Raw genomic sequence first — 511,469 nt, forward strand, 5'->3', positions numbered from 1 at the left:
AAAAGAAAGAGCAACAAGATCAAGCCTGAAAAGAACATGCAGAGACCAGCAAAGGGTCCCAGAAGGAGAAACAATAATATGAGAAGTCCAGTAGCTGTGTGCACATGAGGGGAGGGGCCAGCTACAGAGAACCGTGTACTTGAAAGCATGGAGAGACCTAATACCAGAAAAGTACTGGTAGTTACAGGGCAATTCTACTTTGGAGGAAGGCTACAACAAGAGTATTTATTTATTTATTTATTCAATTTTTTTAGCCCATCCTCCCAAAGGAGCCCAAAACGGGTTACAAAGTACATCCATAATAATCGAGACAGGACAGAGATTACATAATTTACATAAATTACAATATAGACATGGCAATAAAACATATGCACTAAGTAGCATCTGGTGAGATTAGGTGGCATAAGTGCGTTGACTGAGTGGCATTTCTGGGTGAATGACTTTAAGGCGCTGGGCTTGTAAAGAGGAAGGTTTTCACGGCCTTCCTGAAGTTCCAGAGTCCATCTAGTGCCAAAGTTTGGGTATGAAATGGGAGTAAGAGCATTTGCGGGCTCTTTCAGTTTTAAGGGAGCAGCCAGGAGGTATGGTCAGTCGTTTTTCTCCTTGGGACATCAGTGGTCACTTTGGGAAGTAGATTTGTAGTTTAGTTTTCATGTAGTACGGAATCATTTCATGGAAGGTTTTGAAAGCGAGGACCAGGGCCTTGAAGGTGCAGCGTTTTTGAATGGGCAGCCAGTGCATGGAAGCTAATGCAGGGGTAACATGATCGTGGATGCCTAGGTTTTTCAGAAGGTGGATTGCAGCATTTTGCACCCTTTGGAGGCGGGAGTTTTGGTAGGCAGGCCCACTAGTAGAGTGTTACAATAGTCTATGTGAGATAGTACAAAAGCATAGAGTAGTTGGGCAAATTCGGATTCTGAGAAGTATGCACGTTTTTAGCTGGCAGAGGTAGTAGAAGGAGGATGATACTAGTTTGGATACGTGATCTGTTATTGATAAGTTAGAGTCAAGAGTTACTCCTAGGCTGTAGACATTGTCTTTGGGTGTAAGGATGTTTGTGCCCCAGGAAAAGGACGGACGGGAGTATACACATAGATCTTTATGGATCCAGAGAAGTTCTGTCTTGGATTCATTTAACTGTAACTTATTTGCAGCCATCCAGGTCTTTATTTCAATTAAATAAGATTGGAAGTTATAGATTTGTATGTCTCGGTGACGGCCTAGGGGAAGATAGAGTTGTAGGTCGTCAGCGAAAGAGTGGATTCTGATTTGGTGTTTTCCCACTATGTCCAGTACTGGTTTGACATAGAGGTTGAAGATTAGAGGTGATAGTAAGGCTCCCTGATGCATTCCATAGTGGAGTGGTTTGGGTTCAGATAAGGATTTTCCTAGTAGAACTCTCTGCAATTTATCTATCAGGAATAAAAAGAACCATTGAAGTGCGTTGTCATGGATTCTGATGGACTTTAGCCTGGACAAGAGGAGAGAGTGGTCAATGGTGTCAAATGTGGCACTGAGATCTAATAGTACCAGCAATGCGTCATTTCTGTCGTCTAGAAGCAGTAACTGATACCATCTTTTTACAAACCAAAACACCCAACACGGTTCATGTTTCTTCAGGGGTCCAACAACCCGCAATTTAAATGGATAAAAAGCAACAGCCTGTATTTTCATTCTTTTTGCGCTAGCATCGATTTTGCATTGTTGGTTCATTGAAAATACAGGCTGTTGCTTTTTATCCATTTAAATTGTGGGTTGTTGTTAACCTTACTTACCATGGACCCCTGAAGAAGGCATGTTTTCCGAAACACGGACCGTGTTGGGTCTTTTTGTTTGTTAAAAGGTGGTATCAGTTCCACATTTAATATTGGGTTAATAAACATAGCTTGCATCTTGTACATATTGTCTGCATTTTCTGTTTGTGTTTGCTGTTTCTGTACTGCAGACACCATTGGATTTCTTTTGTTGTTTGCTGTCATCTAGAAGCTCCATAAGGCCAGGGAACTTATTAAAGGCTGTAAGTGAAATAATTTAGTTCTACTACTGACTGTATATAGATAATACTGAGAAGTTGTCTTATGTTTTTCCACATGTGCAAAACCTTTTGATTCAGAACTGCATTTTCTGGATGAAAGGAGAGTGCTGAGTGAGTGGAGAAGGAATCATTTTAATACCCATTTCTAAGAATCCAAAACTTAATCCTTCTGATATGAGTAATTACTGACCAGTGTCTTCCATCCCTTTTTTGTCAAAATAATGGAAGGATATGTCACTGCACAACTAGAACATTACTTACAACACTTTAATATCCTTTACCCCTCTGAGTTACTCTACAGAAACTTGGCCGCACCACTCATTCACCTATTCTTCATGTCATGGTCTGCCTTACACAGAATCTTAACAGGATACAATTAAACCTCTCCATAACAAAAAATCTCAAGTACAAACAAATATTTCACTCCATGCACACCTTCTTGGGAGTGAAGACTTGGAACGACCTCACAGAAACTATCAGAACAGAACCTGACTACATCACATTTCTCAAGAAACTGAAACCCTTCTTTTTGATAGCTGAACTCTACATGAATCTAAGTCCAACCTCTTCTGATACCCACCCTCCTTCTCCCTTTTCAGAATCTCCAAAATATTATGTCTAGGTTTATCCCTTTCTAAATTCCCCTCTAAATTCTTCCTCCCACCGACATGAATCTTTATGCTCTAATGTAATTCCTTTCTTGATGTAGGTCGCCTTGAGCCTATTTAGGTATTGCGCAATGCACAAATAACAGATTAGATGAATTGGGGTTCAGAAAAAAACATAGCACAATGATGGCGATCACTGCACTAGTCAAGCATGGCAAAGAACTATTAAGGATGAATGTGCCATCATAATTCAATTTGAATCAAGCACAGCATTTGATCTAATAGTGGACTTCGGTCAGATGTTCGAGATTTTCAGTGATTTTGGATTCGGCAGACCAGTTCTCTCCTGGTTCCAAGGATTCCTAACTACTTGACAATACACTGTACACAAGAACGGTGAGCTTTCTGACAGTTGGTGTCCTCTTAGGATCCCCCTTTCCCCATCAGTGTTCAACCTACTCATGCAATCCTTGGGTGTTAGCATAGACATTGCAGGAATAAAACATTTCACATATGCAGATGACATCATCATCATGTTACCAGTAATGTCTGCATTAGACAGTACCACCAATATTATCAAAAAAAATATTTCTGAGGGGACGGAGCGATAACAAGATGGTGGTCTGATGCCTTCCCGGAGACGCCGTCATTCCTGTATCAAGCCTTTTTCCTGTTTACCGGATGGTAAAACGAAAATCTAAACTCCGGGTTTTCCCGGACGAAACTACTGTCTTAACAGGCCCGATGGACACCTTTGTGGAGCGTGGCTCTGGAGCGCATCGATCGGAGATATCCACGGCAGGAGAGACCATGCGAGCTGAGGCACAAGATCTCTCCCTTGAACAAAGTCCACCCAGCTGTCCCGCTGCAACGGGAGAGTCCTTTTTGGATGCGCCAGCCCGAGAATCCTTCTTGCTGGTCCCACGGAGTGGGAGGACTGACTCTGGAAAGGGGCAAGAAGAGGTTTCAACTTCTTCCCAGCTGGTGACGAGAATACAGTAAAACCAGGAAGATTCCTTTACAACTGAAGCGGCTCTTGGTGCATTGGGTGCAGCAGGGAGGGGGGGGGTCTCAAGCAGAAGCTGTTCCCTTACAGAGGCCTAAGGTCTTTACAATGGAGTCGATATGGGATGCAATATCTAATTTGCAATCTACTCTGGTGAATCAAATAAAGCAACTTTCCACACGATGTACCACAGTGCTTTCAGAAAATCTGGCAGACAATAAAGTGACTGACTTGGAGACTAAGATAAAACCCTTGGAAGTACAAGTTCTAACTTGGGCTAAGGACAGTGCTAGTTTGCACTTTAAGCAAGAAATGATGGAAAATTCTATTAGGAAATGTAATCTCTGGATTATTAATTTGCCTAAAGTTCATCCTATAACTGCCTTAGCAATGTTTAAAAGATATTTGAGTGAAATTCTGAAAGTGCCCGAAACCTCATACCCACCTCTCTCAAAAATCAATTACCTTCCTACGATAGCTAAATCTCAAAATCCTAACCAGCAGAATGTTTCTGCTGATAGTTTGGATCTGACTAATTTCCTAGACAGGTCGGATACTGAGGTCCAGGTTTCAGCCACATTAATTGTACAGTTTGCTATTGACTCTGATAGAGAATGGATGCTTAAGATGTTTTTCAAATATAAAGATGTTCCTTTTCTGACAAATGCTATAAGAATGTATCCTGATGTTTTTCGTTCCACACAGAAGAGAAGGAAACAGTTTCTCATTTTGAGGCCTCAGGCACTTTGCTTAGGGGCAACCTTTGCTCTAAGATACCCCTGCAAATGCGTATTGGTATATAAAGAAAATAGATAACGTTTTTTATGAACCGCAGCAGTTGTCTAAATTTATTTCGGATAGAGATCAACCTATATCTACAATGTGAATTTTCCTGTTTTCCAAGATAGCTTAGGAAAAAGAATTGTTCTAAGAGCAGTCAGACCTCCATTCTTTATTTCCTTTTGATTTAAATTCCTGTTTTATTTCAGTTTTATTTAGCTACATCTCCTATATTGAGGACTAACTATACTTTGTAATCAGGAGGTGTATTCTATTTGCTATATTATGATTTCATTCTACATTGTATTTTTTCTTGTTTGACTTATAAAATTGTCAATTGTTAAAATTATAAATAAAGATGCACCGGTCCCAGTGGGATTGTAATGTTTGGAAGCATGCCTGAAGTCATTTTCTGTCATTTCCTTCAGTGTATCCTGCATTATCCTCTTAATCAAGTTTCAAGTTTATTAAAAATTTGATATACCACCTTATCAATTTATTTCAAGGTGGTTGTACATTTTAAAATAGGGTAAAAACAAATAATACAAATTAACATAACTTTAACAAAAAAAAACATACTTGACAAAACAAATAACATACTAGACTAGACAAATCTCATCTACCATCTCAAATCTTTTTCCCTTGAGCTTCATTTTCATTTTTGGGAACAAACAAAAATCACAGGGGGCTAAGTTGGGTGAGTATGGGGGGGGTGGGGAACAACAGTCGTGTTTGTAGAAGTCAAAACTGACACACAATGAGTGAGGAATGGGCCGGTGCGTTGTCATGATGCCACACCCAAAATTTGTTGCTCCAACGGAAATGTTGGGACATCTCCGTTGAGCCTGTTCTCTAAGATGCCTCAGAACATTGCAGTAGAACAGCCCATTCACCGTCTGCCCTTGTGGGACAAATTCTTTGTGGATAAGCCTTTTGATGTCAAATAAACAGATCAACATTGTTTTCATGTTGCTCCTGACTTGACGTGCTTTTTTCTGACTTGGTGAATTTGGTGACTTCCACTGAGATGATTGCTGTTTCGTTTCAGGGTCATAGCTGTATACCCAATAATGATCTGAGAAATGAAGTATGGATCATTATCACATCGTTGTTTGAGCTCCATGCACACCTGAACTCAATGTTCCTTTTGTTCACTTGTCAGGAGATGAGGCACAAATTTTGCAGCAATGTGGTACATTCCTAGTTCATCAGTTAAAATTCACCTGCAAGCCGACTGATTTGGATATGGGATGTTTTATTCAGCGTATTCCAACCCTTTCTGTCTCAGCTGAACTTAGAGAGTGCCAGTTTCGGGACTCGGTCACGCATATTTTATGCGGGTTCAATTATATCACTCTGGTTTTGCAGAGTCAGTGCAATGTGAGAAATATACAGGTGCTCCTAAATCTTTTTTACATGCCTTTTGGACTTGTCCGGCGGTCAGGGCTTTCTGGAGACGAGAGGTCTGTTATGTGGAGCTTCTGTTAGGCTGTTCTATACCTCTCACTCTGGAGGGTTTTTTAAAGATAAATATGAAGCTTTTCGATTTCCTCCTGGTGTTGGCCTGCTATTTTTGCGTAAGGCAGGATTGGTGGCTAAGAAAATTATCTCTTGGTGGACTGGGTTTCAGATCACGCTCCTTCCTATTGGGCTTGGCATAACCGTTTGCATGCCTTGATGTTGCTTGAGAGGGGTCAGGTGCGTAATTAAGACAGTCTAAGGTTTTTTTGCAGGTCTGGGGTCCTTATATATGCTCATTGTCTCATAGAACCTGTTGTATGATCCTTAATACCTTGCATATTTAATTTGCTTTGAGTGGTGAGGGGTTGGCAGTCTTGGGGGGGGGGGGCTTTCCTCAGCTTGACTCCTTTTTTTTGGGGGGTGGTTGTTGTTTTTGTCTGTTTTGTTTACCTTGGTTTGAGTCTATGTTTGATGTGTTTTATTTTTTTTGGGGGGGAAGGTGGGGGACTTTGGGGGAGAGGTCCTATGCATTGTCTCTTGGGGCTCATCAGAGTCCAGGGCCCTGAATGTCAAGCTTTCCCTTTGGTCTTGTTCAGCTCTTTTTAGTGTAAACCGCCTAGAACTCATGGTCATGGCGGTATAGAAGAATAACGTTATTATTATTATTGTTCTTCCTTTGCTACCAAATTGCTGGTTACTCTTTCTTTGTGCCTGCAGCATTTTTCTAATGTCATCTCTTGTGCTGGGTTCTTCTGGTTGCTTCTTATTCTTTGGTATATTCTGGTTCTTTCTTTGTGTGAGGGGCAGGATATGGGAGGGTAGGGGGTGGGGGTGGGATTTTGGGACCGGGGGATTCTTGCTGTATAGTTCCTGAACAACTGTTGCATCTTCTACTGTATTCATTGTCCTGTTTTTTCCTGCCTTGTTCAATAAGATTGTTTCAACCTAAAAATTCACCTGCAAGTCCCAAATGACAAACCAAAGGCTTCACAAAGGTCATTAATTATTCAACGGCAATCTTCATGGATTTTTTCACAAACTCTTGTCACATTTGTTTCGGTGATCCCTATTGATGGGCTTCTGGAGCGTTCATCATTGTCTATGGATGTTCTGCCATTTTTAAACTGCTTGAACCATTCATAGGTTAGCTTTATCCCCAAATGCTCGTTTTAACATTTAGTGGGTTTCTGCTGCCCTCTTTCCCAGTTTGAAACAAAATTTCACACAAATTGTTTGTTCCATCAAATCAGTCATAATGCTGATCGCAAAACAGCTTCAACACAACGTCACAAAAATGCACAATGTAAGCAAACACTGTTTTCCACAGCAATGATAACTTGTAGACTAGTTCCTTAGTGATACCGGAGGTAACATCTAGTGGTGTAGCAGCGTACCATGCTCCTTTGTGGCATGGAACAGTCTACCAGAAGAGATGGTGGAGATACAGCCTGTGTCTGAATTCAAAAGGGCTTGGGATAGGCACGTGGGATCTCTCAGAGAGAGAAAGAGATAATGGTTACCGCCAATGGGCAGACTAGATGGGCCATTTGGCCTTTATCTGCCATCATATTTCTATGTTTTTATGAGGGTATCTTTCCAGGAACATTTTGCGTGCACCTCGTATTTCTTAAACCCAACATGGGCCTTCGTTTCACCACTCTGTAGAGGCTTCATCAGGGGTTCAGGTGCTGTGAGCCTTTAAATATAAAAAGCTGTAGCTATAACCCATGTCATACACTCAGATATAATGTGGTAGGAGATAGCATGGCAAGCATTGTCTAACAAGATATGGCAGACATAGTTAACATAGCATGGCAAACATGTGTGGTTTGGTTATTTTTTTTTTTTGAAGGATGGGGGGAGTGCCTCTGTTATGACATATTCTGGTCAATATTCAGAACGATTTAACTGGCCAGAAACTGCTGCTGAACAGTTAAATTGCTTGTTCGGAGCTATCGGCTTATTTTTAGTGATACTTAACTGGTTATCAGTACTGCAAATTAGCGGTTAGCACCTAAGGGAAATCCAGCTATTTTGGGAATGTTCCAGAGGCAGAGGCAGCACTTAACCAGCTAGGATGACCACATAAAAACACAGTTCTATATTTATGCGACAACCCACAGCTGCTTAAGTTCTGAATCTTGACTTAACCAGCTATGTATTAGCCGGCACCACATAAACTGAGTATTTCAATGCCAAAGCTTGGACATAGCCCGGCTTTGAATATCTGGGAAAAATGCTGGCAGCAGTAGGCAAAATATTCGCTGACACTGGCTGAACATTTACCCCCCTTATAATCACTAATTTTGCCAGGTATTGCTCTTAGTTTCTAAAATCAGAAATACAGAAGTTTGTTAGAGCATTCTGATATTTAATTTAGTTTGGGGTCCATTAACATCTTTTGTGCAATTGTTATAGTTCTTTAAGCCTTCTTTTATTGGTATCATTCAGATGCATCCAGGGGGGAGAGTGGAGAGGGATGTATCTTTAGGGTGATTTTTTTAAGGTAATTGTGGGGTTGAGGGCTTATGTTGTTGTAATAATACTAACGGTATTTAAGTGCTTATTTATTATTACTGATGTGAACAGTGTGTCGCACTTTTTGTTAGTGATAAAAATTAATAGTTTTGGTGTTGTGTTTTTTTTTATTTTATTTTAAAGTTTGTTAGTCACACAGAATTCTGAAAGTATAATGTAGTCAGGATCTCACTTAAAAGCTAACTTAGAAAGATGAGTATGTAGGGTTCGTAATAGCAATAGAAGTATGCCCTAGCTTACCTTTTATGTTACGAAGCTTGCTCATTGGCTTCACTGGCAGTATTCAAATCTAGGCTAAAAGCACATTTGTTCGAGGCTGCTTTATAACTCCTAACTCGTACTCACTTGAAAAGTATCCATGTCTGTTTTATAATTCCCTCTGTGTGAATATTCCTTAGTCCTATTTGACTTATTTGTCTGTTTTGATTAGATGATATGTAGAGAATGACATGGTGACAGAATTTGTCACTGCCTCGGCAGATAACCACAGGATACCATCCCCGTACCATTCTTTAAGGAGAAAGGGAAGAATTGGAGTATGAATGGGCACAGCCACTGACCCTCAAGTCTTGCATTGAAGAATGCTGGTGTAAAAGGACTGAGGTTGAGATAGATGCTATAAAAATAACACGGGATAGTTTACTGGGGCTATCCACGGGGACAGGGATGGTGACAAATTCTGTCACCATGTCATTCGCTAAAGCTCTTTTGAGCAGGGATTGTCTTACATGTTTAATGTACATTGCTGTGTACAGTACTATATAAAAGATCAGTAGTAGTAGTAATTCACCTTGAAGGTTTACTTATGTTTATGAAATTGTTGATACACTACCTTTCTGAGGTATAACCAAAGCAGTCTACATATTACATGCAAGTACAGTAGATATTTTCCTTGTCTTTAAAGGCCTCAAACTAAGTTTCATACTTTTTGTGTTAATACCATGAAGATTTGTGTGTTAGTCTTGAGGTATTATCGATGTAAGTCGTTTGTAAAAAAAAAAAAAAAGCTGATGATCCAGCGTCCCTAAATCAAGATGACAATGCCAGCATCTATTAGATTTAGAACTATCTAATTTTTGAAAACGAACAGGAGTCCAGAAACTTCTATGTAACAAAAAAAACCATGTTTGTCTCAAAGATGCTGACGCCGTACATCTCATCCAAGTCCAAATTCATGGCCATTGAGACATTGAAATTTGCTGCTTTCTCAATGCTCCAACTGTCTCTAAGACTAGTTTTTGATTTTTTATTCATATAACCAGATATTAATTTATACCATTGGGTGGCCTGATGCCCTAGGAAATCTGTCTGGAAGCATAAGACCTGCAAGCTATACTGATTTTCGAAATTTCACCAATCAAGGAACCCCTTCTGAATGGTTTGCTTCAACTGCAACTACTTATAAATTTGAGACTTTGAAACACCAAAAGATTGTTGCAGTCATGAAAATTCAAGCATTTTCCTATTTTATATAACATCATCTAGTGTACGTATGCCTGCCTGCATCCAGTGCTTCCAGGCGATTTTAGACTCGCCAATTTGAATCTTGGAGTTTAGCCATAAGGATTGACACATGGATTTCTCTTATGGAATTTCTGTTAAATTGTTAATAAATTTCAAGGTTTTTACAGGTGTCAAATAACATACTATTGTCCTTAACATAACTAGGCAACTTGATACTCAACACATGAGACAGCCGTAATGGGGACATAAGTTGTCACTCTAAGTACAACCAATCAGGGAGATGGTCCATGAGCTCAGGAAAGATCCAATACATACCCTGACACAGTATATAGGCCTGATGGTACCTATAAAAATTGGGAAAATTTAAACCCCACCCCCCTGCCGCAATTGGTTTTTGTAAAGATACTAAAGCAATTCTTGCAGTTTTACCCAACCAAACAAATTTAGTAAGAATACTATTTAATTTCTTGTAAAAGGACCCCTGAAAAAACACTTGCAACATACCCTTTGGTAGCAAATCACAGGCAAAATCATCATCTTAACTGTTTGAACTCTCCCCCACCAAGACATATGTAAAGGGTTCCATTGCTCACACATTTCTGTAACCATCATCAATAAAAAATTTTCATTTACTTTCATCGTCTCTTCCAACGTTTTTTGTATCCAAATACCTAAATATTTTATACCCTCTTCTTTCCATAGAAAAGGGAATAGGTCAAATAATCCTTTTGGGCACTGTACATTTAGTGGAAGAACCTCCGATTTACTCCAATTTATTTTATAGCCAGAAAATTTGCCAAATCAGTCAATCAAATCCAGTAAATGCAGGATGAAGTCTCAGGATTCCTCAAATGAAGCAAAATATCATCTGCATATGCAGAGTCTTTATATTCCCAACCTGCATAAGGATTACCCTGTATCTCCTCTACCTGTTGAATAGCCAATAACAAGGGTTCCAGTACAATATCAAAAAGCAAAGGAGATAACGGACACCCTTGTCTAACTCCCCTCTCCAGACAAAAATGTTCTGAAAAAGTATCATTAATATATAATCTGGCAGAAGGGGAACTATACAAGGTTTGATTCATTTGTACAAATCCGGAACCAATACCAAACCAATCCATTGCTTGATATATAGGGGGCTGGATCTTCCATGGCTTTTGTTAAATTTAACATATGAAAAGCCAATCTGGTGTTGTTTGAAGAATGTCTTTGAGCAACGAACCCCGTTTTGTGCATACCTATAATATAAGGGAGAGCCTTGGCCAAGTGTAAAGCCAATAACTTGACCAGAAGTTTTCCATCTACATTAATCAAAGAAATAGGCCTGTAATTTGAAACCAACGTAGGATCTTTATTTGGCTTTGGCTTTTGTCCTTTGATACTTAACTTTTGGAAGTCAATATGGGGACATATTAATTTGATTTTAGAGTCTGCAATTCTTTTATCTTATGAAACGGTAATTTGTGGATCTTTATTATCCCTTAAGCCACCAATTGATAAACATAAAGATAGGCTATTAGGAATTATGACTGGGATAGCTATCCAAATGGTCACAAAAAATCGGAAAAATTTTGGTTGCTTGAATTTTAGTTTTTGGTGGCACTCATTATGCCTTTGTTACTGGATGGAAAAAATGATAAATGATCAAAGGGGAATTACTAAGGTATTTCAATTAACATGGGGTCCATTGACTAATTTTATTAATAATAGTTGAATTATTTATTAATATACTTCTGGTTGTAACTTACACATCCAAGGGGTGGGTGGGCTGAGGATATCTTAGAAATATTTATGTTTTCTTGTTCAGTCTAGTGGGTGGGTGGGAAGGGTAAAAATGATTGTTCATGTTTTTCTGAAAGATAAATATGCTTTATCTTATTTTATTATATGTACATCTAATGGTTTATTTCACTGTTGTTGGTTTGGAAAATCAATAAAGATTTATATAAAAAAAATTTAAAAGAGAGCTATGGCCAACAGTTTTCAGCCAGTTATCTCAACATTAATCCAAAATGTTTATATTAAAGGCAACCCAGGGCAGCACCAAACGTTACCCAGCTGGTGAATAGTATTCCTCCACCATTAAACTAATTTGATCCATTTAGTAGAATGCACAACTTTCTAACCTAAATAGAAGAGTTGTAAAGGTTTAGGACTACACATTCGGCAATCTACCATTATAACAGTTGCTCTCTGGACTAACTTTATTCTTTTGAAAGTGCAGTCTTAAGAACTGGACTTAGTGCTCCAAATGAGGTCTCACCAGAGACTTATATAGAGGTATACTCACCTCCCCCTATGCACATAAGCCTCCTTTTTGCCTTTTCTACCCATTTGGCCACTTTAAGATAATCAGATATGATCACTCCCAGATCCCCCTCTGTACGCAGAAAAACTGCACCCCTCTACTGTACCACATGCTTGGGCTTTTGCATATTAAATGCACGATCCTGCCTTTGTTGGCATTAAATCTTAGCTGCTACACTACAGCAGTGAGCTAAGAGCTATATGAAAACTCACTGTGGTGATCCTGAAAACCCAATGGGCTAGGTGTACCTCCAGGAGAGGGTTAAGAAACCCTGCTCTAGACCAATGTTTCCCAACACATGTTACACATACCACCCACTGGAGGTTCAGGTTGCGCCACCAGCAACAATAAGTTGTAGCAAGGGAGGGAGGCACCCAGCATCCCCTCACCCCCCTGCATACCTCCTCAAATCTCAGCTCTCCCTCTGATATCACTTCCTTCTCCTGTGACCAGGAAGTAATGTCAGAAGGAGAGCCAAAGCTGGCATGAGCAGCAGGTAAGAGATGCTGCTCACTGCCGGCCAAGTGTTGAAGAGGTGGGTGGGTGGACAGGAGAGGCAGAAGAGGAGAGGTATTGCTGGATCTGGGTAGTGAAGCAAGATGGAGAGGTGCTGCTGGACTGGGGGTAGGGCAGTGGAGAAAGAAAGAAAGAGACTGGATTGGGGAAGATGGGGAGGAACACTGGACTCAAGAAGGTAGAGATGCAGAAACACTGCTCTAGACCATTCCTCAAGCTACACTAGATCCCTCCCTCCTGTTATCCACTTCTTCCAGAGTTTCTATCCTTTTTAGTATAACCTAAAAAGAGGCAAACCTTTAACAGCTTTTCTACAATATCACTTCCAGAAATGTTAAAAAGAACCAATATACCACCTTTTTTCTCAACAGAATGCCATAGAGAAGCCAGATTAGTATCAACTTTCCATCTCCTTTCTCATTTACATTACATTAGTGATTTCTGCCTTGCGGTTCAAGGCAGGTTACAAAAGGAGTTATCTGGCCATTTCCAGAGGAATTGAAGAGTAGAGCGGGTTGCTTCAGAGAATTGGGACGAATCATGCAGTGTTAGTTTGTCTTCAAGGATTTCTTGAATAGCATGGTTTTTATTTCTTTTCTGAACGAAGGGAGGCCTTCAGTCTATGACCCTGCCATTCACAGGCTCTGGTGCCACTGCCTCTCACTACAGGCACATGCGTTAAAGAAAAAAAAAAAAAGGGACATGAAAACAGTTTAGTAAACACACCCTTCAGTAACACAATACTCTGTGCAGCTGTTGCTTGGGGTATTTTTGTTATAGCCCTGCTCAGGACTTCAGGCAGTGACTGTAAAAGGGATACTAGACTACTGGTTTATCTTTGTATATATTCAAAGGTCCTATCCCTTCTTAGAACAGTTAAAATTAAGTGCATACATACAGTACAATGAGACAAAACTAGAACCAGTTCAACATGTCCCTGATGCGAACCGATTGTATCTAGTAACTGTAGGTAGAAAAGCTATGTAAGAAATATTGCCTAGCAGAGCATAATCAGACTATGAACCCCTTTCTGGCTTTCCATGCTTCACCAATAAGATTCATGTAGTTATTGCTCATTTCCTGTGTCTTTGTCAGGATGTTATATACCTGAAAAATGAGTGCTCATCCTTTTATACAGTCTCGCTACTGAAGCTATACAAAATTGGTAGTTGAAAGTGAATGAATGAAGAAGACATTGATACTGAAAGCAGGACAGTTCCTTTGTCCAGCTGGATGGACTACACACCTTGGACTCAATCAGACTACAATTGAAACACACATCCCACAAATTAGAAACCTGAACTCTTTTAGGGAGATGTTTTTCTATAAACTGCTTGCTGCTTTGTGTCAAGACAATTCAAGGAAGCAGAACTTGAACATTTTGGAAGCGCTAACAATTCAAGGTACCACAGGATGCTCGTTTATAAGGATAGGTGATAACCAACATCAGAATATTCTGCGAACTCCAGGTAAATTGATTTGCCATGAAATGAAAAACTTGAGTTCCTTGCAGACTTTAATATATTTTAATTATCAGTCTAAGAATTATGCAAAGAATCAGCTTCCAAGATTATTCAGGCTCAAAGAAAAGATAAAAAAGCACCAAGGAAAATAAGAAAAAAAGGGAGAGCAAAACAGAAATACTCCTTCAGGCTTGTGTGCAGAAGGGCACTAGAGCTCTCAGTGAAGTAGAGGAGGGTCAGAGAAAAATCCAGAGTGGATTCCTTCTGCAGATGGCACAGCCATTGGGAAATAACCCACATGTCTAGAATGACTCACCTATTTCACTGGAATATATTTTAATTAATCAGTCTAAGAATTAGGCAAAGAATCTGTTTCCGAGATTATACAGGCTCAAAGAAAAGAAGAAGATGGGAAATCTCTGCCTATTTTTGTTTATTTTACTTACAAGCCATTTATAGCCTGTCCATCTGAACTTTCCAGCAGGTGCCAAGAAAATATGCATAATATCCACATATCACCACAATAAAAGGCATCACAGCCTAGAAAGTGCCCAGTTTCTTCCAGGACAACTATGACTACTGGAACTCTTCATTTCAGTATATGAAACAGTTTTAACAAATCAGGAACATTATAAGACCTGAAGGTTTCAGTAAGTACCCTTGAGGGTATTCTTTGTGGTTTTATTGCATGTGAATTTGACATTGTGTTCTGAGGTCAGCCATCCTGAAGATTTTGCTGTATAACCTGATTTGACTTTCTTCTGCCAAAAATTGATTCTAATAGAATAGTTATTGTCCTTTACAAAGATACCTTTGTTTAAAAGGAAAATAAATGTAACTCTGTAGACAAATAATAGTGTTTGACAGGATTTTATTCTGCATTATACGATTTTTGACAATTTTACCTGAAATTGCCTGAGAAAGGGATCTTGGTGGTCCCAAAGTCTTGCATCACAAAACATTTGTCAGTCTCAAAAAAGATTTCAGCTCCTACCCACTATTTTGCTGGGTTCCTCTTAGCAGAAATTTTTTTTTAACTTTTTCAAAATTTCACCCTTCCCCCCTTAACTCCATATCCATCTCACAGCCCTAGTAATACTTTGGCAGTAATAATATAAAGAAAATCATCCACTGAATCCAGGAGGGAGGATGAAACCATTCTAGATGCTTAGCTACTTCATTCTGCTTTCCAGAATAAACCTCACCCGAAAAAAATATATATATATATCAATATATCAACCTACTAATTTCTGTGGGAATTTATGAAAACTTTCCAAGAAATTTCTTCATAGCCCCACAGAAATTCAGTACAAATGTATAGATTAGTTCTTTATCAACTTTAAAGAATGGCTGCCCAGATTGTAACAGAATAGAAGTCTACCTATAGGTTTCACAGCAGAAAAGGCAGCTATACGTCTCGGGATCTCTTGTAACTATTCACACCAATGCCTTCCACTGTTTACTGCCATATTAGTACTGCTGCCACTATGGCCACCGTATTTAAATGCTACTGAAAATTATAAAGGCTGAGATGTCTCTATACGATAACAATGCAGATTCCCCCTTTTTAAAATATTGGCTTCATTATTTTTTTAAGTCAAGCCCTCCCATGACACAAGTCAAGAAAGAAAACAAAACCTTGCATGGGATCATGAAAGGTGGAAGCAGCACAAGAAGTTCAGACTCGATATTCAAGTTTCCAAAACTGCACTTGGTCTGATGTGACTCAATGAAAAACACACACAGTGGTAAGCTTTGTTTAAAATCGCCACAAACTTTTCAGCCATCTTATTTTAAAATTTCTGCTACAGCTCTTTACAGAATCAATAAAACAATAATCAAAAGGTTATTAAAAAGAGAGAAGGCAGCCATAACACAAATGTACAGCACCAAGAGGTCCGAGGTTCATTAAGAGTAGGTGACAGTTTTTGTTGCCAGGCGGTATTCTGTAGAATGTATCCCATCTGAGGGCCAGGATGAAAAGAGGGGAAAAGGATAGCAAAAGGAAAGGATTCTTTTTTAATGAATTTCAGAGTCTGTCAGTGAAACAATTTTTTTGGAAAACCAACACAGCACTGCCCTAAAAGGCAAAAAGGAAGCAAGCAGTGGTGTAGTAAAGGGTGGGAGCGGGAGGGGGGGGAATCCACTCTGGGCGCTGTCTTGGTGGGGGCGCCAGCGCCCCTCCTCCTCTTTGCCATCCCCTGCTCCTTGCCATTCTCCCCCCCCTTTCACTTCCCCTCTCCCAATATACCTCTAGCTCTTCGTCAGCGTGAATAGCAACTCCAACCTGTTGCCCATGCCGGCTCTCCCTCTGATGTCACTTCCGGGTCCCGCACCTAGGAAGTGATGTCAAGAGTGAGAACTGGTGCAGGCAGCAAGCTGGTCATGCTGCTTGCACCAGGGAAGTTAAAGAGGTATGGGGGAAGGGAAAGGGCCAAGTACATGAGCCCAGTGTATGCAAGGAGGTTCCATTTTGACTTATTTAGGAAAATCAGGACTTTCATGTATACAGTGGTGGAAATTAGCACTTGAGCAAGTTGTTTCTTTTCTAATAGAGGTATGTGCTCACCATAACAGATAGACACACTGTGTATTTGGAATTTTAGACTCATAGAAGTGGCTAATAACCAACATAGGCCAACAGCGATAGCTTTGAAACTATCATTACCTAAACACTGAGAGACTTGCAGCTCTTCTTATGGATTATGAGACAAAATGGAAATAGAAAACACAAATATTTCTTAGAGAGGGGGGAATTAAATCCAAAATGGACTTAAAGCATCTAGAAGTCATAATAATCCAGGTTCATATTCTTCTTGTTTCTCCATTTTCCTTAAGACAATCAGCATTTCCTGAAAACATGCTTGGAGGAGAGTTTTAGGGCTGAGAGATGGGCTCCAAAGGCAAGAATCAGAGATTTCCTCTTGCTCTTCATCCCTATCACAATTTTATACTGCAGTCTTCCATTCCAAAAAGCAGGGAGAGGAAAGCTTGTAAACAGGAGGAGATTAAATCATTTTGCTAGCTATCAAGACAGAGAAGTTTGGTTCTGGCTGCAGCTGCCATCTTTGGAACGTGGTGCACTCATGTGGAATTAAGAAATGTTCATGGTCCAGGGATGGATTAATTCCTCTATTCAAATCCGTTTCCAGTCTCAAATGTTTGCTAGAGCTGTTTTCTGTACTGCCCTCTTGCCCAAGAGCAAACTAATGTTGTCCACAGCAACAATGCTTTTGCTCATTCAATCTGACTCCATTTCTCTTTCTCATTTGTCTCCCTTGCTGAGCACTTAACGAGAGCTGTAAACCTCTACATATTGACTGTGCCTTCTTGAGCTGTAATCAGTGGCGTTTGGAATGGCATCTTTCAGCTGGTTCATTGCCAGGCAACCAATGCTCCGTCGCCTAGCAAGAGGCAAAGCAGCATAAAAACAGGGGACGCTCATTCTATGTAACGCAGGGCCGCAATACTGACGACTGTCAGGCAAGGCAATGAAAAAAAAAAGTCTCACAGATCAACTGCCATTGGCACAGCAGGACTGGATGGGCAGGAGTGTGGGGGGAGAGGATGGGGCAAATTGACTGAAGCCCTACCTTGCAGGGTTAAAGCTTTATTGTTGGAAAAAGAAAAAGAACAAACCAAGGACAGACTAAGCCTGCTGGCACAGCATTTATACAGCAGGCAAGGCATCGACAGACATTTCCCCAGGTAAGGGGAAAAAAAAGGATTTAAAATCACTGCACACCGAGTAAAGGCACAGAATGAAAGAGAAGGAGGGAAAGAAAAAAAAGGAGGCGGCATTCCAAGCAGGAGAACATGGCCTGCTGGTACTGACCAAGAGACCAAATGCTACTGGTCTTGGGAGGGAGAACATGCCAAATAGGGCAACTGGGTATAAAGGAAACCAAGGAAAGTGCAAGATACAGAGGGCGGGGCAAACACAATTAAAAAAACAAAAAACAAGACACCCACAACAAAGCTTCACATCGCTTTTTTTCAGAACTTGGCAAAGTTCAAGATAGTGCATAGGTCAAATGATGTTCCTCCATTATTTACAGTCAATGAAGAACAAAACAGGTGATAAAATCCCTCTTGTCATAAGAAGGTGTGGTATAGGAACAAAACCCAAAAAGAATACAATTTCTGACCCACAATGTGGGCAAGCGCAGGGAACGGGAGGGAGCAAAGGGAGACTAAAACTGAGACATGAAATGAGGGCGTCCACCACTGTCCAGCCGCCGGGTGAGGATCTCACAGCCCGTGTCTGTGACTAGAAGCGTGTGCTCAAACTGCGCAGAACGCTTTCCATCTCTCGTCACGGCAGTCCAGCCATCGGGCCAGGTTTCATCCTGCCATCCACCTGCAATAAAACAAAACCAAAAAATGAGAAGTACACAGAGGGTCTGATTCTTATAGGACGACGAAGAGGCATCTGAAGATCGTGTGTCAATCACACATTGGTATCCTAAAAAGAACTTCATCTACATCGTTGAACAGACGCCTTAAATGTAGGCCAGTATTTTGCAGGCCTACATTTAAGGTGTCTGTCTTGCACCTACGGAAACGCATAGGGATGCTTAAGCATGCCCAAGGCCACTTTTGGGCAAAATCACACCCATGCCCCGCTTTGGGCATGCTTAAACATCCCTATACATCTCCATAGATGTGCTACAGACATCTACAATGAGGCGTCCATTCTCGCTCAATTTTTTCTAAAACTGTGTGTCCTGATTGGCTGACAGACAGCGGTAGGATGCCTACCACCGCCTGCAATCGGGATGCATGTTTCGAAAATCAGGCCCAGAGTGTATTGTACATACTCTCTCTCTTATTGGATTTTCTGTAGCTCAAGACACATTATCAGAAAAAAAATTATCCACTGATGATGTGATATATAAGCAGTAGAAGTCCCTTTTTCAGGTATCGGGATCAACTGGAACCCTGTGGAACACCAAACATGAAAGCACACGGATACAAGGATGCACTCGGCTAAGAATGTATGCTGGGGTCTCTGCATGCTAACCAAACATCAAATCCAATCTCCTCCTACCCCCCCCCCCCATCCCTTTAATACTGTTCATATTCATCGTTCTTGTATTTTGATTTTGGATTATTGTTCAAATTGTTTTTACTAAAATTGTTTACACATGTGCACATACAGGACATCAGCATATCCTAGAGCTCCTGAAATGTGGATCAGGTTGGTTTAAGGATCCTCATTTTCTGACTGTACTTTTGGATTTTATCGAGACTGTTTGTGATTAATATGTCATGCATTGGGTGTGCCATTTCTGCTATATACTTTATTTTTTATATTTTACTGCCTTGACCTTTCTGTTTAGCAACTAATAAATGAAATGGAAACTACAGCATAACCCAAATTTCTCTTAGTCTGTTTTTGGCCCACTATTTATTAGTATTTTAATATTTTAACATTTAAGTAAACAGGAAGTTTTTGTTTTTTTGTACAAGTATGAGTGCAAGACTTTTTTTCATAAATTTAATATTTACACAGAAACATGATAGCAGGTAAAGGCCAAATGGCCCATCCAGTCTGCCCATCCGTAGCATCCACTATCTCCTCCTCTCCCTAAGAGATCGCACATGCCTGGTCCCACACTTTCTTGAATTCAAACACACTTTGTCTTCACCACCTCTACTGGGAGACAATTCCATTTTTAAATAAAATAAATATTTTTGTTGTGCTGGGGTGAAATTATGTAATTCGCTGGTAGGGCAGTTGAAAAAATGTGCTAATAGAGGAGCTTTCAGAAAGTTCCTCAAAACGCAATTGTCTGCTAATGCTTTTTTATAGGGTCTGACTTGTCCTGTTTGAGGAATTATTATGAATTTAAATTTTGATGATTTGTCTCTCTTTTGTATTGTTTTTAGGTATTATGTATGTGGATATACTGTAAACCGCCTAGGAACTAGACCCGTTGTGGGCAACTCCAGTCGTTGAGGGCCAGAATCCAGTCGGGTTTTCAGGATTTCCCCAATGAATACGCATTGAAAGCAGTGCATGCAAATAGATCTCATGTACATTCATTGGGAAAATCCTGAAAATCCGACTAGATTCCGGCCCTCGAGGACTGGAGTTGCCTGCCCCTGAACTAGACGGTATAGAAATTTTATAAATAAATATTCCACACTTCTACCACCCTTTCAGTGACACTATTTTGTGTGTCTAAGTGCTTTTCACTGGATGATTTTTCTTTGGGGAAGGGGAGGGCTAAGGAGTTTATATTAAAATGAAAATGACGATTTTTCTCAATTGTTTTGGTCATAATTTTTCTTGTATATTTACTGTCATCAACAAAGTACTTTCACTTGAAATGCTAAGGGGGTAAAGGGATAGAGATGAAAAAGGGTTAACTTAGGGGTTGGAATTGTTTGGAAAGTTAAAAGAAAACTGGATTTACTGGAATGTTTATTGACTTTAATACAAGAAAAAAAAAAAAAGATTTAACCCTTTCAGGACCATAAGGATCGTAGGCCAGTTTTTGTGGTTTTGACGACATTTTTATGGTAAAAAGGGTTTGCAGATGCCAAAAAATTGATTTTTTTTGTGAAATATCATTATTTTTTTAAAAAAAAATCACACTTCTGGCTTATGGACAGTGTGGCAAGTGAATCTTCTCGTCAATCTGGCAACGACGCTAATGAATGAATGTCGGAACCAGTTTGTTTACATAAAGGCAGTATCATATGGAATCCGTACATATCAAATTTAGAACTGTAGACTATCCCAATCAAAATTTATAGGATTTTAAAGTTATGGGACAAATATGTCCCTTGGTCCTGAAAGGGCTAACAGTAAAAACAAAAATGCTTTTCCCCTTGTCTCAGTCTGTCATCCCCTTACTATAGAATGGCTAAAGTTAGGGTAGAAGTGCCAACATCCTATATCTCAGTGCAGGCACGAGCGAGGGCATGCTCATGGAAAAAAGCCAGGGAGCTGCAGGTCAGAAGTGGTGCATTAGGGATACCACAAGGGCCCATCTGCATCATGACTGGACCAGACCCCCAGTAGAGCCCTCCACCTCCACCTCTCACTCCTTTATCAATACTAGAACTAGGTCTAGTGCGGCCTAAGTACCTTAAAAGTCAATTAAAATACTTCAGACACTTGATCTTGATCAGTGTCAGCAAAGAAAATTCACAGAAAACAATCATATAAGCCTCACAGTATATCCCCACAATGGGCTTAATTGCTTACCTTCACAAATCATTGGTTCAATGGTAAACACATGACCTGACTTAATGACTCCAACAGCTTTATTTTCTGCAACAGAAAAAACATGAGCTCCTCTGAGATCTGGGTGTAAGTGTCCCCCCAGAGTTTACAGTTGACAAGAAAGTTTAGGGACATTTCAAAGTGTTCAACAGCTCCCACAAATGGTCATCGATGCAGGTTTGGAAGTTATCAAGAATGTTATTTTCTTCTTTGCATGTTGAACAAAATGATCAACCATAGAACGACAGCACAGTCTAATGTTACACCCAAAATGATTTTTATTTTAAAGGATGGAAAAACGAGCACTATGCTACCATAAAATCAATTGACTTCATAGCCAGGGCTGTGGAATCGGTACATCAAATCTTTGACTGACTCCAGCTCTAGCTCCAACTCAGACTGATATTAGGCTTAAAATATTTTGTTCTGGATCTAACTTACTAGTAAATATAACTTTGGATATGTATAAATAAGTATAAAATGATAAATTTATCATATATTATACTGGTTTTTATTTATTTTTGAAGCGGGAGTTGGTACATTTTTACTGACTCCAATCACAACCAAAATTCTTTCCAACTCAGACTCTACACCCTTGTTCACAGCGAACTGTATACTACCACCCACCTATGTCTAAAGCAGCGGTCTCAAACTCAAACCCTTTGCAGGGCTACATTTTGGATTTGTAGGTACTTGGAAGGGCCGCAGAAAAAACAGTTAATGTCTTATTAAAGAAATGACAACTTTGCATGAGGTAAAGCTCGTTATAGTTTATAAATGTTTCCTTAATTGCTTCTGATAATTTCAGCTATACACAGCTGAAAGCAGTGCAACATGCAGAAAGTGAAGTTTAGATACTTTTTCACTTTCTGCATGTTGCACTGCTTTCAGCTGTTTATAGCTGAAATTATCAGAAGCAATTAAGGAAAGATTTATAAACTATAAAGAGTTTTACCTCATGCAAAATTGCGATTTAGAGTCTTAAAGTATCAACTGCCAGAGATAAAATTTTGGTGTAGTCCTCTAGGCTTTTTTGTAGAGGGGAGAATCAATATCCGACTTGTGCCTAGAAAATTTGTGGCTTAAGTGGTGGTCGCGTGCGCAACCGCCTTCAGCTCTCACCTCCTCCAGCACCACCGCTATCTTGCATCAAACAGTCACTGCAAGGAGAGGTGCTGAATTTTGCAAGAGTTCATGAGATTACGTGCACATGCACAGCACAAACTGCACTGCCTCCATTGGTTATCTTACATTCTGGAACGTTGCCCGCCTCACTGCTGTAACCTCACGCAAGCGCTTTCCTGCATCTGTACGCAATTGTCCTCTCCATGCCACCTCACAATCGTGTGCAGATGCAGGAAAGCACTTGCGTGAGGTTACAGCAGTGAGGCGGCCAATGTTCCAGACAGTGGCGTACCAAGGGGGGGGGCGTGGGAGGCAGTCCGCCCCGGGTGCCAAGCCCTGAAGGGGTGCTCCCGGTCCGGTCTGGTTCCCCCCCCCTGTGCCGGGTGTCGCGTTTGGAAACAGCCTGCAGCAAGATCGCGATGCTAGCGATCTTTGCCTGCTTCGGCTGTTTCCTCCGCCACGGTCCCGCCCCTCCTCTGACATCAAAGGGGCCTTCAAGGGGGGGGGACAGGCCTTCGAGGGGGATGTAGGCCTTCGAGGGGGATGTAGGCCTTCGGGGGGGGTGCAGGCCTTCGGGGGGGTGCAGGCCTTCAAGGGGGGGGACAGGCCTTCAGGGGGGGCAGGCCTTCAAGGGGAACAAACAGGCAGGCCTTCAAGGGGGGGGGGGACAGGCCTTCGGGGGGTGCAGGCCTTCAAGGGGGGGGGACAGGCCTTCAAGGGGAGCAGTCAGGCCTTCAAGGGGGGGACAGGCCTTCAGGGGTGGGATGCAGACCTTTAAGGGAAGGACAGGCCTTCAGGGGAGGAGGGCCCTGGTGGAGAAGTACACGGAGGGAAGGGGGGTTCAAAGAGACGTGCATATGCCAGACTTTGGGTGAGAAGAAATAATGGGTCTGAAAATAGAGGAGAGAGCGAGAGATGATGGACATGGGTTTTAGGGAGGGAAGGAACAGAAAGAGAGAGAAGTTGGACACAAGGGATTGTGTGGAGGGGGGGATAGAGATACTGGTTGGGAGGGTAGTTGGGAAAAGAAAGGGAGAGATGGTGGACCCTGGGGTGGTGGGGAAGGAGGGAGAGCTGTTGGATGAAAGAGTAGTTAAGAAAAGGTGGATCTGTGGAGGGAGACAAAAAAAGGAAAGATGCCAGACATCCGGGGGAGAGAAGGGAAACGGAAGGGGAGGACAGAGATGGCAGATGGATGGTTAGCATGGAGAAAGAAGAAAGAAGGAGACCCTGGCAAGCAGCTTATCAGGAGACAACCAGAGCCTTGGACCAACAAGATTTGAAAAATAACCAGACAACAAAAAGGTAGAAAAACTAATTTTATTTTCTGTTTTGTTATTACAATATGTCAGATTTGAAATGTGTATCCTGCCAGAGCTGGTGTTAGACCGCAAACGTGAGCTAGGATTTAACAGAGAGAGGAAAAGTCCTTTTTGTTTCTTTATTTTATTTACACCACAGCGCCAGTGTGGTTAGGAGAAGCCAAAGGGGGGTGAAAAAGCTATAAAATAAACCCACCAGGATGTTTGAAAAAAACACCCAATTGGGCAGGAAAATCGAATCGATAAACCAATTCAATAGGCTGATTCGAATTGAAATTTTTTCCTGAATCTGGCAGCACTAGTTTGCGCTATTGTCTTAGACTTTAGGACCTGGATTGGGGAGAGATGGCATCTTCAGTACTTTATAATGCAAGTGAAATGAGGATTTGGTCAGATTTTTGAAGGTTCTGCACTCTGCAGAAGAAAAATATTGTATAGGCCGGGGACATGAGACAGCAGGAAATGGGAACTTTTCTTCCTTCTATTTTTGTGAATGGAAAGGCTGAGGATGTCAGAGAGTTCAGTTAAAATATGTGCTTTATAAGAAAATATAATAATGTGTTTTATAAAGTTTATAGCATTGCTGGCCTACCCGGTGAGATGTTCCTAGTGGTGGTGGTGGCAGCGTGTCAATGTGTTGAGAGGAAGAGGTGATCTGGGAAATTCTGCTGAGCAAACTCCGGGCCCATTTCCACCCCCCAGTTAGTCCACTCCACTCAACTGGTTCACACACTGAGTGAGTCTTTGGGTGTTGTTCCTGGGTAGTTGTTTTGGGATCTCTTCCAGTGGTTTGTCAGTATCTCCTTCTGGTCCAAGGAAGGAAACTTTGTTAACCTTAGCACTGACCTACAGAATATGTTTGTAACAGCGCTGCTTGTGTGGCATTAGTCTATGTAGTGATTGAAAGAAAAAAACAGACCTTTGCACATTTTTGCACTATATGGTGGGTGTATGAGGAGATTCACATTTCCTGCACAGCTAAGTCCGTGTAAAGTTACCTTGTGCTGTATTTGACATCTAGCAAAGTCTCTGTTTGGAAGGAAAGATCTCAGCTTAAAAATGAAGTGGCCAGAAGTTATGGTAAAAGCAGATAGCGTAGCTGGTTTTAAGAAAGGTTTGGACAAATTCCTGGAGGAAAAGTCCATAGTCTATTATTAAGACATGGGGGAAACATCTGCTTGCCCTGGATCGGTAGCATGGAATGTTGCTACTCTTTGGGTTTTGACCAGGTACTAGGGACCTGGATTGGCTTCCATGAGAATGGGTTACTGGGCATGATGGACCATTGGTCTGACCCAGTTAGGCTATTCTTATGTTATGTTCTCATCTGTAGGGGCCTTTGTTTTCACTTCTTATTTTAATGTATTTTTTTTCTGAGAACTTATCAGTGTTTTTTATAATGGGAACAAAAATGGAAGATAATTAATGTGTGTGGAATGGGGGGGGGTAACTAATTTCTTCAAGCAGACATAGGAGAACTCACGCACCATTCACACATCCTCCAACCAAAAACGTCAAAAGAAAAAAACAGTTCGACAACCTCCTAGCCATTCGAGCTGCAACACTCGACCCCCAACTCTACAACCTATTGACCTCGACCACAAACTACAAAACCTTCAAAAAAGAAATAAAAACCCTTCTATTCAAAAAACACATAAAACCGAACTAACACAATCAGAACTGTCCCAAGCATCACCTGCAACTACTCCATATGTACTTCTGATGTCATGACAATTCAGACATAATTTATGTTATGTTATGGTATGTTTGGAATAATGGTTACATATATGAGGTTCAATAAAAGAAAATTTTCACTGCCTGTTTCTATTATGACCATTTATTCAGTTTCATGGTTATTACAAAAAATATTTTTTTACATGGGGGGGAGGGGTGTCAAAAAATTATGGGCCCCGGGTGCCACATACCCTAGGTACGCCACCGGTTCCAGAACAATGGTAACATACCGAAGGCCTCAAAATAGTACCTGGCGGGCCGCATGTGGCCCCGGGCCGCAAGTTTGAGACCACTGTTCTAAGTGTAAAACATGTCCAACGTAGTTCTTGATTCAGGCTGTTTGTGGAAATATAATAAATAAGAACCTTCATTACAAATGAGACCTTCTTGCTCATATATTGGATGCAGGGCTGCCATACTTCCTCCAACTGACCCTTTCTTTTCTTTACCAGGGCTGTCAGCTTATCATACTACAAACAAGGAAAGAAAAACTCAAAGGATTCACAGTAAAATGATAAAACCAAGAAACAAAAGAACTATGGATAAGATGTTTCTGAAGCAATCAACTGTACTAATATATTGTTCACAAAGCAGAATCCGCATATGTATAAGGTGGTATAGACTAGACTAGACTGTGTTTTGGCTAGACTGTCTTCCTTAGGGGTCCTAAAAAGTGTAAAGAGATGTATGAGAAATTGGATGTTAAATTGAATAAATGGAGAAATGTGACTGACACCGAGATGAATGGGTGCAGAAAGTACACCATAAAGTATGTGATTGAGATCTGACAAAGAAAAAGCGTCAGATGCGAGCTAATCATTTCAAATTGAAGAGAAGTGAAGCAAGTAGAACATGAAGATGATGTGATCAAAGTCAATATTGAGGTGAAATATACAATACTAGTCTTTAAGCCCGTTACATTAACGGGTGCTAGAACATATGTGTGTCTGTCTTTCTTTTTCTCTCTCTCCTTAGCCGCTTTCTTTCTTTCTGCCTTTTTTTCCTTGGCTGTTCATCACCACCCCTTGCCTGCTCCCCCTGTCCATTTTCCCTTCCTTTTACCTCCACTGTGTCCACCACCACCCCTTCACTGCTCTCCTTATGCAGCAGCAGCCCTTCTCCCTTTGTTTTACCTCCCCCCTGTCCAGCAGCACCTCTTTCCTTCTCCCCCTGTCCAACATTAGTCCTCCGTTCCTTTTTCTTCACCTCCCCTGTCCATCAGCATCTCTTTCCTTCTCCCCCTGTTCAGCAGTAGGCATCCCTTCCTTTTTTTCCTCCCTCCTCCTTCTTATCCCTATGATACTCTTACCTTGCTCTGCCCCTGTCAGAGGTTCCCGACAGCCGCCCAGTTGCACCCATTGGAAAAGTTCCCACTGCCGCATCCCGCACCCCTCCTGACGCGGCTCCCGCTGTCCTTTCTGTCTGTCTCTGTCCCTGGCCCCCTTTGTCTGTCTGTCTTTCTGTGTATCTCCCTGACCCTGTGTCTTTCTTCTTTTCTTTCTGTCTCCCTTCCTCCCTCTGTCTGTCTGTCCAAAGCAGCATTCCATCCCCCTCCATTTCCCTCCCCCCACACCAGTTCCCTGTGCACCTGCCCCTGTGTCTTTCTTATTTTCTTTGTGTTTCCCTTCCTCTCTCTGTCTGTCTGTCCAAAACAGCATTCCATCCCCCTCCATTTCCCTCCCCCCACACCAGTTCCCTGTGCACCTGCCCCTGTGTCTTTCTTATTTTCTTTGTGTTTCCCTTCCTCTCTCTATCTGTCTGTCCAAAGCAGCATTCCCTTCCCCCCCACCAGTTCCCTGTGCAGCAGCATTAGCGTTTCCTCTACCCCCCCTTTCCCTTCCCGCGATCCGGACTACAAAGTTGGTGATTCCAGCAGCGCTTGCATCAGTCTCCACACGCTGCTTCGGGCCCTTCTACTGCTCTGATTTACTCTGGCACGTCCCTGATGACATCATCAGAGACGCGGCAGAGCAAATCAGGGCAGTAGAAGGGCCCGAAGCAGCGTGTGAAGACTGATGCACATGCTGCTGGAATCGCCATTCGGGCCCGCGGGAAGAGAAGGGGATGGGCGGCAAAGGAGGAACGGAGATCGGCGGCGGCAGGAGGAACGGAGATTGTCGTCTGGCTGCGGTCCGGCTTGTGGAGGCGATAGGCTGGTGACGTATTAGCGCGCATGCGCACTCCTTCGGCCACAGACCTACAGCGCACAGAACACGCAAATAGGAGTGCGCATGCGCGGCTAGCTCTTTATTATATTAGATGGCACAGTATTAAGGAATTACTGAATCCATATGGTGAAATAACATGTAAAAGTGTTTGAGTAAAGATTAATAAGTAAAATGGTACATACCAAGCGGTTAAAAGAATGTGGATAATCTCTAAATATATAGAACCAACTTTAAAATAATAATAAGTTAAAAAAGATGAATAATAGTATGTTTGTCTATTTAAAATCACAAATGTAGTAAAAAAAAAATAAAAAAAAATAAAAAAAATATATATATATATAATAATATGCTAAGTGCGCATGCGCACTCTAATCCCGTGTTCCCTGAGTCCTGATCTGTCGGGATGTGGCCGGCAGAGTGCACATGCGCACGGGCACTTAATACGTCACCAGGACACCAGGCGGGACCGCAGCCAGCCACCGATCACCTCCACAAGCCCGCTCCGCTCCTCCGGTCTCCCCGGGCCCTTTTTCCCCATCCACCCGCATGCAATCGGAGGCAGGGACACCCTTCGCCCCCGACAACCTCCCTCCCTTTCATCTTATCTGCTGTACCACGGCAGCGGCCGAAGTTCACCGCTATCCAGGCGATCGCAGCCCCAGCGCAGCGCTTCTTGCGGCCCCTGACAGTGACCGGCCGCTCATGGCAGCCCCGAAATTTCCCAGAGTCACATTTTCAGCCCTCCTGCCTCTGCTCAGAATAGCCCAGATGTGCAGCCAGCGGGAGCGGTGCTGCGATTGGTCCCTGCCGCCTCTGGCTTCCAAACCCCTCCTCCGGGTGGGTGGAGTGAAGAAGGATGCAGAGCGCGAGCGGTCTCTCTCTCCATCGGCGTGCGAACTGCCGTTGAACGCAGCATGGGGACCCGGGCTCTCGAAGCCCTTTCGAATCGGGCCCACAAGCTGGAAGAGGTTTCCTGTGTCAGGCCAGCTCTAAAAATAGTTCAACCTGTCTTGCCTTCAACAGCTGTCTCCCCTCTCCTGCATAACGGTAGCGTCTGCCCCTTAACTGTACCCCGCCCCCGGCGCTCTCAGTTCTCCCCCTCTTCCAGGGCGTTTCGCCTCCCCCCTCTGTCACTGCCATTGTTTCCACACTTTCAGGGCCATTCGCTGAATGGACACATCAGAGGGGGCGGGGCAGGCAGGGTACTGGAAGACCGTCAGCGTTTGAGGGGCCCGCCTTTATTTTTTCTTTTTCAGGTGAGCAGCAGCAGACTTGGGAGATGTTGAAAAAGGGGTTAACTTAGGGTTTCCACATTTGTGAAGACAAAAAAAAGGGACATGACCCTGCCCCCAGCCTCCCACACACTGAGCCATATGCAGGGAGAAGGACTACTACTAGACAGGGGAAGCAGAGAAGGGGTGCTGCTGGATAGGGGGGAGAGACAGAAAGAAAGACAGACAGTGGGCAGGAAGAGAGACAGAAAGAAAGACAGATAGATAGACGGGGCCAGTGAGAAAGAAAGAAAGACAGAAAGAAAGACAGACAGACAGACAGACAGACAGGCAGGCAGACAGGCAGGCAGACAGACAGACAGAAAGAAAGAAAGAAAGAAAGAAAGGGGGCACGGAGAGAGAAAGAAAGAAAGACAGACATATAGAAAGAAATGCCTAAGTCTACACATCTATTCTAGCACCCGTTAATGTAACGGGCTAAAAAACTAGTATCTAATATAATAAAATGGTAGGCCGCGCATGCACACTAAAAAAAACGTGTTCCCTGATCTGTTGCGAAAATACGACTGCGCATGCACGGTCCCGGCGGCGGCTTTCAAATTAAAAAAAAAAATTACACAGCTGCGAGAGAGGAGCTGAAGCGGCGGCGACTTTCAACGACGAAGAAGCTGCAGCTCAGGAAGTCGGGGCCTCCCCCGCCACGTACAACCCGCTCCCTCTCCTGCAGCTCAGGCACCACAGAAGCTGTGAAAACGCGCAACCCGGTCCCCGCGTCTGCCTACCCTTCCCCCCAACACAGCGCATTTGCCCCCCCCTCCAGAAAGAATCAAGAAATGGAGCCGAGCCGCCCTCCGCAACAGACCACAGGAGTCCTTTACCGCTCACCACCCTTCCCTTGCCGCTGACCCGACTACCTACCCGGCGATTTAAGCAGCAGTCTTCACACGCTGCTTCAGGCACTTCTACTGCCTGATTTGCTCTGGCCGCGTCTCTGATGATAGTCATCAGGGACGTGCCAGAGTAAATCAGGGCAGTAGAAGAACCCGAAGCAGCGTGTGAAGACTGCTGCACAGGCTGCTTGAATGGGAGCAGGAAGAGGTGATGATGGACAGGGGGGGAAAAAGGAAGAGAGGCCTATTGTTGGACAGGGGGAGCAGGAAGAGGTGCTGACGGACAGGGGGGGGAAATGAAGGGAGGCCTACATGCTGGACAGAGGGAGCAGGAAGAGGTGCTGATGGACAGGGGGGAGGTAAAACAAAGGGAGAAGGACTGCTGCTGGATAAGGGGAGCTTGAATGGGTGGTGGTGGACAGGGGGGAAAAATGAAGGGAGGCCTAATGCTGGACAGGGGGAGCAGGAAGAGGTGCTGATGGACAGGGGGAAAAAAATGAAAGGAGGCCTACTGCTGGACAGGGGGAGCAGGAAGAGATGCTGATGGACGGGGGGGGGTGGAAATGAAGGGAGACCTACTGCTGGACAGAGGGAGCAGGAAGAGGTGATGATGGACAGGGGGGGATAAAAAGGAAGGGATGCCTATTGTTGGACAGGGGGAGCAGGAAGAGGTACTGATGGACAGGGGGGAGGGTAAAACAAAGGGAGAAGGGCTGCTGCTGGATAAGGGGAGCAGTGAAGGGGTGGTGGTGGACACAGGGGAGGTAAAAAGAAGGGAGAATGGACAGGAAAAAGTGGCTAATGAGACAGAGAGAGAAAGAAATAAAGACAGACACACACACATATATTCTAGCACCCGAGGGAGGAAAATGCTGCACAGGGAAATAGGGAGGGGCGAAATGCTGATGCACAAGGAAATGGAGGGGGAGGGAATGCTGATATGGCTACTGTACAGGAAAGTGGACAAGGGGAGATAAATGCTGCATAGGGGGCAGAAAGACAGACAAATAGAAAGAAAGACAAATAATAGGAGGGAGGGAGACAGAAAGAAAAGAAGAAAGACACAAGGGCAGGGAGTGAGACAGACATAGTGGTCAGACCACTACAAATACACTTTCACTATAAACTGGGCCCAAAACAACCACAAACCCGCACCTCAAAAAACACTCATCAACACACGACAGAAAATCAATCCCACTACATTTTGGGACACGGTAGACCCCGCAATCGACCACATCAACCCCAAAGAATTTGTGACTCACTGGCGTACACTAAGTGAATCTAGATTGAATGAGCTAGCCCCAATAAAAACTAAAAACAAAATCTGTAGACCCTCAGACAAATGGTTCGACTCCGAACTACTCAATCTAAAAAGGCACTGTAGACACCTCGAAAGAATATGGAAAAAACAGAAACAAGACCAAACTAAAGCAGCATGGAGAAACCAAATCAAACAGTATAAAATCAAACTAAAGGAAAAACGAAAAGCCTACTACTCCAAACTAATTGGAACTGAAACTCCAGATTCAAAAGTACTCTTCAATCTTGTAAGAAAACTCACTGACACTAAACCTTTCCTAGCCACCCAAGGAACCCAATTTCCTTCAGCCCACCACTTAGCAGACTATTTCAAGCACAAAATCACCACTATCAGAACCACCTTCAACAACTCATTAACCATCCTCGATGAGATTTTAATAAACCCAACAATGGATGAAGCCTTAGTAGCAGACAGAACTTGGTCTAACTTCCCTAAAGTACAATGGACCGACTTGAACCGACTATACAAACAAATACAGTCAAAAATCATGTGATCTGAATAACTACCCATCGTACCTGCTAACAACCCCATCCATCAAGTTCAAAGCCAGCCTCATGAACTAGATACAATCTACCCTCACTGATGGCCAGTTCCCATCAGAACTAGGCGAGATAATTATCACCCCAATACCGAAAGACCTCAAAGCCCCAACCAATAACCCAGCCAACTACCGACCCATCGCCTCAATCCCATTATATGTCAAACTAATAGAAGGTCTCGTAGCTCAATATCTCTCCAACTACCTAGAAGACCACAACATACTTCATCCATCACAATCAGGATTCAGAAAAAACCACAGCACAGAGACACTGCTTGTATCTCTAATGGATATAGCCCGGCAGCACCTCAGTAAAGGAAACAGAATACTAATCATCCAACTAGATTTCTCAGCAGCTTTCGACCTAGTAGACCACTCCATTCTACTCCAGATACTAGACGCCATAGGGATCTCAGGTAGGGTGCTCAACTGGTTCCAAGGATTTCTTAAAACTAGAACTTATAAAGTAAAGTCAAAAGATCTAATATCGGACCCTTGGTCAAACCCCTGCGGAGTACCGCAAGGATCTCCATTATCGCCCATACTTTTCAATCTCTTCGTATCCTCCCTAGGCACAATCCTAGACACCCTAAATATAGTATCATTCAGCTATGCAGATGACATAACAATCCTTCTCCCCTTCAACATTCAAGACCCCAACTCATCAGGACGCCTGAAAACAATATTGGAAACCGTAGAAACATGGATGACAAACCACAAACTGAAGTTGAACACGGATAAAACCAAATTCCTTCTGCTAGAAAAAGACAAAGAACCAACCTTAACTGAATTGGTGGCAAATGCAATCAAATACCCAATACAGCCCGCGCTTAAAATTCTGGGAGTATCGATAGACAGGTGCTGCACAATGCAGATACACACCAACAAAACTATCCAAAAAGCTTTCTTCACCATGCGCAACCTGCGGAAAATAAGAAAATTTTTTGACAAAGCACAATACAGGATCATAGTCCAATCACTAGTGCTAGGACTTGTAGACTACCGCAACATCCTTTATCTACCTTGTCCCACTTACATGATTAAACAACTACAGACAGTACAAAACACAGCTCTCAGACTCATCTATTCGCTAGGAAAACATGATCACATCACCAATGCCTATCTAGACTCTCACTGGCTATCGATACGAGCAAGAAAACTATACTGTCTACTATTCAAAGTACTAAACGGAACTGTACCTATCTACCTAAAACATGCCGCCTACACCGAAACCTTCACCCAGAATAAGGAGAACCCAGATCCCGTTCACCTACCCTCCACTCAAAGGCACCAGATGCAAAAAACTATACGACAACCTACTTGCTACACAGGCGGCGAAAATTGACCCCACTATCTCCAAACTGCTGACCACAACTACTGACTATAAAGCATTTTGAAAAGATATCAAAATCTCCCCTCATCTCCTATCCCCTCCACACCTTCCCTGCAATTCCTCCCCTCAGGCAACATCTTATAAAGTCGCTATGACGATACGTCAATACATACCCGGAAACATTGAAACCACCAAATATCTCAAAATGACCGATACCTCCACCTATAAACAGAATCTAGCTCTCTGTAATGTAAAGTTATGCTATGTAAAATAACGTAAGGTAAAGTTATATAAGTACTGTATGGTAATGTAAAGTTATGCTATGTAAAATAACGTAATGTAAAGTTATGTAAGTATTGTAAGGTAATGTAAAGTAAAGGAATGTAAAACTACGTAAAGTTATGTACGAAAAGTCATGTAAAGTAAGGTATGCAAAATTTGTAAAGTAATGTAAAGTATTGTATTGTCATCGCCTGGAAATGACCAGCCATCTTCTAATGTAATCCGCTTGGAACCGCAAGGTACAAGCGGAATAGAAATCACTAATGTAATGTAATGTAATGTAATGTAACATATATTCTAGCACCCGTTAATGTAACGGGCTTAAAGACTAGTATATATAATAAAACCCTAGCCGCGCATGCGCACTCTGAACTGCGTGCTTCCATGATCCATAGGTCTGTGGCCGCAGGAGTGCGCATGTGCGCCTAGCTGTGACAGTGGCCGGCAGAGAATCTGTACGCGGGCCTCCCTGCTCTTCAGCTCCTCCAGGCAGTGGCAGACCAAACAGGACCCGATCAGAGACCACCACACTCGCAGAACGCAAGGTAATGTGCTGACCGAAGTCATTTTTAAGTTCTAAGCTGCGGCGGCTTCTGACGTAGGCAGGGATCATGAGAGAAGCCGCTGCCGCGGCTTAGAACTTAAAAATAACTTCGAACAGAACTAAGGGAGTCAAGGCCCCAATTATAACAGTTGGCAACGGAACATTGGGCATTGCTCGCGATCCCGGCCGCTCACACCCACTAGCCTGCAAAACAGTTGCCCATGAGGAAATAAGAAAACGGCCCCACAATCACAGACCCCAAGGTGGCAAAGAGACCACAATCACTGTGAGCGAGAGTTCGGGGCATTAGCGAGCAGGGTTGCCATGGAAACCCAGCCGGCATAACAAAAATTATGCAGTCACAAAGGTCAGTGAAAGGGGATCAGGAGCGACATGCACAGCAGGGGCTTAGAGGGCAAGAGAGCTACAGTTGGAGAGACTGAGGAAGGGAATGTTCACATAAAGAACTGAGACTGAAGAAGGAATAAAAAAAAAGGGAAGAGACACCTACAAGGAAACATAGGATCAGGAGCAGGGAGAAAAACCGAGGCAGTAATGTTACAGCTGGAGAGTGCAGAGTGAGGAAGAAAGCAGAGACAGCGCTACACAGGGAAATGGAGGGGGAGGGAGACAGAAAGAAAAAGACAGACATATACTCTAGCACCCGTTAATGTAATGGGCTTAACGACTAGTATATATATAAAACATATTCTGTTCTTAAACCCTTATACAAAATGAATGAAATAAAAGGGCTGTATGTCGAGGATAAAATACAACTAAACAAATAATAAAATAATATAATAATAAACGTAACATCTTGACTAGAGGTATACATATACATTACTCATACTGTATAAACGTCAAAATTCAAGAGTGAAGATTCATAATGTATAATCTAAAAGAGTATAATGGGGACCTCTAAAGAAAAACAACAACAACCACATGTGCCGATTTAAAGTCCTGATGAAAAATGTGTGAAAATAAATGAAAAGCCACGACGGAGAAATATATCGACTACAGCAACTGAAAATGCTGTGAATGAACATGATGGTGAGAGAAAACCAAATCTGTTCTTGGTGATAAGATGTTGAAATGGACATCCATGACTTCCAGTAACTAGTCATAGAGCAACTTCTGTTACCTGATAAATGAGATGGAACAGCCCGTTTACAAATTTGTGAATAGTACTAGATATTTGAATTAAAAACTGTCAAGCCTATTGGTCTCAATAACTCGATCAAGCGGCATACAATTGTTTGATTATAAACTGGTTAAATAAAGGTTTTTCTATGACGTCATTGACTCAAACTTTTATCCACAAGAAAGGGTTGAAATCATTTCTTCTGTTTTGAAGGCAGAATATAGAGTTGCTCTCATCCTGATCTGAAGTTCAAAGGGTTCCTGAGGAAAGAATGGCTACTCCAAAACTGAGCTCTGTTGAGCCCTTTTTTTGTGGGGGAATTTGACTCTCCACTACAAGATAACAGATTATTTGATTATTTACTACAAGATAAGTGAATTTATATGACATTCACCTAACTTCTTTTTTGAGCGTTCATCCAAGGTTTCATTTAATGATTCCACATCTGAATCTTACAATAATAAATATGGCATTCCACAAGGATCCATCTTTTCACCACTCCTCTTTAATATCTTTTTAACACCACTTATGACCCTTTGCAATCCATCGGATTCTCTGCTTTTGCTTACGCGGATGACACCAGATTCCATATACCTTAGACTCCGAAGACGATAGTGAAAAAATAGCCATTATTAATGAAAAACTTGAAGACATTAGACTCTGGTTAAACAACATGTTAGCTTAAAACAAATGAAACCAAAACCATGCTTTTTCCCTGGAAAGAAGAAATAACATTGCGCACTCCATCAACCTTGCCGGCAACTCCTTACAATTAGTTTCTACGTTCAAAATCCTAGAAGTCATCTTTGATCAAAAACTCTCATATCATGATTACGGTACATCAATAATATCTTTAAATCCTGCTTCCATAAACTTCGTCTGATCCGGTTGGTATCAAAATTTTCGGAATCAAAATCATTAAATATTCTGATACACTCATTGATCTCTAAGCTCAACTACTGTAATGTGCTACTAAAAGGTATCACTCAAAGAAATACGACGCTTACAAATAATACAGAACACAGCCATAAATTAATGCTAAAAAATTTGATCATGTAACGCCACTTTTGGAAAAGTCACATTGGCTCCCTATTACACACAAAATAGCATATAAAATAATTCTGTTATCATTCAAAACACTATGGGCTCCTTTTACGAAGCCGCATTAGCGACTTTATCGCACGCACTTTTTATCACGCGCTAACCCCCGCGCTAGCCGAAAAACTACCGCCTGCTCAAGAGAGGCGGTAGCGGCTAGCGCGGCCGGCAGTTTAGCGCACGCTATTACGACGTTAAACCTCTAACGCAGCTCTCGTAAAAGGAGCGCTACATCCATCCAAAGCACTGTTATTTATAGACAAGCTCCTGATTCCCATTACACACCTTTACACAGATTGATCAACATCTACTATATATTCCATTGCTGAGGATAATAATACAAAACACTAAGACCATTTTTTCGGTTACGGTACCACAGCTTTGGAATGCCCTTCCACCCCATATCAGAGGAAAAACCTTGGACTGATTCAAGGCAAACTCAAAGGCTTCTTATTCAAGGTTGCCTTTAATCTATAGATAAACCACACCCAATCAGGCCACAACCTTCCATACTCCCAAGCCTTCTGTTCTTACCTTTATTGTTCTTTTATCCTGTTATAATTGTAATTCTCTCCCCTCTCTGGTTTCAACTTGTCTAGTCTGTCTTTGCAATGCAAGCAATGTATTGGATTTGTTTTAACTTATATTTTACTTTATTGTATATCGCTAGAAAATTTGGTAGGCAACTAAATCAAATTTTAATGAAACTTGAACTTTGTATTTGCATCTGCATTATTGTTGAGGTTTTTGAACAGAATACTGGATTGAAATTACATGCAATAGTTAACTGACTGCTACATGTATGTAGAAAATATTCTATTTACACCTCTGGATTAATTTTATTCACGTATAGCACTAGGCATTAATGAGAAGCCCACTAACATTTATCTGGGGCTACTGAGCCCATACTATTGAGGTCCTTAGAGTAATTGGTATGCACTAGAATATTTTATTACTCTTTGATAGGACCCCATCTAAAATGAGGGCTCTCATTCATACACACATATTTATTTAAGCATTTCTGAATACACTTAGTCACATTGTTGATTATTATGGTAGATAAATTTTTGTTTTTCTGGTATTTTGGGTTTCCAAATGATAAGACTCATCTAAAGGGTACAATAGGCAATCAATTTTACACAGACATCTAGAAACCAGACACTCTAGACAGTACTCACTGGCATAATGAGGCACATTGTGGAGGCAGTGTGGAAAGTTTGTGGATCCCATGTCCACAGTAGCTTCGGACTACTGAAAACCATTAGCCTGGGCATGTTCTCTGAATGATATTCCCCAGCTCTCGATATCGGGACCTCCAGGTTTCACTGGAAAGGGAACAATACAGGACACTTGTTTAGTTTCAAAAGTCATTTTTTGGGAGGGAAAAGAAGAAAGGGAGAGAAAGATAAAACATGCTTTTTTGTTTTAATCACCCATATCTAACTGATGAAATTAGTCTGGACTCATTTTGATTTCTTTCTAGCAGGGCTCTAACTATGAGTTGATGCACTGTGGATTCTGACAGTATACCAGATGCTACAAAACTGGAAGCTTCTTTTGTTTCTTTTATGTCTCCAATTACTGGCATTTACTGAGCAATCCTATATCAGTGTGCACAAATGTCGATAGATCTTATTTACAACTACCCATCAGACACCCTCTCGGTAATGTTCCCCTTCCTTTATTCATTATGGTTTGCTCTTGTCAGGTATCTAAATCTGATGTGTCTGTTTTGTGACACAGCTGTGATATGCAGTAGCCAGACACTTTTTTGTGCTTCATCAGACTCTTTTGGCCAGTTTTCAAAGCAATTTCCTTGGATTAGAAGCATGTTATTGGCATAAAATCAACCGTCTGAACTGGCTCTCACTCAATGCAGCAAAACTATATTTATGTCTAAACTGTAGGAGGTAAATACAGATGTAGACAGTCGGCTGCTGGGTTTTTTTTTTCTTTTTTTTTAATGGTTCTAGTGCAAGCATCTTTCTTCACATTTGTTTTTGAATTCATATTATGTTACACTACATTCACAGAAAAGCATTGAACATGAACTTTGCTTTAGAATGTCTTCCCATAAAAATAGCTGTAGGTTCTTGCAATACTGTATTGGCACAGGCTGCACGGAAGTAATGTATTAAAGAATCCCTACAGCTATCACTCAAAAATAAAAGGCAAAAACAAGGCAATAATTAAGAGAAGAAATTCTAAAACATAAAACACTTACAGAGAAGAAACAGAATGACAGCTCAGTAGGTGAACATTTTGCAGATGAAGACCTCGCCATTAATCACTTCACACTTAGGAAACCAGAAGAATGCAAGACATTTGAAAATTACGTATGATAATCAAACACGGAAACAAGAACAAAGACTTAATAATGACATTTATTTATTTTATTTAAATATTAGGATTTATTAACTGCCTTTTTGAAGGAATTCACTCATGGCAGTATACAGCAAGAATAAGTCAAGCATATGCAATAGACAATTACACAGTGGATTACAATATCAACACATTACACAATAAAACATTAAGATGTAAGCAAAGATGGAGCATATAAATGGATAAGAGTAACAGGAGACTAATTTAAACAACTTTGCACAGCAGGTCAGAATGGTGCTTGAAATTATCTCTGCTAGTGTAGGGATGAATAAGCATGTCTTGCTATAGTATGTAAAGAGGGTGTCTGTGTGTGTCTGAATCTGTTGCTTCCTGAAGTCTTTCAGAGAGTGCATTACAAAGTGAGGGGGCTTCTCCGGAGAAGGCTTGCTAGAAGGCATCACATTGTGTTATATTCTTCAGAGAGGGTGTAGTTTATGTTTATTGAAAGCATCTACACTGCTACTAATGACTGGGGAGTCAATTCAGAGCAGTTTACATGAGCTTCTGTAAAGGTGTTACAATATAGAGTTAATGTTTTTTTTTTTTTTTAATCTTTATTCATTTTAAAGCTAAAAATAAGTGCAACATATTATACTAGTAAAACCTTGGATTGCAAGTACTGTAACTTGGTTTGCAGTGTTTTGCAAGACAAGCAAACATTTTATTAAATTTTAACTTGATATACAAGCAAGATCTTGCAATACAAGTACATACAGTATACACACATCACAACTGAGCCGATGGTTCTTCTCTCTCTGGCGCTGCAAGAGTGTAGTAACTGTTCTAAACAAGCAAAGTCTTGCAATATGAGAACATACGGTATACACGTGTCACATCATCACAACTGAGCCGATGGTTCTTCTCTCTCTGACGCTGCAGAAGTGTAGTGACTGTTCTAAATGAGCGAGGTCTTGCAATACGAGTACGTATAGTATTTTGTATTAAAGTTTTTGGGTTGGTGGAACGAAATCATCTGCATTTTCATTTATTTCCTATTGGGAAATTCACTTTGATATATGCTTTGGATTACTAGTATGCTTCTGGAACGAATTATGTTCGCAAACCAAGGTTTTACTGTACAGACATTTTATATTTTAAATTCAATCAAATTATTTTTCATAGCAAATACATGTATCCTCCCCCCTTCTAAATAACCCAACAATTGCACACTCAACCATAATTAAATTAAAGTATTTTTTCCACCCACCTTGGACGTGTATGTTCAAAGGGCAAAATTCATTATCACTCCTTACAGAATTTTGTCAATGGCTCCAAAACATCCTTAAATTTCCTATAATGTCCCTGCTGTATAGCAATTCACTACGTTCATTTTAAAAATGTAGCATAAAGTATTCCCCACCAGGAAATTTATAAATTAACTGGTCCCAGTTTTTTCCAGTTCTTCAAAATAAGTTGTATGGCAAACTCTCATCATAATAAAGGGAAGTTTATTATTATGGGACGATATTGGGCCTTTAGCCCTCATTAACGTGCCAAATAGCACGGTATCGTATATCCAATGCCCACTGATTTTCCAATATTTTATTCACTTGACCCAAATGGATCTCCAAAATTTTAAGTATCAAAGGACAATAGAACAGTAGATGATCCAATGTCCCTACATTGAGATGACGGTTGCCAGCATCTGTAGACTGAGAACTATCTAATTTCTGTACCGAACAGGGGTCCAAAAAGATCTAATGTAACAAAAAAACATGTTAGTCTCATAGATACAGATGCTATAATAATGGCTTTTAATAAGCAAACCAAGCATGAAACAGGTGGGAAGGCAAATAGATTAAAGGAAGATCCGCCCGCTTCTTCCAAGAATTCCCCTGCCTGTAGACATCTGGACATGATAGAGCTATTGAGGAGCTGAGAAATATTAGATTAGTGATGAAAGACAATATAGATCAACTGGTAGCGGTGAGGAAGAAGTGGCAAACTTGGCACAGAAAGTGGAATTGGTACATACCCAGAATGGAACAGATAGAAACCCGAGTGGAGAAAGTGGAAATGGAGCAGCCTGCAGTATAAAAAAAGACCACAGGGTTCTTCAGGACATGGAAAAAACCGATGGTAGATTTTGAAAATTGTTCAAGAAGAAACAATGTGAGGATACTGGGATTAAAAGAAGGTGTGGAGAGAAAGAATGCTATAACTTTCCTGGAAGAAATTCATACCAAAAATACTCCCCCTTAATTTAAAAGTGCCATTAGAAATTGAAAGGGGTCCCAGGAATAGGATCTCAGGGAAGGAGCTCTAATGGTCAGTCAGGTCTAGACCATTAATATTTCACCTGTTTCGTTTCCAGCATGCTTTAGAAATTTTAAGAGTGGCAAAGGAGACCAAAAATCTGACTTACAAAGATTCAAAGATCATATTTGTTCCGGATTTTGCGAGAGGCAACAGTGAAATCTGCGCAAACAATTTTTACAATTGAAGGTAACAATTAAAGGAGATCAGGGCAATATATGGGCATTATTATCCTGCAATCATGAGGGTTACTTATAAAAATAAATTCTATCAGTTTGAAGACCCTGAGAAGTTGAAGGAGTTTCTTTCTCAGCAAGAGACACAGATGAACTGAGTGCGTAATCTTGTCAACTGGGAGAGGTACACTGGGGGAAGAGTGTATGGATGCTGGAATGAATCGAGTCTTTAATTATTTATTTTCTTTTGAGCTTTGGAGAAGTAAAGCTGAATTTTGATGTGTTGAACTATTTATTTTAATGTATGGAGTTTTTACATTTAACTGCCTTTGGATTTCCAACTGAAACGGCACCATGAGGGACAGTATATTTTTTTCAATCAATGTGCCTCGTGATTGGAGAGAATTCGATCTCTCTTACACTTTCAGCGAATGACAGGGCTATTAAACACAGAGTTCCCACCCATGTTAATGGAGGTCCTCATGGGAAACATGCTGAGGATACATGAATAATATACTTCAGAAGAAATCGGTAAAGGTGAAGGTAGTGGGAGGAGTTGACAAATGTGGTCTTCTAGCATGTTTAGAGGATCGCTGGACAGGCCAGTAAGGAGGTAGACGGCGCCTTAAAGGAAGTGCAGAGGCAGGATTTTTGATGGGGGAAAAAAAAAAGGAAGAGCAGTTATCCGGCTATAGAAATTGTTTTGCGATTTTGAGGGGACCCCCGAGATCAGTGGGTGTGTCAATCGGAGCCTGAAGAGGGCGGCTGCAGTGACCGGGTTCAGGCAGAAGGTTTGCTACTTGCAGCACCAGCGGGATCAGGCCAGTATCACATCTAGTCAAGCCTTTAATCTAGGTGTATAGACTTGAAGGTCGCTATGCTACTGCCCTGTATTCTGCCGCTTTGAAACCTTGTAAACTCCTCCATTAGGTTTCACCCTCAGTCCCAACTGGAGAATCCTAATTTTCTGCCTGCATGTTCCACCTCTTCGGTGTCCTGACTTTTTCTCAGATCTCACGGGTTAAAGCTCTGACAGGAAGGGAGGCTTCTGTTAGTGAGTTGTGAATTTCTGCTGCAATTTCTATATGCTGGTGAATAATGTGCTCACTGATTACTCCACCCCCAGCAATTTTTCTGTGGGAACACCTCATGCAGTCAGAAGCTTTGATGTTTTGCTTTCTGCATCGAGGCTGAAGAATTCTCTGGGTTCGGTTCAGCAAAATTATTTTAAGCTTCTAGAAGAGTCGTGGGGATGGAAGATGTGTACAGGAATGAAGACAGACTGGTATCCATACAATAGGCACATTTTAGATGGAACGTTATATTTAAATTAGATTGCTTTAGGGTAGTAGCATAATTAGTTTAAGGAATTTTAGTTATTTATTGTACAGATAAATTGAATTTTAACATATATATTTCTGGATATATGTTTTAGAAATTCAGGTTTCAGATTTTATGGATGTATCTTATTGGAAGGGGGGATTTTAGATTGATTAGGGGTAATATATAGGGCATTTAATGGTTAATCTAATCAAACATATTTCTTTAAGCACCTTATTAATTTAATGAATTCCTCAAGTATAAGGAAAGTTTTAAAATTTCTTATCAAATTAAATAGCTCAAGGGTAATAGTATAATTACTATAAGGAATTTTAATTATTTACTTCAAGTATTAATTTAATCTTGACATTTAGGGCTCCTTTTACTAAAGTGCACTAGTGTTTTTAGCGCACACAGGATATTACCATGCGCTATACAGATAGAACTAACACCAGCTCAATGCTGGCGTTAAGATCTAGCGCGCGCTATTCTGTGCGTTAAAGCTCTAATGCAGCTTAGTAAAAGGAGCCCTTAATCTGATATTTATTTTTTTATATCTGTTTTAAAATCTTAGGTTTCAGATCTCATTGATGTAATTCTATTGATTTTTAAATAACCTTGTGGAAGGGGTTTTTTTAGTTATATGTTCAAGGGCTAATTTAATCTTACTGATGTAACTGAAGGACAGGGGGGTTTAGATAGATTTAGAGAATTATATAGAGCATTCAATGGTTGTATGGATCAATTATATTTGTTTAAGCAATTTCATTGATTTAAGGAATTTCCATAAGTATAAGGAATGTAATTTATTTTACTGTTATAATCCTTTATTTATTTATTCACCATTTAGTATTATTTATTCATTTATTCAGGTATCTATTAAATATTTTTGGTTATAAGGATAGATCAATATTATAGGGGTTGATTAATTTTAATTTTATAAGGGGAAGTAATTAATTATATTGCCTGGAGAGGGCTATGGCTGCTAGTCTAAATGTATGTCTTCAAGCAAGCGTATGATATAAGGGTTAAGGAATTGGGGGGAGAACAGGGGATTTTTATTAAGGGGTTTAGGACATGTATTGAGCAAAGGGTGTTTTGGGGGAAAAAAAGGATATTTGGTATACTATTGTGGGTTTTCTTCTTTGAAATTTTACAATTAATTTTAAAATGTTTTCTTTAAATGTCAATGGCCTCAATCATCCTGTTAAGAGGAAAAAAATTGCTCAATTTCTAAAGCAGCAAGATACGGATATATAAAATACAGGAAACTCATTTGTCTGCTGGGGAATCGATGAAGTTGGAAGGGGTTGGGTCAAGCAGTGTCTCTATGTGCCGGCTATGGGAAACAAAGTAGGGCTTGCTATTTTGCTGTATAGGAAATTTTCAGCTGTATTTAATTTTATTTCTGCAGATCCTTCAGAAAGGTGGGTTCAGGTGAATGTAACCTTGGAGAAACATGCTTTGACGCTGTTTAATATCTATGCCCCTAAACTCTTCAACAGGTACTTCTGCCGCTAGCTGCCTCTAATCTAATGGTAGCTGGGGACCTCAATGCTGTTATTGATCCATTGCTGGATAAACAACTCAGTAAGCTTTTCAAATCAATGTGATTGGATAATTTAGTTCAATCTTGTGGATTAAAAGATATCTGGCGGATTCTCCATTTTAATGTTCGGGAGTTTTCTTTTTGCTCCCATGTTCATAAATCATTTTCAAGAATAGATTATGTATTTGAATCAGATCAATTAGTTCAACAAGTAACCAAAGCTGGCATAGACCCAATTGTTTTATCAGATCATGCTGGAGTTTGGATTGAATTAAAATTAGAGGAACAAGATTGTAATAGACCTGTTTGGAGATTCAATAATACATTGCTTACAGATTCAAACTTTATTGAAGAATTTAAATTAAAAATGAATGAATATTTTCAAATCAATGCTTCAGAGGAAATATCTTTAGAAACATTGTAGGATGCTTTCAAAGCTACCATGAGGGGGCAAATAATCTCATATTTGGCGTATGTTAGGAAACAACTTAAAATAGAATATTCTAATTTGGAACAAAATATTAAGGTTTTAGAGTCCCAATTGGCCTTGAAATAGGAACAAACTACTTTACAGGCCCTCTTAAAAGCTAAATATAAATACAATGAGATTTCCTCTCAAATGGCTAGGAAAGAGTTGTTTTCTCTGTATTAAGAGAACTCAAATAAAGCGGGAAGAGTATTAGCTAATTACCTTAAAGCTAAAAAAAGAAAAGTAGAAATTGTGGCTATCACAGATGAGAATGGGGAAACTCATTCTCAAATTGGAAGTATCTTAAAACAATATTTGAAATATTATAAAGCTTTGTATTCTTCTGAGCTTTATTCAAATAAAGAACTTGAGGGATTAGAGTTCTTGAAGTTAATTAAGGGGCCTAAAATTCCCGAGCATATAAAAGGAACTCTTGACGTACCTATATCAATGAAAGAACTACAAGCAGCGTTGAAGTCCCTTAGAGTTGGATTCGCTCCAGGTGGTGATGAGTTCACTGTAGAGTTTTACAAATCATTTCAAATTACCCTATTACCTCATCTATTAAATTCATATCAGGCTCAACTGACTAAAGGTTGCATTACAGGTACTATGGCAGAATCTTTAACTATAGTATATTAATGATATGCTCAAAGACATTCTTCAAACAGTACCAGACTGGCTTTCCACATGCTAAATTTAGCAAAAGCCATAGATGATCCGGCCTTCTCTGTGTCCTTGGATGCAGAGAAGGCCTTTGATCGTATGGAGTGGACCTTCATGTATCAAACAATGGATTGGTTTGGTATTGGTTCCGGATTTATACAAATGATTCAAACCTTGTATAGTTCCCCTTCTGCAGATTATATATTAATGATACTTTTTCAGAATGTTTTCGTCTGGAGAGGGGAGTTAGACAAGGGTGTCCGTTATCTCTTTTGCTTTTTGACATTGTACTGGAACCCTTGCTATTGGCTATTCAACAGGCAAAGGAGATTCAAGGTATTTCTTATGCAGGTCAGGAATATAAAGTCTCTGCGTATGCAGATGATATTTTGCTTCATTTGAAGAATCCTGAATCTACCATTCCACATTTACTGGATTTGATTGATCAATTTGGCAACTTATCTGGCTATAAAATAAATTGGAGTAAATCGGAGGTTCTTCCACTAAATGTACATTGTCCAAAAGGATTATTTGACACATTCCCTTTTCTTTGGAAGGAAGAGGGTATAAAATATTTAGGTATTTGGATACAGAAAAACTTGGAAGAGATGATGAAAGTAAATGAAAAATCTTTACTGCTCAAGGTTACAGAAATGTGTGAGCAATGGAACCCTTTACATCTTTCTTAGTGGGGGAGAGTCCAAACTGTTAAGATGATGATTTTGCCTGTGGTTTGCTACCAAATGGGTAAGTTGCCAGTGTTTTTTCAGTGGTCCTTTTACAAGAAATTAAATAATATCCTTACTAAATTTATTTGGCTGGGTAAAACTGCTCGAATTGCTTTAGTATCTTTACAAAAACCAATTACGGCGCGGGGGGTGGGGTGTGTGTGTGTAAATTTTCCCAATTTTTATAGGTACTATCAAGCCTATATAATGTGTCAGGGTATGTACTGGATCCTCCCCGAGCTCATGGAAAATCTTTCAGACTGGTTATGGTTGGAATGGCAACTCCTGTCTTCATTGAGATTGTGTCACATTTTAAGTATCAAGTTACCTAGATGTATAAGGACAACAGAATTTTATTAGACATCTGGCAGACATTAAAATTTATTAATAATTTAACACCTATTCCGATTCATAAATCCACCTGTCAGTCCCTTTGGCTGATCTCCAAGATTCAAATTGGTGGGTTTAAGATCATCTAGAAGCATTGGACTCTGGATGATGTAGTATCAGATGGAAAGCTGCTGACTTTTCACAACTGCAACAAACATTTGGTGTTGCTAAGTCTCAATTCTATAAGTGGTTGCAGTTGAAGCAGGCCATTCAGAAGGGGTTCCCCTGACTGGCGAAATCTGAATAATCAGTATAGTTTGCCGGTCCTATGCTTCCAGACAGATTTCCTATGGCATCAGGCCGCCCAGTGGTATAAATTAATATCTGAATTTTTGAATAAGAAACCAAAGACTGGTATTCGTGACATTTGGAGCATTGAGATAAAGCAGCACGTTAATAATAATAATAACAGTTTATATACCGCAATACTGTTAAGTTCTATGCGGTTTACAAAAGATTAGTGGAGTACAAGTTGAGTTGACGTACAAGTTGAATTAACTTAAGGGATGTGGGGAACAATGGGGAGAAAGGGCAAGGGAGGGGAAAGAGGGAAGTGGGTCAACTGTCTAGGTATTTCAGGAATAGGTGGGTTTTGAGGTGTTTCCTGAATACCTCATAAGTGGTGGGCAATAGGAGTTGTTCTAGTTCTTTACCCCATAGAGCAGCCTGATGTGAGAGAAGATGCTCATGGTGTTTTTTTAGTTTGCATCCTCTAACCGGGGGAGAAACGAAGTGTGAGTGGGAACTTCTCTTGTGTTTGTTGGCTGAGAAGGAGAATAGGTCAGTGATATATTTAGGGGTTAGACCGTAGAAAACTTTAAAACAGAGGCAGGCGAATTTAAACTTTACACGAGCTTCCATCGGCAACCAGTGTAGCTGTTTGAAATATGGCGTCACGTGATCAAACTTCTTTAGACCGAAGATTAGTCTGACCGCAGATAATAATAATAATAATAAGGGCTAAAAGTCAAATATATTCCCATAATAATAAACTTCTCTTTATTATGACAGGGGTTGCCATACAACTTAATTTGAGGAATTGGAAAAACTGGGATCGGTTAAATTATATTTTCTGGTGGGAATATCTATGCTACACTTTTAAAATGGAACGTATGATGGCCACTACAGGAAATTTATGGATGTTTGGGAGCCATTGATAAAATTCTGTAAGGAGTAATTGTTGATTTTCCCCTTTGATCATAAACGTCCAGGGTGGGTGGGGAGAGACTTTCAATTTGAGTGCAATTGTTGGATATATAGAAAGAGGGGGTGATATATGTCATTGTCATAAAGTGTAATTTGATCGAATTTAAGTGCTGTTAAAGTGTAAAATGTCTGTACAATATGTTGCACTTATTTTTTGGCTTTTTAATGAATAAAGATATTTTAAAAAAAGAAGCCATTATTAGATAAAATTTCAGCCTTTCTGCTTCTAAGGAAATAAATTTTAAAGCTGAAAATCGCCAAAAGTATGCCTGGCGATGGGAGCTTCACAGCTACACAGCCATTTCTGCTGTCTCCAAGTTCCGGAATTCAGTTAGCGTGTTTTGAGACACATTTATACCATAGTCAATCATCCTACATACATACACATATAATACTAATATTGTGTACTATGTTCATACTAAATCCTACTTATTTGCACACATAATACCTGTTTCATGGTCTATGTTATAGTTAGGGATACTCCTTGGGAGGATCTTTGAGACCTAAGAGGGCCTTGAAAATCAGACAGTTTTAAATTTAGCCCTGTATTGCACTAATAGCCAGTGAAGTTGTTGGTTTGTTTGTTTTTTACAACCTTCTATTAGTCTTGCTGCAGAATTCTGAATCAGACCAGTGTAGAGTGCATCACAGTAATCCAGTTTTGATTTTATCATGGCATGCACAACTGAGACAAGACTTGCCTTCTCATTGTAAGGAGAGAGATGGTGTAGTTGTCGTAAATTATGGAAGCAGTTCTTGAAGGTTGCTTGGATTTTGGGGATCAGAGTTAAGTGTTGAATCTAGCTATATTTCACAGTTCCTGACTTGTGATTTGAGGGGGGAGTTTGTATGTCTCAAAGAGATTTTGATGTCAGGTATGTGCCCATAGGAACACATAGAAGCTTGGTTTTACTTGGGTTCAGGCTGTTGTTTTTAGCTCATTCTTGAACTGATGTTAGACAGATAGTCAGTTTATTCAGGGCTATGAGTAAATGAGGTTCATTGGGTATGAGTAGATGTGTGTCTTCCATGTAGATGTAGAACTAAGTGTCCATTGACCAAATCAACTTGGCTAGTGGCTTGAGGTAATTACTGAGCAGAACAGGTGACAGTATAGATCCTTGTGGTACCCTATAGGTCAGTGGCCATGCTGGTGATGAACTGTTGTCTGTAATAGATAGGATCTGAACTAGAGAATGACATATCAGCAACTCATTTCTTAGTATTGCAACGGAAAGTGAAACGACACAAAAATCCATACGAAAAAGGAGATTATCGCTGAAAAATAGCTGGAAAGCGATGACCACAAATGCTCGCAGTCTAAGCAACAAAGTTCATGATCTGCAAGCCCTGATATTAGAGGCAGATCTAGATATTGTTGCTATCACAGAGACATGGTTCAGTGAATCACATGGATGGGATGCAAACATACCGGGATATAATCTTTTTAGGAAGGACAGAGATGGTCATAAAGGTGGAGGAGTAGCTCTCTATGTAAAGATCAATATCCAAGCGACCGAAATGCAAGGGACCTGGGGAGAGGAAGAAGCGATATGGATTGCTCTGAAAAGAGAAGATGGAACTTCTATCTACGTGGGTGTAGTCTACAGACCTCCGACTCAATCGCAGCAAATTGATAAGGATCTGATTGTGGATATCCAAAAGTTTGGAAGGAAAGAGGAGGTTCTGCTGTTGGGAGATTTCAACCTGCCGGATGCGGACTGGAATGTTCCGTCTGCGGAATCGGAAAGAAGTAGGGAAATTGTGGATGCCTTTCAAGAGGCTCTGCTCAGACAAATGGTGACGGAACCCACAAGGGAAAAAGCAATATTGGATCTGGTCCTCACAAATGGAGAGAGTATCTCTAATGTTCGAGTGGGTGCTCACCTGGGTAGTAGCAATCATCAAACGGTTTGGTTTGATATAACGGCTAAAGTGGAGAGCGGCCACACGATACTTAAAGTCCTAGATTTCAAACGTACGGACTTTAATTCAATGGGAAAGTACCTGAAGAAAGAGTTGTTAGGATGGGAGGACATAAGAGAAGTGGAAAGACAGTGGTCTAAGCTAAAAGGAGCGATAAAAATGGCTACGGACCTTTATGTGAAGAAAATCAATAAAAACAAGAGAAAAAGGAAGCCGATATGGTTCTCCAACCTAGTGGCTGAGAAAATAAAGGCGAAAGAGTTGGCGTTCATGAAATATAAAAAAACCCAAGAAGAGGAGAGCAGAAAGGACTACAGGGTGAAACTGAAAGAAGCCAAGAGAGAGATACGTTTGGCAAAGGCACAGGCGGAAGAACAAATGGCTAAAATTGTAAAAAAGGGAGATAAAAATTTTTTCAGATATATTAGTGAAAGGAGGAAGATAAAAAATGGAATTGCTAGGCTAAAAGATGCTGGGAACAAATATGTGGAGAGTGATGAGGAGAAAGCAAATGTGCTAAACAAATACTTCTGTTCTGTGTTCACAGAAGAAAATCCTGGAGAAGGACCGAGATTGTCTGGCAAAGTTACACGAGAAAATGGAGTAGATTCTGCACCGTTCACAGAGGAGGGTGTTTATGAGCAACTTGAAAAACTGAAGGTGGACAAAGCGATGGGACCAGACGGGATCCATCCCAGGATACTAAGGGAGCTCAGAGAGGTTCTGGCGAGTCCTATTAAAGACTTGTTCAACAAATCTCTGGAGACGGGAGTGATTCCTGGGGATTGGAGGAGAGCGGATGTGGTCCCTATTCATAAAAGTGGTCACAGGGATGAAGCAGGAAACTACAGGCCGGTGAGCCTCACTTCAGTTGTTGGAAAAATAATGGAAGTGTTGCTGAAAGAAAGGATAGTGTACTTCCTTGAATCTAATGGGTTACAGGATCCGAGGCAACATGGCTTTACAAAAGGTAAATTGTGCCAAACGAACCTGATTGAATTTTTTGATTGGGTGACCAGAGAGCTGGATCGAGGACATATGCTAGATGTAATTTACTTGGATTTCAGCAAAGCCTTTGATACAGTTCCTCATAGGCGGCTGTTGAACAAACTTGAAGGGCTGAAGTTAGGACCCAAAGTGGTGAACTGGGTCAGAAACTGGCTGTCGGACAGACGCCAGAGGGTGGTGGTTAATGGAAATCGCTCGAAGGAAGGAAAGGTGACTAGTGGAGTCCCTCAGGGTTCGGTGCTGGGGCCAATCCTGTTCAATATGTATGTGAGTGACATTGCTGAAGGTTTAGAAGGAAAAGTGTGCCTTTTTGCAGATGATACCAAGATTTGTAACAGAGTAGACACCGAAGAGGGAGTGGAAAATATGAAAAAGGATCTGCAAAAGTTAGAGGAATGGTCTAATGCCTGGCAACTAAAATTCAATGCAAAGAAATGCAGAGTAATGCATTTGGGGATTAATAATAGGAAGGAACCGTATATGCTGGGAGGAGAGAAGCTGATATGCACGGACGGGGAGAGGGACCTTGGGGTGATAGTGTCCGAAGATCTAAAGGCGAAAAAACAGTGTGACAAGGCAGTGGCTGCTGCCAGAAGGATGCTGGGCTGTATAAAGAGAGGCGTAGTCAGTAGAAGGAAGAAGGTGTTGATGCCCCTATACAGGTCTTTGGTGAGGCCCCACTTGGAGTATTGTGTTCAGTTTTGGAGACCGTATCTGGCGAAAGACGTAAGAAGACTTGAGGCGGTCCAGAGGAGGGCGACGAAAATGATAGGAGGCTTGCGCCAGAAGACGTATGAGGAGAGACTGGAAGCCCTGAATATGTATACCCTAGAGGAAAGGAGAGATAGGGGAGATATGATTCAGACGTTCAAATACTTGAAGGGTATTAATGTAGAACAAAATCTTTTCCAGAGAAAGGAAAATGGTAAAACCAGAGGACATAATTTGAGGTTGAGGGGTGGTAGATTCAGGGGCAATGTTAGGAAATTCTACTTTACGGAGAGGGTAGTGGATGCCTGGAATGCGCTCCCGAGAGAGGTGGTGGAGAGTAAAACTGTGACTGAGTTCAAAGAAGCGTGGGATGAACACAGAAGATTTAGAATCAGAAAATAATATTAAATATTGAACTAGGCCAGTTACTGGGCAGACTTGCACGGTCTGTGTCTGTGTATGGCCGTTTGGTGGAGGATGGGCAGGGGAGGGCTTCAATGGCTGGGAGGGTGTAGATGGGCTGGAGTACGTCTTAACAGAGATTTTGGCAGTTGGAACCCAAGCACAGTACCGGGTAAAGCTTTGGATTCTTGCCCAGAAATAGCTAAGAAGAAAAATTTTAAAAAAATATATAAATTGAATCAGGTTGGGCAGACTGGATGGACCATTCGGGTCTTTATCTGCCGTCATCTACTATGTTACTATAGTGACAGAATTCATCACCTTCCCATCTCAGTGAATAACCGTGGGAAACCATCCCGTATCATTTTTTAGTGTGTATCTGAACCTCAGTCCTTCTACACCAGAATTCTTTAATGTAAGGCTTGAAGTTCAGTGGCTGTGCCCATTCATATTCTGATTCTTCCCTCTCTCCTTAAAGATTGACATGGGGATGGTTTCCTGCGGTTATCTGCAGAGACAGGAACCATGATGAATTCTGTCACTGTGTCATTCTCTAATCTGAACCTAGCATTGATACCTCATTTCTATCAGTTGTTCTAGCATAATATCATGATCTCTCAATCATCATCAGATATAGGCCCTTTGATCAATAAAGTTTTAATGTTAATTTATTTCCTCCCCCTCTTAGTTTCCTTTTCATGAATTGCAATGGTATAAGCAGACAACCTCATGCCTAGCTAACTCTGTATTGTTTTAAACCCAGTGTAACTGTATTTGTTCCTTCACTGACTTGATAAAGGGGGCTTGGCTCTTAAAAGCTACTCACAGATGTATTAAGTTAGGATCACTAATTGTTTGGTGATCCTAACTTAATACTTTCTGCATATTCAAGTGAATAATGGAAAGCACAAACAAGAAAACCTTAAACCAGTGTTTCTCAACACGCAGTATGCCTACCCTTAGGGGTACGTGGGCCGTTTGTTGAGGGTATGCGGTCTGGCCACTGTGGAGGATATTCCCGCCCATCCGTAGAAACCGCCGCCAGGTATCTCGCCTTCCAGCCCGCCTCCTGCCACAGCCAAGGATCCCTCCCTCCCTGCCCACCCATCCTATTCCCCCCCTCAAAACCGGCCCCGTTTCTTGTTCGAGCTGCACTCGCTCCTTCAGGTCTTCAGTGGCACTCCTTGTAGGGATGGCACAAGCACGATTTCCACACAGCACATAAGTAGCTGACCCAGAAACTTTCTCTCCGACGTTAGAATTGACGTCAGAGGGAAGGCTTGTGGGTCAGCCACGTGTAGCGTGTGAATCGTTGCCTGTGCCATCCCTACAAAGAATGCCGCTGAAGACCTGAAGGAGAGAGTGCGGCTTGAACAAGAACTGGGTCAGCATCGGGGGGGGGGGAGAGATGGGCGGGCAGGGAGGGAGGGATCCACGGCATCGGCAGGGCAGGAAGGTGGAATCTCCGGAAACAGCAACAGCCTCTAGGACAGGCAGCTACTTACATGCAGGGATGGGGAGGGAACACAAACTCGGCATAGATAGGAAGGGGGCATAAACATGGGGCACAGAAGGGAGGGAGGAAGGGGGCACTAACGTGCGACATAAGAGGGAGGGAATAGAAAAGAAAATTGTTGGGTATGAGTGTGTGAGAGAGAGTGAGAGGGAAAGATGATGGCACATAGGGAAAGGAAGAAAGGAAAATTGGTCAGAGAGAGAGAAGAGAGAGATGCATGGGAGAGAGAAGGATGAGAGGTAGAAATGTTGGCTATGGTGGTGGAGAGGGAACAGAGGGATAGATTGAAGGGGATTGCAAGGGGGTGGAATGCTGGACATAGTGATGGAGGGAGCGATGTGGCATTCTGCTGGAGAGGAGTGATAGAAGGAGAAATAGGCAAGGGGCTGGTGGGCAATGGTGAAAAATTCTGCATATGATCTGGGGGATGAGAGGGAGAAATGTTGGATGTGACAGAAGAAGGGGTGGGAGAGATGCCTGGATCTCTGAAGACAGATGGACAGTGAGAGAGAAAGAGGGAGACACTTTAAAAAAAAAAAAATTTATATTCCCCTACAATTCTATGCAGATTACAAATTATTCAGGTACTCAACCATTTTTCCCCAATTGTCCCAGCGGGCTCACATTCTATCTAATGTACCTGGGGCAATGGGGATTAAGTGACTTGCCCAGGGTCACAAGGAGCAGTGCAGGATTTGAACCCACAACCTCAGGGTGCCAAGACTGTTGCTCTAACCACTGCACCACACACTCCCAATAGGGATGGAGAAGAGAGGAAGAAAAGTTGGGCTCATGGAGGGACAGAGAGAGATGTTGGTTGAGGAAGGGAATGAGGTCCGGAGGAGAGAAAGCGTGCAGAAGGCAGAAAGTGTTGGACTCATGGAAAGAGAGAGAGTGAGAGATGGATGGAGAGGGCAGAAAGGAGGGAAGGAGAAATGTCACACTCAAGGGAAGGGGGAGAAGGCAGAGAGTAAAAAGTTGAATTCATGGAGGGAGAGAGAGAGAGATGTTGGTTGGGGAATGGAATTAGGTCTGGAGGATAGGAAGCAGAGAGAAAAAGATGTTGGACTGGTGGAAAGGAGGGAGACACGTTGGATGTGGAAGTAGAGGGTGTAGGAGAGATGCATCCTGGATCTCTCTCTTTCCTCACTCCCTTTGCAGCATGGGAGGGAATGAGAGAGGGAGACATGTTGCCAATGGAGGTGGAGGAGAGAGGAAGAAAAGTTGGACTCATGGAGGGAGCGAGAGAGATGTTGGTTGGGGGAATGGAATTAGGTCTGGACGAGAGGAAGCATGCAGGAGGCAGAAATAAATAAATAAATATTGGAGGCACAATGAGAAGGAAGTGCAACCAGAAACACATGAAATCACCAGACAGCAAAAGGTAGGGAAAATGATTTTATTTTCAATTTAGTGACTGAAATGTGTCAGTTTTGAGAATTTATATCTGCTGTCTATATTTTGCACTATATTTGTCTATAGTTGTTACCGAGGTGACGTGTGTGTGTGTGTGTGTGTGTGTGTGTGTGTGTGTGTGTGTGTGTATATATATATATATATATATATATATATATATATATATATATATATATATATATATATATATATATATATATATAAAAATATAATTTTTTTTAAAATTCTTTATTAATTTTAAAATCACAAAAGTACACAAAATATATAATCAATTAATACAATAATCAGCACTTACAACCAGACAAATAATAATATAAAGTACATTTCCCTCTCCCTCCCACCCTTCCTGGGTGTGTGTGAAAATCAATTAGGAATCAAAGGCTTATATGTTCAATCAGTTTTTACAAGTTCTGTTAATGGACCCCAAGTCTCTTTAAATTTTTTAGAATGTCCCATATGTTCCAAATTCATTCTCTCGTATCTATAAAATTGACACAGGGCTTCCCACCAAAAGTTGAAATTCAGTCTGTCCCAGTTTTCCAATTTTTTGTTATCAACTGCATAGCTCTCCCTGTCATTATAAAAAGAAGTCTGTTCTTGCTTGCAGTAACTGGACTCTTACTTTTTAATAAAGTCCCAAATAGACTTCCAAAAATTGAGTATCAATGGACAATAGAATAGCAAGTGATCCAGTGTCCCTATATCAAGATGACAGTGCCAGCATCTATTAGATTTTGACCAGTCTAACTTTTGCAAATGAACTGGGGTCCAAAAAATTCTATACAACAGAAAAAACCAAGTTTGTCGCATACTCAGGTGACATTGTATATTTTAAAGTCATCTGCCTTGACCTCTTTGAAAAAAATAAAAATAAAAAGAATATAAATGATAATTAACATTTTCTCTGCATACAGTGTGCTTTATGTTTTTTTAAAAACTTTGTGGTTTCCATTATGTATTAAGATTATATGACTTCCGGCGGAAGCATGGGGCTGTAAGGTTGTGTGCTCTTGTGGCTCCGATACACCTGCTGCAGATATAACATTTAATTGACGATTTTGTCTACTAAACTATTTACCTGCTGCGGGTTGCGGCAGGATGGCAGTGAAACAACAGACGAAGAGCCAAGAGCGGGGGAAGCCGTTGGAAACTAAAATGGCGGCGCACATGGCTCCTGCATCCCTGGAATCCCTAGTTCCCTCTGGGTTGCAGAGGTAATGGCGGAGGTGCAGGCCGTACTGGAGGGCACTCTCGGGGCCAAGTTGCAATGGATCCTCGATAAACTGGACACCCTGGATCAGCGCTTTGCAACATTAACATCTGAGGTGCGGGACACGCAGCAGTATGTCAGCAATACTGAAGACTCTGTCCAGCAGTTCTCCCAAGAACAAGTGGCACATGCCACCTCGCTGGTGGCACTTAAGGCCAAGATTGAGGAACTTGAGAACCAGTCCCACCGGAACAATCTCCGGTTTATTGGCCTGCCTGAGTCCATTGTGGAGTGTTACCTGGGTGACGTCTTGGAACAGTGGCTGATGGATTCCCTCGCCCTCCCGCAAAAGCTGGGCCCCCTGCGGACTGAATGGGCCCATCGCCTTGGGCAGCAGAGGGACGGTGCTGATTGCCCGAGAGTGATAATCTGCTAAATTCTGAATTAACGGCATAAGATCGAGGTGCTCCGGGCCCTGCGTCAGGGGAAGAAACTCCAATACAACAATAAATCCGTCCTCTGTTTCCAGGACTACTCTGCGGAGGTCTCCCAGATTCGCCGCAAGTTTTCCCCGCTATGTACCACTCTGGGCTGACGAAAAATACTCTTTTCTCTTCAGTATCCAGCGCGCTTACCGGTGATGCACTCAGGTAAAGCGCATCACTTAGAATCTACGGAGGCTGCTCAGCGCTTTGTGGAAGAGAAGATTCCCAAAGCCACCCCATGAGCTATGCAGGTTTTGCTTGGGCTCTGTTGGTAGTCCCTTCGGGGTCTGAACTTTGTGCCTTGGGGCTTTTTGTATAGGCCCCAGTAGAAGGGCTTTTTTGCCTTGCCTTGGACCTGGGCTGGTCTTGCTCTCATCCTCCTTTGGGAACGCTGCTGTGTGCCAATGGTGTTTGCTGATGGGGGAGGGGGGGGGCACGTGCTGGTGGTGTCTGTGGGTTGTTGTGCTGGGGATCTCTTTGGTTTGGCTTGATTCTGTGTGGGTGAGTGGAGATTGTGTGTCCGGAGTGTATAGGGGATGTTAGTCTGGGAGTCCTGGCTAGCGTTGCTGTTTTCCTCCGCTTTGCTAGATACTCCATCGTGGGAGTGGATGTGGGGATTTACTGCACAGTTCTGTAGATGTTATACTATTGTACATGTTTCTTCGGTTGGTTCCCTCTGCCCCCTCCCTTTTGGTCCTGTGGGTTTCTGCAGCGGAGCTTTGTGATTCTGTGATTGGACCTGGGTGTGCATTTTCATCTGCCAGGCAGTACTACCCTTTCTAGATAACTCAGTTCTGCGGTGGGGGTGGGTGGGGTTGGGGGTATGGGCTTGTGGTTTGGCCAGTTTGTTTTGCTGTATTGGGATTTTACAAGGTTACCTCTTTGGGTCCTCTTTTTTTTGTGCTGTTGCGAGGCAGGGGGCATGGCTTTTCTGTTCTTTCGATTCTTTCCTCTTGTCCAGGAGCCCCATTCATGCCTTGTCCCCCTTTATTTCTTCTCTCCAGGAGCCATGGGGTTTTGTACGATGGTGGGGGGGGGGGGGAGTCTGTTCTTACGGGGACCCGGGAGAAGGAGGTTTGGATCTAGGGCGCTGTTGTAGGAATCCTGTAGTGGGCGTATACTGCTTTCTGGGATGTGGTGTAGGGGATGGGTTGGGCTGGGGGGAGTTGGGAGGGCGAGAGGGGTGTGGAGAAGGTGGGTCATGGAGGGATGGTCTTGTTGGAGGGAGGGGTTTTCCTTGGTTCAGACAGGTGGGGGATTGGTGGTTGCCTTAGTGTTTGTTGAAGGTGCTGGTGGCTGGGACATTCCCTTGGTTCTGTGAAATGGGATATTCTGTACCTGCTTTTATCTCTCTTTTTAGTTTTTCCTGGAACATAAACTGATTTCTTGGAATGTGGGGGAATTCACTCTCCTATTAAACGGTATAAAATACTACAATTGCTGAATCGTACAAAGGCTTCCTTTGCTTTTCTACAGGAAACTAGGCTGTCCTCCGAGGATCATGCTAAGCTCTGTACTTGGTGAGTGGGAGACTCACAGGGTTCTTAGAGATCCTGAGGGGCGCTACCTTATCGCCTCGGTTACTCTTAACAATAAGCCCTTACTTTTATGTAATTTTTATGCCCCTAATAATCCCTCTGCCAAATTTTTTCAGAAGCTGCGTACCCTCTTGTTATAATTTGGGAATATTCCCCTAATCCTAGGGGGAGATTTTAACGAGGTTCCCGACCCGAGGCTGGATCGCTCCACTTCGTCGGGGAGGGAGACTCTTAAGGCCTGCACTGGAGTTATGCTCTTGGCTTTTTCTCTGGGCCTGCTGGATGTTTGGAGAGTTCTACACCCAGTGGAGTGACACTACTCTCATCTTTCTAGAGCTCATGGGATGCTTTCTCGGATTGATCTTATCCTCCTTTCCAGAAAACTGCTTCCTGAGGTTCAGGAAGCTGTGCTCGGCCTCATTGATATTTCAGATCACACTTGGGTGGGTCTTTATTGGCATTGCCCCCCCCCCCCCCGGGGGGGGGTTGCACCCCATGGAAATTCCCTTGTCACGATTTCTTGTTGGACAAGTAGGAAGATTTTATACATACTAATCAGGAACACAGGGAGGATTCTGTCCTTTATTAGGAAACGGCAAAGGAAATTATGACGTTATGTAGGGAAATTATGACGTTTGTGGCCTTCGAGGCTAAAACACGACATAGGGCAATTTTCAAGCTGGAACACCGGGTTATGATCCTGATGTGGCGCTTCACCAGCCGAGCTTCATTGGAGCTCAAGACACAGCTTTTAGAGGCACAGCAGGAATTGAATGAACTTTTACATCGAGGGGCGCAGCGGTCTTGGGACCACTATAAGTTTCAGCTGTTTAGGTTTGCTAATAAAAGTAGTCGAATGCTGGCCCATTTGGCCCGCCCATATCGCAGGTCTGCGGGTGTAATGGCTTTGCGTGACTCATGGGGTGCTCTGCATCATAAGAATGAGGACATTAGCTGTATTATGCAGGACTTTTTCGCTGCCTTGTATGATTCGCCCAGCCAGGATCTTCTTGACGGTTGGGTCTAACTGTACAGCCTAGATTTGTCCTGTCTCTCCGCTGGGGACTTGGATATGTTGGAGCACCCTATCAACTGCAGAGGAAGTGGAGTGGGTGATTCGCGCTTGCCCATTGGGTAAGTCACCAGGACTGGATGGCTACCGCGGTGAATTCTACAAGTTGCTTGTGGTGGAGCTCGCTCCGGTTTTGTCAGAGATCTTTAATTTAAGTGTGGCTAAAGGCTTCCTGCCTCACTATCTGAACCTGGATGAGATTATCGTCCTCCCTAAGCCGGGTTGGGACCCAGTCTTGCTGTAATCCTACAGACCCATATCAATGCTGAATATTGAGACAAAATTGATGGCTAAGGTGCTGGCAAATCGTCTGGCCTGGGTGCTGCCCTCCCTAGTGATGAAATAGCAGGTGGGATTTGTGCGCGACCGTCCAGTGTCTAAAAACATTCGCAGTATCTTGTTGACCCTGGAGAAAGCCGGTGCAGATGTCACCCCCGCCTTACTCGTTATCTTTGATGCTTAAAAGGCTTTTGACCATGTGAGGTGGGGGATTCTCTTCGCTGTGCTGCGTGCATACGGGATGGGCCCTTCTTTTTTTATGCTATCCAGGTGTTGTATTGTGATCTGGAAGCACGGATCTCGGTGAATGGAGGACTGTCAATCCCCTTTCCGATTCGTCGGGGCACTCGTCAGGGCACCCTCTCTCGCCGTTGTTTGCGCTTTATTTAGATTCTTTGATTAGGGAGCTACAATCTAATGTTGACATCAGCGGCCTTCAGCTGGGTGCCACCCATTTGAAGGCTGCGGCGTTTGCTGATGACCTCCTGGTCTTCTTGACTGACCCACACCGTTCCTTGTCTACTCTCCTGGAGAGCGTTCAGGAATATGGGGATTTTCAGGCTTCGCTCTGAATCTGAAGAAATCGGAGGCACTGGCCTCCACTAAGCATCTTCAGAGATCTTGGGGAGGGGCCTTTCCATTGAAATGGGCTGAGTCATCTTTTTGCTACTTGGGAATCCAACTCTCCATGGATGTTCAGGAGCTTTACCGGTTGAATGTAGATCGCTTGCTTTCCACTACTGGCTCTGTCCTGGCTACTTGGCATGATTTGCCACTCTCCTTGATGGGGAGAGTGCATCTCTTTTGGATGGTGTTGTTCCCTAAGTGGCTTTATGTTCTGCAGACACTTCCTTTGGGTCTTTTGAGCAAAGACGTCCGGGCCTTCTACTCAAGTCGAATTATTCTGTACTTTCTCTAATCTTTTGTAAACCGCATAGAACTTCACGGTATTGCGGTATATAAACTGTTATCATTATTATTATGCTCTCGAGGTTTTGTTTGGGGGAGGGGGGCAGGAAGCCTAAGTTGCGGTGCAGCTGCTGGTGGGCTCTTGGGACCGGGGAGGTTTCGGGATGCTGAATATTGCTCTTTATAATCAGGCTTGCCTTTTACGACATGTCCGGGATTGGGTCCTGGGTACTGCTCTCTATACTGATACCTCCTGGAGCAAGATTACTTTTACCCTGCTCACCTCCTCTCTCTTCTCCATGCTCGGCTGGCAAAGGTGCCAGCTTCTAGTAGATATAGTGTCTTGTTTCACCCGTTTTGGGAGGTGTGGCGGTGGTTACTTCCCCTGTGGTGTCAGGACCTCCATTGTTAGTGTTTTGATGCCTCTGAACGGTAATCTCTCCTTTCCACTGGGGCTAGTTCCTTCGGTTTTTGGTAGATGGCGGGCTAGGGACTTTGAATTTCTCTCTCATGTTTTGCGGGATGACGGGGAGCTCCTGCCCTGCAATTAATTGCTGCAGCGTGGCCTTCAACCCCCTGGCCTTGCTTATGTTCTTTGTCAATTACATTATGTGAGGTCTCTCCCTGGGGGTTCCCTATCTTTAGATCTTGGGCTTTGGTTTCGTTCCTTCTTGGGGGGGGGGAGAGGATCCAGAGCCTCGGGTCTCGGTCTCATCCTTTCATATACAGCTTAGTGCCCTTGGGCCTCTGTGGGATTTCTCTTGTGTTGGCGGCTTAGTAGAGGGATTTGGGGAGGGAGCTTGGGGCGGATTTTTGCTTCGAGCTCTTAAACGTATCCCAGCTCTAGTACATAATGCTGAGCTATGCAAGTGCCACTATAGAACCCTGTTGAGAGCATATACCTCCCAGAGTCGGGCCTACTACATGGGTTGTGTAGATACCCAATACTGTCTTACTTGTATCACTGAAGTGAATTCTTACTTTCATGACATTTGGAGTTGCAACAGCATTCAGGGCTTTTGGGGGGATCTGGCCTCCTTCCTTCGGGGCCTGTTGCATATTCCTGTCCCCGTCTCTGTGTTTCATATGCTGTTTGCTCATTTCTCTGCATTTTCTGTTTATACCTCTGCTGAAAAATTGTTTTTCAGTAAATGTTATATCCTGGGGAAAAAGTGTATTTTGAATTACAGGTTGACTGATGTTCCTCCCTCCTGGTATTGGAGGAATAAATTACACAAACTTATGGGATGGGAGGCCAGAATGGCTTACTCCTCTCGCGCAGAAGCAGAGACTTTGTCCGTACTTGGTCTCCTTATTTGGACATTCTACCCCCAAGGAGTCGCATTTTGAACAGACTGAAATTGTGTCCTAACCCACCTGTTTGACCTTGGTTAGTTCCTTATTCTCGGATTTGGGGGAAGGGGGGAAGGAGGGGGCTGGAGGGAGGGGTTTGGGTGCCTTTGTAAACCAGGAGGACATCAGAGTCCAATCCTCTTAGGGGGGGTCCCCCATTTCTTGTATAATTGTCAATTTCTTGTCTGCCATTTTGCATCTGTTGGTTTGTTGTTCTTTCTTGTTAATAAAAACAGATTTCACATAAGATTATAATTGTGTGTATATGAAAAATGAATGGAAGAAATTGTATTACAATTAGTATCATTATTATGGGATGGGATCAGGGGTAGAGCTTGTGTGGGTCTTGGGCGGAGCCTGGGCTGGGGTACTCGGTTGATATTTATTAGACTTAGTGGGTATTTGGCTTGAAGAATTTGAGAAACACTGCCTTAGACAACTCGAGTTGCTGCTCACAATATTCCAGAATGAGTAGACTGCAATGCAACCAAAAGCAAAGGAGGTACTCCCAAACAGGAGTATAAGGGAAAAAAGTTGTGTGCTCAAAGATGGAAGCACCAAGTTCCCTTTTTCCTCACCCAAATTTGCCTCTATGGAGGGACAGGTCAACGCTGTGAGAAACCCAACACATAGGGGGATAAAGCAGCAAGGAAAGCTAACAGTATCCTAGAACAGTGTTTCTCAACCTTTTCAAGCCAAGTACCCCCTAAGCCTAACAAATATCAACCAAGTACCCCTGCCCAAGCTCCACCCCTGACCCACCCAAACTCCACCCCTAACACCAACCCCATAATAATAGTACTAATTGAATGAAATTTTTTCCATCCATTTTTCATATACACACAATATACACACAATACACACAATGCTCCATAAGAGGCACTTTTTTCCACCCAAAAGTGGGTGGAAATCTCGGTGCGTCTTATGAAGCGAAGGTACAAAATTTGAATCCCCCGCACCACCTTGTTAAACACTGCCCACCCGCCGCCCCCCCCCGTACAATTGCAAAACACCCCCCCACGCCGTACCACCTTTCAGCACCGCTTGCCACCCCCACCCTCCTGCACAATTCCAAAACACCTCCCGAGCCGCAGCCACACTACCTTTTTTTAAAAAAAAACCCACCCTGCTGCCGCCGCTGTCGTCATCGCCATACCTTTTTCCAAGCCTGGTGGTCCAGCATACGGCTCTGTTTTATTTCCCAGCAGCATGCACACGAGTCAGGAGCGCGGCAGTCAGGGCCAAGCTTTACAAGATCCCGCTTGGGCCCGCACCACTTTCCAAATGGCTGGCTGCAGTTCTCACGGGACTCACGAGAACTGCCGGCAGTCATTCGGAAAGCAGCGTGGGCCCAAGCAGGAGCGTGTAAAGCCTGGGCCTGACGTACAAACTCCTGATTCATGCACCTGCTGCTTGGAAATAGTAAGGAGCCATCGAAGGAGGGAAGAATTAAAAAAGGTACAGGGGAGTGGATGATTAAAAAGGTACAAGGGGGATGATTATAAAGGTACAAGGGGGGATGATTATAAAGGTAGAAGGGGGTTATGATTAAAAAGGTACAAGGGGGATGATTAAAAAAGGTACTGGGGGTACGTGGGGGATGATTTAAGGTACTGGGGGGTACGTTGGGGGGGATGGGGCCTGCCTGCCACTAGGCCTGCATGCTCTGTGCCCTGTCCCAGCCTACCACTAGACCACCAGAGGGGGGGGACAGGGTACAGGGCCTGGCAGGAAGGGGGGACAGAGTGCAGAGCCTGGCAAGGAGTGTGGAGTTGGGTGCAGAGGCTGGCAGGGAGAATTTGGTTCAGAATGTTTTTTTTCTTGATTTCCTCCTCTAAATCTAGGGTGCGTCTTATGGTCAGGTGCATCTTATGGAGCGAAAAATATGGTAATCTTATTAATACATAATGATAACCACAAAATTATAAAAACACAAAACACACAGGACGCAGAGAAAATGTCTATTTATATTCGGGGGGTTTTCAAAGAGGTCAAGGCAGATGACTTTAAAATATGCAATGTCACCTCAGAAACTATAGAAAAATATAGTGCAATATAAATTCTCAAAACTGACACATTTTGATCACTAAATTGAAAATAAAATCATTTTTCCTACCTTTGTTGTCTCTGCTTGTACTTCCTTCTGACTGTGCATCCAATATTTCTTTTTTTTCCTGCTTCCTGCATGCTTCCTCTCCTCCAGATCTCATTACATTCCCCAACCAACATCTCTCTCTGTCCCTCCATGAGTACAACTTTTATTCCTCTCTCCTCTACCCCTATTAGCAACAAGTCTCCCTCTCTCTCTCTCACTGTCCATCAGTCTTGAGAGATCCAGGCATCTTTCCTACCCCCTCTACTGCAACATCCAACATTTCTCCCTCTCTCATCCCCAAGATTTTGTCCAAGATTTTTCAACACTGCCCACAGCCCCATGCCCATTTCTCCTTCTAACACCCCATGCCACATCTCTCTCTCCATCTCTATGCCCAACATTCCTCTCCCTTGCATCCCCTTCAATCTATCCCTCTGTTCCCTCTCCACCACCATATCCAGCATTTATCCCTCTCATACCTCCATTCCCCATGCATCTCTACCTCTATGTCCAATTTTCATCTTCCTTTCCCCATGTGCACTCACACACTCAGGCCCAATAGTCCCTTCTATTCCCTCCCTCCCTCCTATGTCCCAAGTTAGTGCCCCTTCCCTCTTTTCCTTCTGTGTCCCACATTCATGCCCCCTCTCTTCCGTGTCCCACGTTCATGCCCTACGTTCATGCCCTCTCCTCCTCTCTGCCTTTCAGCCTTTTTCCCACCCCCTTCCTCACTCCCCTGAAGTCAACCTATGCCGAAGCCTGCCTCCGCCAATTTTTCCCTGCCACCCGACACGCTACTTCCACCCCCTGGTTCACCACTGCCACACCTGCTGCCGCCACTCGACATGCTCCATCTAATCATCCCCCACTGCAACTCTGGGCAAGGAAGGTCCAGGCACATGCAGTGATTGTACGCCGCCGGCCTACAAGCCTTCCCACTGACGTCAATTCTGACGTTGGGGAGAAGGTTCCGAGTCAGCTAATCGCTGCTTGGCTGGCCTGGAACCTTCTTTTCGACATCAGAATTGACGTTGGGGGAAGGCTTATGGGCCAGCAGCGTGCAATCGCTGCACGCGCCTAGCCCTTCCTTACCTGGAGTTGCGGCAGCGGTGGAGGATAATTGGATGGAGAATGCTGAGTGGCGGAGGATAGGGGGGTGGATGTAGCGTATCGGGTGGCAGAGAGGAATCCGTGGCAACTTCAGCGGTGGGCAAGCATGGAGAGATCCCGGGCGGCGACCAGCACACGTACCCCCTAGGGTACGCGTACCACAGGTTGAGAAACACTGTCCTAGAATATAAAGAGGAGGAATCACCAGTAGAAGGAGGTAACAGATTATGCAGCTCTACGACCCTGGAACAGAATATAAAAATGCAGAGGCATGAACTGTGAGGTAGAGAATGACAAGGGGCCAAATTTTTCCCTGTCCCCGAAGGAACTCATTTTCCTGCCCCGTCCCCATGAGTTCTTTTCCTGTCCCTGCCCCATTCTTGCTAGCTTTGTCCTCAACTGCACAAGCCTCAAACACTTTAAAATCATACATATTCAAGATCTGTGCGGTTAAGGCTGAGCTTACAAGAAAGGGGCAGGGACTGGGACAGCAACAAACTTGTGGGGACAGGACGGGGAAATTGAGTTCCTGCGGAGATGGGGAAAAATGTGTCCCCATATCATTCTCTACTATGAGGTGACAAACTGATTTAAGAAATTTAAACAATTTTCCTATCTCAAAGTTATGAAGCTTAATGGAAAATGTAGCTAGCTGAGAAGGGTGAGGCCTTCTTTCTACTCTGTGAAAAGGTCAGGCCGTTCTCATTTGCTTCAGAAAGCTCCCAGCTTCTTAGAAGTATGAGGCATAAGTAAATGCAAGGACCAGAAAAGGGCAGGGCAAGATAGCTCTCCCTATCCTTTTAACCACAACCACATCGTTGCCTGTAACTTTGATAAATTGATGTGATTCCGCTTGTAATCTCTGATCTTTGTTTAATTGATGTGAACCGCCTAGAACTCCCTGGGTATGGCGGTATACAAGAATAAAGTTATTATTAAAAGTAAGGCACACACTTGGATGTAAATTTTTAAATTCAGACCAGTAAATTTTACAGAGTAAGAGGATAGTTTTATGACCTTGCATGTCCTGCAGTGAGTTATCACTCTGCTGCTTTTAGTCTCTGCTTATCTGTTCCCATGATCACATTGGGAGATTTCTTTAAAGGCAATAATCACAAACCACAGACTCTCTCAGCATTTTTGTTACTCTATGATGCATCTCCAGAACCACCAGCTTCAATACACAAAAAATAAGCACTAGAAGACTTATTGCTGTTCCAAGAAGGCACAGACAGCCCTGTCCCTTCTTTCAGGTTCACTGCCCAGCTTAGGACATGATATGGCAGCCTTGTCATGTCCTAGTTTATTTACTCCCTACCCCTTCCACTCCTTCTGTTGGCAACACCACGATACTTTTTATAAAAATGTAGAGAAAGGATAAGGTTTAACAAGTGGACTATACTGTTATTATTCTTGTACGGATATTTTCCTAACATGTTCTATAAGTGCAAAGATAGAGGGGGGGAAGGGGGAGGACTGATGATCTTCACCCAGGAGCTCTACACATTCAGGGGTTTTGACTGAGCTCGGTATTGGAGATCTGAGGCAGGATTTTGGTTGAGGGGGGAGAATTGGTCTCGATTGGTTCAATTATTTTGTGAATGAGGATTTTTCTTTTATTGTTCTGTAATATGGGAACACTGGTTACTCTGATGGCTGTTTTGGGTTTTTTTTGGCTGTATTACCTATTCTTCTCAATAAAAATTGTTTGAACGTAAACATGTAGAGAAAGGAAGAAAACAAAACAGTAGGCAGCTACTAAATGTCAATAGATAACATTAATTTGACACAAACAAATTATTTTTTGAGATAAGGAACATTTCACACCCAACAAACAGCATAACAAAAGTCTTCTTGGGTATTCCGATCATTTTCAGACGTCTTATTTGGCATGATAAACAGATGTTTTAAACATCAGATTTTTGCAGCTGCCTGGGCCAATGCTTACCTTCATCGATGGCTTGCATGAGGCACTCATATGTTGTCTGCACCAACTTCTTTGCTCCTTCATCCACCTCCCCAACAAAGAAGGTCTCGTTCAGATCCCCATGGTAACCATTGCAATAAACAGTGATGTCCACTGCAAAAGGATATAAGAGAACAGACTCATTTAGGTGTTGTGTTTCTCCACTAGTACTGTGTAGCTATCAGAAGACACCAAGTTATGTGTCAGTTAGGTCAAAAACACAGACTTTACCAGTCCTATCACTGGAAAAGGCAGAACAGAGCCAATAAAAATAGAGTTTAAAAAGTCCCTAGTAAGAAAAATGTTGGTGTTCTAATGTTTCGTATGTGCAGAGACCCGTATGGTATCTTCAAAAGAATTTAGAATACTTGGATGAAGTGATTTTCCCAATTAATTGATCTTTTCAAGGATGGTTCCTGAGGCAGGCTATATCGGCCAAAACACATGCGTGTGGAGCCACCACACATACTTTTACATTTTATGAATAAACTGCATGCCAACATGTACTATGTATCTCCACTGTGGTTTGTTTGTGTCTACTTGGATTGTGGAGATCTTTCTCCTGGTTTGTTTGACTGCATAACTATGTTGTTCCAGCACCCAACTCCACATTGAGTTTTGTTTCCTCTTTCAAGGGATTTGGAAACCAAGAAGGCACTTCTGCAATTCGCCCCAAAGCAATAAGCTGCTATCGAGCAGTATAAATAAGGTGCCCATATACACAATATTTTTAATATAATCTGTGATTGAAGATAGAGAACGACACGGGGACAAATTTTTCCCCATCCCTGTGGGAACTCATTTTCCCATTCCGGCGAGTTCTTTTCCTGTCCCTGCCCCATTCCTGCAAGCTCTGTCCTCATCTGCACATGCTTCAAACACTTTAAAATCATAAGTGTTCGAGGCTTATGCGGTTAAGGCAGAGCTTACAGGAATGGGGCAAGGACAGGGACAGCGACAAGACTCAAAGGGACAGGGAAATTGAGTTCCTGCAGGGACAGGGAAAAATTTGTCCCAGTGTCATTCTCTAATTGAAGATTCTGTACTGCTATCGACACAGGCATTATATATTTGCTATATTTTGGGTTTTACCACTATACTGGAGTATTAGTGTTTGTGTTACATATCTTTTAGGTTGTTTTCTTCTATCCCTGTTTCATGAATATTAGAACACTCTAGTGTGTCACACCACAACAATTTTCTCTGTAACCATGATGCAGCAGGCGCAGATATGCTAATCAAGGCAAGAGACCAGGCTGCAGCTCAACAAGAATCAATTCGTGTAATGAAGTCTACAAAAAAAACATTTCTGAGATGGGCCTAGCAATTTCCTTTTTCCATCTTTAGACTTCCAGCTCAACCAGAATCAGGGCTGGGATTCGACACTGTGAGCCTTTAGTCGGCACTAATGGGGAAAGTTTTGTCCATTTTATATCCCCTTCCAAGTTATGTCGGCCCAGTCACTGTAGCAACTCACCCCGGGGCCAGCCAGTTGGCAAGGCACAAGGACCCCTCCTGCAATCCAACAATCATGAGATTATTCCAGTCACTGAAGGGGGGCAACTCTACCAAGGGCACCAAAATTAGATGCCAAGGGGTTTTCTTGGCCTAATTTACACCTATAGATGCCTAAGGCAATTCTTGCCTAAAATCTGTCCCTTACCACGCCCACTTTTCAAGTAAGTGCTAGTGAGCGCCTCAGTGTAAACACCTACATGATGCCTACCAATTAATGGTGTTTTCAATTATCATGGCAGTTAAAAAATAGTTAACCCCCCTTTTATCAAGCTGCGCTAGAGGTTTTTAGTGCGAGCCAGTTGAGGTAAGTGCTCTAACGCTCATAGGAATTCTATGAGCATCTGAGCATTTACTCCAGCGTGTTCAAAATGCGGCGATCAGGCTTCTGAAAAACCTCCGTGCCCGCGACCCTGTCTCCCAAGCTCTAGTGTCGGTTTACTGGCTACCTGTAGCCAAACATTGTGTCTTCAAGGGCCTGATGCTAGCGTTCAAATCCTTGTATGACATGGTGCCGGACTACGTGATGACTAAGCTTCCCTTTGTATGTGCCGAACTAGTCCCTCCGCTCCCAAGATGAAATACTCCTCAAAACGCCCCCTGGTCATGCCCTTCAACTCCCACTTCATACCAAGTCACTGGAATCAACTGTCCCTGCTGATCAGATCCCTTGAAGGACTCTTCAGCTTTAGAAAAGCAATAAAAACATACCTCTTCACCTAAACCCCTATCCTTGACCAAAAGAGATGTATACTGATATCAGAATCAGTATGTGTCATATAAGGATAACTTGCATCATACACTGTGACTTTCTGTGTGTCAAATTAGGTATAACTTGTACTGGAATCCTTGCATCATAAGGACAACCATAGCAAATTGTAACCAGTAAACTGTATATTATTATTAGCTCCTAGCATGTATCAAGTCCTAACTTGATACATGCTAGGAGCTAATAATAATAATAAAATAATAATAAAAACTGGTATCGTAAACTTGTACAGAAATTATGTATGTTAAACCTGTAACCCCCTGTGAGCTCTTTGGGGACAACGGGCTAGAAAACAAATTAAATAAATACCACGCAGCTTGATAAAAGGGGCCCTAAGTTTGGCACTTAACTCGGTAGATGTGCCGATCTAGGCACCCACAGCAGGTGCCATTTATAAAATCATTACTCAAATTGCGCAAGCAATTTTTGTGCCACACAGAGAATCCAGGGGTAAGCACGTTGCATGCCAGTGTTAAAGAAGACGGCCAAGGGTACAATCAACAGCGTAAGTACTAGAATTCTATAGCTTACATGTACAACTGAAGTCCTGTGTGCGCTAAAAAGTCATAGAATGAAGGGGTACATCTGTTATACGAGTGGAACTTCTCTCGCCTCAAGGGGCTGCATACACCACACTGGCACAGCATCGCAAGCACTGCCTGACCCAAGTGAGTGAAAAACCTGAACCAGATATCAATCCGGTCTGTAAATCTGAATGCATCTTCGAAAGCTGTTTTCATGGCACCAACCCTGATGATGCCTCTTTCACAGAGAGCGATATCCGCTGGGCTAGAGTAACACACACAGCTTGCTGACAAAATTAAGGCCATCTGTTCAGCTGCACAGAAGTGCACCCTAGTGCTAAGATTAAGTTATGTCAGTATTCCAAAATGTTCCATGAACTATTTTGCATTCCTCAGTCTCTGTAAGGATAAGGAAAAAGTAAGGCAGCCAGTCTACGAGATTTAATGTGGAAAAAGGAAAAGCAGCAGCCCATATGAAGAACAAAACCTTTATTCAGTAAACTCCCAGAAAATAATGCCCAATGTGGTCATGTTTCGCCAGAGTTGGCTGCCTCAGGGGCAAAGCAACCAGATGGTTAGAAACCCAGGGTTTGCTTTCAAGACTGAGCCCAAGATAAGCTTTGACCTGCTTCAGAAGTGTCCTATAGCAGAGTCACAGCTATAGGAGGTGCTTTGGCCACCTGGTAAGAAACGAGAACCCAACCACTTACTGATTTACTTTCTGTGGCACTGCAAACTATAGACCCTTGACAGCAGATCTTACACAGAAAGGACATTGCAGCAGAAACCAGTACAAGCAGGGATGGGAGATGGATGAGAGTGCGGCGCTGTCTGGCTGCCTTGCCTCATACCGTTGACGATGTCGCCCTCTTGCAAAGGCCGCCTGTCCGGGATCCCATGACAAATCACCTCATTCACCGATGTGCAGCAAGATTTGGGGAAATTATAATAGTTCAAGGGGGAGGGATAGCAGTTTCTGGATATACAAGCCTACAAAAGATCAAAGGATACACATCTTTTAAGTGAAAGTTTTGTTTAAAATAAGCAAAAATGGAAACACACAATGCTCACTCACGCACTCATTCAGTGTAGCCCTTGTGCTCCTGTAGAGTTACTTTGGCTGATCATCAGTCTCAAAACTTAGCACAATCCCTATTTTGAGCAACTCAATCTAGTGAAAAGGATGGCAACAAAATGGGACAAAGAATAAGGAAGTCATATTTGCTATGAGGAGAGAGGGACCAATTCAGTATTAGCACCTGAAATGTTTAGGAGGGCATCACTCCCCCTTTTCCAACAAAAATAAGCATGACCTAGATCGGGAAAGAATTCAATTTAATATAGTTAATAAAGAGCACTAAGGGTCACGCTGCCATGCAAAGAGATCAGGGTCCAACTACTGTGCCCAGGGAAAGCCAGAAATGATGCAAATATTCACCAAATATCTTTTAATCCACAGGATTGAACTAAATTATCCAATCCCATTGATTTCAAAATCCTACTGGGTTGTTTATCCACCGATGGATCCATAACTGCATTGAAGTCCCCAGCTACCACTAGATTAGAGGCAGCCAGTGGCAGAAGTACCTGTTGAAGAGTTTTTAAAAATTCTGCTTGATTTGAATTAGGGACATAGACACAAAACAGCATCAGAGCATGTTTCCCCAAGGTCATCTTTACCTGATCCTACCTTCCTGAAGATCTGCAGAAATAAAATTAAATACTGGTATACTGAGAGAGGTATCCAGGTAATAAGTATAGAAACCCAACCAGGTCGTGCATTTGCAAGACCGGAGGGTTAGGACTTCGATGGGAAGATAGGACTTCAATGGGAAATCAAGGTGGCAAGGGGGCCCCTTCTGGTGATTCAGACAGGTCGTGACCTGCTTGGGCCGCCGCGGGAGCGGACTGCCGGGCAAGATGGACCTATGGTCTGACCCGGCGGAGGCACTGCTTATGTTCTTAATACAGCTGCACGTTTCTTATGGACTAAAATAGCCACCCCCGCTTTCTTTCCCACAGCTGGCACAAAAAAACACTGCTTGACCCACCCTCCTTTTAGTTTCATAGAATCCCCCGCAGTCAAATGAATTTCCTGTATCATACATATATCCGCACAGGCAGCAGCATTTACATCACTTGGGTGGAGTCTGACCCTGTCACTGCACAATGGTAACACCTGGTGATTAAATTTAGGGCCCCAAAACTGGAGAGTTTTAGAAAGAGCTATAGGGTAGGGTCCCTGGTTGATGTATCACTACAACGGCTGATTTAAGATATGAGGAGCTGAGTGGGTAAAATTTTCTTATAAATGCATCAGGTAGTGTCACGTGAAATGACAATTTTGACTGAACCTGATTATTTAAAAAAATATTCTTCAAGATCTGCTATGAATGAGGAAGCTTCTTCATGCCTCAATCTGTTCTGTTCAATTTTTCAGATAATACAATATAATTTTGCTGGTTGTCACATTATACTTTACAGGCTTCATTTCATGTTTATCTTCAAGCATGTCCTTTTTTTTTTATTGCTTTTCTCTCATTTTGTGTTTAAGTGGTACAATGAACATAAGAATTGCCGCTTCTGGGTCAGACCAGTGGTCCATCATGCCCAGCAGTCCGTTCACGCGGCGGCCCCCAAATCAAAGACCAGTGCTTTAAATGAGTCCAGCCTCACCTGCGTACATTCCAGTTTAGCAGGAACTTGTCCAACTTTGTCTTGAATCCCTGGAGGGTGTTTTCCCCTATAACAGACTCTGGAAGAGCATTCCAGTTTTCTACCACTCTCTGAGTGAAGAAAAACTTCCTTACGTTTGTACGGAATCTATCCCCTTTCAATTTTAGAGAGTGCCCTCTCATTCTCCCTACCTTGGAGAGGGTGAACAACCTGTCTTTATCTACTAAGTCTATTCCCTTCATTATCTTGAATGTTTTGATCATGTCCCCTCTCGGTCTCCTCTTTTCAAGGGAGAAGAGGCCCAGTTTCTCTAATCTCTCACTGTACGGCAACTCCTCCAGCCCCTTAACCATTTTAGTCGCTCTTCTCTGGACCCTTTCAAGTAGTATCATGTCCTTCTTCATGTATGGCGACCAGTGCTGGATGCAGTACTCTAGGTGAGAGCGCACCATGGCCCAGTACAGCGGCATGATAACCTTCTCCGATCTGTTCATGATCCCCTTCTTTATCATTCCTAGCATTTTGTTCGTCCTTTTCACTGCCGCCGCACATTGCACAGACGGCTTCATCAACTTGTCGACCAGAACTCCCAAGTCTCTTTCCTGGGGGGTCTCTCCAAGTACCGCCCCAGACATCCTGTATTCGTGCATGAGATTTTTGTTACCGACATGCATCACTTTACACTTATCCAAGTTGAACCTCATTTGCCATGTCGATGCCCTTTCCTGTACAGGTTTTTGATTTTGAAGTATTTATTAAAATAAAAAATTTGACTGTTTTAAGAAAAAAAAACCTTGATAAAAAGTTGAGGGCATAAGCTATAGGGCATGAGAGATTGGAAATGTTGTGGGTGAAAAGCCACTTCCCTCCCAACGGTTCTTTTCCTTAATTGCAGCAGAGGCTCCTCTTCTAGGACTACATTTACTGAAATGCACTATTGTGTTGACATTAATTTGGATGTAGCTCAAGGTGATTTTGCTTTCAGGTACACTAGGCTCCTGTATAATTATAGCCAAGGTACTAACATATAGACCTTAGATCACCTTTTATTTCATTCCCCCTTAATAGTGGCCTTCTGGAAGTCTATATGGAGTAAGATAATTTTTATTTTAGAGGTACCTATACCGTTATCTTATAGAACTATATTGTTTGGAACCTTATTCATGACTAAATACTCACTTAAAAAACACAAGGATAATCTCCTAATTATGACTGGTGTTGCCTTACAAACAATTATGAGGAATTGGAAACAATGGGATCGATTAAATTTATCTTTTTGGTGGGAGACTCTTTGTTTCTACTATCGGTATGAGAAAATATTAGCAGAGGATTTAGATGATTCCAAGAAATGTAAAGAGATTTGGGTGCCATTGGAATCTTATATAAAAGATCTTTAAATAAAATTAACACAATCCTGTCAACTTTGAAATTCCAAAGATGCATCTAGGTTTAGGGAAAGAGGGTGGAGAAAATGTTTATGGTTTCATTTATGGAATATAAGTGCTTTTATGCATTTATTGTAATTTATCTATTGCACTTTCTGTATGATGTTTTATAAATTTAATAAATAGTTGAAACAGCAAGAATCATCAGTGGGGACATCTATAGATTCTTTAGTAATGTGTAGGGCCAGGTCACCCAATACTGTGTCCCTGCTGCTCTTGAGGCAGTTGGCAAATTAGAGCGACTAGTGCCTCCACACAAACTCTTATTGTAATATTCACAAACCCAAGGAGGCCAGAGCATAACTTATTTGGCCAAAAGGAGAAACCAACAGTCTGCAGAAGGGAAAGAACAGTCTTTGCAGTATGAAGGACTAGAAGGGAAACTTCTGCAGCGATAAACCCCAACAGGTCTTGAAGTGTTACATCTAAATGTTAAATGAAAGCAGGGGAAGCAGATCATCATTTTGGTTAGAGGAGCCTAATAAGTCACTAGAACATAAGAGTTGCCATACTGGGACAGATTGAAGATCCATCAAGCCCAGTATCCTGTTTTCAGCAGCGGACAACCCAGGTCGCAAGTACCTGCCAAGATCCCAAAAGAGTAAAACAAAGAGTAAAACAGATTTTATGCTGCTTATCCTAGGAATGAGCAGTGGATTTTCTTAAGTCCATCTTAATAATGGCTTATGGACTTTTCTTTTAGGAAGCTATCCAAACCTTTTTTTTAAAGCTGCTAAGCTAACTGCTTTCACCACATTATATGGCAATGAATTACAGAGTTATACTTTGCGAGAAAAAATATTTTCTCTGGGTTTTGTAGGTTTTTTTTGTACTACTTAGTTGCTTCATTGCCTGCACCCTAGTCCTAGTATTTTTGGAAAGAATAAACATGCAATTCACATCTACCCATTTACATCTCACCCTGCCAATGTTTTGTTGGGTCAAATATTGGTTGGTACATGATCCTGGTGACCAACTGGGCAAAAGTGCTGCAAATGCATCAGCGTAAAGCCATTTCAACAGGTCTTACCAAATGCACAGCATGGTCAATTTCTTCAGTAGTTACACCAGTTCTAACCATCATAGCAGCAACATCCAAGACTTCTCTAGCAAGCTGTGAAGGAAGAATTATACAAAATCCATTGATTTCATAATTTAAATCTGTTTATTATCTTTGAAGATATACAACTACAATAAAACGGTAGTCTCTGTAGAACTACATATGTGTAAAATACTGGTTGTGGCAGATGGGACTAAATTGTTACAAACACCAAAATATGTAAATCTTTTGCTACCATAATTATCACAAAATAAAAGGAGAAAAGGATCTCAGAATATACACCCCCCTCTAGAAAACCCCTATAGTCTGTCAATCAAACCACTGTGAATGACCCTACTTGCACACTGATTGCAGCATGAATCAAATAAGTATAGGCACATAAGTAAGCCAGAGCTCAGTTGTTCTCAGTTCCGAAGTGTTGAGAGAGATTCATTGGTATTTGCTGAGAAACTGCTTTTAAACTTGGAGAACAAAGAATTAAAAATAGGTAATATTAGTGTCTATATTTTAAGCTACTGTGCTTATTTAGCAAAGGCAGTTTAGGAAACTTTTTTTTTTTTTTTGCACTTAAATTCTGTTAAAGTTTATAGGATAGCATTTAAAGGGACTATTTTAGAGTTCACTATAGCATCAGTGTAAAGTACAGCTAATATAGTCACAGGAAACCTCAGTTCAGAGTTCCCAGATGAAACAAGGACAGCTTTATGGAGCAGCTGGTTCAGGAACCAAGTGGAGAGGGGTGGCAATTCTAGATCTAGTCCTTAGTGGAGCACATGATCGGATACAAGAGGTAATGGTACTGGAGCCACTTGACAAAAGTGAGCAAAAGATGATCAGACTTCATAACTGGAGTTAAGTACATACAGGAAATCCAATATGTTAGCATTTAACTTTCAAAAAGAGATGATGACATAATGAGAAGAATGGTCAAAAGCCCGCCCAAAAGCTCAGAGGAGCTGCTGCAAAGATCAAAAATTTACATCAGGGGTGAATGCTGTTCAAAAATACTATTCTGAAAATTCAGACCAGATATATTCCACATATTAAAAAAGTGAATGAGGTCCAAACAACCGGAGGATGAAAGAGGCTAATAAAGCTAAAAGAACATTCTTCAAACAAAAGAAGGATCTGGCCGAAGATAATATATAACAGCACAAGGAATGACAAGTCAAATGCAAAGCACTGAGATAAGGAAAGCACAGAGAGACTTTGAAATGAAAATTGCCTTGGAGGCAAAAAAACATAATAAAAACCTTTTTTAGGTATATTAGCTGGTAGGAAGCTGGTGAAAGAATCAGTTGGACCTCTAAATGACCAAGGCATAAGAAGGGCAAAGCAAGGCCATAGCAGAGAGACTAAGGGCTCCTTTTACAAAGGTGCGCTAAGTATTTTAGCGTGCACTAAATAAGAGCACGTGCTATCCACGCACTAAACACTAACATGCACATGTTAGTCTATGGACGCGTTAGCGCATGCATATATTTAGCACGTGCTAAAACGCACAGCGCACCTTGGTAAATCAGGGGTAAATGAATTCTTTGTTTCAGTCTTCAAAGAGGAAGATATGGAGAAGATGCTGGTACCAGAATGGTATTTAAAAGAGTTGAGTCAGAGGAACCAAAACAAGTCTTGGTAAGCCTGGAACATATAAAGGAGCAATTTGACAAACTAAAGAGCAGCAAACTGCCTGGACCAGAAGGTATACATTCTTGAGCACTAAGAACTAAAAAATCAACTTGTGTGGTACTGGAAGATTGGAGGGTGGTCAATGCAATACCATTTTTTAAAAAGAATCCCAGAGGTAACCTGGGAAATTATAGACTGGTGAGCCTGACACTGGTGCTAGGACAAATGTAGCAGTGATGTACCTAGAACATCAAGGGCCACGGGAAAAAATAAGGGCCCCCCATATAATAAAGAAAAGAAACATAAAGACTTCAAGAAAAAAAAAAGTTTAATAAAATGTAATTGAATATAGAGTTTCTATGAAATAAGTTTTTGTATGTCAAATATTTAATTTTTGTGTTAAGAGGCTACAGGTTTCATAATCGAAACAAAAATACATCTAAAAACCCACCCAAGTCAGCACTTAGATGATCTAAAAGACAGGTTGTCCAAGTGCCGATAATCAAAATGGGTTTTTAGACATATCCAGAGACTTTATACCTCTGAATCCTGCTGTGCGTCCAGAGTAGAAAGGGGCATTTTTGGAGGAATGGTTAGGGGGGATGTAGGCAGGATGTGGGCCGACCTAGACTTAGTCATCCTGCAGGAATAATCGAAGGTTTGACAAGACTGCTTAACAGAACATATATGTTGTAACTTAGGCAATCTAAAAACAGGTATAAGTGACCAAAAGGTATCCAAAGTGACCAGATAACCACTGCAGGAACAAGGTAAAGACCCCCTCACAAGACCTTAAAAATAAGAATAAAAACGTACATACCTGCCTCTGAAACATCAGCACCTAGCATAGGAAAGCCTAGTAGAGCTGCACAGAGGTGGCTTAAGTAGTCTGGAGGGTGTACTAGTGTACCATAGAGAGGAGGACCCAGGCCAATAAGCCACTATAAACACTACATTCATGGTAGAAAAAGTGAGCCCACCAAAAAAAAAAAACCAAAAATCAAACTCTACTGCCATATAGATGCAACCTGCAGCCATAAATAAAAATAATAATTTATTCTTATATACCGCCAGACCACGAATGGTTCTAGGCGGTTCACAGCAGATAAGGCTGAACATCCAGCGAAAATACAGTTCAAAAAGATACATCAGTTTCTAGAATGTACACAATACATGTTATATTTAAAAAGCATTAGGAAGTTTGGGTTACAAATTTGTCAAATAGTTGTGTCTTTAATAGTTTTCTAAAAAAATAACAGGATAAGACACCTGGCATGATTTTGCCAAGCCAGGCGTTCATTTTGGGTGCCTGGAAAGAGAGAGTTCTCTCGAGAAATCTCTTCAAACGACACGATTTGACAGTAGGATATGTGAATAACTGAACTCTACGTGTGGGCTTATTGGAGTGATTTAAAGAGAAATGGGAAACAAGGTAACCTGGGGACATACCAAAGATTGATTTGAAGCAAATACATACAAATTTGAATAAAACTCTAGCCTCAATTGGTAGCCAGTGTAATTTTTGGTAATAAGGAGTAACATGCTCCCAATTTTTCAGTCCGAAAATCAGTCGGTCAGCAGTTGACTGAACTAACAAATGAAAGGAAGCTGTATCAAAATATTTCTTAATGGTTCAGAGTTTCCAAAGAACTGAGAAACATTTCCTGAGTAACAAATCTGTGTGTTGTTCTAAAGTAAGGTGTCGATCTAAAGTCACTCCCAATATTTTTATGAACTGCTCTATAGGATAGTCAAAACCATTCAGGCTACTGGGGTTGTAGACAGATGGGTATAGTGGGTTTGGGGGGTATTTGGGGGGGGCTCACTATAATCTATAAGAGAGCTCTGGTGAGATGTATATATGGCACCCTTTTTGTGAAGTTCACAGCAGTGCCCTGTAAGGTGCCCCACTGCTCTGTTGCCATATCTGGGTAACACCCCATGGGTTTCCAACCACCTACCTACTTATTAAAATAAAATTAATCTTTTATTGTTCTATTACAATGTTAAAAGTTTAGTTGAATCAGTTCAATCAAATTAATTATTCAATAAAGGTCCAAGTGTTTCCAGAACCAAACAGGCCTTCTTAAGATGAACCGGCAGCTAGTGCAGGCAACAATTCAAAAATTCATTAAAAATTCATGAAATTCAGAGTCAATACAGTTCGTGAAGTTCATAATGTGCAAAAAAGTGAAACAGTTCATAAAACATCTAAAGATTGATGCGAATTCTCAATCAGAACAGGTGGTAGTACTTATCTCACAAACTCTATCCGTTGTTGAAACCTGGAGCCGTTGCTGGAAATTGTTTTAATCAAGTCTGACGAGCCTGCATTTCGCGGGAGTAACATCTTACCCGCTGTGTCAGGGCATTGAATGCAACAGTTACTCAACGGCACTGTAGCACTCTCCTGCCAATTCCAAGCACAAAGTAACTCAAGAATTGGGTAAAACACTCCATAATCTGAGGTATACAATCACGATTTGGAAAAGAAACTTTTGGGTTGGTTGATTTTGATGTCCAATTGTGTGAACCACACAGTGTTCTTTCTTATGAGTGTGGTTTTTTTTTTTTTTTTTTTTTTTTTTCATCTTTATTCCTTTTTATTTCTTTCAACAAGTGTACAATATTATTACAAGTAATTCACATCATTCACTTGACATTCTTAAGCAATATTATTACACATGTTTTAATTCCCTCCACCCACCTCCCATCCCCTCCCCTATCAACAAAATATTTTATCCAAACATATACATATTTAGACTCTCCCTCCCCCCCATTTTTACAAATTATCCCCTAAGGAAAAAGAATAACCCTTAATCATTACAATATTCAATTAATGGCCTCCACACCTCCTTAAACCTTTTAAAATATCCCCTCTGTACGGCAAGAAATCTTTCCATCTTATATAAATGACAAACTGAGTTCCACCAAAAACTACAATTCAATCTAGAACAGTCTTTCCAATTAGTCGTTATTTGTTGAATTCCCACTCCAGTAAGAATCATCAATAATTTGTTGTTTGCTGCAGATATTTGACTTTTGGCCCTCATACACATTCCAAAAATCACTGTGTCGTAGGATAATGCTACATGATTTTCCATCAATATATTAACTTGATCCCATATTGATATCCAAAATGCCTGAATACATGGACAATAAAATAAAAGATGGTCTAAAGTTCCAATTTCAATTTTACAATGCCAGCATCTATTAGACTTAGAGCAATCTAATTTTTGTAATTTAGTAGGGGTCCAGAATGCTCTATGCAACAAAAAGAACCATGTTTGCCTAATAGATGCCGACATCGTACCTTTAATTCTCCAAGACCAAATACGTGGCCATTGAGATGCATTAATTTGATGCTTAATCTCAATGCTCCAAATATCTCTTAATCCATTTTTTGGTTTCTTATTCAAATAATTAGATATCATTTTATACCACTTTGCGGCCTGGTGTCCCAGAAAATCTGCCTGGAAACATAAGAATTCTAAGCTGTAATGATCATTTAAAGATTTCCATTCAGGGAACCCCACCTGAATAGCCTGCTTCAATTGCAACCACTTATAACTTTGTTTTTTATTCAGACCATATTTATGTTGCAATTGTGAAAAATCAAGCAGCTTACCATTATCAATTACTTCCGTTAAGGATCTTATACCTGCTTTAATCCAATCCTTCCAGACAATCTTAAACCCGCCTATTTGTATCTTGGAGTTTACCCAAATAGTCTGCTGTTTCGATTTTAAAATAGAATCACTAGTTAATTTATCTACAAATCTTAATGTTTTCCAAGTATCCATTAATACTCTATTGTCTTTACGTATTCTAGGCACTTTTATACCAAGCAAAAGATCAAGCCTAAGTGGAAAAATAAGTGATCTCTCCACCCTTAACCACTCTGGTAATTGTTCCAAAAGCTCTGGGAGGACCCAATACATACCTTGGCGCATGATATAGGCCTGATGATACCTATAAAAATTGGGAAAATTTACCCCACCCTCCTCAATTGGTCTTTGCAAAGACACTAGAGCCACTCTTGCAATTTTACCCAGCCAAATAAATTTAACCAGAATACTATTTAATTTTTTATAAAAAGACCCTGAAAAAACACTGGTATCATTCCCAATTGATAGCAAACTACAGGCAAAATCATCATTTTAACAGTTTGAACTCTTCCCCACCATGACAAATGTAAAGGATTCCATTGCTCACATAACTCTGTTACTTTTTGTAATAAAAATTTTTCGTTTATTCTCATTGTCTCTTCAAGTGTTTTATTCAACCAAATACCTAAGTATTTTATACCATCCTCTTTCCAAATAAAAGGGAAAGAATCAAGTATACCTTTTGTACAATGCACATTTAAAGGTAAAATTTCTGATTTATTCCAATTTATTTTGTATCCTGAGAATTTTCCAAATGTATCTATTATCTCCAGTAGACATGGAATTGTTGTTTCCGGATTCCTCAAATGAAGCAATATATCATCTGCATAAGCGGATACTTTATATTCCACTCCAGCACATGGAATACCCTCTATGTCCTTTGCCTGTTGAATAGCTAACAACAAGGGTTCAAGAACTATATCAAAGAGCAAAGGAGATAATGGACAACCCTGTCTAACTCCCCTCTGCAATTTAAAAGCATCTGAAAAATTATTATTTATGTATAAACGAGCAGTTGGGGAGCTATACAGTGCTTGAATCATTTGTATAAATCCGGATCCAATACCAAACCATTCCATAGCTTGATACATGAAATTCCATTCTACACGATCAAAAGCCTTCTCAGCATCTAGTGATACTGAAAAAGCCGGATCATTAATTTGTCTTGTTAAATAATACATCTGAAATGCCAGTCTAGTATTATTTGAAGAGTGTCTTTGAGCAACAAATCCAGTTTGATTTATTCCTATTATATGCGGAAGAGCTTTAGCCAATCTTAATGCTAAAATCTTAGCTAATATTTTACCATCTACATTTATTAAAGATATAGGCCTGTAATTTGACACCAATGTTGGATCTTTATTTGGCTTTGGCAAAACAATAGTTAAAGATTCTGCCATAGTGCCTGATATACAACCTTTATTCAGTTGGTCCTGATATAGTTTTAATAAATATGGTAAAAGGGAAATTTGAAATTCTTTATAAAACTCCACTGTAAATCCATCTCCACCTGGAGCAGTCCCAACTCTAAGGGATTTCAATGCCATTTGTAACTCTTTTAATGATATAGGTTTATCTAAACTTCCTTTTATATGATCAGGAACCTTAGGTCCTTTAACTAAACTCAAAAAATCCAACCCATCTTTCTCTTTATCTAAATAAGACTCAGAAGAATACAGTGACTTATAATATTTTAAAAATTGTTTTAATATATTTCCAATTTGAGAATGAGAATGTCCTAATTCATCCTTAATTATGCTTATTTTCTCCTTTCTTTTCTTTGCTTTTAAATAATTTGCCAATAATCTTCCAGCCTTATTTGCACTACCATAATACATCGTTTGCTGAGCAAAAATATCTTTCCTTACTAATCCAGAGGAAATTTCATTATATTCACATTTTTTTTTTAACAATAATTGAAATGTCTCTTGTTCCCATTTATTAACCAATTTTAATTCCAAATTTTTAATTTCTTTTTCCAAATTTGCAAATTGCTTTCTTATCTGTTTCTTTTTATACGCAGAATATGATATAATTTGTCCTCTCATAGTTGCTTTGAAAGCATCCCATAATATTCCAATCGACATTTCCTCTAGGTCATTAAGTCTGAAATATTCATTCATTTTTATCTGAAATTCAGTGCAAAATTTAGAATCAGCAAGCAAAGTATTATCAAACCTCCATACAGGTTTGGAATTATCTTGATCTAATAAGTTAACTTCTATCCACACACCACCATGATCAGATATTACTATTGGTTCTATGTCAGCTTTTACAACTTGCTGTACAATCTGATCTGAAACAAATATATAATCAATTCTTGAAAACGATTGATGAACATGTGAACAAAATGTAAATTCCCGATCATTAAAATGAAGAATACGCCATATATCTTTCAAATTACATGCTTGTATCAAATTTTCTAATCCCATTGATTTCATAATTCTACTAGGCTTTTTATCCATTATTGGATCTATAACAGCATTGAAATCCCCAGCCACCACTAAATTAGTAGTAGCCAGTGGTAAAACTAATTATTGTAGAGATTTAAAGAATTCACTTTGATTCGAATTAGGTGCATATATATTTAGTAACGCCATTGTATTACTGCCCATGCTCATGTCAACAAGTACCCACCTTCCTTGAGGATCTGCCTTTACCATATTAAATGTTGCTGAACATTTTTTATTAATCAATATTGCTACTCCTGCCTTCTTTTTTACCGCTGGTGCAAATAAACATTGTTTTATCCACTTATCTGTCAGCTTCATAGACTCTGTTCCAGACAAATGTGTCTCTTGCAAGAAACATATATCTATATTTTGTTGTTTAATATATTCCAATACCTTTTTCCTTTTTATAGGGTGATTAAGGCCATTTACATTCAAAGAAAAAATTTTAAAACCCATTTTACAAATAAAATATAAAATACATATATAATCCACTCAAACATAAAATATACATTTTTTCTTTTTCCTTAAACCAATATATGAGTCTCCCTCCCTCCCCTCTTTCCCCATCCCCCCTATTCCCATCCCCCACCCTCCCCTCCCCTAACACAAATGCAAACTTCGAAACGCACATATTACTGAGCAAAAATAAACTCCCCACAGGCAATAACATACTCATTTTTCTTTCTCTAATCTTTCAAACAACCAACACTAAATTATCCTGCAGTCAATCCATTCTTCAATACCCTAAATACCTATATTTACTATAATTCTTTATTATATACTTCCCCTCTCATTCAAATTTCCAAACATTCTTCCATCCTATACCTCTAATATATTTATAAAAGTATATACCCAATATTTCGGAAACCATTTCTTACAATATATACCCCCCCAAGATTAATATTATTATTTTATTTTATTTTATTTTTTTTAACCTAAGTTTCTCACAACTTCAATGGAACATACATCACTCCATCCTATAATATTCATTTTTTTTTTTTTTTTTTAACCTTACATCAAAAGAAGGATCAAACATTTCAACCAAGCAGACCTCATATTTTTTTAAAACTCTCATTAATTTTCATTGCATCTTCAATCTATTACAGTCTATTCTCCATTCTGCAGAACTGTAACACTTGTACATCTTCATCCTGCTGTTTCAGTCTCTTATTCCATCTTCTTGCAGATTGCTATTTCATCTTTCTCCAATAAAGTATTTTTGCAACATCATCCTTATATCTCAGTCAATTTCAGATGCAAATTGTAAATCTAAATAATGCTCAAGTCATTTCCATCAGTCCATCTTCACATCTTCTTCTCTTTACATCAATAGTCTTTTGTATTTTTCATCTTATTATATTCTAAATTCCCACATTTCTCCAATGCAGCATTTATGTGTCCTCATATTATCTCAGTCACGCTCAAATGCAAATTATAAATTCACATTAAGAAACCATCCAAATCTTATAATTGTTCCTCATATTTTCTTCACTTCCTATATGCTCCATCCCTCTTCTTACCTTGTCAAAATCTTCTTTTCTTCTTTTCTTATTGTCTCTTTAAAATTTTTCATTTCTTTTCTTTAAATCTTGTTTGAAATGTTGATCCCCCTTAAACCTAACTGCAACAATTTTCTAGAAAATATTTTCTCCTTTTCTATTTTTTTTCCACTTTTTCCTTCTTTATAAAATATCTTTCAATTTTCACTCAAAAATATAAACCAAAAATAATCTAAGTATATTATTTATTACATTTTCTAAATAATTTCATGAAACCATAGGCAAATTATATTGATCTAGAAATTCCTGTAATTTGCCTGCTTCTTCAAAATTATAAGTTTTATTCTCATAAGTTACCCTCATAATAGCAGGGTATATCAATCCATATCTTGCTCCCATTGCTCTCAGTTTAGGTCTTAAATCCAAAAGCTGTTTTCTTTTGTAGGCTGTAGCTTTTGCAAAGTCAGGTACTATAAAGATCTTAGAATCCTGGCATTTAAGATCCTTGTTTGTTTTAGCCAGCTTTATAATCTCTACCACCTGCTGATGTCTTAGCAGCTTAAAGATTATTGGACGGGGACCCTTCTGACTATTTGATCTTTTCATCGGTATCCGATGTGCTCTTTCTATCTCCAAAGGAAAAGAACTTTTAAATGGCAAGATCTTTGGGATAAAATTAGTCACAAATTGAATAGGATCATTCTGCTCAATCCCCTCAGGTATCCCAATCAGACGCAAATTATTCCTTCTTTCACGATTTGATAAGTCTTCAAAATCCTTTTTCAACGCCTCTATTTCTCTGTGATCTTTTTTACACACCAGCATCTCTGCCTCAGATTTCTCAGCATGCTTTTCTAACTGCTCAATTTTGAAGTCAACTGCCTGCATTCTATTTGTCAGACTCTCTATTTCCTTCTTCACATCTTTTATATTTTTAGCGTTATCACTTACTATTTCTTTAATTTTCTGAAGTTCATTCATCAAATCACTGTTATCAATTTCTTCCTGAGGCAAAGGGACCGCTGTCGGGGATACCGAATCAATTTTTGTTCTTTTTTTACTTCCTGCTCCTGAATTCACCGGATTACTTTTACTAGTTTTACCCGAAGCCATTTCTTACTTCAATTCTCTCTTTTCCTTCACTTTTCTTTAATTTTAACTGCCAAAATCTTAATAAAATTTGCCTGTCACAACAGAGCTAATCCTCTACCCAGCCATCTTCGTGCGCTGCAAAGTTCTAGAATCTAGAATGAGTGTGGTTTTTTGTTTATGTAGTTTGAAGTACTTTTCAACCACACTAATTTTGAGTGTTATGGCCATATCTGGGTGGCCAGTCCATCACAATGCCTTCCCCTCCCACATCCAAAAGGTCTTGTTCTGGATGTTTCAGACTTGGACAAATATTTGAACGAGAATGTGGTATAAAGATAGATGTACCAGCAGTCTGGACGATCAAATGCCAGGACGTACAGAGACAATTTTCGGGAAAAAAAATCTTTTGGACATACTTTTTGAGAATGGACCTTTTGAGACTGTCGACTTTGGGCGACTAGTGCCCTACGTCCAAATCAGACTTGGACATTTCTTTTGATTATGCCCCTCTATGAGTACAACTAAATAGAAAATAAAGGGGATACATTTTTTTGACTAGCTTTTAGAGGCTAAAGCCCCCTTCCTCAGGTCAGAATACTTTACTTACTTGAGAAGAGAATTTGGCCTCCAAAATTTAGTCAAAAAATGTATTAAGTCTAACAAAAAGGTATCTCTATTTTCTGTTAGTGTTGATTAACAGTTTCTACATTATGTCACCCTAAATTAAAAATAAAATTATTTTTCTAACTTTGTTTTCTAGCCATTTATGTTTTCTAATTATGTAGGTTGCAGTCTTTGTTTACTTCCTACCTTCTCTTAACTTTTTCCAGGGTCTCTTATCAATTTTCTATTTTTTCTCCTCTCGAGTCTTCACCTCTTCTACTGCATCCATTTTTTATACTGAATAGGAAATATTTGCTTTCTTCTATTTTACCAACTATCCACTCAGTATCCAGTCTTCAATCTCCTCTCTTTTTGTTTTTCATCTCACACAGGCCTTCCTATACTGCTTCTCTAATTTCTGTCTTTCACTAACTCTTCCCTCTCTTTCCCCTGCCATGCAGCATCTCCTGTCTGTCTGTCTCTCTTTCCTCTCATCCATTCAGCATCTCCTCTCTATCTGTCCCCCTGCCCCACCATGCGGGATTTCATTTGTTCCTCCTTTCCCCTCTGCTCTATCCCAACCATGCAGATCTCCCCTCACTCCTGCTATATTCATCCAATCTTTCCTCTCTCACCCTCCCCTCAGCTATCCAGGATCTCCTCTGTCCTTCCATCTCTTCCTCTTATACCCTCCACTCAATATTGCCCCTTTATCTCTCTCTTCTCCCACATCACCTCTCTCTTTCTTACTCCCATCCAATTGCCTGTGTCTCTCTTACTCTCTGTTTTTCCCCCTATCTTAACATCCAGGATCTCTTATCTGTCTCTCTTACTCTCCCTATCCAACCATACACTTCTGTTTATCCCCCAAAATCCAGCATTGCTGATGCCGTTGAAATTTGGAAGGAACAGAGTGAGCACTTTAATTCTGTCATTGTGCAGTTCTGTGTTTAATTACAAGGCAAGCACTGGCTCCAGCTCATTTTCTTGCAAATACTGTCAATATCCAGCACTAGGCTCAAACCTTAAGTGCTGAAGAAGAGGAGTTAGCTATGACAAGTGTATCCAGGAATTATCCATCTGTAATGCCAACTATACACTTTTGAGCTAAGGGGGAACCATTCAAGAAATACAGTAAAACCTTGGATTGCAAGTAACTTGGTTTGCAAGTGTTTTGCAAGACAAGCAAAACATTTCATTAAATTTTAACTTGATATACAAGCAATGTCTTACAATACAAGTACATACAGTATACACGCGTCACATCACAACTGAGCCGATGGTTCTTCCCTCTCTGATACTGCAAGAGTGTAGTGACTGTTCTAAACAAGCAAAGTCTTGCAATACGAGTACATACAGTATACACGTGTCACATCATCACATCTGAGCCGATGGTTCTTCTCTCTCCGACGCTGCAGGCGTGTACTGACTGTTCTAAATGAGCGAGGTCTTGCAATACGAGTACGTATAGTATTTCGTATTAAAGTTTTTGGGTTGTGGAATGAATCGTCTGAGTTTTCATTATTTCCTATGAGGAAATTTGCTTTGATATATGCGTGCTTTGGATTACAAGCATGCTTCTGGAACGAATTATGCTCGCAAACCAAGGTTTTACTGTATATGATTGCCAATAGTGTTTTTAAGGAAGTCACACCAGTGAACTGGTGAAAGTCATTTATTAAGCACTTGGATTTACAGACCTTTGTAACAGCAGTAGCTTCTTCTGCTGGCACAGAAAGAATATTCTCTTCCTTTGGACTCATTCATTCCAAACTGAGAAATCGTTTGGGACCTGATAAAGTAGGAAAGCTTATTTTTCTTTTCCAGATTATGCGCAAACAAGAAGATGAAGATGAGTGAGCTACAGAAGACAGTATTTTAAGTTTTTCATATGTGGACCTGGCTGATAGTCAAGATATTTTGTTTAACCACATCAGTTAACATAGATGTTAACGCAAATACATTCAGGATTATATGCTATAATATTGTTTTGGTAACTAAGTATGTTTTAACCAGCTCTGTAGAATCATCTAAGCTTTTTGTTTAATTGCTTAATCGAATGTCTATTGTCTTCCGATTACTTTTGTTCTTTTTAAGCTCCCCGTGATCTGCAAGGGTACTCACCTTGATCCCTTATAGGCATAGAGTGATCCACAAATCTTAGATTAGAAAAAACTATTTAAATTGTTATTAAGGTAATGATTATTTTTATCCTTTCAATAAAGTACAGTAGAAAAGTTATCCAAATATGAATGATTAACCTATGAAACTGAAGATAGTTCATCTCACAATAATTTAATTATTATCTACGTATTTCTAATAATACAACCAAATCAGTAATTTTTTGATATAATTGTAAAACTAATCTGAAAAAGCTATTGTTCAAAAAATAAAACTTTCATCTGGTTGTAAATATTAAGATTATACCAGCAAGAATGAGTCCGTCTGTAGAAACCCATGATTTAAATCAAATCCACCCTGCTGAACATATATGGATTAATGGGACAAAGCCAACATGGATTTCATCAAGGAAAATTATGCCTCACCAAATTTACTAAGGGCCCCTTTTACTAAGGTGCGCTAGTGTTTTTAGCGCATGCAGGAAATCACCGCGCGCTACGCTTCTAGAACTAATGCCAGCTTAATCCTCCACTGACCCAGGTATATTAGATAGATTGTGAGCCCGCTGGGACAGTTAGGGAAAATGCTTGAGTACCTGAATGTAAACCACTTAGGCTTAGACTAAAATAAAAATAAATAATGTCTTTATATTGCTCTATGATGTGTCATAGAAACATAGAAATAGACGGCAGATAAGGGCCACGGCCCATCTAGTCTGCCCACCCTAATGACCCTCCCCTACCTTTGCCTAGTGAATAGAGCCCACGTGTCGATCCCATTTGGCCTTAAAATCAGGCACGCTGCTGGCCTCAATCACCTGCAGTGGAAGATTATTCCAGCGATCAACCACCCTTTCAGTGAAAAAGAATTTCCTGGTGTCACCTCAAATATCATATGTAATTTTGGTCACTGCTTCTCAAAAAAGATATAGTGGAATTAGAAAAGGTACAGAGAAAGGCAACTAAAATGATAAAGGGGATGAGATGACTTCCCTATGAGGAAAGGCTAAGATTAGGGCTCTTTTGCTTGGAGAAGACTGACAAAATGTTAGTAGAGGGCTGCATATTCCTAGGTCCTTTTCTCTTGATTTTTAAAATTATTATAGCAAAATATTTATATATCTTGATATTTGTATTTTTGCTTCTCCCATTGGTGAATTCCCTATTACGAGTGTTAAATTATTACAGCTATGTTTAAAAAAATATAAAAATGTACAGTATATTTTCCTTTCTAACATTTTTAAAGTACATCTACACAGTTAAATTACAAGCATATTTACTGAAAAATAGAAAAACTCACCCTACATACTAGCTGCATCCCTTCTATATCCTCACCGGAAAGGATTTTTATTTGAGATGTGCCTTTAAGAGCCTGCTCAGATTCAGACATACCTGTAAAATGAAATAAGGAAAGAAGTCTCAATTTCATTTTTATTGTACACTTTTTTAAAAAGGAGGACACTATTTTTCCAGTTTTATTTCTCTTTCCAGTTTGATATAGCTTTTTAATGAGCTTCTGTGGTTCACTCGCCCTGCTTCTATCTCCCCCAATTCTCTTATCACGTGGCTTTCTGCCATATTTACGAAAGGAGAAACAAAGCTGCTCACCTGACTACAATCCTCTAATGCTACTGCATAGAAGAGATAATGTAATAGGGTTTGATAATGGTGACAAATGTAGCCAAGAGTATACATATTGCTGGCCCGCAGGACTCGACATGAACCAGGCTCCCCCTTCCTGCTCAAGATTAAAGAGATGAAGGGCCTCCTTGCAAATCTGCTGTGTACCCAAGGTCAATACAAGGCCCTTCAAAGCCTGGGACCCCAAGCAATTGCCCTGATGCCACATACCTCACCCCTGAATATACAGTAATGTTGTCACTGATATTCCTGACCAAATACTCCATGAATCAGATTGCAACACCAATAAATGCGATATCATCATAAGAGAAGTTAATGTTCAGAGACTGAAAGTACCTGCACTACATTTTCACATAACCATGATTACTACCAAATGATGGGAAAATGTTCCTGGCAACCGGGGGAAATCATAGATTGAAACTTTTTTACAGTACATTTTAAACTGAAGACTTCAATTCTTAATACCATCAAATTCAATGCAGTATGCAATCTTATCATCTCTAAAAATAATTAGAGTATCTTTCGAATCTTCAGACCACCACTTATGTAGCATAAAATCACGTGGTATAGTTCCTCATCGATTCATGATACTTTCTTCTTAATATATGTTATTTTCTTCTTTTTTCTTTAATGATGCTAGTTAAATAATTTCTTTCTGTCGTTCTTAAATTGTCTTTAGTTTATAATCTTTTGTAAACCATGTAGATCTTATGGTTACGCGGTTAAGAAGCACGATGTTATGTTATATTATGTTATAAATGTTTAACTACTTTTTCTGAATTTCATCTTCACTTATGCATTTTTCAATACATCCAGTGTCAAGGAAAATAAATATACATGAAGTTTTTACTTATCTTTAGAGTCTATCACTGACGTGTTTCCTTGTTCTTCTTCAGGGTCAGGGGAGATACATATAATTGTGTTATTAACACTCAGGGCTCCTTTTAAAAAGGAGCGTTATGGCCTTAACGCGCGGAATAGCGCGTGCTAAAATGTCCCGTGCGCTAGCCGCTACCGGCTCCTCTTGAGCAGGCGGTAGTTTTTCAGGTAGTGCGCGGTAATCCGGTGCGTGTGCTAAAAATGCTAGCGCGCCTTTGTAAAAGGAGCCCTCAGTTACACTGCCGATGCCGGTTCAAAATTGGCAGCGTATCTCCCCGACCCTGAAGAAGAACAAGGAAACGCGTCAGTGAGGGGATGATAAGACTCTAAAGCCAAGTAAAAACTTCATGTATATTTATTTACCTTGACACTGGATGTATTGAAAAATGCATAAGTGAAGATAAAATTCAGAAAAAGTAGTTAAACATTTATAAAAGAAAGAAGAAAATAACATATATTAAGAAGATAGTGTCATGGATCGATGAGGAACTATACTACTTGATGTTATGCTACATAAATGGTGGCCTGAAGATCCAAAAGATACTCTAATTATTTTAGAAGTGATAAGATTGCATACTGCATTGAATTTGATGGTATTAAGCACTATACTACTACTATTAATTATTTCTATAGCGCTACCAGACATAAGCAGTGCTGTACAGAGTCACAAAGAAGAATACATTCCCTCCTCGAAAGAGCTTACAATTTAAACAGGCAAGACAACAGTATGTCATGGATACAGTTAAGGGGAACAGGTTAATCAGCTGGCTGGGTTGGAGGGCAGAGGAGTAAGGTTAAGGATTGAAGGCTATATCAAAAAGGTGGATTTTCAGTCTGCTTTTAAACAAGGGAAAAGGAGGGGCTTGGCAGACAAACTCAGGTAATTTATTCCAGGCATAGGAGGCAATTAGATGAAAGGAACAAAGTCTGGAATTGGCAGTGAAGGAGAAGGGTACAGCTATGAGCAGCTTATCTGAGGAATGGAGTTCTCTGGGATGTGTTTAAGGATAGAGAAGAGATATTGAGTGGCAGCAAAATGAACACATTTGTAATAGGAGCTTGAACTGTATGTGAAGGCGGATAGGGAGCCAGTGAAGTGATTTAAGGAGAGGGGTGACATGAGTGTGGCAAGGTTGGTAGAAGATGATATCTACCACTGTTTATACCCAGTGATCAATCGAGCCACATCAGAATCTACTAAATAGGCCTCAAAATCCAAATGGATAATCACTCAGGGAGAACTAAACTCCCTTAAAGAGTCCTCTCTTAATCATAGGCCCGCTACCAGAAAAACACCAGAAAGAAAAAACTCCCTTACATTTAAGGAAGAAAAAAAATCTCTGCTCAAAAAAACCGTACTGAATTAAATGGCTCATAAAGATCACTCAGCACAAAACTTCTAATCAAATCCAAAGGTTATCAAAAAAGTTTTTAGTAGTTTATCTTTCAAGTCCATTGTTTTTCACTATTCTCCAGATCAAACTATGGTTGTAATCCAAAGATTGCAAAACCCTTTATAATGTTCTCAAGAGTTGCAAAGCTCACTTTCAAATTATTAAATTCTCAACAAGAGACCCCTTGCAAGACCTTGTTTCACGGGTCGCTGCATCAGGAGGATAACCTCTCTCAATGTCGAAGCTGCTCAGACTGGCTTACGTGGCCCCATTCTAAAAAGACGCCACCTGTGACATCATGAAAGGCACGAAATTAGCAAACAAAACACTTAGAGAGCAATCCTCTGTGGAACACATTTTGAAAGGCAATATTTTACTGTGAGCCAGACATCGAATGTCCATTCCTCATTTAAAGAAAGAGTTTCATTCTATTGCTGTATTAAGGCCAGAGGGTTCAACTGCATGGAGTTCAAAAATCAGTCTCTGCTCCTGCCAACGTAACCATTTTTTAATATCACCACCTTGTGCAGGGGTGGTAAGTTGTTTAAGAACCGTACAGTGAAGGCTATCAAAACTGTGCTGATACTGTATACAGTGCTTGACCAAAGGAGCTTCCAATCTATTAACCTGTAGGGATTTATTTAAACCATTTTCTTTTTTTTTTATTTAGCTTTTTATTCTCTCCAATCATTTCTGAATCCACCAGCAAAGGAGGCTCAGGCTGCATGCAGGGCACACCACTTGTTAAGGGGACCCCGATTGGAGATATATTTCAACACCACAGCCATCAGGGAGCAGGCGCTTCTCAGAGACCATGTTTTCAAAGTCATTGGCATTGAACTTCGTGAAGCCCCATTTCTTGGAAATGTGGATTTTCTGATGCCCAGGAAACAAACTTTGCATGGCGCAATGCCTCAATCCCGTGCGGATGGACATAGATCACTTGTCCGATATGCACACGGGCTACTGTGCCCTGAGGCCTATCAGGACCGGCACAGGACAACATCTTGTTGATGCGGATAACATGGAAGGGGTGCAGGCACACCAGGATGTGAAACCCATCCTTGCCACAGCTCTTCACCATGTACTTATTGGCATAGATACGAGCAGCTTCTAGAGCTTCAGATGACAGCTGCTCATATTCATCAGACACCATGTGTGTCCACACGGTGGAACTCATCCACCTTAGCCTTTTTCCTACCCAGGTCAAAAATTCTGATCTTGGAATCAGGAACACCTCTACAGAAACGGGACTTTGGGTAAGGCTTGTTCTTACAGTATCTGTAACAGTGAGCGGGGGTAGCGACCCATGGCTGCGGGGGATGGTACCTCGCAGTGAGAAAAACATTTTCTTGAGCAACTGAATGTCTTTTGCATGCATGTTGGAGGGATTTGTTGCCACCTGTGCCACCCACAGCTGGAAGATTCTCTCATGGTCTACTCAGCCTCAGGAGGAGAGAAGGCCCAAGTCAATATACCAGACACAAAGTTTTCCAATTAAGAAAATGATAGTAGGAAAAACAGGTAAATCATCAAAAATCTAAGATTTAGAAAAATGGCAGAAACTATATCCAATCAATAACTGCTACTTGAAACTTTATCGTCGAGTGACTTTGGATCCTAACCAGAAGTCAAAAGGACCTCCCTTTTCTAGTCAGTTCAACATGTGACCCATTAATTGCCGGAATAGCTATGTAGTCCTATATAGATACTGAAAATAAACCAAACGGGGGACAGAGTTGCATAACTCACAGAACGTTTTATTTGGGTTTATGTGATAATGTGGTAGAGAAAAACAGCACGATGGGTCACCAGCTGAGGCTCACTCTAACAGTGCAGGCATTAGTTCATTTCAGCTGTAACCACGCAAAACAGCAGGCTAGGTAAACAGACAGCAATATGAGCAAGAGTGCCATTAGTTAAAAAAAAGAAAAGAAAGAAAGAAAGATAAATACAGTTTCATTCAAAACCAGTAAAGCTGTCATAATTGTTCCTCGTATATTGATTTCTCACTCTTCTCATTTAAAGAAGCATTTGGGCATAGAAAACTAAGCAACATATACCCATGAGAGAAAATAACATTTTATTAATTAGTTGTTTGCTCCATAATTAAGGAAGCTCTGTGCACTAAACAGTAATCACCTTCCCTGATTGAGCTTCAACTGCCCGTGGGACAAAACAAATTGAGTCACCTGCTTCTGGCCTATGCATACCTCACTGTTAAACGGAGTTTCTATATCAAGTTTTGGGAAGGTAGGGAATTATCTCAAAGCCAAAATTCAAACAGCTAGGTACTTGGGACCTGGATTGGCCACTATTGGAAACTGAGCTTGATGGACTTTCAGTCTGTCCCAATATGGCAATTCTTATGTGCTTAAGTTCTTATCTTTAAAAATAAAACAAACCCCAAAAACCTTCTACAGCAATATAAAACAAATCTTTTAATTTCTGTTTCTGAAACCATAGAGCAGTATGCCTGCTTCGCTGCTGCATCCAAATTTGGTATATCATATATACTCGAATATAAACTGAGATTTTTGCATCAAGAAATTGGCCCAAAAATGGGGGTCTCTGTTTATATTCAGTTCAGCACCCACCCACCCCCCTTCCGCATCTGTTGCAGGCTGCCACTGGGCTAGCTGCAAGACCTGGGGGTCCAGCGGTGGGCTGGGACAGGAAGGATCTTTTCCGCCTCCTGTCCAGGCCAACTCTCACATCCCTCCTGCCTCCCGATTAGTAAAAAATGTACCTTTAAAATCCCTGGGGGTCCAGCAGTGAACCAGGGCAGGAGCAATCTTCCTACTCTCTGGTCCCGTGCAGAGCCACTATTTGAATGGCTACCGCGAGAACTCACAGCAGCCATTCAGATAGCGGCTCTGCACAGGACAGGAGCGTAGGAAGATCGTTCCTGTCCCAGTTCACAATTGGACCACCAGGGATTTTAAAAGTACACTTTTTATTAATCAGGGAGGTGGGAGAGAGGAGAGTTGTTAGAGTCAGCTGGGACAGGAGGCAGGAAGAATCCCTCCTCTCTTGGCCCACCACCAGACTACCAGGGCTTACAGCAGGCCTGGTGGAGGCCTACAAGGCATCAAGAGAGGGAGAACAGGGTGCAGAGTCTGACAGGGCAATTAGGGAGGGAGGCTTGGTGTAGAACTGGACAGGGCAAGGCACTTGAACATAACACCCCCTCAGTTTATATTCGAGTTAACCTTTTTTCCTCCTTTTTTGGGGGGAAAAAGGTTACCTCGGTTTAAATTTGGGTCGGTTTATATTTGAGTATATAAGGTAAATCAGGTTTCATACTTCTGTAGTGTGTCTCTTGTGTGCTTTATTTAGAAAAGAAATGGTAAACCAACTCATAAAAAGAAATGTGAAGCAATGAAATACTTTTATAGAGGACAGGGGAAAGCCATAATGGATGATCACACCTCAAAACCTTCATTGGAATTTACCAGCCCTACTATTATCCCATCTCCATTTCATAGTCAAACTGCTTGACTTTTTCATCTAGTTTCAAGTTTATTAATTTTAATATACCGACCATCAAACAAATATCTGGCCGGTTAACAATAAAATTTAAAAGATAGGAAGACTAAGAACTTGAAGGTATAATAATTGGTGCATTAAATATATGGTGTGGACATAGATAATATTGACAGGACAAACTAGAGAGTGAAGATAAATGGGAAGGGAGGGGAAAAGTTACATATTTAAGAAGAAATAGGAGATAGAGGGATTGGGATAAAACATATGGGGTGGGGTCGCTTTATTAAAGCGGTTGGTTGCTTAGAGAGAAGAGGAGAGAGGATAAGTCTAAGCACTGACAAATGCGTCACGAAATAAGAAGGTTTTTAAGCCTATCTTAAATTTATCTAGGCGTTGTTCATCGCGGAGTTGCTGTGGTAGAGAGTTCCATAAGGATGGAGCAGTTACTGCAAAATTTACTTTTCGTGTATAGTAAAAATCTTTTATGGAGGGAATAAAAAGAAGTTTTTGATCAGTTGACCTTAATGTGCGTGGGGAACATTGGGGTATGAGAAGTTTATCAAGAAAGGAGGGCTGGTGAGAGAGTTTTATTTTAAAGGAAAATAAAATGATTTTATAGGTAATACGGTGAGTGATGGGGAGCCAATGTGCTTTTTTTAGAAGAGGAGTGACATGATCGTATTTACCTATTTTATAAATGAGTTTTATTGCAGAGTTTTGTATTAGTTGTAGGCGTCGAATTTCCTTTTGGGGGAGACCATTGAAAAGTGAGTTGCAATAATCTAAATGTGAGATAACTAAATAGTGTATCAGAATAATGATTGAATCGGTCTCCAGGACAGAAAGTAAGGACCGGATGATATGTAGTTTGAAAAAACAGATTTTTACAACTGAACTTATATGATCGTGGAAGGTAAGATCCCTATCGATAATGACGCCTAGTAGTTTTATTTTTGTTTCCATTTGAATTGGGATAGATTTGATTGAAATTTTTTCCAGTAAGGATTCTGAAGTTTTGATTGGAAGGAGGAGGCCTCGGGATTTATCTAAGTTCTATCTCAAATTGTTCTAGATCCATTGCAGTCTAGAGGGAGCAAACTGCATTCCGCAGAAATTGCTGTTGCAAAAGTGACCTCCTAATAGTTAAGGCAAAGGTCTTTATCCTTAAACCTCCTTGACCTAGAAACATAGAAACATGATGGCCCATCCAGTCTGCCCATCTGCAGTAACCATTATCTCTTCCTCTCTCTAGGAGATCCCACGTGACTATCTTGACATCAGAACAGTTTCTGTCTCCACCACCTCTTCAGGGAGACTGTTTCACACCCTTTCTGTAAAAAAGTATTTCCTTAGATTACTCCTGAGCCTATCTATGCCCTCTCATTCCAGAGCTTCCTTTCAAATGAAAGAGGCTCGACTCATGCGCATTTACATCACATAGATAAACGTTTCTATCATATCTCCCTAGCCCGCCTTTCCTCCAAAATATACAGATTGAGATCTTTAAGTCTGTCCCCATATGCATTATGATGAAGACCACACACCATTTTAGTAGCCTTCCTCTGGACCGACTCCATCCTTTTTATATCTTTTTGAAGGTGCAGCCTCCAGAATTGTACACAATATTCTAAATGAGGTCTCACCACAGTCTTATACAGGGGCATCAATACCTCCTTTTTCCTTCCTCTCCCTATGCACCCTAGAATCCTTCTAACTTTCACCATCACCTTTTCAACTTGTTTGGCCACCTTAATATCATCACATACAATTACACCCAAGCCCTACTCTTCTGTCGTGCACATAAGCTCTTCACCCCCTAAACTGTACCATTCCCTCAGGTTTTTGCAACCCAAATGCATGACCTTGCATTTCTTAGCATTAAATTTTAGCTGCCAAATTTCAGACCATTCTTTAAGCTTCGCCAGATCTTTCTTCATATTATTCACAGCATCCTGGGTGTCTATTGCAGATTTTGGTATCATCTGCTAAGAGGTAAATCTTAACTAACAGCCTTGCAGCAATATCATTTATAAAATTGTTAAAAAGAACAGGCCCAAGAACAGAACCTTGAGGCACACCACTGGTAACATCCGTTTCCTCAGAGCAATCTCCATTGATTACTACCCTCTGTCGCCTTCCACTCAACCAGTTCTTGATCCAGCCCGTCACTTTGGGACCCATCCTGAGGGCACTAAGTTTATTTATTAGACGTCTGTGTGGAACACTGTCAAAGGCTTTGCTAAAATCTAAATACACATCTAGCGGACATCCTCTATCCAATTCTATGGTCACCCAGTCAAAGAAATTGATCAGATTTGTCTGACAAGACCTACCTCTAGTGACTCCATGTTGCCTCCGGTCCTGTAATCCACAGGATTCCAGTTACCTCACCATTCTCTGTTTTAAAAGCGTTTCCATTAATTTGCTTACCACAGAAGTCAGACTTACTGGCCTGTAATTCCATTCTCCAGTCCACCGCCCAACTCTAGTGTCAGTCAACGGAGCCACCAGAACTTCCCTAAGTTCCTTCAACACCCTCGGATGTACACCATCTGGCCCCATCGCTTTGTCTACTTTTATTTTAGCTAGCTCCTCACGAACAGTACCCTCTGAAAATTGATCAGTGTCTACCACTCCTCCATCCTTATTCATGTTTGTCTTCTGTGGTCCCGCTCCTGGAGCTTCAGCCGTGAATACAGAACTGAAATATTTGTTAAGCAAGTCAGCCATTTCTTTATCAGCTTCTACATATTTCTCCCCTTCACCTTTGAGTTTTACAATGCCACTTTTGCACTTCTTCCTATCACTAATATATCTAAAAAATATCTTGTCTCCCCGTTTTATCCTGCCAGCTATTTTTTTCTTCCATTTGCATCTTTGCTTCCCTGACTACATGACCAGCCTCTCTTAACTTTTCCAGATATTTTTGCCTGTCTTCCTCTTTCTGTGATCTTTTGTAGTTTATGATAATTAACCTCTTATTCCTTACCTTCTCAGCTACTACTTTTGAGAACCAAAGTGGCCTTTTTTCCTCACCTCACTAAAAGGTTTGTCGCTCTTACAATTACTCCTTTCAATTTTGCCCACTGTTTTTCCACTCCTTCCAGACAACAATTCCTTGACATAATCTCTCATCCAAACAAAGTTAGTTTTTTTAAAGTCTAGACCAGTGTTCTTCAACCACCGGTCCATGGACCGGTGCCAGTCCACAGAAATTTCCTGCCGGTCCACAGGGCCAGGATGTGCATCAGGCCCAAAACTGTGTTCTTCAACTGCCAGTCTGCGGTGCAATCGATGCGTTGTTAATAAGATTATATTGTGTGTATATATGAAAAATGAATGAAAAAAATAGTGTTACAATTAGGACTATTATGGGGGAGGGGTCTGGGATGGAGATGAGCAGGGTCTGGCCCACAACTTAGCCCAGTGTTCTTCAACCGCCGGTCCACAAAATAATTCTTTTATTTCTGCCGGTCCATAGGCGTAAAAAGGTTGAAGAACACTGGTCTAGACGAGCCTTTGCTTTTGAATGAGCCCTCTCTACACCCATCTTAATATTAAACCGTATCATGCAGTGATTACTGGATGCCAGATGATCACCCACTGTAACATCAGAAACACGTTCCCCCGTTTGTAAGCACTAAGTCCAGTATGACCCCTTCCCGCGTGGGTTCCATTACCAACTGCTGGAACAGTTCTCCTTGTAGAGAATCCAGATCTCCCTACTTCTACTCCCTACGCCGCAATAGGGATACCCAATCAACATCCGGCATGTTAAAATCATCTATTAGTAAAACTTCCTCTTTTTTAGATATATTCTGAATGTCCATCTGTGAAGGAGGCCTGTATATCACAACAATGTAAATATATTCACCATTCCTTCATTCCAAATTTATCCAGTGCCTCTTCCTTGCCCTTCAGATCCTGCAATTCTGTGGCTTTAATATGATCTTTAACATATAATGCTACTTCCCCTCTTTTTCTTCCTACCTTGTCTTTCCTGAACAGATTATAGCCCGGTATAACTAAATCCAAGTCATGGTTCTCTGTGAACCACATCTCCGTGATCGCCACTATATCCAACTCATCTTCTTCCATCACAGCTTCTAGATCCAGAATCTTGTTACCCATACTTCGAGCATTAGTATAATCTGCTTTCCAGACATTGTCCCCTTTTCCCATCCGTGTAGAGGTATTCAGTGATTTACTTACCTGAGGGCTTATACTCACCTGGGGAGCTTTGATCACCCTGCCCCATCACTTCTAGTTTAAAGTCCTCTTCAGTAGATTAGCCAGCCTGCGTCCAAAGACACTTCTTCCCTTCTTTGATAGATGCATACCATCCCTGCTCAGCAGCCCTTGGAAAATCATCCCATGGTCCAGGTAGCCAAAACGCTTTCAATGACACCATCCACGTAGCCACACATTCATCTCCAAGATGCGAGCTTCTCTGCCCTGGCCTTTACCCTCAACAGGGAGGATGGACGAGAATACCACCTGCGCACCTGTCTGCTTCACCTTCTCTCCCAGAGCCACAAAGTTGCTTTTGATATGGTCACAGGGGTACCTGGCACATAGATGAGCAGCATCGGATAATAGTCATCAGGCTTGTCTCAGCATGCTCTCTGTAACATCTTGGATTTTGGCACCAAGCAAACAGCATACCTCATGTCTGGTCTGCAGATGGATGCTTCTGTACCCCTCAGAAGGGAATCACCAACTCTCACTCCCTTACACCCCCTAGTGGTCACGGATCCAGTAATTTTGGGGATTTCAAGCTTTGGTTCTTCCTCTCCTTAGGATGCTCTCATCTCCTCCTCTTCCAGGACAGCATACCGGTTCTTCAGTTCAGGGGCGGGGGGAGTCACAGTAGCAATCTTGCAGTGTTCCATAATCTGAGTCCAGCTGTCTTCCCTCAGCACAGCCTCTTCTTCCCCACTGCTGGAAATCTTTGATGCCTCATGAATCATTTCTTCGACGTACCTCTCATTCTCACGGATGCTTCTCAGTCTTGCCACCTCCTCTCTCAGTTCCTTTACTTTCTTCATTAGAGATTCAAGCTGAAGACAGCTTGCACATGGAACCACTCCCTCTGCCTGGGTAACATTTTCTGTCTGCACAAAAAACAGAAGTTTTAACCCGAGCAGCAGCTCTGGTGATACGATACTTCCTAGCCATACTGTGGTGCAGAACTACTTACATCTGGAAAAATAAAGAAATGCAGAAAAAGCCTACCTAAGGAATGCCCTGTTCCTGGTTGGCTGAAGAGTCTATAAATCAAAAAGCTCTGCCTTGGGGTAGGTGAGAGGGGATTAAATTAACACCAGAGCCTTTCCTCAACAGCTCTTTGTGCCCTAATCTGATATTATGCCCTGAAATGCAACCTAAAACACTAATCTAGGCTAAAATACTGTTTTGTATTAAACGCTAACAGAGACTATAAAGGTTACACTATTGCCTAACTACAATGATATAACCAACTGAAACCCAAGTTTACCTTTCCCAGACAGTAGTTCACAGGTAGCTGTGAAAACCTCTCTCTAATGCAGAGCCTCTACAACCTCTCTCTCTTAGAACCAGGCTAACAGCCCCTCAGTCCTGGAATAACCTTCCACTTTACCTAAGACTAGAAAAAAATTTAGGAAAATTTAAAGCTCATCTTAAAAGTTTCTTATTTACAGATGCATTTAATGATTAAGTATATTAATGACTAAATCTCTCTGCTTTATCAATTTAATTCTTTCAATTTATTGTTTACCCCTCCTAATGTATTTCCCTTGAATTTTTAAACATAATAACTGTATATAACCTTCGAATTAAATAACTTTCCTTATGTTTTAGTTTTGTCAGTTAAATCCCATTTAAGGTTTAATTTTCCTTTATTGTGTTTGTTTTTATTGTAAATGATATATTAATTAATTTTTTGAACAATTTGTACATCGCCTAGAAATGTGAATAGGCGATAAATCAAGACATTTAATAAACTTGGAAACTTGGTTAGGCACTAGGCCAGCATTCTTCCCTTCAAAGGTCACCTATGGAGTCTGATCTCTTAAGAAAGTCCTCAGAGTTCAGTCTCCACTATTTTTGAACTGTTGATTACAAGCTACTCCTAGTCAATATACCTAAATAAATTTTTTTTCCCTTCTCACCACTTCCATCATACATTTTCGGCCATATTCTATAAACGGCTCTGTAAGTTAGGTGGCAGTAAGCACCCTACTGCTGCCTAACTTAATTGGTTTTTGTTGGCTTTTTTTTTTTTTAATTCTTTATTCATTTTTAAATTTTACTTCAAGTGTACAAATAATAAAACACAGTAATTGACTGCATCATTTAAAACCGATCAAGAACTCATTAAAAAAAAGTAGGTACTGGGAGAGTCTTCAATGTAGGCACTGGAATTGTGTCTACAGCAAGACACCTAACAGCATCTTATGCCTAAGTGCACGTGGTTAGGGGGCGGAGTGGGACTTAGGTAATTTTAAAGGTGGGTGGGAGTTAGGACACCTATGTCCTTCCTATCATTCTTACATTACATTACATTACTGATTTCTATTCCGCCTCAACCTTGCAGTTCTGGGCGGATTACAAAAGAGACAACTGGACATTTCCAGGATAATTACAGAGAGAATTCTGGTCATTTCCAGGAGAAGTTACAAGAATAATAGAGCTGTATATTTCAAGAGCTACAAGATGCTGTACAAATAGGAAATAGTGCAGATCCAGTATATATACCGTTAGGGAAGCAGTTGACATGCTTGAGGCTAAAGAGAAGGGAACTGGTGAAGGGGGGAGGAGGGGGGAGTTGCGTTGAGGGGGGTCCGGTTGGGGTTAAGCCATCTGTATAAACTTTTTCAATAGGTGGGTTTTGATTTCTTTGCAAAAATATTTGTAGTCGTTTGTTGTTATCAGCAGGTTGGAGATAGTGTGGTCCAGTTTTGCTGCATGCGTCGCCAGCAGACTGTCAAATATCTTCTTGCGCTGGTGCCTTTGAGTAGGGGGTAGGTAAAAGGGGTCTTAGTTCTTCTTTGCCTAGTGGTGGCATTTTGGTACAGGCGGTTGTTTAGATAATTGGGGGCTTTGAATTCTCTCTGCAAATAACTCCCCTACCTCTATGTCTTGCCTGTCTGTTCAAATTAGATTGTAAGCTATTCAGAGCAGGGACTTTCCATTACATATCAAATGTACAGTACTGCCTATGCCTTTCAGCGCTATAGAAATGAAAAATAGTAGTAAGTTAGGCTTGATTCACTAAAGAACTTAGGTGTCTGCAATGTAGGCCAGTAAAACGGTGTCTACACATTATTGACACGCAGCCAGTGCCGTTTTTGTAGATGGCTGCCAATTTAGGCACTGTTTACAGAATCTGGGCCTTTGTTCTTCCTCCACTGCTGCTCTGCTCAGTTGATAATAGGCACTCCTCCTTTTTTCTTCTCTTTGTGCCCTCAATGCTCTAATTTCCTTTCAAGATTTTCAGTACTATTTTTATTATGATGAAATTTGACTCTGCCTATTTAAGAATCCAGTCTCAAATCTCAGGCTGTCTTAAAGACCTCTTTGCCTAGATTTCCTATTGTCACTTTAAAACTTAACATGGTCAAGATAAAAATCCTCATTTTCCTCCTCCATACACATTTCCCTTCTTTCCTCTTAAGAACATAAGAACTGCCACTGCTGGGTCAGACCAGTGGTCCATCGTGCCCAGCAGTCCACTCCTGCAGCGGCCCTTAGGTCAAAGACCAGTGCCCTAACTGAGTCTAGCCTTACCTGCGTATGTTCTGGTTCAGCAGGAACTTGTCTAACTTTGTCTTGAATCCCTGGAGGGTGTTTTCTCCTATAACAGCCTCCGGAAGAGCATTCCAGATTTCTACCACTCTCTGGGTGAAGAAGAACTTCCTTACATTTATACAGAATCTATCTCATTTTAACTTTAGAGAGTGCCCTCTCGTTCTCTCCACCTTAGAGAGGGTGAACAACCTGTCTTTATCTACTAAGTCTATTCCCTTCATTATCTTGAATGTTTCGATCATGTCCCCTCTCAGTCTCCTCTTTTCAAGGGAGAAGAGGCCCAGTTTCCTCTAATCTCTCACTTTATGGCAACTCCTCCAGCCCCTTAACCATTTTAGTCGCTCTTCTCTGCACTCTTTTCTGTCTCTATGGATAGCATGGGAGGATTAGATTCTTACCTGGATAATCTTCTTTCCTGTAGAACAGCATATGATTCCTTACAGCTGTGTTATGCAACTTCACCTGTGAGTTTTTTTTGCAGAAGACATCAATCATTTTTCTCAGCTCTGCCTTCTTGTCTCCCTGGGCAGTGCCTATTCTCCTCAGTTTGTACCAAAGCAAGTGATAACTCCTATAATATGAAACAATAACAAGGAGAGCCTCAGGGAAGTCCCCGAGCTCTACGCTTGTGGAGATGGCATGGTATACAAACCTAAGGTTTAGTTTAGTTTAGTAATCATATAACTTTTATCTGCTCTGCAAGAGTAAAAACAACCATTTCAATCAAACAACAAAACAAGGTAGAACTAAACAAAGCACCTACTTGTAGAGAACTTACACTAACACTTGTTCAGCTTTGTGAAATAGCTAGCTGAGACTGTATTTGACAGCTTTCTTATTGGTTTCTCTTTGCCTATTTGGCTGTCACAGGCCAAACCGCTGAAAACACATTTCAGCATGATATCTAACATAGGCTTGACTGATATCAGATATGGTGGGGTGTAAGGAATCATATGCTTTCTACAGGAAAAAAGGATTGTCCAGGTAAGAACCTAATCCTGTGCAAACAGCAACCGATTCCTTACAGCTGGGTCATACCAAAGCCATTTCTCAAGTCTAGGGTGGGACAGAAGAGCCTGCAGTCAGCACTGAGGAACCAAAAGCCACGTCCTTTCATGCTGCCATATCCACTCTGTAAAATTTTATATCTAAAAAGGTATGGAGTGTGGACCACGTAGCTGTCCTATAAATCTCTTCGGGCGGTACTGCTTTCGACTCTGCCCAAGAGAAATTCACACTTCTGGTGGAATGAGCCTTAACTGCAATTGGTGGTTGCTTGCCATAGGCAATATATGCCAAGGAAATAGCCATATGGATCCATCAGGATATAATAGCTTTAGAGGCTGGTCTTCCCTGACGTCCAGCTTTAGTCAAGACAAAGAAATGATCAGAGAGCCGAAACTCATTCGTCACCTCAAGATACTGAAAAACAACACTCCAAACATCTAGCAACTCCAAGATCTTGTCCTGTTTCCTCTTGCCCATGGGCTGGAACACAGGTATACAAACTTCTTGATTGACGTGAAATGTGAAACTACCTTAGGCAGAAATGAGGGCACTGTGCAAAAAAGCATTCCTGCCTCTGTGAATCTAAGGAAAGGCTATCTCATGACAGAGCCTGCAGTTCCGATATCCTCCTCGCCAAAGTGACTACTACCAGGAAAACTGTCTTTACTATCAGATCCAAAAGAAATGCCTCCACCAGGAGCCCATATGGAGCCTTGCTATGGGCCCTTAACATAATGTTGAGGTTTCACATAGGAACCGGCTGCTTAAGTGGAGCATGAAATCTGGGCACCCCTTTTAAGAATATGGTGACATCTGGATGGGAAACCAACAATGCTTGGTCTACTTTTGCGCTGAAGCAAGAAAGACTGGCCACTTGCATCTGAGGAATCTCCCAGAACCTTGAGGGAGCCAACTGCCGAGCCTTTCTCCAAACTGTACTGCAAGAAAGCCAAAACCATAGAAATGGAGGCCCAGAAGGGGGTCAAACTGATTATTTAGGCACCAGTGCTGAAAAAACTTCCACACCACCGTTACAGGCTTCTTCGATCTAAGAGGAGTTGCTATCACCTAGAGAATGATAGCGGGAAAAATTTGTCCCCGTCACCGCCCCGTCCCCATGACCACTGGACCCGCCCCGTCCCTGCGACCACTGTCCCCGTCCCGTCCCCGCATCCATACAAGCCTCAATACTGCAATATTTAGCTTATTCCTTACTTATAAATCAAAGTTCTGGCTGCTGAACTAGAGAAAGAGATGTTTAGCTGGCAGGGCTTTGTTTATAAATTTTTATCAACAACTAATATACTACTTTATCCTAAAGCAAAAAAAAAAAAAAGAAGAAGAAGAAGAAAATAAATATTTTTTTTTCTACCTTTGTTGTCTGGTTTTTGCTTTCCTCATTCAATTCCTTCCATCTACTGCCTTCTCTCTACCTTTTCCTATGCTCTGTTACTGTGCCTCTCCCTTCCATCTCTCCCTCCAATCCACCCTTCTCAAATTGGTCTGGCACCCATCTTCTTCCCTTCCAGCACCTTCTCCCCACTCTCTCTTCCCCATTTCTCTTCAGCGTCTGTTCCTCTCCACCCCACCTTTCCCAGTTCCCTTCAGCATCTGTTCCTCCCCACCCCACTTTCCCCAGTTCCCTTCAGCGTCTGTTCCTCCCCACCTCACTTTCCCCAGTTCCCTTCAGCGTCTGTTCCTCTCCACCCCACCTTCCCCAGTTCCCTTCAGTATCTGTTCCTCCCCACCTCACCTTCCCCAGTTCCCTTCAGCGTCTGTTCCTCTCCACCTCACGTTTCCTCCCTTTCTCCCTCCCTGCCTCTTACCTTTGTGGCGCTTTACCCCCCACCCCCCTGCAGCCATGGCTCCCGCTGCCAGAGAGGTCCATCTGCCTCTGACCCTGGTATCTCATTAAAATCCATATCTAGTTCCCCAGGGGATCCAGCTTGAGCAAGAGAGAGTCCAGGATTGTAGGTCTGCGCTCCTTCTTCCTCCTCATCAAAAACCACCCTGCGCCATTTGGTTCCCTGCTGACCTCCCCCCACCCCAAACAGTGATTGGGCCAGCATCTTCTGAGCCAAACTACTCCCTGGATTCTCTCCTGCCTGATCTGTTGGCCTGTTGCAACAGAAAAGCTTTGTGAGACAAAAGAACAAACTCCGGGGGAAAAGACATGGGTCCTGTCCAAAAAAAAATCCAGGTCTGCATTCCCTTGCCCTTTCACCGCCACCATGCACCCCGCCCCCCCCCCCCCCCCCTTAAACAACAGGTCCCGGTCTGACTAAAAAAACTAAACAGTAAGTCCTACTCAAGTGCTCCTCAATTTAAAAGGCAGGAGTGTTTCTTGCTTGCAGCGCACAACTGTACCGGCAAACCTCCCTGCCCCTTACCTTCGTGGCGGTTGATTTCTAAATTTCCTTCCTACGAGCAGCCGAAGTGTTGAAGTTGCATGTGGCTGCTGGAAAGGTCGTCTCTGATGCAACTTCTGGGTATGGGACTCTGTAATAGGAGGTCGTGATGCAGAGGAAGTCTGAGACAACTGTCTCGCCGTAGCTAAACTAGATCCGCGTACCAGGGTCGCAGTGGTCAATCTGGGGCTACAAGGATTACTAATCCTATGTAGCTCGCTATTCTTTGAATTACCCAGCCTATCATCAGCCATGGGGGAAGCATGTATAACAGTTCTTGGTTGGCCAGGGCTGTACTAGGGTGTCCATACCAATGCTTCTTGGTTCAAATCTTCGACTGAAGAAGCATGGGGCCTTCTTCTTGTCTGCTGAGGTTATCAGATTGAAGGTTGGTCACCCCCAGTGCTTCACAATGTATTGGAAAGTGCTCTGGGATACAGACCATTCCCCCAGATCCAGTGTCCTGCGACTAAGATAGTCAGCCTGGATATTGTCCACTCCCACTATATGGGCCGCTGTTATGGCCTGTAAGTGGGTTTCCGCCCATCAAAACAACAACTGGGCTTCCAGTTTCAATTGGGCACTCATAGCTCCCCCTTATACACCACTGTGACACTGTCTGAGAAAACCTGGCCTGCTGTACCCTCCCGACACTTCTGGAAAAACTGTAGGGCTAACCGAATGACTCTCAACTCGTCTGTTGATGGACCATCTTTTTTCTCAAAGCAACCAACATCCCTGCACTGGATGTCCTTTGCAATGAGCTCTCCAGCCATAAAGACTAGCATCAGGATCATCCAGGTCACAATGTGAACATTCAGCCCTTGGATAATGATTCTAGGCCAAGGGTGGGCAAACTTTTTGACTCGTGGGCCACAATTGGTTCTTAGATTTGACAGAGGGGCCGGACCCGTCCTGTCCCGGCAAGCTCGCTCTCCATCCCTGTCCCCGCAAACCATCTGATCCCATCCACACAAGGCTCGAAAAGTTTTATACTGAACTTACTTTATTAAAGTATAAAAAAGAAACAATATTCTGAACAATTGTCATTTTATAAATCAAAGTTCTGGCTGCTGAACTAGAGAAAGAGATGCTCAGCCGGTAGGGCTTTGTTTATAAATGTTTATCAACACAACTAATATACTACTTAATCCTAAAGCAAAAAAAGAAAAAAAAGAAAAAAAAAAAGAAAATAAATAGAATTTTTTCTACCTTTGTTGTCTGGTTTCTGCTTTCCTCATCTTCTCATTGAATTCCTTCCATCCACTGTCTGCCTTCTCTCTTCCCCATTTCCCTTCAGCAGCATCTTCTCCCCCACTCTCTCTTCCCCATTTCCCTTCAGCAGTGTCTTCTCCCCCACTCTCTCTTCCCCATTTCCCTTCAGCAGTGTCTTCTTACTCTCTCTTCCCCTTTTCCCTTCAGCAGCATCTTCTCCCTTCTCTTTCTTCCTTAGTTCCCTTCAGCAGCGTCTTCTCTCCTACTCTCTCTTCCTCAGTTCCATTCAGCAGCATCTTCTCCCTCATTCTCTCTTCCCCATTTCCCTTCAGCAGCATTTTCTCCCCCACTCTCTCTTCCCCAGTTCCCTTTGGCGTCTGTTCCTCCTCTGCCTCTCCTTCCCTCCAGAACCCTTCACGCTTCCTGCCCCTGATCGCAGAACCCGGATACATCAGTCAGGCTGCCAGCTGAGGCAACCAAACCTCCAGCTGCCCTCCTGTTCAAGACATCGCCAGACCTGTTGCAGCTTTTTATGCAGGTGAGGCGGATCTTCAGGGAACCCTTCCTGCAGCTGCTCCCAGCACCCGCAAAACTTGGTCTGCCCCTGCACAGCCCTCGCTCCACATCCCTATCGGTCACGGTCTGGCATTGGGCACTGGGCTGCAGTGGCTCAGGCATCTGCGGTCAGTCTCCCCCTAGTGGCTCTGGGCTATTCAGATCCTCCTCAGAGCAGCTGGTGTTCTCCAGGCTCTCTGCCTCCAATTCAGGCCTCTCCAACACCAGCAACACATTGCTGGTCTCCTTGGCTGGACATGGATAAGCCACGGAGATGGGCAGCGGGAATTTCGCGCTCCGCAGCTCCAGGGCCCCCAACTGCAGCTCTAGGCTGGGTCCAGGGTCTAGTGCACAGCAGTGCCTGGCACAAAGCCCAGCTATGGCCTCCTCTCCCCCTTCCTCAAGCAACACCTTGCGGAAAACCACCAGCTGCGGCTGAGAGCCACGAGCCCGGGCCAGGAAAAGGAAACGCTGAGCAGCAGGAGCTCACCCCATCCCCTAATATGTGGCTCAGGGCCCGGTATGTGACAGCTTCAGAATCCCGGAGCTCTGCAGGTTGCATCAGCTTCATGGAAGGAAGGGAGGGGGAAGTAAACATCACCACGGTGGGCCAGTTTAAAACACTAAACAGGCTGGATATGGCCCGCGGGCCATAGTTTGCCCATGTCTGCTCTAGGTGGAGCCACCAGCTTAAGCTTTTGTGCACCTCTGCCGTCCAGGGCAACTCCACCTGGAAGGAGCCCATCTGGGGCAAACATGACTTCAATAACACATTCTGAAGAGGACGAAGATGGTACTAATGAGATACCATCACTACCATCAACCCCAGCACATGCAAATAATGTGGAAAATGTGTGTGGCACAGTGGTTAGATCTATAGCCTCAGCACCCTGGGGTTGTGGGTTCAAACCTTGCGCTGCTCCTTGTGACCCTGGGCAAGTCACTCAGTCCTCCATAGCCCCAGGTATGTTAGATAGATTGTGAGCCCACCGGGACAGAAAGGGAAAATGCTTGAGTACCTGATTGTAAAAACCGCTTAGATAACCTTGATAGGCGGTATATAAAATTCTAATAAAACTTGAAACTTGATGCAAAGGTAGAAAAAATAATTTTTAATGTTAGATGAAGTTAGTCCACTTTAAAGATAATAAATAAAACAAAACATAAGGAAGTTCTTCTTCACCCAGAGAGTGGTAGAAAACTGGAACGCTCTTCCGGAGTCTGTCATAGGGGAAAACACCCTCAAGGGATTCAAGACAAAGTTAGACAAGTTCCTGCTGAACCAGAACGTGTGCAGGTAGGGCTAGACTCAGCTAGGACGATGGTCTTTGATCAAAGGGCCGCCACGTGAGCAGACTGCTGGTCACAGTGGACCACTGGTCTGACTCAGCAGCGGTAATTCTTATGTTCTTAAAAACACAGAAAAAAAAAGTATTACCTTTTTAATGGACAAAACTAATTTTTTGACTCGCTTTCAGGGTCCAGAACCTTCTTCCTCAAGACAAGACAGTACAATATCCATATTTCATTTTGGTCTACAAATTAAGCCCTGTTTGTAGCCCAAACCTGAGCAGTTGTACATTGCCACTCTACAGGAGATTGGGATGCCTCTAGGGACTGCGAATACTGCCTTCACAGTACAGTATCCTCAGAAAATTAGAAAATGCAGATGCAAAAATGCTACTTCTGTTTTTAATTTTTTGTGTTCTTGTACAGTTAATGTTATAAAATGCTCAATAAAAATAATTTTAAACTCCATGAAACCTACTCCCGCCCCAAAAGGGCAGTACAAGATTCTACCATGGAAATTTGGGGAGAGCTAGACTAGCCATACAATGCAAAGAGTCCTCCACCCTACACAGAGAGCAGCAAAGCCAACAGTATCTTTGAATATCTTTTCTGCACCAGTAGATAAGATAAACCAGAACAAGACATACCTAAAGGATGATCTGCATAATCCGGTCTGTGAATATAACTAGGTACTGGCCTCATTGGCATCTACAAGAAGCAAAATCAATGTTAAATTTTGAACTAGAAGACCTAAAATAAACAAAAGCAAAAACAAACCAAATCACAAAGAGCTCATATTCGGGTTTTTTTCTTCAACAAAATTAAGCCTTGAAGACAATTATCACTATATTTCCAATCATTCTGACACTAATTTATAAACAAAAAATAAGAGAAAATGTGCAATACTTTAGAAAGAGTGAAAACCAACAGATAAGTAATGAAAGGGGGTACATTCTTTTGTCTGATTTGTGTTCGTGTAGTACAACTTCTCTAAGAAAAGGACTGTTGGAAACATATACTGTACACTGTAGAACAATTTTCAGGGTCAGTTTACCAAAGTAAATGAGGCCAAGCTGAAAATAGCCTCTCTCTGCCTGGTTGAATTGTGCCTGGGCTTTATGTATCTGACTTTGGTATCATCCTAAAAAGTAGCTTGGGGTTGTTTGGTTTTGGGTTTTTTTTATTCTGAGTGTAACAGCTTTGGGCTTTCACAACAAACATACTTAGGTGAAAAAGGAACATTTTGGAAGGTGTGTTTAGGTTGTAAATACAGCGATAGTTTCAAATGCATGTGCTGTTTTGCCCCAATCTGCCATCACACAAGGTAGCAGGGGCAAATTACTGGGTATCTTGTACCACATGGAAAAATGTTAAAGGCTCTAGGATACACACAATACTAATGCTATTACTAATTATATTCTTATATCCCGCATTACTATGAGTAGTTCAATGTCGCTTACAATTATAAAATCCAGTCATTCCTGGAAAAGTTACATTATTCAAAATAAATTGTTTTTTAAACAACCACGTTTTCAGATGTTGTCTAAAAAGTTCATAATCAGTTATATAGGGTGCCCACAAAACACTCCTTGATTTTAAATGGTTACAAAATCAAAACTTATTGAAATATGTTTATAAATAAGATGACAGCAAATACAAGTCCCAAAAAGAACGGTTAGCAAGATCTTACACAATTGCTTTCACTTTCACCCTTATAAGCTGCAATTGGTGCAGAAGTTACAACCTTCAGACAATGCAACACAACATAATGACCAGGTGTTCCTCAAGTGGCCCCTGAGATCACCGGATATTACTGTTTGTGACTTTTTCCTTTGGGGGTAGGTGAAAGTCAGAGTGTACGTACCTACACTACCCGCAACTTTGGATGATCTGCAGGAACGCATCACTGAAACTATAAACGCGATCACGCCGGATATGCTTCGGAGAGTCTGGTCTGAGCTCGATTATCCGAGTAACAGGTAGGGCGCACATCAAACGTATGTAATCAACAGATACCCTATGAAACTTTAATGAGTTAATGAAACTGTAGCCTCAAAGGTGAAAGAATATTCCAATAAATTTTGGTTTTGTAACCATTTAAAATCAAGGAGTGTTTTTGTGGGCACCCTGTAATATGAATACTTTCTGGTAGGTCGTTCTAGATCTTGACTGAATTGTAAATAAAACTGGTTGTATAAAAATCCTTTTACATTTTATGTCCTTAAATATCAGGAAAATGTAAAAACAGAGAGAGTCCTGGAGGGAAGACCAAAATATCAGTGATGTCAGGGGAGCACAAACGAGCGCATCTCCCTGCACCACGTTTGTGCTCCCTGGAGAGAGGATTGGGGATTACACCCCGAGGCAGCATAGATTTGTAAAATGCTGGCCTATCATTGGTGCGCCGATCCTCGGCACAAGATAAGCAGTCTCTTCACTTTCATCTTGTTTACTCCTATATTGCATTTCACAGAGCTATTTTAAAACACATAAAGGAAGCTTTTTATGCCAATGAGGTACTGGTCGGTCTTGCCTTGAGCCGCTGTAGTGGCTGGTAAGCACTATTTTTCGGAGGCTTTTTCCTCCTTTTTAAGTTTGAATTAGCTCATGCTGTGATTTTTGGGTATTGGTTGTAGTGAAGTTTGCATCTAGCACACTGTCTTTGGTAAAAGGGTCGACATTTATTGTTTGATTTTCACTCAACTGTGTTTTTGGCTATACAGTGGTACCTCGGTTTACGAGTGCACCGGTTTGCGAGTGTTTTGCAAAACGAGCAAAACATTTGCAAATTGGCGCCTCGCAAACTGAGCTTGCCTTGATGTACGAGCGCCTCCCCTACGCGATCCGGCACCCCCCCACCCCCGCTCACATCGCCCCCCCCCACCGCGATCTGACATCCTCCCCGTACCCATCACCCACCCAAACACATCACTTACCCCCCCAACTGGCACCCGGCACCAATGCACAGGACATGCCGATGCTGGTGCCCGAAGATCTGTCCTCCTGTTCGCTGGGCCTTGAGCATCTGCGCATGCTCAAAGCCTTAGTTCCTGCTTCTGGAACGAATTATGCTCGTAAACCAAGGTAACACTGTATAAAAAGAATTCCCCTAAACCATTTCAACACTGGCCCTGGCAACACATCACGATCTACCACATCAAAAGTGGCAGCTAGATCAAATTGAATCAAAGCTGTTCGAATTCCTCTCCCTAACCAAGACTTAGGGCTCCTTTTACAAAGCCGCACAAGGGCCTTAACGCATGGAATAGCACGCGCTAAATTGCCACGTGCACTAGCCACTACCGCCTCCTTTTGAGCAGGCGGTAGATTTTTGGCTAGCGCATGCTAATCCGGTGCGTGTGCTAAAACCACTAGTGCAGCTTCGTAAAAGGAGCCCTTAATTTCAGCTACTAGCGTGCCCAACACAGTTTCTGAACTATACATTTTTCTAAAAACTGACTGGGTGAAATGAAGTAAATTGAACTTATCCATATATTCTGTCAATTGCTGAGAGACTATACCTTCCATGATCTTTATCCATAAAGGAATAGAAGCAACTGCTAAATTTCCATTAGGATTTTTAGGTATGGGAGTCAAAATTATATTCCCTAACTCACTTGGATAGTCCCCCTTTTCTAAACTCAGTCATATCCAATTGTATAGCCATAACAAAAATTCTAAAGGAGAAGATTTTAAAATGTGATGGGCATATATCTGGAACCAAACAACGAAAGGAAAAGATAACTTGTCTTGCACATTATAAAAGTCCACAAAAAAAGGCAACAGAGTTGTAAATTCCAGTTGAACGGGTCTTTATTATACAAGTCCCAACAAGGATCCGTGTTTTGGCAAAACAGATGCCTTCTTCAGGGGACAAAACACTACGTAAACACATAAAAAACAAATAAAAAGACATAAAACCTTTGGATATGTAATGAACAAATCAGTGGTAAGAGAAAATACAAAATTTCAGAAAACTAAGAGAATAAAAATAATTTATACATAGAAGTTCTGTATTTATTGTCCCTTGAAGGCGGCATCTGTTTTTGCCAAAACACAGCTCCTTGTTGGGGCTTGTATAATAAAGACCCGTTCGACTGAAATTTACATCTCTCTTGCATATATCTAGAACACAATAAGAATTGGCTCTTTTATTAAGTAGCTTCTTCAGCTCCTCAGGGCATGCAAATTTATCTCATGCATATTATCGTGGGTATCCTAAAGCCTGATTGGCTAGATATGTCCCAAGGATTGGGTTGAGAAGCCCTGATTTAGAGTATGGTACTATCATGGCAGCAAAGACATAGTCAGGTTTTGACATCAAGGGGAGCATATATAACACAAAACCCTGCAAAAAGACACTCAATAACTATACAAAAAACATTTATTTTTAAAATAACTTGCTCTCTGCAGAATCTAAAATTCTTGGCGGCTCACAAATCAGTACAAACACAATTCAATGTAACAAAACACATTAAGCAAACATACATAAGCTTAAGCAAATGACTGCATTTTCTCCTCACTTAATACTTATTACATAGTCAAATATGCAAATCTTCTCAAAGGGTTGTCTGTCCTACATTGCTTTCAGTCTAGAAATATATCCAGGCCTATCCCAGAATTCTTCTCCTACTAATCACAGCCATAACACTGTAAGAACAAAAATATCACAAAATAAGGGTACTAATCCACCTATGAAAAGACAGGGCTATGTATGTAAATATTACAGTGGGCCCGAGAGTATCAATATACCTGCTACTGGGAAAATGGAAAAAGCTGGACTATTACAGGTTCTTAAGATACTACATGCTAGCAAAATCCTTCACCTCAATTACATACATAGAACCCTCACCAGAAACAGAATAGGGAACCACAAAAAATAACATGCAGACAAAAAGCTGAAAGGGCAGTACTAGAACAGAAATGCATTTTTTCCTGTACTTTGCAAAATAAAACCAGAAAAAAACGTACATTTCACAATGGCAGCACATCTCAGACATTAAAAAGTATTTAAAAAAATAAACATGTTCTTTTCTACCTTTATTTCCATAAATGTCTCCATTCTCTTTTCCACTCACCATGTGTCAATGATCTTTTGATTTTTTTTCCAGGTTGGTCTTTATATTTCATCTCTTGTCTTTTTCCTATCCATCTCTGTATCTGTCTGGCACTGTTCTTTCTTTTTCTATTTCCTTCCCCCCATACACTTTTCTCTTCTATGCATTTATCTACCCATTTGATTTTATTCTCATTCTCCCCTTCTCTTACCTTCTAGTCCTTAGTCTCCTTTTCACTTTTTATTCATCCACTTCCCATCTCCCTTCTATTGTCCCATCTGTCTTTCTCCCTTCCCAGTTTCCTATATCCCCCATTCCCATCCTCTGTACTCACCCTCCTAAGCCTCTCATCCCCTCAGCTCCATCTGTCTTTCCTTCCTTCCCTTGCCTCCAGGCAACTCTCTCTCTCTTAACTTAGACCCCCATATTCTAGTGCCTCTCTTTCACCATCTTTCTAACCTTATTTCTATCCTTGCTCAACCCTTTCAGAGGCCCATCCCCTTCTTCCCATACCTCTTCCCACTACCCCCATCTTTTTTCCTTTTTCAAATCTCTCATCTCCAGTCTTCCAGGTTATTCACAATCTGACTCAACCTTTCCCAAAATTTATTCCCCTTTTATTGTCCCTCTTATTCCTCATTTCACACCCTCACTCTTTATCACAACTCATCAACATATCTACCGATGCCAATTACGCAGAATCCCCTCAAAATTCTCATGCCATCTCTAATTCCATATTCTGCTCCAGCACACTCTCATTCAATCATCAAGTTCCAGTAATCTCCTGCTCTGGCCCCCCTTCTCACCTTGTTCTATCCATCTTCTGCCAGTTCCCATTCCAACCCCCCACCCCCACCCCATCAATCTTCTGCTTTCCAATGTCTACTGGCCATTTGACATTTCTTCTCTCCATGTCCACAGTCATTTCTCTCTGTATCCCTATCTGTCATATCTAGCACCTCCCTTCTATGTTTCTGTCCCTATTTCCCTCAAGTTCAATATCTGCCCTCTGTGTCACTATCCCTCTCCCTGTGTCCATGTTCCTTCCCAGTCCAGATGCTCCTCTCCTCTTCACTTCCCTATCTCCTACATTCCCACTCATGAGGCAGCATCTCACCTTCTCTCCTCTAATTCCTCCTCATAATACTGTTATCTTTCTCTCTCCCTGACTCCAGCATCTCTCCTTATCTACCCCCAACTCATTCCATCCCATCTTTTTTATAAGAACATAAGAATTGCCATACTGGGACAGACTGAAGGTCCATGAAGCCCAGTATCCTGTTTCCAACAGTGGCCGACCCAGGTCCCAAGTATCTAGCTAGATCTCAAGTAGTAAAACAGGAATAAAGCAATATCCTATCCTAGGAATAAAGCAATAGATTTCCCCAAGCCATCTCAATAATGGCACCATTACCTTCTGCAGCAATTCATGTGCTCCCCTAAGAATTAGATCTAGAATTGTTTCACCTCTTGTCAGTTCCTGAACCAGCTGCTCCATAAAGCAGTCCATGATTTCATCAAGGAATTTTATCTCCCTAACATGCCCCAATGTTATATTTACCCAGTCAATATCAAGGTAGTTTTAATTACCCATTATTATTGTTACCCAGCTTGTTAGCCTCCTTAATTTCTGATAACATTTCAGCATCTGTCTGTTCATCCTGGTCAGGCGAAGGGTAGTATACACCTATCACTATCCTTTTTCCCTTTACACATGGAATTTCTATCGATAGGGATTCCAAGGTGTGTTTCTGCTCTTGTAGAATTTTCAGTCCATTTATTTCAAGACATCTGCAATGTGGATCTCTTGTGGTCAAAAAGCGCTGAGAGCTTTTCCAGAAATTCAAGGCACAAGGTTACAACTTTCTACCAATGTGACTGTTTTGGGTGTAAGCTGTGACTTTAAGTCTTAATCCTCAAGTTAATCATGTTGTAAAGTCAAGTTTTTACCAACTGCGCATGCTGCGTCAATTAAAACCTATTTTGGTAAGTAAAAAATCTTACAAAGCCGATACATGCTTTTATAACATGCAGGTTGGATTAGTGCAACATCCTTTTTCTTGGCTTAAGTAAAGCTTATGTACATCATCTGCAGTTGGTTCAAAAATACCACTGCTAGACTTTTGGCAGGCAATAGATCACATTACTTCAGTGCTGTACAAACCGCACTAATTGCTTGTTGACCAACATATTAAATTTAAATGGTTGTGTATGGTGTTTACAACGTGGCATGTAAAATCTCCAATGTATCTATCTAATAAGTTATTTAGATATTGCTCACAAAAAACTTTATGCTCCTTTCAGGAGTTGTTTTCATTGCTTGGCCTTGGTCAAGCCAAACTCCTTCAATGAGAAGTTGAGCATGGTCCAGTCTTGTGGAATTCTGTATTTGACAAATTCTTCAATGGCATGTCCTACCTAACTTTTAGGAAGTCATTGAGGACAGCATTATTATGGTACTACAGATCCTGAGTGAGACATTATAGACCACTAACGGGGTTTTGTTCTGATGATTTATTTATCATTGCTGTATTATGTTGATGTAATTGTAATAAGATGTATGAGGATATACTTCATATATGTAAGGGGGGTTGTACATCGCTTAATACTTACATCTATTACCACTTATTTCTAAGTGCTGATAGACGTATGCAGCGCTGTACATTAAAATATTCAAGAAACAGTCCCTTCTCAGCAGAGCTTACAGTCTAATCAAAAAGACAAACAGGAAGGTGGCCAGATGGTATATGAGTATTGCACAAGAGTGAGCTGAACATCCAGGATCCGACTTTCCATTTCACTTCTGCCTGAGAACTACTAACCCAGTCTGTAGACTAAACAGACAGGGCATATGTACAACTACTTAGCATCCAATTAGGCATCTACATTTCTTATGTGAACATGTATTTGCAACCACACAGATAATAGCTATCGAGAGACAAGTACTTCTCAGGAATGGCAATTTTGCACTAGGACAGATTGTTCTACTACTAATAATAATCCTTTCTATAGCACTGCTAGACATACAGAGTGCTGTACATTAACATGTAAGAGACCATCCCTGTTCAATATAGCTTACAATCTAATTAAAACAGGACAAATGAAGGAGGTACTTATTTTTACAGTCCTTTATAGGACTTACGGTAATGCAAACAAAAAGGGCCAGATTCTATAAACAGTGCCATAAGTTAGGTGGTGCTGTTCAGTCATCGATACTTGTAATAGTCTACCTGGGCACCTATAAGAAAATCTTCAAAAAACTAAGAATGGTTCAAAACACTGTTGTCCAACTGATTTTCAGTCTGAAAAAATGGGAGCATGTTACTCCTTATTACCAAAAATTACACTGGCTACCGACTGAGGCTAGAGTTTTATTCAAATTCGCATGTATTTGCTTCAAATCAATCTTTGGTATGTCACCAGGTTACCTTGTTTCCCATTTCTTTTTAAATCACTCCAATAAGCCCACATATAGAGTCAGGGCAGGATTAACCAATAGGCCAAGTAGGCATGTGCCTAGGGCCCAAAATGGTCAGGGGGGCCCCGATGAAGGAGGGCATCAACATTGTTTTTTCCAAACAGCGATGGACCCCTCCAGCATTGATCGGCAATGCAGCCCCCCCCCCCCGATCAGCAATGCGGGCCCCACCCCGATTGGCAACGCGCCCCCCCCCCCCCCATCGACGGAAAGTAAGACAAGCAAGCAACACGGGTAAGAAAGGCAACGAGAACTGTAATTGTGCAAGCGGTGCTGCTTGCCCAAAGCTTCCCTCTGACACAACTTCCTGTTTCCGCCTGGGCGCATGGTGGGGTGGGGCGGGGCAGGGGGCCCAGTGTACTTGTGTGCCTAGGGGCCCTCGACGAATTAATCCTGCCCTGCATAGAGTTCAGTTATTCACATATCCTACTGTCAAATCGTGTCATTTGAAGAGATTTATCGAGAGAACTCTCTCTTTCAAGACAGCCAAAATGAACGCCTGGTTTGCAAAATCATGCCAGGAGTTTCATCCTATTATTTTTTTAGAAAACTATTAAAGACACAACTATTTGACAAATTTATAACCTAAGCTTCCTAATGCTTTTTAAATATAACATGTATTGTGTACATTCTAGAAATTGATGTATCTTTTTGAACTGTATATTTGCTGGATGTTCAGCCTTACCTGCTGTGAACTGCCTAGAACCATTCGTGGTCTGGCGGTATATAAGAATAAATTATTATTATTTGTATTGTCACCTAATTTAATTGCTTTAATTGGTTTTAATCAGTGCGGTAATTGACTGCAGCATTAAAGAATGATTAAAAACTCATAGGTAGGAATCATAATTGCATCTAAGGAGGTATCTAATAGCACCCAAGGTAAAGTAGGATTGGTTAGGGGAAGAGATGACCTTAAGCGCTGATAGACATGATTCTCAAAGGAACTTAGGTGTGTGCAATGTAGGCCAGTAAAACCCTGGCCTACATTGCAGATGTCTACATTTTGTGGCGGGCACCATTAGCCACAATTATTTAAATGGCATCTAAGCGTAATTGACATAAAGCCGGAGCCATTTTTGTAGGTGGTTGCCAATTTAGGTGCCGTTTACAGAATCTGGCCCAAAAGGTGCAACTGTTATCTCTCATAACAACCATTTTAATGATGATCTCAGAAAAGAAATGGAGATGTTTTGCAAAAAAAAAAAAAAAAAAAAAACCAAACAAAAAACAAAAAACCCAAGACTAAAGAAGCAACAAGGGTTAAGAAAAAGGCATTCAGCAAAGTTACTCTGTCTTTGGACGATGCCACAATCTTAGGGTCAGCCAATTAGCAGTAAGAGAATTAAATGATAGTCCAAGTCTTACTCCACATCATGTTTTTCTAGCAAGTCTAGCAACTTGTGAAGACTTCTACAACCATGACTTTCTAGTTTCTTATTCTAGTTTCTTCTTGACTAGTTCTATAATTGTTCATTGCTCTTTAAAAATATAATCTAGGTTCTTATTATTTTATTAGATTTGTTCTTTGATTTGCTATTTTTTCTCTACCATCCTGATTTTTCTTCATATGAGTTATTACTGTAAGTTTTGGAAATGAATTTAAAAAAAAAGAGTACTGTATGCTATGTAGATCAGTGAAACAACCACTGAATTGCATTTTTAGATAGCAAAATAAGAAAAATGTACAAGGCGTGAAGACTTGCAAATCACTGTGTGGTGTATTATATAAAAATGTACTGAAATACACACAGTATATTTATACATACTTCCATGCACACATATATTACATTACATTACATTAGGGACTTCTATTCCGCCTATACCTTGCAGTTCAAGGCGGATTACAAAAGAACTAACTGGACATTTCCAGTGAAGTTACAACAGTTTTGGGGTGTTTTTTTTTTGGTTACAAGGGAGGAGAGGTACCTGGATTAATTCTGGAAGAACTTGCAAATTGGATATTAAATTGACTGTACGTTACTGTGTGATATAACAAATAGATTACAGTTAGAGTACAAATAAGATTACGTTACATTTCAGGGATCTGAATACTTGGTTGGTGTTTTGGGGAGGAAGAGATTATTTAAGTGGAGGTTTTGGGGGAGAATTTATCTAGGAGGAGGGGGAAGGATTGGGTTAAGATATCTGGATACATTTTTTGAAAAGCAGGGTTTTGATTTCTTTTCGAAAAGTTTTGAAGTCGCCCGTTGCTGTCAACAGGTTGGAGATGGAGTGGTTAAGTTTTGCTGCTTGCGTCGCCAGAAGGTTATCAAACATCTTTTTGCGCTGAGTGCCCTTGAGTGGAGGAAAGGCAAAAGGGTTCGGAGTTCTTCTTTGTCTTGAGGTGAGGATCTGGTTTAGGCGGTTGTTTAGATAGGGGGGGGGGCGGAGCCGTTTAATGCTTTGAATAATAGACAGTAGAATTTGAATTGTACAGTACATATGCAGGCATCACATTCCTATATAGAATTTCACATGTTATATGCCATCAACTCTTGGTGACCTTGTGTTCAGTCTTCAATCAGGCAGATAATTATTGATAACGGAGCTTCCACAACTGTTTTTGTATTGATCCATCACATTGCTGATCTTCCTTTTTTGTGCTGTCATATAACCTTGCCAAAATGTCTTTTTTTAAAGATCTTTCTCTTTGCATGATTTGTCTTAAGTTTGAAAGCTAAAATTTTCTCATTTCAGCTTCCAAGGAAAGTTCAGGTTTGATATCCTCCAACTCTGATTTGATCTTTGGCATACCATGGTATATGCAGTATTTTTTGCCAGCACCATAATTTGAAGGCATCAATTTTTCACTGTACAACTTTCACATCCTTACATTACTGAGAATATCATGGCTTGAGCCAGTTGAATCTTAGACAAGATCTTTAAGTGCAAAGATGTATCTCTGCGTACTAAGTTCTTCATAAAACTTTCTGCCCAAAGCAGGGCAACAAAAATGATAAAAGGGATAGGACGACTTCCCTATGATGAAAGGCTAAAGCAGCTAGGGCTCTTCAGCTTGGTGAAGAGACGGCTCAGGGGTGATATGATAGAGGTCTATAAAAGAGTGTCCCACAAACTTTTTGACGCCTTGGCACATTAAATTCAGTGCCGCAGCTGGAGGGCATCTGGAAGTGTGCAGATGTCATTGCGAGGACGTCACGTGCATTGACATCATCACGTCAATGTCTGTGCATGCTTAGAGACCCTCCAGCTGTGGCCCTGAGCCTATTTGTACACTGGTAGGGGTTATTGACAGGAGAGGTGCGGGGAAAAAAGGAGATGCACCAGCAAAGAGGAGAGGTACCAGCGCCGGCTGAAAGGTTACAGGAAGTGCCTCTCGCTGCGAAAAGTCAGCTGGTGCCTCTCTGGCATCTCGCAGCACACAGTTTGTGATACACTGAATAATGAGTGGGGTGGAAAGAGTAGATATGAATCACTTGTTCACTCTTTCCAAAAATACTAGAACTAGGGGATGTGCTGAAGCTACTAAGTGGTAGATTGAAAACATACTGGAGAAAATATTTCTTCACATAACGTGTAATTAAACTCTGGAATTAATTGCCGGAGAATGTGGTGAAATCAGTTAGCCTAGCAGGGTTTTTAAAAAGTTTGGATAATTTCCTAAAAGAGATTATTGAGATGGCTTGGGGAAATCCACTGCTTATTCCTAGGATAAGCAGCATAAAATCTGTGTTATTACTTGGGATCTAGTTAGGTATTTGGGACCTGGGTTGGAAACAGGATACTGGGCTTGATGGACCTTCAGTCTGTCCCAGTATGGCAATTCTTATGTTCTTATTAGATTTCCTGACTGATTGTCATTTAATTATCGATTCAAACAGGGAGAAATTGTCTACTGTTTTTATTGCTTTTCCATCAAGGATAAAATGATTGATTTTACCCATTGTCAGGACTTTTGTCTTCTTCATGTTAAGGTGCAAGCCCATTTTGAGACTATGCTCCTTGATCTTAAACAGATAGTTCAAGATCATCTTTGCTTTCAGAAAATAATGTAGTAGATTAAACTTATAATAAAATTTTGTTGATCTCCTAAATTATAAGTGTTTGAGCTTTCTTTTTTTTTTATCTTTGTATTAATATTGCCTAGATCACAAGAGTTAATTGTCTTGGAATGTCTTAATGTACGGTATGTTTTATTGAAAACTGCTTAGCTTAACAGGCACAAAACGAAAAAGAACTCCAAAAAGGAACTTCCAGAGGAACTTACAAAAGATACAACTAGAAGGCAGTAAAAAGTCAAAGTGTTCTGAGAGTGGTATTGAGATGGTAAAATGTGTGACCACAAGGCAACAAGCCCTCAATTATAAATATACTAAAATTTTAGTATATAAACAGGATATCCTCAGTTTGAAGGATCAGCGAGGGGAGGAACACCTCCAACGCTTAACACAACAAGGCAAGGGCAACAAGCCCCTACCTGCACACCATCATTGGATATCTCACGTGTGCCTCAATGAAAATTGCTAAAAAACAGCTCCTTGTGAACAGCTGTGGCAGTACACACAACTTACCAGTGGATAATATGGCCGGAGCTTGCCAGTGTATCGATAGCCCGGCCATGGATCTGTGTTAATTTCACCATCCATAGACCAAGGCGACACCACTCGCTTTGCTTTCTCATCTTCTATAAATAAAATAAAAAGTATCATGTCAACATCTGCCCACACCTGGGTGAACAATCCAAATACAGCAAAGAATCATGGGCATGACTAACCTCACCTAATTACTTTAAAAAGCCACCACCAAAAGAACTAGACTCCTCTAAATGCTTCTTTTTTTAATCTCAAAGTTATGAATGCCCCACAGTTGGATATACAGAATTGCTAAAGTTTCAAAAAATTTTAAAAAATATTTGGTGATCTGGTGGATCACTAAAGCATAATTTTGCAGACTTCTATTCTTCCCATGACTATAGAAAACAAGAGACTCTGATTCACATCTTTCCACGGTGCTTAAGGGCATGAAGGAGCCAGATCCTGGGTTTTGAAACAAAGGTCCTGAGTTTGGATCATCTGCCTTATGCCAGGGCAAATTCATTGAACACAGTAAGGGAGGGGAGATGATACAATGTGGCCCAAGACATCTAAGTGACAATGTTTGTTGGTCAAGTAACATATAAGGCCTCCCACCCCCAAAATCCTTTCAACCATGGTGACCACGAGGCTGCAGGGAACACAGCATGAACACGAAATAAAGAAAACAAAGGCCTGATATTAATACCTTCAATATTTCCAAAAGTTAAAAACACACAACTACGGGTGACTTAGGGCTCCTTTTACTAAGGTGCGCTGGGCTTTAACGCGCGGGATAGCGTGCGCTACATTGCCGCATGCGCTAGACCTTAACGCCAGCATTGAGCTGGCATTAGTTCTAGAAGTGTAGCGCATGGTAATTTCCTGCATGCGCAAAAAACGCCAACGCACCTTAGTAAAAGGAGCCCTTAAATTAAGAGAAATATGGAAGGAAGAAAAAAAAGAATCCTGAAATAAGCCTCGCAGGTTATTTCCTCTACTGTAAACTGTATTCTGCTTACTAACTTTTTTTCTGACAAAAAGGGAGTTTTGTTTTGCTCCCTTTCTTGCTCATGGCCTCCTTCTAAACTAAACCAAACCTTAAGTTTGTATACTGCATCCTCTCCTTAAAGATAGAGCTCGGCACAGTTTACAGGTAATTCAATAAATGAGAGAAAGACAAATAAAAAATTAGAGGTTTTAAAGAGGATAGATAGCTTTACATTTTGGAGAAAGGCCAAGTTTTCAGATGCTTCTACCGTATATAATTCACCCCACTCTAATAAAACTCGCTAAAATGAAAACCATCTTTGGAAGAAGGATCAATGTTACTTACTTGCTTTCTTGTGTAGCAGCTTATGAGTAGCCCAGCTTCCCTTAAAACATTCCTAAAATTATAAAACAAAAACTTTAGTATATACAGTATGTAAGTTGAATCAGAAGGAAAATATCAAGCAAGAGATAAGGCAACCACACAGGTAATTTCACTTGATTTTATATACTCCCCCCTCAATGAAAGAAATAAAGCCATATCAACAATGCTTGATTCTTGAAAATCAAATATATTTAGTTGACTCCGGAATCACAGCAAGACAACACATAGATACATTATTAACATCAGCCAACACTGAAAGCAAGCATATGTAGACACAGAAGGCATCCTACAGAGTTATTATTATTGTAACTGACTGAGTCTAGAGAGTGCATTTACAATGCAACCATAATAGATAACAATAACACACACATTCAATGTGTCCACCACAATTTGTATCTAGTAATCAATCGAGCAACAATAAATATCTACTAAAGAGCCCTCAAAATCCAACAGGATAAACTCTTAATTATTGGCCAACTACCAGAAAAACACCAATCTGGCATCTCTTCCCTAGCCCCTTCCCCCACACCCCGTGTTTATCTTAACAGACCTCGCTCACTCACAAGCTACTCGTAACTGACTCCAATGCCTTACCTCTACCACCATCCACCAAGGAGAAATAGGAAGTTGTGTCGGGGGAAGGGCAGGATGTACCAAAGGAAGGGAATCCAGGTCAGTATCAGGCAGCCTGTGGGAATTGCTGCCACTGCCAGAAACCCTATAGAGCAGTGATCTCAAACTCGTGGCCCAGGGGCCACATGCAGCCCGTCAGGTATTATTTTGAGGCCCTCAGTATGTTTATCATAATCACAAAAGTAAAATAAAACAGTTTCTTGATCTTATGTCTCTTTAGCTATAAATCACATTATTATTAAGACTTAGCCAAAAGGAAAGATTTATAAACTATAAAGAGTTTTTACCTCATGCAAAATTGTCTTTTCTTTAATAAGACATTAACTATTTTTTTCTGAGGCCCTCCAAGTACCTACAAATCCAAAACGTGGCCCTGCAAAGGGTTTGAGTTTGAGACCACTGCTATAGAGTGAGGTCTGTTAAGGTAAATGTGAGATTTAAAAGCACCAGTTCCTCCTGCTTCCAGGATATTTCTGCCTCTTCCATTTCCTGGGCTGGAAGTTGGAGTCAGGCAGTTGATCCTGGAAGCTCTAGTGATCTTAATGCAACTGCCATCTTTATGTACAATTTCATATCTCTCTCTGCTAGAGATCTTACACACTTCAAGAAGGATTTTGTCAATGTATTTCTCATTCTCATGGACATTTCTCAACTTTAAATACCCCCATTTGTTTCCTTAGGCTGGGGGGGGTCAAGCGGCCAGGCATCTTTTACCAGTGTTCTCCCTAGGGCCTTTTAGCTGGGCGGTCCGCCCAGCTAATTTAGACGAGCGCCCGGCTATCATCTGCTGCTGCCACCGCTGTTGAACATATTAAAAAAAAACAAAAAAACCCGGCTCGGAGATTTCAGCCCGTAGCGATCTTATGCTCCGGGGCTCTATTGGGGGAAATGCTGCCGGGTCCTGCCTTCGTGGAAACAGAAAGTAGGCAGGACCCGGCAGCAAGAAGAGCAAATGCTTCACTAACCTGTCTCCCACCTTAGCCCGTAGCGAACGCTTGCTTCAGGATTCTCAACATGTGCGTGCCGGCTTCCCTTCTCCCCCCCCCCCCCGGACATAACTTCCAGTTTCGGAGGGAAGCCGGCACGCACATGTTGAGAGCCCTGAAGCAAGCGTTCGCTATGGGCTAAGGCGGGAGACAGGTTAGTGAAGCATTTGCTCTTCTTGCTGCCGGGTCCTGCCTACTTTCTGTTCCCGCGAAGGCAGGACCCGACAGCATTTCCCCCAATAGGTCGATCGCGATCTTGGGCCGATCAGCCTTCCTCTCCCCGACGGCAGAATTGACGTCGGGGAGAGGAATGTTGGTCGGCCGAAGCAGGGAGAGCCTGGGGCAGCGTCGGCATTTGGGCCTGTTATTGGTGGCGGTTTGGGTCCTGGTCCCCGGTGGCAGTGGCTTGGGGGAGGGCAGGGAGAAAGAAAGAAAAAGGGCAGGCAGAGAGACAGAAGGAAAGAAGAGAAACATAAAATAAAGAAAGGGAGGCAGAGAGAAAGAAAGGGCAGGGAGAGAGGAAGGAAAAGTTGGGGGAGGGAATGAGGTCTAGAGGAGAGGAAGCATACAGGCTAAAAGAAGAGAAGAAAGATTGGATGCACAGTCAGAAGAAGAAAGTGCAACCAGAGACTCATGAAATCACCAGACAAGGTAGGAAAAATGATTTTATTTTAAATTTAGTGATCAAAATGTGTCTGAATTTATATCTGATGTCTATATTTTACACTAAGGTCCCCTTTTACTAAACCGCAATAGAGGTTTTTAGCGCAGGGAGCCTATGAGCGTCGAGAGCAGCGCTGGGCATTCAGCGCAACTCCCTGCACTAAAAACTGCTATCGTGGTTTAGTAAAAAGGAAGGGGTGTATTTGTCTATTTTTGTATGGTTGTTACTGAGGTGATAGTGCATACAGTCATCTGCTTTGACCTCTTTGAAAAACCCTGGAATAGGAATAATAATTAACATTTTCTATGCGTACAGTGTACTTTGTGTTTTTTTTTAATTTTATTGTTGGTAGATCATTTTGACTTGGTCATTTTAAAAGTAGCTCGCAAGCCCAAAAAGTGTGGGCTCCCCTGCTCTAGAACATCGCTCCTTAGTTTTATCAAGTGGTGCAGTGAGGGGCCAGCACTTTACATCTTATCACCTCATTCTTTCTTTTTTCTCCTCATGTACAGCACGGTTCTTTATTCTAAGCAGCTCTGGCACTAACAGTACTACGGGTGCCTTATGCTACTTTCACTACCACTTGCAGTCAGGTTCGGCATTTTATCATGGTTTTGGGTTTTTATTTAGTTTTTCACCAGTATTTTCATTTATTTATTAAAGCAGCCTTTTTTAACAGCCCGATGCCCCTCCCCTATCAGTGTGCATTCAATCCACTGCCGACACTGTTTTGGCGCCTCTTTCAACAGATCAAATATCATAGCCCCACTGTCGCATGTTCATATTTATTCTGCGTACGAGTTTATCTCATCAGTGCAGAGACCTTTTCGTTAAGTCCATTTTACTCTCCCTTTTTTACTTTCCCGAGTGCTGTGGTTTTATTCTTTGGTTTTAATAGAAGCTCATTTGAAGAATAATTTAGATCTTTCCCAGGTTTCACTTTTCATCTACCCGGTCTTTTCTGGTTTTCTTTCTATAGTCTGCTTTTCATCTGGAGTCTTTTGAGTTTAGAATTACATTTTACAACATATTTTTATGGTTATAATTGTATGACATGTCTAAATCGGTCAAGTTATCCATTCTTTTTATTATTTTTTGTCCCCTCATACAGTGGCAGACCGCCTCGGGTGCCAGCCTTAGGGGAGTACACAGCCGGCTGGATCCAGAACCTTCCGAGCTGCTCTAAATGGCACCTGCACCTCAGCGTGGCTGCCGTACTTATTCCGAAGCAGAGTCGGCAGCCACACTGAATTGCAGGAAGGTCCTGCTATGACTGCATTTGCCGCCTCTGCCTCCGGAAGACGTAAGTGGCGTCGGAAGGGGTGGACTGGCAGCTGCAGTCATTGCGGAACCTTGCCACAACTCCCTGCGTCTGCTGGCCCACCCCCTCCAACATCACTTACATCTTCCAGAGGCAGAGGCAACAGAAGCAGTCATCATGGGACCTTGCTGGTTTGGAGGGAGAGAGGAGCATAGAAGGGTGGTAGAGGGAGAAAAAGGGTGTCAGGGTGGTATGGAAGGGTGGTGGAGGGAGAGAAAGGGGGCAGATGCTGATGGAATTGGTGTGCAGGGAAAGGAGAGAGAGACATAAGGGGGAAGGATACTGGATGGAATTGGGCTGGAGGGAAAGAAAGGGGGCAGATGCTGATGGAAGTGGGGGGAAGGGAGAGGAGAGAGTGAAATGCCAGACCATGGGCGTGTGGGAGAAGGAAGGGAAGAAGATGGATGCAGAATAATAGGGGTGAAGGGAGAGATGGAAGGGGAATACAAGGAGAGAAGATGCCATATAGAAGGGGCAGAGAGAGGGTAGACAGTGGATGAAAGGAAGAGAGTGACAAGACTATGAGGAGAGCAGAAACCAGAGAAGACAATGTAGAAAAAAATTATATTTATTTTTTTGCTTTAGGGGAGATGCATCGCTGTTTCTGTGGTGTTGCATTGTATACAGAGTCCAGCTTCTTGGTGGTTCAATTTAACCTTTGTCTACGTTTTTATATTTTATCCCCCCTTTTACAAAACTGTAGAGGGTTTTTTATAGCACTGGCCATGGTGGTAATTGCTCAGAATTCTATGAGAGTCTGAGCTGTTACCACCATGGCTAAAAACCACATTATAGTTTTGTAAAAGGGAGAGGGGTTGGTTTGTGATTACATATTCCATACTAGGCGAAGGTGTTTTCTGTGTTTTGTGTGTTCAAAAGACATGGTTTTCAGTTAGGATTGACTGTGTAGGATTGATCTGTACTAGTCTGGCTTGTTTAGTTTTACAATGGGTGTATCGCCCCATCCAAAGAACAGGAAACAATTTCAAGAGTATCATTGGAGGAAGAAGACTGGCCCTACTCCAAGGACGTGGACCTACGCCCCCCAAGGAACTCCCGAATAAAGAAGATGGGGATCATCGTAGGCGACTCCATTATACGACATGTGGACAGCCACACCGCAGGAGGAAGAGAGGACAGAGTCGTCACCTGTCTGCCTGGAGCAAGAGTGAAGGATGTGACCAACAGGATCTCCAGGATCATAGATGGCGCAGGGGGAGAGGACACCGCTGTGCTTATCCACGTGGGAACAAATGATGTGAGCGGGCGGAAGTATGACAGGGAAGAGCTGAAGGGCCAGCTCCGCTCACTCGGAAGACAACTGAAGATCAGGGAGGTGAAGGTGGCCTTCTCTGAGATCCTCCCAGTACCAAGAGCGGATGGAAAGAGACAAGGGGAATTGCAAGTAATCAACGCCTGGATGAGACGATGGTGCGAAGAAGAAGGCTTCGACTTCGTGCGCAACTGGACGGCGTTCTGGGGAAAAAGCAAGTACTACAGAAGGGACGGACTACACCTCAACAAGGAAGGAGCAAGAGTTTTGGCAGGCAACATGAAGAAGGCAATCGAGAAGGCTTTAAACTGAAAGATAGGGGAAAGCCGACAGTCGACCACCGGTCGATGGCACGGATAGCAGGATGCCCCAACGAAGAAGCCAAGGAAAACTACTCCTACACAAGAGAAGACGACCTCACAGCCAACAAGGGAGAAAAAGCAGGAAGGGACAACTCAGACACAGGAGGGGACGACCACACAGCAAACAAAGGTGATAACACAGGAGCAGTAAAGGATATCGTAATTGAAACTACAGGGACGGCCAAGAGTAGAAGGTCCAAAAAGGTAACACGAAGGGAACTTAGATGTATGTATACGAATGCTAGAAGTCTAGGTAACAAAATGGGGGAACTAGAGACAATAGCAAGACATGACATATTGGATATCATTGGCATAACAGAAACATGGTGGAATGAAGAAAACAAATGGGACATAGTACTACAGGGATACAAACTGTATAGAAGAGATCGAGTAGGGCAGAAAGGTGGAGGTATTGCTCTATATGTTAAGGAGGGAATAGATTCTGTTGAAATAGTTACAACAGAAATGAAAGAGAAGCTTGAGTCACTCTGGATCAAAATTCCTGGTCAATATGGCGCAGATACGAAAATTGGCCTTTACTATCGTCCCCCAGGACAGGCGGAGGAAACTGACTCAGAAATGATGGAGGAAATCAAACAAGAATGCAAGACAGGCAATATAATTATATTGGGAGACTTCAATTTCCCAGGGATAGACTGGAAACTAGCAACCTCCAACTGCGGCAAGGAGGCCAAGTTCCTGGAGGTGCTAGGGGATTGCTTCCTGGAACAAATGGTAAAAGAGCCGACAAGAGGCAACGCCACCTTGGACTTGGTCCTAAATGGCCTCACGGGACCGATAACAGAAGTGGAAGTCATGGTTCCACTGGGAACGAGTGATCACAATGTAATCAACTTTAAACTTGACATCGGGAAAGGGAAACATGCCAAAACCTTAACCACCACCTTGAACTTTAAAAAGGGTAAATACGATCGCATGAGAGCCATGGTAGAAAAACGACTCGAGAAGATGGTGGACAAACTCGAAACGGTAGATCAGGCATGGTCCCTACTGAAAAATACTATCACAGAAGCACAAGATCTCTACATTCCGAGGATTTCCAAAGATCGGAGAACAAAGAGCAAAAGAGAACCGGCATGGCTTACCATAAAGGTGAAGGAAGCCATAAAAGAAAAGAAGGACTCTTTCAAAAAATGGAAATGCATAAAGACAACCGAAGCCTGGAACAAACATAAAGATGATCAGAAGAAATGTCACAAGGCGGTGAGGGATGCAAAACAGGAATATGAGGAAAAAATAGCCCAGGAGGCCAAAAACTTCAAGCCCTTCTTTAGATACGTGAAAGGGAAAAAACCTGCAAAAGAGGCAGTGGGACCCCTGGACGACCAGGGAAGAAAAGGGTACATCAAGGAAGATAAACAAATCGCAGACAAACTAAATTCCTTCTTTGCGTCCGTCTTTACGAAGGAGGACACCTCAACAATACCTGAAGCGGAGAAAGTGTTTGCAGGAGAAATAGAAGACAGCCTCACCACAGTTGAAGTGGACTTAGACCAGATATACTATCAGATCGACAAACTTAAAAGTGACAAATCCCCTGGACCGGATGGAATTCACCCGAGAGTCTTAAAGGAATTGAAGGTTGAAATCGGAGAGTTATTGCAAAAACTTGCAAACCTGACAATCAGAACTGGACAGATACCGGACGACTGGAGGATAGCGAACGTCACCCCAATTTTCAAAATAGGATCGAGAGGGGAACCAGGCAACTATAGACCTGTGAGTCTTACGTCTGTCCCCGGCAAGATGGTTGAAGCACTGATCAAGGATAGCATAGTCCGGCACTTGGACGCACACGACTTGATGAAACCCAGTCAACATGGATTCAGGAAAGGGAAATCATGTTTGACGAATTTACTCCAATTTTTTGAGACCGTGAACGAGCAAATTGATAGTGGGAAGCCGGTGGACATAATATACTTGGACTTCCAGAAAGCGTTCGACAAAGTTCCACACGAAAGACTTCTCAGGAAACTACAAAGCCATGGCATAGAGGGGGATATACAAAGATGGATAGGCAAATGGCTGGAAAACCGAAAGCAGAGAGTGGGCATAAATGGGAAGTTCTCCGACTGGGAGAAAGTGACTAGTGGTGTACCCCAGGGCTCGGTACTTGGGCCAATCCTTTTTAATATTTATATCAATGACCTGGAGGAAGGAACATCCAGTGAGATCATCAAGTTTGCAGACGATACAAAACTATGCCGGGCGATCAGATCGCAGGAGGATAGAGAGAAACTCCAGAGTGACTTGTGTCGGTTAGAAACATGGGCGGAGAAATGGCAGATGAAGTTCAATGTGGAGAAATGCAAGGTAATGCATTTAGGCAATAAGAATAAGGAATACGAGTATACAATGTCAGGTGCAACTCTGGGGAAGAGTGAACAAGAAAAGGACCTGGGTGTACTGATAGATAGGACCCTGAAGCCGTCGGCACAATGCGCGGCAGCGGCAAAGAAGGCAAATAGAATGTTGGGCATGATAAAGAAAGGAATCTCGAGTAGATCGGAGAAAGTTATAATGCCGCTTTATAGGGCAATGGTCAGACCACACTTGGAATACTGCGTCCAACATTGGTCTCCTTACCTAAAGAAGGATATAAAACTGCTGGAGAGGGTGCAGAGACGAGCAACAAAACTGGTGAAGGGTATAGAGAAACTGGAATACGAGGACAGACTTATAACACTAGGATTGTTCTCCCTTGAGAAAAGGAGACTGCGTGGGGATATGATCGAGACCTTCAAAATACTGAAAGGAATCGACAAAATAGAGCAGAGAAAATTATTTACATTGTCCAATTTGACACGGACTAGAGGACATGTAATGAAGCTATGGGGGGACAGGTTCAGGACTAATGTCAGGAAGTTCTGCTTCACTCAGAGAGTGGTTGACACCTGGAATGCCCTCCCAGAGGAGATTATTGCGGAATCAACCGTCCTAGGCTTCAAGAGCAAACTAGATGCATATCTCCTTAAGAGAGGCATATAAGGATATGGTGGACTATAAATTACGCCAGGTGTACACCTGGCAGGGCCTCCGCGTGTGCGGATCGCCGGACTTGATGGACCGAAGGTCTGATCCGGAGATGGCAGTTCTTATGTTCTTATGATGTTGTACTGCTCACTGCAGTATGTAAGATGCTGCCTTTTCCTAGGTACATTCTTGTGTGATGTGTGGATTATTACTAAAAATCATGTTTTTCATACAGATGGGGGGGTGTAAAAAAATGATGGGTGTCACATATGCTAGGTACACCACTGCCTTCATAGTTTATATCTAATCCACAAGCCTGCTTTTAGGACCTACAGAGTATGTATCCCTCTGATTCATGACAATTTCACTTCTCATGTTATCTTATCCAATCTTTTTATTATACAACTGCCTAGATAAGCATCAGTCTTTGACGTGATTGGACCTTGAAAACTAACGGCAACAGTGTTCTCCCCAGAAATTTTTTCCAGCCATGAAAATTATTTGCTGCATTTAGTGTGCCACAAAAAACATTTGCTCCATTTAGTGTGCCGGAGTTAAAAAAGTTTGAGAGACGCTGCTCTATACTATTTGAAAGAGGGCAAATATCTAATTATTCACTTCTAGAATTGGATACTTCTTAAATTTAATAAAAAATTATGGAACAAGTGTCAAACCTTAAGAAAAGTTGCCATATTGAGCATTGGAAAATAACTAATAATAATTAACTAATACAAATAGTACACATTTAGGGCTCCTTTTACTAAGCTGCGCTAGCAGTTTTACCACACGCTTAGCTCGCGCAGAATTGCCGCACAAATGCCAGCATTGAGCTGGCGTTAGTTCTAGCCGTGTAGCGCGGCAATTCTGCATGCGCTAAAAACGCTATTGCAGCTTAGTAAAAGAAGCCCTTAATTTTCCCCACCACCAAATTTCCCCGTCCCGCCCCACCCGGCTACTTTTTCATGCCACCCGGCTGGAAAAAATTTCTGGGGAGAACACTCTTTTACAGTAAACTGCATTAGGCTGCCCCATCAGGATTGAAGCAGAATATTAACTAGGTAACAGCTTAGGTGACGTTTCCCAGCCAAGGGTCTGCTGGAGGAGTTCTGGTATTTGTTGAAACAAACAAGAAAAAGGACCTACCAAAGCCCCAGCCTTTTACTGAGCTATCCAGAAAGTAAAATAAAATAGCATCTCATTTGAAATTGAACACCATTGTTCTGATTCCCTGTGTACAATTCTGCTGTTTGCTCACCTGGCTGAGATATGCAGCAGCACATCTAATCCCTTCAGACTACAAAATGTGTTATTTTATCAGAGGTATATATCTAGTGTGTTCCTTTGTAGAATAACCTCAAAGATTTAATGAGCTAGCACTAATCAAAGCCATAATAAAAATAGGGATTTTTTTTTCTGTGTAGATAACCATAAATTGATCTAATTACTTTCTGATATTTCCTTTCAAAAATTCTATCTAATCCAATCCCTTACTTGGTGAGTCGGTCTAAACAGAAAAGTTTTACAGTTAGATGGAAGCTCAGTTATGGAGGAAGGGAGTCAACAGAGACTAACACGATGACAAAATTCATCACTGTTCCCGTCCCCGTGGATAACCATGGGAAAACATCTCCATGTCATTCATTAAGGAGAGAGGGAAGAATCAGAGTTTGAATGGGAACAACCACTGACCCTCAAAGCCTTGCATTAACGAATGCTGGTATAGAATGAGTGAGGTTGAGATAGACACTAAAGAATGACACGGGATTGTTTCTCGCGAATATCTGTGGGGACGGGAATGGTGATGAATTCTGTCACCATGTCATTTTCTAATTCATAAAGTTCACTATGCCACTTGCATCTGAGGAAATGGACTTGGGTTCTTAAAAGCTCATGCCTCAATAAAACTGTAGTTCATAACAGGTTGGGCAACCTTTATACAGAGAGAGTCACATGAATGTCAATACTACCCCCTACAGGGCTACAAGTTTATGTAAATGTCAGAACCAGAGATGTACAGATGCACATTTAACAAAAAAACAATGGAAACTGCTTTTACTGCGACTATTCTGAAAATATGTGAAACACAGTATTTAAAATGGCTAAAACTCTGGTTAATGGCTTTTCTGTGTATACTTCCCGTGCTCTCACGAACCGTATAAAATTCAATGATGGGCCACAGGCTGCCCACTCTGGGTCTATAAAGGTGCCACATGCCTCTATCAACACTTTAGTAGTATAAACAATATTAAGGAATAAAAACTAGAGAAGATGACAACAAAAGTTTCCTTAAAAGCAAAAATATGCACCCTAATACTTCCTTTCAATGTTTCAGTTCCTGCCCAAAGCCTTCATTAGCGCACACAGCCTCAAACTGTGGCAAGTGTGTGGTAAGAAATTAAATTCAATACACCATTTCTCCCCCCAATTGATGTATTCTAGTTACAAGGGCAGCTATTTGCCTGCAATCAGATATACAAAATCAGATGTAATTTGTTTGTTTCACACAGTTTCTTCACAATAACATTTCCTTCCAGTTTTCTGACAGTTAAAATTCAATATGATCTTTCAGTGTCCAAAAGTCACATCAAAAAGGAAAACCCCAATCATGCTCGATGTTGATGCAGATCCAAAGTTTATCACACTGGATTCTGCGGGCTTTAAGTGATCTCTTTTGCATACACAAAGGTTACAGCGAATATCTCAGACACTGAACACACCACTTATGAAGGTCAGAGCCTGAGATGGTCTTATTGCACCAAGCACATTTCTTAAAGACACTCAGCACCCTCTTTGACAAGGAGAGAAAAATAGCCAACATAAAATCAAAAGACTCGATGGCCCGGGTAGCTGAGTAAGTAAAAGATATACCAAATATCTTTGATGCACCCCAGACCAAAAAAAAATACTCAAAGGCCAAATATCAAAAGTCTGACATGCCAGGGAGAAATTGAAGAATATAGCTTTTCAGCTCTGTGAAAAACTAAAGACCGATTTTCTGATGCGTTGACATTGGGTGGGAAGGCACCTGCATGTGCACGTTGGGGGCAGTGCCTGTACTGGGCTCCTTGGATGACATCGCTCATGTGAGAATATCATGCCTGTCAACGGAGAACGACCATCTTTTTGGATACCTCCTGAAGTAGACCATCTTGAGTGTTTCATTCTACTACAGTGGCTTACTACATAGCAGATATAACTAGAGCTGGGAAAAGACTAATTCCTAAAATCGCCAATCTCTACGTAGCCCATTTTGAATCAAACTACCTTAGAGAACATATGTTCAAAGACAATATCCACATGTATAAGCGCTACAGAGATGACATTTTTATTTTATGGCAGGGTAATCAAGTCCAACTGGATATATTTTTTGAGTGGTTCAACACTATAGACCCCAATTTAACATTTCAGATGAATGTCGGCTCTAAAGAAATCAATTTCCTAGATCTACTTATTCAGAAAGACGGATATCATCTCACTACTAGCTTATATCGTAAACCCACAGATCGCAATGTTTATTTACACTACAGTAACCATAATCCATCCTTAAAAATAAATTTACCTTTTTCATAGTTTCTCAGGCTTAAAAAGATATGCACATTGGACACAGATTTTGAGCAGAATGCACACCATATAGCTGAAAGATTTAAAACACGCGGATACCCACCATCAACTATAAGGGAAGGGTACGCTAAAGCAAGATGTCAAAATAGAGATGATCTATTACCTGCACAGCATACCACACCAGACATTGTATGCACCTTCAAATACAGCCATTTGTCTAGTGACATTCAAAAGATAATCCAAGCAAATTGGAAAATCCTTGAAGGACACCATTATTTTGGGAACAAGAACTTGGTTATTGCCTATTCAAGGGACAATAACCGCAAAGAAAAACTTGTACCATCTAGACTACCCAACCCTGTGCACATGAGGTACCAGTCCGAGAGTTCCATGTTTACCTTGGGTCACACCAAATGTGGTAAATGTTCAGTTTATATTCACTGTCCTGAGATTTCAGATACAAACTTCATCAAGCCTCCAACTACAATTCATGCAGTGCAATCTATGTTATCCAGTGCCCATGCAACCTTCTTTACACAGGGAAAACCAAATAAATGGTTAAAACTAGGATCATAGAACACCGCAGCAACATCAAAAGGAATATTGCATCCGCACCACTTGTCATTCATTGGGAGGAACATAATCATACCATTCGTAAGCTCAAATTCTTTGTCTATAGGATGTTTAAAACCAATAGAACAGGAGGCGATATGGACACTACCTTGCAATGAGTCGAACAACGGTTAATACATGATATCAAGATTATGCACCCTCATGGTTTAAATGCAGAGATTGATTGCAGGGTATTCCTCTATATTATCATTCAAATATTCCTTAGGTGCAGTCCTGAAACATCTGGTGTTTTAGTTTTATGGTCTCTGTAATCCCATGTAGTATGTTCCTCATTGAAGATATATCTGTGCTATGTTTCTTGTTTATCTCAAATTTTCCCAAGTTTGTTATGAATAATAGAAATGTATGCTTTATAAATTTCTCATATTTGACCTAGTATACTATGGGTTTTCACTTTATACACTAACCAGCTTGATCCACACCATCATGTTTTTCTTTTTTTTAATAAAAAGTATTCATTCATCTTATATGCATAACTGTTCCTGGTTCAAAACTTTCCACTCAGCGCCATTACCACTATGGTTTGCAACTATGTAACCATTTACTTTATAAGCATAATTGCTTTCAGTTAAAAAACTTATGACCTAGCATTTAATGCTTTTATTAGCTCTGGACATTTCCTCTCCCATATTCACACATTTAATTCATTATGAGTTAGCAGTTTCATGTCTTGTTTTTCCTGCGTCTGTCATACCCCCCATTTCCACTTGTTTTAGTTTTTCTGTTTTACCTTAGCTCTAAGCTATTTATTATACACTTCTCCCTCTGTATTCGCGGGGGATACGGGTAGAACATAGCCGTGAATACCGAAAACCCACGAATAACTTTTTGCATGTAATTTGCGGGTTTTCGGTACAATAGACCTGAAAAAGATAATAAACCGTGAATAGCCCGACCTGCGATTTGCTCCGTACTACGCCGGGAGCAGCGATTTCCTCCATGAACCACCAGGAGCAGCGATTTCCAAAGTGAAACGCCAGGTTCAGTGATGAAAATTAGGGGGCTGAGTGAATCCGCAGATATGGAAACCACGGATACGGACGGAAGAGTGTATTTAATTTTTTTGGGGGGGAGGACTAGCAACCCCCTATTTTTATCATCACCTACTCTTATTATCATATTGGTTTCACTGTTTTATTACTTTTATCCAAGCCCCTTGTCAACTTTAATTCATATGGTTCTCACTCTGTTTCGTCGGCTGTTTAAAACATTTTTTTTCCTCTATATTCCCGGGCGGTGCTTACTAGAGAGTTGCGCGGGGACAGAAATCCCACCCGTCCCCGCCAAAGTCCCACCCGTCCCCACCCGTCCCCGTGAGGACTCCCACCCGTCCCCACCCGTCCCCGCGAGGAATCCCTCCGTCCCCACCCGTCCCCGCGAGGAATCCCCTCCGTCCCCACCCGTCCCCGCGAGGAATCCCCTCCGTCCCCGCCTGTCCCTATAAACTACAGAAATAGTTATTTCATTTAATTATGCTACTGAATTAAAGGCTCTGGTAGAAACCCATTTAAAAATAAGCAAAAAGACTTTATTAATTTGGAAATATTAATTGGGAAGAATACATACTTTGTAAACGGGTTTCTACCAGAGCCTCTAATGTTTATAAATTTTTATCAACACAACTAATATACTACTTTATCCTTAAGCAAAAAAAAAAAATAATAATAATTTTTTTCCTACCTTTATTGCCTGGTTTCTGCTTTCTTCATGTTCTCATTCAATTCCTTCCATCCACTGCCTCTCTTCTCTCTGTGTCTTCCATTTGCTCTGTTACTGTGCCTCTCCCTTTCTCCCCCCTCCCAAATTGGTCTGGCACCCATCTTTTTCCCTCCGCTCCCCCCATAGTCTGGCACCTCTGTCTTCTTCCCTGCCAGCGTCTTCTTCCCATTCCCTCTTCCCCATTTCCTTTCAGTGTCCTTCTCCCCCACCATCTTTCCCATGTCCTGTCAGGCAGCATCCTTCTCCCCTCTCTGCCTTCCCCATGTCCTTTCAGCGGCCTTCTCCCCCCTCTGTCTTCCCCATGTCCTTTCAGTGGCATTCTCCACCCCTTTGTCTTCCCCAGTGATTTCAGGGTCCTTCCCCCCCTTTCTCCCGTTTACCCCATGTCCTTTCAGCGTTCTTTTCCACCCCTTTGTCTTCCCCAATACTTTCAGCGGCCTTCTCCCCCCTTAAGCGTCTTTTCTTCTCCACTCCACCTTTCCTCCCTCCCTGCCTCCACCTTTGTGGCGCTTTTGCACCCGACCGACAACAGAACAGGCCCGGTCGGACAAATCTCCCTGTCCTGTAGCCGCGAATCTAAATTACCTTCTTACAGCAGCTGGAGTAGTGAAGCTGCTGTAAGAGGTAATTTAGATTCGCGGCTACAGGGCAGGGAGATTTGTCGGCCGGGCCTGTTATCGGTCGATCGGGGGATCTGACCGGCTGTGCACATTCTCCGGGGCGGTCCGCCCCCTCCCCCTTCTTTCGTACGCCATTGCCTTCTTCCTACCTGCCCTGCCGCACACAGCCGACCGGAAGTCTTCCTGATGTCAGCGCTGACGTCGGAGGAAGGGAGGGCTTTGCTTAAGCCCTCCCTCCGACGTCAGCGCTGACATCGGGAAGATTTCCGTTCGGATGTGTGCTGCGACAGGGCAGGTAAGGAGAAGGAGACTACCCTCGCGGCTCGACCAACCCCGCTGCGATCCAACCCCGCAGGAACCCCGCGACCCTCGGAGGCGTCCCCACGGGATCCCCGCGACCCTAGGGGGCGTCCCCACGGGATCCCCGTGACCCAAAGGGGGATTCCCGTCATCCCCGTTCCCGTGCAGCTCTCTAGTGCTTACCCGTGTATGACAGTTCTTTTTTGCAACCTCAATTTGATTGACAAGTACCCCTCTCTCTATTTTTAGGTTTAGCCGCTATGTTTTTGGTTTTGTTTTATTGTGTTTCATGGATCATGTACCTTCATTTGAACTTTTAAATTTCCCCGGTTTAATTAAAGTTTTTTCAGTTTTGAATGGATCCGTGGCACTTTTGGTTGTCCGTACATTTTAAATTGTTCATGTGACTAATCGTGCTTTTAAAAAACTTTTATAATTTTTTTTATTTTCCATTGGTCGTCTACATTCTCCATGTACACGTTTACATTTTTAAATTATGAGGTCTAACTTCCCTTGCCTTTTTGATTGTTTATCATCTCGGCAATTGTCATGTGATTAGCTTTCCAACTAGCTTGCGCTTTTTGAGCCGGTTTCACTTTCGTTTTGCACTGCTCTGAATGCTGCTGCTTCTCTACGCAAGGTAAGGGTTCCTCCTCTTTTTTTTTGGACCTTTTATTTTGGCTTTTTACCTTTTTAATCAACTGTTATTATTTTCATTTTAGGAAGGTGGTTATTTTTTCCTAAAATCGCGTTTTTGGGTTGTTATTTTTTTTTTTTTTACCTGTTTCTGTTTTAGAGTGCTTTGGACCTTGTGTCCACCAGCCAAGGTACTTTTGTTTTATTGTTTACCTTGCTTTAGTGATTACTTCAGTTTGAAACCTAATCATATACGTTATACTTTTTTATGTTTCTCCTTTGTTGAGCTTTTTCCTTAACTCACACTAGATGCATGGCCAATAGGTCTGGTACACACCATTTGCAGTTGCAGTCTCTTTGGTCCAATCTTGGGCACAATTAACCAATATTTGTTCACATACCATCTTTAATACAGCATCACCATTGGTTTTCTTCTTTTTTGAGTTCTTGAAAACATTATTTCTAGCACTTCATTGGTTTGTTGTACATATTAATTACATGCTTTTATTTTGCTGTTTTAATGTATTTGTGTTTTGACATGTAGATCCAGGATATTCGTTCTGATGCATTATATGATTTTATATTGTTTTAATTGTTTTGTGTTCTGACATGATATATTTAAGTTTCAAGTTTATTTAAAATTTGATATACCGCCTTATCAATATATATATTTTATTTTATTTTTTAATTTTATTATTTATTTTATTTTCATTTAAGTACATAATTGTGCTTAACAGGAAATATAAAGAAATTAATACAACCAATTAACTATTAGATTTAAAAATATAAATCATGCCATAACTAGCTTAAGAAACAATTATACCTTAATACTTAGTCCTCAAATAAAGTGAAAGAGAAAAGAGACAAGAAAGAAATTCTTCCAGGAAAGAAACAATTTAACAATATTATTAAAGGAAATTAGAGCGGATTAACTTTGGTTTTAATTACAGACTTGAGTTATTCTATCATTCACTGGGGTCCAAAGGAAATCCCTTTCCCTTCTAAAAAGAAACGCAGCTGATCAGAGTCATAGAATATATACCGTATTTGCCGGCGTATAAGACAACTTTTCAGTACCTTAAAATCCTCCCCAAAGTCGGGGGTCGTCTTATACGCCGGGTACTGTTTACATGCCCTTACTTTACATTAGAGAGCTGCACGGGGACGCCCCTAGGGTCGCGGGGATCCCGTGGGGACGCCCCCTAGGGTCGCGAGGATCCCATGGGGACGCCTCCGAGGGTCGCGGGGCTGGATGTACTGTCTTCTGGATGTACGCGGCTCTTCTTCTCCCTACCTTCTCTGCTTGCAGCACAGAGCCGAACGGAAGTCTTCCCGACGTCAGCGCTGACGTCGGAGGGGAGGGAGGGCTTAAACAAAGCTTAAACAAAGCCCTCCCTCCCTCCGACGTCAGCGCTGACGTCGGGAAGACTTCCGTTCGGCTCTGTGCTGCAGGCAGGGCAGATAAGGAGAAGGAAAGTAGCCTCGCGGTTCGAGTGGCTACCAAGGGAGAGGAGCGGGCCGTAAGCAGGTAAGAAGCTGTAAGAAGGTAATTTAGATTCGCGGTTAAGGGCAGGGAGGTTTGTCGGACCGGGGCTGTTGTCGGTCGGTCGGGGAAGTGCCACAAAAGTAAGGGGACCTGGCCGGCTGTGCTGCACCCGGGGCGGTAGAGAAGGTGTGCGGAAGAAGGGGTAGTCTTATACGGCGAGTATATAACAAACTCTATATTTTAACTGTAAAAGTTGGGGGGTCGTCTTATACGCCCAGTTGTCTTATACGCCGGCAAATACGGTACTTATTACTCTGAAATAATACAAAACACTTGCAGGGAAACCTTAATTGGAATGAAGCCCCCAAAGAAATCACTTTATCACGAAATCACTTTGCACGCCGTGCAAGCAGGAGGACTCTGCTCTCTCTTAGAGCCCCTGCCTCTCCAGCCACCGGGGATCGCCGACGCAGCCCGACTTTTGAGTCGGATTTTTCTTCTTCAGCCCTTGAGGGCCACCGAAAGCCTCTCCCCCCAGCGACTTCCTAGGCAGAGGAAGGAGGAAGTTTCTGCCATCTTGTCCCTCCTTCCTCCGCCCGACACCGTGCAAGCAGGAGGACTCTGCTCTCTCTTAGAGCCCCTGCCTCTCCAGCCACCGGGGATCGCCGACGCAGCCCGACTTTTGAGTCGGATTTTTCTTCTTCAGCCCTTGAGGGCCACCGAAAGCCTCCCCCACCCAGCGACTTCCTAGGCAGAGGAAGGAGGAAGTTTCTGCCATCTTGTCCCTCCTTCCTCCGCCCGACGCCGTGCAAGCAGGAGGACTCTGCTCTCTATTAGAGCCCCTGCCTCTCCAACCACCTCTCCAGCGAACTCTGAACACAACCCATACATCCACTCTCACAACCAACTCAAATAACTACCAAACCGCAATCTTCACAAATTTAAAAAAAAAAAAAAAAATGGCACTGCGTACACACAACCTCATTCTTGCCCTCATACTAATTGCCACATTTATAGCAAAATGGAAAACCACAGGCTACCAAATACAAACCATCCCTATCCTAACAACAACACACAGACCTGTTCAACATACCAGAAAACTGCATACCACTAGAACACTAACTCCATGCCCACTATCCAGCCAAGCCAGCATCCCCACCATCTGGGGAAAAAGACCCCCACCAAAACCTAACTCAAACACACAAAAATACCAAACCTCACCAAAAACTATCATCAATACAACCACTACACCAACCACAAAATACACTACAATTGCTTGCGCATATTTGAACATCAGATCCGTCAGCCCAAAGGCAGAATTAATCAAAGATTGGCTGACCAAAGACAATCTAGGCTGTCTCTTCCTAACCGAAACATGGCTCACCTCTGAGTCAGACCCAAGCATCACAGAATTCTGCCCCAAAGGATATAAACTTGAAGTAGTATGTCGAGAAAACAGAAGAGGAGGAGGTCTAGCAATCATAACAAAAAACAATCTCAACATCGACGTACTAACCAAGCACTCCACCCCTTATCTTGATCTGCTAGCCTGCCAAATATCTGACAAATCACTCAATGGAAACCTGAACTGTCTTATTTGCTACATTACACCAGGTAAATGGAACACTTCAAAACAAGAACTTGAAGAATTCATCTTCCAGAACTCACTCTCCTCCACACATAACTTGATCCTCGGAGACTTAAATCTCCACTTAGAAGATCAATCATCCAAACAAACAACAGATATACTCTCATACCTCAACACTTTATCCTATCAAATTCTCAACCCAGAACCCACACACGAAAAAGGTCATCAACTTGATATAGCAGCTTACTCATCTCCAAATCAAAACACACAAAACATCTACATCTCAAACGGGTCCTGGCACCCTACTCTATGGTCAGACCATTTCAAATATTCATTCACCATAAATTGGGCTCAAAATAACAACAAACCCATCCCAAAGAAAACACTCATCAAATTCAGACCGAAAATCGAACCTCACACATTCTGGAACACAGTCGACCCCGAAATCGACCCCAACAACCCCAAAGAATTCATAAACAGCTGGCGGACCCTCAGTGAATCTACACTAAACGAACTTGCTCCAATAAAAAACAAAAACAAAATAGACAGACCATCTAATAAATGGTTCGACGACGAACTTCTACAACTAAAAAGAAAATGCAGACAATTAGAAAGATCATGGAAAAAACAAAAACACAACCACATCAAAGATGAATGGAAAATCCTAATCAAACAATACAATACCAAACTGAAGGAAAAACGAAAAAACTACTACTCCAAACTCATCAGCACCGAAAAACCAGACACAAGAATACTTTTTGACATCTTAAGAAATCTCACCGATACCAAACCATTTCTCGCCACCCAAGGAAACCAAACTCCCACAGCCACCCAATTAGCGGATCACTTCAAACACAAAATCATCACAACCAGATCCACATTCAACAATTCAAGAATCAACATAGAAGAAATACGAATCAATCCCAAAACAGATGAAGCAATCCCAGCAGACAGGATATGGACAAACTTCCCAAAGATACAATGGTCAGACTTGAACAGGCTTTACAAAAAATACAGCAAATCCTCATGTGACTTGAACAACTGTCCCTCATACTTACTAGCAACAGCTTCCACCAAATTTAAAGCTAGCCTCACACTATGGCTTCAAACAACACTAAGTGAAGGTCATTTCCCACCGGAATTAGGAGAAATCATAATTACACCTATCCTAAAAGATCCCAAAGGTCCTATAGATAATCCTGCAAACTATAGACCAATCGCTTCAATCCCTCTATACATTAAAATAACAGAAGGCCTTGTCGCACAACACCTCTCCAACTACCTTGAAGACCATCACATATTACATCCATCACAATCTGGATTCAGATCCAACCATAGCACAGAAACTCTACTGGTATCACTATTAGACATTGCCCGACAACACCTCAGCAAAGGAAACAAGCTGCTTCTCATTCAACTCGATCTTTCTGCGGCATTCGACCTAGTTGACCATCACACACTACTCCAGATATTAGACGCAATAGGAATCTCAGGTAATGTTCACAAATGGTTCCAAAGCTTCCTCAAAACACGAACATACAAAGTCAAATCAAAAGAGCACATATCCGACCCATGGTCAAACCCATGTGGAGTACCACAAGGATCACCATTATCACCCATATTGTTTAACCTCTTCATAGCATCCCTAGGCATAACCCTAGACGCCCTAAACACAATATCATTCAGCTACGCAGATGATATAACTATCCTCCTCCCCTTTAATATTCAAGACCCCTTATCCACAAACCACCTGAAAATGATAATGGAAACGGTAGAAAAATGGATGTCAAGTCATAAACTAAAACTGAACTCGGAAAAAACTAAATTCCTACTACTGGAAAGGGAAAAAAAAACCATCTCTCACAGAACTAGAAGTAAATACAATCAAGTACCCAATGCAAAGCACACTCAAAATCCTGGGAATCCTACTAGACAGAAATTGCACAATGCAGTCTCAAATCCACAAAATCATCCAAAGAGCATTCTTCACAATACGTAACCTAAGAAAAATAAGAAAATTCTTCAACAAAGATCAATACAAGATATTAGTACAATCCCTAGTACTGAGTATTGTAGATTACTGTAACAGCCTATACCTATCATGCCCAAATTACATGATAAAACAATTACAGACAGTTCAGAACACAGCCCTCAGAATCATCTACTCACTAGGCAAATATGACCACATCACCAAAGCATACTTAGACTCACACTGGCTACCAATAAAAGCAAGATCCCAGTTCAAATTCTACTGTCTACTATACAAAGTAATACATGGAACAGCACCCAGCTACCTAAACAACAGACTACACCGTAACCTCTCACACAGATTAAGGAGAACCCAGAGCCTTCAAAGGAACACGACGAAAGAAACTATATGACAGCCTTTTAGCGACACAGGCAGCAAAGATCGATACTACCATCACCAATCTACTGACCAAATCAATAGACATTAAAGCATTCCGAAAAGAAATCAAAACTCATCTCTTCAAAAAACACTTCCCATCATCATAACCTCACAAAAGTATTAGAAAATACTCTCATGACTACCCAAACACCACCACCAGCAACACCCGAATCCGGACAGTATTATCTCTACTCGTCTAAACAACAGAATCCGGACAATATTATCTCTATTCGCCTAAACAACCATCACTATCTACTATCTACTACCAATTTATCCTGGAAAAGTCCAGAACAACAATTGTAACTTAACGCATTCTTGATTATATGTACTGCAATGCTACTGGAAATGTCCAGTCTTCTAACTTGTAATCCGCTTAGAACCGCAAGGCACAAGCGGAATAGAAATCACTAATGTAATGTAATGTAATGTAATGTAAAAATTATTTTCTTCTTAATTGAGTCCATGTGGATACATCAGGATATACAAATATTTTTCTCCTAAATATAATAAAGCCTCAAAATCAAGTCTTTATCCTGATGAAAGACCAAGGAAACTATTAATGTAGCCCGTCCTGATAACTCAATATCTGATGATTCCAAGATCGCTGATATTTCTTCATCTGTAGTTACGTTCATTTCTTTTAAAGTTCTCTTCAAAAAGTAAATCTTCTGTAAAGGGAGAAGGTTCCTTCTGATATTTGCAATGTAGAGATTAGAAAATCATTAAAAATCTCCCTAGGGGTTTTAAATTTGGGTATAGGAAAATTCAAGAACCTAAGATTTAGACTCCTATTTTGATTTTCCAGATTTTCAATGTTGCGCATAAGAAAAGTTTTATCCACTACTTGTTGTTTAGTTGAGGACTTTATCTCCATCATAGTTTTCTGAATCTCCCCCATCTTCTTTTTATGATCTTGCATATCAATCTCAGTTGTTTAACTTTAGTTGAAACATTAGCCATAAGAGAAATGAAACCAGTACATACCAATTGCAGGTTTTCTATGGCTCCCCAATGTGAGTCCAGAGTAACCACTGCCGGTTTAACGAGGGGTTTGAGCTCAGGTAACTGAGGGAGTTCTTGCTCGGGTGTCCTTTCCACTTCCCAGGTCCTCTCTCCACCAAGCTCACCACCACTCGTCAGCAGTGCTCCTCCTCCATTCGATGTTCCCTCCAGGGTTACCGGCAATGGTATCGCCTCCACACTCGGTTGCTCCTGAGGTCCCTTCCTCACGAAGGCCAATCTCCGTTGCTACTCCGGGGTATGGAGGAGGGTCAGGACCCAGCGGGCTTAGCGACATCTCGTCCATGCTTAGCCGCTCCTGGGGCTCAGCTAAGGATACGCCCGACGCCGAGGCTAATGGGAAGGGGGTCAGCAGAGAAATAAGGAGAGGGGGACAAAGATGCTAGATCTGGTGTAGGAGAGATAAAAATGAGAGCAGAATGAATCATGTAAAAAGGAGAGAGAGGCACAGGCTGTATGGAAAGGGGAGCGGGGCATAGAAAGAAGGCAGATACCATATGGAAGGGGGAGACAGTGGATGGAAGAGGCAGACTCTGGATTGAAGAGACAGAGAGGGCAGACGCTGGAAGGAAGAGAGTGAAAAGAAGATTAAAGCAGAAACCAGAGACAACAAAAGGTAGAAAAACTAATTTTATTTCTATTAGAATTTATCAGATTTGAAATATGTATCCTGCTAGAGCTGATGTTAGACATAACTGGGGACTGCAAAGCCCAAGCAATGCATCTTTAGCTTCCAGCTGGCTTAGGGCTCTCTCTGATCAGGCGGCAGTTGCCCTCCCCTAACACTATTCCTGTCATGTGTGACTGCGGTATTCTGTTAGCATGGTATTTTTGTGTAGCATTCTGTAATAATTTGGCTTATTCAGTTTTCTTGATAGTAGAGGGGATATATGTGAAGGGGAGAGGAGATAGGGGTTTTGTTGATCCTTGACCTGTATTATCTGTATTTATATAATGACAATTGTACAGAATATTGTTTCTTTTTATACTTTAATAAAATATGTTCAATATAAAATCATAACTATTTGAGGCTTGTGTGGATAGGATCAGATGGTTTGTGGGGACCGAGCTCATGGGGACAGGGTGGAGATGGGTTTTTTATTTCATTCTTAGTAGTTTGCCGGTCCACAAAATAATTCTTTTATTTCCGCTGGTCTTTAGGTGTAAAAAGGTTTAAGAACATTGATCTAATGTACCTGGGGCAAAGGGGGATCAAGTGACTTGCCCAGGGTCACAAGGAGCAGCGTGGGTTTGAACCCACAACCGCTAGCTTTTACCACTGCTTTTTCCTAGTAAACGCCTTAATTTTCAATAGTCTACAACAGGGGTGCCCACACTTTTTTGGCTTGCGAGCTACTTTTAAAATGACCAAGTCAAAATGATCTACCAACAATAAAAATACTAAACATATACCCCCTCTTATACTGTGGTGCGCTAGCCGATTTAGCGTGCGCCCATTGTATTCTATGGACGCGTTAGCATTTAGTGCACGCTAAATCGGCTAGCGTGTCTTAGTAAAAGACCCCCATATTTATTTATATATATATCGAGTGCACCTCTTCTGTCCTCCAGACCTCACTCCATTCCCCAACCAACATCTCTCTCTGTCCTTCCAGCTTTTCTTTCTCTCTCCTCCACCCCTATTGGCAACATGTCTCCCTCCTCTGTTCTGATCTTGCAACTCTTTGTTCTTCCTCAGGGTCTCTCCCCTTCTGTCTCTTCTGTCCCATAGTCCAACATCTGCCCCCTCTCTTCTGCCTCCCCTTTGTTTCAGGTTTCTCCCTCTCTATCTTCCTTCTGCTAACATTTTGAGTCTTCCCACCTTTGGTCCAGGTCTCTGTGTCTCTCACTCTCTTTGTCTTCCCCCTCCCTAGGGCCTGGCATCTCTCTCTCCTCGGTTCAGAGTGTTTCAACCTCTCTAAGCCCTCTAGTAGTCCAGGATCTGCCTTATCTGCCTTGTCTTCCCACTCCCTTTTTGTTCAAGGCTGCTTTCCTGCCCCTCCTCAAGGTCCTTTTGTCTCTTCTCTCTCCCCCCCTCCCCGATCCAGCGTCTCTAAGGCAATTTCCCTCCTGCCGGGGCCCTCGCAACGGGCCCAATTTTACCCCGATGTGTGGGACCTTATCTCCGCTGCTTCCCTCAGACTGGATCATCAAGCTGCTTCCCTTAGACTGGATCCCTCACCTCCGTTCTTCCCTCTGGGCCTACCACAGTTGAAAGTTCATTACGGCAAACTGCAGAGCGAACGTAGCATGCTGCCATCAGCTTCTATAGCACGTTCCCTCTGCCGTGGTCCCGCACCTCCTCTGACGTTGGGGGCGGGACAGCGGCAGAGAGAATGTGCTACAGAGGCTGACGGCAATCTGCTACGTTCGCTCAGCAGGCTGCCATAATTCCACTACTTTAAAGGTGAGACAGTGACCGGGGGAATGCTAGGGAGAACATTGGCTCTGCGAGCTACTGGCGTTGCCTTTGCAATTGACCGGTAGATCGCGATCGACGTTTTGGGCACCCCTGGTCTACAAGATTAAAAAGTTGGGTTATCAAACCATGAAGAAGATTTGCTCAAAATTGATTTTATAACACTCCTTTTCCTATGAGGGCATCAAAATTTGAAATGATATTCAATTACAGATTAGATTTATTGCTTAATTTTTCTTATTCCATAAAGCTTTAAAACAAATTCAAATCTACTTTGAAGTAGCAACTCTGTTCTAAATATAAATTTATGTAAGTTACGACTATTGCTTTATTTTTTCCTTCTGTTTAAAGACTTCTTTCTCTGTAATCTGCCTTGAATTCTAACAGAATAAGGTGGAATTTAAATCTCAGAACAGAACAAAAGAGTGAGGTAAAAAGAGAAGGAGAAAAGGTGTCTTAAGTTGGCAGCACATTCTACCTTTGGCTTAAATGCAGTGCATTTTATGATACAACAAATTATGCCACAGGGACTTAAAGCTTGAGGTCATGCCAATACATCCACACTATAATTAAATGGCTATAACTAACCAACACAAACTTACATCATTCAATTTCAAAATCTCATATTAGAATAGGTACGCTTACAACTGAATGAAATGGCTGCTAGTTTTGCAAAATAGTAATAAAAACCTAATGAACTTATAACCTAAGATGCAAATCTAACAAGCACAAAAGTAATTTTTAGGGCAAATAACCCTGTGAATAATCTCTTAAGAAGTATTTCTCCTCTGAATACTATATCTGTGTACTGTATCTTATAACAAACACATTCAAATGAAATTATAACTTGGGGGAGCAGCCAACCCATGTATTACCAAACAGATATAGTATGATGTGTAATGCCAAAGGAAGTGACTCAAGCTCCAAAGAAGAACCATAATTAACAGGGAAAAAAAAAAAGAAGTAACTTTGAAAGTGAACAAGGCTTTTCATTTCATTTGACTTGGAAAATTTGTTCTATCGCGGATGTGAATATGTCCGTCATTGTGACAAAGACAGGTTGATGACATAGAGATGTGGTCAGCTGGTGGGTTCTGCTTAATGCTATTTCCTCCTCTGCCCACCCTTATGTTCTTATTTACGTTATATCAGATTCAGTTCTTTTTTAAATGCTAATACTGTTTGATTAGGTGATTTCTTCTTTAGCTATTCCATAGCAATTGGTTCAATGATTAGAAGTTAAGTTGAGGGAGTCACATGATGCATTGACTCGAACAGATGTCTTAAGCCAAAGCTCTGCTCTGTACTCATGAAAACCCCCCTTTTCATCTAAGATGCGAGCTGAAATGACCCTATAATACTGGAAGGATACCTGCAATTACTCACCAGAGTGTCTGGGACCTGCTGATATCCTTTGTTTCACTATTTCTTGGGAATGCCCCTTAAGGCAGTCAGGCCTAGCAGAAAGATGGCACCGCCGCCTCTATCACAACTATGTCGGCACCCAGCTTGCAGGAGAATTTAGTACAAGTTTCCATGAAAAATCTGCCTCAGCTTCTAAATGACAAATTGGTGAAACTTCATGCCTCGATAGAAGAGCTGAAAAATATTGTGGCAGGCCATGTGGCTCAGCTGCAAGAGGTGGAGGAACGTATTTCTCAGCATGAGGATCAAATGACAGCCATGAAACTCAACTCCCTTGAGTCCCAATTTAAAGTGCTAGGTAACAGAGTCAAATATCAATAGAGCCGGGGAGAAGGAAGAATATTCTTATCAGCTTCTTGAAGTTTGTTAAACATGAAGAACTGTTGAAATTTGCAGAATCTGGCTTCCAGGCGCGTTGGGCATATCTTCAAATGTATTTGTAGACTACGTGGAGCACATACACAGAATGGGGATGCGTAGGAAAGAGGATAACATGCCACAACCTGTCATCAGTGTCTTGCTGTTGTAATGGATATGATTTTTTTAAGCTTTCTTTATCAATGCTTTGCGCCTAATTTGCCAGTGCTTATACCTCTTATTTTCTTCATTTGGATCGTTTTTCTATTCTTTAAATCAGTGTCTCGCAAACTTTCCAGCCGGCAGCACACTAAATCCAGTGCCCGGAGGCCCATCTGGCCATGACCCACTTTGGTGGAGGGAGATTACAGAGGTGGATACACAGGAACAGCTGAAGACTCTGTTCATGTGAAGAATTTGTTTGCAGCAGGAAGAATTAGTGGCAGAGTATTTGTTTTCAACTTCTATGTAACCGAAAACGCAAGAGGCACGTCCTGTAGGAAGTCAGCTGGTACGGATGACTCTCCTCCTGGCCAGTGTCTCTCCTCCTCTCCCCACACCTCCCGGATCCCTCCACCAAAGCGGGTCATAGCCAGATGGACATCCGCACACTTCTGGGTGCCTTTCAGCTGAGGCACTGAATTTAGTGTGCTGCTGGCTGGAAAGTTTGCGAGACACTGATTTAAAGAATTGAAAAAGGATCCAAATGAAGGGCACTGTGTTTGATGAACCTTCGGTCTTTCCCAGTATTGCAATTCTTATGTTCTTAGATTCTTAATGTCACAGCAGTGGCTTATGTCAATCGACAAGGAGGCACCAAGAGTGCTTTGCTATATCTAGAAGTCAAGCTGTTGTTCAAATGGTCAGAGGCCCACCTTCAAGCAATATCCACAGCACATATAGCAGGAGTCAACAACTTGCAAGCCGATTTTCTCAGACAGACTACATTTGGAAGAGTGGTCATTGTCTCCAGAGGCCTTCAAACATTGTCCATAATGTGTTAGTCTAAAACGTCTTATTAGTTATTGTGAGAAACCACACTATCATGGAGAGCAATCTTTTTACATTTAACACTCCCAAGTCCACATTCAGAATCTTGATACAGTGGAAACACCCCCCCCCCCCCCCCAAGTAGAACCACTTAGCTGAATTATACATGTATCTATACAGAATATACCAGTCGATCCAAACTTCTCCAATAAAGTGATGGGAACACAGCAATCTACTCCTACCCATTTCAACCAAAGATGCATCAGGAGTTCACTTACACCACATTATTCCAAAGTCCACACTTCTCGAGAAATGGCACTGACATTGAAATCGCCCATTATTATTCCGTTACTCAGTTTGTTAGCCACCCTAATTTTAAATAACATTTCAGCATCTGTCTGTTCATCCTGGTTAGGTGGACAATAGTATCCTCTTATCACTATCCTTTTACACATGGGATTTGTACCCATAGAGATTCCAAAGTGTGTTTTGACTCCTGTAGAATTTTCAGTCCATTTAATTCAAGGCCCTCCTTAACATATAATGCTGCACCACCAATTCGATCCATCCTATCACTGCGATATAGTTTGTACCCTTGTATCAGTGTCCCATTAGTTATCTTCCTTCCACTAGGTCTCAGAGATGCCTCATATCTATCTTTTCATTTAGTGTAATACATTCTAACTCTCCCATCTTGTTTTTTTAGTCTTCTGGCATTTGCATACATATATTTTAAATAATGTTTGTCATATCTATTTGAAATTTGCTCAGCAGTTTGCATGGATAATCTGCAATCTTTAAAATCACACTGCTCTGTATTTAAGGAAACATGGCCCTGTTACCTGTTCTGTGGAGGTGTACTGCTGCCATCACTATCACTTTGGTTAATTTGCGAGGTGCTATTGCCAGGCCGAAGGGAAGTGCTGAGAACTGATATTGTCTCTGCAGCACTGGATGGTTTCCATGTGGAATCATGGGATTTCCAGAACTGCACTGACAGACTTGAGGTCCAGAATAGGCCTTTAATCATCCTATCCTGTCTTGGGAACTACAAAGTATATGGAGTATCTGCCCAAGCCTTATTCTTCAGGTGGTACGGGCTCTATGACTTGAATGTCTAACAGCCTTTGAACTGTAAAAAGAACTTTATTCACTTTCTCCAGCTTACTCACTGGGGAGCTTACAAACAAGTCTGGTAAAGGGTGGGCAAATATAGCCCTCTCAAATGATATCTAGCACCCATCTGTCAATAGTTATTTGCTCACATATAGTCCATATAGTCTGACAGCCATCCTCCTATCTGCAGGAGAGACGCTGCAGCTCTGGTGTCACTGTGCCTTTTTCGTGGTTGTCACTGGGCTCCTGGCCCCTGTGAATCTCCACCAAAATTTCTAGGTCGAGGCTCCTCCTGAATACTGACAATGTTGTGAGCCTCTAGAGGGTCTCAGTCTGGAAAAATCTTGGGTGACGATCTGCCTCACTAGCCATAAAAGGGCCAGGTCTTAAAATGAAACACACTTTAGTGACAACCAATAAAGTCTATACAAGAAATCACCTAAACAAGCATAGGATTCGACATGGGTTGTGTTTCGGCGAGTGAACCTGCATCAGGATGCCAGGATATTAGTATGAAGTTAGTCAATGCCAAATCACAAAATATAGCAAAGAGTGCTGCATAGAGAAATAACAGCTTTGGAAAGCAAACAGATGCCGACACTGGAGAGGACTATTTAAATAAGGAAGCAACTCTAAAAGCATGAGACGTGCAGTGTTGTGTTGCATTCTGCGCACTTGGGAACACACTAGGCTCCATCAATGTCATAAGATAACTAGCATATAGTGCAATTTGGAAGAAGTTTAAGGACATGATTGCAGGTGTGTCTATGAGCAAAGTGGATGGTGGAGTTAAGGAGATGTTAAGGTTGGGATAGAAGGGGAAAAACCAGAAAATGAATGGAATGTATTTGTGACTCTGCATTGCATATTAGTTGTGCTTATCTTTACATTTGTTTTGGGTGACTTGTGCAGCGTTGTGTTGTTTCGCATTCTGTTCATTAAAAAGGTTAAGCTGAAAGATGATATTCTAGCCAAAATAACGTTTCAAAAGAAAATTTTAATGAAGAAAACATCAAGCATTAAGCACTACACTGCACCCCTCCCCCAACTATGCCTTCATGCCACCAAGCTGGCAAAATTGTCTGGTGAGAACACTGCACATTAGCATTGGTGGCTTAGCTCTTTAGTAATAAGGGGTACCACCTTCAGCTAGTTTATTTTAAATAAGGGATCAGAAGTGGCTGTCATCTTTCTCTAGCTGAATGCTGGTGGTTGAATTCTTAGCAGAAGCTATCTAAGAACATGTTGACATTACACATACACAGCCACTGGTGTCAAAACCCATTAAGTTATCTTACAACATGACACGTTGCTATATTTAGAAAACCTCAGAACAACATTCTAGAAGGGTTCCAACCTTTTGCTAGTTACAAGATCAACGCAAGTTAACAACCCCCCCCAATCCCTACATATTCAATATCAAGGCAGACCTAAGATAGAGGCACGCTAGGTCTAAGGCAGACAATAAAGTTACTTCATTTGGTGAAGAAAGTTCATTTATTAATAATGGTGCTAAGACCATTAACTGTACATTACCTACTGCAGGGCCCTCTGATACCACATAACAGTGCTTGCATTCATTAATAGAACCCTTGGTATTTTTTCCTTCAAGTTAACACATTAGGTAAACTAATTAAACAAATACCGTATTTGCCGGCGTATAAGACGACTTTTCAGTACCTTAAAATCCTCCCCAAAGTCGGGGGTCGTCTTATACGCCGGGTACTGTTTACATCACAGTTCTTCAACCGGTGCCGGTCCGCAGAAAATTCCTGCCGGTCCGCACAGGACCGGCGAGATGGACCCGTTAAAATTTCTGCCCCGATGGTGTTTGCTGAAATCTTCTGTTCCTCCCAGCCTCAGGCGATCAAGACAGGCGGTCATTCCCTCTGTGAGTCTCGCCTATGCGGAAACAGGAAGTTGAAACAAAATAGGCGGGACTCAGAGAGGGAAGGTCCCGACGTTTGCAGCCTGTCTTGATCGCTGCCCCTGCTGAGTCGCCGAAGAGGGCCGCGGGGAAAGTGCAGGCAGAGAGAAGATGGTCAGCGTGCGCGGGGAGGTCAGCGTGTCGATTGGGGCCATCAGCAGTGTTTGTGCTGAGTCTGCCCACGTGCAGGATGCGGCGGGTAGGGGCCTCCGACTCGTCTTGGGCGGCTGGGCCTGCGGTGCAAAGCTGTTTTTGCCGGCTGGGGGGGGGGGTCGCGAATCGGAAGAAGGGGTAGTCTTATACGGCGAGTATATAACAAACTCTATATTTTAACTGTAAAAGTTGGGGGGTCGTCTTATACGCCCAGTCGTCTTATACGCCGGCAAATACGGTACATATTCCACAGTAACAACAAACCAACCAGTCAAATATGGTGGTGGTAGTGTGATAATGTGGGGATGCTTTGCTTAGTACCAGAAATTCTTAAGGAGGAGTGTGTGGTGCAGTGGTTGGAGCCATAGCCTCAGCACCCTGGGGTTGTGGGTTCAAACCCCACGCTGCTCCTTGTGACCCTGAGCAAGTCACTCAGTCCTCCATAGCCCCAGGTACGTTAAATAGATTGTGAGCCCACCAGGACAGATAGGGAAAATGCTTGAGTACCTGACTGTAAAAAACACTTAGATAATCTTTGATAAGCGGTATATAAAAACCTAATAAACTTGAAGAATGTTGGGTCACATTTCCATGAGCTGAAGGGTAATTCAGTTATGCAGCAAGACATCCAAAACAAAAAAGGAAGTCTATTTCTGAATTGCAGAAGGAAAAATAAAATTCAAAAGTTTTGGATTGGTCTAGTCAAAGTCTTGACTTGAACCCAATACGGGTCCTATGGCAGGACTTGAATTGAGCAGCTCATGCACAAAAACCTATGAATTAAAACCAGAGCCTTGATCAAGTTATAGGCAAACTAGGCACATTAGGATTCAGAAGGCTAGGATTATCAACTGTCTGTTTAGAATCCTGAAAAATATATTTGTATATCACCTGCTTCAAAGTCAGAAGGATGGCTGCAAGTCTAGCTGAAGATATTTAAACTTATATCCATCCTTAAACTCTGCTCTCTACAGTTTTCCAATACATTCCAGTACACCAGGGGTGTCCAATGTCGGTCCTCGAGGGCCGCAGTCCAGTCGGGTTTTCAGGATTTCCCCAATGAATATGCATTGAAAGCAGTGCATGCAAATAGATCTCATGCATATTCATTGAGGAAATCCTGAAAACCCGACTGGACTGCGGCCCTCGAGGACCGACATTGGACACCCCTGCAGTACACAGACTGTGGTAGGATCCAACCAATGGGAATGCTGCACTAATTGCAGAAAGGAAGGACTGAGGCCCAGATTTTCAAAAATAAAATCGGCATTTGACACAGTTGCTAAACTGGTTTCCAACAGTTTAGCCTGTATGCATTTTAGTGGCGGATTATCAAAACAGCTTATGGCAGTCTTTTGCGAGCTTTATAGCAGTCTCCAACACTGCCATGCAAATGGGCTGTTCAAACAAGCACTCAGGTGGATTCTTAAACATAGCCGAGCCATTCTCCAAGAGTGGCATCAGCTTTCGGCAACAAAAATCAGCAACTGGGGGTACCGGTACAGTGATAGCACTGTGAAAAACAATTCTCTGGTATGTGTATGGAAAAAAAAAAAATCCAAATTGAAGTTTGGCAGGAGAGATGCCCCCTCTCTCTCCTGCTGCGTCGCCGCCAACCAACATCCCCACCAACTCCCCTTGGCAACAGGAGAGATACCCAATCTCTCCTGCCACCAACCAACACCCCCTAACTCCCCTCAGCAGTGAGAAAATTGCCCATACTCTCCCGGCCAACTGCCACCCCCCCCCCAGTGGGAAAGATGTCCATTCTCTCCCACCATCAACCAACACCCCTCCCAACTCCCCTCAGCAGTGAGAGAGTTGCCCACTGCCACGCAACCCCTCCCTGTCTCTCCGTTGATACCGCCCTCTCCCCCTTACCTTATTTTCAGATGGCTGGCCCTCCAGCCAATGCCTATTCCTCCCAGCCATCAGACTCGCCTCTTCAAAATGGTGGGCCTTCTCCTCCCTGGTGCATTCTGTGATGCACCGGGGAAGGGCCTGAGGCTCTGACTGGCCCAGAATGTTTAAGGCCCTTTCTATGGGTGGGGCCTTACGTGTGTGGGCCAATTAGAGTCCCGGTTGCATCCTGGGAGGGGCCTGAGGCTCTGATTGGCCCAGATGGATAAGGCCCCACCCATGTTAATTTAGAAGGCAGTTTTTATTCACATGGGCAATACAGGTATTGGATAACTTTATTCCTTAAACTAGTCTTTAAGCCCGTTACATTAACGGGTGCTAGAATATATGTATGTCTGTCTTTCTTTCTTTCTGTCTCACTCCCTGCCCTTGTGTCTTTCTTCCTTTCTTTCTGTCTCCCTCTCTCCTATTATTTGTCTTTCTTTCTATTTGTCTCTCTTTCTGCCCCCTATGCAGCATTTATCTCCCCTTGTCCACTTTCCTGTACAGTAGCCATATCAGCATTCCCTCCCCCTCCATTTCCTTGTGCATCAGCATTTCCTCCCTCCCTATTTCCCTGTGCAGCATTTTCCTCCCTCGGGTGCTAGAATATATGTGTGTGTCTGTCTTTATTTCTTTCTCTTTCTGTCTCCTTAGCCACTTTTTCCTATCCATTCTCCCTTCTTTTTACCTCCCCTGTGTCCACCACCACCCCTTCACTGCTCCCCTTATCCAGCAGCAGCCCTTCTCCCTTTGTTTTAACTCCCCCCTGTCCATCAGTACCTCTTCCTGCTCCCCCTGTCCAACAATAGGCATCCCTTCCTTTTTTTCCCCCCTGTCCATCATCACCTCTTCCTGCTCCCTCTGTCCATCAGTAGGCCTCCCTTCATTTCACCCCCCCCCATCCATCAGCATCTCTTCCTGCTCCCCTATCCAGCAGTAGGCCTCCCTTCATTTTCCCCCCTGTCCATCAGCACCTCTTCCTGCTCCCCCTGTCCAGCATTAGGCCTCCCTTCATTTTTCCCCCCTGTCCACCAGCACCCCTTCACTGCTCCCCTTATCCAGCAGCAGCCCTTCTCTCTTTGTTTTACCTCCCCCTTGTCCATCAGCACCACTTCCTGCTCCCCCCTGTCCAGCAGTAGGCCTCCCTTCATTTCCCCCCCCTGTCCATCAGCATCTCTTCCTGCTCCCTCTGTCCAGCAGTAGGCCTCCCTTCATTTCCCCCCCTGTCCATCAGCAGGCCTCCCTTCATTCCCCCCCCCTGTCCATCAGCACCTCTTCCTGCTCCCCCTGTCCAACAATAGGCCTCCCTTCCTTTTTCCCCCCTGTCCATCATCACCTCTTCCTGCTCCCCCTGTCCACGGGAGTTAGTACAGGGCCGGTCTCTGCCGTTCTCCCCAGAGTTTTTTATTTACTCGGATAGAGTCCTTGCCGCCCCCCCTTCCCTTCCCGCGTACCCAATTAGGAACTCGGCGATTCAAGCAGCCTGTGCAACAGTCTTCACACGCTGCTTCGGGTTCTTCTACTGCCCTGATTTACTCTGGCACGTCCCTGATGACATCATCAGAGACGCGGCAGAGCAAATCAGGGAAGTAGAAGGGCCTGAAGCAGCGTGTGAAGAGTGCTGCACATGCTGCTTAAATCGCCGGGTAGGTAGGCGGGTCAGCGGCAAGGGAAGGGGGGTGAGCGGCAAAGGACTCCTCTGGTCTGTTGCGGAGGGTGGCCCGGCTCCATTTATCGATTCGTTCTGGAGAAGGGGGGGGGGGCAAATGCGCTGTGTTGGGGGGAAGGGTAGGCAGACGCGGGGACCGGGTTGCGCACTTTCACGCTCAGTATATTTCGCAGCTTCTGTGGTGCCTGAGCTGCGGGAGCGGGTTGTGCGTGGCAGGGGAGGCCCCGACTGCCCCAGCTGCAGCTTCTTCGTCGTTGAAAGCCGCCGCCGCAGCTCCTCTCTCGATCCTGGTGCAGTTCGAGAGAGGAGCTGGTACCATGCACAGTGAGAGCCGGGGGTGAGGAAGGCCGCCGCAGCTGTGTAACTTTTTTTTAAAATTTGAAAGCCACAGCCGGGGCCGCGCATGCGCACTCGTATTTCCGCAACGGATCAGGGAACATGACTTTTGAGTGCGCATGCGCGGCCTAGCATTTTATTATATTAGATAAATGAAGTAATAATTTTAAAACTGTTACATGATTATTCAGGTTCCCTTTGTCTAATATTATATTTTGTTTACATTCAGTGTGACATATTTGCAACAGGAAGGGAAAATCAAGAGTGGGAGTGGGACTTTTTCATATCACTTCATATCAGCTACACTTAACTGCTTTTACCACATCTTCCAGTAACGAGTACCAAAGCTTAACTATATGATCTATTTGGTTTTAAAAGTACTATTTCACAGCATATCACCTGATCTTATTTTCTGAAACAATAAACAATCTATTTATGCTTACTAATTAAACTCCACTCGGGATTTTATAGATTTCTATCATTAATCTCCCCTGCACTCTCTCTTCTATACCTGAAGAATCTTAACCTCTTTAAGCTATTGTTCATAGGAAATTTGTTCCATTCCCTTTAAATCATTTTGTTGCATTTTTCGGCACCTTCCCTAATTCTACTACCGTATTTCACGCATATAACGCGCGCATTATACACGATTTTACAAACCGTGCATAACCATGCGCGTTATACGTGTGAGCGCATTGTACTAATTTTTTTTTTCATTCTGATCCGGCATTCCCCCTGCGAACCGGCATCCTCCCCCCCCTCCCCCGCGATCCAACATCCCCCCCAGCATCGCAAAGACAACTCTTACCCGATTGGGCACCGGCACCAGCACCAATGCACAGGATGTGCCAGTGCCAGTGCCCGAAGATCCTCCCTCGTTGGGTTGGGCTGGGCTGGGCGGTGCGAGAGAGATCCTCCTTCTTCCTGTGCCGGGCTGGACTGGGCTTTGAGCATTTGCGCATGCTCAAAGCCTTCTGGTCTCGCTCTTGCCCAATCGGGTAAGAGTTGTCTTTGCGGTGCTGGGGGGGGGGATGTAGGATCGCGGGGGGGGGGGGTGATGCGAGCGGGGGGGGGGGGGATGCTGGTTCGGAGTAGGCGGGAGGAGGTTTTAGCATGCGCGGTATACGCGTGTGCGCGCTATATTAAAATTTTATTACATAAATTTCTGTTCCCCACGCGCTATACCCGTGTGCGCGTTTTACATGGGTGCGCGGTATATGAGTGAAAATACGGTATATCTTCTGATGACCAGAATTGCACACAATTCTCCACATCATGGAGCAATACAGAGACATTATACAAGTATGATATTCTTTGTTTTATTCTCTATTTCATTTCCTAATAATTCCCAGCATAAATGTTTGCTTTTTTGGCAGCCACCACTCACTGAGCAGAAGCTTTGAACATATTGTCTACAATGACGCCAAGATCTTTTCCCTGGGTGGTAACTCCTACTGTGGAACCTAGCATCATTTAACTTTAATTTGGGTTATTCTTCCCTATGTGCACCACTTTGCACTTGTCCACACTTCATCTGCCATTTGGATGCCAAGATGGCCAATCTTGCAATGTCTTACTGTAATTTCTTGCAAACTGCATACTATTTTAACATTTTGTATACTATATATACTTGAATATAAACCCATCTGAATATAAAATGATAGCATTTTTCCCTTTTGAAATGCCAGTCACTGAGGGGGGACGGGGGAGAATGAAGAGAACTTTCTGTTCACTCAGATATAAGCACAAAAAATGTAACCCTATGGACACAACAGTTGCCAATACGTCCAATGTACAATATTTTCTATAATTGGCTAGACTGGATAAATTCTCAGGGAGACTGTTTGGCCCTGAGAATAGAAAAATATACACCTGTTAAAATTGTAAACGGATATCAGTATGAGCTCTCGGAATTTAAACGAGGGATTTTTTGAGCTCAGGCAGTAACTCATGGGTGACCAGCACCAGAAAAAAGTCTAAATAAGTACTCTCTCATACATCATTTAGTCCTGAATATGCAAACTACACAAATAAGTAAAGTGCAGAAAATCAGGGTCAGTCTCTCCTAAAAAATTTGATTTGGGGCTATATGAGCTCCCAAGAAGCTGCCTTACAAATATAATTCAGTGCAAAGTGCTATAGATCAGTGTTCTTCAACCACCGGTCCATGGACCAGTGCCGGTCCACAGAAATTTCCTGCCGGTCCACATGGCCAGCACGTGCATCAGGCCCAAAACAGTGTTCTTCAACCATCGGTCCATGGTATGATCGATGCGGCGTTATCTTCAAGCCAGCTCCCTCTTCCTAACTGATTCAGTGCACAAATCCATGGGCAGTGGCTCCTACGGGCATCCTGCGCCTGAACCGGAAGCCTTCTCTCTGACGTTGCAACATCAGAGGGAAGGCTTCCAGATGAGGCACGGGACTTGCAAGGTGCAATTAGTACTATTATGGGGGCGGGGTCTGGCCCACGACTTAGCCCAATGTTTTTCAATCGCCGGTCCACAGAATAATTCTTTTATTTCTGCGGGTCCATAGGTGTAAAAAGGTTGAAAAACACTGCTATAGATAATACAAGCTAAGAAAATTGATAAGGAATATACTTTAAGATGAAATGAAAAAACCCTCAAAAATTACTTAGTGGCTTAATAAATAAATTGATAGTATCACAAAGATAAAATGAAAGGACCCCTCAAAATTTCTTAGTATCTTAAATAAATTAATATCATACAAACAAATAAATATTAATAAATAAATTGGGGATATCACACTAACAAACTGTAAGAGCATAAGATTATTTACAAAAATTCATTAAAAGACATTAAGAAGTCAAAAGCAGAAGTGAAAAAGTCTTATGAAATCTATATCTGAATTATAATAGTTCATATAATGGTTCATAAATATAAAGAATTTTGGATGATTTTGTATAACAGTTCATCTATATTTGTTTATATTTGTCTATGTTCAAACAATTCATAAAGTCACTGCATTCATAAAGCAAAAAATCGCAAAGCACTGACTAATAGGAAGTGCTGCCACTCGAGGAGTACTTAGCTTGTCTTGTTTAGAAAAGGGTACTGCCACTCGACAGTGCTCCGTTTCGTCGACTTCGTCAGGAGCGGGAGGTACTTGAATTGTATCCGACAGAGTGCTTTTTTCCAAAACTGTCGAGTCTAAATTCCAGAGCGTGAGAAATTGCAACCATCCTCAGCAGTATTTAGACTTTTGTCTGGTGCTGGTCACCAATGAGTTACTGCCTCGTTTAAATTCCGAGAGCTCATACTGATGTCCGTTTACTATTTTAACAGGTGTATATTTTTCTATTCTCTCAGGGCCAGTCTTCCTAAGAATTTATCCAGTCTAGCCAATTATAGAAAATATTGTACACTCAGATATAAGTCAGATACCAATTTAGGGGCTTTTTTCTGAGAAAAATTTTTGGTTTTAGTCAAGTATAAAGTATTATGGTAATTTAGTATCATCCGCAAATCTGATGACTTCACTGTTTACATTTCTAGATCGTTTTAATAAATTTGTTTAAAAAAAACATCAGAACCAGTACAGTGCTAGATGTAATTTACTTAGATTTCAGCAAAGCCTTTGATACAGTTCCTCATAGGAGGCTGTTGAACAAACTTGAAGGGCTGAAGCTAGGACCCAAAGTGGTGAACTGGGTTAGAACTGGCTGTCGGACAGACGCCAGAGGGTGGTGGTTAATGGAAGTCGCTCGGAGGAAGGAAAGGTGAGTAGTAGAGTCCCCCAGGGTTCAGTGCTGGGGCCAATCCTGTTCAATATGTTTGTGAGTGACATTGCTGAAGGGTTAAAAGGGAAAGTGTGCCTTTTTGCGGATGATACCAAGATTTGTAACAGAGTAGACACCAAAGAGGGAGTGGAAAATATGAAAAAGGATCTGCAAAAGTTAGAGGAATGGTCTAATGCCTGGCAACTAAAATTCAATGCAAAGAAATGCAGAGTAATGCATTTGGAGATTAATAATCAGAAGGAACCGTATATGCTGGAGGAGAGAAGCTGATATGCACGGACGGAGAGAGGGACCTTGGGGTGATAGTGTCCGAAGATCTAAAGGCGAAAAAACAGTGTGACAAGGCAGTGGCTGCTGCCAGAAGGATGCTGGGTTGTATAAAGAGAGGCGTAGCCAGTAGAAGGAAGAATGTGTTGATGCCCCTGTACAGGTCATTGGTAAGGCCCCACTTGGAGTATTGTGTTCAGTTTTGGAGACCGTATCTGGCGAAGGACATAAGAAGACTTGAAGTGGTCCAGAGGAGGGTGACAAAAATGATAGGAGGCTTGTGCCAGAAGACGTACGAGGAGAGACTGGAAGCCCTGAATATGTATACCCTAGAGGAAAGGAGGGACTGGGGAGATATGATTCAGACGTTCAAATACTTGAAGGGTATTAACGTAGAACAAAATCTTTTCCAGAGAAAGGAAAATGATAAAACCAGAGGACATAATTTGAGGTTGAGGGGTGGTAGATTAAATGGCAATGTTAGGAAATTCTACTTTACGGAGAGGGTGGTGGATGCCTGGAATGCACTCCCGAGAGAGGTGGTGGAGAGTAAAACTGTGACTGAGTTCCAAGAAGTGTGGGATGAACACAGAGGATCTAGAATCAGAAAATAATATTAAAAATTGAACTAAGGCCAGTACTGGGCAGACTTGCATGGTCTGTGTCTGGCCATTTGGTGGAGGATGGCTGGGGAGGGCTTCAGTGGCTGGGAGGGTGTAGATGGGCTGGAGTAGGTTTTAACTGAGATTTTGGCAGTAGGAACCCAAGCACAGTACTGGGTAGAGCTTTGGATTCTTGCTCAGAAATAGCTAAGAAGAAAAAATAAAAAAAATTTAAATTGAAACAGGTTGGGCAGACTGGATGGACCATTTGGGTCTTTATCTGCCGTCATCTACTATGTTACTATTACAGCTATTCGCGATACCAAGAGGACTCGGCACGAGGGGGAGTGGCAGATAGCAGATCAGTTTGTCCAGTATTATGAAGCCCTTTATGGGCGGAGCCCATTGGACAGGGCCGCCCTGGAGGCTTTCTTTCAGGGCATCCAAGTGCCACACTTGGACGTGACTCAGGCTGCTTCTCTGAGTATGCTAGTCTCTGGAGGAGCTGCTGGCTTCCATCAAGTCTCTCAAATTAACGAAGGTGCCTGGACTAGATGGGTTTGGCCCAGAATATTACCGGATTCTCCCAGATTTGGTGGTGAAGCTCCTGTGTGAGATGTATAACACTATGGCTGTGGAGGGCAGTGCATTTCTGGATAATATGGCCCATGTGGTCTTGATCCCCAAGCCCAGCAAGGATCCGGATCAGGCCCATTTCTCTTTTGGACCAGGATATTAAACTCTTGGCTATGACCTTGGTGAGGCGTTTGAATTGCTTTCTTCCTGCCCTTATCCACCCTGATCCAGTTGGCTTTGTGCTGGGACGTTACGCCTCCATGAATTTGCTAAAGGTCCTGGGAGCCATTTATGCTCGGGCTGGTCTGGAGGCTGTAGCGGGCTTGGACATGGAGAAAGCATTCAATAACATATCTTGGGAATACCTTTTCTGGGTTTTACGACAGGTGGCTTTCAGGAATCATTCCTGGCCTGGGTGACTGCTTTGTATTAGAGAATGACACGGGGAAAAAATCTGTCCCCGTCACCGGCCCACCATCCTCTGCACCGCCCCGTCACCGCCGATCCCTTCACCGCCCCGTCACCGTCACCGCCATCCCTTTCACCGCCCCGTCACCGCCACTGCCATCCCATTCACCGCCCCGTCACCGTCCCCGCTGCATCCATATAAGCCTTTTTCCTTTCACTCCCTCCTTCCAATTTGAGCCGGGAACACTAGCGATCGCACGGTCCCCGCGGCCACTACCTGCCTGCTCGGTCGATCCTGGTGTTTGGCCGGCTCTCTCCCTTCTCCTCACCTTGGTTTGTGGGTTTTCTTTTTCGGCAACCTGCGCGCTTTCCCAGGGAGCCGCACACGCGCGGCTGCTCAGTGTTCGATCTTCTGCTCTGCTGCAACTTCCTGTTTCCGGTTGCGTCAGAGCAGAAGATCGAGGCTGAGCAGCGGCGGGTGTGCGCGGCTCTCTGGTAGCGTGCGGGTCGCCGAAGAGGAGGATCTGTGGACTGGGGTGAGGAGAGGGGAGAGAGCTGACTGGACACTGGAATCGATTGGGCGGGCGGGTGTGAGCTGCGGGGACCGCGCGATCCTTCATGCCTCACTGCGGGGGACAAGACCATTCACCGCCCCGCGGGCGGTGAATGGCCTTGTCCCCGTCGCCGCAGCGACTGCTAGTTTTCTTCCCCGTTTTCGGCGGGTGACCCGCGGCTAAAATGCGGTGGCCGCGGGTAAACCGCCACCGTGTCATTCTCTACTTTGTATACTAACCCTAGGGCACGCCTCATGATCAATGGGGGTCTTACGGTAGATTTTGGGCTGCAGATGTCCCCTGTCTCCTCTTCTTTTCCTCCTGGCTATTGAACCCCTGGCTGGATGGGGACATATGGGGAATTCAGGTCGGGGGTCAGGAGTGCAAAATCAGTCTCTTTGCAGATGACATCTTGCTTTATTTAGACCAGGTCACTCCCCACTTGCACAGAGCTCTGGAAGTGATTAAAGATTTTGGAGCCTTGTCAGGCTTGCAAGTTAATTGTACAAAATCAGAGCTTCTGTTGCTGTCGGGAGGTCCCCTGGCACCTTGGCACGCCTTGCTGCCTATCCCCCCTATGACCAAACCTATGCGCTATTTGTGAATCTACCTGAGTACTGACAAAGCTACTCTGTACTCCGCCAATATTAAGCGCCCCCTTGAGGCCATTGGGAAGCTGTGCCAGGCATGGCAGGGGTTACCGCTGGGCATCCTGGGGAAGGTGGCCCTGGTTAAGATGGTCATGGTCCCTAAAATTTTGTACCCTCTGCAAACTATGCCCAGAGGATACCGTAAAAGAAGAAAGAGGGGAAGGCTCACCGGAGGATACTATACAGGAAGACTCACCAGATCGCAGGCAAAACAGACCAAAAGGGACACAAGAGGGAAGGACATGCAAGGGAAACTGCAAACTCAAGTGTATGTACACAAACGCAAGGAGCCTAAGATATAAGATGGGTGAATTAGAAGCTGTGGCACAAAAGGATAACGTTGAAATCATCGGCATCACGGAAACATGGTGGACTGAGGAAAATGTCTGGGACACAGTGCTACCGGGATACAAACGATACCGCAGAGACAGAGTGACTCAAAAAGGAGGAGGCATTGCCATATACGTCAAAGAGGGAATTGAATCTACTGGAGAGAACATGCCACAACAGACAGATAAATTAGAGTCTCTATGGGTCAAAATTCCAGGAACAAATGGACCGGAAACGAGGATCGGCATCTACTACCGACCTCCAGGGCAGTCCAAGGAAATTGATGGAGAAATGATGGATGAGATGAAATGCAACTGCAAGGGAGGCAACGCAGTTATCATGGGCGACTTCAACTATCAGGGGATAGACTGGAATCTAGGCACCTCCGGCTGCGCTAGAGAGACCAAGTTCTTGGATGCTGTAGGCGATTGCTTCCAGGAACAACTTGTCAAGGAAAATACAAGAGGAAACTCAATTCTGGACTTAATTCTAAATCGACTGCGAGGATCGGCACAAGGTGTAGAAATAGAAGGGATGCTGGGAAACATCGATCACAATATGATCCGCTTCGACTTAAACACAGGAGCAAAACAGCGGTCCAGCACCACGGCCACGGCACTGAACTTCCGAAAAGGGATTACGAAGGGATGAGACACATGGTGGGGAAGAAGATTAAGAAGAGGATGAAGTAAAAACGCTAGAGAAAGCTTGGTCCCTTTTTAAGGATATGATCACCGAGGCACAAAATCTATATATACCATGTATCAAAAAGGGATCAAAAAAAAGAACAAAGAACTGGCGTGGCTCACTGTACAGGTAAAGGAAGCAATCAGAGACAAAAAAAAACTTTATTTAAGAAATGGAAAAGGTCAAAACCTGACGAAAACTGGAATAAGCACAAACAACATCAACGCAGGTGCCGTAAGGTGGTAAAAGGAGCCAAGAGACTATGAGGAAAAAATAGCCAAGGAGGCGAAAAACTTCAAGCCGTTCTTTCGATATATTAAGGGGAAACGACCTGCAAAGGAAGTGGTGGGACCCTTGGATGACCAAGGAATAAAGAGAGCGCTAAAGGAAGACAAAGCAATTGCCGACAGACTGAACACATTTTTTTGCGTCTGTATTTACCAAAGAGAATATACACGGCATACCGGAACCCATCAGGCTATATGCTGGAAGCGAAAATGGAAAACTGACAGGGTTAACGGCAGTCTAGAAGAGGTATGCAAGCAGATTGATAGGCTTAAGAGCGATAAATCCCTGGGACCGGATGGCATCCATCCGAGGGTCATCAAGGAACTGAAAGGAACTATAGCTGAACTACTTCAGCTAATAGCCAATCTTTCGATTAAATCGGGAAAGATTCCGGAGGACTGGAAGATGGCGAATGTTACGCTGATCTTCAAAAAAGGTTCGAGGGGAGATCCGGGAAACTACAGACCGGTGAGTCTGACATTGGTACCAGGAAAGATGGTAGAGGCGCTGATAAAGGACCGCATCATTGATCACCTTGCCAGACACTGTCTGATGAGGGCCAGCCAGCACGGTTTCTGCAAAGGCAGATCTTGTTTGACAAATTTGCTGCACTTCTTCAAGGGAGTAAACAAGCAGATAGACAAGGGCGACCCGGTCGACATTGTATATCTGGATTTTCAGAAGGTGTTTGACAAGGTTCCACATGAACGACTACTTCGAAAAACTGCGAGGCATGGAATAGAGGGTGAAATACTCACGTGGATTAAAAACTGGCTGGAGCATAGGAAACAGAGTGTGGGGTAAATGGACAATACTTGGACTGGAAGAGCGTCACCATTGGGATGCCGCAGGGCTCGGTGCTTGAACCGGTGCTCTTCAACATCTTTATAAATGATCTGGACATAGGTACAATGAGTGAGGTGATTAAATTTGTGGACGATACAAAGTTATTCAAAGTAGTGAAGACGCAGGGGGATTGCGAAGATCTGCAAAGTGACATAATCAGGCTCGAGGAATGGGCATCAACATGGCAGATGATGTTCAACATAGATAAGTGTAAGGTGATGCATGTCGATAACAAAAATCTCATGCACGAATGCAGGATGTCTTGAGACCTCCCAGGAAAGAGACTTGGGAGTTCTGATCGATGTCGATGAAGCTGTCCACGCAATGTGTGGTGGTGGCGGCGGCGAAAAGGGCGAACAGAATGCTAGGAATGATTAAGAATGGGATCACGAACAGATCGGAGAAGGTTATCATGCCGCTGTATCGGGCCATGGCGCGCCCCCACCTGGAGTACTGCATCCAGCACTGGTCACCGTACATGAAGAAGGACACGGTACTACTCGAGAGGGTCCAGAGAAGAGCGACTAAGATGGTTAAGGGACTGGAGGAGTTGCCTTATAGCGAAAGAATAGAGAAACTGGGCCTCTTCTCCCTTAAGCAGAGGAAATTGAGAGGGGACATGATCGAAACATTCAAGGTACTGAAGGAAATAGACTTAGTAGATAAGGACAGGTTGTTCACCCTCTCCAAGGTAGGGAGAACAAGAGGGCACTCTCTAAAATTGAAAGGGGATAGATTCTGTACAAACATAAGGAAGTTCTTCTTCACCCAGAGAGTGGTAGAAAACTGGAACGCTCTTCCGGAGACAGTCATAGGGGAAAACACCCTCCAGGGATTCAAGACAAAGTTAGACAAGTTCCTGCTGAACCGGAACGTATGCAGGTAGGGCTAGTCTCAGGGCGCTGGTCTTTGACCAGAGGGCCGCCGCATGAGCGGACTGCTGGGCACAATGGACCACTGATCTGACCCAGCAGCGGCAAGTCTTATGCTCTTATGTTCTGGCTTCGGCGGCAAGATGAACTTTTATTTAAATCGTCTGTTTCCCTCTTCATTTGGAGATCCAGGGCTCCACTGATCGGAATGCTCAAACTCACCTTGGATAAATGTTTGGGCGGTCTCAATGTCCTTGATATTCGGATGTATAATGTAGCCTCGCTTCTTAGAAGAATCCATGAGGGTATACCGGGTGTGCTCGCTATTCCCCTTTGGACTGGCTGGCGGAATGAAGTCGTCCCTTTCAATTTTTGAATATGCTTCATTTCCAAACGAATCCTAAGAGGCCGTACCAGCCTTGCTTTCACTTTCTTCAGCCATTTCGGATGGGGGTGGTGGTGGCGCAGATGGAGATTTCGTCCTTCCTGTGCTTTGAGGGCAATTCTCAGTTTCTGCCGGGCTGGGGCCGATTGGTGTTTCGGGACTGGGCGGACCGGGGCTCTGTGGCTATGGAACAATTGCTTGAGTTGATCCCCAAGGGTTTCTTTCCAACAGATCAGGGATAAGTGGGATCTCCCCTCTTGTTACTTATTCTCCTATTTCCAACTTCGACACTATTGGAACGTTGAGCGCAGGGGCAGGAAGGGGGCATGAGTCAAAGGGCGTTTGGATACACTTTTTTTCGGCAACACCAGCGCAAGCTAACACCCTAGCCCACTGGTATCACTTAATGAAACCTTCTATCTCCCTGTCTGTGCTTACTCCCTTCAGATCCAAATGGGAGCAGGACCTGGGGCATAGTATCCCTGAGCCACAATTTTTGGCCTGTTTCCATACCCTCTACTCCTTCACTAAATCTGCAGATTTCCAGGAGCTTCAGTTTAAGATCCTTCACCGAGCCTATTTTACCAAACAGAAAGAGGTGCGCCTGGGGCTCTGGGACAGCGATCTTTGCATTAAGTGCAACTGTCAGGCTGGTACATATATTCATTCTTTCCTAGAATGCTCCAAACTAGAATATGGAGGGAGGCACTCCCCCTCTTGGAGAGCGCTGTGCATCGCACCATTGAGTGGGACTATGGATTCCTCCTGCTGAGTTTGCAGACCTCCCTTCAGGATCAGGGCTTTACCATTCCCCAGTGCCATTTATTTTATAACGTTATCCTTCTTATTAAGAAACTGCTCTTGACTTACTGGATGTCGGAGGAATCGCCTCCAGTGCATCAGTGGAGGAGTAGACTTCGGGGGTTGTCCTAGTTTGAGATTCGGTCTTATGCCGGTCTACGCATCTGGCTAAGCAGCATTACATCAGACTATGGGAGAGCCTGCGGGACTTGGTGTCGTCCTGAGTGGCTGTAGGGGGGTGGAGGGGGTGACTTCACACCTCCTCCTCCTTCTTCTTCTCAGTCAGCTACTAGTTCTCCGCTGAGCTTGTACTCTCATTGGTTCCTTGGGAGAGGGGGGAGTTCTGGTGTATCTGAGGGTCTGGGTGTTCTGTTGTATGGAGTGGATGTAGTTGTGTGTATGGTGGCGAATGATGCGGATGGTTCTTTTTGGGGACACTTATTTCAAAATGGTGGAAGGCCACTGTACTTGATGTATTGCTATATTGCACCTTCTTGTCCTTTTGAGCTCCCCTAGCCAAGCTATGACCTGCTCTTTTAAGCTTTCTTGTACCTTCGAGATCCCGGCTGGGTTCGGTTGGTGGGATTGTGGCTCTTGTTGCCTATCTCCTGTATTTGGACATTTTTCCATTTCTGATGTAGAGTTGTATTCTGTCTGGTTGTGACCTTTTTCACTTTCAATAAAAATATGATTAAAAAAAAAAAAAGATCCATATTCAGATAAAATTCACTCAGGTTTTTGTCAAAAATTGAAAATTAGAAGTCTGTCCCACAGCTTGAATAGTTCCCCCTCCTCAAGCGCAACCCCCCTGCATCTATCTTAAAATCTTTGGTGGTCTAATGTAATTGGTTGGGGCAGGAACAAATCCCCCATCACTCCTTCCCATGCACTTAAAATGACCACTACTATACTACCAATAAAGATCACAGCAGCCATTTTAAGCATGAAGCCAGCATGGGTACAAAGAATGGGGTATCACTGTACATCAGTGTTTCTCAACACACGGTACACATACCCTTAGGTGTACAGGGGCCGCTTGTTGGGGGTATGCAGCATGGCCACTGTGGAGAATATTCCCCACCCGTCTGCTCAAGCTGCGCTGCCGCCAGGGATCCCTCCTTGCTGCCCACCCCACCCGCTACTGGGGATCCCTGCTCGTCCCCCCTCCTCTCTCCTTCCTGAAGCTGATCCACAGGGCTTCCCTCCAATGTCAGAGATGATGTCAGAGGAAAGCCTTCTGGGTCGGGGGGGGGGGGGAGGTTCCCAGTTCCCTCCTTGCAGCACTCGCTCCTTCTGCCTTCAGCGACTTATTGTGAGGACACGCAGCCGGCAGCGGTTCACACGCTGCATGTAGCTGACCTGGAAACCTTCTCTCCATCGTCAGAGCTGATGTCAGAGGGAAGGCTTATGGGTCAGCCATGTGCAGCATGTGATTTGCTGCCTGCGAGTCCTCCCAACAAGCCACTGAAGGCAGATGGAGTGAGTGCGGCTCGAACAAGGGGACACGATCTTTCTGGGACAAAGGGAGAAAGGAGAGGGGGGAAGGAGCGCATTGGGGCAATGGAGGGGCACGATTCTGGGACAATGGCTGGAAGGCGGGGAGGGGGCATAAACTCGACTCAGAAGGAAGAGAGGTGACATGAACATGGGACACAGAAGGGAGGGAGGAAGGGGGCACTACTTGAAATATAGAAGGGAGGGAATAGAAAGGGAGAATTGTTGGGCATGAGTGTGTGAGAGGGAAAGAGATGGTGGCACATGGGAAAGGAAAATTGGGCATAGAGAGAGGTAGATATGCATGGGGAAGAGAAGGATGAGAGTGAGATGTTGGATATGGTGGTGGAGAGAGAACAGAGGGACAGATTGAAGGGATGCAAGGGGGAGGAATATTGGACATAGTGATGGAGGGAGAGATGTGGCATGGTGCTGGAGAAGGGCGATAGAAGGAGAAATGGGCATGGGGCTGGTGGGCAGTGGTGAAAAATGCTGCACATGATCCGGGGATGGGAGAGGGAGAAATGTTAGATTCATGGAGGGACAGAGAGAGAGATGTTGGTTGGGGAAGGGAATGAAGTCCGGAGAAGAGGAAGTGTGCAGGAGGCAGAAAGAAATAGTGGATGCACAGTCAGAAGGAAGTGCAACTAGAGACTCATGAATTACTAGCCAACAAAAGCAGGAAAAATTATTTTATTTTCAATTTTGTGATAAAACTGTGTCCGTTTTGAGAATTTATATCTACTGTCTACATTTTGCACTATATTTTTCTGTTTTTCTATAGTTGTTACTAAGATGACATTGCATATTTTAAAGTCATCTGCCTTGACTTCTTTGAAAAACACCCCTGAATATAAATGAAGATGAACATTTTCTCTGCATACAGGGTTTTTTTAAATTTTGTGATTACCATTATGTATTAATAAGAATATAATTGTGTGTATATGAAAAACGGATGGAAGAAATTGCATTACAATTGATACTATCATTATGGAGGTAGGTGGAGCTTAGGCAGGATACTCGGTTGATATTTGTTAGATTTAAGGTATACTTGGTTTGAAGAAGTTGAGAAACACTGCTCTACACCACTGGACTACCAGAGATTTTAAGGTAGGATTGGGGTGCAGCACCAGAGCCTGGGTTAGGGACTGTCATGGCTGGTTTCAACTGAAAATGAGTACAAATTCAGCCACTCATTTACAATCAGAACGTACTGCCAGAGGATGTGTTAAGAGCAGTTAACGTAGCTGGTTTTAAAAAAGGAGGAAAAGTCCATAGTCTGCTACTGAGACAGACTGTTTCTATTATGTACCACTGAGGTCTTGTGGTTGGATATGTGGCCTAGTGGGGTTGCTTGTGTGAGTTTCTGAACAAATTGCAGCTCTACACTCTCGAGGAATGTAGGGAGAGGGAGATATGATCGAAATATTTAAGTACGTCACGGGACGTGTCGAAGTGGAAGATGATATTTTCTTTCTCAAGGGACCCTCGGCCACAAGAGGGCACCCGCTCAAACTCAGGGGTGGAAAATTTCATGGCGACACCAGAAAATATTTCTTCACAGAGAGAGTGGTTGATCATTGGAACAAGCTTCCAGTGCAGGTGATCGAGGCAGAAAGCGTGCCAGACTTTAAGAATAAATGGGATGCCCATGTGGGATCCCTATGAGGGTCAAGATAAGGAAATTGGGTCATTAGGGCATAGACAGGGGGTGGGTAAGCAGAGTGGACAGACTTGATGGGCTGTAGCCCTTTTCTGCCATCATCTCATATGTTTCTATGTGTTTGTAGTGGATAACTGTGTACTGGAATTGTGTAGTTGGTGTTTTGGGGGAATGGAGTGTAGAGGGGGAGGGGGATTTATAGTGTTGCCCCAGGAGTCTAGGTCAGCTGGTGGGCCTTTGTCTGGGACCCCTAACTCCCATAGGGGGTTGGGGAGTTGCTTGGGAGGGTTTGGGAAGGGAGGGGGAAGAGGGGTGGGCGGGAAAGGTAGGGGTGTATTCCTTCCTATATGGTGCAACAAGATATCTGGGAATGGGGAGGTGGTGGAGGAAAGTGGAGGCTGGGACACTTACCACCATGGATAAGTTTGCTTGTAACACTGGGAGCAACTTTTGAGATTCACGCATACATTTAATGTAGTTTCTTGGAATGTAGGGGGTATTCATTCTCCCATAAAAAGGGCAAAAATTTTACATTTGCAGAGACATCGGGTGGATATAGCCATGCTCTTAGAAACCCACTTAGATGCAGTGGAATATGCAAAATTGAAAAGATGGTGGGTGGTGACTTGGTGGAGGCGCCTGCGACAGATCATAGGAAGAATAGAGTGGTAATCTTGTTTCGTAAGGGAGTCATATAGAGGAACTCCAATTGGTGGCGATAGACAAGAAGGGGCGTTATGTCTAGTGTAAAGGGCAGTTTGTGGGGAAAGAAACTTATTTTTGTTGTATTTATGTACCCAATGTCTATGATCGTTCCTTTTATAGACGAGTGACAGATATTTTAATGGCATATGCAGATTCTCCCCTTATTGCAGGTGGGGATTTCAACGCAGTACATGATCCGGACTTGGATAGTACTGGGGTGGGGGGTAGGTCTAGAAAGGAGGGGGCCTGGGGATTGCATACCTTTTGTAACGCACTGGAGCTTATTGATGTCTGGACGGTTCTTCACCCGGCTGATAAAGAATACACCCATCTTTCCAGGGCACACACTACCCAATCACACATAGATTTTTTGTTTGTTACGGAGAGTCTCTTTAACGCCATTAGGGCAGCGGAGATTGGGGCTTACAGAATTTCAGATCATGCCTGGGTCACCATGACCTGGGAGGAGGGCCTTGGAAGGGTGGGAGGGGATGGACCTTTCCGCTGTCACTCATCAAGGATCAACATTTTCTAAATAAATTGCATGCAAGTTGGCGAGTTTATGTCGCTAATAATGCACCTCATGTGAATCAGCTGGAACTTTTATTGGGCAGGGGCGAAGGCGGTGTTGCGTGGGGAAATTATCTGTTATAGTAGCTATGCCAAGCGCGTCTGTAATAAGAAAATTTTACGTTTGGAGCATGAATTGCAGGTGGCCCGGCGCCAGTATGAGGCAACTAGGAATCCCAATCATTAGAATATAAGAACATAAGATTTGCCGCTGCTGGGTCAGACCAGTGGTCCATTGTGCCCATCAAAAGATCAGTGCCCTATTTGAGTCTAGCCTTACCTGCGTATGTTCTGTTCCCGCAGGAACTTATCCAACCTTTTCTTGAATCCCTGAAGGGTGCTTTCCTGCAGGTGGTGTTGAATGAAAAATTGCAACAAAGTTAGCATATTATAAGTATCATGTGCCAACATGGCAATAAAGGGGGCAAAATGCTAGCTTGTTTAATCAGTCGTAGAAAGAAGCCAAAGCATATTCTACAGTTGCGGGATGATACTGGGATTAGGATACACACTGACACGGATATTCGAGCCATCTTTCATAGGTTTACCCAGCAGCTATATGCGGAAGCCCTAGAGACGGGTCTTCCGGTAGATGATTATTTGGCTGGAATTTCAAAGCCTATGTTTACTTCGGAGGAACTAACACAACTTAATAAGCCAATTAGTGCGGAGGAGGTATTATGGGCTATTCAGCAGAGCCCATCATTGAAGGCCCCAGGGCCTGATGGATTCTGCATAGAATTTTATAAATTGTGAGTGCTGAAATTGTGGAACCTCTGACAAACTTGTTTAATGCTATGGTCCATGCTGAGGCAATGCCAACAGATTTAAACATGGCTCGGATATTGGTTTTGCCTAAATCAGACAGAGACTCTCAGTTGCCGGCCTACTATCGACCCATATCCTTACTAAATGTAGAGATTAAGTTGTTGGCAAAGGTGTTGGCCAATCAGATGGTGCGAGTGCTCCCTTGATTGATACATGAAGCTCAAATTGGGTTTGTCCGCAGTAGGACAGTAGCAAAGAATTTGAGGAAAATCTTGGTGTTGCTGGAGCAGCGCCTGCAGGTCCCTTCGCTCTTGATGAGCTTTGACGCCGACAAGGCTGCATTGGGACTTTTTGTTTGCCACCTTGCGATCCTACAGGTTTGGAGGTTTTTTTGTGTCAGCAATCAGAGCGATATATGCGTTCCCTAAGGCACAGATTTTGTATGTCAATAATAACACATCGGACCTCTTTCCTATCTATAGAGGGACCAGACAGGGGTGTCCGCTGTGCCCTTTGCTTTTTGTCCTGATGTTGGATCCCTTGATACGGGACATTCATAATGTGTAGACCAGGGGTGCCCAAAAGGTCGATCGCGATCGACTAGTCGATCTCAAAGGCAACACGAGTCGATCACGGAGCCTTGACTTGCGTTGCCTTTGTGTTCTCCCTGTTCCCCGATGCCACAACAGGCCAGCTGTGACTACAGAAGCACCGGGCATGCCAGCCTCCCTCCCCACCCAAACATCAATTCTGATGTCAGAGAGGAAGTTCCGGGCCAGCCAATTGCTGCCTGGCTGGCCCAGAACTTCCTATCCAATGTCAGAATTGACATGGGGGGGGAAGGCTGCTGGCCTGTTGCGGCATCAGGAAACAGGGAGAACTCAGCGGCAATGGCGGTGGTGGTTTGGGGGCCTGTTTCCAGACGATGGCCACGGTTGTGGCTTGGGGAGACAGAAAGACAGGGAGGCAGACATACAGGGAGACAGAAAGACAGACAGGGTGACAGAAAGAATGAAAGGGGGACATGGAGACAAAGACAGCAGAGAGAAAGTAAGAAAGGGGGACAGGGAGACAAAGAAAAACAGCAGAAAGAAAGAAAGAAAAGGGGGCAGGGAGACAGAAAGAAAGACAGCAGAAAGAAAGTAAGAAGGGGGCAGGGAGACAGAGAGATAAAGAAAGAAAGGGGGCAGGGAGACAGAAAGAAAGGGGAGGGGCAGGGATAGAGGACAAAAAAGGGGGAGGGAATGGAGTGTGTTGGGTGGCAGGGGGCAGGCAGAGAGAGAGGAAGATAAAGTTGGACTCATGGAAGGACAGAGATGTTGGTTGGGGAATGGAATGAAGTTTGGAGGAGATGAAGCATGCAGGAGGCAGAAAGGAGGGAAGAAATTGCATGCACAGTCAGAAGAAGAAAGTGCAACCAGAGACTCAAGAAATAACCAGACAACAAAGGTAGGAAAAATTATTTTATTTTAAATTTAGTGATCAAAATGTGTCCATTTTGAGAATTTATATCTGCTGTCTATATTTTGCACTATGGCCCTCTTTTACTAAACCTCAGTAGCGGATTTTAGCACAGGGAGCCTATGAGCTTCAAGAGCAGCGCGGGGCATTCAGCGCAGCTTCCTGCGCTAAAAACTGCTATTGCGGTTTAGTAAAAAGGGAGGGAGTATATTTGTCTATTTTTGTATAGTTGTTACTGAGGTGACATTGCATATTCATTTGCCTTGGCCTTTGAAAAAAAAAAACCTGAATATAAATGATAATTAACATTTTTTCTGCATATAGAATGCTTTTTAAAATTTTATTGTTGGTAGATCATTTTGATTTGGTAATTTTAAAAGTAGCTCGCAAGCCAAAAAAGTGTGAGCACCCCTGGCGTAGATCGTTAGGGGGGGTTACAGTGGGCAATGAGGACTTTAAGTTGGCCACATTTACAGGCAATTTATTAGTTCATTTGTAGGAGGCTAGGACATCCCTTACTGATCTCTTACAGATTTTTACAGAATATGGTGCTTATGCAGGTTTCCAACTTAACTTACATAAGTCAGAGGTGCTGCTTCCCTCCTCTGAGGTAGTTCAGCAGCTTTGGGGTTTAAGATTTCACCTTAAATGGGCTGATGGGGTCTTTACATATTTAGGGATTCAGTCGACGATGGATACAAAGCGGCTGAATGAGCTTAATATCTCTCTTTTACATTAGTTGACTAAACAGATGCTAGAGCAGCGGTCTCAAACATGCGGCCCGCGGGCTGCATTGTGGCTCTCCAGGTTTTATTTGCGGCCCGCGGTCTGGACGCGATCAACAGCATTTCTCTTCCCCTTTCCCTTCCTTTTAGAGCAGCAACATGTCTGGCCGGCTCGTTCTGTTCAAAGCCGCGGGTTGGCGGCTCCTCACAACATCAGAGAGGCTTCAGACACAGGCACGGATCTCCCTGTCCCCCCCTTTCTTCATTTCTCCCTGCCCTCCCCCAAGCCACCATCGGAGAACAGGCCGGCGCCGAGTTCTTAGTTCTCCCTACTTATTTTCCCCAGCATGGAGCTGACTAATTTTCGCCACCCGACATCAATTCTAACGTCGGAGAGGAAGTTCCGGGCCAGCCAGTCCACTCGTGACACTTTTCCAGTCCAAGTATTGTCCATTTACCCCCACTCTCTGTTTCCTATCCATATGAGTATTTCACCCTCGATTCCATGGCTCGCAAGTTTTCAAAGTAGTCGTTCATGCGGGACCTTGTCGAATGCCTTCTGAAAATCAAGATATACAATGTCGACCGGGTTACCCTTGTCTATCTGCCTGTTTACTCCCTTGAAGTGCAGCAAGTTCGTCAAGCAAGATTTTCCTTTGCTGAAGCCGTGCTGACTGGTCCTCATCAGATCGTGTCCGTCAAGGTGATCAATGATGCGGTCCTTTATCAATGCCTCTACCATCTTTCCCGGTACCAAGGTTAGACTCACCGGTCTGTAGTTTCCCGGATCTCCCCTCGAACCTTTTTTGAAGATCGGCATAATATTTGCCACTTTGCAGTCTTCCAGAATCCTTCCTGATTTAATCGACAGATTGGCTATTAGTTGAAGTAGTTCAGCTTTAACCCCTTTCAGTTCCTTGATTACCCTCGGATGGATGCCATCCAGTCCCGGGGATTTATTGTTCTTAAGCCTATCAATCTGCCTGCATACCTCTTCTAGACTGACTGTCAACTCTGTCAGTTTCCCGTCTTCATTTTCTGCGTATAGCCTATCGGCTTCCAGTATGTTTTTTGTATCCTCCTCGGTAAATACAGACGCAAAAAATATGTTCAGTTTGTCGGCGATGGCTTTGTCCTCCTTTAGCATTCCCTTGTCATCCAACGGCCCCCACCGCTTCCTTCCGTGGGTCGTTTCCCCTTAATATATCAAAAGAACAGCTTGAAGTTTTTCGCCTCCTTGGCTATGTTTTCCTCATAGTCTCTCTAGGCCCCTCTTACTGCCTTATGGCACCTGCTTTGATGTTGTTTGTGCTTTTTCTAGTTTTCGTCTGTTTTTGACCTTTTCCATTCCTTAAACAAAGTCTTCTTGTCTCTGATCGCTTCCTACAGTGAGCCACGCCGGTTCCTTGTTCTTTTTCCTCTTGGATTCCTTGTTGATACGTGGTATATATAGATTTTGCATCTCGGTGACTGTCCTTAAAGAGTGACCATGCTTGCTCTAGCGTTTCTACAGTGGTTATCCTCTTTTTAATCTTCTTCCCCACTATGAGTCTCATCCCTTCATAATTCCCATTTTGGAAGTTCAGTGCCGTGGCTATCGTTCTGGATCGATGTTTTGCCCCTGTGTCCAGGATGAAGTGGATCATATTGTGATCACTGCTTCCTAGCGTCCCTTCTACTTCTACACCTAGTGCCGGTCCTCGTAGTCCATTTAGAATTAAGTCCAGAATTGCATTTCCTCTCATATTTTCCTTGACAAGTTGTTCCAGGAAGCAATTTCCTACAGCATCCAGGAACTTGGTCTCCCTACTGCAGCCGGAGGTGCCTAGGTTCCAATCTATCCCGGGATAATTGAAGTCGCCCATGGTTATTCTGTATCTAGTCTTTTTTATTATTATTTATTTATGCTTTTTCAAATATAAACACAAGAATCCTCTTGTTACAAGTCAGAGAAATACCAATAAGAAACAAAATACATATATTGCAAAATAAACATTAAGCCAGTAAATAGTATAACCTTCAAAATAAATATGCAATATATGCTTGAAGAAATATCGTATATAACTCTTCCTTAAACCACCATAATTTACCCTTTAGGGAACAAGATAGAAATGACAAAGAGATCACAAACAAAATTAATCAATCAACTAAGAAACAGGCTTAACGTGGTTTATACCGGTTTAAATTATTTTCTTGCAGCCCCTTAGGTAAAAACTCTTTTGCATCTAGAAAACTGCGGAGCTGTTCCGGAACAAAATACAAAGGAACTCAGAGTACTACCAAAATAAGAGTCCAATAAAACACAAAAATATTGGCAGTGCCCTATATTTAACTCTCAAAAGGTAACCACCGGCTACAAACAATCAAAAATAATCAATAAATATGAGACACTTCAGTATGGGCTTAAATGTGCAATATCATTAACCTTTCACAGCCCCGGGTAGAAAGCTCATAGGTGACCAGCACCAGGTTTTAAAAAAACATAAATAAGCTCTGCCCCATACATCATTTGTCTCTTATGTGAATTAAATGCAAGGTGAAAAAACCCCGAGAGGAAAATATAGGAGCTAAAAGCGACTAAAAAAGCCCCACCCCTCAAAAGGACAGCAGTTACAAAAGATAAAGGGCAAAGTGCTAAAGTGCAAAAAATGTAAAAAATATTTGCTTTTTTCCTATTTTTTTCAAAAATCGTATGTAAATCAATCACATCAAAGTTCATATCCATTCATGAAATTGAAATAAAGAGGGAAAGTCACAGGTCATAGATACTGATGTGTGTATCAAATGTGGGAGCGGTCGTAATACATTTGAACATACTCTCTGGCTGTGTCCTTGTATTTGTTGACAATTTTGGAAACATATTGTGGGATTTATGCATAGGGTACTACATCAGACTATCGAGGGCATGATCTTCCAATTGGTCTTGGATGTCCCGAGAGTATTTGCCTGCAGCTCAAACTCAGTTAGAATGTAAAATGAGTCTAGTAGCACGTAAAAGTATTTTGCAATACTGGACGTCCAATACTACTCCTACTTATTGGCATTATTTGCTGCATCAATTGCCCAGTTGGGAAACTCGAGATTTCCATGGGAAATGGAAGACGCGGAAACTTTATTTGAAAATTTGGGGACCTTATTTGGCACAGTTGCATCCCAGAGGCAGAAGTAATTTACATAATGAGCTCTAACTAGTTGCGTTGATACCTAACCAGGGTGTGTCACCAGTGTGGGGATATTTTTGGTTGGGTTAGGGAGGGGCAGGGGGGGATGGCATAGTAGGTTCTGAAGGAGGGGAATAATTTGGAATTGTTGGCACTGGTTGGTTCTTGTTTAGGGGGGAAGGGGTGGTGCTGCTGTACTGATTTAGCTCCTTAGTGGGCTTTACACTTTATCTTTTCTCCCCCCACCCTATTTGTTTTCCATTATCATTGCTTTGCTTTCAATTGTTACACAGGGTTTCTTTCCTGCCTGGTCTCATTGGGATATTAGTGGACAGGGATCGGGGAAGGGGGGTTGGTTGTTTTTCTAAAATGATAATCTGCTGACATGGTTTATGCTGTATGTACTGTTTTATATTTCATTCTGTCTGTCACCAATAAAAATTGTTTCTACATAAAACCTCTCAAGCACCGTGCAGGTCATCTCTGCTACCCTGCGTCTCCTCAGAGATAGGCCCATCACAGCATGCCAGCCAACCCTGCACATCCAGGTTCCAGGAGGAAGGAACTGCTAAGCTGCTAGCATCTCCTAACAGCTCTCCTTTTCTGGAATTTGAGAGGGGAACCCGCTTCACTACCCAGATAATACCATATTTTTCGCACCATAAGAAGCACTTTTTCCAGCCCCAAATGCAGCAAATACACCTTCCCCCGGTACCTTTTTAAAAGTTGCGGTGCTCTCCTGCCGGATGGCTGTCTTTGGAAGCAGAGCAACGCGATGCAGGAGCGTGACCTTTGCGCTTCCTGCCGGCTCATGCACCGCTCAGTGATTGGCTGAGGTAATTTCTCATTGACATCAGCCAATCACTGAGCGGGATCCGACAGGAAGCGAAAAGGTCGCGCTTCTGCGTCGCTCTGCTTCCAAAGACAGCCCAGGAGAGCACCAGCAACTTTAAAAGGTACCGGGGCAGTTTCGGGTGCGGGTAGCTTCAGGCGGGCTCCTTCCATGTGACGGCTTCTGACTGGCTGCAGGCCGGAAGCTTCAGGTGTGGGTGTCATCAGGCGGGCTCCTTCACTGCAACAGCTTCTGACTGGGCTGCAGGTGGGAGGCTTCACGTGCGGGCGTTGTCGGGCGAGCTCCTTCGTTGCGGGTGGCTTTGGGTGCGGCAAGATTCTAGCTGTGGGCTGGCTGCTTCAGGTGCAGGTGGCTGCAGGCAGGCAGCTGTGGGCTGTAGACGGGCTGCTTCAGGCTGCTTGGCACCAGACGCACCCCCCTGTAGAGGAAGAAATTTTTTTTCCTTGGTTTTTCCTCCTCTACATGGGGGAGCGTCTTATGGACAGATGCTTCTTATAGACCAAAAAATACAGTAATTGTTTTCTGTTTTGTAGTGCTGGGGAGATATAGTCAGTTCAATGGTTATGGGGTTAGGATACAACATATGCGTTTTCTCTATCTTGCCTGACAGCGTCCTTCATAGTAGTAGTATTTATTTGTTCATTTTTATAGCCCGTCCTCTCCAAGAGCCCAGAATGGGATACAGTAAAATAAAATTTGGTACTTGGAACTTCCCTAACTATCCCTAAGGCTCACAATCTAGCTAAAGTACCTGAGAAAGCAATTATTAAATAGTAAAGATATAACAATTCAAATAATAAAAAAATAAAAAGAACATTGAAGTAAATCAAAAATCTCAAAGACCCAAAGCAGTCCACGCAAGACAGAATAGAAGTCCAATCAGTGTAAGGCAGCAGCAGGATACAATGGCTGAGAAGAACCCTCGATGATAGTCTATCATAGGAGCCCGCCTGATGATGCCCACACTTGGCCGAAGATTATCTCTAGGTATTCATTGCTTTTCCTTAGGAATCTAGCATTGGTGCATTGTTCTCGTGTTCCTATTAATTTATCTACCTCCAATAAACAAGTAGCTTTATTTTTATAAAATTTAGGCCTTGTGTATATTACTTGTCAATATAACCACGGCTGTGAGCTTGGATCTAGGAACGTATATCTTATAAATTCCAGAGTGCCAATCATAACAGAGTAAACGCTCCAGGAGGTGGTGTGACTATTTTAGCCCTACAAAGGATCAAAGTAAACAGAAATGCTGATGCTCCTTTAACAGGTAATTCAGGCTGAGAAGACAAAGCTAGAATAATAATAATAATTTATTTTCTTATATACCGCCCTACCAACAGTTCTAGGCGATAGAAAAAGAAAACAAACATTTCAGCGAAAAAAATACAATTTCATAAAAACAATACTTCATACGGCAGTCAGATAAAGAATTAATTAAAATACAGTTTCAAATATTACTAAAAATAAAAAGTTTAGAAGAATAAAATAGAACCATATTGTAATTAAAATCAGCATTCTTGTTTATTAAATAAATACGTTTTTAATGATTTCCTAAACTAAAAGTAAGAGTAGGTTTGAGCAATCAGCGGATTTAACCAGGAGTTCATCTTCCCAGCCTGATACTCCAATGTCCTATCCAAAAAAAGTTTTGTAATGGCAGGGAAGGCGAACATATCCGAGTTTCTGGTACCTTTTGTTGAACATGACAATTTCAAATAAGAAACCAAATAGGATGGCAATAGTCCAAAAAGTGCCTTATAACAAAAACACCCAAACTTAAAAAAAAACCCAAAACACTCTAGCCCCAAATGGTAACCAATGCAATTTAGCATAAAAAGGGCTAACATGGTCATATTTTTTAAGACCAAAAATCAAACGCATTCTGAACCAGTCTTTTTCGGTAGCCCCAAATAAACAATATTCCAATATTCCAAAGTAGATCACAGTAGAATGGACCAGCAGCCGGAAGGACTCCGTTATCAAAAAACTTCTTGATGGTCCTCAATTTGCACAGTATTGCATAGAATTAGGGAGGGAAGAAATGGAGTGAAAATGGAAAGAGAACATAAAACTAAAGCAAAAAAAAAAAAAAAAAATCTAATTAAAATTAGTAAAATAAAGCTGCAAAATTTTCCTCTGGCTCCTAAAAATTTTGGCCTGAGCCCAAGCTACCAGAAATATATTTCCACTACCTTGGCACCATGTGCACACACTAGCTCGTAACAGAAGCTTTCTAATTTAAAACCACTTGCCACTGCCAAAAACTCTACTTGCAGAGCTCAGTCTTTAGCAGCAGCAGTTTTTGCTGTATTGATTTCTTTTAATAAACTAGCTATGTCTCTTTAATCTTTAGCCTGCCTGATGAGCAATTTGGTGTAGACGTGAAATGTATCTTGGGACATGGCATATGATTAATTACTGAAAGAAACTGCACAAAAATTATTCTGTTTATTCTCCAGGTTTGTATAGCACATACCAGGTGGAGGCTGTACTGTACAAAGATACAAAGGGGGCAATTCTATAATGGAATACTAGAAATTAAAGACCAGATTTATGCACTTTTCTATAAGAAAAAGTGTGGGTTTTTATAGAATACTGGCAAAAGTCAGTAGAAACATGCCTACATTTAGATGCACCCACTTATGCCACTTCAATAACAAGTATTAGTGTGCATGCCTAAATGACAGATTAGGTTCTTACTTCAGTAATCTGGGTTCTGTTAGGATACATAGGGGTCCATACTTGAGCTGTTGATTCCCATTTCCTGCAAATTACAGAAGGATATCTCTTTAAGAACTTGAGAACTCCTCCCCTTCTGCAGTGTGGAGCACAGTACCCTCCTTAGTTGGTACCAAAGCAAATCGAATTCCACTGAAACATAAGAAAAGAAAAGGAGAGGCACAGGGAACTTCTCCAGCTAGAAACACATTTTGCTTTGCCCTGAAACTTAGAAAATAGAACGATCAAAAAACATTTAACAAGTAAACAGAGAATAACAAACATTCGCATGAGTAACTCAGATCAAACCTGCTAAGGGTAACAAGCAGGAGGAAAGAAAAAGGGAAACCCACAATATCTGAAACATATATTTTCTTTATCCTAGGTATAATAGCAGAGGTCCTGAGACTGGCACTATCTGAGGCAGAAATCAAGTGAATCAAAAGAAGTCCACACAGGGAGGGTAGTATTCACTCCTGAGTATCCTAAAAAAAACCAGATTACCGAGGTAAGAACCTAATCTGTCGTTCTGCTACAGATACACAGAGTCCATACTTGAGCTGACGTACCAAAGCAGTGCCAGATGAGCCTGCCTGCAGTACCGATGATCCAAAGGCAGCATCCTCTCAGGCCGCCATATCTATCCTGTAGAACTTTGTAAAGGTGTGAAGAGTAGCCCAAGTAGCACTCTGCAGATTTCATCAGGCAAAACGACCTGGGATTCTACCCAGGTCACAACACCTCTTGTGGAATGCACTGCCAGGAAAAGAGGCAGCTGTTTCCTGGCAGAAATGTAGGAAGTGGAAATTGCCATCTGGATCCATCTGGCAATGGTTGCCTTGGAGGCTGGCCTGCTCCATCTCAAGTGACTGGTCAGTACAAAAAGATGATTGGAAAGCCAGGAGTCATTAGTCCTCTCCAGGTAAATGAGCAGGGCCATGCGCACATCTAGCTTGTGCAGAAGTTCATCTTGTTTGGCCAAACCCGTAGGCTGAAAAGCAGGTAGATGAAGTTCTTGATTAACATGGAAGGTGGAAACCACCTTCAGAAGACAGGAAGGAACCGTGCACAGCAAAACACCCAACTCCGTGAAACACTGAAAGGGTTTTCTGCAGGAGAGGGTGTGTAATTCCAAGATCCTTCTTGCTGAGACTATGACAACCAAAAGCACTATTTTGACCGTAAGGTTTAGCAGGGTAGCCTCCGAAAGAGGCTCGTACAGAGCACATGTCAGACCCTTCAAGACAACATTGAGATCCCAAGATGGGAATGGTCTGCATAACGAGGGTCTCAGTGTGAGAGCCCCCCTTAAAACCAAGTGATGTCTGGGTAAAACCAGAGATCGAAGACCACTCCTAGCCCAAAAGCATGAGATACCAAATGTCTGCACCTTGAGGGACAAAGCTGCAAGTCCCTGTTTGAGACCAGCTTGCAGGAAGGCAAGGATCACCGGAATAGGAGCTCTTTCTGGTTCTATCTGCTCCTTTGCACACTATAACTGAAAAATCTTCCAGCTCTTAGCATAAGCTGTAACCATAGCCAGCTTCTTAGTCCTAAGAGGAGTCATAACCATAACCCTTCCTAATCAAGGCCGCGCACTCAAGAGCCATGCCGTAAGACCAAAGTGTTCTGGCTTCTCCACTGGAATTGGGCCTTGACTGAGAAGCCCTGGATGAACAGGTAACTTCAGGGGTCAGCCTTTCTGTAGACACACTAGGTTAGCATATCAAGGTCTTTGGGGCCAGTCTGGCACCACCAAGATCACCACACCCCGATTGGTGTCTATTCTGCGGATGAACCAACCCACTATGGCCCATGCTAGAAACACACAGAAAAGTAAATCTGTGGGCTAAGGATGGAACAAGGCATCCAGCCCTGCGCTTCCCCGCTTGACTTTACAACTGTAGAAGTGAGCTGCTTTTGCATTCTTGGCTGTGGCCATGAGATTCATGCATGGTTTGCCCCAAGTCTGGATTATGATGGAAAATGCCTTTTGGAGAGACACCACTCTCCAAGGTCCAGGATCTGCCAGCTGAGAAAGTCAGCTTGGACATTCTCTATTCCTGCCACATAGGCTGCTAAGAGAGCCTGAAAGTGAAGTTCCACCCATTTGAACAGCATCCAAGCCTCCAAGCAAAGGGCAGTGCTTCTGGTGCCCCCCCCCCCCCCTTGTCTGTTTACATAACACACTGCAGTGGCATTGTCTGAAAACACCCCGTCTGCTTTCCCTGCCAGGAAAGACTGCAACTTTAGCAAGGTTCATTTGCTCTCCAGATTGAGATCACTTGCCCTGGAGCAGGTGACCACAGCAGAGGGCTCCCCAGCCACTGAGGTTGGCATCAGTTGGGAGGGTCACCCATGCGTCAGTTTGGAGCAACATGTCCCTCACCAAGTTCTCCCCTTGGAGCCATTAATGCAAGCTGTGCTTCGCCTCCACTATCCAGGATAGCTGTATCAGTAGGAGTGATATTGCGAGGACCATCTAAACAGAAGCAAGTACAGGAGAGGGCACATATGAACTCACTTCCAAATAGACTGCAAACAATCCCACCACCTGCAGATACTGCCAGGCCATAGAGCTCAGAAGGGACAAGATCACTAGGATCTGCGCCCTGAGCTTCTGTTTGCATGTCTCTGGAAGAAAACCATGGCCCTGTGCTATGAAGAGGATTCCCAGATACTGAGTCGGCTGAAGATGACTTTTCCAAAATTTGACTATCCAGCCCAGGTCCTGTAAGAGGCTCATCGCCTGCTGGACTAGGCACTCATGCCAGCGAGAGAGCCCTGATCAGCCAATTATCCAGGTAAGGATGCACCTGGACACTGAAAGGCGGCTGCTCATCTTTCACTGTTTGGTAATGACCTCACCACGACAACACATTTGCTGTATCAGAGATAGGTATTTATTTGGAAGCAATAAATCAATTGTCAGCTTACATGATTAGCATTAGATAAATGGTTACACAGCAATTATGCCAAGCGTAGGAAACTACCAGAGGCTAGCAGTCTGGGAAAGTTCCAATCCACTCTGCCTAGTTCCTCATTCATTAGCTTTTTTATGCCTTTACATGAAATGCTACATAGCTATCCTGATTGGTGTTTATCCTGTCATTTTGATTGGTTGTTTACCTGTTTGCTTTCTGATTAGTCCTTTCTCATGTTACCTTGGGTCATTACAAGACCTGGGTATTGTCTGATAAACAACTTTCTTATCTCCCCTGACAGTTTGTTCCTGGTGCTAACCACCCTCTGGACATGCACCTCACCCTTCTCAGTGACTCCCTCCTTCTTCTTAGGTGTTGCAGTTTCTCAGAAAGTGCATGATGTTGGGTACTCAGGACAGTTCAATTATTTCCAGTCCTGACTTTTCCATGGTATAGCGTGTAGTTCTGTTTTTTAGTCCTTATCTGTGAGCAGCACTTCTCTTAGGACACTTCCTCAGCATCTGCTTAGAAGTTGTAAGCAGTCATGGTCAGAGCTGACTTTTATAGAATCCATTTTGTGCTTGGCCTGCTTTTCTTACTAGGCCTTCTGACCCTTAGCCCTGTATCCGAGGGCCCTATGCTAGTGGATCTTCTCTCAACACCCATCCGGCAAAGGTGGACTGCCACAACCACCATCACCTTGGTAAAGGTGCGGGGAGCTGTGGCAAAACTGAAGGGGAGCGCTGAAGCAAGTGAAGTCTCAGATATCTTCTGTGAGCCGGAAAGATACGCCTTCGTCAAATCCAGAGAGGCAAGGATTCTCCCTTAGCCACCATCGCTATGATGGAGTGGACCATTTCCATGCAAAAGTGTGAAACCTTCATGGTCTCATTTATAGACTTCAAATCCAGAATGGGCCTCCAATCTTCTGTGCCTTTCTTGGGCACTATGAAATATAAAGAGTATCAGCTTGAGCCCGATTCTTCTTCAGAAACTGGTTCTATGACACAAATGTCTAACAGTTGTTGCATTGTCGCTCGAACTCTGACCTGCTTCTCTGGCCATCCAGCTGGAGAGTCAAGGAACAGATCTGAAGGGAGCCGAAAAAGTCAATTCTGTGCTCTTCCCTGATAATGTCTGGCACCCAACAGTCAGATAAGATCTGTTCCCATTTGTCCCTGAATAATGACAGCCACCCTCCGATATGAAGAGGACTGGCCATCCTCCTGGCATCATTGCGTCTTGGAGGCTGAGCCATCACAGGAACCTACAGATTGCTGGCACCAATAACCGCCAAATCTCTGTCTGAAAGGGCCTCTGAGAGGAGTAGACTGAGGAGAATTGGCGAGCTCTCCTGGAGGCACGAAATTGTTTCTGTTACCTCCAGCAGGTGATGGCTTCTACTATTTTGGAGCGGCCATCTGCTACACTGGCCATGAGGTCATCTAGCCCTTTACCAAACAGCATCTGCCCATTGAAGGGTAATCAGCTGAGAGTGGCCTTGGAGGCTGAGTTACCCAATCACCGTCTGATCCAGAGCATCCGTCAAACTGAAATGAAGTAAGCCAATACCTTACACCCAGGACTCGAATGTCATCAATAAAAAGCATCAGCCACATGCCCTCCTTAAACATGGGACAGGAGTCCCCAAGCTCCGACAGACTAGTCCACAGCCTAGCATGGCAGGCACACACCACAAAGGAGGCAGCTGCTGCAGCTTTTGATACCCAAAGCCAGCACTTCAAACCATCTTTTCAGGACCACATCCACTCTACATTCCTATGTATCCTTCAATATCACTTGCTCGATGCCTTAACCCCTGGTGAGCACTTAACTTCAAACAATTATAGCTGAATAGGGGAAAACGCCTCAGATGCTGCAAAGCAAACGTTGCTTTGAAGCTATGAAAGGGAGCTTAAATTGTTCTTTAACTCCGTCTCAGCTTTATCACTGGCGAAACAAGCCATGTGTTATGCTTGAAAGAGTAATACAAAAAACAAGCAGCACTTATCTTTGCATTAATGTGACTGCTACTTTCTCTTTGAGTCAATAACGTGGCCATCGTTTCATGATCTGCCAATCATTTCTTCAGGGCTCTATAAAGAAAAGCACAAAAACTTACAAAACAGAAATTTTAACTTGTTGATTATCATATGTTAAAATTCATGAACTTGCCTGAAGTGTTATAAACACGTAGAGTCTGCGGGGTAAGGTAAAAAATGGCGCCCCAGCGTTCTTTAAAATAGTGTAGTGAGAGCTGGCCATGTCATTGCTAACTCATGACCAGCTCACTCAGATCAAATTTCATTAAAGGACCAGCAGTAGAAAACTGGAACCTTTGTACTTTAAAGCATCTATCGATTGGGTCTACTTTTATTAATTAATTCATTAATTTATCAGTTTTTTAAAATTCATTGAAAAATCTTTTGAATACATCTATTTGCATGTACTGTGAAAGCTGTTTTCCAGGTCTTTAGTACTGTAAACTAGGTTTTCCATAAAAGCCTTGTATCGGGGGACCTGAGGCTTCTTGCGTAACTCCAGACTGGAGAAGAGGAGATGCATCTTCCACCACCAAGCACTTACGTTTTGTCCCATCACTGTTTAGTTCATCTGAACAGGATCTCTTCCTCTCAGACAGGTTCTTCCAGGATTTTAGGGGTTCTGAGGCCCTGGAGGACTGACTGGGGGCCAAGCTTGAAGCTCCTACCACTTCCTCCCACATCATGTGGCCCACGGCCACTTCTCAACCGGCAACTCTGCAGAACCAACACTGCATCCAGGACTAGAAAGGCTTGGGGTATCCATCAGATGCAGTCAAAAGGAGTTTAAAATCAGATTGTTAAAAAATCCAAGATGGCCACCGTCATAAAAATCTCACCAAAAATGGGCCATTGTAGCTAAATACAAAAATAAAACAAAACAGCAGTTTTAGGGTTTTAGAGGAGGACCACCCAAGTACTAACCCTAGAAACCACTAAAACTCCAGTTTCAACCCCCCACCCTCAACCTGATGTTCTCCATAGGGAATAATGGGAGTACTCACTGTGACTTCTGGTGCCTGTTTGTCTGAATCAGATTTCTGCTTCTGAAATTGCTCAGACCTCAACCATCAAAGGCTGGATGGACCCCGGGATTCCTCATGTAGCGATGGGGCAAGAAATTACATAGCCCTAGAGTTCTTAAACAGGGGCTATACAGCATGCGCTCAAGCCTCTGACCAAACCAGCAAGCGAGCCACTCTGAGGGGAACAGACCCCGAGCTCCTAAATGGACCCAAAGCAGGCTGGCTCCGCAGGTACTCTGAGATTGTCCTGGGAGCAGCAGTCCTCCCACGCGGGACTGCATTCTTTCCCTGGCAGAATATGCCCGATCAGGGACCTCTCAGCAACGAAGGCACAATGACCATCAAAAATCCGGCAGAAAAAACACAGAAAACAGAGCAGAGCATCACTTGCAGAAAGAATAAATGAGGAGGGGGCTGTGCAGAAGAGGAGAAGTTCTCAACAAGATATCCTTCTGCAGTTCGCAGGAAATGGGAATCAACAGCTCAAGTATGAACTCCTTTGTAACCACAACAGAATGTTGTACTTTACATAATTTCTCTGAATGTTTGGGAGGTAAATGTTGGACATGCCCATGCTCTATCTATGCGTCTTCCCCCATACAAGCCCCTTTACATTTATTAACTAACCCCCAAACTCGTACATGATACCTGGTACAGCTGATTTGCGTGCACAACTTAATAGGCCCAATTAGTGCTGATAATTGGTAATACCTCATAGCTGACACTTAATTGATACTAATTAGAAGTTACAACTTGATCGGTGCATTTTATAAAGTGCTGTACAACAGTTCAAGTGTACAAATCTGAAAACAGGCAGGGGAGAGGCATGGACAGATCATGTGTGTTCCTAAAATTTATGTGACTGTTATAGAATATGATATTATAAATACAAACATCACAATACAACCAACATCAAAAATTAAGTAAATAAAGTGTTCAGACCCGCAACCTTCAGTGTTTAAGTGCAATCATATACACAACACCAGCTGCCATTAGACCATCATGACACTATTTTGTTTATACCACCAATTAAACTTTTCATATATTATTTTATTTAAACAATGAACTTATCTTTTTTGGTGATTAATTCTCTGTTGATGGTCACCCAATAGGCAACTTGGAGTAGTAAAGTGCTCGTGCTTAATATAAACAACTTGGAAACCATAAACCAGGACTTGTAAGTCCTCCCTCCTGACTTGAGTTTTGCATAACGAGTGCTTCCTCAGGAAGGGATTATGGCTTCCAAGTTGTTTATATTAAGCACGAGCACTTTACTACTCCAAGTTGCCTATTGGGTGACCATCAACAGAGAATTAACCACCAAAAAAGATAAGTTCATTGTTTAAATAAAATAATATATGAAAAGTTTAATTGGTGGTATAGACAAAATAGTGTCATGATGGTCTAATGGCAGCTGGTGTTGTGTGTATGATTGCACTTAAACACTGAAGGTTGCGGGTCTGAACACTATTTATCTAATTTTTGATACTGGTTATATTGTGATGTTCATATTTATAATAATTTAATGTATTATCACAATTAAATATTAGTATTATCCATATATGTATTTTATTGTTATAGAATATGCCCATTCAGTGCACAACTTAAGCACAGGCATTTAGGCCTAGTTTTCCTTGGCTTAAGTAGGTGGGCCTAAAAGTTATGACACGCACTGGTGCGAAGCATGATTCTATAAGGTGCATATAATTCTTATAGAATAGTGCCAAGCACCATTCTAGGCAGTGCTGATTTTCTTGGCACTATATATAGGATCAAGCCTTACGAAAGTTGTGCACTAAAGTTCTAGAACACCGTTTAGCGCCTAACTATGTATTACTTTGTCATGTTTCAGATGTATTCCCACTTAGGTATAGGCAGGTTATAAATGTAATAAAAACATAACATAAGAATAACCATAGTCAGTCAAACCAATGGTCCATCTAGCCCAGGGGTCTCAAAGTCCCTCTTCAAGGGCCAGAATCCAGTCGGGTTTTCAGGATTTCCCCAATGAAAGCAGTGCATGCAAATAGATCTCATGCATATTCATTGGGGAAATCCTGAAAACCCAACTGGATTGCGGCCCTCGAGGAGGGACTTTGAGACCCCTGATCTAGCCCAATATCCTGCTTCCAATAGTGACCAATTCTGGTCACTAGTACCTGGCAAAATCCCAAATGGTAGCAACATTCCATACTACTGATTCTAGGGCAAGTAGTGACTTCCCCCATGACTGTCTCGATAAGACTAGACTTTCCTCCAGGAACTTGTCCAAATCTTTTTAAACCCAGCTACGTTAACCACTGTTATCACATCCTCTGGCAACGGGTTTTAGAGCTTAATTACTGTATTTTCACGTAGATAACGCGCACCCGTGTAAAACGTGCACACGGGTATAGCGCGCGGAAAACACAAATTTATGTACAGAAATTTTTATATACCGCGCACACCCGTATACCGCGCATGCTGCCCGACTCTTTCACCCGCCCCGACTCTCCTCTGGCCACCCCGACTCTCCTTTCGCCCGCCCCGACTCTCCTCTCCCCCTTGAAGTCCTGTCCCCACCCTGAAAGCCTGATGCCCCCCCCAACGTCCGATTCACCCCCCCCCCCCCGCAGGACCGCTCGCACCCCCACCCCGAAGGACCGCTCGCACGCACCCGCACCCCCACCCTGAAGGACCGCTCGCACCCCCACAGCCTCCCGACCCCCCCCATCATGTAGAAGCTCCTACCGGTGTCCTGCTGCTTCCTCTTGGCGGTCCCGCCCTTTCTCTGATGTCAAGCCCTCTTGCCCAGCCGACTCCCCGACACGATCGGGGCAAGAGGGAGCTCAAGCCCTCTTGCCCCAGCCAACCGCGGCACCCCCGACACCATCGGGGCAAGAAGGAGCTCAAGCCCTCTTGCCCCCCCGACTCCCTGACACGATCGGGGCAAAAGGGAGCCCAAGCCCTCTTGCCCCGCCAACTCCCCGACAATATCGGGCCAGGAGGAAGCCCAAGCCCTCCTGGCTCTGGCGACCCCCCCCCCCCCGCTAGTTGTTCGGGCCAGGAGAGAGCCCAAGTCCTCCTGGCCCTGGCTACCCCCCCCGGCTAGTTGTTCGGGCCAGGAGGGAGCACAAACCCTCCTAGCCACGGCGACCCCCTACCCCCACCCCGCACTACATTACGGGCAAGAGGGATCCCAGGCCCTCCTGCCCTCGACGCAAACCCCCCCCCCCCCAACGACCGCCCCCCCCCCCCCAGCCGACCCGCGAACCCCCTGGCCGACCCCGACACCCCCATCCCTCGTACCTTTGTGTAGTTGGCCGGACAGACGGTAGCCAAACCCGCCTGTCCGGCAGGCAGCCAACGACGGAATGAGGCCAGATTGGCCCATCCGACCCAAAGCTCTGCCTACTGGTGGGGCCTAAGGCGCCTTGGCCAATCAGAATAGGCCCGGGAGCCTTAGGTCCCTCCTGGGGGACATGGGCCCAACCCGACCATGTGTCCAAGGCCCCGCCCCCAGGAGGGACCAAAGGCTCCTGGGCCTATTCTGATTGGCCAAGGCGCCTTAGGCCCCACCAGTAGGCAGAGCTTTGGGTCGGATGGGCCAATCTGGCCTCATTCCGTCGTTGGCTGCCTGCCGGACAGGCGGGGTTGGCTACCGTCTGTCCGGCCAACTACACAAAGGTACGGGGAAGGGGGGTGGGGGTGTTGTGGGGGTCGGCCTGGGGGGGCGGTCGGAGGTTCTTGGGGGGGGCGGTCGTTGGGGGGAGGGAGGTTTGCGTCGAGGGCAGGAGGGCCTGGGATCCCTCCTGCCCGTAATGTAGTGCGGGATGGGGGTAGGGGGTCGCCGTGGCTAGGAGGGTTTGGGCTCCCTCCTGACCCGAACAACTAGCGGGGGTGGGGGTCGCCAGAGCCAGGAGGGCTTGGGCTCCCTCCTGGCCCGATATTGTCAGGGAGTTGGGGAGTCGGCGGGGCAAGAGGGCTTGGGCTCCCTTTTGCCCCGATCGTGTCGGGGAGTCGGGAGGGCAAGAGGGCTTGAGCTCCCTCTTGCCCCGATCGTGTCGGGGGTGCCGCGGTTGGCTGGGGCAAGAGAACTTGAGCTCCCTCTTACCCCGATCGTGTCGGGGAGTCGGGAGGGCAAGAGGGCTTGAGCTCCCTCTTGCCCCGATCGTGTCGGGGGTGCCGCGGTTGGCTGGGGCAAGAGGGCTTGAGCTCCCTCTTGCCCCGATCATGTCGGGGAGTCGGCGGGGCAAGAGGGCTTGACGTCAGAGAAAGGGCGGGACCGCCGGAAGAAGCAGGGAGGCGCAGGGCTCACAGAAGGGTCGGGACTGCCAAGAGGAAGCAGCAAGACACCGGTAGGAGCTTCTACATGATGGGGGGGGGGGGTCCGGAGGCTGTGGGGGTGCGAGCGGTCCTTCGGAGTGCGGGTGCGTGCGAGCGGTCCTTCGGGGTGGGGGTGTGAGCGGTCCTGCGGGGCGGGGGGTGAATCGGACGTCGGGGGGGGGGGAAATATGTTAAAAAAATTTTGTACAACGCGCTCACGCATATAACGCGCAAGGGTATGCGTGGTTTGTAAAAACCACGTATAACGCGCGCGTTATATGCGAGAAAATACGGTAGTTGTTGAGTGGGGAAAAAAAATAGTTCCTCCTACTTATTTTAAAAGTGTTTCCATGTAATTTCATTCAGTGTCCTTAATCTTTGTACTTTAAAAAAAAAAAAAAAATAATCGATTCACTTCTACCTGTTCTACACCACTCAGGATTTTGTAGATATCGATCAACCCTTCCCTCCAGCCATCTCTTTTCCAAGCTGAAGAGCCCTAGTCTTTTTAGCCTTTCCTCATATGAGAAGAATTCTATCCTTTTTATCAATGAACCTTTTCTAGCAATCAGAATTGCACGCAACACTCAAGGCGAGGTCTTACCATGAAGTAATACAGAGGCATTATAATCACAGTTAATGCTATGATTAACATATTAATCAAGATTAAAACTTTTAATTGCAATTAATCAATCACATGCAACCCATGCGAGAGACTAAGGGATGGAGCGAGAGGGCTTTCCCTTCCAGGGGCTGATGAAAGGCCGCAATCGCACTGAGGTGTACTCGAATGGAGTTGGTCTTTAGGCCGGAATGAGATAATTGAAGTAAATAGTCCAGGACCAAGGGGACGGGGACCGACACCAGGTCCTGGCTGTGGGAGGAGCACCAGGTTGAGAATCTGGTCCATTTTTGGGAATAGCAGGTTCTCGTCGAGGTCTTTCTGGAGGCCTCCAATATCTCCTTGACTGATTGAGACACGGGGAGAGCAGTCAGGGGGAGAGAAACCAAGCATTCAGATGAAGAGATTGAAGATTGGGATGTAACAGCGAACCCTGACCCTGTGATAGTAGAGAGGGAAACAGAGGCAGTGGATCTCTGACACTGAGTTGAAGTAGAAGGGAAAACCATGGCTGGCGTGGCCAGCGAGGGGCAATCAGGATCAGGGTGGCTTGTACTGTTTTCAGGTGGACAAGCGTCCGCAGTATCAGAGGAAACGGCGGGAATGCGTACAGGAACCTTCCGTCCCAGTCGAGGAGGAAGGCGTCGGCCTCGAGCCGGTCCGGGGAGTACATCCGGGAGCAGAAGAGAGGCAGCTTGTGGTTGTGGGGGGATGCGAATAGATCTATTTGAGGCGTCCCCCACTTTTCGAACACTTGTCGTAGGGTCTGAGAGTGTAGTGACCACTCGTGTGGCTGGAGGAGGCGGCTGAGTCTGTCCGCCAGACAGTTTTGTTCTCCTTGTATGTACACCGCTCGAAAGAAGGTGTTGTTGGAGATTGCCCATTTCCAGAGGCGCAGGGCTTCCCGGCAAAGGGGCCAGGACCCTGTTCCCCCTTGTTTGTTTACGTAGTACATTGCTACCTGGTTGTCGGTTCGGATGAGAACCACTCGGTCGTGGAGCAGATGTTGAAAGGCTACAACTGCTAGATAGATGGCCCGAAGCTCTAGCACGTTGATGTGGCAGCGACGATCTTCTGCTGACCACATCCCTTGGGTGCGTAGGCCATCTAGATGGGCTCCCCAAGCGTACTCCGACGAGTCCGTGGTGAGTATCTTGCTGTGGGGTGGGGTGAGGAAGAGCAAACCTTTGGAAAGATTTGAAGAGTCGACCCACCAGCGGAGCGATCGTTGCAAAGAAGGCGTCACTGTCACGGGGCGGTCGATCGGGTCCCGGTCTTGACGCCATTGAGAGGCCAGGGTCCATTGAGGAATTCTCAGATGGAGGCGGGCGAAGGGTGTGACGTGGACGGTGGAGGCCATGTGGCCCAGAAGAGTCATCATCTGCCGAGCTGATACTGAGGTCAGCAGGGAAAACCTTCGACTCAGACTTACTAACGCCTCTAGACGCGGAGGGGGGAGGAAGGAACGGAGGCGAACCGTGTCCAGCGTGGCCCCGAAGAACTGTAGGGACTGGGAGGGGCGTAGTTGGGATTTTGGGAAGTTTATCTCGAACCCCAGACTTTGTAGGTAGGTAATAGTCTGTTGGGTCGCTGAGATAACCGCTTCCCTGGACGGGGCTTTGATCAGCCAGTCGTCCAGGTAGGGGAATACCTGGAGGCCCTGGGAGCGTAAGGTTGCTGCGACTACCACGAGGCACTTGGTGAAAACCCGAGGTGATGATGCTAGACCAAAGGGGAGGACACGGTATTGTAGGTGCCAGTCCCCTACCTGAAAATGCAAGAACTTGCGGTGAGCGGGATGTACTGGGACATGTGTGTACGCCTCCTTGAGATCGAGGGAGCAGAGCCAGTCGCCCTCGTCGATCAGGGGGTAGAGTGTCGGTAGGGAGAGCATCCAAAATTTTTCCCGTACCAGAAATTTGTTGAGGCGTCTCAAGTCTAGTATTGGGCGTAGGTCTCCCGTTTTTTTCGGTACCAGGAAGTAACGGGAGTAGAAGCCCTTCCCCCGTTGGTCGGGGGGAACCTCCTCCACTGCTCTCAGGCGAAGCAGGTCTCGAGCTTCGGAGAGGAGTAGGGGTAGCTGAGTCCGGTTGGGAGGGCAATTCCTTGGGGGGTTGTCCGGAGGAATGGCCCGAAAGTTGAGAGAGTACCCTGATGAGATCACGCCAAGGACCCATGCGTCCGACGTGACTTGTTCCCAGCGAGGGTAAAAGGCTTTGAGCCGACCCCCGATGGGAAGGAGGCCTGGGACTATGGCGGAAGGGGCCCGCCCCCTTCCGCGTATCCCGTCAAAAGGACGGGGATGGCTTGGTAGTCGCAGGCGGTTGGGACTTGGGCATGGCCCGGTGGTGGGCTTGCGGACGCCTGGGTGGGGGCCGCGAGAAGGCAGGGGTGGATTTTTGTGGGTAGCGGCGCAGAGGGGCCCTATACGGCCTGGACGTGGGCGGTTTGGGCTTTTGTCGGACAAGGGAGGCAAACGAGCGTTCATGTTCGGAGAGGCGTTTTGTAGCCGCCTCGATAGTGTCATCGAACAGTTCTTTTCCCACGCAGGGGAGGTTAGCCAACCGGTCCTGTAAGTTGGGGTCCATGTCGACCAGGCGTAGCCAAGCTAGTCGGCGCATGGCGATAGCAAAGGCTGCCTCTCTGGAGGAGAGTTCGAAGCCATCGTGGGCCGTGTGGAATAGATGGAGGCGTAGGTTGGAGAGGGATTCCAAGACCAGGCTAAACGCTCCTTGGCGGGAGGCCGGTAGGTCAGTCTCAAAGGCTCTCAGTAGTCCAATGAGGTGTTTGAGGTAGGATGTGAAGGTGAAAGTGTAGCTTTGCACCCTAGAGGCCATCATCGCATTTTGGTATAGTCTCCTGCCGAACTTGTCTAGGGTTCGGCCTTCTCGGCCTGGGGGGACCGCCGCTGAGACCCGGGAGGGGTGGGCCTTTTTTAGGGAGGATTCCACTAACAGCGACTGGTGGGAGAGCTGCGGTTGTTCGAATCCCGGAAAGGGTACTGTGCGGTACTTGGCCTCCATTTTGGAGGGCACGGCTGTGACCATATAGGGGTCTCCAGGTTCCTGAAGAGAGCCTGTTGGAGTATTGGGTTAGGCGGCAAGCGAAGGGACTCTCTGGGCAGTGATGGCATATCCAGTTCCGCTAGGTATTCTTTAGAGTATCTGGAGACGGACTGGAGGTCTAATTTCAAAGCGTGGCCCATGTCCTGGACAAAGCGCGAGAAGGATGGTCGGGATGTTCCCGAGGCCCCGTGCGGGGTCGGTGAACAAGACCTTCGTCGGGTGGAGAAGGAAGGGGAGGCTTCCCTCGAGTAGCGAGGTTCCTGTTCCGATCCAAGCTCCGAAGCCGGGGAGTGTGTGGCGCGGTGGTTGAAGCTACAGCCTCAGCACCCTGGGGTTGTGGGTTCAAACCCCACGCTGCTCCTTGTGACCCTGGGCAAGTCACTTAATCCTCCAGAGCCCCAGGTACGTTAGAGAGATTGTGAGCCCGCCGGGACAGATAGGGAAAATGCTTGAGTACCTGATTGTAAAACCGCTTAGAAAACCTTGATAGGCGGTATATAAAATCCTAATAAACTTAAACTTAAACTTAAGCACTGTGAAAGTGTTCCGGGGTCGTGGATCTCCGACGTCTTGAGGAGCCCCAAGGAGACGATGCCGGGGTTCGGGGTACCGATCGATGTCGGATCGGTGACCTCGACCCGGACTCCCCCGGTGAAAGCCCGATACCTCGGATCGGAGCCCCGGTCCGAGGGGGAGTTCGGAGGATGCGTGGGTTGGAGAGTGATAACTCTGCCACCCTCAGCGGTCCCGTACGAGGTGTAGGTGAACGTCCTCGTAGAGTGGGAGAACCCCGGGCCTTCTTAGAGGTACGGCGGTTCGAGGTTTCTGTCGGTTTGGCCCGACGTTTTGCCCTGTGGCGGTCTGTGGAGGGAGAGCGCCTCGGGTGCCTCGGTGAGGAGTCCGAGGAGGATGAGATGCGGCGAAGCTTGCGCACTTTCCCCCGAGGTGGCTCGACGCAAGGCTCAGGCTGGTCTGGCACATGCGGGGTCGAGGTCGAGGTAGAGGCCGGTTGTAGATGGGCCATTGCAGCGGACAGCTCTGACGAGATCATTGCTCGGAGAAGGTCCTGGAAGACGGGCACGGACAGCATCGAGGGCATGTCCCCTGCCTCGGTGCACTCCACCGGGGGCGACCTCGTATCAGAGTATTCCCGTGTGGTGGAGGCACGGCCCGAAGGCTTTGAGGGCTTTGTAAGCATGGGACTTCCGCCATGCGTCGCCGGTGTCCCCGAGGTTGGTTTCTTCACTGGTACAGAACCTGAAGAGGGAAGAGGGGACTTACCCGGAGCCGAGGCTTTCTGTTGTCCCGAGGACTTCGGAGTCGAGTCTCGAGGCGATGCCGAGGTATTCGGGGCCGAGGTCAAGGCCGGGGCCGACCTCGAGGCCGATGTAGAGGGTTGGTCTGGGGCGAAAAGATCCGCCATGCGGGCTTTCCTTCGACGGAGGGCCCGGTTCTGGAAAGTGGCGCACTGGGGGCAGGAGTCGGTTGGATGAGCGGCCCCCAGGCAGAGGATGCACCGGCGATGCGGGTCTGTGATGGAAAGAAGCCGCTCGCACCGGGTGCACTTTTTAAAGCCGGTCAAAGGCCGGGACATAGAATCGAAAGTGGCCGCGGCTCGAGTAGCCACGCGGCCACGGGGACCCGGAAGCCTCCGGGTCGATCAAACGAAGCAGGAATCAAGTTGAAGAAGGTAAAACTTTTGCGCACAGCGACTTAAACGATGAAAAAAACAAGAAATCGCGGTGCTAGAAGGCAGTTGGGGCAGAGCCTGAAAAAACACGACTTCTAGGCTCAGCGGAAAATTTTGAACTGGAGACCACGAGGGGATGCACCCCCTAGTGGAGCAGGAAGGCACGCATGCGTGGAGCAGCAGAGCAAACTTAAATCTTCAATCAAGTTTGCTTGAAAATGCTTCCGCATCGGGGCTCCGTAGATGACGTCACCCACATGTGAGAATATCATGCCTGCTTGTCCTGGGATAATTATAATATTCTGTCTCATTTTCCATCTCTTTCTTAATTTCTGGCATCCTGTTTGGGTTTTTTGGCCACTGCCACCACATACTGGGCAGATTTCAGTGCTTTGTCTAAAATGACAGCTAACAAACTATCATGTAAGCACATGCTAATGTTTTACAGCTTAAAATGTGCACTCGGCATATAAATACAGAGGCCAAGTTATAGATTGAGGGGGAATAATTGACATTCCTTACGCCTTTGAACTTACAATCTACTCAAAACATACACAGAACACGATGAAAACAAATCAGTTTTTGATGACGATGACAAGGTTCTCACTGAGGAGATTTAAAGTAGAAGGGACTAAGCTGAGGCAGGGCAACTTTCAACTAGATATCAAGTTTAATAAAAGTTTGATTTTATCGCATTATCAAAAAATTTAAAAGTGATGTACAAAATTAAAAATAAATAGTATATGACAAAACAATATTAGGTGGACTAAAGACTTAACAATAGACAATCGGATTACGGTATGTCATGAAACATTAGGGTAGTGGGAAGAACTACAATAAGTTAGGAAAAGAGACAAAGGGAAATAACACTAGGATAGGTCATATTTAAAATTAAAAGTCTTGTAGCTTTTATATATCGAATTGAAAAGAAAACATTTGAGTTTTCCTTTAAATCCTTTAAATTGTCAAGGTTGGGTTCTTCTCTTACATATAATGGCAATGAGTTCCAAGTCCGAGGACCTGTCACCCAAAAAAAAAATAGTGGTCCTGCCATGTATTAATAGATTTTAAGGAGGGGACTGGAAGAAGTGTGTGGAAATATTTTAAGGAGAATACTAGCTACGTTCATTCTTATGAATTAGCCTTTTGTAGTATAATAGAAGTAGGTGTATAATATCAGCCCTAGTTCTGCATGCAAAAATCATAAGGTCTACAGACAAAAACAAAAAGAAGCTTGGAGTTTAAACACACTGACAAGATGACTGGGAAGAATTAAGCCTAATGGCTTATAGTTTATTTAAAATATGCTATACCACCTTAGCTGATGTACAGGACAAGCCAATTTACAATCTAAAAAAGAAATACAAGTTAAGAACTGCAAGTTAAGGAAAGGAGAGTAATAATACTCAATCAACAGATCAATTATTCCATAAGAGAGAGAAGGCATTGTTTGAAGAGGAACAAACTTTAATTGATAAAAAAAAGGCAAAAAGTGGGAAAACAGCTAATCAGATAGCAGCAATTCTACATTCAGACTGATATGAATAATACCTTATTTTGTGCCATCAGACATCTGCATTTCTAGCCAGCCTAATATAGCTCTCCTTCAATCTACATAATCCATTTGAAACAAGAGAACAAGGGATAATATTTCAGCTCTCAAAGGTGGATAAATAGGTGGACATTTTACAGAAGGAAACCAGCAGTTAATTGTGCAAAGCTGCAAGCTCTCTGATTATTGCCACCCAACCCCCACAGTAAAGAAATTGTTGAAAAAGTGCATACGTGGGTTTCTAAACCATCTGAATGGTACCACTCTGTGTGCTGTGCTGGTGGTTATGAGACACACTGGGAATATTCCCTTAACACCTAAACCCCTATATCAGAACACTTTCTAAAAGCAAAACCCCACAAACTTTAAACCACATTTTTCACTAATCTTTAAAACTATTCTATTTGCTAAACACTTTGGAAATAATTTGCATTAATATTTTTTATTTAGTTATTTCTCGTTTATTTTTTATTATTTCTTTTAGTTACTGTTAACCGAGTCAAGCTCCATTTTGGTTGAAGACCCGGTAAACAAAGCTATGTTTTAGTTTAGTACTTTTCTGCTTCATTGTTAACCACCTTAGAAGCACAGGGCTACTTTTAAATATTAGGATACATAACAAGATGGCATCATAGTGGAAGGACTCTCCAAGTTCTCCTCCTGCCAGAGAAGGTTTTTTTCCTTGAGCGATAATTTGTCATGCCTAAGAGACGAGGCAGGGTGGCTGCTTCAGCTCGACAGCCTGAACCTGCCTTAAAAAGGCAAGGAGTACTTATGGGTTTCATCACAACCTCGCTCCGGGGCGTTCCTGCTAAGCCAGATGTGTAGGAAGTGAGACCAATGCCTCCCTTGCAGCCATGAGAGAGGGGAATTTCGGCAGCAATGACGGCAGTGGATTCTTTGCTGCCCCTGGAGCTATCGGGCTCACCAGCTTCACTGAAACTCGTGACTGGAAGATCTTTGGTCAACGGAGCTCCAGCGGAGAGAGGGGAACTATCAGCATTATAGCCCCTTGTTAGACCCGCTGAGATTACTTTGGACACTATTTGGACTGCGCTAAAAGCAATGTTACTTACCGTAACAGTTGTTATCCAGGGACAGCAGGCAGCTATTCTCACTAGTGGGTGATGTCATCAGACAGAGCCCCGGTACGGACGTCTCACAAGCACGTGTTGCTTGTAGAAACTTAAAGTTTCTAGATGCCCGCACCGCGCATGCGCCGGTGCCTTCCTACCCGGAGATCCGGGCGTGTCTCCTCAGTTCAGGTAGCTAGCCTGAGAAGCCAACCCAGGGGAGGTGGGTGGGACGTGAGAATAGCTGCCTGCTGTCCCTGGATAACAACTGTTACGGTAAGTAACATTGCTTTATCCCAGGACAAGCAGGCAGGTATTCTCACTAGTGGGTGACCTCCAAGCTAACCTCAGTGGGATGGAGGGGGAGTTGGCGACTTAAGAGAATAAATTTTTCAATACTGTTTGGCCAAACTGTCCATCCCGTCTGGAGAGGGTATCCAGACAATAATGTGAGGTGAATGTGTGAACCGAGGACCAGGTGGCAGCCTTGCAAATTTCCTCGATTGGTGTTGATCTGAGGAATGCTACTGAGGCTGCCATTGCTCTGACCTTATGGGCTGTGACCTTACAAGGAAGTGATAATCCAGCCTGGGCATAGCAGGAAGAGATACAAGCCGCCATCCAATTAGAGATGGTGCGCTTTGATACGGGTCTTCCCAACTTGTTAGGGTCGAAGGAGACAAAAAGTTGAGGAGTGGTTCTGTGTGGCTTGGTGCGATCCAGGTAGAAAGCCAAGGCACGTTTGCAGTCTAGAGTGTGAAGGGCCGATTCTCCGTGGTGAGAATGAGGCTTAGGGAAGAATACTGGAAGTACAATGGATTGGTTGAGATGAAATTCGGAGACCACCTTAGGCAGGAATTTCGGGTGAGTGCGGAGGACCACCTTGTCATGGTGGAATACTGTGAATGGTGGGTCCGCCATCAATGCCTGGAGTTCGCTGACTCTGCGAGCGGACGTAAGGGCTACAAGGAAAAGCACTTTCCAGGTGAGATACTTCAGAGGGGCCCTGTTGAGTGGTTCAAAGGCTTCATGAGGTGGGAAAGGACTACATTGAGGTCCCAAACTACTGGGGGTGGTTTGAGAGGAGGGTTAACATGGAAGAGTCCTTTCATAAATCTGGCGACCACCGGATGGGCCGAGAGGGGTTTCCCTTGTAGGGGCTGGTGGAACGCCGCAATAGCGCTCAGGTGGACTCGTATAGATGTGGACTTGAGCCCAGATTGAGATAGGTGTAGGAGATAGTCCAGCACGGAGGATAAGGAAGCTCGCTGAGGTTCCGTTGACTTAGAAACACACCATGAGGAGAATCTGGTCCATTTTTGGGAGTAGCATTGTCGAGTGGCGGGCTTCCTGGAAGCTTCCAAGACCTCCCTCACTTCTTGTGAGAATTGGTGAGGGGTTACGTTGAGAGGAACCAAGCTGTCAGGTGGAGAGCCTGCAGGTTGGGATGAAGTAGTGATCCTTGATGTTGAGTAAGCAGTGAAGGAAACACTGGAAGTGGTACTGGTTCCCTGCTGCTGAGTTGAAGTAGGAGGGAGAACCAAGGTTGTCTGGGCCACCGAGGAGCTATTAGAATCATGGTGGCCCGTTCGAGTTTCAGCTTGACCAGAGTCTTCTGGATCAGCGGGAATGGTGGGAACGCATATAGAAATAGTTTCCCCCAGTTCAGTAGAAAAGCATCTGCCTCGAGGCGATGAGGAGTGTAGATCCTGGAGCAAAACTGAGGCAGTTTGGCGTTGTGGGGAGCCGCAAAGAGGTCTATCTGGGGCGTCCCCCATTGCGTGAAAATTTGGTGAAGGGGGCTGGAATGGAGAGTCCATTCGTGCGGTTGTAGCAGACGGCTTAGTTTGTCTGCTAAGACGTTGTTCTCCCCCTGGATGTATACTGCTCTGAGTAGGGTGTTGTGGCGCACCGCCCAGTCCCAGACTCGTAGAGCTTCCTGGCAAAGGAGGGCCGAGCCCGTGCCTCCTTGCTTGTTGATATAATACATGGCGGCCTGATTGTCTGTGCGAATGAGGATTACCATGTCGTGGAGTAGGTGTTGGAAAGCTTGGAGCGCATTGAAGATGGCTCTGAGTTCCAGTAGATTGATTTGGTGTAGTCTTTCCGCACTGGTCCAGAATCCTTGGGTGCGGAGACCCTCCAGGTGGGCCCCCCATGCGTAGTTCGACGAATCGGTTGTGAGAACTTTCTGATGGGGGGGAGAGTGCATCAGCAAACCTCTGGATAGATTCGAAGAGGTCATCCACCAAAGTAGAGACTGCCGAAGAGCAGGTGTGACTAAGATGCGTTTGGATAGTGGATCGGACGTTTGATTCCACTGTGATGCCAGGGTCCACTGGGGGATCCTGAGGTGGAGTCTGGCAAAGGGTGTCACATGTACTGTGGAGGCCATATGGCCCAGGAGCACCATCAGTTGTCTCGCCGGTAGGGTTTGGCGAGTAGACACCGATTGGCTGAGATGAAGAAGAGACTCCATGCGTTGCCGAGGCAGGAATGCTCGGAGTCGGGTGGTGTCCAGGACCGCTCCGATGAAGGGGAGGGACTGGGTGGGTTGTAGATGAGACTTGGAGAAGTTGATCTCGAAGCCCAAATTCTGGAGGAAGTAGGTTGTAGCCAAGGCCGCCGAAGTGACCTCTGGGGCTGACGGGGCCTTGATGAGCCAGTCGTCGAGGTATGGGAATACCTGTAGACCCCTGTCCCGGAGTGCCGCGGCCACTACCACCAGGCACTTTGTGAAGACTCTGGGGGACGAAGATAGGCCGAATGGTAGCACTCGATACTGTAGGTGCAGATTTCCCACCCGAAATCTGAGGAACTTTCGGGAGGCCGGGTGAATGGGGATGTGAGTGTAGGCCTCCTTGAGATCCAGGGAGCATAACCAGTCGTTCTGCTCGAGGAGGGGGTATAGAGAAGCCAAAGTCAACATGCGAAACTTCTCTTTGACCAGGAACTTGTTGAGGGCTCGAAGGTCTAAAATGGGTCGCAGGTCGCCCGTTTTCTTCGGGACGAGGAAGTACCGGGAGTAAAACCCTCGGTTCAATTGGTCTGACGGGACCGGCTCGACAGCCCGAAGCTGAAGTAAGGTTTGGACTTCCTGAAGAAGCAGGGCGGTCTGCGTCGAGCTTGAAGGATACTCTCTTGGAGGATGGTCCGGGGGGACCCGGTGGAATTGAAGAGAGTATCCTTCTCTTATGATGGTGAGGACCCATAGGTCCGTTATGGCCTCCCATCGATGGTAAAAAAGATGGAGGCGGCCCCCTATGGGAGAGGCCGAGGTTATGCTCCCGGGGGGGGCGTCAAAAGGGCTGGGGAGCCTTAGGTACCGCCGGTGGCTGAGGTTTTTGCTGAGACTTCTGGGGAGGTTGTCTCTTCGCAGGCTGTCTCGCAGCAGGCGTTTGTCTGGGCATGTAACGCCGCTGGTAAATCAGGGGTGGCCTGGAAGGTCGAGACTGTTGAGGTTTGGGTTTGGGCCGCAGGATGGATTGAAAGGATTTTTCATGATCCGACAGCTTCTTGGTAACAGTTTCGATAGACTCATCGAACAGGTCAGCTCCCGCACATGGTACGTTGGCGAGTCTGTCCTGTAGGTTGGGATCCATATCGATAGTACGGAGCCATGCCAGGCGACGCATAGCTACCGCGCTTGCGGCGGCGCGTGCCGAGAGTTCGAATGCATCGAAGGAGGATTGCATCAGCTGGAGGCGTAATTGGGAGAGGGAGGCTACCACTTCCTCGAACTCGAATCGAGCTTGGTTGTCTATGAACGGAGTGAACTTGCGGAGCACCGGCAAGAAGAACTCCAGATAGGAAGAGAAAAAGAAGTTGTAGTTTAGCACCCGTGACGCCATCATGGAGTTTTGGTAGAATTTTCTACCAAATTTGTCCATCGTTCTCCCCTCTCGGCCCGGCGGTACAGAGGCGTAGACCTGGGAGGGATGAGAGCGTTTAAGGGAGGACTCGACCAGTAGAGATTGGTGGGAGAGTTGAGGGCCCTCGAACCCTTTATGGTGCACGATGCGGTATCGAGCATCGAGTTTGCTGGGGATCGCCGGTATGGAATACGGCGTTTCGAAGCACTGCATGAAGGTCTGGTCCAGTAATTTATGCAAGGGGAGCCGAAGCGACTCCGTTGGAGGGTTAGGTAAATGCATGGTGTCCAGATACTCTTTGGAGTATCGGGAGCCCGTGTCAAGGGTCACGTCCAGATCCTCCGCCATTTGTCGGAGGAATGATGAGAAGGACAATTGTTCCGCCAGCGTCGGTCTGTGGGACGGGCTGGAGGAGGAGGAGGCCTCCAGGTCCGTGGACATCGGGGAGTGACAAGGAGAATCGGCCACCAGTGTCTCCTCGTACTCCGGGCCCCTCGGGGGGGACACCTCTGATGAGGAGTATCCCCTACGTTGCAGTTTTTTCTGCGGTGACACCTCCGAATGGCGTGAGGAGTGCCAGGATGAGTGTCTCGATCGGTGCCCGTCTCGGTGGCGGGACGGGGATCGGGATCGTCTGTGCATCGCATGGTCTCCCGAGGCCCCCAAGTGGATAGGGCTGGAAGCAGTGGATCGCAACTGGGTTTGCGATGCGGGTTCTTGCGATGCTACCCAAGTCTGGTAAGGAGTACGGAAGAACTCTTCCTGACTATGCCCAGGGCTTCGAGTATCGATCGGAGGTCTGGTCCCATGTTGGCGCGGAGGCGTAATGGGTTCTAATGGCGGCATATCGGTAATCGAGGCTTGCCGCGTGGGCATCGCCGCCCTCCCCCGTTCGTCCTCGTCGGTTGTCGAGGTCGAACGGTGTGGGGGAGGGGGAGGGGGCGGACCGCCCCTTTGGACCGGTACCGGGAGGTCACCCTGTATGGCAGCGATGAGCCCGGGTCCGATGGTCTGCATGAGCTCAACGAATTGAGCTTCCAGCACGGACCGTAGCGAAGCCGATAAGGAGGGATCCGCACCGAAAGGGGGTCCTCCTGCACGGACATCGCGCTCCTTCGAGGCCGAGTGCTTCTGCTTAGTAGCTTTCGGCACTTTGATGACCATTGGTGGCACTGTGGAAGGAAGAGGTACCTGAACCGAGGAGACCGGGGCAGGCACCGACGTCGAGCTCGTGGATGGTGTCGGGGTGAGCGATGCCGGTTTCACCACACTCGATGCAGGAGTGGTCGATGCCGGTTTCGCCCGAACCGGGGAGGTATCAGATGAAGTGGAGGCTGAGGGATCCTTAGCTGCGTCCATCTTGAACATCGATTCCCACAACAGGCAACGCCGCTTGAAAGAGCGTGCCGTAAGGGTAGAGCAAGGCCCGCACGATTTCGGGATGTGGTCAGGGCCCAAACACTGCAAACAGCGCCGGTGAGGGTCCGTTAGTGAAATCGCGCGTTGGCACTTGCTGCACTTTTTAAACCCGGTGATTGGCCGGGACATAGGCCGGAAAATCTCCGCCGCTAGGTCGAAGCCAGTGGGCCTGAGCCACGTGGCCGGCCCGTTCGACCTGCCGGAGGAAATAATCTTCTTTTTTTTTTTTTTTTTTTACTGAAAAAGAAAAGAACTGTTAACTGTAATTAAAAGAAAACGAAAACGCGGACAAGGAAGGCAAATTTAACTGAATTCAGCTAGCGCATGAAGAAGTTGAACTTCTCAGCTCCGCGGAAAAGAAAGAACTGAGGAGACACGCCCGGATCTCCGGGTAGGAAGGCACCGGCGCATGCGCGGTGCGGGCATCTAGAAACTTTAAGTTTCTACAAGCAACACGTGCTTGTGAGACGTCCGTACCGGGGCTCTGTCTGATGACATCACCCACTAGTGAGAATACCTGCCTGCTTGTCCTGGGATAACTCCCTTTACAAGGTATGTCTGGGAATCTTTCCTCTTATTCAGGCTCAAACTTTGAGGTTGGAAATATTTGAAGAGGACTTGAAGTCCCAGGGAAAAAAAGTTAATTCCTTAGAACAGTCGGTGCAGGGAATAAAATCTACTACTGGAACTATTCTGCAGGACAAACTTCTGATGTTGAGAAAAATAGAAAATCTTGAGAATTATACAAAAAAAACAGAATTTAAGATTATTAAACTTCCCTAAGACACTGACTAACACACCTAAAGAAACTTTTTATAAGTTTCTGAAAGAAGTTTTTAAATATCCCAATAATGGACTACCTCCTCTACATAAAGGGGTCCTTTTACAAAGGCACGGTAGCGGTTTAATGTGCGGAATACCGCGCGTTAAACCGCCTGCCACGCTAGTACCTAACGCCTCCATTGACGAGGCATTAGGATTTTAGGCTGCCACGGGGGTTAGCACGTGATGAAATGTCCAACGCGCTAACCCCCGTAGTGCGCCTTGATAAAAGGAGTCCAAAATTTATTTCTTGCCAGTTTCTCAAAAAAAGCCTTCCTCTTCTGATCTTGAGGCTTTGCCTCAGGCAGCGACAGCAGGTCCATTGGATATTTCAAATATACTGGAGAATTCTCAAGAGGAAGTCATTTTGTGTTCAATGCTTCTTGTAACATTTGTATTTCATCAAGATAAGGAAGCACTTTGCCTTTTTTTTTAAGTTGAAGGAAGTCTTTTTTTTGAATAGTAAAATTTCAATGTTTGCAGATGCGTCAAGAATTACACAGACAAGAAAAAGATTCCTTGAGATGAAAGACAGCGTTAAAGCATTGGGAGCAAAATTTCAACTACAATACTGTTGTAAATGTATGATCTATTTGGATCAGAGCTCTTATGTATTTTATGAGCTCTCCAAATTACAATTCTTTTTAGAGGGGAAAGGAGTAATATCGCAGATTGCCAAGTGAGCCTTAGTATGCAAGTCCATATTATAAATGGGGATGTTTCACTACTTTTCTTAGAAATTGTTTCGTTATAATATCATTCCTTCCGATTGTGAAATTGTCTCTCTCCATGATGAGGACTATACAAGTCTTGATATAATGAAAGAAATTGTTGGTTTGTTTATAATTTCTTATTTCATTGTGATGAGACTTAACATAGTAACATAGTAGATGATGGCAGATAAAGACCCGAATGGTCCATCCAGTCTGCTCAACCTGATTCAATTTAAATTTTTTCCTCTTAGCTTTTTCTGGGCAAGAATCCAAAGCTCTACCCGGTACTGTGCTTGGGTTCCAACTGCCAAAATCTCCGTCAAAACCTACTCCAGCCCATCTATACCCTCCCAGCCATTGAAACCCTCTCCAGCCCATCCTTCCCCAAACGGCCATATACAGACACTAGTTTTTAATTAATATGTATTGTATTGTATTGAAATATGAATAAAATGATAATTATAAAAAATATATATATATATATAAATATATTAGGATACAGAGAACTCTACGAATGATCTTCAAAAAGTTTCTGCATTTTTATTTTTTTAAACATGATTTAAATATCTCAAAAGCAAATTATACCACTTTTTCACATAATCACCCTGTTTTGCCTGACTAGTCACATGACTTTCTATGACACACCCTCTTACTTCTATCACCCCAACCATTCAATTTCCTGCAAAAAATATGAAAGTGCGAAAATATTTTTTAAGAACCCTTGTATATCTAGTATATTCTATACCAATAATTATTTAATTCAACAACAAATGTTAATATGAGTATGTTTATTAAATTAATAAATTAGCTAATTTTATATGTTTGTATAGGCAAACAGTGTGCCATTTCTTTATTACAGCTTACTAATAAGAAAACAGGTCACAAAAGGCGGCATTGCTCCTGACCTAACCACAGCCCATCCCAACACAACCCTGCTCTCCTCCAGACTAATACAAGCCTGTTCACCCAGGCTTCCCCAACCCCTACCCTCAGGAGGAGAGATTTCAAATCATTCCTGTCCCTCCACCACCAAAATTTATAGCTGTGCTGGTTGAATTTTGGCACCAGCAAGACAAAAATGATTGGCCATCACGCTTGCCCCTTAAATCTTCTGCTAGGATCAATATAAGCGAGGTACAGAGAATGCCGGGAGCCCTGTAGACCAAAGGTGTCTAAGGCAGACAGGAACTGATTTAGGGCTCCTTTTACTAAGGTGCGCTAGCGTTTTTATTGCGTGCAAGATTAGCAAGCGCAAACCACACGCTAAACGAGAAATACTAACGCAAGCTCTATGGAGGCATTAGCATTTAGCGTGCACAGCATTGTAGCACGTGCTAAAACCGCTAGCACACTATGCCCCAGTACACAAGCGCTGCAATTACTTTGAAGTGCATGCTAGCAACATATTCATGAATTGTCAATTAAACTGCAGTTTGCAAACAATGTACAGTACACTAGTTCCAAATATCACCTGCATTCAAATCATAACCAGATCCAAACATTTTAAATTCCAAAATCATTCTATAGCTAATAGTGAATATAAGCTCAATAGCATCCAAACTTTTTCAAACGAGCCTTAAGAAACGGCATGCTGAGCAAATTTTGCCGCTAGCTTATTTATTGGCTCAATTAATTGTTACTTAAATATTTCCATATAAATTTCATAGCTCATGAATTGCTGAAATTCTTTGAAGAAATTCTTTTCCAAACTTATACTTAATATATTAACTAAAGACACTTACCTCCCCCCCCCCTTTTTAAAACATGATAGCGGTTTTTAGCACAGTCCGGCACACTGAATGCTCTACGCTGCTCCCGACGCTCATAGGAACTTTATTTATGCGTGTCAGGAGCAGTGCACAGCATTCAGCGCACCAGCCTGCGCTAAAAACCGCTATCGTTTTGTAAAGGGGGGGGGGGTGTAGCTTGAGTTGTAGTTACAAACTTCCATAGAACAATAGCAAATTGACAAAATGAACTGCCAACATGCATCTGTTATCTTCTCCAGTTATTCAAAAGAATTATTTCTTTTTCCAAAATAAGTTTTATGAGCAAAAGCAGGGGGTGACTATGGGAGCATCTTTAGCCCCCTCTGTAGCCACTTTATGGCTGATTTTGAGAAACTCATGTTTATTCGTTAGAATATTTTTCATCTGTAATATTTTGGAAAAGATTTTTGGATGACATCTTTTTCATTTGGAATGGATCTGAAGAGGGATTAACACAAATTTTTCAATGGCTGAATTCATTCAATTTACAATTAACCAGCAATATAGATTTTTTGGATGTTCATCTGGTTTCTTGACTTTATATCAAAAACTGGGTATCAAGACACTCATATCTACATTATTGTAGTTTTTCATCCTGAGTTATATGAGGCAAAATTTGCCAATAAGCCAATTCCTTCCTTGAAACATGATGGCAGATAAAGGTCAAATGGCCCATCCAGTCTGCCCATCCGCAGTAACTATTCTCTGTGGACAGCAGGATATGTTAGCCACACTTTTGGTGATGTCATCTACGTTCCCAATTCGGAATTGCTCTCCCAGAGCTCAGGTGAGGCTTTTGGGAGCCTCATCTGAGCATGTGCAGGTAGCCCTATATATACCTGTGCTGGCCCTCACTAATCCAGTTTAGTTCATCTGCCCTTCCCAAACGGACGGATCACAGCTCTCCATTAAAAAAAAACACACACAAAAAACCCCAGAAAGAAAGAAAAGAAAAGAAGAATGGCAGAAAAAAACAAAAAGCCTGCAGGAAAACTGGGTTTCAAAAAGTGCCCGGACTGCAAACTCCCGTTACAGGTAAGTAACTTTGCTTTATCTCTTTCTCTCTCTAAGAGATCCCACATGCCTATCCCACAACTTCTTGAATTCAGACACAGTCTCTGTCTCCATCACCTCTTCCGGGAGACTGTTCCACGCATCTACTACCCTTTCTGTAAAAAAGTATTTCCTTAGATTACGCCTGAGCCTATCACCTCTTAACTTCATCCTATGCCCTCTCATTCCAGAGCTTCCTCTTAAATGAAAGATTCGACTCATGCGCACTTAGGTATTTAAATGTCTCTATCATATCTCCCGTTCCTCCAAAGTATACAGATTGAGATCTTTAAGTCTGTCCCCATACGCCTTATGATGAACACCACACACCATTTTAGCAGCCTTCCTCTGGACCAACTCCAACCTTTTTATATCTTTTTGAAGGTGCGGTCTTCAGAATTGTACATAATATTCTAAATGAGGTCTCACCAGAGTCTTATACAGGGGCATCAATACCTCCCTACTGGCCATACCTCTTCTTATGAACCCTAGCATCCTTTGGATAAGATGAATTTGTTCCTCTCTGAATGATTTTAAGTATCATATAAAAGTTGATGTCTGGAAGATTTCGAGAGCGGGGTTATCCCAAGTCTATAAATAGAAGAAGAGCTTATTTACGAGCTAAATATGCTAACCATGATTTGTTGTTGCAATACCGGATGACAAACCGGGAGGATAGTACAGCTGCTGTATTTTCTTTTTCAAACAATGCTGCTAAAATAAGAATTATTATTCTTAAGCTTTGGTAAAGTTTGGCAATTTATGAGGAGTTTGCAACACCTCCAATTTTTGCTTATTGTAGAGGCAAAACTATTGGTGAAGTATTAATCTACAGAAGATTGGATTATCTACAGATAGTGTTCTCCCTGGCACGTGAGCGCCTGGCTGTCATCGCGGTCACGAATCCTGCTGCTGCTCAAACTTTTTTTTTTTTAATAAATCTTTATTGATTTTCAAAACTTATAAAAATGTAACAATTATACTCAAAATAATAACAAATAACAACACTTAAATTCGTGCAAACATATGAAACAAATTACCCCATCCCCTCCCTCCCTACCTGGATGTGTGTAAAAATTTAATAAATCCAGGAACTAAGGATTTAATCTTTCTACTGCTTGACAAATACCTCCAATGGACTCTAAATCTCTCTGAACCTTTTACTATTTCCAGATTGTTCCGCTATCATCCTTTCATATTTATAGTATAAACACAATGTTTTCCACCAAAAAGAAAAATTCAACCTATCCCAATTTTTCCAATTTCTAGTTATTAATTGCATGGCCACCCCAGTCATAATAAGAAGTCTGTTTTGATGTTTGTGAATTGGACTATTAAGTAACAATGTCCCTAATAAAATCACATCATAAGACAATGGAAGAGAGACACCTAATACCATATTAATTTTGGCACAAATTGACTTCCAAAAATTAAGTATCAATGGACAATAAAATAGCAGATGGTCCAATGTCCCTTCTTCAAGTTGACAGTGCCAGCATCTATTAGACTTTAAATTATCCAACTTTTTTAAACAAACTGGGGTCCAAAATATTCTATATAACAAAAAGAACCAAGTTTGTCTCATAGATGCTGATGCTGTACATCTTATTCTCCAAGTCCAAATCCGTGGCCATTGCCTAGCAGAAATATGCTGTTTTGTTTTTATACTCCAAATGTCTCTTAAGCTTGTTTTAGGTTTTTTCGCCAAATATTCAGATATTAATTTATACCACTTGGCGGCTTGATGCCCTTGAAAATCTGTCTGGATACATAGATCAGGCAAACTGTACTGACTTTTTAAATTACACCAGTCAGGGAACCTCTTCTGAATGGCCTGTTTCAACTGCAACCATTTATAACCTTGAGATTTTGAAATATTCATTGATTGTTCTAACTATAATAAAGATACCATTTTCCCGTTGAAAATTACATCATCTAGAGCAGTGTTCTTCAATCGCTGGTCCGCAAAAATTTCTTGCTGGTCCATAAAGGATTTGGGTCTTCTCCACAAACTGCACACTAGGCAGGAAGAGAGGCTGCGGTGCCGGCGTCAGCTGCCTTGCAACTTCCTGTTGCCGTTGGGTATGCCGGGACACCTGCCTTCGCCGGGTCTCTTGCTTCCTGCTGCATATGCCTTCCGCGGCGTATTCCTGCCTTTATCTTGTGTCTGCACCCCCAGACCAGCAACGGCAGCTCTATGTGCTTTTAACTACGGCACACGGCTGCCCCTAAGCAGTAGTTTAGCTGCGGTTTCATGAGGCAGCCTCGGGCCTTTGCTAGGCCGGCCCGCTTTGATGATGCGATGTGGGCCGGCCTACCAAAGGCCCCGAGGCTGCCTCCTGAGACCACGGCTAAACTACTGCTTAGGGGCAGCTGTGTACCGAAGTTAAAGCACACACAGCTGCCGCTAGGCTAAAGAAAGGAAACATTTGCTGGAGAGGGAAAGGAGAAGGGGTACTCCTTGACAGGGGAGGAAGGAAAGAGAGTTACTTTGGATAAGGGGAGAAGGAAAGGGAGAAAGAGTACTGCTGGACAGGGGAGAAAGGAAAATAGGAAGGAAACAGCTGGCAGGGAGATTATAGGAGGGGAAGGAGTTAGGATGGAATGGAGAGGACAGATGAGGGAAAGGAGAGACAGAAGAATGAGAAAGTAGAGAGAGATTAATGTTGGGAAGGGGGTCAGATGAGAAATAATGAGAGACGGACAAAGATGCTAGATCTGGTGTAGGAGAGATAAAAATGAGAGCAGAATGAATCATGTAAAAAGGAGAGAGGGGCACAGCCTGTATGGAAAGGGGAGAGGGGCATAAAAAGAAGGCAAGATACCATATGGAGGGGGAGAGGGCAGACAGATGCTGGATTGAAAAGACAGAGGGCAGACGCTGGCTGGAAGAGAGTGAAAAGACGATGAAAGCAGAAACCAGAGATGACAAAAGGTAGAAAAAAATAATTTTATTTCTATCTTGTGATTAGAATATATCAGATTTGAAATATGTATCCTGCTAGAGCTGGTGCTTGATATAACTGTGGACTGCAAAGCCCAGGCAGTGTTACTTTAGCTTCCAGCTGGCTTAGGGCTCTCTGACCAGGAGGCAGTTGCCCAAGTTGTACTCCCCTAACACTATTCCTGTCATGTGTGACTGCGGTATTCTGTTAGCATGATATTTCTGTGTACCATCCTCTATAACAGTGTTCTTCAACCTTTTTACACCTATGGACCAGCGGAAATAAAATAATTATTTTGTGGACCGGCAAACTAAGAATACTGAATTTTTTTTAAAAACCCATTGCCGCCCCCGCGAACTCGGTCCCGTTAACCATCTGATCCCATCCGCACAAGCTTCAAATAGTTATGATTTTATATTGAACATATTTTATTAAAGTATAAAAAAGAAACAATATTCTGTACAATTGCCATTTTATAAATATAAATAATACAGGGCAAGGATCTCCCCTCCCCTTCACATATATCCCCTCTACTATCAAGAAAACTGAATAAGCCAAATTATTACAGAATGCTACACAAATATCATGCTAACAGAATACCGCAGTCACACATGGCAGGAATGGTGTTAGGGGGAGGGCAACTGCCTCCTGGTCAGAGAGAGCCCTAAGCTAGCTGGAAGCTAAAGACGCACTGCCTGGGCTTTGCACTCCCCAGTTATGTCTAACATCAGCTCTAGCAAGATACATATTTTAAATCTGATATATTCTAATCACAAGATAGAAATAAAATTATTTTTTCTACCTTTTGTCGTCTCTAGTTCTGCTTTCATCATCTTTTCACTCTCTTCTATCCAGCGTCCGCCCTCTGTCTCTTCAATCCAGCATCTGCCCCTTCCATCCACTGTCTGCCCTCTCCCCCTCCCATATGGTATCTGCGTTCTTTCTATGCCCCTCTCTCCTACACCAGATCTAGCATCTTTGTCCCTCTTTCCTTATTTCTCATCTGACTCCTCTTCCCAGCATCAATCTCTCTCTACTTTGTCATTCCTCTATTTCTCCCCTTTCCCTCTTCTGATCTCTCCATCCATCCTGACTCCTTCCCCTCCTCTAATCTCCCTGCCAACTGTTTCATTCAAATGTTCCTCCTCCCCTGTCCAGCAGTACCTTCTCCCTTTCTTCCTCCCCTTATCCAACAGTAACTCTCTTCTCTTCCCCTTCTCCCCTGTCAGCAGTATCCCCTTCCCCTCCCTTGTCCAGGAGTACCCCTTCTCCCTTTCCTCCTCCCCTTATCCAACAGTAACTCTCGTCCCTTCCCTTTCCCTTTCTCCCCTGTCAGCAGTACCCCCTTCCCCTCCCTTGTTCAGGAGTACCCCTTCTCCCTTCCCTCTCCAGCAAATGTTTCCTCTATGTAGGCTAGCGGCAGCTCTGTGTGCTTTTAACTTCGGCACACAGCTGCCCCTAAGTAGTATTTTAGCCGCGGTTTCATGAGGCAGCCTCGGGGCCTTTGGTGGGCCAGCCCACATCGCATCATCGAAGCGGGCTGGCCTAGCAAAGGCCCCAAGGCTGTCTCATGAAACCGCGGCTAAAATACTGCTTAGGGGCAGCTGTGTACCGAAGTTAAAAGCACACAGAGCTGCCGCTGCTTTTCTGGGGGTGCGGAGACAAAGGCTGGAGCAGGAGACATACGCGGCAGGAGTCAGTGGTGGAAGGCAGGAGTGCCAGCATAGTGATGGCAACAGGAAGTTGCATGTCAGCTGACGCCGGCACCTTTTGCTGCAGCGGGGACCCGAATCCTTCACGGACCGGAACCAGTCCACGGATTGGCGGTTGAAGAACTGTGCTCTATAATAAAACCTTAAGCGCGCATGTGCACTTACAACGCCGTGATCCCTGATAGCGTGATTTGTGACTCTGTGGCCATGTACGATTTGCGGTGCACAACAGCCTGCGGCGCGTGCCTTGGTGAGAGCAACGGCAGGAGTGTGTCCTTCGAGGTGTTGCGAGGCGTCCGGCTGCTACTGCTGCACAGGGAAGTGGAGGGGGAGAGGGAAAAGGGGCTGCTTTGGGGGGAGGGGTGTGCTGGGGGGCAGGTAGCAATCTTGGTTTGCTCGGGAGTCAGAGAGAGATAGGCAGGCCAGGGAAAGACACAGACAGAAAGAATGACAAACAGACAGGGGGGCCAGAGAGACAGACAGCCAGCAGCCAAAGAGAGAGAGAGAGAGACAAAGAAAAAAAGGATAGAAAGCGGCCAAGGAGACAGAAAGACAGACAGATAGAAAGCGGCCAAGGAGACAGAAAGAAAGACAGACAGATAGAAAGCGGCCAAGGAGACAGAAAGAAAGACAGACAGATAGAAAGCGGCCAAGGAGACAGAAAGAAAGAAAGACAGACAGAGGCTAAGGAGACAGAAAGAAAGAAAGAAAGACAGACACATCTATTCTAGCACCTGTTAATGTAATGGGCTTAAAGACTAGTTCTGTAATAATTTGGCTTATTCAGTTTTCTTGATAATAGAGGATATATGTGAAGGGGAGAGGAGACAGGGGTTTTGTTGATCCTTGCTCTGTATTATTTGTATTTATAAAATGACAATTGTACAGAATATTGTTACTTTTTATACTTTAATAGAATACGTTCAATATAAAATCATAACTATTTGAGGCTTGTGCGGATGGGATCAGATGGTTTGCGGAACCGAGCTCGCAGGGACGGGGCAGAGATGGGGGTGGGGTTCAGTCTTAGTAGTTTGCAGGTCCACAAAATAATTATTTTATATCCGCTGGTCCATAGGTGTAAAAAGGTTGAAGAACACTGATCTAGAGTATGTATGCCGGCCTGTTTCCAGAGGATTTTAGACTTGCCAATTTGTATCTTGGAGTTCAACCATAGGGACTGACATTTAGTTTGCTGTATCGGAATAGGAGTTAAAGAGTCAATAAATTTTAACATGATCCATGTTGAATGAAAAATAACATTGTCCTTGTATATTCTAGGAAGCTTGATACTCAAAATATGGCTAAGATGAAGTGGGGCCATAAGATGACTTTCCAGAATCAATCAATTCGGCAGATTCTCCATGAGTTCAGGAAGGATTCAATACATACCCCGATGCAAAAAAAAAAAAAAAAAAAAAAAGCTTGATGATATCTATTAAAATGAGGAAAATTTACCCCTCCCATCGACTGAGATTTTTGCAATGATACTAAGGCTATTCTAGGAGTTTTACCAAGCCAAAGGAATTTTGAAAGAATCCCATTTAGTTTTTTGTAAAAAGATGATTAAAAATAAATTGGTAACATACTCATTTGGTAACAAACTACAGGCAAGATCATCATTTTGACTGTTTGGACTCTCCCCCACCAAGAAAAATGTAATGTATTCCAATGCTCACACATTTCTTTAACCTTCGACAATAAGGATTTTTCATTTACTGTAATTGTATCTTCCAATGTCTTTTGAATCATTATACCTAAGTATTTTATTCCCTCTTCTTTCCACAAGAATGGAATTGGATCAAGTATTAGTGTATATTCAATGGAAGAACTTCTGATTTATTCCAATTTATCTTATAACCACAAAACTTACCAAAACGATCAATCAAGTCCAGTAAATGAGGGATGGTTGATTCAGGATTTTTCAAATGAAGCAATATATCATCTGCATAAGCCAAAACTTTATAATCTCGACCTGCATATGGAATTCCCTGTACCTCTTTTGCCTGCTGATTAGCCAACAAGGGTTCCAAAACAATATCATAAAGCAAAGGAGATAAGGGACATCCTTGTCTAACTCGGGGGTATTGGGTGCTTCCAGGAAGATCCCTTGCCGCGATAAGCTCAACGGCAACCAAGTTCTCTAACTGGTGCCTGTGAAATGTTTAAGGGAGGGTTCGCGGGTGCCAGGCAGCAGGAACTGAGTATCCCTCCTGCTGCGCGATGTTCAGGGGAGGGTTCGCGGGTGCCAGGTATAAGGGACTGGGCATTCCTCTTACTGAGTGATGTTTGAAGGGATTTTTTTCTGGCAGGAGAGACTGGACATCCCTCCTGTTTGCGATGTACAGGGAGGACGAGCGGCCGCTAAACTTATTGCAGCAGGGAGATCCCTTGCCGTGATAAGCTCAGTGGCCGCGTCTGCTTACAATGTAGGCCAGCATTTTGCGTACAGCCGCCTAAAGCTACTTTCGGGCCAATCCACATCCAGTCTTAGGCGAGCTTACGCACCTCCCAAGGCTCCCGGAGGCACCTCCAATGTAGACGGCCTGCCTCGGGAGGTTTGTTTTTTTATAAACGTGCATCCCAATTGTAAACCTCTACCGCAGCTTAGTAAAAGAAGGCCTTAGTTACTAGACAACACTGTGTGGGAGTAGGCAATGGGGTAAATAGAGAAAAATGGCATATTATTACAAAAAGAGGCCCAAGGTGCCAGAAACTGTGTAGTTCTGACAGACCTCAATTCCCAAAGGAGCAGAAGGAAACCAGCAGCACAAAAAACAATACTGTATAACATATTGGCATGTATCTGAAGTACTGAACGACTGTACTTGGATCCAAGGTCAAAGGCAACCGAGTACAAAAAAAATGGAAAGAAAAAAAAAAGTTACAGAAGATATGTTTAGGTTTTAAGAATAATGTGTGCTACCATTTGTCCTAGTTAACAAAATCCTAGAAATCATTATTTCAAATTGTATCTCTGTCACAAATCAGACCCAAGGTGTGCAGTAGGATTTGCTAGTCTAGAAATCAGACATGGGCAACGATGAGAATGCTTCTATTACGGCCCTCAGAACTGCACCAAGAACACCAACTCATTTCATGTAAAGATGTGGAGACAGTGTTTCGCTCTCTGACAGGGAATAAGGATTTTATGCCAGGTCTGCAGTGTAGAGGTTTTAGTTCCAAGGACTTTGGTAGCTCAGATGGTTAATTCAAAGAGAAGAATACAAGAGGGTGCTGAAAAGTACTCAGCCCAACCAAGAACAATATTGATATGGTTCAATCAATGATCTGAAACAATATCAAAACATAGAATTTTGTTTCTGCAAACTAGCACTTAATGAAATAACTTTTCAGCTACAGTGGCAAAATAACACTCAGAATTTAGGAAACTGGTTGGTGGACTGAGAACATTTCAGCACCCCCTCGTATATTCATTCCAAGAGATGTAACAATGTGCACCGATCTTTATGTAAATTTGCAAGTACATTGCTATTCGTATGTTCAAACACTAAAATGGGACTGTGTCAGAGGTGTTGAGTTCCAAGTTATCAGACATTTTTGAGACAAATTAGGTTCTTACCTGCTAATTTTCTTTCTGTAATATGCCTCACTGCTACCTGCAGGTGGCAACTGAGATCAAAACTTGTATATCAGTAGAGTATATGCTCCTCTTGCTACTCCAATATGCCGAATAGCCAAGCAGAACCAAGGAAATTTCTTAACTGAAAAACAGTAAATGACACTCCAAACAGGAGTGTAAGAAAACAACAAACATCTTTAAACAACTGTTGGAACACGAGAACTGAGGCAGCCATTCAGAAGTGGCGCACACCTACGCAGCAGCGTGCCTGGGCGCCGCTGGCCCCCACGTGCCGGTAATCAGCAGGCAGCCACCCAGTGAAGCACCAGCGACCGGCACAATTAAGAAGTGTCGCGGGCCCAGGCATTAGCACGTTTGTGCGCCGTGGGCCCCAACAAGTAGCAGGCAGCCATCCACCGACCTCCAGAATTTAAAAGTACTGCCGAGGGGGCTGGGACGGAATTTAAGGTGCTGGGAGGTATGTAAAAGTGATGATTGATTGATTTGGGGTGGAATTTAAAGGTGTCGGGTATATTTTAGTATACAATTTGGTTCAGAATGGTTTTTTTTCTTGTTTTTCTTCTCTCAATCTGGGGTGCGTCTTTTAGTGAGGTGTGTCTTCTGTTGCACTCAGAAACAAGCACATCCATCACATTGATTAGTAATTCTATTCTTTCTACTTTAGCTTAAAGAATTTTAAATAACTAATTTTTTGTTGGTTTTGCAATTTTATAATTTCAATAAATAATGTGCCAGAAAAAATATTTGCTCCATTTAGTGTGCTAGAGCAAAAAAAAAAGTTTGAGAGACACTGGTGTAGGAATAGGGGCTTCCTTGATCTATAGAAGAGGTTCCTATTTCAAGTGGCTTTCTCCCAGAGCCCATAGCAAGGTGGGGGAGCATGTGTAGGAGTGAGAATTGTGTTATATGCCTGATCCCAGAAAGAGTGGAGTTGGGTTGGGTGAACAGGAAGGCTATGGTGGTACTTTGGGGTTGTTTTGGTAAAATGTGCTCTCAGGAGTGCCTGACTTGTGCTGCATTTCATATTGTGCTTCTGGAACTGTGTCATTATAACAGGGTCGGCTCAGAGGCTACTATACAGGTTTACAACTGCACTTATGGGCACATCTACTGATGTATTCAATCTTTCTGAAGGAGTGGTAGGGAAGCTAAGTCAAAACATTAAGAAAATTGTTTCAACTACTTTGCAATTAGCTTGGTCTGAATGAAGAAACTATGTACCAGCCATTCAATGTGTTTTCAGTAAGTTCTGAATGTAAAACACAAAAGATCAAGCCATGTTTCATGACACTATCAGGCTCCAAATTAAATAACCAACTACAGTTTGCAAATTCTATTTTGATAAAGGTCATGGAGATATGTGCAAAGGGCAAAGATTTTTAGTTCAATTAGACTTTTCCCCTGGTTTTTTAATCCTCTTTTTTTTTTTACAGTTCCTTTCACACATTCATGAATTAAAATCATGTTTAATCTGTCTTAATTCATATATTAATGTGCATTAAATAGATTTAGTGTGCATGAAAATGTTTTAAGGCATGCTAAAACTGAATTCACCTAACAAATCTGTGTCCCTATGAGGCATTTTTTCATGTTTCATCAAGTGATTTTAATGTATTTTTTTTATGCCAGGAAGCTCTTTCCAAACATTATGAACTTGCTTAACTCGTTGTAATCAAGAAAAGGGAGTAGTCTTATCCCTGCCTTATCCACAAGCAGCATGCGACACTGTGTGTCATACCAGTAACTTGGTAGCACAGCATGTTCTGTGAGTAAGGGGGAAAAATCCCTACAGAAAAAAAGTTAAATAAGCAAGTAATAATAATTTAATGAGAGAACTTTCAGGAGCTATTACCTTATATTCTTTAGCTCAATCAAAATTTTGTTTGGTAAGGGCATACATTTAAAGCAAGTACTAGAAAGTTTTTATTGGTTTTGGTTTATTGTTTTTTTTTGTTTTTTTTTTAATATCAGGCTTCTTATTTTTGGAACAGTTTATTTGAATATCAAATAGCAACCTTCTTATCCTTCTTTCTATAATTAAAACTTTTAGATTTAAAATGTGATTGAGAAACATTCTTAAAATATAAATTATTTTTGTGAATTAATACATTTTTGTCTTAGTTATGGTATGTTTATTGGCTTCTGTCCATCTTGCACCTACTCTGGGAGTAAACAAACTAGAAATGTCTAAAATTAAATTAGATTAATAAGAACATAAGTAGTGCCTCTGCCGGGTCAGACCAGAGGTCCATCCCGCCCAGCAGTCCGCCCCCGCGGCGGCCCAACAGGTCATGACCTGCCTTAATCACCAGAAGGGGCCCCCTTGCCCCCTAGGTTTCTCATCGAAGTCCTATCTTCCCATCAATGTCCTAACCCTCCGGCCTTGCACCTGCACGACCTGGTGAGCTGTCTATACTTATGCAACACCCCAGCACCTCCCTCAGTACCCCACGATCCCCTTTTCCCTCAGGAATCTGTCCAATCCCTGTTTGAATCCCTGTACTGTACTCTGCCGGATCACTTCCTCCGGGAGCGCATTCCATTTGTCCACGACCCTTTGGGTGAAGAAAAACTTCCTTGCATTTGATTTGAACCTATCTCCCTTCAGTTTCTCTGAGTGCCCCCTTGTACCTGTCGTCCCTTTTAGTCTGAAGAACCTGTCCCTGTCCACCCTCTCTATGCCCCTAAGTATTTTGAAGGTCTCTATCATATCCCCCCTGAGCCTCCTTTTTTCCAGAGAGAAGAGCCCCAGTTTATCCAGCCTCTCAGCATATGGGAAGTTTTCCAGCCCTCTTACCAGTTTTGTTGCCCTCCTTTGGACTCTCTCAAGAACTGCCATGTCCTTCTTGAGGTGCGGCAACCAATATTGAACGCAGTATTCCAGATGTGGGCGCACCATCGCTCGATACAGCGGCATGATGACTTCCCGCGTCCTGGTTGATATGCCCCTCTTGATGATGCCCAGCATCCTGTTGGCTTTCTTCGAGGCTGCTGCACACTGTGCGGATGGTTTCATGGATGGATCCACTAGCACACCCAAGTCTCTCTCAAGTCCGGTGTCTTCCAGCAATCTCCCCCCCATTTTATACTCGAACAACGGGTTCTTTTTCCCTATGTGCATGACCTTGCATTTATCTACGTTAAAGCGCATTTGCCATTTGTTTGCCCAGTCCTCCAGCTTATCGAGGTCCCTTTGCAGTTCCTCACACTCCTCCCTGGTCCTAACTCTGGCGCAGAGCTTGGTATCGTCTGCAAATTTTATAACCTCACACTTTGCCTCCGTTTCCAGGTCATTGATAAATATGTTGAAGAGTAGCGGCCCCAGCACCGATCCCTGCGGCACACCGCTCGTGACTCCCCGCCAGTCAGAATATTGGCCCTTTACTCCGACCCTCTGTAGTCTACCTGACAGCCAGTGCTTGATCCATCTGTGTACATCCCCGCCCACCCCGTGGTTCCACAGCTTCCTCAGCAGCCTTTCATGTGGCACCTTGTCAAAGGCCTTTTGAAAATCGAGGTAAATGATGTCTATGGGTTCCCCTTTGTCCACCTGACTGCTTATTCCCTCAAAGAAGTACAGAAGGTTTGTCAGGCATGACCTTCCCTTACAGAATCCGTGCTGGCTTGTCCGCAGTAGGCCATTTTTCTCGATGTGCTCGCAAATGCTGTCCTTGATCATTGCTTCCACCATCTTCCCTATAACTGAAGTCAGGCTCACCGGCCTGTAGTTCCCGGGGTCACCTCTCGATCCCTGGAACTACAGGCCGGTGAGCCTGACTTCAGTTATAGGGAAGATGGTGGAAGCAATGATCAAGGACAGCATTTGCGAGCACATCGAGAAAAATGGCCTACTGCGGACAAGCCAGCACGGATTCTGTAAGGGAAGGTCGTGCCTGACAAACCTTCTGTACTTCTTTGAGGGAATAAGCAGTGAGGTGGATTTTCAAAAGGCCTTTGACAAGGTGCCACATGAAAGGCTGCTTAGGAAGCTGTGGAACCACGGGGTGGGCGGGGATGTACACAGATGGATCAAGCACTGGCTGTCAGGTAGATTAGATTGCTATTTTTGCATTTGAGTGGAATAACATGGCAATCATACTATTTTATCCTAGAAAAAAGATCACACACACTCTATGCATGCAAACTGATCAGGTCACTTTTTAAAACATACTCCTTTACAGAAAGCAGATAATTTATGTGCAAAACGTACATACATACTTACACACACAAACACACATGGGGGCTGATTCTCTAAATGGGCATCCCATTGGGACACACATTTAAAAAAAATAAACCCGAAGCATTTGTCACAGGTGCAAGGAGATGCCTAGGGACACTTGAGCTTGCCCAAGGCTGGGTGTGGACGTGGTTTGTCAACAAATGGCTTTGGGTGAGCTTAAGCAGCCCTAGGCGTCTCCCTAGGGTCGTGACAAACCCCTGAAATATAGGCCAGCAAAATGCTGGACTACATTTCTAAAGTTAAAAGAAGACGTTGCTGGCTGAGCTGATCGCAAGGGAGCCGGCAGAACTCCCCAAGCAGTGGCAGGGGACCTCCCAACAAGCACCCCAAAATCAGCAGGAGGGACGCCCACTTCCTAATACCACTGACCCCCCCCATCATGATTGGCAGGAAGGAAGCCCACTTCCTCCTGCCGTGACCCTCCCAAAGCAGCAACACCCCCGAAACATCAAGGCCCTCAAAAAATCTCCAGATGCCCATCCGACACCCCCTGTACCTTTTGTAAGAAAGTCCAGCCAGAGGAATGCTTACTCCCTCCAGCTGGTAGGCCCGCCTTTTCAAAATGGTGGGCCTTACCCTTCCCAGTGCATCCTGGGATGCACCGGGAATGGCCTTAGGTATCTGGTCAATCAGAGTCTTAGGCCACTCCCAGAGCATCTCAGGATGCACCGTGAAGGAGGCCTGATTGGCTCAGATGCGTAAGGCCCCTCGGCCAATCAGGTCTCCTTCCCGGTGCATCCTGGGATGCACTGGTAGTGGCATAAGACTCTGATTGACCAGATACCCAAGGCAATTCCCGGTGCATCCCAGGATACACAGGGAAGGGAAAGACCTGCCATTTTGAAGAGGCAAGCCTACTGACCAGAGGAAATAAGCATCCTTTCGGCCAAACTTTCATACAAAAGGTACGGGAGAGGGGTGGGTGTCTGGAGGTTTAGGGGGGTACTGGGGTGGTGGCCTTGATGTTCAGGAGATGCAATTGGTTGGAGGAGTGGGCATCCCTCCTCCCAGTCTTCAACAGGGGGGGAGGGGGATTGCTTTGGGGAGTGGCAGGAGGGAGTGGGCATCCCTCATGCCAATTTTGGGGTACTTGTCAGAGGGCACCCTGGCTCAACTGATTGCAACAGGGGTATTTCCCCCCCCTGATAAACTGAGCCGGCAGGACATCCCAAAGCCACAGCTCCAGGGAGGCCTGCCGGCTCAGCTGATTGAGGATTCCTTTGCTGTGATCAGCCGATGGCAAGTGATCCCTCGATCAGCAGGCATGATACTGTAACCGGTGCTGGTTACAGAATTGGGGGGGTAAGGCATCTGTTTTTACAATCAGACGTGATTCTGTATAGGATGCCAGTGTGTGATTCTCAGCCGCTTCTTAGGCGGCTGTTGAGACCAGCTTCCTAAACAGATTCTGCACCATACAGTATACCAGGACTCAAAAAAGATCAAAACTACCATCTCCAAATTCAGAAGAGCCAAACTGTTAAAATGATTGGGGTGCTACACTCAGTATAGATATAGAAGCCAGCTCTGTGGGTGCTTGAGCATCCCCAATATTGAGCAAACTCCTGGACTGTGTATAGGGAAAGGGTAACTTCCATTGAGTTTACCACACCTACTCATTTTGAAAAGTTGGCTTCTTTGAACACAAGTGAATCCTCCCTGGTCTCATTAAAGGAGACTTTTTCAATATTGGGGGTGCTCAAGCACCCACAGAGCTGATACCTATGACCATATATAGCCCTGCCCCAGTCCCGCCCCACAGTTTTTTCCATTCATTTTTCATGAAACGAGAATTCTGTTCAAATTTTCTTGTATTTGTTATAAATCAGTTTCGGATTTGTTACCAGGTTATCTTGTTTCTCATTTTTCTTTGAGTCACGCCAAAAAGACCACACAGTAGAGTGCACTTGTTTTCATATCCCTCCATAAAATCCTGTCATTATAAGAAGTTCCTTGAGAGAACCCTCTCATTTCAAGCCGCTAAATTGAATGTATGGCTTGTTAAAATTATGTTAGAGGTCTCTTCCTATCTTGATTTTAGAAAATTTGATAGGCTGGTGGTATCTTAATGCATTCTGCTTCGTTTTTTCAATCAAGTTCCTTATATTCCACTTGATGTATTTTATCTGTTCTATGTATTACTTCTTTCCCTGCCATGCCGGTATTTTCTGCATTATATTGTAAATGCTTTCTGTCTTTATCTGTTTTTAAGTCCATTATTCTAATTTGTATTTTATCTGTATCCCATGTATTAGCTCACCTTGTTGTGAACCGCCTAGAACTTTTTCGGTATGGCGGTATATAAGACTAAAATTATTATTATTATTACATGCTCTGCAAAAAGAAAGGTAAAAATCTGGAAAAGTAAAACATACCACAGTTAAGAACTATTGTAAATAAAAAAGAAGAAATGCAAACCCTCTTCATTTAAAACAAAGTTTTTCTTAATTGTAGTGTGTCTCATTGTTGAACATGTAAGTTGAATCAAGCATTTTTGTTTGAATAAAAAAAGGTGTCAAACTGCTGCAGTGGGAAAATTGCCTACTACCTACATCGCCATGTGACTCACATCTTGGAGAAGCAACTTCTGATTCTTGTGTGTGTCAACAGGCTGAAAAAGTACCACACTTTCACTTGAACTTTCAGCTCGTACTTCTGAGCTGGGCCCAAAGATCTCACGCAATCTCTTGACATGATCCAGACTGAATGGAGGACACCAGCCCAGAGCTTATACACCACAGGGGAATATTCCGTTAAAGGTGAAAATGCTTTTTTCCCCACTGCGACAGACATTACTAACCGATCTCTGGCAAACTGTGAACAATTCAACACACATTCTTAACTCTATTCACACTAGTCTTACAAATAAGCTTGTAAGAATGAAGTGGCAGCAGGGCCGACCATCCTCCATACAATAGTGACAGCGCATGTCCAGTGCAAATCAACCACCTTCCGCTTTCAGCCAGCTCAGGTCTGCAAGAGCCGCATGCAAATTGTGCTTTCAAAAACTTCAGTCACACGCTGCCCTGGGGTGTGACAGGACAGCCCGACCCGGGGGGGGGGGAGAGGGGGCCGCAAACTCACATTAGTGCCACCCAACCTGCAGGCTAGTAACGCTGGTGTAGGACTGCCAGAAAACTCCTAAACTGCACACTTCTGACACAACGCGTCCTACACAAAGAGAAGCGAGAATACGAGCCCCGAAGGAGGGTGAGAAGCAAGGAGCAGCCCTGCCTCTTGGACCCCGCGAGGAGGGGAAAGGGGGGGGGTTGAATAGCCGCATGCCTCGCCCCCCCTCCCCCGGGACTAAAGCGGCGCCTGGAGGCTGAAAGCTGTACCTGGGAGCAGAAGTAGGAGCCCTGGATGCCCAGTTTAATGCAGGTGGGGCACTGCAGCTTGGCCTCACTCTCGCAGCCGTCCGTCTCGCATACTCGGCTCTCCAGTACCACCGTCGCCGCCATGCTCCTGCCTCCGCCGCCACTGCCAGTGCAGACTGCACCCAGGCCCGATCACAGCGTGAGGGGGAGGGCGGAGCCGAGGGAGGGAGGAGACGACGGACCGGAGGAGGAGGAGGGGGGTGGCTCTGCCGGCGCTTGTAAGCGCGCACATTGCTGAGCTCAAATGTGCAATTGAGTCGTAACAATACTACAAAATGAGGAATTGTTAAAGAGAGCTCTGACACAAGAGTGGACAGCCTTTCGAGTATACAGTTCATAAATCGAGATGTTTAAGTGAAGTGGAAGAGAGAGTGCGGGAAAACCCGAGGTATGCAAAGGAGAGATTCAAGTGGAAACGCGCGAAAAGTCAGAGGAAGAGATTACTTGGTGGTTTCTGTAAAATTTCGCAAGCCATCGCTCTCGTGCAATCAGGTTCTAGGAGGTGGACACGGATTCAAATTCCAGAAACTTTATTAGCATGACAACCTATGTCTGTTGCAAAAGGCAATGTCATGGGAGGAGGAGGGGGGGGACTGCTACTGCTATCGTTTCTATAGCACTGCCAGATTCACGCAGCGCTGTACATTAAATACGCAAAACAAAGTCTCCGCTCGAAAGAGATTACAATATAGTTGACATACTATGACAAACAGGACACAATAGGTTAATCAATACACGCTGCTCAGGTAGGTAATTGCAGAGGGAGTGATAAGTAGAGAGTAGGGGACTAAAGGAGGAATTACAAACTGATGCTTTTGCAAGTGGGTTGAAGTTAGGATTTTTTTTTTTAATTTGATTAAAAGAGTTTTCAAAACATAACAATATAGCCAGTCAAGAACAAAACAGACGATTTTAAATTCATCCCATGGTTCTTTCACGGAGACTTAAATGCACCAAACAATACCAGAATAGAAACATATCCCTCACAAACACTCCAGTGTCAAAAGTTCAAAAGAGAGCTTCTAGCTCTGTGGGATAACCTCTCCCAAACAGGAGTCCAGATTACCTTAAACCTTCTCTACTGACCAGATCCACATTTTTTTTACATCTAAATATTCAAATTTTAACAAAGTAAACAATTCCGCCACAATAAGAGAATATGTGTCCTAGCCAATAAAGAAGTTTTTTGCAATAACAAGACTCCCCCCCCCCCCCCCCCCCCCCGGATAATCACAAAGAAGAGACCTGAGAAAAGCAAGACATCAGCCCTCAAAGGAATCCTTTTGTGCAGGACAGTCTGTAAATATAATTCAACAAAAGACCAAAATGTTTGTAATCTCTCACAGGCCCAAAACATATGAAGCAGACCAGCAGGCGTTGAGTGGCACCTAAGCGTGGGAAGCAAACCAAGAAACATAAGCCCAGTAGGGAGAAACATATAGGCATAAGAGGAATTTATAGTGTTGTTCTTTTAGAGCACACGTCAAACACAAGGCCTAGGAGCCGAATCCGGTCTGCCTGGCCATTTTATGTGGCCCACAGTGACTGTGCCACATCTAAGCGCCTGACTGTGCAACCCCAGTTCCAGTGGCGCTCCAATGCACTACCCTACTCCCAGCAGTGCTCCAATCTACTCACCACGCAGCCTCAGTATCCATTTGCAGGCAGAAGGACCCAGTCCCAGTGTAAAAACTAGGTTGGAGCAGGGTGCTCCACACAAGTACCTGACCGCGCCACAGGTGTCTGAGGGTGAGGAAGGCTCTATGCTTCTACTAAAACTAAGTATCTTAATAAAATATTCAGCCCACAACTTAGCCTGAGTTTTAGATTTCGGCCCCTTATGTGATTGAGTTTGACACCCCTGTTGTAGAGCAATGAAGCAGGTCAGACTCTTAAGGTGTTTCATAAGGAGACATAATCCACCGCCTGAAATCTGTTCCAGAGGAGAAAGGTCCTGATTCCACACCATCACCAAAGTGTTATAGTCCCAAGAGGCACTAAAACTGCCCAGACTGACCTGATGTAAGGATAAGCTGGTCCTGGTCTGACGAGATAAAGTTAATGTTTCCCGCACCATATCCGCCATATCTTCATTCAATGTATTAATAATAATTTAGCGTCCAAGGACTGAAGATAATGTGAAACTTGGTGATAATGAAACTAGTCTCTCATTTGCAAACGTCCTGTAGCTTGCAATTCTTGAAAAGAAATGGGTGTACCCCACTCAGACACCATATCCTGCACATAACATCATTGCAAATAAAGTTTAGTAGCATCAGGATCCAGATCTCAGTTACCCCACAATGGCAATAAAATCATAAGGGCAGACGCTTACACAACCATTGCCAACATTGTCATATAGATTTCAGCAAAGGATGACAGCATGTAGGAAAAATCCGATGGGGGTCACCTGGCATGAAGATAATATAGCAAATATGTTGGTGCCATCATAAGAACATAAGAGATGCCGCTGCTGGGTCAGACCAGTGGTCCATCATGCCCAGCAGTCCACTCACGCGGCGGCCCTTTTGGTCAAAGACCAGTGCCCTAACTGAGACTAGCCCTACCAGCATACGTCCTTGTTCAGTAGGAACTTGTCTAACTGTCTTGAATCCCTGGAGGGTGTTTTCCCCTATGACAGCCTCTGGGAGAGTGTTCTAGTTTTCCACCACTCTGGGTGAAGAACTTCCTTACATTTGTACAGAATCTATCCTCTTTCAACTTTAAAGAGTGCCCTCTCGTCCTCCCTACCTTGGAGAGGGTGAACAACCTGTCCTTATCTACTAAGTCTATCCCCTTCAGTATCTTGAATGTTTCGATCATGTCCCCTTTCGATCTCCTCTGTTCGAGGGAGAAGAGGCCCAGTTTCTCTAATCTGTCGTTGTACAGCAGCTCCTCTAACCCTTTAACCATCTTAGTCGCTCTTCTCTGGACCCTTTCGAGTAGTACCGTGTCCTTCTTCATGTACGGCAACCAGTGCTGTACGCAGTACTCCAGGTGAGGGCGCACCATGGTGTGGTACAGCGGCATGATAACCTTCTCCGATCTGTTCGTGATCCCCTTCTTTAACATTCCTAGAATGATAAAAGGACCCCTATGTCCCAAAGCTGCCATTATCTTCCTCACATTCCACACTGCATGCCTCCCCTGAACAAAACCAACCTAGTTTGAATTGATCACACCTGGCAATAAAGAAGACAAATCTGCCAGTAAGAATCCACAAAAGCCAGGTTCTTATCGGGCTTAGGGATCAGCACTATATGAGCACGGTTGGCATGAGCAGGACAAGTGCCAGCCAACACAACCATAGCAAAATAGGCCTCCAATGGTTCAGCAATATGATCCTGCAGAATTTTATAGAACTGAGAAGAAAGACCATCAGGTCCAGAGGCCTTCAAAGGCGGAGAGTCCTTAATAACCCTCCAAATTTCTTGAGCCGTTATTGGTTCATGTAGGAACTGGCTATTCACCCCTAGAAACTGTGGCAAATATAGAGTCAAGATAAGTGGCCAAAGCATTAGGAGAAGACTGCTTTCTAGACTAAAACTTCCGGAAATGTTGGAAAAAGATCTCAGTAAAGCGCTCCCTATCTGTTATAAAAGGTTGCTGTTGCAGGATCCCCTTACAAAAATGAGGGCCCTGCCAAGGATGTACTAGGCAAGCCAATAATTTACCAAAACAATTACCTTATCTATCAAATCTATGTTTATAAATATGGTGGGACCACATAGGATATTCATGAATCTTAACCTGAAGAGCTACTCGGGCTACCTGAAGCAAGTCTTTATCCCTCTGAGTTCTAGATGTAACCTAGAAACAGGGGCGAACGACGGCCACAGTGCTAAACTTTCAAAAAGGGAATTATGAAGGGATGAGACGCATGGTGGGGATGAAGATTAAGAAGAGGATAAACACTGTAAAGACGCTAGAGCAAGCTTGGTCTCTTAAGGATACGGTTACCGAGGCACAAAATCTATATATACCGCGTATCAACAAGGGATCAAAGAGGAAAAAGAATAAAGAACCGGCGTGGCTCACTGTAGGGGTGAAGGAAGCGATCAGAGACAAAAAAACCTCGTTTAAGGAATGGAAAAGATCAAAAATGGATGAAAACTGGAATAAGCACAAACAACATCAACGCAGGTGCCACAAGGTGGTAAAATGGGCCAAAAGAGACTACAAGGAAAAAATAGCTAAGGAGGTGAAAAACTTCAAGCCCTTCTTTCGATATATTAAAGAGAAACAACCCGCGATGACCAGTGGTCCATCGTGCCCAGCAGTCTGCTCACGCGGCGGCCCCCAGATCAAAGACCAGTGCTCTAAATGAGTCCAGCCTCACCTGTGTACATTCCAGTTTAGCAGGAACTTGTCCAACTTTGTCTTGAATCCCTAGAGGGTGTTTTCCCCTATAACAGACTTCGGAAGAGCGTTCCAGTTTTCTATCACTCTCTGGGTGAAGAAGAGCTTCCTTACGTTTGTATGGAATCTATCCCCTTTCAGCATTAGAGTGTCCTCTCGTTCTTCCTACCTTGGAGAGGATGAACAATCTGTATTTATCTACTAAGTCTATTCCCTTTAGTATCTTGAACGTTTTGATCATGTCCCCTCTTAGTCTCCTCTTTTCAAGGGAGAAGAGGCCCAGTTTCTCTAATCTCTCACTGTACGTAAACTCCTCCAGCCCCTTAACAATTTTAGTCGCTCTTCTCTGGACCCTTTCGAATAGTACCGTGTCCTTCTTCATGTATGGCGACCAGTGCTGGATGCAGTACTCCAAGTGAGGGCGCACCATGGCCTGGTACAGTGGTGTGATAACCTCCTCCAATCTGTTCGTGACCCCCTTCTTAATCATTCCTAGCATCCTGATCGCCCTTTTCGCCGCCGCATATTGCATGGACAGCTTCGACTTGTTAATCAGAACTCCCAAGTCTCTTTCCTGGGAGGTCATTTTTGTTACCAACATGCATCACTTTACACTTATCCACGTTGAACCTCATTTGCTATGTCGATGCCCATTTCTCGAGCTTGATTATGTCACACTGCAGATCTTCGCAATCCCCCTGTGTCTTCACTATTCTGAATAACTTCGAATCATCTGCAAATTTAATTACCTCACTCATCGTACCAATGTCCAGATCATTTATAAAGATGTTGAAGAGCATGGGTCCAAGCACCGAGCTCTGCAGCACCCCACTGGTGATGCTCTTCCAGTCCGAGTATTGTCCATTTACCCCCACTCTCTGTTTCCTATGCTCCAGAATGAAACCATCTAGATCCCCACCAAAACAGAAAACCCCGACACTGGAGTGCTTAACTCCCACCCCAAACCCCCATAACCCAATAGTTATCATTCCCCAACTACTCACCATCCCCAACTGTTACACCCAAATTACCCACTTCACTGGACACGTCTTAATCCCTACCCCCATTAAAACTACCCCGTCGGCTAGGATTGGCAGAGATAAAACACATTTTCAATATCATTGAACATTCTACTTACAAGCTAAGTAGTTTTGACTTTTCTGACACCATTTTGAAACATTTACTGTGTTTGCTGTAAGGTAGGAAGGGGGTTAAGAGCCGGTGAAGATCTTTTCCCTTTCTAGTGCAGTAATTGACATTATTACACACAGGGTTCTGAGGCTCTCCCCTCATTCAGATGTGATGTGCATGAAACTTTCAATGAAATTGTGGCATAAGTAAATCATTGCTTGAATATAAGTGAGAAAGTTAACCTTAACCCTACCCCCAGAAACTGCTAAAACTCTCTTTTTTAGACCCCTCTCTTCCCCCTCCCTCCAATTCTCCCATCAATAATAATAAAATGCTAGAGGCGCATGCGCTCTTGAAAATTCGTGAGCGCTGATGCCCTGAGGTGTGCTTCTGTGGCAACATTCTAAACCTCAGGGCGCATGCGGGGTCTGGAGGCGTGCGCGACTGTGGAGCTTTCTCAGCGGTCATCTTCGGCGCATTTGGTGGTTTGCAGTCTGCCGCTGATTCGGAGGGGGAGGCTCCTCTCTCGAACTGCACCAGGCTGGGATCGAGAGAGGAGTTGCGGCGCGGGCAGCCAGCCCGCAGACAGGAGGCTGCCGAAGCCGGAAACAAAGCTTCCCGGGGGGGGGGGGGGGGGACGGCGAGGAAGGCGTGGGAGCAGGCTGCAGAGGCTGTTGGTGCCTGCAGGCCACGGCGGCTTTAGGCAGATGTCGGTGGAGGTAAGGGTTGCTGCTGGACATGGGAAGAGGTGCTGATGGACGGGGGGGGGGGAAGGAAGGGAGGCCTACTGCTGGACAGGGGGAACAGAAAAGAGGTACTGCTGGACAGGAGGAACAGAAAAGAGGTACTGCTGGACAGGGGAAGAGATGCTGATGGACTGGGGAGGGACAGGGGGGGCAAAAAAAGGAAGGGAGGCCTACTGCTGGACAGGGGGAACAGAAAAGAGGTACTGCTGGACAGGGGAAGAGGTGCTGATGGACGGGGGGGGGCCAAAAAAGGAAGGGAGGCCTACTGCTGAACAGGGGAAGCAAGAAAGAGGTGCTGCTGGACAGGGGGGGAGTTAAAACAAAGGGAGAAGGGCTGCTGCTGGATAAGGGGACCAGTGAAGAGGTGGTGTTGGACACAGGGGAAGAAAAAGGAAGGGAGAATGGACAGGGGGAGCAGGCAAGGGGTGGTGGTGGACCGCCGAGGAAAAAGAAAGACAGAAAGAAAGAAATACAGAAACAGGCTAAGGAGAGAGAGAGAGAAAGAAATACACACACACATACATATTCTAGCACCCGTTAATGTAACAGGCTTAAAGACTAGTAGGAAATAATGTAGCTGTACTTACAGTCTCCAAAGTGCCAGCCTTTCGGCTCTATCTGTGCAGCTGAAGTAAAGGGAAAGGAATTTCTGCCTCAAATCTTCTCCAAACAGACCAATCTTCAGGATCTTCGGGCTACCAGTTGGACAGACCTTGACCATAACTTCCACTCCCTCGGAACCTCACCACGTGACCGGGGTGCAGGGAAACACAGCCTGCACCCTGATACCCCGAGGGCTCTTACTCAGGGTGCATCCAGCCTACACTTAAGCATCTGACAAGGTCAGGAAGCAACATGCTCCGAGGGAACGGGCCTTGAGTGGCACACAGCAGGCTGGCTCCACAGGTTCACCTGAAGCTTGCTCTGTGAAGCTGCAGTCTGCCTTCATGGAAACCGCTTTCTTTCCCTGGTAGAGAACTCCTCCAAAAGGGGTCTCAAGGCACCAAAGCCACTGAAAAAAAGATTAACTTAGGTGAAAAAGAAGCAGAGCAGATCAGAAGCACTTCTGCAAAGTTCACTTGCAGAAATAAAAATTGTAGGGTAGCTCGGTTTTCCTCAGCTAAGTGGGAGAGAAAAATGTGTGGTTTTCTGCAAGACCCAGTTTGCAGGTTGAGATAAAACACCTATCGTACTGTCTCTGGAGGGTATGTAACAGAATAAAGATTGAGCACTTTTTAGGTGCCAGCTATGCGACAGTGTGAGTTAGAGCTGTTCTCCTGCTTAGAGAATGACACGATGACTATTACCTGCGGCTAGCCATGGGTAGCTGCAGGTAACCCGCCGAAACGGGGATGTAAAAACAATGGTCGCCGTGGGTACGGGGAGGCCATTCACCACCCTATTAACTGAAGATCATGCTGAAGATTGTGCTGTCCAGCAGCCCCATTCCTCCTTCCTCCCAATCGCGGTCCGAGCATCTCTCTCCCTCGTTCCTTTCCCCTTACCTTCGCTGGCTTACTTTAACTTTCTCTTAACAAGCAGCCGGAGCCTTGAAGTCACTTGCGGCTGCCCATCACCACAAGCTCCATCCCTGTCCCGTCACCGTGAGCTCAGTCCCCGTCCCCACATATATTCACCACCAAAGTGTACAGCGTCTGTTCCTCTCCACCCCCTTCAGCACCCTTCGCCGGGCCCAGCAGCCCCCTCCCTCCCGCAGTGGTCCAGCAACTCCCTCCCTCCCTTCCTTCCCCTTACCTTCGTTGGCGTACTTTAACTTTCTCTTAACAAGCAGCTGGAGCCTTGAAGTCACGTGCGGCTGCCGGAAAGTCCTCTGATACAATTTCCTGTTTCTGGTTGCATCAGAGGAGGACTTTCCGGCAGCCACAGCCAAGTAAGCCAATAAAGGTAAGGGGAAGGAAGGGAGGGAGGGAGCTGCTGGACCACTGCGGAAGGGAGGGGGCTGCTGGGCCCGGCGAAAGGTGCTGAAGGGGGTGGAGAGGAACAGACGCTGTACACTTTGGTGGTGAATATATGTGGAGGTGGGGACTGAGCTCACGGTGATGGGACAGAGATGGAGCTTGTGGTGATGGGACGGGGAAAGAGATGTATCTCGCAGGGATGGGGACGAGCTCACGGAGACGGGGCCAAATTTTTTTCCCCATGTCATTCTCTACTCCTGCTGTTTTAAACTGTTTTGTATTTGTTTTTGTACTTGATATTATGACTTTGTATGTGATCTTGTTCCCCGCTTAGATTTGTTGCTAGCGGGTTATAAACAATTTTAAATAAATAAATACTGTGGGAAAGAGATAAAGGCTGAAGACTGCAGTCATTTTTCTTTAGTCTCTCTTATCTGTACCCTTCTTCTCTACTGACAACTCCAGACTACGTTTCTTCTCCCTTGCTGCATCATATGCCTGGAATAGACTCCTAAGTCAGTATGTCAAGCTCTATCCCTGGCAGTATTCAAATTCAGACTAAAAGCCCACTTTTTCAAGGCTGGTTTTAACTCATAACCCTCACTCACTTGTATAGTACCCATGCCGGAGAAACTCCCTAACCCCCTACTTGTCCTGTTTGAATATTTGATTAAATTATAAACTCTACTGAGCAGGGATAATAGCAAAGCTGGTTTTAAGAAAGGCTTGGACAATTTCCTAGGGGAAAAGTCCATAGTCTGTTATTAAGAAAGACTTGGGGGGGAAGCCCTGGATCAGTAGCATGGAATGTTGCAACTCCTTGGGTTTTGGCCAGGCACTAGGGACCTAGATTGGCCACTGTGAGAACAGGCTACTGGGCTTGATGAACCATTGGTCTGACCTAGTAAGGCTATTCTTATGTTGCTATGACTGTCTCTTGAAAATCTTAATGTACAGTGCTGCATACATAAGGTGACCATACGTCCCATTTTGAACGGGACCTTCCCTTTTTCAGATCCCCTGTCACGTTGTCCCCACTCACAGCTTTGGGACGCTGAAATGTCCTGTTTTCAGAGAGGGCGTCCTAAAGCTGTGAGTGGGGACAACGGGACATGGGATCGCAGCCTGGATTCGGCAACGGCAGCATCATCGCTCAGGCCCCATTGACCCTCCTATCTCTCCCTCCCATGCGAACCCTGCCAACCCTCCCAGTGAGATGACTGAGCAACAAACCTCCCTCCAGCAGCGTTGGCAGCCGCAGCACGCTAAACAGGCTGCTTCGCGGCTTTCTCCTGCCGGTGAGTCACTCTGCCGCATCACTGATGACATCAGGAGAAAGCCACGAAGCAGCCTGTTTAGCATGCTGAGGCTGCCAATGCTGCTGGAGGGAGGTTTGTTGCTCAGCCATCTCGCTGGAAGGGTCGGCAGGGTTCGCTTGGGAGGGAGAGATAGGAGGGTCAGCGGGGGTTCGGCTGGGAGGGGGGAGAAGCGGTTTGCCTTGGGTGCTCCAAGACCTGGCGCCATTACCTTATTCGGGCAGCAGCAGCATTTACAATTTGCTGCTGTTGCCGGCTTCAGGCCTTCCTCTCTGCTGGGTCCTGCCTACTTCCTGTTTTCATGAAGACAGGACCCGACAGAGAGGAAGGCCTGAAGCCGGCAACAGCTGTGAATTTTGAATGCTGTACCTGCTGCCCGATGAAGTTCAGGACACCAGGCTTTGGGTGACAGAAGGAGGAAAGGGAGCAGAGGGGGAGAGAACTAGGGAGAGTGTTGCTGTACCCAACTGGAGGGAGAAGGAAGATGAGGGAAGGAATGAAAGGAGATGCCAGGGCTTGGAGGGAAGAAGAGATGCCAGGGCATGGAGGGAAGGAGGAAGGTATGCCAGACCAAGGGAAAAGGAAGGGGGAAAGGAAGGAGGAGATGTCAGAGCATGGAGGGGGAGGGATATGCCAGGGAATCAGGGAAGGGATGATGCCAGACCGTGGGTGGGAAGGAAAGAAAGGAGAAGAGAGAGATGCCAGAGCATAGGGGAGGGGGAGGTGACAGAGAGAGAAAAACGGAAAGGTGACAGAGCTGAAATCAATCATGTACAAAGGAGAGAAGGGGCACAGGATAGTTTATGGAAGGAGCATAGAAAGAGGGAAGATGCCATATGGAAGAGAGAGAGGGCGGACACTGGATGGAAAGAGCAGAGAGGGCAGTGAATGGAAGGGACGAGACAGAGGGTGAACAGTAGATGGAAGGGGGAGAGAGAGGGAAACAGATACTGAATGGAAGTGTGGGGGAGAGGAGGGACAGCCACTGAATTGAAGTGTGAGGGACAGGGGCGCAGACGCTGGAAGGAAGTGGGGAAGAGAAAGAAAAAAGGGCACATGCAGGATTGAGGGAAGAGGATAGAGTTAGTTACTGGAAGGGGTGAGGGAAAGAGGTGGCAAGCTATAGCTAGACACAGTGAAAGAGGGAAATTGAGGACTGATAGTAAAAAAGAGTTTAGACAGGCAGAAAATAAATTGAGAAGGAAGAACAGGAGGAAGGGAGCGGAGAGAGAGATGCCAGAGCAGGGGGGATGGAGAGGAGACAGATACCAGACCTGGGAAGAGGAAGGAGACAGATACTAAATCTGAGGGGGAAAAAAGAGAGAGATTTGTGAAAATCTGCTGGGAGGGAAGGAGGGAGGGAGGAAGGAAAGGAGAGAAAGAGGTAGAGAAAGGGGGTTTGTAAGCACATTAGAAAGACTACAGAGAAAAAGGCTTGGATGAAAAGGGAAAGAGAGGAAGCAGATGCAGGACTATGGGAGGTTCAGACAGGGGGGGGGAGAGAGAGGGAGACCTGGAACAAAGATGGAAAGGAGAACTGACACTGGATCTGGGGAGGATAACAGATGGAAAAGAGAGAGAGACCTGGACCCAAAGGGGATGGGGCTGGATTCTGAAAGAAATGTTGAATGCAAAAGAAAGTAAGAAAGATTGGATGCACAGTCAGAAGGAAGTGCAACCAGAGACTCATGAAATCACCAGACAACAAAGGTGGGAAAAATGATTTTATTATCAATTTAGTGATTAAAATGTGTCTGGTTTTAGAATTTATATCTGTTGTCTATATTTTGCACTATATTTGTCTATTTTTCTATAGTTACTGAGGTGACATTGCATATTTTAAAGTAATCTGCCTTGACATCTTTGAAAAAACCCTGAAACTCGTAAATTATAATTAACATTTTCTCTGCGTACAGTGTGCTTTGTGGGGGGTTTTATATTTTATGTTTACCATTATGAATTAATAAGATATTGTGTGTATTTGAAAATGAATGGAAGAAATTGGGGGTGGGGCTAGGGCGGGATTGAATATTAATAGAGTTCCCCGTTTTGATGAAAAAAATAAATGGTCACATTATGCATATGTCTAGCAGCACTATAGAAATGATAAATAGTAGTAGATCTGGAACTCACTGCTTGGACGGGTCAAGCCCTGCTAGTGCAACTGAAAGGTACCACAGACCTTGCTTTTCTTAGCACTGAACCCTTCTGAACACCTTTCTGCTCACCCCATACTGCTTTAACAGTGTCTAGAGGCTTTTCTCAGGAGAGAGCCAATATATTGTATTCCCTGAGCAAAAGCAGCAGCAGCATTAAACTACAACAGAATTTTATGAGCTGTTATACTTGTCTGGTTGGAAACAGCTGACTGCACACACATATCTACCGTGTTTTCCCGAAAATAAGACCAGATCTTATATTAATTTTTGCTCCAAAAAACACATTAGGGCTTATTTTCAGGGGATGTCTTTTTTTTTTTTTTTTTCATGTACAACAATCATCTCTGCCTCTGCTCCACCCCAATTCTTCCTCTTTCCTTTCTCCCCCCCCCCCCCCACCCCCCACGTGCAGCATCTTTCCTCCCCTCTCCCCCTTGTGCAGCATCTTTCTATCCCTCCCATTCCCCTGTACAGCAGAACCCCACCGACACTCCCACCGTGAGACTAACATACTGTACCTCTGAGGCCTCCAAAAACAGCAGTGGCAGCAGCATTGATTGATGACAAACTTTCTAAGTTTCAAGCTTTCTTAAATGAAATAAGACTGTGTGGAGCGATAGGGACAGAAAATCTCTCAGCTGGAACATCGAGTGTTCATGCACGAGGCCACACAGACCAGGCCACCACCCGACTCCAGTCTTTTGAAACTCAATGCAAGCTGCTCATGGATCGACTAGAAGACCAGGAAAATCGAAGTGCAGGAACAACCTGCCTATTATAGGCCTTCCTAAAAAAGTACAGGATGCTGAGCTGTGGCTTCCGGTTGAATAGTGGCTGCTGGAACAGGTGAGTCTGAACATGGCGGGTGCCCGCACAGCAGGTACTTTGGATTGGAGGTCAGCGACTGGATGATTCTAAACCTCGCCCTGTTATAGCCCACTTCTTGAATGTTGCGGTTAAAGACAAAATTCAAGATCATTGGATCACGAGGGCACCAAACGTTTGCTGTTTAACGACTACTCTCCAACCATCGCCACTGAATTACGCAACAGAGACATATGCTTTGCAGTTTTGTTCCTGGCGAGAGTGCAAATTCAAACAGAGTCTGGCTCGCAGATGTGTGACTCTTTGGATGATCTTAAGCTCTACATGGCTGAATTGCAGCAGTTCCTACATCTTAAAGCACCCGCTTTAGAGTGTTATCTATTTCTCCAATGGTATATCTGCTTTGTATATATGCGACTTCGGGGAGCCTGATTCAGCATTGGACTTCCTATGTCATAGCATACTGGATCCGGAGGCTATGACACTGATTTGCCTGTGGGCCTTCCACAAGATAGCAAATCAGAGTTTTGGGAGCTCCCCTTTGGATACCAGCCACGCACATCGCATATCATTTCTGGACTTTTTTGCACCATTGGCGATATGTTTTTTCATATCCCAACTTATGTGTTAGTTGCTGTTTCTGGGTTGGTAGTTTTGCATTTTTCAAGTAGGCCAATAAGTGTTTTCTCTATATAGGGTCTCTCTTTTTCTCTGCATAGATTTATTTTAGTGCTCCTCAGCGGAGGGGGGAGCAGGATGCACTAGGAATGTTTTTTATCTGTTGTTTTTTGGCCTGAGTAGGGGGGGGGGCTTTTTGAAGTGGAGAAGTGTATTTGGGTGGTGTGTGTGTTGGTTGGAAGTGGGTTATGGCTGAGAGATGGGAGACTTCCATTCACCTGGGTCACTCTAGGTCACTTCCATTCATTTAGGTCATCCTTGGCCACACTCTGGCCACTTGGATTGCCCTGAGCCATGCTCTGAAGTTAGTTTCTGATTTTTCAGTCTTACCAATGGTTAGGCTTCCAACTGCATTCATCCCACTGAGGGTCACCTGTGATTTAGGGAACTTTTCCCAACTAACTGGGTTTGTATGGCAGGAAGTCTTCTTGGTTCTTGGCTCCTTTTATGGTCAAAATGAGGCTCGAGATTAAGAGGAATCAAAGACCCTGCCAATCTCTTATGACTTCAACATCTTCTCAGAGACCCCCAGGACCCTTCTGCCCCCTTTCCCCTTTTGGCAAGATTATTTCCCTCTAGGGATCTTTCTGGTAAGACAAGCAGACAAGCATACCATTTTTTTCCAGAGGCCTTATGGGTACACCTTATACCCAAATGGTCTGCTTATACTGCTTCTAATTTTTAAATTCAATCATCTTTATTGAAAATTTCATTTTATAATAATAATAATAATAAACTTCCAGCAATTGACCAGTAATCTTACAATGAGATAACAATGGATATTACATTTAGTCAATTACTAGAACTTAATGTAACTGAGGTAGGAAACGTCCTACAACGAATCTAATCAAACTAGAGAACTGGTCAGACATGTAAAATACAATGAATGAGAAAGTAGGAATGTTGTTCACATGTCACATCATGATTCATTAACATGTTTATATATGATAAAGGTTGAAATTCATTTTAAAATACATTTTCTGAAAACCATGTTTCAGCTAGTTAGTCTAATTCACAGGAGTCTATAGAAGTACCGTCCATTTTAGTATAAGATAATAATGGAGCCATTTTTTTCAGCGCCAATCCTTTCATATTTAGCATAAATACACATTGTGTTCCACCATTCTATATGGGATATATTCGTAAAGTCTTTCCAATTTGCAAAAATGATCCGTAAAGCCACCAATTTTAACAATTGAATCAGTGGTACATGCTCTTGGGGGACAGATGTTTGTGATGATGTTAGACTAATAATTAATAGGGGATAAGATAAAGGGATGGAAATGTCTAGTATTGATTGTATGTGATTCCATATTATCTTCCAGTAATTGTGCAGTAAAGTACATGCATATATCATGTGTTTCAATGTGCCCTGTGAGAGAGAATAAGTGGGAGGAACCTGACCTACTAAAATTGTGCCATTCCCTTGCATATCATAAAAAAGAGGCATCCAACTGGAATAAAATAATTCAATCTCTAAAACACTCCTCTCCACCCAGTGTGTTGAATAAGTGGCAAGAAGATATGGGTGTCCCCATTGATGTACTCTCGTGGAGAACTATGTGGTCATTAAGCTATAAAATTACTAGTTCTGCTGCACTATACCAATCTTTTTACTTTCTATTATATAGAATTTACTGGACCCCTAATAAACTCTCAAAAATACAAAAAGATTGTACTAATGATTTATGTTGGTCCTGTAAATTATACTGCTTCTATTTAATGATTCTCTTCATAGGTCCCTGTGATTGATAGTAAATACTGCGGCTTTGAAAGACTTGTGGCTGAACTGTATTCCTCATAAGCTTAACGCAGAGGTCATACTTTGTCTTGGCAACCATCCAGTCTGATTTGCAATGGATACCTAGCAACTTAAAAAAAAAAAAATATATATTTTTTTTTAAACCCAGAAGGAAAAGTCAAAAACTATAATCAGTAAACTCATTCATAGTGGCTGCAGTCCAATTGGTTGAAATTCCAAAATCCCATGACCACACAATAATGATATCCCACAAAGAGGGTATACATATGAGCACAAGCAAGAGGCAGATTAATTCAGAAATTTACTCTCACAAATATAACACAAGAAGAAGCTAGCACTGCCTTTATGAGACATACTAAACTAAACTAAACCTTAGGTTTGTATACTGCATCATCTCCACATTCGTAGAGCTCGGCACGGTTTACAGGCGATGGGATAGAAAGGAACTACAATGAAAGGTAGAGGTTTACAGGAAATGGGAAAGAAAGGAGCTACAATGAAGGGTTAGAGGACCAAGTATGAAGTGTTTTTTGAGGGCTTAGGATATCATAGATGGAAAAAGAATCAGGTTTTTGAGAATAGCCAGGTCTTCAGATGTTTGTGGAAAAGTTGGAGGGAGCTCATGTTCCGTAGAGGGGAGGAAAGGTTGTTCCAGAGCTCGGTGATTTTTCTTTATGGGAGATGCCTCTTACTGAGGGGAAGGATAGTTTTAATTTGTGCGTGGATCTGGTGGTATTAGGGTTTGAGGAGTTCCAAGAAAGAGGGATACATGGAGGGAGGATCCCATGTAGGATTTTGAAAGCTAGACAGGCGCATTTGAAGTGGACCGTGGCGATTATCGGTAGCCAGTGAAGTTTGGACAGAAGCGGAGAGACATGGTCAAATTTACTTTTTGCGAAAATCAGCTTGGCCGCGGCATTCTGAATCCGCTGGAGTCTATGAAGGTTTTTCTTAGTTAGGCTTAAGTAGATAGAGTTGCAATAATCCAATCTGGAAAGGATGATGGATTGGACAAGGACGGTAAAGTGATTTTGATGGAAACAGGATCTAACTTTTCACAGCATGTGAAGGCTGAAAAAGCATTTTTTCTCCAAGGAATTGAGGTGGTCATTGAAGGACAATGAAGAATCAATAATGATGCCCAGAACATTGCTTGAGAACTCAAGCTGCAGAGTGGAGCCAGAGGGCAGAGAGAAGGAGGAGGGTTGTTGGTTACATTTTGGACCAAGCCAAAGGAGTCTTGTTTTGGACTCATTTAGTTTCATTTGAACAATATGGGCCCAGGATTGGAGGTTCGTTATACTGGAGGCTATGTTCTCAGAAAGGTTGGTGAGGCTCGAATCAGTCTCCAGGAGGACGAGGATGTCATCAGCATAAGTGTAAATAGTTTCAAGGGGGGATAGGTGGAAGAGTTTAGGGAGGTCATGTAAATGTTGAAAAGGATGGGAAATAGAGGTGAACCTTGCGGGACTCCACATAACGGTTTCCAGGGGGAGGATGAGGTGCCATTCATGTTGACAGTGTAAGAACGAGAACGTAGGAATTTTGAGAACTAGTCAAGGACTGTGGAGTTAATACCTATCTCAGAGAGTTGGTATACGAGAATGTCGTGATGGACGTCGAAGGCGGCAGAAAGGTCGAATTGTAGGAGAACGGCAAACTTATTTCGAGAATGAAGTTGTTGAACCTTTGAGATCAAGGAGGTCAATAGAGATTCGGTGCTGAAGTTGGGACGAAAGCCATATTGGTAAGGGAGAAGAATAGAGAATCTCTCTAAGTATGATGAGAGTTGGGTAGATATGATAGACTCTAGCATCTTGGTTAAGAGAGGAATATTTGCTATTGGGCGATAGCTTGGTAGTGTGGAAGGGTCTAGGTCAGATTTTTTCAGTAGAGGGGTCAAGGCAATATGACCCATTTCTGGGGAAAAAAGGCCCGAATGTAGGGCGGAGTTTATGAGTTTGGTAATAGCAGAGATGACCAGTGCGGGAATTTTCTCATATAGGTAAGAGGGGAATGGATCCAAGGAACAGTTGCAGGATTTCAGTTTGAGGCAGAGTTTGAAAACCAGGGATTCAGATACGTGCTCAAAGGTAGTCCAGGATCTGTCGGCTGGGATAGAGTTGGAGATCGTTTGGGTAGAATTTGGGTCAGCGGTTATTAGGGAGTTGTAGGAGACTGAAGGTGGGAAGGAGCATCTCAGGGTAGAGACCTTTTCGTTGAAGAATTTTGCCAGAACATCAGTTGAGGGAGAGGAGGGGAGCGAGGTGGGGTCTTTTTTGGAGGTTAAGGCGCGCCAGATATTAAATAGTGTACTGCTCTGGTTGTTGGATCTGGAGATTTTTTCACCATAGAAGTTCTTCCTAGCTTTTTTTAACACTGTATTGTACAGCTTAATATTGACTCTCCAGGACTGTCTATCTATAGGGGATTTAGATTTTTTCCAAATGCGCTCCAAGGCTCGACATTTTTGCTTTAGTTCTCTGTGATATGGGAAGTACCAAGGGGCCTTGCAGGGATAGGAGATGGATTTAGTGGAGAGAGGGGCGAGGGAGTGGTAGGTGGACTCAGAGAGAGCAACCCAGTTATGCCAATTAGCTTCTGAGTCTGCAGGCTTAGGAGCGGAGAATAGGTTGAGAAATTTAGACCAGAACAGATCGCTCGTAATATTTTTGCAGTAGGTAATGGAATTTGAACTGTGGGGTGGAGCCCCAAGGTGCGACATGAAGATGGAGAGACAGAAAGCCCCTAGGAAGTGGTCGGACCAGGGGACATGATCCCAGCGGATGTCATCGGCTGAAGTTTTGTAAGCGGTAAGATCGAGGAAACTAATGAGGTCTAGTGTGTTGCCCTTTTCATGGGTTGGGGATGGAGCAGGGGGGGGAAGCCAAGGGAGGTGAGGAAGCTAATAAACTCAACCGTATCCTTGCTGGTGATGTCATCTAGGTGGAGATTGATGTCCCCAATGATCAGTAGTCTTTGAAATTTGAGGAAGGCATTTGTTATGGTCTCGAGGACGAGATCGGAGGATTTGTTCCAAGGGGTAGGTGGGCGATAAAGAAGCAGGATGCCCAGTGGGTGAGGGTGGAATTCATCGTTGACAGAAGCTAGCATATATTCTAGCGAGGTGTGGCTGCTCTTTTCAAGGAGCTGGACGTCGAAGAAAGATTTGTAGAGAAATGCCAGGCTGTCTCCTTTACGGTTAGTTCTGGGTGAGAAGAGGCCTTGGTAGCCGTGGGAGCAGAGTTCGTTTTGTGTAAAAAGGTCATCTTTTGAAATCCATGATTCCGTGATGCATAGGCATCCGGGGTCAGAGTCCTCGAGTAGATCCTTCAGAATTTGAATCTTGTTGCAAGCGGATCTGACGTTGCAATAAAGTGTTGGGACTGGGGTGAGAGAGTCGGAGGCGAGGTTGGGGAGACTGGGACAGACCAACGGTCCATCAAGTTCCATATCTTCTTTCCAACAGTGGCTGATCTAGGTCACAAGATCCCAAGGAGTAGAATTTATTCTGCTTATCCTATAAATAAGTAGTAGAGTTTCACATCCTTCTTAATAATGGTTGTGAATCTCACTCCTGACACAAATTTATGTGGGTATGCTGATTGTCTTTCTGTAAAGCTGGTGAGAACGCGGTGGAAGCAGCTTTACAACAGATTTTTGGGCAACATTTAACTCACGCTGGCAAATTAACAAGCTTTAATATTACCCTTGAAGAAGCCCGTTGGTGCGAAACGGACTGGGCTTCTGTCGGGTCACAAACATAAGTGCTTGATAACTGTTTGCATGAAGCCAGATGAAATACCATTGAGGTTTTGAATTTATGGTTGCCATTTTTGATCGCTCATTTAAATGTGAGAGAAAGCACAGTTACTTACCGTAACAGGTGTTATCCAGGGACAGCAGGCAGATATTCTCACATGTGGGTGACGTCATCCACGGAGCCCCGATGCGGACAGCTTTTCAAGCAAACTTGATTGAAGATTTCAAGTTTGCTAGTGCTGCACCACGCATGTGTGTGCCTTCCTGATCCACTAGAGGGCGCATCCCCTCCTCATGGTCTTCAGTTTAGATAGCTAGCAAAGAAGCCAACCTTGGGGAGGCGGGCGGGTTGTGAGAATATCTGCCTGCTGTCCCTGGACAGTATTATCACTATTCGTCTAAACAGCAGAATCCGGACAATATTATCTCTATTCGTCTAAACAACCTATCACTATCTACTATCTACTACCAATTTATCCTGGAAAAGTCCAGAACAACAATTGTAACTTAACGCATTCTTGATTATATGTACTGCAATGCTACTGGAAATGTCCAGTCTACTAACTTGTAATCCGCTTAGAACCGCAAGGCACAAGCGGAATAGAAATCACTAATGTAATGTAATGTAATGTAATGGATAACACCTGTTACGGTAAGTAACTGTGCTTTATCCCAGGACAAGCAGGCAGCATATTCTCACATGTGGGTGACCTCCAAGCTAACCAAAAAGGGACGGAAGGAAGTTGGCAATTCAAGAAAACAGATTACGCAAAACCGACTGGCCAAACCGGCCGTCGCTCCTGGACAGAGTATCCAGACAGTAGTGGGAGGTGAAAGAATGAACCGAAGACCAAGTGGCAGCCTTGCAAATCTCCTCGATAGGCGTTGACCTGAGGAAAGCTACAGAAGCCGCCATTGCTCGGACTCTATGTCCCGGGACTTGACCATGCAGCGCGAGACCAGCCTGAGCGTAGCAAACCAGCAGCCAACCAGTTGGACGAGGTGCGCTGGGAAACAGGGCGTCCCACCCGAGTAGGGTAGAAGGACAAAAACAATTGAGGAACCGTCCGATGAGACTGAGTGCGTTGAAGATAAAAAGCCAGCGCCCTCTTACAGTCAATCGTATGAAGCGCCACCACGCCAGGATGAGAGTGGGGCTTCGGAAAAAAGACCGGAAGAACAATGGAACGATTGAGATGAAAGTCCGAAACCTTCTTGGGCAAGAACTTGTAATGAGTACACAGGACCACTGCGTCCTGATAAAATACAGCAGAAGACGGGTCCGCAACCAGAGGTTGCAGCTCACGGACTCTACGAACAGACGTGAGACCAACCAGGAATACCACCCGCCAGGTGAAACAGATCAAAAGAGCGTTATCAATGGGTTCAAACGGAGGTTTCACCAATTGAGCCAGGACCACCCTTAGATCCCAAACCACCGGAGGGGGCTTGAGCGGAGGATGAACATTGAAGAGACCCTTCAGAAAGCGGGAAACCGTCGGATGGACGGAGAGCAGCTTCCCATCCAGCGGCCAAGGAAAGGCAGCAATCGCACAGAGGTGGACTCGGATAGATGTCGATTTGAGACCAGACCGAGACAAGTGGAACAGAAAATCCAGCACTGAAGGGAAGGAGGCAGAGAGTGGATCCATGCAGTGCTCAGCACACCACGCAGCAAATCAGGAGCATTTCTGGGAAAAGCATTGCCAAGTGGAGCCCATACGAGAAGCCTCGAGAATATCCCCACCGACTGAGAGAAACAGAAGGAGGGAGGCACGTTGCGAGGAACCAAGCTGATAAGTGTAGAGACTGCAGATTGGGAGGCAACAGAAACCTCAACACTGAGACAGCAGAGAAGGGAACATAGGTAGAAGCAGAGGCTCCCTGACACGCTGAAGGAGCAGGGAGAACCACAGCTGTCAGGGCCACAGAGAAGCCAGCAAGATCATGGTGGCGCAGCCCGACAGGAGGTGCATCAAAGATCTGAGAATCAGAGTAAAGGGAGGGAACGCATAGAGGAACCTGCCCATCCAATCGAGAAGGAAAGCATCCACCTCGATGTGAACCCGGGAGAACATCCTTGAGCAATATCGAGGCAACCAGTGAGTGAGGGGTGAAGCGAACAGAACTACCTGTGGGGTTCCCCACCGATCAACCACATGCCGCAGAGTCTGAGAATGGAGCGACCATTCATGCGGCCGAGAAGGGCGACTCAACGTGTCCACCAGACAATGCTGCTTGCCCCGGAAATACACCGCCCAAAGAAATAAGTAGTGGTGTAACGCCCCCTGCCAATGACGAAGGGCTCCCCTGCAAAGTAACAGGGAACCTGTACACCCTGGCTTGGTCACAGAATACATCGCCACCGGGATGTCGGGACGCACCAGGACCCCGCAATCTTGCAACCAATAACGAAAATCCACCCCGGCATTATAAATGGCCCGGAGCTCCAGCAGATTGATGCGGCTGTGATGGCCCGCACCCAACCAAAGGCCCTGAGTCCGAAGGCCATCGAGGCGCACCCCTAAGCCTATGCCGAAGAGTCCATCGGCAGAACCTTCTGATGCGGGGATACGAAGAGGTGGCACACCAACGAAACAAGTGTGTCAAGGAGGGAGGCACCACAATGTGCTTGGAAGCGGGATCCCGATCCTGCCACCACTGAGATGCTCGGGTCCAGCGGGGAACACGAAGATGAAACCAGGCGAACATCGGGACATGAACCGTGGAGACCCATGATCCCAAAAGGATCAGCATCAGCTCGGCCGAGGCCGAAGACTGCGGAGACACCAGCTGACTCAAGCGCAGACAGGCAGCCTGCTGAGGCAGAAAAAACCGGAGGCGGACCGAGGACAGAGGGGCCACCTTCCGGCATAAACAAACAAGGGCCACCCCCTGAGGTCGAGACAAGAAGGAGCGCAGACAAACTGGGTCCAGGTCCGCCCCGACGGACTCCCGAGACTGGGGCGGGCAGAGTCTGAACCACTCCCGGACTAGAACTAGTGCAGGTCACGAAGGGCCTGGACCAGACGCAGATGGGAGGATGGGAATGCCCAACAGACAGAAGCGAGGCTATACTCCCGGTGCGTAGACACGGAGACACCCCTCCCGAAGGGAGGGGAGGAATCCCAGAAGGAGAGCAGCCCGGAGGCTATGCGAGAATAGTCAAAAAGATGGCCAGGAGTCGCTGAAGCCGGCGACTGGACCATAACCCGGCGCTGCTGCAGCTATTGCGGCTGCTGCGAAGGAGGCCGAGAACACAAGAAAGGTATCTGGAGGGCCCCTCCGGAGAAGGAGTCCAAACCACCAAGGCAGACGGGATTCAGCTGAAGGCGTCCCGATAGGCGAAGGACCGGTCGCGTTCTGAGAGGCGGTTAGTGGCCACCGCAAGAGAGGCCTCAAGAAGCGCAGAACTCACGCAAGTAAAAGTGGCGAGACGATCCTGGAGGTTCGGATCCTCAGCCACACTCTGCGCCAAGCGAGATAACGCATGGCAGGAGCAATAGAGCTGGAGCAGGGAGAGAGTCTCCTCCAGGCAACCAAACTCCATACTACAAGATTCCGTCACAGCTGCCCGGAATGAACCGAAGAGAAAGCGGGGAACCCTTTCGAACAGGAGCCTGAGACGCCGAGGCACAGAGCCCCAGACGACGTCGAGACACTAAGCCCCCGTCGATAACGGGGCGCAAACCCGCAGTTGACGCCGAGGCCCAAAGCCTCAGCCGCTGCCGAGATATAAAGCCCCCAGCGACGTTGCGGCACCAAGCCACAGTCGACATCGAGACACAAGGCCACCGCCAACCAAAGGGCAAAGCCCCAAGCAACGTCAAGTCACAAAGCTCCAGTCGACGGCGAGACACGAAGCCTCGGCAACGACGAGGCACAGATCTCCAGCCGACAATGAGGCCCCCAGCCTCAGTCGACGTCGAGGCACAAGCCTCAGTCGACGTCGAGGCACAAGCCTCAGGCGCCGCCGAAGCACAAGCGTCAAGTGACGCGGAGCACACGGCCGCAGCCGACATCGAAGGTACAAAGCATCCGTCGACGTCGAGACACCCCGCCTCAGTCGACATCGAGACACCAAGCCCCAGTCGACATCGAGGCAGAAAGTCGAAGCACAAAGCCTTAGACGACGTCAAGGCACCAAGCCGCCTCCTACGTCGAGGCACAGGGCCTCAGGCGGCGGTGAGGCACCAAGCCACAGTCGACGTGAGGCACCAAGCCGCAGTCAACGTCGAGGCACCAAGCCGCAGTCGACGTCGAGACACGAAGCCTCAGTGGACGTCGAGGCACCAAGCCCCAGTGGACGTCGAGGCACCAAGCCCCAGTCGACGTCGAGGCACCAAGCCCCAGTCGACGTCGAGGCACCAAGCCCCAGTCGACGTCGAGGCACCAAGCCCCAGTCGACGTCGAGGCACATCGAGGTTCAGAAGTCGGCACCGTACCAATGAAACTGGTAATAAAGGTGCAGCAGTGCGCTCCATAAAGGGCAACCTCGAGATGTGTATTCCCATGAAAGGAGGCACGCTTCGAAGGTCTCGTAGAGGCGGGCACGACTGCACTCGATGTCTGGAAAGCACTGTTACTTACCGTAACAGGTGTTATCCAGGGACAGCAGGCATATATTCTCACATGTGGGTGACGTCATCTACGGAGCCCCAGCGCGGACAGCTTTTCAAGCAAACTTGATTGAAGTTTCAAGTTTGCTACACTGCACCACGCATGTGCATGCCTTCTTGCCCACTAGAGGGCGCATCCCCACCTCGTGGTCCTCAGTTCCATAACTAGCAAAGAAGCCATCCCCGGGGAGGAGGGCGGGTTGTGAGAATATATGCCTGCTGTCCCTGGATAACACCTGTTACGGTAAGTAACTGTGCTTTATCCCAGGACAAGCAGGCATGATATTCTCACATGTGGGTGACCTGCAAGCCAACCAAAAAAGGGCAGGTGGGAGGATGGCAATTTAGGAAAACAGATTACGTAACACCGACTGGCCAAACCGGCGGTCGCTTCTGGACAAAGTGTCCAGACAGTAGTGGGAGATGAACGTATGAACCGAAGACCAAGTGGCAGCTTTACATATGTCCTCCACAGGAGTAGACCGGAGGAAAGCAACAGAAGCTGCCATAGCCCGGACCTTATGCCCCGTGACTCGACCATGGAGCGTGAGACCAGCCTGAGCGTAGCAAAAAGAAATACAAGCAGCCAACCAGTTGGACAAGGTGCGCTTGGAAACAGGATGTCCCAACCGATTAGGATCAAAGGACAAAAACAATTGAGGAACCTTCCGATGAGACTTGGTACGTTGGAGATAAAAGACCAACGCCCTCTTACAGTCAAGCGTGTGAAGCGCCGCCTCACCAGGATGAGAGTGGGGCTTCGGGAAGAACACCGGAAGAACAATGGACTGATTGAGGTGGAAATCAGACACAACCTTAGGCAAAAATTTAGGATGGGTGCGAAGAACCACCTTGTCATGATGAAACACAGTAAAAGGTGGATCTGCAACCAAAGCCTGCAGCTCACTAATCCGACGAGTGGACGAGAGCGCCAGCAAAAAGACCACCTTCCAAGTGAGAAACTTAAGATGAGATTTGTCGATAGGCTCAAAAGGAGGCTTCATCAGTTGAGCTAAGACCACATTAAGATCCCAAACTACAGGAGGAGGTTTCAGAGGAGGATGAACATTTACGAGACCCCTCATGAAACGAGTCACCAGAGGATGAAGAGAAAGAGACCGACCCTCGAGATGCCGATGGAACACCGCAATGGCACTGAGATGCACCCGAATGGAAGTCGTCTTCAGCCCAGACTTAGACAGATGTAACAAATATTCCAGCACCGAAGACACTGGAACAGAACTCGGGTCCAGATGGTTCGAGGAACACCAGGATGAAAATCTGGTCCACTTCTGAGAATAACAAAGCCTAGTCGAGACCTTGTGCGAAGCTTCCAAAACCTCCCACACAGACTGAGAAACAGGAACCGAAGTCAAGGGGAAAGGAACCAAGCGGTCAGATGTAAAGACTGAAGATTGGGATGTAACAGCGAACCCCGACTCTGAGACAGCAGAGAGGGAAAAACAGGTAGAAGCAGAGGTTCCCTGACACTGAGTTGAAGGAGCAGGGAGAACCAGTGCTGTCTGGGCCAACGAGGCGCAATGAGAATCATAGTGGCTCTGTTCGAATTGAGATGTACCAGCGTTCTCAAGATCAGAGGAAAGGGAGGGAACGCATAAAGGAACCTCCCCCCCCAGTCGAGAAAGAAGGCATCGGCCTCGAGACGGTCCCGGGAGTACATCCGAGAACAATAGAGGGGCAGTTTGTGAGTCTCCGGGGAGGCAAACAGATCCACCTGAGGAGTCCCCCAGCGGTCGAAGACCTCGCGTAGAACCCGGGAGTTCAGCGACCACTCGTGTGGCTGGAGAAGACGACTGAGTTTGTCTGCCAGACAGTTCCTCTCTCCCTGAATGTAAACCGCACGCAGGAAGATGTTCTGGGAGACCGCACATTCCCAAAGGCGCAGGGCTTCCCGGCACAGGGACCAAGAGCCCGTTCCGCCCTTTTTGTTCACATAATACATTGCCACCTGGTTGTCCGTCCGCACGAGGACTACCTGATCGTGTAGCAAGTGGCAGAACGCTCGAGCCGCCAGAAAAATGGCCCGAAGCTCCAACACATTGATGTGACAAAGACGGTCCTCTGCCGACCATAGACCCTGAGTCCGCAGACCGTCGAGATGAGCCCCCCACGCGTACTCCGAGGAGTCCGTGGTCAGGACCTTGCGATGGGGAGGAACGAGAAAGAGCAAACCCCTGGAAAGATTGGAAGAGTTGGTCCACCAATGGAGCGAGCGTCTCAAAGAAGGAGTCACCGTTATCAGACAAGAGACTGGGTCGCGATCCTGATACCACTGCGAGGCCAAGGTCCACTGAGGAATCCTCAGATGCAAGCGGGCGAACGGAGTAACGTGGACCGTCAATGCCATGTGGCCCAAAAGAACCATCATGCGCTGAGCCGATACTACAGGCAGCAGCGAAACCTGGCGACTCAATCGAAGCAGGGCCTCCAACCGAGGGGGGGGGGGAGGAACGAACGGAGGCGAACCGTGTCCAGCACGGCTCCGATAAACTGAAGGGATTGAGTCGGGCACAATTGAGACTTGGGAAAGTTCACTTCGAACCCCAGACGTTGAAGGAAGATGATAGTCTGTTGGGTCGCTGAGATAACCCCCTCCCTGGTCGATGCCTTGATCAGCCAATCATCCAGGTAGGGAAAGACCTGTAGCCCCCGAGATCGCAGGGCTGCAGCGACTACCACCATACACTTCGTGAAGACTCGAGGGGACGAAGCTAGTCCGAAGGGGAGGACCCGATATTGAAGGTGCAATTCCCCCACCTGAAATCGTAAGAATTTGCGGAAGGCGGGATGCACCGGAACATGAGTATATGCTTCCTTTAAGTCCAGGGAGCACATCCAATCCCCTTCCTCCAAAAGAGGCTACAACACCGGAAGCGACAACATACGGAACTTCTCCCGGACCAGGAACTTGTTGAGCTTCCGGAGGTCCAAAATGGGACGTAAGTCCCCGGTCTTCTTTGGGACCAGAAAGTAACGGGAGTAAAACCCCCGCCCCCGTTGGTCGGGGGGTACAGGTTCCACTGCCCGAAGGCTCAACAAGGCCCTCGCTTCCGCGAGAAGAAGAGGAAGTTGGGCCTGACTGAATGGGTAAGCCCCCGGCGGATGCTCCGGCGGCGTGGCTGAGAAATTGAGCGAGTAGCCCTCGGAGATAATCCGGAGCACCCAAGCATCTGAAGTGATCCCGGCCCAGGCCGCATAAAAGGCTCGGAGTCGACCCCCTATAGGAAGGGGGTTCGGCGAGAGTACGGAGGGGGCCCGCCCCCATACGCACATCCCGTCAAAAAGACGGCGCCGGCTTGGACGTCCCCTGCGCCTGAGGTTTTTGTTGGCCTCCCCTACCCTGTTGTGGCGGGCGCCGGGGCGGAGGTCTAGAGAAGGCCGGCGTGGACTTCTGGGGGTATCGCCTTGGGGGAGGCCGAAACTGCTTCTGCGGCGGGGCCCGAGGTTTAGGACGGACCAAGGAGGCAAGGGAGCGCTCCTGTTCCGACAGGCGTTTGGTCGCCGCCTCCAAGGACTCATCAAATAATTCAGAGCCAACACAGGATAGATTGGCCAGACGTTCCTGTAAATTCGGGTCCATGTCCAGGGTACGTAGCCATGCCAGCCGGCGCATCGCGACTGCAAAGGCGGATACCCTGGAGGCCAGTTCAAATGCGTCGTAGACAGCGTGAAACAGGTACAGACGCAGCTGAGATAAGTTGGACATGAAGGTGGCAAACCCCTCCTTGTGGGAATCCGGCAAGACCCCTTGATAACGAGGCAAGTCTTTGACCATGCTTCGAAGATAAGAGGAGAACGTAAAGGCATAATTAAGGACCCTGGTAGCCATCAATGAGTTGGAATAGAGGCGACGACCAAACTTGTCTAGGGTCCGTCCCTCCCGTCCGGGCGGGACCGCCGCCGAAACCTTAGCGGGCTGTGACTTTTTCAGCGCCGACTCCACCAGCAACGACTGGTGAGACAGTTGTGCTTTCTCGAAGCCCTTACATGGTATGGTCCGGTACTTGGACTCCATCTTAGAAGGCACCGCTGTGACTGTAAGAGGGGAGTCCAAATTCCTCAGGAAGGTCTGGTGGAGGACCTTATTGAGAGGCAGACGAGGAGTTTCTCTCGGGGGAGTGGGCAGGTCTTGTTCCTCCAAAAACTCCTTCGTGTACTGAGACCCAGCAAGCAAGTCCAGGTCTAAGGCCCGTGCCATATCCTGCACAAATTTTGAGAAGGAAGAGGGCCTAGCAGGCGGGGAAGGAGTACGCGAGGTCCGAGCCGCCAAGAAAGAGGGGGAGGCCTCGCGGGAATACCGTGGCTCCCTATCAGACCCCGATCCCCAGGAGGCCGTACCGAGCAACCTCGAAGGGGTCGGGGACCGCCTATGCCCCGAGGAGCCCTTGGGGGAAGTCCCCGGGGTATGAGGAACCGAGGCCCGTCCCCTCCGTCTCGGCGAGGAGTCTCTCGAACCCCTTCCCCCGGGGGAACGGAAGAGCCTCGGATTATCGAGGCGGAGCTCCGAGACACGTAATGTCTCACCCCCGGTCAGCGAGGAGCGACCGCGTCTCCGAGGGGAAGCACGAGAACGCTTGGGTTTCCTCGGCCGACGCCTCGCCCGAGGCCGACCCGAGGGCGAGGAGCCCTGGGAGGACCTCGAGGAAGAGGACGTGGAAGAGATCCTTCTAACCCGACGCACCTTGTCCCGAGGCCTGACACTCCTCTCAGGCTGGTCAACCGAGGTCGAGGTCGAGGGCAAGGTCGGGGTCGAGGTCGGCCGACCCCCGGGGGCCGAGGCCGAAGGCACCAAGACCGAGGCCGCCAACGCCGGGGCAGTCGAGGCCGGAGCAGCCGAGGCCGAAGCCTGCTGCAGGTGTGCGAGGGCCCCGGACAGCTCCGAGGCAATCAGCGCTCGGAGCAAGTCCTGGAAGACCGGAACCCCCATCATGGCTGGCAGGTCCGGGGCCACAGGGTGCTCCCTGGAGGGCGATCTCGGTCTCGAGTATTCCCTCGGGGCACTGGGCTTTGCTACTCGGGGCGGGGCAGAGGACGACCCACCCGCAGTCGAGGAGCCCGAGGATGGCTTCTTCGCCGACCCTGGAGTCGAGGATGGAAGGGAGGACTTACCCGAAGCAGGCTTGGTCGAGGCAGCAGGTTTGGAGGAAGTCGAGGGTCGAGGCGAGGTCGAGGGACCGGAGGCCGATGTCGAGGCCGGGGCCGAAGCCAAGGCCGACGTCGATGCCTTCCCCGCCGCGGGGTCCGCAGAGAAGAGCTCCGCCATCCTGGCATGGCGTCGGTGGAGAGCTCTAGTTTGAAAAGTTGAGCACCTATCACAGGACTCCGTAGGATGCTCAGGACCCAAACAAACCAAGCACCACCGGTGGGGATCGGTAATTGAGAGCAACCGATCACACCGGGTGCACTTTTTAAAGCCCGTCAAGGGACGGGACATGGACACAAAAACCGGCCGGGAACGAATGAGGTTCCGCGGCCGTGGCCACTGGGAGCCCTCGGAGCCGAAGGATTTTTTTTTTTTTTTTTTTAAGGAAACAAAATAAAGAAAAGAGGCAAAACAAGCAAAATAAGCACAGCGACCGTGAAATAAGCACACAGCCGCGGTGTCAGAAGGCTAAATCGAAGAGCACAAATTCCACAGGGCTTCTGGCTCCGCGGAAAAAACTGAACTGAGGACCACGAGGTGGGGATGCGCCCTCTAGTGGGCAAGAAGGCATGCACATGCGTGGTGCAGTGTAGCAAACTTGAAACTTCAATCAAGTTTGCTTGAAAAGCTGTCCGCGCTGGGGCTCCGTAGATGACGTCACCCACATGTGAGAATATCATGCCTGCTTGTCCTGGGATAATGCCTGAGACTCAGCCGGTGGCATTACCAAGGTAACGCAGCTAGAAGAACAGAAATAAAGAAAGAAGACTTACCGGGGATCGAAGCTACTCAGTCCGATTCCAACGAAGGAAAAAGGGTCCCGGCCATCCTGCTCACACGAGGTGAGCCCAGAGAGAGGCCAGGGAAGAAGAAAATACAGCTGCAGCCAAATGAGGCCTAGCCGCATGACTGAGGCCCAAGAAGGGCCTGCCGGTGGAACCAGCAGAAACACAATAAAAAGTCCTTTTTTTTTGTTTTTTGAAACAAAGAAATACACGATCAATCAACAAACGCACAGCGACTCCCTAACAAAATAAAGAAGCCGCGGTGCTAGAAAGGCACTTATAAGAACGCAGAGAAGAGAGACAGGGCTTTCTGGCTCCGCGGAAAACTAAGAACTGAAGACCATGAGGAGGGGATGCGCCCTCTAGTGGATCAGGAAGGCACACACATGCGTGGTGCAGCACTAGCAAACTTGAAATCTTCAATCAAGTTTGCTTGAAAAGCTGTCCGCATCGGGGCTCCGTGGATGACGTCACCCACATGTGAGAATATGCTGCCTGCTTGTCCTGGGATAAACAGATATTCAATCACAAAATTGATTTAATTACATATATAGTATTCAAATAGAATTACATTTAAATAAATTGAATCACACAAAAATTTGAATCACACAAAAATTTGAATCACATAAAAATTTAACAGAGGTTTTGACCAGTGATGATACCCAACCCCAAATTGGTTTCAATCTATTCCTGGGGTATTTTGAGGTCTTTTTTTCCTCTGTTTTAAGATAAATTATGCATTATATATAATTTAGAGTGTTCTATATTACATGTCAATCTTAAGATTAGATTTAAAATTATTGAGATTTTCTTGTCTCAGAGTAAGAGGTAAAGTATTCCACAATGTTGGAGCGATTACAGAAAAGATTTTTTTATGTGTTATATCATAAAACAATTGGCGGACTGAGGGGATCGCTAAAAGATTTTGATGGGAGGAACGTAGCGTCCTATGTGGGTCGTATGGGATTAACATCCTATCTATAAAGGATGGAATGTGATTAGATTGGACTTTAAAAGTAAGGAGTAGTATTTTGAAAGTGATCCTGTGTGAAATGGGTAGCCAGCGTGCTTTCCTGAGAAATGGTGTTACACGATCAAATTTTTTAGCGTTAAAAATGATTTTTACTGCAGTGTTCTGAATGATTTGTAATCTGATCTCCTTTTGAGTGATGCCCTGGTAAAGTGAGTTACAATAATCTAAAGTTGACCTCACGAGCCAGCGTTGAGCGAGAAGGCACTTATGCATGTGTGGTACGAGCAGTGTCAAAACTTTGTTAAAAGCTTGTGACAGTATACTTTACCACTGTACGTACCGGGCTCCATGGATGATGTCACCCACATGTGAGAATATGCTGCCTGCTTGTCTATGGATAACTGAAATAACAGAAGAGACACTCCATATGTTTATTGGTAATGATGAAGATGACAATAAAGAATCTGAAAGGTCTGTCAGTCTTTCTTGTTTTTCCTCCAAAAAATTATCAATAAAAGGATATTCTGCATAACTTATTAAGGCCCCCTTTTATTTATTTATTTTAAAAATGTATATACGGGTGTTACTTCTGGGCAAAAAAGCTATTTTAACCAACTGGCTGTCCCGGGATCCGCCTTCATACAGTCAATGGAGAACCTTAATGAAAGTACATGCCACTTTGGAGCGGAGACAGGTTGGTGCCCTTGACCAGAGCTGAGGGCGTCATTTTTGTCAGATTTGGGAGCACTTTTGGATGGACCTCACACCCCATGCTTGGGGTAGATTATTGAATTTGTGAAGACGACCGCCTATTGCAAGATATGTTACTGGACTCAAACCCTATAGATATGGGGGGGGGGGGGGGAGGGATTGATTTGTGCACATGTAAGAGAATCTGCTCAACTTTTCTGACTGTTTGTTCTAGCACTATATGGAAAATTTAATAAAAAACATTTAAACATAAAAATGGAGTCTCATCGGTTTTATAAAGCAGCTTGATAAAAGGGGGCCTAAATTACCATACATAAGTAATTTATTTCTTTAAACATATAAACAATATGGGGCAAATTCTGTAAAGGACGCCTAAAGTTAGGTGTCCACAACGTGGACGTCCAGCAACTTTGGTGTCCAAATAAATTGGATAATAAGCCAAATAAATGACTTTAATAAGCAATAATTGAAAGTTAGACATCCAAAGGCTGTGCGCAATTCACAAAATAGGTGTTCAGAATTTTTAAGATGCCCATCGGAAAATGCAGCGCCTAATGGGACAGGCGTGGGTGTGATGTTAATATGGAGATCTATTTACAGAATTGCATGCTGCTCAGCATCCTAATGCAACTGCAATTTTGCCTAAAATGTAGACATTGCTAAACCAGGTCTACTTTTGGATGTGAGTTGGGCACAAGTTAGGTGGATATGACTTAGGTGTCACTTAGGCGTGCCGGAGGCATCCACATATAGGGTAAAGAGGACTCCTCTTTAATAATAATGGAAAAATATGTCTAATAATGCATTACTTAAGCAAAGCACATGTAATACCTTTGTTTACGAGCATAATTCGTTCTAGAAGCATGCTCTTAAACCAAAACACTCATATATCAAAGCAACTTTTCCCATAAGAGTTAGTGTAAACTTGAACAATTCGTTCCACATCCCCAAAAACTTAATTACCATTAGGGATGCCTCCACCGCTGCCTATGCCACAGACCCATCCACGCGGCTCCTCCAATTCTCCTCTGCTGCTGTTCGCTGCCTCTCACTGCGGGTGGTGCTAACTAAGCAAACGCTGCTGCCGCCACAGAGCCCGACTGGACACTACCCCCTCTGCTGGGACTCTCAGGTGCTAGCTCACTCCTGCTGGACGCACCCCGACTCCCATGCTCCACCTGAGGCCACCGGTGCTGCTATCGCCTCTTCCCCCCCCCTCCCCGACTGGCCCTGTCCTTACCCCTGCACCACCGGGGATAGAAAGTGCCTGCCGCTGGTCTGCTGCTGAGCCTTGAGCATCTGCGCATGCTCAGGCCTTCTGGATCTCTCCCTCTCCGAGATTCTCATGAGATCACGAGTCTCATGAGAATCTCGGTGAGGATGAGATCCAGAAGGCATTGAGCAAGCGCAGATGCTCAAGGCTCAGCAGCAGACTGGCGGCAGGCCCTTTCTAACTCCGGTGGGTAAGGACAAGGCCGGTCAGTAAATAGGGAGGAGACGATCGTGAAGGGAGGGAACAGCGCCGGTGGCCTTGGGGGGAGCAATACTGTTGGTTCCCGCGGTCGGGTCGGGTGGGGGCTCGCAAATCGAGTCAATGCTCGGTATACGAGTCAAAAGTTTGCTGAGTGTTTTGCTCGTCTTGCAAAACACTCGCAAACCGGGTTTGACTATATATATATTGACTGTATATATATTTGACTGTATATATATTGCATACTAAATCTATTTTGGGGGGTAAAAAGGACTCCTCTTTAATAATGGAAAAAGATGTCTAATAATGCATTACTTAAGCAGAGCACATGTAAAAAAAATAAATAAATATATATATATATATATATATATATATATACACACACACATGTGACTGTATATTGCATACTAAACCTCCTATTTTGTGGGGTAAAGAGGACTCCTCTTTGATAATAATCATAAAAGATGTTTAATAATACATTATTTAAGCAAAGCAATGTATTGCATACTAAACCTCATTCCCAAAGTTTAAGAAAATAAAAAGGTAAACCCTACTCACAATGGCTGTGGCTCAGAGCAAGTAGACATGTCTGATGCAAAATCTTGACATCATTGTAGCATCATCAATATGCATCTATATGCAGAATGTCATTAAAAAATAATAGGAACCACTGTCTAAAAGGAAGCTCTTGTAGCTCAGTGGTTAAAGACACTTCTTCCATAGGTCATGGGTTCAAATAGACACAACCCCCCCCCCCCCAAATACTTTAACAGCTTCTATTTGGTCTTATAAGAGAGTATAGGTTGTGGACTTTGCCATTTACATTTGCACTCTGCCCTTTCCAGGGTCCAGAGGGAAACTTATTTTTACCCTGATATGGCTATGATCTCCTAAGGTATCATCTCACATTTTTTATTTATTTATTTTTATTTATTCAATTTTCTATACTGTTCTCCCAGGGGAGCTCAGAACGGTTTACATCCATTTATTCAGGTACTCAAGCATTTTTCCTTGTCTGTTCCGGTGGGCTCACAATCTATCTAATGTACCTGGGGCAATGGCGGGATTAAGTGACTTGCCCAGTGTCACAAGGAGCAGTGTGGGTTTGAACCCACAACCTCAGGGTGCTGAGGCTGTAGCTTTAACCACTGCGCCACACTTTCCCCCTACTTAAAAGGAAGCACATGTGGCTCAGAGGTTAAAGGCATTGCTTCCATATTCCACAGGTCATGGGTTAAAATCCCTAGTATGGTCAGGTACCCCAGCACATATTGATAATGTCACAATGATGTCAAAATTGTGCCTCAAACATGTCTATTTGCTCTGAGCCACAGCCATTGTGAGTAGGGTTTTTCTTCTTATTTTCTTAAACTTTGGGAATGAAGTTTAGTATGCAATATATTTTTTAATGTGCTTTGCTTGATTTTCCATTATTATCAAAGAGGAGTCCTCTTTACACCAAAAAAAAAGGTTTAGTATGCAATATATATATATTTTTTCATGTGCTTTGATTGAGGAACACAGAGGCCAAAAGAGAAACTGGATAAGTGTTGAAGATACATGTTTGATATCTATCCTAGAGAAATTACTGCTTATGAATCAAGAGAATATAAGTTTGGCTTTTGAATTTACATGTGGTTTAATATCTGAGTGTGTGTGGTGCAGTGGTTAGTTACAGCCTCAGTACCCTGAGGTTGTGGGTTCAAAACCTTTACTGTTCCATGTCACCCTGGGCAAGTCACTTAATCCCCTTTACCCTACCAGGACAGAAGGAAAATATGATAAATTAGCTGGTTGTAAAAATCACTTAGGATATAAGTGGTATATAAGAACATAAGAATTTGCCTCCGCTGGGTCAGACCAGAGGTCCATCACGCCCAGCAGTCCGCTCATGCGGTGGCCCATCAGGTCCATGACCTGTAAGCGATCCTTTATATCCTTCAATCCCTTTTATCCTTCCTTATCTATATCCTTCTAACTGTATCCTTTCTTTATCCTATATCTTCCCTATTTATATCCTTCGATAACTTTTTCTTTTAAGAATTTATCCAATTTCTCTTTGAAACCCTATAAAGTACTCTGTCCTATCACACCCTCCGGAAGGGCATTCCAGGTATCCACCACCCTCTGAGTGAAGAAGTACTTCCTAGCATTGGTTCTAAACCTGTCCCCTTTTAGTTTCTCCGAGTGCCCTCTTGTTCTTGTAGTTCCCCATAGGCTGAAGAATCTGTCCCTCTCCACATTCTCAATGCCTTTCATGATCTTATATGTCTCTATCATGTCTCCTCTGAGTCTCCACTTCTCCAGGGAGAAGAGCCCCAGTTTCTCTAGCCTGTCTGCGTATGAAAGGTTTTCCATACCCTTTATCATACGTGTAGCTCTTCTCTGGACCCTCTCAAGTATCGCCTTATCCTTCTTCAGATACGGCGACCAGTACTGGACACAGTACTCCAGATGTGGGCGCACCATCACTCGATACAGCGGCAGGATAACTTCCTTCGTTCTGGTTGTAATACCCTTCTTGATAATACCCAACATTCTATTTGCTTTCCTTGAGGCCGCTGCACATTGTGCCGTTGGCTTCATTGTGGTTTCCACCAGCACTCCCAAGTCCTTTTCAAGGTTACTTTCCCCCAGTACTAACCCCCCCATTTTGTAGCTGAACCTCGGGTTCTTTTTCCCTACATGCATGATCTTGCATTTCTCCACATTGAAGCTCATCTGCCATTTATTTGCCCACTCCTCCAGCTTGTTCAGGTCCCTTTGTAATTCTTCGCATTCCTCTACTGTTCTAACCCTGCTACAGAGTTTAGTGTCATCCGCAAATTTTATAACTTCACACTTCGTCCCTGTTTCTAGGTCATTAATAAATACATTGAACAGCAGCGGTCCGAGTACTGACCCCTGCGGAACACCGCTCGTGACCTCTCTCCAGTCTGAGTAGTGGCCCTTCACTCCCACCCTCTGCTTCCTGCCTGCCAACCAGTGCTTAACCCATCTGTGTACGTCGCCTTCCACCCCGTGGTTCTACAGCTTCCTAAGCAGCCGCTCATGGAGTACCTTGTCAAAGGCTTTTTGGAAGTCAAGATAAATGATGTCTATGGGATCTCCTCTGTCCATCTGTCTGTTTATCTCTTCAAAGAAGTGCAGTAAGTTCGTTTGACACGATCTTCCTTTGCAGAAGCCGTGTTGGGTCGTTTTCAGTAGCCTATTTCTGTCTATGTGCTCACTGATGCTGTTTTTTATGAGTGCTTCCACCATCTTGCCTGGAACCGAAGTCAGACTTACCGGTCTGTAGTTTCCTGGGTCTCCTCTCAATCCCTTTTTGAAGATAGGTGTAACATTTGCTACTCTCCAGTCCTCCGGGATCTTGTTTTCAAGGATAGGTTGCAAACTCATTGGAGTAATTCTGCTATTTCATTTTTCAGTTCTTTTAATACCCTTGGGTGGATTCCAGCTGGGCCCGGGGATTTGTCTGTTTTCAATCTATCTACCTGCTGGAGGACATCCTCGAGGCTTACCTCTATTGTCGATAGTTTTTCTTCTTGGTCTCCATTGAAAATTTCCTCAGGTTCCGGTACGTTGGTTGTGTCCTCTCTTGTGAAGACTGACGAGAAGAACTTGTTTAACCTATCGGCCACCTCTTTTTCCTCCTTTACTACTCCCCTTCTATCTCCATCATCCAATGGTCCTACTTCCTCCCTTGCCAGTTGCTTCCCTTTAACATATCTGTAGAACGATTTGAAGTTTTTTGCTTCCCTGGCCAGTCTCTCTTCATATTCTCTTTTTGCTCTTCTAACCACTCAGTGGTATTCTTTTTGGAGTTTCCTGTGCTCTTTCCAGTTATCTCCGTTTTTTTCTTTTTTCCACTTCTGGAATGATTTTTTCTTGTCTCCTATTGCTTTTTTCACTACATTTGTTATCCATACTGGGTCTTTTGTTTGATTCATTTTGCACCCCTTTCTAAATCTGGGGATGCACAGATTTTGTACTTCTAGCACCGTGTCCTTGAATAGGGACCAGGCTTGCTTCACGGTCTTTTTTTTAAACTGTCCTAAGCTTCTTTTTCACCATTGCCCTCATTGCGTCATAGTTCCCTTTCTTGAAGTTGAGCGTTGTCGCTGTGGTTCTCTTCCCTTTTGATGTTCCTACTTCTAATTTATACTGGATCATGTTGTGGTTGCTGTTTCCTAGCGGTCCTACTATTAATACATCCTTTGCGGGCCCTCCCAGTCCGTTGAGGATTAGGTCAAGCGTAGCATTCCCTCTCGTTGGCTCCTTGATGAGTTGTTCCATGAAACAGTCCCGCACGGATTCTAGGAATTTTGTTTCCTAGCGCTGGTTGAGCTTCCAATACTCCAGTCCCCCATTACCATGACTTTTCCGTTTCTGCATTCCCGCCTCAATTCTGCTTCCAGTTCCTTGTCATTTGTTTCTGCTTGTCCAGATGGACGATAATATAGTTCTACTTTTAAGTCAGATCCATTTCTTCCTGGCAGTTTAACCCATAATGACTCCAATCCTTCCATTTTTGTTGCCGTGTCCACTCCGGTCAAGTGGATGGTGTCTTTTATGTATAGTGCTATTCCTCCACCCTTCTTGTGTGTCCTGTCTCTTCTGTAGAGTTTGTACCCTGGCAGTACTATGTCCCATTTGTTTTCTTCATTCCACCAAGTTTCAGTGATTCCAATGATGTCTAGGTCCTCTTTTTGGGCCGTGACTTTTAGTTCTCCCATTTTGTTCTTCAGGCTCCTCGCATTTGCGTACAAGCAACTTAAGTCCTGGTTTTTCCTTTTCCCTGCTGTTTTTCCTTGAGGATTTCTCCTCTTGTCGTCCTCCTTTGCCAGTCCCTGGTTTCTGTTCATTTCTTCCTCTTTCTTTGGTGCATCTTTTTCGTCCTCATCTTGCATCCTCGATTTCTCCTGTTTTTCTATCTCCCGCTTTTTGCCCTTCTTTTGTCCTCCGGCTTCCCTTGTTTCTTTAATTCCTGTTGTTTGCCTTTTGTTTTACCCCAGCGTTTTTCCCTCTCAGTATTTTCTCTGGATACTCTTGTCCGAACTGTCGACGACAGGTCAACTTGTCGGCTTTCCCCTTCTTCTTAGTTTAAAGCCTGCTCTATTCCTCTCTTGACGTTGCCTTCTAGAAGTCTCGTTCCTGCCGTGCTCATGTGTAGTCCATCCTTCTTGAAGAGCTTGTTCTTTCCCCAAAAGGTAGTCCAGTTCCTCACAAAGTGGAAACCCTCTTCTTCGCACCATCTCCTGAGCCATGCGTTTATTGCTTGTAGTTCGATCTGCCTCTTCACGTCTGCCCTCGGTACTGGCAGGATCTCTGAGAATGCTATCCTCTGTGTCCTCAGCTTCAGTTTCCTTCCCAGGATCTTGAACTGTTCAGTTAGTGCAGTCCTGCTGTAATTCCTCCTGTTGACATCATTTGTTCCAACATGGATCATCACTACCGTCTCTTCCGTCTCCGCTCCTTCCAGGATCCTCTCGATTCTGTCAGTGATGTCCTTCGTTCTTGCTCCCGGGAGACAGGTCACTAGTCGGTCTTCCCTCCCTCCTGCTACGTGACTGTCCACTTCTCTCAGGATTGAGTCCCCCACTATGATTGCAGATTTCCCTTTTTTCAGCTTCCTCTCTGGTTGCAAGTCTGTATCTTCAGTGTGGTTCAGTACTTCTCCTTCAGGGTACCAGTGAGTCTTTGCCTTCTCTGCTTGCTCAATTCTTCCATGAGCTCTTTCATCCCTGGTGCCTGTTGGTTCCAGTCTTCCAACTCGCATGGGCATAGCTTCCTCGTTCCAACGTTGCTGATGATCCTGTTCTTCCACCTGCCTGTAGGCCTCCTTGATGAATATCTCGAGTTCCCTTACTTGCTCCTCGATTTGGCTCTCTCTTGTGGGGTCTTCGGCTGCCTTGAACGGGTCTTCCGAATTGTGGAGTCCCTCCAGTTCCTGAATTCTGCACTGTAGTCATCCGACCTCCTTCTTCAGGCTTTCCAGTTCCTGACACCGACTGCATATGTATGCCTGCCGTCCCGAGGGGAAGTAGTCGTACATATGACACTCTGTGCAGTATACTGGAAAGCTCCTCTGGGTTCTTGCTGCTTCCATTCTTCTTCCCCTTCAAATTACTAGGTGTTTTCTGCTCCTGTTTTAGTGTGCGTGTGTGTGCTCTCTCCTGTGTTGGCTCTTTCCTACCTACTTGTATGTCGCTTTCTTTTGTTTGTATGTAAGTGCTGTCCTCTCTTGGGCATACCTCTTCCTTGTCCCCGGAGCGTGCTGCCTCTCTATCCTTCTTTGTCTTGTGTGTGTGCTCTCCTTGTGCGTGTGTCCGCTTCTTCCTTACCTTCCTGTGCTTCGCTGGTGTCCTGGAGTCCTCATCTGTTATTTGCTCGGCCCTTCTCAAGGCCCTTCGCAAAGGCGCTCTTGCTAAGGCGAGCACCTTTGCCGCTCGCCTTCGCTGCGCTCTCAACGGCTGCGCGCCATGGCTCCCCCCCTTTTAAGGGGGAGTCTGGGCTGAAGCTGTTGATGCAGTGGGGGTGGGCGGAGCTTCCTCTCGCCTGCCCCTGGCTCTCTGCTCCCTTGTCGTCTTTCCCCTTGTGCTGCCTCTCTAGATCTCCTCGCCTGCTCCTCTCATCTGGCTCTGCGATTTTATTTATCTTTTATATAAATAAAATATAATAGTGATGCTTCTGTAAAATTGGTCTGCCTTGTGCATGCCATTTTACTGCATAAAATCGCCATTCTAATAATGTCATAATGTTAAAATGCGATAATGTTATAGATGTAAAGATATCTATGCGACGCCTAAAAGTATACCTAACTATACAGACGTGCTTAAATTTGCTGAGCGCGATTCTGTATTGTGTGTCTATGCTTAAGAGAATCACGCTGAGAGTTGTGCTGCTGGATGTCTAAATTACACCTAACTTTTAGACGTCCTTTACAGAATTTGTCTCTAAATGTAAGTGGCATTTGATTAAGCATAAGATATTCATCTGAAACAATATATTCAAATTTATTTAGCCTGAATTTGAAGATAATGATTCTGATGGATATCTTATTCATGTTTTTGAATTGCATAAATAGAACTGAGAAAGAAAACCCAGCATGTGAAATACAGAAAATCAGGTACATGCAGGTTTTTCCATATACAAGTCATCACATGTTCTCATTGCTTAAGGTTCAAAATTTCAATACAACTTACACATGAGGGTAATTTATATGCCAAGTATCTACTATATATAAAAACATTTTGAGTACCTATGGCATGCCGTTTGGATTAAGGAATGTAGCAACTACTTTCCAAAATATGTTAAATTAATCATTCAGAGGAATGTAGGTACATTTAGGATAATTAATTAGCTCATGTAGTGTACAGCTTACACTTGCCCCAGAGGTTCTAGGTTGCTGGCAACAAATAGGAATGCCCAGTTCTGGAAATTATATATAATTTATTGGTATGAGAAATATGGCCAGCAAAGCATATAACTATGTTTATCCGCAGTTTTGTTACAAAAAACATAACAACTAGCAACTAGTATAACTATAGATATATCATTAGCAGCATAACAAAATATTTCCTTAGTAAGCAAAATATACAAAAAGTGAAACTAAAAACTAGTACCAGTAAAACTGATCTGCACTTTTGTAAACAAAAGAGGCTCTTATCTATCAAACCCACACCACAAGATTATGAACTATTGTTCTAGGAGAGATTCTCTAGATAAAAAATAACGATTTGAAAAAGATGAGTCATTCTCTATAATCCGCGCATGCAAATGAGGTTTGCAGAGATGCATTGGGAAGGGGCCTAAATTCCTGACTGGCCCAGATGCCTTAGACCCCTCCCACTATTTTGAAGAGGCAGACCCGCTGGCTAGAGGGAGTAGGCATCTCTCCGGCCTGATGCTGACTGAAAGGTAATGGGGTGGGGAGGGGTGGGCATCACCATCAACAGGAGAGAGTGGCCATCCATCCTACCGGGGGGTTGTTGGGAGGGGGGGTTGGAATCACCTGCTGTGGGAGAGAGTAGGCATACCTCCTGCAGGGGTAGTTGGGAGGGACATGCTCCCCAGCGGTGGGAGGGAGTGGGCATCCTTCTTGCCTTCTTTCTATTTGAGGGGGGGCCTTTTTTTATTTGTGAGGGGGCTCTGAACTGCCAAGCCTTACTTTCCTGACAATGTCTGAGCCAATCAGTACTCAGGCACTGACTGGAAAGTAAGGCTACAACCACTTAGACCCTGCCAGAAATTTTTGACCGTAAATGTAGGAAGAGGTTAGGTAATCGCCCAGTGATGATAGAGAATAGCCCGCAGTGCTAGTTTAAATATTAATTATCTCGTAATACATTTGCTTGGCAGAGATGGAGTCTGCTAGGAAAAGACCATGGTAATCCCTTTTGATAACTGGCTGGAAGAATACTTCCATGCTAAACCATCTGGAACCAGTTTAGCGACCATCATTAAAGGCACAGTAGGTTTTGAGAATCTTCCCCCCAGTTTAGTGTAGCAAGAGAGTAGATTCCAGTCAAGCATTCCACACCAGGCAGTTGTTCTTTCCTGTCCTATGCTCCACCTGAATTCTTTCAGCAAGTCAAAGGATCAGCCTTAGGCTGAATGGCACCAGGATTACACTGATGATATCCCTCCACTTTGGTATCGGTCTCTGGCATCTAAGAGCAAGGTAGCTCATTAGTACATTATTACCATATATCTGCTGTTTGGTCTCAGCTTCTCTTCAGTTCACCTTCTCAAGATTGTTTCTGTGTGATTCTGTTTTATAGAGACGTCAAAGAGAGGTTCTGCTTACTTAGATATGTCTCTGATTTAACTCTCATAGCATTCCATGCATCCAAGCTGCTGCCATCCTCTGATGTTACTTGGATTTCCATAAGGTAAAATGTGAGCATTGGAGTTCAGATCTCTAATAGGATTAACTGAGTATGCTAATTCTGGCTGGACCAATCCGACACATTCAATCTCATGGCATCATGAAGGTACCAAGATTACAACTGATGACAAATGAAACCCAGACAGCAAGAATTGTTACTAGTCTACTCTGAGTTGGATATATACAAGGTTGCAAACAAAGGTCTTCTAAGTTATGTTTAGCTGGAAAAATTTCTTGCCTCCTTGTTTGCAGCAGAGAACAAAGATCAAAGGCAACATTCAGTCCTTGCACTGTAGCATTATGTCCTTGACTTGAAGCACAGGATCCAGAAAGTAGTGCCTCAGGAAAGTATAACAATTGATTCACAGGCCTGAGTAAAACCTCAGTTCCATACAAAAAGGGGCACAGGTCATAGTCCTAAAGCTATGTTAGAATACTATGGGTTCATAAACAAAGCTTAAACACATCTAAAAACCTGCTCAAGTCAGTCCAAGTGCCAATAATCAAACCAACTTTCTCGACGTGCCACAGGACTTTTTATGCTGCTGTGCACCCAGAAATGAAAGGGGCATACCTGAAGGAGTAGTTAGGGCAGTATGTGGGCGTGATGGGGGCCGACCTAAACTTAGTCATCCTGCGGGGATAATCGAATGTTTTACTAGGCATTCTGGACAAAACTTAAATGTTGTGAGATGATGTAAAAATAGGTGTAAGTGCCAAAAAGGTATCCAAAGTGACCAGAAAACCACTGCAGAGACAAAGTAAAGACCTCCACACACTCCCCCAATGTTCACTGACCCCCTCAAACCCCCACAAAGATCAGAATAAAAAGCACAGTTACTTACCGTAACAGGTGTTATCCAGGGACAGCAGGCAGATATTCTCACATGTGGGTGACGTCATCCACGGAGCCCCAGCGCGGACAGCTTTTCAAGCAAACTTGATTGAAGTTTCAAGTTTGCACACTGCACCACGCATGTGTGTGCCTTCCTGATCCACTAGAGGGCGCATACCCTCCTCATGGTCCTCAGTTCAGATAGCTAGCAAAGAAGCCAACCTCGGGGAGGCGGGCGGGTTGTGAGAATATCTGCCTGCTGTCCCTGGATAACACCTGTTACGGTAAGTAACTGTGCTTTATCCCAGGACAAGCAGGCAGCATATTCTCACATGTGGGTGACCTCCAAGCTAACCAAAAAGGGACGGAGGGAAGTTGGCAATACAAGAAAACAGATTACGCAAAACCGACTGGCCAAACCGGCCGTCGCTCCTGGACAGAGTATCCAGGCAGTAGTGGGAGGTGAAAGTATGAACCGAAGACCAAGTGGCAGCCTTGCAAATCTCCTCGATAGGCATCGACCTGAGGAAAGCTACAGAAGCCGCCATCGCTCGGACTTTATGTCCCGTGACTCGACATTGCAGCGCGAGACCAGCCTGAGCGTAGCAAAAGGAAAAACAAGCAGCCAACCAGTTGGACAAGGTGCGCTTGGAAACTGGGCGTCCCAACCAATTAGGGTCGAAGGACAAAAAGAATTGAGGAACCGTCCAAGGAGACTGAGTGCGTTGAAGACAAAAAGCCAACGCCCTCTGACAGTCAATTGTGTGAAGCGCCACCTCGCTAGGAGGCGAGTGGGGCTTCGGAAAAAAGACCGGAAGAACAATGGAAAGATCGAAAGGAAAGTCCGAAACCACCCTGGACAAGAACTGGGGTTGAGTACGCAGGACCACCGTGTCATGATGAAATACAGGAAAAGACGGGTCCGCAACCAGAGCTTGCAGCTCACTGACTCTGCGAGCAGACGTGAGAGCAACCAGGAAACCCACCTGCCAGGTGAAGTAATTCAAAAGAGCTTCATCAATGGAATCAAATGGAGGTATCACCAATTGAGCCAGGAACACACAAAGATCCCAAACCACCGGAGGGATGTACAATGAAGAAATCCCTCATAAAACGGGAAACCATCTGGTGGACGGAGAGCAGCGTCCCATTTAGCGGCCGAAGAAAGGCAGCAAAAGCACAGAGATGGACTCGAATAGATGTAGATTTGAGACCAGACCGAGACAAGTGCAACAGAAAATCCAGCACTGAAGGCAAGGAGGCAGAGAGCGAATCCATGCGGTGCTCAGCACACCACTCAGCAAATCAGGACCATATCTGGGAAAAGCATTGCCGAGTGGAGATCTTTCGAGAGGCCTCGAGAACACCCCCACCGACTGAGAGAAACAGAAGGAGGGAGGCACGTTGCGAGGAACCAAGCTGATAAGTGTAGAGACTGCAGATTGGAATGCAACAGAAACCGCAACACTGAGACAGCGGAGACGGGAACATAGGTAGAAGCTGAGTCTCCCTGACACGCTGGAGGAGCAGGGAGAACCATGGCCGCCAGGGCCACAGCGGAGCCATCAAGATCCTGGTGGCGCAGACCGACAGGAGATGTATCAAAGACCCGAGAATCAGAGTAAAGGGAGGGAACGCATAGAGGAACCTGCCCATTCCATCGAGAAGGCAAGCATCCTCCTCGATGTGAACCCAGGAGAACATCCTCGAGCAATATCGAGGCAACCAGTGAGTGAGGGGCGAAGCGAACAGAACTACCTGTTGGGTTCCCCACCGAACAACCACATGCCGCAGAGTCCGAGAATGGAGCAACCATTCATGCGGTCGAAAAGGGCGACTCAACGTGTCCAACAGACAATGCTGCACGCCCTGGAAAAACACCGCCCGAAGAAAGAAGCAGTGGTGTAACGTCCCCTGCCAATGACGAAGGGCTTCCCTGCAAAGTAACAGGGAACCTGTACACCCTGGCTTGGTCACAGAAATAACGCCACCGAGATGTCGGGACGCACCAGGACCCCGCAATCTTGCAACCCATAACGAAAATCCACCACGGCATTGTAAATGGCCCGGAGCTCCATCAGATTGATGCGGCTGCGACAGTCTGCACCCGACCAAGGACCCTGAGTCCGAAGGCCGTCGAGGTGCACCCCTAAGCCCATGCCGAGGAGTCCATCGGCAGAACCTTCTGATGCGGGGATACGAAGTGGTGGCCCACCAACGAAACGAGCGTGTCCAGGAGGGAGGCACCACAATGTGCTGGGAAGCGGGATCCCGATCCTGCCATCACTGAGATGCTCGGGTCCAGCGGGGAACACGAAGATGAAACCAGACGAACAGCGGGACATCACCGTGGAGACCCCTGATCCAAAAAGGATCAGCAACAGCTCAGCCGAGGCCGAAGACCGCTGAGACACCAGCTGACTCAAGCGCCGACAGGCAGCCTGCCGAGGCAGAGGCAGAAAAGACCGGAGGCGGACCGAGGACAGAGGGGCCACCTTCCGGCATAAACAAACAAGGGCCTCCCCCTGAGGCCGAGACAAGAAGGAGCGCAGACAAACTGGGTCCAGGTCCGCCCCGACGGACTCCCGAGACCGGGGTGGGCAGAGTCTGACCCACTCCCGTACTAGAAACTAGTGCAGGTCACGAAGGGCCAGGACTAGACGCAGAAGGGAGGATGGGAATGCCCAACCGACGGAAGAGAGGCAATACTCCCGGTGCGTAGACACAGAGACACCCCTCCCGAAGGGAGGGGAGGAATCCCCAGAAGGGGAGCAACCCAGAGGCTATGCGAGAATAGTCAAAAGGACGGCCAGGAGTCGCCGAAGCCGGCGGCTGAACCCTAACCCGGCGCTGCTGCAGCTATTGCGGCTGCTGCGAAGGAGGCCGAGATAACACAAGAAAGGTATCCAGAGGGCCCCTCCGGAGAAGGAGACCAACCCACCAAGGCAGACGGGATTTAGCTGGAGGCGTCCCGAGGGGCGAAGGACCGGTCGCGGTCTGAGAGGCGGTTAGTGGCCACCGCAAGAGAGGCCTGAAGAAGCGCAGAACTCACGCAAGTAAAAGCGGCGAGACGACCCTGGAGGTTCGGATCCTCAGCCACACTCTGCGCCAAGCGAGATGACGCATGGCGGGAGCAATAGAGCCGGAGCAGGGAGAGAGTCTCCTCCAGGAAACCAAACTCCGCACTACAAGATTCCGTCACGGCTGCCCGGAATGAACCGAAGAGAAAGCGGGGAAGCCTCTCAAACCGGAGCTGGAGACGCCGAGGCGCAAACCCGCAGTCGACGCCGAGGCCCAATACCTCAGCCGCTGCCGAGGTAAAACGGCCCAAGTGACGTCAAGGCACAAAGCTTCCGTCGACGGCACGAAGCCTCGGCAACAACGAGGCACCGAGCTCCAGCCGACGATGAGGCCCTCAGCCTCAGTCGACGTCGAGGCACAAGCCTCAGGCGACGTCAAAGCACCAGCGTCAAATGACGCGGAGCACACGGCCGCAGCCGACGTTGAAGGTACAAAGACACACAGCCTCAGTCGACATCGAGACCCCAAGCCCCAGTCGACAGTGAGTCAGAAAATCAAAGCACAAAGCCTTAGACGACGTCGAGGCACCCAGCCGCATACTACGTCGAGGCACAAGGCCTCAGGCGGTGGTGAGGCACCAAGCCGCAGTCGACGTCGAGGCACAAAGCCTCAGTCGAGGCACCAGGCCCCAGTCGACGTCGAGGCACCAAGCCCCCAGTCGACGTCGAGGCACGAAACCTTCGTCGACGTCGAGGTACGAAGCCTCCGTTGAGGCACGAAACCTCCGTCGACGTCGAGGCACGAAACCTCCGTCGACGTCGAGGCACGAAACCTCCGTCGACGTACGAAGCCTCCGTCGAGGTCGAGGCACGAAGCCTCCGTCGAGGCACGAAGCCTCCGTCGACGTCGAGGCACGAAACCTCCGTCGACGTCGAGGCACGAAACCTCCGTCGACGTCGAGGCACGAAACCTCCGTCGACGTACGAAGCCTCCGTCGAGGTCGAGGCACGAAGCCTCCGTCGAGGCACGAAGCCTCCGTCGAGGCACGAAACCTTCGTCGACGTCGAGGTACGAAGCCTCCATTGAGGCACGAAGCCTCCGTCGACGTCGAGGCCCGAAGCCTCCGTCGACGTACGAAGCCTCCGTCGAGGCACGAAGCCTCCGTCGGGGCACGAAGCCTCCGTCGGGGCACGAAGCCTCCGTCGGGGCACCAAGCCTCCGTCGGGGCACGAAGCCTCCGTCGAGGCACCAAGCCTCCGTCGAGGCACCAAGCCTCCGTCGAGGCACGCAGCCTCAGTCGACGTCGAGGCACGAAACCCCCCGTCGACGTCGAGGCACACAGCCTCCGTCGAGACACGAAGCCTCCGTCGAGGCACCAAACCTCCGTCGAGGCACCAAGCCTCAGTCGACGTCGAGGCACGAAGCCTCCGTCGAGGCACCAAACCTCCGTCGAGGCACCAAGCCTCAGTCGACGACGAGGCACGAAGCCTCCGTCGAGGCACGAAGCCTCCGTCGAGGCACGAAGCCTCCGTCGAGGCACGAAACCCCCGTCGACGTCGAGGCACACAGCCCCCGTCGAGGCACGAAGCCTCCGTCGAGGCACCAAACCTCCGTCGAGGCACCAAGCCTCAGTCGACGTCGAGGCACGAAGCCTCCGTCGAGGCACGAAGCCTCAGTCGATGTCGAGGGACGAAGCTCCAGTCGACGTCGAGGCACGAAGCTCCAGTCGACGTCGAGGCACATCGAGTTTCAGAAGTCGGCACCGTACCAATGAAACTGGTAATAAAGGTGCAGCAGTGCACTCCATAAGGGCAACCTCGATATGAGTATTCCCATGAAAGGAGGCACGCTTTGAAGGTCTCGTAGAGGCGGGCACGATCGCACTCGATGCCTGGAATGCCTGAGACTCAGCCGGTGGCGTTACCGAGGTAACGCACCTAGAAGAAAGAAAGAAAGAAAAACTTACCGGGGATCGAAGCTGCACAGTCCGATTCCAACGAAGGAAAGAGGGTCCCGGCCATTCTGCTCACACGAGGTGAGCCCAGAGAGAGGCCAGGGAAGAAGAAAATACAGCTGCAGGCAAATGAGGCCTAGCCGCATGGCTGAGGCCCAAGAAGGGCCTGCCCGAGGAAAAACACAATAAAAAGTCCTCTTTTTTTTTTTTTTTTTTTTTGGAAACAAAGAAATACACGATCAATTAACAAACGCACAGCGACACCCTAACAAAATAAAGAAGCCGCGGTGCCAGAAAGGCACTTAGAAGAACGCAGAGAAGAGAGACAAGGTCTTTCTGGCTCAGCGGAAAACTAAGAACTGAGGACCATGAGGAGGGTATGCGCCCTCTAGTGGATCAGGAAGGCACACACATGCGTGGTGCAGTGTGCAAACTTGAAACTTCAATCAAGTTTGCTTGAAAAGCTGTCCGCGCTGGGGCTCCGTGGATGACGTCACCCACATGTGAGAATATGCTGCCTGCTTGTCCTGGGATAAAAGTACATACCTGTCTCCAGAACATCAGCACCTGGTGCCTAGTAGAGTTGCACACAGGTGTCTTAGCTTAGGGGGTGGGCCAGTGAACCATAGAGAGGAGGCCACGGGCCCATAAGCCACTCTAACCACTTCATTTATGGTGGAACATGTGCACCCCCCCAAAAACCTACTGCCATATAGGTGCCACCTGCAGCCATAAGGGCTATTGGGGTTATAGACAGGTGAGTATAGTGGGTTTGGGAGGGGGGCTCACCATAACATATAAGGGGGTTCTGGTGAGATGTTTATCTGCCATCCTTTTGTGAAGTTCACAGCAGTGCCCTGTAAGGTGCCCCACTGCTCTGTTACCATGTCTGGGTGGCCAGTCCATTACAAGATTGGTCTCTCCCATGTCCAAATGCTATTGTTCTGGGCGTTGGGACTTGGACAAAATTTTGGTCAAAAATGTAGTATAAACATAGATGTTCTGTAGCGGTCTGGATGAACAATAGCCTGGATGTACAGATAGACATTTTTTTAAAAATAAAATCTAGATGTATTTTTCAAAAATGGGCATTTCCCCAGTTGCCGACTTTGGACGTCTAGTGCCATAAGCCTAAATCAGACTTTAACGTATGTTTTGATTATGTCTCTCTGTGTAATAGTTAATTTAGAAGATATTCTAATATTCTCTGAGAATCTGACATTCTATGACCAATGGATATTTCAGGTTCTATGAATATATAAGCTATAGTATTTGCAAAATTAGAGAAAACCAAGTTATTTATTTGTAACAGGTTTACTCTGTAGCAACAGGATACAAGCCCTCCAGGTGGGTTATGTTATCCGACAGAGCTCAAGCACAGGATCTCATCAGTCTTTATAAAGTTAAATTAGGAGACAACTTGTAGCTGCTGGCCATAGAGAACACCTGCTACTGGTAGGTAATGTCTTTCTCCAAAGGCAAGCAGGACAGCTGCCTTCAATAGAAAACAAAAGGGGGAAAATATGCATAAAAATACAGTGCTCCTCCGCGAATTCACAGTCCATGGTCCCGCTAATTCACAGTATTTTCTGACTGCAAAGGGGAGGCAGGAGAGGACTGCTGGAGAGCTGGAACACCGGCGAGTGAAGAAAATCACTCATTGTATGCTCCGACTGCCTCTTCCTGTACTAAAGTTGGGCCTCACCAACCAGGAACTGCGTGTCAAAGCAAATGGGGCAGGGGGCGTGTCAAAGGAACGGGGCAGGGACAACGACAAAACTCGCAGGGACCGGATGGAGAAATTGAGTTCCTGCAGGGACGGGGAAAAACTTATCATTCTCTAGTTGGCAATCAGCCTTTTTAGTTTTATCAAAGGAGGGGAGGGTTGTTTGTCTTCTTTTTTAATTGAAGACAACCTAAAAATGAAGAAAAAAATGTGCTTTGGAGAAATGAAATTGTATTTCAATCCTCAAATAAATTCTAGGAAAATGTTCCAGGTTACCAATTATTAAAAAAAACAACTAAAGGCTCGTTTTACTAAACCACAGTACAGCTTTTTACCATTGGCCAATGAGGTAAATGCTTCAACATTCATTCAAATCCTATGGGCATTGGAGCATTTACCTTGCCGGCCTGCGTTAAAAAGCTCTACCATGATTTGGTAAAAGCCAGTGAAAGTGACTAATTACATCTGCCGTTGTCTATTTATACTATGGATTAAGGGAATGAAGAATAACAAAACAGTGAGTGCAAGCAGATTTTTGCTGTTCCTTCTTGTTCTGTGCTCCACAAAGTGAAAGTTAAAAATATCTGAAGACAGTAGAAATGTTAAAACTTTTATTTTTACCTGACTACGTCACATCCAGAATATAACAGCCACCAAATAACATTATAGTGAGAGATTTTTCACAAGAGAATTTTTGAATTAAAAAATTTTTTTTTACATAATTCAAAGTTGGAAGTTTGTAGACTTAAAAGAATAGTGCATCCTTTCTTTTAACAAAATAGGATAATTGGTATTCACTTTAATTTTCTAGTCTTGGAAGCAAAACAAAGATTTTCCTCTTTTTTTCTTCTTCCTCTCTCTATGGGACTCTTCTTAAAGTACAGTAAAGTTTTCACTTACCACATGTTAATTTTTGCATTTAATTCTCAGCATGTTCACATAGTCACTACAGGATTCTATGTAGGTTGCCCAGATTTGGGCATGGATCCCAGATCCGTGTGTAAACGAGTTACAGTCTGTTTTCATTATTCACAGTAGTATGGTTTCTGAAAATGTTTGTGAACCATGAAATCGTGACTAAAGAAACGCTAAGTCTATGGGAAAATAGAGGTTAAGTTCCAGCAGTACACCTTGCGCCTCAAAACCGCAGAATGTGAACAGTGGAGCCTATTAAGAGAATAGGGTTAGATTCCTGCACTTGAAGTACCTGTAATTCACTCTCCAGATGCTTAGGGCCATATCTGGAAACAAAGCCTGACCGCAAGGTGAAAGTGAAAGCTGGTTGTGAGCGCCAGTCTGCGAATATGTGAACATAGTGGCGCAAATGGCGAATATTGGTTGCAATTGATGCAACCGTAGACATGGATGAGAACAGACTATAGTTGTTTAGGTGCTAACAATCAGTTATTGAAGTTAATAAGTACTTAATTGACAGTAATTGAGAGCTGCACATTGATCTGCCCTGTGCCCTATTCTATAACATGCACACCCAGCTTTCATAGCATGCAGCTGAAGGGGGGACATAGGCAGTTCAGGGCCTTTCCCAGAAATTGGGTGCAATGTTGTAGAGTACTTGCATTTGCCCACCAAACGGTCATGAACTGAGCATGAACATTTGTGCCAGCCTTTGGTAGGTAGGGATGTCCATGCCCAAAATTGGGTATGAAATGCACACTGGGCTGGTATTCTGTGGGGAATGCTCCAACAAAGAGGGACCTTTACAGAATTCTAGCTTGGCATGAATCTTCCTGGTGCTTAACTTTTGGTGCTATCTGTTAAATCTAGCGCTTACTGCCATCATGCACCAGCAGCAATGCTTGCAGAAGACTCCCAAGCAGCATAATCCAGCTTTAAGGAATGTTAGTACTGCAAAGTTCTTTACTATGTGGTAAGAGGTAAATTTTATAAACGGTGCTGAAAAATGGTACTGGAAAAAATCTGCATGGAGTGCTATTCTATAGGCATCACTTTGAAAGCTGGTGTAGATGCCAGCATCCAGCTCTTGGCTTTTGAGTGTGGTAATGCTGCTTCTCTTTAATGACGTCTTCAGTTTTTTGGGAATGCCCCTACCCCGGTTTGACTGTGCCCTAGTGGGTTTGAGCAGCTGGAGTTGTAGAATGATAGACAGGAAAATGCCTGCACAAATTCCAATCACGAAACACCTTGCCGGACCGCATGCGACCTGTGGGCTGGACACCCCTGGTCTAAACAATGAGGTATCAAAATATGCTCTAATAGTACGCAGTTTCCATAAGGTATGAAAACCTTTTTGTATTAGAGCAAGGATGTCCAACCTGTGGCCCAAGGGCCGCATGCGGCCCCATGAAGTATTTTGTGTGGCCTCGGTCGAGAGCGATGCAGTGTTTTCCTCTGCTGCCCCCGGGTGTTTACCATCTTGCCAGCTCCCTCTTCTGTCTTGCTGCAGCGTTTGCACGGCCCCAGAAAAACTTTTTTGGCCATTGCGGCCCAGGGAAGCCAAAAGGTTGGACACCCCTGTATTAGAGCATCTACTTGGCTCTTCATAGTCAAATTCTGATCCAAAATTGCACCTAAAATCTTAATGGTCTGTTGGATTGGATAGGTTATCGTATTTATAACCAGTGATGTCTCAGAACAATTTTGGCATAGAGATGCATAAAAAAAATTTGCTTATTCTGAATTAAGTTTCAGTTTAAATTCTGTCATCCACTGCATAAATGATCTGGAAATTGGAATGAGTGAGGTGATTAAATTTGCAGATGACACTAACTGTTTAAAGTTGTTAAAACGCATGTGGCTTGTGAAAAATTGCAGGCGGACTTTAGGAAAATGGAAGACTGGGCATCCAAATGGCAGATGAAATTTAATGTGGACAAATGCAAAGTGATGCACATTGGGAAGAATAACCTGAATCACAGTTACCGGATGCTTGGGTCCAACTTGGGGGTTAGCGCCCAAGAAAGGGATCTGGATATTATCGTAGACAATACGATGAAACCTACTGTCCAATGTGTGGCGGTGGTCAAAAAAGCAACCAGGATGCTAGGAATTATTTAAAAAGGAATGGTTAACAAGACTAAGAATGTTATTAATACTCCTGTATCGCTCCATGGTGGGACCTCATCTGGAATATTGTGTTCAATTCTGGTCTCCTTATCTTAAGATATAGTGGTGCTAGAAAAGGTTCAAAGAAGAGCGACCAAGATGATAAAGGGGATGAAACTCCTCTCGTATGAGGAAAGACTAAAATGGTTAGGGCTCTTCAGCTTGGAAAAGAGACAGCTGAGGGGCAATATGATTGAAGTCTACAAAATCCAGAGTGGAGTAGAACGAGTACAAGTGGATTGATTTTTCACTCCGTCAAAAATTACAAAGACTTTATTTTTCTTTTTGGCGATCTTTGGAGTCATTGGTTTCAAGCAGTTCTATGTACTTACCATCACACTCATCAGCAGTGTCTTTTTAAGAATCTGAACTACCCCACTCTCAGATGCTAAAAATTCTATCATGAAATGTCAAGGGATTTCATAACCCCATAAAACGGAAAAAAATATTGGACTATGTATCAAAGAAATCTCCTGACATAGTATGTTTTCAAGAAACATCTAAATGCTATTGAATCAGCCAAACTGAAAACTAAATGGTCTGTTCCCGCTAAGCTGCGCTGGCGTGCGCTCGCGCACAAAATATTAGGTCGCAGCGCACAAGTTTCTCGTCACAGCGCAGGACCGGCAAGATTGACTCATTTGAACTTCTGCAAGATCAGCATCGGAAGCGTGCGCTGGGCCGGAGAGATCTTGGGGAGCCTCCGACAGTGGCTTTCTCCCCTCTCTGCAGCTCTCCTTTACTTCCCAGCGCAGCGATTCACGAAGGCAGCCTCGGGGCTTTTGCTGAGTCGCGGCTGCCTCTGATGATGCAACTTCCTCTTTCCTCAGAGGCGGCGCGACACAACAAAGGACCCGAGGCTGCCTTCGTGAATCGCTGCGCTGGGAAGTAAGAAGAGCTGCTGGGAGGGGAGAAAACCACTATCAGTCTGGGAAGCTGCTGGGCAGGGGAAAAAAGGGACAGCTGCTACTGGAAAGGGAGAAGGAGAGATGCTTCTGGGAGGGGAGGAGGGAAAGGAATCTGGGAAGCTGCTGGGCCAGGAAAAAAAAGGACAGCTGCTACTGGAGAGGGAGAAGGAGAAGGAGAGATGCATCTGGGAGGGGAGGAGGGAAAGGAATCTGGGAAGCTGCTGGGCTAGGAAAAAAAGGGACAGCTGCTACTGGAGAGGGAGAAGGAGACGGAGAGATGCTTCTGGGAGGGGATGAGGGAAAGGAATCTGGGAAGCTGCTGGGCAAGGAAAAAAAAGGGACAGCTGCTACTGGAGAGGGAGACGGAGAGATGCTGCTGGGAGGGGAGGAAGGGAAGAGAGTTACTGCTGGACAGGAGGCTGGGAGAAAGAAAGAAAGGGGGCAGGCAGGGAAACAGAAGGAAAGAAGAGAAACAGAAAAAAAGAAAGAAAGGTCAGGGAGAGAGGAAGAAAAAGTTGAGGGAGGGAATGAGGTGTGGAGGAGAGAAAGCATACAGGCTGATAGAAGGGAAGAAAGATTGGATGCACAGTCAGAAGAAGAAAGTGCAACCAGAAATCACCAGACAAGGAAGGAAAAATGATTTTATTTTAAATTTAGCAAAGTGGAGGCAGTATTACCACAGTTTTCAAAGGAATTTGCCCAAATAACTTAATAGTTAACTGGGTAAATTCCCAGAGATGAAAACTTCCCTTCACTTACTATGCACAGTTCTGAATTTATATCTGCTGTCTATATTTTACAATATGGTCCCCTTTTACTAAACCGCAATAGTGGTTTTTAGCGCAGGGAGCCTATGAGCGTCAAGAGCAGTGCTGGGAATTCAGCGCAGCTCCCTGCGCTAAAAACTGCTATTGTGGTTTAATAAAAAGGATGGAGGGTATATTTGTCTATTTTTGTATGCTATAAAAACCAAATACAGAGAGAGACTGAGAGCTGTTGACGAAGAGCTACGTGTGTGTCTTTCTTCCATTCCAGCCAGAATATCAGCTTTGTGTTCAGCCAAACAGGCCCAGGTTTCGCACTGAATAAAGTATTTTATAATTTTTATAATTTTTATTTCATAATAAAGTAATTATAAAATACTTTCTTTGTGTTTATTTGATTCCTATTCAAGAGAATTACTTTATATATAGTCAATATAGGCAGAGAGTTAAATTTTTTAACATTTTCTAATGGTGGTGTGCCTCGTGATTTTTTTCATGAAACAAGTGTGCCTTTGCCCAAAAAAGGTTGAAAAACACTGGTCTAGAAATTGAAAGCATCAAACGTATTGTCTTCTGGACTGTTTTTAATTTACAGTTTACACATATGGATGTAACAGACATAACTACATTTGTTGTAAAACATTTATTAAGATATCATTTCATCCCTACAATTTCTGTGTTCTTAAAAATATTATTTAACGTTATTTAATTTAGCGTGTAGGCCTAAAATTCCTTTGAATACCTCGTCCTCATGTATCAGCAACTTTGACAACATATTTATTTGGCTCATAACTTGCTGGCGCCCGATATTTTTAGCTCACAGTGAAAAAAGTTTGCTCACAACACCCGCCCGCTTAGAGGGAACACTGGCTCATCACCTGTCATTTTTTCTCAGGCTCTGCAAAAAAGAAAAATGGAACAGCTATACTAATAAGATCCAGATCATATATTAAGCTAATATCACAATCCAATGATGCTGAGGGTCGTTGGACAAAAATTAACCTATTGATAGGTCAAACTTTATTATCACTTGTTAATATATACGTGCCTAATTTGGATAAACCAAAATTCTTTAATGAGATTATGCTAGCATTACTGGAAGACAAATCGCAGGCGCACTTTGTGGTTGGTGACTTCAATCTGGTGTTGGACCCTGTTTGTGACAGAAAATCAACGGCGTCACAGACCTACAAACTCCTGGCACAGTTTGCACAACATGATCACACAATTAAAGTTGGTAGATGCATGGAGATTAATGCAAGGAGATGATAGACAATATTCCTTCTATTCTCCTCCTCACAATTCTTATTCTAGGATAGACTTTTTTTTGGTAAGCAACAACCTTATCAGCAATCTGTCTCACTCGGATATAAATGAAATATTGATCTCTGATCATGCCTCCATTGAGCTGTCATTGTCAGATTTGACTGTTAATCCAAAGAGCAACACTTGGAGATTTAACAACTCTCTTCTTCTTGATCCCACTTTTATACAGTGTGCATGCAAAGCCATTCAGGAATATTTTTTATTTAACAAACCTGAAGATACGAGTTGGATGTGCTTATGGGACACATTCAAGACCTACATTAGAGGGGTCACTATATCCTTCCAAGCTCGTAAAAAGAAGGAACTGGAAAAACATTACATTACATTACATTACATTAGTGATTTCTATTCCGCTTGTGCCTTGCGGTTCTAAGCGGATTACAATTTAGAAGACTGGACATTTCCAGTAGCTTTACAGTACATATAATCAAGGATGCGTTAAGTTACAATTGTTATTCTGGACTTTTCCAGGAGAAATTGGTAATGGATAGTAGATAGTGATAGGTTGTTTAGACGAGTAGAGTTAATAATGTCCGGGTTCTGTTGTTTAGATGAGTGGAGATAATACTGTCCGGATTCAAGGTGTTGCTGGTGGTGGTGTTAGGGTAGTCATGAGCGCATTTTCTAATACTTTTGTGAGGTTATGATGATGGGAAGTGTTTTTTGAAGAGATGAGTTTTGATTTCTTTTCGGAATGCTTTAATGTCTATTGATTTGGTCAGTAGATTGGTGATGTTAATATCGATCTTTGCTGCCTGTGTTGCTAAAAGGCTGTCATATAGTTTCTTTCGTCGTGTTCCTTTGAGAGGGGGATAAGTGAATAGGCTCTGAGTTCTCCTTGATCTGTGTGAGAGGTTACGGTGTAGTCTGTTGTTTAGGTAGATGGGTGCTGTTCCATGCATTACTTTGTATAATTGACAGTAGAATTTGAACTGGGATCTTGCTTTTATTGGTAGCCAGTGTGAGTCTAGGTATGCTTTGGTTATGTGGTCATATTTGCTTAGTGAGTAGATGATTCTGAGGGCTGTGTTCTGAACTGTCTGTAATTGTTTTATCATGTAATTTGGGCATGATAGGTATAGGCTGTTACAGTAATCTACAATACTCAGTACTAGGGATTGTACTAATATCTTATATTGATCTTTGTTGAAGAATTTTCTTATTTTTCTTAGGTTACGTATTGTGAAGAATGCTTTTTGGATGATTTTGTGGATTTGAGACTGCATTGTGCAATTTCTGTCTAGTAGAATTCCCAGGATCTTGAGTGTGCTTTGCATTGGGTACTTGATTGTATTTACTTCTAGTTCTGTGAGAGATGGTTTTTTTTCCCTTTCCAGTAGTAGGAATTTAGTTTTTTCCGAGTTCAGTTTTAGTTTATGATTTGACATCCATTTTTCTACCGTTTCCATTATCATTTTCAGGTGGTTTGTGGATAAGGGGTCTTGAATATTAAAGGGGAGGAGGATAGTTATATCATCTGCATAGCTGAATGATACTGTGTTTAGGGCGTCTAGGGTTATGCCTAGGGATGCTATGAAGAGGTTAAATAATATGGGTGACAAAGGTGATCCTTGTGGTACTCCACATGGGTTTGACCATGGATCGGATATGTGCTCTTTTGATTTGACTTTGTATGTTCGTGTTTGAGGAAGCTTTGGAACCATTTGTGAACATTACCTGAGATTCCTATTGCGTCTAATGTCTGGAGTAGTGTGTGATGGTCAACTAAGTCGAATGCCGCAGAACACATCAAATCTATTAAAGACCTTGAATCTTGTCATCAAACTAATCCCTCTGATATGAAAGTACTCAAGCAACTGCATCAATCACGTCTGGACTTCGATATGTTGCTCATCAAAAAGGCTGGTAATGCCATCTTCATGCAATCTGCTAGTTACTATTGTGACAATAACAAGAATAGTCACGCTCTAGCCAATTACTTGAAAATACGAGAGGAAAGACTTAACATACACACTATAATGAATCAGGATGGACAATCAACGTCTGATCCTGCAAAGATCCCACATTGCTTCCAGCAGTTCTATGAACAACTTCACACTTCCGACAGAATGTCTACCATGTCGTCGAATATACTACAAGACCAGCTTCCGCATCTCACCCTCACAGAGGATGATAATCACATCCTTTCTGCTTCTATTTCTGTGAATGATATACAGCTTGCACTGAAGACGATGGCAAAAAAAGAAGTCACCGGGTCCCGATGGTCTAAGTTCAGAATTTTACAGCACTTTTCAGGGCTTGTTGATACCTCATCTACTTGCTCTATACAACTATTTGGTTGATGCCAAATATCTGGCACTTTCACTGAGGCTAGTATCATAGTTCTCCCCAAAGCAGGTAAAGATCCTCTATTTATACCCAACTACAGACCTCTGTCACTGATCAATGTGGATGCAAAGTTATATGCAAAAATTCTTGCCTCTCAATTGCAGGAAGTACTATCTAAATTAATTGGGATTCATGACGGGTAGTTTGGCGAGTGATAATGCCAGAATGTTTGCGAATGTGATACAACATGCGAATCAAAGTAATACACCTCTACTGGCATTGGCGTTGGATGCGGAAAAAGCTTTCGACAAGAGTGGAATGGTACTTCATGTTCGACATCCTCCAATAGTTTGAATTTGGTCAAGAGTTCATCAAGTTGATTAGAGTCTTATATACTGCTTCTACTACTAATGTATGTATAAACGGAATGACCTCTACTCCTTTTCATCCCACTAGAGGCACGAGACAAGGCTGGCTCTAGAACCACTTCTACTCTACATACGACATGATCCTAACATCAAAGGAATTAAGAGTGGTTCCATAGAAGTTAAATTTTTGGCTTATGCTGACGATGTACTATTATACACCACTCCTGATTCTCTACAACCTCTGATGTCAAACATTGCAGAATATGCTCAAGTATCTGGCTACAAACTTAATGCATCCAAAACCGAGCTCATGCCCCTGAACAACTTTGTCCAGAAATCAGATGTTGTGGATCTTAATTTCCAGTGGTCTCCTCACAAGCTAAAATATTTGGGTGTCAATTTTGGCAATACCATTGACCAGACTATAGATTTGTGCTCAGCACACATATTGCAGCTAATTCATTCTCTAACTCTTAGATCAGGGGTGTCCAATGTCGGTCCTCGAGGGCCGCAATCCAGTCGGGTTTTCAGGATTTCCCCAATGAATATGCATTGAAAGCAGTGCATGCAAATAGATCTCATGCATATTCATTGGGGAAATCCTGAAAACCCGACTGGACTGCGGCCCTCGAGGACCGACATTGGACACCCCTGTCTTAGATGGTCACCATTAAAATTGTCATGATGGGGGAGAATGGAATCCATAAAGATGATCATCACGCCTAAGATCAACTACACTTTGAGCATGCTACCATTCTTCTTACCTTCTTCATTTTACAAAAAAGTAGACACGGCTCTGTCCCAATATCTTTGGCAAAAAGGAGTACCAAGGATTGGCTTAAAAAAAATTGAAATCTGCCAAAGCCGAGGGAGGCGTAAACTTTCCCGACTTTTTGGACTACCACTGTGCCTTTCTAATGAGACAAGGTGTCCGCTGGATTCTATATGGAGTACTACCCGACTTAAACAATATCTGGTGTAAATTTGAGGAGGGGCGATATAGGCTGTTCTCCCTTCCCTCCCTGTCATTCATGTCGATTGATAAGTCTCAGAGAACTTTGGATCGTATACGCTCTTCAATGAAACAAGTCTTCCAAGTAATTGAGTCTCTACTACAAGTCCAATTGCTGTCCACTTTATATGCGCCACTCTGGCACAATGAAGACATCAAGATATAGAACGACACAATCACCTGGAAGAACTGGCAGCATGCTGGCATATGGAGAATTAACCATTTGATGGAAGGTCATGAGGGGATCCCTTTTAACACACTAGTGGCAAGACATAAGTTACCTTCCAGTTGCCACCATCAATGGCTTCAACTTCAACATTTGCTACATTCAATGATGAAGAAAAAGAACCTGTTAAATGAAATCCCTGACATCATCAGTGTTTGTTCATCCATGACCTTTCATCACAAAGAAGCGTCTCAATAGTACAAATTAATCAGACAAAAGAAAACACAGAGATTAATAGCCCTTGAAACTAGATGGAAACAAGAGATCGATATAGATGTTCCGGATGATATATGGCAAATTCTTTGGTCACGGTCCTCAAAAATTTGTCGTTCTGCCACCTACCGATGCATAGAGCTTACTGGACTCCGCAACGCTTAGCTAAACTCAGTTCCAAATCAGAGGACAAATGTTGGTCTTGTGGTAATGCTGGGGGATCACTGCGCCACGTGCTACACGACTGCCCTCTATTAAATGATTACTGGAGAAGAATATGGACTGATGTCTGCTCAATACTTCATATATCCCACCCACTCTCCTTCACTATATTTACATTTGGAGATGATCTGGGTCACTTAAATGTGTCTGACGATGAAAACGACTTATTACACTTGCTCATTTTAGTAGCCCTTAAAATAATTCTTTCCCAACTGGAAAATCTGGCTGCTGCGGAATATGGAACTTGGTGGAATACAATTTGTCTTATAACCAAATATGAACGTGTGGTTGCTGAAAGATCTCATGCCTTACGTCGTTTTGAAAAACTGTGGTCTCTACTGCTGGACTATTCCCATTCTCCATATCAATCAATTGGCTGATAATTGTGATAGAATAATCACAATTTTCCATTTGACACTGCCATTCATTTCTACATACTGCTTGATTTCAGGTTATGTTTAGTGAGCTCTATTGACATCCAGGTTGAGCTACTTATGTTTCTGGCATTTCCTCATGGCTACAAGCTTTGACATCCTGTTACATAATGTGTTTTATACGGCCATGATGCTCTCTATGTAAGATTTATTTTTCTTTTCCTTTCTCTGCTCCAGGTCACTGGATGTTCCTTTGTCCATATTATTGCATCATTTATGTTACTATGAAGATAATAACTATTGTCATTAATGTATTCTCAATTTAAATCCTTTGATTTTGATATTTGTTTTTGTTCTGAAAAATTTAATAAAACGTTTTTGAACTGAAAAAAAAATTACAAAGACTAGGGGACACTCGATGATGTTACAGGGAAATAATTTTAAAACCAATAGGAGGAAATTTTTTTCACTCAGAGAATAGTTAAGCTCTGGAATGCATTGCCAGAGGTTGTGGTAAGAGTGGATAGTGTAGCTAATTTTAAGAAAGGTTTGGACAAGTTCCTGGAGGAAAAGTCCATAGTCTGTTATTGAGAAAGACATGGGGGAAGCCACTGCTTACCCTGGATCGGTAGCATGGAATATTTCTACTCCTTGGGTTTTGGCCTGCTACTAATGACCTGGATTGGCCACTGTGAGAACGGGCTACTGGGCTTGATGGACCATTGGTCTGCCCCAGAAAGGCTATTCTTATGTTCTATAACTAGAAATACTTCAGCAACTAAATGATTAATCTGAGGAACTTGAAGTAGGAATCAAAATGGTTATGTTGTCAGCATAGCTAAACAGTTTAATCCCCAAATGTGATAATGTTACCCAATGAGGCCAAATAGATATTAAAAAGTAAAGGGGAAAGCGGGGAACACCTCACGGATCACTCCAACTGCTTGAAAGGACATCATTAATACGGACTTGATAAGTACGTGATGTAAGAAAGCCCCAAAACCATTCAAGAACTTTATCTCAAATGCTTATGGCCTCCAGTCACTCTACTAACTTTTTATGATCAACTAGATCATCAGCAGAAATTGTCAGACCTTCACTTTGAAGTTCTAAAACACCCATCTACTCATCTGATTTGGCTGCTTCAGACTACTACCTCTTTCCTAACCTCAAGAAACACTTCAAGGTAAGAAAGTTTTCAAACATTAAGGATGCTTAACGTGACCATTTATTTTTTTCCTCAAAACAGGACTGGACCCTCGGATCCATTCCCCTCCCCGGATCCTCTGGATCCCATTAAATATAGTACAAAATATAGACAGCAGATATAAATTCTCAAAAGTGACATTTCGATCACTAAATTTAAAATAAAATCATTTTTCCTACCTTTATCTGGTGATTTCATGACTCTCTGGTTGCACTTCCTTCTGATTGTGCATCCTCTTTTTCATTTCTTTCTCTTTCTTTCTGTCTCCCTGTCCCCCCAAACCACCCTGCTTCCCCGATGCACCTGCTTACCCTGCCCCCTGACAAGTCAAGCCACCCTGCTTCCCCGACGCAGCCTGCTTCCCATGCCCCCCGACAAGCCAAGCCACCTTGCTTCTCCTGCCCCCCAACAAGCCAAACCACCCTTCTTCCCCTGCCCCCACGCACCATGCTTCCCTGACCCAGCAACATCAAGGCGCGTGCAGCGACTGCACTGCACAAGCGCCAGGCCTGTCTTTTCTCTGCCCCCCCACCCCCCTTAATTCTGACATTGGAGAAAAAAGGCTTCTGGGCAGCAAGCAGCAGCAGCGATGGACCCGGGGGGGAGGATGGTGGTTTGAATTGGCGCTGGAGGGATGCTGGTAAGCAGCGGTAGTGGCGGGAATCGGACGCTAGAGGGAGGCTAGCTTTGGCGTGGCAGGAAGGGAGGGGAAGCAATCGCCTGTCCCGTTGTCCCTATTCACAGCTTCGGGATGCTGTCCCTGAAAACGGGACATTTCGGCATCCCGAAGCTGTGTGTGGGGACAACGGGACAGGAGATCTAAAAACATATCGGTCCCGTTCAAAACGGGACGTATGGTCACCTTAAGGATGCTACATTAACTGCAGACAAGTGGTTTGCAACTCAACTAAAATAATTTTTTGCAGATATGTTAAAGAAGTAAGAACATAGAAGCATGATGGCAGATAAAGGCCAAATGGCCCATCCAGTCTGCCTATCCACAGTATCCACGATCTCCTCCTCTCCCTAAGAGATCCCAAGTGCCTGTCCCATACTTTCTTGAATTCAAACAGTGTTTGTCTCTACTACCTCTACCGGAAGACTATTCCATGCATCTACCACCCTTTCTATAAAAAAATATTTCCTCATAACAACGAAATCATATGTGTGTGGAGCTCAGTGAATATGCAAATAAATTTTTCAGTACAGTAGCTTGTTTTCTTTAAAGCCAAGGACTTATTGGCACCCCCTTGCATGTTCTGGCCCTTACAGCTTGTTGTCACTGTCTCTATGATAGGCCCATAAAATGGCATAAAATCTTCTTTTCTGCCTTGAGTGGGGGAGATACAGAAAAGAAAATTAAGAATACAGGGATGGTGAAAGATAGGGTTAAGAACTGTACTTCATTGCAGGGACGAACTGGGAATGGGAAAAATTCTTTTGTTGTGGGGAGGGAATAGGGATGAATTTTTATCCACATGTCACTCTTTACTAGTACAGTTCACCCTCGATATTTGTGGGTTTGGTTACTTGCGATTTTTCCATCAATAAATATTATAGCACTTTACTGTAAGTTAAATTTTGTAAGATTTTGGTAAAGCAGCCTCACTAATGTGGTTTCATTTTGCCCGTGACAGAGCTGACTGTTTTGCTACAACATCATCGGGCCCAGACAGAGCTGACTCTGCCCCCCAGGGTTACCGAGAGAAAAGGAACTGACCAGCGCCGGAGAAGTTTTGAGGGTTATGATCTCTGATAAGTCCACTTTGAAAAGTCTCAGAGTTAGACTGGATTAACAGCATGGAATATTTTAACTATTTCAGTGGCTGCCAGGTAATTGAAATCTGGATTGGCTATTTTTATGTAGTTGTCTTTTAAACCAACATGCTTTTACTTGGGAATTGGGCCGTGGTGAAGACATGCTTTTACTATTTGCACATGCTGTTGAAAATGAGGCCAGTGTTTAGGATATGATTTTAGAATTGTAGTAGTTAGTGGTGTTGTTCAGACTGCATTTTTGTAATGCATTATATTGAGAGTTAGCAAAGACATGCAGTTAGATTGATTTTTGGTACTAGGAAATATGAACATGTCATTTCTGTCTATCTGGGAAATATTATATCACATACAAGGTGGTGCTGAAAAGTTTTCAGCCCAACCAAGAAGGGAATGAGGTGGAGCCATGAAACTTATAAGTTAGTCCACATATTCACCCTTAAGTTCAACACATTTGGCACATTGTGCCTGAAGTTTCTGTAACCCTTCCAAAAAATACTGATCTTTGGTCACTGAAATACTGCTCCACTGCTGCTATCACTTGCAAATCCTCAACAATTGTTGCCCTTTCAAACTCTTTTTAAGATTTGGAACCAGCAAATACTCAGATGGAGCAAGATCTGATGAGTAGGGTGGATGGTCTATGTACTGAAAGTCCAACTGCTTCAAAACTTCCATCATTTTCCCAGCCTTGTGAGAAGGTGCATTGTCTGAACTTTCCACATCTTCCTTTTTTCTTTCAATGCCTCCTTAATTAACATAGCAAGTAACAGTAGTGTTCTGCATTAACTATTTGGCCTCTTGTAAGATAGTAAGTCATTGCAATACCTTCTTGATCCCAAAACACCGTGGTCATGACCTTTCCTGTAACTTTTGAGTCTTGAACCTGAGTGCCGCCATTGCCTGGACTGTTGGTTTTGTCTCAGCATCATAGTGATGTAACTATGTTTCATCAACAGTGACTAAAATGTTGGCACCAGCTAGCTGAAAATGCTGCAATATCAACTTGGAAGTGGCCACTCGACATCGTTTCTCATCAGCATTCAAACAATTGTGCACTCACTTGGCTGACAGCTTCTGCATACCCAACATGTTTCCTGGATATCTGTAGTGTCTCAGTTGCCTTAGTCGTCTGTCTTATTGTTATGCCTTGTTTGCTGTTATGTATGTTACCTTGTAACCCGTTCTGGGCTCCTTGAGGACGGGCTATAAATCAAAATAAAGTTTTAGCTGATAATCTCTACCAAAATCAGGTCATGGACATGGTCAACATTTTTTCTTCTTTTTTTATATTGTAAACTCGCTTAGAAATTAGATAAGCGATTAAATCAAATTTTAATAAAACCTTGAAACCTTTTTCAGGCGATGACACCATTTGAAGCATCCCAGACCTTGCTGTATCTTCAGTCTCGGAATCTCCACACTAAAAGCTTGCATACCACTTCTTCACTGTGGAGTATGATGGGCATTTGACATTCAATGCTTACATTATACATTCATGGATTTCCTTCGTTTTCTTCTTCAGGAATAGCAACTTCATAGCAGCTTGGAGTTCCACACTTGAAAATTCCACAATTCGTTGACATGGTTCAGTCAATAATCTGAAACAATGTCAAAACATAGCATTACGATTCTGCAAATTGGCACTTTGCAAAATAAAATAGCACTCAGAATTTAGAAAGTTGGTTGGACTGAAAACTTTAAAAAAAATAAATAAAATTTGGGGTATCTGAAAGCTGCCAACTTTTTCTTGGGAAAACTATGCATTGATGATTTTTCTTTGAGTCAATGTGATTATCAGAATTCATAAGCAGCTGAATGTTGTTTGGTTGGGGGGGAGGGACCCTGGAGCTTCACCCTGGCCCTAGTGGAGTCCTACGGTGCAGCCTCTCCCCAGCTCCAACTCTCCCAGTCACCTCCTCCCGGCGCTGTGTTAAGTCTTTGAGCAGCTGCTGCGCAACATCAGCAAGCAGGCCTGCCCCCAGAAGTAGAATGAAGGGTTCTAGGGCAGGCCTCCTCATTGATACTGCACAGCAGTTGCCCGAAGATTTAAAGTACACAATACTGGGAAATGGGTGGGAGGGCAGGTACCAAACGACCGCCAATCTTTCCAATTCACTGACCAACCCTCCTCCCTGCATACCTTCAGGACTCCTAAAGTAGGAGCAGCAGTGCTCTGGCAGCGAAAAGCCTGTTCTTAGCAATGTCTCTTGCTGGCTGTCCACTACTGCTGCTGCTTTAGGAGGCCCGATGTCAGAGCTCACAGTGGGGGGTCGATCAAGAAATGCTGCATAGGAGCTAGCACTGTGGGTACTCTCTGCTCCTTTAGGGGGTTTCATGAAGACCGGCATGTTTTCCCCTTCTCCCCACCATCGTCTGGTTTCCCCTTGGCTTCCTGATCTTACTTTCAAAACTAATTACGGCCTGCAGAGGATACCCAGTGATGTAACAATTCTAGCAGGCTGCTGTCAGCCTCTGCTGAATGTTCCCTCTGCCGTGGTCAATCCCAGATCAAAACAGGACGTGATTTCAGAGGATGAGCAGGACCGCAGCAGAGGGAACATGCAGTGAAGGCCAACAGCAGCCTGCTAGAATCACTACATCACCGGCGATCCTCTGCAGCCCCTAGTTTTGAAAGTGAGACCAGGAGGAAGCTGGATGATGGTGGAGAGAAGGGGGAAACGTGCCGGCATTCAGGGGTCCCTCTGGTGTAGCTATTAGAAGTACACGGAGGGAGGGGATCTAAAGAAAGGGGCATATGCTGGACTGAGGGGGGTAAGGGGGACGAAATAATGGGTCCTAAAACATAGGAGAGGGAGAGAGATGGTGGACAATGGAATAGAGGGAGGAAAAAGAAAGGGAGAGAAGTTGAACCCAAGGGATTGTGTGAAGGGAGGGGGGATAGAAATACTGTATGATCATTAAAGAAATGCTGGACTGCGGGGATGGAGACAAAAAAAGGAGCGGTGCCACACCTCCAGGGGAGGGAAGGGAAACGGAAGGGGAGGACAGATATGGAAGATGGATGGTGAGCACGGAGAAAGAATAAAACATCAAATGGGCAGGAAACCCTAACAAGCGAGTTAACAGGGACCAACATGATTTGAATAATGACCAGACAACAAAATGTAGAAAAAATAATTTTATTTTCTGATTACAATATGTCAGATTTGAAATGTGTATCCTGCCAGAGCTGGTGTTAGACAGCGAATGTGAGCTAAGACCTAACAGACTCCCTCCTTTACTAACATGTAGCGCGGGTTTTAGCACGGGCAGCGGCGGTAACTGCTCCGACACTCATAGAATTCCTATGAGCATTGGAACAGTTACCGCGCTACTGGCACTAAAACCCACACTACGCATTAGTAAAGAAGGGGGGAGAGGAAAAGTCTTTTTTATTTATTTTGTTTGCACCACAGTGCCAGTGTGAGTAGGAAAGGAAAAAGGGGATGGGGTGGGTGAAGAGGCTACAAATTAAATCTGCCAGGATATTTGAAAAAAAAAAAAAAAAAAAACCAAACAAACCAAAAACAAAACAACAAACACCCAATTGTGCAGGAAAATCGAATTGAATAATCAATTTAATAGGCTGAATCGAATCAAAACAAAAAAATTTTCCCTGAATCAGGAAGCACTACTGTGGTCTTCCCCCATTCTGATGCTTATGTCAGAATCTACAGTTTTGCTTTAATGGTATTGCTCACTGCTATCCTCTACATCAGGGGTGTCCAACAATTTGGCTTCCCTGGGCCGCATTGGCTGAAAAAAATGTTTATGGGGCCGCACAAAAACGCTGCTGCAAGACAGAGGAGGGAGCCAGCAAGATGGTAAACACCCAGGGGCAGCAGAGGAAAACACTGCATCGCCCTCGACCAGGGCCGCACAAAATACTTCACTGGGCCACAGGTTGGACACCCCTGCTCTACATCTAACCTCCAAAACTCAGCTGCCTCCCTAGCTGTGCAACTAGTTATCTAATTTTAATGTAATTAAACTTGATATTTGTACCCTTCATACTACCCATTAGCACTGGGTAGGTTAATGAAAATGCAATTAAATTACACACAAAACATTAAAAATGCAATAAAAGTAACAAAATCATAAAGTTAACTATGAAGTAAAATTACAGTTTTTAAAATACTGTATTATTACATCAGCTATACTTGGCTTCTGTAATAATAAAATGGTGAAAAACCAGTCCCTAAGAGATAGGGAGAAGCACCATGGACAACCAGTTTTTCCCCCACTTCAGAAACATGCCTTAAATTTAAGGAGAGCTTAGCATATACTGCCAACCTTAGGGCGCTTTTTACAAAGACGGGCCAGCACGGCAAGGTAAATGCTCCGACATTTATCTGAATTTTATGACCGGAGCATTTACCTCGTTGGCCTGCGGTAGAAACTTCTACTGTAGCTTCGTAAAAGCCGGCGTTAGTCTGGAATATACAAACTCGTGCCCGAGAACTCTGTTAAAGTGACTGTCCAACCCGTAAAGTAAAAATTCCCCCTTTATGACTTCTCAGTTTGATAAACCTAAGCAATATTTCCGTCTTTCTCCTGGAGCAAAACTTATTCTGAGGAGCGCAACTCTGTTTACAACATCTGTCCTGGAGAAAAAAAATCCAAATCCATTTACACGATAGTATTGCAAGCATCATTTTAAAGTGCTCGTCTCACTGGTTTCCAGAGCAGGAATCATTTTTTGTAACACGCGTAATAACAGCATCATCTTTTTTTTCTTACGCGAAGCCTATTTCCAGGTTCCACCTTCTAATCTGTCAGCGAAAATTAAGCCCACATTCAGATCAACAGCTGACTTCATACAAGAACCACTCAGCAGGAAATTGTTTTACGTTCCGTCATAGCATTAAATTGCGATGCCTCCTCTCATTACACGCTGCGTCGGCTCCGTTCTCTCTACCGTCATTTTTTCCCACATATTCCAAAAGTGGTATCACTGGTGCCACGTGACAGAGTTTCCCACGTGCCTGTCTAGCATCGAATCAGAGCAGCAAACAGAAAGGAAACTGCAAACCCCACAAGGCCTTTCTCTGCGCAGTCGTATAGCACGAGCGCGCGGGGCTGGCCAAACGGCTGCGGACGTCACGTGGTACGCCTTAAACCAACCGGGTTTGAATATCCCTTTTTTTCTCCCCCTTTTCCACTCTGCCCAGCAGCGGTTGCGCGATTAGATCGATCTAAGATGGCGACGGTGGAACCGGTGAGTGCTCGTTACCCCTGGCCAAGAGTGTGCGGGCAATGGCTTTTCTCCCTGGCGCCGAAACATGGGGGATGGCTGAAGTGGGCACTCCTTTCTCCCAAAAGATGTTGGCCAAGGTCCTAGGCGTTGCTCGCTGCCCTTTATAACGGGGGAGGAAGGGTGTAGCAGTAGCGGTGAAGCCGGGGTGGCGAGGAGGGCGCTGTGCTTGCGGAGTGAGTGAGTGAGGGGCGTCAGCGGCACGTAGTGGTGGAAGAAGGTGGCAGAAGCTTCCGAGCGGTCAGGTGGCAGTTCGGTGTCTATTTCTTTTCTGTTAGAGTGTCAGTGGAACCCGGCGTGGCGGCCGAACTAAGACAGCGCGAGATACTGTCCATAGTAGTGGTTAAGACTCACCAGGGGTAAGGGTGGATGTCGAGTAGGGGGTGGAGCGACGATCTCGAAGCTGGAGCCAAGGTTTTAGTGTTTGGCGCGAGGCTGGTGGCGGCTGCTGTGGCCCCGGGAGGAGTGCGCGAGCTGAGCTTGGCATGTGCGCGCGTGCGTACTCGAGCTAGGTTAGTTTGCCGCCCCCGCGCCGGTGTTGCTTTAGCCTGGCGTGTCAATAGCAAATGGTCCATATTTGAGGCGTTGGTATTGCGTGCCGGTCACCATTTGTTCTCGTCTTTGTTATTTTCTTCTCCTTTATTGTTGTAGTAACTTTTCACTTTAAAAGTAAGTTGCTGGCCGCAGCGTCATACATAAGCGAGTCGCACATGCCTGCGTGAAAGAGGCGTCTCGCTCAAGTCATTCATTCATTTTTGTAGCAGTCTTCCACCCAGGAGAAGGCAAAGGGCCGGGTGGTGAAGAAGAGCGTTGTATTTGGCAGAATAACTACGTGATTGTTTTCTTTCTTTTTTTTTTTTTAATATATATATCTTAGGCCCTTTCGCTTTGAATTATAGAAGATGGACATTTATGCCTCTGAAAATGCGTGTGAGAGCAGTACCATATAGTGAAACATTTCTATTTTCCTTAGAGGTAGTTTTTGTCGGTACGTGGCATTGTCTAATCTGGTGCCAGACTTATTTTTATAGATAACAAAGTATTGCCATTAAGAGCGAACGTGGCAGTGCTAACTTAATGAGTAGTGCGTGCATTTGATATTTATCCTTCGTTTCCTTGAAGAAGTCTGGTCATTGATTATTGAAATAGTGAGAGGGTCGTTTATGAATACTCTCTTTTACTTTTTTTGCTGTACTTTAATTTGTATATTCTGTACTACTGGTTTTTTTACACACTTGTTTAAAAATCCAACTGTGAGATGCAGAACTGCCAAGTTAGCCAGTTTCAGGAGGAAGACTTGTTGGCAAAACCCGGTTTTAAACTTAAATACCATGCTGCTTTGAGATATAATCCTTGATTCTAGTAATTGAAATCGGATCTAGAGGTCCTATAATGCATCAGGATGAGGTTGGCAGAAATGCTGGACAGGCTTAGTTAAAATCTCTCTTGGAACTGGGTAGCTTGGAAAATCTGCAAAATGGTTAATGGATTGCACTGTAAACCTAAACACAGCTGTGTCAGGGGTGGGATATATACACTTCTGCTCAAAGAATTGTGAACAGAACACCACATCTCTCAAAATATAACAGAACTTTGACTGCAAAATTTATGCAGAATACCCTAAACGAAGTAGTGGATAAATTTATTGTAAAATAGTTTTTAGTTATTATAGTTTATATTGATACTTTGAACTTCCTTTGGCTTTGATTATGGTGCACAGCCTATTGGGCATTGACACCACCAAATTCTCAAGCAACTTCTCTGCTGATGTGATGCCAGACAGAAATTTTTGCTTTCAAATCCACTGCACTGTTGAAACTCTGTTTCCAGATCATCATCTTTAACAGACAAGAGCGGTTTTCTATTGGGTTCAAGTCTGGTGATTGAGGTGACCATTTGAGCATCTTCCATCCTTGCGGGCACCATCATCTTGTAGGCAAAATTGAGATCCTTGAAAGAGTGAATTGGCAGACCAATGCACCTGCTGATTCAAAACCTTCAAGTACCAGGCACTGTTGCATGATTCATCCGACTCCTGAAGTCACAAAAGAGTCCCATAATATCACAGATGCCAGATGTTTGACTGTTTTTTGTCATAAAGTTGTTGGGCTCCCCAGGCTTTCTCCTCGCACGTAGCTTGTATGAGTCATTGTGGATTGCATTGCATGTTTTCATCTGTAAATAAAACATGCCACCAAAAATCTGGACTCTTTATGTATTTCTTGGCAAAGTTCAGTCTTGGGTGCCGATGTCATTGTGTCAACAGGGTTTTGAGGAGCCATTCTAGATATCAACCCCATTTACTTCAAATAAAGTCTGTGATGCTGGATCCTACTTCTAAATCACATTGTTGCACTTCCTTTTTCAGTTTTGAACTGGATTTGTTCTGTGATCTTTATGGTACGAAGTTGGCATATAGCTGCCTTTTTATGCTGCCCACAGTTGGACCTATCTGAAGATACTGACCCAGTTTCACAGTGTTCCTAAAAGACAAACCATTATAAACGCCTATGTGATGTGGCATCTTGACAGAAAGATAGTCTGTCTTGCATGTTATGAACGATGGGATGTTTCAGATGCTCTGAAATGTCTTTTGAGGCATGCACAGGCATATTTATTTAAGAGGAAACTTATTTTAATTTTAATTTTCTTTTTTTTTTTTTTTTACTAATTAACAAAAAAAAAATTAACACCAAAATATCTTAATATCTTTTCAACAAACCAACACATGTTACTTTAGAAATTAACAAAGAAAGAACCTGGATTATGTCTTTCAGAAGAGAAGTCAAAAACAATCAGTAAGTGTCTTTATTTTTTTCTTTTCTTTAACATAACTTTGTTCTGACTTAATGGTTTCTATTAATATACAGTGGTACCTTAGTTTGCGAACATAATTCGTTCCAGAAGCATACTCGTAATCCAAAGTTCCCCATAAAAAATAATGGCAACTTGGATGATTCAATTCACTGACAATACAGTACATCTCTTCTCCTCCCTCCCCGGATGATTCATTCCACTGACAATACAGTACATATTTCCTCCTCCATCCCCGGATGATTCGTTCCACTGACAATACAGCACATCTCTCCTCTGACCCAACCCATATCACTTCCAACACTTCTCCCACTGCTGTCCTCCAATTTGACACCCCCCTCCCTCCCCGAGGCCACTTCAGGAACTGGCTTCATTGCTCCCTCCCTTTGTGACCATCAGTACTACTGTCCACCTTCTCCCCCCACTGACTGGCTCTGTGCTAACCCGTACGCCGGTGCTGAAAGTGCCTGCTGCTGGTTCCATGCTGGGCTGCTGTGGGGCCTTGAGCCAAGCACAGGATAAGCACAGGGCCAGTCAGTGTGGGGAGGAGATGGATAGCAGTACTGATGGTCTCGAAGGCAAGGAGCAGTGCCGGTGGCCTTGGGGGAGAAGTGAAGCCAGTTCCGGTGTGGGGTGGTAGCAGCTCGCTGATCAAGTCAACGCTCGGTTTGCGAGTTAGTTTGCTTGTCTTGCAAAACACTTGCAAACTGCGTTACTCGCAAATCAAGGTTTGATTGTAGTTCAAATATAACCACAAACAGACATAAAACAACCCCAAATAATGTTATTTTCAGGGATAATGTTTTTCATCTGTTTACTGTTTTTAAAAGACTAAGATCTAATTTAATCTTTGGTTTATATACCGGGTCATCTCCCAGTGGAGCTTGACTTGGTTCACATATAATTAAGACTAGAGCAGGGGTGCCCACACTTTTTGGGCTTGCGAGCTACTTTTAAAATGACCAAGTCAAAATGATCTACCAATATTGAAATTTTTTTAAAAACCCACAAAGCACACTAAAAGGCAAAGAAAATATTAATTATCATTCATATTCCGGGGTTTTTTCAAAGAGGTCACGGCAGATGACTCTATGCAATGTCACCTCAGTAACAACCATACAAAAATAAACAAATATACTCCCTCCCTTTTTACTGAACCACAGTTTTTAGCACAGGGAGTTGCGCTGAATTCCCCGCGCTGCTCTCAATGCTCATAGGTTCCCTGCGCTAAAAAACGCTATTGTGGTTTAGTAAAAAGGAGCCATAGTGCAAAATATAGACAGCAGATATAAATTCTCAAAACGGACACATTTTGATCACTAAATTGAAAATAAAATCATTTTTCCTACCTTTGTTGTTTGGTGATTTCATGAATCTCTGGTTGCACTTTCTTCTTCTGACTGTGTATCCAATCTTTCTTCCCTTCTTTCAGCCTCCTGTATGTTTCCTCTCCTCCAGACCTCATTCTCTCCCCCAACTTTTTCTTTCTGTTTCCTTGCCTCCCTTTCTTTCTGTCTCCCTGCCTGCCCACTTTCTTTCCTTCTCCCTCCCCTCCCCCCAAGCCAATCATTTTGCCGCCATCAGGGAACAGCCCCCAAGCCACCGCCGCCCCAAGCTCTCCCTGCAAAAGCATTGTGCTGACCAGCATTCCGTTCTCCGATGTCAATTATGATAGAGAGGAAGTTCCGGGCCAACCAGGCATTTCTCCCCATTCCATCCAGCCTGAGCCCCATCTCTCCTTGATCCAGCATTTCCCTTCTGTGTCTGTCAGAATTACCATTCCACCTATTTTTCAGCATCACCCTTCTTTGTGTCCATCTCACCTAGATCCCTATCTCGCCACTTTTTCAGAATCTTCATTTGTCTCTGTCCTTGTCTTTACCCCATGTTCACCATTTGCCCTTTCAATGTCTTTATCCCCCCCCCTTTTAGCATTACTTTTATGTCTCTATTTCACCTCCTCTTCATGTCCCCTCTGTATCTCTATCCTTATTCAGTAGGTCCTGCTTACCCTTTCTCTTCTTTGTGTCACTATCTCCATTTTCAGCTTTCCGCCCTTTTCTTGTAGCCAGAATTTTTCCACCCTCCCTCCACTCTGGCCCAGCCCAGTATGAAATATTTCCTTTTGTTTCCCTCCCATCTTGCTTTTTCTCTCTCGCCCACGAGTCCTGCATCTGGCCCTCTCCCTTCCACCTGCATCCAGCCACACACCCTGCCCTGCGGCCCTCTTCAGCAACTCGTCAGCAACGGTGATCAAGACAGGCTGACGACATTGAGGCCTTCCCTCTGCGAGTCCCGCTTTTGTAGAAAAAGGAAGTTGAAACAAGTGGGACTTGCAGAGGGTAGGCCTCGACGTCGGAAGCTTGTGTCGATCGCTGTTGCTGAAGAGAGCCGCGGAGCAGGGGGTGTGGCCGGATGCAAGTAGAAGGGAGAGGGCCAGATAGGAAGGCGGTAGAAGCTTTGGAGCATGACACCGACCCCAGCCAGGATGATTTCTTTTTCAGGCTGCTGCCGCCGCCACCGCCCCCCCCCCCCCCACCGAAATGACAAAAAACGGATTAAACTGGATGCCCAGTATCAGCGTCTTTGACGTTGGGAAGAGAAGGCTGATCGGCCGGTAGATCGGAACGGCAACACGACTATCATGGGATGGGCTCCGCGATCGACTCACGTTGCCTTCCCGATCTACCAGTCGATCGCTATTGACATATTGGGCACCCCTGGACTAGAGTGTGTGTGTGTGGGGGGGGGGGGTCACGTGATGGCTGGTTCCTGAGTGGACGTCTGGGCACTCCAACTTCCCCGATTTCTAACTTCCAACTTCCCCAATTTCCAACTTCCCCGATTTCGCCCTCTTACTCTTTGTCCAGGCCAGTGGCGATTTCTTTTAAGAAGTATTTGAGCAGGCCACTGAAGGGGAACATCGCTGTGCTCAGTGGTGGCGACGATCTATTCTCAGCGCTGTAGGGGATGCCGCCTAAAGTTTCCCGTCCAGTGAAAATTAGTGGGGTCCAAGCATGCAAGATGGCGGGGATGCAAACAGACGCCCTAACGGATCGCTCCTCCTCCGTGCTGCTTGTGTCCATGAGGCATTTGTCACAATTGCTAGATGACAAACTTGCTAAATTGCATGCCTCGATTGAACTGAAAGATGTCCTGGCCGGCCATGCGGTGCAACTTCAGCGGGTAGAGGTGCGTTTGTCGCTCAGGAGGATCATGTGGTGGCTGCGGACAGCAGGCTAGACTCTGGAAATACGAGTCTGCCAGCTCATGGAGAAGATTGAGGACTAGGAAAACAGGGTTCGCCGGAAGAACCTCAAGATAATTGGTATCCCGGAGAGAGTGTTAAAGATCCTGAGCTCCTGAACCTCGTGGAGATGTGTCCGCCGAAGGAGTTGGACCTGCCTGAGCAAGCGGACCCTGTAGTGGTGGAACGCGTGCACCGTGTGGGACAACGCCAAGAGTGATGGCCACGAAAGACCAGAGCCTTGCTGGCCCGTTTCCACAATTATGCCATAAAGGCTCGACTGCTTGATCTCTTTAAGAAATCTAGACACCTGGCGCATGAGGGCAATAAGATTTTGATCTTCCAAGATTTTTCTACTAAGGTTGCTGAATAGCGCAGAACCTTCACGCCGTACTGCTGGTCGCAAGAGGGATCAGATTTTCCACCTTATACCTTGCTAAGGTGAGCTTGACCCACAAGAATCGCACTTTTACTATGTCTAAAGTGGAGGAGCTGAAGCGCTTCATTGAGTGTCTTCAGCCCAGTAGAGGAACTGTGGGACTCTTGTTGCTACCTGCATGCCGGTTGACTATGGGCATTATTGCCTTGGAGAGTGATGGTTGATCTTCTTTTCCTCCCTGCCTCTCCACTTTGCAGGGATGCATCCCTGTTCTTGAGAATGCCTCCTGTATCATCTTAGGGGGGACTCCCTGGAGGAACCCGAGTTCTCTTTTTGTTGTCCTGGATGGTGGGAGCTGCTCCTGTGGTGCTTGGAGAGCGGGCTTTTGTACGGGGCTGCTTTCCCTCTGGAGCTCTGTTGGACCACTTTGGTTTTGGCACTAGGGGGGCTCAGTGTGCTATACAGTTTGGGTGTTACTGTTTCCACAAGTTCTTTGTATTTTTCCTTCTTTTTCTTTAGTCCACTGGTCATGGACTGGACTGGTTTATGGTGTTGTAGTTGACCTTGGGGATTGGATGGGGGAGGGGAGTGTGAGCATCTGTGTATGAATGACAGTTGGGGTCGGTGGTTGAGATTGGGCTGTGGATGCAAGTGTGGATTGGGGGTGGGCGAGGGTTTGAATAGGGTATTGCAGTCTTTCTAGCAGGCTCTGACAATGCCATGCAAATAGGCTCTTCAACATTGAAATGAGCCCTCTGGTGGATTATTAAAAAATGCCAAGCCATTTTCAGAAAGTGGCATCTGCTTTTGGCAACAAAAATAAGTGACTGGTCCAGGGGTGCCGGTAAAGGCATTGAAGTGTCAGAGAAAGCCGTGTTGTGATGCAGCTGGAGAATGGGCCTCTCCCCCACTGCATCAGAACACCCCGTCACCTGCAGTTGTGGCAACACCCCCCCCCCCCCCAGTGGGAGAAATACCTCTCAATCCCTGGTAGCCCGGTGGCTCACACCAGAACACAGTGATTCTGCAGTATAAAAGTTGAGAATTAAATTTGTTATCCCCCCTTTCCTCATAAATCCCTAGAGTCTAGGATAGAGAGAGACAAAATTCATCACCATCCCCGCGGATAACCGCGGGAAATAATCCCATGTCATTTTCTAGTGTCTATTGCAACATCGGTCCTTCTACACCAGCATTCTTCAAAGCAAGGCTTGTGGGTCAGTGGTTGTGCCCAATTATACTTCGATTCTTTCCTCTCTCCTTAAAGAATGACATGAAGATGGTTTCCTGCGGTTATCCGCGGGGACGGGAACAGTGATGAATTTTGTCACCGTGTCATTCTCTAATAGAGAATACTGCAACAGGTACCCATGGTTAACCGCAGGACATGGACAGAGCCTTGGCCACAGGGACAAATTATGTCCCCATGTCATTCTCTAAGGCAGGGGTGCCCACATTTTGGGGGCTTGCGAGCTACTTTTAAAATGACCAAGTCAAAATGATCTACCAACAATAAAATTTAAAAAACCCACAAAGCACATTGTACGCAGAGAAAATGTTAATTATTTATAGTCTGGGTTTTTCTTCAAAGGGGTCAAGGCAAATGACTCTATGCAATGTCACCTCAGTAACAACTATACTAAACTGCAATAGTGGTTTTTAGCACAGGCAGCTGCGCTGCTCTTGATGTTCATAGGATCCCTGCGCTGATAACACCTTTGCGGTTTAGTAAAAGGGGGGCCATAATGCAAAATATAGACAGCAGATATAAATTCTCAAAACGGACACATTTTGATCACTAAATCGAAAATAAAATCATTTTTCCTACCTTTGTTGTCTGGTGATTTCATGAGTCTCTGGTTGCACTTTCTTCTGACTGTGCATCCAATATTTCTTCCCTTCTTTCAGACTCCTGTATGCTTCCTCTCCAGACCTCATTCCCTCCCCCAACTTTTTCTTTCTCCATGCCCCCTTTCATTCTGTTGTCTTTCTCTCTCCATGCCATCGCCGCCATTGGGGAACAGGCCACCGAGCTCTGCTTTCCCGATGCCGTAAATAGGACGCAGGAGTGCCAGGCCGAGCAACCTTCCCCGCCCGACATCGATTCTAACGTCGGAGAGAAAGTTCCGGGCCAGCCTCCTGTATGCTTCCTCTCTTCCAGACCTCATTTCCTCTCCCTGCCCCCCCCCCTCCCTTCTCTTTCTGTCTGTCTCTCTCCATGCCCGCCCCCTGTCTTTCTTTCTCCCTGCACTCCTCCAAGCCACAGCTGCGGCAGAACAAGCCACTGCCACCGAATTCTGCTCTCCCTGCTTCCCGATGCCATAAAGAGGTTGCAGGAGCGCCAGGCCGAGCAGCCTTTCCCACCCAAGGTCAATTCTAACGGAGAAGAATTTCCTAGCCAGCCAGGCAGCAATTGGCTGGCAAGGAACTTCCTCTCTGACATAAGAATTGATGTTGGGTGGAGAAGGTTGCTCGTCCCGGCACATCTGCATCCTCTTTACGGCGTCGGGAAGCAGGTAGACCGCGAAGACAATGCGAATCTATCACAGAGCCCACGATGTGCTCCATGATCGACTCGCATTGCCTTCGATCTACTGGTCGATCGCGTTTGACCTTTTGGGCACCCCTGCTCTAAAGTAAGGAATAGGGAGACTGAATTTGCCCAATTTAGCAAGCAGTACAAAGAAAAAATACAACTTATATCTTAGCACAACCAAGATAAGCTTTATTCATATAAGTATAGTCCTAATAAGGATCCTGGTTTTGGCAGACAAAACTGCCGCATTCAGGGGACAAAAAGCTAAAAAAAATTTCTTTATTTTTATTGAAACTTTATTATTTCAAACAAGCAAATTAAACTTGCAACAGGATTGGAAAATTAACACCCTAAGTCACTGTTTTTCAATCTTTTTACACCTATGGATCATCAGAAATAAAAGAATTATTCTGTAGACCGGCATCGGTCCGTGGACCGGCGGTTGAAGAACACTGGGCTAAGTCGTGGGCCAGACCCCGCCCATCTCTACCCAATCTCTACCCCAGACCCCACCCCCCTAATAGTACTAATTGCACCTTGCCTCATCTGGAAACCTTCCCTCTGACGTTGCGGTTCAGGCGCAGGATGCCCGTAGGAGCCACTGCCTGTGGCTTTGTGCACTGAATCAGTTAGGAAGAGGGAGCTGGCTCAAAGATAACGCCGCATCGATCGCACCATGGACTGGTGGTTGAAGAACTCTGTTTTGGGCCTGATGCACGTGCTGGCCCTGTGGACCAGCAGGAAATTTCTGTGGACCGGCAATGGTCCATGGACCGTTGGTTGAAGAACACTGCCCTAAGTCACAATGACTATTACAGGTTGATACATATTAAAGGAAATAAAAAAAATCAAACTATTTAGTCCACAAATAAGATCCAAGAACAAGGTATACAAAAAGTAAATAAGGAAAATTATAATTTTCAATTAGACAAATTATACTTCTCCCTCAGTATTCGCGGGGGTTAGGTGCAGAGCCGGACTGCAAAGTGTGAAAAATCGCGAATAACTTCTCGACCGGCTTTGACCCACCTCCCTCCTGCATCCCTGGAACCTTACATGGTGGATTAGCGGTGAAGCGGGGCAGGAGCAATCTTCCTATGCTCCTGCCCCGTGCAGAGCCGTCATCAGAATGGCTGCTGTGAGTTCCCGGGGAGGCTTGGACAGCTTAAAAATAGCCAAAAAATGAAAATTTTTTTGTGTAAAAAAATTGCAAATAACCGAATCCGCGGATACTGGAACCGTGGATTCGGAGGGAAAAGTGTAGAAGGCATGATCTCTGCCACCAGACAGCCGGTTCGTTATACTGCGGAGATAGTCATTGAACCAATAGTCATCCCTCCCCCTTCTTTAGCTACAATAAATTCTAGCAATTGCTTTGGTTCATAAAATAAAAAAAATTTGTCCCTTGAAATGAAACTCATCATTTAACAGGAAACTAAATGACACCCCTAAGGCAATTGCCCTTGGGCGGTAAGAAAGGAAATATTTTCTTCTGTGTCTCTTTAGATATATCAGGAAAAATTATTTCTGTTGAACCAAGGAAAGAGTCCTTCCTGTGCCGAAAATAAGAACAAAAGACTAACGGCCTCTTTTACAAAGCCGTGCTAAATCTCTATGGGCTTAGGGGCTGTTGCCACACAGCAGCTGCTAGTGCAGCTTTGTAAATGAGGCCGTAAATCCCTATCAAGCTCCAGGGCAAACGTCACTATAAGGGTAATTCTCTCTGTTATTATGTCTAAGGAGCTTTCCAAAAAGTTTGTCAGGTCTAATTTATTCTCTTGTATCTCCGGTTCTCCTGTTGGAGTTGAAGCTGTTTGTCTCTGAATACCTGTGGAAATAATCTGGACTCTTGTTATTAGTGGTAATCCTTCTCCCAGGATTAACAAAATCTCCTTCAGATATTTTCTTACTGTTTCCAAAGGAGAAATCACCGGAGATTTAGGAAAATTTAATTATCTCAGATTATTTATTCTCCATATATTCTAACTTTTTTGGATAACAACCCTTTCTTTAAATTTCTTCATGTTTTTTTAATAATTACAGATTGTTCCCTCAGAATTACTCCTTGTGCATTAACCTGGGAGCTAATAGTAGCAAGTCAGAACGCACAATATTAACAGCTTTTCTAAGGTTGGAGTCCATAGTGGCTATGGCCTTCCACAGGTCATCCATACTGACTTTATCAGGCTAAATAATCTCCCCAAACTGTTCAAGTGAAGCAGGTAAGATCTCACCCATTTCTACATTGGGCGTTGTTAATCCTGATACAGTGGGAGATTGTCTTCCCCTCTCCTCTGCTCCCTCCTTTCCTCCAGGGCTTAGGAGCTGCACACTCTCCTGGGACAGCTGGTCCACCTCCTCCAGTATAGAATTCCTGCTCCCAGGCTGGGAAGGAGCCTGTCTCTGGATCAGGCTCAAGGAACACTGGAGTTTCCAGAAGGATCACAGCATTATTTGCTTTTTCTACACACTTATCCTTACAAAATTGGCTTTCATATTTTGTTTGTTATTATCAGGGACTCCTGATGCAGGCATTTTAGCCGAAACACTTTGTGTGTCCAGTCCATGACTTGCCAGATGTTTGTTTCTATGACTGATTGACTTTCCTCTGCATGTGCTGCACTATTGGTTGCTATTAAAATGGGTTTTGAAGACCAAACTCGTTCTGCTCCTTCTTTTGAAATAGATATAACACCAACTGGCTCAGAACAGTAATGCTGACTAAAGAAAATCATATAAGATGACATTTCTCCTTTTCCTAAATAAGATTTTATAATTGTCCTAGCAGTTTTTACACACAGTGCTGAAATAGGATTTAGTCTCCTCATTTTTGTCTTTTATTGTAGGAAACAACTTCCAATCCCCAGGCTTTAGAAGACGAGAAAACTGAACCAAGTCAGGAGATTGCCACCCCTGAAAACTATATTAAACATCCGCTACAGAACAGGTGAGCTGCCACGTTATATAATCATTTTAGATTTTAATTCCTGTGATCTTATTTTATTTTAGTTATTTATTAACCACCTATTTAATTGGGGTAGGCAATTCTGGTCCTCGAGAGCCACAGGCAAGTCAGGTTTTCAAGATATCCACAATGAATATGTATGAGATGGATTTGCATGCACTGCCTCCTTGAGATGCAAATCTATCTCATGCATATTTATTGTGGATTTCCTGAAAACCTGACCTGTCTGTGGCTCTCGAGGACCGGAATTGCCTACCCCTGGTCTAAGCGGTTTACATTCACTGATAAGTAAGCCTGACTTGGGGAGGTACACTATTTATTTTCCCCATCTGGTATGGATTATCCGAATTAGTGTGGTGGAGTAGTCTCATAGGGAAGACCAATTTTTAAATCACTGTGGCTCCTTGTGACCTTAGCAAGTTGCTTAAGTCTGTACCAAGGTTGGGGAAAGTTAAGTGTGAGCCCTCCATTAAGTTAAGTGTGAGATGCCTATTACACTTCTCCCTCCATATTCGCTGTGATAGGGGATTAACAGAACAGCAAATACTGAAAAACCGCGAATAACTTTTTTATTTGTTATTTGCTGTTTTCTATTAAAAACCATCATGAATATGGTGAAACCACGAATAACATGGTGGGAGACCCGGCCTGTTTCTGAAGGAGAGGCAAAACACAGTGAACAAAGTGCTGGGAATCAGCGATTTTCTCTGTAAACACTTGGAATCAGCGATTTTTTTATGCAAGCTGATGTAATTTGGAGGGAGGAGCCAGCAAGCTAAAAACCGTGAATAATTGAAACCGTGAATACAGAGGGAGAAGTGAATAGCTCAAGGCAAGTTATATTCAGGTGTAACTGAAAAGCTTGAGCCAAATCCAAATAGTCAGTGATGTTTAAAAATACCATCGTGGAAGCCCAGACCAGATGTATTCAACGTATCAGCAAAGGTGGAAAGAAGAGGAAATGAAAGCCAGTGTGGTTAAAAGGTGAAGTGAAAAAAATCCTAAAGGATGGAAAAAGGATCCGAATGAAGAAAATAAGAAGAAACACAAACACTGGCAAGTTAGATGCAAAGCATTGATAAAGAATATGAAGAGAAACTTGCAAAAGAGGCAATAGCAATTTTTTTAGGTACATCAGAAGTAGAAAACCTGTGGGACCGTTGTATGATCAAGGAGCAAAAGGGGCGCTCAGGGAGGATAAGGCCATAGCGGAAAGACTGAATGAATTCTTTGCTTCAGTCTTTACGGAAGAAGATGTAAGAGAACTACCTGAACCGGAAATGGTTTTCAAGGGTGATGATGCAGAGGAACTGAAAGAAAGTGAATCTGGAAGATGTACTAAGCCAAATCGACAAGTTAAAAAGTGATAAAATCACCAGGACTGGATGGTATACATCCCAGGGTACTAAAAAACTCAAACATGAAATTGCTGACCTGCTGTTAGTGACCTGTCACTAAAATCGTCTGTAGTACCTGAAGATTGGAGGGTGGCCAGCAGATTTTTAAAAAGGGCTCCAGGGTAGCTCAGGAAATTAGACCGGTATGCCTCACTTCAGTGTCGGGCAAAATGGTAGAAGCAATTATAAAAAATAAAATTGTGGAACACGTAGACAAACATGATTTTAAAAAAAAAAAAATCTTTATTCATTTAAAATCTTACATCAAGTGTACAAACGTTAAAACATTAAAATTAAATATCACTTGACAATCTTTCTAATTTATCTTATAATACATAAAATTACCCCCCTTCCCTCCCATCATTCCCTCTATTATTTTCCCAATATGAATAATAATATATAAAACCTCCCCCTCCCAACATTAGACATTGTATATTTCAATAGAAAATGGTTTCTACTCATTACAATAAGATGTTAATGGCTCCCAAATTTTATTAAAATTATTATAATTCCCTTGTTGTATTCCATTTTATAAATGTGAAATGAGTTCCACCAGAAATTATAATTGAGTCTACTGTGATTTTTCCAATTATTTGTGATATGTTGAATGGCGACTTCTGTCATGATCAATAAAAGTTTATTATTACTTGATGATATTTGGCTCTTTTTCCTCATTGACATACCAAATAGTATTGTATCATAAGATAATGCCACATGCTTTTCCAATAAACAATTTACTTGATCCCAAATTGAATTCCAAAAGGCTAAGATAAAGGGACAATAAAACAAAAGATGATCTAAAGTCCCTACTTCAAGATTTACAATGCCAGCATCTATTAGACTTTGAACTATTTAACTTTTGTAATCTAACTGGGGTCCAAAATGCTCTATGCAGAAGAAAAAAACAAGTTTGTCTCATAGATGCAGACATTGTACATCTCATCCTCCAAGACCAAATTTGTGGCCATTGAGATGCTGAAATTTGATGCTTAATCTCAATGCTCCAAATATCCCTAAGACCAGTTTTAGGCTTATTTTTAACAGATTCACTTATAGTTTTATACCACTGTGCGGCCTGGTGTCCCAGAAAGTCCACCTGAAAACATAAAAATTCCAGACTATATTGCATACTAAGATTTTTCCGTTTAGGGAACCCTACCTGAATGGCCTGCTTCAGTTGCAACCACCTAAAATTGTGATTTATTAAAACCATATTTATGTTGCAACTGTGTAAAATCAAGCAATTTACCATTTGAAATAACATCATTTAAAGTCCGTATTCCTGCAATCGTCTAATGCTTCCAGATGATCTTAAATCCGCCAATTTGAATCTTGGGGTTTAGCCATATGGTTTGATTTGTTGATTTACTAATAGGAATAGTTGTTAAATTGCTGACAAATCGTAAGGTTTTCCATGTGTCCATTACCGTATTTTCACGCATATAACGCGCGCGTTATACGTGTTTTTACAAACCGTGCATAACCTTGCGCGGTATACGTGTGAGCGCGCTATGTAAAATTTTTTTTACATAGTTCCCGCCCGACGCCCGATTCATCATCCGGAAGGACCGCTCGCACCCCCACTGCTCGCACTCCCACCCCGATGGACCGCTCGCACTCCCACCCAAAGAACCGCTCGCACCCCCACAGCCTCCCCCCCTCCCCCATGGAGAAGCTGTCTACCTTGTTTCCGGATGCCAGTGAGCCCAGCTGCTTCCTCTGCCGGCGGTCCTGCCCCTTCTCTGAGCCCTGCTGCGCTGTTTCCTCTGCCGGCGGTCCCGCCCTTTCTCTGACGTCAGAGAAAGGGCGGGACCGCCGGAAGAGGAAGCAGCGTAGCACAGGGCTCAGAGAAGGGGCGGGACCGCCGGCAGAGGAAGCAGCTGGGCTCACTGGCATCCGGAAACAAGGTAGACAGCTTCTCCATGGGGGAGGGGGGGAGGCTTTGGGGGTGCGAGCGGTTCTTCGGGTGGGAGTGCGAGCGGTCCATCGGGGGGGGAGTGCGAGCGGTGGGGGTGCGAGTGGTCCAGCGAACGGAAAGTCGGGGCGGGTGAAAGGAGAGTCGGGGCAGCCAGAGGAAAGTCGGGGCGGGTGAACGGAGAGTCGGGGCAGCGAACGGAGAGTCGGGGCGGGTGAACGGAGAGTCGGGGCAGCCAGAGGAGAGTCGGGGCGGCATGCGCGGTATACAAAAATTTCTATACATTTGTGTTTTCCGCGCGCTATACCCGTGTGCGCGTTTTACACGGGTGCGCGTTATCTACGTGAAAATATGGTAATATTCTGCTATCTTTATATAATCTAGGCATCTTGATACTAAGAACATGACAAAGATTTAAAGGAAACATGAGTTGCCATTCCAAATATAACCAATCTGGGGTGTTTTCAATGAGCTCAGGGAGGACCCAATACATACCTTGGCATAAAATATAGGCTTGATGGTACCTATAAAAGTTTGGAAAATTTACCCCACCCTCCTTAATTGTTGTTTTGTTTTTTTTAAATTCTTTTCATTTTTAAACTTTCATCAAGTGTACAAAATTCATAATAAACACTATTAATTAGACCACTTGAACATCTTATAATTGGTTTTTGTAAAGATACTAGAGCGATTCTGGGAGTTTTACCTAGCCAAATAAATTTTGTAAGAATAGAATTCAATTTTTTATAAAAAGACCTCTGAAAAAAAACTGGTATCATACCCATTTGATAACAAAGTACAGGCAATATCATCATTTTAACAGTTTGAACTCTCCCCCACCAAGATAGATGCAAAGGATTCCATTGCTCACACATTTCTGTTACCTTTTTTAATAGAAATTTTTCATTCTCTTTCACAGTATCTTCTAGTGTGTTTTTAATCCAAATACCTAAATATTTTAATCCATCTTCCTTCCATACAAATGAGAATGTATCAAACAAACTCTTTGTACAATGCACATTAAGTGGAAGAATTTCAGATTTACTCCAATTTATCTTACATCCTGAGAATTTTTTCAAATTTTTCTATCAATTCTAACAAACATGGAATGGTTGTTCTTGGATTTCTCAAATGAAGTAATATATCATCTGCATATGCAGAGATCTTATATTCCTGATCTGTATGAGGAATAGCCTGTATCCCCTTTGCCTGTTGAATAGCTAATAATAAGGGTTCTAAAACAATATCAAAGAGCAAAGGAGATAGTGGACAACCCTGCCTAACTCCCCTATGCAGATTAAAACATTCTGATAAATTATTAATATATAATCTTGCAATAGGGGAGCTATACAGAGTTTGAATCATTTGTATAAATCCCGAACCTATACCAAACCAATCCAATGCCTGATACATGAATGTCCATTCCACTCGATCAAAGGCTTTCTCTGCATCTAAAGATACAGAAAAAGCCGGATCATTCATTTCTCTTGTTAAATTTAGCATGTGAAAAGCCAATCTGGTATTACTAGATGAATGTCTGTTTGCAACAAATCCAGTTTGATGCATATCAATGATAAAAGGGAGAGCCATAGCCATAGCCAATGCTTTAGCTAATAATTTTCCATCCACATTAATTAAAGAAATAGGCCTGTAATTTGAAACCAAAGTGGGATCTTTATTTGGCTTTGGCAAAACAATAGTCAAGGATTCAGCCATAGTAACTGTAATGCAACCTTTACTTAATTGAGATTGATATAAATTTAATAATTGGGGTAATAGAGAAGTTTAAAATGATTTATAAAATTCCACTGTAAAACCATCCCCACCTGGAGCGGATCCAACTCTAAGAGACTTCAACGCTGTTTCTAATTATTTTAATGATATAGGCTCTTATAAATTTTTTTTTATATGTGATCAGGAATTTTCAGACCATCAATAAGTTTTAAAAATTCCAAACCATCTGACTCGGAAGAATACAGATCTTTATAAAAATTGACTTAAAATATTTCCGATCTGAGTGTGTACCGTATTTTCACGTAGATAACGTGCGGGAAACCGAAATATATGTAAAAAATTTTTGTATACCGCGCACACCTGTATACCGCGCATGCTGCCCGACTCTCCTTTCGCCCGCCCCGACTCTCCTCTGGCCACTCCGACTCTCCTTTCGCCCGCCTCGACTCTCCTCTCCCCCTTGAAGTCCTGGCCCTACCCTGAAAGCCTGATGCCCCCCCCCCCCCGACGTCCAATTCACACCCCCCCCCCCGCAGGACCGCTCGCACCCCCACCCCGAAGGACCGCTCGCACGCACCCCCACCCTGAAGGACCGCTCGCACCCCCCCATCATGTAGAAGCTCCTACCGGTGTCCTGCTGCTTCCTCTTGGTGGTCCCGCCCTTTCTCTGACGTCAAGCCCTCTTGCCCCGCCGACTCCCCGACACAATCGGGGCAAGAGGGAGCTCAAGCCCTCTTGCCCCCCCGACTCCCCGACAATATCGGGCCAGGAGGGAGCCCAAGCCCTCCTGGCTCTGGCGACGACCCCCCCCCCCCCGCTAGTTATTCGGGCCAGGAAGGAGGCCAAGTCCTCCTGGCCCTGGCGACTCCCCCCCCCCCCCGGCTAGTTGTTCGGGCCAGGAGGGAGCCCAAACCCTCCTGGCCACGACGACCCCCCACCCCGCACTACATTACGGGCAGGAGGGATCCCAGGCCCTCCTGCCCTCGACGCAATCCCCCATCCCCTAAACGACTGCCCCCCAAGAACCTCCGACCCGTGACCCCCGCACGTCACCCCCCCCCCCCTTCCCCGTACCTTTGTGTAGTTGGCCGGACAAACGGGAGCCAAACCCGCCTGTCCGGCAGGCAGCCAATGACGGAATGAGGCCAGATTGGCCCATCCGTCCCAAAGCTCCGCCTACTGGTGGGGCCTAAGGCGCCTGGGCCCATCAGAATAGGCCCGGAAGCCTTAGGTCCCTCCTGGGGGCGGGGCCTGAGGCACATGGGCCCAACCCGACCATGTGCCCAAGGCCCCACCCCAAGGAGGGACCTAAGGCTCCTGAGCCTATTCTGATTGGCCCAGGCGCCTTAGGCCCCACCAGTAGGCGGAGCTTTGGGACGGATGGGCCAATCCGGCCTCATTCAGTCGTTGGCTGCCTGCCGGACAGGCGGGTTTGGCTCCCGTCTGTCCGGCCAACTACACCAAGGTACCGGGAAGGGGGGGTGGGGGTCGGCCAGGGGGGTCGCGGGTCAGCTGGGGGGGGGGCAGTCGTTGGGGGGGGGGGGGTTTGCGTCGAGGGCAGGAGGGGCCTGGGATCCCTCCTGCCCGTAATGTAGTGCGGGGTGGGGGTAGGGGGTCGCCGTGGCCAGGAGGGTTTGGGCTCCCTCCTGGCCCGAACAACTAGCGGGGTGGGAGTTGTCAGGGCCAGGAGGACTTGGGCTCCCTCCTGGCCTGAACAACTAGCGGGGGGGGGGGGTCGCCAGAGCCAGGAGGGCTTGGGCTGCCTCCTGGCCCGATATTGTTGGGGAGTCGGCGGGGCAAGAGGGCTTGGGCTCCCTCTTGCCCCGATTGTGTCGGGGACTCGGCAGGGCAAGAGGGCTTGACGTCAGAAAGGGCGGGACCGCCGGAAGAAGAAGCAGCGCAGGGCTCACAGAAGGGCCGGGACCGCCAAGAGGAAGCAGCAGGACACCGGTAGGAGCTTCTACATGATGGGGGGGGGGGTCGGGAGGCTGTGGAGGTGCGAGCGGTCCTTCAGGGTGGGAGTGCGGGTGGGAGTGCGCGCGAACGGTCCTTTGGGGTGGGGATGCGAGCGGTCCTGCGGGGGGGTGAATCGGACGTCGGGAGTGGGGGGGAACTATGTAAAAAAAATTTTGTACAACGCACTCACGTGTATAAGGCGCAAGGTTATGCACGGTTTGTAAAAATTGTGTATAACGCGCGCGTTATATGCGTGAAAATACGGTATATTTCCTTTTTCATCCTTTATTGCTATAATTTTTGTACTTCTTTTCTTTAAGATAATTTGCCCGTAATTTTTGCCTTATTTGAATTTCCATAATACAGGGTTTGCTGGGAAAACAAATCTTTCCTTACCAATTTTGAAGATAACTCATTTTATCCCAGGACAAGCAGGCAGCATATTCTTGACTGATGGGTGACGGCACCGACGGAGCCCCGGTACGGACACTTTTAGAGTGATTGCACTCTAAGAACTTGGAAAGTTCTAGAGACCGCACCGCGCATGCGCGAGTGCCTTCCCGCCCGACCCCATCGCGCGGTCCCTCAGTTTCTTAGTTTCCGCGGAGCTAAGAAGTCGCATTTTCAACGGCTGTTGAAAAATTTTTTCATTCGCCTTCCCGCTCGCGTAAACTTTTTCGGGTTCTTTTTGCCCTTCCATTTTTCTTTCTTTAAAAAAAAAAAAAAAAATTTTCTCTTGTTTTGTCGAGTTTTCTTAATTTGACCCGGCGGGGCCTACTGCCATTATCGAGGCCTCGGCCTTCGATTTGGCAGAAGCCGTTTTTCCGTTCATGCCCCCTCAGCCCGGGTTCAAGAAGTGCCAGCGGTGTGCACGGCCTATTTCCCTAACAGACCCGCACAACTGGTGCCTTCAGTGTCTGGGTCCGGAACATCAGGCCTCTACCTGCACCCGCTGTGCCACTTTGAAAAAGCGGACTCTCAAAAATCGAGAGATACAGCAGAGACTGCTTTTCGGCACCGACATGTCCGATCCCACGTCTTCGGCGCCGGTCTCGGTACCTGTTTCGTCGGCACCCACCTCATCGACGCCACGCGATACCGCGTCGACGTCGCAGCATGCAGGTAAGCCGGCTAAGAAGCCTTCCCCGCTGGAACGTCCTCCGGTCTCCATTGCAGAGAGTCCAATCCTGCCGACCGTGAGGCGCCAGCGGAAGCGCTCCGCCCCTATTGAGGTGAGTCCCTCGACATCGGGCTCCTCATCTCCGGGGCGTCGAGCGGCACCGCAGGTACCGCAGAAGAAAAAAGCGGTACCGGTGCCCTCCCTTGATGATCGCATTGCGGCCATCTTGCAGGTACAGCTGAAGGAACAGCTCAAACAACTCCTTCCAGCTCTCCTGACACCGAGCCCTCCGGTATCGGTCCCCACTGAGCAACCGGTACCGATCGTGGAACAGTCTGTATTGTCACCATCCACTCCTTCGGTACCGGTACACTTGGCCTCATCGGCATCGATGCCTGTCCTCGCACCGGAGCCCAGGTCTCATCACCAATCGGTTCAGACATCGGCTCCGGTGCGACCGATAACATCGCCCGGTACCGCGTCGGTGAGGTCGGGTAAGTCGGTACAGAAGTCCCGACACCGAGAACCATCCACCCCTGAGTCTCGGGACCGTGGTCCCCATGTTCGAGACCCTGATCTGTGGGGCGACTCTGAAGAACCCCTTCAGTCAGAAGGTGAGTGTTCATCAGAGGAAGACGAGCCTGTTCTGCAGGATATTTCCTCCAAACCTGATTCCACCTCTTTCTCTTCTTTTTTAAGAGATATGTGTGAATCTCTTTCCATTCCTTTGGAGGCTGAGTCTAAAAAGTCCAAAGCTTTTTTGGACGCTCTTGATTTTGACCAGCCTCCAAAGGAATTCTTGAAACTCCCTTTACATGACATCCTGAGGGAGACCTTTTACAAGAATCTGGAGACTCCTCTTACTATCCCGGGAGCTCCTCGCAAATTGGATTCCCTTTATAAAGTAATCCCCATTCCTGGTTTTGATAAACCACAGCTCTCTCATGAGTCTCTTCTTGTAGAATCCACCCTCAAGAAGTCCTTGGGAGCTAGTGTCTATGCCTCTGTCCCTCCTGGCAGAGAGGGTAAAGCCATGGACAAATTCGGTAAGCGACTTTACCAGAATGCGATGCTTGCTAATCGTTCTGGTAACTATGCTTTTCATTTTTCATTTTATTTAAAGCATCTCCTTACCACCATGGCTTCCTTTGAGCAGTACCTTCCTGTGGGAAATCGTGAGGCTTTCCATCAGTGCTCTTCAGCTCTTTTCCAGCTCAGAAAATTCATGGTAAGGTCTATATATGACACTTTTGAGCTTACCTCTAGAGCAACAGCCATATCTGTAGCCATGCGCCGTTTGGCTTGGCTCAGAGTCTCTGAGCTTGATGTTAATCATCAAGACCGATTGGCTAATGCCCCTTGTTTAGGGGATGAGCTGTTCGGAGATTCTATGGACTCAACGACCCAGAAGCTCTCGGCTCATGAAACCCGCTGGGATACCCTTCTTAAGACTAAGAAAAAACCTCCACCTTCACGGCCATTCAGACACCAAACGGCCTATCAGCGGCGTTTTGTGGCTCGCCCCTTGCAGCCTTCCACTCAGCAACCTAGGAGGCAGCGGCAACAGCAGCGGCAAACACCTAGGCCTCAGCAGCAACAACCAGCTAAGCAGCCTCCTCCACAAAAATCGACTCAGCCCTTTTGACTTGATACTCGAGGGCATAGCCAGCGTTCAACCATCTCCTCTCCTCCCTCAACCGATAGGAGGACGACTGTCTTTCTTTCTCAGCCGGTGGGAAGTTATCACTTCGGACCAGTGGGTCCTCAACATCATCCGCCACGGCTACTCTCTCAACTTTCACACCCTTCCGGGCCAAAGTCTACCAAAAGAGTCTGCTTTGCACACTCCTCAATCTGCCCTCCTTTGTCAGGAGGTTCAGTCCCTCCTGCTTCTGAACGCCATAGAGGAAGTTCCTCTGGACCAAAGAGGGCAAGGATTCTACTCCCGGTATTTTCTAGTACCCAAGAAAACAGGAGACCTCAGACCTATTCTAGATCTGCGAGATCTCAACAAATGTTTGGTCAAAGAAAAATTCAAGATGCTATCTCTAGCTACGCTTTATCCTCTCCTCGATCACAACGACTGGCTATGCTCTCTCGATCTCAAAGAGGCCTACACTCACATTCCAATTCATCCGGCCTCCAGACAGTACCTTCGTTTCATGATCAATCACTGTCATTACCAATACAGAGTGCTCCCCTTCGGTCTTGCCTCCTCTCCAAGAGTGTTCACAAAATGTCTGGTAGTGGTGGCAGCGTTTCTACGCTCCCACCACCTTCAGGTTTTTCCCTACCTGGACGATTGGTTAATCAAGGCCATTTCATCTCAAACTGTTCTTCTGGCCACCAACCAGACCATCTTTTTTCTACAACTTCTGGGGTTCGAAATCAATATACCCAAGTCTCACCTTCTGCCTACGCAGAGACTTCAATTCATTGGAGCGGTACTGGACACGGTCCAGATGAGAGCCTTTTTGCCGGACAACCGTCTTCACAACCTCCAATCGCTCTGTCAGCAGGTGCTGTCCCAGCACTCCATTTCTGCAAAGCAGATGATGATTCTCTTGGGTCACATGGCCTCCACAGTTCATGTCACACCCCTGGCGCGGCTTCACCTGCGCACTCCTCAATGGACCCTGGCTCTCCAGTGGTCTCAAGCGACAGACTCTTGCTCACGACACATATCTGTGACATCGTCTCTTCGTCAGTCTCTGCAATGGTGGTTGATATCCTCAAATCTCTCCAGGGGCCTTCTGTTCCATCTGCCTCCTCATCATCTGGTCATCACCACCGACGCCTCCCCTTATGCATGGGGAGCTCATCTGAACGAGTTCCAAACTCAGGGCCTTTGGACTCCTCAGGAAAAGAAGCATCACATCAATTTCCTGGAACTCAGGGCAATGTTCTATGCCCTCAAGGCCTTCCAACACCTTCTATTTCCTCAAGTCCTTCTAATTTGCACAGACAACCAGGTGGCTATGTACTACATCAACAAGCAAGGGGGAACGGGCTCTCGCCTCTTATGCCAGGAAGCCCAGAGAATCTGGTCTTGGGCGTCCTCGCGCCACTTATTCCTGAAAGCAATTTATATTCAGGGAGAACAGAACTTCTTAGCGGACAAGCTCAGCAGAGTTCTCCAACCCCACGAATGGACTCTCGACCCATCGACTCTACAGTCCATCTTTGCACAATGGGGCACTCCTCAGGTGGACCTTTTTGCAGCTCCTCACAATCATCAGTTGCCCCAATTCTGCTCCAGACTTTACTCTCCTCACCGTCTGACAGCGGATGCGTTTCTTCTGGATTGGTCCAATCTATTCCTTTATGCTTTCCCTCCTCTGCCTCTCATGCTTCGGACCTTGTTCAAACTAAAGAGGGAACGAGCCACCATGATCCTGATTGCTCCACGGTGGCCCAGACAGCATTGGTTCTCCCTTCTACTTCAACTCAGTTCCAGGAATCCATTTCTACTTCCACTGTTTCCATCTCTGCTTACACAGGATCAGGAAACCCTCCTCCATCCCAACCTGCAGTCTCTACACCTGACAGCTTGGTATCTCTCGGGCTGACTTCAGCTGATCTTTTGTTATCTCAGCCTGTTCGCTCCATCCTGGACGCCTCCAGGAAACCAGCCACTCTACAATGTTACCATCAAAAGTGGACGAGGTTTTCTTCTTGGTGCCTCCTACATCATCATGACCCCAAGTCTCTTGCAGTGGAACCTCTATTGGATTATCTGCTTTCTCTGTCTACTTCTGGTCTCAAGTCTACTTCCATCAGAGTTCATCTCAGTGCCATTACGGCCTTTCATGAGCCGGTCCAGGGGAAACTCCTTTCAGCTCATCCCCTGGTCTCCAGATTCATGCGAGGTCTTTTCAATTTGAAACCACCTCTCAAAGCACCTCCGGTGATCTGGGATCTGAACGTGGTTCTTTCCGTCTTGATGAAGCCTCCATTTGAACCCTTGGCTACTGCCTCTTTCAAGTTTCTCACTTGGAAGGTACTTTTTCTTATTGCTCTCACCTCTGCCAGGAGGGTCAGTGAGCTCCATGCACTAGTTTCTGATCCACCTTTCACTGTCTTTCATCACGACAAGGTGGTTCTACGTACACATCCAAAGTTTCTCCCTAAGGTTGTTTCTGAGTTCCATCTCAACCAATCTATTGTACTACCTGTTTTTTTCCCTAAACCTCACTCTCATTCCGGGGAACAGGCTCTTCATACTTTGGACTGTAAGCGGGCTTTAGCTTACTATTTAGACCGTACTAAGCCCCACAGATCATCCCCCCAACTTTTTCTGTCCTTTGATCCTAATAAGTTGGGACGTCCTGTTTCTAAGCGTACGCTATCTAATTGGCTTGCTGCGTGCATTTCATTCTGCTATGCTCAGTCCGGACTGACACTGGAAGGTTCTGTCACGGCACATAGAATTAGAGCTATGGCAGCATCTGTAGCTTTCCTCCGTTCCACACCCATTGAGGAAATCTGCAAAGCTGCTACGTGGTCCTCAGTCCATACTTTTACATCTCATTATTGTCTGGATACTTTCTCCAGACGGGATGGACATTTCGGCCAATCTGTTTTGCAAAATTTGTTTTCCTAATGGCCAACCTTCCCTCCATCCCTCTTTTTGTTAGCTTAGAGGTCACCCATCAGTCAAGAATATGCTGCCTGCTTGTCCTGGGATAAAGCACAGTTACTTACCGTAACAGGTGTTATCCAGGGACAGCAGGCAGATATTCTTGCGTCCCACCCACCTCCCCGGGTTGGCTTCTTAGCTGGCTTATCTTAACTGAGGGACCGCGCGTCGGGGTCGGGCGGGAAGGCACTCGCGCATGCGCGGTGCGGTCTCTAGAACTTTCCAAGTTCTTAGAGTGCAATCACTCTAAAAGTGTCCGTACCGGGGCTCCGTCGGTGCCGTCACCCATCAGTCAAGAATATCTGCCTGCTGTCCCTGGATAACACCTGTTACGGTAAGTAACTGTGCTATATTTACTCTTTGCTTTTAAAAGAGCCTGTAAAGTGTTTTGTTCCCATTTATCAACTAATTTAGATTCCAATTGTTTAATTTCTTTTTCCAAATTAGAAAATTGTTTTTCAAGCTGTTTTTTAATATATGCAGAATATGAAATATTACCTCTTATAGTAGCTTTAAATGCGTCCCATAATATTTCTTTGCTAATATCTTCTGAAGTATTTATTTGAAAAAACTCAATTATCTTCAATTTAAACTCTTCAAGGAAAATTGAATCCGCAACCAATGTATTATCAAATCTCCATACTGATTTATTTTTATCCTTTTCATCAAATTTAAAATCAATCCACACCCCTTCATGATCAGATAAAATAATTGGATCAATGGAAGCTTGTGTCACTTGTTGTATCAGTAAATTTGATATAAAAATATAATCTATTCTTGAAAAGGATTTATGAACTTGTGAACAAAAAGAAAATTCCTGATCATTAAAATGAAGTATTCGCCATATATCTTTCAAATCACAAGATTGTACCAAATTATCTAACCCTAATGATTTTATATTTTTACTTGGTTTTTGATCCATAAAAGGATCCATAACAGCATTAAAATTTCCAGCTACAACTAAATTAGAAGCAGCTAATGGGAGTAATAATTGTTGTATATTCTTGAAAAATTCAATTTGGTTCAAATTAGGGGCATAAACATTAAATAAAGCCAAGGTATTATTTCCCATGCTCATTTCTACATTAATCCACCTTCCTAAGGGATCAAAATCTATCATTTGAAAAGAAGCTGAACATTTTTTACTTATTAAGATGGCAACCCCTGCTTTTTTCCCAACTGCAGGGGCAAAAAACAATGTTTCACCCAATCCCCTTCGAGTTTCTTTGATTCTATAGCCGAAAGATGCGTCTCTTGTATATATATGTCAGCCCTTTGTTTTTTCAAGAATTTAAGCATTTTTTTCCTCTTTACTGGGTAATTGAGGCCATTAACGTTAAGTGAAAAGATTTTAATCTCCATTATATATATTAATTGTAATATACCTCTTCGTTTATCATAGAATAAATTAAATATTGAAATATGAATATACACCATTTTCCATATTATTTCATTTTGCATAATACACCTCATCAATTCATCATTATACCCTTTACTACCGCCCTTCCCTCCCTTACCCTCCCTAAATAATGACAATGAAGACTTGGAACTGCACATATAAGATCAGGTAAATCAAGATAAATCCCCAACAGACCACAAATATAAATCAATTGTGTATTAAATTATTCAAGTTATATTAATCTTATTTGTAATATAATATAAAGCCACAATCAATAAACCCTTGACTTCTATTATCTTTTTACTTTTAATCAATGGTGAAGATTATATCTACTTAAATAAAATAAGATCAGCCGCTAGGAATTATCTCAAACATAACTATTCAATTATCAACAAAATTAATGTTGAAATACATTTTTTGAGCAGTTTTAAAAAGTAAAATATGTTAATATATAATATTATTTCCATAAATATTATTCATTGTTTATTTGACCTGGTAAATTCATTTATCTTATCTTATCATAAATAAATGTATTAATTCAATAGTTGATCCATTTCATTCAAGAGAACAAAATAAAATTAATATGAGCTAAATACCCTTAGGAATAAAATGCAATATAAATTCAATTACTTAATAAAATAAATCCTACATCATTAAAAATTTCATTCAAGATCCTTTCCATGTAAACAATGAACCTGAGGTTATTGGAAGCAAGTATGCAGGAACCTATCCTTTGTCAATTCAAATATCTCTAAAACTAACTCATTCCTCTGTAAACTCGAAATACACAATCAAGGGATCTCAGTTCAGAATTTCACATTTTGCAGAGGATCTTCCAAAGCCGGCTGTCTTCTTGTGAAACTACATTATAAGATCTAGAATGCAATATGTCAATCTTTATGCAATCCTAGGAGTTTCTGTCGGAAGATTACAAATGATACTTAAGAATAGACGAAAGAAGGAAGAAAAATATAGACAATTCAACATTAAGTGAAGGACAGTTGCTGAGTTACTGAAGTTCATGTAGACAAACATCATTTAATGAGACGGAGTCAGCATGGGTTCAGCCGAGGGAAATCTTGCCTCACCAATTTGCTTGACTTCTTTGAAGGTGTGAATAAACATGTGGATAAAAGTGAGCCGGTTGATATAGTGTATCTAGATTTTCAGAAAGCTTTTGATAAAGTTCTTCACAAGAGGCTCCTGAGAAAATTAGTGTCGTGGGGTAGGTGACAAAGTTCAGTTGTGGATTAGGAATTGGTTATCAGATAGACAACAGGGTAGGGTTAAATCAGCGGTCTCAAACATGCGGGCCGCATGTGGTTCTCCAGGTTTTATTTGCGGCCCGCAGTCTGGACTGGATCATTCTCTTCCTTTTTGAGCAGCAGCGTGTCTGGCCGGCTCGTTTCGTTCAAAGCCGCGGGTTGGTGGCTCCTTGCGCTATCCACTCCTGCATCGGAAGCCTCTCTGACATCACAACATCAGACAGGCTTCAGACGCAGGCGCGGATCTCGCAAGGAGCCGCCACCCGCAGCTTTGAACGGAACGAGCCGGCCAGACACGCTGCTGCTCCAGTGGCGTACCAAGGGGGGGGGGGTGGTCCGCACAGCTGGCCACCCTCCACTGTTCTCCTCTTTGATCTCCCTGCTTCTCTCGCCGCCTGACGTCAATTCTGACGTCGAGAGGATGTACTGGCTAGCCAATCGCTGCCTGGCTGCCCGGAACGTCCTTTCCAACGTTAGAATTGACGTCTGGCGGTGAGAGTTGGTCGGCCTCGTGGAGAAGAGAAGCATGGAGATCTCGGCCTGTTCCCGATGGCGGCAGCAGCCTATTCCCCGGCGGCGGTGGCATGGGGGAGGGCAGGAAGGAAGAAAGAAAGAAGGAGGGGGGGACAGGGAGCCAGAAACAAAGCAAAAAATGGGACACGGAATCAGAGAAAGACAGACATAGAGAAAGAAAGAAAAAGTTGGGGGAGGGAATGAGGTCTGGAGGAGAGGAAATATACAGGCGGCTGAAAGAAGGGAAGAAATATTGGATGCACAGTCAGAAGAATAAAGTGCAACCAGAGACTGATGAAATTACCAACAAAGATAGGAAAATGATTTTATTTTCAATTTAGTGATTGAAATGTGCCAGTTTTGAGAAAGAAAAGATATTAAACTTTAAATGTGAGTGCTGCAGAAAAAATAGAGTACTTGGAGGGCCGCAGAAGAAATAGTTAATGTCTTATTAAAGAAATGACAATTTTGCATGAGGTAAAACTCTTTATAGTTTATATATCTTTCCTTTTAACTGTTAAAGGAAAGTTTTATAAAGTATAAAGAGTTTAACCTCATGCAAAATTGTCATTTATTTAATAAGACATTAACTATTTTTTCTGCGGCCCTCCAAGTACCTACAAATCCAAAATGTGACTTTGTTTAATGTTTACGCCCCTAATTCAAATCAAAACGATTATTTCAAAAACTTACAACAATTAATACTCCCAATGGCTGCTTCTAATTTAGTTGTAGCTGGAGATTTTAATGCTGTAATGGATCCTTTTTTTGGATAAAAAACCAAGCAAAAATATAAAATCTTTAGGGCTAGAGAATTTGGTACAATCTTGTAATTTAAAAGATATATGGCGAATACTCATTTCAATGATCAGGAATTTTCCTTTTTTTCTCAAGTTCATAAATCTTTTTCAAGGATTGATTATGTTTTGGTCTCAAACTCATTGGTACAACAGGTGACACATGCTTCCATTTATCCAATTATTCTGTCGGATCATGGAGGGGTTTCGATCAAATGTAGATTGGATACAGGATTTAAATAGATCAATTTGGAGATTTAATAATACATTTGTTGCGGATTCAGCTTTTCTTGAAGAGTTTAAGATAAAAATATCTGAATTTTTCCAAATTAATAATACTGAGGATATCAGTACTGAAATTTTATGGGACGCTTTTAAAGCTACTATGAGAGGATATATTATCTCTTATTCGGCACATTTAAGGAAACAATTTGCTAAACAATTTAATGATTTGGAAATTGAAATTAAATGTTTGGAATCTAAATTAGTTGATAAATGGCAACAAGATACTTTACAAGCTCTTTTAAAGGCTAAAGGGAAATATAATGAGATTGCTTCAAGATTGGCGAGGAAAGATTTGTTTTCTCAGCAAACCTTGTATTATGGAAATTCTAATAAGGCGGGAAGACTACTTGCAAATTATCTTAAAGTGAAAAAAAGAAGAGCAAAAATAATAGCAATAAAAGATGAAAAAGGAAATACACACACTCAGATTAATAATATTTTAAATCAGTTTCTTAATTATTATAAAGATTTATATTCTTCCGAGTCTTATGGTGATAAAGTTCAAAATGGTATGGATTTCTTAAATTTATTGGAGGGTCCAAAACTTCCTGAACATATGGAAAAAAGTTTAGATGAGCCTATATCACTAAAAGAATTAGAAACAGCGTTGAAGTCTCTTAGAGTTGGATCCGCTCCAGGTGGGATGAAAATTCTTTATTACCCCATTTACTAAATTTGTATCAGTTTCAACTAACTAAGGGTTGTATCACAGGTACTATGGCAGAATCTTTGACTTGTTTTGCCAAAGCCAAATAAAGATCCCACTTTGGTTTCAAATTACAGGCCGATATCTTTAATTAATGTGGATGGAAAATTATTAGCTAAAATTTTGGCTTTGAGATTGGCTAAGGCTCTCTCTTTCATAATAGATGTACACCAAACTGGATTCATTGCAAATAGACATTCTTCTAGTAACACTAGATTGGCGTTTCACACATTAAATTTAACAAAAAACATGAATGAACCGGCCTTTGCCGTATCCTTAGATGCGGAAAAAGCATTTGATAGAGTGGAATGGAAGTTTATGTATCAGGCATTGGAATGGTTTGGAATAGGTACAGGATTTATTCAAATGATTCAAACTTTGTATAGTTCCCCTATGGCAAGATTATATATTAATAATAATTTATCGGATCGTTTTCAATTGCATAGGGGAGTTAGACAAGGTTGTCCACTATCTCCTTTGCTTTTTGATATAGTTTTAGAACCCCTATTGTTAGCTATTCTACAAACAAAGGAGATACAGGGTATTCCACGTAATGACTGGGAATACAAATTTTCCGTTTATGCAGATGATATTTTACTATATTTGAGAAATCCGAGTTCCTCCATTCCTTGTTTATTAGAGCTGATAGAAATTTTCGGTAAATTTTCAGGTTACAAAATAAATTGGAATAAATCTGAAATTCTTCCACTCAATGTACATTGTTTAAAAAGTATGTTTGACTCATTTTCCTTTGTTTGGAAGGAGAATGGTTTGAAATATTTATGGATATGGAATATGGATTAAAAATGCAGTAGATGATACAGTAAAGGAAAACGAAAAACTCTTGTTAAAAAAGGTTATAGAACTATGTGAACATTGGAATCCATTACATTTATCTTGGTGGAGGAGAGTCCAAACTGTTAAAATGATGATATTGCTTGTGGTTTGCTATCAAATTGGTATGATACCAGTATTCTTTCATGGGTCTTTTTATAAAAAATTAAACTCAATAATTATTAAATTTATTTGGCTTGGTAAAACTTCTAGAATTGCTTTAGTATCTTTGCAAAAGCCAATTAAGGAGGGGGGGGGGTAAATTTTCCAAATTTTTATATTGACCATCAGGCCTATATTTTACGTCAAGGTATGTATGTATTGGGTCCTCCCGGAGCTCATTGAATATACTCCTGATTGGTTATATTTGGAATGGCGACTCATGTTTCCTTTACATCTTTCTCATGTTCTCAGTATCAAGATGCCCAGATTATACAAAGAAAATAGAATTTTAATGGACACATGGAAAACATTAAGATTTGTTAGTAATTTAACAACTACTCCTATAAATAAATCAACTAATCAATCCATATGGCTAAACTCCAAGATTCAAATTGGCGGTTTCAAGATCGTCTGGAAACATTGGATAATTGCAGGAATTAGAAATTTAAATGATGTTATCTCAAATGGTAAATTGCTGGATTTTACACAGTTGCAACATAAATTTGGGCTTCATAAATCACAATGTTTTCGCTGGTTGCAATTGAAGCAGGCCATTCAGGCGGAGTTCCCTGAATGGAAAAATCTTAATACTCAATCCAGTTTGGAATTCTTATGTTTTCAGGCGGACTTTCTGGGTCACCAGGCCGCACAGTGGTATAAATCTATTAGGGATTTGGTTAATTAAAAAACCTAAAAATAGTCTGAGGGATATTTGGAGCATTGAGATTAAGCATCATATTTCAGCATCTCAATGGCCACAAATTTGGTCTTGGAGAATGAGATGTACAATGTCAGCGTCTATGAGACAAACGTGGTTTTTTTTGTTACATAGAGCTTTTTGGACCCCAGTTAGATTACAAAAGTTAAATAGTTCCTTGTCCAATAGATGCTGGCATTGTAAATTAGAGATTGGGACTTTGGATCATCTTTTATTTTACTGTCCCCATATCTTAGCCTTTTGGAACTCAATCTGGGATCAAATAAATTGTTTATTGGAAAACCATGTAGCGTTATCATATGATACTGTGATATTTGGAATGTCTATGAGAAAAAAGAGTCAGATATCAGCTTGTAACAATAAACTTTTAATGATTTTGACTGGAGTTGCCATCCAACATATTACTAATAACTGGAAGGATCACAGTAGGCTTAATTTTAATTTTTGGTGGAACTCAGTATGTCACATATATAGAATGGAAAGATCAATAGCGGTACAGAATGGAAATTATAAAAATTTTATTAAAATATGGGAGCCATTAACATCTTTCTGTCATGATTAGATGCCATTTTTCTATTAATTCCATATCATTCAGTATTGGGTGGGGGGTGGGATGTAAATTATATGATCTTATAATAAATAGAGGGTTTTGAGGGAGGGTGGGATAGGGTTACATTTTTAATTATAAGTTATAATGATAAGATGTTCAAGTGCTCAAGCTAAATGTGTTTATTATATAATATTTATACACTTGATGAAAGTTTTAAAATGAATAAAGAACTTAAAAAAAAAAAAAAATGTGGCCCCGCAAAGGGTTTGAGTTTGAGACCACTGGGTTAAATGGTCATTTTTCTCAATGGAGGAGAGTAAACAGTGGAATGCTGCATAAGGTCTGTACTGCGACTGGTGCTGTTTAACTTATTTATAAATGATCTGAAAATTGGAACGATGAGTGAGGTGATTAAATTTGCAGATGACACTAAACTGGTCAAAGTTAAGACGCATACGGATTGTGGAAAAATTGCAGGCGGACCTTAGGAAATTGGAAGACTGGACTTCCAAATGGCAGATAAAATTTAATGTGGACAAATGCAAAGTGATGCACATTGGGAAGAATAACCTGAATCAGTTACCGGATGCTAGGGTCCACCTTGGGGGTTAGCGCCCAAGGAAAGGATCTGGGTATCATTGTAGACAATACCATGAAACCTGCTTATGTTTACATATATTTATTGATTTTCAAATCATATAAACAAGAATACCTTGTACAGAAAGCAAATTAGCAATTCTACATAAAGCAAGAAATATTCCAATAACATTAAATCATATATTAACTAAAATGCTCAAGTCCTCAAATTTGGATCCAAGATTTCTTATAAAATAAAACAAAGATAGAAGAATTGAACTTAATGTACACTCTTTCATAAAGTTAGCTGGACGGCTGATTGCTGGGATTAACCAATAGTCATAGAGCTTATGATTTTTCTACCTCCAATCGGGAGAGCGCTAAAAAAGAAGTCAACTGATTAGGCTCAAAGAAAACATATTTAACTGATCGGTGATGCACTATACATTTACAAGGGTGTCGCAAATAAAAAGTAGCACCCAAAGATATAACACCTGGCTTCAACAAAAGAAATTCACGACGACGCCTTTGCGTCTCGTGATAAATCAGGAAATACCTGCACTTTACAACCCATAAATTCTTTCTGTCTATTTTTAAAGAACAGTTTTAACAACCATACTTTATCAATAGAGAGAGCTACTGTTATAATCAAAGTGCTCGATTCTACAACCTCTTTATCTGATTTTTCCAATAACTCTGATACATCCAATAGTCCTTGATCCGACGGCTTTTTTGGTAATTTAATCTTATTAGGTAAATAATAGACTCTTGATAAAGGAGGTAATGAATCTTCTGAGGCCCCCAAAACTTCAAGAAAATATCTTTTAAACATTTCTCTAGGAGGTGTCAGTGGAAGCCTAGGAAAATTAATGATTCTTAAGTTATTGTATCTGGAGTTATTTTCTAAGTTCTCCATCTTTCTTCTAAGATTGATATTGTCTTTCATTAAAGTTTCCTGTAATTGTTTGGATGATTTAATGTCCTGTTCAAGCTTTTGAACAGAGGAATTAGAGGCAGTCATATCTTTTTTCAGTTCTTTAAGTTCAGTAGAATGTTGAGATAATTTCCCCTCAATTAACTGAAGTTTGGGACTTATGGTCTTCACTAGTCCGGCCATAAGATCCCATAGTGAGTCCAGAGTTACTTCTGAGGGTTTTTCCAGAGAAATTACAGGTAAAGAAATGTCATAGTGCTCACCGTCCAGTTGAATAACTTGACGCTGTCCATGAAGGTTAACTCGCCTCTCAGATGATTCCCCCTCAGCTTCTTCAAAGGAGCTCATATCCATAGGAGCTCCTGTCAGCAGGCTCTGTGATGGACTACTAGCCTCAGGGGAAGACAAGACCCCGACCTCCGGGGTTACCTTACCCCTTGGAGAGCTGCTTAGCTGAGGTTGCGGGGGCGGCGCCCTAACGTCGGGGCTCAAAGATGTCTCCAATCCCGGAGGAATCTCCACGGCCTCACTGACGCCGCTACTCCTCTGCGGGCCTCCCTCCGACGCCGAAAAAATACCCTGCATCCGTCTGATGAGTTCCCCGATGTCACCAGCCGCGGGGGTGGCCGTGGGCCGCGAGGCACCAGCGGCACTACGGCCCCTCCGTTTAGGCATCGGGTAAGTAATTGAACCGCTTGAAAATTGTTTGAAAATTGTTTGAAGAAAAATCCTCAGAGCGGCATCTCAGCGCGTCCAGCCTGACGCCATCTTGGATCTCCTCCCATTCCCATGAAACCTGCTTAATGCGTGGTGGCGGCTAAAAAAGCAAACAGGATGCTAGGAATTATTTAAAAAGGATGGTTAACAAGACTAAGAATGTTATAATGCCCCTGTATCGCTCCATGGGTTGGGGAGCTCAACAAGCAGAGGACCTTGAAGAGCAGAGAATAAGGTTGTCATACAGGCTAGTAGCTCCTGGTGCAGGCAGGTCTGTAGCAAACAATGGCAACAGTAGAATGAATTCAAAAATGGAGCTTCTGAGCCACCCCAAGGAGCAATCTGCTCAATGGTCATGCTCCCATGGTTTGCAGTTCACTAGCAGGAGAAATATAAATCAAGTTTCTCTAATTTAGGCTGGCCATGGGCAGAGAGCTTCTGAGGAAGATGGGGTCTATATGGGTACAGCAGTGGGCAGAGTGCAAAGTTTTGATTTGGGCTGGCTGTGGGTGGAACTGCAGAGGAGAAAAAGTAGTCATGTTTCCTAATGTTCACAACAGGTACGGCAAGTTATTCTTATAATAAAGTAAAGCCTTAATCTTGGGGTTGTAAAATGAGGTCATTTTTTCATAAAAATGTGTACACATCAGCATTAATTGTCTTGAATTCAGAAGCTTGTACCCGGGGCAGAAATCACTAGTACGGTCTCAAGTTAGATTATTATAGTAAAATTGCCAATAATATACTAATTTGTGTTAGCACAGTCCCTCTATTAATTTTTTACAGTTGATTAGAAATTCCATTTTTTTTTTGTCAACTTAAGAGAAAACAGCAGGGCATAATTAACTGTGTTGGTATTGAATACTATTTCAGTGAGATGCTTTACTGGTAGAACTGCTAGTGTGCTTTTGTGGGTTTTTTCCTCTAGTTGCCTGAGAATATTGAAAGCAGAGCTGTGTCAGTTCTGTATGAGTTCCTAAAGTTTTGCAGTCTTGGGGCTAGATGCACTAAAGTCTCCAATTATCTAATGATCATCACTAAACTGGTTTGACCAGTTTAGCGACTGATCATATTTGCCGACCCACTACACAAAACGGCTTACCGTGTGTGGGGTTTTTCCCCCCTGCAATCACTTATTTTCCAATCTGGCCATGGAAATAAGGTCATTAATATTGAAATGCCATACAAACTAGCCGACTGATCAATGCTGTAATATGGCATAAAAAAATAGTGATCGTTCCTACAACACAAAAAAACAAGACAACCTGTCGGTAACTTACCAATAGATGCCTGTTTTGTGGGGTTTTTTGGTTTTTTTTTAAAATGGCACAGATGGTACGTGTATTACACACGTACAATATCTGTACCATCAAAAAAAATATGCTGTGCTGGCCCCCACCACCGATGACTGCCTTCCCCATTGAACCAGAATGGAGGAAGAAGTGATGCCCACTCTCACCTGCCACCAGTTGCCCCCCGCCCCACCAGAACCCACTCCTGAAACATCCCCTGATTGGCTCAGACACCTTGGGCTCCTCCCTCTGTATCCCGGGTTAGAGGGAAGAGCCTAAGGCCTGATTGGCTCAAACACCTAATGCCCTTCCCCTTGGGTGAAGCCTCAGGCATTTGAGCCTTAGGCTCCTCCTCCATGCATCACATGATGCACCGGGAAGGCCCGCCATTTTGGGGTGACTTGCCTCAGAGCAGGAGAGACTGTATGGGAGAGGCAAGTCTTCTGAGACAAGTATGGGAGAGGTTCAGGGTGCTTGGGGGAAGCATCCAGTGGCAGGAAGGAGTGGGCATTCCATCTCCTTGTGCAGGGAGGGGTTCACAGAGGCAGTGGGCATTCCTCCTGCCTTCATTCCGGGTTGGCATCAGTGGAAAGGGGGGGGCTGGCACAGCTTTTTTTTTTTTTTTTAACGGGGCAGATATTATGCATGTGTAACACATATGCACACAACATCTGTGCCATACCATAAAAATAAAGAAATAAAAGAGCCTCAACAGCTGAGTGGCAGGAGGCTGATTTGGGGCTTTCCCTGCTATTCTGCTGTTAAGACTTTCCCAAACTGGCTTTGCGCATGTGTCAGTTGTTCTGGGAGTGACTGATTGGATGGGACCTCCGTGCAAATAATTTGCATGCAAACTTCTTGAAACATTAATCGCTATTCCAGAGTTGGCCAAAAATTCAGCCCACAGTGACCCACATGGTCTTAACAACCATGTTTAGTGCATTTAGCCGTTTCTGCAAGTAAATTAGAAAATAAAAGAACCCTATTAAACACATAAATGTAAAGCTGTAAATTGATAACTCGGTGTAGTTATTTGTTTGATATTGTGGGTTTTTTTTAAATAGGTGGGCACTCTGGTTTTTTAAAAATGATAAAAGCAAAACTTGGCAAGCAAATCTTCGTCTGATATCGAAGTTTGATACAGTTGAAGACTTTTGGGCGTAAGTACATTTTTTTATGGGATTCTCTTTACAAACTTCTGTTTTTGAAACTTTAAACATGATTAGTGAAATGAGTGAGTGGTGGTTGAACTGGAAGTGATTCTAAATAGTGCAAGTTGCAAACTAGTTTTAGTTAGTAATTCTTTAACCAAAATTGGTATGCCTAAACTGTTAAAATGTTTTAAAATACAGTATAAAACTTTAAATGCAGTCTTGACCATTAATGTTCTATGTACATAAAGTGCAATACTCCAGTTTTGTATAACTGTTCAGCACTGCTTGTCTTTTTATATTTTATAATAAAGATTTTAAAATGTCACAAAGAAGAAAAATGGTGTGTTACATGGCATAACGAATGCCACAAAAAAATCCACCAAAGAGAAGACCCACAAATGCAGAGCTGAGGTTGCATCTTCAGTGTCTTCAGCATATCACAGCAGTGTCAGTTCTTTCCTGTGCAGGTTTTCTCACTTTTCTACAATATTTCCTCATAAGTACCTTCCCCTTGATTTGAGCACTGCCCCTTTTTCTTGCTCAAAATTGAGGAATTTAATTTGGCTGTAATTTTTTTTGATGTCCAAGAAGATCCCTCAGTTGCTTCAAAAAGTGTGATCGCTGCTACAGACCCACATTCTTGGTGCATCTGGGTGCCTTGGACCTGGCCATGATTCTAGTTTGTGTGTGTGTTTGTTTCAAATTGCAGTTGAGGGGACAGAGTGTGGCAGGTTCAAAAGAAGAAACTTTTTTTTTTTTTTTTTGCTCCTAGAAAGCTAATCCATTGACACCTGAAGCGGGGTTTAGATCTGCTACTGATGTATTGGGCTGTGTGGAGTTTTTTTTTTCCTGATGCATGATGGTATTTTTTTGCCCCTACCCTTACATTACTTTGTTAATGGGAGTGTGTAGCTATATCAGAGTCTCTTTTTTATCCCAGGACAATATGGGTGACATCAACCATGGAGCCCCGTTGCAGACAGCTTCACAAGCAGACTTGTTTGAAAAACTTTTAGAAAGTTCGGAACTGCCGCACCGCTCATGCACGAGTGCCTTCCCGCTTGACTTTGGGCGCACGTCTCCTCAGTTCTAAGTTTTTCGCGGAGCTGAGAAGCCCTCGTTTCAAGGCTCTGCACGAGAGTTGGTTCTACTCACTACTGCTCGTATTTTCTTCTTATTTACAGGATCGCTGTGTTATGCGTTTAAAAAAAAAAAAGTCTTTGTTTAATTTTTTCAGTCATGTCACAGCAGGGCCTGTTCTGTGGCCTCAGCCTACAGGCTTCGATTTAGCTGCAGCCATATTTCATTCCATGTATCGGCCGGTCACAGGATTTAAGAAGTGTAGGCGGTGTCAACGCGCAATCTCCATCACTGACCACATAAGTGGTGTGTGCAGTGTTTAGGACCTGATCATCATCCGGAGTTGTGCGTCCGCTACGATTCACTTCAAAATCGAGCTCTTAAATGTTGTTGAGTTCAGATTGAAAAAATATTCGTGGGAATGGATCAGCCTTTGCCTAAGGCATCGACCCCGATTCCAGGCCTGACCTTGACTCCAGCAAAGTCATCTACGGGGTCAAAATCTTCAACCTTGACCTCAATCAAACCTTCCTCGATGGGGAAGTCGCCGTCTTCGGGGAAATCAGCTAAATCTTCTCCTGAGGCGCCGTTATCCTCGGTGTCTCCATCAGGTAAGATAACTAAGCCAACCCCTACAGACATGCCATCTTTAGAACCAGTGAGTCCGACGTTATCCAGGAAACGTGTCTCAAAATCGAGGCAATAATCTTCCTCAAGGTTATCTTCCTTGGAGTCCATAGCCACACCAATAGTACCAGATCCAGTGGTCTCAGTGCCGAATTTTCAGAGTATGTTGTAAGTTATACTGCATCAGGAGTTTGATAACATGCTTGCCAAATTAACTCCTGCCTCTTCCCTGCTTCCTGCAGTCCAGCCTGAGTACTCAGCAGTAATACAAGGAGTCGAGTACTTGAGAGTGCCTCCAGCACAAATAACACATTATACAAGGAGTCGAGTCCTTGAGAGTGCCTCGAGATCAATCTATACACTCTATGCAAGGAGTTGAGTCTTTGCGAGTGCCTCGAGAACTGAATCCTTATCAGTGTCTCGACTTCGATCTTCAACTTCCAGCCCTACCTCTACGCATAAGGCATTGCCTTCTTTGAGGCACAGGGCGAGGACTCCTCAACATTCTTCATCGAGGCTGGTTTCGAGTTCACCACCTTGTTCTCTGAGGCACAGCTCATCTCCACACCATCTCTCGAGACATTCATCGAGGCTCAGGTCTTCTTCTTGAGACAGACCTCGTTTCTCGAGGCAACCAGCTTCCTTCTTGAGGAAATCTACTGTAGAGCCACAGCATTCTCGTCAGTCGAGTTCTTCTCCTTCGAGGTTTTCTTCACCAGCTGGTTCTTCCAAATGGAAAAGTTCCGCTTCTCCAGCTCTCTCCAGAAGCGGTCTCTCCTTGGCTTCTTTGCCTATGAATTCAGACTTCAGGTATCAATATTCCAGAGACGTTTCACCTTCTTTCTCGGCTATGTGAGGTACTTCAAGGGGTTCTCGTTCACCTTCGCCTTAACAGGACAACCCTCTTTTTCTTTGGTGTCTTTTACCAAATTTCTATGCCCAATGAGTAAAGACCTTAACATCACTTTGGAGTCTGATTCAAAATACTCTAAGGAGTATTTGGAAGAACTGGGTACACCTAATCCTCCTAAGGATTCATTAAAATTACCCATGAATGGCATTCTCACTCAAACTTTCAAAATAAATCTTGATACACCATATTCCGTTCCTGCTGTCCCAGCAAAACTGGAATCTCAATATAAAATGATCCACTGTAAGGGATTTGAAAAGTCTCAACAATCCCTTCTCGTTGAGTCTTCATTGAAAAGAATCAATCCAGCCATGGTCTATGCCACAGTACCACCTGGCCGAGAGGGAAGGACCATGGACAAGTTTGGCCGTCGGCTGTATCAAAATTCTATGATGACAAATAGAATTTTAAACTACAACTTTGTCTTTACATCATATCTCAACTATTGGGTCAATGCTATGCCTAATTTCTTCAAGTACATCCCAGAACATCGCCTGTCAGAGTTCCAGCATATGCATTCCACTCTAGGTCAACTTCACATGCATATGGTCCAGGCTACATATGACGCTTTTGAGATGTCCTCCAGGGTCACTGCTTTCTCTGTGGCGATGCGCCTTCTAGCCTGGTTCCACACCATGGATATGGACCCGAATCTACAAGATCGCCTGGCCAACATCCCATGCCAGGGCAATGAATTGTTTGATGACTCTGAGGCAGCTACAAAACGCTTATCTAAGCATGAGAAGTCGTTTGCTTCCATCATCAAACCAAAGCTGAAGCCGTCCACCTCTAAGGGTTATAGGCCTTCTTCATCGTACCAGAGACATTATCCTCAGAAGGTAGCACCTTATTCAAGACTGCCTCCTAAGAAACCACAGCAGCAGCAACGGCAGCATAAACCTCAGACTCCTGCTGCACCCAAAGCCTCTCAGTCTTTTTGACCATCTAATACAGAGCATAACATCAATCTTTCTGCCTCTGTCCTATCTTTTTCCCATAGGAGATCGTCTCTATCAAAGATGGGAACTCATTACATCCTCACAATCATCAGGGAAGGTTACTCTCTTAACTTCATCCATGTTCCATCATATCTTCCCCCAAGAGAGTATCCTTCCAATCCGTCCCAGACCACCCTTCTTCAGGAAGTTCAAGCTCTGCTTCATCTCTGTGCCATCGAGGAGGTTCCTTTGGAACAGCAGAGCACGGGGTTTTACTCCCGTTACTTCCTTGACCCGAAGAAGACAGGGGTTCTGGGACCTATCCTGGATCTCGGAGCTCTCAACAAATTTCTTGTCAGAGAAAAATTTTGGATGCTGTCTCTAGCATCCTTGTATCCCCTTCTAGATCACAGCAATTGGTTATGCTCGTTGCATCTCAAAGAGGCTTACACTCACATTCCCACTCATCCAGCTCTCGCAAGTTTCTCAGATTTCGGGTGGGAAATCATCACTTTCAGTACAGAGTGCTGCCTTTCAGCCTGGCATCATCTCCCAGGGTTTTCACCAAGTGCCTAGTTGTGGTGGCAACAGCTCTGTGCAACCATGGTCTCCAGGTTTTCCCTACTTGGACGACTGGCTCATCAAAGATGCAACATCTCAGGGGGGTTATTGTAGCGACTCAACGGACTATTTGGTTCCTCCAACATTTGGGGTTCGAAATAAACTTTCCAAATCCCAGCTACAGCCACAGCCCTCTCAAAACCTACAGTTCATTGGATCTGTATTGGACACTGCACAACTCAGCATTCATTCCTCAACAGTGTCAGGATACTCTCATACGCTTTGTTTCAAGGTGTCATCTCTCACTTCACTTTCAGCGAAACACATGATGGTCACATGGCCTCTACAGTTCACGTGACTCCTTTTGCCAGACTTCACCTCAGAATTCCTCAGTGTACCTTGGCTTCTTAGTGGACTCAAGCTTCCGATCCACTCTCTCAGCACATTAGTCACTCCTTCATTGAAATAGTCTCTCCACTGATGGATGCTCTCTTCCAATCTCTCCAGAGGTTTACTGTTTCAAACACCCCCTCATCAGAAGGTCCTCACAATAGACCTACACATGAGGGGGGCTCATCTCGATAGTCTCCGTACTCAAGGGCATTGGCCAAGCACAGGTCATCGGAATCTGGAACTCGGAGTGATTTTCAATGCTCTCAAAGCTTTTCAACATCTTCTTCACAGTCAGGTAGTCCTCATTCGTACAGACAATCAAGTCGCCATGTACTATGTCAACAAGCAGGGAGGAACAGGTTCTCTCCCCCTTTGCAAGGAAGCTCAGAAGGTTTGGAATTGGGCAGTTCTTCACAACACTTTTCTGAAAGCCTTTAATTGACAGATTATAAATACTCTTTCTTCCTGACCTTTTCGGTCTATCATTTTATCCCCTTATCTCCCTAACATGTTTCCCTTTTATGTAATCTTTTAACAAATATTGTATTTCCTCCCCACCTTCCCATTGTTATCAGTTGTCTTCCTGTTTAATGTTGTTACCCAGTTTGTTTAGAAGAATAGTAATTGTATAAGTGAGTCCATTTTAAACTCTATTTTATTTATGTAAAACGCTCTGAAATTGGAAAAGCGTTTAATCAAACAATTTAATAAACTTGAAACTTGAAACATTCAAAGAGAGAACAACTTTCTGGCGGACAAATTGAGTCGTCTTATACAACCTCACGAATGGACACTCGATTCGTTGCCTCTCCATCACTTTTTTTTTCTCAGTGGGGAACCCTTCAAATAGATCTCTTTGCGTCTCCCCACAACAACAAGCTGCTTCAGTTTTGCTCCTGGATATATTCTCCTCACCGCCTGGAGATAGATGCTTTTCTCCTGGAATGGACAAACGAACAAATTCCTGTATGCGTTTCCTCCATTCCCTCTAATTCTCAAGACACTCATCAAACTCAAACACGAACATGCCACCATGATTCTGATAGCTCCTTGGTGGCCCAGAAAACCTCGGTTCTCCCTTCTACTTCAACTCAGCAGCAGGGAGCCACTACTTCTACCTGTTTTTCCATCTCTGCTTACACAGTCAGGGTTCTCTACTTCATCCCAACCTGCAGTCTCTACACCTGACAGCTTGGTACCTTTCAACGTAACTGCCAATCTACAGTTTTCTCAGTCTGTAGCAGACATTTTAGAGGCTTCCAGAAAGCTTACCACTAGACAATGTTACAACCAGAAATGGACTAGGTTTTCTGCTTGGTGCGCTCTTCATCACAAGGAGCCTTAATCTACCTCCTTGTCTTCAGTTCTGGACTACTTGTTTCATTTATCTCAATCAGGCCTCAAATCAACATTAATTAGAGTCCATCTCAGTACAATTGCTGCTTTATATCAGCCATTGGAGGGGAAACCTTTATCTGCTCATCCTTTGGTTTCCAGATTTATGAAAGGACTTTTCAATGTCAAACTACCTATCAAACCGCCCCAGTAGTTTGGGATCTCAATGTGGTTCTTGCTGAACTCATGAAGCCTCCATTTGAACCAATATCTACGGCTCATCTGAAATATCTCACTTGAAAAGTGGTCTTTCTCATTGCTCTCACATCTGCTCACAGAGTCAGTGAGCTACAAGCTTTAGTAGCGGACCCACCTTTCACAGTATTTCATCATGACAAGGTGGTTCTCCGTACTCATCCTAAATTCTTACCAAAAGTTCTTTCAGAATTTCATCTAAATCAATCCATTGTACTTCCAGTATTTTTTCCAAAGCCTCATTCTCACTCAGGAGAAACAGCTCTTCATACTCTGGACTGCAAGTGTGTTTTGGCTTTCTACTTACAAAGGACTAAAACACAAAGATCTTCTCCTCAACTTTTTGTCTCCTTTGATCCAAACAAGTTGGGACATCCAGATTCCAAGAGAACCATCTTCAACTGGTTGGCTGCTTACATCTCATTCTGCTATGCTCAGGCTGGACTGAATCTAGAGCAGGGATGCCCATACTTTTTCGGCTTGCGAGTTACTTTTAAAATGACCAAGTCAAAATGATCTACCAACAATAAAATTTTTAAAAAAAACACAAAGCACACTACGCAGAGAAAATGTTAATTATCATTTAATGTTTCGGGGTTTTTTCAAAGAGGTCAAAGCAGATGACTCTATGCAATGTCACCTCAGTAACAACTATACAAAAATAGACAACTATACCCCCCCTCCCTTTTTCTAAACCGCGATAGCAGTTTTTAGTGCAGGGAGCTGCGCTGAATGCCCTGCATGCCTCTCAACGCTCATAGGCTCCCTGCGCTAAAAACTGCTATTGCGGTTTAGTAATAGGGGGCCATAGTTCAAAATATAGACAGCAGATATAAATTCTCAAAATGGACACATTTTGATCACTAAATTGAAAATAAAATCATTTTTTCTACCTTTGTTGTCTGGTGAGTCTCTGGTTGCACTTTCTTTTGACTATACATCCAGTATTTCTTTCTTTCAGCCTACTGTATGCTTCCTCTCCTCCAGACCTCATTCCCTCCCTCAACTTTTTCTTCCTCTCTCCCTGCCCCTGCACACTTTCTGTCTTTCTCTCTCCCTGCCCCCCTTTTTTCTTTGTTTCCCTTCATTATCCCAGGACAAGCAGGCAGCATATTCCCACACATGGGTAACGTCACCGACGGAGCCCCGCAGCGGACAGCCTCGAAAGCAAACTTGCTTGAAGATCTCGAACTTTCGAGCACTGCACCGCGCCTGCGCGCGTGCCTTCCCGCCCGAACTAGGGGGCGCATCTCCTGAGAGGATCCTCAGTTCGTTTATTTCCGCGGAGACAAGAAGACACGTTCTCTTGCTCTGCAGCAATTGCCTTCTCATCACCGCGGCTGTTTCTTTCTTAAAGTCGGTCGCTGTGCTTATTTCTTAATCCTTTCTTTTTCTTTTCATAAAAAATATTAAAAAAAAAAAAAAAATATATATTGTTTTTCTTTTTTTGTTCGGCCGTCGAGCTTTGGGCCTAGGCCTAGGCTCCTTTGTTCGACACGGACTTTATTTTTTCCATGTCCCGGCCTCTTACCGGGTTTAAACGTTGTCGACAGTGTAATCGGGTGATTTCTGTCACCGATCCCCACTGCCGTTGTTTACAGTGCCTGGGTTCTTCTCATTCTCCAGAAGATTGTCATCGCTGCTTCACCCTTACTCCTCGGGCCTTTCGACGACGTTGTGCTCAATTTTTTCAACTTTTCGGCATGGAGCAATCTTCGGACCCGGCCTCGACCGTAGCGGCTGCTCCGGTCTCGAAGACTTCGACTCCGACGACATCGACACCTGTGGTATCGAAGGCCTCGACCCAGGCTCCGGCTGGAGTTTCGGTCTCGAAGGCCTCAACCTATTCTACCTCGGTTGCCTCGAAGACGACGCCATCCACGAAGTCTTCTACGGGGGGTAAGTCTCCGAGTTCTCTTTCAGGTGCCGTATCCAAGAAGCCACCAGAGTCCTCGGCACGTCCTCCTTCGAAGCGTACCTCCAAGATAAGGGAATACTCACCTTCGAGGTCGCCCTCTTCGGAGCGTACTGCTGCACCTACGAGGTCAGAATCTTCTGTCTCGGTGCCGATGCTAGAGGACATGTTGAAATCTATACTCACAACTCAGATTTCCTCCTTGGTAGCTCAATTGGTCCCGTCCTCGACCTTGCCTCGGACTGATCAGCCTGTCACTCAACCAGAGCTTCCAGTCTCCCGAGGCCGATCCCGGACACCGAAGAACATTTCTTCATCAGAGTCTTCTCCGGGCTCACCTCCTCCGAAGCATCGATCGAAGCATTCAAGACCTGTTCCTTCTAAGCTTCGGAGGGAGTCTTCGAATTTGGATACCGAGGCTTCTTTACCTTGTTCTTCGAAGTCAAAGTCGAAGCATGGATCTCGACGAGCCTCGACTCGAAGCCCTTCTCGATCCAGAACACCGTCGAAGCCAGTCCGTCGAGACAGTCCTACACATACCTCGACTCATTCTGTAACTCGTACACCTGCTACTTCTCCTTCCAGGAGTTTGAAAAGAAAGCATTCTCTTACTCCAACTCACAGTGCAGCTTCTTCGGTCACTCTGCGTCTGGAATCAGACCTTTCACCATATTCTAGAGAGGCTTCTCCATCCTATTCAGTTCAACATAAATCACGCAGTGGTTCTCCTGAGGAAACATCTGATCCAAAATCAGTTTCTTTTGCCAAATTTATCTTTGACATGGGCCAAGCTCTCAAGATAGACCTTCATTCAGACTCAAAATATACTCCTGAGTACTTAGCGGATATGGAGCTTCCCCATCCTCCAAAAGAGTCACTCAGATTACCTATGACTCCTGTTCTACAGCAGACCTTCACTCGCAATATGGAAACTCCTTATTCTATCACTGCTATCCCATCCAAATTAGAATCTCGTTATAGAACGGTCCCATGTAAAGGGTATGAAAAGTCTCAACTTTCTCATCAATCTCTAGTTGTAGAATCATCATTGAAGAAAGCACATCCCTCCAAAATCTATGCTTCGGTTCCTCCTGGTAGGGAAGGCCGTACCATGGATAAGTTTGGACGTCGTTTATACCAGAACTCTATGATGGCAAATAGAGTTCTTAATTATAATTACATATTTACGTCCTACTTCAACCATTTTTTAAAGATTTTATCTTCATTTTACCCGGACATCTCTACCAATCGCCTATCAGAATTTAAAAATATCCTTAAGACTCTTTCTCAGTTGAGACTTTTCATGCTACAAGCTTCCTATGATGCCTTTGAACTCTCGTCTAGAGTGTCGGCATTTGCAGTAGCCATGCGTAGATTAGCATGGTTACGGATAGTGGACATGGATCCAAACCTTCAGGATAGATTGGCTAATCTTCCTTGTCAAGGAAATGAATTATTCGATGACTCTATTGAAGCAGCTACAAAGCGTCTTTCAGAACATGAGCGCTCTTTTGCTTCCCTCATTCGTCCAAAACCTAAACCTGTACTAACTAGAGGTTTCAAACAAACTCCACGTCGCTATCCGCAGAAAACAACTCCTGCTTTTTCTAGACCTCCTGCTCGTCGGCCTCCTCCACAACAAAGGCAACAAAAATCTCAGACTCCTGCTGCCACCAAACCTGCTCAGTCTTTTTGACAATCTCGACCTGAGCATTCAAATTTCTCTGTTTCCAAATTCTCACCTCCCCATAGGAGGTCGCCTGTCCACTTTTTATCACCAATGGGAGCTCATTACTTCAGACCTCTGGGTACTTACCATCATACGAGAGGGATACTCTCTTCGACTCCTTCAGGCACCTCCAGATCGCCATCCAAGAGAGTGTCTTTCAAATCAGTCGCATTTTCCCCTTCTTCTTCAAGAAGCTCGAGCTCTTCTTCTCCTGCGAGCAGTGGAGGAAGTTCCTCTTCCACAAAGGAACTTGGGATTTTATTCCCGTTATTTTCTAGTTCCCAAAAAGACGGGGGATTTGCGACCGATTTTGGATCTCAGAGCTCTCAACAAATATCTAGTCAAAGAGAAATTTCGAATGCTCACTCTGCCGACTCTATATTCCTTGATGGATCAAGGGGATTGGATGTGCTCTCTAGATCTCAAAGAGGCCTATACTCATATCCCTATTCATCCAGACTTTCGCAAGTATCTCAGATTCCAGGTAGGAAATCTTCATCTTCAGTACAGAGTTCTCCCCTTCGGACTGGCTTCTTCTCCCAGAGTTTTCACCAAATGCCTAGTGGTTGTAGCTGCAGCTCTTCGCAACCAAGGTCTTCAAGTATTTCCATACCTAGACGACTGGCTCATCAAGGCTCCCTCTTTTGCAGGGGTTATTGCAGCGACCCAACAGACTATTCTTTTTCTGCAAAGTTTGGGATTTCACATCAATTTTCCCAAATCTCAACTGACTCCTTCTCAGTCCCTCCAGTTCATAGGAGCTACTCTGGACACTATCAATCTGAGAGCATATCTTCCACAACCACGTCAGGATGCACTCCTTCAACTGTCTCAACAATTCTGCCAACTTTCCTCTGTTCCAGCAAGGAAAATGATGGTTCTGCTTGGTCACATGGCTTCTACAGTTCATGTGGTGCCCTTTGCCAGACTTCACCTTCGCATTCCTCAATGGACACTGGCATCTCAATGGCAACAATCAGTGGATCCACCAACTCGACTAATTTCCATCACGCCTTCATTAAAGAAGTCTCTCCGCTGGTGGATGCTCTCTTTGAATCTTTCAAGAGGTTTACTGTTTTATCCTCTTCCTCATCAAAAGGTCCTCACAACCGACTCGTCAATGTATGCATGGGGAGCTCATGTGGACGGTCTTTGCACTCAAGGGCTTTGGACCCAAGCGGACCGGCGGTGTCCTATAAATCGGTTGGAACTCAGAGCGATATTCTATGCTCTCAAAGCTTTTCAGCATCTACTTCACGACATGGTGATTCTAGTACGTACCGACAACCAAGTAGCCATGTATTATGTCAACAAACAGGGAGGGACGGGATCTCACTCCCTCTGTCAAGAGGCTCTGAAATTGTGGCAATGGGCGATTCTTCACAACATCTTCCTCAGAGCGGTTTATATTCAGGGTCAACAAAATTGTTTGGCGGACAAATTGAGTCGTCTTCTACAACCTCACGAATGGACACTCAATTCTCCTACTCTTCGCCAAATTTTTGCTCGATGGGGGACTCCACAGATAGATCTGTTTGCGTCACCTCTCAACTTCAAACTTCCTCAATTTTGCTCTCGCATCCATACTCCTCAGCGTCTCGAAGCGGATGCGTTTCTACTGGACTGGAGGAATCAATTCCTTTATGCTTTTCCTCCGTTTCCTCTGATTCTCAAGACTCTAGTCAAGTTGAAATCAGACCGAGCCACCATGATTCTGATAGCTCCTCGGTGGCCCAGGCAACCTTGGTTCTCCCTTCTACTTCAACTCAGCACCAGGGAGCCTCTTCTTCTGCCAATATTTCCTTCTCTTCTCACGCAGAACCAAGGATCTTTGCTTCATCCCAATCTACAGTCTCTACATTTGACAGCTTGGTACCTTTCTATATAACAGACTTTTCTCATTTTTCTCCGTCTGTTCAAGATATTTTACTTGCTTCCAGAAAACCATCAACTAGACAATGTTATGGTCAAAAGTGGACAAGATTCTCTGCTTGGTGTTCTACACGTAATTTACTTCCCAGATCTGCTTCCTTGACATCATTTCTGGACTATTTACTTCATTTATCACAATCTGGACTTCAGACTACATCTATCCGAGTCCACCTTAGTGCTATAGCTGCTTTTCATCAGCCTTTGGATGGAAAATCCCTTTCTGCACATCCTATGATTTCTCGTTTTATGAAAGGACTTCTCAATCTCCATCCTCCTGTTAAACCACCTCCTGTGGTTTGGGATCTCAATGTTGTTTTAGCTCAACTTATGAAATCTCCTTTTGAACCACTTGACAAAGCTCATCTCAAGTATCTCACTTGGAAAACTGTTTTCCTGATCGCCCTCACTTCTGCTCGACGTGTCAGTGAGTTACAAGCGCTAGTGGCTGATCCACCTTTCACAGTTTTTCACCATGACAAGGTTGTTCTACGTACTCATCCTAAATTCTTACCTAAAGTTGTTTCAGAATTTCATATCAATCAGTCTATTGTTTTGCCTGTATTTTTTCCAAAGCCTCATTCTCACCCAGGAGAGGCGGCTCTTCATACATTGGACTGTAAACGTGCTTTGGCTTTCTACCTTCAACGCACTCAAATTCACAGAACATCTCCTCAACTTTTCATATCTTTTGATCCGAACAGGTTGGGACGTCCGATATCAAAACGCACAATCTCCAACTGGATGGCTGCTTGCATTTCATTCTGCTATGCTCAGGCTGGTCTCTCTTTGCAAGGTCGAGTGACGGGCCACAAAGTTAGAGCTATGGCGGCGTCTGTAGCTTTCCTCCGATCAACTCCTATTGAGGAAATCTGCAAGGCTGCCACTTGGTCCTCGGTTCATACTTTCACCTCTCATTATTGTCTGGATACCTTATCCAGGAGGGATGGCCATTTTGGCCAATCTGTTTTGCAAAATCTTTTTTCTTAAATTGCCAACTTCCCTCCATCCCTTTTTACTTAGCTTGGAGGTCACCCATGTGTGGGAATATGCTGCCTGCTTGTCCTGGGATAAAGCACAGTTACTTACCGTAACAGTTGTTATCCAGGGACAGCAGGCAGATATTCCTACAACCCTCCCACCTCCCCTGGTTGGCTTCTTGGCTAGGTATCTGAACTGAGGATCCTCTCAGGAGATGCGCCCCCTAGTTCGGGCGGGAAGGCACGCGCGCAGGCGCGGTGCAGTGCTCGAAAGTTCGAGATCTTCAAGCAAGTTTGCTTTCGAGGCTGTCCGCTGCGGGGCTCCGTCGGTGACGTCACCCATGTGTGGGAATATCTGCCTGCTGTCCCTGGATAACAACTGTTACGGTAAGTAACTGTGCTTTCTGTCTCCCTGCCTGCCTCCTTTTTTCTTTGTTTCCCTTCTTTCTGTCTCCCTGCCTGCCCCCTTTTTTCTTTGTTTCCCTTCTTTTTGTCTCCCTACCCCCTTTCTTTCTTTCTTTTTCCCTGTCCCCCCCTTTCTTTTTTTTTCTGTTTCCCTTTCTTTTCTGGCTACCGCCATCGGGGAACAGGCCCCCAAGCCTCTGCCGCCCCAAGCTCTCCCTGCTTCCTGATGCAGAAGTATCGGGCCAACCAGCATTCCTTTCCCTGACATCAATTCTGACATTGGAAAAGAAGTTCCAGGCCATCCAGGCAGCGATTGGCTGGCCCGGATCTTCCTTTCTGACTTCAGAATTGACGTCGGAGAGAGGAAGGCTGATTGACCTGGAGCTTCTGCATCCTTTTACGGCGTCAGGATGCAGATAGAACATAAAGGCAACACAAGTCTATTACAAAGCCTGGGATGGGCTCCGCATTAGACTCGCGTTGCCTTCGCGATCTACTGGTCAATCGAGATCGACTTTTTGGGCACATCTGATCTTAAGGGTCGAGTCGCAACCCATAAAATTAAAGCCATGACAGCATCTGTAGCTTTCCTTAGATCTACTCCTATTGAGGAAATTTGCAAAGCTGCCGCTTGGTTCATACATTCACCTCTCATTGTCTAGATTCTTTTTCCAGACGGGATGGCCAATTTGGCCAGGCAGTATTACAAAATTTAGTCTCCTGAATTGTCAACACTCCCACCATTCCATTCTGGTTAAGAACATAAGAATTGCCACTGCTGGGTCAGACCAGTGATCCATCATGCCCAGCAACTCCGCTCACGTGACGGCCCTTAGGTCAAAGACTAGTTGCACTGAGTCTAGCCTTACCTGTGTATGTTCTGGTTCAGCAGGAACTTGTCTAACTTTGTCTTGAATCCCTGGAGGGCGTTTTCCCTTATAACAGTCTCTGGAAGAGCGTTCTAGTTTTCTACCACTCTGGGTGAAGAAAAACTTCCTTACATTTATACGGAATCTATCCCCTTTTAACTTTAGAGAATGCCCTCTCGTTCTCTCTACCTTGAAGAGGGTGAACAACCTGTCTTTATCTACTACCGTGTTTCCCCGATGATAAGGCAGGGCCATCAAATAAGACAGCCCCCCCTTTTTAGAAAAAATTGTAAAATAAGGCACCCCCCCCCCGCAAATAAGCCACCCACCGATACCTGCGCTTACCCGAATCGGGTGGTACGGTGGGTGACTCCGTGTGGTCCCTCTGTCTACCGCGGGGGTCGGCAACCCGCGGCTCCAGAGCCGCATGCGGCTCTTTTCCACATTTGCCGTGGCTCCGGTAGTGTGTCACGCAGGCATGCAACTTACAAGTCCGGCGTCGTGGCGGGAAATAGCCATGCTGAGCAGTGAGCTCAGCACGTACACAGATGAAAGCCTTGCTTGCTGATTGGTCCGGCGGCCGTGCCGCCGGACCAATCAGCAAGCAAGGCTTTCATCTGTGTAGTGCTGAGCTCACTGCTCAGCATGGCTATTTCCCGCCGCGACGCCGGACTTGTAAGATGCACGCCTGAAAAAGAAATCATCCTGGCCGGGGTCGGTGTCATGCTCCGGAGATCTACAGCCTTCCTATCTCCCTCTCCCTTCTACCTGCTTCCGGCCACATCCCCTGCTCCGCGGCTCTCTTCGGCAACTCAGCAGCAGCGATCGACACAAGCTTCTGACGTCGGGGCCTACCCTCTGCGAGTCCCGCTTGTTTCAACTTCCTTTTTCCACAAAGGCGGGACTCGTAGAGGGAAGGCCTCGATGTCGGTAGCTTGTCTTGATCACCGCTGCTGACAAGTTGCTGAAGAGAGCCGCGGAGCAGGGGGGTGTTGCCAGGTGCAGGTAGAAGGGAGAGGGCCAGATGCAGGACTCGTGGGTGAGGGAGCAGAAGAGAGAGAGAAAGAGAGAGGGGAGGGAAACAAAAGGAAATATTTCATACTGGGCTGGGCCGGAGTGGAGGGAGGGTGGAAAGATTCTAGCTACAGGGTGCAGTAACAAAGGAAAAGGGGAGAAAGCTGAAAATGGAGATAGTGACACAAAGAAGAGAAAGGGTAAGCAGGACCTACTGAATAAGGATAGAGATACAGAGGGGACATGAAAGGGTAAATAAGGCATCCCCCCGAAAATAAGCCCTAGAGCATATTTTGGCCTTCCAAAAAAAATAAGACAGTGTCTTACCATCGGGGAAACACGGTAAGTTTATTCCCTTCATTTATCATGAATGTTTCGATCATATCCACTCTTTTTTCAAGGAAGAAGAGGCCCAGTTTCTCTAATCTCTCACTGTACGGCAACTCCTCCAGCCCCTTAACCATTTTAGTCATTCTTCTCTGGACCCTCTCGAGTAGTACCGTGTCTTCCCTCATGTACATCGACCAGTGCTGGATGCAGTATTCCTATAACAAGACAAATCTCCCTAGCCCCAAGAAGGAAAACTGTGTGCAGGGGAAGAGACTGCCTGCGCAAGCGGACAGAGTATAAAGTACTCAATTAAAGTAAATAAATAAATTGTAATTTGTAAGAAGAGCCCTCAGTCGCACAACCAACCTCCAACCTCAGGAGGAAACGGCTGCCACTGGTTTGCACCTAGAAGGTGTCAACTGTGAAACATCCTAGGGCTCTCCTGTGAATTTTAGTGCTAAATAACTCAAAAGTGCTGTTTGTGCAAACAAATCAAAAGTGCACTGCGAGCAGTCTCTTCCCCTGAACCAGGGGGGCAAAAGAACCAAGTGTCCAAATTCAGTCTATTGAAGCCACAGGAAGATACTTAGCTTCTCTGGTGAGCAGTCAGAAAGTCGCCAAACGTCCAACGGGACTCCGTTTCGGGGGAGCACTCCCCCTTCCTCAGGAACGACTGACGCTAAAGCAGGAGCCTAAAAATCAAAGGCAAGAGCAGATTGGCAATAGTAGAAAATGGCGCTTGAACCAGAACAGACGCCTCTGTTTTAAACCTGCAGACCAGGGGGAGTGTTCGTATCAGATCACATGACCCAACCAGGTGCAGATTGAAAGGAGGTAATGAACAAACTGTTGATGATGTGTTATTGATCACGGAAAATATATCATGAAAAAAGAAAAGAAGAAAAAGAACTGTCAATCAAAACATGTGGTGCCATTCAATAAAGTCATTATGTCCTTTGGGAGTCAATGATTGAAGTTCATAAATCCAGTATTGTTCCCTCCTTTGCAAATGGGTGAGTTTGTCGCCTTGATAATCTGTATAGACCTGTTCAATAACCACCCACTTCAGGTCGTGAAACGTGTGTTCAAATTGTGTGCAATGAGGTACCATAGGGGAAGTCATGGATCTGGTATTGATCCGACTACGATGTTCTATCAACCGAGTTCTGATAGCCCTTTGAGTACGTCCCACATATATCATCTCGCATGGGCATATGATAATATATATGACCCACTTAGATGTGCATGTGGTATTTGATCTATGGACGTACTGTTTGTGGGTTCTAGGGTGCTCCCACATGGTACCGGTGATAGTAATAGAGCATATATCACAATTGTTCCCACATTTGTCATGTTGGGCCCCCGAACGGTCGTGAGTACGTTCGGAGATGTACTTGGAATGAACTACACGATCAGCGATGTTCCTGGGGCGTGAGTAGGCTATACATGGAAGGTCCTGGAAATCAGGATGAAGCTGAAGAATGTGCCAGTGGGACCTAATGCTCCGGGCCACCTCGTAGGCTTGGTCAGAGAACGTCAGCACGCAAATGGTCTTGGCATCCGTACTTTGGGGGGCCTGAGAAAGTAACAGGGACCTATTAGCAAACAAAGCCCTGTTATAAGCTTGAGATAAAACTTTGTGAGGATACCCCCGTTCCCTGAATCGGGCATACAGTATTCGAGCTTGCCTGCGGAACTCGCCCACGTCAGTACAAAGTCTACGCGCACGTAGAAATTGACTGATGGGCACTGACTGCTTAAGTTTGGTGGAGTGACAGCTGGTATAGTCCAAATAATTATTCACTTCCACAGATTTTCTATACAGAGTGGTGACTAGAATATTGTTGTTCTTCTGAACCCAAACGTCCAAAAAAGCAATTTTTTGATTATCAAAAGACATGGTGAATCTCAAATTAGGGTCTAAGGTGTTAAGCCAGTCCAAAAAATGAGCAAGCAATTCAATTGGACCCGTCCAGACGCAAAACACGTCATCTATGAATCTGAGCCATGTTTTAATGTATCGCTGCCATGCTGCTGGGTATAAAAATTGTTCTTCAAACGCGGACACATAGAGATTTGCGATACTGGGGGCCGCTGCAGTGCCCATTGCAACTCCGTGAGTCTGGAGAAAGAACATATCGTCAAATTGAAAGTAGTTCCGATAGAGAACCAACTCAGCCAGTTGAATAAGCAAATCTGCCCTGATTCTTTCATGTTGGACCTCCTGCATGAACAGTCTGGATATTAAATCAAAAGCCGCGGATTGTGGAATATTGGAGTACAGAGACTCCAAATCAAAAGTCACCAGAATGTCCGTGTCTTGTATGTCAGTGAATTGCGAAATGATAGACAAAAAGTGTGTTGTATCTTTAAGATAAGAGCTCGCCTTAATAACCAATGGTTTCAGGAACCAATCGATAAATTTCGATAAAGGTTCCAATACCGTGCCCCTCAGGGACACGATGGGTCTCCCAGGGGGAGGGGAGATGTTTTTGTGAATTTTAGGGACGGTATAGAAAATCGGACGACGGGGAGAGGTTAACTTCAAGAATTTAGCCTCAGCTTTAGTGAGTTGGCCGTCAGTAAAGGCCACATCGACTATTGTGGCTATAGTGCTGACCAGGGCATCGGTGGGGTCCCCTTTCAGTCTGGTGTAGAAGCGGGAGTCTGCTAACTGCCTATAGATTTCCGTGGTATATTGGTGGTTGTTCAAAACCACGATAGAGCCCCCCTTATCAGCCGGTTTAAAAACTCGCTGACTGTCATTAGCCAGAAACGGAGTCCCGTTGGACGTTTGGCGACTTTCTGACTGCTCACCAGAGAAGCTAAGTATCTTCCTGTGGCTTCAATAGACTGAATTTGGACACTTGGTTCTTTTGCCCCCCTGGTTCAGGGGAAGAGACTGCTCGCAGTGCACTTTTGATTTGTTTGCACAAACAGCACTTTTGAGTTATTTAGCACTAAAATTCACAGGAGAGCCCTAGGATGTTTCACAGTTGACACCTTCTAGGTGCAAACCAGTGGCAGCCGTTTCCTCCTGAGGTTGGAGGTTGGTTGTGCGACTGAGGGCTCTTCTTACAAATTACAATTTATTTATTTACTTTAATTGAGTACTTTATACTCTGTCCGCTTGCGCAGGCAGTCTCTTCCCCTGCACACAGTTTTCCTTCTTGGGGCTAGGGAGATTTGTCTTGTTATAGTTTTGTTTTGCTCCCTATTTTTTCGGGTTAGTTTTTGATTCGGATGCAGTATTCCAGCATGGAGGTCACCCATATGTTGAGAATATGCTGCTGCCTGCTTGTCCTGGGATAAAGCACAGTTACTTACGTAACAGGTGTTATCCAGGGACAGTAGACAGATATTCTCACAATTCACCCACCTCCTCTGGTTGGCTTCTTAGCTGAGGAGACACGCTCCCTACGTCAGGCGGGAAGGCACAAGCGTGGTGCGGCAGTCGTGAACTTTCTAAAAGTTCTTCAAGGTAGTCTGCTTGTGAAGCAATCCACATCTGGGCTCCGTGGTTGACGTCACCCATATGTTGAGAATATCTGCCTGCTGTCCCTGGATAACACCTGTTATGGTAAGTAACTGTGCTTTCTCCACACTTTATTTAACTGATTCCCCAGTTTCAGATTATCCCAGTTATTCACTCATTTTCTTGTGTGATATCTGTGATTTTGGCTCCATTTTTTGGGTGGTTTTGTTGTTAACTATTAGTGTCGACATACTCTCCCAAGTAGGCTGTTGTGTAAGCATTATACTGTGGACAACTGTTCTGGTATCAGTTAAATGTTTTCACAGGTGCTTTGAAGGAAAAAGGAGTTAATAGTACTTTTTTAAATCTTGTCCAGATCTTATTTGAAGTGCTGTATACAGTTCTGGAGACTACACCTTGGAAAAAGGATTGAACCATTTCAAAAGGTGGCTATGTAAATAAATAAAATGGCCTCCCATTATAAAGCATGGGGACAGTCTTAAAAATCTATGTATTCTTGGAAGAAAGGTGTGAAATAAAGAGCGGACTTTTAGTCTTACTTTATCTGTGGAGCAGACAGGACATGTTCTCGCATTTCTCCTTAAGTTTTAAGTTTATCAAGTTTTTATTAATTAATTTGATTATATTGCCCAATAGCAGCAGCCTGGCCAACGGCCAACATCCAACACTGTTTCCTCATACTGTTCCAATTGGAGATTGTCTTCATTTTTATTATCGTTTGACCCGTATCACATCAGGGTCATTCCATGTCAAGTGGACTAAGAGCCCATGCTCGACACCCCCCCCCCCTTGAAATCTAACCAAATTTTACAGAGGTGTGTCTAGGGTCTCAAATGAAACTGCAAAAAATTTTGGATCTATCTCAATTTGATCAGGAGCTAGGGATGGTTGAATAAAAGCAATTGATCCACTCCCATGCCTCTTATGACCTAAACGCCAACTTTGCACTGCAGCAGAAGGAAACTACCTAGGAGTCTGAAATTTTGCAGTTTGGTACAACACTTTGGAGTGCTAAGTTTGAAATCTTTTGTGAACATGCTTCCATTTCTACAGATCAGCAATGACAATTTTTGGCAAAGTTTGGCTCCATACTGCTGCTGGTAGGTAAGTCAGCTGAGGGTACAACTTTACCAGCAGACATGTACCATGAGGTACTTCCAAGATTTGCAGTTCGAGCCTTTACAGTGAAGTGAAGTTGAAGATGTGGCCATTTAAAAAATATGGCTTTATGCATTTATGCAAATTTTCACTGTTTTTCAAATTCAAATATCTCTAATGTGTAGGTTTGGTTGTTTTTTTTTTTTTTTTTAAATATCATTTGAAAGAGCATGTTTTTTTTGCTACAGAAGCTATCCTTTTTCATCTTGGACCCGATCTTTCTTTGGTGAGAATTAAAGCTTCAAAGATATAGTTATATATGCGCACAAATGTTTAATATTGAAAAGAGGCATGTTTAACACAAACCATGTTGTATGCAAATGAACAAGGTACATGAAGTTTCACGTTTAAGTTCAGATTGTTACTGTTTTATGATCTCCCTTCCCTGTATCCATGCATTTTCATATGCCCACTGCCACTGGTTGTGAAGATCATGACAAGTGTATTATACATCTAGACCACATATTTATCAGTTATTGATCCATTGTTTGAAAGACATTCCCAATAGTCAGATAATCCATATCAATTTCTAAGCTTTATTAAAGACAAAAAAGAAAAGTGCAAAAACCATACTTAAAAGTGTGCATACATACTGACAAAGATCAGGAAATCGCATAAATTCAACTTTTAACTCAGTTTCTTGCAAATGGTTTTGAAAGTCTGGTCAATGTTTGCCAAAATAGCTTGTGGATAAGTGTACTGTCTGCCTGATGAAGTGGTCATAGATGCATTAAGGCCTGCAATAATATGCTGTTCATGGATCCAGCATATGTCTCTGCGGGGAGGCCAGTGAAATGACCATGCAGGACCTTGTGAATACAAAAAAAAATTAACCAGGATGTCGCATTCTTCCATTGAAATTTCACATACATGATCAATCCACCAAGAATTGTCATATATGCAAGCTCAGTATTGTGCAGGTTGAAAGTTGGATGCTTGAAAGGTAGGGAATATGTTCAGGATCACCAATTTAAGACCATAGACACAGCTAGACTGCATTAGCAAAATTTCAAGTGACACCAGCTCATTCATTGCCAATGTCTTAGAGTCTGATACTGATTTTTCTCTTGTTCCGGCTACTATGTGGCTTCAATATCTTCCATAGCAATGAAGAGAAATTTGATTCCCGAGACACATTTATCGCAGAATTCAAATAGATCCGTTGGTGTCAAAATTTGTTTATTGAGAGGGCGTTGTAAGTTGGCATGGGCAGCTAAATGCTTGGCATTTCCCCCAATCCCATTACGTGGAGATTTGCCTGGTACCAAAGAAGTTCCACTTGGCAGTAATTTGAAAGTCAGTATCATGGCTGCAAAGGTTAATGAAATTATTGAAGTTTTTATATTGCACAACAGAACCATCACTAAAGTAGTGAATATGGCTTAAGACAGGCAAGACTTCCTTCAGATGCAGAATAAGCTTCCTCCAAAATGCATGAACAGCAATAGTATTGTGACGCAAGTAGTCACTGATCATGCATATGCATAGGCTTTGTATATCAGGATTGCAGAAGTAGACAACGAAGGGGTGTAATTGTTGCTTGGCTATTTTCCCAGGGAAACCCCTGTACTGCATCCTGATTGATGAAGGAATAATTTTCAGCGAAGTCCATCAAAACAATAGCATGCCCCTCCTTATATTTGCTTTCAGTTCCTTCAGATAAGCACTTTGGTACTTGGAAATAAAATGGTGGCTCGCCAAATTAGAAATTTTTCCAATTAATTTGGAAGTGAAGTCCTCTATGGATAACTGTCGAGTTTCCAGTGTATCCCTATCAGTGTGAATCCACTGCTTAAATTCAATATCATCATCTGGATCATGTTCACCAAAGAACTCAGTAAAATATTCCTCCAGAGGGATCTGCCTCACAGCTGCAACATGCAGTTTTTTGAGTTTATATCACAGACAGTTTTATTCAGAAGCACCTTGTATTCATCTTGAACTGCAATTGCTGAAAGCATAAGTTTCACATTCTGGTGGATTGTGCAGACACAGACTGAATGAGTCCTTGATGAACTGACTGTGACACATCACTTTGGCCAAAGCTCACAGAACTTTGAGAACCCAATTTCAGGCCCATGCTGACTGCGATAGGTGATGTACAGTTCCTTCAGATTGCATAATAGCAATCTTTTCTGCTTTTGCACTTTTTTACCACTGATCCGAACAGAGATACAATCTTTTTTGCTTGGACATATTCTAAAGATTTAATCGCCTTCATAAAAATCCAAGACTTTCTGTGTAATCTGCTGAGCTAGCACTTTTCCTTTCTTTGTTGCTGGAACAGCAAGAATGCCACCCTGCTGTTTCAGCTTCCTGGCCTTTTTAACCATTCAAATTGAAATGCCAAATTCCAAAGCAGTTTTCGCAATAGTCCAGCTGTGTAAAGCAAGAGTGAGAATTTGTATTTTCTCTCTATTACTAGATAGTTCAACTTCTGCTTCAGTTCAGTCAATAGAAGGTCATAGTCAGAACACCTTTTACATTGACCACTTTCTGGTTCTGTTTTGATATCAGCTGGAGTTAAGTCACCAATAACTGAAATTTGGTCTGCAATTGCATTATGGGCTTCAGAAAGTTTGTGTTTAGCATAACTTAAGGAATTTTGCTTGCTAATCCGTTGAATCTTTAGAGGAGAGATTCCTAGTGATGAATAGCTGGCCTTGAGGTTTTCAGATGCATTGGTAGGGTCATCATTGTCAGAATCATACTTAGGGCTACTTAGATCTTGCAGTTTGACATGCAAGTCTTACCTGCATATTGGGCAAAGCTTTTGGCCTGGTTTAAACTTTAAACTCGTGCTTTGTGATAGCATTTAAATGATCAGCTTCAGGAAGATCAATTGGGGGGGCACTCGGAGAAACTGAAAGGGGAAAGGTTTAGAACAAATGCCAGGAAGTTCTTTTTCACTCAGAGGGTGGTGGATACATGGAACGCGCTACCGGAGGATGTGATAAGCAGAAGCACACTACAGGGCTTCAAAGAGGGTCTGGACAGGTACCTGGAGGACAAAGGGATTGAGGGGTACAGATAGGAGTAGAGGTAGGTAAAGGGATAGAATTAGAGGATTAGAGGCAGTTACAAAATTAGTCATGGACACTTTTCAGGCAATTGGGCCTGATGGGCCGCCGCGGGAGCGGACCGCTGGGCAGGATGGACCTCTGGTCTGACTCAGCGGAGGCAACTTCTTATGTTCTTATGACCTTTGATATTGCTGTGATTTCTGTTTTCTGAACGGATTACACCAGTTTTTCTCTAGAAATTCAAACTTCGTCAGAATCAAGGCTTCATGATGAGTACAGATATTAAATTCCACAGACAACATAGAAAGTCCAGATCATCTTTTAATTAATTCTTGATAAGACAGAGAGAAATCTGAAATAAGCTTCAAGCAGCTTTCTCCAGAATAGAAGGTAGTTGATTTCTGGCACTCAGAACTATCATAGATTCCAATACTGCAAGCCTCGAGCTTATTAGTCTCCATAAGATAAGTCACCTGAAAATACAGAATAAAAATAAGGTAAAAAAATATCAGTGCGAGAACACAATGAAAATAGAGCAAAGCAAGTTGTACATGTTAGCAAGTGCAGAGTAAGTTTCCAAAATCCACACAGGCATAGCCTAGTTAACTAGGGAAAGAACCAGATGCTGCACTGAAAAAATAGATGGAAAGTAACACACCAAAGGCAAGCTTTGTCAAATAATGAAGTCATATGGTGTTATAAGGTCACGATGAACCTTGAAGCCAGACTTGTTCATACAGCCACTGTGCTGTGATAGTTGCAAGTCAGAACATGTTCAGAAAAGCTAAATGTATCAGACATACTATGGGAACTCATGGCAGTCATTTCCTATTGGCGATCTACATGGGGCAGAAGCGTAGGAAGTTCGTTCCTTCCTTAAAGACTGCTAGACCACCAGGTGATGCCGGGGGGGAAGCGGGGGTAGGTCAGAGCCAGACCAGAAGATATTCGCGATTTTTCTCCATTCGCGGTCTGGCTCTGCCCCTATACCCCGCAAATAATGAGGGAGAAATGTAACATTAGGGGGAGCAGGAAGAGGTGCTGATGGATAGGGGGGGGGAAAAAGAAGGGAGGCCTACTGCTGAACAGGGGGATCAGGAAGAGGTGCTGATGGACGGGGGGGGGAAAGGAAGGGAGGCCTACTGCTGGACAGGGGGATCAGGAAGAGGTGCTGATGGACAGGGGATGGAAAAAAGGAAGGGAGGCCTACTGCTGGACAGGGGGAGCAGGAAGAGGTGCTGATGGACAGGGGGGAGGGAAAACAGAGGGAGAAAGGCTGCTGCTGGATAAGGGGAGCAGTGAAGGGGTGTGGTGGATACAGGGGAGGTAAAAGGATGGGAGAATGGACAGGGGGAGCACGCAAGGGGTGACAGAAATATAGAAAGCGGCTAAGGAGACAGAGAGAGAAAAATAAAGACAGACACACACACATATATTCTAGCACCCGTTAATGTAACGGGCTATAAAGCTAGTTTATGTATAATATCTGTGATTATTTTGTTGTGTTTAATTTGATAATCACAGGCCAACCAAAAAATTTTGTTTTCTTTGTGCCTAGGTTTTTGGGGTGTTTTTTTTTTTTTTTTGTTTGTTTGTTTTTTGTTTTGTTTTTTTAACTTATTCTTGGGGTTATTTGGGGCGCTGATTCAGAAATTGCATTGAATAGACCACATCGGCTATTGTTTCTTAGATATGGTTGAATTTATTAATTTTTTTACCTCTATTTAAAAGATCTGCAGAATCAGGATGTCATAACAAGCTTTCTTTTTTTAATTGGAAATTTATGAATTTAAATTACCCATATTTTTTGTGTATAATGACCTTTGTTTCACAACTATTTGTCTACTTCCTTTCCAGTAATGTTCAGTGGCATAAAAATGTAAAGCTCAATTGATAAAATTGCCCTTGTTTTGTTATATTACATAATTATTTGCAAAAAATTTAGATGGTAAATATGATTTCCTTAGACTACATAAATTTGTATTTCAAAGGTTCCTCAACCTGATCTATTTAAAACAGTTGCACATAGATATAAATTCTAAGAGGTTTTTCAACTTTGTCTTCTGTTGCCTGGTTTGTGTTTTTGCGTACAAGTTAGCAGATATAGTGAGTGTTTACAAATTTCCAACTGTTATTGGAATCCTCGGACCAAGATTTAGCGAATGCAGCAACGTTGTTATTAACAGTGGCCCTTTTACCTGATAAGTTTTGGATCCTGAGACTTTTCTTCAAGAACAAACAAGAGTTCCTGGGCTATAAAATACAAATGTATCCCAATTTGTCAAGGGAAACCCAAAGACACAGATGAGCTTCTTCTCTTAAAGCTGGGTGTTATTTCATTGGGGGCTTCATTCTATTTAAGGCATCCTTACAAATGCATTATATATTATTGAATACTCAAAATACATTTTCCTTGAACCTTTTCATTTAACATCTTTCTTTTCAATGTCAAGGCAGGACAAAAAAAGAAAATCTTGAAGCTCTATATTAGGAAATGTAGTACTTATTCTCGGTCTCTCAGCCAGTTTTCTTATTTTTTTTTCTTCTGAAACTCACTATATAAAGAATTTCTTAGATCTCCATTTATTGAGGTTTTGAGTTGAATTAAGCCTATATTTGTTTTCCTATTGGAACATTTATAACTTATATAACTTATTTTCTGCGTTTAAGTATATTTTCCTTGCTTATATCCTTTCTGTACAAGTTTATGCTTGGTTTGTAATTATAAATACAAATTTTCAACTGGTTTTACATCTAAAACAGGATTGTAAAAGGTAAGTAACTTTAGCTATATAATAGTTATGATCTTATAGGAGGTGTGTGTGTGTATTATCCCACTCATTTCATTTTTGCAAATCGAGCACTGTAGAGGTTATGGCTACTTCAAGACGGAGCTGCTTGAATCATCTTGACATTTTTTGCTATATTTGTGGGGAGTACACACTGAAAGCAAGTAGGAAACCTATTTCTAAGTTTAATAAAAAGAGCATATGGAGGTTATTTTGGTGTCAAGCTTGGAGATCAAGATAAGCCATGAGCTCATATTGTATGCAAAACTTGTACAGAGCATTTGTGCCAGAGTTAAAATGGAAAGAGAAGCTGATTTGCCGTTGCTGGGTTAGACCAGTGGTCCATCGTGCCCAGTAGTCCGCTCACGTGGTGGCCCTTAGGTCAAAGAACAGTGCCCTATTTGAGTCTAGCCTTACTTGCGTATGTTCTGTTCCAGTAGGAACTTATCCAGCCTTGTCTTGAATCCCTGAAGGGTGCTTTCCCCTATAACAGCCTCTGGAAGAGCATTCCAGATTTCTATCACTCTGCGTGAAGAAGAACTTCCTTATGTTTGTACAGAATCTTTTCCCTTCTAACTTTAGCGAGTGCCCTCTCGTTCTCTTCACCTTGGAGAGGGTTAACAATCTCTCTTTCTCTACTAAGTCAATTCCCTTCAATATCTTTAATGTTTTGATCATGTCCCCTCTGTCTTCCTTTCTCAAGGAAGAAGAAGCTCAGTTTCTCTAGCCTCTCTTTGTATGGCAACTCCCCCAGTCCCTTCTCTGGATTCTTTTCAAGTAGTATGTCCCTTTTCATGTACGGCGACCAGTGTTGGATGCAGTATTCCAAGTGGGGGGCGTACCATGGCCCGGTATAACGGCATGATAACCTTTTCAGACCTGTTTGCAATATCCTTATTATTCCTAGCATTCTGTTTGCCCTCTTTGCTGCTGCTGCGCATTTCACGGACAGTTTCATTGACTTGTCTACAAGTACTCCCAAGTCTCTTTCCTGGGAGTATAGCACTAGACATCCTGTATACGTGCATATGATTTTTGTTACCGACATGCATCCCCTTGCACTTATCCACGTTGAACCTCATTTACCATTTCACGGCCCATTCCTCGAGCGTATTTATGTCTTTTTGTAGGTCTTTGCAATCCTTCTGTGTCTTCACTACTATGAATAACTTTGTATCGTCCGCAAATTTAATCACCTCACTCGTGCCAATTTCTAGGTTGTTTTATAAATATGTTGAAGAGCACATATGGGGCAGGATTTAGTCCCAATTCCTGCCCCATACTTTCTCTGTCTCTGTCATTTGGAAGTCAGGTACCTAGGGATATATCTTAAAGACCAGAAATCATCTTCCAAAACATGTCCAAATTTTATTATGAATTTCACATCTTTTATATGAATCAGGTTTGTCAGCATGTGACGTAAACACAAACCATATATGGACACAGGTCACATGAAACTTTAAAGACATCAGCATTTTTTCTATCTGGAGACTGAAGTCCACAGAGGGTCAGACAAAGCCTTAACCAGCAGAGCCCCTAATCTAAATCTGTCTGTAAATACGGCTTAACAAAACAATTGAATTCACTTCACAATATCTCTGTTTAAACATACATGTCCTTGTAGTATTTTCAAAGAAGGAAAGACAAACAACCTGGTTTTCTTACAGCTTGAAAACATGGCCTAAGGACTTGATACGTGTCCCTTCAATCCCCTCTTACGTCATGAAAATGACGTCATAAATACACAGCATGAGCTGGAAGGGAGTGATACTCTAGATATGTCTCTCGAGGAGGTTTTTTTTAGGAGCTGTAATACGAATAACACAGTACATGAGCAGTCAAAAACAAGAGTGCAAATAATAAGAGATTATAACAATAAAAAGGTCTTTTACCCAACCCTGCATTCAACTAAAGTGCTGATCCTAAGAATTAGATAAATCAGAGTTACATTTGAACTCAGCAAAGAGGTCTGCTAATTTCTGAATGTCCATAGGAGGACCTATATTGTCAGAAAGAAAAGTACAACAGCATAAAATACTGAGGAGAATTTAACAGAATTCTCAGCTAGAATCATATCTAGGGCCATATGATTTTGAAAACCATCTGAGAAGTGGAGCCTAATTGATCAGTAATACCTTGCAAGGCGTCCCTAGAATAGTTCACAAAGCGTTACTGATTATAATAATTTTAACTAATCTGATCAACATTCTTATTAATAGTAATAAAGGGAATAAGGAGGTCAAACCCAGCCTTAACCTGAGCTCGGGCCTTAAATTCATCTGGGACCCCTCTTGGGACCCCGATAGCATCTATGTATACATGTGATCAGATTTATATCAAGACAGAAAAGAGGAAAAACTATGTGAATAGGAAGGATGCCTTTCAGAAAGAATGTGCAGAAGCATGGTAACCTTAACTAAAGTGCACTGGCCTATCCACTGGCTGGGTAGCTTAACACGGAGCCAAAAGTCTCCATAAAGCCAGTAAATATCAAATCTGATGTAGCAACAATAGGGCATACCTATGAGCCAAGACAGAACAATAACCTGGGGGTAAATTACCTACAAAACTACCCTGTGTCAGATTAGAAACATGACATGTGTAATTACCCTTATAGATGGTAACGGCAATATCAAGCTTTTGCTGTCCTGGCAACAAAGGGTATTTAGAACACTACAGTGCACAAAGGGGATCGATAAAATTAGAGGAGATATTGGTAAATAACCCAAAAAAGTATGGTTGGATACCAGGAGGGAGGTCCAGAGGTACGGTTCCTAGATGGGGTCTAGCTTGAGCACATATGTAACAATTACAGTGGTGCCTCGCATAACGGACGCCTCGCACAGCGAACGCTGCGCACAACGAACTTTTTGTCGTGCTCCCCACAACGAACTTCGTTTCACACAACGAAGTCGCCCGAGGGGCCCGGGGGGGGGGCGGAACTACTCTCGCCGAAGCCGGGAACAGCAGCACCCATGCAGAGAAGGAGAAGACGGCGTGTAGGGGACTCCAGTAAATGCAGAGCAGCAGCTGTGGCAATCAAAAAAAGAGGAGGTCTGCTGTTAAGGTGGACCAGGGTCCTGGAAAATTCGTGAAATCCTGCAATATTACCAGGATCTCAATACAAGTCCATGAGGATCCTGGAGATCCTGCAAATCCTGGTTTTACCCAGACCCGATTCTCTGGTCCTATCTTACGAGACCTGACCCATTTACAGCAAGTTAAGCCATGTTTAAGCTAACGAAAAAAAATCCAGAAAACATCAAATAGTAATACTGTACCATGAAATACTGTTCCATCATCTCCCTCCACCTTACCCTGGATGCCGAGTTCTCCGGCCCTCTTTCTCGGCCAGCCGCACGCTTTCAGGGAGCAGCGCACGCGCGCATGCTCTGTTGCTCAATCTTCTCCTCTGACGCAACCGGAAACCGGAAGTTGCAGGAGAGTAGAACATTGACCAACTCCAGCAGCTGCGCGTGCACAGCTTTCTGGAAGCGTGCGGCTGGGTGAGGGAGAGGGCCGGCAGACTCCGCATACAAGGTGAGGTGGAGGGAGGGAAATGTAGGGCTGCAGAACGAATTATTGTGTTTTAAATGTATTCTTATGGGAAAACAGGGCTGCAGAACGAATTATTGTGTTTTAAATGTATTCTTATGGGAAAACGCGTTTCACACAACGAACGTTTCACATAACAAACTTGCTCCTGGAACGGATTAAGTTCGTTGTGTGAGGCACCACTGTACTCTTATTATGTTGATCAGCAGTGAATTTCATCCATTCTAACCAAAGGTTACGTTCTGAAAACCCTACCTCAACAGCCACAATATCTTCAAAAGTGGGATTGGCAATAGCCATAATGTCAGTAAGTTTATTGAATGTAGGGGCCAGTGGGTTAGTATTTTTTGGGGGCCCCACAAAATGGCGGGAGAGGATGAGTGGAGGTAGATAGATCCCGTAAGAAAACTGATGGGTCGGATAACTAGACCCACCCTTAAACCACATGTCCATAATGTACATACCTTCATCAGTAGGTCTAGGGTTGTCAATAGTAAGAGAAAGCTTAATAATTTGTGCAGGAACACTTTTCCTATAACAGTGTCCAACCTTATGAAGGGTCATACAAGTAAGCAGTGATTTACCATCTTGGTCCACTGTTTTTCAGAGTATTTTCTAGTTTATAAGCCCAGTCAGTATCAATATTCCACCCTACCACTCCCCAGAATGCACACTTATCCCCCCAACGTGAGTCAGTAACGTATATATATATATGTCTTTAGTTTTAGGAATCTCTGAGGACCAATGGCACAGCCTTGGGATATCAATTGATGAACAGTCCACAATGTCAAAGGAGAAGGTGGCAACTTGCACACTGCTGGAATTATACCAAAGGGTAGCATACCATCGGTCTTTTCTGGATTCCAATTGAAGGACAGCCTTTGCGAGGGAGTAGTCCAGCTTGACGTCGTGTTCGCAAAGAGGTGTCGGGGGTGCTGTTTACAGATGGGTATGGGCAGAAAGTGTCGTGAACCCAGAACACATCATCCCTATAGACCCAGTTAGAAATGATCCATACTGGGAGAAAAACTAGCAGCAGCGTTGCCAGTAAGAGAATGATAAAGTTGGTAGAATGCTACAATGAGATCATCATGTTGTTCCACTGGAGGAGGTGAAATCTGCGCAGGGAAGACTTGCTTCTGGGGTTTTAGGTTAACCCTCTTCAAGCGACTTGCGTGGATCCAAACAGGAAACTCCTCAGTGAGTGCAGCGGGCCTGGTAACAGCGATCACAGTAGTGGGAAGGCCAAAGGGGAAATCCGTCTGCTTCCGATCCTTGGAAAGCTTCTGGACAATCACCAGGCTGGAAAAAAATGGGTAGGAATCTGTGGAGAGAAAGAGAAGTGCAAGACACGTTTCTTTGAACAAGCCCTAATATTTCAATTAGCTTTTAGACGTATTCCTCCTGTATCAAAGGAAAATCTACCCATATGGCGGGGAAAGGTCATCCCGTGAGAATCTCAAAGGGAGAGCAGCCAGATGTCTGTGCATACAGAAAGAGATACTTGAAAAGAAATGCTTGAAAAGCATTCCAAATACCATTCAGCAGCTGTACTCCAATGTGATCCAAATAAGAGATAGAAAACAAGAGAAACCATGTTGCCTGTACTGAATGTGGCAACATGTAACAATACCAATTCATTTACTTGATATAGCTATGGCAAAAGAGAGACAATACTCAATTACTTAAGGTTCTTAATTGAACAAGCCAAAAAGATATGTTTTTGCGTGCTGCAAATAACTTATTATGCACTTCAGAGAGACCATACTGATGTACTGAATGTATTCAGAAATGTATATTGAATGGATCATATGTAGGGAACACCACGAAATAAACGCTGTATAAAGTAAAACTTTTTTCTTAAACATATAACCCTTAACTAAACTATATTCAGAATATAAAAGCTATAAGTAAAAGAACATTGCGCAGTTAGGCTAGTAAGAAGTGGAAAAAGAGCTCTAGAAATGGCCAATATTATGTATCCTGGGGTACCCACTAAACTAAAACAAGTAGACATGACACAGACAAAACATAAAGTTTTAAGCGTGGAGCTATTACTCCATCTGTCAAGTGTGCAGGGCTGAATTTAACTCTGCAAATAAACACATTGATATAAAAAAAAACCAAAACTACAAATAATGTATATCATAACCATCTCATATTTGGAAAAAGGCATAAAGCTAATGTCTCTTTGGAGCGTCTCTATCTCTGCAGTGATAAAGAGGACCCTTGGAAAACATTAGCAATATCTATGCCAAAACTGATCTGGGATGGCTATGTATAAATCCGGACAAAACATTTTAAATTAGCAACATCCTAATTTCAGCTAAAACAATAGAAAGGAATTGCATTTTCCAATGTATTTTCAATTCACAACCGTGCCAGCTGTAATTATCGAACTATATATCTCTGTATCAAGGAGCAAAAGGTCAAGAATGAAAATATCACTAGCAAGAAGTTAAAATGTCGAGCGAGCACTACGATAACCAATACCATGATATTGGGCAATGAATAAGGAAGAGCTAGCAGCTGGTATCCAGGGTTTCCCCTCTTTGCACCAAAGTCCGTCCAAAAGGGCGGCTTTGGGCACCTGCCAAACGCCAGGCATCAAATTCAGAGGGGGGGGGTAACAAAGGACTGAAGCTGTGAAAAAAGAGAGGAAGAGAATCCTGTTCACCCGTGAGACCCAGAAGCCCATTTAAAAGAAGGGCTTGGACATCGTGAAAAGTGTGAAGGGTAAATGGGGTGACCTAGGGTCAGAGAAGTAACCATCTCTACCACCATAGCACAAGCAGCCAGGGCTTTCTTGAACAGGAGTGACTATAAAAAGAAGGCAACAGAGCGTAACTTACCGCCATGTTCTCCCTTCATGGTGTTACAATAGTCCCAAACAAAGAGATAAAACATGTGGGCATAAGCAGGAAAACCCAGACTTGAGCTAGAAACCAAAGCACATTTCATAAGTCCATCTGATAAGAGCAGTCATTTCAGAAACCAGGGTCTGTCTCAAAATCTGGTCATAGAAGGAACAAGCAGAGATCCATTGGCGGCAGTGACCAATCATAGCAAGAAAATAAGCATGTCTTTCTTGGTAGCTGGGCGGGGCAGACCCAGAACAGCAGCAGTGCAGAAAGTGCAGATTTTCCTCTGACCATGAGACAGGACAAAACCCAGGTATTTCACTTCAGATTTACAGACAACCATTATAAAAGGTGCAAACTATCAGCCTGACAGGTCTCCTGAATTATGGAACACAAAAAGATGTACAAAATAAGGATAGGACCATGAGGGGCAGTGCATGACTGTAGAATAGCCCGAAGGACAATGAAGTCAACATGGCCCTGGGGCATTCCACCAGGTATACTGTTGCTTAAAGGTGAAGGCAAAAAAAAGAGCTGAAAAGCCTCACCAACAGGGACTAAAATAAAACATTCTTTAGGACAATGACAGAAAAAAAATCATTGGCTGCCGGTGGAATGGTGGAAGAAACATAAGTGCAATGAGAATTACCAAAACACTAACAGCCCTAAAATCTAGGACGAAACGGGGAATGCCATCAGCTTTGACAACAAGAGCGATGGGCGTATTATAAGAAGAGATGGTGGTTTTGATAATGCCGGAGAAAAGATAAGTGATAAGCAGTGAAATCACACCGTACTGCTTGATAAAAACAAGAATGAGTAACTTCAAAGAAACACTATAGGGGGTCAGTGGAAGCCCAAACTGAGAAGTCTGGGAGGAGGGGCAAAAGCATTCATGCACGGAGCCCGATAATGAATGCAAAGAACAGAACGTGCAAATCTGTCTTTGGCAGATGATCCAGCACAGAACACAAAGGAAGCAGCCGTAGAAGAAACGCACAAAATTAGTCAGGATCAAAAGGAAGACAAGAAATAGTGCTTGTGTACAAACTACAAGGGAAAGATCTTAGACTGATTCAAACAGCGCTTTCAATTCATTCCACATAACAGCATGTCCTACCTCAGTGTTAAAGATTGTTAATGTGAGCTGAAGGAAAAATGTCATACACACACACAGCCGTACAAGTCTCATTTGTCTAGGAGAATCCTAAGTGCCTTTATGACTCATTATAAAACCAATATAACAATGCAAAAATATTTGCTTATCTTACCTTATAAGCGAGGTACAGTAATAAGAGACAATAAAATCTTATACTCTATAAAAGTTTTAACCTTACAAATGACAGAGTGGGCAGGGGGGTTCTATAAATAATTTCATTCTTCCCGAAAGAATGGCAGCTGCTTATATTCACGAGGGGCGCTTACCGAAAGTACCCTGAGAATTTTCCCAAAAAACTCCATAATAGAACCCAAAGCTTGAACTTAAAATAAAGGGTGGGTACAGGTCACCACTACCTAGTGAGTATTAAAGAACAGAAAAAATTCAGAAATACTCACAAAATACTGGTGATATCATCTGCCCATCGCGGACGTGCCCCCAACTGAAAAGGATTTAGTCCCAATTCCTGCCCCATACTTTCTCTGTCTCTGTCATTTGGAAGTCAGGTACCTGGGCACATATCTTAAAGACCAGAAATCATCTTCCAAAACATGTCCAAATTTTATTATGAGTTTCACATCTTTTATATGAATCAGGTTTGTCAGCATGTGATGTAAACACAAACCATATATGGACACAGGTCACATGAAACTTTAAAGACATCAGCATTTTTTCTATCTGGAGACTGAAGTCCACAGAGGGTCAGAAAAAGCCTTAACCAGCAGAGCCCCTAATCTAAATCTGTCTGTAAATACGGCTTAACAAAACAATTGAATTCACTTCACAATATCTCTGTTTAAACATACATGTCCTTGTAGTATTTTCAAAGAAGGAAAGACAAACAGGGCCTGGTTTTCTTACAGCTTGAAAACATGGCCTAAGGACTTGATACGTGTCCCTTCAGGCCTGAGCACTGAACCCTGAGTCACTCCACTCGTGACACTTTTCCAGTCCGAGTATTGTCCATTCACGCCTACTCTCTGTTTCCTATCCGCCAACCAGTTTTTAATCCACCCTCAATTTCATGGCTTGTCGAACGCCTTCCGAAAATCTACATATACGATGTCGACCAGGTCATCCTTGTCTATCTGCCCATTTACTCCTTTGAAGAAGTGCAAGATCTTCCTTTGCTGAAGCCATGCTGTCTGGTCCTCATCAGTTTGTCTGTCAAGGTGATCGATGATTCAGTCCTTTATCAATGTGTGTACCATCTTTCCCGGTACTGAAGTCAGACTCGCTGGTCTGTAGTTTCCTGGATCTCCCTTCAAACCTTTCGTGAAGATCAACATAACGTTTGCCATTTTCCAGTCTTCCGGAATCGTGACAAGTGGTCTTACCCTGTTCTACCTTCAGCCAAGAGAACTGTTCTACACTCTGATCTTGTGTCCATTCTACCTTTCCATGAAGCTCTCGGAGGATGAGTCTTACAAAATGGGGGGATGTTCACTTACAAAATGGGATCACCGCTAGGGGTGAGTGACATTGAAAGAGACCTGGGAGTGATGGTAGACACATCATTGAAGGCGTCGGCGCAGTGCGCCGCGGCCTCAAGGAAGGCAAACAAAATGTTGGGCATCATTAAGAAGGGTATCATGACCAGGACGAAGGAAGTCATCCTGCCACTGTATCGTGCAATGGTGTGCCCTGGAGTACTGTGTCCAGTACTGGTCGCCATACCTCAAGAAGGACATGGCGGTACTTGAGAGAGTCCAGAGAAGAGCAACTAAGCTAATAAAGGGTATGGAGGACCTCTCATATACTGACAGTCTGAAAAAGCTGGGGCTTTTCTCCCTGGAAAAGCGGAGACTTAGAGGAGACATGATAGAAACCTTCAAGATCATGAAGGGCGTAGAAAGAGTAGATAGGGACAGATTTTTCATATTATGGGGAACCACAAGTACAAGGGGGCACTCAGAGAAATTGAAAGGGGGAAGGTTTAGAACAAATGCCAGGAAGTTCTTTTTCACCCAGAGGGTGGTGGATACATGGAACGCGCTACCGGAGGATGTGATAAACAGGAGCACGCTACAGTGCTTCAAAGAAGGTTTAGATAGGTACCTGGAAGACCAAGGGATTGAGCGGTATAGATAGGAGTAGAGGTAGGTTATAGGGATAAGATTAGAGAGAGTACAGAATTAGTCAGGGACACTGTTCAGGCAACTAGGCCTGATGGGCCGCCGCGGGAGCGGACCGCTAAGCGAGATGGACCTCTGGTCTGACTCGGCGGAGGCAACCTCTTATGTTCTTATGTATGTCTGATATCACACAAGGTAAAAAAAATGGGGGCAGTGACACTGATTCCCAAACAATTTCACATAGTGAAAGTTTTGACAGAATGAATTGAGTGATCTCATCAGGGCCTTAAATATTTCCAAGGAGTCTTCTGAATTGCTTGCCTCCAGACTAAAGTAAAAGAATGTACTTCAGCCTAGAATGAAAATTACATTTTATCAAAGGAGAGAAAAGACTTTGCAGCCATTCTTTACTGAAGACGACAACTTGGTATTCTTCAGTGACATCAGAAACCTTGTGAAGAAAATGGGTCTTTCATAATATAACCTAAGTGAATGGTGTATTTTCATCGACAGTTAAAAATGTAGTTTGAAATGTGTTCTTTAAAATGGCAACAAATATTGTTCTTTCCAATCGGTCACTTCACCGGGATGAGAGAAGAATACAAGGCCATCTCTTTAGTCTTGAAAAAGATAAATTACCAAGAACATCAATGGGTGATTTATGTAGACTTGAAGATGGTTAATTTTCTTCTTGGTCATCAAAGTGGCTACACAAAGTATCCTTGCTTTTTATGCCTTTGAGATAGAGCCAAACATGAACATTGGGCAAAAAAAGATTGGCCTCCGAGGAAATATATGGTGGTTGGAGGACAAAATTTAATCAATGAACCTTTGGTAGCATGAGAGAGAATCATAGTGTCACCACTGCATATAAAGCTAGGCCTGATGAAACAATTTGTAAAGGCTTTGAATAAAGACAGTCCATGCATTGAATACGTGGAGGGGCATAATCAAAAGGTAGGTCTAAGTCCGTTTTGGGCCTAAGTCGCTAGTCACCCAAAGTTGAACATGGAAAAAAGTCAATTTTCTTTTATTTATTTATTTCTAATTATTCATTAAAGTTTACAAGAATACATCTTGCTCCATTAAACACAGGGAGGAAAAACAAATCAAGGTATTAAAATTCAATCTTACAATATCAATCTGTCTTAATCCCCTTCTTAGACCACTATCTTGGGGAGAATGGTCAAGCAGTTACATAAAGTGAGAAGTAAAAAGGAAATTAGTTAAATTAAATAGGCTTGGGGGTCATGTGATGACGCGCTGCTAAGCGTTGGCTCTTTGCCTGAGCTCCGACCTCCCTACCCTTTTTATGCCGTAAAAGCAGTACTCAACGTTCTTTTTTGTTCTAAACCGGCTGATCCTTGTGCCTGGATTTGGTAGCCTGGAGCGCTCCAGGGGTGTTATGCCTGCCAAGGCCCCGCGGCCGCCAAAGCTTCGCCAAACCACGCTCTCCCCAAAGATGGCGTCGGAAGGGACCCCTGTGAGGACGACCGTTGCCCTGCAAGAGGAAACGCTGTGGGAACCGACTAAACGTTTATCCGCCCTGATTGATGATAAACTTGCAAAATATCAGGCATCGGTGGACGAACTTAAAGACTGTATGGAGCAGCATGGGTCCCGACTTACCCAGCTGAGCGGCTCTCAATGCAGGAGGATCGGGGTAGCCAAGACGCTGATCGTCTGCATGCGCTAGAAACTAGAGGTCTGCACGGGAACGGGGATCGCGGGGATCCCGCGGGTCCCGCGGGGATCCCGCGGGTTCCCCCCCTGGCCCACGGGACTCCCACGGGGACGCCCCCTGGCCCACGGGACTCCCACGGGGATGCCCCCCTGACCCACGGGACTCCCACGGGGACGCCCCCTTGCCCACGGGACTCCCACGGGGATGAAAACAACCTACCTAAATTCTGGCGATGCAAGTCTGGCGTCGCGTCGGGAAATAGCCATGTTGAGCAGTGAGCTCAGCACGTACACAGATGAAAGCCTTGCTTGCTGATTGGTCCGGCGGCCCCGCCCCACCGTGCCGCCGGACCAATCAGCAAGCAAGGCTTTCATCTGTGTACGTGCTGAGCTCACTGCTCAGCATGGCTATTTCCCGACGCGGGCATTAGGTTGTTTTTTGTCATTTCGGGTGGGGGATGGCAGCGGCAGCAGCAGCCTGAAAAAGAAATCATCCTGGCTGGGTTCGGTGTCATGCTCCGGAGCTTCTACAGCCTTCCTATCTCCCTCTCCCTTCTACCTGCGGGTCTCTTCGGCAACTCAGCAGCAACGATCGACACAAGCTTCTGGCGTCGGGGCCTACCCTCTGCGAGTCCCGCTTGTTTCAACTTCCTTTTTCCACAAAGGTGGGACTCGTAGAGGGAAGGCCTCGATGTCGGCAGCTTGTCTTGATCACCGCTGCTGACGAGTTGCTTAAGAGAGCCGCGGAGCAGGGGGGTGTTGCCAGGTGCAGGTAGAAGGGAGAGGGCCAGATGCAGGACTCGTGGGTGAGGGAGGAGAAGAGAGAGGGGAGGGAAACAAAAGGAAATATTTCATGCTGGGCCGGAGTGGAGAGAGGGTGGAAAGATTCTGGCTACAGGGTGCATTAACAAAGGAAAAAGGGGGGAAAGCTGAAAATGGAGATAGTGACACAAAGAAGAGAAAGGGTAAGCAGGACCTTCTGAATAAGGATAGAGATACAGAGGGGACATGAAGAGGAGGTGAAATAGAGACATAGAAGTAATGCTGAAAAAGTGTGTGTGGGGGGGGGGAGATAAAGACATTGAAAGGGCAAATGGTGAATATGGGGTAAAGACAAGGACAGAGACAAATGAAGATTCTGAAAAAGTGGTGAGATAGGGATATAGGTGAGATGGACACAAAGAAGGGTGATGCTGGAAAATAGGTGGAATGGTAATTCTGACAGACACAGAAGGGAAATGCTGGATCAAGGAGAGATGGGGCTCAGGCTGGATGGAATGAGGAGAAATGCCTTGTTGGCCCGGAACTTCCTCTCCTACGTCAGAATTGACGTCAGGGAGCGGAATGCTGGTCAGCGCGACGCTTCTGCAGGGAAAGCTTGGGACAGCGGTGGCTTGGGGACTATTCCCCGATGGCGGTGGCAGCAAACCGAGTGGCTTGGGGGAGGGCACGGAGAAAGAAAGAAAGGGGGCAGACAGAGAGACAGAAAGAAGGGGGAACAGGGAGACAGAAAGAAAAAGTTGGGGGAGAGAATGAGGTCTGGAGGAGAGGAAACATACAGGAGGCTGAAAGAAAGGAAGAAAGATTGGATGCACAGTCAGAAGAAGAAAGTGCAACCAGAGACTCATGAAATCACCAAACAGCAAAGGTAGGAAAAATGATTTTATTTTCAATTTAGTGATCAAAATGTGTCTGTTTTGAGAATTTATATCTGCTGTCTATATTTTGCACTATGGCTCCCTTTTACTAAACCGCAATATTGTTTTTTAGCGCAGGGAGCCTATGAGCATTGAGAGCAGCGCGAGGCATTCAGCGTAACTCCCTGTGCTAAAACCTACTATTGTGGTTTAGTAAAAAGGGAGGGGGTGTATTTGTCTATTTTTGTATTTTGTTACCGAGGTGACATTGCATAGAGTCATCTGCCTTGGGAAATGTATATGGCAGATATCTTTGTTTTGTGTTCAAAAGAAAAGGAAATGCATTTCTGGTTTTATTTCTACAGTGTTGAAGTACTTGTTGGCCCTTGCTGTGACTGGTGGGGATCCCCAAGCACCGCCAGCAGAGGACCTCCTCTAGAGATGGTCAGAACTCCCCTCCACCAAGCGCAGCAGTCGCTGGCAGCATCCATGAGCCACTGAGGTGCCAGCATCTGTGACTCAGGGACGCTACTGCTGCCTGCCAAGCTTGGCAAAAGGGACCCCAGGCCAACTGCAAAGGAAGTCCTCAGCTGACAGTTTGTGGGTTCTCATCAGCTGAGTATTTATATTTTATATTTACATTAGAGGTTCTGGTAGAAACCCATTTACAAAGTATGTATTCTTCCCAATTAATATTTCCAAATTAATAGTCTCTTTGCTTATTTGTAAATGGGTCTCTACCAGAGCCTTTAATTCAGTAGCATAATTAAATAAAATAACTATTTCTGAAGTTTATAGGGAAGGATGGTGACGGAGGGGATTCCTCGCGGGGACGGGTGGGGACGGAGGGGATTCCTCGCGGGGACGGGTGGGGACGGAGGGGATTCCTCACGGGGACGGGTGGGGACGGAGGGATTCCTCACGGGGACGGGTGGGGACGGAGGGATTCCTCACGGGGACGGGTGGGGATGGGTGGGATTTTGGCGGGGACGGGTGGGGACGGGTGGGATTTCTGTCCCCGCGCAACTCTCTACTAGAAACCCAGTGCTCCACCTTACAAGCCCGGCTGGAGGACCAAGAGAACCGGGGGAGAAGAAACAACTTGAGGGTGCTTGGACTGCCTGAGCAGGTACGTGAGGCAGATCTGTGGAAGGTTGTGGAGCATTGGTTGCTGACTCGAATGGGCTTGGAGCTGGAGGAGTCTCGTGATGTGGTGGAGAGGGTACACCGCATTGGGAGTCTCAGACTGGGAGACCCCAGACCTGTGATAGCCCGGTTCCTTAATGCAGCAGTTAAGGACCACATTCTGACTCTGTACCGGAAGGCTGGATCATTGGAGTATGAGGGCGCCAAATTACTACTATTAAATGATTATTCGCCGGCAGTAGCTGCCAGCTGCCGCGCTTTGGCTCCTTACTGTGCCGAACTCCAGAACCGTGGAGTCCGCTTTACTGTACTGTTCCCTGCAAGGTATGCATTCACGCGTACTCTGGGCCTTGCCTATGTAACACCCCGTAGGAGCTTAAAAGCTACACGGAGCGGCGGCACCATGACATCATCTGTTGGGGGAGCTGAAGGATTGTGATTGCGCTATTTGTGGATCTGTGCCCTGGTGCCTCCCTTAGCACACTCGGGCCGGTCATTTTGCCCGGGATTTTTTCTCCTAGATTGGATTCTTTATTTTTCTTTTTTCTTTCCCCCTTTTTCTCTCTATGTTTGCGACTTTTTGTGAGACTTGGAGACTCTCCCTTTTGGATGCCCTAGTTCTTTGAGGGGGCTTCCGATGTGGTGGAGTGGGACCTTTGCATTGCTCTGCATCCGCTTCCCTCTACCCTCTACCTTGAGTACTGGCAACGGGCGACAAGCGATTGGAGGAGGGGGAACTTCTTTGTATCTGTCTGATTTTAGATTGGACAGGCCGGACCATTCCTTCTGGACTGCTGCCATGGAGTGGAGTGGACGTCAGCAGTAGCTAGGTGCTGATTGGGGCGCCAGACTTGGACCCTCTGAGGGGCTATGCTAGTCTGACAAACTGTTGGCTATCTTCCGACAGCCCCTCTTATGATCTTTGTACCTGGGATTGGGAGGCAGATTTTTTTTTCCCCGAAGAAAGTGGCCCCTTATATCATCAGACCAGTGGATTAATGAAATATTCCAGGAGGGTTACACCTTCATTGGTGAAAACGTCCTCCAAACTGTCCACTGAGTGTCACAATTCAGCTGTCAGCATCAGGAAGTGATTGCAAAGGAACTCGTTTTCTACAGGCCTAAGTGGCCAAACCTGTGCCATGAGGGGAGAAAAGAAATGGAATTCTATTCCAAATACTTCCTTGTGCCTAAAAAGATGGGATTTTCCCATCCTAGACCTAAGAACCCTGAATAAAATATCTGTTCAAAGGAAATGCCCAGGACGGTTTCCCTGGGCATCCTACTTTGAATTATCTGCCTTCAAATTACTGGTTCAATCATTATTATTGAGTTTTCTTGATTATTGTAACATTGTCTATTTGACAATCACCAAGAAAGAATTGTTGATTATTTTTGATACAAAATACAGCAGTTAGACTGATCTAAGGATTGAAGAAATATGATCATGTTACATTATTTTACTGTGAACTGCATTGGCTGCCTGTGGAAGCCCGGGTATTGCTTAAGTTGGGCTGTCTCTGTTATAAGGCTGGCACAGCCCCTATCTACCTGGTTAACAGACTTTCCATAGCTACATACAAACATAGCAGAAAAACTCGTGCTCTGTTTAATTTTCCTTCTGTACAAGGCTACAAAAGCAATAATTTTTTTTTTTAGCATTTCAGGCAGCTTCCCACGAAAAAGAGTTTAGATCATTGTTGCTCACAGTTTACACTTCTCCCTCTGGATTCGCGGGGGATAGGGGCAGAGCCGGACCGCGAATGGTGAAATACCACAAATATCTTCTGGTCTGGCTCTGACCTAGAGAATGACACGGGGAAAAATTCTGTCCCTGTCACCGCCCCGTCCCTGGACCACTATCCTCTGCAACGCCCCGTCCCCGCTGTCCCTTTCACTGCCCCGTCACCGCCCCGCTGTCTCTTTCACCATCCCGGCCCCGTTCCCGTCTTCAGCATCTTCTCCTCTCCATCCCCCCACCTCCAGCACCCTTCACGCTGTCCAGCAGCTCCCTCCCGCCGGCCAGCCGTGCATTTCCCTCCTTTTCCCTTACCTTTTCTTCTTAAAATAAGTTTCCAAGTTTATATAATCTTTGATATACCGTTTATCAAATATATACCTAAACGGTTAACAATTATCAATGTTAATTTTTTTTTAAATGTTAAAAAATAAAAAGAAATTTAGAAGGGAAAACAATACAATCTGACTTACTGGAACCAATAAGGGAGAGGCAGGAACTGGTAAGTGAAAAGTACAAGCGATGAAAAAAAAAAACAAAAGAGGGAGGGATGCAAAGGGAAGGGATTGAAACAAGAGGGTGACTGTGACTTCCTGCAGCAGCCTCGCAAGATTGCCATGTGAGGTCATGGCAACCATTTTGGAACTGGGAATGGCCTAAGCAGAAGCAAGTCAATGCTGCTCAGGCCATTCCCAATCCGAACATGGCAGCCACAACCTGCTGTGGCAGTGTTGCAAAGCAGGAGTAACTCATGCTGCTTCTGCCCCCAAGATATCATCAGGGCCTTTACAAGATAGAGCCTAACGGAGTGGGGGGGGGGGGGGAAGAAACGTGTTTTCTGGCAGGAAGGGTAGGAAGAGGATGGCTGACCACAATGATGGTTGGGTGGTGGAGCCAATTTTGTTTATGGTTAGGGCCAAAATGACACAGGTTCCAGTTCTGATCAGCTTCTAACAATATGAAACTGGCTTCTGATGTTACTGTGACAGTGATATCAGTATGCAAGTGTCGCCTATCATGGTGCTGTTGAGAGCTGGTTACAGCAATCATGCCATTACCATAGCAGACTGTCCAAGTCCTACAATGCAGAAATGACACACACCGCTGAACAGAGGCGGTGTATACTCTGGAATATAGTCCAAGTGCGCTCTCACATCAAACCGGTCAATCATGTTATTGGAATCTCCTTGCCATGGCATCATGTTGACGGGGCTTTCTGCTGCCAATGCTATGGCAGAATCCAGATGAATCTTACATAAGCGGCCATGGACCTGGAGAAACTGTGCTGGGTCCTTTTTAATTTTTTCATAGTATTCCCTGCAGCGCTCAGCACATTTCTTGTAATCCACCATCATCCCACGTAACTTTCGCTCATGCTTCCGAGCCTCGTGCCACATGCTGACTTTTCCCAGCATTCACCTTGCAGCGTGTTCTGTATCTGGCTCTGGGGCTTTCGGTCAGGTTGCCTGCTAGAAGTCTCCTCCGATGCAACCGGAAACAGGAAGTTGCATCAGAGGAGACTTTTACCAGCAGGCAACGCAACACGACTTCAAGGCTCCAGCTGTAATACAGCTCGTAGCCTTATAGAAATTGCCATTTTAAGAAGAAAAGGTAAGGGAAAAGGAGGGAGGGAGGTACATGGACGGCCGGCGGGAGAGAGAGGGCTTCCAGTTTGAACGCTTGGTCACCTCGCGTTCAAGATTGTTCACCGCCCCGTGCTATCATTCACCGCTCCACGGGGCGGTGAATGGCCTTGTCCCCGAACTTGCGGTGACCATTTTTTTGTCACCATTTTGGCGGGTTACCTGCGGCTAAACGCGGCTAGCCGTGGGTAACCGCCACCATGTCATTCTCTATTCTGACCCACCCCTGCCTCCCTCCCGCCTTCCCACCGGCATCCCGGCCTTACCTGGTGTTTTAGCGGGTTTTGGGGCAGGAGCGATCTTCCTACGCTCCTGCCCTGTGCAGATCACCAATAAGAAATGGCTGCCGTGAATTCCCATAGTCTCTCGACTGACGGGAACTCCCTACAGCCATTTCTTATTGGCGATCTACATGGGGCAGGAGCCTAGGAAGATCGCTCCTGCCCCGAAAGCCCGCTAGACCACAAGGTAAGGCCGGGATGCGGGGGGGGGGGGGGGGCGGGGGCTAAACTATGTTGTTTTTTTCCCCTCCCCCAAAAATCGCAAATATGTGAAATCGCGATTGCCGAAACCACAAATGGGGAGGGGAAAGTGTACTCTTATAAACACTTTAGAAAACAGTTAAAAACCTATCTTTTCTCTAAATACTTGATTACTTAATTCATTCTATTCCATGGATCATATTTACTGTTAATAATCTTTTGTAAACCGTATAGAACTTATGGTAACGTGGTTAATAAGTACTATGTTATGTTACTTCTTATGATTCATGATGCTCTCTGGACTTACCTCTGGTGATAAGGATATATATGGATGTAAACATCTGAGGTTTTGAAAAGGGAAACAGCACTACCAGTACTGGGTTCTGTATTTTGACTTCACATTTGTACCAGTGTTTTCATAAAGTATTTGGGGGTGCATTTGATTTCCTATCTCTGGTTTGGCTGGTCAATACTGGCAGACAGGATATGTACAGCAGCATAGGAGCAGCTGGGCTCAGTGTGCCGGCGCTTCTATCTGGCATGAAACTTGCTTTATTCAGCGTTGCCAAGTGATTGCTGCAGATACCATAATCTTATCATGTGGAACAGGGCTACATGGGGACAATGTGTCCTCTGATCTTCAGAGGCTACATAGGAACAATGTACCTCCTGATCACCTGACGAAACTTTAAGGCAAAACGGGCCCTGGTTGGGATCAATGATCATAAGAGATCAATCATTAGAAGCTATTAATATAGTTGATATTTGGGGGAGGTAGTAAGTAGACCAATGATTGACATAATATCCTGTTGAATTGATCGGCGTAAGCTGTTCTAATGTGACCTGGGAAAAGGAGTCAGGTCTTCCAATTTTCCTATATTATTACAATACTATTTTTCAGCCAGCACATTGGATGTTTATGCAAACTTTTTTTTTTAAATGTTTTGGAGAAGTTTGTTGAAGAATCTTTTTTTGAATATTATGTGAATTTATATGCCCACTCCACTATTTTGGTGTTTCTTTTGATGAAAATCAAGTGGAGTGGTTTGTCGTCTTTTTTGTTTATATCAGTGAGGACATAGTGCTCTTTATGTTTTGCACTAAATGTATAAAGGTGTGTGAAAAGTCTCTTCATACTCTTGAAGGAATTAAATCAGTCTATGCAGTTATGTCTCCACCTTCTACAGTGTTGATATTTCAAATGTTGGCAACTTGATTGTCTTAACATTTTGCATCCAGTTCTATTAAAAAAAAAAAACCTGTTCCATCAACCTGAAAAGTGAAATTTATCAGATCAAAGCCATGAAGCTATCATAGCCCTGTGGGATTTATTTTTCTGCATACCCTATGTAAAGCTGCAGGTTAGTCCTTGTTGCATTCTTTTCACTTGATACTATGGCTTGGTTTGGATCAAGTCAACATCACAGTTCATTCATGTGAATTGTGCTGGCCAACCTGTTGAACCATGATCAACTCTTGCATTTTTCTTTGACCAGAATGCATCTTGCTCATGGACGATGGACAGCCTATATAACTAAATGAGCAGCCCTGAGCTTTGGAATCGTCCAGTTGTGTGCTTGACTCAATCCTGCTTGTCAACAGGAAAACCATTATTTCTCAAACATAATGGGAACTTTTATAGACAGCAGGGTTGCTCAAGCACATAGTCTCTAGCGCGAGATCTTCATCTATGTTTGAGCTATGGAACTAAGACAGCTGTATGTGAGAAGAGGGATGTACATGCTCAACTTTACACTGATTTCTGAGCTATGGGAAAGCTGTTCCATCCTGGCATTATTGGACAATGTCATAAATTTGTATACTTGGCTCAGTTCTGCTGTCTTTAAAAAACTGTTCTTAGAATGATTCACTTTCCTCCATTTTGGACATTTGTGTCAGTTGACTTCCAGACCTTAATGTGAGAAGAGTGAACATTTGACAACTGGTTATGTTCTTCAAGCTAAATAAAATTTTGGTACTCTGAGCTTGATGAAATTTAGTTTTGTTCCCTGAAGCACATAACATAGTGTAAAACAATAAAAGATGCAGTCTTTTTAGTATTGCAAACTATAGATTAATTCTTTCATGAGTATGTATGCTATCATAATTTTTTACTTAAGTTTTTTTTTCCTTTCTTTTGTTTTAAATAGTTTATACAATCATATCCAGCTGTCTAGTAATTTAATGTCTGGCTGCGACTACTCACTGTTCAAGGTAGGCTTATTCTGTTTGATACTTGGTTTTTTTTATTTTAATAATGAGTGAATCATTTTGTTTGCATAAATCCGAGCACTTAACATTATTTGCAGAAGTTGTTTTCTATCGTTTTCTTCTGTTTTAATAAGACATGAGTAACTATTAAGAGGCTTGAAATTTCTGTTTTTTTTTAGGGGGGGATTGTGTGTTGCCAGTTCAGTACTTGGATTATCGTATTTATCAAGAAAAAATATGTCCATTGTAGGCAATAAAAATAAAAGCACTGTAGTGGGTTCATGTAGAACAGGAGTGTCAAAGTCCCTCCTCGAGGGTAGCAGTCCAATTAGGTTTTCAGGATTTCCCCAATGAATATGCATGAGATCTATTAGCATACAATGAAAGCAATGCATGCAAATAGATCTCATGCATATTCATTGGGGAAATCCTGAAAACCCGACTGGATTCCAGCCCTCAAGGAGGGACTTTGACACCCCTGATGTAGAATATGGGCCAGTCCAGTATTTTAATGGCAGTGCTGTGCATTGTCATGCAAAAGGCCTAGATTCAGATATTGGGTTAGGTCTTCCTTTTTCCAGGTTGATAGGACTATAGGCAGAGATTTATGGGGTAATAAACTAATTAGTGCAATATAAACACTTCGTGTCTAGGTTTACACCATAACTGAAGCCACGAGTTCGGCTCTGTGCCAACTTATACGAGTGAACAAAGAAGCCCAGGATATCTGAAATAGTTTATTATAAAGGTATAAAAATAGGTATTCACACAAGCCAGCAGTAAATAACAACTAATAATTGTTCACAATATCTCTGAATAGATATATATATATATGTCAGCACACAATTATTACACAGTAATCACTAAGTAAATGAGTAAACATGACTAATTCTTACACACAAGTATAATTCCTTATAATACTAAGTCCTGATATGAGCAGCAATCTATTAAAGCTTATCACCAAGGGGACCTAAAGTTCCTATCCACAGAACAAGGATCTATATAACTCAGCACTGTAAAAGATAATTCCTTTCTCACTCTTTGATAATGCCTCAGCAAATCCTGGAGATAGAATCCTTCTTTTCAGCTTAGCAAGGTATAGAGATTCGTCTGGTCAGACAAGGTAGTTTCTCACTGGAGCAGCTGTAATATATTTGCCAGAGTTCCTTTTGCGATAGAAGCCAGATCTGTTTAAAAAACAGTTCTGCGTCTTCACTCTCTTACGAGAGCTAGTCACAAAAGGGAACTTTTATCAGTTCTTAAGCGGTTCACCCAAATCCCAAATTGTCTAATTCTTAGCAAACGCCTTTCTCCTTAGGTCATGTCAGATGACCCTTCAGGACCAATCAAAGCAGAACAGCAAGAATGAATAGTCTTTTCTTGGGCAGAGGCCTTGGAAGGAGTCATAGATGATAAGCACAAAACATAGATCATAACTCCTCCAGGTTTCACACATGAGCTGGACACGCTAGGGTGGGCCCATGTCATAAGAACATAAGCAATGCCTCCACTGGGTCAGACCTGAGGTCCATCGTGTCCAGCAGTCTGCTCACGCGGCGGCCCAACAGGTCCAGGACCTGTGCAGTAATCCTCTATCTATACCCCTCTATCCCTTTTTCCAGCAGGAAATTGTCCAATCCTTTCTTGAACCCCAGTACCGTACTCTGCCCTAATACGCCCTCTGGAAGCGCATTTCAGGTGTCCACCACACGTTGGATAAAGAAAAACTTCCTAGCATTCATTTTGAATCTGTCCCCTTTCAACTTTTCCGAATGCCCTCTTGTTCTCATTATTTTTTTGAAAGTTTGAAGAATCTACTCTCTCTATGCCCTTCATGATCTTGTAAGTCTCTATCATATCCCCTCTAAGTCTCCTCTTCTCCAGGGAAAAGAGTCCCAGTTTCTCCAATCTCTCAGCATATGAAAGGTTTTCCATACCTTTTATCAGACGTGTCGCTCTCTTCTGAACCCTCTCGAGTACAATATTGGACGCAGTACTCCAAATGCGGACGCACCATCGCCCGATACAACGGCAGGATAACTTCTTTCGTTCTGGTAGTAATACCTTTCTTGTTTATACCTAGCATTCTATTCGCTCTCTTAGCGGCCGCTGCGCACTGTGCCGTCTGCTTCATTGTCATGTCCACCATTACCCCCAAGTCCCTTTCTTGGGTACTCTCCTTCAATAACATCCCTCCCATCGTATAGCTGTACCTCGGGTTTCTGCTTTCCACAAGTAGTACTTTACATTTCTCAACGTTGAACTTCATTTGCCGTCTCGTTGCCCATTCCCCTAGTTTGTTCAAGTCCCTTTGCAATTCTTCGCATTCCTCTTTAGTCTGAGCTTCACTAAATAGTTTGGTGTCATCCGCAAATTTTATTATCTCATACTTCATCCCTGTTTCTAGATCATTTATAAATATATTAAATAGCAGCGGCCCAAGCACCGAGCCCTACGGGACACCACTCGTGACCTTCCTCCAGTCCGAGTAGTGGCCCTTCACTCCTACCCTCTGTTTCCTACTCGCCAACCAGTTTCTGATCCATCTATGTACATCTCCTTCCACCCTATGGTTCTTCAGTTTTCGAAGTAGGCGTTCATGGGGTACTTTGTTCAAAGGCTTTTTGGAAATCTAGATATATGATGTCTATGGGGTCTCCTCTATCCGTTTGTTTGTCCTTGAATGGAAACATACAGTTCTTGTAAATACATCCAGAATGCATCAGGCAGAGATGGTTCATGCCTTGCTTGACAGGAGTTTTTGAGGCCTAACATTAGGTGAATCAGGAATCACCCTACAGGACCAATAATTTTGATCAAATCGTTGAACAGTGATGCCTAGTGACCAGTTGTAGGATCTATGATTGCAGGATTTTGGAAAGAACCCGGCTTTGTGGCGTCCGACCAGAGACTGCCACAGATTGCCCATATGATTGTCTAGTGTAAAACTGATTTTTTTTTTTTTTTTTAAAAGGGTTCTGGAGTGATTCAGAAAATTACTGATTAGTAAGTCTGGCTTCAGTTCCGGGCAAGATGGTGGGAACAAATATAAAGAATAAAATTATGGAACATGTAGACAAACATGGTTTAATGGGTCAGAGCTCACCAGTTTGCTTCATTTCTTTGAAAGTGTGAATAAACATGTGGATAAAAGTGATCTGGTTGATGTAATGCAAGCTTATCCAACCTTTTTCTATCAGGGACCACGTTTATTATTTTGTAACAATCAAAGGGCCATAACAAGAACCGTTGTTCATCCCAGGACAAGCAGGCAGCATATTCTCACTGATGGGTAATGTCACCGGAGCTCCCGGTACGGACCACTTTAAAAGTGCATCACCACTTTAAGTCTTTTAGAAAGTTTGCGATAGCCCGCACTGCGCATGCGCGAGTGCCTTCCTGCCCGAAGTAGGCGCGCAGTCCAGTTTCTTAGTTTCTGTGGACTTACTGATTTGTAAGTCCGAAGCTACCTTGTTTAAAGTAAATAACATTATTTTATGTAATTGTAAATAACTTAGTATTTGATGAATCACTTATTCGGGTTGCTAATAAAAACTTAAACTAAGAAGATGCGTTTTCAATGGCCGTTGAAATTATTTTCTCGCTTCCTTCCTGCTCTCGCAGATTTCTTTGACTTTGTCATTTTTTTCTTTTATTTCTTTCTCTTTTTTTGCCTTGTGTTAAAAAAAAAAAAAATTATTTGAACCGGACACTCCATCTCTGATAAACCCCCTGAGATCCAAAAAGGATCTTAGCTGATCAGGCGCATAAAATACATATTTCAAACCCATATATTTAATAATACACTTGCAGGGGTAGGTTAACATAAAGATAGCACCCAATTTCTTTGTCTCAGCTCTCATTGCAAGAAATAACTTGCACCTTTCTTGGGTTAATTTTGTTACATCATGATATAACCCAATTTTTTGGCCACAAAATTGTGGAATAGAGCTTTTGAAAAATAATCTCATTATAGAATTAAGATCTTTGTAAATGGGGGGTTTGACGTATTAAGCCTTTTCCTAAATAGTTTCCTGTAACATCTCTCGGTAATTTTGATTATCCCAGGACAAGCAGGCATCATATTCTTTACATGTGAGTGACGTCACCAACGGAGCCCCCTAGCGGATGTTTTCACAAGCAGACTTGATTGAAGTGCGCCACAGCCTCAAGGAAGGCAAACAAAATGTTGGGCATCATTAAGAAGGGTATCACGACCAGGACGAAGGAAGTCATCCTGCCACTATATTGTGCAATGGTGCGCCTGCACCTGGAGTACTGTGTCCAGTACTGGTCGCCATACCTCAAGAAGGACATGGCGGTACTTGAGAGAGTCCAAAGAAGAGCAACTAAGCTAATAAAGGGTATGGAGGACCTCTCATATGCTGACAGGCTGAAAAAGCTGGGGCTTTTCTCCCTGGAAAAGCGGAGACTTCAAGGAGACATGATAGAAACCTTCAAGATCATGAAGGGCATAGAAAGAGTAGACAGGGTCAGATTTTTCAAATTATGGGGAACCACAAGTACAAGGGGGCACTCAGAGAAATTGAAAGGGGGAAGGTTTAGAACAAACACCAGGAAGTTCTTTTTCACCCAGAGGGTGGTGGATACATGGAACGCGCTACCGGAGGATGTGATAAGCAGGAGCACGCTACAGGGCTTCAAAGAAGGTTTGGATAGGTACCTGGAAGACAAAGGGATTGAGGGGTACAGATAGGAGTAGAGATAGGTTATAGGGAGAGGATTAGAGGCAGTTACAAATTAGTCAGGGACACTGTTCAGGCAATTGGGCCTGTTAGGCCGCCGCAGGAGCGGACCGCTGGGCAAGATGGACCTCTGGTCTGCCTCAGCGGAGGAAACTTCTTATGTTCTTAAGACCTTCAAGCTTGCGATTGGCCCACGCATGCGCGCGTGCCCCTCCCGCCCGACCTAGGGCATGCATCTCCTCAGCGTGGCCTCAGTTCTATGTTTTCCGCGGAGCCAGAAGCACTGCTCCCTAGCTTCGCGCGATCTCATTGTCCCTCTTGCACTGCGGCTTATTTGGTTATTTTTAGTATAGTCGCTATGTCTTTATTTTTCTTTTTGTATATTTTTGACCGGGTTCCCGGTCTTGTTCTGGCTGCCTGGCCTTGCAGGGCTGCGATCGTCCTTTTTTTTATGTCCCGGCCTTGTTCCAGGTTTAAAAACTGTACCCAGTGCAACCGGGTTATCTCCATCACAAACCTTCATCGTTGGTGTGTGGAGTGCCTGGGTGCAGAGCACCGCGCTGAGTTGTGTCCACATTATGCGACTTTGCAACCGCGGGCTCTTCATCAGAGGGTGGCCAAGATTCTTCAACTCTTTGGCCCCATGGATCCTGCGGGACAGGCCTCAAGCTCGGTCTCGGCACCCTCGTTGGGTGCCTTGGGCTCGAAGTCCTCGGCCTCAAAGGCTCCGGCCTCAGCTCCTCCTGCTACTCCGGTCTCGGGTAAGTCTCCTTTCCTCCTCAGGTATGCCGGCAAAGAAGCCTACCTCAGAGTCTCCTGTCAGTGCCGCCTCGCTGGCGTCTTCGAGACATCATTCTAAGCGTGCCTCCTCACGTAGGGAATACTCTTCTCGAGGTTGTCCCGAAGGAGCGCACTGCTACATCTACGATCCAACAGCCTTTGGTCCTCGGTTCGAGGACATGCTTAAGGCTATCCTTACCACGCAGCTTTCCTCGTTGGTGAGCCAATTGGTCCTGACCTCGACGTCTCTGACCTCGGTCTTGACCCACTTCCGTGGAGATGATGCGGTATATAAACTTAAGGCTTAGTTTAGTTTGGCCTTGGTCTGACCAGCCTGAGCGTCTTTCTCTCGTGTCTCGGGGCCATACCCGCAAGACTCGTCGGGTTCCCTCGAGCGATTCTTAATCCCCCGAGTCACCTGTGCCTTTTCAAGGATCCAGACCTGGGGGCTGCTTTTTGCCCGCTACTATTTAGAGGCTTGCCCCTCCTAAAAAGCTCCGGTCCTCTCTGCCCCTTTGGGGCAGGTCTCCGACCGCTAAGCCTTCCAGGCACACTCTTGTCCTCGAGTTGGACACTAGTTTGCGTTCCTCGTCACAGCAGATGCCAGCCTCTAAGGGGTCTTCTAAATTGGTGGAGGAATTTTCTTTTGCCCCGTCTTCTCCGATGCTCCGCCAGCTGATTCCTCGGACTCCGGGGTCCTCGCCGGTCCACCTTGCACGAGGTGGTTCCTCAACGCCCCCCAGACATTTTAGTTGAACCTCTTCGATCTCCCATTCGCGGGACTCCAAGACCCCGGCTTACTATTCAAGGGAAATTTTTCCCTCTTTCTCGGCTGCCCCCAGATCTCGCTCGGGGTCTCCTCAGGGGGAAGAGTCTTCTTCTCGAAACTCCTCCTTTACTCGTTTCATCTCTGACATGGGAAGGGCCTTGAACCTAGACCTCCAGTCTGAGTCCCGTTATACCCAGGAATTCCTGGCGGAAATGGTTGTTGATCATCAGCCCCGTGAAGCGCTGTGCTTGCCATTGCACCAGGTTCTCCGGCAAACATTTCTCCGGAACCTGGACACCCCCTATGCGGTCACGGCCATTCCCTCCAAGTTGGAGTCCTGTTACCGGATGATCCCGGTTAAGGGGTTTGAGAGTTCTTAGCTTTATTACCAATCCTTGGTGGTTGAGTCTTCCTTGAAGAAGTCCAACGCCTTGAGAGTTTACGCTGCCGTCCCTCCGGGCAAGGAGGGTCGTACGATAGCCAAATTTGGTTGCCGTCTTTATCAAAACTCAATGATGGCGAACCATGTCCTCAACTATAATTTTATCTTCCTCAGGTTCTGTGTGGACGCCCTCCGCTCGTTCCGGGAGGAGGTGCTGGCGTCTCGGCATCAGGAATTTCGTCTCCTCGAGGAGACCCTCTCCCAGCTCCGTCTCTATATGTTTCAGGCGACCTATGATGCCTTCGAGTTATCCTCGAGGGTCACGGCGTTTGCCATCGCCATGTGTCGTTTCGCTTGGCTCAGGATTGTGGACATAGATCCCAATCTCCAGGATCGTCTTGCCAATCTCCCTTGCGTGGGTAATGAGCTCTTTGATGATTCCATAGAGGCAGCCACCAAGCGCCTCTCGGAACATGAACGGTCCTTCGCTTCTCTGGTGATACTTAAGCCAAAGACCCCTCCGGCTCGGCAATACATAATTCCTCTCCGGAGGTATCCGCAGAAATCTACTCCTGCATTCTCTCAGCCTCCTTTGAAGTGGCCACAACAGCAGCAGTAGCGACAAGCTAAGGCTCAGCTGCCGGCTCCAGCGAAATCTGGGCCGTCTTTTGAACAATTCCAGTCTGAGCCTTCGGGCTCCCTTCTTTCTGGAGACTTCTCGCCTCCCCATCTGGGGGCGTCTCCATCATTTCTACACCCAGTGGGTTACTCCCTACACTTCAGTCACGTACCCCCGGACCTTCCTCCAAGAGAGTTTCCTTCTGCCCAGTCTCAGCTGCCTCTCCTTCTGCAGGAAGCTCGGGCCCTTCTTCGCTTTCAAGCGGTCGAGGAGGTTCCTCTGGACCAGTGGAATATGGGATTTTATTCCCGGTACTTTCTGGTACCCAAGAAGACGGGGGATCTGGGTCCGATCCTAGACCTCCGTGCTCTGAACAAGTTTCTAGTCAGGGACCGGTTCAGAATGCTCACCCTTCCTACCTTGTACCCCCTCTTGGACGAGGGGAACTGGCTGTGCTCACTAGACCTCAAGGAGGCATACACACACATTCCGATACACCCGGTCTCTTGCCGGCATCTGAGATTCCGGGTGGGGGATCTCCACCTCCAATATGGTGTCCTTCCCTTCGGCCTGGCGGCCTCTCCAAGGGTTTTCACGAAATGTCTAGTTGTGGTAGCTGTGGCCCTGCGTCTCCGCGGCCTGCAGGTGTTTCCCTACCTTGACGACTGCTTGATTAAAGTGTCCTCGCGCCGTGAAGTTCTGCAAGCGATGAATCAGACCATCTTGCTCCTTCAGAGTCTCGGCTTCGAGGTGAACTTCCCCAAGTCTCACCTCTGTCCATCTCAGTCTCTGGAATTCACCGGAGCGGTCCTGGACACGGTTCGTCTCCGCTCCTTCTTGTCTCGGCCTCGTTAGGAGGCCCTTGTTTGTTTATGCCAGAGGGTGGCCCATCTGTCCTCGACCCTGGCTCGGCTCCTGATGGTCCTCCTGGGTCACTTGGCCTCTACGGTTCACGTGACTCCTTTTTCCAGACTTCACCTCCGTTTTCCACAATGGACTCTTGCATCCCAATGGAACCAGGATCGAGATCCTGTCTCTCGACTCATTGTCGTGACTACTTTGTTGAAGTCTCTCAGTTGGTGGATGCTCTCTTCCAATCTTTCCAGAGGTTTTCTGTTTCATGTCCCCCCTCCGCAGAAGGTCCTCACGACGGACTCGTCGACCTATGCTTGGGGGGCTCATCTGGACGGTCTACGCACTCAGGGTCTTTGGTCCAGTGCCGACCACCTTTGTCACATCAATCTGCTGGAGCTTCGGGCGATTTTCCTCGCCCTGAAGGCTTTTGTCACCTGCTTCGCGACTGAGTGGTGCTGATCCGCACGGACAACCAGGTCGCCATGTATTATATCAACAAACAAGGGGGTACGGGGTCCCTGTCCCTGTGCCAAGAGGCGATGCTGCTCTGGGATTGGACCATCCGCTGCAACATATTCCTTCGAACGGTCTACATTCAAGGCCAGCACAATTGTCTGACGGATAGTTTGAGTCGTCTTCTGCACCCTCATGAGTGGTCCATCCATTCCTTGATCCTGCGTCAAGTGTTTGCTCGTTGGGGGACTCTGGACATCAATCTGTTCGCATCTCCCCTCAATCACAAGTTGCCCCGCTTCTGTTCCAGGATTTACACCCCTCTCAGGCTCGAGGCAGATGCTTTTCTGCTGGACTGGACGAACTTGTTTCTGTATGCGTTCCCTCCATTCCCTCTGATTCTGAAGACTCTCATCAGGCTCAAGTCCATGAGTGCCACCATGATTCCGATAGCTCCTCGGTGGCCCCGACAGCCGTGGTTCTCCCTTCTGTTGCAACTCAGTTCCAGGGAGCCTTTTCTTCTGCCTGTTTTTCCTTCTCTGCTTACGCAGAGTTGGGGTTCTCTACTTCATCCCAACCTTCAGTCTCTGCACTTTAAGGCTTGGTTCCTCGAGATTTAATGCCCTCGTTCCAGTTCTCACAGCCTGTGCTGGACGTCCTGGAGGCGTCTCAGAAGGAGTCCACTCACCAATGTTACCATCAGAAGTGGACCCGCTTTTATTCCTGGTGTGCTGCTCGGCAGCAGGAGCCACTATCTGCCTCCTTATCTGCTGTTCTGGATTATCTGTTACACTTTACTGGCGCTGGACTCAAATCCACTTCGGTTCGGGTCTACCTTAGTGCCATTGCTGCCTTTCATCAGCCAATTGACGGGAAGACTTTCTGTGTTCATCCTGTGGTTTCCCGCTTCATGAAAGGCCTTTTCCACGTTCATCCGCCCCTTAAACCTCCTCCGGTGGTTTGGGATCTTAACGTGGTCCTTGCTCGCTTGATGAAACCCCCGTTCGAGCTGCTAACGTGCGGGCTCACTTGAAGTATCTTACCTGGAAGGTTGTGTTTCTGATTGCTCTCACTTCTGCCCGTCGGGTCAGTGAGCTTCAAGCCTTGGTAGCGGACCCACCTTTCACTGTCTTCCATCATGATAAGATGGTTCTCCGTACCCATCCTAAGTTCTTGCCTAAGGTTGTCTCTGAGTTTCACATCAACCAATCCATTGTTCTTCCTGTGTTTTTTCCGAAGCTTCATTCTCACCCTGGAGAAGTGGCTCTGCATTCTCTTGATTGTAAGTGTGTGCTGGCCTTCTACTTGAAGCGCACTGCTCCTCATCGTTCTGCTCCCCAGCTGTTTCTCTCTTTCGATCCTAATCGCTTGGGTCGCTCTGTTTCTAAGCGGACCATTTCTAACTGGCTGGCCGCTTGTATCTCTTTCTGTTATGCTCAGGCTGGTCTCTCCCTGCCGGGTCGAGTCATGGGCCACAAGGTCTGAGCGATGGCGGCGTTTGTTGCTTTCCTCCGCTCGACTCCGATTAAAGAAATCTGTAAGGCTGCCACTTGGTCCTCGGTTCATACGTTTACCTCGCACTACTGTCTGGATGCTTTCTCCAGGCGTGACGGACATTTTGGACAGTCCGTTTTGCAAAATCTGTTCTCCTAAATTGCCCACTTTCCCTCTATCCCATTATGGTTAGCTTGGAGGTCTCCCACATGTAGAGAATTTGCTGCCTGCTTGTCCTGGGATAAAGCACAGTTACTTACCATAACAGGTGTTATCCAGGGACAGCAGGCAGATATTCTCGCAACCCACCCACCTCCCTGTAGTTGGCTTCTTTGCTAGCTATCTGAACTGAGGCCACGCTGAGGAGACGCATGCCCTAGGTCGAGCGGGAGGGGCACGCGCTGGCCAATCACAAGCTTGAAGATCTTCAGTTTTGCTAGTCTATATGCTATATGTTGTTTATATGCTAGTCCACTTTTGTTGATAACATTGTTGGGTGACTGGTTTCCTGAAGGCATCAATAATATGTCAAATCAGCTGAGAGATGTAAATTAGAAGATTTCAGCCCGAGAGAAACCAAGCTGTCGGGTGTAATGACTGCAGGTTGGGATGTAGAAGTGATCCCTGACGCTTATGGAGTGCCCCATTGAGCAAAGATGGACTGGAGCTGCAGAGTTGAGAGTCCATTCGTGAGGCTGAAGAATTCTGCCGAGGTTGTCTGCTAGGGAATTCTTCTCCCCTTGAATGTAGACAGCCTTTAAGAAAAGGTTGCGAGCCGTTACCCAAGTCCGGATTTTTTGGACTGCCTGACATAACAGGAGAGAGCCTGTGCCTCCTTGCTTGTTTATGAAGTACATTGCTACTTGATTGTCCGTGTGAAGAAGGAGGACTTGGGGGCAGAGAAGATGATGGAAGGCCTTGAGGGCATAATACATTGCTCTGAGCTCTAGAAAACTGATGTGAAATTTCTGCTTCCTGGCGGTCCAAAGACACTGAGTCTTAAGATCGTCCATATGTTCCCCCCCAAACATAAGGAGATGCGTCCATCGTGATTGATGAGGGAGTAAGTGAAAAAGGAGACCTCTGGATAGATTAGAGGAGGTCATCCACCATTGACACAACTGCAGAAGAGATGTTAGATATATGCTGTGAGAGACGATCCGTAACTTGAGACCACTGAGACGCAAGGGTCCACTGAGGAGTGTGAAGGTGTAGTCGTGCCAGTGGTGTCACATGCACAGTGGAAGCCATGTGGATCAGATGAACCATCATGTGTCTCGCAGAGATGGACTGAAGAGGAAGCAGTTGCTGACAAAGGCGGATGAGAGCCTGAAGGCGATCCTGAGAAACGCTCTCATGAGAGTGGTGTCTAGGATAACTCCAATAAACTGAAGACGTTGAGTCGGAATGAGATGTGATTTGGGGAAGTTGACTTCGAATTCTAGAACCTGAAGAAAATAAATTGTCTGAGATGTTGCTTGGACCTCCTGTGATGTTGCAGCCTTGAACCAGTCGTCCAGGTAAGGAAAGACATGGAGGCCGTGTGATCGGAGAGATGCAGCCACTACAATCAGGCACTTCATGAAGACTCTGGGAGAAGATGCCAGGCCGAAGGGAAGGACCTTATACTGGTAGTGACGTTGGTTTATATGAAAACGGAGGTATTTCCTAGAAGCCGGATGAATTGGAATATTTATTTAAGCTTCCTTGAGATCCAGGAAGCATAGCCAGTCGTTCTGATTGAGGAGAGGATAAAGCAGGACGAGGGAGAGCATGTGAAATTTCTCCTTGACTAGAAATTTGTTGAGAGCTCTGAGATCCAGAATGGGTCAAATTCCTCCAGTCTTCTTTGGAACTAAGAAGTAATGGGAGTAAAATCCCTGATCCTGCTGAGAAAGAGGAACTTCCTCGATGGTATTCAACAGAAGGGATTGAACCTCCTGGAGAAGAGAGGACTGTGCAGGTCCCAAAACAGACTCTCTTGGAGGATGGTCTGGAGGCAGGGTGTGAAAATGGAGTGTAACCCTGACGAATGATGGTTAAGACCCAGAGGTCTGATGTTATGAGCTCCCAGCGAGCGATGAAAAGTTGGAGATGGCCTCCAATGGACTGAGGCAAAGATTGTAAGATGCCGACGGTGCTGTACCCTGAATAAACACATTAAAAGGCTGTGTAGGCTTTTGGGGAGCAGCCTATGGTTTCTGTTGTTGACGGGGTTGCTGCTTCTATCTTCTGGGTCGAGACTAAGCAGGAACTGTAGGTTTAGCAGTAAACCGTCGCTGGTAAGAAGAAGCCGATCTGAAAGGATGAGAAGGTGGAGGTTTCTTTTTAGGCTTGACCAGTGTCCCATCTGGTCTCATGAACGGACAACTTCTGTGTAGCCGTATCCATGGAGGCTCATCTCCAAGACATAGAGCATTAGCAAGCTTGTCTTGAAGGTTCACATCCAGTTCAGACATGCAAAGCCAGGCCAGACATCTCATGGTTACGGACATGGCTGCAGCACAGAGGTAAGTTCTAATGTGTCGTAAGTAGAACGTATCATATATTTTCTCAGCTGAAACTGATCAGAAATGTGATGTTGAAAAGCAGGAAGTTTACTCTCTGGAATGTATTTCTTGAAAAGTGCAATCTGCTTAATCATGTACTTGAGGTAAAATGAAAATTAGTTGCCAGAGCGGTTAGCCAACATGGCATTTTGATAAAGGCGTTTGTCAAATCTATCCATGGCTTTGCCCTCCCTGCCATGGGGCATAGATGTGTAAACACTAGCCCTTGAAGATTTCTTTAAAAGTAGACTCTACCAGGAGAGACTCATGAGAAAGTTGTGGTTTGTCAAACCCAGGAATAGGAACCACTCTGTACAGAGAATCCAACTTGCAAGAAGCCACAGGAATGGTAAGTGGCGTTTCCAGATGGCGTTTCCAGATTTTTATTTAAAAAAAAAAAAAGTTTCCCCTAAAATGTCATGAAGGGGAAGCTTAAGCAGTTCCTTGGGCAGTTGATCATAGTCCAAAGCCTCAAAGAATTGTTTAGACTGTTTGGAATCAGCTTCTAGCGGAATAGACAAGGTTTCTGACATTTGACGCAGAAACTTGGAAAAAGATGACTTTTCAGACAACACAGGAGCCTCTTGAATGTTGAGGTGAATTGTCATCAGAAGAACCCTCATCCTCTGAAAGAAGAGGATCCTGTTCAGAGTCTCCCCTCTTGAACAGAAGATGGATGTGTCGAGAGCTCGTGTCGAAGGCTCAATGTGCTTTAGCTTTTGCAATGCCTTCTGGGACTGCACTGGAGTCGACTCTGGTGATATCTGCGTCGAGGACGACCGGTGCCAGCGAGTCAAAGGGGTCGATTCCCTTGTGGAAAGCCTGCACACCGATGGAGTATGCACTTCAGTTGCAACTGGTGTCGAGGGCTCAGACCGGACTGGCACCGGGGGAGTCGGTGTCAAAACGGGCACAAGTTGGGTCAGCACCAGCATTTGGAAATGCTAACCCAATTCCTCCCTAAGCAAATTGTCAATTTTTTTTTGCTTGAGGGTAAGCACTGGTACCACTGGCTTTTTTGCCAGTACCTTCAGTGTGGCTCTATGCTCTGGCAATGAGGATGCCAATGACAAGGCAGTCACCGATATCTGAGCGGAGAATTTTTTGGGCTTCTTAGAGGTCGGCAGGACTTGGATCACTGCTACTTTGACCTGATGCCCAGACGGGGTGGGGGAAGGCTTCTTAGCCGGCTTACCCACAGAAGGCTGCGACACCAAAGTATGTTTCTGTCGGTGTCGAAGGCGCCGCCGACGTTGGAAGAGATGTCGATTCCCCTTCCATTCCAACGCTGAAGAGAAGTTGCTGTTGAATGAGGCAGTTCTTCAAAGTTCTTTTTTGGAGAGAAGAACAGCAGGAACAAGTCTCTGGACAGTGCTCAGGTCCCAAACACTGGAGACACCAGCGATGCGGATCAGTCATGGAAATGGGGCAAGCACAACGTCCACGCTTTTTAAAATCTATCTGCGGGCGGGACATCAAAGGAAAGACGGCCCCGGAAAGATCGAAATCAGAGGCCAAGGTAGTTGAACAGGCCCCACGAGAGGGAAAAAACAATTTTTTTAAAACAATTTTATTTTTATTAATTATAACTTTTTCACAAGTATAACTTCTTGTTTAAGGAAATACAGAGTCATAGTCCAACATAAAAACAAATCTAAGTACAAATTAAGAAGTAATAACAATCTTATGGAAATGTCCTTAAGACCACAAACAGAAGGAAAGGAGAAAAGCACAGTTACTTACCGTAACAGGTGTTATCCAGGGACAGCAGGCAGATATTCTCTATATGTGGGCGCTTTTGTTGATAACCTGGCGGTTGTTGATAACCTGGTTTTCTTCCTGGTGTCTTCTTCACCATCATGATCCCACTTCCTTGTCAGTGGAATTGGTGTTAGATTATCTACTCCAGGGGTGCCCACACTTTTTTTTGACTTGCGAGCTACATTTAAAATGACCAAGTCAACATGATGTACCAACAATAAAATTAAAAAAAAAACACAAAGCACACTGTACGCAGAGAAAATGTTAATTATTTATGGTCCGGGATTTTTTTCAAAGAGGTCAAGGCAGATGACTTTATGCAATGTCACCTCAGTAACACAACTATACAAAAATAGACAAATATACCCTCTCCCTTTTTACTAAACCGCAATAGCAGTTTTTAGCACAGGGAGCTGCACTGAATGCCCTGCGCTGCTCTCGATGCTCATAGGCTCCCTGCGCTAAAAACCGCTATTGTGGTTTAGTAAAAGGGGGCCATAGTGCAAAATATAGACAGCAGATATAAATTCTCAAAATGGACACATTTTGATCACTAAATTGAAAAAATCATTTTTCCTACCTTTTTATCTGGTGATTTCATGAGTCTCTGGTTGCACTTCCTTCTTCTGTAAAGCCAATATTTCTTTCTTTCTTACTTTTTCTCCCCCCCCCCCGCCTCCCTCTTTCTTTCTGCTTTTCTTTCTCTCTCCCCCTGGCCCCCCTCTTTCTTTCTTTCTTTCTCTCTCCCCCTCTCCCCCTGCCCCCTCTTTATTTCTGCTTTTCTTCCTCTCTCCCCCTGCCACCCTAAGCCATCGTGCCGATTTCTCCACTTCCCCGATTCTTTCCTTACCCCCACCCCCAAGCCACCAATGCAATTTCTCCCTGCTGCTTCCTCGAGCCAGGCCTGGCGAGTACAAGTGCTGGGCCCACAAGACTTCTCCGACGTCAAGTCTAATGTTGGGGAGGAAGTTCCAGGCCAGCCAGGCGACTGGCTGGCCCAGAACTTCCTCTCAGATGTCAGAATTGACGTCGGAGGTGAAGTTTTGTAAGTCCGGCGCTTATACGTGCCAGGCCTGGCTTTGGGGAAGCAGCAGGGAGAAAAAGATCACAAAGGCAATGCGATCGACTCGCGTTGCCTTTGTGATCTACTGGTCGATCGCGATCGACCATTTGGGCACACCTGATCTCCATCTATCTGACTCTGGTCTCAAGTCTACATCTATCAGAATTCATTTCAGTGCTATTACAGCTTTTCACATGCCAGTCGAGGGAAAACCTCTTACTGCTCATCCTTTGGTCTCCAAATTCATTAAAGGACTAATCAATGTTAAACCACCTCTCAAGCCTCTGCCTGTCGTCTGGGCCCTTAATGTGGTTCTTTCCAGGTTGATGAAGCCACCATTTGAACCAATGGCCATAGCTCATCTCAAGTTTCTCACCTGGAAAGTTGTCTTCCTTATTGCTCTCACCTCTGCCAGGAGGGTCAGTGAATTACAAGCATTGGTGGCAGATCACCCTTCACAGTTTTTCACCATGATAAAGTGGTTCTATGCACGCATCCAAAGTTTCTACCGAAAGTTGTCACGGAGTTTCATCTCAATCAATCAGTTGTTCTACCAGTGTGTTTTCCTAAGCCTCATTCTTATGCAGGAGAAACCGCTTTGCATACTTTGGAGTATAAACATGCTTTGGCTATTACATCGACCGGACAAAGCCTCATCGCACTTCTCCCCAACTCTTCCTCTCATTTGATTCAAACAAGTTGGGGCATCCTGTTTCCAAGAGAACGATTTCCAACTTGCTGGAAACTGGAGAGTCGTGTCACAGCCCCCAAAATTAGAGTTATAGCAGTTTCTGTTGCTTTCCTCAGATCTACTCCCATTGAGGAAATCTATAAAGCTACCACCTGGTCCTCAGTTCATACATTCACTTCTCACTATTGTCTGAAGTTCTTCTCTAGACGGGATGGGCACTTCGGCCAATCTCTATTACAAAATTTATTTTCCTAAAGGCCAACACTCCCACATCTCATTCTTGTTAGCTTGGAGGTCACACATCAGTGAGAATATGCTGCCTGCTTGTCCTGGGATAAAAAGCACAGTTACTTACTGTAACAGGTGTTATCCAGGGATAGCAGGCAGATATTCTCACAACCCACCCACCTCCCCGGGTTGACTTCTTAGCTTTAACTGAGGGACCGTGCGCCCTACATCAGGCGGGCAGGCAGGCGGGAAGGCACTCGCGCATGCGCGGTTCGGACTATCGCAAACTTTCTAAAGACTTAAAGTGGCTATGCCCTTTTAAAGTGGCCGTACCGAGGCTCCGTCGGTGACGTCGCCCATCAGTGAGAATATCTGCCTGCTGTCCCTGGATAATACCTGTTAAAGGTACTTGGACTGGAAGAGCGTCACCAGTGGGGTGCCGCAGGGCTCGGTGCTTGGACCCGTGCTCTTCAACATCTTTATAAACGATCTGGACATAGGTAGGACAAGTGAGGTGATTAAATTTGTGGACGAAACAAAGTTGTTCAGAGTAGTGAAGACACAGTGGAATTGCGAAGATCTGCAACGTGATATAATCACGCTCGAGGAATGGGCATCGACATGGCAGATGAGGTTCAACGTGGATGAGTGTAAAGTGATGCATGTCGGTAACAAAAATCTCATGCATGAATACAGGATGTCCGGGGTGGTACTTGGAGAGACCTCCCAGGAAAGAGACTTGGGAGTTCTGATTGACAAGTCGATGAAGCCGTCCGCGTAATGTACAGGGCAGTGAAAAGGACGAACAGAATACTAGGAATGATAAAGAAAGAGATCACAAACAGATTGGAGAAGGTTATCATGCCGCTGTACCGGGCCATGGTGTGCCCTCACCTGGAGTACTGCGTCTAGCACTTGTCGCTGTACATGAAGAAGGACACGGTACTACTCAAAAGGGTCCAGAGAAGAGTGACTAAGATGGTTAAGGGGCTGGAGGAGTTACTGTACAGCAAAAGATTAGAGAAACTCGGCTTCTTCTCCCTCGAACAGAGGAGATTGAGAGGGGACATGATTGAAACATTCAAGGTACTAAAGGGATAGACTTAATGGGTAAGGACATGTTGTTCACCCTCTCCAAGGTAAGGAGAACAAGAGGGCACTCTCTAAAATTGAAAGGGGATAGATTCCATACGAACGTAAGGAAGTTCTTCACCCAGAGAGTGGTAGAAAACTGGAACGCTCTTCCAGAGGCTGTCACAGAGGAAAATATCCTCCAGTGATTCAAGACAAAGTTAGACAAGTTCCTGCTGAATTGGAAATACGCAGTTAGGTCTAGTCTCGGGGTGCTGGTCTTTGACCTAGCAGCGGCAATTCGTATGTTATGTTTACAGTGTAGCTCTCGGACTTTAGTTGTGTGGCAGCCACGAGGTCAGAACAATCATCAAAGAAAACATGCAGTAGTGTTCTTTCTTTGTGCAGAGAGAGTGAAACCTGTGGAAGTTCACTGTCTGATATTGACTCAGTATAGACATAGCACCTTGAATAGATAAAAAATTTGAGTGAGTAAAAAGATTTAAAGGGAGAAGAACAGGTGTAACCAGTGAAGGTTATTCTTGTCGCTCAAAAACTTCGCTCACATAAAGAGCACATTGACAGGGCGGATGCCTTGATTAAAAAAGACGGATAACTGTCTCAGTTGGCTACAAATTTGGATATCGGCTATGGATCTTTATTTGCCATAATGCATAATGACTTGGTATACAGGAAAGTCTATTCATGATGAGTTCCCAAACAGCTTACTGAGCTGCACAGTCGACACTGTGTGGAGGTTGCGACCCAGCTCCTGAGACAGTATGAAGATCAGAGTATTTTTAGAGAGAACTGTCACCAGCAACGAGACATGGGTGTATCGCTGCAACCCGGAAAGTAGAAGACAAAGCATGATGAAGTAAAGGAAGCGATGCTCACATGGTTTCTGAAGCAACCAAAAAACTTCTCTGCAGGAATGTAGAAGCTAGCTGATCAATACAACAAATGCATTGTCTTGCTAGGGGACTATATGGCAAAATGATTTGTTCATTTGCTCACATTTACTTCTATGTAAACTGTTAAATATTTTGCCCTTTCTAGATTTAAAAAAATTGCTTGAATGCTGGTTAACTGATAATGGAAGTGGGTAATGATAAGTGTTAATGCCTATTGATTTCAAAATGATATTTTTGTAATTCTTAAAAAATATTTCTTTACCTTTCTCCCCTTGTAACTATTAATGGTCTAAGGAAGGATTTAGGTTTCATTTTTGAATGTATAAATATTATATTACTGTACAGTGGTACCTTGGTTTACGAGCATAATCCATTCCAGGATCATGCTCGTAATCCAAAACGCTCGTTTATCAAAGCAAAGTTCACCATAGGCCTTAATGCAAACTCAGAAGATTCATTCCACAACCAAAGTTTGCAATGGTGGCCCAGGGGTGAGTACCTGCCTGCGGGTGCTGCAGCGATTCCAAAGTGGTGCCTTCCTTCCCTCGGGGTCCCCGTACGGCTGCCCTCCTGCTTCGGCCGATGCCTCTGTCGTCAGTCAGCGCCTCCCATCTAAGCCTGCCGACATCCTGAATGAACATGCGCACGGCTTCACCTCTCCTCTCCTAAGTCAGCCGCAATCCCGACAACACGCTTATACGTGGTGAGCGTGTTGTCGGGGCAGCAGCTGACTTAGGAGAGGAGAGGTGAAGCCATGCGCATGCTCATTCAGGATGTCGGCAGGCTTAGATGGGAGGCGCTGACCGACGACAGAGGCATCGGCCGAAGCAGGAGGGCAGCCGCACGGGGACCCCGAGGGAAGGAAGGCACCACTTTGGAATCGCTGCAGTACCCGCAGGCAGGTACTCACCCCTGGGCCACCATTGCTGAGTGCTCGTTTATCGGGGCAGTGCTCGGTTTACGAGACAAAAGTTTGCTGAGTGTTTTGCTCGTCTTGCAAAGCACTCACAAACCGGTGCACTCGTAAACCGAGGTACCACTGTATTTCTGTGACAAGAGTTTCTTGTAACCATATGTTAAAATGATAGATAAATTTAAAAATATCTATATATTGCCTTTAATTTTTTATTTACTCTTGTATATATGGCCTTGAAAGCTATTTTCAAGTGGGGAAACATGAATTTTTTGTAGAAAATGAGCCATTATACACATTGCAGGTACAGAGTATCTATAGATTCTGCATTTTCTATTGTGAGTTAGAGCATTGTTCTTCAACCTTTTTACACCTATGGACCGGCGGAAATAAAATAATTATTTCGTGGACCGGCAAACTAATAAAACTGAAATTTTTAAAAACCCCATTGCCGCCCTGTCCTCGCGAGCTCGGTCCCGTTAACCATCTGATCCCATCCGCACAAGTCTCAAATAGTTATGATTTTATACTGAACATATTTTATTAAAGTATAAAAAGAAACAATATTCTGTACAATTGTCATTTTATAAATATAAATAATACAGGGCAAGGATCAACAAAACCCCCTTCTCCCCTCCCCTTCACATATATCGCCTCTACTATCAAGAAAACTGACTAAGCCAAATTATTACAGAATACTACACAAATATCATGCTAACAGAATACCGCAGTCACACATGGAAGGAATGGTGTTAGGGGAGTTCAACTAGGGCAACTGCCTCCTGGTCAGAGAAAGTCCTAAGCCAGCTGGAAGCTAAAGACGCACTGCCTGGGCTTTGCACTCCCAGTTATGTCTAACATCAGCTCTAGCAGGATACATATTTTAAATCTGATATATTCTAATCACAAGATAGAAATAAAATTATTTTTTTCTACCTTTTGTCGTCTCTGGTTTCTGCTTTCATCGTCTTTTCACTCTCTTCCATCCAGTGTCTGCCCTCTGTCTCTTCAATCCAGCATCTGCTCCTTCTATCCACTGTCTGCCCTCTCCCCCTCCCATATGGTATCTGCGTTCTTTCTATGCCCCTCTCTCCTACACCAGATCTAGCATCTTTGTTCCTCTTTCCTTATTTTTCATCTAACCCCCCCTTCCCAGCATCAATCTCTCTCTACCTTGTCATTCCTCTGTCACTCCCCTTTCCCTCATCTGATCTCTCCATTCCATCCTGACTCCTTCCCCTCCTCTAATCTCCCTGCCAGCTGTTTCCTTCCAATGTTCCAGCAGTACCTTCTCCCTTTCTTCCTCCCCTTATCCAACAGTAACTCTCTTCCCCCCTGTCAGCAGTAGCCCCTTCCCCTCCCTTGTCCAGGAGCACCTCTACTCCCTTCCCTCTCCAGCAAATGTTTCCTCGATGTAGGCTAGCGGCAGCTCTGTGCTTTTAACTTCGGCACACAGCTGCCCCTAAGCAGTATTTTAGCGCGGTTTCATGAGGCAGCCTCGGGGCCTTTGGTAGGCCGGCTCGCTTCGATGATGCGATGTGGGCCGGCCTACCAAAGGCCCCGAGGCTGCCTCATGAAACCGCGCTAAAATACTGCCTAGGGGCAGCTGTGTGCCGAAGTTAAAAGCACACAGATCTGCCGCTGCTTTTCTGGGGGTGCGGAGAAGTCGGTGGTGGCAGGCAGGAGTGCCGGCATATGACGGCAACAGGAAGTTGCACGTCAGCTGACACCGGCACCTTTTGCTGCGGCGGGGTCCTGAATCCTTCGCGGACCGGCAAGATTTTTTTGCGGACCGGCGGTTGAAGAACTGTGAGTTAGAGTATTTGCAAGGATTTTTTTAACTATTTAAATTTAACAATGGGGTCCTTTTACTAAGGTGCGCTAGCCGGTTTAATGTGCACTAAATCGGCTTGCGCGCCTTAGTAAAAGGGGGGGAAAACTATAATAGCAATATCTCCACAATCAGCTGGTGTTCATTCCACAAATGTTCTCCACATATGAACTGTATGCCAACGCTAGAAACAGTAATGCCAATGAAAAGTAGAACAGGAAGAAAAGGAAACAGAAGAAGAAATATATCAACAGTCCCTTTGACATACCCCTCCTACATAAATACCTATGTGGCATAAATGCAAATGAGGCAATGGGACATTTATTACTCAATGTTTGCATCATACATTCATGGATTTCCTCTGGAGTTTTCTTGTGCAGGAATGGGAACTTTGACAGTTTGGAGTTCCACACTAGAAAATTCCACACTTTTTGTTGACAATCAATGATCTGAAACAATATCAAAACATAGCATTGTGATTCTGTAGATTGGCACTTTGCAAAATAAAATAACTCTTTTCAGACACAGTGACAAGATAATGGTCAGAATTTAGGAAGTTGGTTGGGCTGCGAACTTTTCAGCACCCCTCATATTCCAGGTATTTCCTTGTGCCCAAGAAAACTGGGGGGGGGGGGGGGAGGAGGAGATATGTCCAATTCTTGATCTCAGGGGCTTGAACAAGTTTCTTGTCAAAACTTAGGATGCTTTCTCTAGGCACCCTTTTCCTCATGTTCAGGCAAACAATTGGCTATGTTCTCTGAATTTAAAGGATGCATTTACTCACATTCTGATACTTCCCAGCCACAAGGAAGTATCTCTTAATTTCATATGGGGAAACACCATTTCCAGTACCATGTCCTGCCATTTGGCCTTACATCAGCTCCCAGAATCTTTACTAAGTGTTTAGTCTTAGTTTCAATGTTGCTACACAGACTGGGAATTCATGCATTTCTCTGTCTGGATGACTGATCAAAAGGAGCTACTAGGTTTCATGATCAGCTACCTTGAGTTCTACCTCCAACCAGTACAGCAGTTGGAATTCATAAGAGCCCTGCTGGACACGGTGTAAGTTTGGGCCTACCTGTTGCAAGCGAGAGCAGATGCCTTTTGCTGCTGAGGTCTGCAGCAGCCAGTAGGTCATAGCTTGGTAGGGAGACAGGAAGGGAGTGGTGAAGGAAGAAAAAGAGGTGGCTGATAGACTAAACGCCTTCTTCTTGTCGGTCTTTACAAAAGAAGACACATCCAACGTGCCTGAACCGGAAGAAATCTTCAAAGGGGATCAAGAGGGAAAACTATCATACTTGAAGACCTGCTCAAGCAAATAGATAGATTAAAAACTGACAAATCTCCGGGCCCAGAAGGAATCCACCCAAGAATACTGAAAGAGCTCAGAGACGAAACAGCAGAGTTACTGCGACAGATTTGTAATCTATCCTTGAGAACAGGGGTAATCCTGGAGGACTGGAAGATAGCAAATGTTACGCCTATCTTCAAAAAAGGATCGAGAGGCGACCCGGGGAACTACAGACCGGTGAGCTTAACCTCAGTTCCGGGGAAGATGGCCGAATCATTGATCAAGGAAAGTATCAATGAGCACATAGAAACAAAATAATCTGTTGAGAACAAGCCAGCATGGTTTCTGTAAAGGAAGATCATGCCAAACGAATCTACTGCATTTCTTTGAGGGAATAAGCAAACAACTGGACAAAGGGCCAGCGGCACAATGTGCAGCGGCCTCAAAAAAAGCGAACAGAATGTTGGGCATTATCAAAAAAGGTATCACTACCAGAACGAAGGAAGTTATCCTGCCGCTGTATAGAGCAATGGTGCGCCTGCATCTGGAGTACTGCATCCAATACTGATCGCCGCACCTTAAGAAGGATATGGTGATGCTCGAGAGGGTCCAGAGAAGAGCAACAAAAATGATTAAGGGCATGGAAAACCCTGCATATACCGAAAGGCTGGAGAAGCTGGGGCTCTTTACCCTGGAAAAGCGGAGACTTAGAGGGGACATGATAGAGATCTATAAAATCATGAAAGGTATAGAGAAGGTGGAGAAGGACAGATTCTTCAAGCTAGCGGGGACATCAAAAACAAGAGGGCATTCAGGAAAACTGAAAGGAGACAGATTCAAGACGAATGCTAGGAAGTACTTCTTCACTCAGAGGGTGGTGGACACCTGGAATGCGCTTCCAGGAGAGGTGATAGGACAGAATACAATAATGGGTTTCAAAAAGGGCCTGGATGACTTCTTGAAGGAGAAAGGGATTACAGGGTATAGATAGAGGGGCACTATACAGGGTACATCAGGATTAGGGCATAAACAATTCAGGTGATGGGAACTTACAGGTCAAGGACCTCGAGGGCCGCCGCGGGAGCGGGCTGCTGGGCACGATGGACCCCTGGTCTGACCCAGCAGAGGCAATACTTATGTTCTTAGGCCATATGGCCTCCACTGTCCATGTCGCACCCATGGCACACCTTTATTTGTGGGGCACCCAATAGACCCCAATTTCCCAGTGGTCTCAGACAAGGGGGAACCTAGTGGATGTCATCCAAATTATCTTCTCCCCCCTCAGTTGGTCTACTCCAGTGGCCGGCAAACCGCGGCTCTTTAGCCACTTGAGTGCAACTCAGCTAGTTAGAGCAGGGATGCCCAACCTGCTTTCCTTCCCCTTAAAGAGGATGCTAAAGCACCGGGCCGACCAACCTTCGCCACCCGACGTCAATTCTGATGTCGGAGAGGAAGTTCTGGGCCAGCCAATCACTGCCTGGCTGGCCCGGAACTTCTTCTCCAACATTAGAATTGACGTCGGGTGGCGAAGGTTGGTCGGCCCGGTGCTTCAGCATCCTCTTTATGGGAAAGGGAAGCAGGGAGAGCTCAGAACTCGGTGGCGGCATGTTCCCCGATGGCGGCAGCAGCCTATTCCCCGGTGGCAGTGGCAGTCTATTCCCCGGTGACGGTGGCGGCCTGTTCCACGGCGGCAGTGGCTTGGGGGAGGGCAGGGAGAAAGAAAGAAAGGGGTGCAGGGTGACAAAAAGAAAGAAGGGAGACGGGAGACAGACATAAAGGAGGCATGGAGAGAGAAAGACAGACATATAGAAAGAAAGGGGGCATGTAGAGAGAGAGAAAGAAAGAAGGGGAGCAGGGTGAAAGAAAAAGTTGGGGAAGGGAATGAGGTCTGGAGGAGAGGAAGACTACAGGAGGCTGAAAGAAGGGAAGAAATATTGGATGCATAGTCAGAAGAATAAAGTGCAATCAGAGACTGATGAAATTACCAGACAACAAAGGTAGGAAAAATGATTTTATTTTCAATTTAGTGATCAAAATGTGTCCGTTTTGAGAATTTATATCTGCTGTCTATATTTTACACTATGGCCCCCTTTTACTAAACCGCAATAGCAGTTTTTAATTCAGGGAGTCTGAGCATTGAGAGCAGTGCAGGGCATTCAGCACAGCTCCCTGCACTAAAAACAGCTATCGCGGTTTAGTAAAAAGTTAGGGGGTATATTTGTCTATTTTTGTATAATTGTTACTGAGGTGACATTGCATAAAGTCATCTGCCTTGACCTCTTTGAAAATCTGAGGAATATAAATGATGATTAACATTTTCTCTGTGTAGAGTGTGCTTTGTGTTTTCTAAAATTTTATTATTGGTAGATCTTTTTGACTTTGCCACAAAGGTAAGGGGGAGGGAGGGGAGCTGCTGAAAGACATCTAGTAATCCTTGCAGGCTTGACTGTGCAGGGAATTATTTTTGTAAAATCATGTTTTGTTATGTGACTGGCATTATTTAGACTTTAATTTCTATGAATGAATAGAATGAAAATGATATAAAATTGCTTGCTTGTTTTTTATGTGCATGCGCTGAAGGGAAGTGGAGAGAGTGGGCTTTCTTTTTCTTTTTTTCTATCTTTTTCTTTCTCTCTTTCGCTGTCTACCACCACCCCTTGCCTGCTCCCCCTGTCCAGCAGCAGCCCTTCTCCCTTCCTTTTACCAACCCTCCCCCTGTCCAGTAGCACCCTTCCCTGCTTCCCCTGTCCAGTAGCACCCTTCCCTGCTTCCCCTGTCCAGCATCCACTAGTCCAGGCAGCTCCGGGGCTTTTGCTAGGCTGGCCCACCTCACATTATCGAAGTGGGCCAGCCTAGCAAATGCCCCATGGCTGCAAGATAAAACCGCGGCTGCTGCATTTGCTGGTCTGTGGGTGAGAAGAAGTGTTGTGGCAGCACAAGAAGTCAGCCAGCATCGGAGATCGGGGCAGAAGGCAGGCAGTACACATGTGCGGCATGAAAGCACACATCACGGTGGCAGGGATCATGGCATCATAAGTGTGCATGCGCGCTTAGGGTTTTATTATAGAGGACAAACTCAGTATAAAACTATTTGAGGCTTGTGTGGATGGGATCAGATGGTTCATGGGGACAGAGACAAATTTTTTCCCCGTTTCATTCTCTATGCTCTGCCACGAATTGATTTCGACTATTTGCGGGCGAGCGGGGTGTCAGTCGGGTTGACGTAGCCATCGTAGCACAAGCAGGCGCGGGGTATGGTTCTCAAAATAAATTTTAATCGTTGTACTGCTGATCTTTGGCTCTTTTGACTAATGAGTTTGCCTACCACTGGTCTACTCTCTACTTTTGTGGACAGTTTAATCCAATTTGACCCTGTAAATACCATTTAAAACTCATCTGCCTCAGTGTTGACCACAGATGTGTCCACTCTGGGGTGGAGAGCCCATGTAGATGGTCTTCACACCTGAAGGGTTTGGTCCACTCTGATCTCATTACATATTAATCTTCCAAAGTGGGCAATTTGGAACATTCTAAAGGCTTTCAGAGACCAGCTGCTGAAGTAAATTATCCTGATTCAAACATAATCAGATTGCTATGTATTATGTGAACAAGTAGGAAGGTACAGGTTCCTTACCCCTTGTGTCAGGAAGAAGTCAAAATGTGGACTCGGGCCACTAGTCACAGCATGGTGCTTCCATCTACATATCTGGTAGGGAAACAAAAAGGTCTGACAGATAGGCCAAGCAGGGTCATGCAACTGCACAAGTGGTGTTTGAATATGGCTATTGCCCACAATACCTTCTGCATGTGGGGTACCCTCTTGGAGGATCTTCTTTGATGCTTATCTCAACAAAGTCTCTCAGTATTGCTCAAGACTTTGGATCACATGACAGGGTAGCGGCAAATGCCTTTCTTCTCCATTGGGGAACAGGGCTGTATGTATATTCTCCTATCCCTCTGATAGGGGAGGCTTTGCTGAAACTCAGGCAAGACATAGGCACCGTGATCCTCACCACTCTCTTCTGGCTGAGGCAGGTGTGGTTTCTACTACTACTCATTTCTATAGTGCTGATAGGCATACTGTATTTCTGGAATTTACCAAAGAATTGTGGGAATTGGGAGTGTGCTCACCACTCATAGCGAGAGTTCTCTTCATTCCAACCTCTAGTCCCTTACTCTCTCTAGCTGGATGTTAAGAGTAGGGCTGTATTCTGATTAAAAATTGTAATCATGATTAAAGGTGGAGCATAGCCAACAGTCCATTGGTTGGGGGGAGGGGACAAATACATGCATTTCCACATCATGCCTTTGCTAGTGGGGATGCAGAAGCCCTGCCAGTCAAAGAAATCCATTCCCAAAACTGCCTGCTCCCTCCCATGTGCTACCTCAAGACCAAAAATATCAGTGGGGTGGGTGCCTTCAGCCGCTGATGATGGCACTCCCCAAGCATACCCCACCAGGCATTGAATACATTTTGCAGAATGAGTGGGTGGGAGGGAAAAACCCCAATATCTTCCTTTATCCTGGCCCCAGGTCCATCTGTCTCTCCTCTCTCTGTCTCTTACTTCTGATCCTAACACACACACTCCCGCAGTCATGTCTAGGAAGGACTGTACTGAGGGAAGAGAGGATTGGAAGGCAGGCAGAAGGGCTGCATGTGATTATTAATGGCAGTTAAATTTTTTAATTGTGATTAATGCATTAATTGCATCTATAACAGACAACCCTGATTGAGACCCTACAAATTACCTCTTTGCAGCTGCCTGAGGGGTGTCTCCAAGATTTTGCTGGGTGAAACATTCAATAGGAGGAGTTACTCCCTTACATGGAAGAGGTTTGCCATCTGTGATAGTGAGATCCTCTCTTGCCCTGCACAGAAATTGCTTGAGTACCTCCTTGCACCTCAGAGTCTGGTTTGAAACTAGCTCTATAAGGGTTCACCTCAGTAGTCAATGCTGCCCATCTCTGGACAACCTCTGATTCACTTCATGTGAGGTTTGCAAAGCACCCCTATTAGATCACCTGCTGTGTCATAGGTGCTCAATGTTAAGAACATAAGAATTGCCACTGCTGGGTCCATCGTGCCCCGCAGTCTGCTCACGCGGCGGCCCTTAGGTCAAAGACCAGTGCCCTATTTGAGTCTAGCCTTACCTGCGTATGTTCTGGTCTAGCAGGAACTTATCTAACATTTTCTTGAATCCCTGGAGGGTGTTTTCCCCTATAACAGCCTCTGGAAGAGTGTTCCAGATTAGAGAGTTGCGTGGGGACAGAAATCCCACCCGTCCCCGCGAGGAATCCCCTCCGTCCCCGCAAGGAATCCCCTCCATCCCCACCCTTCCCTATAAACTTCAGAAATGGTTATTTTATTTAATTATGCTACTGAATTAAAAGCTCTGGTAGAGACCCATTTACAAATAAGCAAAGAGACTTTATTAATTTGGAAATATTAATTGGGAAGAATACATATTTTGTAAATGGGTTTCTACCAGAACCTCTAATGTAAATATAAAATATAAATACTCAGCTGATGAGAAGAACCCACAAAGCTGTCAGCTAAGGACTTCCTTTGCAGTTGGCTGGGGGTCCCTTTTGCCAAGCTTGGCAGGCAGCAGTAGCGTCCCTGAGTCACAGATGCTGGCACCTCAGTGGCTCATGGATGCTGCCAGCGACTGCTGCGCTTGGTGGAGGGATGTTCTGGCCATCTCTAGAGGAGGTCCTCTGCTGGCGGTGCTTGGGGATCCCCACCAGTCACACAAGGGTCAGCAAGTACTTCAACACTGTAGAAATAAAACCAGAAATGCATTTCCTTTACTTTTGAACACAAAACAAAAACATCTGCCATATACATTTCCCAAAGCTAACATATTTTAGTCAATAAATTCCTTTTTTTGCCTTTGTAGTCTGGAGACTTATTTTTCCATAAAGTTGGTCCCAGTTTCTTTTTTCCGCTTTCCCATCTTCTGTAAATTCTTCTGTTTCTGTCCATTGGTTCCCCCTACCATGGTCCAGCATTTATCTCTTTCTCATCTTTCGTGCCTGCCCACCAGCCTCATGCCCAACATTTCTCCTTCTATCACCCCTCTCCAGCACCATGCCACATCTCTCCCTCCATTCCCTTCACCACTGTCCAACATTCCTCCCTCTTGCATCCCTTTCAATCTGCCCCATTGTTCCCTTGCCACATTTCTCACTCATCTTTTTCTTCCCTATCATATTCTGTACCTCCCTCCCTACGACCAAAAATTCTCCTCTTTCTTCCATTTGCCGTGTGTACACAACCATCTCTTTCCCGCTCATTGACACACCCACACCCAATTCTCCCTTTCTATTCCCTCCCCCTTCTCAGCATCTCTTTCCCTCCCTTCCTCTCTCCCCAGTTCATGACTTCTGTGTCCAAAATTGCACTCCCTTCCACCACTTCATTCGAGTCCAGATAACAGCAGGGGTTGGAGGCAGTCTGCAGCACGCCATATGTAGCCGATCCAGATAACAGAGCTGACATCGGAGGGAAGGCTTTGCATCAGTCTGGCGGCGGCTGAGGTGTCAGGTGGGAGGGGGTAGATACTGGATGTAAGAGGTGAGAGGAGACAGACTGTAGATAGAAAGGGGGAGGACACATTGGATGAAAGGGGAAAGATAAGACAAGCTGGAATGCCTGGGGAGAGAGAAAAAGATAGATGATGGATGTAAAGAAAAGGAGAGTGGAGGAAGACATTGAATGGAAAGGAGGAGAGGGGGAGGATACGGATGGAAGGGAGGAAAGAGAAAGATGGGGCAGACACTGAATAGAAGGGGGAGAAAGAGAAATGAAGCAGATGCTGGGCTGAAAAGGGGGAAAATGGGCAGATGCTGGATGGAAGGGGGAGAAAGAAGGGTGGATGATGGATGGGATGACAGAGGGGGCAGAAAGAAGGAAGAGAGGAGATAGATCAGATGCTGGGCAGGAGACAGAGGGGCAGATGCTGGATGGAAAGAGGGGGAGAGCACATATGCATTGCCTCTGCCGAGTCAGACCATAGGTCCATCATGCCCAGCAGTCCGCTCCCGCGGCGGCCCCCCAGGTCAATGACCTGTAGTGATCTATTACTCAAGAGCATTTTGTCTTGTATAGTAACCCTCTAATTGTACCCCTGGATTCCCTTACCCTTCAGGAATTCGTCCAATCCCTTTTTGAAACCCCAAACCGTACTCTGCTCAACCACCCCCTCTGGAAGCACATTCCAGGTGTCCACCACCCTCTGGGTGAAGAAGAACTTCCTAGCATTTGTTCTGAACCTATCTCCCTTCAATTTTTTGAGTGCCCTCTAGTTTTTGTTGCCCCCGCCAGTCTGAAGAATCTGTCTCTCTCTACCTTCACTATATATACCCTTCATGATCTTATAAGTTTCTATCATATCCCCTCTAAGTCTCCGCTTTTCCAGGGAAAAGAGCCCCAGCTTCTCCATCCTCTCAGCATACGAGAGGTTTTCCAGGCCCTTTATCATTTTTGTTGCTCTTCTCTGGACCCTCTCAAGTATTGCCATATCTTTCTTTAGGTACGGCGACCAGTACTGGATGCAGTACTCCAGATGTGGTCGCACCATTGCCCTGTACAGCGGGAGGATAACTTCCTTGGTTCTGGTAGTGATACCTTTTTTGATAATGCCCAACATTCTGTTCGCCTTTTTTGAGGCTGCTGCGCATTATGCTGCCGATTTCATTGTTTCATCCACCAAAACCCCCAAGTCCTTTTCTAGGTTGCCTTTTCCCAATGTCATCCCCCCCATCGTGTAGTTGAACATAAGGTTCCCTTTCCCTATGTGCGTAACTTTACATTTCTCCACATTAAAGCTCATCTGCCATTTATCTGCCCACTCACTCAGTTTGTCCAGGTCCCTTTAGAGTTCTTTACATTCCTCTACAGATCTAACCTTACCGGAGAGTTTAGTGTCATCTGCGAATTTTATAACTTCACACTTTGTTTGTCCCTGTTTCCAAGTCATTAATAAATATATTGAATAGCAGTGGTCCCAGCACTGACCCTTGTGGGACGCCACTTGTGACCTCTTTCCAGTCAGAATAGTGTCCCTTTACTCCTACCCTCTGTTTCCTGTTTGCCAGCCAGTTTCTGATCCATCTGAGTATGTCCCCTTCCACCCCGTGGTTCCACAGTTTCCTTAGAAGGCGCTCATGAGGTACCTTGTCGAAGGCTTTCTGGAAGTCTAGGTATACTATGTCTATGGGGTCACCTTTGTCCAAATGTTCGCTTATCCCCTCGAAGAAGTGCAGCAGGTTTGTTTGGCAAGATCTTCCAGTACAGAAACCATGCTGGCTTGTTCTTATCAGCTTATTTTTTTCTATGTGCACACTGATACTGTTCTTGATCAATAATTCGGCCATCTTCCCCGGAACTGAGGTTAAGCTGACCGGTCTATAATTCCCCAGGTTGCCTCTGGATCCCTTCTTGAAGATAGGTGTAACATTTGCTATCCTCCAGTCTTCCGGAATTACCCCTGTTTTCAGGGATAGGTTGCAAATCTGCTGCAGTAACTTCGCTATTTCGTTTCTAAGTTCTTTTAGTATTCTTGGGTGAATTCCGTCCGGGCCCGGGGATTTGTCAGCTTTTAGCCTATCTATCTGTTTGAGTACGTCTTTGAGGTTTACCTCCATGCACGATAATTTTTCCTCTTGGTCCCCCTTGAAGAATTTTTCCGGTTCCGGAACATTGGATGTGTCCTCTTTCGTGAAGACCGACGAGAAGAACGTGTTTAATCTGTCTGCCACTTCCTTTTCCTCCTTTACCACTCCTTTCCTATCCCCCTCATCCAGGGGTCCCACCTCCTCCCTCGCCGGCTGTTTCCCTTTCACATATCGAAAGAAAGGTTTAAAGTTCCATGCCTCCTTTGCAAGCTTCTCTTCATATTCTTTCTTTGCTGTTCTGACTACGCGGTGACATTCTTTTTGATGCTTTCTGTGCTCTTTCCAATTTTCCCCGGTTTTATCCTTTTTCCACGTCCTGAAGGATTTTTTCTTATCTTCTACCACCTTCTTAACTTCTTTTGTTAACCATGCTGGGTCTTTTGCTTGATTCTTTCTGCACCCTTTTCTAAATCTGGGTATATACCGGTTTTGCGCCTCGTTCACCGTGTCCTTGAATAAGGTCTAGGCTTGGTCCACCGTCTGTGCCCTTCTGGAGCAGTTCTTGAGTTTTCTCTTTACCATGTGTTTCATGGCATCATAGTTCCCTTTCCTGAAGTTGAACGTTGTTACAGTGGTTCTCCTTCCCTTTGGCATACTTAGTTCCACTTTGAATTGGATCGTGTTGTGGTCACTGTTCCCTAAAGGTCCTGCTACTTCCACATCTTGGGCAGGTCCTCTCAGCCCGTTGAGGATTAAATCCAGAATAGCTGCCCCTCTTGTTGGTTCTTTGACGAGCTGTTCCAAGTAGCAGTCCCCTACAGCCTCTAGGAACTCCAATTCCTTTGAGCAATTGGAAACTCCATGGCTCCAGTCTATCTCTGGGTAGTTGAAATCTCCCATAACTATGGTCTTTGCGTTTTTACATTCTCGCCTCAACTCAGCTCTCAGTTCTTCATCTATTGCTTCTGTTTGCCCGGGTGGGCAGTAGTACAGCCCCATCTTTGTCTTGGTTCCCTTTCTTCCTGGTATTTTAACCCATATTGATTCCAGTTGGCCATTAGTTGTTGGTGTGTCCACTCCGATTGATTGAATTGTATCCATTACGTAAAGTGCTATTTCTCCTCCTTTCTGATGTGTCCTGCTTGTACCCTGGTAGTGCTGTGTCCCATTTGTTGTCCTCGTTCCACCATGTTTCCGTGATTGCTATGATGTCTAGATTCTCATCTTTGGCCCTGGTTTCTAGTTCCCCCATTTTGTTCGTCAGGCTTCTTGCATTGGTGTACATACAGTTTAAGTCTCGATAGATTTGTTTCTTGTTGGTTTCCCTTGCGATTCATTATCCTTTCCGTCCCCTTCTCGTTCTGCAGACTTTTGTTTATTGTCTCCCTTGTCTTCCTCCTGTGGGGCGTGGTGTGTTTCTTCATTACGTTCATTTTCTTCTTCTTGCCCCTTATTGACTTCCCCATGTAGTAGATTCCTCCTATCCCTTTCCTGATTTGTTTGGCTCCGCTGGTATTCCGTTGCTTGTTTGACGTTGTTGGTGTCTTCCCTGCACTTTCCCCACTCAGTATCCTTTCGGGATACTGTCTTCCGAATCATCAACACCTGGTTGACTGTCGGCTTTCCCCTTCCTCTCAGTTTAAAACTTGCTCTATTCCTCTCTTGACGTTGTTTGCTAGTAGTCTAGTTCCCGCCGTGCTCAGGTGTAGTCCATCTCTCCTGTAGAGCTTGTTCTTGCCCCAGAACGTTGTCTAGTTCCCGCCGTGCTCAGGTGTAGTCCATCTCTCCTGTAGAGCTTGTTCTTGCCCCAGAACGTTGTCCAGTTCCTCATGAAGTGAAATCCCTCTTCTTCACACCATCTCCTCAGCCAAGCATTTATTGATTGTTTCGTCTGCCTCTTCACATCAGCTCTCGGTACTGGTAGGATCTCCGAGAACGCTATCCTCTGTGTCCTCATCTTCAGCTTCCTTCCCAAGATCATGAACTGTTCGGTGAGTGCCTTCCTGCTGTAGTCTCTCCTGGCAACATCGAAGTGCCTCTCTCTCGTGGGGTAATCGGCTGTCAGGAATGGGACTTCTGAGATGTAGAGTCCCTCTAGTTCCTGGATCCTGTGCTTCAGGTGCCCTTTATCTGTCTTCTGTTCTTACTGCTACACTTTTGTGCCCTCTGTGCCTGCCCTTTATCTGTCTTCTGTTCTTACTGCTACACTTTTGTGCCCTCTGTGCCTGCCCTTTATCTGTCTTCTGTTCTTACTGCTACACTTCTGTGCCTGTCGCTGCTCTTTTGTTTTTGTGTGGGTGTGGCCCCCCTGGACCTACCTAATTTCCTCTTGTATGTGGCTTTCCTCCTGTGCCCTTGCTACCCTTTGCCTGTGTGCCTGCTACCACTTACCATGCTGTCTCTCCTTGTGCTCTAGGGTGTAGCGGTCCGGCTCTTCTTACGGCTCTTCGCAAAGGCGCTCTCGCTAAGGCGAGCGCCTTTACCCTTCGCCGTGCGCCGTTGGCTCCCTTCCTGTTAAGGGGGAGTCCGGGCGCCGACGCTGGTGGTGATGCAGTGCGGGTGGGCGGAGCTAACTCTCGCCGCTACCCGCTCCTCGCTCCCACTGTGCCCTGCTTCCTCCCTTGCTAGCTCCTCACCTGCCTCTCTCCCAACTCTCTCTTCTTCAGCTACCGCCTGCTCTGCCTGCCTCCACGCGGTTAGCTGAGTTCTTCGCGCCGCGGCTCCCTTCCTGTTAAGGGGGAGTCCGGGCGCCGACGCTGGTGGTGACGCGGTGCGGGTGGGCGGAGCTAACTCTCGCCGCTACCCGCTCCTTGCTCCCACTGTGCCCTGCTTCCTCCTTTGCTAGCTCCTCATCTGCCTCTCTCCCAACTCTCTCTTCCTCAGCTACCGCCTGATCTGCCTGCACGCGGTTAGCTGGATGGAAAGGGACCTCAGGTCAGCATCAGAATGGCCGTGCAAGTCTACATGGGTCCAAATGGTGCCACACACTGCTAGCCTCCCCCCCCCTTAGTCCATTGTGCTTTCTAGAAGCCAGTATTGTGGTGCAGCCAGGTCCCTGCTAGGTTTTCTCCCCCTAGAATGGGACAGACTGTGCTTTTGCCAGCAGAGGCAGAGTGGTGAGCCTGCACGATGACCTCTAGTTAGCGAGCGTGAACTAGGACCTAACACCATGGCGCTGGTGTGGGGTTGGAGAGGGCAAAGGGGGGTAGGGTGAGTAAAGAGGCTACAAAATACCAGTCTGTTTAAAATATGCCCGATTGGGCAGGAAGTGAATCGAATTGAAATTTTTTTTCCCTGAATCGGGCAGCACTACTATGGATCACTCCTACCCTCTGAAGAGACCACTGATGAGGGGGTTGGGAGATAAGCAGAGATAAAGAGAGTAAGTGGGGTTTTTTGGTGGTGTTTTTTTTTTTAAACAAAACAGGAAACTGTTCAAATTCTCTGCCGTTTGTACTAAATTTTCACAGGAAAAATACCAGAAAGTGTCACACACGCTTTTCAAACAACAGATTCACAAGTAAAAAACATGTTTTGCTCCATTTAAAAATCACTTTGAAAAGTTACCTTTGTGGGGGATAATTTTAAAACAGGAACCTTATGTTGAAAAAGGCATCTATTAGAGGCAAATTAGGGCCTGGGTGTCCGGTGTCGCGGCGGGAAACAGCCATGCTGAGCAGTGAGCTCAGCACGTACACAGCTGAGAGCCTTGCTTGCTGATCCCGCTCCTCTGTGCCGCCGGACCAATCAGCAAGCAAGGCTTTCAGCTGTGTACGTGCTGAGCTCACTGCTCAGCATGGTTGTTTCCGCCGCGACGCCGGACTTGTCTTGTACTTAAGCTGCATGCCTGCATCGCCAGAATTTAGGTAGGCCTGTTTTCGTCCCCGTGGGTCAGGGGGGGAACCCGCGGGATTCTCGTTCCCGTGCAGACCTCTATTCCAGATTTCTACCACTCTCTGGGTGAGGAAGAACTTCCTTACGCTTGTACGGAATCTATCCCCTTTTAACATATCAGAAAGAAAGAAGTTAGTGTAATAATAATATGCTTAAAATGCACATAGCACTTGTATGTGCATCTCACCTTTACCAGGGAAAACAAAAAACTGGTGCCAATTAAGCACGCACAAATGGATACCAATATAGCACACACGTATAATACCTCGGTATTTACAGCACTTTTTCAGCAATATTTCCTCCCTTTACGACATGCATGTGTAATATGCACAGTTGACTCTGCTCATGCTTGCTATCAGCGCACAAAAGACATGCGAATGCCTTCCACCTGCTTTGCATTTTCTTTGTGCAATTCTATCGTGCATATTAAGCATTGGAGTGCTAATTTTCTGTGCCGTTCACCATGCAGATCTGAAGCACTATTCACCATAGCACCAAAGTTTTAAACATTGGCTTACAAGATTCCAAAGAGCTGAAAGGACAGTCAGGGAGAGAGAAGGCATCTGCTTCTCTGTTCCCACTAAGGAGGTGAACGACTCAATTCCACTATCTGGGAAGGCTGTCTTGGAGGGAGTTATCCCAAGTCCGTGGGATAAAAGATCCATCTCAGATCAAAGAACACCAACTATGCTACCTGTCTAAAATTTATCAAGAGAAGAAAAACATTCTTTTGATTTCAAAGAGAGCTCTGGGAGACAGAGATCCTAGAAGAAGCTAAGGGGAGTCCCTGAATGTTTCCTATTTGCGTCTAGACTGCCCGAGGTACACAAGTGTCAGAGGGCTTGGATGTCCTTATCTGCGTTACACTAGAACTGAATATTGTTTGGTGAAGATTGGACTCTGCAGCTGATAGAAACTTTGTGCTGCGGGATTCTTGTCATCTGAAATACCTGTTGTGGAAGATCTTATTTTTTTTGTGGTGACCACTTGAAGGGTCAGTGAGTTTCAGACCCTTTTATCTGATCCAGCTTACAAAGTTTCATCATAAGGTGGTGTTGGATTTCCATCTTAACAAATCAATTGTTCTGTAAATATTTTTCCCAGAACCATATGTCCACCCTGTTGAAATTGCACAGCACACCCTGGCCTGCAGGCGAGCCTTGGTTTTAAAGACGATACAGTCCAACCAGCTTTTTGTTTCTTTTGATCCAATTAGAATAGGGGTAATTCTCTGCAAATATACTTTATCCAGTTAGCATATTGCATCTATTTTAACTTATGCCCAGGCTGGGCTGACTCTGGAGGATCATGTCACTGTTCATAAGGACAGCCATGGCTGCATTAGTAGGCCATCTGAGGTCAGCCTATATTGAGGAAATTTACAAAGCTGCAATGTGGTACTCGGTCCATACATTCACACACTCACTATTACCTTGAATAGAATATCCAACATGACGGCTGCTTTGATCAGACAGTACTGCAGGATCTTTTTGGTGTCTAGAATCCAATTCTACCCTCTAGACCAGTGTTCTTCAACCACCGGTCCATGGACCAGTGCCGGTCCACAGAAATTTCCTGCCAGTCCACAGGGCCAGCACGTGCATCGGGCCCAAAACAGTGTTCTTCAACTGCCGGTCCACAGTGCTATCAATGTGGCGTTATCTTCGAGCCAGCTCCCTCTTCCTAACTGATTCAGTGCACAAAGCCATGGGCAGTGGCTCCTACGGGCATCCTGCACCTGAATTGGAAGCCTTCTCTCTGACATTGCAACGTTAGAGGAAAGGCTTCCAGATGAGGCATGGGACGTGCAAGGTGCAATTAGTACTATTAGGGGGCGGGGTCTGGGGTGGAGATTGGGTAGAGATGGGCGGGGTCTGGCCCACGACTTAGCCCAGTGTTATTCAACCGCCGGTCCACGGACTGATGCCGGTCCACAGAATAATTATTTTATTTCTGCCATTCCATAGTTGTAAAAAGGTTGAAAAACACTGCTCTAGACCCATTATTTCATTTCCAGGCTGCACCTTCACAGGCTACACCCTGAAAAAAAGACCTATTCCGAAAATAAGCCCTAGCATGATTTTCTGGCTGCTCACAATATAAACCTTACTCCAAAAATAAGCCCTGGTTATGCAGCTGTGTGACTCGGTCCCCGCCCTCCATACTGACAGTCTTACATACCCCGGCTGGAAGCTGATCGTCCCTCCAACCTGCGCCTGTGTCCTGGATGTTTTCTCTACTGCCAACAGGGAGCAGGACAAGCAGTTACAGTGCGGTAGCTGCAGCAGCTACACGACCAGAAAATGGGGCTTCTGGTGGCTGCCCCAGAGTCCTAGAGTCCACTTCAATCTGCTGCCTCTGAGTGTTGGCTGCAGCATATCATTCCTTCTGACACAACTTGCTCTCAGTCATCTACTGCAGCACCTTCAGCTGCACCCCCCCCCCCCTTTTCCCCAGATGACTTCCCAAGAGGACTCGAGCTCTATAGTCACCCACTGTATTGAAGCACTTGAAGTGATGTCTCGTAACCTTGGGAGGCATCATTTGAAGCACAGTTTCCACCACTTTGCAGAAATAATATTTTGACACCCCCACCCCCCAAGACAAGATGATTACAAAAAGAAAGTGTTATTCTGTTGAGTACAAGAAAGGAATTGTGGAGGACTCCAGGGTAAAAATCTTACTGCTTTCTGTGAAAAGAATAAGTTGGATATCCAAGTGGTCCAAAAATGGCGAGCAGAGTACAATAACCTCAGTGAATAGGTGTACATGGGAAATGCTAAGAAGCGCAAGTGTGGATCAGGTTGGCAACCGTTATTTCCTGAGCTAGAAGATGTGATCTGTAAATGAGTTGCTGACAGGAGAGCAAAGGCTTTGGTTGTGTGCAGGGCTGATATTGAAGCATTTGCTCTTGCAATGGCACCACATTTAGAAATATCCCCAGAACAATTCAAAGCATCACAACAATGGCTAGATGGCTTCCTTCAGTGATATGAACTGTCTTTAAAAAGATCGACAACAATATTTAACCTGGAAGATGCTGAAGATATTAAAAGTGCATTTGCATTCAAGTCCTTTGTTGATGGCATCAACTTTTCTAAATACCAACTTTCCAACATGATTGCTATGGATGAAACTGCATTGTTTAAGGGCCAAGGAACCCAAATGACAATTGATCAGCGGGATGCCTCTTCAATCTACATTCCCTCCACTGGTTATAAAAGTGCACGTTACCTATATTTTGGCAATTTGGATGGAAGTAAAGCCCCACCTCTAATCATCACTAAGGGCAAGAAGGATAAGATTGAACATGCTTGAGGCATTTTATTATCTTGAAACTGAAAAGGCCTGGTGCACACAAGCAGTTATAAGGAAGTGGGTCGGTTTAATACTGCCACTTGTTTTGCGAGGCAGCCAAACAGGTCTGCTAATCTGGGATTCAGCCTTCACACACCGCGCTAAAAACATGAAGAACTTCCTTCAAGAGAGAAGAATAGATCAAATAATGATTCCCGCAGGAATGACTGCCTATCTCCAGACCCTTGATATTGAAATAAACAAGTCATTCAAAGACGCATGAAAATTAATGATTATATTGAAAATAGAATGGAGAGAAATCAGTGTGGAAACTTTGTGAAGCCTAGACTGCAAGAGGTGGTGACTTGGGTGAAGAATTCATGGGATAAAATTGCTGACAGTTGCATTGTCAATGCACTATGAGTAGGCTACATGGACAAGAGGTGCTCATTTAAGGAAAACTCTATTGCTAGACATGAAAGATTGGAGCCAATGGTTGTAAAGGAAATGGAATCGCAATAAATTCATGATGTTGTTCAGGGTTTGGAGATTTATGATGATGATCCAGAAGATGACATGACTTAGATGTACCTTAGATTTTTGTTCATGAATATCGGTAAATGTAGATTGTTGTACATGGAAAAATAAAACATTTCCTGAAAATAAGCCCTAATGCATCTTTTGGAGCAAAAATTAAAATAAGACCCTATCTTATTTTCGGGGGAAACATGGTAGTTTCAGGTTGATTGGTTTCTTAGGCTTTGAATTTGTAAGTTTCTATTGTCCTACCATTGCTGTTTTTGGTGAGCCTGGTAGCTAGGGATTCCCAATTGAGATTGATGTGACCTGCTTTTCCTTGAAGAAAGCAGTTACCTGTATTCTTACAAACTCTTCCGCCTCCCCTTGGAGTTGTCTTTTCCAACTACGGGCTAGATTCACAAAGCAAACCGATCGTGTACCGATCAATCCGATCTGGCTGGCTGATCAACTGAAGAAGCGACTGCTGGGGACCAGCTGAAAACGTCTTTCTGACTGGAAGCCCTGCTCTCTGCCCTGCAATCTGTCCTGCCTGCTTCCCCCTGAATGCCGTCCTACTCTGCCCTGATCTTCCCCCCCGAATGCCACCCTGCTCGATCTTCACCCTGAATGCCACCCTGCTCTGCCCCGATCTTCCCCCCTGAATTCTGCCCTGATCTTCCCCGACTCTCTCCTGCCCTTCCCCAGCCTGCAAGCCCATGGTTTTAACCCGCGGGTTTAAAGCAGATTAAAACCACGGGCTCGCAGGGCTAAAAAAAAAAAAATAAAGTTAAAAAACCCAAAAAATGGTCCCGGCTCAGACGGGCATGTGCAGACCATCTACAGATGGTCTGCGCATGCACGCGGATCGCACAACAGCGATCCGTGCAGGCAGATGGGGGCGTTCCTCCCGATCGCCCCCATCTACATATTGAGGCTTCAAAAATTTGTTGGATATGCCCGGATTGGGCCCGATCGGGCAGGTTAGTGAATCTGGCCCTATGTTATTAGACTGCTGGTCTCCTGCTTGCTTGTTGGGTGGTAAGGCTTAATGAATGGACAGTGGGATGCTGTCAAATGCCTCTTGAAGAGGCAGTACGCTGGACAGCGGCTGTACCAGGTTCTGTTGGATTATATCTGCTGTCCTTGGAGAACACCTGCTTACAGGTAAGTAACTTCACTATTCCAGGAGGGCAAGAGTTGCAATTTGTCATCAGATTTCATGAAATAACCTTCCGTTTCAGAAAACTGTTTCATTGGTTGGTGTATTTAAGTATGTACATGTGTTAACAGATAATTTGCATCCTGGAAATTTTATTAACATATCTGATCAATGCTTCATTTCTTAGCAAGAGTTGATAAAAGGGCACAAATATTGTTCTGGGGAATGATTTTTCTTTAAGGAATCCTTATTTTATCCATAACTTTATGACTGTGTTATAGGATGGCATAGAACCTATGTGGGAAGATGAGAAAAACAAACGAGGAGGACGATGGTTAATTACTTTAAACAAACAACAAAGACGTAATGATCTGGATCGCTTCTGGCTAGAGACAGTAAGTACCTTTTCCTTGCTGCTTCCTGTCTTAAAAAGTGAAAATGTTAAATGTGACTTACAGATTTGTTGGATTAAATTTAAATTTAGCTAAACTGGTACTGGGTTTGTAACTTGACAGATAAGTGAAATGAACTTAAACTATTTTGCCAAGAACGGTTGGTCCTTAATTTTCAGTCCAGTACCTGCAAGGCGTTTGAGTCCAGCTCCGCCCCTCCCCCCGATTCTGCGGGGAGCCCTTAATTCTTGTTGCGGCAACAGAAAGCCTCCTTCCTGCACTGATACTGCCTGGGCCACCAGATCGCACGAGTCCAGCACCTGCGAGGCGTTTTGAGTCCAGCTCCGCCCCGATCTTGTGGGGAGCCCTTAAATCTTGCTGCGGCAACTGGAAGCCTCCTTCCCGCACCGATACTGCCTGGGCCACCAGATCGCACGAGTCCACCTGCGAGGCGTTTGAGTCTAGCTTTGCCCCACCCCCAATCCTGCAGGGAGCCCTTAAATCTTGCTGCGGCAACGGCGCGCAGCCGTTCGGCGCGTGGCTAAGGCGCATGGCAAAGGCCTTAGTGCACGCCTTTGTGAAGCATCCTCTGTGAAGCGACCTCACAGATTGGACCCGGCGCACAACAAGACGAAGCGGACGAAGAACCTCACGGATTTCACTTTTTCCCCAGTTCCTTGGCAGGGTAGTCACCTGCCCCACCTGCCCCCCACCGTTCCAGTGTTCCATGCCGTGTCCAACGACTTCAGGGCTCCCAAACCGTCTCCCTCCTTATTAGGCCGGACGTGTGAGCATGCTCTGCCCCCCAGAAGCGACCTGGGAACCCTAGCCCCGCATCAACTAGAGCTGACCACCTGCCACAGTCCTCCTGCCTACTGCCACCAAGACCGACACTCAGCTAAGTTTTTTCCTTACTAAGGTCTACCCATTAAGATCTTTACCTAACTCAGATGTCCACGCTATAATTGCCAGATCTTTAGATGCATGTGCAATTGCTAGATACATATGTAACTGTTAGAGGCACGTGTAACTGATAGAGGCATGTGCAACCGTCAGAGGTATGTGTAACTGTTAGTTGCATGTCTAATTGTTAGATGCATGTGTAATTATTAGTTGCTTGTATTAGGACATCTTAAGAACTATATCCACTTGAGTCCTCTTAAGAACTGTATCAATCCTCCTAACAACCATATAAACTACAAATCGAGAATTTTAGGGATACTAATACAATTCTTAACACTAGGAAGAAACACCACCCTACAAACATGAATCTCTTACTAATCTTATTGATCTATCTGATTAGCGGTAACATCAGACATTAACTTACATTTACAATCAATACACTACCCTGATCTATCAATCATGCACATCATTAACCCACAAGAAGACATAATAAATCGAATTAATGTTATCTCAAATAAACGAAGACAGCAACGAACACTTAAAAAAAGTACAACGGAAGTAAAACCTATCAGAACCACCACCTCTACCAAACCTATCACTTCCGCATCTATTCCCTGTGCTTATCTTAATACTAGATCTGTCAGGAATAAGGCCTTCCTAATTAATGATTGGATCATCAGCAAGCAAATAGCCTGCCTCTTTCTAACCAAAACTTGGTTATTGTCTGAAGATGATCCAATAATAATAGATCTCCTACCAGATAATTTTAAAATCCTCACGTTAAACCGCGCAGGAAAAAAAGGAGGAGGATTAGCAATTATTCTTAAAGAAGGATTTGAGTTTGAACTACTAGATTCCAAAGTGACCAACCAACTAGAAATTTTAGCCTGTAAAATCAGTAACAGTCAACTAGAAGAATCTCTATCTTGCATATTATTCTATGTCCCACCAAAAAGCTGGCCAAAAGCCAAAGAGGACTTCTGTGAATTTGTCCTACACAATTCAATTGGTCCTTCCTACAATATCATCGCAGGAGACATAAACTTACACCTAGATGAAGAGGACAATACAGACACGAAAGAATTTAAAAACTTTCTATCCCTACTTAACTACAACCTCCCTGTACCCACACAAACACACGAAAAAGGCCATCACTTAGATGTGGTAGCCATGTCCACAAAGGAAATCCTAGACCCTGTCATCTCTCTACCTGAAGGCACCTGGTGTCATGATATCTAGTCTAACCATTTTACTTATTATTTCAAATTAATCTGATCCCATCGAAAATCTAAAACACGTCCGATATCAAAAAGAGAACATCACACAAGAGGCTATATTAATCCAGAAGAATACTGGTCACAATATATACTGCAAGCGGAGATAGAAGAAGGAGTTGATTTTTGGGATCACTGGATGACAACCAGCACAACCATTTTAGATAAAATTGCCCCTAAACATAATAGCAAAAGCAATGCAAATAAATATAGCAAATGGTTCGACACCAAACTTCTAAAATCAAAACAACTAGCCAGACGACTGGAAAGAATTTTGAAAAAAACCAGGAGAACGGGCAGACCGTAACAAATGGAGAGCTAACATAAAAATCTACAAACAACTGATAAAAGATAAATATAAAGCATTCTACTCTACTAAAATCAACTCATCATGCAATGGTTCAAAAGGAATCAATACAAAAGAGCTGTTCAACCTGATCACAAATTTATTCAACACCACTCGCTACACTATACCCATACACAACACTAAGTTACCCTCTGCAAATGATTTAGCACTATATTTCGATTCGAAAATTAAAAACCTAAGAAACAACTGTTCAACAAACGACCCTAGTGATCATCAAATAGTTAACAAACGAGGAAATGAAATACCAGCAAACATGATCTGGAGTTCCTTTCAAGACTTAGAATGGAATAATTATACCAAACTATATAACAAATACTCTAAATCTTATTGCGTTCTGGACTCATGCCCCCCAGAAGTTATGATGAAAGAAGCGCCGTTAGAATTTAAACTATCGCTGCTGCAATACCTAGCCCATAACCTAAAAAATGGGAAATTCCTCACTAATAACGGTCACATAATAATAACCCCAATCCTAAAAAATAATAAAGAATCATCAGCTCTAATAACCAACTACAGACCAGTAGCATCCATTCCATTCATTGTAAAAATCATGGAGGGATTGGTACACACCCAATTGATGGAATATCTTAATCAGTTCTCTCTCCTACATGAAATTCAATCCAGTTTTAGACCTTTATTCAGTACGGAGACAGTAATTGCGGCTATCTTAAACAATCTGCGCCTGTTGTTTAGCAAGGGCCTCAATGCCCTGATCATGCAATTCGATATGAGCTCTGCCTTTGATCTGGTAGACCATGGGAAAATGCTACAATGCCTAGACGCTATCGGTGTCAGGGATGAGGTGTTGTACTGGTTTTGTGGCTTCCTTATATCCCGCACCTATCAGGTACGCTTCAATCATGATCTCTCCGATACCTGGAACAATCCATCCGGTGTGCCGCAAGGGTCACTTCTATCCCCACTGCTTTTCAATGTCTACATGTCCTCACTGGGCTTGCAGTTAACCCAGCTAGGTATAAAATTATTCAGTTACGCAGATGACTTTGCGATCATCATCCCATTTGTTAACTCTATCTCCAAAACTATTCCCAAGGCATCAGAAGCTATAAATGAGATGGAACAATGGATGACAGACTTCAAGCTCAAACTAAATTCAGAGAAAACGAAATTCTTCGTTGCTTCGCCACATCCGCTTGACACCAAAACACCACTATGCATTAACGAACTTAGTTACCCTATTCAGTCTACCATGAGGATACTGGGTGTAACTCTGGACCAATGGCTAACCATGAAAGACCAGGTGGACTCCTTAATCAGAAAGGGTTTTTCACTCTCTGGAAACTTAGATCCATTAAATCTTATTTCGATACGTCAGAATTCAGAATCCTGGTACAATCCCTCGTACTAAGTCAACTTGACTACTGTAACATTGCATATCTAGCAACTTCCCAAAAGAACATGCAACGTTTACAATTAATGCAAAATGCAACGGTCAGACTAATCTTCGGGCTAAAGAAATTCGATCACCTTACTACCGGCAGTTACACTGGCTACTGATGTAAAGTTCAAATTCGCCTGCTCCTGCTTCAAAGTACTATACAGGCTTGCCCCTAAATACATAACTGACCTTTTCTTCTTCTCAGCCAACAAACACAAGAGAAGCTCACATTCAAACTTCGTTTCCCCCCAGTCAGAGGTTGTAAACAGAAAAAACACCATGAACACCTTCTCTCACATCAAGCAGCATTATGGGGTAAAGATCTAGATCAATTGCTTTCGCCCACTACTTATGAGGAATTCAGGAAGCGCCTAAAAACATACCTGTTCCTGAAGTATCTAGACAACGGACCCATATTTCTCTTTCTCCTCAACAACGGTTTTCTTGACCTATTAATCTCTTTCTTACACCTCTCCTAAGTTCAATCAATTTGTACCTTCTTTTAATCTTTTGTAAACCGCATAGAACTTCACGGTACTGCGGTATATAAACTGCTATTATTATTATTATTGCAAAACCCAACAATTTATCTATGTGAACACCTTAATTTTAAAAGCATAGCTGCAGATCCATGATAGCTTTCCAATCTCTTTACAAAAAGTGACAGGCATGCGCAGGAACTGGCCCTGGACTTATATACAAGCAGTCCCTGAGTTACAAACGCTTGGCTTAAATATGACTCGTACTTAAGAACGTAGTTGTGGCTTCATTTAATTTCACTGAGCAGTATTTCCAGTGGCATAGACTCCTACACTTCTCCTGTTGCAGATTCAAGAATGATGCATGGCCACATTAAGGACAGTGTGTGATTGTGCATGCTGTGCTTTAGAGGGAATGCTGGTAGGGACAGTTGGCGTTTTGTCAGCTGGGAGCAGAGGTAAGCAGGGACTTGTGAGAACTGACAGCAGCCATTCAGGAGGCGGCGTGGGGCCAGGCTTGATGCTGAAAAGATCGCTCCTGCCCTGCACCGCTGGCCGTGAGATTGGTGGAGGCAGCCAACTGCTATCCAGCGAGGGAGGTATTTAAGGGGGATTTAAAACGGGCCTGGGTGATGCTATCTGCTTCCCTGCTTCTCCATTGGGATAGGACCTAGGATGGTTGCTGGTTCATAGGTAGTTGCTTGTATGAGAGGCGTTTGGTGTGTTTGGAATGGTGTGCGAGTTGTGGTGCTGGATGAATGATGGTTGAATGCGGAGAGAGCATGTGGGAAATAACCTAGAAACTGATTGTTGCGATGGGACCAGCGCACAGTGGGTCTCGATTTGTTCTCATTACTCTTCTCACTTTTGGAGCCTATAGAGCTCTTTTGTTTTTCTTGTTCTGTTATATTTTGGAATGCTCTGTTCTTGGTTGATATTAATTCTATTACAATTTTCAATCAAAATTATATACCAAAAAAAAAAGCTGGACCAGGGGGAGGGGAGGATGATGATTGTAAGATAGGCTGCCCATTTAAGCAAGCCGCACCCATTAGGCTGGTTTGCAAAATTGATTGTCTAGGCCGCGGCCTATATATGGGGAAATACGGTAATGCTTAAAAAATGCTTTGGTTATGATTTATTACATTTTGTTTTGTTGCCTTTCCTTGGAGAATAGTAAAGCAGAAAAAAGGAAATTAACGTCATCTTCTTACAGGACAGAACAAGGACATAGAAAAGAGGACTAGGTAACAGAAAATGTGGGGAGGTTTGTAGAGGCATTGGCATGGAGCACTGATTGAAACTGCCGCTTAGCCAGTAAATGTGCTTTCTGAATTTGGGATAGGGAAGTTCTGCACAAGGAGAAAGCAAGCAAGCATGTTCCATAGTAATGAGATGTTGCTGTAGAAAACACTTGACAGGCTGAGTCTAATTGTGCACAAGAAATCGGAGAGAGAAATGTTTATGTAAGGCACTCAATACTCTGACTGGTGAGTGAGAAATGAGGGTGCCAGAATCATTGTAAGGGTCTTGAATTGGATTCTATATTAGATTGAAGGCCAATGGCATTGGATTATGTGGAGTTATACTCCGATCATATGGCATAGATTTTAGTCGCAGTGTTCATTGTATGTGTCTAGTCATGTAGAGAAGAATCCCGGTATAGTCAATGTTGCAATGGTCTAGACCAGTGGTAGGCAAACTGCGGTTCTTTAGCCACTTGAGTGCGGCTCTGCACGTGCCTAGAGCCCGAAAGCCCTGCGATCCAAACTTCTTTATTAAACACCTAAATTTTCCTTTTCAGAGGGGCCCCGACAGCAGCCATTCTCACAAACTGCCGGCGGGTGCCCCGAAGCTTTCCCTCTGCGGCGATCTGCCCTGTCAGAAACAGGAAGTTGTATCAGAGGGTAAACTTTGGGGCATCCGTCAGCAGCTTGTGAGAACAGCTGCTGTGTTGGAGCCCTTCTGTAAAGGAAAATTTTGGCTATGGAGAGGACAGCGATCTCTTACCTTCCCTACTGCTCCTCCTCTCCTGTACTGTCCAGCTTTCCCTCCCCTGCTGGCCGGAACTCCTCATCTTTACCCCAAGAAATTCAACAGTTTTCCTCCCTCCCTCTTCGGCTGTACCAGCAGGTCAGTTTGTCTGCACAATACTCACTGCTGATGTGCACCAGCGGGTCTGGCTCCCAGCGAAACAAAGTGAATTAGGATACAGCAGCAAATACCGAAGATTTTAAAGTACAGTCAAACCTTGGTTTGTGAGTGTTTTGCAAGACAAGCAAAACATTCCTGCAAATTGTGCCTCGCAAACAGACTCAATCTGCGAGTCCCCCTCCCCCCCCCTCGGTGATCCGGCATCCCTCCCCCGGCTCGCGTCGCACTCCCCCGCGATCTGGCATCCCCCGCTGAGCGCCCAAACACCATCCCTTACCCCGATTGGCACCAGCACCAACGTACAAAACGTGGCTGGGCCTTGAGCATCTGCACATGCTCAAGGCCTTCTGGTTCTCGCTTTAAACGTTTAGAGTGAGAACCAGAAGGCCTTGAGCATACACAGATGCTCAAGACCCAGCCCAGCCAAGAGGGAGGATCTTCGGGCACTGGCATGTCCTGTTCGCTGGTGCTGGTGCCAAATCGGGGTAAGGGATGGTGTTTGGGCACTCGGCGGGGGATGCCAGATCGCAGGGGGGAGTGTGACGCGGGGGGGGGGGGGTGATGCCGGGGGGGGGTGGCAGTTCTTGGGGAGGGGGCGGGAGTGGAGCAGTGTTGGTGGCCTCGAGGGTGGGGGATAAGGTGAAGCAGCACCGGTGGTTTTGGGGGGGGGGGGAACAAATCAAACGAGTTTCCATTCATTCCTATGGGGAAACTTGCTTTGATATACGAGCAATTTGGTTTACGAGCATGCTTCTGGAACGAATTATGTTCGTAAACCAAGGTTCCACTGTATAACCTTCTTTCGGCAGTGTCTCCTATTGAACCCCCCCCCTTTTTTTAAATTTAATGGTTAATCGCTGCACGAGTTTTGCTGCCAGTGTAACATAGTGCATGCGCTTTGTCTCAACATGCTATGCTGCGCAGACGTACTGGGATTTTCCTCTGTCGGGCGAATGGAGAGTGGCTGGAAAGAGAAACTCCACTTGAAAACGACAGTTATTTGTTAGCTCCTCTCTGCAAGTACTGGACTGCGTAGGTAGGACTACGCTTAATTGACATTTCTCCCTGTTCTCCCCCTCCCTAAAAATTATTTTTATTTAGGAAACAGAATCGTCTTCTGTGGATCTAAAAAATTTTTCTCATATTTCTCTTATGTCTTTAATTTTCATGTGCTGTCCACATATTTGTTTTTCTGTTAAAAATAAAAATGTCCAACTGATGCCTTCTTTGAGCTGTGCTGGATCAGGGACAGAACTACTAATTAGAGAATGACACAGTGGCAGTTACCAGTGGCTAGCTGTGGGTAACCCACCAAAATGGTGGGAGGGGGAAGTGCTCACTGTGGGCACGGGGACAAGACTATCCACCCCCAAGTCCAATATCTGTCCCCCTCTGTTTTGCCGCCTCCCCTTTGTTTCAGGTTTCTCTCTATCTTCCTTCTGCTAACATTTTGAATCCTCCCACCTTTGTTCCAGGTCTTTCTGTCTCTCTCACTCTCTTTGTCTTCCCCCTCCCCAGGGCCTGGCATCTCTCTCTCTCTCTCCTCGGGTCAGGGTGTTTCCTCGCTCTATTCCAGCGAAATATTTGAGGAAATGGTGGGTGGGAATTTATGTAGTTACAATGACAATAGAAAGAAATTCAAGTGATGTGTAAAAGTTTTAAATGATGTAATATTGTGTACTTGTTTTAAGATGAAAAAATGAATAAAGAATTTGGGGGGGAAAAAAAAGTAATGCAAATCCTCTTATTCCGAATAACTACTGACCAGTATCAAACCTTCCATTTCTTTCAAAGCCACCGTACTTGAGAGAGTGGTATTCAACAACTTCAAATTCATGTTGAATTAGTTAATGCTTTGCATCCCCGGCAATCTGGTTTTTGTTTAAGACATAGCACAGAGACTGTAGTTCCTGCCTTAGGGCTCCTTATACAAATAGCAATAGCGATAGCAATAGCAATTCTGCCACAGCAAATGCACTGAAGCCCATAGGAATTGAATGGACTTTGGTGCATTTGCCATGGGTGAATCACTATTGTGGTTTTGTAAAAGGGGCCCTTACTGAGTGAACTCCATAGTCACCTAGACCAGTGTTTCTCATCGTTTTCAAGTCTAAGTCTAACAAATACCAACCAAGTACCCCAGCCCAAGCTCTGCCCCTGACCCCACCCCCATTATAATAGTACTAATTGTAATGCAATTTCTTCTATTCATTTTTCATGTACACACAATATTTTATTCATAATAGTAACCACAAAATTAAAAAAAACACAAAGCACACTGTATGCAGAGAAAATGTTAATTATCATTTATATTTGTTTTATTTTTCAAAGAGGTCAAGGCAGATGACTTTAAACTATGCAATGTTACCTCAGTAACAACTAAAAATAAATATAGTGCAAAATATAGACAGCTGATTATAAATTCTCAAAATTGACATATTTTGATCACTAAATTGAAAATGAAATCATTTTTCCTACCTTTGTTGTCTGGTGATTTAATTAGTTTCTGATTGGACTTCCTTCTGACTGTGCATCCAACATTTTTTTTTTTTTCTTTCTGCCTCCTACATGCTTCCTCTCCTCTGGACCTCATTCCCTTCCCCAATCAACATCTCTCTCTGTCCCTCCATGAGTCCAACTTTTCTCCCTCTCTCTCCCTCCTCTGTTATGATCTTGCATCTCTCTGTTCTTCCTTAGGGTTTCTCCCCCATCTGTCTCTTCTGTCTGCACCTCCCATAGTCCAGCATCTGCCTCCTGTCTTTCCCCTTTGGTCCAGTCTCTCTCTTTCACTGTCTCTCTGTGTCTCTGTCTTCTGCTTACAACCCTTCTCCCCCCCCCCCCCCATGTCCAGCATTTATTCTCCTTTCTTCCAGCTCTCTCTCCTTCCTCCCTCTCTGGTCCAGAATCTTTCCACCTCTCTGCAGTCTCTTTCTCTCTCTTCCCTCTATACACCCCCAAGTCCAACATCTGCCCCCCCTTCTTTTCTGCCGCCTTCCCTTTGTTTCATGTTTCTCTCTCTATATACCCCCAAGTCCAACATCTGCCCCCTCTCTTTTGCCGCCTCCCCTTTGTTTCAGGTTTCTCTCTATCTTCCTTCTGCTAACATTTTGAGTCCTCCCACCTTTGTTCCAGGTCTTTATCCCAGGACAAGCAGGCAGGTATTCTCACTAGTGCGTGATGTCATCCGACAGATCCCCGATACGGACATCTTGCAAGCATGTCTTACTTGAAGAAACTCAGAAGTTTCGAGATGCCCGCACCGCGCATGCGCCAGTGCCTTCCCGCCCGATGCTCCGGGCGTGTCTCCTCAGTTCTTTTTCTTCCGCGGAGCTGAGAAGTCTATCTTCAATTTGCGCCCATTGAATCTCTTTTTGTGCCTTCTTTTTTGCCGCGGGTTGAGTTCTTTTGGCTCTCCTGTGCATTTATTTCATTCTTTGATTTCTTTTTCAAAAAAAAAAAAAATTTTTCCTTCCGATACCGGGTCGGCCGCTTGGCTGGGGCCCCGCGCCTTCGACCTTGCGGCGGAGCTTTTCCGGCCTATGTCCCGGCCGATCACCGGTTTTAAAAAGTGTAGCAAGTGCCAGCGCGCGATTTCGCTCACGGACCCTCATCGACGCTGCTTACAGTGTCTGGGACCGGATCACTTCCCGAAATCGTGCCGGCCTTGCTCCACTCTGATGGCGAGAGCGTTTAAGCGCCGCTGTCTATTGTGGGAGTCCATGTTCAAGATGGAAGCTTCATCGGACCCTGCAGCTTCGACATCGACGGGTGCTTCGACTCCTTCAGCGAAGCCCTCTGACTCCCCGGCTGCTTCGGGCCTCCTGAAACCGGCTTCGTTCACACCGGTTTCGGCCCCGGTGCCTTCCTCCGTCTCCTCGGAGCAGGTATCGACCCCTTCAGTTCCACCGGTGGTGCTCAAGGTGCCGAAGACTGGCAAGCAGAAGCACGCAGCACTGAAGGAGCGCGGAGACCGTGCGGAAGGGCCCCCTTTTGGTGCGGATCCCTCCATATCGGCTTCGTTGCGGTCCATCCTGGAGGCTCAGTTCGTGGAGCTCATGCAGACCATGGGGCCTCGGCTGATTGCCACAATCCAGGGTGACCTTCCAGCTTCGGCTTCGAGGGGCGGACCGCCCCCTCCTCTTCCTCCTCGCCGCACTACCTCATTACTCGGCGAGGAGGAGCGGCGAGCGGTGTCCGGGTCCTCAAGGAGGTCCTCCGTTAGCGCTGTACCTCCTTTGGAACCGATTTCCTCGAGGAGGGCCTCCCTTAGTGATATGCCTCCCTTGGAGCCCATCCCCTCGAGGAAAGCCTCGTTTAGTGACCTGCCTCCCTTGGAACCGATTACTCCCCCCCATGACTCAGTGTGGCGTCCACCTTCGGGGCCACCCAGTCCTGGGCATAGCAGGAAGCAGGACGAGTTCTTCCGAACCCCCTATCAAACCTGGGCGGCGTCGGGGGAGCCTCCGACTCTGCCGCCTCTGCGATCGACGGCATCGAGTCCAATCTGCTCCTTGGAGGCGTCTGAGCCAGTTTCTCACAGACGGGCTCAATCCCCTTCCAGGCATCGGGAGGGGTATCGATCTAGACATTCTTCGAAGCATTCCTCTCGACACTCGACCGTCTCGCCTCAGAAGAAATTGCCTCGGTTGGGGTATGCTGCTTCGACTGGGTCTCCTCCTCCGGGCCCGGAGTTCGAGGATCCCGAGGTTTTCTACTCGTCCTGTTGCTCGCAGGCCTCTCTGGAGCCTGAAGCCTCTTCTTCTTCTAGTCCGTCTCGCAGACCGGATACGGCAGACCAACTGTCCTTTTCATCGTTCCTCAGGCAGATGGCGGATGACATGGACATTACTCTCGATGCTGGGTCTCGATATTCCAAAGAGTACCTCGATACCATGCACTTGCCTCGTCCTCCGGCAGAGTCCTTGCGGCTTCCCCTGCACAAGCTCCTCGACCAGACCTTCATGCGATGTTTCGAGTCTCCTTACTCTATCCCTGCGGTCCCTGGCAAATTGGATGCACGGTACCGCACGGTGCATCATAAAGGCTTCGAGGGTCCTCAGCTTTGTCACCAGTCCCTCCTGGTCGAATCCTCGCTCAAGCGGTCTCATCCTGGCCAGGTCTATGCTTCAGTGCCTCCGGGCCGCGAGGGCAGAACCATGGATAAGTTTGGTCGACGCATCTATCAGAATTCGATGATGGCGTCTCAAGTCCTGAATTACAATTTCCACTTTGCAGCCTACTTGGAATTTTTTCTATCTGTGCTTCGGAAGTTCACACCATACATCGAATCCCAGGCTAGGTTTGAGTTTGAGGAAGTGGTTGCTTCGCTGTCCCAACTTCGGCTTCAGTTAATGCAATCTGCCTATGATGCGTTCGAGCTCTCCGCCCGAGCGGCGGCCTGCTCGGTGGCGATGCGCCGGTTGGCCTGGTTGCGGACCATTGATATGGACCCGAATCTTCAGGACCGCCTGGCAAACGTCCCGTGTGCTGGGGCGGATCTTTTTGACGAATCCATCGAGACTGTAACGAAGAAGTTGTCTGACCACGAAAAGTCCTTCCAATCTATCCTTCGGCCGAAGCCTAAGCCTCAGCAGTCTCGACCTTCTCGTCTGCCGTTGATTTATCAGAGGCGTTATCAGCCTAGGCAACCTCCTCCTGCGAGACAACCGGCGAAGCGTCAGCCTTTCCAAAAGGGTCAGCCTAAGTCTCAATCGCCTGCTGTCCCTAAGACCACTCAGCCTTTTTGACTGTCTCGTCGAGGGCATAACCAACCTCGTTCTGCCTCCCCCTGTTTTTCCCATCAGAGGGCGCCTCCATAATTTTTATCATCGCTGGGAGGCCATAACAACCGACCTCTGGGTCCTTACTATCATCAAGGAAGGATACTCTCTTCATTTCCATCAGGTCCCTCCGGACCACCCTCCAAGAGAGTATCCTTCCAACTTGACTCAGACCGCCCTTCTTCTCCAGGAAGCTCAGGCTTTGCTCCGGCTTCGTGCCGTGGAGCCGGTCCCGATGGACCAACTGAACCAGGGGTTTTACTCCCGGTACTTCCTTGTTCAGAAGAAGACGGGCGACCTGTGACCCATTTTGGACCTCAGGGCCCTCAACAAATTCCTAGTCAAGGAGAGGTTTCGCATGCTGACACTTGCTTCTCTCTACCCTCTCCTCGAGCAGAACGGCTGGTTATGCTCTCTGGATCTCAAGGAGGCCTACACTCACATTCCCATTCATCCGGCCTCCCGCAAGTTCCTCAGATTTCGGGTGGGACATCTACATCTGCAGTATCGAGTGCTTCCATTCGGCCTGTCCTCGTCTCCCAGAGTCTTCACGAAGTGTCTGGTGGTGGTGGCCGCTGCACTCCGGAACAGGGGTCTTCAGGTATTTCCATACTTCGACGACTGGCTCGTCAAGGCCCCGTCAGCTCCAAGGGTCATTTCGGCGACCTTGACCACGATCTGCTTCCTGCAGAGCCTAGGCTTCGAGATCAATTTTCCCAAATCTCATCTGCAGCCTACCCAGTCCCTTCCCTTCATCGGGGCGGTACTGGACACCATCCAGCTTCGAGCATTCCTTCCTCCTCAGCGCATGGATGCTCTTCTTCGTCTCTGCCAGTCTGTATCTTCTCGCCAGTCCATCTCAGCGAGACACATGATGGTCCTCCTGGGCCACATGGCCTCTACAGTTCATGTGATGCCCTTTGCCAGGCTCCATCTCAGAATTCCTCAGTGGACCCTAGCTTCTCAATGGACTCGAGTGTCAGACCCGTTGACTCGACACATCATAGTCACTCCTGCTCTTCGGCAGTCTCTACTTTGGTGGATGACCTCTTCGAATCTATCCAGAGGTTTGCTGTTTCACACTCCTCCTCATCAGAAGGTTCTCACTACCGATTCCTCGACCTATGCCCGGGGGGCTCATCTGGATGGGCTTCGCACTCAGGGATTCTGGACCTGTGCGGACCGACTCCATCAAATCAATCTTCTGGAGCTCAGAGCCATCTTCAATGCTCTTCAAGCTTTTCAACATCTGCTTCACGACATAGTGATCCTCATTCGCACCGACAATCAGGTCGCCATGTATTATGTCAACAAGCAAGGGGGCAAGGGCTCGGCCTCCCTCTGCCAGGAAGCTCTCAGAGTCTGGGATTGGGCGGTTCGCCACAACACCTTCCTCAAAGCTGTCTACATTCAGGGGAAGGACAATGTCTTGGCGGACAAACTGAGTCGTCTTCTCCAGCCTCACGAATGGACACTCCACTCCAAGCCCCTTCATCAGATCTTTGCTCAGTGGGGAACGCCTCAGATAGATCTCTTTGCGGCTCCCCACAATTTCAAGCTGCCTCAGTTTTGCTCCAGGATCTACGCTCCTCATCGCCTCGAGGCAGATGCTTTTCTGCTGGATTGGGGGAATCGCTTTCTGTATGCGTTTCCGCCATTCCCTCTCATTCAAAAGACTCTGGTCAAGCTGAAGTCCGACCATGCCACCATGATTCTGATAGCTCCTCGGTGGCCCAGGCAACCTTGGTTCTCCCTTCTACTTCAACTCAACAGCAGGGAACCGTGCCTACTTCCAGTGTTTCCTTCACTGCTTACTCAGCATCAGGGGTCTCTGCTTCATCCCAACCTGCAGTCTCTCCACCTGACAGCTTGGTTCCTCTCAACGTAACTCCGCACCAGTTTTCCCAGGCGGTGAGGGATGTCTTGTAGGCTTCCAGGAAGCCTGCTACTCGTCAATGCTACTCCCAAAAATGGACTAGATTTTCTTCATGGTGTATTTCCAATTCTAAGGAGCCTCAGCGAGCCTCCCTATCCTCTGTTTTGGACTATCTTTTACATCTGTCTCAGTCTGGTCTCAAGTCGACATCTATACGAGTCCACCTGAGTGCTATTGCGGCTTTCCATCAGCCTCTACAAGGGAAACCTCTCTCTTCTCATCCTGTGGTTTCCAGATTTATGAAAGGACTTTTTCATGTCAATCCTCCTATCAAACCGCCTCCAGTGGTTTGGGATCTAAATGTTGTCCTTTCTCAGCTTATGAAACCTCCTTTTGAGCCTCTGAGCAAGGCTCCACTAAAGTTTCTCACTTGGAAAGTGGTTTTTCTGGTGGCCCTCACATCTGCTCGCAGGGTCAGTGAGCTTCAGGCCTTGGTGGCGGACCCACCTTTCACAGTATTCCATCATGACAAGGTGGTCCTCCGCACTCACCCGAAATTCCTGCCTAAAGTGGTCTCTGAATTTCACCTCAACCAATCCATTGTGCTTCCAGTGTTCTTTCCAAAGCCTCATTCTCATCCTGGAGAATCAGCTCTTCACACTCTGGACTGTAAACGTGCTTTGGCTTTCTACTTGGATCGCACCAAACCACACAGAACTGCTCCTCAACTTTTCGTCTCCTTTGATCCAAACAAGTTGGGACGACCTGTATCGAAGCGCACCATCTCCAACTGGATGGCGGCTTGTATCTCTTTCTGCTATGCCCAGGCTGGATTACCCCTTCCCTGTAAGGTCACAGCCCATAAGGTCAGAGCAATGGCAGCCTCTGTAGCCTTCCTCAGATCGACACTGATTGAGGAGATTTGTAGGGCTGCCACTTGGTCCTCGGTTCATACGTTCACCTCTCATTATTGTCTGGATACTTTCTCCAGACGAGATGGGCAGTTTGGCCAAACTGTGTTACAAAATTTGTTCTCCTAAGTTGCCAACTCTCCCTCCATCCCATTGAGGTTAGCTTGGAGGTCACCCACTAATGAGAATACCTGCCTGCTTGTCCTGGGATAAAGCAATGTTACTTACCGTAACAGTTGTTATCCAGGGACAGCAGGCAGCTATTCTCACGTCCCACCCACCTCCCCTGGGTTGGCTTCTCTGCTAGCTACCTGAACTGAGGAGACACGCCCGGAGCATCGGGTGGGAAGGCACTGGCGCATGCGCGGTGCAGGCATCTCGAAACTTCTGAGTTTCTTCAAGCAAGACATGCTTGCAAGATGTCCGTATCAGGGCTCTGTCGGATGACATCACCCACTAGTGAGAATAGCTGCCTGCTATCCCTGGATAACAACTGTTACGGTAAGTAACATTGCTTTCTGTCTCTCTCACTCTCTTTGTCTTCCCCCTCCCCAAGGCCTGGCATCTCTCTCTCCTCGGGTCAGGGTGTTTCCTCGCTCTACTCCCTTTATTCCAGCATCTGCCTTGTCTTTTGGTTCAAGTCTGCTTTCCCGCCCCTCCTCAAGGTCCTTTTCTGTCTCTCTCCCTGTGGTGTCCAGATCCAGCATTTCTGGCAATCCCCATCCTGCCGGGACCTCTGTTGCTGGCGGCCTCCGCAGCATGTTCCCTCTGCCCCTCCGCTGACATCAGGGAGCAAGTCCACGGCCACCGGCAACCTGCTAGGTTCGCTACAGCATCAGCGATCCTCTGCAGTCTGCCGTAATTACCTTTTAAAGGTGAGACCAGGGGGAAACATGCAGGCCTTCGGCGAATCAGGCAGCGCTGGCGCCGAACCACGTAGGCAAGTCAGCCGTACAGACCTTAAAAGCAGGGCCCTTGGTTGTTTTGCAAAGGGAGTGTGGGAGAGATGCCCTGAGGGAAGGGGATGTAACATAAGTAAAAATGCCGACATGGAACTTTTTTTCAAAATGTTAATTACTTCTGGAGAGAGCCCTCACCCTCCATCAGCGTTGAAGGGCGCCTGCTGCTGGTGCTGCAGTGAAGAAGGGGAAGGCAGTTGCCGGGTTCCATCACGGCAGAGGTGCAGGGAAGAAGGGAAGGGGAGAGCAAGAAGAGGTGATTGCAGGAAGCATCTTGAAGTCTTTTCTCATCAAGCCCACCAGATGCTTCTTTCTCTACTCTAAAAGGCCAAACAATTTTACTAGTTTAGAATAGAATCTGCGCGCCAAAGGGAACGGTTTATTAGAATTTTTATTTTGAAGAAATTACTTAAAAACAAAAATACACATTTTTCGACATTTTATTTATAAGTGTATGTAGACATTCTTCAGTCCATACAGTTTGTACATCTATCTCAAGAGAGCGTGGCTTTTCCCTTCCTGTTTCTCTCAGGGTGGCACGTCAAAACTGCGTCAGTCATTCGCACGCCGACAATAGTGCACCCTTCTCTTGGAGGCTTTGTTAGGACCCTGGAGATTCGGGCAGGCAAGGAAGCAGCTTGTGTTGTTTGGTTGTTTTTTTGTAAGGGGAGAGGCAGGACATAAAGCTTTATTTCTGTCTTTGCATGGCTGATGAAGTAGGGGAATAGGCAGATGGTTGGTGATGGAACATCCGTGGGTTTGAGCATGCTGGGGGATTCCTTTCTGCTTAGTCTTATCGAGTCAGAAATCGGCTGGCGATGTGCGCGTGCAGCAACGAGGGTTAAGAACATAAGCAATGCTTCTGCTGGGTCAGACCTGAGGTCCATCGTGCCCAGCAGTCCGCTCACGCGGCAGCCCAACAGGTCCAGGACCTGTGCAGTAATCCTCTATCTATATCCCTCTATCCCCTTTTCCAGCAGGAAATTGTCCAATCCTTTCTTGAACCCCAGTACCGTACTCTGCCCTATTACCGTATTTTCGCGGATATAACGCGCACCTGTGTAAAACGCGCACAGGGGTATAGCGCGCAGAAATCACGATGATATGTACCAAAACTTTTCTATACCGCGCTCAGGCATATAACGCGCATGATGCCCGACGCTCCTTTCGCCCGCCCTGACTTTCCGTGCGCTGTCCCGACTCTCCGTTCACCCCCCCTGACTTCCGTGCACTGTCCCCCCTTGAAGTCCTGTCCCCCCTTGAAGGTCTGTCCCCATCCTGAAAGCCTGATGCCCCCCCCCCGACGTCCGATACATCCCCCCCCCCGGCAGGACCACTCGCACCCTCACCCCGAAGGACCGCCGACTCCCCAACAATATCGGGCCAGGAGGGAGCCCAAACCCTCCTGGCCACGGCGACCCCCTAACCCCACCCCGCACTACATTACGGGCAGGAGGGATCCCAGGCCCTCCTGCCCTCGACGCAAACCCCCCCCCCCCCCCAACGACCGCCCCCCCCCAAGAACCTCCGCCCGTCCCCCAGCCGACCCGCGACCCCCCTGGCCGACCCCCACGACCCCCCCACCCCCCTTCCCCGTACCTTTGGAAGTTGGCCGGACAGACGGGAGCCAAACCCGCCTGTCCGGCAGGCAGCCAACGAAGGAATGAGGCCGGATTGGCCCATCCGTCCTAAAGCTCCGCCTACTGGTGGGGCCTAAGGCGCGTGGGCCAATCAGAATAGGCCCTGGAGCCTTAGGTCCCACCTGGGGGCGCGGCCTGAGGCACATGGGCCAAACCCGACCATGTGTCTCAGGCCGTGCCCCCAGGTGGGACCTAAGGCTCCAGGGCCTATTCTGATTGGCCCACGCGCCTTAGGCCCCACCAGTAGGCGGAGCTTTAGGACGGATGGGCCAATCCGGCCTCATTCCTTCGTTGGCTGCCTGCCGGACAGGCGGGTTTGGCTCCCGTCTGTCCGGCCAACTTCCAAAGGTACGGGGAAGGGGGGTGGGGGGGTCGTGGGGGTCGGCCAGGGGGGTCGCGGGTCGGCTGGGGGGGCGGTCGGAGGTTCTTGGGGGGGGGCGGTCGTTGGAGGGAGGGGGGTTTGCGTCGAGGGCAGGAGGGCCTGGGATCCCTCCTGCCCGTAATGTAGTGCGGGGTGGGGGTAGGGGGTCGCCGTGGCCAGGAGGGTTTGGGCTCCCTCCTGGCCCGATATTGTCGGGAAGTCGGCGGTCCTTCGGGGGGGGGGGATGTATCGGACGTCGGGGAGTCGGCCGGGCAAGAGGGCTTGGGCTCCCTCTTGCTCCGATCGTGGATGCGGGTGCGGGTGGGAGCGCGTGCGAGCGGTCGTTCGGGGTGGGGGTGCGAGCGGTCCTGCTGGGGGGGTGAATCGGGCGTCGGGCGGGGTGGGAACTATGTTTAAAAACTTTTCTATACCGCGCTCAGGCATATAACGCGCGAGGGGTATGCGCGGTAGGTAAAATCGCGTATAACGCGCGCGTTATATCCGCGAAAATACGGTACACTCTCTGGAAGCGCATTCCAGGTGTCCACTACACGTTGGGTAAAGAAAAACTTCCTAGCATTCGTTTTGAATCTGTCCCCTTTCAACTTTTCTGAATGCCCTCTTGTTCTTTTATTATTCGAAAGTTTGAAGAATCTGTCCCTCTCTACTCTCTCTATGCCCTTCATGATCTTGTAAGTCTCTATCATATCCCCTCTAAGTCTTCTCTTCTCCAGGGAAAAGAGATCCAGTTTCTCCAATCCTTCAGCATATGAAAGGTTTTCTATCCCCTTTATCAGACGCGTCGCTCTTCTCTGAACCCTCTCGAGTAAAGGGTATAGGGAAGGCGACCCGAGCTCTGCTCAGCAAATTGCCCATCCCCACTGCATCCCATCCTCAGCCAGGCTGCAGAGAGGGTTAAAAACAAACAAAAACGCATCATAAATATTGAGCAAATTGCACAGAGCTTGAGCAGCCAGCACCTTCTTTTAACACAAACCTAAAACCAACCTTATTTGCTCCAGCTGAACGGCGTGTATATAATGCGGAGGGTGGGCTAAGGTTGTGTATATTTGTATACAGATGTAAGTGGGTGTTTCTTTCACATGCTATCTGAGCTGGGGGGGTGTGTTAGGGAGCAGCCGTAGGACATGCTGCTGTAGGCAGGCGAGCAGGTTTCCTTGTCCCAAAAGTTTGCGTTGTGGGGAAAAAAAGTTACTTACTCCTGAGGGGAAGCATGTCATTGGAGGAAGGCAGCCGGGCGCCCAGCTAAAAGATGCTAGGGAGAACACTGGACATGGTGATCGCCACTTTGCTCAGAGCTAAGTGGCTGTCCACAGTAGCATCCTATGCTAAGGCCTGGAAGTCCTTTCAGCACTGCTGTGCTGTGGAAGAGGTAGAGCTCTTTCGAGCTCCAGTTTTGGTAGTTGGACTTTTTGCAGGAGGGACTTCAGTATGGCCTGTCGGTCAGTTCACTGAAAGTGCAGATAGCAGGCCTTTCCTATTTCCAAGCGCAGGGGGACAGAGGTTCCTTGGCCTCTCATCCAGATATCACCTCATTAAAGGTGCTCCTCCGGTTCATTCTCCTTTCTGTTCCTGGACTGTATTGCAGGGTTTCAGCAGATCTCTGGATCTTACCAGCAAGACAGTATTCTTTGGTGGCAATTAAATTGGCAAAAAGAGTTTCCGAGTTGCAGGGAGACATTCCTTAAGATTACAGAAGCAGGGATCTCATACACCATGCTGACCTCCTTGATAAAGATTCTCGACCTTCCACGTTAATCAGGAAATCCGTCTATCTGCTTTCTCTCCTTTGGGGTAGAAGAAAAAGAACAGGGCATTTGCTAGATGTCAATCTTGCTCTCCTCCAGTATCTCAAAGTTACCAATGAATTTTGTGTATCAGATCACCTGTCCTGACCAGTCATGCAAAGAAAGGGAGGCTGGTGTCTAAAACCTCTATTTCCAGATGTATTAAGATGGCCATTATGGGGGGTTACGTGATGACCCTGGGCTGAGTGGTGGCTCTTCACCTCAGCTCCGGCCTGTTCAGCATTTTATCTTGCACCACTGTGCAGATCTCTACACCTCAGCGAGTTGCTGAACATTTCTAGTATCCGGTGATTTGGTTTGCAACGACTTTACTCTTCAGTGTGAGTGACATACCAATAAAGGTGGCACAGCCTGCATGGGAGAATTCTGACTCTGCTATGCTGCTGCGGTCACTGGCCACGTTCCAGGAAGATGTGGTCCAGGATCTTACCTAAAATATTTTGGCTTATTGATAAGCTTTCCAAACTGCAAGCCTCCATGGATGACATCAAAGACTGTATTGAGAGACAGAATCAGCGCACTGGTACTGTTGAACACCGGGTGTCCCAGCAAAAAGACACAGCGAGCGTCTTGATGGTGCAGATCTGAGGACTGGAAGAACTGTGTAGCTTTACAATCGCCTGGAAGATCAAGAGAATAAAGGCAGGCAAAATAATCTACGCATTAAAGGAGTACCTGAGACAGTAACATCTGATGCTCTCTGGTCCTTGGTGAAAATCTGGCTTCCGCGATCAAGGTGGAGCGGTTACATCGCATTGGCCAGCACCGAGTGGATTGTGATCGGCTGAGGCCCATGATCGCAAAGATCCTTAATTAAGCTGACAAGGACAGGATCGTGTCTCTCTGCTAAAAGAAGGGAGACCTCATTCATGAGGATAAGTGACTTTTCCTTTTCAGTGATTACTTGGCAGTGGTGGCAGCCAGCTGCAAAGCTTTGGCATCATACTGTGCGGATTTGAGGAAAAGGGGCATTAGATTTTCGATCCTGTTCCCAGCTAAAGTTCGGGTGTTTGCAAGGCTCTTTGACACTGTGGAAGCCCTGCAACAATATGTTTCCAGTTTGCCTGTTCTCCAATGATCCCTTGGGGGCATTTCTTTTGACAGGCTGCCAGGCCATCTTGGGTAGCATGTGGTTGTGCCAATTGGGTGGTGACTACATGGCGACTACATTAACTCTTGAAAGGAGCCAAGCACTAATTCTGACAGTCTGGCATGCTTGTTCTTTTTGTCATGCCCCAGCTATCTGAATTACTGTGTGCTGTCTGTAATGGATGGTCCATTGGCATTTACATCACCGGGCTGCCAGGCTACTGTGTGCTACATGTGGCTTTGCCAGCCGAGTGGTGATTAAATTACCTCTTTGATGGTGCCATGCACTGATACTGACTTCTGACATAATTCTACTTTTTGCAATGCCTCTGTTAGCAGATTTAATGTCTGCTGCCAGCATTTGGCGGTGCAGATCTGAGAGAGTCTTATGGCCGGGGTGTGTGTTCTGTTATGTCTGTTGTACATTTTGCTGTCATAGCTATGGTGGAACTTGGGATTTGAACGGGTTGGGGTTTGGGGTCTGTTAAGGTTTTTTTTTTTTTTAATGTGATATGTTTTTGTGTTGTGGGGGTCAGTGTTTGGAATTCTGGGTGGTTGGAGAGGTGAGAGGATGTTCTACGAGTGGATGAGATGGATGATTGGGAGAATGGGATTGTTTCAGGTTATTGGGCTGGGGGGGAGAGAAGGGGATGTTCGGGATTTGAGGTGTGGGCATCTCCACGCAGGCTGCGGTTCGGCTGGGAGGCCTACCCAGCATGACTTTCTAGAAATTTATTCTGTTTCTGGATATCTATGATGCATAGGGATAACGGATAAATTGCAATTTCTTACTTTGAATGTATCTGGTATTCTCCGGTAAAGCGTGCCAAGCTCTTGGCTCACCTGAAAAGAGGGGCCAACATAGTTTATTTGGGTTGTTTTTTTTCAGGAGATCCACCTAACGGCAGCGGAGTATAAAAAGCTGCAAAGAAACTTGATAGGTGAGGTGGTTTACTCTTCTTATAATTCCAAACAGAGAGGTGTGGCTATACTTTTCCACAAGAAACTGGCCCTGTCTACTGATTATTCAGGATCCCAATGGACGGTTTATAGTGCCTCGAATGTAGACTGTAAGTCATCACGTCCCCTTAAAAAGGATGCAGACCAACTGGGAGTTAATTTTCTTATGCAGTCTCGCGACTTCATGGATGTGTGGTGTATGCCCCCCTCCTCCCCCCCCTCCCCGGGAAGCTAAATTTTATATTTATTCTAAGGTTCTTGACTACCATTCACGCATCGATTGTATCTTATTGCATGAAAGCTCCATGGGATTGGTAGATTGCACGGACATTCGCAACGTTGTCTTTACCAATCATTCTGCTGTCACTGTCCATCTGCACTGGCAGAAGGAGGTGGGAGACCGGATGTAGAAGATGAGTCCTACATTGTTCCTGGATGAGGAGTTTCCTCATGGCATGAATATTGCCTTCACAATGATGGGGGGGGGGGGGGGAAATCAGCCACAATTTTTGGAGGCTGCTAAGGCTTACCTTAGGGGACGGATTATAGCATACACTATAGGCAAACGTAAGTGCCAAGAGGCTGCCTTGATAGCTCTTACCAAACAGCTCCACACTAACTGCCATTCTCATCTGGCTTCCGGGGCTACTTTAGATCAAGTTCAATATTTGCTAGTGCATAAGCAGATTTATGCCATCTTGACTGGTAGGGCGTCAACTCATATAGATGCACACCGATACAAGTTTCACTGCTGGGGCAATAAGGCTGGTAAGTTGCTGACTGCTTTGGTGCGGCTCTGATGGCAGGCTTGCAATATTTAGCATTTAAAAAAGGGGGTTCACAACCACTCCTTCACTGACTGACATTAGGTCACAATTTGTCCAATTCTACAGGGAAGTTGTACAAAAAGGGCACATATGATACAAACCAACAGGATATGTTCTTTGAATGACTCACCTTGCCCAAGGTCACTTCGGAACAGTTATCTTCGCTCAATGCCCCTGTCACTACCCTAGAGATTTCTTAAACCATAGGTAATTTAAAATTAGCAAAGGGTCTGGATAGGATGAGTCCAGAGTTTTATAAAATTCTACAAGACTATGTGGGTACTGCCATGGGGGCTATGTGTGTGGAATTTCAAACGGGGGAGGGGGGGAGCTAATGCTCCCGGAGCAATGTCATGCTCATGTTGTAGTCCTCACAAAGCTGGGTAGGGATCCTGAATTGGTGGGTTCGTACAGACTCTTTTCCTTTTTAAATCAGGACATGAAAATTATTTCTGCTATTTTGGAAGAATGCCTGAGCATAGTCATTTCGAGCTTAATCCACCTGGATCAGGTGGGATTCGTTCTAGGGCAGTTTGCATCTTCAAATATCTTAAAGGCCTTATGGACTTTAAGGGAGGGGTGGACCTGGAGGGTAGATGATGTCCTGGCTAGTCTAGACACAAAGAAAGCTTTCGACAAAGTTACATTGAAATATCTGTTTTGGGTGCTCCCAATAATTTGGCATAAAAGGCTCTTTCCTCGATTAGGTGGTTAATCTTTTTAAGCTTCCCACAGTGCAGCTTCTTATTAACAAACGTCGGACGGACTCGTTTTCTTTATTGCGAGGGACCCGACAGGGGTGCCCTCTGTCCCCCCTATTGTTTCTCCTCTCTCTCGAACCTCTGACTGTTGAGATTTGCACATCCAAAGGGTTGAGGGACATAATGGTGGGAGGACCAGAGACCCACATAACAATGTTTGCCGATAACATGCTCTTATTTCTCAGGGATGTGGGCACTTCATTACATCAAATAATTACCCTGATAAACCAATTTCTTATACAATCTCTCTGGAGGCTGAACTGGTGGGATCTTGCATCTCTGATAAATACTAAAGATGATCCCTCCCCTTTGGGCTACCTGTCCAGGAGCTTTCTGACCTGCTCGGTTAGTAGAAAAGCCATGGAGAACTATGACAACAGGAAACAGAAGAAAAGAGAGGGCACGGGAACTCCCACTACCAGTCAATTCTGCTCAATATCGTATTATACTAAAAACTACGGCCAAAAATGGCCAACTGGAATCAAACACATAATGTAAACATTATAAACTGCAAAACCCTGGAAAATCCTGGGATGTGGACACAGCCTAAAGAACAGAAGGGGCACCCCCCCCCCCCCCGGGAACCCCCACCAACCCTTAAACCTTACAAAGGGAAATACGCATGAAATTCTTAGTGAGGCTGGTCAAAGAGAGAAATCCAGCTTACCAGTTACTGAAGAGGCAACCTGTGAATCGGACAAAACAGTTGGATGGGAGTTCTCCAGAGAAGATCTACAAGAAGGAAGATTAGCAGAGGTAAGAAACATAATCTTTCATTCTTGTACAATCTCTCTGGAGGCTGAACTGGCGGGATGTATCAAAACAGTCCCAAAACTCGGTACTATGGATGCTGCTTCGGTACCTGCGACATCCAAGCCATCACAAGAGGTACTGGTGTCACCGTTCCGGTCAGGTAAGCCCGCCAAGAAGCCACCAGACTTGCTTGACCCCATTTGATCGTGATTGGCGTGTGTTTGTTATCTTTTATGCAGTTTGCTTTATACCTTAACCACCATGGACCCCTGAGGAAGGCATGTTATCTGAAACACGAACCGTGTCGGGTCCCTTGGTTGGCTATAAGGTTGTATATGTTACTGCATTTATTAATAAACAACGCCTGCATCTTGTACATTATCTGCAGTCTGTTCGTTGTTTTCTGCTTGCTGTTGTTTACTGCAGACTACGTTGGATTTTCTTTCTCCCTACTGTGCTTCTCCCTTCCATTTTTCCCGCTGCCCATCTTCTTCCGTCCATGCTCCCCATAGTCTAGCATCTCTCTGTTCCCCATTTCCCTTCAGCATCTTCTCCCCACTCTCTCTTCAGCTGCGTCTTCTCCCCATTCTCTCTTCCCCAGTTCCCTTCAGCAGCGTCTTCTCTCATCTCTCTCTTCAACAGTGTCTTCTCCCCACTCTCTCTTCCCCAGTTCCCTTCAGCAGTGTCCTCTTTCTCTCTCTTCCCTTCAGCAGTGTCCTCTTTCTCTCTCTTTCCCAGTTCCCTTCAGCAGCGTCTTCCCTCTCTCTCTCGCAGGGTCTTCCCTCTCTCTCTTTCCCAGTTTCCTTCAGCAGCGTCTTCCCTCTCTCTCTTTCCCAGTTCCCTTCAGCAGCGTCTTCCCTCCCTCTCTCGCAGCGTCTTCCCTCTCTCTCTTTCCCAGTTCCCTTTGGTGTCAGATCCTCTCCTTCACTCTACCCCTCCACTCCAGCACCCTTCGCGCTTCCTGCCCCTGATCACGGGACCCGCATACATCAGTCAGGTGGCCAGCTGAGGCAGCCAAGCCTCCAGCCGCCCTCTGATCCGAGATGTTTTGTGCAAAAGAGGCGGGTGAGGCAGATCTTCAGAGAACTGTTCCTGCAGCAGCTCTCAGCACCCGCACGACTTGGTCAGCCATTGCACAACCTTCGCTCCACGCCCCTATCGGTTACGGTCACCATGACTGATAGGACGTGTAACTAGGGTTGTGCAGCGGTAGACCAAGTCGTGTGGGAGCTCTGTGGCTCGGGCAGCTGCGGTCGTGTTCATATCTCCTCCGAGCAGCTGGTGTTCTCCAGGCTCTCTGCCTCCAACTCGGGCCCTTCCACCACCAGCAACGTGTCGCTGGTCTCCTCAGCCGGACAAGGACATTCAACGGAGACGGGCAGCGGGTCTTTCGCACTCTGCAGCTCCAGGGCCCCCAACTGCAGTTCTAGGCTGGGTCTGCAGGTTGCATCAGCTTATCTACACCCGCCTCTCCCTGGTTGTTTGCTCCTAGTGCGCAGCGGTATGGTGATGGCAGCACAGATCTGCCCAGTTTTCAATCTGCCGGTTCTTCTGCTACCTCCAACCAGCTCCAGCCAAGGCTTTATGAGAGGGAAGGAGGAAAGTAAACATCGCCACAGGTTGGATTAAAACACTGAACGGGCCGGGTATGGCCCGCGAGCCGTAGTTTGCCCATGTCTGATCTAGGCCTTAGAGCAGTCATTAACTTCTCTTCTTGCTATACAATCTCAGCAGGAGAGGGGAAAAGTGAGCAGCAGCTGTCACATACCTGCAACTGCTTTCTGTACAGCAAGTGCAAAATTCTGTGCATTCTGCAAACATGGGGACTTCTGCACAAATTTTGTACTGTGTAGTTGTACAGAATCCTCCCAGGAGTAATTCATACTAGACAAACATACAGTAATGGAATACATCTCATCTCATAACCTGGTGGATATTTTCATGGGATATTAAAAATAGTGAACAGAGAAGGTTGCCTTGATTTTTATACTTTTAACTAAAACTTGAATTTTCCTACATGCTGTTATTTGAGTGACTCTATCATAAATTATTTTTTTCTAGAATGTTGGGATATTTCATTCTTAAATTTGAATCATAATTGTCAGCACTGTTATTAAATGGGAGTAAAGGTTGTGTGTGTGGGGAGGGGGACGAATCTGAATTAGTAGATTGGACACATCTATATGGTAATATAAATATGTAGTCTTTTTTGTGCTTTGTTTTTAGCTGATGTGCCTTATTGGAGAAGCATTTGATGATTACAGTGATGATGTATGTGGAGCTGTTGTTAATGTTAGAGCCAAGGGTGATAAGATAGCAATATGGACTACTGAATGTGAAAACAGGGATGCTGTTACGCATATAGGGTAAGTTCAGGTTAATCATCATCCTTTTCTTTCTTTTTTTTTTTTCCTGAATTTGCAAGTCTTTGCTTTTTATAGTGAGCATGTTCAATTACCTGACAATGGTAGTCTCGAGCAAGAGTAACTGGGGCTTTTTTATAGTTCTTGAACTAGAAGCTCATCCTTAACGCTGTCTATACAGATTTCTGTTACATCCCTTTCGGATTCAGTACACTAGGTGTTCAATCACTTCCCGCAATCCGAGAGTTACAGAAATCAAACACTTTACTGAGCATGTGCTCCTCCTACCTTAGAGAGAGTTAGAGCCCCCTACAGTTTCAGTTTTTGAAAGCAATCCATGCAGAAGTGTTCTGCTCTTCACTGCATCTTTTTCTTATTTTTTTTTGCTAAATGATGGTAGCAGCCTCCTTTGCGGCACATGCTTGAGATTGAGTAGTGTGCCTTTTGTGGAAGTAGATGTCTGTCCCCAGTTAGTGTTGGACTATGTGGATTGTGTGGCGGATGCCCTTTATGATTTCATCCAAGTTCTTAGTAAAGTTTCAGCTTATGGTATCTGCACGCTGGATTCATTGGATCTGTCATTGGGCTGGGGACACTGCCTCCAAGGCCACATTAAGCAGCCTCCCTTTCAAGGGTCAGCCTCTTTAGGACAGGTCTGGATGATCTCATGGCCAGCATTGATGATTGCTGCCAAGTATCTCCCTGTGAACCCGTCTTGCCTTACTTTGGGAGGGGACCATAGTATTTTTTGTCCCTCTCGCAGATTTTTTTCAGGGATCATCAGGCTCTTCCTTCCAACGATATTCCCAGGGGTACCACCCTCGTTACAGTAATTCCAATTCCAAATGTCAGGCATCTAGATCCTGTGCAGCTACTGCTCCTCAAAAGCCCCAATAACGCCAGAAGTTAGGCATGACTTCCTCATGTCGGGGGCCAGCTCTCTATTTTACCGTGAGTGGATTCGCATATCCTTGGACAACATTGGACATCATTCGGGAGGGGCACAAGATAGACTTTCTGGACTCGCTGATAGGTCTGCTGGCAGTGGTCTGGAGTTCCTGGTTTCCTTGGAATGTGTCCTTTTCAGCACCACTGTTCCCTCAGGGTGAGTGAACAACTCCTAGTAGTCTTTGCAAGGTCTTATGCAGATTTGCTCTTTATTTCAACTGCTCAGGCTCCCTCTGCTGGCCTGGGACAGGAACTTCACCCTGTCACAGCTGTGTCATCTCTTTCAGATGCCACTCCCCTGGATGGCACCAGCTTGCAGTAGTCTGGATTTGTTTCTGGACTCGCTGGTAGGTCTGCTGGAGAAGGAGTCAAAGGTCCGCGCTACCCTGCAGCATCTTTTGGACATCTGAGCACTAGGACCTGTTTTCAGTACACAAATCGGGCTTAGGCAGATACTCCTTATATTTCATCAAAGGAATTGCTCGGAGGATTGGAGACCTTTTCTGGATCTCAAGTCGGCCAACCGCTTCCTGCGGATTCCTCATTTCCAGATGGAAACCATGCACAGTCATTGCTGCTGTCCCTCCAGGGGAGTTTCTGGTGTCTTTGGATCTTATGGAGGCTTTTCCTCTAAATTCCAATCTTTCTGGAGCATCACAAGTTTCTGTGTTCCCATGTTCTGCAACAGCATTTCCAGTTTCTAGCTCTTCCCTTTGGGCTCTCGACAGTTCCCTGCACTTTCACCAAGATGATGGTGGTTGTAGTGAATTTTCTCCGCAGGCAGGGTGTCCAGGTCCATCCTTATTTGGATGACTGGTTGATTCGGGCTCTGTCTCGACATGAGTGTGAACGTGCAGTGGAGATGGTGGTTTCTGTACTACAATGCTTGGGTTGGATTGTCAACATCAAGTAGAGTCAGTTAATGCCATCATAGACGTTGGAGTATCTGGGCCTTCTCTTTGATGCCTGGCAGGGTCGTGTGTTTCTTCCCAAGCCATGCAGACAAACTTCAGCAGCAGAGCTGTGATCTCCTGGACCTTCCAGCTCCCATGTTCTGGCATTATCTGCAGGTGCTGAGGTTCATGGCAATTTCCTTGAAGGTGGTCCCCTGGGCCAGAGTGCACATGCACCCTCTTCAGGAGTTCCTCCTATCTTGGTGGTCTCCACGACTGTGAATGGGCCGAGCGGTCATTACCCTTCACCTCTGGTTTTCCTCGGTTCTCCCAGGCACTGGTCTAACACCTTCATCTCATGACCTCCCTGGTCTCTTGGGCTACTTGGCTCCAGCTATCCATTCCAATTCCTCCACTGGTCACCACCGGTCTCCCCACCAGACTCTCCTTTCAGGTTCTTCTCAGGGTCCCTAAACTGCTTGCACTGAGGACTTTTTCCCAGCCCCTCAGTTGTCTTTTCGCAAATACATGCACGGAGGATTTCTTTCCAGCTAGTCTCTCTGAACACTCTCTAGGTCGATAAGCTTGAGGGCTCTCCAGTCCCTCCAAGCTCTACTAGGATTCTCAGATGCTCTTTCACTCTGGGGCTTCCGGTCCCTCTGGTTGCTGGCCTCTCAGGTCTCCTCTCTGAGGACTCTCCAGGTTCCTCAGATGCTCTCTCACTAGGCTCTCTACTAGTTCTCCAGCTTGAGGGCTTTCTAGTCTCTCCAAGCTCTACCAGGAATGGTAATACAGGGTAGGGTCTCTATCTCTTCCTGCTGTACTGTGCCCCCTGTCGGCACTGGACAGCAACTCTACTGCACCGGGGCCCCTTTCAGCACCGTCTAATACTGTGCTTACCAGGAGTTAGGCCAAAGCCAGCATTCCTCCTCCTGAGGGTTGCCTGGCTCCCAATGGAACTCCTCGTTTTCTTTGCTTGGAATGTGTCCTTTTCAGTACCACTGTTCCCTCGGGGTGAGTGGACAACTCCCAGCAGTCTTTGCAAGGTCTTATGAAGATTTGCTCTTTATTTCAACTTCTCGGGCTCCCTCTGCTGACCTGAGACAGGAACTTCACCCTGTCACAGCAGTGTCATCCCTTTCAGATGCCGCTTCCCAGGACAGCGCCAGCTTGCAGTAGTCTGTGCTGGTGGCTTCAGGGGGAGGCTCTCCACCAGAGCAGGCATCTTCGGATCTCAGAGTGGATCACTTTCTTGACAGATGCCAGCCTGTCAGGTTGTGCCGCTTATGGCGAGGACCGCTCCATTCAGGGGCAGTGGACTACATGTTGGAGGCGTTAGGTCGATCAATCGTCTGAAGCTTCAGGCAATTTGGCTCTCTCTGGAGGGAAGAGTGAAGCTGTTTCGCCAGACGGAATTACATCTTTGTCTCTTGGCAACACACATAGCTGGAGTCAACAACATATGGGTAGACTCAGTTGCCAAGTTCTGGACCCTTGAGAATAGGCTCTCTCGCAGAAAGCGTTTCATCTGATCGAACAGCAGAGAACTCGAAGGTCAGGTGCTTCTTCAGTCAAAGAACATTGCACGGAATCTTAGGGCTAGACGCCTTAGTTCATCCCTGACTGGCTCATGAGCTCCTTTCTGTGTTCCCTCTGTGGCCTCTGATTGGTCGGGTCATCTGCTGAATAACGATTCATCCTAACCTCGTGATTCTTGTTACTCCAGACTGACCTTGTCATCTGTGGTATGCAGATCCCGTCCATTTTCAGTGGGACAGGAAGCTCAAACTCTCTTCATCGCAACCTTCTCAGTCGGGGTCTGGTGCCCATGGTGAATCCACAGCGCTTTGGTCTTACAGCAGGATCTTGAACGATCAGCCTTGATGAGACCTGGTTATTCAAATGTAGTCATCTCAACGCTTTTGAAATCCGACAATAAACTAAAATTTATTAAAACAAATAAAAAGTCTATTTTGTGTTGGATCAAAGTATTAAGACCAGTCTATATTACAGACCCAAAACAGATAAATGCAATCTGTTGAAATCAGTCTGTATTGCAGACCCAACAGTCTGTGTTTCAGCTCTAAAGCCTGCCTCAGGGGTACATTAAGCATCTAAAGAACAAATAATGAAGACAGTTTTCAAAACTAATAAATACTTATATCAAAACTGATTGTGAATACACAAATACATTGAATTAAAAACACTGTAAGAACAGATGAGCGTCAGTAACATATGGAACTAAAATTTGCATTGCAAACAAAAAAAAGCCATACAGATATTTACTGTATTTTTTGCACCATAAGACGCACCCTAAATTTAGAGGAGGAAAGCAAGAAGAAGAAAACATTCTGAACCAAATTCTCCCTGCCAGGCTCTGCACCCTGTCCCCCCCTTCCTGCCAGGCTCTGTACCCTGTTCCCCTCTGGTGGTCTAGTGGTAGGCCGGGACAGGGCAGGCAGGCCTAGTGGCTGGCAGGCAGGTAGGGGCATGCAGGCCTCTCCCCCCCCCCCCCCAGGCAGGCTGCCCCCTCCCAAGCCTACCCCCCAGGCAGGCCTACCCCCTCCCAGGTAGCCCCCGCAGACAGGCAGGCCAGCCTCCCCCATCCTAGGCAGGCAGGCCTACCCCTCTAAGGTAGCCCCCGCAGACAGGCAGGCCAGCCTCCCCCCCCCAGGTAGCCCCCTGGGGCAGGCAGGCCTCCCCCCTCCAGGCCTCCCTGCAGGCAGAGTGGTGCAAAAGGCTACCGGCCTGGTCCCGTGCCACTTCCCGCGAGAACTCCTCCTATTAAGAACTCTCGCGGGAAGTGGCATGGGACCAGGCCGGCAGCCTTGTGCGACACTCTGCTGCAAAGAAAGAGGACTCAGAGGCAGCCGCGTCAGCTGTCAGTGCTCTAGGTAGCTGCGTCCAGCGAGGGAGGGCCTCATAATTTTAAAAAGGTAATGGGAGGGGTTTGGGTATTCGTTTTATAAGATGCGCCTTTATTTCCACCCCCTTTTTGGGGGTGGAAAAAGCAAAGGTAATATTTCAAATTATTCAAGTAAATGAATTTAAGTAGCTTTGAACTCATATGTTATACTAAGAACCAAATATTACATGCAAGTCAAGTATATGAAAATATAAATGTGTGAATGTGAAAATATGGTGAACCAAATAAAAGTGAACATTTAGAATGAAAATGGTTTAAACGTGTAATTCAGGACATACCCAATAGATGGCAATCTAGTAACATCAATGACCAATAGACACTAAAAACAGCCACAGAGAAAACCAAAATTTAAGACATAAGGAATCATTAAAAAATCTGATCCAATAGATGCTGGCATTGTAGTTTAGAAGTTGGGACATTGGACCATTTGATATTTTTCTGTCCCTATATAAATGCCTTTTGGAAGTTAATTTGGCCCCAAATTAATTCATTGTTAGAAAATCATGTTGCCCTTTCATATGATACTATATTATTTGATACTTCAATGAGATTTAAAAGCCCAATTTCAGCTAATAATAATAAACTTTTATTAATATTAACAGGGGGTGCCATTCAGCAGATTACAGGGAATTGGAAAGATTATACTAAACTAAATTATACTTTTTGGTGGAATTCAGTGTGCCATATTTATAAAATGGAAAGGGTATTTGCTTTGCAACAAGGTAATTATAATAAGTTTAAAAAGATTTGGGGGCCATTGATGATTTATTCTAGTGATCAGACATCTTAAACACCAGAATATTGGATAAGATAAGGGTGGGTGGGTTTATGACGGATAATATATTGATAGTTGTTATTTATTGGTATATGGGTGGGAGGGGTGGGTTTATATAATTATTTATTTGGAATAATACAAATAAGAATGTCAAGTGATGAATTAAGGTATTTCTGAATGAATGTTGTACACTTGTTGTAATTTTTGAAAATGAATAAAAATTTAAAAAAAAATAAATCTGATTAATCAGAGAGCTTATAAATTTAAGTAAGAAGTAGCATATAAAACCGTGACTTAATATGTAGGCACTGCCAAAGCAAGGCGCTGAAAAGTGATGTGGTATAACAAAACCACAATCCCAACCTATAGAAGTATCCAAGCCTTGGAAGCCCACTTGCTTGCTGATTTATCAGAGGCTTGAGCGCAAGCTGTAGGCCCCTGTCCAACAACCTTTTGGGTATCAGGGAGCCAGATGCATATTAATCCTCACTCTGTCGCATCGTGCATTTCATGGGGTGGAATACAATTTTAATGGTAAAAGAGCGGCCGTGTTCCACGGGACATATGAGGAATGGGTGGGAGTTTTGGGCTGAGCCGCCTTTGAGTCCTCCAGGACTCAGGAGCCCATAGAGCAAGGAGAAAATCCTACTCGGATGCTCTAAGCAGCGAAGGTGTAAAATGGAAGCGGCGGAGCCTAGAGACCCTAGTCAGAGGTCCTGCAGAAGTCATTAGGGCTTATCTGTTCAGGGATTTCCCCCAGAGTTGGTGAATCTCTTGTAGAGAGCTTATTTGAAGGGCCCAGGAAGTGCTGTGCTGCTTGTGGGCACACCAGCATTAGACCCAGTAAAGGTTTCCTCTCCAAAGGGTCTCTCTGCTGCAGAGTAAGCTGGCTCCAAGCATCGGTGACCAATCAGAACAGGATTGGAGGTCTATCTCCATACCTTTACTGTCACAAGGATTAAACTACTTCCTTGGATGATTCGGGATCCCTAACCAGGAGTAGGAAGGCAGTTGTTGTTCTCAACCAAAGGGATGAGTCCTTGGTGCTGAGACTTTTTTCAAGTCCGCTACCCTCTCACATGTTTCGGATGCACTCAGTGACAGAAGTTGGACCCCTGAATAGCCATCCATGAGTGGCACAGATGTTCAGGCCTCCCTTGTCCCTGCACATCCAGACATCATCTTGCTTGCCATTGATCAATGGGAAGCACCAGAAGTCTTCCAGAATTCCAACTGTTTCTTCAGCCAAAGGTGGATTTGGAAGTAGCACAAGTAACCAAGCATATCTCCCTTCCTAGTATAGAAGTGATGCAAAGCGTTTGTGGTCCTTAAAAGACAATTTTAAGTGCTAGCTTTGGGGATCAAAGTGGCAGCTTCCATTGTGGCATGTGCTTGTTGTCGCACCAGGTTAAGGTGAAGCCCTGAGAAAGCCTGTCCCCAGCTGGAGATGAGAGTAGATTGTGGCAGATGCTCTCTGACATCAATCATGAGCCAAGGTATTGGCATAAACTGTTTCTGCCCACTGGATGTTCTGGATTACACACTAGGTGGGCAATTCAGCCTCCAAAGCTACCCTAAGCAGACTGCCCTTTAAGGAGCAGATGCTCTTTGGCAAAGGCTTGGAAGACTTTATGGCCAATGTGGTGGCTCATCGTCCCAAGTCTCTACCAGACAGGGGATCTCATTGACCTGCGGTGGGTGGCAGAGGCAATTTTTGTTCCTCCCGTAGGTCTTCACAGATCCTCTACTCAGGGGGCCCCATCAGGGATTTGGAAACTAGACACCTACATCTCTTTGGGTCGCACGTCAGCTTAGCCGCCAAAAAGTCACAATGACTCCAGGCCAGCTGTGCCTCACATTGATGGGAGGCTGTCAGCATTCTGGAGGGTTTGGGAGCTGATTTTTCTCAGACTGCTAGGTCCTGGATAATATTCAAGAAGGTCACAAGTTGAAGCTCTATCGCCCTCATCTGTTCGATTCCCCCACCATATGGCCAGAAAAGGAGGCCAGGGAACAAGTGACGGTGCAAAGACTCTTGGACATCCAAGCTGTAGAACCAGTTCCTGAAGAAAAATTGGACTCTGACAGATGCTTCATATACTTAATAGTGCCCAAGAAAGGCACCGAAGACTGGAAACTGATCCTGGATTTGAAATCCGTGAATGCAACATTGAAAGTTACACGTTTTCACATAGAGACAGTTCAGTTGGTCATTGCAACAGTGGCTCCAGGGGAATGCTTAGCTTCCCTAGATTTGACGAAGGCCTACCTTCATATTCACAGAAAATATCAGATTCCATGTTCTTCAGAATCATTTCCAGTTTGCGATGCTGCCATTTGGGTTGGCTACAACTCCACGCATGGTGATGGCAGCTCTCCTCCACAATACGGGGATTACAAGTATACCCATATCTGGATGATTGGCTGCTCAGAGTGCCATCAAGGCCTAAGGGTGAGCAGACAGTGCGACAAGTGGTAGATCTTCTGTAGAATCTTGACTGGCAATACCACTGATGTGCCCTGAGAGTCCAAGCCCCCCTGCAGTTACCCCTTTCTCGATGACAGACTTCATATAAGTATCCAGGCTACCTAAATAAGCTTTCCACATCAAATTAACAAATTCAAGAGAAAAGGCATTACTAAGCAACAGTGAAACCCTCTAGGTAACTCCATCTATTGGGCTCCTTGGCTTCTACATTTTTGTGCTTAGGTACGCCACTGTTTTGGGGCTCTGGAAGGTTTTTTTCCCAGAAGCCAGGCTCCCCAATGGTTCCTCAGTGCTACAGACCAAAGGAAAGGCTATTCTGGACACATCTGCCCCCCCCTTCAAGTGCTATGCGACCATCCAGTACAACTCTTGCATGAATTAGGAGTAAAAGAGCCTGAGGACTCCATCCCTGCCAGTTTTGAGGCAAAATGAGGCAATTTTAAGGTTCTGGAGAACTTTGGAAAAAAAAAATCATCAGGAAGTCCAAGATGGCCGTGGCGGCAACATTTTAGCACCAAAACCAGCTCAAAAATGACTTATCCAAAAGTTTTAAAACCCAGAAAATAGGATTTTAGTGGTGGAGGACACTATAGAACACAGGTGTCAAAGTCGGTCCTCGAGGGCCGGAATCCAGTCGGGTTTTCAGGATTTCCCCAATGAATATGCATGAGATCTATGTGCATGCACTGCTTTCAATGCATATTCATTGGGGAAATCCTGAAAACCCGACTGGATTACGGCCCTCGAGGAGGGACTTTGACACCCCTGCTTAGAAAGTGGCAGAAACCCTTAAAAACAGGATTTTCAGACCCCCCCACACACACAATTTTGTCCATAAGCTGCAATAGCCTTACATGCTTTGACATGCTCTGAACGTGCTGCAGCATGCATCAGCTTTAAGTAGTAGTTGGGTATGGGAGACAAAACTGCTTCAATCAGCCACTCTTCCAATGCTGAGATCTTTGGGCTGCCAGTCAGATTGAGGTCAGAGTGATCCTCAACCTCCCCAGAACCATGCATGCAAAGGGGGGGGAAGACAAAATTGCAGACGGCATCCTGAAGAGCCCTGCTGAGCCCCCTGCCAATGCCTAACAACCTGTGATCAAACCTCTGTAATTCAGTAGGTGAGGTAAGCTACTAGGGGTATGGACCCCACGCTTCACAAAGATCTCTGCAGGCTGGCCAAACAGTTCACCAAGGATATATATATATATATATATATATATATATATATATATATATATATATATATATATATATATATCAGAAAGACACCTTCCTGCTCACGTGCATAACGAAAAAATGAAGGGGACTTGAACTAGGATAACTGATATCTGAAGGATTTTTAAACATTCCATATTGCTCTTTGTTCAAGAAAGACTTCATCATATAAACTTCCTATTGCTGACAACTTGGAAACATCTGTCTGACTTGCTTGAATTTTAGGAATTTAAAAGGGATTTCCTTTGCCATATTGAAGAGAAATGACATTGTGGAGATTCTCAATATGGAGTCATGCCACTGGAGTGATCTAAAATGTTGATGCCATATGCCCCAATATCAATATTTCTCAGCTAATAACTTGCTGACTCTCCTGATCACGCCTAGTATGGGATTCTATGAATTTCAATTGGGTCAAATTTTCATGTGTGGATTTAATTAATAGTCTAAAGTTTTATTTTTAAACATATTTTGTTTAACCTCATCAATTAACTTTGATGTTTAAGCAAACACAAGAATACATATGCTATAATACTATTATTTTAGTTAAATAAGAGGTGATTATTTTTCTCCTTTCAATAAAGTACAGCAGAAAAGTTGTCCAAATATGAATAATTAACCTATTAAACTGGAGATGGTTCACCTCACAATAATTTCATAATCATCTATGTATTTCTAATAGTATAACCAAATTAGTAATTTTTTGATATAACTGTAAAACTAATCTGAAAACTTGTTTTTCAAAAACTGAAAACTTCATCTGGTTGTTAATATTAAGATTTTACCAACAAGAATGAGTCTTTCTGTAGAAAACCATGATTTAAAACAAATCTTTCTGACTAGTGGTTTAAATCAATTTGATCTTAAATCCACCTTTTCTAATTCAGCTATATCTGAGATGCAGCAAAGCACAGTTACTTGTAACAGGTGTCATCCAGGGACAGCAGGCTGATAGTCTCACATGAGGGTGACGTCATCAACGAAGCCCCGGTACGGACAATGGTAAAGTATACCGTCACTTTAAGCGTTTAGTAAAGCTTCAGGACTGCTCGCACTGCATATACACTAGTGCCTTCCCACCCAGTGCCAGCTCACGCGGTCGTCAGTTCTATGCCTAAGAGAAGAAGTCATCTAGGGGAGATGGGTGGGTTGTGAGAATACCTGCCTAATCTCCCTGGATAACACCTGTTATGGTAAGTAACTGTGCTTTATTCTTAGACAAGCAGGCGGCATGGCATGTTCTAGCTTTATTAAAGGAATGGAAGGAAAGTTGACCTCTAAGGAAACAAATGCTTGTTGCTTCGCAAGAAAATCAGGAATACTGTCTGATACGAGTAGGTGGAGGCAAGGGAAGGAAATAAATATAGATTAAGCAGAAGATCCCTATCCTCAAGAAGAGGATAAAGGGAAGAACCCAGGGAATACTAAAGTAATGGAGGTTGTAAATAATAAACAACCTCATAGCGGCAGGTGAATGCAAGCATAGGTGAGATAGACGCCAGAAAGATTCAAAAAGAAAAGAATAAATGGGTACTGGCAAATGTACATACCATATATACTCAAATATAAGTTGATCCAAATGGCGAGAACTCGCAGAAGCCAATCAGCCAGCGGCTTTGAATGGAGCAGGAGGGCAAGAAGATCACTTCATGCACCGGCTGGCTACCAGGGACTCAAAAGGTGCATGAGTAGGAGGGAGGTGTGGCTGTCAATTTCGACAGGCGTAGGAGGCAGAAGGAACTCCTGTTTGTCCACCATGAGGCCGCCAAGGAGTTGGGAGGTGCGCAGGGGAGGCGGGGGATTTTTGATTTAGCCAGGACGGGAGACAGGGATCCCTCATGTCCTAGCCCTCCGCTGGACCACCAGGTCTTGTGGTAGGCCCTGTGGAGGCCTGCAATAGGTCCAAGGGGGGGGATGAAGGTAGGCAATGGCCTGAATAAAAGCTGAGACCCCCCCCCCATTTTGGGGCCATTTTTTTGGCCCCCAAATCTCTGCTTATATTCAAGTATATATGGTATATGGACGACCAGACCAAAAAACAAGGTAAATCCAGATGTGGTTCAGGAAGAATACAGATGGGAGTGAAAGAGAATTTTGTTAAGCAAAATTAAAGCATGCTTCTTAGTAATTAGAATAGTTTCCAGGAAACTAGGAAAAATACAACAGTAAGGAGAGAAAAATGTTACTATGGGCCGTAGAAAGAAAGAGTGGTAGACTGGGAACAAAGCCATATGTTGAAAATGCTCCCCTTGAGGACTGAGAGAGCTCTGGTATGTCTTGAAAATGACCAGAGCAAGTGCAAGGATGGCAAGAAGTAACACTTTTGAAGGGAAAAAATGCTGGAAAAAAGGGAAGCCAGCAAAGAAGTGTAGAAAAACCATGGTACATGGGGAATGAAAAAGTAGAATATCCCCCGTATGGAAGGAAAACGAGAAAAGAATATGCAAAGTTATTGAGCTCAGATGAGAATCAAGTAAGAGACATATGACCTTGTCCTCATGAAAGGAAGGAATAGGGGGAAAAAGAGCTACCTTGAGGGGGAGTGTATGGCGCAGTGGTTAGAACTAGAACCTCAGCACCCTGAGGTTGTGGGATCTAATCCTCGCTACTCATTGTGACCCTGGGCAAATCACTTAATCCCCTCATTGCCCCAGGTACATTAGATAGTTTGAGCCCACCGGGACAGATAGGGAAATATGATAAAATGCCTGAATGTAAACCATTTAGGATAAAAGTAGTATATATATATAAATAATAAAAATAAATAAATAATCTGGCTGTGGATAGTGGAGAAGTACAGCAAGAAAAAATGCATGTACTAACGGAAGGAAACTGTAGAATGATCAGAGAACAGTTCTATTCTAATGTTTTGTTGCTTTGTGTTTTTAATGAGAATAGAAAAACAAACTAGACAAAGTCAAGCCTGTGAAGGAGCTGCTTGAGATCAAACTAGTTACTCTTTAACTAAAGAATATCAACTGAAGGTGAGGGAACACTTTAGAGTTGAAGGCGACCGGATAAAATGGATAGAGGCAATGTGCCTGTGAGTTAGAGTTGCTTCAAAGGTTTTTATTAAGAACCAAGGGAGGTAGGTAGGTCTACAAAAAGAAGTTGACCAAAAAGCAATAGAGAGGAAATAAAGTAACTGTGCAAACAGAAGGAAAGTATTGTTGCACAGATATGAGAGTCTAGAACTCTGCAAGAATGGATAGAAGGGCTGGTGGAGAACAGAAAGTTCAATAGCCCAGCAGAAAAGAATGAAGTATTAATTTTGCATTGTAGTAATATAAGCCAGGGATACCATGGAAGCACGTACTGGTGGAAATTATTTCCCAGCTGAAAACATGTGATGGAACTAAGCATGGAAGGAACCAGATATATTGTCTTGGGGGATGAAATTAATAGTACCATCCAAGAAATACGCTGTTCGTTGGGTGGGTCTAGGATGAGGATTTGTTGGTTGGGTCGAGGATGAGGATTTGTTGGAGGCTGGTGGCACTGCAGAGGGGGTGGAGTGAGCTGGGGGGCAGCCAAAGGAAGGGGAGCGGGGCGCAGGCGGGGAACAGGAGGGAGGGAAAGAGACAGACACACAGATGGCGCCCAAGGAGAGAGAAAGAGACAGAAAGACAGACAGACAGCGGCCAAGGAGAGAGAGTGACAGACACAAAGACAGCGGCCAAGGAGAGAGAGAGAAAAATACACATAGACAGCAGCCAAGGAGAGAGAGAGAGACAGAAAGACACAGACAGCGGCCAAGGAGAGAGAGACAGAAAGACACACAGACAGCGGCCAAGGAGAGAGACAGACAGAAAGATACACAGACAGCGGCCAAGGAGAGAGACAGACAGAAAGACACACAGACAGCGGCCAAGGAGAGAGACGGACAGAAAGACACACAGACAGCGGCCAAGGAGAGAGACAGACAGAAAGACACACAGACAGCGGCCAAGGAGAGAGACAGACAGACAGCGGCCAAGGAGAGAGAAAGACAGACAGACAGCGGCCAAGGAGAGAGAAAGACAGACAGACAACGGCCAAGGAGAGAGACAGACAGAAAGACACACAGACAGCGGCCAAGGAGAGAGACAGACAGAAAGACACACAGACAGCGGCCAAGGAGAGAGACAGACAGAAAGACACACAGACAGCGGCCAAGGAGAGAGACAGACAGAAAGACACACAGACAGCGGCCAAGGAGAGAGACAGACAGAAAGACACACAGACAGCGGCCAAGGAGAGAGACAGACAGAAAGACACACAGACAGCGGCCAAGGAGAGAGAGAGAGACAGAAAGACACACAGACAGCGGCCAAGGAGAGAGAGAGACACAGAAAGACACACAGACAGCGGCCAAGGAGAGAGAGAGACAGAAAGACACACAGACAGCAGCCAAGGAGAGAGAGAGACAGAAAGACACACAGACAGCGGCCAAGGAGAGAGGGAGAGACAGAAAGGCAGACACACACAGAGAGCGACAGAGGGAGATGGAAAGACAGACGGACAGCGGCCAAGGAGAGAGACAGAAAGGAAAACACATCTATTCTAGCACCCGTTAATGTAACGGGCTTAAAAACTAGTGTAAATAATAAAAATAAAAGAGGCGGCAAGGTTAACTTGAGGGAACAAAGTTAAGCTATGTCTTCACTCCACAGAAAACAAAAAAACTGACGACCTCGCAAGCTGGTGTCAGGCAGCAAGTCATGCACAGTGCAGGCAGACTCAAAGCTTTGCTAAAAGCTTAAAGTGACAGTACACTTTACCACTGATGGCTCTGTCTGTGCTACAACTATCTTGCTGTATTTGGAGCAAAGCTCCAGCTGCATATGCACCCTGACTCCTTTGTTGGATGTGGAGCGCAGCCCTAGCTTAATTTCTGACACAGTCCTATTGTTGGATGTAGAGCACAACTCTGGCTGTGATTTTTGCCATGGATATATCGCTGGATTGGAGGGGGGAGGGCTGCATTTTCATCTGGTTTTCTACTAGGCACTTATTGCTGGATGTGGAGCTCAGCACTGCAGCATTTGTGCTGCAACTCAATCTCTGGATGCGAGTTCAGTGCCAGTATCGTTTGTGTCACAACTCCATTGCTGATGGTGAGTGCAGCTCCAGATGATTTTGTGCTTGCACAGTTCTATTGTTGGATGGGGAGCACAGTTACGACTACTTTTCTGCCACAACTCCATTGCTCGATGTGAAACGTGTCTCCAGCTGCATTTGTGCCAAGGCTCCATCGCTGGATGTTGAGCATCAGCTCTTTCTGCTTGTGGGCCCATGCTTCATCTATGAATGTATAGCATGGCTTTATCTACCGGGTTATCATTGACTCCCAGTATTGGCTCTGCTTTATTTATGGATGTTCAGAGCAGCTTTGGCTGCCTGTCAGACACAGCTCCAGCTCTGACACTGCATCATTCCTAGAGGTACAGAGCGGCTTCGGTGGCCAGTCTGGCACTGCTACATCTCTGAGGTACAGTTCAACTTTGGCTGCCTGTCTGGTACTGCTCCATTTCAGGATGTATAGAATGGTTTTGGCTGCCTGCCAGGCACTACTCCATTTTTGGATATGCAGAGTGGCTTCGGCTGTCTGTCGGGCACTGCTTCTCTAGACATACAGAGCTTCTTTGGCTGCCTGTATGGTGCTGTTCCATTTCGTTGGCTGCCTTTTGGGCACTACTCCATCTCTGGATGTACGGAGCAGCTTCGGTTGCCAGTTTTCACCCTGCTCCATCTCTGGATGTACAGAGTGCGGCTTCACTGGCGTTGCTCCATCTCTGGATGTAAAGGACAAATTCAGCTGCCTGTCTGTCACCTCTTCATCTTTGGCTGCACAGAACTCTTTCAGCTGCCTGTCAGGTGCTGTCCCACCTCTTGGATCTATGGAACGGCTTGGCTTCCAGTTTGGCAGTGTGGTTTCAAGAGACATCTGTAAGGATATACCTCCAGAATTGGCAAACAGCTTCATCTCCAGAGAGGTATCCCCACTTTTGGTGCTTTCGGCTATGTAGCTTTTGTTTGGTTAAATTACTGGCTGCCTCTCCAGGATGCATTTCCTCCCTTGCAGCTAGAAGGGTTTGCTATTTATGGGCTTCTCTGAGTTGGCTATGCCCCATCATTCCTCCCCTTTGAGTATGGGGCTCCACAGGGCTTGGTATCTGTCTATTGCAGTACATCGCAAACTGTGTGCCTCCTGAGATTTCAGGTGTTCGGTGGCACACTAGCGAGGAGGAGAGGTGCCAGCTGACTGCCTACATGACGTGCCTCTCGCAGCGAGAGGCACGTCATGTAGGCAGTCAGACGGTGCCTCTCCAGCCCTCTTTCCTGCTGTTACCGCCCACTGGCGACTCAGGGCGCGTCTTGAGGGCCTTCACGCATGCGCGGATGTAGATGTGATGTCACACGTGTGTGATGTCATCACAGCGACATCCACGCATTCTCGGATGCCTCGAGCCGCGGCCACTGCATTGTGTGCTGCAGCTTAAGAAAGTTTGCGGGACACTGGTCTATTGGTTTCTGTCCCACCCTACGTAGGGCTGCTTTGCTGCAATCCACTCTGGATTCATCTGCTGATGATGACAAGGAAAGGTAACTTTATGATTTCATACCTAATAATGTTTGTTCCTTTCAGGGGTGGCCAACCTGCAGTCCCCTGAAGTATTTTGTGCAGCTCCGGTCAAGGGCGATGCAGTATTTTCCTCTGCTGCCCCCGGGTGTTTACCATCTTGCTGCAGTGTTTGTGTGGCCCCAGAAACATTTTTTTCGGCCAATGCGGCCCAGGGAAGCCAAAAGGTTGGACACCCCTGCAAGATACAGCAGATTAATCCAGAGCCCCTCCCTTTGTTACTTTTTTGTTACTTTATGTGTTGCCTTTGTTCCATAGGATGTGGCCTCTGGCTGACCTCAATGTGGATTCAACACCTGTGAGGAGGAAGTTCTTTTGAGGCCTGTTTATTTGTACCTACTGCTTTTTACAAGAAATAGTGAATTACCAGTGAGCATACCATCCATTTATATATGGAAGAGTACAACTTTGTGTTCTTTATCTCTGCCTGCTGGTGGATGGACACTAGTGCTGCCCGATTCAGGAAAAAAAATTTGGATTCGATTCAGCCTATTGAAATCGATTTTTCGATTTGATTTTCCTGCCCAAGTGGGTGGTTTGTGCTTTGTTTGTTTTTCCCAAACATCCTGGTGGGTTTATTTTATAGCCTCTTCATCCCTTTTATAGCCTCTTCACCCCCTTTGCCCTCTCCTACCCACACTGGCACTGTGGTGTAAACAAAACAAATAAAAAAGACTTTTCCTCTCTGTTATATCCTAGCTCATGTTTGCGATCTAACATCACCTCTGGCAGGATACACATTTCATATCTGACCTATTGTAATCACAAAATAGAAAATAAAATTATTTTTCTACCTTTTGTTGTCTGGTCATTATTAATCATTTTGGACCCAGGCTCTGGTTGTCTTCTGATAACTTGCTTGCCAGGGTCTCCTGCCCATTTGTCATTTTCTTCTTTCTCTGTGCTAACCATCTATCTTCCATCTCTGTCCTCCCTTCCATTTCCCATCTCTCCCCCGGAGGTCTTGCATCTTTCCTTTTTTTCGTCTCCATCCCCAGATCCACCTTTTCTCAACTACCCTTTCATCCTTCATCTCTCCCTCCTTCCCCACCACCCCAGGTCCACCATCTCTCCCATTCTCTTCCCAACTACCCTCCTATCCAGTATCTCTATCCACCCTCCACACTATCCCTTGTGTCCAACTTCTCTCCTTTTCTGTTCCTTCCCTCCCTAAATCCCATTTTTCACCATTTCTCTCCCTCTTCTCTGTTAGACCCATTATTTCTCCCCCCCCCCAAAGTCCGGCATATGCACGTCTTTTTGAACTCCCTTCCCTCCCTCCGTGTACTTTTACAGCAGGGTCCCCTCCCCCGAAGGCCTGCACCCCACCCCCAAAGGCCTGTCTGTCCCCCCTGAAGGCCTGTCCCCCCCCCCCCCCAGCAGGCCTGCGTGTTCCCCCCAGACCTCCCTCACATCCATTTACCTAATGCCAGCAGTGGAGCAGCCTGCAGAGAGGTTTGCTGGTACTTTAGCGATCCTTGCAGGTTGCCATATGCCTCTGGAGCTGTCTTCCCTCCGCTGTGGTCTCGCCCCTCCTCTGACAGAGGCAGGATTGCGGCATAGGGAAGAGCTCCAGAGGCCTATGGCAAACTGCAAGGATTGCTAAAGTACCAGCGATCTTCTCTGTAAGCTGCTCCGCTGCTGGCATTAGGTAAATGGATGCGCGGGAGGCCAGGGGGGAAGCTGGACACCGCAACACTTCCCGACTGACCCTCTCCCTTGGCCTCTAAACAGGAGCGGCAGTGGCCGGCAGCAAGAGCCAGCGCTGCCGATCCTGCTTTAGGGGGGGAGGGTCAGTCACCGATTTGGGAGGCCGATTTTTTTTTTTTATATATATAAATCAATTCTTCACCCAAAGGGTCGTGGACACATGGAATGCGCTCCCGGAGGAAGTGATCAGGCAGAATACAGTACAGGGATTCAAAAAGGGATTGGACGGATTCCTGAGGGACAAAGGGATCGTAGGGTAAAGGGGTGCGGGGACAAAGGTCAAGAATTGGATGGGAAGATAGGACTTCGAGGAGAAACCAAGGGGTGATTCAGACAGGTCATGACCTGTTGGGCCGCCGCGGGAGCGGACTGCTGGGCGTGATGGACCTGTGGTCTCACCCAGCAGAGGCACTTCTTATGTTCTTAATTCAAATCGATTCACCCAAAGTGAATCGGGCAGCACTAGTGGACACTACCCACTCATCTGGGATTTATCTGCTGTGACTAAAGGAACAAACATTATCAAGTATGAAACATAATGTTACTTTCTGACCAGTATTCTGAACTAATTACCGGCCAGGAACACCTCTTGGCCAAGTAAATGCAGTAGACTGTTTGCTATCCGGCACCCACTGGACTTTCTGGTTGTTTGAGAGTGTAAAAAATACTGTAACAGCAGCAGCTGTTCCTAACACCCCTCCCTCCCTCAACCCCAAAGCAACAGTGGCAACCGATCTCAACCCCACTCCCTCCCTTGGCCCCAAAGTAGCAGCGGCAGCTGATCCCAACACCCCCCCCCCCTTCACCGGAGTAACGGCAGCCGGTGAACAGAAGAAGCGCTGTAAACGGGCTGCTTTTAACCAGCTCAAGCAAGGCCTGCCTTCTGCCATGTTGGAAGTGACATTGCAGAAAAAAGGATATGCTGGGACTGGCCAGAAGCAGCCTGTTTACAGCGCCGCTTCTGTTCACCAGCTGCCGCTACTCCTTTGGTAAAGGAGGGAGAGGGGTTATCAGGACCAGCTGTTGCTGGTTTTTCAGGGCCGAGGAAGGAGGGGTTTCAGGATTAGCTGCTGTTGGGGCTGAGGGAGGGGGGGGGGGTTGTATGGAGGTTGTCTGAGGAGCATGGGAAACTTTTTATTCTTGGGCTGGCCATTTGTTTTGTTTTTTGCCAGTTGGTTGAGAGTGCCGGTTAATTGAATGCAGGTTAGCTGAGAGTCTACTGTAGTATTTTAGCTCCTAACCACAGATACTCAATGGGTGATAATGGTCATCTCCCCTGAAGATCTACAGTTAATGACTAGTAGCTAACCAGCTATATGACATAACGCAGCCAATTAGACATGGATAGTCAGTGCCAAATTAGCTATGTTTAGTAGTTAAAACAGGTCTGCTACAGTGGTGTACAAAAGTCTAGAACCACTTGTGAATTTTGCATTCCTTCAACTTTCTGATGTTTTTATTTTAATTTCTTTAGTGACCCAATAGATTTGTACATATACTACATTAAAAAGGATACATTTGGCTATTAGAATCAACTTCTTAAGATCACTTGTTTCTAATTTTACAATTTTGCTGATAGCTGCTATAACTTTTACAGATCATGCTTCAAAACTGGATTGAGACTGTCCAATCAGTTTGTACTATTTGTGATAAACAGGAGGCTGCTTTCATCAGCCAATCACAGTCCAGAGATCTAGGTAACAGGGCAGCTCTTAAAGGTGCGTGCTTTTTGGATTTCATACACTTTCTGCAATCATCCATCAATAAGACTCAGAACCTGATATTGGAGAACTATGTTTGTGTGTCATTGATGAGCAAGGAAGGATTTTTGTGCTGCCAAATCACCAGCAAATTTGGCTGCAGTCACAGCACAGTAGTAAAGATTGTACAAAAGAATAAAATCAAGGATTCAGTGGTAGATAAGTCTTAATCCAGTTGTTTATGTGCATCAACATTACACTGAGACTGTGCACTTTGACGCATTTCATTGACCAATCACAATTTGACCTCACCTCAGCTACTGCGTGAGTGGTGAGACAAGTGTCATGTCAGCGTTAGATCATCAACAGTTCATTGCCAGTGCCTGCAGTTTGGTCTGCAGGGCAGTAAAGCACACAATAAGGCACAACCAGATCAAATGGGTGTGGAAGCACTCAAGCTGGACATGTAAAATGGTGGAAAAGGTGCTTTTCAGTGATGAAAGCACCTTCTGCCTGTTTTATAGCCAAGTCCACACCTATGTGAAGAGGTTTCCTGGAGAGGAATTCAAGCCTGAGTGCCTCAACCTCACTGTGAAGCATCTTTTGAAAGCCATGTCTGGGACTGCATGACTGCCAGTGGCATCAGACATCTGCACATCATTGATGAAATGATCAGCATGACCAAGTGCATCGCAAAAATGCATGGTGTTATCAGTTCAGCAGCTGTTGTCCAGGCCAGTTCCTGTTCCAAGAAGACAGTGCACCTTGCCATCGCTCCAAACAGTTGATCATCTGGAAGCATGGGAACAACATCGAGTCAATCGACTGGCATGCCCAATCTCTGGATTGAATCCAGTCGAGAGCTTATGGCACACGGTGGCCTGGAGATATCCAAGATAGAGAATGACATGGGGAAAAATTTGTCCCCGAATCGGTCCCCACGAGCTCGGTCCTTGTCTCCGCAAACCATCTGATCCCATCCGCACAAGCCTCGAATAGATTTATACTGAACTTATTTTATTAAAAGTATAGCAAGAAATATTCTGTACAATTATCATTTTATAAATCAAAGTTCTGGCTGCTGAACTAGAGGAAGAGATCTTCAGCTGGCAAGGCTTTATTTATAAATGTTTATCAACACAACTAATAAGTTGATTCTAATAGCCAAATATATATAATGTGGTACACAGATAAATCTATTGGGTCAGCAAAATAAAAGGTCAGAAAGCTGAAAGAATGCAAAATTCACAAGTGGTTCCAGCCTTTTGCATACAATTGTTTTGTTTTTGGTATGTATACTTGTTAATAGACTACTAGGTGGTTTAGTTGCATGAAAATTGTATTGCACATGAATAAAATGCATTCTAGCATATCTCTGCAGATGTTCCTCTGCACTCAATTTGACCCTATGTATGTGACTTGATACAAGAACAATTTACAGGTTAATTGCTTTCTGATCAGAATTTTAATTGTACTGGAAAGGAGTAGTCAACTACATTTGGGATGGATTTTCTAAATGAAGTTATATAGTTCCTTAAATTACCAGTTGGTTATAGTGGAGGGTAGAGAAAACTGTCTTAATGTGTTGAGTAGGGATTTTTTGGGGAAGATGGGGGAGATTTATAAAAGCCTTTTAAAATACTAATTTTTTCAGATGCGATTCAACTTTGTGTATGTAATGTTTTGTTTTTTTTCCTTCTTTCCACTAGGAGGGTATACAAGGAAAGATTAGGACTTCCTCCAAAGATAGTGATTGGTTATCAGTCCCATGCAGACACAGCTACTAAGAGCGGCTCCACCACTAAAAATAGATTTGTTGTGTAAGAAGACACCTAAGTATTCTTTCATAGGAGACTGCGGCAAGCAATCGCAATTTGGGAGTTGAACCAAAGCCTCTTCAAAAGCAGAGCGGACTGCATTTAAATTTGATTTCCATCTAAATGTTGCTAAGATTTGTGAAAAGTCTTTCGCCTTTTGTCTTGTACTTCCGTGTTCATAATTTTTCTTTGCTAGAGTAACCATATCCCAATCACAACATTTCACAGCTCAACAATCTGCCCCAGAATACTTTAAAACTTTCCGGGCCTACTCTGTAATAGTTATGTAAGTTCATTCCTGTTACAGAAACATTTATCCTGAATATTGAGAAGAACTATATTTCCATTCCCAGTAGGAAAATAACTTTTGTTGTACATTTTGCCTTGTATGCAGTGATATATAGTTTGCTGGTTTGGAAGGCAGAGGATTAAAGTGCATTCAAACTTTTGTAACTTTCATGTTTTTTTTGTTTTGGTTTCTCCAACCCTTCCCTTTAATTTGAACAGCACTATTCTTGCTGTACTCTCTGTTGATGGCTGCTAGGTTTAATTTATTTGTTTCCCATTTTGATAACATTAGTGACCTTTTGATTTCAGGGGGGTTTTGGGGACTGTTTTTGTTTTGGGGTTTTTTTTTAATTGTTAGCTTATGTGACATTGGTGAAAGGGTCTGGGAATCACAAATGGGTTGAATAAAACATTTTTTGTGCATTTATTTAGTAATTATTTTCTTTTGGTAAGATATCACATCAAAGCTTTGCTACAAGTTTTTGCAATTCAGAAGAATCAGTGATATGTTTTCTGTGCGATTTCCTAACCATAATTGTAGAATTATTTTTATGTAACACCGTAATTACATTCCTTACTAGAAATAGTACGTCTGTTTTGTAACTTAGGCTGTATTTTAACACATTGTATTACTTAAGAGTATATTTTGCTTTGGTTAAAAATGATTAGAACAGCAGTCCCATTCATATTAAGACAGTGTACAAAACTGTAAATAAAAGTGTACAGTGAATTGTCTTTTAGACAACTAGAGTTGTCCTTTTATTTCTCAATTCTGAAACAAATGTTTGTATTTCCTGTGGCAAGAGAGTTTCTACTGTAACTTCTTTGCACCACAGTCTAAATTTAACCTTGGCGTTTGGAGCTGTAAACAAGTTAGTGTTAATTTTATTGAGTTTTTCATAGATAGCATCATACTAAAACAAAATTAAAAACTTAACCACATGACTTTAAACTAGTGTATGTGATGTGATATTTCTTAAGTCAGTGTTCTCTATAATGAATGACTTTATTGGCAGCAGCTAAAAATCACTCTTATGCCATTGTACAGTATAAACTTACTCTAGGAGACCTAATGTGTATTTGCAAGAAATGTAGTTAAAAAAAATATGCTAAAATTTGTAATGCATTCAAATGTATTCTTAATGTCTAATGAAATACTGCCTTCACTGAAGTCTCAGCACTTGTAACAATTATTGTACTTGTTGATATTTATTGAAATTGATAACAGTACACTGTCGAGAGTAGTTTGGAGGAATATATGTGGTTTATAAAGATAGAGCAATAGATTTTACCAACATTTGCAAATTTAAATGTTTTAATATACAACCTACAAACAAAAACAAACTACTCCACAAGACTATCATCTCTAAATAAACATCAAAAGTGGAGTGGGTATATGATTCTTAACAGAACATTGTAAATTCTTTTTATCCCAGAACAAGCAGGCAGTATTCTCAAACATGGGTGACGTCACTGACAGAACCCAGGTACAGACACTTGAAAAGTGAATCCCAACTTTAAAGTTTAGAAAGTTTGTGATCAGCCTGCACCGAACAACATAGACGCGCAGTCCCTCAGTTTCTTAGTTTCCGCAGCGCTAAGAAGATGCGTTTCAAGGGCTGTTGAAAATTTTCTTGTCTTTCTGCTCTCACGTTGGTGATTTTTTAGTCACTTTTGTGTTTTTTTTTTTTCTTTTATTTTGTTTACCATGTATTTTTCTCCCTCACAGGTTTTGGCCCGGCAGGGCCTGTTTGTCTACCTTGGCCACTGGGTTTAATTTGGCTGAGGCGGTCTTCCCGTCGATGTCCCGCCCACAGACGGGATTTAAGAAGGGTGGTCACTGTGCTCAGCCCATCTCTGTGACTGACCCACATTGCTGGTGTCTCCAGTGTCTAGGGCCCCAAGCACTGTCCAGAATCATGTACCCGTTGTTCATTGCTTCAAAAAATGATTTTGAAAAACTGCATTCTTTAACAACGACTATTCGGTATCAATATGGAGGGGAAGCTGACATTGCTACCGACACCGGCGCCAACCATGGCAACACCGTACTCATCGACACCGGCATAAACATCTCTGGTGTCGCAACATCCAGTGAGTAAGCTGGCTAAGAAGCTTTCCCCTACCCCATCTGGGACTCAGGTCAAAATGACAAGCTGACCTCAAAAAAGTCCTGTAAGTGCCCAGTCCCGATCTCGGCGAGTGCCTCGATATCGGCTTCCTCATCAACAGACCTGAGTGCTGCACCAGTGGAACCGGCAAAAAAGCAACAGTACCGGTGCTCTCCCTCAAGCAAAAGATTGACAATTTGCTTCGGGAGGAATTGGGTGAGCATTTTCAAATGTTGGTGCTGACTCAACTTATGGCCATGTCGACATTGGTTCTCCAGTGACAGTTCAGTCTGAGCAAATGATGACTCTGACCACACCTCAATCTGATGCTCCACTGGTGCGGAGACCGACACGGGAGTTGATTGATCCCGCTCCATGGCACCAGTCATCTTCGACACAAACATCGAGAGAGGTTACTCCTGTGCGGTACCGAAAGCACTCTCATAAGACCAAACATCTCGAGGCTTCGACACTGAGTCTTCGACACAGTTCTCATTCCATACAGGATTCAGATTTATTTGTAGACTCTGAACAGGAACCACTCTCTACTGCAGATGAGGACTCTTCTGGTTCAGATTCACCTCAGCGATCGCCTTAGCAACCTTCTGCTTTTTCTGAGTGGTCCTCTTTTTCTAAATTTCTCCGTCGGATATCTGAGGATTTTTCCATCCCGCTAAAAGCAGATTCCAAGCATAGCAAGGAGTTCTTGGAGGCTTTGGATTATAACCAGCCTCCTAAAGATCTGCTGAAGCTCCCGTTCCATGACATTTTACGAGAGACTTTCTACAAGAATCTCTAGATTCCTCTCCATTCCGGTGGCTCCTAAAAAACTGGACTCTTTATATAGGGTGGTTCCTATTCCAGGTTTTGCTAAACCGCAGCTCCTTCATGAATCTTTAGTTGTTGAATACACTCTAAAGAAATCATTTGGAGCTATTGTCTATGCAACTGTACTTCATGGCAGAGAAGGTAGGGCAATGGACAAGTTTGGTAAGCATCTTTACCAGAATGCAATATTGGCAATCTGAGCTGGTAATTATAATTTTCATTTCTCATTTTACCTGAAATATTTGGTCAAAAAACTTGCATCTTTTCAAAAGTATATTCCATCCCATAATCAGCCGAGATTCCAACTCATTGCTTTGACTTTTATATTGTGAAAATATATGGTTCACACTACTTATGATATTTTTGAACTTACATCACGAGCTGCGGCCATGAGGCATCTTGCCTGGCTTTGTGTCTCTGAGCTTGATGTAAATCACCAGGGCCCCTTGGCCAATGCTCCCTGTCCAGGAGATGAGCTTTTTGGACCATCAGTTGATATGATTACAATGCTATCTGATCATGAGACATGTTTGGACACTTTGATTAAACCAAAGAAGAAGCCTCATGCGCCCTGCACTTTCAAGCCCACTTCTTCATACCAGCACAGGTGTTTGGCTAAGCCTGCTCCTCCTGCTCCTCAGCCTAGGAAACAAAAGCAGCAACCATGTCAGCAACCTAAACAGGCTTCTCAACAAAAGCCCACACAGCCTTTTTGACGTGTTCCTCAGGAACATAGCCATAGTTCCCATTCTCAAATCTCTGCCTCAGCCCAATCGGAGGGCGACTTCAACATTTCATCAACCGGTGGGAGCTCATTACTACAGATCTCTGGGTTCTAGACATCATATCAACTTTCATACCCTACCTCCAGATCATCCAAAAGAGTCTATTTCAGACCCTGTACAGTCTTCCCTTCTCATTCAGGAGATTCAGTCCCTCTTTCTTCTAAATGCCACCAAAGAAGTTCCTCTATCTCAGCAGAATCATGGATTCTACTGATATTTTTTAATTCCAAAAAGGACTGGAGGTATACGACACTTTCTGGATCTCGGAGATCTCAACAAATTTCTAGTCAAAGAAATTCTGGATGCTCTCCCTTGCCCTTCTTTATCCACTTCTGGATCAGAACGACTGGCTATGCTCTCTGGATCTCAAAGAAGCCAACACACATATACCAATTCATCGGGCTTCCTGCAAGTACCTTTGTTTTCAAGTGAATGGACGTCATTACCAATACAAGGTTCTTCCTTTCAGCCTGGCATCTTCTCCAGAGTCTTCATGAAGTGCCTGATTGTTGTAGCCGCATCTCTCCGATCCCATGGTCTTCAAGACTTTCCTTACCTGGATGACTGGTTGATCAAAGCTGTGTCATCTCAGGAGGTGGCTCTAGCAACATCCCAGACTATTTCCTTTCTACAAGCTTTGGGATTTGAAGTCAATTTCCCCAAATCTCACCTAATTCCGACTCAATGTCTTCAGTTCATTGGGGCTATCCTCGATACTACTCTAATAAGGGCATTTCTCTCTCCAGTTTGCCTGAACACTCTTATTCTCTGTCAACAAATGTTGAAGGTTCATATCATCTCTGCGAGGTGCATGATGGTTCTCGGGTCACATAGCTTCCACAGTTCATGTAACTGTACTAGCAAGGCTACATCTTCGCAATCCTCAGTGGGACCTGGCTTCTCAGTGGTCTCAAACGACAGATCGTCTCTCGCAACATATTTCTGTGACATCTCTTCAGCAGTCGCTTCAATAATGACCTCCTTCAATCTATCCAGAGGTCTCCTTTTTCACTTACCCCCTCACCACAAGGTGATAATGACGGATGCATCTCCTTATGCCTGGGGGTGCACCTGGACGGCCTTCAAACCCAAGGTCATTGGCCTACCAGGGAGCAGAAATTTCACATCAATTTCCATGAGCTCCGAGCGATATATTATGCTCTCAAAGCTTTCCAACACCTCTTGAGTCCTCCTCCTTTGCACAGACAATCAAGTAGCAATGTACTACATAAACAAGCAAGGAGGCACGGGCTCTCTCTTGTTATATCAGGAAGCTCAGAAAATCTGGCTTTAGACGACAGCTTGCAGCATTTTCTTAAAGACTGTCTACATTCAAGGGGAGAAGAATTCCCTAGCAGACCTCTTCAGCAGAATTCTTCAGCCTCACGAATGGACTCTCAACTCTGCAACTCTCCACTCATCAGGTGGATTTGTTTGCGACCTATCACAATCACAAGTTGCCCCAGTTTTGCTCCAGACTTTACTCTCCTCACCATCTGGAAGCTAATGTGTTTCTCCTGGATTGGACGGGCCTGTTTCTATATACATTCCCTCCAACTCCTCTCCTGTTAAAGACTCTGTTCAAATTCAAACAAGAGTCAGCCACCATGATTCTCACTGCTCCTCGGTGGCCCAGGCAGCATTGGTTCTCCCTTCTACTTCAGCTCAGCAGCAGGAAGCCAATTCCTCTACCAATCTTTCCTACTCTTACTCAGAAACAAAGATTGTTTCTACATCCCAACATGCAATCGTTACACCTGACAGCTTGGTTTCTCTCGAGCTGAACCCATATGAATTACATCTCTCTCAGCCTGTACGCAATATTATTGACGCCTCCAGGAATCTAGCCACTCAACAATGTTATCAACAAAAGTGGACTAGGTTTTATTCCTGGTGTCTTCATCATCGTGATCCAACTTCCTTGTCAGTGGACTTGGTGTTGGATTATCTTCTTCATCTGTCTGACTCTGGACTCAAATCTACATCTATCAGAGTCCATCTCAGTACTATTACAGCTTTTCACATGCCAGTCCAGGGAAAACCTCTTACTGCTCATCCTTTGGGCTCCAGATTCATTAAAACTTTTCAATGTTAAACCACCTCTCAAACCTCCTCCTGTAATCTGAGACCTTAATGTAGTTCTTTCCAGATTGATGAAACCACCATTTGAACCAATGGCCACAGCTCATCTCAAGTTTCTTACCTGGAAAGTTGTTTTTCTTATCTTGCTCACTTCTGCCAGGAAGGGTCAGTGCGTTACAAGTGTTAGTGGCAGATCCACCCTTCACAGTTTTTCACCATGATGGTGGTTCTAAGCATGTATCCAAAGTTTCTACCAAAGTGGTTAGAGTTTCATCTCAATCAGTCGATTATTCTCCCAGTTTTTTTTTTCCCTAAATCTTATTCTCATACTGGAGAAATGGCGCTGCACACTCCGGACTGTAAACGTGCTTTGGCCTATTACATCAACAAGACAAAGCAATATCGCACATCTCCTCAAATCTTTGTCTCAATTGATCCTAACAAGTTGGCCATCCTGTTTCCAAAAGAACAATATCTAACTGGGTAGTTCCTGTATATCGTTCTATTATGCTCAGACTGGACTGCACCTGGAGAGTCATGTCACAGCTCACAAATTCCAAGCTATGGTAGTTTCGGTTGCTTTCCTCAGATCTACTCCTATTGAGGAAATCTGTAAAGCTGCTACTTGGTCCTCAGTTCATACATTCACTTCACATTACTGTTTGGAGTCTTTCTCCAGACAGGATTTGCACTGCGGCCAGTCAGTATTACAAAATTTATTTTCTTGAAGGCCAACACTCTCACCATACCATTCTAGTTAGCTTGGAGGTCGTCCATGTGTGAGAATATGCTGCTTGCTTGTCTTGGGATAAAGCACAGTTATCGTAACGGGTGTTATCCACAGACAGTAGGCAGATATTCTCACAACCCACCCACCTCCCAGGGTTGGCTTCTTAGCTGGCTTATCTTAACTGAGGGACCGCGCACCTATGTCGGGCGGGATGGCACTCGCTCGGTGCGGGCTGATCACAAACTTTCTAAACTTTAAAGTTGTGATTCACTTTTCAAGTGTTCTTACCGGAGCTCCATCGGTGACGTCACCCATGTGTGAGAATATCTGCCTGCTGTCCCTGGATAACACCTGCTACGGTAAGTAACTGCTTTCAAATATATAAAAAAAAAATATTGATTTTTATATATTAACATCTATGTTGGCACAAAACCTGGACAAAGGTGGAAAGACTTGACACAATAGTACAGCAAATGCTCTATTCAAATATAAATATGCAAAAAATAAATAAAATAAGGACTTAGCTTATAATCTTGAAATCAGAAGTCTTTACTTTATTTTTTGCATATTTATATTTGTTTGTTGATGAAACTGTTGGAGGTGGTGGAGTAGACAACCCTCTTGAATAGAGCAGCATTTGCTGTCCTATTGTGAACAGGGAAAGGGTGTCAGGTCTTTCCACATTTGTCCAGGTTTTTTGCCAACATAGATGTTAATATTTAAAAATCAATAATTTTTTTGATATACTTGAAAAAGAATTTAGTGTTCTGTTAAACATCAAAAGTGAGCAGGTATATGATTCTTATTATGCAACCAACAAGTTAAAAATGAATATATATTTATCTAGATGTTTTTTTGTATTATGTAGGTTTTTTTTGTATTATGTAGGTTTATCTAAGTCAACTGTACCACTTTATTATTTTTGAACAAGCAGCCAGTATATTCTCATATATTGGGGGGGGGGGGGGGGTGACGTCCACAGAGCCTGGTATAGACAGTGGTAAAAGTGTACTCGCTGTTTAAGTTTTTAGAAACTACATGATTGCCCATACTGTTCATGCGCGAGTGCCTCCCCGTCTGATGCTGGCTTGCGGTACCTTAGTTCTTCTTTTCTGTAGTGTGAAGTGATTTTTTTCTGGACTCTGTCCAAGCTGCGTTGCCTAGTCATGTCAATGTTTTTTTATTTTTGGCTCTTTGGCCATCTTTCTTATTCTTTATTTGGTTTGTGTAAAAAAATAAAAAAATTATATACATATAGGGAAAAGGTGCAAGACCCTTATACACGCAGGTTGTCGCCAATAACCAACCCTGCCATAGTGCAGAAAACCAGCAGGTAAGACCCTAAGCCCAAGCAGAAAGTTCCAGGGGACAGGCAAAATCCTTGAACAGGGGTTTATTTGCCCTTAAAAACACACCTAAACAGCATTTGGAGACAGGTTTTGCACCCCCTTCTGAGAGCACAGCATACAGATGGGATGGGGTAAACATCACGGAGCAAGCAGTGAGGAAACTAAGGGCTAGATTCACAAAACTTACCAATTGTGTACCAATGGTTTTGCGATTGTTTCCTGACCTGATTCACTAAACAGCTGTGCGATCAAGCTCTGATCCAATCTGATCCATATGTGCAAATGAGGGGAAATGGCATGCATAAGTAGGAAGCCCTCGATTCACTAAACAGAAGAAGGAACACTGATTGGGTTTGTCGTAGTGAAGTGACTGCTCAGGACCAGTCGCTTCACTTCCTTACCGACTCTCCTGTCCTTTAAAACCATGGGCTTGCAATGCTTTTAGCAGAATATATATTTTTAAAAAAAGGAATTTTTCATTTTTTGTCCCCCTTCCACACCAAAGTGCCCCCCCTCCCCTCCGATGCCCAGTGCAGCCATCAGGCCCAGTTTCCCTGGAAAAAACCCAAACCTCTGGGCAATCCCCAATGCTTCCCTCCCACCCACCCCTCTGCGTGTGAATGAATATGACAGAAGCGATGCCAAATTCCTCCTCCCCACTGCCATTGGCCTGGCCCGTACCAGCCCACCCCGCTCCCCGTACCTTTAAAAAGTTGGGAGCAGGAGGGGTGCTCAGTCCCTCCTGCTCCAGGCCTCTGACGAGCTGTGGCCTTAGGCCCTACCCTGGTGCATCATGGCTCAGGCACCTTGGACTCCTCCCTTGGGAGGGGCCTGGGGTGCCTCAGTCATCAGGGACTTCCTTACTCCTCCCTAAGGAAGTCCCTGATTGACTGAGGCACTTCAGGCCCCGCCCAAGGGATGAGCCTGAGGTGCCTCAGTCAATCAGGGCCTTAGGTCCCTCCCCGTGCATCACAGGAAGATCGGTCCTGCCCCACATCACTGCTAGACCATCAGGGGAGGTCAGGGACACAGGGATTCAGCCTTTAAAAACTAGGGGGAGCTACGGGGCAAAAAAATCACAAATAACCAAATTCGCGGGTAGTAAACTTGTGGATTTGGAGAGTGAAGTGTATTAGTACTTTTAGTTTTTGGTCCTGTATTTGCATAGGAGTTATCTGTTCTGGTAGGAATGAATGTTGAGAAACACAGTGCTTTGTGTAGCTTAATTTTGTAGTTAACCATTATGTGTTAATAAGATTATATTGTGTGTATATATGAAAAATGAATGGAAAAAGTGTTACAGTTAGTACTATTATGGAGGTGGGGTCTGGGGCGGAGATGGGTGGGGTCTGCCCCGCGACTTAGCCTGTGTTTTAGATTTTGGCTTCTTAATGTGATTGACTTTGACACCCCTGCTCTAATCCATAGTAAAAGCCAGGACAGGGCACGCCCAAACCTGGAGTGCAGAAAGTTGCAGCATAAGCTGTTTGAGCTGTTTAACACAAAGAATAAAAGTAAAGGTGGCAGAGACCACACAAATACATGGACTCAGGATTATGAGCCTGATTGGCAGCTGTACTGTCAAGTAAACATAAGGAAAGAAGATAACGGTAAAACCTTTATATATCATGGACAAGAGCTGCAAGATGATATTGTCAAGCTGATGTGCAGTATTTTACATATATAGTACATTCTAGTGCAGGACAAAGCATAAGAACATAAGAATAGCCCCACTGGGTCAGACCAATGGTCCATCAAGCCAAGTAGCCCGTTCTCACAGCAGCCAATTAAGGTCCCTAGTAGCTGGCCAAAACCCAAGGAGTAGCAACATTTATCCCAGGACAAGCAGGCAGCATATTCTTTACGCATGGGTGACGTCACCGACGGAACCCTCGGTACGGACCTTTTTAACTAGAAGATTCTAGTTGGCCGCACCGCGCGTGCGTGAGTGCCTTCCCGCCCGACAGAGGAGTGCGTGGTCCCCAGTTTCTTCGTTTCCGCGGAGCGAAGAAGACGCGTGTTTTTTCAACGGCTGTTGAAACTCACTTTTCTGCCTTCCCGCTCGCGAAATTTTTCTCTTTTTGTTTTCATTTTACCTTCGGGTTACCTTTTCTTTAATTTGTCAAAAAAAAAATAAATCTTTATTTTCTTTCTTTTTTCGTCTTTGCCCCGGCGGGGCCTGTTGCCATTATACAGGCCTCGGGGTTTGATTTTGCGGAGGCCGTATTCCCATTCATGCCCCCGCAGCCCGGTTTTAAGAAGTGCCAGCGGTGTGCACGCCCGATCTCCCTCACTGACCCACACAATTGGTGTTTGCAGTGTTTGGGTCCGGAGCATCGGGCGGACTCCTGCACCCGCTGTGCCACTCTTAAAAAGCGGACACTCAAGAATCGCCAAATTCAACAAAACATTTTGTTCGGCACCGGGTCAACGATGGACTCCTCGACATCGACAGCGGTACAATCGAAATCGACACCGCCTACTTCGACACCGCCCGACCCGACATCGGCGCCACTGGCGCCAGGTAAGCCAGCTAAGAAGCCTTCCTCTTCCCTCGAGCGCCCGCCAGCCACAGTGGCGGCACCGACCTTGCCGGCTTCACGCCGACCCCGAAAACGCTCCGCCCCGATTTCGGTGAGTGCCTCTTCATCGGCCTCCTCATCGCCGGGGCGTGGAGCGGCACCTAAGGAACCGAAAATAAAGTGGTTCCGGTGCCACCCCTGGATGACCGCATTGCGGCCATCCTCCAAACTCAACTCCAGGAACAGCTGCAGCATCAACTCCAGCACCTGCTGCCTACTATCCTGGCACCGCTCCTTTCGGTACCAGACCGGCCCGAGCCCCGTACCGAGCACCCGGTATCCACCCCATCGGTACCAATCAATACCTCCATGCCGATTCTTTCGGCTGAGCAACTTCACGCCCATCCTGTGGTTCATTCCCATGCCACTTCGGATCCGCCTCGGGACCGGGCGGGGCTCCATTCTTCCCGGGACCATGATCGACGCCGGTCTTCCTCTCCCGGTACCGTTTCGGTGCGCTCTGGAAAGTCTTTATCTAAGACCCACCATACTGAGCCTTCCACCCCGGTGTCTCGGCATGCGCACCCAAAGGTTCGGGACCCGGACTTATGGGAAGAGTCCCCTCCCGGTACCGAGGAGGATCTCTCCTCATCCGATGAGGACCCCTCAGCCCCCGATACCACCTCCAAGCCGGAACAATCCTCCTTCTCAAAGTTCCTCAGGGAGATGTCAGCAGCTTTATCTCTCCCTCTGGAGTCAGACTCCAAAAAATCCCAAGCTTTTCTAGAAGCTCTGGATTTTGAGCAACCACCTAAGGAGTTTCTCAAATTGCCCGTACACGACATCCTACGGGAGACGTTTTACAAAAATTGGGAGAACCCTCTTACTGTATCTGGGGCCCCCCGTAAGTTGGATAACCTCTACCGAGTTATCCCAATTCCGGGGTTCGATAAGTCCCAATTGCCCCATGAGTCTCTTCTAGTTGAATCCACCTTGAAGAAGACTCAGGGCTCCAGCGTCTATGCCTCCACCCCTCCTGGCAGAGAGGGCAAAACCATGGACAAGTTTGGCAAGAGGCTCTATCAAAATGCCATGCTGGCCAACAGGGCGAACAATTACTCCTTCCATTTTTCATTTTACATGAAACACTTGGTCCAACAGTTGTCCGCCCTCCAAAAGTATCTTCCGGAGAGAAAGGTTCCACTTTTCCAACAACAGATTTCTGGTCTCCTTCAGCTGAGAAAATTTATGGTCCGCTCTATTTACGATTCCTTCGAGCTGACCTCCCGTGCCTCTGCCATGGCTGTCGCCATGCGCCGCCTGGCCTGGCTGAGAGTATCGGATTTGGACATTAACCACCAGGATCGTCTGGCCAACGCCCCCTGTCTCGGGGATGAACTTTTTGGAGAGTCCCTGGATTCCACCACCCAGAAACTCTCGGCCCATGAAACCAGATGGGACACCCTGATTAAACCAAAGAAAAAGGCTCCACCTGCTCGTCCTTACAGGCCTCAATCCTCCTATCAGCGCAGATTCTCAGCCAGACCACTCAATCCGCCTTCACAACAACCTTGGCGGCCCCATCAGCAACAACACCATGCCCAGGCTCGTTCTCAGTCCAACCAACCCAACAAGCCTCTTCCACCTGCAAAGCCTTCTCAGCCCTTTTGACTCTTCTCTCCAGGGCATAGCCAGTCTTCCGCCTTCATTGCCTCTTCCACAACCAATCGGAGGCCGTCTCCACATATTCTTCAGCCGTTGGGAGGTCATCACATCGGACCAGTGGGTCCTCAACATCATCCGCCACGGCTACTCTCTCAACTTCCAGACTCTTCCACCAGACAACCCTCCCGTAGAGTCTGCTTCTCACTCCTCCCAAACCCCCCTCCTCCTGAGGGAGGTCCAATCCCTCCTTCTTCTCAATGCCATCGAAGAGGTGCCTCCGGAACAAAGGAGTCAGGGATTCTACTCCCGCTACTTCCTGGTTCCCAAGAAGACAGGAGACCTCCGTCCCATTCTCGATCTCAGGGACCTCAACAAGTGTCTGGTCAAGGAGAAGTTCAGAATGCTCTCCCTTGCCACGCTCTACCCTCTTCTCTCTCAGCACGACTGGCTGTGTTCCCTGGACCTCAAAGAGGCCTACACTCACATTCCAATCAGTCCGACTTCACGTCGCTTCCTGCGATTTCAAGTTCAACACCGCCACTATCAGTACAAAGTGCTACCTTTTGGCCTCGCTTCGTCACCCAGGGTGTTCACCAAGTGCCTTATTGTGGTGGCGGCCTTCCTCAGGTCTCACAACCTCCAGGTGTTCCCCTACTTGGACGATTGGTTGGTGAAAGCACCTACGTCTCCACGTGTGCTACAAGCCACTCATCACACCATCTCTCTCCTCCATCTCCTGGGGTTCGAGATCAACTACCCCAAGTCGCATCTGCTTCCCACACAGCGACTTCAATTCATTGGAGCAGTTCTCGACGCCACACTAATGAGGGCGTTTCTCCCCTCCGACCGTCACCGGACACTGCTCCACCTCTGTCGTCAGGTGCTCCTTCATCACTCCATCCCGGCCCGTCAGATGATGGTCCTCCTGGGCCACATGGCCTCGACGGTCCATGTGCTTCCTCTGGCGCGTCTCCACCTCAGGACACCTCAATGGACTCTTGCCGACCAATGGTCACAGACCACGGATCCTCTTTCTCATCCCGTCTCTGTGACATCGTCTCTTCATCAATCTCTTCAATGGTGGTTGAACTCCTCAAATCTTTCCAGGGGTCTTCTTTTTCATCTACCCCCTCACTCCATGATCATCACCACAGATGCCTCCCCCTATGCGTGGGGAGCTCACCTCGGAGATCTACGCACCCAGGGACTCTGGACCCCTCAGTAGCGTCAACATCACATCAATTTCCTAGAACTCAGAGCCATGTTCTATGCTCTCAAGGCCTTCCAGCACCTTCTCTACCCTCAGGTTCTTCTCCTGTGCACAGACAATCAAGTCGCCATGTACTACATAAACAAGCATCTGGACCTGGGCCACAGCCCGCAATCTCTTCCTCAAGGCTGTCTATATCCAGGGCGAACAGAACTCCCTGGCCGACAACCTCAGCCGCATCCTTCAACCTCACGAGTGGACTCTGGACCCTGCCACACTCCACTCCATTTTTGCTCGCTGGGGCACTCCGCAGGTGGACCTCTTTGCAGCTCCTCACAACCATCAGCTGCCCCAGTTCTGTTCCAGGCTCTTCTCTCCTCACCGCCTGACTCCAGATGCATTCCTGCTCGACTGGACGGATCGGTTCCTCTATGCTTTTCCTCCTCTACCTCTGATGTTGCGGACGTTATCCAAACTCCGCAGGGACAGGGCCACCATGATTCTCATCGCTCCTCGATGGCCTCGCCAACACTGGTTTTCCCTCCTGCTTCAGCTCAGCTCCAGGGAGCCCATTCCTCTTCCTGTGTTTCCTACTCTACTTACACAACAACGTCAGTCTCTACTGCATCCCAATCTGTCTTCGCTCCACCTGACAGCTTGGTTTCTCTCGGGCTGACCTCCCCAGGAAATCTGTCTCAGCCTGTACGTCTCATTTTAGACGCCTCCAGGAAACCGACCACCCTTCAATGTTACCATCAGAAGTGGACCAGGTTCTCCTCTTGGTGCCTCCAGCGTCATCACGATCCCACCTCTTTGCAGGTGGAAACGATACTGGACTATTTGCTCTCTCTGTCCAATGCTGGCCTCAAGTCTACCTCAATCAGAGTCCACCTCAGTGCCATCACTGCGTTTCATGAGCCTATCCTCGGGAAACCTCTCACGGCTCATCCACTGGTCTCCCGATTCATGAGAGGCCTCTTCAATGTCAAACCACCTCTGAAACCTCCTCCTGTTGTCTGGGACCTGAATGTGGTTTTATCAGCCCTCATGAAACCACCTTTTGAGCCTCTTGCCACAACTTCGCTCAAACTTCTCACCTGGAAGGTGCTATTCCTCATTGCCATCACCTCTGCCAGGAAGGTTAGTGAGTTGCATGCACTGGTAGCCGATCCACCGTTCACTGTTTTTCACCATGACAAAGTGGTTCTGCGTACCCACCCTAAGTTCCTTCCCAAGGTGGTCTCGGCTTTTCACCTCAACCAGTCCATTGTGTTGCCTGTCTTTTTCCCGAAACCTCATTCACATCCTGGGGAACAGGCGTTACACACTCTAGATTGCAAGCGTGCCCTGGCCTACTATCTTGATCGTACAAGGGCCCACCGCTTGTCCCCTCAGCTCTTCCTGACCTTCGATCCTAACCGTCTAGGTCGCCCTGTCTCTAAACGGACGCTGTCCAACTGGCTCGCTGCCTGCATCGCGTTCTGTTATGCTCGGGCCGGTCTGTCACTAGAAGGTGCTGTCACGGCCCACAGGGTTAGAGCTATGGCTGCTTCTGTTGCTTTCCTCCGTTCCACACCCATTGAGGAAATCTGCAAGGCTGCCACTTGGTCCTCAGTTCACACGTTCACTACTCACTACTGCCTGGATGCTTTCTCCAGACGAGATGGGCACTTCGGCCAGTCTGTACTACAGAATTTATTTTCCTAATGGCCAACCATCCCCCCTCCCTCTTTGTTAGCTTGGAGGTCACCCATGCGTAAAGAATATGCTGCCTGCTTGTCCTGGGATAAAGCACAGTTACTTACCGTAACAGGTGTTATCCAGGGACAGCAGGCAGATATTCTTACGTCCCACCCTCCTCCCCGGGTTGGCTTCTTAGCTGGCTTATCCTAACTGGGGACCACGCACTCCTCCGTCGGGCGGGAAGGCACTCGCGCACGCGCGGTGCGGCCAACTAGAATCTTCTAGTTAAAAAGGTCCGTACCGAGGGCTCCGTCGGTGACGTCACCCATGCGTAAAGAATATCTGCCTGCTGTCCCTGGATAACACCTGTTACGATAAGTAACTGTGCTTTCATGCTACCGATCCAGGGTAAGCAGTGACTTCCCCCATGTCTTTCTCAATAACAGACTATAGACTTTTCCTCCAGGAAATTTTCCAAACTTTTCTTAAAACCAGCTATGCTATTCGCTCTTACCACAACCTCTGGCTTGTGTTCCAGAGCTTAACTATTTTCTGAGTGAAAAAATATTTCATCCAGTTGGTTTTAAAAGTATTTCCCTGTAACTTAGCGAGTGTCCCCTAATTTTTGTAATTTTGATGGAGTGAAAAATCGACCCACTTGTACCCGTTCTGTTCCACTCAGGATTTTCTAGACTTCAATTACTGTATCAAGTACTTTAGCAAGAATGTGAGCCTTTGGGACAGTCAGGGAACTCTAAGTACTCTCTCTTCATCTTAATTAATCTTACTTATTGCATTTCTTCTGTTTCAACTGTAAACCGCTTAGAACTTCACGGTACAGCGGTATATAAGAAATAAAATTATTATTAATATTATTTTTCACTCCATAAGACATATTTTTTTCCCAAAAAAAGTGAGTGGAAATGTCTGTGCGTCTTATAGAGCGAATATTACCCCACCCCCTGGGTACTGTTAAATTTTGGTGGTTCAGTGGTGTATCAGCAGGAGCGAGCTTTCTGTACTCCTGCCCCTCCCTCGCTAGACAGCTGCCTCATCTCGGTGCCAGCAGCACACAAGGCAGGAGCGAACTTTTTGTGCTCTAGCCTGGCCCCGTGCCACATCCTGAATGGCTGCCGTCAGTTCTTGTGAGTCCCGTGAAAACTGACGGCAGCTATTCAGATAGCAGCACAAGCCCAGGCTGGAGCGCAAAAAGCTCACTCCTGCCTTGTGCGCCGCTGGCCCTGAGATAATGAGGCAGCCATCCAGCGAGGGAAGAGCAGGAGCACAGAAAGCATGCTCCTGCCAATACAATGCTGAACCACAAGCATTTAAAGGTGTTGGGGGATGGGACTGTCTACCACTAGACCACCAGAAGGGGGGCAGGGCGGGAGGATAGGGTTCAGGTACGGGCGGGCTGGGTTAAGAGCTTGGCAGAGAGGAGGGACAGGGTGCAGAGCCTGGTAAGGAGTGTGGGTTTGAGTGCAGAGCCTGGCAGGGAGTGAGGGGGCATGGGTGCAGAACCTGGTATATATTAGTACACAATTTGGTTCAGAATGTTTGGGGTTTTTTTTTTTCTTGTTTTCCTTCTCTAAATCTAGGGTGCGTCTTATAGTGTGAAAAATGCGGCATATCTCCCTTCAGCCATCTCTTTTCTAAGCTGAAGAGCCCTAACCTTTTTAGTCTTTCCTCATACGAGAGAAGTTCCATCCCCTTTATAATTTTGATCGCTCATCTATGAACCTTTTCTAGTGCCTCTACATCGAAGCATCGATGTTCACAATCACATTGACGTGCAATGTGCATCCCATATTTCCAGACCAAAAGATATTTGCATTGTATAACCTCATCTCCTTCGGATCGGTTTCGATGACATCGAGGAAGCTCCTCTTGATGCTCTCACCAGTCTCCTCAAAAATCTTCATCTTACAGAGTCACCTGGGGTTCATAAAGTTGTTTCTGACCTCATCACCATAATGATACTGAGTGTGAGCCTACATTATCTGTTTCTGAATCATATGGTATCCCTTCAGGTCTGTCTCTTAGAAGAAGGTCTCCTGCTGAAGGACTTTCATTTACTAAGTATATTAGTTGGGGAAGTGCTCCCTGTCAAATTGGAAGCTGACACTGAACCCAGAGCTGAGCTCCTTGATGCCTTAGATTATGATGAGCCTCCTAAATAATTTCTTAAGTTGCCTTTACATAATTTCCTCAAAGAAGAACTCTTTAAAAACTGGGAGACTTCTTTCTTTCACTATAGCTCATACAGAATAATATCTTCTCTTGGATTTGACAGACTACAACTATAACATCAATCATTGCTTGTGGAATCGACCCTTTAAAAAATCCTCTAGCTCCAAGGTTTATGCTACTGCACTAGGGCGTGAGGGTCCTGCTATGGATAAATCTGGTCGCTGTCTTTACCATAACTCTTATGTTGGCCAACAGAGTTCTTAATTACAACTTCTATATGGCTTTTTACCTTAAACATCTTGTAAAGAACTTGGCTTATTTTTAGCAGCATATTCCCTTGGACTGTCTCACTAATTTTCAACAGATTACACACAGTCTACTTTCAAACACGAAAATATATGGCATTTGCATTTGAAATGTCAGAGCATCTGCCATGTCTGTTGCTTTGAGGCATCTTGCTTGGCTGTGAATCTCCGACATGGATATTAATCTTCAAGATCGGTTAGCCAACATCCCTTAACGCGGTGAAGAACTCTTTGGCAACAGGATAGAGATTGCTGCTCAAAAGCTTACTCAGCGTGAGCAGAATTGAAACTCTTTTTTAAACAAATCTAAGACTAAGACTCAACCACCTAAGCCTGTTCAAAAATCTTCCTATAAGAGATGATATCGGGGTGGGGGGGGGAGGCTGGAGATTCGGGCCAAAGATTTGGAGAATTGGAGCCGCCGGAACAATGACCGGCTCATTGGTTTGCTGGAGTTGCTCACAGAGGTGGATTTGCGGACTCTGGTGCCCATGTAGCTACCCAAAGATATTGGCATGACGCTGGGAGATGCCCCCTTGTTGATTGAGCGGGTCCATCGCTTGGGAATACGCTGCGATGGAGACCGTCGACCGAGGCCAGTTATTGCCCATGCAAATTTGCAACCTATTCCTGAAAACAGGTGTGATCCCGGAGGATTAGAAGATAGTCAACATTACGCCCATCTTTAAAAAGGGATCAAGAGGTGACCCGGGAAACTACAGACTGATGAGTCTGACCTCGGTTCTGGGGAAAATGGCGGAAGCACTCATAAAAGAAAACATCGATGAACATTTTGAAAGAAACGAACATCTGCAGGGGGAGATCGTGCCTAACTAACTTATTGCACTTCTTCGAAGGAATTAACAAACGGATGGACAGAGGAGACCCCAAAGACATCATATACCTAGATTTCCAAAAAGCCTTTGACAAGGTGCCTCATGAACGTCTACTCCGGAAACTGAAGAACCTTGGGGTGGACGGAGATATATATATAGATGGATCAGAAACTGGTTAGCGGGTAGGAAGCAGAGGGTAGGGGTGAAGGGCCACTACTGGGACTGGAGGAGGGTCACGAGTGGTGTTCCGCAGGGCTTGGTGCTTGGGCCGCTGCTATTTAATATATTCATAAATGATCTAGAAACAGGGACGAAGTGAGATAATAAAATTTGCGGACGACACCAAACTATTTAGTGGAGCTCGGACTAAGGAGGGCTGCGAAGAATTGCAAAGGGACTTGAACAAACTAGGGGAATGGGCGTCGAGATGGCAAATGAAGTTCAACGTTGAGAAATGTAAAGTATTGCATGTGGGATGGGAGGGATGTTATTGAAAGAGTACCCAAGAAAGGGACTTGGGGGTAATGGTGGACATGACAATGAAGCCAACGGCACAGTGCGCAGCAGCCGCTAAGAGAGCAAATAGAATGCTAGGAATAATCAAGAAGGACGAATTAAGTTATTCTGCCGTTGTATCGGGCGATGGTGTGTCCGCATCTGGAGTACTGCGTCCAATATTGGTCGCCGTACCTTTAGAATGATATGGCGTTACCTCGAGAAGGTTCAGAGGAGAGCGACACATCTGATAAAAGGGATGGAAAACCTTTCATACGCTGTGAGATTAGAGAAACTGGGTCTCTTTTCCCTGGAGAAGAGGAGACTTAGAGGGGATATGATAGAGAATTATAAGATCATGAAGGGCATAGAGAGAGTAGAAAGGGACAGATTCTTCAAACTTTCAAAAAAACAAAAGAACAAGAGGGCATTCGGAAAAGTTGAAAGGGGACAGATTCAAAACAAATGCTAGGAAGTTCTTCTTTACCCAACGTGTGGTGGACACCTGGAATGCGCTTTCAGAGGACGTAATAGAGCAGAGTACAGTACTGGGGTTTAAGAAAGGATTGGACAATTTCCTTCTGGAAAAGGGGATAGAAGGGTATAGATAGAGGATAACTGCACAGGTCCTGGACCTGTTGGGTTGCCACGTGAGAGGGCTGCTGGGCACGATGGACCTCAGGTCTGACCCAGCGGAGGCATTGCTTATGTTCTTATGTTATTAATTTTGGCGACAAACACCAGCTCATGGCATGCTACAAGGCGAAAGGTGGCCTTTCGTACGAGGGCCAGCGGATCCTGATTTTCCAGGATTATTCCCCCCGGGTCTCTGAGCAGCGCAGAGCGATGGCGCCATATTGCACCCAGCTTCATCAACGGCAGATGCGCTTCGTCTTGCAGTATCCGGCGAAACTCCGCATATAACATGAAAACAGGGCCCTCTATTTTACCACGCCGGCGGAGATCCGCGATTTCCTGGAGAGCTTACCGGGCTGATATTCTACACAGAATGGATACCACTGATTCTGCTCCCTGCTTGTGGACTTGCTTTCGGACACTGGGACCTGCCTTATGCTGCTTGAGGACCCTTAATTATCTTGCCTAACATGACTTTTCTGTTCTTTCGCCTGTTGCTTTCTATGTCTCTGCTTTCGCTGTTCATCTTGTATTCATATTTCTCTTTCTTTCCCTCTCTCTGGATTTGGGCTCGCTTAGTTTCTGCTTTTTACTATTCTTCTCTTTTCTCTTTCACCCCCCCCCCCCCCACACACATACACACTATTTATTATTTTGTATCTGGTCATGCTTGGCATGTCTCGTAGTGGTACCTGCTCGAGGTTGAGGTGGGGGTCTGCTTGTCATTTGGTTCTGCTCCTTTTACTTTCCTCTATACTGTTTTTCAGCTCTCTATCTTTCTTCCTATTCTTTCTTGGGGGGGCTGGGGCTCTGTTTTTTGTTATTTTTGTTTTTGTTTTTCTAGTAATAGGTAACACTATTGGCAGTGTGGGCTTATGTGACTTTACATGTTTGATGGTAGCACGGCTGCACTAGTGGAGCTGTGAAGCCTCGGCCCTTTATCTGTCCTGGCCGTACATGTTGCTCTGGTGCATAAGCCTTCTCCTTCATATGTCATGTCATTGTTCATTTTGCTATGGGTTACCTTTGATTGGGGGAGGGAGGTGTTCAGGATCTAGGGCTCCTTTGGGTTCCGAGGGGGGGGGTTGACCCATGGAATTCAGAGATATGGGGGGCTGGATAGGGAGGGGGAATGGGTTAAGGTCTAGGGGTGCTAGATGGTATTCTTGGCTCCGTGGCAATGGTGGTTGTTGGGAGGCGGTCGTGCTACTCCTCTTTATTGGTAGGGGGGAGGGCAGGATGCTTTCCTTCTAGTTTTTTTGTGGGCTGTTCCGCGGGTAGCCCATGAAATTTTGGCACGGATAGTAGGTCAGGGAATGCCTCTTTTTGGGTTTTCTCCTTTTATTTTCTTCCTTACTCCCTTTATTGGGTTTGGGAGAGGTGCTGGACGGGTGAGTGTGGGTGGTTTCTTTTGGAAATAGGGATATGGTTGTCCCGGGATGGACTTCTGGGAGGTGGTGGGGGGGAGGAGTGAATGGTTAGTGAGCAGAGGGTAGGGGGGACTTTAGTAGAAGGGAGACTAGGGGGACTGCAGGAGCCAGGTCCATTTCTTCATTGCCATTCTTAGGAGTCGGACCTAGCTGGGGGGTCCGATCCTCGGATTATTTGCTTTTCCTCACCATTTGGGTGCAGTGGTGGCTGTTTTTGCTTAGTAGCTAAGGTTAATTTGATTATCCCAGGACAAGCAGGCAGGTATTCTCACTAATGGGTGACGTGATCCAACGGAGCCCCGATGCGGATGCCTCACAAGCAGTCTTGCTTGAAGAAACTCGAAGATTGGAGTTGCCCGCACCGCGCATGCGCAAGTGCCTTCCCGCCCAGCGCAGGGCGTGTCTCCTCAGTTCTTACTTTTCCACAGAGCTGAGAAGTCTGTCTTCGACTCTGCGTGAAGTTTTTTCACTTGTGCCTTCTAAAGTCCGCGTTTTTGGGTTATTTTTCTCTTAATCGCTCATTTTCGTCGTTCTTTCTTTTTTAAAAAAAAATAAAAAATTCTTCCATCCGTTTGACCGGGCAGGCCACGTGGCCGCAGTCCCGCGGCTTCGATCTTGCGGCGGAGCTTTTCCAGCCTATGTCCCTGCCTATCACCGGTTTTAAAAAGTGTGTCAAGTGCCAGCGTGCGATTTCGCTGACAGACCCTCATCGACGCTGTCTTCGGTGTCTCGGGCCTCAACACTTTCCGAAATCGTCTTAAAGTGAATTGCGTGAAATCTGATTTGCTACTTTTGTCGGGGCTGGGGTGGGAGCCCTGTCATGACAGCTTGCCAATCCCCCCAGTACGTAAACCGATGCGTTATCTTGTCATCTATCTACATATGGATCTGAAGAGTATTCACCAAGTGCCTAGTTGTAGTGGCAGCAACCCTACGTACTCACAGATTTCAAGTGTTTCCATGTCTGGACGATTGGCTGATAAAAGCTGCATCTCCTCAAGCAGTACACTCGGAAACCCAGTTCATAATAACTTTTCTTCAGCTTCCCAAAGTCACAGCTTCAATCTTCTCAACTACTGCAATTCATAGGAGCCCTACTTGACACCATTTGTCTACATGTGTTTCTACATGTGGTTGGATCTACAGCCTCAGCACCCTGGGGTTTTGGGTTCAAACCCCGCGCTGCTCCTTGTGACCCTGGGCAAGTCACTTAATCCTCCATAGCCCCAGGTACGTTAGATAGATTGTGAGCCCACCGGGACAGAGAGGGAAAAATGCTTGAGTACCTGATTGTAAAAACCGCTTAGATAACCTTGATAGGCGGTATATAAAATCCTAATAAACTATAAACTATATCTCAAAAAAGGCAAGACACCTTACTTCATCTTTGCACTCTACACCATTCATCTATGGGTGTTTCTACCTCAACAAAGGCAAGACACCTTACTTCATCTTTGCAATTAGGTCTCCACTCTACAAACCATCTCAGAAAAATAGATGATGTGACTCATAGGTCACATGGCATCTACAGTTCGTTTCCCCCATCGGAAGACTTCAGGTCAGAGCACTGGATCCTAGCATCTCAATGGTTTCAAGCTCTTGATCCCTTATCCCAAAGAATCACAGTCACCACTCCTCTTCATCAATCCCTTCAGTGGTGGAGGGATCTGTCAAATCCTTTTCAGGGGTCTTCTGTTTCACATCCCCCCCATATCAGAGAGTGCACATCACGGGACGCGTCCATATTTATTTGCGGAGGCTCAACTGGATGGTCTCCGGACACAAAGTCAGTCTACTCAAGAAAAGACATTCCACATCAACCTGTGAGAGCTGGGGCAGTTTGAAATACTCAAAAAAACCCCAACATTTCAAGAGACTCTTTCCAACCAAATCCTCCTTGTTCAAATGGACAATCTAGTAGCAATGTACTAAATCTGTAATATGCTTAAGCGATATATCAACTGTTAATAAAACAAAAACATAAATCAACAAAACAGGGGGCTCTCTTTCTCTTGTGTCAAGAGGCCGAGCACATTTGGAATTGGGCAACTGCTCGAAACATACAGTCATGTGAAAAAATTAGGTCACCCCATTCAGTCCTTTCTTAAGAAATGTTCACATATCAATGTCAAATCTTTTTTTTATTTATCTCTGGAAAAGAAAGTGATGTAATTGCAGCTAAACAACAAAAATTTTCCTTGATTTACTCATGAAGCAAAAAGTATCCACAAAAATGTGTATTCTAACAGGAATAAATTAGGACATACCCACATATCTTCCCACTTAAATTGGCTCAAATCATATACAGGTGTATCACAGGTGCACATGATTAGAACTTAGCATTTTGAAGGAGGTTTGCCCTACTTAAACCTCAGGCATTTAGCTTGGTGTGCTCATGACTGCTGCGGTGAGAATGAACACCATGGTGAGATCAAAAGAGCTGTTTGATGCCTTTAGAAAGAAAATTGTAGCAGCTTATAAGTCTGGTAAGGGATGTCAAAATTCTTTTGAGATCTTTTTAAATTAGCCATTCTGTGGTCTGGAAAATAGTGTAAAAGTGGAGGATTTGCAAAACAACTGCCAACTTGCCCAGGACTGGCCATCCAAGTTGATCTCCAGAGCAGACCGCAAGAAGCTAAAAGAAGTTTCCAAACACCCTAAAATGTCATCATGGGACCTACAGCAGGCTCTTGCTACTGTTGATGTGAAAGTGCATGCTTCTACAATTACATTAGTGATTTTTATTCCGCCATTACCTTGCGGTTCAAGGCGGATTACAGAAGAGCATTTCAGAATTACAGAAGACAATTTCTGGACATGTCCAGAGGTGTTACAGAGTAAAGCGGGTTGCTTCAGGGGATTGAAATGTTTCATACGGTGTTAGTCTTCATTGATTTTTTGAATAGCAGGGTTTTTATTTCTTTTCTGAAAGTTTTGTAGTCTGGGGTCGCGATTAGTAGATTGGAGAGTTGGTCTAGTTTTGCTGCCTGTGTGGCTAGTAGGCCATCGTACAGTTTTTTCCGTTTGATGTCTCTGATTGGAGGGTATGTGAATGGTGTCTGGGGTTCTCCTGTGTCTGCTTGTGGTAGTTTGGATTAGGTGGTTGTTCAAGTAGGCTGGGCTTTCACCATTTATGGATTTAAATAATAGACAGTAGAATTTAAATAGTATTCTTGCTTGAATTGGTAGCTAGTGTGAGTCGAGGTATGCCTCGGTGATGTCGTGTTTTCTTAGTGAATAGATTAGTCTCACGACTGTGTTTTGTAGTTTGTAGTTGTTTTATCATTGTTGCGGGGCAGGGGAGATATAGGATGTTGCAGTAGTCAACGAGACCTAGGACTAGGGACTGGACTATGATCTGGAATTGTTTTCTGTCAAAGAATTTTAGAAGTTGCCTTAGGTTTCTCATGACCACAAATGATTTCTGTATTGTTGATTTATGGTTGCATGGTGCAGCATCTGTCTATCGTCATTCCCAGAAGTTTTAAAGTGGGTATGTGATTGAGTTTATTACTAGGTTTGTTATAGTTGGGGTTTTATTTTTTTTCGAGAAGTATGAATTTTGTTTTGGCTGGTTCAGTTTTAGTTTGTGGTCTTTCATCCATGTTGCCACTGTTTCTTGAGTTCTGTGTAGTGTGTCTGTCATGGTGGGCGTTGGCTGATCAAAAGGAAGGAGAATGGTGATGTCGTCTGCATAGCTATAGGAGGTTAAGCCTATTTTGTCTAGGCAGGTGCCGAGTGATGCAATGTAGAGATTGAAGAATGTTGGGGATAATAGCGATCCTACAGGGGATTGGACCATGGTTCTGATTTTTCTTTGTCTTTACTCTGTAGGTCCTGGTTTATAGGAATCCTTGAAACCATGTGTGTACTTTGCCTGTGATTCCTATTGTATCTAGTATTTGTAGCAGGATGGCATGGTCTACCAGGTCAAATGCTGCGGTTAGATCTAGTTGAATAATCAGCATTTTTTTGCCTGTGCTGAGGTATTGTCTAGCTGTGTCCAGAAGGGATCCTAGTAGTGTCTCAGTGCTGAAATTGGTTCTGAATCCAGACTGTGTAGGGTGGAGCAAATTTTGGTTTTCTAGGTAGTTGGTGAGGAGTTTAGCTACGAGGCCTTCCATTAGCTTGCCATATAGTGGAATCGAGGCTATGGATCTGTAGTTGGATGGTTGATCTGTTGCTCCTTTTGGGTCTTTTAAGATTGGGGTAACGATGATTTCGAAGAGGTCTTGGGAAAAGGCCATCTGTCAGCATGTTTTTTATCCATTGCATGAGGAGAGTGCGGAATTTTAGGCTGGAGGTTTTTAATACGTATGTAGGGCATTGATTGAGGTCACAAGCTGTGTGGCTGTATTTTTTATAGTTTGTTAAGGTCAGACCATTGTATTGTGGAGAAGTGGAACAAGGTTCTATATGCTGCAGCTGATTCTTTTTCTGTGGGGGGCATTATGATCTCTTATAGGTGGGTTGGGGTTCCTGCGAAGTTTGTCCTGGCAGTTGTAATTTTGTTTTTAAAGTATTCAGCTAAAAGGGTGGCTGAAGGAGGAGGGTTGCCTTTTTTGCTAGATAGGGTTTGGTGTGAGTTCTTTTAGTAATTGGAATAGTTTTTTTGTGTCTTGGGCTTCTATGCCTATTTGGTTTGTGTAGAATGTCTTTATTTTTTCTTTTAGTTTTAGTTTGTTGGTTTAGTTTTTTCCATGCTGCTTTTGTGTGTTCATGGTTACTTTTTCTCCATTTTCTTTCTAGTCATCTGCATTGTCTTTTGAGTAGGAGTAGTTCATTGTCAAACCATTTGTCTGATCTTCTGTTGATTCTGATTTTTGTTTGTACTGGGACTAGCTCATCTAGGGTAGTTGTACTTATATTGCACCATTGTGAGATGAAGTCTTTGGGGTCACATTCTTTGATTGTAGCATCTGTTTAATTCCAGAATTTTGAGGGATCGATATATGTGCGTGAATTGTAGGTTAAGCTTTGGGATTTTGGTTTGGTTTTGCCTTTGGCCCAGTTAATAGTGAAGGGGGGTGTAATGTTCTGAACAGATGGATCTGGACCATTTTCCATTTGAGGTTTGAATCTCTGGTAGAATGGGGTGTTGGGTCATGAAGGCTGCAGTGTCTAGTTGGTGACCTTTCTCGTTTGTGGATCTAAGATCTTGTAGGTTAAGGCTTCAAGGTAAGATAGTAGGTTTTCTACTTGCTTAGAGGTATGGTCTTCGAGATGGAGGTTTAGATCTCCTAGGATTAGGTTGTTAGTCGCCGTTAGTTTCAGTATATAAAATCTTCAAATACAACCAGAAAGAGACTGCACAAATTTAACTTGCATGAAAGGTGTACAAGAAGGAAACTTCTGCTCTCTAAGAGAAACATCAAGGTCAGACTGAAGTTTGCCAGAGATAACGTAGACAAACACCAGGACTTCTGGAATAGTGTTCTATTGACAGATGAGTCTAAAATGTAATTATATGGACACCAGAAAAGAGGAAATGTTTGGCATACAGCATTTCAGGAAAAGAACCTCATACCAACTGTAAAGCATGGAGGTGAAAGTGTCATGGTTTGGGGATGCTTTGCTGCAGCAGGACCTGGCCAGCTCACCATCATAGAATTCACCATGAATTCTACCATGTATCAGAGGGTGCTTGAGGAACATGTGAGACCATCTGTAAGAAAATTAAAGCTGAAGTGGAACTGGACCTTGCAACAAGACGACCCAAAACACAAGGACTAGCTGAAAACTAAGAAATGGAGAGTTCTGGAGTGGCCGAGTCAAAGCTCTGATCTTAATCCCATTGAGATGCTGTGGGGTGATTTGAAAATGGGCTGTACATGCAAGAAACCCCTCAAACATCTCACAGCTGAAAGAATACTGCATTGAGGAGTGGGCCAAGCTTTCCTCAGACTGGTAGATGGCTTCAAAAAGCATCTCACTGTAGTTATTTCAGTCAAAGGGGGTAAAACTAGCTATTTAGAGTGTCCTAATTCCTCAGAATACACATTTTTGTGGATATCTTGTTTCATGAGTAAATCAAGGAAAATATTTGTTTATCTGCTTTTAAATCACTTTCTTTTCCAGAGATAAATAAAAAAAGATTTGACATAGATATGTGAACATTTCTTAAGAAAGAACTGAATATTTCATGGTGTGTCCTAATGTTTTCACATGGCTGTATTTCTCAAAGCCATATATGTTCAAGGGAATCAAAATACTCTAGCCAACAAGCCCAACAGATTTTTTTGACCACACAAGTGGACTCTCAACTCCAAAGTATTGCACCATATTTTCTCACTATGGGGAACTCCTCAGATAGACCTGTTTGCATCTCCCCACAACCACAAATTGCCTCAATTTTGCACCAGACAGTACTCTCCTCATTGTCTTGAAGCAGATGCCTTTCTTCTGGATTGAATGAACAAGTTCCTCTATGCATTTCCACCAATCCCTCTCATTCTCAAGACTTTAATCAAGCTCAAGCGCAAATGAGCTTGACTAAAATCTTGAGAATGAGAGGGATTGGTGGAAATGCATAGAGAAACCATGATCCTAATAGCTCCTCGGTGGCCCAGACAACCTTGTTTTTTCCTTTTACTTCAGCTGAGTCTTAAGGATCCAATTCCTTTACAAATCTTTCCATCTCTGCTCACTCAGTCAAGGATCTCTCTTACATCCCAATCTGCAATCTCTGCACCTGACAGCTTGGTACCTCTGTCTGAATTCAGCAGATTTTTAATCTTTCTGATTCAGTACAAGCCATTATAGCTGCTTCCAGAAAACCTACTCAGCAGTGCTATCAGCAGAAATGGACATGCTTCAATTTGTGATGTACTCTTCATGACCAAGATGCTTCCACTTCTCTTCCAGGAACAAACAAACCAAAACTGCAGATATGTACAATGATGTAGGCAAAATTTATTGTGACAACCAAAATATATTAAAACCTTTTTACCAAACAAGGGACCCAACACGGTCCGTGTTTCGGACAACCTTCATCAGGGGTCCATGGTTGAAAAAGGAAAAAACATATGTCACAAAAAATGTTGAACAATCAATAGAAACAAACATAATGTGTCGCGCCGGAAGTCACTAAAAACTGTAAAAATTGCGCGATTTTTATAGTTTTTAGTGACTTCCGGCACGAGGCAAACCTCGGCAGCGTTTTTTGTCTTTGCTGTTTCTTTTTCTTTCTTGCAGGAGCGAGGGGAAGGCAGGAGGAAGCAGCCGGAGCAGGCTGTTTGGACTGGGGTCGCGGCGAGAGTTAGCTCCGCCCACCCCCACCCGCGTCACAGGTTACATCGGGCCCGGGCTCCCCCTTTAATTAGAAGGGAGCCAACGGCGCCCAGCCGTTCGGCGCACGGCGAAGGTGAGCGGCAAAGGCGCTCGCCTTAGCGAGATCGCCTTTGCGTAGGAGCCTTGCGAGGGAGCCAGGAACGCCAAGTAATTAACTTTCTTTTCTCTTTTCTCTCTCTCTTACCCACAGCAGGAGCGCACCAGCACTTCACGAGAGCGATGGAGGACCCAGGATCCCAGAGGTACTTTCCGGTATACTGCACAGAGTGCAATATGTATGACTACCTTCCCTTGGGAAGGCGGGAGTACATATGCAGTCGGTGTCAGGAACTGGAAAGCCTGAGGATGGAGGTCGGCAGATTGAGGGTCAGGGTCCAGGAACTGGAGGGACTGCGCAACACAGAGGAGACGAGCTGGTCAACCGAGGAATCAGACGGAGCAGGCCCCATTGTGGATCAGGTGAGGGACCTCGAGAGATTCATCGAGGAGGCCTATAGAAGGAAGGTGGAGGAACAGGACCAGCAGCTGCACAGACGGATGGCGGCAGACGAGACCCAGGATCCACAAGGTGACACCGGGGAAGGACCTGGCGGAGGAACCACGCAAGAGGAGGAGACCGTGACTCACCGGGATCCCGAGGGAGAGACACCGCACTACACCAAGGACACGGACCTGAGACAGAAGAGGTTGCTGAGGAAAGGGAAGTCTGCTATTGTGGTGGGAGACTCGATCTTGAGAGAGGTAGATAGTCACGTAGCTGGAGGAAGGGAGGACCGGCTAGTGACTTGTCTCCCGGGGGCCAAGACACGAGACGTCACTGATAGGATTGAGAGGATCCTGGACGGAGCAGAGACAGAGGAGACTGCGGTGATAATCCACGTCGGAACGAATGATGTGAGCCGGAGGAACTTCAGCATGGCCACACTGACTGACCAGTTCAGGGTCTTGGGACGAAAGCTGAAGCGGAGTACCCGGAGGATAGCATTCTCAGAGATCCTGCCTGTACCGAGAGCAGATGCAAAGAGGCAGGCAGACCTCCAGGCTGTGAATGCATGGTTGAGGAGATGGTGCCAGGAGGAGGGCTTCCACTTTGTGAGGAACTGGACGTCCTTCTGGGGAAAGAGTAAGCTCTACCGGCGGGACGGCCTGCACCTGAGCACAGCGGGAACTAGACTACTGGCAGCCAATGTGAGGAAGGAGATCGAGAGGGCTTTAAACTGAGGAGAGGGGGAAAGCCGACAGCTGATCTGATGTTGACGCTTCGGACAACAGTATCCAGAACAGATGCTGAACGGGCTGACTGCAAGGAGGAAGTAGAGAGACCGGTGGATCTCATGATCAGACAGCGAGGGAAATATCAGGTAAGGGGAGCTTGCTGGGAGGAGACTAAGGGGCATGGAGACACAAGGGGACTGGGTGGCACGAGGGCAAAAGCTGAGGGCAATATAGAGGTGCCACAAGGCGAGGGGGATCAAATGGAGGCTCAAGGGATGATAGCCCAGGAGGGGGCCGGTAGGGCTAGGAAACCCAGAGAAAAAGCGGGGAAGTGGGGTGGTGGGAATGTGGGGAAAGCGAAAGCTACGAGGGTAAAGGCTGAGAGCAAAGCAGAAGCACAGGGAACAGGAGAACTGCCCGAAATTCAAGGGGAGGCGGCCCAGGTAAATACAGAGGTGGAGGAAAAACGACGGGACCTACGGTGCTTATACGCAAATGCAAGAAGCCTCATGGCTAAGATGGGTGAACTAGAGGTCATGGCCAAGGGGGAGGACCTGGATATAATTGGAATTACAGAAACATGGTGGACAGAGGAGAATCAATGGGATGTGGCGCTGACGGGGTACAAGCTCTACAGGAGGGACAGGACCCACAAGAAGGGGGGAGGCATAGCACTATATATAAAGGACTCTATCTACTCAGTCGGGATGGATATGGCAACGAAGGCAGAGGGGCTGGAATCACTATGGGTCAAATTGCCGGGAAACAAGGGAGCAGGCATAAAACTGGGGCTGTACTATCGCCCACCTGGTACCCCGGAAGGAGTCGGACACGACTTGGAAGCTGAACTGAGACAAGAATGCAGGACTGGAAGTGTAACAGTGATGGGGGACTTCAACTACCCGGGGATTGACTGGAGTACAGGTCACTCCAACTGCACTAGGGAAACGGGATTTGTAGAAGTTGTGAGGGACTGCTTCATGGAGCAACTAGTCAGGGAACCGACGCGAGGGAGTGCTACTCTTGACCTCATCCTAAACGGACTAGGGGGGCCTGCGAGAGGGGTAGAAGTGGGAGGACCACTAGGCAACAGTGACCACAATGCGATCAGATTCACATTAGAAAGGGGGACACCCACAGTAAGGAGGACCGCAACAACTGCGCTCAACTTCAGGAAAGGGAACTATGCTGCTATGAGGGAAATGGTGGGGAGGAAGCTCAAAAACATCCTTAGGATGGAGACTGTAGGAAGCGCCTGGACCCTATTCAGGGACACCCTGCAGGAAGCACAAAGAATGTATGTCCCCAGTTTCAAGAAAGGCGGCAAGAACAAGCGATCAAAGGACCCGGTTTGGATCTCAACAGAAGCAAAGAGGGCAATAAATGACAAAAAAGTATCCTTCCGGAGATGGAAAAAGGACCCAACGGAGGAAAATCACCAGGCGCACAGGAAATGCCAAAAGGAATGCCACCGGGAGGTTAGAAAAGCAAAAGGGAACTACGAAGAGGGGCTGGCCAGGGAGGCGAAGAACTTCAAGGCATTCTTCAGTTACGTAAAGGGGAAGCGACCAGCGAGAGAGGAGGTGGGGCCGTTGGACGATGGGGATAAGAAGGGAGTGATTAAGGAGGATAAAGAGGTAGCTGAGAGGTTGAACACGTTCTTCTCGTCGGTTTTCACGAGAGAAGACACATCTAACATACCGGATTCAGAGGAACTCATAAGTGGGGAAGAGGCTGAAAAATTGGAACACATAGAGGTAAGTAAGGAGGATGTCCTCAAACAGATAGACAGGTTAAAATGCGGCAAATCGCCGGGCCCAGACGGGATCCACCCAAGGGTTCTGAAAGAACTAAAACAAGAAATAGCGGGCACAATCCAGCATGTTTGCAACCTATCCTTGAAAACTGGAGAGGTACCAGAGGACTGGAAACTGGCGAATGTCACACCTATCTTCAAGAAGGGATCGAGGGGTGACCCCGGCAACTACAGGCCGGTGAGCCTGACTTCAATTGTAGGGAAGATGGTGGAAACTATGATCAAGGATGGTATTTGCGAGCACATTGAGAGAAATGGCCTACTGAGAACAAGCCAGCACGGATTCTGTAAGGGAAGGTCATGCTTAACGAACCTTTTGTACTTCTTTGAGGGAATAAGCAGTCGGGTGGACAATGGGGAACCCATAGACATCATTTACCTCGATTTTCAAAAGGCTTTCGACAAGGTGCCACATGAAAGGCTGCTTAGAAAGCTGTGGAACCACGGGGTGGGAGGGGATGTGCACAGATGGATTAAGCACTGGTTGTCGGGTAGACTGCAGAGGGTCGGAGTAAAGGGACAATATTCTGACTGGCGGGGAGTCACGAGCGGTGTACCACAGGGATCGGTGCTGGGGCCGTTACTCTTCAACATATTTATCAATGACCTGGAAAAGGAGGCAAAGTGCGAGGTTATAAAATTTGCAGACGATACCAAACTGTGCGGCAGAGTTAGATCCAGGGAGGAGTGTGAGGACCTGCAAAGGGACCTGAACAAGCTGGAAGACTGGGCAAACAAATGGCAAATGCGCTTTAACGTGGAAAAATGCAAGGTCATGCATATAGGGAAAAAGAACCCGTTGTTCAACTACAAATTGGGGGGGGCATTGCTGGGAGACAGCAGTCTAGAGAGAGACTTGGGTGTGCTTGTGGATGCATCACTGAAGCCATCTGCGCAGTGCGCAGCAGCCTCGAAAAAAGCCAACAGGATGCTGGGCATCATAAAGAGGGGCATAACAACCAGGACGCGGGAAGTCATCATGCCATTGTATCGAGCGATGGTGCGTCCACATCTGGAATACTGCGTTCAGTATTGGTCGCCGCACCTCAAGAAGGACATGGCGGTACTTGAGAGAGTCCAAAGGAGAGCAACGAAACTGGTAAAAGGGCTGGAACACTGCCCATACGCCGAGAGGTTGGATAGGCTGGGGCTCTTCTCTCTGGAAAAGAGGAGGCTCAGGGGAGATATGATAGAGACCTTCAAGATCATGAGGGGCATAGAGAGGGTGGATAGGGACAGATTCTTCAGATTGAAGGGGACAACAGGTACGAGGGGGCATTCGGAGAAACTGAAGGGAGATAGGTTCAAAACAAATGCAAGGAAGTTTTTTTTCACCCAAAGGGTCGTGGACACTTGGAATGCGCTACCGGAGGAAGTGATCAGGCAGAGTACGGTACAGGGATTGGACGGATTCCTGAGGGATAAAGGGATTGTGGGATACTGAGAGAGGTGCTGGGATGTAATACAAGTATAGAAAGCTAACCAGGTAATAAGTATGGAAACCCAACCAAGTCGTGAATGTGCAAGACCGGAGGGTTAGGACTTCGATGGGAAGATAGGACTAAAATGGGAAACCAAGGTGGCAAGGGGGCCCCTTCTGGTTATTCAGACAGGTCGTGACCTGTTTGGGCCGCCGCGGGAGCGGACTGCTGGGCGGGATGGACCTGTGGTCTGACCCGGCGGAGGCACTGCTTATGTTCTTATGTTATGTTATATGTTTGTTTCTATTGATTGTTCAACATTTTTTGTGACATATGTTTTTTCCTTTTTCAACCATGGACCCCTGATGAAGGTTGTCCGAAACACGGACCGTGTTGGGTCCCTTGTTTGGTAAAAAGGTTATAATATACTTTGGTTGTCACAATAAATTTTGCCTACATCGTTGTACATATCTGTAGTTTTGGTTTGTTTGTTCCTGGTTGGTTTTTTCACTGCAGACAAGGTTGGACCCCTCTTCCTTTTGGTTCTGTTGCTCTCCACTTCTCTTCCTTCAGTGTTGGCCTATCTTCTTCATTTATCCATTTCTGTACTGAAAACCACTTTGGTCAGAGTTCACATCAGTGCTATTAGTATTTTCCTAATTCCTGTCAGCAATAGACCTTTGGCCACTCATTCTCTTGTTTCCAGGTTTATGAAAGGACTTTTCAACTCAAGACTTCCGCTCAAGCCACCTCCAGTTTGGGATCTTAATGTAGTCCTAGCCAGTTTGATGAAACCACCATTTGAACCACTGGTGTCTTAAGTTTCTCACTTGGAAAGTTGTCTTCTTGAGTTCTGTCACTTCCGCCCTTCGAGTGAGTGAACTTAAAGCATTGGTTGCCAACCCACCATACACAGTATTTCATCATGACAAGGTGGTTACCCAAACCCATCCTAAATTCCTTCCAAAAGTAGTTAACGATTTTCATCTGAATCAATGCATTGTACTTGCAATCTTCTTCCCAAAGCCTTGTTCTCATCCTGGAGAAACAGCGTACCTTGGCTTACTACATACAAAGGACTTCACCTCAACTTTCAACTCTTTTGATTCTAACAGATTGGGCTGGCCTGTTACCAAGAAAACTATTTCCACATGGCTAGCTCAAGGGATTAGTCCTGAATTCACACATTCACACCTCACTACTGTCTAGAATCCTATTCCAGGTGAGATGGTCGTTTCAGCTAAGCAGAATTTTTTTCTTAATGGCCAACTCTCCCTCCATCCCATTACAGTAAGCTAGGGAGTCCCACATGTGAGAATATAATGCCTGCTTGTCCAAGGATAAAGCACAGTTACTTACCATATAAGATGTTATCTGGGAACAGCAGGCAGATATTCTCACATCCCTCCCACCTCCCCTGGTTGGCTTGGAACTGAGGTACTACAAGCGGGCGTCTGGCGGGAAGGCATTCACATATGCGCAGTGCGTCCAGTCATGAAGTTTCTAAAAAAACTTAAAGCGCAAGTCCACTTTTTCCATTGTCTACCGGGCTCCATGGATGACGTCACCCCCCATATGTTAATATCTGCCTGCTGTCCCCAGATAACACCTGTTATGGTAAGTAACTGCTATCTTACCAGACAATATTTTTGAATATCTGCTGTCGGCATACAGCTATGCAGATAACTTGCTGTTTCCATGTAGATCATATTTTTGTATAAATTTTATTGGGGAGGATTCTGGTCCTTGGGCTTTATATTTAGGGCTCTTTTTACTAAGCTGCATTAGGGCATTAACGCGCAGAATAGTGCACGCTAGACGCTAATGCCAGCATTGAGCTAGCGTTAGTTCTAGCCGCGTTTAGCACCTGCTAAAATCCTGCGTACACTAAAAATGCTAGCACACCTTAGTAAAAGGAGCCCTTAGTACTTAATTCATCATATTATTGAAGATTGAAATGTTATCAAAAATGTTAGCAAGAACATAAGAGCTGCCATACTGGGACAGACCGCAGGTCCATCAAGCCCAGGGATTCAAGACAAAGTTAGACAAGTTCCTGCTGAACCAGAATGTACACAGGTAAGGCTAGACTCGGGGCACTGGCCTTTGACCTAAGGGCCACTACGGGAGCGGACTACTGGGCACGATAAGCCACTGGTCTGACCCAACAGCGGCAATTATGTTCTTATGTAGTATCCAGTTTCCAACCGTGGCCAACCAAGGTCACAATTACCAGGCAAGATCCCAAAGAATGAAATATTTATGCTGCTTATGCTAGGAATTAGCAGTGGATTTCCGCACATCCATCTTAATTATGGCTTATGGGTTTATCTTTTAGGAAGTTATCTAAACCTTTTTTTAAACCCTGCTATGCTTACTGCTTTCACTACATTCTCCAGCAATGAATTCCAGAGTTGAATTGCATATTGAGTGAAGAAATATTTTCTCCTGTTTTAAATCGACTATTTAGTAGTGTCATCACATGCCACCCCCTCTAGTCCTAGTATTTTTGGAAAGAGTAAACAATGACTCATATCTATCCACTCCAGTATTTTATAGACCTCGGTCTTATTTACTTTGAGCCGTCTCTTATACAAAGGAGTCTTCACCACTAATCTTTTCTCATAGGGAAATTGTCCCATTTTCTTCACTATTTTCTAATTCCACTATATTTATTTATTTATGTAATTCATTCATTCAGTTTTCTATACAGTTCTTCCAGGAGAGCTCAGAACTGTTTACATGAGTTTGTTCAGGTACTCAAGCATTTTTCCCTGTCTGTCCCAGTGGGCTTACAATCTATGTTTTTTGAGATGTGACTGGAATTGCACCATGGAGATATACAAAAGCGTTATAACATTTTCATCTATTTTCATTCCTTTCCATATAATTCCTAACATTCTAATTGCTTTCTTTGTCAACCTCTCCAGACCGGTGCTGACTTCACTGATGGGTAATAGCTCACCATGACCAGCAAGTGGAGACAGACCAAACTTTTGGTTATAGTACTTAATAGCTGTCCCTCCCTTTATCTAACGGTCTTTTCTTAGTCTCCAATCAGGTGGTCAGTGAGCTGTACCAATCTCACCTTGTTAGAGCTGTTGGAATTTGTTTAGAGCTCCTTATCCCCGTTCTGGTGCCGGACCAAGCTTGGAGGGGCCCTGTTTGGGGGTCCATCTGACCTCGGGGGTGTCACACTCGACGGGTCTTGTGCTGAGTCCCTCTCCCTCTTCCTCCACCTCCTCAAAATTTTGTAGAAGTGCCTCAGCTGTAAGCCTTGCCACCAATACAGGCAAGGCATGTAGCTTTGAGAGCCAGTGAAGTCTGTTCTGAAAAAAAAATCCTGAGGCAGTGCTAATCTGAAGGGAGTTTTCCCTTATTGTTTTTTTGTTTTTTTTACTAACCGTCAGTTTGTATTCTAGCTAGGTCACGTATTGCACAAAGAGCACTTTCAGCGGGAGAAAGTGCTCATTGTGCTCCAGACGCGAGGCACTCATGGTTGGCTTGTGCAGGCCACAGTGAAGGGGAAACCTCATTGGCATTGGGTGCAGGCGTCCAGGCTTCCCCTTCGTGAGTGGTTCGCGAACCGGCAGCTGACAGCGGGGAAGCCCGGGCTTCCCTCGCCGCCCATGCAGGATTTCCTCAGCTGCCAACAGTCAAGGTAAAAAGGATTCCCTTACCGCTGATGTTGCTGGGGATTCCCTTTTCGCGGCTGCCTGCTTTAGTGGCTGGGACAGTTCAGGCTTCCCAGACGCTACAGGCCTCGGGGGGGGGGGGGGGGTTAGTTTTCAGCGGGAACACTTCCATTTTTGGCAGGAAGCGCCTCCATTTTGTCTGCAGCCTCAGGCAACTTTCCTCCTGTCGTGAAATTTGGAAAGACGGGCAGGTTTCTAGTGGGTCCTCTGCTTAGGCAACAAGTCTCATTGGGCTGCCAGGGGTTTTCCCCCTGATTTTCTTTTTGCCTTGTGCAAGGTAGAGAATGACACAGGGAAAAAATCTGTCCCTGTCACTGCCCCGTCCCCGGCCCACCTTCCCCTTCACTGCCCCGTCACCGTCACTGCCATCCCATTCACCGCCCCCGCAGCATCCATATAAGGCTTAGTACTTCAATATTTAGCTTATTCCTTCCTTATAAATCAAAGTTCTGGCTTCTGAACTAGAGAAAGAGATGTTCAGCTGGCAGGGCTTTGTTTATAAATTTTTATCAACACAACTAATATACTACTTTATCCTAAAGAAAAAGAAAATTAATAGAATTTTTTTTTTCTACCTTTGTTGTCTGGTTTCTGCTTTCCTCATTTTCTCATTCAATTCCTTCCATCCACTTTGTGTCTTCTCGCTGCGTCTTCCATTTGCTCTGTTACTGTGCCTCTCCCTTCACCACCCCCCCTTCCAATTGGTCTGGCACCCATCTTCTTCCCTCCGCTCCCCCATAGTCTGGCATCTGTCTTCTTCCCTTCCAGTGTCTTCTCCCCACTCTGTCTTCCACATTTCCCTTCAGGGTCTGTTCTTCTCCACCCTCCTTCAATGTCTGTTCTATTCCTTTCCACCACCACCCTTCCCTCCCTCCTTTACCATCTGTTCCTTTCTACCACCCTTCAGCTCCTCTCGTGCGGCCTATCTATCTACCTCCCTCCCTCTTACTTTTGTGGCATGTTACAATGTAATTTGTGCAAGCTGCTGGAGCCTGTGAGCTCGGTCCCCAAACAATCTCGCTTCTGTGTTCCTATTTTCCCCATTTCTAATATCTCCCCTATGTATCTGGCATTGCTCCCCCTGTGTCCATATACCATCCCCATGGCATGTATGTCCCCTTTATGTCTCTGTCCCTATGCCCCCATGCACATAATTTCCCCTCTGTTTCTGTTACCTTCCTGTGTCCAGATTTCCCCTGTCTTCCTCTTCCACACCAATGTGTCTCTTCTTTGCAACCCCATCTAGCTTCTTTCCCTCTTTCTCCCCCCCCCCTGCTTCCAGCATCTGGCTCACCTGCCTGCCCTCCCCTTTCTTTCCTGCTGTGGGTTTTTCTTTCCCTCTTCATCCCCTTGGCCCAGAATCTCTTTCCCTCCCACTCCCTCCTTTCTAGTGTGAGCCAGGAACACGTGTGATCGCGCAGTCCAGCAGCCCCCTCCCACCCGATTGCAGTGTTCAGTCAACTCCCTCCCTTTCACCTTAGATGCCGAATTTGCCGGCTTTATTTTTTGCCCAGCCGCACGCGTTCAAAAAGCCGCATACGCGCGGCTGCTCTGTTGTTCAATCTTCTCTGACGCAACTGGAAACAGGAAGTTGCAGCAGAGGAGAAGATTGAATAACTTGAGCAGCCATGCGTGCGCCTGGGCGAAAAAGAAAGCCGGCAAACTCTGCATCTAAGGTGAGGTGGAGAGAGGGAGATGGCGGAACGCTACGATTGGGCGGGTGGGGGCTGCTGGACCGCGCAATCCTTGATTGCCTCACTGCGGAGACAAGTCCATTCACCGCTCCATGAGGCAGCGGCCACTATTTTTTCTTTTCCCGTTTCGGCGGGTTACCCGCGGCTAGCTGTGGGTAACAATCACCGTGTCATTCTCTAGTGCAAGGCTTATTTTCAAGTGGCTGGGGGTCATGCTTCCACCCTGGAGGTCTCGGGGGTGGGGGTTCCCTCCGCATCCACTCCAGTTCATCCCCCCTCAGCGCCAGTTGCGTCCCTGCCTCCTCCCTCGTCCAAGCCGCCGCAGGTAGCTTGTCACAAGGATTTTGTTTCAGAGGAGCAGTGGTCTGTGGATGAAGACCTGAACCTTTTGGGAGACCTCCAGGATCCTCTCGAGGGGGAGGGACTGAGCAAATTGCAGCTCTACACTCTTGAAGAGCGTAGGGAGAGGGGAGACATGATGGAGACATTTAAGTACATCACGGGACGGGTCGAGGTGGAAGAGGATATCTTTCTTCTCAGGGGACCCTCGACCACAAGAGGACATCCGCTCAAACTCAGGGGAGGGAAGTTTCGTGGAGACGCAAGGAAGTACTTCTTCACGGAGAGAGTGATCGAGCATTGGAACAAGCTTCCAGTGCAGGTGGTCGAGGCACGCAGCATCCCAGACTTCAAGAACAAATGGGATACCCATGTGGGATCCCTACGGGGTTATGCCAAGGGATAGGGTCACTAGGACTTGAATGAGCGGGTCAGTAGAGTGACAGTATAATTGCAATTATACTTAAGGGGTCAGAAGACTTAAGAGGGTGGGTAAATAGTGTGGGCAGACTTGATGGGCTATATGGCCCTTATCTGCCGTCATCTTTCTATGTTTCTATGCTGGTAGCGGGGCCTTTGCAGTTCCTTCTATGGGTGCATGGTGCATATTTTTCAGCTGGATGAGCTCCCAGAGCTGATTGTTCAGGTGGTCTCAGTGTTGCGCTTCAAGGAGGAGACACAGGAGACCCCGCGTGTAGTGGACCCTCTGCATCCCGCTCTTTTCCCATGCAGAAGGATATTCAGGATATTGTCCTAGCACAGTGGAAGACGCCGAAGGTGCCTTTTCATTTTACGCGATCCATGGCTCATCTGTGTTCCATCCCAGAGGGGGATAGGGATACCTGGAAGTCGCCAGTGGTGGACGCGGTGGTCTCTGCTATCACCAAGTGGCATATGGTACCTGTAGAGGGCGGCTCAGCCTTACAGGACTCTGAGGAGCATAAGTTGGAGGTCCTTCTTAAGCAGAATTTTGATGTCTTTGCCTTAGGGGTCCGGACAGCCATATGTGGTGGTCTTGTGGCTTGGATCTTGTTTCAGTGAGCCGAGCATGTCCTTGACCGTGAGTCTGATGACTGGTCCTTGGTGGATCAGGAGGAGGCAAAAATTGAGATGGCTGCCTCTTACTGTATCTTGTGGATGTCGGCCAAGGTCATGTCTCTCAGGGTGGCCACGCATTGTAGCTTGTGACTTGGGCGGCAGATGCGGCCTCTAAGACTAAGTTGTCAAAATTTCCCTTTTGGGGAGTCTTTTTTTTTATGGAGAGGATTTGGACAAGTTGGTTCAGACCTTGATGGACTCTAAAGTGCCCTGCCTTCCTGAAGACCATGCCCATCTGCCTGCATGGGGTAGCACTGCTCGGGGGCGTTTGCGTGAGTTCCGCAGATATCGCCCTGGTCAAGGGGCTGCTTCATTCTTGGCCTCTGGGTCCTTTTGGGGGGCCCGTCGGGGAGGATGTGATTCTTCAGCTGGCCCTTCTGCCACCCAGCCTGCCCAATTACTCCTTGCCAGTACCTCCCTTGGTTCTGGTGGGTGCTTGGCTGCGAGATTTTTACCAGGTGTGGGCCGAGATCATGTCAGATCACTGGGTCCTGGAGGTGATTTGGGACGGTTACGTGCTGGAGTTTTCCTGCTCACTGCCCCTACTCCTTGCTGACCTCCCCTCCCCCCCCTCCAACTGAGTGTGCTTGCGCTCCTCTTTCCTTCCCGTAAAACTTTTTAATTTTCCAGGCATGAGCAACATCACAAACCTGCTGCCTGTGTCGTGTCGGCTATCTCTCTAATGTCACTTCCCAGGTGCAGGGCCTGGAAGGGATGTCAGCAAGAGGCAACACAGATGCGGGCAGCAAGTTCGTAATGCTGCTCACACAGGGAAAATTAAAAAGGTACAAGGGAAGGGGCACATGTGGCGGGAAGGGGGGGAGAGAAGGACGGGTTCTGGTGTCCTTACCAAGACTGCACCCGGGGTGGACTGCCCCCCTTACTACGCCACTGCATAGAGCCTCTAGTAAATGGATGCATAGGGCTGGTTCTCTCTATCAGCACAGCAACCAAGTGCTCAGGTTAGCATTATTTCTGGTGACAGCATTTCAGCCACCCTTGTGCTAACTAAAGACAGGCAATTCATTTGAAAGGATATGGGGCACATAAACAATAATTTCCATGTTTCATATTGTCTTTAATCCAAAATGACAGAAATCCCTCCTTAATATTTGTTTTGGGGTTTTTTTCCCAGTGTCCTGTCATGGAAATTAAACTAATCATTACCTGACCCCCATTCAATCTTTCTAAGGTGTTAGCATTAACCCCACCCATCACCTCGTGTGTAAGCATCATCATTCGCTACTCTTGTCATGTTCCTGTTCTCTGTTATAGAAGGGAAAGGATGTGATCTACATGGGCCAGGGACTAGAGATGAGTGTAGAATATTTTTGTATATCCCTCTTGGAGTTTTGCGGTGGTTTACGTTTTACCAACTAATTCACTTTCCATTTTTAGTTTGACTTGATTTGATGTTTTTGGTTGTTTATGTGTCTGTAACCATTGTTTTTTGATGAGAGATGCAGTAAATTAAAGCTATAAATAACAAAATCATAGAGGTACAAATGCCAGAGCCACCCTGCAAGCTGAGCATGGAAAGGAAAGAGGAGAGATAGGCAGAGTAGGGAAGGATGGAAGAGAGATATGCCAGACTGAGAGGAGAGAGGACAGCAGCCCATGGGCTTGAGCGAAGGGAAGGAGGGAGAAACCAGGGGAGGGAAGGAGGAGAGAGATATGCCCGACCACAGTAGGAGGAAGAAAGGACTGTGAGGAGAGAGAGGTGCCAGACCATGGGAAAGGAAAAAGTAAGGAGAGAGGTCTGACTACTGGATGGGAAAAAAGGAGGGGGAGGGAAGGGAATGGGGGCTTGTATACCACTTTTTTGTCACTTTAGCATTTCAAAGCTGACATTCAAAGTGGTGGGCACTGGATGATTTAAGTGACTGGCCCAGGCTCACAAGGAGCAGTATTGGGATTTGATTTCACAGCCTCTGGCTGCAGAGGCAGCAGCTCAACCAGTGAGTCATAGCCAGATTCTAGACCATGGTAGGAGGGAAGAGAAGGGGGGAGAGATATACTTGCTTTTGCGAAGAAGAGCGTAACACCAGATCACAGGAAGGGAAGGAGAGAGATGTTGGATAACCAGGAAGGGAAGGAAGGAGAGAGATGCCACACCACAGTAGGGGGAGGAGAGAAGAAAGATACCAGACCATAGGAAGGAGAAGACAGGTCAAAACTCGGTAGCGGGAGTGAAAGGGAAGAGATGGTGCACATGGATGGGAGGAATGTGGAAGGGAAGTGAGATGGAAGAAATGCTGTTTAGGATTGATGGGAACAGGGGATGGTGTACATCAAGCATATCAAACTCACGGCTCACAACAAACATCTTTGCAGCCCAGCCAATGTAATCCAATAAGTCATAGCTTCAGTCGTGAAATTTCTCCCGCAATCCATCGGCTTCGAGCAGTTGCCTATCCAGTCAAAAACAATGATACAATATACGAGTATAACCAGTTGTTTATTCTTATTAAGTACTATGATTCTTATTAAGTATTTGCTACCCAAGATAAGTTTGTGCACTATTTCCTCCCACTAATATTAGTAGTGAATCAGGCGATAATACCACCTACCATGCCATTAGTCTTGTATTGACTTGCTTGGTGCACTTAGGAAATATTTTGCCTTCGGAGTACAATAAAAATACGATTATAGGTTTATTTACATTACACTTTTGTGCAATTATTCTGTGGCAAGTTAATATTTAAGAAAAGATATTGATCTTTATTGAAATGATTTTTTTGTGTTGATTATTCATTTGTTTCAGCTCTTTGTATTCAGTATGTTTTTTTTTTTTTTTTGAAACCAAGTGGTAGTAAAACTAAACAAAAAATTGCTGATGAACATCAACATTTCCAAGAAAAGTGGGAATTGGATAATTTTTGCTATGAAGTAAAAGATAGCATTATTACATATCAAGCAAATTATTTTATTAGTGTGCCAAAGGTTTTTTTCTGTCGGGACACTTGAATGACTTTGAAAGAAAACAATAGTCTTTGGATTGGAATGAATCACGGATGAAGTGGGACATGATATTGGAGCTAAATACTATTTTTTGAAATTTTTGATTCTGGGGTGGAGTAATTTATTGGATGAAATTCACTGGAGATTTTTATATATTTATGAAATTCACTTAAGCACTTTGCTTTATTGCACTTCACACGTGTATACCTATGATGGTGTGGGTGTGGCTTGAAAGATAGCCTGCCGATTGATTAAAGCTGGGTTTTCTGCTTCGGCAGTTGCCGTTGTAGCTTAACAATCACACTGAGGATACACACATATATTTATTAAGTAGTAGTTATTTTTTGGATGTATGGTGCATATCTCCAGGGGATCTCAACCTTGCTCAAGTATTAATTTTTGGTAAAGTTATAATATAACATTAAACGGCACCATGGCTAGCATAAATTGAAATATGATAATTATGAAGGATTAATGAGACAAGAAAAGTTGAAAGAGCTCAAGTTGTGACAGAAAATGTTCATGTTTACTAAAGTATAAGGAAGTGAAGCAGCAGTGCTTGGAGTTGATTTCATCAAGGAATGTTTAAAGCTGCAGAAATTGTTTGTCCTGGAATTGTGAAGGTTTTTCTAACAATCTCTTTGTCTTGAAATATAGTTGCAGAAAGAATTACTGATTTGGACTGCAATTTAAGTGATTAGATCAAAGCAAAATCATCTAGTTTCAAACTTTTTCCATTGCCTGTGACGAGAGTTCAGACATTGAGGGCGTAGCTCAATTAGCAGTGTTACTTCGGGCTTATGCCACGCATTTCAACATTTTTGATGAATTATTGATGTGTAGCACTACAACAGAACAAGATATATTTAATTGTGTTTATGAACTTATGCAAAAATACAATTTACCTGTGTCAAAACTAACTTCTGTAGCTACAGCTGGTGCTCCTTCAATGGCTGGAAAAACCAACTGTTTTGTGACATTACTGTGAAAAAAACAAAGTGAAACTTGTGACAGATCCAAGATTCAACATACGCATTGTATTATATATCAAGAAGTATTATGTACAGAGGTAATAAACATGAAAAATGTGTTGACATTTGTAAAAAAAATATAAAAAATTATCAATTTTATAAGATTTCAAGCCTTAAATCAGCGTTAGCTATCCTGCTTTAAGGTCCTTAAACATTTTAGTGATCGATTGGAATCTCCGATGCACAAAACTGCCCACCGGGTGGTTTTCCCCCTAATTGCCCATTTAACGATCCGATCCAACCCATGCAAATTAGTAAAACCCCATGCAAAATAGCTAAGCGACTGATGCACAAACATTGCTTGGCTATTTAGTTCTAGACATGTCGCTGTGTTACCAACTGGTCTGACTGTTCATTTTTTTATCCAATGGCACAGATATTTTGTGTGTATTACATATGCAAAATATCTGCCTCATTTAAAAAAAAAAATTTAAATCCCCACCAATGACCCTGACAATTGTGCTCCCCCCCCAAACAAACACAGAGACTTCTCCCAAACCTAAAACATGGCAGGAGGGATGCCCTCTCCTGCCATGATGCACCTTCCCACCCCCTGAAAAAAAGGCAGGAGCGATGCCTGCCCGCTCCCTCCTGAAATTAAAGAACTTCCCCGCCTGCCATGGAGGTGTCCACTCCCCCCTGCCCTGTAACTTAAAATTTGAGAGCAGGAGGTACTGAAAACACCTGCTCCTCCCCTCAATGACACTGGGCCTTAAGCCCTCTCCATGGTGCATCATGTGATGCACAGGGAGGGGCCTTAGGCCCCTCCCACATGATACACAGGGGAGGAGCCTAACTCCCAGCATCATTGTTGGAGGAGCAGGAGGTATTTTTAGTACCTCCTGCTCCCAACTTTTAAGTTATGGGGCAGAGGGAGTGGGCATCCCTCCTGCCTCTCTTTTTTTTTTTTTTTTGGGGGGGGGAGTGGGAGTGCAAATCATTTGCATGCAAATTTGTTTGTGCATTGATCGCTGTTGGGGAATCGGCCAACAGTGATCTAGTCTGTAATACTGACTGACTTTTGCATATCTAGGCCTTAAATTTAAAACTGCAAGGAAAAGATCAGAGAATTACAAACATAAGTGACCAAATTAAAGTATTCCAATGTAAGCTAGTTCTTTGGGCAAAGCAGTTGAAAATGAAGATTTTATGCACTTCCAACATGCAAAAAAACATCAAGTTTAGGTGAAATTGCATCGTCTCAAAAATATGCAGAAAAATTTTAGGCCTTAGAACTGAGTTTCAAACAAGATTTGCAGATTTTAAATCTTTGGAAGACAAGTTTTCTTTGATTTTCTCAAAAAATGTAGAATCAGTACCTAATCATAAGCAAATGAGATAATTAATTGAGATCCAGTGAGATTCAGATTTGAAGACAAAATACAGTGAAGTTGGCTTGCTTGAATTTTACAAATATTTGCCAGCCAGGTTTGAAAATACTTGAAAATTCATATATGAAATTATTTCCATGTTTGGAAGTACTTATCAGTGCAGTTATTTATACTTATGAAAGGAAATAAGTCTCGTAGCAGATCCAGAATTACCGACATTCATTTAAAAGTAATCACTATGGACAAGATTTTCCTTGAAATAGGAAAAATAGTAGCAGAGAAGAGATGACAAGTGTCAGGAAGAAAACATTTTTTATCCTTGCTCTTGTTTGTTTGTTTTTTATACTGTACTTTATGAAATAAACCTGTTTCTATGAAAATGACTTTTGCGTTTTTGTGGCCCACATGAACTTAAACCGTGTTTATTTGGCCCGTGTCATCTTATGAGTTTGACATGCTTGGTTTACATGGATGGAAAGGAGGGGAAGACTGAAAAATAGAAAAAAGTTGAATGTTAAAAGTTATTGCCAAAGATGGAAGTAGTCTTAGAAGAATCAGGGAAAGTAGATTCAATAAAGAAAGGCAGTAAAATGCAAGATAAATGCAGAAAAGACTGACTCTGAAGTTCCAGTGTTCAGATTTTATATAATGCCCTCAGAGATATGAAACTCCAAAAGAGGCATAGCAGTGTGGTTATGTCTAGTCCACACAGTATATGCTGTTATACATTTTTTTGTATTGCAGATACGACTGCAAATTATGGAGATTTACAAACCCGTTAAATTTAATTTTGAACTGAGAATTTAGTTTCCATTGGGTCTCCTGAAGCAGATCTTGAAACGGGGCCATGTTGGGACCTCTCAGATCATTTTCAAAAGCTAAGTGAAGAGTTAATTAATCCAGGGATTTCTTTGCCTATTTGCAATTTAAGATATTTATGAATTATCTAAGAAAATGAAGAAATGAAAGAATTAAAAAAAATAAACCTAATCAAGTCTCAGAGTGATCATATATATAAAGTTCACAATGACTGGACGGTGAACTCTTACTGATACACACTCCCCTCTCAGTTTCATATATCTGAGGCATTATATAAAATCTGATCACTCCCT

The 511,469-nt window shown here is 44.7% G+C and overlaps 2 protein-coding genes, 2 long non-coding RNA genes and 1 pseudogene across 6 annotated transcripts; 2 read left to right on the forward strand and 3 right to left on the reverse strand.

The window, feature by feature from the left end:
• Positions 1-15,036: 15,036 nt before the first annotated feature.
• METAP1 (methionyl aminopeptidase 1) lies at positions 15,037-227,126 on the reverse strand. Its single transcript, XM_033957361.1, is given in 13 exon segments — positions 15,037-18,542; positions 21,402-21,467; positions 37,326-37,356; positions 37,358-37,460; positions 39,594-39,603; positions 66,268-66,399; positions 69,945-70,083; positions 74,245-74,328; positions 88,636-88,727; positions 109,653-109,713; positions 122,076-122,188; positions 123,412-123,463; positions 226,883-227,126. Coding segments are annotated over 13 exon segments (1,173 nt in total). The 5' UTR covers positions 227,006-227,126; the 3' UTR covers positions 15,037-18,375.
• On the reverse strand, positions 91,966-106,721 carry LOC117358501 (annotated as a pseudogene).
• A 58-nt stretch (positions 227,127-227,184) lies between the features above and the next one.
• On the forward strand, positions 227,185-290,983 carry LOC117366189. 2 transcript variants are annotated; one of them, XR_004540508.1, is made up of 3 exons: positions 227,185-227,309; positions 289,358-289,553; positions 290,859-290,983. It is a non-coding gene; the product is annotated as an uncharacterized LOC117366189 (long non-coding RNA). The 2 variants fall into 2 exon arrangements; XR_004540509.1 differs by lacking the exon at positions 227,185-227,309 and adding an exon at positions 287,461-287,699.
• On the reverse strand, positions 281,269-294,376 carry LOC117366183. The gene is made up of 3 exons (XR_004540506.1): positions 294,240-294,376; positions 290,560-291,097; positions 281,269-281,381 (listed from the first exon to the last, which is right to left on the reverse strand). It is a non-coding gene; the product is annotated as an uncharacterized LOC117366183 (long non-coding RNA).
• Positions 294,377-294,567: 191 nt separating this feature from the next.
• On the forward strand, positions 294,568-466,780 carry EIF4E (eukaryotic translation initiation factor 4E). Of its 2 annotated transcripts, none has more exons than XM_033957343.1 (7): positions 294,568-294,717; positions 306,576-306,676; positions 331,268-331,363; positions 377,223-377,286; positions 417,426-417,539; positions 444,085-444,224; positions 465,214-466,780. In XM_033957343.1, exons 1-7 carry the CDS (start codon positions 294,700-294,702, stop codon positions 465,326-465,328), a joined length of 648 nt encoding a protein of 215 aa, XP_033813234.1. In that variant the 5' UTR covers positions 294,568-294,699; the 3' UTR covers positions 465,329-466,780. The 2 variants fall into 2 exon arrangements, with proteins under 2 accessions (XP_033813234.1, XP_033813240.1); XM_033957349.1 differs by lacking the exon at positions 465,214-466,780 and adding an exon at positions 425,023-425,148 and having other exon boundaries at positions 444,085-444,218.
• Positions 466,781-511,469: the final 44,689 nt, after the last annotated feature.

This window comes from Geotrypetes seraphini, chromosome 1 (genome assembly GCF_902459505.1).
Source record: "Geotrypetes seraphini chromosome 1, aGeoSer1.1, whole genome shotgun sequence".
In the NCBI taxonomy this organism is placed as follows: Eukaryota; Metazoa; Chordata; class Amphibia; order Gymnophiona; family Dermophiidae; genus Geotrypetes; species Geotrypetes seraphini.

What these genes read in the sequence shown, in the direction of transcription:
- EIF4E (XM_033957343.1), top strand. An exon ending in AAACATCCGCTACAGAACAG is followed by an intron (nt 306,677 to 331,267) that starts GTGAGCTGCCAC and finishes TTTTTTAAATAG; the next exon opens with GTGGGCACTCTGGTTTTTTA. An exon ending in GCGACTACTCACTGTTCAAG is followed by an intron (nt 377,287 to 417,425) that starts GTAGGCTTATTC and finishes ACTGTGTTATAG; the next exon opens with GATGGCATAGAACCTATGTG.